General features: G+C 40.2%; 2 protein-coding genes, 3 long non-coding RNA genes, 1 other non-coding gene and 2 pseudogenes across 14 annotated transcripts, besides 16 other annotated features; 2 read left to right on the plus strand and 6 right to left on the minus strand.

Moving 5' to 3' along the window:
• Positions 1,737–2,342: an enhancer, noted in NCBI's record as "OCT4-NANOG hESC enhancer chr6:134905935-134906540 (GRCh37/hg19 assembly coordinates)". NCBI's record gives its function as "activates a minimal SCP1, AML or CMV promoter by ChIP-STARR-seq in naive H9 embryonic stem cells {active_cell/tissue: H9 hESC(naive)}" and the evidence as "EXISTENCE:reporter gene assay evidence [ECO:0000049][PMID:30033119]".
• On the minus strand, positions 20,082–21,376 carry FAM8A6P (family with sequence similarity 8 member A6, pseudogene; annotated as a pseudogene).
• Positions 77,955–78,792: an enhancer, noted in NCBI's record as "NANOG-H3K27ac hESC enhancer chr6:134982153-134982990 (GRCh37/hg19 assembly coordinates)". NCBI's record gives its function as "activates a minimal SCP1, AML or CMV promoter by ChIP-STARR-seq in naive H9 embryonic stem cells {active_cell/tissue: H9 hESC(naive)}" and the evidence as "EXISTENCE:reporter gene assay evidence [ECO:0000049][PMID:30033119]".
• Positions 79,761–79,930: an enhancer, noted in NCBI's record as "experimental_90067 CRE fragment used in MPRA reporter constructs". NCBI's record gives its function as "activates a minimal promoter by MPRAs in K562 erythroleukemia cells, with activity observed for both the introgressed and non-introgressed 6:134984044 variant alleles {active_cell/tissue: K562}" and the evidence as "EXISTENCE:reporter gene assay evidence [ECO:0000049][PMID:34662402]".
• On the minus strand, positions 90,829–296,304 carry LOC101928277 (uncharacterized). 2 transcript variants are annotated; one of them, XR_001744364.2, is made up of 5 exons: positions 296,222–296,304; positions 292,035–292,237; positions 222,678–222,733; positions 123,749–123,838; positions 90,829–90,958 (listed from the first exon to the last, which is right to left on the minus strand). It is a non-coding gene; the product is annotated as an uncharacterized LOC101928277 (long non-coding RNA). The 2 variants fall into 2 exon arrangements; XR_001744363.2 differs by lacking the exon at positions 296,222–296,304 and having other exon boundaries at positions 292,035–292,373.
• Positions 122,896–123,490: an enhancer, noted in NCBI's record as "OCT4-NANOG hESC enhancer chr6:135027094-135027688 (GRCh37/hg19 assembly coordinates)". NCBI's record gives its function as "activates a minimal SCP1, AML or CMV promoter by ChIP-STARR-seq in naive and primed H9 embryonic stem cells {active_cell/tissue: H9 hESC(naive and primed)}" and the evidence as "EXISTENCE:reporter gene assay evidence [ECO:0000049][PMID:30033119]".
• Positions 267,750–268,283: an enhancer, noted in NCBI's record as "NANOG hESC enhancer chr6:135171948-135172481 (GRCh37/hg19 assembly coordinates)". NCBI's record gives its function as "activates a minimal SCP1, AML or CMV promoter by ChIP-STARR-seq in naive H9 embryonic stem cells {active_cell/tissue: H9 hESC(naive)}" and the evidence as "EXISTENCE:reporter gene assay evidence [ECO:0000049][PMID:30033119]".
• Positions 290,371–290,490: an enhancer, noted in NCBI's record as "active region_25091". NCBI's record gives its function as "activates an Ori minimal core promoter by ATAC-STARR-seq in GM12878 lymphoblastoid cells {active_cell/tissue: GM12878}" and the evidence as "EXISTENCE:reporter gene assay evidence [ECO:0000049][PMID:35858748]".
• Positions 290,501–290,550: an enhancer, noted in NCBI's record as "active region_25092". NCBI's record gives its function as "activates an Ori minimal core promoter by ATAC-STARR-seq in GM12878 lymphoblastoid cells {active_cell/tissue: GM12878}" and the evidence as "EXISTENCE:reporter gene assay evidence [ECO:0000049][PMID:35858748]".
• Positions 290,581–290,660: an enhancer, noted in NCBI's record as "active region_25093". NCBI's record gives its function as "activates an Ori minimal core promoter by ATAC-STARR-seq in GM12878 lymphoblastoid cells {active_cell/tissue: GM12878}" and the evidence as "EXISTENCE:reporter gene assay evidence [ECO:0000049][PMID:35858748]".
• Positions 290,741–290,800: an enhancer, noted in NCBI's record as "active region_25094". NCBI's record gives its function as "activates an Ori minimal core promoter by ATAC-STARR-seq in GM12878 lymphoblastoid cells {active_cell/tissue: GM12878}" and the evidence as "EXISTENCE:reporter gene assay evidence [ECO:0000049][PMID:35858748]".
• Positions 290,891–290,980: an enhancer, noted in NCBI's record as "active region_25095". NCBI's record gives its function as "activates an Ori minimal core promoter by ATAC-STARR-seq in GM12878 lymphoblastoid cells {active_cell/tissue: GM12878}" and the evidence as "EXISTENCE:reporter gene assay evidence [ECO:0000049][PMID:35858748]".
• On the plus strand, positions 314,796–316,247 carry MEMO1P2 (MEMO1 pseudogene 2; annotated as a pseudogene).
• Positions 321,985–322,484: an enhancer, noted in NCBI's record as "H3K4me1 hESC enhancer chr6:135226183-135226682 (GRCh37/hg19 assembly coordinates)". NCBI's record gives its function as "activates a minimal SCP1, AML or CMV promoter by ChIP-STARR-seq in naive H9 embryonic stem cells {active_cell/tissue: H9 hESC(naive)}" and the evidence as "EXISTENCE:reporter gene assay evidence [ECO:0000049][PMID:30033119]".
• On the minus strand, positions 334,333–367,041 carry ALDH8A1 (aldehyde dehydrogenase 8 family member A1). Of its 3 annotated transcripts, NM_022568.4 has the most exons (7): positions 366,856–367,041; positions 360,759–360,906; positions 359,349–359,504; positions 356,206–356,355; positions 349,716–349,972; positions 345,994–346,155; positions 334,333–335,807 (listed from the first exon to the last, which is right to left on the minus strand). In NM_022568.4, the coding sequence occupies exons 1-7, from the start codon at positions 366,991–366,993 to the stop codon at positions 335,355–335,357; spliced, it is 1,464 nt and encodes a 487-aa protein (NP_072090.1). In that variant the 5' UTR covers positions 366,994–367,041; the 3' UTR covers positions 334,333–335,354. The 3 variants fall into 3 exon arrangements, with proteins under 3 accessions (NP_072090.1, NP_001180409.1, NP_739577.1); NM_001193480.2 differs by lacking the exon at positions 356,206–356,355; NM_170771.3 differs by lacking the exon at positions 345,994–346,155.
• Positions 351,317–351,517: a silencer, noted in NCBI's record as "peak6134 fragment used in MPRA reporter construct". NCBI's record gives its function as "represses an SCP1 promoter by STARR-seq MPRAs in K562 erythroleukemia cells {active_cell/tissue: K562}" and the evidence as "EXISTENCE:reporter gene assay evidence [ECO:0000049][PMID:32103011]".
• Positions 374,157–374,357: a silencer, noted in NCBI's record as "peak6136 fragment used in MPRA reporter construct". NCBI's record gives its function as "represses an SCP1 promoter by STARR-seq MPRAs in K562 erythroleukemia cells {active_cell/tissue: K562}" and the evidence as "EXISTENCE:reporter gene assay evidence [ECO:0000049][PMID:32103011]".
• Positions 377,318–471,762, minus strand: HBS1L (HBS1 like translational GTPase). Of its 6 annotated transcripts, NM_001363686.2 has the most exons (19): positions 471,589–471,762; positions 467,522–467,587; positions 458,941–459,066; positions 456,513–456,707; positions 427,554–427,699; positions 419,674–419,782; positions 414,337–414,596; positions 413,717–413,882; positions 410,698–410,815; positions 404,585–404,731; positions 403,676–403,750; positions 403,006–403,123; positions 402,281–402,349; positions 399,398–399,502; positions 396,118–396,208; positions 395,619–395,727; positions 386,178–386,278; positions 383,269–383,413; positions 377,318–382,230 (listed from the first exon to the last, which is right to left on the minus strand). In NM_001363686.2, exons 6-19 carry the CDS (start codon positions 419,718–419,720, stop codon positions 382,219–382,221), a joined length of 1,563 nt encoding a protein of 520 aa, NP_001350615.1. In that variant the 5' UTR covers positions 419,721–419,782; positions 427,554–427,699; positions 456,513–456,707; positions 458,941–459,066; positions 467,522–467,587; positions 471,589–471,762; the 3' UTR covers positions 377,318–382,218. The 6 variants fall into 6 exon arrangements, with proteins under 6 accessions (NP_001350615.1, NP_006611.1, NP_001138630.1 ...); NM_006620.4 differs by lacking the exon at positions 427,554–427,699; NM_001145158.2 differs by lacking the exons at positions 427,554–427,699; positions 458,941–459,066.
• MIR3662 (microRNA 3662) lies at positions 396,278–396,372 on the minus strand. The gene has a single exon (NR_037435.1). It is a non-coding gene; the product is annotated as a microRNA 3662 (primary transcript).
• Positions 447,304–447,363: an enhancer, noted in NCBI's record as "active region_25096". NCBI's record gives its function as "activates an Ori minimal core promoter by ATAC-STARR-seq in GM12878 lymphoblastoid cells {active_cell/tissue: GM12878}" and the evidence as "EXISTENCE:reporter gene assay evidence [ECO:0000049][PMID:35858748]".
• Positions 471,833–478,286, plus strand: LOC124901405 (uncharacterized). The gene is made up of 2 exons (XR_007059775.1): positions 471,833–472,426; positions 477,155–478,286. It is a non-coding gene; the product is annotated as an uncharacterized LOC124901405 (long non-coding RNA).
• Positions 471,921–471,970: an enhancer, noted in NCBI's record as "active region_25097". NCBI's record gives its function as "activates an Ori minimal core promoter by ATAC-STARR-seq in GM12878 lymphoblastoid cells {active_cell/tissue: GM12878}" and the evidence as "EXISTENCE:reporter gene assay evidence [ECO:0000049][PMID:35858748]".
• On the minus strand, positions 474,658–475,676 carry LOC124901406 (uncharacterized). Its single transcript, XR_007059776.1, has 2 exons — positions 475,559–475,676; positions 474,658–475,229 (listed from the first exon to the last, which is right to left on the minus strand). It is a non-coding gene; the product is annotated as an uncharacterized LOC124901406 (long non-coding RNA).
• Positions 483,906–483,995: an enhancer, noted in NCBI's record as "active region_25098". NCBI's record gives its function as "activates an Ori minimal core promoter by ATAC-STARR-seq in GM12878 lymphoblastoid cells {active_cell/tissue: GM12878}" and the evidence as "EXISTENCE:reporter gene assay evidence [ECO:0000049][PMID:35858748]".

A 487,730-nucleotide genomic window follows, 5' to 3' on the forward strand; every position in this document is an offset into this window, starting at 1 on the left:
AATAATTACTGAGTTCAGGGAGGATAAGATGCATTAGACTTAGGTTTATGGTCACAATTGGAGGTGAGTGTTATGTCATGTGGTCTACAATAGGAATAGGTAGATTCCCAAGTTGCTGAGGAAGATCAAATTCTGATTGTTCAAAATACAATCAAATTAGTTAACAACTTCACTTTCCTGCCTAGTATATAGCCTTTGGAGAAAACGGTTAATAGATAGAGCCGATTTCTGATTTGAGTTTCCCTTCTGCTCCTCTTTACTATGAACTTGTCCTGAAGGTGCTGGAGCCCAGTGACATAACTGAAAGGAAGACATCAGATGGATGGATTTTGAACCATGGTGAATCGGTTGTAACAGTAACCAGCAGTTAATACAAGAAAAGAATTCTTAGAAGAAAAAAGGTAAGTATTTCTGTTTTTATTTGCCCTTGAACATACAGAGATCACTATGATTAAAAATGTAAAAAGATGTAATTTCAATATATTTAAACATAAATCCATCAGCATGCATTTTTCTGAGTAATGTCCTGATATAGTTCATTCCTATAATTAGTTTTTGTTGGCCACACTCATTAAGCATATTATATTTGGGCATATGAGGTAATCTCATTTACACGTAGTCAAATACAAAGTAAGATCTCTATGTAGTAAAGCTTATGCTCTGACCCAATGCAACAATATATACACTTCAGTGAAATCAGCTCTAGTAAACTGTGTGTTCCTCAAGAGCCCCAGTTAAGCATCATTCATGTCTGTGTTTCTTTTGCATAGCCCTGGGCTTAGGATGTAATAAGCATCAACGAGGGTTTGCAGATTTGATACTTTAGCGAGCCCTTCCTTTTAGATCTCTTCTAGGCACAGATATTTGAAGGATTCAAAAGCATCATCTCTCCACTGGATTAGGCTTTCAAAACATTTTGATTGGAATCCTGGAGATGGGGTACTGAGCAATAATACCCTTCCCTGTTTCGCTCCCTACCCTTATTTCAGTATATGTATTTCTTTCCTCTGAACTGCATGCTTCTTTCAGTACAGAAATTATACGTTAATTTATAAATTTACTTGTTCATTGGCTCATTTATTTATCCATTAAATACTTATTAATTGTCCTTTATATGTTAGGAAACGTAGCTGTGAAAATAAGTGAGATAAAATCCCATGAGAACACTTGGGGAAGGGTTGAACTTGGCATGCATGATGGCTTCTTCATATCCATTCCTGTCACAATACCCAGCAAAGGATATGGTGTTAGAAATGTTTATTTAACTAACTGATTCAGTAGAGTTGTACCAAATGTAACTCTACTCGGTAGGCTTACTATGTACAGATGCTAAATCAAATCACAAAATATATTATTTTTTTCACCCTCCTCAGTTAACAACTAAATGATGACTACCATTTATTCAAACCTATCATGCAGGAACCTTGCATGTATTACTTTTTAGAAAACATTACAACAGCCTTATAAAAGTCCTCATTTTATATAGGAGGGCACTAAGACTAGAAGCAGCTCGAAAAGTTTTACCCATTAAGCAGCATAGCTAGTATCTCAACTCTGGTCTGAGAACGAAGCCCATGGTTTTATTCTTTGCCGCCTATTGGCTCCAAAACTCTCTTGAAATATTTGCCTCTTCATTCCCTAAATTCCAAAAGGCAGAACCCTAATTTCAGCACCTCCCTTTTCTCTTGCTGCCCTTAATGAACCTTAACTTTTGCCAATAGAAGCTCAACACCTCAAGCTCAATAGAAATTTGTGTGTCTGGTCATGTCAATAACCATTGATCTTCTGCAGTAAAAGACTCCATGTTCATCTCTCTTTTGAATAGATGGGTCATTCAGCCACTATTTTATACATTCTCTGTTATCCCTTCACCTGTCTGGGCTCCATGGGAAAAGAACAAGTGCTTTCAGCAATGCTAGGGCAGGCCTCCCTTGGTTTACAGTTTCCCGGCCTGAGGCAGGTGATCAGCCAGTGAACAGAAAGTCACCAGGGGCATCTCCTGCTCAGATGGGAATCCCATTCTTGTGCACAATAGGCTCTTTGAACTCCAAATGTTCATGATTCTTCTCACTCTTTAAAGGTCCAAATGTGTAAACATCATCAAGAGAGCTTTGTTCTCATTGTTCTTTTACACACAGAATACCTATATTTTGCTCTTGTTTATGAAACCTATTTCTGTTGCATGTTCTTACAGCCACAATGAGGACCTTTTCATTTTGAAGTATTATCTCAGGGCTGTAGTGGAAGCAGATTCAGCTGAAAACCAGGCTTATTGTAAAGAGTATAAACATGAGCTCCCAAAGTGTGGTTGCTAGGGTATCATCACAATAAAAAACATCCACATAGGGCTTATTGCCAGAAGATAATCAAGGACCAAGCTGATGGGAAAAAAAAAATAGTTGCCAGCGGTTCCATTGAGAGGTGGTGTCTGAGGTCAATGTCAGTGAGCATCTTCATCATTGCTTTTTTGAAAGGTTAAAGTTTCCCAGTCTGTATGCGGGAATGAACAAAAAAATGTATACCCTGAAACAATAACATGCAGAGACAAGATAGCGTCAGAAAGATAAAGCCTCTTCAGCTGCGTTTCCTGACAGTCCTGCCCAGCAGGACACTTCCACCTCGAACCTAGAGCTGGGTTTCTAAAGGATAATTATACCAAGTGATGTCATGATGGATGGCTTCTTTCCAACAGCTTCATGGCTTATCTTTTGGGACAGGGAGTTAAGAGAGATAGCAGGCCGTGAACCGTTGTCACCGTATGACTGGGGCAGAGGGAGACAACAGGTTAAATGTTGGCGTTCTAATTCATCTGGGAGTGCAGGGCCTGGGTCCCTGCTTTGGAGTCCTCTGAAATCAATCCTTCATTAATGCCACTTCTTTAACAATACAAACATCGGCCAGGTGCAGTGGCTCACACCTGTAATCCCAACACTTTGGGAGGCCGAGGTGGGTGGATCAGCCGAGGTCAGGAGTTCGATCCCAGCCTGGACAACATGGCCAAACCTTGTCTCTACTAAAAATACAAAAATTAGCTGGGTGTGGTGGCAGGCGCCTGTAATCCCAGCTACTCAGGAGGCTGAGGCAGGAGAATCACCTAAACCCGGGAGGCAGAGGTCGCAGTGAGCCAATATCATGCCATTGCACTCCGGCCTGAGTGACAAGAGAGAAACTCCATCTCAAATAATAATAATAATTATAATTATAATTATACAAATATCAATATATGATCAACTTCACTTATGTATGCAATTTTTAATCCAATTCTTTTGTAGCACTTGCTAAATACTAGAGAACGTTCAAAGCGTATTACATATATTTACTAATCTAATCACTCCTATGATGTAGGTAGTATCATTATTCCTATATTATAAACTAGGAAACTGAGCACAGGGGGGTGTGGTGACCAGTGCAGGTCACATGGCTGATGAGTGGTAAAGCCAGGACTCCACCTGGACCCTGGAGTCTGTCCTTGGCCTTTTCTTTTAACTCACACTGTTGCCTTTTCTGACCATTTTTTAAAAATTATTATTCTTTTAAATACTTTTTTAGGCAAAGCTTTTAAAAATAAATCATTTATTAACAAAAATTCAGAATCATAAGTTTTCATTATAGGATACCTTAAACTTGATAATTTACTTTTTACATTTAAATCACATGTCATTAATGCTTTCAGTCATAGGTGAAGTAGCATTTTTTTTTTTTGAGACGGAGTCTCACTCTGTTGCCCAGGCTGGAGTGCAGTGGCACCATCTCACCTCACTGCAAGCTCCACCTCTTGGGTTCACCCCATTCTCCTGCCCCAGCCTCCCGAGTAGCTGGGACTGCAGGCGCCAGCCACCACACCTGGCTAATTTTTTGTACTTTTAGTAGAGACAGGGTTTCACCGTGTTAGCCAGGATGGACTCGATCTCCTGACCTCGTGATCCGCCTGCCTCAGCCTCCCAAAGTGCTGGGATTACATGCGTGAGCCACTGCGCCCGGCAGCTTATTCTTTAACAATAGCAAAAGAGTTGGCCTCCTGATATTCTTAGCTCATGCTTCTCAAACTGGAGTGTACGTATCAACGTGTGTGTTTGCAGCCAGCTCATGGGAAATACGAGGTACATCTCTCAAGAGTATCCACATTTATGTGAAGATTTCAAGGAAATTACGTGAAATCAAATCTGAATATTTATTACAAGGCAGAAGGAAAAATGAATAAGATGAAAGAGGAGAAATCCAAGAAATGTTGGGTTTACAGCAGTAAGTTGGAAGACTAGCCTGAGACTGAGGGACTCTGGGTTTGTGTTCATGACCCCCTGCCATTTTAAACCACTTTGGTTGAAAAGTCTAGCGGGATGTGGTGGCTCAGGCCAGGTGCAGTGGCTCAAGCCTGTAATCCCAGCACTTTGGGATACTGAGGTGGGCAGATCACCTGAGGTCAGGAGTTCAAGGCCAGCCTGGCCAACATGGTGAAACCCTGTCTCTACTAAAAATACAAAAATTAGCTGGACATGGTGGTACATGCCTATAATCCCAGCTACTCAGGAGGCTGAGACAGGAGAATTGCTTAAGCCTGGAAGGTAGAGGTTGTAGTGAGGAGAGCATGCCACTGCACTCCAGCCTGGGTGACAGAGTGAGACTCTGTCTCAAAAAAAAAAACAAAAGAAAGAAAGAAAAAAAGAGTCTAAGAAGCAATTAAAAAAAATTCAAGTGCCATTTGTATAAAGTTTCACAAGACTTTTTATGTTGTTTTCCTCAGAAATATTTATAATTTTTAGCACTTTTGTAATTTGAGGGAACGACTAGAATTAAATGGTGAAAATAGAAAAGGAGCTTCTGATGTGAGTGCCATAAGCAATGTATTTTACAAAGTGTGTGAAGAGAAATGAAAAACAAACTTCTTTATTTGAGAGAAAGAAAGGAAGGAAAGAAAGAAAGAGAAAGGAAGAAAGGAAGGAAGGAAAGAAAGAAAGAAAAGAAAAGGAGGGAGGGAGGAAGGAAGGGAGGGAGGGATGGGGAGGGAGAGAGAGAGAGAGGGAAGGGAGGGAGGAAGGAAGGAAGGAAGGAACGAAGGAAACAGAAAATAATTTACTCTTCCCATATTTAGCTTAGTCATCTCTTAGGGACCACCGTGTTCTCTGAACCATCTCTGTGGGCACAACATTATCTCAGGCACTGTGGGCAGCTTCCAGGGAAAAGAGGAGACATGCTTTTAACCCATTAGCAGCTTCCAAGAAAATGATGCAGATGAAATGAACATAATCTATAATGCCTGGAAACACAAACAAACACATATGTATATAGCAGCTGAGGATTGCTTTGTTTTGGTAATATGATTACATATGTGTAAGAAAGAAATTATAGGGTCTAGGTCTATTCATTTGGTGCTTCAGTCCCCCATAGATGTAACACACACCAATTCAAATAGGTAGGCTTATGCATGCCCCCTGTATATAAAGCGTCTGTCTATCTTCACGTAATAAAGCAAATATAGACAAAGGCATTCTCTAAACCAAAGGAGTTTGGGCTGTTTGGAGATCCTGTTATTAGGTCACAGGAATAATTCAGGTTAAATTTTCACAGTCCCTCTATAAGTGAACCATTGAATACATAAAGCATTGAACACACAAGGGCTGTTGGCTTTGATGGTTGGCAAAGTCCACACACCCAGCTCTACCTTTCTTTGCACCACCCTACCCTGCTACATTTTCAAATCCACAGGCAATGTTGAGTGAAAGCTTACTCAACACTGCAGGCACCCCAGGAGTTATCCTGGTGAAATACATAAATGTTCTGTCCTTTCAGATACAGCAAGACTCTTTCAGATTTTAGTGGCTAAAATATAAAGTTTGTAGCCAGTCTTGGGGAAACCTCAACTTCAAACATGAGACAAAATTCAATTCAAGAATCTAGCTTTGCCAAGTTTCTCACTCTATCTGTTTGACATCTTGGTCTTGTCCTTCATCAGGCTTTACTTAAAAAGTAAAACTGAATAAAAATTGATTTCACAATCAACAAAACTTAGCCACTCTCCTGATGTGTTACTTAGCTTAAAAACAATTCTAATTCAGTTCTATAATATAATTATATAACTTAATTAGGTAATTCTACTTTTCAGGCAAAAGTATAACCTAATAAAATCTTCTCAAATTTTATACTCAACAAATCCATGAAGCACAAAAAGGGCCAAACATTTTCTATTACAAAAAAAAGAATAGTTTTTTAAGAATCCATTGAAGACTCCACAATTATACTTTTACATAAATTGACTAAAAATTTTTCCCCAAATCAGAAAGTCGAAATCCAAGAAACTATCAACAAATATACTTTAAAAGGAACAAATAAGTTACTATGCAAAAGAAGCAGAGACTATGTTCAAGAGAAGCATAAATATTCAAATATTTATTTTTTCAGATTTTGTTGGTCTGAATAGCTACTGAGTTTTATACTAATGTCTTTAAATCTGTTACTATGCATAACATTCTACTTGTGGCATGTTTTAAGACACTCTTTGGTCATGTTTTTGCACATTTATAAAATAACAAATTCAGTGTTATTACTCAACAAACTCATAACATAACTGATCTTGTAAAAACGTCATCACTGATGGGAAAGATCCATGCCTACGTTATGACTAAGGGAAGCAGCCCAGTAGCCTCCGGGAGCAAGCAGCTATATGCATCATCGGGTGCATTTGCAAGGTTGGAATTCAGAGCTTTTGCAACAGGCTTCATCCAGGAGGCAGGAAAATAGCATGGGTGTGACTTGGGAAAAGAGCTCCAAGTTAACTGTGGGAAGCCATGGGAAGCCGTGGGAAGGCCACTTGGTTCCCATCTTCTCCCTCTTTCCTGCACTATATCTAAACAAACCTTTTGACAACCGGTAAACTGGGAATTTTGACTGTAGGATCCACAGTTCTAAGATATTTAAAATCTTCCCCTTTTGCAAGGGAAATTATTCAGCTCTGAAAAATTTAGTAGGCTGTTTGGGGGCTGGGTTCCTAGGGAACTTAACTGTTTTAAATAATGCTCTTTGACCTCTAAGGAACAGAGACCCACTTTACTTCAGGGCAGGGCTTGGGTGTTACCTGAAAATATCCACACAGACCAGAATGGATCAGAAGGTCATAAGGCCCTAGATGTTCCCCAGTTTTAGGCCCTGGTCTCTCTCCTTTGATCTCTTTCATGTCCCCTGTCTCATGACCTCTCTGACTCAGTATCTCTCGGTGACATCACTTTCTTCTTCTTTTTTTTTTTTAACCTTTTATTTTAGGTGCAGGTTTGTTACGTAGACAAACTGTGTGTCTCGGGGGTTTGGTGTACAGATTATTTCGTCACCCAGGTAATAAGCTTAGTACCCGGCAGGTAGTTTTTGATCCTCGCCTTCCTCCCACCCTCCACCCTCAAGTAGGCCCCGGTGTTTGTTGTTCCCTTCTTTGTGAAAGACATTCTTTTCTGACCAGCTTTTTCTCTCTTTTCTATGCCACGTCATAACTTCATCTTGCACGTGGCTTTGGCTTACGTGAGCCTGTGGCAATTTGACAGCTCCAATAAAATTACTTCCTGGCAATTCATTCCTTGTTGTTGAGTCCAAATTGCCAAAGGAAAGACTCTGGTTGGCCCAGCTCATCTTTGTGTGCCAGCTCCTGAGTATGTGATGGCAAACCTATGTGCTGGCTGTCTTGAGGTCAGGCTTCTGAAATCTCTGTGCGTGTGTGGGGTGCAGCTCATGAGTTTACAGAGCAAAGACTACAGATGGAGCACACTCCCCAGAAAGGCCTGTGGCCGGGCCGAAAGTGGCCAGTATCTCTAGGAAACTTTATTTTTAATATGCTCTTGGCTCTTTATTAAAATATTCAGCTTTTCATTCAACACATTTTTATCAAGCAATCTCAATGAGTCAGATACAGGGGAGACATCAAAATTTGAGGGGCAGGCTGGGCACGATGGCTCATGCCTGTAATCCCAACAGTTTAGGAGGCTGAAGCAGGCTGATCACTTGAGGTCAGGAGTTCGAGACCAGACTGACCAACATGGTGAAACCCCGTCTCTACTAAAAATACAAAAATTAGCTGGGCATGGTGGCAGGCACCTGTAACCCCAGCTGCTCAGAGACGGAGGTAGGAAAATCGCTTGAACCCAGGAGGCAGAGGTTGCAGTGAGCCGAGACCACGCCACTGCACTCCAGCCTGGGCAGTCAGCCTAAGCAAGACTCCATCTCAAAAACAAACAAACAAACAAACAAACAAACAAACCAAAAAACAAATCGAGGGGCAAATGTGGCTTCTTAGAACAATTTCCCCGGTGACTCCCTGAGATGCAAGTCTTATCCCCCAACAGACTTGTGAAGGGTCAGGCATTTAACCCTCATCATTTGCAGGATGTTTTTGCTTGACAACGCTATGAAATTTATTTATTCTGTCAGAATGGAGGAAAGATGTTTTTAAATACATAATCTCCACCTCTACGTAAAAATCTGGCTTGTATCTTCACAGCACAAAATTCAACATTGGACACCCCCTCAATAGTTTTGGAGGATCTATATCACTTCAATTTCTGAAATGATTTAAATATGAACATATATTTATATATAAATAGAATCACACTAAGATATACATAAAAGCAAATACAGGTGCCAAGGCAGGAAAGGCGGAGGCAGATGGTGTATGGAGAGGAGAAAAGGGGATCCATGTGAAGAGTGATGCTTTCTTATTTAATAAATTCTGAGAGTCCCAGGTTAAAGTCTTGCCATGTTTGTTTGCTTGTTGCTTATTTATTTGGTTGCCATGTTTGTTTTGACTCTTTTTACTCTTGGCAGATACTCAAGCAGTGAAAGATCTGCTTAAGCAGCCCAAAAGCTGCATAAATGCTTTAAATACACCTGATAAATGCTAGCTACACCTGGATTTTTTACTGAAGCAGTGAAAAAGATCTTTCGCTGCCTCAACCAGGTGACCAAGGTCAACATCCACAGCGTAAGTCATGTTCATGGTGTGCAGCCTTGATAAATGGGGTAGCAACAACCCTTCACTTTGTGGTCTACCCTCCAAAGACCCAAAACCCCAGTCTAAACATGAGAAATACATCAGATAAATCCCTGCCGAGGATCATTCTAAAACACACCTGACCAATGCTCCTCAAAACAGCCAAGGTTATCAAAAGCAAGAAAAGTCTGAGAAACTCACAGCCATGAGGGCCCAAGGAGACACAACGACTAAATGTTAAGTATGGAATCTTAGATGCGATTCTGGAGCAGAGAAAGGACATTGGTAAACTTTAAAGATATATGAATACAATATGGGCTTTAGTTAATAATAATTTAACAATATTGGTTCATTAATTTTAACAAAAATACCCCATTAAGATCAGATGTTAATACTAGGGAGCTTGGGTATGAGGTATATAGGAACTGTCCATACTATTGTTCTAATTTTTCTGTAAATCAAAAACTATACAAAAAAGAAATTTATTTAAATAATTAATACACTAGTACTACTTAGAAAAAGGAAAGAAAGGTTTTTATGTAAATTTTAATAGGGTAGTGCTGATGTTATGCTTGAACTTCAGAGATTCTCTTGTAAATTCTCTAGAGTTATGCTACCTTATACATTCTTATTGCTCACAGATTCTGGATATTTAAAAAAGAGAGAGAAATGGGGAGTGGATATTCCTTAGGGAATAAGAGGCCTTAAAATTGAATTTAGTGGCAAGATCAAATCTTTAAGACTAGGCTTCACTTTTTAAAATAGTGCAATAATTTTTATTATGCAATAACAAATGTTGTAAATATATGAAAAGGGAAAAAAAACCCAGTGCCCCTATATAGCATATCATCTATTTTCTTTTTTTATTCCATATTTCTTCCCACTCACTGCAATTATAATACTGATGAAATTGAGCATTCAGATTTTTACACTAAAATTTTATTGTAACATTTTTCTAGGTTATTTCGTATCTTAAAATTTTCACTTTAAAGTTCTGGATAATAGTCCACTGAGTGGTTATACCATAATTTAGCTGAACAATTCCCTACTGCTATTTTAAATAACCATTTCTACCACAGAAGAATCAAACTCTCCCCTACCCTTCCTGTGTCCCCAACTGAGAGCTGAGATGTGACTATGGTACATTTATTCCTTGGAAAAACATGCAGTGTCTGAACTCTTGACCTGTACTGTACCTCCTGCCAGGGTCCCGGGAGGAGGTGTGCAGCTTTGAGGCTGCTCAGCAGTTTTTGGGCTGAAGAGTTTCTGCTCTGCCATTCTGGAGCTAGACCAGGCTTTGCCTTTCCCTTCCTAGGTTGTACAATGCTTCCCTCTAAAATCAAAGTTATCTGGCCTTAGGCATTTAAAATACATCCCCCTGCTCAAAAAAGAGAAGATGAAGTTTGCTGTTCTTAATTTTAGGCACTGCATGTCTTAAAAGTGAAATCTTTTCATAGACAAGCACTCAACAAAGGGAATAATAACAGGTGAGGGAGGCAGAGCTGATCATCAATCATAAAGCTGCAGTGTCTGGAAAAGTGGAGGTCATGCATTATTTGTAAGATGTCATCACATTACGATCATCTCTGAAGCCTGTCAACTCCAGAGAAATAAATGCTAGCTGCACCTGGCCTTTACTCCTTGTGTGTACGTGTGTTTAAATCACAAGTGACTAAATGAGATTTGTTTTTCTTCTTAACGTCACTGCAGAAGTACAAGCTCAAGTTTGGTCTTGCCACAGTCAAAGAAAAGGAAGTGGATTTATCACAATTTTTTAAAAAGGTGTTCTATGGCAAAAAGCACAGGACAGCAGGGAGTTCACCCCAAAATGTGTAAGAGCACCCTTCACCAACTCATAAAAATGGTCACTGCATTGGCAGAACTTACGTTAGGAAGATGAAAAGCATGAGTAATGTTCTTGTCAAAAAGGGAAGTTCTGGACTATTCCATACAAACAGGCAATAGAAAGAGGCTGGAGCCGTGCTGATCAGCCTCATGAATAAACATTTGTGAGGTCAGGCCCAGTGTGGAGACAGACAGGTCCTTTCTTTGTGAACTGGAGTTGACACATCCAGCCCCATGGCTCATCCCAAGAAAGAATGGAAGCGCCCAGAAAACTGAGATGAAGCAGATATGTCCCATAGGTCACCTCTGACCCACCTCGGTGACGATGACCGAGAGGCACACAGGGAACCGTGTGTCATGTGGGCAGACAGGCCCATGATCTGCTACCCTGGGTCAGGCTTTTACATCTTGTGCAACACTCCTGGATGAGGGGCCTACAATATATTGGGGCCTTTTTACAGTTACACACAAAAATAGCTTTTTTTTTTTTTGAGTTGGCCTAATGTACTTCCAGTAGGAATCCCTTGTATGTCCATAGGCCTCAATCCATCATTTGAGAATTTAAAGTCTTGAAAATCTCATGCATCCTTTTCCCCCTGTAATTTTTGTCCTTGTCATATTTTCCTGTTTTCAGATTATTGCTGTCTTTTTAAAATGCTGGTAACATTTCTATGTTTAAGAGAATAAAAAGCAGATGACTTATAATTCATTTTGTGCAGTTTAGTTGGTCTTGTACTCCCAAACCTTCTCTTCTTCCATAGGAAATCAATCTGGTGTTCAAGAACCTGCTTGATTCATAGTCTAACTCAAACTTTAGTCAAATCCAGTGAATCAGGCTCCAAAGCAGGTTTAGCAATGTGGAAAAGGCTGCATTTTTATTTAACTTTTCAGAAAAATTAGTTAGTGAGTTCCCAGGGCACTGCGCCTACTTTATCCATCTTTGTGTTACTCATAGGGCCTAGCTGAGATCCTTGCCTACAATAGGAGGTCAGTGGTGTCTATTAAATGTGTTGAATAAGGTAGACAAAGAAAAGGAGATAAGTTAAGAAGCAAATATAAAGAAGGTTAAAAACAGAAATCCAACACAATGTTTTTAAAGGTGGGTCCTCATGACTCCCTCTCGTCCCATGCTCTGTGGGGGCTGGGGGCTGGCTGCAGGGTAGGGGGAGCCTGACACTCCTACCACAGACTCCACTTCCTGTTTCTGACTACCTGGGCTGGGTGCAGGGTGCTGGGAAGGAGGGCAAGGCTTAGGGGTTGGGAGTCAGATAAAGCAGGACTAAGGAGTTGTGTGAATACAGGAAGAGCCCTCTGATCACAAGTCAGCTTCAGGGCATCAGCCTTTGGAAGGTGATGATGACATTGCCAGGTGGAAGCAACCTTGCACCAGGGCACACACCTTGCCTGAGGAGGCTGGGCGGGCTTTGAGCCCATGTGTCTACTCTGAAGGGCTTCTTTATATAGTGTTCAATGGCACAATCATGTGTGACAGACCGTCTAGGCCTCATGTTAGAATGTGTCCAATAACAAAGGATGGAAGTTGGAGGGAAGTCAGGCAGTTATGGCAGTCAACACCAACCGCTCACGCAGAGGACCCTGCTCAGCTAAACAGGTTGCTTCGAGTGTCACTTAATGAGCAAGTTCACCCAAAAGAGCCCTCACAGGGAGCTACACCTGAGCCTGCTGAGCCAGTATTCTGTCTTCTAAAGTACCAAGTGGTCCTAAGTTCAGAGACTGGAAGCAGGTACCCAAGACCCTTAGTTCTACTGGGACACAGAGCTCTCACCCCATGTGGGTCAAGTGGGTGCAGTGTGAAATGTGAGTTTTTCCTCCTTTACTGAAGGGCTAGATGGTTTTCCAGCAGCATTTCTTCAGGTCGAGAACCTACTGACTCCCCACCAAACAGGCATTGTTGACTTCCCTGGAGAGTGGGTATTAAGTAGGAAGGCAGCCCAGGTGCGGTGGCTCACACCTATAATCCTAGCACTTTGAGAGGCCAAGGTGAGCGGATCACCTGAGGTCAGGAGTTCGAGACCAACCTGGCCAACATGGTGAAACCCCATCTCTATTAAAAAATACAAAAATTAGCTGGGCGTGGTACCACATGCCTGTAATCCCAGCTACTACTCCGAAGGCTGAGGCAGGAGAATCACTCGAACCCAGGAGGCAGAGTCTGCAGTCAGCCGAGATCACGCCACTGCACTGCAGCCTGGGTGACAAAAGCCAAGATTGAGACTCCATTTCAAAAAAGTACGAAGGCAGTGGGGTTGATGCATTGCAAGGACAAGATTCTGAGGAGAGGACTCTTCTAGCAGCGAAATGTCCTGCTCATATGCTGACCCATGCCTTCAGCCTTACACACAAGACAACTTGTCCAGGAAGCCCAAGGGATTCTAATGATAATTCATCTTGTAGCAACTCCCTGAGGGCTCCTCTGAACTGTGCCTGCAGCGCAGTGGATCTAGATGCTGAGTGGAAAGGCACTCCACTTAGGGATATACTGACTGCCCAGTGGCTGCCACCCTAACTCAGCCATTTGTATTTAGAGCTTGCTCTTAGCTCTTGGCTATTGCTGAGCCATTTGGCACAGACATATTGACAGACACTTCTATTAGCTGTTTAAAGTGACACATGTACTCACCACTGGCTATTTGACAGGGGAGAAGCAAATATGGCATGTGGAAGTGGAAACACTCTCAGATCAAATTTAAATCTACAGTATTTACTGAGCAAGTACTCCTATTTTGGGAATTTGGAGAAATTCTGGGTTTTTGAGCTTTAACTAAAAGCCGTAGGAAGGAGAGAAGTTAGCACCCCTGCACCCCCCCACCCCAGGCCCCATTCTTCCATCTCTATTGTGCCTGTCACACCTTTGGGGTGTGGACACTGCATGGCTCCTGCTGGGCAGTTGCACTCACATCTATCCATATAACCTAGACTTGGGACTTTTCAAATAAACATGTCAGAGGAGGCTAAACTCTATTAATAGTGGAAGACAACTTATTTCTTTGAACATAGGGCTGTGAGCTATTAATCAAGATGAAGAATCTCATATTCTTTTTTTAAAAAAGCTGTGATTGAGACTACAACACACTCCATAATCAATGTCTTTGTCTGGAGTAGAGCTCTAAGTATTCTCTTTTTTTTTAGTATTTTATTTTATTTTTCCATAAGTTATTGGGGTACAGGTGGTATTTGATTACATGAGTAAGTTCTTTAGTGGTGATCTGTGAGATCCTGGTGCACCCATCACTCGAGCAGTATACACTGCACTGTATTAGTTGTCTTTTATCCCTCGCCCCACTCCCACTCTTTCCCCCAAGTCCCCAAAGTCCATTGTATCATTCTTATGCCTTTGCATCCTCATAGCTTAGCTCCCACTTATCAGTGAGAACATACAATGTTTGGTTTTCCATTCCTGAGTTACTTCACTTAGAATAATAGTCTCCAATCTCATCCAGATCATTGCAAATGCTGTTAATTCATTCCTTTTTATGTCTGCTTAGTATTCCGTCATATGTATATATACCACAGTTTCTTTATCCACTAGTTGATCAATAGGCATTTGGGTTGGTTCCATGATTTTGCAATTGCGAATTGTGCTGTTATAAACATGCGTGTGCAAGTATCTTTTTCGAATAATGACTTCTTTTCCTCTGGGTAGATACCCAGTAGTGGGATTGCTGGATCAAATGGTAGTTCTACTTTCAGTTCTTTAAGGAATCTCCACATTGTTTTCCATAGTGGCTGTACTAGTTTACATTTCCACCAGCAGTGTAGAAGTGTTCCCTGTTCACCACATCCACGCCAACATCTACCGTTTCCTGATTGTTTGATTATGGCCATTCTTGCAGGAGTAAGGTGATAGCACATTGTGATTTTGATTTGCATTTCCCTGATCATTAGTGATGTTGAGGATTTTTTCATATGTTTGTTGGCCATTTGTATATCTTCTTTTGAGAATTGTCTATTCATGTCCTTAGTCTACTTTTTGATGGGATTGTTTATTTCTTACTGATTTGAGTTCGTTGTAAATTCTAGATATTAGTCCTTTGTCAGATGTATAGATTGCGAAGATTTTCTCCCACTCTGTGGGTTGTCTGTTTACTCTGCTGACTGTTCCTTTTGCCGTGCAAAAGCTTTTTAGCTTAATTAGGTCCCAGCTATACTAGACATTGGCTTAGGCAAGGATTTCGTGACCAAAAACCCAAAAGCAAATGCAATAAAATGTAAGTATTTCTGTTAGCTGTTCATCTCTTTAACTTCTCTTTCGTGAAGGCACAGTGATGGTGCATAGCAGGTGCTTGTTTGAGTTTGGGTTCCTCTGAAAGCAGGGTTAGGATACAGGTTTGCAGGCAGGCAGTTTATTTAGAGATGTGCATCTACTGTATACTGGGTGTTTTTGCTTATCTCATCTCATTCAGTGTTCACAACAACATAGAAAGGATAACAATGACAGGCAAACTTCAAATGACACTTCTAAGCAGCTCACAGATACTCACTCCAACAATAACATTATGCAGTAATGTAACCGCAGTAACCACCAACAATATTGAGTACCCTCACTTAATAAAGACACAGAGAGGTTAGGAAACTGCCTAAGCTTTCGCAGCCAGTAAATGGCATGGTCAAGACCAAATCCAGGCAATCTGGCATCAGAGTTTTTGCTCTTAGCTGCAAAGCTCTACTGCCTCTGAATTATGGACTACTAGGTTTGTTTTATCGATGAAGAAACTGAGGCTCAGTGTACCATATATATTTGCATTAACTGTCTGGCCACAGACTCTTCTATCAAGCACTCCTAGTGTCCTGGTGGCCTGTGGGGTCATACTTTGTGTCACATGGTCCTGTCCCTCCCTCCCTGTCCTCTTCATCGGGACTTAGGTGATTAGAGGAGAGGTAAAAGGAAAAAGCAGCCATATGCTGCTAGCAACTTTTGATTTATGGAATGGTATTAAAAACAAAGTGACCTGAGCCAGTAATCATATCTCTTAGAAAAACTGAAAAGGGACAAGGACAATTTTAATTAAAGAGAAGTCAGAGAGGTAATTAGAGCAGACAGAGGGAATGGACCAGAGCCACATTAATCACAAAATGGTAGTTTCACAAGCCCCAGGGGCCTCTAGTGTTGTCCTGAATCCAGTATAGCTCCAGTCCCAGGCTCACCAAGACCCAGAAGCACTTTGTTTTCTGTTCCTGGTTTTCCCTGAGATTTGCCTTCATGTGAATCTCTACGTAAACTCTCTTGATCTGAACTCTCTGCTCCTTATTACCAAGCTCCACATCAAAACCACTATGTAGTTAGTAGTGGAACCACATTTATCTGACTCAAAGTCCATGGACTTTCACAGCCTTCCATCTGGACCAAGGAGAACAGTGCGTCTAGCCTGATATTTTGTGATTATAGTCCCAGGTGCATTTGAAAGTGGAAAGGGGCCAAGGTGGATGGGATGTGCAGCCAAGTTTAACAAATGCTAAGTGGACACAGCACATTATCGGTAACACAAGTATCTTAACACAGGAGAAACACTAAAGGTGAAGAGAGTTTCCTTGAAGTGAGGGTCCCTTTACCCTGGGCTCAGACTGGAGGAGCTCTGCTCAAGGAGTACTTGTGGGTCATCTCAAGTCTTGGAGAAAGTGAGTATGGCAATATTTCAAAATAATATAAGTATGGCAAGCTTTCAGCCTTGTCTACTCCCTTATTGCAATAAAAACAAAATTTGGTGTTATTCCTTAACTTCCTATATTCCTAAAAAAAAACCACATAAATTTTTCTGCTTATAATAGCAATGTGTGTTTGTTGTATTCCTAAACTGTTTACTTTCTTTCTTGGTTGATTTTTCTAGTTTTTTTTTGGTTATTTTGTTTTGTTTTGTTTGAGACAGAGTTTCACTTTTGTTGCCCAGGCTGGAGTACAATGGCGCAATCTTGGCTCACCGCAACCTCCACTTCCCAGGTTCAAGCAATTCTCCTGCCTCAGCCTCCCAAGTAGCTGGGATTACAGGCATGTGCCACCGTGCCCAGCTAATTTTGTATTTTTAGTAGAGATGGGGTTTCTCCATGTTGGTCAGGCTGGTCTCAAACTCCCAACCTCAGGTGATCCACCCACCTCAGTCTCCCAAAGTGCTGGGATTACTATCATTCTATATTGTTATTTCCCCTTTCTCTTTTTATCTTAAATTTTAATTATATTTCTTATTATTTTTCCATTCATTTTCTTTGGATTTTTAATTGTTTTATATCACCTCTAATCTGTCATTTGTTATTACTTTATAAAATGACAGGAGGGAACCATAGTTGGAAAGAGGCCAATTGTAAACACAGTCCTCTCAAGTATCCCATGAAGAGAACTATTCTACAGGAGTGATATTTCTCCTTCCTATTGATTCTTCTAACATTAGTCCTTAGAAAAAGGTACAATATAATCATATATAAGCTTTATAGCCAGATTTGCAGAGTTCGGCATTCAATCTTTCTGCCTCCGACTTGTCTGTGACTGGTCTGATTAGCTCCTTCCAGAAAAGTTACAGGAGAACAACTTGAACTATTACGGTTGTTGTAAGTGCAGGATTTCTTATAAAACTAAATGTACACTCAACCAAATAAGCCAGAAACCCACTTCTAATCTTACCCAAGAAAAATGAAAACTATGTTCACACAAAAAACCTAAACATAAATATTTAGGGCAGCTTTATATGTAAGTGCTAAAAACTAGGAATAATCCAAGTATCCTCTAACTAGTGACTAGATGCACACACTGTGATAGACCCATGCAATGGACCACTGGAAAACAATAGAAAGAAAGAATTGCTGGTACAGGAGACAACATGGAGGAAGCTCACAGGTGCACTATACTAAGTGAAAGAAGCTAGACTCAAAAGACTACATACTCTATGATTCCATTTAGATGATATTTGGGACAAGAAAGCAGATCAGTGGTTGTTGGGGTGATCAGACCCAACACCAGGTCGTGGGGGCAACAAAGTCTGGCGGAGTTAAAGGAATCAGACAGTTTGAGAAAGTGGGACCAGGGGGCCATCGCGAGTGTGGAGGCTGCGAAGGCCCCGAGCTCTGGGAGCCCACGCTATTTATTGGTGCTCAAACAGGTGGTGAGGATGTGGGGGTTAAAAGGAAACAGTGTATCAAGTGAATGAGAAATATACAGCTGCTTGAGATAATGGGAGTGCTAGAAGCAAGGAGCCAGCAAGTCTAGCAGGTATGGAAGCCCCACCTCAGCTTCTCTCCCAACACTCAGCTTTTCTCCCAACATGCCCCCCTTCTCTTTTTTGTAAAAACCACCACAGCTATCATTATTATTAGCATAAGGTGGCCTCTTTTTAAAAATTAATTGAGCAAGGCAGTTGCAGGCTGTGCAGCCCTTAATTGCCAGTTGGTGATCCAGCTTCATTTTTCTTAGTCCTTATTCCAAATGGAGTTGCTCTGGTTTGAATGCTTCCTACATATCTCCCCTTTCCCTTTCACAAGAGGACCCTTAATCCTAGGGGTTGCAGAAGGATGAAGGTCCATCTTCTGCAACTTCTTCATGCTAAATAGGGGTGATGATACTCCTGCCTACCTATTGGGGTCTCTTGTATTCAGGGTAGAGAGCAGTTCAGTCAGAAAGCATTGGTCCATTAAGCATCTATAGGTAAAACTTTGGTGCTCCAGCAGTTTCTCAGCGTGGCTCATACTGGGGAACCTCATCCATGGTTGGGATCCACGAGTCCTTCTAGTCTCCTGTTCCATGGTTGTACACATCTTGAGGGCACCTACACAGTTTATCTCCTGCAAAAACACAAGCATACCCTCACCCCATTTTAGTAACTCTACTAAAACAGAAGCAAAAACTTTTGTGGCTGTAGCCAGGAGGCATGCCATTGCTGAAGCATTTGTAACTTCTGCCTCTTTGGTTAATTACCGTAGGGTAAAACTTAGCACTGATAATGAGAAACAGGCTTTTTTCTGATTAATAGAAGGCATAGAGAAAGCAAATTGAGGCTTAAGAGCAATCCTTAAACCTTCAATTTGCACTGTACAGGTGGGTCCACTAGATGCTGTGCCTCATGATAGATCTTCAGATGTTTGGTGGGCACCCACACAGGCACCTGATTGTCACCTGGAGAGACACAAACAAATCCTCTTCCCCAGAAAATTATCTTTCCTTTTTCCCAGCTCTTTGTATGTGCATCCCTCCACCATATATCTTGTCCAGCCTTTTTATTTTCCTTTTGTCCTGTCAGGTGTTGTTCAGCTGCAGTCATGGGTTGAAACACAGCATTAACGGCCCTTAAATCTGTTAACATTCTCCATTTTCCTGATTTTTTTTCTTAATGACAAATACAGGAGAATACCAAAGGGAGAAAGTAGGCTCTGTATGTCCCTTTTGCAATTATTCCTGCACCAATTCTTGTAAAGCCTCCAGTTTTTCCTGTTTCAGCAGCCATTGCTCCACCTAAACTGGTTTGGCAGTTAGCCAAACAAGAGGAATGGGAGCCAGAGGCTCAACAATGGCTGCTCCTAAAAATGACAGCCCAATCCAGTCTGATCTGTTTGCCCTTTTAATTCTAAAGGTTCTGATTGGCCCTTTTTATCTTTTCCTAGTCCTTTTCCCATATTTCTTATCATTTGTCTACTATTATTACTATATTGATCCATAGGAATAGATATTTCAGCACCCCATTGTTGCAATAGGTCTCTACCCCATAAATTAACAGGAATAGGTGTAATGATAGGTTGGATTGTCCCTTCCTGACCATCCGGCCCTTAACATGGTAAAATCAAGGAACTCTGAAAAACTTCCTAGGCAGCTCCTACTCCAACAATACCAATGGATGCCTTTTGCTTAGGCCAGTGCTGGGGCCATTGATTTATAGCAATAATAGAGACATCAGCTTCAGTATCTACTAGTCCTTCAAAATCTTTTCCCTGAATAGCTACTGTGCAAATAGGTCTTTTGTCCGACACCTGATTAACCCAATACACAGCCTTTCCTGCTGGATTAGTATTACCAAAGCCTCCTGTTCTTTTCACTGTGCTGCTTCCTAGTTTTAGGTAAGGTAACAGCAACAACTGAGCAATTCTTTCTCCTGGGGAGGCAGACCATGGAGTCGAGGAACTAATAACTAATTGAATTTCTCCGGTATAATCACAGTCAATTATTCTCATATGTACAGTGACACCTTTTAAATTTAGACTAGACCTTCCACGTAATAGATCAACTGTTCCTGAGGGTAAGGGTCCCCTAACTCCTGTGTGGACCTTCTTTGGTGGCTCCCCAGGAAGTGTGAACTAAAAGATGAGTTACATAGGTGTTTACAAAACACAACTGGACATTTTCCATTATTCTGGGATAAACCAAAATAAATTTTAAAATTTCATTTGGAGATTTCAAAGCTGAAAATGCTTTCAGCAAATTCTTAGATCTTAAGAAAATATATATTGTCTATTGTTTGTAAAATAATTTGCCTTTTTGATCTAAAAATTTTAATACTTGAATTTAAATAGGTTTTTCTTCTGGAAAAGTTCTTTGGCATTCAAGCAAAATCAATACTTTCAGAGTAGTCACCTGCATCACACTGGAGTGACTGCTTTAATTTCTAAAGCATCAATTAGTGTAACCCAGGGTACTGATGGCCTTGATACATGATTTAGTCTTGTCATTACAGTGTGTGGAAATCAGGGCTTTAGGGGGCATCATCTGACCCCATTTCTTTTTACCACAATGGTTCCTGCTACAATGTCATAGGTTTTTCGATTATGCTGAAAAAACAGCAGTGTGATGAAAGCAGTGAAAAAAGAAGCAATCAAAAAATTCTTGATCAAAGCTCGTATAGTGGACGTTGTAATACTAACATTTGAGGAAGGAATCACTAAAACCCAACTTAGTGCAATAAGCACTGATGTCACAACTCGAAGCCCCAGCAGGAACTTCCCTGGGGTAGCTCCACCTGCTCCCCAAATGCAAATTATCTCATAGAAACAAACTAATAATCTGTATATAAGAGCCACAACCATCATTTTCTGCAAGTCTTCCATTGATGTGCCTTCATCTATTTATTCCAATATGTAATGCATAGCAAAGAGATATCCTCTATCCCACTAAGGTGCATAATGCTTAAGACAATGGTTGCCTTTACAAAAAGAGAATAAAGAAATCCACCATCCTTGCCATAAATCTGTGGCCCAAGGATGGAATAACATATTCTCTCCCTGCCTCTCGCCCAGTCTCGCTCAGGCTTCACCAAGGGGCCATGGATCCTACCCTCCTCACTGGAGCAGCTCAGACGCCTGCACATGAGAAGCCTGGTGTCCCAGGCCCACGACTGGAGCAAGGGTGCTGACGCCAGCAGCTGCCCACAGGTCAGGCCCCACTGTCCGGAGAGAAGCGCCACCCGAAGAGAAGCTCTGTGGGGATGGCTGGGGGCTGCAGTAGGCGGGGAAGGTGACCAGGCACCAGGCCAGGCGAGGCAGCAGCAGCCAGACTGCCACAGCCAGCCATGCACCCTCCAGGAGCACCCATGGGTGCTCAGCCACACTGGCCTCTCCCACAGTGCCATAGCTTCGGGCACTTTGCAGCCCGCCTGCTCCTGCAGCCCCACACGGGAGCCAGAGGCCATCTCCCTGCACCTCCTGAGCTTGTGGGGCGGCTTCAATCCATCAGCAGCAGCGGCCCCGAGGCCTGCGGCTGTGAGCCAGCCCCGGGGGGCCCCCGTGGGGGCATGGGATGGTGGCAGCAGGAGGGCCCCTCAGAAAAGGGATGGGCTTGTGGTCCCCTCTGCCCTCACACACCTGGGAGGGTGGCCTCGTGCCCCCTCGGGACCCCCGCCATCATCGCTCCAGCAGCACCCCCCGCACCACCTGCCACTGCTCTGTCCCTATACGCCCTTCCAAAATCTCCTCCAATTATCCCCCATCCATCCAACTCCACAGTTCCCCGCTCCAGGAACCATGGACAAAACTGTTTCACTGCACCAAACTGACAACAAATTCTGAGCACTAACTTTTACTCCCCCACTTCATAACAAATGCTTTGAAAAACTTAAATAAGCAGAATGTCTGCTTTCACTTTGTCCCATTGTCACCCTGGTTCTTCCCAGGCTCAGCTTCTTTTAGATGTCCTCGGGTGCCCTTTGACAATGCATCCTCAGCTTTCACATGCTCTGGCGTTCCTTCACCAGGGTCTTTGTCACCCCACATTGGGCAGCCAGGAATGTTGAGGTGATCAGACCTAACACCAGGTCGTGGGAGCGACGAAGTCCGGTGGAGCCAAAGGAATGAGAAAAAGACAGTTTAGGAGAGAAAGTGGGACCACGGGGCCATCGCGAGTGTGGAGGCTGGGAAGGCCCCGAGCTCTGGGAGCCCACATTATTTATTGGTGCTCAACAAACAAACAGGTGGTGAGGATGTGGGGGTTGATAGGAAACAGTGTATCAAGTGAATGAGAAACATATGGCTGCTTGAGATAATGGGAGTGCTAGAAGCAAGGAGCCAGCAAGTCTAGCGGATGTGCAAGCCCTTCCTCAGCTTCTCTCCCAACACTCAGCTTTTCTCCCAACAAGTGGTTGCCAGGAGCCGGGTATTGGGGGAGAAGTTGACTACAAAAGGGCATGAAAAATCTTTTTGGGGCCAGGTGTGGTTGCTCACACTCCAGCACTTTGGGAGGCTGAGGCAGGCAGATCACTTGATGTCAGAAATTCAAGACCAGCCTGTCCAACATGGTGAAACCCCGTCTCTACTAAAAATACAGAAATTAGCCAGGTGTGTTGGCAGGTGCCTCTAGTTACAGCTACTCAGGAGGCTGAGGCAGGAGAATTGCTTCAACCCAGGAGGTGGAGGTTACAGTGAGCCGAGATTGAGGCACTGCACTCCAGTTTGAGCAATAAGAGCAAAACCCCATCTCAAAAAAAAGGAAAAAATAATTTTTTGGATCCAGGGAAATATTCTACATCTTACTTGTGTGGTAGTCACCTGGCTGCATGCATTCATGAAAACTCAGAACTGTACACAAAAATGGTAAATCACACTGCATGTAAATTACACTTTAATAAAAAAAAATTTAAGGGTCCAGGCTCTGGAATCAGACTGCATTCAAACCTTTGCTTCTCCACATTTTGGCCGTGTGACCACAAGCTATATTGTAACCTTTCTGAGTCTAATTTTCTTGACTTGTAAAACACAGCTAATAACTCCAGAGGGTTGTTGGGAAAATTAAATAAAATAATGTACGTAATTGTTTACCATGATGCCAGGCCATACAAGTGCACAATAAATGGTAAGTATTACTATTTTTATCCTCCTGTTAAAGAGCTAAGAAGTTGTTTAGGGCAGAAGTTTCTAGACAGAGTTGTGTGAGTTATTCTTTTAAATAGGAAATAGTTTATTAGACAGCTTGTTAAGAACACTAGAGTCTCATAAAAAGAGGTCATCTATTTTACTTTCTGGGTAAAATTTTATTCCCCCACAAAAATTCTTTTCAATTCTTTCTCTAAAATATTGGAGATCAGCTCCAGATGTCATTTGCTCACGTTTTTTGAGAGAACAGTGGCCATATTGGGTAAGTTTGAGTCCTTGGAAAATAAACGGAAGAAAGTGTGAATAAATAGATAAATAACCCTTCCAAATATACACCCCAATACTAGTTCCTGAAATATTAATTATGCATTCATTCAACCAAAGAGCACCTCTATGTGCCTGATACTGACTGACTGCCCTAGGTGTTGAAAATTCAGCAGTCACCCAAGTAGGCAAAAAGTCCTTATCCATGGGGAGCTTTGGAGTTACATTCAATATGATTTTCTTTTCTTTTCTTTTTTTGAGACAAGGTCTTGCTCTGTTGCCCAGGCTGGAGTGCAGCGGCACCATATCGGCTCACTGCAGTCTCCGCCTCCTGGGTTCAAGCAATTCTCTGCCTCAGCCTCCCGAGTAGCTGAGACTACAGACACGCACCACCATGCTTGGCTAATTTTTTTGTATTTTTTGTAGAGACAGGATTTCACCATGTTGGCCAAGCTAGTCTCGAACTCCTGGCCTCAAGTGATCCACCCACCTCAGCCTCCCAAAGTGCTGGGATTACAGGCATGAGCCACTGCACCAGGCCTCAGTGAAATTTTCTGAGTAAGCTTCCTAGGTATCCTGTCCACAGAGATTTGAATGACACCCTTCTAGCCCCTGGACATTTAGAAACAATTATGAAGACATATCCCTCAACTACCTATCTCTTCTATTTAGTCCCACAACGTGTACCACTCTTCATTTTCTCCCTTGCAGATCTTAGACCCCCTCAGACTGTGCCTTATAGCCCTCTTTTTAAGTAAATTTTTATCTTAAAATAATTATCAACTCACAGAAAATAGAAATGATAATACAGAGTCCAACGTACCCTTCACTCAGCTTCTTCCAATCATAAAATCTTATGTAACTATATATAGTACAATATCAAAACCAAGAAGTTGGTATTGGTACAATATTGTTAACTTGACAACTGGTCATATCCAGATTTAAACCCCCACTCCATGCCCATTGATTGAAACTCTCCTCAGTTCCTTGATCTTCCAGTATCTTTCTAGATGGGAATAGTTTCTCCTCTTGTGGGGACCTGAAGCTGACGACCCTAAGACTCAGCTGGACTGTTCACACTCTTCCAATCAGGGAGACTCTATTCAAATGCTGTTGTCCTAAATTCCTATTCTCAGTCTGCTGTATCTCTGCCAAAACCTTATGCCAGAATTTTATTTGAAACCACAAGGACACTTATTTTGACCTTACATCTCCTCTGCCCCCACAGGTCATTGTCTGAAATGTAAGCTTCTCATCTGTTTTCCCTACTGTCATCCTCAGATATCTCCATGTGTCCTTTTCACCAATCTAACCTTCCACTCTTTTCCTTTCTTCAACTTTTTTCAACTATACTTTCTGAAATTCCTATTTCATGGTAATTAAACTTTCTTACAGACACACACACATGTACACACATACACCCCTAAACACACCTTCACAGAAAGACAATTGTATTTATTTGTTCTTGCTACAAAGAACTACCTAAGACTGGGTAACTTATAAAGAAAAGAGGTTTAATTGGCTCACAGTTCCACGGGCTGTACAGGAAACATGGCTGGGGAAGCCTCAGGAAACTTACAACCATGTTGGAAGGCAAAGGGGAAGCAGGCATGTCCTACCTACATGGCTGGAGCAGGAGGAAGAAAGTAAGCGGGGAGGTGCTACACACTTTTAAACAACCAGATCTCGTGAGAACTCACTCACCATCACAGGATCAGCAAGGGGAAAATCTGCTGCCATGAGCCAATCACATCCCACCAGGCCCCACCTCCAACATTGGGGATTACAATTCAACATGAGATTTGACTGGGGACACAGAGCCAAACCATATCAACAACTTTACCATCTTATCTTCAGTAAAACTAGATTTCTTCACAGTCACCACCTCCCCAGAAAACCTTCTGAAGTGAAGGACGCTAAACCTTCCTCCACATCAGCAAACCCGTTCAAATGACAGTGCCATCAGCCAACTATGAGACTGTGGTGGCGTCAGTATCTTCACAGATCCTCAGGTTTTCTTCCAAATCCTTGTTTCTCTATCCTTGCATGAAGACCCTCATGGCATCTGACTATTCTGCCTCCTTCCCTCCTGATTGCTGTCCTCTACCAGCTGTTTGACATCCATCATAAATCTTGGTACCTGCTCATAGCGCACTTCTCTATCCCATGTCCTGCTATCATAATGATAACACCAGTGACCATTAGTGTCCATGTGGATGACATTTCCAACACTCTAGATTCCCAGGTTCTTGAATTTATGAGTTCTAGTGGCCTTTACTTTCTCTAAACTCCAGCCTTTTATACCTACTGCCACATCCTAGACTGGGTTATAATCCAGAATCCTCCCACATGTGACACCTTGAGCTCTAATGCCTACTCTCTGAACTTACCTCATATATTTTGAAGTTTTTCACATTCACTAGTGCCTTTAAATCTATTTTTGGTGTTATATGTCTATTTCAAGTCCCCTGATGACTCCATTTTCTCCTAACAATCAGTGTCTTCCTAAAGTCACTTCCTTTACGACCTAGTCTGGACCCCATGGTTGATGACTTGAATTCATCACCAACAACCACGCACTCCTATTCTTATACTGTATGTTCTGTCAAAGTCCCAACACTGCACCACACTCAAAATCTCTGCTTTATTATTCTACAGCTAGAATGCTTACCACTGGTCTTCAGTGAAACCCTCAATGTCATTCGACGTATCTGTTTGATGCCCATAGTAAATTGCTGCTTTATCTTCCATTCTCTTTCAGGCCTTCACCACCATTCTTCTCAATTCCTCTATCCACAGTGTATCTTCACCATTTCCACTTTAATTAGACAGGTTCATGTTTAAGGGATCACTCTGATAGCAGTGAGGTGAGTGTTGTGATAGCCAGCCTCCAAGATGGCTCCAGTGATCATGGCCTTTTGATATTCATGCCGTTCCATAGTCTCCTTCCTCCAACAGAACATGCATAACCAATAGAGTACAGTAGACGTGACAAAGGTAACTTTTGGGGCTAGGTTATAAAAGGAATTTCAGCTTCTGCCTTGGCATCTTGGACTGTTTGTTCTTGTGGAAGCTAGGCTGCCAGGCCATGAGGGCATTCAAACAATTCTGTAGAGAGGGTTACCAAGGAGGAACTGGGGCCTTCAACTAACAATCCCAACCAGTATGTGAGCCATTTGAGAGTCACCTGGGAAGTGGATCCTCCAGTTCCAATCAAAGCTTCAGACAAGTGCGACTCCAGCTAGAATCTTGACTATGACTTCATCAGAGACCCCAACACGGAACCACAGAGCTTAAGCTTCTCCTGAATTCCTGACCCACAGAAACTACAAGATAGTGTTTATTCATGTTGCTTTAAGTTACACAGTCTTAAAATAATTTATAATGCAGACATTCATAACCAACACAGATGAGTTTAAGAGAACAAGACCAGAGGCATGCAGATTTGTAAAGAGGTCATAAAATAGTGCAGGCAAGTGCTGACAAGAGCTTGAATTAGAGCTGTGGGGTTCAGATGCAGAGAAGAGTAAAATCTAACAAATATTCAGGGATATAAATACACACAAAACTGAGTGGATGTGGGTGTTCTGGGAGCATGTAATTATTCTCAGCTTTCTAGCTTTGCTGGCTAGATGCCAAAATTAAAATAGAATGTGCAGGAGGAAGAGTATGATTGGAGAGAAGGATAATGAGCTCAGAATTGTGACTTTGAATCTGAGGTGCACTGATATTCTCCATGGATATGCCACCAAAGACCTCTACAGTGCCCATTTCATTGGTCCCTTTTCAGCCTTTAGCTTTCTGGAGTGCTCTGCCTCATCTGACACCGTTAACTGCTCATTACATCTGCACATTTTCTGCTTTCTTGAATCAATACTCTTCTGGTTCTTCTTGAATGCTCACATTTTCTCTCCAATCTCCCTTACCACTTCTTTTGTGCACCCAAATATTGGTGTTCCACAAGATTCCACCTCAACCTGCTACTCAACTTTCTCCAAAAGCTCTGCATTGTTTCCCAGAATCTAGGATTTGTTTCCTGGGATTCAGCAGAATGAGGTTTTTTTTGTTTTTTGTTTTTTATGTGAAGGCAAGTTTATTAAGAAAGTAAAAGAATAAAAGAATGGCTACTCCAGGGGCAGAGCAGAGGCATGAGCTGCTCAACTGAGTACATTTAAGTTATTTCTTGATGATATGCTAAACAAGGGGTGGATTATTCATGAGTTTTCCAGGAAAAGGGTGGGTACTACTCAGAATTGAGGGTCCCTCCCTTTTTTAGACTACATAGGGCAATTTGTGAATGTTTGCCATAGCATTTGTAAACTGTCATGGCGCTGGTGGGAGTGTCTTTTAACACGCTAATGAATTATAATTAGAATATAATGAGCAGCGAGGATGACCAGAAGTCACTTTCCTCACTATCTTGGTTTTGGTGGGTTTTGGCCAGCTTCTTTACCACATCCGGTTTTATCGGCAGGGTCTTTGTGACCTGTATCTCGTGCCCCCTATCTCATCCTGTAACTAAAAATGCCTAACCTCCTGGGAATGTACCCCAGTAGGTCTCAGTCTTATTTTACCCAGCCCCTATTCAAGATGGAATCACTCTGGGTCGAATGACTCTGAAATATTTCCCCCCTCCCTTTTACAAGGGGATCCTTTATCCTAAGGGTTGTAGAGAGACAAAGATACATCTTTTGTATCTTCTTCAGGTTGAATAAGGGCAATGATATAGCAGAATGAGGTTTTAAAATCAAATAACCTGATATATTGTCTCTTCTTACATCTATATATACAAGTTTCTAACTGACATAGTTATAATCTCCTTCACATAAGTTATAATATCCTGTTATTGTTGTAATGCTGTATATGTATGTGTGTAGTATATCTCTCTACCTATATCAGTAATATTGAGTAACTGTTAGGTTTGGGGGAGTGCATGGCAGTGGACCCCTAAGTCATTAGAATAGTTTGCAAGTATTCCTGTTGCCCTTCTGGACATACAGAATTGAACCTCCATGCTTCTTTGTCCTTGAAACTAAAGTATGGCCATTTTCTTGCTCTGGCCAATAAAATGTGAAGAAAAGTGACACATGCAACTTCTGGCATGAAAGCATCAATAGCAACCACACCATTTACCATGTTCTCTTTCCTATACCTTGGTTCTAGGTCCCTGAATGACTACGGGGAGCTGAACTCCCTATGGATGTGCATTAAGTATAAATATGGGAGGGAAATATGCATTAGGTATGGGAGGGAATTATGCAAAGTCATTGGTTTGTTTGTTTTTGTTTTTCTTTTCCTACCATATTACTAGGTTATCCCCACTGATACAACTACAATAAAATTCCAAGTAATATAAGAGTATGTCTCCTGAAGTTCTGAGGCCCCTTGTGTCAAAGGAGTAATAGAAAGTTAATGATCTCAAATACCTAAGTTAACTAAGTACTGCTTATGTATATACAGTCCCTCCTAGGTAATACATACTGTGATGGTTAACACCGAGTGTCAACTTCATTAGATTGAGGGATACAATGTATTAACCCTGGGTGTGTCTGTGTGGGTGTTGTCAAAAGAGATTAATATTTGAATCAGTGGGCTGGGGAAGGCTGATCCACCCTTAATTTGGTGAGCACAATCTAATCAGCTGCCATCAAATATAAAGCAGGCAGAAAAATGTGAAAAGGAGAGACGGGCCTAGCCTCCCAGCCTACATCTTTCTTCCATGCTGGATGCTTCCTGCCCTCAAACATCAGACTCCAAGTTCTTCAGTTTGGGGACTCGGACTGGCTCTCCTTGCTCCTCAGCTTGCAGGCAGCCTATTGTGAGACCTTGTGATCATGTGAGTTAATACTTAATAAACTCCCCTTTATATCTTGTTAGTTCTGTCCCTCTAAGAGAACCCTGACTAACACACATACCAATCCCAGGAGTGGTAACTGAAGACTTCCTCCTCCTGTTTCCACACTTAAAGAAGAGATAATTAGTTGGTTTAAAGTTATTTTTTTCAATTTCAATTTTAAAACTTAGGCCAAGTACACAGAATACTTGAAACCTCTTTGGAACATCCTCTGGGCTCTCAAAAGTACATAAAATTTTCAGGACACCATCTAAATGTGCAAGATTGTTTAAAGGATATAAAATTTTCAGGACACCATCTAAATGTGCAACATTGTTTAAAGGATATAGTAAAGCATTTAGTTCCTTGGTGGTAGTGGGATCAAGCTATGAAAAAACTATAAGAACCTAATTTTAATATAGTCCTTCTATTATCTCTATGTATTTATTAAATATCATTATTTTATAACAAGTTGCTGTTTTGTTTTTTTTAATTGAGACAGAGTCTCTCTCTGTTGCCCAGGCTGGAGTGCACAATCTCAGCTCACTGCAACCTCCGCCTCCCGGGTTGAAGCAATTCTCCCACCTCAGCCTCCTGAGTAGCTGGGACTACAGGTGTGCGCCACCACACCCGGCTAATTTTTGTATTTTTAGTAGAGATGGGGTTTCACCACGTTGGCCAGACTGCTCTCAAACTCCTGACCTCAAGTGATCCACCCGTCTCAGCCTCCCAAAGTGCTGGGATTATAGGTGTGAGCCACCGCACTTGGCTGACAAATTGTTATTATTAATTTTTTTCTTAATCTAGGTAAACTTTGGGTGATATTAACCCAGGAAAATTTGTAGAATACAGGTAGCTCATGTTAAAATGAGTTTTTCCAAGAGTTTACATATAATATTACATGTATACCTTTTTAAATAAAAATCCTATAAGAGTTTCTCTATTTGTATCATTTCACCACTTCACCTTTTGACTTATTCCCATACAAGGGAATTATGGATAAAGGCAAAAATGATAAATAAGGAATCACTTAAGCAAATGAAATCTTTCCAGAATACTGATGGGATCTTCAGTATGTCCATATCTTTCCTCAAATGGTTACATTAGCTACATTTTCCCAGAAGATTTTGAGAGAATTCTTAGATAGAATTTTTCAGCACTCTGAAGAACATATGATATGTGTCTTAGTCAGCTCAGGTGGCTATAACAAAGTACCACAGACTGGGTAGCTTAAACAACACACATTTGTTTCTCATGATTATGGAGGCTGGGAAGTCCAAGATCAAAGTGCCAGTGTCGTTGAGTTCTGGTGAGGGCTCTCTCCTGACAGACACCTTCTGGCTGTGCACTCACATGGCTTTTCCCTGACACCTATACAGGAAGATTGAGAGAGAAATTTCTCTCTTCCTCTTCTTTAACCCTTTTCCCATTTAGAAAAAAAAAAAATGCAGCTTGCTGCCAGTGCTCATTGAATTTTACATAAACATGCTCTTTGGGACTGAAGCAAATCTGATTTTCAATGTGAAAATAAAATAGAAAACTGTTCTTGGAGTTATTTCTAAACAGAACTAACATCAGAATCATCTGAATCATCAGAATTATCTATTTCGGAAAAATCAGTTTCATCAAATGAATCTACGGCCAACAACTGCTTGAGAATGATGTTAACATCACGCGTAGGAATGCTACGTTTTCTAGGATTTGACATTTTCAGCAATCGAGAATTACTATATTTTGTAAATAGAAGTACCACTACTACAAACAGAATACTATAAAAAGAATGATGTCTTTTGTTTCCAAAGTTGATATACTAGAGCAATGCCAAAATAATAATAAAAGTGAGATATTTCGTGGCAAATTATCTTGGGGTAAATACTGTAGCCACAAGCACTTGTGGTGACTATTCTTAGGGCAAACGGGAAAAGGGTTAAGAACATTGACTCCATTATGAGGATTTACCTCCATGACCTAATTTAAACCTAATTACCTCCCCAAAGCCCTATTTTCAAATATCATCCCATTAGGGGTGAGGGTTTTAACATATGACTTTGGGGTAGGGACACCAACATTCTGGTCATAAAATGATATAACACTCTTTAACAGTCATATTGTAGATCAATATAGTCATTGTTAAGCAAAGAATTTAGCATCTAGATAACTGAGGTAAAAAAAAAAACTTGGTCTTGAAAGAAAAAGTCATCTTCTTTTTGTCTGAATTATTAGATTGCTTACTTACAATAAAACACATTGACCAGGTAATAAGCCAGCTCCACAATGAACCCATAAATGTGTGCAATGATAAAAAGGGCCTAGACAAGAAAGTTTCCAAACCCTAAAGACTAGATCGAATAAGCTACATATGAGGCTGTGTGGTTAAGGCAATCTGACCATGTGCGATCTCAACCCATAATGTATTTTCTCATTACACAATTAAAGAAATATTGCATAAAAAGTTATCCATAATACAAAAGCTACCATTAGGAAGCACGGTAGAACAACTGGTTTTAATTTAAATATTGCGTAAGCTTACTTATTATTATAAATGAATCTTTGGTGTTCTGACAATTTATTACACTGTGCTTGGTATTTGGTACAATATACAAATTTCCTTTCTCTAGAAGATAAACAAGTCATTTCTCAACAAGGGATAAAACAGTGGACAAGATTCCACTCTAGGGGTGGCCCCAGGCAAATGAATAGAGTCATGGTACAGCTACTAAATGTTTGAGGAGGGCAAATGTCAGGAGTTATGAACACATTCAGGGGGCACCTGACCCTGTCTAGAAGTCTTGGGAAAATCTTCCTGGAGGGAGTGCTATGCAACTGAGTACGGGTTAGTCATGTGAAGAAATGGGGGGTGGGAGTAGGGTGTTCAGGAGGAGGGCTGGAGTATTCTAAGCAGAAGAAAGGGGATAAGGCAACTGGAGGGGAAGATCTCACACACTAAGGGAAAAGCACATGCTTGCATACTCCAGGAGCATAATCTGAGGGTTGGGGGGAGCGCCCAGAGATGAAACTGGAGGTATCCAATTTAAATGGTAACTGTATATTCATGTTTGGTTTTTCAACACATCTAGGTATTAACTGAGTCATCCAATAAACTTTTGGTATTTTTAAAATGCTACCTTGATCTCAAGATGGAGAATACCAGAGGCTGAGGGGTGGGGGAGATTGAGGAGATGTTAGTCAAAGATTACAAAATGTCAGCTAGACAGGAGGAATAAGTTCAAGAAATCTACTGTACGTCATGGTAACTACAGTCAATAACAGTACACTATATACTTGAAAATTGCTAAGAGAGTAGATTTTAAGTGTTCTCACACCCCAAAAATTATAAGGATGTGAGGTCATGCATATGTTAATTAGCGTGATTTGGCCATTCTATAATGTATGTAGATAATATCAAAACATCATGTCGTACATTATAAATATATAAAATTTTTGTAAATTTAAAAAAGATAAACATTTCTGAAAAGATCAAGAGTAGCCTCATTTTACTTTTATAATCATAATATATTTGCCATTTAAAATCTGCCTAGTTTTTCTTAATAATATTTCCATTCATGTCTCAAGAGTTTAGGTACTATTCTTTGATTTTTGTTTTTGTTCTTGTTTAATTTAACCCAACGTTATTGACATGTTGGAGCAATTGATCAACTGTCAGCTATAAATACTTTCTAGGTATTAAATTCACATGAAATATTTAACATTTTATTGAATATCATCAGTAGTTGGTACAAAACAGAGAAAGAAAATATCCATTTATGTATTCATTCAACAAATATTTAGAGTGCCCACTATGTGCCAGGCACTGTGCTAACACCAGAGAAAGAGCAGTAAACAAAAAAGAGGGAAATTACGGAGGTTACTTTATAAAAGACAAACAAAAATACACAGACACACACACAAAACCAGGATTCGTGAGTAAAATATATCATATGTGATGGCAAACACTATCTTAAGTATGGGATCAAGATTAACATCACCAGTGATATCACATGGCTGGCAGGGATGTCCTGCTGTCGTGTAATAAGAAAGGGCACTTCACCACTGTGCTAGCTTTCTAAAATCCAGAGCCCCAGGCTAATCATAAGAAAATACACAAACCCAAATTGAGGGAGGTTTCTCAAAATACTTACTACTCATCAAAACTGTCAATGTCATGAAAAACAAGGAATGATTGAGAATCATAAATCTCAAATCTTAGGAGACTATGGAAACATAAAAACTTAATGCAACATAGTATCCTGGGTGGGACTCTGGAACAGAAAAAGATAATGGAAAAATGGGTCAAATCCAAAGAAAGTCTGGGGTTTAGTTGATAGAAATGTACTAATGTTGGTTTATTAGCTTTGACAAACATAGCAGGGTGTATGTGAGATAACATTAGGGAAACTGAAGTTGGCTGAGGGGAGTCTGTGAGAATTCTCTGTGCTATCTTTACAACTTTTCTATAAATCTAAGCCATCCCCAAAGAAAAAAGTCTATTATTCATATACAACCTCTACAACATAAATATGTAATATAAGAAAAAACATAACAAAAATGTGCAAGATCATTGTAAGAAAATTATAAAACTATCAAACAACATTAATGATGACCTAAACAAATGGAGAGAAAGGCCACTTTATGCATAGAAACTTTCAATGTAATAAGAATATCAATTCTCCCTAAATTAATCTGTAAGTTCAATGTAATTTCAATCAAAATGCTGATAAAATTGTTCACAGATCTCAAGAAACTGATTCTAAAAAGCATATGAAAAAGCAAAGAGACAAGAAAAGCCAATTCCAATATCAAAGAACAGAAGTGATCATAAAGCCACAGTAAGTAAAGCAGTGTGGCATTTTTATAGATGTTGGCAAATAAAACCAATGGAACAGGCCTGGCGCTGTGGCTCACACCTGTAATCCCAGCACTTTGGGAGGCTGAGGTGGGCAGATCACCTGAGGTCAGGAGTTAGAGACTAGCCTGGCCAATATGGAGAAACCCCATCCCTACTAAAAATACAAAAATTAGCTAGGCCTGGTGGTGTATGCCTGTAATCCCAGCTACTTGGGAGGCTGAGGCAGGAAAATCACTTGAACCTGGGAGGCTGAGGTTGCTGTGAGCCAAGATTGCGCCACTGCACTCCAGCCTGGGTAACAAAGCAAGACTCCGTCTCAAAAAAAAAAAAAAATTACGAAAATTATCTGGGCATGGTTGAGGGCTCCTGTAATCCCAGCTACTCATGAAGCTGAGGCAGGAGAATTGCTTGAACCCAGGAGGCAGAGGTTGCAGTGAGCCAAGATCACGCCACCACACTCCAGCCTGGGTGACAGAGTGAGACTCCATCTCAAAAAAAAAAAACCCAACAAAACAAAACAAACAAAAAACCAGTGGAACAGGATAAAAACACCAGAAACAAATATGCATATGCATACATATATGAATACACATATAAATATATGCATATGTATGGAGAGAAAGCAGAGAAAGTTAGATTTGCTAAAAATAAATAAATAAATAAGAGAAAGGAGGGTATGCAGTGGAGAAGGGGTGGAGGCAGAGATTTTCGACGGCAAGGCCATGGAAGGCATCGGAGAAGGTGACTTATGAGGAGAGACCTGAGTGAAGGGAGGTAGCCACACACAAGGATCTGGGGAAAGAGCACCGGGCAGAGAGACCAGCAAGTACAAAACGCCCTGAGGCAGAATCCCACCTGCTGTGTCTGAGGAACAGCAAAAAAGACAGTAAGGTTGGAGAAAAGTGAAAAAGGAGGAGAGAAGTCACTGAAGAGTCAAAGAGGTGGTGGGGGAAACTAGCCATGTGGGGTCTCATGGGTCAGACCCTAAGTGAGGCAGGAACATTAGAAGGCTTTGAACAGAGGAGTGACATGATCTATCAAAATGTATTCCGGCTGTCATTTTCAAAATAGACAAGGGCAAGCAGGGAAGCAGAGTTGGTCCAAAGTAGCAGGAGTGATGAGAAGGGTTAAATCCTGATGACATTTCAAATGTAGAACTGACTAGATCTGTTGACACACTAGATACGGGAAAAGCAAGCATAACTCCGAGCATTTTGGCCTGAGCAGTGGAAGAATGAAATTGCTATTAACGAAGAGGTGAAAGAATACTGGAGAAGCCTGTTTAGTGGAAAGAATGGAAGCTCAGTTTTGAACAGCTTCAGTTGGGAATGCCTGTAAGACATCCATGTGAAAATGTGGGTAGGCAGTCGGATGAATAAGTCTGTCTTTTACCAGAGAATCTTGACTAGAGATATAAGATTTGGGAATCAAGTAAGCAAATAAGTGGAATTTAAAGCCACATAATTCGATAGTATTACAGGGTGATTATAAATATTAATGTGTAAATGGATCACCTGGAAATCTTGTTTAAATGCAGATTCTGAGTCAGTAGGTCTGGGGTAGGACATGTCTAACACTCTACAAGGTGAAGCTGACATTGCTAGCTCCCAACTTTGGCTAGTAAGGAGGACCTAAGAGGTGAGAGCAGATGAAAAAAAGAGATACATAGTCTGGCCGGGCACAGTGGCTTGTGCCTGTAATTCCAACACTTTGGGAGGCCAAGGTGGACAGATTGCTTGAGCCCAAGAGTTTGAGACCAGCCTTTGCAACAAGGCGAAACCCCATCTCTACAAAAAATACAAAATTTAGCCAGGCGTGGTGGTATGCACCTGTACTTCCAGCTACTCAGAAGGCTGAAGTGGGAGGCTCGCTTTAACCTGGGAGGTGGTGGTTGCAGTGAGCCACAATTGTGCCACTGCACTCCAGCCTGGGCTAGGCAATAGAGTGAGACTCTGTCTAGGAAAAAAAAAAAAAAGAGCGAGAGAGATACAGAGTCTGAATTCTGAGGTTCTCCAACACTGAGAGGTTGGATAATCCGCAAAGGAGACCAAGGATAAAGAGCCAGAGGCAAATGAAAAAGCAGGTATGTGCATTGTCCCAGAAGAAAGAGGAAGTGATCCACTCTGCACATGCTTCTGATAGGTCACGCAGGATGAGGACTGAGAACTCTGAGAGCTGATCATTAGGTTTAGCAGTGCGTTTAAGTCATCAGTGACTGACAAGAACAACTGCAGGCGTGCATCTGATGGGGATGGGTTCAAGAGAGAAGGGGAGAGGAGAAATTAGAGGCAGCTGATACAGTCAAGGCTTTCAAGGAGCTTTGCTCTAAAGGGAATAAGAAAAATAAAGATATAACTGAAGGATAAAGAAAGGTCAAAATAAGATCTTTTAAGGTGGGAGGAAAAAATATTTTTATGCCAATGGGAACAATCAGCAGAAAGAAATCAATGATGCAGGGAGATGGGGAAAATGCTGGAATAATGTGCTAGAGTGGGTAAGAGGAAAATGGGAGCTAGTGCTTGAGTGAAGGCACTGGCTTTACCAGGGGAACAGCAGGCCACAGTTTCAAGCAATCTAGAATTCATAGGTTTCTAGACACGTAGGTGAGGAGATGCAGGGAGGATGGGAGCAATCTCCTCTGATTGCATCTTTTTTTTCCCATTGAAATAGAAGTAGGATTATTAGCTAAGAGTGAGAATGGGGGAGGTTTGAGGCTAGAGAAGAAAGAACGAACTATCACCTAAGAGAGTGGGAAAATGACTGGATTAGAGAAATCCGGTGTGATTACTGGGCAGGGCAGCATTAAGTGCCTACTTGAGATTAACAGTCGGGAATTTAAAGTGAGGCCAGTCAGACTGGCTGTTGTTCTTCTCCAGCCACATTCAGCCCTGTAGGTCAAAACACAGAGAAAGCACGGAGCTGGATCAGCAAGACTGTGGTTTAACCACAAAAATCAATTTAAAAAGTCTCATGTGAGTCAACAACCATGCCAGACACTGACATCACAATAATACAATAATAATAACAATTAGAGAACTCTTCATATATGCCAAACAACATGCTGAGCTCTCTATCAAAAAGAATATTCACGAAAAAAAAGCCTATGCCAGAGAATGAGTGCTATTAGCACCATTTTATAAATGAAGGAACCGAGGCTAAAGTGAACACATAGCTCACTCAAACTTATATGTTTAGTAACAGAAATAACTGAGAGTTGAACCCAGTGTTCTTGGTCAGCTCCGAGACTAGTGAGGACACTCACTAGAAAAGGGGTTGGAGTCCTGAGCAAAACATGCTACAGGAAGCCCAGGAACACAGAACAAGCTACTTTTATTTTTAAAACTTAAAAAAAAAATTCATACACTTGTAACAAAAATTGGTGGATTTGAAGATTTAATGGAAAGTGCACACTCCCATATGTATGAATATATTAATCATTTGTGCTCTAGTCGAATGACTAAATATCATTAGATATGACAGGAGGGATGCCCTCCCCGCACCTTGGGAGTGACCCAGAATGACTGTGCTTCTTATGCAGTGACTTCAGGACTCCACGACCTTGGCCACCCATGCAGGTGTCCCACAGATTCCCTCCTCAAAGATATTTTGGGAGACAACGAATTTCAGGACTTCAAATGTGTGCCTTTATCTTGATATCACTTCCATAGCTTTAGATACCAGAGTCTATAATGGGTAAAATAAGTGAAAAGAGGTTTTCTTATGTCAGGTTTATTTTAGGGATTCCTAATATAAAGGTTTGGAAGGTCCTTTCTTGAAATGGCTCTTATGGAAAGGAAACCCAGAAACTAATTCTGTAATGCTTTCTTTGGAAAAATGGCTACTAACTTCTAGCACAAAAGACCAGACAGGTATCTGTATGTTCTATTTGGACCTACAATGTGCCAGACTGGGCTAGCCAGTTTACAAATGTGTTCTTATTTAGTCAGCTCATCAGCCCTGGGAAGTGGCATTTGGAGCTTGATAAATTGCCCAACGGCTCTCAGGTAGAAGAAGACAGAGCTAGGAGTCTAACCCACCACTTAAATAAAGCCCTCAGCCAATCAACAGGAGACAAACTCTACCTCGATTAGCTTCTTTTTTCCCATTCCTTCTCCCTCTTCTTTGCCTAGCAGAATCTCCTCTCAAAGCTTTAGAAATGACTCAACTTTTTCAACACAATCCAAAAATATGCTTCAAACCTTTATTCTTTTTCCCCTAAATAAGAAAACAAAACTTTATTAGCAGGTGAGTTTTCTCCTAGGCATTTTGTGGACTATAAATGAGGCCACGAATAATAATAATGGACAAGAAAACAGATAATGGCAACTGCCCAGGCTGCCAGGCAGTGTGCAGTGGCCAGTTGAGCCTCGCCATTCTTTAAAGATATAAAGTCTTGCTCTCCAGGTGCAGGAAAATTAATAAATACCCTTGGGGTAATTAGGGGCTGCTCCACCCACATGATGAAGAGGTGCCGTGAATTTCATTCTCCAGCCCTCTCACCTAAGACACGCTTACACTAGGTGTTCCATAAAAGTTTTATGAAGCTAATTCCCGTTACAAAGAAAGGTCCTGCAGACGGATGGGAATGTAATAGTGCTTTAGCTAAGATGCCATATTCAAGGCAGCACATGGATATGTAAATTTATGCTTCCCTTGGGAAAGGCAAAGAAAGCCATGATGCCATAAAGAATGGAAACATGCTCTGAAGGCCGAAGGAATCCCTGAAGTTCCTCCAGTTTGTCCGGAGCTGCTTTCCTGGAGCAGGTCTTCCACAGTCCACAGGTGTGCACATTCTAAGAACCTGGTCAGGGAGCTCCAGCAGCCCTTTCTGCCAGCAACTGAGTTCTCCCCCAGTTCTTATACACCTCTGAGTCAAGCCTTAGGGTACTGTCCAGGTGCCAAGAACATCCAGTCTCCACAGTGGGGAAATCACATCCTTAACATAATAAGATTAACTAGGAGGACAGGTGAGGTAAACCATGCATTTGTTCCAAGCTGGTATATTAAAATGCCCTGCCCAGCAACAGCTCTGATGCCATGTCAAACTGGTTAGAGCTGCTTCCTGGCAGAAGTCCTCAGTGACTCAATTCAGAAGGAAGACTAACATAAGATGAGAGAAAAAGTTGTCAGTTTCCAAACCTTCTTCAGGGGATTAAGAAGCTAAAGTCACACAGTGTTAATAAAGCCCTTTGGGAAATCACAGAGAGCAGAATAAACGAACAGGAGAGTCAGAGTGGATTTTTCTTTTGCTGGTGTGTTTCAGTGTCATTGAAAAAAATCAGAGCCCACTCTCCAGACACTGACAACCAAGGACTGACCCCCATGAGTCCACGGCTCTGAAATTTGCACAGTGGCTGGCTTGCTATTGAGTTTGCGCATCTCAATACCCTCAAAACCCTCCTGGGTTCCTCTGTGTCTGCCTGACTGACCTCCAGTGGAGTCTTTCAATCAGTAAGGTTCTCTTGATGAGAAAGGTTCCCTTGTGCTACTCAGGATCCCAGGCTCCCAGGCGATTCTTGATCTGATCCTCCCTGGTAAACTCATGTGACTGGGGGAACTTGCTAGCTCATTTTGTTTTCACAATAGGACAGCTTTCTCACAAAAGCATCCCAAAGACTCAATCATTTAGGATTCCAAGTTTTTATTCTTAAGGAGAATGGCAGTCCTTTAAAATGTGCCTTGCATCAGAGAGAGGTGACGAGAGAAGTGAGGGAGGTAATGGTGGGTAAAACCTTTAAAAAATGGACAAGTAATTCCATTAAAGTAATTAGGGCAAAGGTCCTAAAAGAGACCATGTTAAGAAACCTGATTCAAGTGCTGTAATTTAGCTAAGTGTATTGCTAAGTAATTCCAAGATTACTCAGCAGCTTACTATCCTCTTTTGGAGTTTCCCTTGATAAGATGTTTCCTTAATGAACTTGCAGGTGCTCATCTTCCTAAACCTGAGAAGGCTGGAAAAAAAAGTATCACAACCAGAGAGAGTGGGATAATTTTCTCTGCCCTTACCTCTCTATAAGAAATGTCCCCCCAACCACCACCTCCCTTACCCTTTAGATGCCTCTTCATTCTAGTTTAATAGTCTTTGATTTCAAGGAACAGAAATCCACTGAAATTAATTCAAACAAAGACAGAGAGAAGGAGAAAGAGGATTACATAAGATAAAAGACCGCCCACCAAGCTCAGCAGAATCACATGCAAATTGGAGCTGGAACCTCAGAAGGTCTCAGAAATGGGGCTGCTCCTCTGCCCCCTCTCTCTGCACCATTGTGTCTTGTATTTCTGCTTCTCTCGCACATCCCTTCCATTCTCCTCACTGCCTCTGCTTCCTGAGCTTCCTGGGAGACAGAATAATGCCTGCAGATATTTCATAAACGAGCTCGAGAATTGCCTTAGCTGCTCTGCCACTTACCAGCTGTGTGACCTTAGGAAAGTGATCGCATCTAAGACCTGGTTTCCTCATTTTCTAATGAAGATAGCGCTATTGCCCACCTGATAGGATTAGTCCAGTGCTTGGCACACAGGAAGCATGTCAGAAGTTGCAGCAACTAGCATTATCAATTGTGGCTGCTGCTGTTGTCACTGCTTATAGTTACTTCTTCTAATTCGAGTTGGCCCATAGCTTTGGCTTTGCAGGACACAAAGGCAATCTACTCCCTAGGCAACCTTGCATTCTAGCTCCCCCAGAGAACAGTCCTGGTTTATGGTATTCTCAATAAAGCTCACATTGGTGCCTGCCATGGTTCCATCAGCTGTAGCCAGGGAGGATGGTGGCTATGCTAGAGCAATATTGTCACCCAAGCTCTCATCAGAAGGGTCTGTTAGTGAGGGATGCTCCTAAGGAAGCATGCTTTGAATGTGACACCCCCAAAACATACCTACTACATTCTTCCATGAACTTTAAAACAAAGCTAAATATTGTTTAGCTTTTCTTAAAGCTATTATTCTTAAAGCTCCTTATTTTCTATTAGGAGTCCAGTATAGCATGAATATCGTCAGGAAACACTTTTGATTCGGAAGGTCTCATATATCTTTTTTTTTAATGTTAGGGGGAAATCCTCTCAGAGGTTAATGCTGGGCCCCAAAATACCTGTCAGCCCTAAGAGCATGTTCTCTTCTCTCTTAAAATCCACACAGTTCACATCAGTGAGCCTGTGTCTGCCAGACACCTGCTGTCTTGTGACTGGTGTCCAACTCACCCCACAGAATGTTTCTTTCTTTTTAATGCCCCAAACCAAAATCAATAGCTTTTATTAACAGACAACATCTTCTTTCTCTTTCTTCCTTCCTTCCTTCCTTCCTCCCTCCCTTTCTTTCCTTCCTTTTCTTTCTCTTTCTTTTTCTCTCTCTCTCTTTTTCTTCCTTGCTATCTTTCTTCTTTTTGACCGAGTTTCACTCTGTCACCCAGGCTGGAGTGCAGTGGCAAGATCTCGGCTCACTGCCACCTCTACCTCCCTGGTTCAAGCGATTCTTCTGCCTCAGCCTCCTAAGTAGCTGGAACTACAGGCACACGCCACCATACCCGGTTAATTTTTGTATTTTTAGTAGAGACAGGGTTTCATCATCTTGGCCAGGCTGATCTCGAACTCCTGACCTCGTGATCTGCCTGCCTGGGCCTCCCAAAGTGCTGGCATTACAGGCATGAACCACCACACCCAGCCACAACATCTTCTTTCTATACACTGGTTTCTTATATGTGATCAGTACTTGGCTGTGCCTACACTTTCTGCTCACTGACCATAATGGATGCTTCACTTGAGTATTTAACCCAGAGCTCAGCCACATTTCCCCCTCCAATTTCCCTGTGATTTAAGTAGCCTGTCCAGACATGCTCTAACCGCAGGTGCCCACAGTGCTGTCCTGCACCTCGGTTACTCTTGACTTCATGGCCACAACAGACAAACAGCAGCTGAACCTAGGATCGTGGCAACTTAGAATGTCTGAGTCAGTTTCTATTACGTTCACAACTATGGAGATGGTCGAAAGGACAGATAGCGTTCAGTAGGCAGTTGGTTTGGGGTGGCCTGGGCAATTTTTTCACTATATCAATATTCAAGAGATTTAAATTTTTTTAATTTAAAATTAAGATAATATGCCTACAGTAAAGTTCACTCTCTTTAGTGTACAGTTGTCAGATTTTGACATCACGTACAAGTCATGTAACCACCACTATAACAAGATGCAGAACAGTTTCATCATCTGGAAATGTTCCCCCATGCTCCTTTGTGGCAGACACTCTATTCTAAAACACTCCTTAGGTGATTGTGATGGGCAGCCATGCAGGGGAATCGCTGATATGGCGCCAAACCTTTTATAAATGGAAAAGTTACGTGACTCGCCCGAGATCATGCTGCTTGACAGCTGGGGCTAGGACAGAACCTAGGTCATCGTTTCTCAGTTTTACTTTCTTCCAACACACACCACTTATTCTAAAGTATCCGGGTCCACAGTGGTTCCTCCAAGTAAAAACATACATATGAAATAAACAATAAACAAAAATAACCACAAACTGAAATGAAGAAACCCCAAATTAAAACAGAATGAAATAAAACAACCACAACAGATAATCCTGAGATTCCTTAAATTTACCTGAATATACTCAGAAGCAATAGCAAGATAGGAAAGAATGATTGTACCTTATTTCCAGCACAAAATGCTGTTCTTTTCTTTCTTTTTGTTTTTGCAAACACTGTGTGTCCTACCCAGTGCTAAAATACACCTATGGCAAGTCACCTCTAGGTATAATGTGCAGAAAACCGAGAAACTGTAGGGAAATTAAAAACTTAACTCCACAACTTAACTTCCTTCTCTTATTATGCCTCTGATCTGGATAATGAAAAGAGGCACACTTGGAGAAAAACATGCTGCAAATATCTGAGGGTGACTGGCAGACAGTCCTGATCCAATTATGGCCCTAATGATCAGCCTATAAATAAAGCAGCTTTGCCTCTTTTAGATGAGCTTCCTAAAGATAGAAGTTATTTTGTCTTGAGAAGCTCACAGCCCTACCCAGGGGATGGGCCAAGTAAGGCCACAGAAGTTTGAAACCCTCTGTGTTTTTCCAGGGAAAACCACCAGAGCTTCAGGTGGGTGTGCCCACATATGGCAGCACAACGTGTGGGAAAGATCCATCCTGGGGGTAAAGAGCATTTGCTGCTTTGCTGTGTGTGTGCCAGAAGCCAAAGTCAAGAATCACTTAAAATCCTAGGCATGGACTCAAAAGAGAACAGCAAGCAAGAGTCATCACTTCCAACAATGTGAACCTTTCATGAAGTCTGAATTAATTTTCCACCCGGAGATTATTTTTTTTTTTTCATGTTCTCTCCTGTCTGTCCCTCTGCAGGAAATGCCCCAGGAGGGCTCTCCATTCCCATGGGTCTTTAGGTGTTTCACAGAACCTCAGGCCTAAATCCTAAGCAGTTTGCTTTTCTTTCTTTGGTCTGTAATGCTACCAGCCCATTCCTGAGGTTAATGGTGATCTTATAAAGCCATGGCGGGAGACCTTTCTGTGACCTTGAACACAGAGTTGTATTCACTGACAATTAACTTCCCAACCACGTGCCTGGCTCTCTCTGGCATTCAAGTACTGTACCTGGATGCTAGCACCAAACTACCAGGGTCTAAATCCTGATTCCACTATGTTTTTTCAAAGCATGTTAGTGGACAAGCTATTTAGCCTCCCTTGGGTCTCAGTTTCCTCATCTGAAAATTGGGTGCAATCATATTACCAACCACAAAGGGGGGTTGTATGAAAATGAAAATACCTAGCAAAGTGAACACTATTATCTTGGGGAAACTTGAAAAACTCTAGTCCATCCTGGCTTCCTTAAGAAATACTGTATCTGAAGTATCTCTTGCTGGGGACAGGCAACTGAGAACAAACAGTTACAAAGAATTTATGAACAATCTTAAATATTTAACTTAAAAATCATTTTTGTGATGCTTCGCCAAACTATTTAAAAATATATAAAAATGAGCAATTTGCCCAGAATTTTAAAGAAAATGGCTAAAGAAATACTCTTCTGAATGCCCATATGTTTTTGCTGTTATTCAACCTACGAGGCCACATCACCATTCCCAACATTCCTGTCAAACTAGGGGTGAATTTTAGAGCATCAGAGTTTAAAAACAGAGCATTTTTCCCCATTGTCCTTGCTGCCATTAACTGTGCCACACTGGACAAATGTGTTCTCCATCTGTGCTGATGAGGAGCACGTATGTGACTATTATGTTTGTGCTACTTTTAATTTCCCTACAGTTTCTCAGTTTTCTGCACATTATATCTCAAGAATACCTAAAGAGGCACCTGTATGGAATGAAAAGCAAAACTTGCCCGTCTTCAGGCTCTGCTCCTTCTTCAAAGTTGGTTTGAGAAGGGGAGAATCTGTTGTGCTATCAAAGCCTGGCAATTCTTGGTGAGGATGTGTCTCAAGAAGCAACACGTGAGACAACTGTGCAGGATGAGCTCTGCACTCCCTTTTTCACCTGAAATTTCTTGCATTGCATCTTACACAACAACAGCATAGAGAGATGTGTGAAAAGTTTCAGAAGTGTCCTACAATGGACACAGCTCTGCCAACAACTAGCTATGTGACCCTGAGTAAGAAACATAGCCTCGCTAAGTCTCAGCTCTATCAGCTGTCAAATAATTTGCACGACTATTCCGAGTGTTGACTAGCATATATAAAGTATTGGTACATATAAGTGCTTACAAAGTGAACTGTTTATTATTATGAGACTCCAACTCAGTCCACTAGCATCAAGCACCACTTCATAGGTATCAAGAGTTTTAACTACGTAAAAAAAAAAAAAAATCTCTGTGTAGTTAGGTTCTTTCTGCTCTAACACAAGGGCAGAGCTAAGAGTGAACAGCTCCCAGGCCAGATCCACCATAAAGAGCTCAAGGGAGGGTTTTGTTTTTGTTTTTGTTTTTATTTTGCAGTGGAGATTGCCACATATGAACAGACAGTAGCAAATAAGCATATATTACAATTTAATTGTTCAAATATGTATTTAGAATTTCTGTATCAAGTAATATCCTTTTCAGAAAGAGACACAAGAATTTATTAGCTAGATTGAAATGCCTTTTAAAAAATCATCATTGATTTTTTAAACCTTAAAGGACTTGTTGCTTTGTTTTTTCCATTTTCACTTCACTTCGGTCTTTATTTGATCAGACTACAAGCTAGTTGGAGCTGGTTTTCTAAGAGCTAGTACACCTTCCTACATCAACATGGAAAAGTTAATTAATCATAATAGCTGTTTGAGACATTGTGTATGCACCAAGTGAGAAGACCTGTTTGCTCAGTCAATGCCAAAGACCCATGTTTTTATAGTAAGCCGGTGGCTGGTACACTTGTTTCTATATTCTCAATATCAATATTATCTGAATTCCTTTAACCTGGCCAAGCAATACAGAAGAGACAGGAATTCCAGGACAAACAGACAAATTGGTATAGTATTTAAATGCACGGGTGCCCCAGCTAATAAATGAGATATAAGATCAATGTATTGCAGATGAACAAACAAGTCTAAAACTAAAACTATTAATGACGAATCCTGAGTACTTATTCAAAAATAAAATTCTGTATCTCTTGGGGTTTATTCGATACTATCTGAAGAAAAGTATAACATTCATGCTATAGAAGAATGAGAAAATTACTTGGAGGAGAAATCTTGTCTATAGTCAATTACAGAATTTCTCTGGCATGTTACTAGGCTCCACAAAGAGCTGTCAACAATTAATTTGACACATGTGGGATCATCTAACTTTCAGTGCAGATATTCAGTATGCTAAATGTAAGACTCATTGTCATTACAACTCCACAAAAGCTTATTTTGCAGGAATTACAGATGTAGGTGTTCATCAAAGTGAGCAGAGTGGTGAAGATGAATATATGTTTCCAGCTCCTAAAGGAGCCCAAATCATGTGCTGGGAGATAAGGCCAACATAGAAATGGCAAAACAAGGAAGCAGGAAGCAGGAATAAAACTGGTGGAGAAGGCCATGCATGGTAGCTCAAGCCTGTAATCCCAGCACTTTGGGTGGCCAAGGTGGGTGGATCGCCTGAGGTCAGGAGTTCAAGACCAGCCTGGCCAACATGGTGAAACTCCATCTCTACTAAAAATATAAAAATTAGTTTGGCATGATGGTGGCCGCCTGTAATCCCAACTACTTGGGAGGCTGAGGCAGGAGAATCTCTTGAACCCAGGGGGCAGAGGGTGCAGTGAGCCGAGACTGTGCCATTGCACTCCACCCTGAGCGACAAGACAGAAACTCCGTCTAGGGGAAAAAAAAAAAGGCGTTGGAGAAAGTAAAAACAGGCATTAATCACACTTTTTCAGAATCTATCAAAATCCTTTAAAAGTTTGTACCTTTTACTCAGTAATTCCATATTTATAGAAATTTATAATAAGAATGATTGTCTAAAAATTAACATACGAAAATATTTTAAAGAAGTACAAATACAGAAATATAAAAATATTTGTTTATATTATTATTATTAATTTATGCAAATATAAAAACATTTATAGCAAGGACAAAGTAGAAACAATTAGAATTTCAAACAAGCAGCAATTAGTTAAATAGTGTCACATCCTGAAAAGGAATGGCATACAACCTAGAAAAATTATGCTTCAGGAAAATATTTATTGACTTGAAGAAAATATGATATATGTTTAAGGAAATAATATGAAATATAGAACACCCTATACTGTACAATATTAATCATATAACATCCATAAATAAATATAATAAAACATATGATCATACCCTCTATACTTCTGAAGGACGCTGGATGAAGATGATGACAATGAACCATTAAAGGGATTTCATCTCCTTTTCTGGCTCTGTGAGCCCTGAAAACCAGGGACATAAATTTCAGAAAGACTACATTATTATTATTATTATTATTATTTTTACTTTAAGTTCTGGGATACATATGCTGAACGTGTAGGTTTGTTACATAGGTATACCTGTGCCATGGTGGTTTGCTGCACCTGTCAACCCGTCATCTAGGTTTTAAGGCCCTCATGCATTAGGTATTTGTCCTAATGCTCTCCCTCCCCTTGCCCCCCACCCCTCAGCAGGCCCCAGTGTGTGATGTTCCCCTCCCTGTCTCCATGTGTTCTCCTTGTTCAATAGAAAGACTACACATTTTTTTTACAGATACTAAATGACTACAGTAGTGTCACCTTCTTAGCTCCCAGAGTAAATAGATAAATTTAAGGTCATGAAACACGTGCAAAAAGGAGGCCATAAAAGAATAGCCCAATGTACTCCTGACATCGTCATCTCATCAAAATTAATTTTGTACTGCAGGAACAATGTTAATTACCATGACGTTTAACTGGAAAATAAACGCGTTATTTAAAATCTAGGACATCTGTTAGGAGCACAAACTTAAAAAGTAAGCAGGCTAAGGGAAATGCCAAGAGTGTGCCCAGCTCTTGCCAAAGAGATCTTTCACCTTTATGTACAAACTCAAGTTCACGCTGATCTTTGATGCAATAAAAAATGTACTGTACACTGTGAGACGAATCACCATAAACATTGTGGACTGTCATCCTGTGGAAGTGTGGGAGGCCACCTGTTCTCTGTACAAAGGACACAGACGCTGGTGCTGGGACCTGAAACTCAGACGAGGAAGAGAACTCAATAGGGACGCTGTCCCAGACCCTGCCCCAGGCTGATCTTTGGTGCAATAAAAAATGTACTGTACATCGTGAGACAAATTACCATAAATATTGTGGACCGTCATCCTGTGGAAGCATGGAAGGCCACCTGTTCTTTGTACAAAGGACATAGATGCTGGTGCTAGGAACTGAAACTAAGAAGAGGAAGATAACTCAATAGGGACGCTGCCCCAGACAAACGTCAAATCAGCCAGGACAGCCCCAGATAACACAGTTCTCTTATTGCTCAATCTCCAGGGACATTTGCCCAAAATTAGAGCCCACAGCCAAATACGTGGAGGCTAGGGAAGGACACTGCACTATAGGCTAAATGACTATTATCTTTGGCCTTCCAAGTCATCAGTAACTTTCCAAGGAGAAGAACTGCGAAAGAGCAGGAATATTACTACACTATTGACAGTGGTGCCGTGAAAAGCTGCAGGCTGTTAAGATAGAAAGACTTGATCCAACTCAGTCATTTATCAGCTGTTTGAGGACAAGTGTCTTGTCCTCTCTGAATACATTTTTGGATCCATAAAACTGTGAATTATATCTCCTTGGCAAGGTTTTAGGAGGATTAAAAGAAATGTTATAGGTAAAATGCCCAGAATAAATGCCTAGCATACAATAGAGGTTTAATAATAGACAAACTCTATTTCCCTTTTTTCACCTTCTTTTTTAGGTATAGTTCTATTTATTAGTTGCTTTAAAACAGCAAAAAAGTGAAGGAGGAGGAGAAGAAGGAAGAGAACAAAGGGAATTATTTTAGTGGGTTCAGACATTATAAAAATTGTCTAATAAAATAACAGGTTACTACCAACTCTAGTTTATGTCTAGGTGCCAGTTAATGCCATCTCTCTCTCTCTCTCTCTCTGTGTGTGTGTGTGTGTCTCTTTGCAAGAAGCTGTTTGCAGATTGTTCAACTGCAAATATTTCTGTGCATGTGTTTTGTGTTGACTTTCACGTGTTCATTTTTATTTTGTTAATAGAATTAAGAAAATAAAACCTGGAAACCAAATTTCTAGGCATTTTCTAGAGATCACAAGAAACTTGAGACCTGTTGTCAGTAGAACTATATCAGAACCACCTGAAGAGATGGTTTAGTTTCATTTAATTAATTTGCATAAAACAAATGCACAAGGGGAGATTGAGAGAAAGCATGTGTTTGCAAAAGGGTCCTAGATCAGAAGACCTACACGACACATTCATTCGTTTAACAAATATTTGTTGGGAAACTTTCACAGGACTGTGCTAGGGACGTGGATATTTCCCACGCTGCTAATTGCACATGGTCTCCTAAGTGAGGGCTGCAAAAGCCCAGAGTCACTTTTTAGCTGCTCTTCTGCTATTTTCCCAATAAGCGTCAGAGTGGGGACTAACCAAACCAGAAGTTTCCAGAATGTAATGCTCCATAGCTTGTAATGAGCAGGAACTAGAATGAACAACTGCATGTTAGTCACTTTTACAAGCAATGAGGACTACAGACCATGCAGCAATATAACAAAGTGGTGGCTTGTTCTAGGGAAGACACAGTGAAATACACTCACCCAGCTTGAGATACATGTGATGATCTAAAATCATGACAAAGTGTGTTTTCATGTTACCTATCCCTCATCTGAACGCTCATACAATGAACAGCTGACCCTCTACACCAGTGGAAGATTTTTAAGCAAGGTGAGATATTTCTACACAACACTCACCCATTTTGTGAAGAAAACTTCTGTACGTTGTCAAAATTTCTTATAATTATACCTAGTTTCCTGCAACTAGAAGTTGTCAGCATAGTAGTCATGTAAATCGCAGTTAACATTTTCATGGATAGAAAATTTATCTGGCCTATTTGTACCATTCCTTTGGTCATTAAAGTCTGGCTCGCTATTTCTGTCTTTAGAAATATGTTACCCTGTCTCCCTTATCTGTTTTAGTAGTATGTTGTAGCAAGAGTTTTCATTAAAAGAAAACAACTGCTATGATTTGATAAGATGGAAAAGAAGAGTTAGGAATAGTCACAGTCTCAGAAATAATTCTTGCTTTTCTTTACTTTTAGAATTTTTTTGATGGAAAAATAAGTAAAAAGAAGACATTATAAAAAATTAGTCATAATCCTAATCACTTTGTGTCCGGAATTGGTGGGTTCTTGGTTTCACTGACTTCAAGAATGAAGCCACGGACCCTCGCGGTGAGTGTTACAACTCTTAAGGTGGCGCGTCTGGAGTTTGTTCCTTCTGATGTTCAGATGTGTTCAGAGTTTTTTCCTTCTGGTGGGTTCGTGGTCTCGCTGGCTCAGGAGTGAAGCTGCAGACCTTCGCGGTGAGTATTACTGCACTTAAGGCAGCGCATCTGGAGTTCTTCCTTCCTCCGTTGGGCTTGTGGTCTGGCTGGCTTCAGGAGTGAGGCTGCAGATCTTTGCGGTGAGTGTTACAGCTCATAAAAGCAGTGTGGACCCAAAGAGAAAGCAGTAGCAAGATTTATTGCAAAGAGCAAACGATTAAATCTTCCACAGTGTGGAAGGGGACCCGAGCGGGTTGCCACTGCGGCTGGGGCAGCCTGCTTTTATTCTCTTATCTGGCCCCACCCACATCCTGCTGATTGGTAGAGCCAAGTGGCCTGTTTCGACAGGGTGCTGATTGGTGCGTTTACAATCCCTGAGCTAGACATAAAGACTCTCCACGTCCCCACCAGACTCAGGAGCCCAGCTGGCTTCACCCAGTGGATCCCGCACCGGGGCCACGGGTGGAGCTGCCTGCCAGTCCTGTGCCATGCGGTCACACTCCTCAACCCTTGGGCGGTCGATGGGACTGGGCGCCATGAAGCAGGGGGCGGCGCTCGTCTGGGAGGCTCAGGCCGCACAGGAGCCCATGGAGGGGGTGGGAGGCTCAGGCATGGCGGGCTGCAGGTCCCGAGCCCTGCCCTGCGGGAAGGCAGCTAAGGCCCAGGTGAGAAATCGAGCGCAGCGCCAGTGGGCCGGCACTGCTGGGGGACCCAGTACACCCTCCGCAGCCACTGGCCAGGGTGCTAAGCCCCTCACTGCCCGGGGCCGGCAGGGCCGGCCGGCTGCTCCGAGTGCGGGGCCCGCCAAGCCCACGCCCACCCAGAACTCCAGCTGGCCTGCAAGCGCCGAGCGCAGCCCCCGTTCCCGTTCGCGCCTCTCCCTCCACACCTCCCTGCAAGCTGAGGGAGCCGGCTCTGGCCTCGGCTAGCCCAGAAAGGGGCTCCCACAGTGCAGCGGTGGGCTGAAGGGCTCCTCAAGTGCCGCCAAAGTGGGAGCCCAGGCAGAGGAGGTGCCGAGAGCAAGCGAGGGCTCTGAGGACTGCCAGCACACCGTCACCTCTCAACTTCACCTAAAATACTGTTAACATTTTGGTGTATATAGTTCTGGCTCTGTACATATACAAATTGATATATATTTCCTTTAGCTATATATTTCCTTTAACTCAGGCAGGGTCACACTGTCGTGTTATATATCCTATTTCCCCACATTATTCAATGTTCTTCTATGTTATCGTTTTTAATGGCAGAATAGTACTCTACTATATTATGAGTATTTCACCAATTGAGGCAAATATGTATGGACTCAGGAAAAATAATGCTTTTAGAGCTTCAACTTTTAAACCACTTTCCCCGCATTTGGTTGTCTTGGGAGTTATAGTCTCAGCTGGTGTCTGAGTCTGTGCCTCTGCTGTCAGCTAACACATAGTCAGTCCCCAGGGTTAGACTTCTGGGAATTAATGGAGCTCAGGACTCTGGAACTATCTGGGTCACCTATTGTCATTTGGAAAAAAGAAAAGTACAGCATATGTTAGAATATCACTTCCTTCTGCCCAGAGTGAGATGAAGAGTGTGAAATTTAGGAGTCGATTTTCATCATTCAATGAATATTTACACAGTCCCTGCTACATGCATCAGTCATCCTTCTATTACACATGCTGGAGATGCCCTGGGGAACTAAATGCTCTACACTTTTGGAGCCCATGTTTTGATAGATTAACAATTTTGAAAAATTAAAAAAAAACAAAAAGCAGCCTCAAATCGTTTTCGATGATGTTGTTGTTGCATTACAATGGGGTAGAAATCATGTACTATAAATATACCTGTATTAGACACTATCACAAAAGATCTAAGATTCTTTGGTAACCTCAGACTATTCCATTTTCTAGTGAAGATATTATATTATCTGTATATCATACCTTACCTAAAAGACAACAGTGTCCAGAAAAGATATACTCTAACCTTAATTATGGAATAAAAAGGACACCTTAGTACAGGTATTTTAATTCATAGAAAACAAATTTCCTGGTGGTTTGGAGGCATTCGCCCAAGGAGTAGATTACCTCATTTTGGACATGGCCTGTCCTAGTTATAAAAAAGCAGAAGTTGATATGCAAGAGGCCAGGCAATGTGTTGATTAAATAAGAAGCTATTTAGAAGACAGTGGGAAGCTGAGTATTCACTGACGTGGGAATGGTTGAGTAAATTATGATATATCCATTATAGGACTATTATGCAGCAATTAGAATAAATAAGCTGCATATTTACTGACTTGGAAAGTTGTCCGTGATATCAACATAAGTGAAAAAACAAGGTTGCAGAGTAATGTATGTAGAATAATGCTGGTTTTGCTTTAAAAATAATACAGGTGAATACTGTGTATGTGTCCATAGCTTGAATATACTTGTATGAACATGGAAATAGATGTGGAAGACTATCTACCTAACAGCATTAATTATTTTAAATATATAAAATGGGGCAGAGGTGGGAGATGATTATTTTATATTCAGTGCCTTTTTACGATGAGCAGTATTGGCTCAGCAATTTTTTTAAAGTAGGAAAAATAAAGAAAAAAGTTGTAGGGTAGGCCAGGGCTGAAAGTATATCCTTGTAACCACCTTATTGTTATATTAATCAGCATTTATTCATGGAGCACTTATTGTTTGCAAAGATGAGAACACAAGTATTGGACTTAACAGTCTACCAGAGGGCCAATAATTTGACTGGGGAGATAAAACCTCTTCACAGGAAAATAAAAGTATTTTCATGATGAGAACAGAGCTGGCTAATTTATATTCATTTTTTGAAATGAATGTAGTGGAAGTGGTGTAACGAGTACAACTCAGACCTGGCAATCTTTTCACTCTGCTACATACTTGTATAAACTTAAGACAAGGCTTTTAACATCTGCACCACCATCTCTCAGGCCCTCTACCTCTGAAGTTGAGAAAGGAAACATCTGGATATGATGCAATTAGCAATACATTAATGGGCATGAAAGGATTCCCTCCCTTCCCCACTCCAGCCCCTGTGTCCCACCCCTATCCCCCAACCCCTTCCCAGAGCTTGGAATTCATTGGGGCTATTTCTCCAAAACATTCTTTGAAGTTAAGCCTTTAGCTCCACAGTCATTAGGGAGACCTCTGAGAACCAAGTCAGCCCCAACAGCCAGTTCAGAATCTTGGCTAAACATGAGTCCTTTTACTCAATGGTCAAAATGCAAAACCAGGCAACTTTTGCTCATGGTGCTAAGTTGCAAACTATCTGTCTCTAGTCTTTAGCGAATGCTATTGGGAAGCATCAGGACAAAAGTCGTCATCCAAAAATTCCAATTCTAGTTTTCTCTTGGTCTGGGCTTAAAGCCAGAGGCGATTCTCCATAGGTGGCATGCCAGTGCCATCTGACTGCTGACATATTCTGTGTGGTGGTTGAGAAAACTGGAGAAGAAAGAGCCAGGGTAGTCAAAGGACTGCTCGTTAATTTTAAGATGTGCAGGATGAAGAGGAGAACAATGCAAGGGTAGGCACTCTGAACAATTTGTGTTATTGACAGCATCAGCAAAAAATAACCAGCTGGCTCTCAGCCAGGGAGTTCCCCATCCAGCTGCTGTGTGTGCATCACAGGTCTAAAGAGCGCCCACGGCCTATAACACTGATCAGTCTGAGTCTCAGTCCATCCTGCCATGGGTTGCAGACCAGACCGTGTTTCATGGGCCTCCTATTTTAGAAGAAAGGTTGAGGAGAAAGAAAGTTACATCCAGTCCTTCTGTGTCACCTGATATATTTAACAGCAAGGAAGGGAGGGAGGGAGGGAGGGAAGGGAAGGGAAGGAAGGATCCCAGTACTTTGGGAGTCCAAAGCACAAGTATTGCTTGAGGCCAGGAGTTTCAGACCAGCTGAGCCATATAATGAGACCCTGATTCTACAAAAAAAAAATTTTTTTTTTAATTAGCCAGGTATGGTGATACATGCCTCTAATACCAGCTACTTAGGAGGCTGAAGTAGGAGGATAGTTTGAGTTCAGGAGTTCAAAGTTACAGTGATCAAGCCACTGCACTCCAGCCTGGGAGACAGAGTAAGACTTTGTCTCTAAAAATCATAATACTAATAACAAAATGGAAAGAGCAAATTTTGATGCTTTACTGTTTTGTGGGCCTGTGTTGTCTACTTTCCCTTCATCCTCAGCTTTGTATTTCACAGTGTTGGTGATATATGGAAAAAAAACTAAGACACAGTCCTTTAGGAATTGCCAAAACTCCTATCTAAATGTGAGTGAGCAATGAAAAATAAGATACATGAAATATGAGGGCTGAGAAAGTGTGTTTTAGGGATGGGAGTGAGAGCTCCTCGTACTGTGTGGGTAGACTAAAGCAAGCTGCCAATCAAGATCTCCTTAAGATTATTTAGCAGGGGGAAGGAGAGAAGAGGGGGCGATCACTTAGTGAGCTGAGCACAAGAGGAATACCTCGCAGCTTTAGAGAATGTTTAGAGGTAGAAGTGCGAGTGGGCAGCCCACATTTCTTCTGCTCCCACCACCGCCATCACACTGTCTCCTTGTCTGCTAAAATTTCATTATTTTTCCATCAAGCACTTACTCTCCAAATTAGGCAATCCTAAAATGCATTTAATTCCATATACCTAGGATCTGTTCAGTAGGCAAATGCCCTCACATAAAAATACTTTTGCAAGAATTGAAACTTCACTGTCTAATCAGGCCACTGATATTCTCTTAAACTAGTCTGTGCTTTCCATTTAAATTGTACCCAGGGAGGAAGTATCCTGTGGTGGAGAAAGCATTCACCTGAGAATCTAAAGACCTGCACTCTAGTTCCTCATTTGAGACTCAGAAATTCTGTGACCTTGAGCAAATTTTGGCCCTTAGTATCTTCACTGGGATAAAATAATGGAGAAAAGTTACCTTTCAAATCCCTTCTCACTCCAGAATGCTGTTTTGCCAAGCCTATTAGAGGAGAACTAATGTTTTAACAGTTCAGTTCTATTGAGTCAGCACATATTTATTGAGCATCTACTGTTGTGCCCTAGTGACTTAAAAGCATTGATAAAAGTGCATTCTTAGAAACATGCAATGCACTGGGCGAATCCTACTCATTTTATAAACATGCTGTGATGGTGATTTTACTTAATCCACAGACCCTGAAACCTCCCAAGCAGGTAGCTCAGTGTAGTGGCAGTTTTAAAATGACAAAGACCTCTTTCTTGAAAACTGACTCAGCTACAATCAGTGTGCTTGTGACAAGACACTTCACTTTTCTTGGTCATGATTTTCTTCTCTGTGAATTTGGGACAATGAGGCCCACCTTAAATGGCTATGGTGAAGAGCAAGAACCCTACCTTCAGTAGAACAGCTGAGCAGAATAACCTAGTAGGAATATATTAAGTTTTGAGCTCAGCAGACCAGGTTCAAGGGCTGGCTTTATGATTTCTTAGATATGTTACTGTTTGAAAGTCAGTTAATTTCTCCAAGCCTCAGCTTCTTGTGTGAGATGGGATAATAACATTTACCACACACAATTACTGTATGGGAAGAGTTCAGCATAGTTTGTAACACTTGGTAAGAATTCAGTTAATAAGAGCAATTACTGTGAATTACCTACAAATTCAGAATTGGCCTATCTAGACACAGTAAGCAGCTGGAGTTTACTTTTGTATTACAAAGGGAAGGAATCATGTCAGAAAAGAGTATAAATGGTCTCAGGGCAGTGGCTCACACCTGTAATCCCAGCACTTTGGAAGGCCAAGGCAGGTGGATCACTTGAGGTCAGAAGTTCGAGACCAGCCTGACCAACATGATGAAACCCCGTCTCTACTAAAAAAATAATAATAATACAAAAATTAGCTGAGTGTGGTGGCAGGCGCCTGTAGTCCCCGCTACTCGGGAGGCTGAGGCACGAGAATCACCTGAGTCTGGGAGGCAGACATTGCAGTGAGCCGAGATAGTGCCACTGCACTCCAGACTGGGTGACACAGTGAGACTCCATCTCAAAAAAAAAAAAAAAAAAGAAAAAGAAAAAGAAAAAAGTATAAATGGTAGTCTTAGAAAAAATTCTAATCTACCTAAAAGATAAGCTATTGTTACATAGATATAACCAACTCCATGTATTGAATTTACACAAAAATAATGATTGCGATGAAAACAAAGGTTAACATTGCTTTGATTTGCAAATTATTCTATTTGTGACAAAGACTTCTACCTAACCTATTATTTGTGAAGTTATTTCAGTATTTGAAATAGAGATTAAAAATATTGTATTTTCTTGGCACGATTGAAGTTTGGAGGGGTTGAAAGTGAATTTACTTTGAGGCATTAGGTTCTTTGGTATGGGCAACTATGATTCAATTTATTAGAAGGATATTGGTGACCACAACACACCAAATCAATGGAAGTCTGAAGGAGCAGTTCCAGAAGTAGAATAGGAACAAGGAAAGAGACTTTTGGCAGGAACAGTTTCTTCCCTCCTTGTATCTGGGTTGAAAGTCCAGTTGACCAGGCTTAGATCTTAGAAGGCCTTCCCTCCAGATCCTTTCAACAGAAAGAATCTGTCCAGAGGCTACTCTTTACTTTCATTGAGGAAGAACAGATTATCTGAATTTTCTGATCTACTAGAACTCTCCACAATGGGGGAAAAGCAAATCCTCCAAAGGAAATGGAAGATGTTGATAGGAAGTGGAGATGGATGTTGGGTGACCAATATTAACAAAGGTCCCTACGGACAGACTTGTTTCCATATTTGACTCTGCCACTTGCTATACAAATTACTCCACTTTCCCAAGTCTATTGTAAAATGAAGGTAATGGTAAACCCAACTCCACAGGATTGCTATGAAATATAAATATAGCAATGTTTATAAAGTGCCCAGCATAATAACTGTCACATAAGTATGTCTATTAAGTTTCAGTAAATCAAACTTTCCTTTCTTATTTCAGTGATGCCTGTGTTAGGCTTTTCTATATTAGCTCCATGTATATTTACTTATATATTTCTTACATTCATGTGTATTAGTATTTTATTATCAAAGTATGTACTTCCAGAGAAAAAAGATCATGCCTCACTTTAACCAGTGCCATTTGCTTTTGATGATGACAGTGACAATAACAATAATAACAGGGAGGCATTGTCCTAGTAATTAGTTTTAAGTACTTTTTGAGACTTTAAAAATAATCTACATAATATGGTATTTATACACATAGTCAATGGTTATAGTTATGTTTAGCATATAGGTATCCATTTTCTTTTTCATGGTCACGCTGAGGGACCCTGATGACACATAGACCATATTGCCCTTACAAGGCTCTTAATGACAGAATGGTTGGCATAGCCTTACTTTCCTAAATAGTTTGCTGATTCACTTGTTCCATTTTTAGACATCAGCAGATCGGCATTGGTGACATCTGCTAATTATTTGGTTTGACTCGTGACTGGCATGAGACTTCCATCTGCATCAATCAGTAAGACATGATTAGTGTGAGGTTAATACCACCCAATCCATGACCAATTTGTTGTAATGAGAAGCCTTGTTTATTTATCGGTTTTCCCCAGAGGTAATCATTTGTTGGAAACATAGCTGCCAAAAGTCACATTGTCTTCGTATTAATAGCTTATCAACTCTCAAATTGCATTGACCTACCCAATTACATATTTAAGACCTTCTGCACCTCTCTTACGGTTTCCACCTCTCATTTCTACCTGGAAACAGTCTTGGAAGACAGCTGAAGACTGTGCTTCTATGGTTCGTCCTTCCTTGTTTCCCTAGTACAATATTTTGAGACATCCCCTCAAATGGCCCTCTTCTTTCTAAACCATCATCATGTGACAGTCACAGCTTCATTAAGACATGTTAGTTACGCTTCCTGGTTTAATTCAGAGTGAATTAAATCATACTCAATAAACTCACCAAGAGTTTTGTTGGTTTCTTGTGTAATGCTTGGGTAAGATTAGAAAGGCAATGACCTCCAATCATGGTAGTAGCTAATTCCTTGTTTAATACTTTAGGTCAAAGTGAGTGCACATTTCACCATTTTGTGGTCTACCAGAGCAAACACAGAAGAATGCTTTCTGCCCCCTGGTGCTCATTGTCTGCTACTGCAGCAGATGAGTCAGCTGAGATATGTTCCAGACAGAAGCAGAAGGAATTGTGTCTCTACTGCTTATAGCACATGAGCAAAGCCACAACTTTTCAGTGCGTCACATGTCAGATACCTCCTAAATATGCAAGTGTCAGGGAAATGAATGAAGAGGATCTCTCAATTCTGTAACAGGAAGCACCACTGGGGAGAATGGCAGAGGCTCTGGGCTCTGGCTCTTGTTGCTTCATTAGCCTCTCATCTGGGAGCCCTCTGGGGTGCTGGCTGGTCCACCCTGGCCATGTCTGGGTCTCTTGATTATGCCAGGTTATTCCCTGACTCAACACACTGACATGTGCTTCTCTCTCTGCCTAAAAACTTCCTCACCCCCTTCATCTCCTAAATCGTATCTCTCCTTCAGAATGTAGCTGAAGGGCCACCTTCACAGGAAAGTCTCAATCAGGACTTCCTTAAATCTTCTCATACCACCTGATTCTTCTCCTTCAAGGCACCCATTACGATTGTAATTGAATAACTAAATTGTTTAATGAATGTACAATCTGCTAAAATGTAAGCCCCTCTAAGGTCTTATTTACATTTGCATTTCCCATAGGTGTACAACATAATTTTTAAATGAATGAATGAATTCTGAAGCGAAAACATAACATTCTTAAATTTGACAGCCCTTTTGTTTGCAGATAAACCAAAGCCAGGCTTATCCTGGAGTATAATTTCAAAGATAACCAGGGGAAGAAGAGAGGAGAAGATAGGGAAGGGGTGGGACTGAATTGGGTCAAGGTTCTCTTCATTCTGTCTCACCAAGGAATAGTTGTACGCTAATGTAATTAAATGCCAAAACTAGCTTGCAGAAACTTTTCTCTTTTCTCAAAGTTCTCTAAGTTTACAAAGAGTAAGCATGCTTTTCAAATCCTACTTATTTTTTATCCTTTGCCTATAGTATGGATCCACCCTCCAAGACTCTGAAAGTTTTTAATTGTAGTATCTGTGCATGGAACATAAGCTTAATTACTAAGGCAATGCCCATTGCTTTGTAGGGCCACGAACAATGCTTTTCATTACTGGGCATAAAGTACTCTGTTGTTATTTTCTCTATAGCCTTATATTGGAATAAGCAATAATTGTAGTTTATTCTTTACAGATGGAGGCAATAAGCACAGACAGATCTGGAACCCTTGCCTACTGTGACATACAGCCGCAGTAGCAGGCAAGCCTGGGTCAGCTCCAGAGCGGCAATGGAGGGAAATTCCCAGGACTCTGGGTGTCTTGGAAGTTTCCAAGGCCTGCAACTGATCACAGATCCTGGTTTTCCTCCCATTGGCTAAAAAGATAATAAATACAAGTTACAGCTTGACTACTGTCTGAAAAAATCTTGTAATGGTTAATGGAAGAAAGAAGAGAAAGTCCAGATGTTTGTTTTTTTTCCCTGCTTAGTGTGAGTTGAATGCTAACTTGAGACTAGGTCTAAAGTAGATCAGAAAATGCTTTCTCTTTATAAGTCAATTCATACCAGAAAAAATATAGGACACAGACAATGCCCAATAGTTACACTGGGACATGGAAATGGAGAGGAAGGGGAGTAACACTTGTGGGGTTGATATTATCATTTCATCATCTATCTGAAATATCGCACAAGGGAGGGAAAACTGAAACAGTAAAAGCCACATACAGATTCCACTGTTTTTAACATTACATTTGTTTCTCATTCATTTAACTTTCAATAAATATTTATTGAAAACTCGCAATATACTAAGCTTTGAAAACACAACAAAGAATAAAATGAAGCCCTTGGTCTTTTGGACTTTACTTTTCATGGGCAGGGTACAGATAGAGAACAAGGCGGAATAATGTTCAAGTAAATAAGCCAGGTAATTTCAAACACTAATAAGCGTTACAATCATGATAAAGCAGGGCGATGTGATTGAGAGTGGCTGGAGGTGAGGGTTTGTTTTAGATCTGTGCTGTCCAATACAGTTGCCACTAGCCATATGTGCCTCCTGAGTATTTGAAATGTGTCCAGTCCATGTTGAGATGTGCTGTAAGAGATGAACTGAATTTCAAAAACTTAGTATGAGAAAAAGAATAGAAAATTATCTCATTAACATTTTTATACTAATCGTTGAAAATATCTTAGATATACTGGATTAAATAAAAATATCATGAAGAAGGATTTAACCTCTTTTTATGTGCTTTCACTGTGGCTACTTGAGCATCTAAAATTGCACTCACACTTGTTCTTTACCTTTTTGTACTGAGCAGCACTATGGATGGATAGTGTCGTCAGGGTGGGCCACCCAGCCTCTTAAGAAGATGATAATACACTTAGGAGGAACTGGGCATGCAAAGGTCTCAGGGCAGAGTAGTGCAGGCAAGGAGAACAGCAATTGCGAAGAACCTGAGGTGGGAACCAGCTTGGTGAGTTGGAAAAGAAAGAAAGCCAGTATGCCTGGAGAGAAGGCCAGGAGACAAGGAGGTCAAAAATAAGGTAAACCCCCGAGACCAAGGCTTGCTCATGCAGGGCTTTGTAAATGAGAGTAAAAAGTTTAATACAAGGCTGGTCACAGTGGCTTGCACCTGTAATGCCAGCACTTTGGGAGGTTGAGGCAGGAGCATCACTTGAGGCCAGGAGTTCAAGACCAGCCTGGCCAACATGGCAAAACCCCGTCTCTGCTAAAAATACAAAAATTAGCCAGGTGTAGTGGCACACTGCATGCCTGTAATCCCAGCTACTCGGGAGACTGAGGCAGGAGAATCGCTTGAACCCGGGAGGTGGAAGTTGCAGTGAGTGGAGATTGCACCCCTGCCCTCCAGCCTGGGAGACAGAACAAGACTTCACCTCAAAAAAAAAAGTTAAACACAGGCTTTCCATAAAATATTGAATATTAGAGCAGATTTGCTCCTGTGTAATTTCCCAGGAACTGTTCCATAATATTAATATTCAGCATGAAACCCTGGTTTAAAAATGCAAAGAAACCCATTCAGCTTAGAATAGCTCCATGCTAATGAAGGCTTAGACTGGAATATGCATTTACTAAACTCATTTATTTTCATATAATCGTTATAATGTTTCTGTGTAGCTGCTTCCTTGTAAGAAGGAAGAACATAGATAGAGAATGCACTCAAATTAATTAAATAAGAATCTCAGGTTCATCTTCTTCTACTTTACTCATTGCAAGCTCAAACTCTGAGGGTGTGTGTAATAGAGGAAGGCAGGCAAACCTGAGTCCACCCAGAAAGTATAGGGTACAGGTTGGGAGATAAATATTAAAGTTTTCACTTCTTTACACATGAGTGTGTCCACCATACACAGATTTTCTACTGGGCTACTCCCAGGAAAAAGAAAATAAACTGAGTATGTTCTTTCTTTCCCTGGGGGAGTGGTTCAAAAAAAAAAAAGTAGTGAATCATTTAATGACCAAATATTTCTGATGTATTTTAGAGTTTATATAATGAATGTATTTGTTATAAAAGCAAAATTTTGAGTTTCACCAGTAGAAACACTTCGTTCCCAAATGTCAAAGTGAAACTGACATCCATAATTATCACGCAGCTCTCTCTTTCTCTCTCTCTCTCTCTCACACACACACACACACACACACAAAGGCAAAGTTTATGTGTCCTCACAAGGGATATGTGGTTACTAAATTTAAAAGGAATGGCCCAAGTATTTGAGATTATCTAGGAACAATGTCAAGACTGGTGCCTTGTCAGAATATGTCCAACCCTGTAAGTCACTGGGTCCTTGATCATCAAAAGCAGGGCAGAGCTCTTGCTGCACCCAGGTCATTAGAAACTCATGTGTGGGCAGAGCTCTGGGTTACAAGGCACAGGTGGGGCAAGGTGAGTCAGTCAGGTGTGTTCCTTTTCTTTAAGAGTCCTTACTCGACCAGGCACGGTGACTCATGCCTATAATCCCAGCACTTTGGGAGGCCGAGGCAGGTGGATCACCTGAGGTCAGGAATTTGAGACCAGCCTGGCCATGGCAAAACCCTGTCTCTACTAAAAATATAAAAAATTAGCCAGGTGTAGTGGCAGGCACCTATAATCCCAGCTACTTGGGAGGCTGAGGCAGGAGAATCACTTGAAACTTGGAGAAAAGGTTGCAGTGAGCCAAGATCACGCCACTGCACTCCAGCCTGGGTAACACAGCAAGACTCAAAAAAAAAAAAAAAAGAAAAAAGAGTCCTTACTCTCTGATATTATGGATGAATGGGGTCACAGTGCTTTGCTCTGATTACTAAGACTCTACATTCACAAGTAGTTTGTAGACCTAGAACCTAGATTTAGACTTATGGATGTTTCAACAAGTGAAAACTTATGAATTGTGATGGCTTAAATGGATCCTAAGTGCATTACTGACTTAACTCTCTCAAAAATAAAAGCCTCTATTTAAACAACACAGAAAAAAAAAGTTGTGATAGCATAAATCAGTGCCTGGCACACAGTCGGTATTCAATAAATCTTTGCTGAATGTTAGAATGTACAAATGTTACTTAAGATTTAGGGGAAACTTATCACGAGATTAGGCCTATTTTGGCCTAATCAGTTTCTCCTAATGAGCTTCCTGAGGAGTTATGCATATAAAAAACAAGGAAAAGTGAAAAATAAAAATACATATTATTTGCAAGAGATCCCAATAGAGGCCTCTCTGGTAAGTTGAACTGGAACCCTTGTTGTAGGTTCCAGCTCACCATGTTCATGACACCGCTGAGTCCTAGTTTTCCTACAAGCTAACTCCAGCACCTGAAGAGATGAGTTCTCCGGAGCTCGGAAAGCTAGTCTTACAATAAGAAACAGAGAAAACAAGACAGCTGGGCCTACACTTTTGACACAGTGACCTGCCAGACAAATGGCATGGCCTAAACGGTGCCCTTCAGCTCAACAATCAGATTTGCAACTCCTCCTTTCTGGGACCTGAGGGTTCCGGGGATAACAATGGCCTCCATAGGGAGAAAACTAAAATGGAAATCAAGACTAGGTAGTCATGATCTGTAAACGACAAATTTGAAAACTTCAAGAATGAAAACAAATGCAATTTTGAAAATGTGGGTGTGTATGGTAATTACCATTACTAAACATAAACCCTGCAGATCAAGTTTTATGCAACCTATTTAAAATTTAATCAAATTGAGCCTCATGGTAGTTGAGCCTCATGGTAGTTAAGCCACTTGCTGGGGCCCAACGGTAAGCAAGTGGAGGAGCAGATATTTGAGCCCAAGACTGTGTTCCTTCTTCTCTGCTACACTGCAGATGGGCACATTTCTGTGAATTGAAGTAATAGCAGAACACTTTTATGAATGTTAGTATTGTGAAAGTACTAATGGAATTTTCCAAATAAGAAATTGCTTATTACATTTTGTGTTATCCATTGCTGTTGTGAATATAAATTGCATTAATTATACTTATGAAAACATAAATAATGAATAGTAGAAGCTACAGCAAGAAGCAAGCATTCATAATTTAAGAATTCCTCCAAGCCTATGGAAAGGAAAATAACTGTTTGGCTTGTGGTCTCATTTCTCAGTTTGCCAACCCTGAACTTTGTAGAGACTTCTTCACATTACAATCAATATAAATCCATAAAATCTGGCTTATTAACTTCTTTCCCAATATGGTTCACCTTTTAAGTCTCTGTTTCTGTGTTTGTCACTCCACGCTCGCAATGACCCAAGCAGCCCTAGAACCTTCGTCATAGTTCTCCTTTCCACTGATACTCAGTTGTCTAATCCCACCAACCCTAATGCAGCAAAGATTTACTTCTGGGTCCCATACATTTGTTCCCTACTACTTTCCTTCTGCTTCTGCTCTAATTCACAAACGTTTATTACTTCTTGCATTAGCATGAATGCTTTCTGCTGCACATATCATAAAACCTCAACTCATATTGACACAGACAATAAGAATATTCATTATCTCATATAACAAGATGTCTGAAGGGAAGGCAGTTCCAGGTTTGTTTAAATCATAATCAAGGAATCAGGTTCCTTGAATATTGGCTTTGTCCACAGACTAGCTCCTCCTATCATAGCAAAATTTTGGTGGCATGGTAGTTCCAAGTGTCACATGGAGACGACTTCCAGCAGAAGAAAAGATCGTCTCTTTTTTTGTTTCCCTTTTTCAAAAGGAGAAGACACTTCCGAGAAGGCACCTAAAGGACTTCTTTCACATCTCATTGTCTAGAAATAGACCCTAAGGGCTCATCCTAGAGTGGATTCCTCCTCTGGGCAGGGGATGGTGCCTCCTCTTCTGAAGGTTATAGCTAGGAGGAGATGGGGGTACCATGCACTAAAACCAGGATTCAGTTAGAAGATGGAAGGAAGGAAGAACAGAATGGATGGTGGATGGTTGACCAGTGATGTCTTCTATATCCATCTCTTGCCTGGGCTGTCATGGTAGACTCCCAACTATGTCCTAGCCACTAGAGTCTCCTTATGCTAATTTGTGGCACAGACCCTATCGAGATCAATCTTTATAAAGTATAGCATTGTCACAGAACTCAATGCCAACTTCTCAATCTGGCCTCCAAGGCTTTCTACAATTTACCGCAAACTTCCCTACTCCTGGTGTTATCCCATGCAAGATACTTTCTCTTGAGGGTGCCTTCTCTTTACTACCCACCCTTGCCATATCTCATGAATTTACCTCTATCCTGTCATCAAAGTAATATTCCTAAAAGCAAAAATCTGAACTGCACTGTTGTACTTAACTTCTTATAGGATGCGTTTAAATTCCTGAGCATGGTATACATAGCCTTTTAAAAATTAGTCCCCACATGTCTCTCAAGGTAATTTTTCTATTAAACTTCATTTTCTCCTCACCCTACCCCAACTCCAACCACAAAGAAAGGTCTCACCCTTCCCAAACACAGCACTGTCTTTATGTCTTCATGCCTTGTCATATGTTATGCTCACTGCCTGGAATGTATTTCTCATCTTTTTTCCATCTGGTAAAATTCCATTCATTATTCAAAGCCCAGATAAAAGCTCATTTCCTTCATAAATGCTTTCCCAATTCCCCAGACAGAACTAATTTCTTCCTCCCCGATGCTTCCAAAGAGTTCTATTACACCCGTCAACACATTGTATAGTAATGATTTGTTTATATCCATGTCCTCTATCAATATATTTTTCTATGAGACTTTTTTATTGTTTTAATTATGTTAATTTTTCCCCCAGTTGCTGGCACAGGGCAAATCCTCAGTGAAAGATTGAGGATAATTTATTTAGAATGACCCTTTTGTTTAAATTCTACCCATACCTCATGGCCAGGCGCGGTGGCTCACACCTGTAATCCCAGCACTTTGGGAGGCCGAGGCAGGTAGATCACAAGGTCAGGAGATCAAGATCATTCTGGCCAACATGGTGAAACCCCACCTCTACTAAAATACAAAAAGTTAGCCAGGCGTGGTGGTGCATGCCTATAGTCCCAGCTACTTGGGAGACCGAAGCAGGGGAATTACTTGAACCTATTATTTGGGGATTCCTAACAGGACATCAGAATAATAGTAGGAAATCAGAAAAACAGTTAAGCCAATACTATGCCAAATGTTTCTCAAACATCTAAGGTATATGTGTGTGTGTGGCAGGGTGTTGTATGTATTTTGTGGTCAGCTTTAGAAATTCTATAAGAATTTTTAAATTTTACTATTTTATATAGACAATAATTTTTTAAAATACACAAACATTCTTGGTCACATATATATAAATAAATAAATATATATATATATTTTTTTTTTTTACTGATACCTATGACAAGATTCCTTTCTCTCAATGACATTGCATTTGTGATCTTGTTGATGCCAGGAGATATGCTCCATAGACTTCCCTCAAGTTTAAAGATAAACAGGAGCTAGCAATGGATATTTTTGTTTCAGGGGGGTTTAAAGATTTTATTTCTTTTCAAAACCAGTATTAGGCCTAAATGCCACAAGACCAGTTGCATTTTATTAATATAAGTGGTAAGATTATAATCACAAGTGATTATATCTAACATCAAACAATAAATGGACTTGGTTGATTTAGTGAAAAAATCAACCAACAATAGTTCAAGTTTGAGAAACTCTGAAACCTTGCACTTCCCAGAAACCAGTGGTTCCCAAGTGTCTATCATTAACATACTGCATGCCCAGAATGAACTGTATCTGTGTGCCAAATACCGTATATCATGCCTTATACTGTAGTAAACTTAATACTTGTGATAAACCAATCCAAAATTAAATGCCAACATCATTTGTCATAAATAAGAGGTAATTATTTTAAAAAACTAAAAGCATAACGAGGTGATTCTAATTCCAGCTGGAATGTAGGAAAGCCTTGGTGCCTGAGGCCTAATCGCTCTTTTTTTTTTTAAGTGAGATTGACAAATGTTAAAGAAAATGAAAAAAAAAAAAGTTAGCACTGGCTGGGCACGGTGGCTCACGCCTGTAATCCCAGCACTTTGGGAGGCTGAGGGGGGCGGATCACAAAGTCAAGAGTTCGAGACCAGCCTGGCCAATATGGTGAAACCCTGTGTCTATTAAAATACAAAAATTAGCCTGGCATGGTAGCAGGTGCCTGTAGTCCCAGCTACTCGGGAGGCTGAGGCAGGAGAATCGCTTGAACCCGGGAGGCAGAGGTTGCAGTGAGCCAAGATCACACCACTGCACTCCAGCCTGGGCGACAGAGTGAAACTCCATCTCAAAAAAATATATATATATATTAGCACTAAAAGGAAAGACTGAAAGAAATTTTAAAAGCACATAGCTTTGTCTCTGTGTAATTTATTTACTATTAACCATTGTTATTACATTCCTTAAAAAAATCACCTTTATACCATGGATGGCACCAGACTACATTTAAGAATTACAACCAGGCCAGGCGCGGTGGCTCAGGCCTGTAATCCCAGCACTTTGGGAGGCAAAGGTGGGCAGATCACAGGGTCAGGAGTTCAAGACCAGCCTAAACAATATGGTGAAACCGCATCTCTACTAAAAATACAAAAATTAGCTAGGCATGGCGGCATGCTCCTGTAATCCCAGCTACTTGGGAGGCTGAGGCAGGAGAATCACTTGAACCAGGGAGGTGGAGGTTGCAGTGAGCTGAGATTGCACCACTGCACTTCAGCCTAGTGATAGAGTGAGACTCGGTCTCAAAAAAAAAAAAAAAAAAAAAAAAAAGAGAGAATTACAACCATAATCAAAACAATCAACTTGTGGACTAAAATTAACATTTTAAGTCGGTGTTCTGATTTATGATCATGTGTTTTGAATTGTGACATGTTTCACTAAAGACAATAATACTTCATCATTTTTAAAGGAATTATAATATCTGACTAAGTAGGTAACATTCAGAAGCTAAAATATGAACTCAACATTATGAGAAAAGTTACATTTAAAGAAACTTTTGAAGAAAGAACAATGAAAAACGTAGGTGGATTTAGAAGATCTCCCCATTTCAATTTACATTTTAAGACTATTTCTTTCATTACTGGGCACTTAATGGCTTACCAACTAGAGCCCTACTTCTGAAAGATAAGTACAAAAAAATTAAATAATGCCTTTTAATCTCCTTTATTTCCACCAGAATCTATAAAAAATTCAAAGATGATTATTTGAAGATATCTTTGGGGAGTATATTTTCATGCGTCAGCCTACATTTTAATCATTCTGAGATTTTTTTTAGTTCAAACATTCACCTCCAAAGAATTCTTTCTTTCCTTCCTCCTTCCTTCCTTCCTTTCTTTCTTTCTTTCTTTTTAAAAGAGAATATTCAAAGCAGCAGCAGCAATTAACTATGAAATTCTGGGAACAGAGACCTCCCCAGAGACTTCACTCAGCATCCAGGTGGGCTAGAAGAAGGTAGCACTAGGTGCTCAGGACAGCGTGGTTAGGGCTTCATGGCTGTGGACACTGAGGTGGCAGAGCATGGTTTACCTGGTGGAGGCAGACAGTAGGGACAGGTCTCTACCACTGCTAACTTATGCCACAGAGTGACCCAGGCAATCAGAATTTCAACTTGCAGGGAGAGAATTAAGAATAATAGAGATCCTTTCTTCATTTAACCAAGTTGCTGTGTCTTTTTAACTGGCAACTTTGGGCCAACCTATGCTCTAGACTAGGGAATAGTAGATGACTCGTAGGTGCCCAAACCATTTTGTTACTTAGTACTCAGTTAAGGACTCAGTAGGATGGCTCAGCCTTAGAGGGGCCAGGAAAGAAAACAACACATATCCAATGGAGTAAGTTAAGTTCTTAGGGATCAGATGCAGATGCAGGCAATGGGAGAAGACCAGCTAACGTCCTGAAGGTTGGAGATAGTCAGGAGAGGAAGGCATAGGCAGCCAGTAGACGACAGCAGGACCAGCAAAGTTCCAGCATTACAGCAGGTGATTGGAGCAAAACAATGGAAAATCTAAGCTCTTGCAAGCAGGTGGACAGGTCAGAGACAACCATGAGCAGGGAACAAGGTCAATGCTACAAAGCGGGGTTTCTGGGTCAGGAATTGAGTATACAAGGGACAAGTGACCTATGTGTGTCTAGGAATGGTGGTTAGAGCAGGGTAAAGCTCAGGTCTGGGAGGAAGTGAGTGCTGGGGGGGTTATCAAGGCAGTCTCAGGTATGAGAAAACAAGACAGAAACCCGCAGAAGAGGTACAAGGGTAGAACTCTTTCGTTTAAAGAGAAAAGAGGCAAAAACCATTTATCAGAACTGGAGCAGGACTAGCAGTAAATGGAAGGCAGTGGAAAAATAAAGCCATTTTCTAAATGATCTGAATTTCTGATTTTTGTTTCCTTTTCTGTTTATATACTTGATTTTTCTCTTTCATACTAAAGGCTTTCTTGAAATGTCTGATAATCCCTGGCTATTAATTAACATTTAAGAACAATACACTAAAAAAGCTCTGTGTAAACATGAGCTTATTAACTGATGAAACTAGTAGAATAATTGGATGGGAGTCAGAGACTTTGAATGAAACTCTCAAACAGTAGGATGCGGAAATCAATGTCTCCTTAGATGGCATTTATTTTCTTCAAACAGGAATCCTCTGTCTTCTGCCTAAGAAGTAAATGTCTGGAACATAAAAATAGAGTGGAGGAGGGAGGAGGCTCCTACCATTCAATATGCAGACTCTTTCAATCCTTCCATGATCAGCCCAGTATTTCATCCCATCTTTCTGGTGCCTCCATGTCTGAAGTCCTCCTATTTAATGCTGCTTGAAAATAAACCTCAGATTTTTTGCCTGTGATGGGGTGTAAGTTAATCCCAGGTTATATGTAAGTACAAAAAGAGGCTTAAGGGTCCAGTCACTAAATAGCATGACTTACAACCAATTCCTTTGTTTTAAGTTCTTGTCCTCTGCAGAACCTGGTGTCTCTGATGTTAGACATGTTAAGAGTTCCATGATAGGAATAAGCTCACTTTTCATTAATACTCAACTTTAGAGGCCATATAAGTTATAGCCCCCTACTCTCTGTTGAGTCAGTTACCACTTCATCCTCTTTCCATCTCACAAAAAGGTTGAGATCTTAAGTTTCCTGATTTTTCTTCTCCTGGGTTTATTTTTATTTATTTTTTTAATGTTCGAGACTTTTTAGTTTAGTTTTTTTTAATTAGCATATTATGATATTGCTGAGAAAGATTCAAGGAGTCATCTTTAAGGAAAAATTCCTGTAAGTTACTATTGACAACATGAAAAATGTGGTGCATATTTGATACTTAGAATGTCAAAGGTAGCCTTCTGGCTGGGCGTGGTGGCTCACACCTGTACTCCCAGCACTTTGGGAGTCCTAGGTAAGTGGATCATTTGAGCAGGAGCTCAAGACCAGCCTGGCCAACATGGTGAAACCCCATCTCTACTAAAAATACAAAAAATTAGCTGGGTATTGTGGTGCATGCCTGTAGTTCCAGCTACTCAGGAGGCTGAGGCAGGAGAATTGCTTGAACCTGGGAGGCAGAGGTTGCAGTGAGCCGAGATCGTACTACTGCACTCCAGCCTAGGTGACAGAGCAAGGCAAGACTCCATCTCAAAAAAAAACCAAAAAAAACAAAAAAAAACAAAAGAATGTCAAAGGTATCAAAGGTAGCCTTCCAAAGGTAGCCTTCATATATAGATAAATTATTGTAACAGGTCTTGATGGAAAGAAAGGAGAGTGACTCATAATTATCCTGATGGCTTACAGAGAACAAGAAAGATAGTACCCTGGAGTCTAGTTAGTGGTCTTAATTTAACTCTCCATTTGGGGGTGAATGGGACTGGGCTTGCTAAGCAGAGCTGACTCAGTTGTTTCTCAGATTAGTTTTACCCAAATTACCAATCTATCTCACCTCTAGTTGATATATTCCATTTCTTACTTTTGAAATCATGTATTCTCTCCCCTCCAAAGCAATTTACCCATCATCTGCTAATTATCCATGCTTATGGTGAACATTGCTCTCACAATAAGATGAATTGTCTATCTGGCTCATTTGTTGATGAATGATTCCCAAATGCAGCTGGTGCCAGGTGCCTGGCAGGCTTTGTGTGAATAACTTAGGAGGTTTGTTTAAAAAAATAATGGATTTGCAGATCCCACCATCACACCTTGAGGAACTGATTCAACAGGTGGATTAAGGAGGGACTGATGAAGGTAATTCTGAGTTATTATTGTAGACCAGTCATTACAGTTATTTGTTTATTCTATATCTATCCATATCTATTTGCTTACATGTATATTGGCCACTTGTAGATAACTAGTACATGAAGCATATGAAGATGCAAAGATGAATAGACAGTCTTGGCCTTTGAAAAATTAAAATTTAGGCTGGGCACAGTGGCTCATGCCTGTAATCCCAGCACTTTGGGAGGCTGAGGAGGGTGGATCACCTGAGGTCAGGAGTTCAAGGCCAGGCTGGCCAAGAGTGTGAAACCCCATCTCTACTAAAAATACAAAAAATTAGCTGGGTGTGGTGGCATGCACCTGTAATCCCAGCTACTCAGGAGGCTGAGGCAGGAGAATCACTTGAACTCGGGAGGCGGAGGTTGGAGTGAGCTGAGATCGTGCCATTGCACTCTAGCCTGGGCAACAAGAGCAAGACTCCATGTCAAAAAAAAAAAAGAAGGAAAAAAAAGAAAAATTAAAATGTAGTAGATGATATAGACATAGAAAGAATTCTAATTAAAGTCAATAGTGTAACTATAAAGACAATGTGAATTATCTAAAGTGTAGAAATTCAGAAGGGTCAGAAATGGCTTATAGAATCAGGGAAGGTCTTATGAGGATGTAGCCACTAAGTTGGGTTATGAAGAATGAGTGAGATTTCCAAGGGCAGGAATGGAGAGCATTTGAGTAGGTTTTCAGGCATTTGCCTAAAATATCCAAAATCAAAATTGAGGTATACTAGATTCACTTTAATTTTGATATATTTTGTGTTAAGCATAAATAAATATTCTAAGTTAAATATCTAAGTTTGTTGATAGGGGCACAATGAAATATTTTCAACGGGCTTAATTAACACTAATAATTGTTATCACATATTTACTAAGTACCTGCTGCGTATTGATATTTAACAGGTATTGGGCAAAATATAACAATAACATAAAACTCATCTACCTTGAAGAAGCTAAAAAAATAAAATGTGGAAATGTTAAGATAAAAAATACTCAATATTTCTTAACAGATATATTGATAATGGTCCATATTCTTTCAACTTGATTTACCTCCCTACTAATTAATGTATGGTTTGAGTCTTTTTATAGGTCACTTTTTGGGAAAAAATAATGTTTTGTTTCTATTTTAAACACTTAATCTTAGCCAAAAGGCCAAGAAGCAATGTGTTTCTATTTTAGTATCATCAATCAGCAGTACTTCCTCATGTAATAATGGGGAAACAGTTTATTTCTCCTTTCCTTATTCTATTTATAGCTGAAAATAATATTTAAACTTACTTTTTCTTCCCAAATGTTCCATTTTATCTCTTGTGTTGCTTTTTCAACTTTATGTTAATATGCCTTTGCTGTTTCTTGGTAATCTTCATTTTCCTGTTTCAAATATAATGTGCTCTTCATATTCGTCTCAAGCTCTTCTTTCAGTTAAAGTACAAAATCAGGTTGGAATTTTTCCAGAATATTTTCAAGAAAAATGTTAATAATAGCCATACGCTGCACTCTGTATATTGTCTTTAAAATGATTAAAACTGTTATAAAGCACCTATTTGTGCTCAGTGGTATATAAAAAGATGGAAATTATTGCTACTCTCTGGGGAATCTAATATTGAGGAAGATCAATCAGTAAAGGACATAAGTTGCAAGCAGCAGATACAAATACATAAAGAAACAAGGTGACATAGAAGATAAACTCTAGACACTAATAAAGAGATCATGTTATGATCATCTTCTTCTTCTTTCCCTTTGCCTCTGAGCCACAACATGTCCTTCTTTTCTCTACATTCTGCCCTCTTTGTTCTTCCCATTTCTTTCTTTTCTTTTCTCCAATTTCTTAGTTTAATGGAAGAAGAGCTCCTCAGCCCTTTTCTGGTCTCACAAAAAGCATTTATTTCTCTCTTGGGATGGTTCTTGCCCAGTGACACTAAGGATGAAGAGCCCTCCTTGCTCCTGAACGGCCGCACTGGATATGCCTGGTCAGTCTCACTCTCAGTTGGCTGGGATGTCTGCTGTGGCTCTCCCAGAGGGGATCTGTTCTTCAAAGAGCACCACTGATTCCTCAAGGAAAGCATGAAAGATTGACATCATGGGCATCAGAAACAGTAAGCTATGTAGGCTCAGCTCTGTCACGACTTGTATGGTCTTATACCAACTTGGGCATGAACTCCCTTGTCTGTAAAATAGGGAGGTTTGTGGCAAGCTAAATAACGAACCCCTAAACATGCCCGGTTTCTAATCCTTGAAACCTATGAATGTTAACTTATGTGTCAATAGAGACTTTGCAGATGTGATTAGCTTAAGGACCCTGAGATAAGGAAACTATTACTAGACTAGTTGAGTGGACTTGATGTAATTACAACTGTCCTTAGGAAAGGGACCCAAATGTCCTTATATAAAGGAGTCAGAATCAGAGAAGGCAATATGACAATGGAAGCAGGGATTGGAGTGATGTGATTTGAGAATGAAGGAAGTGGCCATAAGCCAACAAAGACAGGCATCTGCTAGAAGCTGAAAAAGTCAAGAAAACGGATTCTCTCCTCAGATTATCCCAAAGGAACTAACCTTGTAAACACCTTGACTTTAGCCCAGTGGAACTGATTTTGGACTTTTAGAACTATAAGAAAATGAATGTGGGCTGCCTTAAGCTACTAAATTTGTGGTAATTTGTTACAGCAGCAATAAGAAACAAATACAAGATTGTACTCGTGACTTCTGTGGTTGCTTCCATCTCTAACTGCTGCTTCATAGCTATGACCCATTGCTAAATGGCCTAGACTTTGCAACACTAGAGTGCACTAAAGGATCTTGTTAAAAGGAACATTGACGAGACTTTCAAGACTTTTTGTTGCTGTTCTTGTTGTTGTTATTTTTTTGAGACAGGGTCTTACTCTGTCGCTCTGGCTGGAGTGCAGTGGCACAATCATAACTCACTGCAGCCTCAAACTCCTAGGTTCAAGCTCTCTTCCCATCTTTGTCTTTAAAAACGCTGGGATTAGGCCAGGCGCGGTGGCTCACGCCTGTAATCCCAGCACTTTGGGAGGCCTGGGCGGGTGGATCACAAGGTCAGGAGATCGAGACCATCCTGGCTAATACGGTGAAACCCCATCTCTACTAAAAATACAAAAAATTAGCCAGGCGTGGCAGCGGGTGCCTGTAGTCCCAGCTGCTGGGGAGGCTGAGGCAGGAGAATGGCGTGAACCCGGGAGGCAGAGCTTGCAGTGAGCCAAGATCATGCCACTGCACTCCAGCCTGGGCGACAGAGCGAGACTCCGTCTCAAACAAAAAAAAAAAATTGCTGCGATTATAGGCATGAGCTGCCACACCCAGCCAAGACTGTTAATCAGGTGTTGCTTGTTCTAAAGAGTAAGTGAAGTTGAAGAAAGGCAATTGAAGAAGAGTCTCTGCAGTTTCATGTGAGGTTTTGTTCTAAAAACAATTAGTAGTAGGAGAAGAGCATCAGTTTTCACGCATTAACCCCAAACTATGATTCCAACTTCTTCTACTACATCCTACCCTCTAGCCCCATCAGTTTTCTCATCAATTCCCAAACGGGCTCCTCTGTTACTCAATTTCATTGTCAGTGCTCACCAGGAAATGCTGTTTCCCAAATCTGCCCTAAGCTCCAACCCCGTGCAAAGTCTTCTCAAAAGCTCTCCTGACCACTGGGCCACACTTAATCGTATCTTCCTGTATTTTCCCCGAGCATATAATTTGTCCTACTTCCAGCCAGACACTTAAATCCACCTTCTGTGTTGTGTTATGTATCTGTCTCCTCCCTTAGACAGAAGAACTGTGAGGGTTCTCTCTGTAGCTTATTCATTTTGGTGGCTCCTGAGGCCTAGGACTAGTACCTACATGTAGTAGCTGTTTGATGTTTCTTGAATTAAAGTCACAGAGGACTAAGGAATCTAGGAACCAAAGAACTAACTATCTTTTCTTCTCATAAAATTTTGCATATTAGTGCAAAGAATAGTGCAAGAATGTTGCATCTTAGTGCAAAATTCTTCCATAGGAAAAACTGCAGAGGAACATGTATTCCTAAGTGCTCCTCAACTTTTCTCCTTACTTTCCACAGTGTTTTACTTTAATATAAACCTCCTAGGCTTACCCGTCCTCTGACATGCCACAGACAAATAGGAAAAAGTTAAACACATCTTACTTGCACAATTTTTTCCAGTAAGAAGATCAAAAGTTAATTCAGAGCCTAAAGCGGTTTGTTAACTCACCCTACATTGCAGTTTATAGGAAGGGCATAATCCATTCTGATTTACCATCACCCCATTATTCTTTCTATTCTTTGAAATTCAGGATTAGATGTATTTTAAGAACTTAAAAACTGTTTAAAAGTGTCAGGAGTAATCACTAATAATGCCTCTTTACTACCTTGTTCCCAACCAAATCCTAATTAAGTAAAGCTCTTCAGTATGTGAACAGTACAGGCAATTTATTCTATCTGCTTAATATTAAGCTGTATCCAAGTATGAATTTGATGATGAAGAATTGAAAGGTAAAATCAGTTCACTTCAGAAATACCTTCTGGTGGTAGAATGCCTGTCACTTTAGTCATTTCCTTAATCATAGTTGGTGCTTATGCCAAACCTTTCATTTGGATAACTAAGGGAGCTTAACTCTTAAATCCTCTGTACACCAAAAAAATAAATAAATAAAGATAAATAGGTAGTTCCAAAGTGCCTATTACTGTTATTTTTCAGACAGGTAAATAGAATCAAAGGTCAAATTCTCATACTTCTGTCTGTGGAAGAACCGTGAAGAGAATGAAGCTCATAGATGCCCAATTTTGTGTTATCATCACTTGCCCAATCTAACATGTTTGACAGAAAACCCCTGCCTCATTTGACCAGAAGTAGATGGGCTAATGAATATCGAATTCAACTGGCGATGATACTGGAGGAGATTCTACGTAACAGCTGCTTAGATTTGGCAGCACTATAAACAATTTTATTTTTATAAACAGCAAACGGATGCTGGTTCTTTAAAGAAGAAAAAATTTGCTAATCTGTCTGAAAAAGAACATCTATGGTATGCTCCTATCTACAAGTAAATAAACAAACCTCCCAGGCAGAACCCAGGTCATCCACACATGCTAATGTCTTCTTTCATTATTGATCCTCAGGGACACAGCGGATGTTCTACAGGGTTTTCCAGGCCCTTCTCCATCTTTAGGATATAGCTCAGGACACCATAATCACAATAAGACTTGGGTAAATATGTTTATACTGCAGCTCCCCGTTTCCATTAAACAAATTACAATAACATTACAGTCTGAATATTTTTGAAAAAGGCATAGGGGGAGAGATCTTTGTTCCAAAAAGAATTGGTAGCTAAAGCAGTGTAGGGGTGGGTTGCCCCTCCACACCTGTGGGTGTTTCTCGTAAGGTGGAACGAGAGACTTAGGAAAGAAAAAGACACAGAGACAAAGTATAGAGAAAGAAATAAGGGGACCCGGGGAACCAGCGTTCAGCATATGGAGGATCCCGCCAGCCTCTGAGTTCCCTTAGTATTTATTGATCATTTGTGGGTGTTTCTCGAAGAGGGGGATGTGTCAGGGTCACAAGACAATTGTGGGGAGAGGGTCAGCAGACAAACACGTGAACAAAGGTCTTTGCATCATAGACAATGTAAAGGATTAAGTGCTGTGCTTTTAGATATGCATACACATAAACATCTCAATGCTTTATAAAGCAGTATTGCTGCCCGCAGGTCCCACCTCCAGCCCTAAGGCGGTTTTTCCCTATCTCAGTAGATGGAGCATACAATCGGGTTTTATACCGAGACATTCCATTGCCCAGGGACAGGCAGGAGACAGATGCCTTCCTCTTGTCTCAACTGCAAGAGGCATTCCTTCCTCTTTTACTAATCCTCCTCAGCACAGACCCTTTACGGGTGTCGGGCTGGGGGACGGTCAGGTCTTTCCCTTCCCACGAGGCCATATTTCAGACTATCACATGGGGAGAAACCTTGGACAATACCTGGCTTTCCTAGGCAGAGGTCCCTGCGGCCTTCCGCAGTTTTTGTGTCCCTGGGTACTTGAGATTAGGGAGTGGTGATGACTCTTAAGGAGCATGCTGCCTTCAAGCATCTGTTTAACAAAGCACATCTTGCACCGCCCTTAATCCATTTAACTCTGAGTTGACACAGCACATGTTTCAGAGAGCATGGGGTTGGGGGTAAGGTTATAGATTAACAGAATCTCAAGGCAGAAGAATTTTTCTTAGTACAGAACAAAATGGAGTCTCCTATGTCTACTTCTTTCTACACAGACACAGTAACAATCTGATCTCTCTTGCTTTTCCCCACAAAGCAGGATGGAATAAAGAGTGCCTAGTTGAGAAAATTCTGGCGAATTCAGTGTTCTGTGTAAAATTAAGTACATGTGTCCTCTGCCTAAAAATAAAAAATGTAGTAACTGGTTGTATATAAAAATTTTGAATAAAGATATACAGATTCTGGGTTAGTTAATTATTAGATTGCTTTTGAATACTTTTTTTTGTTGTTGTTACTTTTATAGAGATAGAGTTTTGCTATGTTGACCAGGCTGGTCTCAAACTTCTGGCCTCAAGGGATCCTCCCAACTTAGCCTTCCAAAGTACTGGGATTACCGGCATGAGCTACCATGCCCACCCCTGCTCTTGAATACTTTAAAGGCAAATTTAAAGCAAACATTTGATCTGTATATTTTGAAGACAGAAAGGCCAATAGCTGGGATAGGAAACTTCCAGGCTAGATTTGGTTCTTGGCAAAATTTCAACTGGCTATCGGCTGGTGTTCTAAAATTAAGTGTTCCTTGCTTCTATCCCTAATTATTTGGATGAATCAAATCTTACAGAAAATGAGCATGTCGTCTCAGACTTCATAATACTGGCTGTAGTCAGACATGTAATTTGCAACAGGAGTACATCTTAAACTTTCATACAAAGTACAAACTGAAGTCAGGCCAATGTACTTCAAATTCTGATTATGTTAGTTGGTCTGTGTGCCCTAGGACAAACAACTTAAACTCTCTGAGTCTCAGTCTTATCATTCATAAAATGGAAATAATAGGCCAGGCGTGGTGGCTCATTCCTGTAATCCCAGCACTTTGGGAGGCCAAGGTGGGTGGATCACAAGGTCAGGAGATCGAGACCATCCTGGCTAACATGGTGAAACCCCGTTTCTACTAAAAATACAAAAAGATAGCTGGGCATGGTGGCGGGCGCCTATAGTCCCAGCTACTCAGGAGGCTGAGGCAGGAGAATGGCGTGAACCATTTCAAAGGCTGGTGAACCTCGTATCTAATAGGCACTGATTAAATATTTGTTAATTTGACTTAAATATATATTTTCTGCAAAATGAACATGTTATTCCAGCTTTCCTCCACAGCTTCCATTTCCCATGATTATTTATTAATTTCACTGATGTCTTTTGAATTAGTTTCCCACTAAATGGCAGACAAAGAATGGGAGGCTCAAAAAAAAAAAGCACAAAACAAAAAACTAAAAACAAAACCACCCTGACCATAGAACAACAAATGAGCCTCAATTGAATAGAAAAGGAGAATCTAAAGCAGGCAAACCAGTTTCTGGAAGGTTGGTCATGGCTGTCTGGGATACTGTGTTGAGAAGGGATGGGAAAAGAGCATAATGAATGGCTACACCTGCAATTTGGAATTGTGGACAATTTAATTGTAGCGTAATTTCAAATTCAACTCTGAGGAAGTCATAACTAGAGCTAAAACTAGAACCAAGTTTATCAAATTTGCACAATAATGGTTCAGCTAACAGGCCACTCACTATTCATAGTGTTCTAAACTCTCTACCATTGAGTCTCCAGCTGAGAACTTTGAAAAGTTCCTTCACCTCTCCAAATCTGTTTCTCATCTGTAAACTGGGAGTGTTGGACTTCATGAACTCCCAGGTCATTTCCAGCATCAACCATGTATGAACATATGCTTCTGTAAAGTACTATTTGGTTACCTAGATTATAAGATCTTACATTCTTGATAGTGCTTTAGTGCCTACCAAAACCTTTTGCAGTAATCATTCTATTTGACCTTCACACCTACTTTGTAAGTCATGCATTCTCATCCCCATTTTACAGATGAGGGAATTAAATCAAGAAATCCGGCCGGGTGTGGTGGCTCATGCCTGTAATCCCAGCACTTTGGGAGGCCGAAGCAGGTAGATCACGAGGTCAGGAGTTCAAGACCAGCCAGGCCAACATGGTGAAACCCCATCTCTACTAAAAATACAAAAATTAACTGGGTGTGGTGGCAGGTGCCTGTAATCACAGCTACTCAGGAAGCTGAGGTAGAGAATTGCTTGAACCCAGGAGGTGGAGGTTGCAGTGAGCTGAGATTGCACCACTGCACTCTAGCCTGGGTGACAAAGCAAGACTCCATCTCAAAAAAAAAAAAAAAAAAATCAAGGAAGTTGGCCAGTGTCTTAAGATTTGCTGGCAATGGACTTGGGTCCAAACCCCATACTTCACAAGAAGCTTTCTGAGAAGTTTAAGAAAATAAATAAATAAATAAATAAATAAATAAATAAATAAATAAAACAACTACATAATATATATATTTTTAAAAGGGTATAAGTAAGTAAGATAGAAGCAGGGGAGGGGGAGGATGGCACAAGTTGAAATGGAGGCTAGAGGCCAGAAGCACTTGTGCAAATTCCCAAGGACAGGCAAAGGCTTTTTTTTAAAAACAGAAGAAATAGGCCCACTGCTTGAGCAGATGGCACAAAATTAACAGATGAGAAATGACAGAACTACTTCCTTCCTGTTTTGTTTCTGCCTTTGAAAGACAGTATCTTCAAATTCAAAAGTATAGAACAAACATGGTCAGGCTTTGGGATTAAAATAGTAGACAAAATAATAAGTTCATTTTTTAATCTTCCTTTTTGATTCAGCATCAAGTTCCCAGGCTCAGATGAAGTAACTCAAGCTTCTGAAAGCTTCCACATTTTGATTGAAAGGCCAATTTCAGTAATTTCTGCATTAATATAAACAGAAGAGAGGTTGGAAACCTGGAGATGGACAAACATCCTATCTTTTTAAAAAGGCAGCTTCTAGAAATTACAGATGAAAGAGTCTGACATTAATCTTTAGCAAATTCATCAAAGATAGGTTGATTAAACAGATGCAATGTAAAACTTAGAAAAGGAAGGGCATGGCTAATTAGCCTCATATCCTTATGTGATGAAATTATTAGAATATCGGTTTAGAAATGCTATAAATGTGATATATATTTAAGGTATTTAACACATTTTTCCATATCTTCCTAAAATCACCTACAGTATAGTACAGTTACTGGATGCATAATAACTTGAGTAATCCAGAGACAATAAATATTTTTTGAGTAACTGGATTTGCAAGTGACTCAAAACTGAAAAGAATAGCCAATATGTCAAAAGGCAGATCAAGATTTTTTGTGAAGATGTTGAAATGTTGAAACTATAGGCTTAAATGATAATAAGGATCAATGAGAAGATACATTTAGGTTCTAGAAAATGACCTAAATGGACCTACTGGTTGTCTTGAGAAATTCGAACGTTTCTCATGTGGTGAGAGCTTCATGACCTTCAGCCTTGAGTTCTTCTATTACATGAAGTGTAGTTGCATACCTATGCGTGGAAGAGTATTGGTGCTGAGAGCCACAGAGAGCCACAGGTTCCACTTTCTATTAAAGACTGCTGACTGTGATACTGCACTCCCCAAACAGAGGGTCAAGGAGACAGCCAGCAGTAAATCCTCACCACGGGTTTTGATGGTGAGATGGATAGGCTGGAGAGTACAACAGGCCTGTCACCGGATGAGTGATGAATGTCTGTGGCCTCTGTTAGAAAATATGCCCATTCTTAACAAACAAGGAGGAAGATTACTGTCGGGAAGGAAAGAAGGTAAAGGTATCAGGCATTTCCCCTTTCCCTAGGGTGTGTTAGTAATCACCAGAATGGGTAAAGGAATGCCCACCATCTTCTAGAAACCCAAACTTTAATGAGAAGGCTTGCTCCCTCGTTTCAGTACTCCCTTAATATTGTCCTTTGGCTCTCTGACCCTCCATACTTTGGCCCAGTTGTCTTTGTTTTTATTTCTATTGTTTTGGGTTTTTTGCAATGTAAATAAGAGTTTCTAAGTACAGTACTCAGTGTTCTTCTAAAAATGTTTGCTGCTGGTACATATTTTATGTTGACATGTTTGTGGGAGGCAAGGCCAGTGAAGCCGTGATGTGCTGAGTGTGGGAGTCCCAGTGAGAACTAGGCTGGGTATCAAGATCTCGTACCATCCATAGCAGAGGAGTGCATGGGTGGCCAGTAGTTCCCAAGAAGACAATAAGCATACAGAGTGGGAGGAGCATTTGGTGAGTATGTCCCTACATTTACAAAGAGCAGATCATATATTTTATTTCAATGTATAGTAGTAACTGCGTTTGCTTGTTTTTCCCCCAATAGAGAAATCTGACCAAAAGATCCCCAGGGAAAAGCTACAGGTGTATTTATATAGATGAGGAATCATCTCCATGAAGGATCAGAAATGGAAAGTGTTTACATAGTTCATTTCTAAGACTCTTCTCCCTGTGGCTGTTTTGGAGGTCATGGGATCTGCCACTACATAAACACAGACAGAAATGCCCACACATATGCATACATACCACACATATTCTCCTTATGACCATCCACAGATTTTATGTTTAAGTGTCCTAAAAATCTAATTTCATAACAAATATTTCAAATTTCAGGATATAATTAATGGCACTGCCCAATATACACAACCATAATAAATAAATGTGTAACTACAAAAAATAAGAGCTATATGAAAAGCTGAAATAATGAGAAATTAATTCAGCTTTTTCTTTTTAAAGCCATGGTGTCGGTGAGCAGGAGATCAGAATAAACACCCTCCTAGGACTCAGACCTTGAATAACAGTGAACCTTGCTAGTACAAAAGTACTAGCCTATCTTTGTTTTTGTTTTTTCACCATATGCTGTGCAACAAGGAAATAAAATATAATTCATACTTTTCGGTTAGGCATAATTACATGAAGACAGTATTCCAAACAAACCAAAAACCAAACAAGGAGTAATTTACAGCAATTAGGCTGAGAAAAGTGTACATATAGCTTGTTTTTCTTTTTTAAAAATTTTTTTATTTTTTTTTTTGAGACGGAGTCTCACTCTGTCGCCCAGGCTGGAGTGCAGTGGCGTGATCTCTGCTCACTGTAAGCTCCACCTCCCGGGTTCACGCCATTCTCCTGCCTCAGCCTCCTGAGTAGCTGGGACTACAGGCGACTGCCACCATGCCTGGCTAATTTTTTGTATTTTTTAGTAGAGACGGGGTTTTACCATTAGTCAGGATGGTCTCGATCTCCTGACCTTGTGATCCGCCTGCCTCGGCCTCCCAAAGTGCTCGGATTACAGGCTTGAGCAACCGTGCCCGGCCACGTGTAGCTTGCTTTTCAAGATTTTATAAGGTTATAGTCATACAAGCAGATTCTGAAGGCTTCCTTTGATCTTTAGGGCTAAATAAAATTTAGGTTAAAGGTCCATTCATCTACTACCTGTGTCCTTTTTATAATCAACAGAGACAAATGTTATCAGTTATTCTAAAGTGAAACCCACAAGATTGTAAAGAAGCTTGTCTAGTTTGAAGGGGTAATATCTGCAATAATTGTTAGAAGGGGGAGGGGGAAGGGGATGGGTTTTGGTGGAAAGGAAGAGAGAATATTTAGACCAGTAGCACAAGGGAATGTGTACTCATCAGATGATACCAAGGCTCACACAAGAATGCTGATTTTGGAAGAGTTGCTAGGTGACAATATGCCAGGTTAAGGTGAAGTTCCTTTGGGCTCCTCAGGCCTCCCATCATTGGGATAGGTTTATTGTTTATAGGCTGTCTTCATTAAGATTGTTACCTCACAAGTCAAGAGTTAAGGTACAGTAAATGCTCACGTCCACTTGAAAATATGTAATAATTAGTCTTGAAAATATGTAATAATTAATTTGCTTTGGTTAATATCTGAGTGCCCGACAAAAGCATCAATTGTGCCAAGAGTTCATCTTGCTTCCTCTCTGCCAGATGGACAAGAAGTGAACCAGTCAATAAGACAAATATCTGCATGGTCCTTCCTGAGATGGGGGATAACCAGTCAAGTTACCCCAAGCAGCAATATCTTTCTTGCAGTGGCTCAGGATTCCCTGGATCACACTGATGCTCCGTGGCATATGCAAGCTTCCCCTTCTGTCTCTGGGAATATAGGGAGCTTCTCAGGCCACTGTGGCCCTCACACCCAGCCAACTCCAATCCTCTCGTCTCAACTGAGCCTGACAGAGGCGGCAGAGTGACTCAGTGACTCCTTCTCCACACATTGCAGCCAGTCATGGAGAAAGCACTGGAATAATGAGAAAGCACTGGAAAGAGAGCTTGCTCCCTCTCTGCACCCCCTTACCAGTGCTTCCCACAGGAGGCAAGGCTCATCTGATTGCTCAGCATGTGACATTTACTGGGACATATTTCCTCATGGAAAGTTTGTCAGATATGAGAAGTCGCCCCTTCCCTTCCTCTTTGCTTTCCTGTGATCAGCAGGCCCTCTGAGACCTAAGGAAAGCTGGGAGGAACCTCCCTGCAGGCAGAGAGGAAGTCCCTTCTCACTGTCTTTGCTAGCTCTACTCTTGTGCCTGGGAGGGCGAGTTTGTGTCTGCCATTTGGTGTATTCAATTCACAGAATATGGAATAGGAAGACCTCCTCTGGCCTCAGGTCTACACTGTATTAACCAACACAGTTTACCTAAACCGCCTTACAGTTTAGGGATTATAACATGCTTTCCCAGATTAATAAAAAAGAAGCGGAATGTCTACTTGACTAGAGAGTTGTTTGTGTGCTCCCCTAGCCAGTTATCCAGAGGGAAACAGAGTCTCTTGAACCCTGAAGAGACAAGTAGGTCAGGGCTTTGAATCTGGGTGTTTTGCCACTTGCAGAAACCTGGGTCTAAAGGTAAAAGGAGGAGAACCAACAACAACAGTTCTAGGACTGAGAAAGTCTCAAATATGCCCTCGTCACTGATAACCCTGTGACCTTTTCATTTCTAGCAGCCTCTGAGGTGGCCTTCGTGTTATGAAGCGTAAACTGAGTCTTACACAAGGAGGTATTTCAAGCCCAAATCACATTCTCATAATTGTTTCTCTATATGTGTTTTGATGAATACACCATTCTTCTCTTTTAAATAATAATAGGCCATTAGCAGGGCATGCTGGTGTGTGTCTGTAGTCTCAGCTTCTGGGGAGGCTGAAATGGGAGGACTGCTCAAGCCCAGGAGGTTGAGGCTGCAGTGGGCCATAATCATGCCACTGCCCTCCAGCCTGGGCAACACAGCAAGACCCAGTCTTGAAAAAAAAAAAAGACAAAAACCAAAACCAAAAAATAAACAGTAATAGGCCAGAAGAGGAAGAAGATAGAGAATGTGTGAAAATTTTCCATCAGGACATTGCAATAGAATTACATTGTATGTTCCCAGTGAATTTTCTCATGTACTCACTCATTCAACATTAATGGATGTTCTATCTCCAGTTTATTTTCTTAAGTACTATTTTGGCTGCCACTGCCTGGGAGTGAAATTTTTTTTAATGAAGAGAGATTTTTCTAACCAGCCTTTTACTCATTCTCTTTAGTGCATGTCATTCCTTCACTCTTAACCATCCTCCGCTCATACCCACACCCCAAAACACATACACGCAGACTCTACTTGCAGTTTAGGGCCCCAAACAAGTTGGGGAGGCTTGGAGGTGCAAGTTAATCATAGTGGAACAATCTAGCAAGTGCATCTATCAGATTTGCACAAGGTATCATTATGTTTATTTATTTTACTTTTAAAATTTTATTCGAGACAGGGTTTCACTTCCATCACCCAGGCTGGAGTGCAGTGGCACAATCTCAGCTCACTGCAACCTCTGCCTCCCAGGTTTAAGCGATTCTCCTGTCTCAGCCTCCCGAGTAGCTGGGACTACAGGCATGCACCACTGCGCTCAGCTAATTTTTGTATTTTTGTAGAAATGGGGTCTCACTATGCCCAGGCTGGTCTCAAACTCCTAGGCTCAAGTGATCCTCCCGCCTTGGCCTCCCAAGTGCTTGGATTACAGGCATGAGCCACCATGCCTGGCCTATCATTATGTTTTTAAAGTCTAAGCAGTTTCTTCCAAGTGGATCATTTTTTCACTGCCCTTTTGTCCACAGCCTTCTTTTACAGGTATGGATTACCTGGTTGGTCCAACTTTCAGATTTAAGTATGCCTGTGGTCTCTGTAAGAGTGAGGAAATTTCCTCTTTGGGTCCAGGTGTGTGGTCCACCTCCTTGCCATCTCAGCCAGTGTGTCCTTGGTTTTTCTTACCTTAAGAAATCTAGTTTCTCTCTTTCCCTCAATTTAATTGCATGGTCTATAGAAGACCCTCTTTAAAAAATTTATTGAGACTTGCTTTAAGTGTTAGAACATCATAAATTTTCATAAATGTTTCATGTGTGCCTGAAATAAATTTCCATTCTCTGGTTATTGAGTACAGTGTTATATAAATGCTCATTTTTGTTATTCAAACATTGTATATATTTACAGATTCATTAAATAAATCAGTAGTTAAGAGTATAAAAGTCTTCCCCTGTGATGATGAATTTGTCTATTTCTTATTTTAGTTCCATGAATTTTTGCTTATATTTTAAGGCTATGCGATTGGGGTATTAAAGTTTCAAACTGTAATTTCCTCCTGGTGATTTACTTTGATAGGCAACTAGAAACCACTGAAGTTTGTAGAGCACAGAAATAACAGGATTGGAACCACTCATCCCTATATAGCCTGATTTAATAGAGACATTCTTTGTTTGCATTTTCATTAATTTGGTTTTCACTTATTTTACTGGCTTAATAAGCCCAGCTTGGGAATGAGAATATTTCACCTCCAGTTAGTATTTTGAGACCTAATTTTTCTGGCTTCAGGGAAAGAACCAAATTGATTTGGTTGCTAATAACTTAGACTCTGGATTTGAAAACTGTGAAGTTTCATTGTAAAATAAAAGATAATGTGCCTCATTACGGTAGTAAATGGTGGATGACAAAGAGGTTACAGGATGAGAGGACAAAGAAGTTTGTTTTTGTTTTTTCTGGTTTGGTTTGTGGGGCCAGAAAGGAAATCAGTAAATAAGAATTCAGTTTTGTACATGTCACTTCAGGGCTTGAGATACTCATAGGATTTCTAAGCAGAGCTATCCAGCAAATAGTTAAAAGGTAGCAGAAGCTTAGGGGAAAGTTCCAGAAAATTACAAAATCAAAAGAACGAATATTTACTTCTACAATGATCATTAGTAACAATAATGAGGACAGCAGTGACTTGGAACGTGGGTTGGACATAGCCAAATTCGGGTTTTAGGAAGAATAACTCTGGCTGTAGGGTGAAAGAAGGCCTAAGATGGGAAATAATCTAGAGATGGGAATACCAGGTTATTACAAATGTCTATCTCGAAGCAGTGAGGAACTACATTCAGAAAATAGCCACAGGAATAAAGTGGGGTGGTCAAATTCGAGGTTTATTTTAAGGCAAAATTTCTAGGTTGTGGCAATGAAAATATTAGGCTAGGAAGAGACAGAAAGAGAAGCTTGAAGATGTTTTTAAGAGTTTAACTTAGGAGACTAGGTGGTACACACTATTAATCAGCCTGGGGCATGTCAGGATTTTCCTTTATTTTCTTTGTCTTCTCTTTGTATGTATATACCACATTCTTCCTAGGCTCTGACAGGTTTCAAAGATATTGGGCCTAACATAATCTTGCTGGTAAGAAGAGACTAAATCACTTGCCTTTTAGGTACTTACAATTCCTAGTCCATGAGTAAATTTTTTGCAGCAATTGAAAAGGAGATTTAATTAATTGCATCCTGAGACAGAGAGCAGTAATTCACTACCAACATGCTGTTGTTTGTTTAACTCTATCACTCATTGACTCATTAACCTTCACAACATCTCTTACAGCTCTCTACTTTCCTAAGTGGAAGATAATACAGGTTGGCTCATCCAACTCCATTTTAGCCTATCCATCTCCACTCCCAACCCCTTGTGGCAGATTTTATAGCATCTCAGAGGCCAAAAAGCTGAATCCCTTATGCCATTTATCAGATTTCTTATAGCACTACTTCCTTCCACCAAGCAGATCTAACCACACAAGATTTAGAAGGCAGAGGTGAAAATCACAATGTCAAGACCATTCTGCCACCTCTGCTATTTCTCAGTTTTGTTGTGTTTTCTGCAGTGATTGTTGCATAGGTCCTGTCAGCGGTTGAATTGCGTCCCTCCAAACTGTTGAAATCCTAACCCCCTAGAAATTCTTAGGTCATATACCTATGAACATGACCTTATCTGAGAATAGAGTCTTTGCAGATAGACCAGTCAAGATGAAGTCAGTAGGGTGGGCTTTAATCTACTATGACTGTTGACCTTAAAAAAAGGGGAAATTCAGGCAGAGACAGACATGTGCACAAGGAGAATGTCACGTGAACATGGAAGTAGAGAATGGGGAGATGCATCTACAAGACAAGAAAAAACAGAGATTGTCAGCAAATCACCAGAAGTTAAGAGAGAGTCATAGAACAGACACTCCCTCACAGCCCTCAGAAGGAACCAACCCTGCCGACACCTTGCTTGGACTTCTAGCCTCCAGAACCATGAGACGATACATTTCTGTTTTTTAAGCCATGGCATTTGTGGTACTTTGCTGCAATAGCCCTGACAAGACAATACAGGTCTCATGTCTGGTCCTCAGCTTTGTAGGTGTTGGGGGGCAGAGGATGGGGACAGGGTAACATCCACTTTGAGGAGGCACATCATAGCCTAGTGGAGTGTTCCTAGAGCCAGCAGTTATGATTTCAGTTTCATGATTTCCTTTCTTATTATCTTAAAGTCAGCAGCTACCTAGGTATGTATATTCAGTGGTGGCTTCTTAAAACTCAGCCTACAGATCTTGCTCCTGCCCTTCCTCGAATTAAGTCCCTTTCTGCTTAAACTAGGTCCAGTGAAGTCTGTTGTCTGCAATCTGTGCCCTTTGTCCTGACTAAAGAAGACAATGACACTCCAAAGTGCATCAAGGATTCCTGCCCAGAGAAAACCAACAAAAATTATATTTTTTTATTTGAGCAATGCAAGTACGTGAATCCATTATAAGTATGAAATAAACAAAACAGAGTGAAATTAGGTAATGGATCTAATTGAAATTAGGTCACAAATCTCTAAATAAAAATCTACTCCCTTTATAAATGTCCATATTCATAGAATGAACTCTGACTTGACTGCAGCAGTAAACTAGTTGTTCTTCACTAACTAGGTGAATGCAGAAATTTAGACGGACAGAAGGGTGGGTGGGTGATTAGAGATGGAATTCGTAAATGTGAGCGTAGGCATTGTAAATTTTGTTGGTCAAATATTTTTGGCAGTCTAATGATTTTGAAAAGCTCCTTTTAAAACTATATAATATAAAACTTCAGAGAGAAACAAATCACTAAAACTCAGGCCTAAGTCCTACATAATTCGTATTGAACTCTTTATAAACAATGTGAATGAAGTACAAGACTAAAACTCATAACACTATTGTTAATAATCACAATCACAATAATTTAAAGTTGGTTTAAAAAAAGAAAGGCCACAGTCAGGCGCAGTGGCTCACACCTGTAATCCCAGCACTTTGGGAGGCCAAGGTGGGTGGATCACCTGAGGTCAGGAGTTCGAGACCAGCCTGGCCAACATGGTGAAACCCCGTTTCTACAAAAATACAAAAATTAGCTGGGTGTGGTGGCAGGCGCCTGTAACCCCAGCTACTCAGGAGGCTGAGGTAAGAGAATCACTTGAACCCAGGAGGCAGAGGTTGCAGTGAGCCGAGATCATGCCATTGCACTTCAGCCTGGGCAACAAGAGCGAAACTCCATCTCAAAAAGGAAAAACAAAAGAAAGAAAGAAAGGCCACAATGCAAAATGCTTACTGAGTTCAGACCTTTTCTACTTCAAATGGATGAACCAAGTTTCAGAGAAACTAAGTGACTTACCCAAAGTCAAGCAATAGTAGTTTGATTATTAGAAGAACAAATAACTAACCCTGTGTAAGAAAATAATTCTTTTCCAGGGAGTCCTCAGAACGTATGTTTAAAAAGCCAGTTGTACATTAAACTCCGATAGACGTGCACAGAGAAATTTGGGCAAAGTCCTACTTATGTAATAATGCTGGTAGCAGTGACTCAGACGAACAAAGAATGTTGTATAGAAAGTTAAGCCAAGCCTTGGGAGGCTGAGGCAAGAGAATCGCTTGAACCTGGGAGGCAGAGGTTGCAGTGAGCCAAGATCGTGCCACTGCACTCCAGCCTAGGTGACAGCGCAAGACTCTGAAAAAAAAAAAAAAGAAAAGAAAAAAGAAAGAAAGGAAGGAAGGAAGGGAGGAAAAAGGAAAAGAAAGAAAAAGGGAAAGGAAAGGAAGGGAAAGGAAAGAAAGGAAAGGAGGAAGGAAGGAAGGAAGGAAGGAAGGAAGGAAGGAAGGAAGGAAGGAAGGAAGGAAGGAAGGAAGGAAGGAAGAAAGTTAAGCCAAGTCTTCAAGTCTTGCTCAAATGCTATCTCTGTCATGAGCCTTTTCTACTCTCTCAGAACACAAGTCTGCCTCTGAACTTCCAGAGAACTTCATTTATTTCTCTGTTAGGATAGTTGTCACTTATTTGTTTAGGCAACTCTTATGTAGCACTTACCAATCACTGTTTCAAGTGTTTCCTTCAAAATAATCCCATATGATAGGTACTGTTATTTTCCTGATTTTACAGATAAGAACCTGTGGGGTAGAGATGGGAGATAACTCTGACGAGGTAATACAGAATTCACACCAAGGGAGTCTAGGGCAGGGTGCATGCTCTCACCTCCACCCTGCACCCTCTAACTGTGCTGAAGCTATAGGCCTCCATGCCCAATCTTCTCATCTATGCTGATAGTTCCTAGAGAATAGAGCTCATTCTGATTCATGTTTATATTCCATGTAACACTTTAAATAGTGCCTGCAGGGTGGGTGCGGTGGCTCACGCCTGTAATCCCAGCACTTTGGGAGGCCGAAGCAGGTGGATCACCTGAGGTCAGGACTTCGAGACCAGTCTGACCAACATGGCAAAACCCTATCTCTACTAAAAATACAAAAATTAGCTGGGTGTGGTGGCAGGTGCCTGTAATCCCAGATACTTGGGAGGCTGAGGCAGGAGAATCACTTGAACGCGGGAGACAGATGTTGCAGTGAGCCGAGATCATGCCACTGCACTCCAGCCTGGGCGACAGAGCGAGACTCCGTCTCAAAAATAAATAAATAAATAAATAAATAAATAAATAAATAAATAAATAAATAAAATAGTGCCTGCAGAAGCTTAGAAACCAATCATTAACTAAATAAGTGAATAAACAAACATGTGAATAAGGTGGAAGGACATCTAGGGTTAGTCAGTGAGAACACATCTGTGGCAAATGTGGTTGGTGCTGAGCTGGGAGAAACAGCATCTTTTCTCTTTGCTCACTTCATTCCCAAGTACTGTCTGCATGCTCCTTTGCTCAGGGTACTGTGCTAAGATTTGTTAAATGAATAACTTGTAGGAAAAAACAGTCAGTTGCAGGATGTGAGCTGGCTCTTGATGAAACTCTGGAGTAGAAATGTGAACTTGCAGCTCTCTTTCTTCCCTGTCTTCCCAGTAATGGGTGCTTCACTTGGGCTCACTTAATGTGGTTAGAGAGGTCACCACGGGGCTTCCAGGAAGAGAACAGTCTGAGTAAAGCACTGGGACAATTATGTTAAGAATCTACAAGCACATTCTATAAAATATATATTCACTCAGACCCATGATTCAACCACTCCAATGTTCCCTCTAGTTTAGATTTGTACATTTGATTTGCCCCTTCTTCATAACCACCATAAAATCGCACTAGTGCGTGACTCACTTTCTTTCATTTACTCACATTTCAGTGATGATAATTAACCTTAGCTAATAGCTCTCTTCACTGGAGTGACTCAGGGATTCCTAAAAGCAACAAGCTCACTTGATAGACGGGAGAAGATGGAGACACGAAATGCAATTTGGCTCATATACTCTTGCATTATAATCTCACGCACTCTTATTTATTAGAGCTCTCTGTTGGGAGGCCTCCTGGTCAGAGGTGGGGGCTCTGGAGTTCAAATTCTCTATTTTGGTCAGTCTCCAGGTAGCAGCAGTTCTATAATTGGCAGCTGGGACAGAAAGGTGAAAAAAGTATAAAAATGTTTTCTTCTTATTATATTTTATGATAATCTATATTATTACTTTTTGCCTCAAAATTGCATATATTTTTCTGCAAAAAAGTTAAACGTAGAATCACTGTATGACCCAGGATTTTACTCTGTTTCAACAGATACATGTACATATATGCTCAAAGCAGCATTGTTCACAATAGCCAAAAGATAGAAAATGCCCAATGTCTGTCAACAGATGAATAGATAAACAAATTGTGGTAGAAAGATCGTGCAGCAGAAACTTATTCAGTTGTAAAAAGAAATGAGTACTGATACATGCCATAGCACAGATGAACCTTGTAAATATTATGTTAAATGAAAGACACCAGACACAAAAGGTGAGAGATATATGGTATAATTCCATTTATATGAAATACTCAGAATAGGTAAATCCATAGAGACAGAAGGCAGATGAATGATTTCCAGGGGTTGAGACGACGAGAAAATGAGGAATGCCTGTCTAATGGGTGCAAGCTTTCGTTTAAGATGACAAAAATGTTTTGGAACTAGATAGAAGTGATGGTTGCACAACACTGTGAATGTATTAATGCCACTGAATTGTTTACTTTACAATGGCTAATTTCACAAAGGTTTGTAGCAGGTGAATTGACATAATACAATTTCCGCCAGTGCTCTGAATGTCAACATGAAGAAATTCAATGAAGGGTGGGTAAACATGTGGGAGTAATTTTGACTGTCTTAAGGTAGCTAAATGCCTCATCATCTAATTAGTGATGCACATGAATGGATGAATGAGATTCCCACCACCCCTGCCTACCATCCAGGGAAACCACAGCCAAGAGAATGGGCTTAGCAGAGTCAGCAAGGAAAGAAGGCCCTGTTGAGCTTGGTGATGGACATGTTAATTAGCTTGATTGTCGTCATTATTTCTCAATGTATACATACATCAAAACATCATTTTATATGCCTTAAATATATACCATTTTTCTTTGTCAATCATACCTCAGTAAAGCTGGGGAATATGTATAATCTTATGTTGTGAATCTCACCTCAATTTTTAAAATTGCATGTTTTCCAATAGAGATGTTGTTAATACACTAAATAGAATGGTAAATTTGTTATTCTTCTGCAAATCAGTGTAGTACAAATCCTACCATTCAAGCATGAAGTTCAAAATATTTAATAACCAGCAAGAAACATGTGCCCCTGAATCAGAGGTAACACCTGCCATTAACAATGAATGGAAGCCATCTGAAAGTGCCCCCTGCCAGGCATCAGGCAGAACACCACTTAAGTGTCATTGTCTCCGAGTGCTACACACTACAGGTGACCACTCATGATCTCACTGAATCCTCACCAACAACCTCGACACATATATAAAGGGATATTTCTTCAATTTTGTACAAGAAACTAAACTTCAGAGGTACTAAGTGATTTACCCTAGGTCACGCACATAGTAAATGGCAGAACCAGGACTCACATTTAGATGTTCCTATTTTGAAACAAGAGCACTTTCCCGCATGAAAGTTGTTTGCCAAGATGACTTGCAGCAAACAACTCGACTGCTACAGATTTTTGGCAAAGATATTGGCCTTCTAAGTGCGCTCACAGATTTTTAAATTATTGAAAGAAGGAGGTAGAAAACACCAAATGAAAAACGGGCCAGATTTCCCAGAATAAGACTTAATGGTATAGTGACATTAATAAAAATAGTATTTGACAATTTAGTATTTTGCAGAAATATGTAACTTGGATATAAAAGCAGCAAAAAAAAAATGACACACATACACACCACCGACAAATCTGATGACAGTGCAGTATCCAGGCCAGCCCCGTGAACATACAACCTGTCCTTGCTCCAGCGGCACTGTGCTTGATTTAATGCTCTATCATTGCCATCTTGAAATTCTTAAGCGTTTCTTAACAAGGGGCCCTGCTTTTTAATTCTGCACTGGGTACCACAAATTTTGCAGCCAGAACTGCCAGCATCCAGCTTATTTCAATCCATATCTTGCCTACCTAGAAGAGCTATTACGAAGATCACGTCGGGTAATATTGGGTAACTCTTTATAGTTTACAAGGTACTATCACATAAAAGTCATTATTCTTCAGTTAACTGATTAGTAATTATTTAGATTCACACATTGCTGTTTGCCTCTGGGGAAATTGATGGAAAGGGTAGGAGATCTGCAGAGACAGAAGCCATATCCCAGCAAGGTACCTACACCTAGGTCTCCTGATGCCCAGGGAAGGGTACTTCCCACAGCTTTTGCTGATTGTCACCCTTCAGCAGTAAGCTCCAGTGACAGCTCCCCAGGGAAGCTTCACTTACTCATAAACCATATGAAGAGCTCCATTCACTCACTCCCACTTACACTCTGTCATGTCACCCTATTCATATCCTTCATAGCATTGTCACAATCTGTAATTATTTCTTTTTTGTTTGTTCATCATCTGCCAACTCTACCGGAATGTAAACCCTACAAAGGCAGGAACGTGTCTGGCGGTTTTGAGCAGTGTGTATTCCTAGCACAGTACCTGTCATGCAGTAGGCACTCAACAAGTTATTTCTTGAATGAATGAATGAATGGGTGAAAGAATATTCTTTTCCAGTAGGCTGGAAAATGCTGCTTTCTGTGGTGACTCTAAAGCACCAAAATGTCCTTTGGTCACATGGCCAATGGGTAGATTTCATTGGAATGCATTGGTTTACAAATGTTTAACTATACACTTACTTATCTACCTACTCTGAAAATGAGATTCTAAGTGATAAAAAAAAATGGCTTTGGAATTTGTACTAAGCCAACTGTGCACATGGTACAGAATGTTCTCAGAAGCACCAAGACTCATGAATAATAAGGCAGCCCATTTCCTGGACTTTACAGCCTTCCTTGCCCGATGTGCTCCCTCGCCCACAGCCCTTTGGCCTGCTGACGGGAATCTGGATTCTCTTCTCCCAAGTGAGATACCAGATGAAATGCAAGGGGATTACCTTTATCCTGAATTTTGGCTGTCACTTGTGCTCAGCTCCCCTCCATACATAGAGCATTGCTATTTTATGGAAAGAATATAATTAACACCATATACCACAAACCTGGCTACCAGCAGAGACCCTGACCAAAGCAGCATTTTTCCATTCAGACTGTGAATGTGAGATTGCTCCAGATGGCAAAGCTGAATCAACAGACCCCAGCAGGAAGGTTGGGTTTATTTCACAGCAGGTAGGAATGTGCAGTTGCAGCACAAACAGAACATTTCTCTGGCCTTCCATGAATTATGTGCTCGTCATGCTTAATAAAATGAAGATCCACTAGGCTATGTGTTCCAGACACAAACTTTTTTTGATTAAAAAATCTATATATAACATTACTCATATGAACTGGTGTCATTTACACATATACCTATGCACACACATGCACACACAAATCACCTAAGCACATACTCGTTGTAAAAAAATCAAATAATAGAAAAGTATATGGAATAAAAATGTAGGAGGCCTCTTTATCTATCTCAGCTTGCTCCCCTCTCCCAGGGGTACATTGCTAACATTTTCAAGTATATTTCTCTCTGAACTGTTTTAAAGCATATCGTTCTGACACATGGTGCATTTAAAAACATTTATTTAAATGATTGTATAAAAAAGCTTTATAAAAACATTTATTGATTTTAAAATACATATGTTTTCACATATGAACATTTCTGAAATCGGGCTGTCTTACATTTGATGGCTTGTTAGATTCAGTGAAACTCCACGTTTTTAAGTTTTTAATGAAATGGCTTATACGTTATGTATTGTTCTGAAACTTGCTTTTCAAGAGAGCCTAAATAAGTTATTTACATAATATTTAACATTCTCACTGCATTTATATCCACATTATTGTGTGATATTTTTAAGCTGAAAAATATATGGCTATAGCTCTCACATCTTCAAATCGCTTCTAAATGTATTCCTGACCCTCCCTCAGTACCATGAGCATAACGGTCCAAGTTCTTTATAAAATTTTTTTGCAGATTAGATAAAGGATTTGGATCATACTCTTGGAAGTACCTACTAAAATGCACACAAAATAAAAATATCTTATAAAACTGAGGGTAATAGGTGTGTCACTTGACTTACACACTGGTTTATTGATGGTTTTGTTTCTTGTTTTTTGTGTTTTTTTTGAGATGGAGTCTCGCTCTGTCACCCAGGCTGGAGTGCAGTGGCGCGATCTCAGTTCACTGCAACCTCCACCTCCCAGGTTCAAGCTATTCTTCAGCCTCAGCCTCCTGAGTAGCTGGAATTACAAGTACCCACCATTATGCCCAGCTTTTTTTTTTTTTTTTTTGTATTTTTGTGGAGACAGGGTTTCACCATGTTGGCCAGGCTGGTCTTTAACTCAGGACCTCAAGTGATCCACCCGCCTCGGCCTCCCAAAGTGCTGGAATTACAGGCGTGAACCACTGTGCCCGGGCTTATGTTTTCTTTAGGGATGTGCAATTAATAATGTTCTGTCATGTCATACCCCAAAGAAAATTTGTGGAGTCATGCAGTCTCTCACCATTTCTCCTGATAGGAAGTGGGGAAGTGAGATGTGCTAACTCCATCCTGCTTTCCCTCACAGTTCTCCCAGACTTCGGTTACACTCCCTCCCCCAAGCGCCATCCCCTAGTCATTATGCAGCCTAGATTCTCTGGAGCGATTCCAGGAGGCTGGGCAGGAATTCAAGACTACAGCCACATAGAATAAGACTGCAAAGAGAGGCGGACTCTGACCTGGACTCAGGTTGGCTTTTGTTCACAATAAGCCTTTAAGAAGAAGATTCACTCTAGAGCCTCATGAGGGGGAGGTCCCAAAGGTTTGGGCGAGGTCAGGACACCTCAGTGCTGTGTGGAACTAACTATATTTTAGGCCTAGAGATTACTCAGCGTTTTTGCCATTTATCTTCTCAGGAAAAAGATGCTGCAGTGGCTTTTGATCCAATAGCCTGTTCTAAATCTGTCACATAGCCAGTCAGAATCCATGAATCTGCCACAAATATCCTAGCTGCCTTCTACCTCTAAAGGGACCCTCAACCAGTCCACTCCATCATCTCCTCTGCTACCCACCACGTGCAAGCTGTCACCATCACTGACTTAGGTTCTTGAAGTGGCCTCCTGTTGGTTTTCTCCATTCTGCAGTTACCTTCTACCAATCAATCTTCAAATGTAAGCTAGAGCGATCTTTGAAAACACAAATTCCCTTAAGCGAATATGTCACCTCACCTTGCCCCATTTTAAACCCTTCTGTGGTTTTCTATTGCACTTAGAAGAACACCTAAAATCCTTGGCTTGGACAACAAGTGCTTAGGCATCTACCTTTCCAGAATCTTCTATATGCCACTCTCTCTCTTACATGGAATGTTCCAGACACACTAACCTTGAACATCCTGAGTTCTTTTCTGTTGCAGAGCATTGGTTGTTGCTTCTGCCTGGACAATCTTCACTTCAACAATGAGCATGGCCTGCTCCCTCTTATCCTCCAAGTCTTCTCTCTCCAAGCCCAGCTGGCTTTTCCACAGCACCGTCTATAGACTACCCTCCTGTTACTCTATCATATCATTCTGTTTCTCTTTTAAGAGCACTTACTATAGACTCTATAATTATCATGTGGTAATGTGTTCATTTTCATTTTCTGCCTCCCTATATAAAAATTTAAACTTCTGAGAATAAGAACTTTGTTCTGTGTTCCCAATTTCTCATCTAGAGCATTTCCTGAACAATTGGACCAACAGACATTTTTGAATGAAAGAGTGGGCATTACCTACATATTTAAAATTAATTGAGAAGTTCTGCAGGCCTGACATGCACTAGCCAGAGCTGCCTGTACCAAGGTTGAGTGACAACAGAATAAAGCAGCTGTTCACCACCCAGGTGCCCATCAGTATCACAATCTGAAGGCCCACTCTAACCTGCCAAACACAGTCTTTTGTGGAAGAGTCTGAACATCCTTGGTTTGGAGGTGCCATGAGGGATTCTGATGCATCTATGTCTAAAAATGTCTAGGAAGAACCTGTCCCTTGACTCTGAAATCACTAGTGCCCAAAGTGGACTGCTGTGGGGTGGGGGGGATGACATGTGTTTAAGAGTCGATGCTTACCCTGTCCTGCCTTAGAAGAAGCAGCAAACATGGAGCCACCTGGCAGGCGAGAGCAGAGTCTCAGAAGAGATGCTCTGCACACAACCAAAGCTTCCAGGAAGTTCATGAGTCAACCCGAATCAAAGCCTTGAGCTTTTGTGGAGGGGTGTGTGTCTGTGTGTGTGTGTGTTTGAGAGAGAGAAAAAGAGTATATGTGTTTGTGTGTGTGTGTGAAACACCTCCTTTTATAAAAGTAAAATAGTGTGAAAGTTTGGAATATACAGAAGAATATAAAGAAGAACTTAAAAACCACCCATGAATCTACTCAAAGATCATCATGTTAACATTCTGATTTTTAAAAACCACCATGGCCACTAATACTGAGTGCTTATAATCTACCAGACACTGTCATGCCTCACATGAATTTACTTCTTGAACCTTCACAACAACCCAATGAGGTAGGTGCTATTGTCCTTGCCCATTCTACAGATGAGAAAACTAAGGCACAGGGAAGGAGGTTAGGAAATTTGTACCAAATCATACAATCTTAGAATTTTAATTTAACAATCTGCCTCCAGAACTAATGTTCTTAACTACTGTGCAATAAAGACTTGCCTTCCATAGATGTCTCTTTGTAGGATTATATATATTTTTACAAACGCACACACATATATGTAATAGGGAAAATGGTTTAAATATTAACAACTTTCCTTCTTCTCCTATTGAGGAAGAAAGCTCATTTTTGGCTATCAGATTTCTGAGAAATAAATAAAAATTTCAAGACTCACTTTTTTCCAATTAAGAGAGCGATCATCTTTCTATTGCAAGAAGTTTGATTTGTTGATTTGTTAAATCATGAACGGGTGCATTTTTAGTTAGTTTGTTTGTTTGTTTTTGAGATGGTGTCTCACCCTGTCACCCAGGCTGGTGTGCAGTGGCGCGATCTCAGCTCACTGCAACCTCCACCTCCCAGGGTCAAGCGATTCTCATGCCTCAGCCTCCCAAGTAGCTGGGGCTACAGATGCCCGCCCCACGCCCGGCTAATTTTTGTATTTTTAGTAGAGACAGGGTTTCACCGTGTTGGCCAGGCTGGTCTCGAACTCCTGACCTCAAGTGATCAGCCCGCCTCGGCCTCCCAAAGTGCTGGGATTACAGGCATGAGCCACCACACCTGGCCGGGTGTGTTTTATCAAATGTTTTTTCTATGATTGTAGAGATGCCCATGTTTCTCTCCCACTTCCCACACTCCTTTAACCTATCAGCTAAACTAGACTTTTTATTTGGCCATGATTTTTTTCCCTAAACAACGGCTAAATTTTGTTTGCTGATATTTTCTTTCAGATTTTTGCCTCTATTGTAAACAGTCAGGTTGGCTTTCAATTCTTTTCTCATAATGTTCTTGTCTGATTTTGGTATCAAGGTTATAATAGACATCAAAGGAACCGAAGAGAGCTCATCTCTGTTCTCTGAAAGAGTTTAAGTTTGGAATTACCAATATCTTGAACTCACCTATAAAAATAGGCTGGGCTCAGCCGGGGGTGGTGGCACATGCCTGTAATCCCAGTACTTTGGGAGGCTGAGGTGGGCAGATCACCTGAGGTCAGGAGTTCAAGATCAACCTGACCAATATGATGAAACCCTGTCTCTACTAAAAATACAAAAATTAGCTGGGTGTGGTGGCATGTACCTATAATAGCAGCTACTCAGGAGGCTGAGACAGGAGAATCGCTTGAACCCAGGAGGTGGAGGTTGCAGTGAACCGAGATCGTATCATTGCACTCCAGCCTAGGCAACAAGAGTGAAACTCTGTCTCAAAAATAATAATCTGGGCTCAAATTTTTGCTCACAAGATGATTTTTAATTTTTAATTCAATTTCTTTAACGGTTATAGCACTAATCAGGTTTTGTCTTATTTTTTGAGTCAGTTTTGATAATTTTTATTTTCCTAGAGATGTATCCATTTCTCAGAAGTTGGTTGTTTTGTTTTTTTTTGTTGTTGTTGTTTCTGAGACGGAGTCGCCCAGGCTGGAGTGCAGTGAGTGGCTCAGTCTCAGCTCACGGCAACCTCCGAGTCCTGGGTTCATGTGATTCTTGTGCCTCAGCCTCCCAAGTAGCTGGGATTATAGGGATGTGCCATCATGCCTGGCTAATTTTTGTATTTTTAGTAGAGACAGGGTTTTGTCATGTTGGCCAGGCTGATCTTGAACTCCTGACCTCAAGTGATCTGCCCGTCTCGGCCCCACAAAGTGCTGGGATTACAGGCATAAGCCACCGTGCCTGGCCTCTCAGAAGTTTTTAAACTTATTGGTATAAACTTGTTTTCTTTCCTTTATCTAATCTCATAATGCCGCATGTGTAGTAACATTCTCTTGTTAAATTGTTAATATGATTTGTTTGTGACTTCTTTTTCATCTTAATAAATCTTCACAGAAATGCACCATTTTTATTACTCTTTTGAAAACAAATTTTCTTCCTATTTGCATTTGTATCTTTGATTTCTACTTTATTGATTTTTGTCTCTTCAAGTTTCTTTGAATTATTCAGTGAGTTTCTTCCCCTTACTTCTAAAATTGAGTATTTTGCTCATACTTTTTAGCCTTTCTTATTTTTTATACAAGAATTTAAGGCTATAATTTTTTTTTTTTTTTGAGAGGGAGTCTCGCTCTGTTGCCCATGCTGGAGGGCAGTGGCATGACCTCAGCTCACTGCAACCTCCGCCTCCCAGGTTCAAGGGATTATCCTGCCTCAGCTTCCCGAATAGCTGGAACTATAGGCGTGTGCCACCACGCCCAGCTAATTTTTTTGTATTTTTAGTAAAGACAGAGTGTGCCATGTTGGCCAGCCTGGTCTCAAACTCCTAACCTTGTGATCCACCCACCTCAGCCTCCCAAAGTGCTGGGATTACAGGCATGAGCCACCGTACCCGGCCAAGGCTATAAATTTATCTAGCAGCACAGTCTTAGCTACATCCCAGTTTTGACATACAGCATTTTTATTATTATCCATTTCTAAGAATTTCCTAATTTTTATTCATTCTTCTTTTATTTAGAAGTGTGTTTTTAACTCTCTGAATGTATAGGACATTTTCAGTAATCTATCTTAACTGCATTGTAGTGAGAAAATATAATAGATATATTACCAATCTTTTAAGAAAATTTTGAGATATTCTTTAAGGCCTAATACATTTAATCAATTTTCAGAAATGTCCCTTTTTTTTTTTTCCAAGATGGGGTCTCGCTGTTTTGCCCAGGTTGAAGTGCAATGGTGTGATCTTGGCTCACTGCAACCTCCACCTCCCAGGTTCAAGCTATTCTTCCACCTCAGCCTTCCAAGTAGCTGGGACTACAGGTGCTCACCACCATGCCCAGCTAATTTTTGTCTTTTTTTTTTTTTTTTAGTAGAGACATGGTTTCACCATATTGGCCAGGCTGGTCTAGAACTCCTGACCTCGTGATCTGTCTGTCTTGGCCTCCCAAAGTGCTAGGATTACAGTCATGAGCCACCATGCCGGGCCCTATGTTTATTTTTTTAAATGTAAATTTTGTGCCCATAACACCACAGAAGTCAGTTTCTGCATCTCCTTTAAATGTTTTTCCTGGCCTTCAAGGAATTCCCTTGTTTTCTTGCCAGTAAAAATTGCATTAAAAATATATTTGTCAAATATATTTTATCCAAAATTTTTACATGTGCTAGATTATGAAGGGAACTTACTTTTGGAAAAGAAAAAATCTATTAATTTAATAGGAATTATTTTCTCTCTTCATGCAATTTTATCTCTACTGTAGCTCTGATTATATCATATTATAATTGGGTAGTCAGAAGTCTGCTTTCTCTTTTGACATTAAACACTTGGAGGAAATGCCTGTGTCATGCTCATTTTGTAAGCCCTTGCTTGCCTCGAATAGAATTTTATTAATAAATTTACCTTAAATAGATGTAATTCATCAGTAGAAAACCTGCAAATGGGTAAGCTCCTCAAGACAGAGCTTCTTCTCCATCTTTGTGCACCTCTGAACCCAACATGGTAACTTCCACGCAGTAAGGGCTCAAGGGTTCCACTGATCAACCTGAGAAAAGTCACTTTTCAAATCTGCTTAGAGGATATTTATATTAGAAATACTAAAGAACACATGTGAGTCAGCCTTTGAAACATCATTTAATTCTGTGGTTTGTTGGGAAACCCAAAAGGAAGTTTGAATTTATTTCCTGAAAGAATTTTAATTGGGTTCAAGTGTCTAACTCTTGCTCTCCCAAGTACTTTTACTTGAATTTATTAAATAATTCATTTCTATATTTCTAGAAATAATTATCATAGAAACCTACATATACAATCAAACTTCTAATACTTGGCATTCCATGTAACAATAGAGAATTATAAATTTTATTTTCCATGAGTCAGATTATGCATGTCAGAATCCAAGAAACTCAATTCTGGTGCACAGTTTCTGAAAATTGGTCGTTTAGTGAGGCATTGTCTGAAGTCAGAGTGGTGGACTACTGTTCTCTTTTCTGCTGAAATTATTTAGTTCCTTAAATTAGCTCCCAGAAAGAGAAACTTGATTTCTCTTTTATCCATACTAAGCCTAATATAATTGAGTGGACACTCTACAGGACTGAGATCCAAAATCCCAAATACTTTTTTCCATTTATTCAACATGTATTGAACTCTTTACGTATAGCACTGTACATCCTCAGTTAGCCATTGATCTGTCATCTATCATTTTATCTTCTTGTTTGAGTTTCCATCACTCTTCTTTCATCAATAATATAGGCATGCTGAAGATCAAGAGCATCCTAGGTCAAAGCTAAGGATTCATAACTCAACAGCCAGGAGAAACATACCAGATATTTCCTCCAGTAAAATGTGTTACACTGTTAAATCTTATTAAACGATTACACAGAACAAGAGTCTACAAACTCAGTAATTAAAGCCATAAAATAGAAAAGCTGTGTTTATTATAAGAGAGAAATTATTAAATGAATGAAAGGCTGGTGTTTAATAGTTTGCCTTGCACTGTCCAGTATAGATGAATTAAAATGACATAGAAAGAAAGATTCAATCAATAAGTTACTAGCCTTCCACTTGGTTTCAGGCAAGGATGTAAAAACTAGTATTTTTATAGACTAAAAATGTTTATTTAGGGGAACTGTGACTTATATCAAAAAAAGGAGGACCATAAGCCCATATCTAATCACAAAGCTATATTTATCTTATTTTCTTTTCTTTTCTTTTTTTTTTTTTTTTGAGATGGGGTCTCGCGCTGTCGCCCAGGCTGGAGTGCAATGGCATGATCTCCGCTCACTGCAAGCTCCACCTCCCGAGTTCACGCCATTCTCCTGCCTCAGCCTCCCAAGTACCACCACGCCTGGCTAATTTTTTGTATTTTTAGTAGAGATGGGGTTTCACCGTGTTAGCCAGGATGGTCTCGATCTCCTGACCTCGTGATCCGCCTGCCTCGGCCTCCCAAAGTGCTGGGGTTACAGGCGTGAGCCACCGCGCCCAGCCATTTATCTTATTTTCATAAAACTATGCAAAATGAATATCCCAAAACTAGGAACCTCAAAAGTAGGGGAAAAGCCAAATATATTTGATTTTAGGTTGGTTAACTTGGATTAATATTTTTCTGCAGCCATTTACATAAGTATTATTGAAATAATTTTCCAAGAATTTTTATTCCATCTAAAGATACAGACATGCTGTTCTTCCTGTCCAAGATTTCATTGCCAAGACAGCTGAAAAGCACTTTGGATTTTATCCTTTTGTATTAGCCTTGATTTTTCTTTAAATTCTATTTTCAGGCTGACTTCAAATGATAAGAAATAACATGAAATGTATGAGCTTAGTTTACAAATCCTAACAGAAACTGTAGCTCTGGCAATTCAGGGAGTCAGGAAAATCCACTTTCCTTGACTTCCAAATGACTTTATCATGATAGAAAAGCCATTTTACAGTTTCTTTTCTAAGTGTACTTGAGACTGGCTTTCTAAATATATCCATTAAAAGAAAAAAACGTCTACCTGCCAAAAAGAGTTGGTCATGTCCTCTGGCCCTGGCGGATCACAAGGGTAATTTCTCCTTTCTAAATTGGAAATTGCTCACATCCCCTCCATCTGTGTGGGTGTGTGGTGGATTCAAGAGCTTGTTCGTACTCCCTATAATAATTGACTCAGAGTTCTTGCTCTCCTGCAACACCCTTTACCTCTTTCTGCCCATTAATAACATGTGTTCAACAAAGCCTTGGGGAATGAATCACCCCGGAGTGTAAGATGGTGACATCCTGGGAAGCGGAGATTTGATTGGCATACTGCTTGATGGTTTTCTGAGTTCATCTGAATCGAGTTCTTACTTTATTCCAAAAGAGAGTTTCATTGCTATAAATTATCCATAGCAACCAATTTTACTGCAATAGCAATAATAATAACAATACATTTAGAAATAATACATACTTGAGAATGCATCCTCAAGTAACTTGCCTCCCTTTTTGCTGCACCTGTTACTCTTTGTTATGCAAAACATTATTAGTGTACATAGGCTACTGTCAAAATATTTATACTGGGCAATGAAAACATGCTTAGGAAGTCATAATTTGTAAATTCCTGCTTGCCTAATGATAGTTATTTTGGGGTGCTCAGATACACAATTCCAAACTCTGGATTATTCAGGTAGAGTGCTGAAGTACACTTTCTTAAAGGAATAAAAATAATTAGAGCTGTGAACACAAGAACCTTAAAAGCATCAAGTCATAATTGCCAAGCTCTCTGGTCCTGGCTCAGACATATGTGCTTTCATAGTGGCCTTAAATAAAATGTATTGACTTGATGATTTTTTCCTTTTTTTTTTTTTTTTGATGAAGTCTACTCTGTCGCCCAGGCTGGAGTGCAGTGGTGCAATCTCGGCTCACCGCAACCTATGCCTCCTGGGTTCAAGCGATTCTACTGCCTCAGCCTCCTGAGTAGCTGGGACTACAGGAGCATGCCACCACCCCTGGCTAATTTTTTGTATTTTTAGTAGACACAGGGTTTCACCATATTGGCCAGGCTGGTCTTGAACGCCAGACCTCGTGATCTGCCCACCTTGGCCTCCCAAAGTGCTGGGATTACAGGCATCAGCCACTGTGCCCGGCCGATGATGGCTTTAAAATATAATGTTTATTTTGACAAAATCCATCTATTATGTTGGTAATGTTTCTTTTTCAATTACAGAAGTATTGCATGTGTACTGTTATATATATGTGTGTGTGTTTCTATATATGTGTGTGTGTGTGGTCTATATATATTTATATTACATATTATATTATATATGCTATATATAGTATATTATGTAGTATATGTATAATATATATTACATATATAGTATATGTATATGATACATTATATATACTATATATAGTATACTCTATATAGCATATTATATATACTATACCTATATATTATTTTATATATACTATATTATATATACTATATATTATATAGTATATGATATATATTATATGTAATACATGTATATTATATATGATATGTTATATATTATATGATATATGTATCTATATCATATATGATATAGATTCATATATGATATAGATTCATATATGATATAGATTCATATATGATATATGTATCTATATCATATATGATATATGTATCTATATCATATATGATATATGTATCTATATCATATATGATATATGTATCTATATCATATATGATATATGTATCTATATCATATATGATATATGTATCTATATCATATATGATATATGTATCTATATCATATATGATATATGTATCTATATCATATATATGTATCTATATCATATATGATATATGTATCTATATCATATATGATATATGTATCTATATCATATATGATATATGTATCTATATCATATATGATATATGTATCTATATCATATATGATATATGTATCTATATCATATATGATATATGATATATGTATCTATATCATATATGATATATGATATATGTATATTATAAATATATTATATATGTATATTATATATAAAATAACAATGGTATAAAAAGGAAAATATGTAATGTTTGCCTGCCTACATTCTACTTCCACCATTATTTACCCATCCCTAAACATGTGTACACACCACACTGCTACACCTTGTAAAGTATATATGTGTTCACATCCTTGTATGAACATATATGTAGATTGTTTTTACCAAAATGGAATTATGGTTTACATATGGTTATGTAATTATCCCCACTTTTTACAACATGGACATTTTTCTAAGTCAATACCTCCACCTTACTCGATTGTTATATACTGCATAACATTTGACTGAATATATCATTGTCTATTTAACTATTTCAAATATTTAAATTGTTTCTAATCTTTCCTATTATAAACAATATTGTAACATACCAACTCATTTTCAGCATGAGTACACTTAGTTTAGAAGAAATTATATTCTTCAACTTTACCTTCCTTAGATAGCAAATACAACAATCCCCAAATTACCAGAATCCAAAGTGCTGGAAACCACTTTTTGAACTGCCATTGATTCTGTCATATTGTAAATCAAACCAGGTCATCATTGGAAAGCATCCCTACTCAGCTACCCCTCTCTCCTCTACAGGAACAATGGAGATCTATATTATGTATGAAGCTTGTCTCTCTTAACGTTGTTACAAATTCTTTCCATTGTATTAAAATACTTTCTTTTGCAAGGGAAATAAAAACATACGCTTTAAAAAGTCATACAAATGAAAGAATTGCTACATCTATTTCCTCATTAGAATGCTATTCAGGGTGTGGTGGTACCAGGAAATTAAGAACCCACCCAGTTAAGGTTACTGAGTGATGGGTTCGTTAGGAATTTCCAACAATTTAATGAATTTCGTCTAAGAATTTGAATGTTCCCCTCAGAGAGGGTAATCAGGCATCAAAAACACAATGAAACCTGCCCATCTCCCCAGAGAGAAATGAAAGTTGCTGGTGAAGACAAGTAATATTAGAATCACATCTTTTCTTCACCTATTTCTGGTTTTCAAAGGGGACAATAAATTCCTAAAAGCTAAGGTATCAGGAGCAACCTGATAAAAATATTTGCCATTTCAAATTCTATATTCTGTGAGGCTATAAATGATTTTATTAGTTTATTCCCGAGCAAGTACCTTATAAGTTTTACAAGCAGAGAAGCGGAGACTGCACTCTATATGATGAATCAGTTGCCCAGGAAGAGGTGCCTGTCTCAGGCTTCCCAGGCTTTGCTAATTCCCAATCATTGCCAGTTGCCCCACGAGACAAGCATGACTGAGATAAAGTGTCCTTTCACAGCCACTGAACAAGCCCAGCATTGTCCCTTCCAGTTCTTAGAATGCGCTATTTTTAATTTAGCAGACTAGCTTTTATCTTGCTAAATGAAAGGTATTCTATACACTCTCCTGAGTTTTTTTTTTTCTCTTGCAGTCTCTTCTCCTGGGAAATTGAAAGATTTTTTTGAAATGATATCCAAAGGATACAACCTTGCCTATTACTTCCCCTGGAGAGGAAACAAGGCTCAGAGATTCAAGCCATAGTTTTCTTTACACTTGACAAGGTTTCAAATGCCCAGGATGTTCTTAAAAGTGTGGATACTGTTACACTGTACTAAGAATGCCTAGCCATGGCAGGGTGGTGGGGAGCGCTGGCACTTGGCAAAGGAGCTGGGGTTTTACTAATGACAGATCCCGATAGCAGGAGCCAGGTCAGAGCTGGCTGCATGCACTGCCCTGGGGCCGGAGGTACCTCTGCCAGGCTCCAGCCCTCTGCCTGCCAGCACACAGTCCTGTGGCGACTGAGGATTAAGAAGACCAGGAACCCAGGAACCACAGATCCCTGAGAGATGCTGCAAGTGGGAGGAAGATAGCTAAGAATGGGTTCCTTGCAAAGCCTTTCTTGTTGCTGCCTCCACAGTCCCTTCCTTCCCACCCACTCGACTGCCACCCATATATACTTAATGGGTACATAGTGAAATTGTTCTACCATACTGCATACCCTGAGTGGATTCTTCCAGGAAATGTTTAATCCCAACCAACCCCATCCTGCATCTCTGATTCAATCAATGGCCACTCCCATGGCCACCATCACCATCCCCTTAACACCTCTCCACCTGTCTCCATCCCCCAGCCACCTGGTGGACTAAATGGTAATATTTTGTCTTTCCTGTCCCACAGCCTTCCCGGATGGAATGTGCACTCCCTCATTTGTGTCTCTTTTGTGTTCTGTGCACACTTCTATTGTGCACCTGTAATGTTAGTCTCCCCTCTTCAAATACAGAGACTGGGTCTTGTCTACCTCTGTCTGCCCCGTCCCTGTACTAGGAACATGGCACTCAGTGAACGAATGAGTGCTGACCGACTAAAGAATGATTGTGTATCTGGCCAGTGCTGGGAAAAGCTGAGCATATGAGCAAGATGTCTTCCTCTCCAGGCATTCTCTTATCCCAGGTTGACCCCTCTGTCATTGTGGCTGCTGCTACTGTGGTTACAGTGGTGGTTGCTGCAGGTGTCCTCAACTCTGCTGCCTCCGCAGCCCTGTTCAGTTGTCTGCTGTTAAGCTTGTGCTCTTCTTAATACTTTGGCATGGGCTTCTCAGCCATTGGAATTCTTACCTCTATTAGAATCAGCTGGATCACTTTTACAAAATCTGTGCAGATGTCCAGGCTCCACCCCAGACCAATTAATCAGACCCTCTTGGCTGGGCGTGGTGGCTCACGCCTGTAATCCCAGAACTTTGGGAGGCCAAGGTGGGCGGATCACCTGAGGTTAGGAGTTCAAGATCAGCCTGGACAACATGGTGAAACCCTGTCTCTACTAAAAATACAAAAATCAGCTGGGTGTGTTGGCGCATGCTTGTAATCTCAGCTACGTGGGAGGCTGAGGCACAAGAATCACTTGAACCCGGGAGGCAGAGGTTGCAGTGAGCCAAGATTGCACCACTGCACTCCAGCCTGGCCAACGGAATAAGACTCTGTCTCAAAAAAAAAAAAAAAAAAAAAAAAAAAAAAAAAAAAAAAAAAAAAAGAAGAAGAAGAACAAGAAAAGAGGAGGAAGAGGAGAAAGAAGGAGGGAGGAGGAGGAGAAGGAAAAGGAGGAGAAGAGGAAGAAGAAGCTCTTGAGGGAAAACTCAGGCATCATATATGCATTTTCTGAGCTCCCCAGGAGATGCGAGAATACAGCCTGGGTTGCCTGTACTGACTTAGTGGCTCCAGGGGCTACCAATAGGGGGACAGGGCAACGAGATGATCCATAACACTGCCCATGTAAGGAACTGAAATACCAAAGCATTCCATAGTGAGCTCTGTGCAGAATCAAGAAAAAAAGATGGCTCAAAAGTTTTCCTGCCCCTGAGTTCAATGCAAAAGAGATGACTAGTGTGGTTTCTGGGTAGGACTGTGTTTTTTCAGAGTTTACAACACATATTTCTGGTGCCTGGCCATAGGCATCTCTACACTTCAAATCACTGTTGACACTCCTTGAAGATAGGGGTATAATTCCCCAGCCATTGCTTCTTCAAGACAGTTCAGTCTATGAGATCCACTTGTTTGTTCACCATGTAGTATTTCATCTTGCCATTTCATAAGCTAGATTTTCTAGGGCAGTTAACAGCAAGAAACTTTACACTCCCACCAACAGCATATGTAGGTCCCCGTTTCTTCACATCCTCACTAACATTTGTTATTGCCTGTCTTTTGGACATAAAACATTTTAACCGGGGTGAGATGATATCTCATTGTAATTTTGATTTGCATTTCTCTGATGATCAAGGATGTTCAGCACCTTTATATTATGCCTGTTTGCTATTTGTATGTCTTCTTTTGAGAAATGTCTGTTCAGATTTTAGGTATTTTTTGTTTGTTTTTGTTGTGGTGGTGGTGGTGGTGGTGATGGTGGTGGTGGTTTTTTGATTTTTTTTTTTTTGAGACAGTCTTGTGTTGTCACCCAGGCTAGAGTGCAGTGGTGCGACCTCAGCTCACTGCAACCTCCACTTCCCAGGTACAAGTGATTCTCCTGCCTCAGCCTCCCAAGTAGCTGCACACCATGACGCCCAGATAACAGGTGCACACCATGCACGACAACAGGTGCACACCATGCACACAACAGGTGCACACCATGACACCCAGATAATTTTTTGTATTTTAGTAAAGACAGACTTTCACCATGTTCCATTTTTTTAAATTGGATTGTTTCAAAATAGAAAAAGATTCTTCCTGTGGCTCTAATCCTAATCTCCTGAACACAGTCCTTCATAGAAGAACAAAATGGAATTGTCCTCCCTGAGAGCTAGTTTTCTCTAAAGGTCTGAAATGCTGAACTCAAGACAAGAGATCATAACTGATCATCTACCATGGGCACTGGCTAAATATCCTGGGGGTGGAAACACTCAAACATGGTCCCTGCTTTCCAAGGAATCCCTATTAAGTGGACTAGAAAGACACGCACACATACAACAATATTTCACATCAGATTATGATAACATAGGTTTAAGAAAGTACAATGTAGATGAGGAAAGAATGATTAATTTTGACAAGAAAAATATATTTGTATCTAAATATGGTTTCTGAGAAAATAAATATCTTTTAAGATAAATTTTGTTCCTCTTGTCTTTATATATTTCTTTTCTTCCCTGACACATACACAAACACACATCATATCACAATCATGGATTTCCTTTGGAAAAGCACCACGAAGAACTTGCCATATGGGGGATGGTGGGAGGGTAAGCATTCAAGCAGTTTAAAAATAATTTTTAAAGAAACCTCAGCCTCGGGGCATCTACAGATACACAGAGCACACAATCTGTTCAGAAGGAAAGTTACCACTGTTTCCTGTCATCTCTCAAACATGTCTTCCAAAGGTACAAATCAGGCTATACATTATCCTATATGGGGAATAAACTGAAAATAAACCTAGTGAGAAAATCGTCCCCTTGCAAGATTAGCTGTCCACATACATACCATTTATAAAGTACTGGACATTCGAAATATTTTTATGTAGTTTCATTCAAGGAGACAATACCCTTAGATGTCCACATATAACCAGCTCTCTTTGGACAATAATTGGCTTATGTGAAATGATTCTGTAATACAGATGTACATCTGCTTTTTCACTTGGCTATAACCAAGAGGCAGGCTCCTTGTCTCGCATATTCAAATGACCAACATAGCAGAGCATCAAAGTACAAAGTACACACGGTCCACTGGCATATTTGTGTCAATTCATTGAAATGCTTAAAAATATCCGGTTATTTAATAACTAAGGATATCTGAAGATCAGTTTTTCTTTCTTTTTTTTTTTTTTTTTTTTTTGAGACAGAGTCTTGCTCTGTCACCCAGGCTGAAGTGCAGTGGCACGATCTTGGCTCACTGCAACCTCAGCCTTTCAGGTTCAGGTGATTCTCGTGCCTCAGCCTCCCAAGTAGCTGGTATTACAGGCATCTCCCATCTCGCCCAGCTACTTTTTGTATTTTTAGTGGAGACGGGGTTTCATCATGTTGTCCAGGCTGGTCTTGAACTCCTGACCTCAAGCAATCCACCCCCCTCAGCCTCCCAAAGTGCTGGGATTACAGCCATGAGCCACCACACCCGGCCCCAGTTTTTCTCTAACAGGGCAAGGGCAGGAACAAAGAATGTGAGCAAAAGATACACTGGGATATGGACAGCATAGACCAAAATACTGAACACTGTTCATCATATTTTGCCCAGACAACCTGAGTAAGCTAGGTGGCTATTTTCCTCTGACTGGACTGTATTTTTTTTTTATTTTTAATTTTTGTAGGTACATAGTAGGTATATATATTTACAGGGTACATGAGATATTTTGCTACAGGCACACAATGCATAATAATTACACGGAGTAAATGGAGTATCCATCACCTCAAGCATTTATCCTTTCTTTGTGTTACAAACAACCCAATTATACTTATTTATTTTAAAATGTGCAATAAATTATTGTTGACTGTAGTCACCCTGTTGTGCTATCAAATACCAGATATTATTCATTCTGTCTAACTATATTTTTGTGGCCATTAACCATTCCTCCCACTAACCTTCCCCCCGTACCCTGCCACACTACCCTTCCTAGCATCTGGTAACCATTCTTCTACTCTGTCTCCATGAGTGCAATTGTTTTAATTTTTAGCTCCCATCAGTAAGTGGGAATATGTGAAGTTTGCCTTTCTGTGCCTGGCTTATTTCAGTTAACATAATGACCTCATGTTGTTGGCAAATGACAGAATGTCATTCTTTTTATGGCTGAATAGAACTCTGTGGTATATAGAGGTCTATTGTTAAATGTTGTGTGTAAATATGATATGTACACATATATACCATATATACACACATTTATATATATGTGTGTATATATATATAACACATACATTTTCTTTAGCCATTCCTTGGTTGATGGACACTTAGGTTGCTTCCAAATCTTGCTATTGTGAATAGCGCTGCAATAAACATGGGAGTGTAGGTATCTCTTCAATATACTGATTTCTTTTTTTTTTTTCTTTTTTTTGGTATATCCCTCACAGTGGAATGCCTGGATCATATGGTAACTCTATGTCTAGTTTTTGAGGAACCTCCAAACTGTTCTTCACAGTGGTTGTACCGATTTACATTCTCACTAACAGTGCACAAGGGTCCCTTTTCCTCTACATCCTCACCAGCATATGTTATTCCTTGTCTTTTGGATAAAAGTCATTTCTAACTGGGGTGAGATAATATCTTACTGTAGTTTTGATTTGCATTTCTCTGATGATCAAAGATGTTGAACACCTGTTCATATGCCTGTTTGCCATGTGTATGTTTTCTTTTGAGAAATGTCTATTTGCCCATCTTTAATTGGATTATTAGGGTATTTTTCTAGAGTTGTTTGAGCTCCTTATATATTTTAGTTATTAATCCCTTGTCAGATGGACAGTTCATAAATATTTTCTCCCATTCTGTGGATTGTCTCTTCACTTTGTTGATTGTTTCCTTTGCTGTGCAGAGGTTTTTAACTTAATGTGATCCCATTTGTCCATTTTTGCTTTGGTTGCCTGTGCTGCTGGGGTATTACTCAAGAAATCCTTGCACCATCCAATGTCCTGGAGAGTTTCCCCAATGCTTTCTTTTAGTAGCTTCATACTTTGAACTCTTATATTTAAGTCTTTAATCCATTTGGATTTGATTTTTGTAAATATGAGAGATAGGGGGCTAGTTTTATTCTTCTTCATATGAATATCCAGTTTTCCCAGCACCATGTATTGAAGAGACTGTTCTTTTCCTAATGTGTGTTCTCTTTGTCAAAAATGTGTTCATAGATGTGAATTTGTTTCTGGGTTCTCTATTGTGTTCCATTAGTCCATGTGTCTGTTTTTATGTCAATATCATACTGTTTCGCTTACTATAGCTCTGTCACATAATTTGAAGTCAGGTAATGTGATTCCTTCCCTTTTTTTTTTTTTTCCTCATGATAACTTTGGCTATTTTGAGTCTTTTGTGGTTCCATATAAATTTTTGGATTGTTTTTCTATTTCTGTGAAGAATGTCATTGGTATTTTGATAGGGATTGCATTGAATCTGTAGATTGCTTTAGGTAGTATGAACATTTTACGAATATTGATTCTTCTAATCCATGAACGTGGAAGTTTTCCATTTTTTGTGTGTCCTTTTCAATTTCTTTCATCAGTGTTTTACAGTTTACATTGTTGAAATCTTTCACTTCTATAGTTAATTCCTAAGTATTTTATTTTATTTATAGCTATTGTAAATGTAATTCTTTCTTGATTTCTTTTTCAGATTCTGCACTGTTGGCATATAAAAATGCTACTTTTTTTTTTTTTTTGAGATGGAGTCTCGCCCCGTCACCCAGGCTGGAGTGCAATGGTGCAATCTTGGCTCACTGCAACCTCCACCTCCCAGGTTCAAGCAATTCTCCTGCCTCAGCCTCCTGAGTAGCTACAATTATAGGCATGCGCCACCACGCCCAGCTAATTTTTTGTATCTTTAGTACAGATGGGGTTTCACCATGTTGGCCAGGCTGGTCTCAAACTCCTGACCTCATGATCTGCCCACCTCGGCCTCCCAAACTGCTGGGATTACAGGCATGAGACACCATGCCTGGCCAGATATACTACTAATTTTTTTATGTTGACTTTATATCCTGCCATTTTACTGAATTTTTAAATCAGTTCTAATAGTTTTTTGGTGGAGTCTTTACATTTTTCTAAATATAAGATCATATTATCTGCAAACAAGGATAATTTGACATCTTCCTTTCCAATCTGGATGTCTTTTATTTCTTTCTATTGTCTGATTGCTCTAGATAGGACTTCCAGTACTATGGTGAATAACAGTGGTGAAAGTAGGCATCTTTGTCATGTTCCAAATGTTAGAGGAAAGGCCTTCAGTTTTGCCCCCATTTGGTATGATACTAGCCATGGGTCTGTTGTATATGGCTTTTATTGTGTTGAGGTAAGTTCCTTCTATACCTAGTTTTTTGAGGTTTTTATTTTAAAAGGATGTTAGATTTTATCAAACGCTTTCTCAGCATCAATTGGAATGAGCATATGGTTTTTGTCCCTCATGCTATTTATATGATGTATCACGTTGGTTGATTTGCACATGTTGAACCATCCTTGGGATAAATCCCACTTGGTCTTGATGAATGATCTTTTAAATGTGTTGTTGAATTGGGTTTGCTAATATTTTGTTGAGGAATTTTTGCATCAATGTTTATCAGGAATGTTGGCCTGTAGTTTTCTTTCCTTTTCTTTTCTTTTTTTTTTCTTTTTTTTTTTTAATGTGTCTGTCTGGTTTTTTTAATCAGGTACTACTGGCCTCATAGAACGAATTTGGAAGTATTCCCTCCTCCTCTATTTTTTGGATTAGTTTGAGTAGGATTGGTATTAGTTCTTCTGTAAATGTTTGGTATAATTCACCTGTGAAGCCATCCACCCCAGGCTTTTCTCTGCTGGGAGACATTTTATTACAGCTTCAGTCTTGTTACTTATTATTGGTCTGTTCAGGTTTTGGATTTCTTCATGGCTCAATCTTGATAGGTTGTATGTGTCCATGAATTTATCCATTTCTTCTAGGTTTTCAAATTTATTCACACATAGTTGCTTATAGTAGCTTCTACTGATCCTTTGAGTTTCTGCAGTATCAGTTGTAATGTCTCCCTTTTTTTTTTTTTGAGATGGAGTCTCACTCTGTCGTCCAGGCTGTAGTGCAGTGGTGCGATCTTTGCTCACTGGAACCTCCACCTCCCAGGTTCAAGCAATTCTCGTGCTTCAGCCTCCCAAATAGCTGGGATTACAGGTGCACGCCACTACGTCCAGCTAATTTTTGTATTTTCAGTAGAGACGGGGTTTCACCATGTTGGCCAGGCTGGTCTCAAATTGTCTCCCTTTTTTATCTCTGATTTTATTTGGGTCTTCTCTCTTCTTTCTTAGTCTGGTTAAAGGTTTGTCAATTTTGTGACCGGGCACAGTGGCTCATGCCAGCTCTACGGGAGGCCAAGGTAGGCGGATCATGAGGTCAGGAGATTGAGACCATCCTGGCTAACACGGTGAAACCCCGTCTCTACGAAAAATACCAAAAAAACTAGCCAGACGTGGTGGCGGGCACCTTAGTCCCAGCTACTCGGGAAGCTGAGGCAGGAGAATGGCATGAACCTGGGACGTGGAGTTTGCAGTGAGCCGAGATCAAGCCACTGCACTCCAGCCCGGGCAACAGAGCAAGGCTCCGTCTCAAAAAATAAAAAAAAAAAAAGGTTTGCCAATTTTGTTCATCTTTTCAAAAAACCAATTTTTCATTTTACTGATCTTTTGTATTGTTTTCTTCATTTCAGTTTCATTTATTTCTGCTCTGTTATTTATTATTTCTTTTCTTCTACTAATTTTGGATTTGGTTTGCTCTTGCTTTCTTAGTCTTTAGAATGAATCATTAGGTTGTTTATTTGAAGGGTTTCTATTTTTTTTCCATCAGAAGAGATTTTTTTTGATGTAGGTGCTTATAGCTATAAACTTTTCTCTTAGCACTGATTTTGATGTATCCTATAGGTTTTGGAATGTTGTGTTTCCATTAGCATTGGTTTCAAAAAATTTTTTTAATTACTTTCTTAATTTCTTCATTAACCCACTGCTCATTCAGGAGCATATTGCTTAATTTCCATGTGTTTGTATAGTTTCCAAAATTCCTCGTTACTAATTTCTAGTTTTATTCCATTGTGGTCAGAGAAGATATTTGACATAATCTCATTTAAAGAAATATTTTGAAGACTTGTTTTGAAACCTAACATATGGCCTGTTCTTGAGAACAATCCATGTGCTGAGGAGTAGAATGTGTATTCTCCAGCTCTTGCATGAAATGTTCTCTAAATATCCATTAGGCCCATTTGGTCTACAGTGCAGATTAAGTTCATTATTTCTTTGTTGATTTTCTGTCTTGATGATCTGTCCAAGCTGAAAGTGGGATGTTGAAGTCTTCAGCTATTATTGTATTGGGAGTCTACTTTTCTCTTTAGTTCTAATAATATTTTAAATATCTGGAAGCCCTGATGTTAGGGGCGTATATATTTACAAATGTTATATCTTCTTACTGAATTAAACCCTTTATCATTATATAATGACCTTGTCTCTTTTTATAGTTTTTATATTGAAATCTATTGTGTCTAAGTATAGCTACTCCTGCTCTTTTTGGGTTTCCATTTGCATGGAATTTTTTTTTTTTTTTTTTTGCATCTCTTGATTTTCATTCTATGCATGTCCTTGTAGGTGAAGTGTGAAGCAACAGGTTATTGGGTGTTGTATTTTTTTTTCTTTTTTTTTTTTTTTGGAGATGGAGTCTCGCTCTGTCACACAGGCTAGAGTGCAGTGGTGTGATCTCAGCTCACTACAAGCTCCGCCTCCCAGGTTCACGCCATTCTCCTGCCTCAGCCTCCCCACGAATAGCTGGGACTCCAGCTACTACATCAGGGCATCCAGATATAATCCCAGCACTTTGGGAGGCCGAGGCGGGCAGATCATAAGGTCAGGAGATCGAGACCATCCTGGCTAACATGGTGAAACCCCGTCTCTACTAAAAAAATACAAAATATTAGCCGGGCATGGTGGTGGGCACCTGCAGTCCCAGCTACTTGGGAGGTTGAGGCAGGAGAATGGCGTGAACCTGGGAGGCAGTGTTTGCAGTGAGCCGAGATAGCACCACTGCACTCCAGCCTAGGCAACAGAGCGAGACTCTGTCTCAAAAAAAAAAAAAAAGTTGTAGTTATTATTTTTATTAGTTCATCTTTTAGTCTTTCCACTCAAGATATGAGTAGTTTACATATCACAAATATAGTGTTATAATATTCCGTGTTTTTCTGTGTACTTACTATTACCAGTTTTGCACGTTCAGATTGTTTCTTATTGCTCATTAACATTCTTTTCTTTCAGACTGAAGAACTCTTCTTAGCATTTTTTGTAGGACAGGTCTTGTGTTGATGAAATACCTCAGCTTTCATTTGTCTGGGAAAGTCTTTATTTCTCCTTCACGTTTGAAGGATATTTTTACTGGATAAACTATTCTAATATAAAAGAATTTTTTCACTGGCGCTTTAAATGTATCATGCCACTATCTCCTGGCCTGTAAGGTTTCCACTGAAAAGTCTGCTGCCAGATGTATTGGAGCTCCATTGAATGTTACTTGTTTTTTACTCTTGCTACTCTTAGGATTCTTTCTTTATCCTTAACCCTTGGGAGTTTGATTATTAAATGTCTTGAGGCTGTCTTATTTGGATTAAATCTGCTTGGTGTTCTGTAACCATCTTGTACTTGAATATTGATATCTTTCTCTAGGTTTGGGAAGTTTTCTGATATTATCCCTTTGAATAAACTTTCTACCCCTATCTCTCTCTCTCTACCTCCTCTTTAAGGCCAATAACTCTTAGATTTGCCATTTTTAGAATATTTTCTACATCTTGTAGCTGTGCTTCATTTTTTATTTATTTATTTTTTGTCTCCTATGACTATTTATTTTCAAATAGCCTGTCTTCAAGCTCACTCTTTCTTCTGCTTGATCAATTCTGCTGTTAAGGGACACTGATGCATTCTTCAGGATGTCAATTGCACTTCTCAACTCCAGAACTGCTGCTTGACTCTTTTTAATTATTTCAATTTATTTGTTAAATTTATCCGATAGGAATCTGAATTCCTTCTCTGTGTTACCTTGAATTTTTTTGAGTTTCCTCAAAACAGTTATTTTAAATTCTCTGTTTTTCCAGGGTCAGTCCTCAGTGACTTATTTTGTTCATTTGGTGAGGTCATGTTTTCCTAGATGGTTTTGATGCTTGTGAATGTTTGTCAGTCTCTGGTCATTAAAGAGTTGGGTATTTATGGTAGTCTTTTTGTTCTTTTGTTTTTTGTTTTTTTTTTTTTGAGATGGAGTTTGGCTCTTGTTGCCCAGGCTGGAGTACAACGGTGTGATCTCAGCTCACTGCAACCTCTGCCTCCTGGGTTCAAGCGATTCTCCTGCCTCAGCCTCCCAAGTAGCTAGGGTACAGGTGCTTGCCACCATACCCGGCTAATTTTTGTATTTTTAGTAAAGACAAAGTTTCACCATGTTGACCAGGCTGGTCTCAAACTCTTGACCTCAGGTGATCCACTGGCCTCGGCCTCCCAAAGTGCTGGGATTACAAGCATGAGCCACTGTGCCCAGCCAATTTATGGTAGTCTTTGCAGTCTAGGCTTTTTTGTACCCATCCTTTTTGGGAAGGCTTTCCAGGTATGCAAGAGAGTTGGGTCTTATAATCTAAATGTTGGGTCACTGCAGTCATATCTGCATTAGATGAAACCTCAAGCCCGATAACTCTATGGTTCTTGCAGACTCATAGAGGTACCGTCTTGTAAGTCATGTATAAGATTTGGAAGAATTCTCTGATTACCAGGCAGAGATTCTTGTTCTCTTCCCTTACTTTCTCACAGAGTCTTTCTCTCTTGCGTGTATGTGCAGACTTGGCGGTGGAGTGACACAAGCACCCCTGCAGCCACCACCACTAGGACTGCCCTGAGTCAGACTTCAAGCCAGCATGGCACTGGATCTCTCTCAATAGGCCCACAATAACCACCACCTGGCTACTACCTATGTTCACTCAAGGCCCTAGGTAGCAAAACCCATCACTCAGCAGGTAGCAAAACCCATCAGGCTTGTGTCCTTCCCCAGGGCAATGAGTTCCCCCAGCCCCAGGCAGGACCAAAGATGCCATCCAGGAGCCAGGGCCTAGAGTCAGAAACCTTAGGAATCTACCTGATAGCTCTATTCTACTACAGCTGTGCTGGTTCCCTCCCCTTTCTACACAGGAGTCTCCCCTTATGGTCATCACCACTTCAGGCCCCTAATGAGTATTGCTTGGCTGCCACTGATGTACACTCAAGGCTCAAGGGCTCTTCAGTCAGCTTGTGGTGAATACTGCCAGATCTGAGACTCATCCTTCAGGGAAGTGGGCTCCCTCTGGCCCAGGGCAGGTCCAGAAATGCCATCCAAGAGCCAAGGCCTGGAATTGGGAACCCCCAGAGCCCACTTGGTGCTCTACCCGACTCTGGTTGAGCTGGTACCTAAGTTGCAAGACAAAGTCCCCTTTACTCTTTCTCTCCTTTTCTCAAGCAGGAGCCTCTCCTTGTAGCCCACCACAACTCGATGTGCTGGGTCACACCTGAATCCAGCACATCTCAGAGTCTCATCCGAGGCATACTACCTGGGTATTGCTGCTGGTTATTCAGGGCCTAAGGGCTTTTTAGTCAGCACATGATGAATCCTGCCAGTACTGGGTCCTTTACTTCAAGGAAATGGGTTCTCTTCTGGCCCAGAGTGTGTCTAGAAATGTCATCCAAGAGCTAGGGCCTCGAATGGGGGCCTTAGGACTCTGCCTGGTGCCCTGTCCTACTATGGCTGAGCTGGCATCCAAGTTGCAAGACAAAGTTCCTTCTTTTCTCGAGTGGAAGGAAAGTCTCTCTCCTAGCTGCAAGCTGTGCTGCCTGGGGTTAGGGGAGGCTTGGTGCAAGCACTTCCTTGGCCACCCTGGCTGGTGTCTCACTAGGTCACATGCCCCCAGTAAGTCCACTTGCTTTGAGCCCAGCACAGCACCAGGACTTGCCCAGAAATTGCAGCCCTTGTGGCCTAGACTGCTTTTAAAGTTTATTTAGAACCCCAGAGCACTTTAGCCTGTGGTGGCGATGCTTGCCAGAACTCAGGTTCCAACTGCTGGGATGGGCAATTCCCCTCTGGCTAGTGTTAGTCTAAATGTTTTTTCCATGGGCACTGAGTTTTGCCTGGTGTTCCTTTCCACCGTGACAGTGCAGCACCAAGTTCCAAGGCAAAGTCCCACAGTCACTGCACTCTCTCTCCCGCAAGAGCTCAGATTCTCTCCACCACACAGCCCAGCTGCTGCTGGGGAATGGGAGTGGGGGATTGGTGTTGGCAATTCCAGACTGTCTTTCCTACCCTCTTTAATGCCTCTTTCAATGATATGAAGTTAAAACCAGGTACTGTGACAGCTCACCTGATTTTTTATTCTTATGAAGGTGCTTTTTTATGTGGATAGTTGTTCAATTTGGTGTTCCTGCAGGGAGGGTGGTCAGTGGAGGCTTCTATTTAACCATCTTGCTTAGCCTCAAAAATCTGGACTGTTTTCTTGCAAAGCCACCCTGCATCCATGTTAACCTTAGACAAGTCTGAGCTTTTGATATATATGAAATGTTGACTATTTAACAAGCAGCACCCTTGCCCAGTGGAAATGGGTGCTGGGGCTGACTACCCAGCTTGTAGAGAATCAGCTAGTGACTTTTCTCCCTTTGTCTCCTTCCTGTAGTTAACATTTTTTATATTTCTTTCCTTACTAGTATTTACATTGTAAAGTCTATAGCATTGTCTAAAAATAAGTTTGGAGGCTATCAATCGAATTTCCCACTGGATAGAGATAATTAAGTGTTGCCTAGTTATCTTGCTACCTCCGTAAAATTAGAAATGGCTCTTAAAGGCTTTGGAAGACTGAATTAATCTTGTTAATCATTATACTTTTTGTGTATTTGACATATTTCATTCTAAAAGACTAATGGCAGATATAACATCTCTTAGAAAACATTGCTGATCTCTACAACAAAATCACACACTGAACACAGGATAATACACCAGGAGTTCTGGATTCCAAACTGTATGTCCCCATGGAATTTTCCAAGGAGAGGGCAATGGAGCAGCCTCTAGCTCTAGCTCCAACTCAGCTGTTGGCATGATAAGATGGCAACAGGAAAACAAGATTATGCCTTTGGAGGGAGGACCTGCCTCTCAGCTGTTCCCTTGACTTTGCTAAAAATAGACCTACATTTGAATTTTCAACACTTTATTTACTCAGTCATTGATTCACCCAGAGATGGTTAAGGTGAGTGGTGGGAAGGAGGGAGGGAAATGAAAGACAATTAGAGAAGTCCAGTTTTAAGGTCAGGGGAATGAATGATTTTGAATGTTTTTACTTACTAGTGTGAACACAGATCAGGGACAAAAATGATATGCATTCATACACTCCCAGGGAGCTTTCAAAATACATTTGGAACATCCGAATCTTCAAGAAAAACATGCTTATTAATTTAATTATTAACCTGCCTTATTAGAACCAGTGTATTTTCTTTATATTGATTTTATGGTGCAATAAAACTATATTCACTATGATTTATGTTCACTTTATAGCAAATTGGGGCCTTTTGTAGAATCAGAATTAATGACATATTAACAAACATTTCTAGAGCCTCAAAAATAATTTTAATATTGTAAAAGATTATAGAAGTTTAAAATTGATACATTTGGCCACATGCGGTGGCTCACGCCTATAATTTCAGTACTTTGGGAGGCCAAGGCGAGTGGATCACATGAGGTCAGGAGTTCGAGACCAGCCTGACCAACATGGTAAAACCATGTCTCTACTAAAAATACAAAATTAGCTGGGCGTGGCGGTGCATGCCTGTAATCCCAGCTACTCGGGAGGCTGAGGCAGGAGAATTGCTTGAACTTGTGAAGTGGAGGTTGCACTGAGCAGAGATCATGCCATTGCCCTTCAGCCTGGGTGACAGAGTGAGACTCCATCTCAAAAAAAAAAATTGATACATTTTAGTTTTACAGAAAACCTGGTAGAAAAAGGCACAATTTTATGCAAAAGTAATCTCTGATTATAATTCATTCCCAGAGGCAAATGTGGTCTACATTATGACATAAGGTCCAGAAACGCCTAGTAATTAGAACTGAGGCCCTTTTGAATCCACTTAGAAGACATAGGGGCTCTTTCAAGGTATGTGAGTAATGACCCCAGGCTCTCTGACGGAACGCCAGGCACACCTGGCCAACAGGTCTCATCTGCAGAAGTTAGTGGTGGCCACTAGAAAGCCAGTGTTGAGGGAGATTCTGAGTGAACACACAGGTGACATGAAGCAGCCTGTCATGGTGACAGCCAACAGCAGGGGGAGAGGCCATGAGGGTATAATGACTATTATTCAGTATATTTTTCTTCCCTGGTCTAGTCTAGCACCTAATATCTCTCATGCACAATTTCTTAGTTTCATGAGTGAAAATAAATTTCATACTTCACTAAATACTCTGAAGAATTATGTTTACCCACTGACATCAAAGATTGTTCTATCTTTCACGATTTTTCCTTCATAGTTACAGGAGAAACTATAGGGCTATAGGACTATAGTTTTATGTTTAATGACATCAAAATGTCTCCCTTCGGCAGAATATTGGGAATGGTTTAATATGGGGTTATATAGAGATGAATAATATGTGGTTCCTGACCTCATGAAGGTCACCACCAAATGCAGAATAGACACACACGGCGATTAATTGCATTATGTTAGACCATGGGCACCAAACATGGCCCAGTGAAGGGAGGTCGGGATGAAGTTAGGGCATCAAAGAAAGCTGCCTGGTTGAGAAAATGCATGAACTGATCTCCAAAGAATGAGTGTGTATTGTTCAAGAAGAGACCAAATCCCTTTCCCAACTTTCAAGGTCCTGTGGGTTCTAGCCCTGCCTCCCCCATCAGCCTGGGCTTTTCCTGCCTCTTTTCTTGCTCCAGCATCATTGTCATTTTTAGCTTCTCCAGCTCTCATGCTGAAGAACTACTTGGAATGCTCCTCCCTGTGCCCAAAGCTTCTCTCTACACCAGGTTAATTCTTTTTTTTTTTTTTTTTTTTTGAGATGGAGTCTCACTCTGTTGCCCAGGCTTGAGTGCAGTGGCATGATCTCAGTTCACTGCAACCTCTGCCTCCCAGGTTTAAGTGATTCTCCTGCCTCGGTCCCCCAAGCAGCTGGGAGTACACATGCCTGCCAACAGGCCCAGCTAATTTTTCTATTTTTAGTAGAGACAGGGTTTCACCATGTTGGCCAGGCTGGTCTCGAACTCCTGATCTCATGATCTGCTACACCAAGTTAATTCTTACCTATGCTTCAAAGCTCAGCCCACACATTAACTTCTAAAGGAAGCATTTTTGGGGTACCGTATGCTCTCTAGCACCCTTCACTTTGTCTTTAATGCATTCTTCACCACTGTAATAATGAATTGTGTAATTGGTTGTTCACTTTGTTTTCCCCATAGAAACTATAAGCTCCATGAAGGCAGGCATCCGTCTGTATCTTTTCTCACTCTATTTGAGCACGGAGCATAGGATAATACACAAGGCAGACATTCAACAGCTATTTCATGGTGTATCTGTCTGGAATAGAGGATGAAAACATGAACTAGAGCAGTAGGAGTCAGGAGGGAGAGAGAGGAGACACTGGAAATAAGTATGAAATGCGCGTTGGTGTGGCCAGATTGTAGATTTGATGGGAGGGGAGGAATAAAGGATGACTTATGGATTTACTGTCTCACCTATCACTTTTACTTTCCAAAGATGAAACAGTAGTGCCTTATATACCTCTGTACTATTTCATTGAAGACACATTCCACAGCAATTTACTTAATGCTTTTTGATGCTACACATGGAGATCTGAGAGCTAGATGTAAAGTTATCTATTAAAAAGTGAATCTTCAGATGGAAACATCCTATCTTTGCATTGGTCCAAATGCAAATATTCAGTGGCGTGACAATCTTCTTGCTGTGACCATCAGCAGTGAAGGAATTCACAGTAATCACAGGCACAGTATGGGGGGACTTAGAACAATGCTCTGTGAAGCTGCTCCCTCTCCACTTTATTCACTCATCCTTATCCCTTCTCTCCTCACTGTGCTCCCAGAATGTTCTCCCTTCTGCCTGGGAGGGAGCTAGAGCTGTGGCTTGTGTCCCTGTCTGAATGTGGAAGAGGACTAATTCCACTGCTCGCTCCAACCCCAGGCTTTGTGTAACGGTGATCTGCAGTTTCTCCTTTCCCTTCCTCAACTTCAGGAGCTCCTCAACCAAGAAAGAAATTCTTCTCACATTAGAGTTTACCTTCGCTTATTATGTTTAGGTGCAAGGAAAGACTGAATAAAAGTTGAAGCTGGCAGTTAATTCATTACACTGCATTTTCAAGCATTTCAAACATTTCTTCCTAAACTATATTATTTCCTGCAAACATCTACAGCTCTAGTATTTGTTTTTTAAAATTATATATATGCACATATACAAATACATATATACATACATATGTGTATATACACTCATCTTTTTCCTTTATAGACTTCTTGATTAGTACCTTAAATCCCAAGTAACATCGTCAGTCTTCAGAGGAGCATCCTGTCACATAACACATGGTTTCTCTGTTTTCACAGCCTCACCCATGATCCTGGAAGGAATGTCAAGAATCATTTCTGTAACTAGAGAGATATCCCAAGGACGAGGCTTATCTCCTTAAGGAAGAAATCTGACTTGCTTTCAGAGCCTTACATATAACCACTGTTTAGCTATGTGAAAAGAATTTATATGTTTGACCTAATTGATAAAGAACCCCTGGAATGCTCCTAAATCTCTGAGCAACTATATTCCAGAGTGCAGGAATCACTTGGGAATTCATTTGAATTGTCTGATCTTAACTGCTGAAGTCTATCCACTGAGAAACCCCTGGTGCATCTCAATAGCTGCATCTTATTGTGGTCATATTTTGTTTCTTTTATTGCTTCCATTGCCCTTCCTCTCTCCCCCATTACCTTGCCTCTCTCTCTGTTTTTTTTCCTCCCTCTCCCACTCTCTTCTCTTCTCCCTCTCCCTCTCGCCTTTTGTTCTCTCAAGTGCCTCTTCATGTTGTTTTTATTCCAGATCCTCAGTAATTCTTATTGCAATATGCCCAGAACTAAAAAGGCTGCTGACCAGTGCTAGAACATACAGTCTAGGACCTGTAAATCCCACACAGCTCCTCCTACAGAGCTCTAGGTAATGCCCAAACTGAGGAGGTAACCATGGTGATGACTTGGATCAACAAACAATGTGCAAAGAGGCTTAAGCAGTAAGTTATGTAACACTCCATGCGGGTCTAGAGGCGAAGCTCTACTTAGACTAAGGGATAAAGGTTCAAGGTTCATGTTACCTAACAATATATCGCCTAGATACAAACACTAGTGATTTATTTCACTTACATGGTAAGATTTTATGTGGTTGGCACGAACTGGCATAGAACATTGCTAGTTGTAAGATGAAAGAGTAGAACCAATCAACAATGGAGAATGCTGTGCCTAGAAAACACCCCACCCACCCCTGCTGTTGTATTATCTAATACACTCTGACTTTGGAGGAACAGCTCATCATCTCAAAGTTCCCCCACCTTTGACTTTGCTTCTCTGATGTGGAAAGTTCCAGTGACCCTGTTTCTTCCAGGTAACTTTGCTGTGAAGTTCAGTTCTGCCTGATCTTTGGCCAGCAGCAGGGAATTCAGGCTGTTTGTCGAGATCATGATTATAACTTATGAAAATGAGAAAAGTATTCCCAGATACAAACCCATCCTTGCCCTGCCAATCCATGCTAAGAAGGCTGCTGTAGAGAAATGTAATGCAAATTATCAAAACTAAGTGGGTATGACAGCCTCTTTCCTGATCCACACACATCCTCAGGCTGCTCTGATGTGATTTTTCTTGTTCTTCAAGGCTGCTTTTGCTATATGTTTTATTTTGTCTCAATAGAATAGGGGTATTACACAATACAGGCTACTTCGTAGCTGATTTCCTTCCCATGTTCTCAGAATAGCCCAGAATGAGATTAAGAACCAAGCAAGTAATAGAGGCAGGAGTATATTTAGGGCATGGCAACCTCTAGGTGGCTTTGTCTTTTGCTTTCATTGCTATCTCATCAGCTATTCTGTCCTCCCCCCAAGAATAAATAGAACAAGGATGTAACCAAGGAAAATCAAATTCTCCTCTATTAGACAATTCATTACATGTGAATAATTTTTGAGACACAAGAAACCTCTTCATCCTCCAGTATATAAATTTTTCTTTTTTTTTTATTTTAGTGGCATCAAGAAATGCGTATCTAATATTTTTGCAAAATAAACCCAAGGCCCATTCAAAAGGATGGTCACCTCTGGATGATAGTCTCATTGTGATGAGAATAAACATGAGATGTTACAGATATCCAACAAATACACAGAGGACAAGATCTTGCACTGCCTTTTTAACAGGAAAGATAAATCTTAACTCATCCACCCACCCTCCATTGCCTAGTTGTCACTCTGCACATACTCAGTGAAGAAGGTTGCAATCTTCAATAAAGTTTATACCATAAAATAGCTGTGATGTGCTTGCACTGAAGCACATCAAACCTCTCAGAGCTAACTAGCTTTTACCAAGATCAATCCAAGGACCTCTCCGTATTAGGTCCCAAGCCTTAACCACTGACACTCCAGGCCTAAGAAGGGAATTCATGAAGACACCACTAGTAAATCACTCAAAAAGAAGGAAATATTGAATGCATTCCAGATTCTTGTATCACAAGTATTGCACTTCTCTCTTCATTTCTGAAGTTCGTCATGAAAGGGCAATAGTATTGGTAATCTCAGTTTTCCTCTTTCTTAAGGAAAATTGCTTTTTCTCAGAATCTTAGGAGCACAAATGAGAAGGGATCTTAAAAGCCATCTAGCCCTACACTACAGCAACTACAAAAACAAATCATCTTTTTGTCACATCCAAGGATCAGCGCCTGCTCTCAGCCTCAACCACCCTAGCAACAAGGAACTAAACTGCATCACAACATTGCATTTTCTGTTCCATTTTTGGACAAGTAAAATTGATGAAAAATTCTGTATCTTGTATGAGCTTAAGACTTTCAAAACCTAAGCATTTAAAAAAATGATGATGCTCCCTGCCTTTCAGGCAATATGTAATTCAAATTTTTAAAATACCAATTTGTAAAATAGGAGAACAAAACTAAGGTTCTGAATTTCCTCATTAAAAACATTGATATTTTCTTTCTAAATTTCAAATGGTAGACTCTTTTAAAAAAAAAAAAAGCAAATAAAAAAGTCTTCCTTAGTTTCTTTTTGGCCTTTGATGTGCTTGCTTGCTGGCATCCTGCATCCATGGTTAACTTGCTAGTGGGAAATACATCATTACCATTCTATGTCTTCCATTTTGCAAATTAAACATTCTCTCTTTTCACTGTTCTTCAGAAATCACAGTTTCCGGCCGGGCATGGTGGCTCACGCCTGTAATCCCAGCACTCTGAGAAGCTGAGGAGGGTGTATCACGAGGTCAAGAGTTTGAGACCCGTTTGCAATCTTGACTATTCCATGTTTGCATGCTGTGTCCATGCAAAGAGGACACCTCTTCCTAATTTGCAGAAAGATGCCATAAAGCAGAAAGGTGTATGCTTGAAAAAAAATGCAAGTTAAGGTTTTTAACTAGGAACTCAGTGAATTAATGCTACTGTGTGGTTGCCAAGAGTTGGAGAGGGCATTCCCAAGCACCACGTCTGAGTAAGGGTGCTTACAAAACAAAGATGATTTGTTTTTGTAGTTGCTGTAGTGTAGGGCTAGATGGCTTTTAAGGTCCCTTCTCATTTGTGCTCCTATGATTCTGAGAAAAAGCAATTTTCCTTAACACCAGTCAAGATTGCAAACACCAGTTTGCAATATTGACTGGTCAATATGGTGAAACCCCGTCTCTACTAAAAATACAAAAATTAGCTGGGCATGGTGGCACGCACCTGTAGTCGCAGCTACTTGGGAGGCTGAGGCAGGAGAATTGCTTAAAACCAGGAGGCGGAGGTTGCAGAGAGCTGAGATCACACCACTGCACTCCAGCCTGGGCGACAGAGCAAGACTCCGTCTTAAAAAAAAAAAAAAAAAAAAGTCAATAGTTCCCAGATTATCACCTTTCTCTTCTAGTTGTGCCCTAATTTACTACGGTTCTTCTCTCCACTCTCAATATATCCAGCTCAGCTTGAACCAGACACTGACCACCCTTACTCAGACGTGGTGCTTGGGAATGCCCTCTCCAACTCTTGGCAACCACACAGTAGCATTAATTCACTGAGTTCCTAGTTAAAAACCTTAACTTGCATTTTTTTTCAAGCATACACCTTTCTGCTTTATGGCATCTTTCTGCAAATTAGGAAGAGGTGTCCTCTTTGCATGGACACAGCCCTTACTCATGCCCTCAGCCAGGAACCTGTATGCAGCATGCAAACTGTTGAAGCCCACCAGTGGGATTTGCAATCTGCCCACCCCTCCTGTGTTTGTGTTGCTAATTTTCTGGAACTGAGGGCAACCTTTATATATCTCCCTTTTACTTTTTATCCTGTTAGATTTGGTCCATTGTTCCATCCTGTCAAGTTATTTTGGGTTCCAACGTATTTGCCCTCCCACCCAGCTGCAGAGTCATCAAGAGACCATCTTAATCTGGCAGCTCAGAGGCCCTATCAAAAGGAAGTGAGATCTGGCAAGGGAGCTATTATTCATCTCATTCTGACTTTAGTGATGGCCTCTTCCCTCTCTATTATTCATCTTGTTCTGACTTTAGTGATGGCCTCTTCCCATGATGGTCTCATCATGACAATATATTTCAGAGTTTTTTCAGTATCAGTATCAAATATTCTGTTTTGTGGACTGAAGAGTCTAAACTTCTTCCCATGTCTGAAAACTAGGACATTTTCTGATCTCCATCCAGTCTCAGGACACATCTCCTGTGCTCCACAATTCCGCAACCATTACTGACAGCCATTTTCAATTGAAATCACACAGAGCCAAAGGCAGAGGTCTCATGAAATTTCTTTTGAAGTAGTTTAACTGTGGATTTTTACAGATAAATGGAAAATTTTCTATAATACAGAGTTTTTTTTTTTGTTGTTGTTGTTTTTTTTACTTTTGTTTTACTGCAGTTTAGAAGTTTCTTTATTCACCTTTTTCCAGGAAGGGCAAACTGCTGTCTTCTAGTTAAATGTAGAATATTTTTTAATGCAACAATAAAATTCCAGCAACTACAAAATGATGATTCTTTAAAAATGTGTATAATTTTCTATTCCTTTTCATTTTTGCCATATGATTTTGCCATTCACCGTAGGATCTTTTCTCATTTGGAACTTCAAACTATTGAAAAATATAATTAGTATCCCATTTTGTACGTGGGTTAAAATTTCAGTACAGAAATCTTATTTGTAATTTTATGTAACTATATAGCTATGATTACACAACTCTATTATCTGTGAATTATTTTAATCTGTATTTTAACCTTTATCAAAAAGAATAGAATATACTAAGTTATTTAGATCAAAGTTGTATCACTATATAGAAAATCTAGTCTCTATTTAGCATTGTTTCTGATTGGCATAGAGAAAAATGTGGAGATACATTTTTTTTGCCATATATGAGCTCTTTCAGACTTTTTAAAAGAAATATTATACCTACAGAAAGAAACCATTTCAGCCGGCACAGTTTTATTTTCCACTTACATTGCCAAAAGCCATACCATCTTTCCCGTCTTTGCATTTTTGTGATTGTCCAATTTGCCTAAATAAGAAAGTGTAAGCATCTGCCAGCACCCTATATAGTCAAAGCCTTCTCAGCGGATTCCATTTGCACAGGGTCTGCAGATTTAGAGATAGCAAGAAGCCAAAGGAAGAGATCTGCAGTTCAAACAAAGAAGAATCTTTCTTCTCCAAAGTTGGCATGGGATGCAGACTCAAGCCTAACCTAGGAATAAAAATTGAAAATACGATACAGTGATTAGAAGAACCAGGAAAAGCTTGTGAATTAGAACCGAACTACATAAAGGAGAAGCTGAATGTTTAATCAGTCCAAGTAATATGAGACTACTGAAACTACTATTAATAATATTATCATACTTAACCTGTCCCAGGCACTGTGCTAAACTCATTACATTTTATAAGTGTGATCCTAATGAATTGTCATGATGACACTATCATAAAAGCACTGATGTAATCTGCATTTCACAGATGAAAAAACTGAAGCTCCAAGATGTTAGGTAACTTGCTCAAGATGATGAATTTAGTAAGAGGCAGAGTCAGATTTTAAACCTGTCATAACCCTGTACTTTTGACTTCTTTCTAAATTTCCTATATGGTTCACCTCAGAAATAAAAAATGTTGCTTTTTTCTCTTCAACACTAGACTCAGGTGGACAGAATGGGATTAATCATAATTAGATTTATCACTGATAATGTATAGCCTGATTTTATTGGTTTATCAGTAAGCTATCTCTAAAAATATATAATTACCCGCAAACGCACCACCAAAACCAAAGGCCAGAACCTTGACACCAAACGCCATCTAACTCCACAGTCTCCAGCATCCCAAACCCAAGCTCAACTCATCCGGGATAAATATTATCCTGAATCCTGTGTTCCTTACTTCCTTGATTCATTTTAAAATCGTATATGTTGCATCTATATGAACTCCTTACAAAGGACATATTTTTAGTTTTGTTATTTTTAACTTTGATTCATCTATGTTGTTTCATGTCTCTGTAGTTCATTATTTTTGATTGATGTACAATATTTCCCAGTCTTGTTGATGGGCATTTGAGCTATTTCCTAGGTTTTTTTTCTATAATAAACAGTGCTGCTATACATTTTAAATCCTTGTATCCTGTTATTGGTATGTAACTTTCCTTTGGGTATCTACTTAGTAGCAGTATTTCTGGGGTGTAGGAGACATAGGAGATGTTCAACTCCAGGAGAAAATGTCAAGCCAATACATGATCCTATCAACAGTATTGAGATCCTGTTGATTCTTATCGTTTCTAATACTTGATATCAGACACTACAATTTTTGCCTACTATCTAAGTATAAAATAGTATTTGTTGGCCAGGTGTGGTGGCTCATGCCTGTAATCCCAGCACTTTGGGAGGCCGAGGTGGGTGGATCACAAGGTCAGGAGTTCAAGACCAGCCTGGCCAATATGGTGAAACTGTCTCTCTACTAAAAATACAAAAATTAGCTGGGCGTGGTGGTGGGTGCCTATAGTCCCAGCTACTTGGGAGGCTGAGGCAGGAGAATCGCTTGAACCCAGGAGGTAGAGGTTGCAGTGAGCCGAGACCGCGCCACTGCACTCCAGCCTGGGAGACAGAGCAAGACTCCATCTCAAAAAAAAAAAAAAAAATACTATTTGTTGTAGTTTGGATTTGCTTTCCCTGACCACTAATGATGTTGTGTACCTCATCATTTATGTATCAGCTAAATATTTTTCTTCTTCTGTGGAAGACCCTAACCCTGTCCACAGAGGAGGTAAAATTAAAGGAAAAAAAAAAAAAAGAATAACCTAACCCAAGGGCCAAATCCTTGCCAGAGAAATTGCCCTTATTTTAGCCTTGATTTTTAGTAACTTAAGAGTTAATTCAAGATCTAATAGAAATGGGATAGTAACCTTATTTTATAACAACACCTAATATGTGCTTAAAGGCTGACTTACTGCCTTTAATTGTTTTTACTATCTTTTTGCAAAATATCATCCCCATATTACATAACCAGACACAGAGGACCCTTTTACGTAGTAAAATTATATTGCAAAGAATCCTCAGTTCTTAGTACCAAATTTCCCCAGAGCACATGAATTTCTAGGGGCCGCCAACAGTCCTGACTACCTGTTGCACAGATCAGAAGCATGCTGCCTGACTGCAAAGGCTAACATGTGAAGAAAGGCTTTTGCCTTTATAAGGATGTCATAAGCAGTCTTTCACGTAACAGGAAGTTGTAGTGCATACAAATGCTATTTTAAAGTCTGGGGATATTTAATCATACCTTAATCTTTATTATTTATATTTCCCGGTGCCAGTGTCCACAACTATTGTCCAAAGTGTGACAGAAAGAAATCCTGTAGCAGGAAGCCCAGAGCCTACTCATGGACACCTGTTGCAACTTGAATCGCAACCAGTACTTGCAAAACAATGCATATATGTGAACAACTAAGTGTAGCCACTGGCCCTGCCTTACTAATATAGAAGGAGATTACAACTCCACCTGCTGCCCCTGATATTTTAGGTGTCTCTGGAAGCAGAGGAAGAAATGGAAAAACGACATAGGTAGTAAGAAATGTTCGTGGCGGCAAATCCACATGGATCTGCAGCAACCTCAATTCTTGCTTCCTCAGAAGAAAGAATTCGACTAAGGGGCATAAGGCAGAGGGAGAGCCTGAAGCAAGTTTTAGAGGAGGAGTGAAAGTTTATTAAAAAGTTTTTAGCAGGAATGAAAGGAAGTAAAGTACCTGGAAGAGGGCCAAATGAGCAACTTGAGAGATTCAAGTGTGTGGTTTAGCCTTTGACTTGGGGTTTAATATGTTGGCAAGCTTCCAGAGGTTGCGTCTCTTCTCCAGTGAGCCTTCCTTGGAGTGGGCTGTCCGCATGCGTAGTGGCCTGCCAGCACTTGGGAGGGGCCGCATGCGCAGTATGTTTACTAGAGTTGTGCACATACTCACTTGAGGAATTCTTCCTTCACCAGCGGAATGTTCCCATAGGACGGTCATATGCCACTTAGGAAACTCTCCCATTTTGCCTCCTAGTGCGCATGCATGAGCCCACTTGGCCAACTCCTGAGATCTTGTCAGGAAGCTGCCAATCACCAACTTTAGATGTTTTGTTAATCTAGGGAGACTGCCTTTCCCCTGGCACTGGCTGCAACCAATTATTAGGTTGGTGCAAAAGTAATTGCCGTTACTTCCAGTGGCAAAAACAGCAATTACTTTTGCACCAACCTAATATTATTTTAGAGAGACAGTTTAACAAGCACCTGACCACCACATGATGATTGCCTGACATTCCTGGTGGCGGGGGAACCTCTGTGCCCTACTCATGTTTAACTATCTATCGTAACGGAAACAAGAGTACAACCATAGAGGAAAAAAATAAGGAAAGAGACTGCTAGAAAATAGCCAGAAAATTCTCATTTTCCCACCTAAAATAACAGATGCCTATAAAACTCTTCTTATTACAACAATACATAGCAGGGAGCATATGCAAGAGTGGGAAACGTAGGAGAAATTCCCCTCTGAAACCCCTTATACTGGAAAACTGGGCTTCAACGATTGAACTTGGAGAAACAGACATATCTCTGTAATTAATGTAATTCAGTTTTTTCCCAATGGTCTTTGTTGATAATATAGTCCAATCAGTGGTATTTTCCCCAACTGGCAAAAAGACTCAGGCCCTTTACGTATCACCTGGCTATTTTGGGAGTTTCTAGGAGTACATGATCAAATCTGGTTGGAAAATTGGTAAGTTACTGAATTGGGATGTACTTCTTTCTTCTATTCCTAATCAGAGCCCTGTCATCTGTGTACCGCAGGGTAACATTACCACCCTTACTGGGTACTTTATATTGTCAGGCCCTGCTGCTTTTTCTCCTGCATTCTGTCTGATTCAACACACACTGCTCTCACTTCCACTGGATCTTGAAGGACGAGTGTTAAACTTGGTTTGCATTAAAGTGAAAGAAAACATTTCTCTCTCTCTCTCTCAATGTCAAAAATCAATGTTTAGAACTCTTAGGAGGAACTATCAGTCAATGATTTTTAGACTTTGGAGCAGGAAATAACATATGAAACACACAACATGTTAACTTTTAAAAGCAAAAAAACAAGCTGCACAAATTCGACCTCATTAAAATTAAGGCGTTACAATTAAGAAATTTGTCAACAGACACCTTAAATAGAATGGACAAATTATAAACTGAAAGAAGCCATTTGAAAGATACACAACCAACTAGGATTTGTTCAAAAAAAAAATATATATATATATAAAAGTTCAATAAGTCAATAAAGAAACCAATAGAAAAATAGACAAAAAACATGAACAATCATTTCACAGAAGAAGAATCATATATGGGCAATAAACACATGAATTCACGTTCAATCTCAGTGATCAGGAATTATAAATTAATGCAACAATGAAGTACTATTGTGTACCCATTTGGTTGGCAACAATTGAAGAGTCTGATAATATCTCATGTTGGAAAAGATGTATATCCACAAGGCATTTCACAAAGTTGCTGGTAGGAGTAAAAATTGGTAAAACTATTTAGACTATTTTAGCATTAGCTCCTGAAGTTGAACACTCACATAACCCTTTGATCCAGCAATTTCATTGAGCATAAGCATATACTCAATTTCTCTTTAGTATAAGCATATACTCAAGAGAAAGTCTGCATGTGTTCACCAGGAGATATATATATATGAGTGTTCATGGTTCACAATCATGGAAACCTGTGTATTAGTCTGTTTTCATGCTGCTATAAAGAACTGCCCAAGACTGGGTAATTTCTAAATGAAAGAGGCTTAATTGACTCACAGTTCATCATGGCTCACGCCTGTAATCCCAGCACTTTGGGAGGCTGAGGCGGGTGGATCACCTGAGGTCAGGAGTTTGAGACCAGCCTGGCCAACATGGTGAAACCCCGTCTCTACTGAAAAATACAAAAATTAGCCTGGCGTGGTGGCATGCGCCTATAGTCCCAGCTACTCGGGAGGCTGAGGCATGAGAATCACTTGAACCCAGGAGGCAGAGGTTGCAGTGAGCCGAGATCACATCATTGCACTCCAGCCTGGGTGACAGAGCAAGACTATGTCTCAAAAAAAAAAAAAAAAAAAATCACATATTTTTCTTTTGTTTTTTTTTTTTTTTTGAGACAGAGTTTTACTTTTGTCACCCAGGCTGGAGTGCAGTGGCACGATCTCAGCTCACTGCAAGTTCCACTTTCCGGGTTCAAGCGATTCTCCTGCCTCAGCCTTTCAAGTAGCTGGGATTACAGGAGCCTGCCACCACACCCGGCTAATTTTTTGTATGTTTAGTAGAGACCGGGTTTCACCATGTTGAGCAGGCTGGTCTCGAACTCCTGAGCTCAGGTGATCCGCCCGACTCGGCCTCCCAAAGTGCTGAGATTACAGGCGTGAGCCACTGCGCGGGGCCCAATTCATATTTTTTAATAAACATATAAAGTTTCTAAAGTTTCTGAATTTTCTTAAATTTACATTGTCAAATGTAACAACCTTCCCTTTGGGGTTTCTTTTCTTACAAATCTTATTTCATAACAAGATCAAATAAATAAGAACCTATCTTTTCTGTCAGTTGCTTCATGATTTCTTTTTAGTGTATAACTATTTTACCCATCTTGATTTATTTTGGTATATGGTATTAAATGGAAATCTAGTGAGGTTTTTATTCAAATAAATAACCAATTTTTCTGACATCATTTACTGGATATTCTCTTTCCAATGTGATTTGTGGTATCACCTTGATATATACTATATAATCTTTTATACTATGATCTATTTCTGGGACATCTTGATTCACTGAGCAGTCTATACTCCTGTCAGCACCACACTGATTTAGGTGACTCACATTTGTAATCCCAGCACTTTGGGAGGCTGAGGAGAGTGGATCACCTGGGGTCAGGAGTTACCAGCCTGGCCAACATGGTGAAACCCTGTCTCTACTAAAAAAAATACAAAACTTAGCTGGGCGTGGTGGTGGGTGCCTGTAATCCCAGCTACTAGGGAGGCTGAGGCAGGAGAATTGATTGAACCTGGGAGGTGGAGGTTGCAGTGAGCTGAGATTGTGCTACTGCACTCCAGCCTGGGCGACAGAGCGAGACTCTGTCTCAAAATAATAATAAATAAATAAATAAATAAATAAATAAATAAAATAGCTTTAAAATACAATTTCATATGTAGAAAGTTCTTCCTCTCCTCCTACATTACTTTCTTTTTTCAGAAGGTGCTTTTCCATTTATTCTTCCAGATGAGACCTGTTCTTCAGTTTAAATTAGTCCTCTGGAGAATATCAGATACAAATAAGAAAGAAATTCAAAATACAGGTTAAGATACCATAAAATTTATATCCATGTCATATTTGCAAGCCGAACTATCCATTTTATTTAGAAATGTTTCCTCCTTTATTTGGATATACAATGGAATTAATTATTCATTATTGATTTATACTAAAATGGATTATCTCTTAACTATGTTAACAAAGTAGCACAGCATGCCTGGATAAAAATATTACCAGAACTTTATTTTAGTTAGTATCTATGGCTTCTTCCCTCTTAAACTTTTCACCAGAGCTATCAGGAAAAAAGCCAAAGAGAAAGTTTCAATTTTTTTCTCTTTTTTTTTTTAACCTTCTTTTGCAGAGTTGACAACAAATCCCCAAATCAGTTGATGATACAGCCAGTGGCCTGTCAGTCCTGTATAATCCTCCTACTGAAAAATATCCCCTAAAAAAGTCCACAGCAGAAACTTTATTTAATTAATTAATTTATTTATTTGTTTGTTTCTTTTTTGAGACAGAATCTCGCTCTGTCACCCAGGCTGGAGTGCAGTGGCGCAATCTCTGCTCTCTGCAACTTCCTCCTCCTGGATTCAAGCAATTCTCCTGCCTCAGCCTCCCGAGTAGCTGGGATTACAGGCGCCTATCAGCACGCCCAGCTAATTTTTGTATTTTTAGTAGAGACAGGGTTTCGCCATGTTGGCCGGGTTGGTCTCGAACTCCTGACCTCAGGTGATCCGCCCATCTCAGCCTCCCAAAGTGCTGAGATTACAGGCGTGAGCCACTGCGCCCGGGCAGAGCAGAAACTTTAAAGCCACCTATGAAGTATTTATTTATATTCTTTTCTTTGGAATTAAAGAAATCCCAAATATAAGAATAGGTTTTAGAGCTTCCATTGCAAATTCATTGCCAAGGGTAAAATATGATGGAGTAGTTTAAAAGGAACATCTAGTCAACTAGCCATTCTCTCCTCCAGGGAAGGAATTTCTTCTACAACACCTCGTGGCCAATAGACGTTTTTCTTCTACACAAACACTTTTAGTAACATGTGACTTTCTAGCCAACACCCAGCTGTTGGAGTGAAAAATCTAAAAATAGAAATTATTCAACAAAATCACTCCAAATTTGCTTAAATGCAAATAACCTGAGATGCTCTGTAATCCAAAACAACAGCTCCGGAAATAATTGCTGATACGTTTATTGATGCTGCAATATTGGGAGTTCCAAGGTAGAACCCTGTGGAAGAGAAGAAACTCAACCATCACCAGTCAATACTAGCAAACATATAAGCGGCACAGGCTACAAGTAAAGCTCTGAACAAGACACGAACTTGAAAGAAGCCAATGCCAGAAGCCTTGCTCTTGAGATGCTTACAGCCTGAGTGGTCAGGGCACACACACACTAACCCAAGGTCACACAACATTGATGCTAAACAAGTACCAGAAGAAATAAATCTTCACTCCATGTTTTGTGAACCCATTCATTTGTGGTTCCATTTTGCCTCCTACTCTTGTTTCCTTTTGCCTGGATGTTCTGAGCTTTTTATTTGTTTAGCCTTGCTGGATTATATGCATCTTATTCAGCAATTTAGAGATAAGGTGGAGGCACTACTCCGCAGTACAGCAAAGTAGTTAGGAGCTGAGATACAGCTTATCCACCAGTTTCTATAAAATGCCCATTCTGGCTCAGGGTCAACTGAGTTGGCCCTAGCCAACTGCTATGCCTTCTGAAAGTCACCACTCACTGACATCAGACTGCTTAGCTGCATCATATTCGCCTGGCAAATACTAATCTCATCACTCAAAATTCAGTTCCAAAAAACTGCACTGGGACTGAAGCAGGACTCTTTGTGCAAAAATAAACCAGGCATTTCAAAACATTTGAAATCAAATAGATGAAAATGTTGCAATATTACTTTTCAGACATTTGCTTTGTCTAATTTGCTTTTCATTCACTAGTTTACATTTTCTAAAAGGACTTGTATTTTTATGATGTGCATGACTTCCACACTGCCCACAATCAATGTCAAATGAAAGACCTAACTTGTTACCTAGTCCTCTGCCTACTAAAACAGTGCTGTCTAATCAGGCATCTCTCTGCGGAAACAGGCCTTCCTACAGCAGGAAGCAGAGGAAAGAGGACTGGAGACAGCAATCCCAGCGGCTTTTTTGCCAGAAAGGACAAAATGGCTCTTCTGGCAACTCCTGACTCAGGAAATCGCTGAATTAAGTAGTCAATCTGCAGAGTAATTTAGCATGTCATCTGCTTCCTGGCAACAGATATTTGGAAGCATTTTTATTTTAATTCATCTCTGTCATCATCAGGGTTATAGCTGCTTCTCTCTGAGGACCTCAAGGTCAGAGATGTGGGACCTCAAGGTCAGAGATTTTTCTGTAGTTCTTATAGAGCCAGTTCTTTGAGCTTCTTCCTGCCCTGTCTAGGCCCCAGTAGGCTCACTTCTCCTTTGATTTTGGTCAGGTCAAGCAAACCCCTGTCATCAGAGCTAAATATAAGTTGTATGTAAGTGGGTGGAGGCCCTTGCAGTGGGTTCCCTGGAAAATACACTTGTAAGTGTACAAAAGAATGAAGGTGCAATTGCCTGCCCAGGAGTTGCAGAAGCATCATTGTCTGTGGGAGACAGGAAAGGAATTAAGAGGTCAGCAACTCAGGCTCTCATTCCTGCTTCATCACGGACTTTCTGTGTAATGTTGCACAAATAATTTTCCTTCCCACTCCTCCACTTCTCTATTTTAGGCGTGAACAAACATCAGTCATCTTCCTCACTTGCAGACATTAAAGAGAGTTAATATGAGCATGTTACAAACAAATAGCCCTAACTTCACACATTGAGGAGACCAGTAAACACATGCTGTGGGTGATCCTTCTTTATGTGGATAGAGCAATTTCTTAAAGCTGGTGAACATATGTGTCCACAAAATCCCTAAAAGGAATGTGTGTAAAATAGATGTACCAGGACCATGCAATTCTTATTGTACAAATGCATTTGCAGATTGTTACTATTTGGGAATAACGATGGCCTAATCCAGGTGAGGGTAATAATACATCAGGAAGGTAATAATTTTTATCTGGGGCAGAGGTCACTTTGCTCCTGTCTTAACAGGGGCTCTCTATGGCTTCGGCAAGAGGGCCCAAAAATGCATGTCCTGACATTGCAAATGGCAAAACAGAGATCTCAACCAAATATTCATGAAGCACTGTGTTTGGAGTCTCCCAGCATCGAGCCCCATATCTTCAAGAAAAATCTAAACTAAGCTTTTTACATACCTTTATTGCCTTTGACCCTCACAGCAACTCTGTTAAGTCAACAGAATTATCCCAATTTCACAGATAATGAAAATGAAGCTTAAGAAGGCCAAATAATATTTCCATAGATCATATAGGCATTGAGGGGTGGGACTGGGATTTTTAATCTGTCTGATCCCAAAGTCCGTCCTCTCACCCGGTTTCCATTAGATGATGCTATCTTCCATGCACTGTATCTTTTATGCTCTATATGCCTAAGTTTTCTAATCTATAAAATGGGAATAATAATACCTAACTAATGAAAATCAAGAGATTACCTATATGAGGGCATTTTACAGAAATGTAAATTGTTATTCTAATAGTAATTCCACGTTCATCTCTTCCACTGTCAGCCTCATTATTATAAACACATGTGAAAAGTTTATACTAGGCCAGTTATATGGACCTTGCTTGGCACATAACTGAAATGTAACTTTACATTTCATTGACTTTAAGGAATTTACATATTTTAACCCAGTTCAACTATATTTTGAGGTGCTGCATCTCAGGAGTTCTTGTAGATATCTAATTCCACATTAATCATTGATCTACCTTTATATTATTGCTTCAAAAGTCTTATTTAAAAATTCACATATTTTTAAGCACTGTCATATTCTTTACGAAAAACCTTGCATGGAAATCAGATGGTAGCTAAGTAAATGTGACTTCAAATTCATGGATAAATATCAAAACAGGAGACTAATGGAATACATAGAGAGATCTGTTCATGCCCTGACTTTCTTCTAATTGTCTGTAATCCTGACCTTCCCAGTAGACAGAGAGGAATAATATACTCAGAACTTGCCCTGCCCTTCAGGAAACATGGGTAAAACCTAAATAAAGATTGTTTGTGTATGATTATAAACAATTTGCTATTCAAATTCAATAATGGCACTCGGTAGGCAAACTATCCTAAAAACTTTCCTATTAACAACTAAATTCCAAAGTTTAGCATTGCAAAACCACATAATTTGAATACATTTTTGAACCATCTGATGGAAAATTATATTGATTCCACATGTGTAGAGCTTGTAAGTAGCTCAGTAATTCCTTCACTCTTTTCAGACACAAAGTAACGGCCTCTTTAACGGCCTCTTTTTCTTTCCCTCATAGAAAAGTAGGCTATTTTTCCAGGGTCGGGAGAATGTGGAGGAGGGAGGGCTATAATGAAAGTATGTAATTCACTCAGGACTTGTGGGGCAGTATTAGAGATTATGGAAAGATTTGCTTCACAGAATACAGTTCCTGTGGAGAAAAAAGAGTCCCACTACATCAGGAATTAGCACACAGCCATACAACAAGCTGAACTTTTTGTTATTTTAAAAAATCTTCGAGTTATACTGTATGCTTTTCTAATACTGATAGAAAACAGTTTCAGCAAAGTGCACTAAATAAATAGAACAGTGCCTTACCTTTAAAAAAAAAATCTATATTCAGGAGCTATTCTCCTTCACATTTTGAAATTCTTTAGCTGGAGAAATGCTGGGTCATGAGACACAGGGTCATAGCATCTGGGTTTGATCCAGACTTTGTGATCTCTAAATCATCTTATGCCTTTGAATACATTCCAGCACCACTGACTCTACCATGTATTTTCTAACGTATGGGTTCCCGCCACCCATGCTCTGGGACTGAGTTAATAATGGTACTTACAGGGTTGTTGGGAGGATGAATCCAGTATGCCTAATATGTAAAGCACAGAACCTTGCCAGAATGTAATAAATGTCAGGTAAACATTCACTTTTAGTTTTGCTGTTATTATTGCTTAGATAGTGGTTGCTAAATAATGGAACCTTCCATTTCAATGTCAGTGCCATATCATTTAAAGGTAATCAGAGTGGAACTAATTACATAGCCTCCTGAGATATGAACACACAAATATCTTCAAAATCTCTTTCATTTACTCTCTAGCATCTGAGCTCATGTGCTATCATAAATCAGTTTAATTTCCTTTATTAAGAAAGGCTAGTGGACAGCCCCAGTGTGGAAACATTCCCTACAGGCTCCCTAGGTACTATGAGTAGATGAGGTCACTGGAGAGTTTAATAAGTCAACCTTGTAAAACCCCTGAAGATGAAAAAAGTATATGACAAAGGGCTACAGATCTTCTCTCTGTCCTTGAGGCTCCTCCACGCTTGTGAAAACACTTTCTGTAACAGATACTTAAATATTATTCACACTGTAAACAAAAATCTTTTGAAATTGTTTTAATTAGGCTTGGGGTGTTTTTTTTTTTTTTCATCTTGAGATGGAAACAGAGAGATTTCTGTTCAAAGAAATTATTGTTCCCCTTCAGAAGTCATGGGAAGTACAAGGTCAACTGATGAAAAAACAACAGCCCTAGTCTCAGGGTTTTCTAAGCCTTATTCCTTAGACAAGATACTTAGCATAAAATTTTACTGACACTGAACCAGGTTTAATTTCAGAAAGTAATCATCCATATACAAACGTTGTTTCAGCAGGTTTTCTTGCTCAATTGAAATTCACTCCACAACTATTCGACTCTCTCTGAAGGACCAAAAATCCAAGCACCTGATATGTAAAACAAATGCTTACTAAGGGCCAGGCACTGTTCCAGGTGTTTTATTATATTACATAATTTAATCTTCACAACAGTTCTATGAATGTCATTATTATCTCCATTTTATAGGTGAGGAAGAAATAAAACACCTTAAATAACTTGCTCCAAATTACACAAAGATAGTACATGATGGAGTTAGTATTTAAACCCAAAATGTCTAGCTCCAGAGTCTTTAATGTTAACCACTCAGTGGTATTTTCTCTTTTTATTTTCTAAAATGAAAGTTAATATCTTCAAAATTGGGGACATCACATGGCATGCTTCCACTATAATAAAATTTTTAATGTCTCCCTTTAGAATGCAATTGAAGGTAATCATGTATCCCAGGAGCCTAACTTATTAACTTAACAAGCTATGAGTCCAAGACCTTTCTGTGTCTACATCACATCAGTCAATCCACAAATGTTTATTTTCAGATGTTTTAAATGTTTCAGAGAACATTGCTTAGTCTAGCCTTTTCTTTGCAACAAATATTTTTCACTAGGGTAACGGCTACCATCAGTTACACAGGTACACTTTTAAAGGCATTTGATGCTGGCTTTTACAGACGCAGTGGAGTTAAATGAGTTAACTTTTACACTGTCGCCTTCTCCTTCAGAGTTTTAGTACTGTAACTCGGTGACTTCAAACATATTGCTATTTATACACAAGGAAGTTATGTTGCTCAATCTATAATTATTTTTGCAGAAACTCTAAGTACAATAGACAGCTGCAGGGGTGTCAAACTAATGATTAATTTATAATACATAATAGAAAATATTTATTGGTGAATAGTTTTTATCAAATGTTGAAAATAACCTGCCTGACTATTTATAGGCACCAGCATCCCCTACTTACTTCAGAGGTTAGGGCTTCCCTTTCAGTTGCTATAAACACAGCTTCCTCCCAAGACTCTGTTTATATGTCTGCTTGTCAACCCCGCGCCAGACACTGGCGCTCCCTTTTTTTACCGTCACTGCACCCTCATCCTGTTTATAGGACAGGGAGGATGACCACGGATGCAGAATTATTTTAACTCACCAAAGTCTTGGAGAAACTAGCCAATATTGTTTGTTTTAAGATGACTCATTCTTCAATTGAGTCTTTAACTTAATATTGCTTTTCCAACATCTAGTCACATAAAATGCATTGGCCTAAGCAAACGTGCTACCATTATTTTAAGACAAATTATACCAAGCCTGGATACCAAGAGTCACAAAGCTCCCTTGATGTCCTCGAAGAATAATTTACACTATAAACTAGGGGCAAAAGACCCTTTTATTTTTCCCAGTGAGTCTTGTTCGAATTGCCTGTGGAGTATTTTTCTTTAAAGAAATTAGTACCTGCTTGGGCCCCACACCAGATCAATTAAACCAGGATTTCTTTTTAAAAGCTTCCCTTTGATTCTACTGTGCAACAAGGATTATAAACCACTTCTCAAATGTCATTATTTATTGCAAACCACTAAACAAATGGGTTAGGTATGATTGAATCAAATAGATGCAGTGCTGCTTTTTACCAAAACCTTCCCAACAGTGTTGATGTCATGAAATGGCCACACTGGTTGAATATAGAATGCAGTCCTCAGGCATAGAGGACTGCATTGTTTTCAGCTCACCCTCACTGTAGCCTAGACTCTTTAAAGAATGAGGTAAACATGCTAAAGGTTAGCTTCCAGAGCCTCGTTAGCATAAACAAGAAATTAGGTTTTGATCCTGATGATGAAATTCCAGTTAAAGGAAAGAATTAGGACACCCTCTTGAAGTTAAAGGCAACTCCCTCTACAGATCAAAAGGCAACCTTGAAAAGAAATTATATAATGTCTTCAGTGTAAGTAAGACAGGGCTGATCAGTTATTAGAGCTCAGAGGTCTTGTCTCTCGGGATGCCTTCCACCCACCCTTGAGTATAAAACAAGGATCTTTAATGAAGCACACTGCAGCTGAAAATCAACTCAATTCAATACCGAGAAAGAGCAAGGCAGCCCTCAACAGCGAGTGCTGGTCTGGTGCTCACAGCTAGCCCTGGTGCCCTCCTGTTGGATGCAAATAGTTTCACAGAACATCAACACTAGACAAGGCCACTCCATGACCGTGATGGATCAGGACAAAAACAAGACGACTCCATAATAACATCTAAACCACAAAAGCATGAACCTTGTCGGAGCAACAAAAATGACCCAAATTCCCCTATCCTAATGAATCTGAGTGACAGCTGCTGTTTTACCAATCACAGCTTTAGCGTCATTCTAGTTGTCCTTCCTTCTAGATGTGTTAAAATATCCAAACACAGAATCAACTGCACTTCCTAGAACTGTTCAATCCAGAGCAAAGCCTCATTTTCTAAAACTCTCCCTCAAGTCACCTAACACAAGCTCAAATCGTACAATTAGTCATTCCCAACATCCTCCATAGCTCACACGGTATGTGTTCTCCCTCATTGCAAGGAGTCATGAATTGACCTTGCTTAAGTACAGGTGTGTTCCTCGTGGTCTCCATCTGAAGGGCATTGGCAATGTTTTCATTAAACATCTAGTATATGCCCACTTCAAGAATAAAAACATATAAGATATACCTTAGTATTCAAAGTTTTCAAATGGGTTGGGAAGATATCAAAGGAGTGGACCATAATCACATAATCAAGGCTATGTGTGTACACTGGCAGGGAGATGTTAGGCATTCTTGGAAATTGTTAGGAAAGTAAGACAAAAGCTGTGCTTTGAGAGGGGGACAGAATTAGAAGGAAGGAGAGGAACACAGGGAATGGTATTACACTCGGTACCGTTTCACAATTTAGGGACCTAGATTTATATCTCCTCCTGGTTCAACAGTTTTATCTGCTAGCATTTTACCCCATATTTTTCTTGGGAGTGAATAATTTTGGTTGAAGAAAGGCATCTAATATAGTCTTCTAACTTTTCAAATTCTTCTTCCATGTTCTGAAGAGAGAGAAATGATGTCCAGCCCATTGTTTAGCCAAGTCCTGGAAACACAGTACAGGAATAAAATAATGTCTGTGTTCTCAGATTGTACTGGATTCATGACACATAGAATAAAAAAAAATAATACATGAAAAGGTCACTGTTGACGTCATCTAGGGAGATGCATATAGTGTTTGATTATTCAGTTGACTAGTGAATTAGGCCAATGAAATAATCCCATTACCAACTGCAGTTGTGTGAACAGTTTTGTTCCTCTTTCTCCCTCTGTCTTCCATTCTAGGGATTAATTGGTTTAGATGATCTGTCAAACAATACATCCTTGTGTTTCTCAAACAAATAAAATCTGCATATTTTACATATTCGGACACCACTTTATCCTTTCTGCAATTCAGTGGATTTTTTAAAAAATTAAGTTATGGAAATGTCTCTTTTTTTTTCCTTCAAATGAAGCTTCATGGCAACCATGATGGGAAACACAGTAAAACATGCTCTGGTTGAAGCAGGGTAGGGTGGGAAGACCCAAAGTCACTCTCCCACCCCACCTCGGTGCTCTGGAAGCTCTCTGAGAAGTTTCTAGGACTTCAAAGAACACAGTGCTAAAGGAGTTGTTCTGCTCAACCATCTCCATAGCTCAAGGCTATGGTGTCTATACTTGCATGTCAAATTGGTGTCTCAAACTTTCATACCTACAGAAGAACATCTGTCCATCCTGCTCGTCTCCCTAGCCCCAGCATCCCTGCTTTCAGTAAATAACACTATCCTAGCATCCCCATGGGTATTAGGACCCAAGACCCTGAAGCAGAGAAAATTTGGAAGACCACAAGTCAAGAGCCTCTACTATGTCATATGATTTGTTATGACAGTGTTATCAAATTGATTTTCATCTCAATCTTTCTGGTAAAACTTCAGGTGATGGAGTTGCCTAAAGCCAAAGTAAAGCAGTATATGAAATCCCCTCTTAAAATAATGATGAGATTTTGGCGCAATTATGCTTCTTTTAGGGTAGAGAGACAGTAAGGAGAATCTCAAAGATGCTATGAAGAAAACAATAAACTTTAAAGTGTGCATTTTTAAAACCAAGTGTCTCCTTTTCTAAAAGTAATTTTTCTCAAAAGTAAATGCTGAATTTACTTCAAATTGGTTGGTCCATCAAAGCCCAAAAGAACGAGAATAATGTTCTAAAACACAAGCATTTTCTTTTTAAAATGTTTTTAATTTTTAATTTTTATGGGTACATAGCAAGTATATACATTTATGGGGGATATGGGATATTTTGATACAGGCACATAATGTGCAATAATTACATCAGGGTAAATGGGGTATCCATCACCTCAAACATTTATCCTTTGTGTTATGAAAAATCCAGTTCTACTCTTTTAATTATTTTTAAATGTACGATTAAATTATTATTGACTATAGTCACTCTGTTGTGCTATCAACTACTAGATCTTATATACACTTTCTTTTCATCAGTACCATTTCAAGCCTAGGATAATTATTTTGGCCAAATAACAATAGCAGCAGATATCATTTGTTATTATTCTCCCCATTTACAGGGAAAGAAAATGAGACTTAAATATTTTCATTGTCTTGCCCAAGCCCAAACAGCCAGTAAGGAACATGACCCCTGGCCATCTGTGGCACCATCACCTATGCAAATCATATTCTCTTTGGTTCCCCTCTGGTTTGAGCCTCTTTGATCTGTACCTATTTGATCAGCTCTTACTTCTCAGTCCCTTTGGGAAAGCTACAGAAAATTGCTATTTTTCCTGTATTGTTTCTTTGTATTTCTAATCTCCTTCCAAAGATTTGGCCAGTTACAAGAAATTGGCAAGTTACAAAGAAATAAACCCCAGATGAATCCCACAAAACATGTATCCTTCAAGTTGTTTGCTCTACTATTCCAGAAAAAAAGGCCCGGTGCAGTGGCTCATGCCTGTAATCCCAGCACTTTGGGAGGCCGAGGCAGGCAGATCACCTGAGGTTAGGAGTTTGAGACCAGCCTGGCCAATGTGGTGAAACCCTGTCTCTAATAAAAATACAAAAAAAAAAAAAAAAAAAAATAGCCTGGCGTGGTGGTGGACGCCTGTAATCCCAGCTGCTCAGGAGGCTCAGGCAGGAGAATTGCTTGAACCTGGGAGGCGGAGGTCGAGGTGAGCCAAGATCACGCCATTGCACTCCAGCCTGGGGGACAAGAGAGAAACTCCATCTCAAAATAAAAAAAGAGGAATAATAGTGGTCTAGCATAGCATGCTGGTTTAAAGGATTTAACGTCATGTCAAACAGATATTTTCTCAGCCAGTTCTTAAAGAAATTTCTGTGTGGTAACAGGAGGGACATTGAACTGCTGTTCCCTTACTCAACACTCACTGTGCAGGAGCATTTCTGGGGATGCATTCCCACTCAGTGGTGGCCTGATTTACATTTCTATATGAGGATATCTTGGAGTATTAGATAAAAGAAAGGATAAACCACTTTGGTTCCAGCAGAGTGAGTGAGTGAGGAAATAGTTGAATCACGTCAAATTGCTAGTTTTTTTTTTTTTCTACTGAATTCAACCATCTATGGGTTTAACTTCTCTAAATCTGTTCCTGTGCATAGCCACAGCCATATTTAGGAATCCAATCCACTTTTCATTTTGAGGCTCCTGATTCCTGATTCATCTCAGTCCACATACCCTGGCAGGAATCCACTTAACACACACAGGCCGTGCTGCAAATGGTGCTTAGTAAATTAGATGTTTGGAGTGCCAAACACACTTTCCCCATACAAATTGAGTTACAGATGGTGGTTCGTTATCCAGTCCAGATACCAAATGGCTGTGTAGACAAAATCCAGGTGAACGATGATCTTAAGAGACTGATAGATGCTAAGCTTTCTTTCTAACAGTTTCTAAGGAAAAGAGAATCAGAGGTGAGGGCCTGGAGCACATCTCCCACCTTGCTGACACAGAGACCTCTGCTTCTCAGCGTGCTGGGGCTCCGGGGTACTGGTGGGAGCTTTGCCAGCGGAGACGACATGCTTCTCTGAGGTTTCTGAACTCGGCGACAAGCAGCAGCAGTCTGTCCCCCCAGGGCTGATAGGCACCACAGGTGTGATGCTCACTCCAGAGCCAGGCAGGAGGGGGCGGTGAAGGGAGATGCTGCGGTATGTGACCATTCTCCAGCTGCTCAGTGTGCTAAAGACTGCAGGGGAGAGAGGCCACCTCAAATCAGGTCACAATTCTGTCCTTGAGGAGGAGGGGATGCAGAATATCAGTAGGCAAACAGCAGTCTCCAACCCCACATGTGTAATTACAAAAAGATTAACTCAAATCTAGATGTCATTCAGAAGGCAACACAAGTCCTAGAATAAGAAAATTCAACATAAACGTTTGCTCCCGAAAGCATATAGCTTTAAGAATCAAGGCCGGGCACGGTGGCTCATGCCTGTAATCCCAGCACTTTGGGAGGCCGAGGTGGGCAGATCATGAGGTCAGGAGATCGAGACCATCCTGGCTAACATGGTGAAACCCTGTCTCTAGTAAAAATACAGAAAATAAGCCAGGCGTGGTGGTGGCCGCCTGTAGTCCCAGCTACTTGGGAGGCTGAGGCAGGGGAATGGGGTGAACCTGGGAGGCGGAGGTTGCAGTGAGCCGAGATTGCACCACTGCACTCTGACCTGGGTGACAGAGCGAGACTCCGTCTCAAAAAAAAAAAAAAAAGAATCAAGAAATGACAACATCCAGTAAACTCCCAAAGTATTACAGATAGTTCCTTTTAGTAGCGGTCAGAAGGGGTGCCAGGGTGTATACCTTTTTGCCATCTCTTGCATTAAGAGAGGCCCTCCGCTTCCACTCTTAATTGACTTGTTTAGGATTCAGTTCTTCCTCTACTCTGATTTCAAACTATTAGAAGCAAATGAAAAGAGCTAGGCTGTGCCAAATTTGCAAGTGTTTTCCAATGGAAACACTTTGTGCTTTCTCATTCTTTCTCTCAGGAATCCACAAGCAAACCAGGTCTGACAGCCGACCTCAACTGAATTTTCCTATTTCTTATTTTGGGTGAAAGGGAGGGGAAAAACTGACTTATGAGAAAATAGGAGCATTTAATTTAAAATTTTCCCATGGTATGCTATATAGCGGATGCTTCTCTATTAGTATATTCTACCACTGATGGGAGAAGGAGGAATCAAGGATAATGGGTTTCTGGTTTGAGTGCTTAGGCAGATGGAGGAGAAAATGAAAATTAGTTCAATATTAGACATATTTGGCTCATGGTGCCTATGGGATATGCAAGCAGTTAAGCAAATCCAAATAAATGCCTGGCACTCAAGATATATCTAACTGGAGTTACTCTGAAAGTCATAAGGATGTAAATATCAAAGTCTGGTGCAGATGTGACTGCCCATAAAAAGAGAGAAACAGGGCCGGGAGCGGTGGCTCACACCTGTAATTCCAGCACTTTGGGAGGCTGAGGCGGGCGGATCACGTGAGGTCAGGAGTTCAAGGCCAGCCTGGCTAACATGGTGAAACCCCATTTCTACTAAAAATATGATCATGCCATTGCCCTCCAGCTTAGGCAACAAGAGCAAAACTCTGTCTCAAAAAAAAAAAAAAAAAAAAAGAGAGAGAGAAACAGACAGACAGAACCTTAGAGAGCACCAGCATCTAGAACACTGCTCCTCAAACCTGAATGTGCAAGTAGATCACGTGAGGATCTTTTTAAAATGCATGCAGTTTCCAATTCAGTAACTCTGGGGTGAGGCCTGAATTCTGCATTTATAATAAGAGCTCCCAGTGTTGCTGATGCAGCTTGTTCTTGGGCCATACTTTGAGTCCTATGGAATTTGAGGACAGCAAATACAGAAAACAAGGAAAATTGACCTGAAGAAGATTAGAGATGTGGAAAAGAAAAACAAATAATCAAATGAAGCAAACCCGGAGACTGGGGCTGTGGAAGCTAGAAGAAGAAAGGGTTACAATAAGAATGTGAGCATATGGGGTGCCAAATAGAATCCCCAAAAACACAATCCTGAACACCATTATCCTTAATGCTGAAATCCCAAAAGATCAAAATCCCGAAAATGTAATTCTGAAAAAACTAAAAAAAATCTTTAAAATATTTATTTACATTTTTAAAAAGGGATTTATTTGAGAACATATAAAATCATGACAAAACACTTCATAGGCCACTTTACACAATAAAACAGGCAATAACAACATACATATTTTTGCAAGCATAAATACTCAGGTATGCCATGCATGACAGTTGCACTGGGATAAGAGTTATAAGCAGACAAACCATATTCATAAAGAAATAGGTCAAAAAGGGAAATGTATAAATACATAATCACTATGGTTGCAGATTGTGTGTACTCAGCTTTATAACTGTGGTCATCTGAAATACTGTGATGAGCAATCTAAGTATTTTGATGAGATTGATCAAAAACCGAGGTGAGTCCCACCATGTACGCAATCGCCCAAAGAGCCAAGATCTCGAGAAAACTTATCTTGTATAAATGCGGATATACGAAAAGGACATCTCTTCATTGCCGAGGAATTTTCAACATCTATACATGCATAGTACTTACACACAAAGTCAACATTGTAGTAACACACTTTGGTGGAGTCAAATTTGCAAAAAGTGCATAAAACAAATTCAAACTCTCTATGAGTCTCCACGCAATTTCTACCTCCAGTATTGGAAATGATGCAAAGATGAATACACAGCAAATAGTAAAAAAATAATAATAATAATAATGCTGACAACTTACAGTCAGTAACTTTGCTGGCTTCTTCAGGCAAATGCAGCTTTAATTCATAAAAAGCTCCCGGAATGTCATCAGCTGGAAGGAATGCCAATGAAGGCAAATGACTCATTTTTAAACTGATGTTTTTGTCGTTGTCATTTTGCATGACCAACAAACTCATCTGGATTGTCCACCAAATGCATTGGCCTAAATAGAAAAACCAAACTATTTGGTAACATCTTGAAATTCAATTTTAGGAGCCTTGATCGTACCTAATTCCAAATCAGTCATTATGGTTTGGAGATGCAATTGAAATATATTTTCTCTGCAAAGTCCACCAAGTCTTTAAATAACTACTTATAAAGTGTTTCAATTTTTCCAGTCATTAATATCTATATGAGTTAATAAGTTCTAGAATTTTCTAATCCAACAGGGGCATGAATTGTATATACTTGATTTAAAAAAAAAAAAACTGGGGACAGTTTTGAAAGTACCATCCATTCGCCAAAGTGAGGTATGTGCTAGTTTTTCTATGTTAGATTTAGTGGTGATTATAAGAAGTCTATTTTGTTTGACAGTCAAATCCCTAATCAAAAATAGTTCACCATTTAATGTGCTTTGCAACACTGGAGGAACCTCTATAACACAAGTGTCTTTGGTTCAGAAGGTCACTGAGCTTGCCAAGTTCTTTTTATTCTCTTATGAAGGGTGTCTTTCGAAGCAAACATGGTGCTATGTGTGAAGGGGTAGAAGTTGTGCCTGATGGAGTAATTTGGCAAAGGAGATTTATTGTATTTTTTACCTGCATTTTCATTTCTTCTCTGATCTTCAAAACACTCTCCACACTTGTATTTGAAGATTGGTTGTGGTCTACAGATTTTACAGGTATATGCTGTCCATTTGAAAGTATGGCTATTGCTTGGCTGTCATAATTAAGTGATTTTCTGCTTTCACGGCACCAATAATGATTAGCTTCTAAACATTTTTCTTTCATCATTAAGTAGCCTCATATACTTGTCACAGCCTTTCTGCAAAGGAACAGTTTCACAAATCTCTTTCATTGTGTTGTAAGAAATATATTAAGTAGGTTGTGAAAGTTGTCAGAATCAAAACAGAGTCACTAATGTGAAGAAAACCCTAACAAATACAGCTGGGGAAGGCCATGAAAGGAGGGTTCTCAAGCTTGTTGCCTGATCATGGAAAAGACTACAAAAACCACAAAGTTGCACAAAAGCCATTGCAACTTTACACAAAAAGTACTTCTGCAAGGACATCTGCCCAGAAATTGCCTACTTGACTTCAGACGGGCATCACACTTGTTATTGATCTTTGTAGTCAAGGATAATTATTTCAAAACAATTATGTAAACCTCCTCATTTTTTTTCCTTTAAAAACCTATGTCTTCCTTTACCTCCCTGAATACACACATAGTATTCTGTGGCAGGCAAAGCTCTATTCCCAAATGAACATCTTTTCTTTCAGAGAGCCTCTCTCTGCTTGTTACTTAGGTTGACAAAGGAATGATATTTGATTTCCCCAGTACCAAATTTGTATTAGTCAGGGTTCTCCAGAGAGACAGAACCAATAGGATAGGAATGTACACATATGAGAGATGGTTTATTAGGGGAATTGGCAGCTCATGTGATCGTAGTGGCTGCAAAGTTCAATGACAGGCCATCTGAAAGCCAGAGACCCTGGGATGCTAGTAGCATAGCTCAGGCCAAAAGCCTCAGGATCAGACTGGCCACTGATGTAAGTCATGGAGTTCAAAGGCCAGCAAGTCAATCCCGGCTCTCAAACAGAGATTACTTCGCCTTTTGTATTTGTTTTTCCAGGCCCCTAGACGATTGAATGGTGCCTGCCAACACTGCGGGGAGATCTTCCCCACTTAATCTACTCAGACTTACACACTAATCTCCTCCAAACACCCTCACAGACAATACCCAAAATAATGCTTTACCAGGTTTCCAGATATTCCTTAATCCAGTCAAATCGACACTTAAAATTAAATCCACTGGCACATGCCTGTGGTCCTAGCTACTTGGGAAGCTGAGGTAGGAGGATCACTTGAGCCCAGGAGGTTGAGGCTGCAGTGAGCCCTTATCACACCACTGTATTCCAGCCTGGATCATGACAGAGTGAGACCCTGTCTTAAAAAAAAAAGAAAAAGTATTCCTTTCCTTTCCTTTCCCAAATAAACAGGGGAGCAATATGATGCTAAGCATATTCTGGACATATTCTGGAGTGATATATATGGACTCGTTTGTTTCAGTTAGTATTATTTTCTTTCTATATTTATTCATTGCCAAGAAAATAAAGTTAAAGATTCTATTTACAAAAGAATGAATGTGCTCACTTGATAAATGTAGATAACACGTTACAATTTACTCTTGGAGTCCTTCCCTTTCTCATCCAGTCATTAAAATATAATGCATTTCTGATTTTCTCCCACTCAAAAAGCCGTATTTGGAAATCAATTAATGAAATAAGCAAATCTGTAAAATTGGTTTTAAATGCATAAGGAAAAAACCCTTTGGTACCATCATATTAACAACAGAAACTATTTTTATTCCAGTGCTATGGCACAAATGTTTCTTTCTGAATCATATCTGAAAGTAAATTATTTAAGCAATTTCCTTAATAATTAGAAAATGGTATTTGTGAAGCCATTTATTTAATCACACACAATTTAATGGAGGCCATTACAATTCTCTATCTACTTTATTCTGTTAGAACCAAAAGCCTAAAGAGAAATGTGTTCCTAAGGCTCTAAATGCTTTCAAGAAACTGAGTCTGACTCACAGTGCTTTCTACAGAGAAGTGGAAGAAGCACACAGCACAGTCATCCACCACATGTGAAAATCAGTTAATATTTCTCCCAGTTATAGACATGTCATTATTCATAAGGTACTGTTAAATACATTAAAAGATCAAACAAAAGCATCTGCTTTGGTAAGGCTCTGACCTACCCAAATTTCTGCCTGGGATAGTGCATAGAGCAATAGTTTACTTCTAACTTTCTATCGTGTATAAAAAAAATTGTTATCAATGAAAATTGAAAGGAAACAAAGGAATTACAAAGCAAAACCATAAATTAGCTGTGAAGGAGAGTTCCTCTTACCATACCCTTCACCAAATTGAGTATTATTACTTCTTGAATCTTTGTCAATTGGTAAGTGAATAACGGTGTATCATCAATGCTTTTACAATTGCAAGACCCAGGAATTATTGACTCCTATACCCTGAGTCTCACCTCCAATATATATCCTGCCTCCCACTCCCTTCCTCTTGATCTGTCTCAGCTGGTCTCTCTCAAACACTCCCTCTTTCTCCCCTCCCAGCTGTCTCTAGATTTGTGTTCTAAGATTAATATTCCTGAAACATTTTTGATCTTTCAGGCGGCATTATTGCAAAACACTCTCCTGCTTCTCTGCCTTATGCTTCACCACCTTTACAGTTGACATCTTTTTTCTTCATTTCTCTATTTATCCTTGTATAAGAAGGGGGCTTCAGATTGCATTATAAATTGTCTGCTTCCATGAATTTCAGACACGTTTTCCATGTCTGTGAACTGGGAAGAAGGGTATGCCTCAAATTTATGTGGATGGGGACCTGAGAAACCTCCAAATCTAAGAAAAGAGGTAGGCATGACAATGATTTGATTGTCAGAGAGGAGGGACAGTTTTCGACTCTACAATAGTGTATCTCTCCCAGCCTAATCCCCGGTAGACTTGTGCCTGAGTCTTATGGTGAAAGGTAGCACTCAAGATAAGCAATAAAAAATACTTTTTTAACCAAGAGTTCTGTTGGGGTACAAGCAGCAGTGATTTTGTACCAGTTTAACAGAGAGTAACATCCACAGAGGCATGCCTTAGTCCATTGGGACTGCTTTAACAAATTACCATAGACTGGTGGCTTAAAAAGAACAGAAATTTATTTCTCACAGTTCTGGAGGCTGGAAGTCCAAGATCAGGGTGCCAGCATGGTCAGGTTCTAGTGAGGGCCCTCTTTTGGGTTGCAGACTGTCACATACTCCTTGTATCTTCACATGGCAGAAAGAGACCTAGCTATCTCCCTGGCATCTTCTTATAATAACACTGACCTCATTCATGAGTGCTCCATACTCATGGCCTAATCAACTCCCAAAGGTCCTACCTCCAAATATCCATTATATTGGGATTAGGTTTCAACATGTAAATTCTGGAAGACACAAACATTTAGACCGTGAAGGGAAAATAGCACTCTCTGACATATGATCACAACAGAATACCACCTCCTGCAGCACCTATGGGGCTCCAGTAATTCAGCAAAGTCAGTTCCCAATAGAAGACCGTCATCCTCCCAGGAGTGGCAAAAGTGACTAAGAGGTCCTACAATATCAAGCACAGTGGCTCTCGGAGACAGAGATACCCAGCACAAGGATGTTGGAATAGAAAAAAAAAAAAAAAAAAAAAGATAAGAATCAGGGAGAAAGACACATGGAAACTGAATACAACATATACAACTCCCCTTGGGGACTACCAGAAATAGTTGGGGGGACAGGGAATCAACTTTCCAGGAGTTTAAAGTCAAGGGAGGAAAAGCTAGTAAAGCATGTGTTTCAGCTCTCATAGGAGAGATTTTTATCTTGTGCAATTAATATCTTTTGGAACCAAAATTCTCTTGGGTACTGAAAAGGTATATAGAAGTAAATTTCATTATACTTAGATTTGAATAAAGCAAATTTGCAATTCCAGAAAAAAAAAAATGCAGTCTGCCAAGTGCTATACGTAGCAAACTTAAAGAGAACAAAAGTATCCGTAAGAGAATACTATTTAGAGTGATAGGCACTAAAAGTAAAAAATGGATGCCTATTTTATTTTAGTAATTACTCTCAAATTTTCATTTGTGGCTAGTTATAAATCTATGTTATTTATCTGATTAAAATCTACTGGATCTCTTTCTCACTTAAATTTCCATTGACGCCAATTTTTTTTTTGTTTTCTGTTTTGTTTTCTTTGTTTTTTTTGTTTTGTTTTGTTTTTTGTTTTTTTGAGACAAGTCTCACTCTGTTGCCCAGGCTGGAGTGCAGTGGGGCATCATCTCAGCTCACTGCAACCTCTGCCTCCCAGGTTCAAGCAATTCTCCTGCCTCAGCCTCCTGAATAGCTGGGACTACAGGCATGTGCCACCACGCCCAGCTAATTTTTGTATTTTTAGTAGAGAGGGGGTTTCACCATATTGGCAAGGCTAGTCCTAAATTCCTGACCTTGTGATCCGCCTGCCTCAGCCTCCCAAAGTGCTGGGATTACAGGCATGAGCCCAGTAAGATTCTCAGTATGATACTTTCCACTAAAACTTAGATCCATTTGCATGTGAACATTTATGCTCTGGATCTCATCTGAAACGAGAAAGTGTGACAAAATATTATACATGCAATTTCAATCTCTGAGGAAATCAGGGTTTTTTTTGTTTTTTGTCTATTAGAACAATACAGATTTCTCATTGGCCATATAGAGAGCAAATCTGGAAATTGTGTAGCTCTATTTGCCACATAGCAACATAGTTGTGCTGAAAAACAGAAGTTACAGAAATCTTGAAGATCATTCTCCTTGGATCTCCTTCTCTCATAAGCAGGAAGCTAGGGCTCACAGTTAGCCAGTGGCAGTTCCAGGACTAGAATCTTAGCCTCCTAAGTGCCAAGCCCAGAGCTTTTCCCACCCAATGAGAAAACTCTCTTTGGGCTTCTCCAACATCAGTCTCTAGCATAATGTTTTAAGTGTTTTTCCCTATACTCAGAGAAGGAATCAAGTTCTCCTTCTAAACTCCTACCTCCTTTTCACTGTCCTGCCCAACCTTCAAGCATTGCCTTAAGGCAGATTCTCTTCTTAGCTATTGGAGTAATACCAGGGATACTTATCTTCAAATATGCAGAAACCAGGTTGATGGGTGCAGCAAACCACCATGGCACATGTATACCTATGTAACAAACCTGCACTTTCTGCACATGTACCCCAGAACTTAAGGTATAGTTAAAAAAAAAAAAAAAGTATAAAATTATTCCCTATATTTATCTACAGAATGCTCTATCTTCTATGTAAAAACCCAGCAAATAATTAAAGGTTGGCAAAACTTGTCAGTTAAAAAAAAAAACAAATATGCAGGAATATGAAGCAGACAGTACAACTCCTCATGGGAACTGAGTGCTCATTCATTCCCATCATTACTATCCATGTTTGAGGTTCTACCTCAAATACAGATAGTCCCCGACTTACAATGGATTGACAGGATTTTTCAACTTGACAATGGTGTGAAAGCAAAATGTGCTCAGTAAAAACTGTACTTCGAGCACCCATACAACTGTTCTATTTTTCACTTTCAGTACAGTATTCAATGAATTACCTAATATTCAAAACTTTATTATAACATAAGCATTGTGTTAGGTGACTTTGCCCAATTGTAGGCTAGTGTAAGCAATCCAAGCACGTTTAAGGTAGGCTAGGCTAAACTATGATTTTCAGTAGGTTAGGTGTATTAAATGCATATCTTATTTATAATGTGTTCAACTTACAAATGGGTTTATCAGGACATAACTGATAAGGCAAGGAGCATTTGTACTTCTTAAGAGGAAGTATATTTCCCTCCTACAACCTGGAAGAATGTTTAACACCATTTGAGTCACCTCCTGCCATTCTCCACTTTCTTCATAGTAATTGAATAAGGCTGACCACACATCGCTCAAGAAAGAATTCCCTTTAGATTCCATATCTCTTCTTTCTTTGCTCAGAAAAATGGACCTTTTTCACCTGCACTCTAAAATGCTACTGTGTAGGTAAGTGAAAATCTCTAAAGCTATGTATTAAGTGGGAATGGATTTCTATATGTTAACATTGAAGAGGAAAGAAACTGATTTTTCTTAGTCTGAATCATTATGCTCATGCCAAATTTCTAGGAAATTGACCAAGTACATGATTTCATAATCATTAGCTATGAAGAGGGAAACTAGAGATGCAAAACATAAAGCCGCTAATAATATGAGAGCAGTGAAACAAGAACCAAAGGAAAAACTCGGGATGAGTTATGACAAGGCCTTCTCACTGCACCTGGTGAGCAAGCGCTCGAATGGGAAATCCCATACCAAATTCCATATTTCACTGGATCATGTTACATGGAGTGCTAGGAGCACTTGCAGACTGAAACAAATTTCCACTGCTTTTCTTTTCATTCTGTATCAGAAGGGGAAGAAAACTGTAACAGACAGCCCCAGGCAACTCTAAATTGGTGTATGGATACAAACAAGTAATCAGATGGTTTATCACTATGGTTGAACTTCCTACCAAGACCGGTTTTGCAGATGGTATTTCTAAAACAGCAAGCACTGAGATTGGTTGACATTGCAAGCTCAGTTTTCATTCAAGCAGACACAGCATCCGACACCGCCTATGGACCAGAGTTTGATTACATAATACTCGCAGGTTACCAAATTATTTACACAACTTCCAATTTTTGACATTTCCTACTTCCCTCCCAAACTTTACACACGTTGATGCTATTTTAATTCCTTCTTCAGCTTATTTGATTCTTAAAATTGATGCTTAAGATAATTTTCTTGTTAATAGGAGAAAGAAAAAAAAAGAAGAAACTCTCAGATGAATACTTCTAGCTAGATTTAGTCAAATGGAGCTTTGAGAGAGAGCTCCATGGTGCCAGACACTTTATCACTTGAAAAATACTAAGTGTATGATTTATAACATCTGTTATCTGTGAGTCATAGCTATGCCTTGGCAGATACATCAAAACAAGATTTTTAGTGGGCTGGTCCAGGAAAGTAATGGATAATAAGAGATGGGATATCTGTCTGAAGATCACAGCAGAAAGAGTGATGGAAGGGACTTTTTAGAGGTCAGACAGTGAAGATGACAAGGGAAATCCAGTGGCTTACGCAGGTCCTCACAGCTAGATACTTCCTGTCCATCACCCCTTCTTGGTTTCTTTGGCCACTTCCCTAACACAGCCCATCCTACCAAAAGTCAGTGGAGGATACCCCAGGGATGGACACACACAGACGCTGATGTGTGGAGGTCCCGGCAGCAGCAAGACCAGGCTAGATTTCAGTCAGACCACTTAAATCTCAATGGAAAGGGATTTTTGTTGGTGGTTTTTTGCTGTTGTTGTTTCTTTTGTGTCTTTTTTTTCCCTGCTCAATAGCATATTCACACCAACTGAACAGGAAGCGGACAAGTTCAGTACAAGTTCAGCTTCCACCCCACCTCTTCAGGCTGCAGGACCTAAGCTTAGTTTCACATTATACCCACGCACACTTCAGCCTAATTGTAAAGTGAGGTCAGCAGACAATATATAAAACATGAAATTCAAATCAGAGTTGTTTTATATGTATTGCCAGGAGCTCTAATCACAGCGAATGCCACCTCTCAGGATATAATCTGTGGCTCACCTCCGCTGCCTGCCTCAGATGGCCAGTAGGTGGGGAGCGTAGGGCCAGGCGTTCTGCATCACCGGCTGAGTATGCTCATCACGTTCTCAGTGACAAACAGTCTCAAGTGACAGTGTGACAGCAAAAGCAGATGGGAGTCAGAGTTTTTGTCATTTCCCACATTTTTCCATTTTTTACAAGCCAAAAAGACTGCCGATATTTGAAAGAAGATGTCAGTGGCCAGCAGGGATCTCACATTAAAGAAAGTGTGCATCTCAGTGCGTGATCTATTGAAGAAGAATGTCATTTTAGGGGTAGTGATGGGACGAGGGTGAGGAAGGACAGCTAGACACAGAAAATATCAGACTAGATCAGGAGTTGAGTCATAATGCATGATAAATGGAGATGGTAGCAGAATATAAGGAAGACTGCAGATATTTATACTTAATGAAACCACAGCAGGTTTCCAAAAGGTTTCCTGATGCAAAAAAGGATTTTCATGGCGGGCCAGGTGCAGTGGCTCACACCTGTAATCTCAGGCACTTTGGGAGGCCGAGGTGGGTGGGTCACTTGAGTTCAGGAGTTTAAGACCAGCCTGGCCAACATGGCAAAACCCCATCTCTAATAAAAGTCCAAACAAAATTAGCCAGGCGTGGTGGCAGGCACCTGTAATCCCAGCTATCGTGAGGCTGAGGCAGGAGAATCTCTTGAACCTGGGAGGCAAAGGTTGCAGGGAGCCGAGATTGTGCCACTGCACTCCAGCCTGGGTGACAGAGCAAGACTTCATTTCAAAAAAACAAAAAAACCAAAAAAACAAAAAGGATTTCCATGGCCAAATAAATACAAAGAAAACTGAGTTAAACAAAGATTGATTTCTTTGTGCAGAATATCTCAGCACCTTTAGTATGCTATTATGAATTTCAAAATGGCAAGAGACAATTTCACCATGAAACTCATTTATTATGGACACTTATTAACAACTCATAAGACATGTGCTCCACGATAAATGTTAGATTAGAAAATTACTATCTCTGTGGTTTCTATTCAAGGTGAGGCTTTAAGAAAATAATTCTTAACATTTCCTTCAGTTCCATTATTTTTAGGTTCTACTACTTACTCAGCTAATGATAGTACTAAATGACAAAGCAGACTACATCAGAAAAATTGAACCAAAAAATGGGAAATAATATGAAGCAATTAAACTTTGATCTAATAATTGACCAGAAAACCATCATTTGCTTGAGGTCAGTGCTTCCAAAAACAGTGATTTCTGGAAAGTACTGAATGTGTTTGAGTAAAACTTTGCAGATATGCGAGAACCCAGGGCAAACTGCAATTGAGATTTTGATGTGCTTAATCAACTTATATATAGCTTCAGAAAAATTACATATTGATATAAGATTATAAATAAGAATTATTTACTTTATTCTACTATTCCCAATGATAGGTCCTTCCTCATTAGTTCATGTATTAATATGCTCCCTTCCTTAAGATGGTCACCGACATCTCATTTCAAATATCAGCAGATAGAGTCTTACTGGCTTATTTTTAAAAATATAGCAATATGAGAAGAAAAAAAACTAAGCCACATAAACAGGCTGAGTAATGTGATTTTGAAATCTTGAAATCTACAAAAGGAAATGTGAAAAAGAACAAACTTTAAAGGATAATAAATTGTTCTTTTGCAAAGAAATGGGAAATGTTTTTAATCTCTTAACAAATATTTTCAGAAACATAGATACAAATATTTTCCAGTGTTTTTGCTATTTAATATATGTTGCAAACCGAGATAAGCCCATAATGTAAGCATTGTTATTTGAAATACTTATATAAGCTTGAAATTTTTAACAAGGCAAATTTGCTTCATCTTTTTGAAATGTAAATATACTTACATATTTAGTTACCAGCCCAAAGGTGTGAGATGGAGGGGCAGAGAAAAAGAATGGCTGGCTGTGAATTAGAGGCTTTTGCTATAGCTATCAAAAGGAAATTTCTAGGAACATTTTCAACTCATTTCATGGTATCTTAGAACAGGAAAGTCCGACTGCCCTAAACACACATGTATATATTTGTATGTGTGTGTATGTATATATGTATGTGTATGTATGTATATGTACGCATGTGTGTGTGTTTCTTTCTATATGTTCTGCTCCTTGGTTTGTTCACTGAAACTTTCTTGGCAGTTAAGCCATATCAATGTCGGTAAAGATGCCTCATAAATTGCTAAATGGCTGCTTAAGATACCATTGTATGGCTATTTCATCATTTACTTAACTGTTTAACCTAATTGTTGTCTGCTTTAGGACATTTACATTTTGTTGGCTTTTATTTTTGTTTTTGTTTTTTTGCTATTACAAAAATGTTATAACAAATACATCTGTACATGCTAGACATATTTGAATGTTTCTGAGTATATGTATATGAAAAATTCCTAAAAATAAAACTGCTAAACAGAACATGTACATTTTTAAGTTAGCTATTGTTTAAAAAAAAAATTGTCCCCCAAAAAGGTTGTCTCAATTTGCACCAGGACCAGCCACACTTAAAAGGGTTTATTTCCCCCACATGGATCTGACTTTATTTCTGGACTCTTGCCTGTTCTACCAGCAGGTATCACACTATTAAATGACTATAACTTTGAGACGAGCTTTATTTTTTCTAGGTTGAGTGAGTTTTCTTATTCCTTTCCCTTCCAAATTATCCTGGCAATTCTTGAATGTTTGTTTTCTCACATGAACTTTAGAATCAGTTTGAATAGATCTAAAAATTTAGGGAGAATTGATCTTTTTGTGATACGGAGTTTTTGCTCCTCTTTTCTAGATTACTTTATCATCCTACCTTTGAGGAGAAAAGGAACAGAGAAGCAGTTCTTTCCTATGCAAGAGGATTGCCTTAATTGTTCAGCCAGTTTTGGCAAATTACATTTAAAGTTTCTCTTTCCATAGAGAAAGTACAAATTTTTGAGTCCCAGAAAGCTAGGGAAAACTGCTGGCACTTTTGAAGCATTCTCTGGGATTGAAATGAATTTCTTTTATTCATCAGTTGTTTGCATTCCTATGTGGGGCACTGAAACAGAGAGCTGCTGGTGTAGCAAGATAATCAAAGGAGAAATTCTTTTCTGTTGTATTCTCAGAGATATAAGAAACAAGTATTTTTTCCCTTCTCCACCTTAAGACAATGTTTAAGCTTGAGTCCCAAGTCTGATTTTCTCTACCACAAGAAGTAACTCATGACTTTGGTGTTCAGGGGTAAAAATAGATCATGTGAAGTCCCTTGATGACAAGTCTTCACCCAGGCTTTGCTTGGGAATCTGAACTCATTAAGAAAGACTGGTGCTGAGGAATCAGGTAGAGGAAAGAACCTGTCCTACTCTTGAAAAGATAAACATTCTTTTTTAAAAAAAAATTATTTCCATAGGTTATTGGGGAACAGGAGGTGTGTGGTTACATAAGTTCCTTAGTGGTGATTTGTGAGATTTTGGTGCACCCTCACCTGAGCAGTATACACTGCACCCAATTTGTAGTCTTTTATCCCTCACCCCATTCCCACCCTTTCCCCGAGTCCCCAAAGTCCACTGTGTCATTCTTATGCCTTTGCATCCTCATAGGTTAGCTCCCACTTATAAGTGAAAACATTCTATGTTTGGTTTTCCATTCCTGAGTTACTTCACTTAGAATAAAAGTCTCCAATCTCATCCAGGTTGCTGCAAATGCCATTAATTAATTCCTTTTTATGGCTGAGTAGTATTCCATCATATATAGATAGACAGACCACAGTTTCTTTTTTCTTTTTTTTTTTTTTTTTTTTTTTTTGAGACAGAGTCTTGCTCTGTTCCCCAGATTGGAGTGTGGTGGTATGATCTCGGCTCACTGCAACCTCTGCCTCCGATGCTTAAGTGATTCTCCTGCCTCAGCCTCCAAGTAGCTGGGATTACAGGCAACCACCACCACACCCAGCTAATTTTTGTATTTTTAGTAGAGACGGGGTTTCGCCATGTTGGCCAGGCTGGTATTGAACTCTTGACTTCAGGTGATCCGCCTGCCTCAGCCTCCCAAAGTGCTGGGATTACATGCATGAGCCACTGTGCCCAGCCACACCACAGTTTCTTTATCTACTCATTGATTGATGGGCATTTGGGTTGGATCCATGATTTTGCAATTGCGAAATGTGCTGCTACAAAAATGCGTGGGCAAGTATCTTTTTCGTATAATGACTTACTTTCCTCTGGGTAGATACCCAGTAGTGAGATTGCCGGATCAAATGGTAGTTCTACTTTTAGTCCTTTAAGGAATCTCCACACTGTTTTCCATAGCGGCTGTACTAGTTTACATTCCCACCAGCAGTGTAGAAGTGTTCCCTGTTTACTGCATCCACACCAACATCTTTTTTTTTTTTTTTTGATTATGGCCATTCTTGCAGGAGTAAGGTGGTATTACATTGTGGTTTTGATTTGCATTTCCCTGATCATTAGTGATGTTGAGCATTTTTTTATATGTTTGTTGGCCATTTGTATATCTTCTTTTGAGAATTATCTATTCATGTCGGAAGGATGAATATTCTAAGACTAGGAAGGGAGCAACTCAGAGGGAGGCATTCCCTCTTATAGCAAAGATTCATGCCCCACTTCCCTGTTGCACTTGATAGGGGAATGGCTGTGGCATGTCATGTCTTAGCCCAGTTTTCTATAAAGCAGAGGCTAAGGCAAAGATTAAGGTGGTAAGACTTTATTTAGGAGATGCAAATAAAGGTAAGGAAAACAGGGAGAGGAGGCTGGGAAAGATGTGAAACCACATGATGCCGTAAGTTACTAGCTGGATACCATTTCATAAATCATGAAGAGAGATTGCAGGTTGCTCTGCAAGTTTGGTCATTTGGCATTACGGTCTTTTCCAGCATGGTCTGCAAAGAAGGAGTTGTACCTTATAGCCATCCAGAAGAACCAAAGAATGAAAACAAAAGCAAAAAACAGGTCCTTTTTCCTGGCTCCTCCTATCTCCTACTTGCCATTGGTCAAGGTTCACTCCATAAGGAGCTAACACTCCTGCACTTCTGTATTTCACCACCATCCAGCCTGTTGGTGGCACTCAGGCAATCAAATCTCACACCCTGCCAGATGGTATACCATTCAAACCTGAAATGGAGGGGCAATGAGGTTCAGGCGAGGCACCAGCCAGATGAGATAAAGGAGAAGACAATTGGGAGAATCTGAAAAGTTAATGTTTAGTTCCCGTAGAGAGGAAGGCAGAGCCTGAAAGCAGGAATGGCAAACACAGTTGCAACCATGCTTCAAAGTCTCATTTTTTTATATAGGTCCATGGATGATCCCTACAGATTCACAGCCTGCCAACCTTAGAGACTGGAGACTCAAAGCCATATTTAATTTGACATTTTTAAAGTAAAACAATGTGGGATCTCTTACTATTAAAAGTTAGAAAGGAAAATTCTATCAGCTATACTAGGAAAAATACAGCATAATCTTATAGCATATAGCAATTGCTCACTTTGCTACTTTAAATTTCTTTCAAATCCTCACTAACTGTCCTAAAATTAAGTGTGTAAGGACAGTTATAATCTTGTTGACAGTTCCCACTTTAAATTTAGAGGAAAGGAACAAAAACATCACATCATGAAAAGAACTTAATGTCTGTCACCATTTTTACCTTCATTTAACTTTGAGATGTTAACCTCTGCTTTCTAAAGAGCAGTGACTTAGTTTATATTCCACTGAGAACTTAATATATGCCCGATATTGTGTAAAACATTTTCACTCATATTATCTTTTTTTTTATTATACTTTAAGTTCTGGGACACATGTGCAGAACGTGCAGGTTTGTTACATAGGTATACACGTGCCATGGTGGTTTGCTGCACCCATCAACCTGCCATCTATATTAGGTATTTCTCCTGATGTTATCCTTCCCCTAGCCCCTCACCCCCTGACAGACCCAGGTGTGTGATGTTCCCCTCCCTGTGTCCATGTGTTCTCATTGTTCAACTCCCACTTATGAGTGAGAACTTGGAGTGTTTGGTTTTATGTTCCTGTGTTAGTTTGCTGAGAATGATGGTTTCCAGCTTCATCCATGTCCCTGCAAAGGACATGAACTAATCCTTTTCATGGCTGCATAGTATTCCGTGGCATATATGTGCCTTGATCCTCATAACAATCCCTTGTGGTAGAATTACCTGCCTACATTTTATAGATTCTAAGTGTGGAAAATGGGATCTCAGGGTGAATGAGTAGCTCAGTCACACTGATGCTAAATGGCACAGGCAGATCTTAAGAAGAAGAGGGAAGACGAGGAGGAGGAAGAAAAGCACCAGAAATAATAAATCATTACTGTTTGTGAAAATATCAAAGTGAAGAATAGGAACCACATACACTATTTTCATTTACCAGCTATAAACTTTAAGAAAAATTCACTAATTTAACAATAACTTTGCATTCAATAGAGTTAATCACATGGAACTACTTTTTCCTCTCAACAAGGTAACAGCATTTTAAAAAATAGAGGCCAGGTGTGGTGGCTCACACCTGTAATCCCAGCACTTTGGGAGGCTGATGCAGGTGGATCACGAGGTCAGGAGTTCAAGACCAGCCTGGCCAACAAAGTGAAACTCCGTCTCTACTAAAAAAAAAAAAATACAAAAATTAGCCGGGTGTGGTGCCGGGCGCCTGTAATCCAGCTACTCAGGAGACTGAGGCAGGAGAATTGCTCAAACCAGGCAGACGAAAGTTGCAGTGAGCCGAGATCATGCCACTGCACTCCAGCCTGGGTGACAGAGCAAGACTCCATCTCGAAAAAAAAAAAAAAAAAGAATTAGCACTAACTCATGATTTTTTCTAATACTCTAAAGTAATTGATAAATGCGTCATCTGGAGAAGTCAAATGTAGATCACAATCACACTCAGGAATTGAAATCTTGGAACTCGATCAAGTTAAATGTTCTCTATTTGCTGCAGATAAATTTGGTATTAATGAGTAAAAAGAGTCTCATCTTTTCAGCATGCCTTTTTTAAAATATTTATTGCACATGTACTTTGTGTCATATTCTGAACTCTACTGCAGAGACTCATTATTGGAGATGATGCTGAAAGTGTGGCTTTTTTCTTCCTCCACATTTGTCTAGAAAGGGCAGTCACAAACATGTTAATGGATCTGAGCACAAAAATGAATCAAAGAACACAAGGACCATCATTAATATTTAGCACAATTGGAGGAGCTTCCATTTACATAATTACCTGCCATTAAGTTTGTGTCATAACTTTAATGTGGCACAGAGCAGTCGCTGCAATGTTTTTTATATTTTTAGAAAAGTGTCTTCAACTGTGGTAAAACTGTCTCATAATTGGGCTTAGAGAGATGTCCTTCAGAGTGGCGCCTTTGACCTTCTAGAAAGGGCAGGAAAGGTTTTAGTTTTGTATGTATAAGCCCAGGAAATGAAGTGCATTGTTTGCCAGCACAAACTCTACTGCACATCCTACTCAGCCATATAAGGTTTTCAACAAACACAGGCAGATGCACACGAATGCAGTAAATTCAACATATTGCTCTGTTTCAAATCCAAAATAAGAATAGTCTTTTTTTTTTTTTTTTTTTTTTTTTTTGAGGCAGAGTCTCACTCTGTCGTCCAGGCTGGAGTGCAGTGGTGTGATCTTGGTTCACTGCAACCTCCATCTCCCGGGTTTAAGTGATCCTCCCCTCAGCCTCTTAAGTAGCTGGGACTATGGGAACATGCCACCACATCCGAATTTTTTGTATTTTTGGTAGAGATGGGGCTTCGCCATGTTGCCCAAGCTGGTCTTGAACTCCTGAGCTCAGATGATCCAGCTACCTAGGCCTCCCAAAGTGCTGGGATTATAGGCGTGAGCCACCAAGCCCAACCATTGCCTGTTTACTTCTCAATCCCTACAGATAGACTGTAAGTCTCTTGAAGGAAAGAAGTGGAACTTGTATCGTGTTATATTCCTAGGGCCTGGCTTAATGCCTGAAATATAATAGCCTCACATTTGTTGAGTGAATGAATAAAAATCTTACTGCCCTCAAACTACCTGTAAGTGATTAATATGTGACTGAATAATTTTTTAAAATTTTTATTAATCTGTGACAGACTAATTACACATTATTTCAATCTCCTTTTTTTTTTAATTGAGATAGAGTCTCATTCTGTTGCCCAGGCTGGAGTACAGTGGCACAATCTTGGCTCACTGCAAACTCCGTCTCCCAGATTCAAGCAATTCTTCTTCCTCAGCCTCCTGAGTAGCTGAGATTAGAGGTATGCACCACCACACCCTGCTAATTTTTGTGTATTTTGTAGAGATGGGGTTTTGCCATGTTGCCCAGGCTGATCTCGAACTCCTGAGCTCAAGCTATTTTCCCGCCTTGGCCTCCCGAAATGCTGGGATTACAAGCGTGAGCCACCACGCCCGGCTTCAGTCTCCATTCTGACAGATGCTGTGGCTTGATTTGCTTGACATCCTTCATGCTGAAGGCTGAGGAGCTCAGTACTCCACCTCTCAGCCTCTCCTGAAGGGAAGCAGATCTAGGTATGTGACCTTGAGAAGTTACTTCACCTTTCTGTGTCTGAGTTTCCTCATCTGTAAAAGTCCTTCCTCATGGTAGTGTTGGAAAGATTAAATATTGATAAAGCATAAATGATGTCTAGCACTAGGTCTGGCATATAGAAAATGTGCCATAAATGTTTACCATTGTAATTTGTGTTTGTTACACACAACTGACTGCCAACAAGTCTTGCTGTATTTAAAGGTTTTCATCTGGGCAATTTTTTTTACTATCTTTTCTTCTTGTTTCCTCTGCAGTGAAATGATTGATAGAATTGAAGTAAATCATCTCTCAGGTTTTTCAGCTCTAAAATAGACTGTAAGCCCAGGCACGGTGGCTCATGCCTGTAATCCCAGCACTTTGGGAGGCCAAGGCAGGCAGATCACCTGAGGTCAGGAGTTCAAGACCAGCCTGGCCAACATGGTGAAACGCTGTCTCTACTAAAAAATACAAAAATTAGCCAGATGTGGTGGCACACCTGTAGTCCCAGCTACTTGGGAGGCTGAGGCGGGAGAATTGCTTGAACCCAGGAAGCAGAGGTTGCAGTGAGCCGAGATCATGCCACTGCAGTCGAGCCTGGGTGACAGAGTGAGACTCTGTCTCAAAAAAATAAAATAAAAAATAAAATAAAATAAAATAAAATAGATTGTAAGATGTGTCCAGAGAGCTATGCATCTGTGGTAACCCATAGTGAAAGGCAGGCAGGGTGGGAAGGAGTGCTGAGGATGGCATATGGTAGATATGAACAGGGAAGGAGTAAACCCCAAAGCATTTTCCAAAAGAGCAGTTAAGGGGCATTAAAGGCAGGAAATGGATCAAACAAACAAAGACCAACAAAAAGCGTTGCTTCTCCATTTCTTCCTACCAAATGTTTTAGCCTACCTGAGAAGAGATACCCCTCAAGTTAACTTTAGCCTTTTAATACCTATAATGCCAATTCTAAGCACAGATAGAAGCAGACAATAGAACAGTTGGTCTCCAGTCTCACCATGGAAGTAGCTGGAAGGATTCCAATGAGGGATTTAGAAAACCACTGTCTAATTAAGCTAGGTATTTTAGGATTCCATTTGGCTGCATGAAGCAAAAATGAACCAGAGTGGCCTAAACAAACAGGAAGCCCTGACTCTCATTTTACAAGGACACTAAGGGTAAGGAGCCCAGAGATGAGACAACTCTTCAGGGAACCAAGCTCTTTTCTGTATCATGCTCATGCTTTGTTGACCTTAACATGTGACCTTTCTCTTTATGATCACAAGGTAGCCCCTGCATTTTCAGGCATAAATTTATCATTCCAGGAAGAAAGAACGGGGAAGGGTAAAAAACAAAAAATACGTATCAGCAGAGTTTCCCTCCTTTTATTAGAAAAAGGAAGGTTTATTCACTGGATTCATTCTTACATTTTATTGGCTACAATTGAGTAAAATGGGCCGGGCACGGTGGCTCACGCGTGTAATCCCAGCACTTTGGGAGGCCGAGGCAGGTGGATCACGAGGTCAGGAGATCCAGACCATCCTGGCTAACACGGTGAAACCCCGTCTCTACTAAAAAATACAAAAATTACCCGGGCGTGGTGGCAGGCGCCTGTAGTCCCAGCTACTCGGCAGGCTGAGGAAAGGAGAATGGCGTGAACCCGGGAGGCGGAGCTTGCAGTGAGCCGAGATCATGCCACTGCACTCCAGCCTGGGCGACAGAGTGAGACTCTGTCTCAAAAAACAAAAAAGTAAATAAATAAATAAATAAATAAATAAAATTGAGTAAAATGGCCAACCTCAACTGCAAGTAACTCTAGGCACATTGCCAATTAAACAAAACGATGAAATTCACTGAAAAAATATGGAGGAAATAGACATAGCATAAGAAACTAGCATGTTTACCATCGACCTTCCAGTCAATAAAGTAAATTAGGCTTGACTAGCACACAATGAAACATATACTGTATGTTTTGTCTGGTGATAGCTAAAATTAGATTAAGATGAATAGGCTGACAACAATCTTATATAACAAGACAACAATCTTATATTGCTTAGAAAGTAGCTAGGTCTCATCTTCCTTCCCCTTCTTCTCCTTGATCTCCCTTCCATCTGCTGTTCTCCATCTAAAAAGAAAAAGTTGTATCTAGCACATCAAAAAATCCATAATCTCTGAGTCATAAAACATTTTCAAATAGACTTGTATGTTGTGTTATTTATCATTTTTCAACAGCTTTAAAGTTTTTCTATTCATTTCCATCAGAGTTTCATAACATAACACATTTCTATGTTAAATTTATCACATTGTTTCTCAATTTTTCTTTTCTTTTCACCATCACTATTCTGAGGCTGAGAGAAGTAAATGTGCCCTATCTTTAGGTCCCTGGGGATTCCAGATTGTGGCCTATCACAATTACTTTTTCTTTCTGATAGCTCATGATACATGCTCTAAAATACAGATGGTTCAGTGTAGAGAATACACATGATAGAGGAACTCTCCAGAAGTAAGAATATTGTGTTGACTTTAAAAAGGAAAATAAGTGAAAAAACATGAAACCCAGCAAGTTTTCTATGTATAGACATGCATCTCATTCAAAATATTTGTACAAGTTCATCTAGAAGATATTCAAAACGTAACCAAAAGAGATAGCCCTAAGTATCCAAGGCTCAAAATTGTTTAAAACAAGAAAATATTCAGGAAGTTTAAAGCCAAAATTCTTACAGCAAAAATTGCCGTTGGACTTGGAAAGTCAAAGTAACGTCATGCAAACAGGAGAAAGGCTTGCTGCAAAGTAGGAAAAGAAGCTGGCAGTTTACCCTTATGTTTTAGATCATTGATCCCTTCCCAAATCATTAACTTAGGCAAAGTTTCCCGTGCAAATCAGATTCTCTCAATTTCAGGGAATATCTAAAAGGCTCTAAGTGCTTCTTTACGCAATCAGTAAAATTATACAGAAGGTAAAGGGATGATGATCACATCGTAATTTGATCAAGATTTTGCCTAGATGAGGAAATATGTTTAATCTCCATTGGAAATCAGTTCCATTAATATAGAAAAAAGTTTTCAGACTGTTGATAAAAAGACAAAGCAACCTGTGAAACCATAGTTTGAGGCTGAGATAGATATCAGTTAGGAAAGCACTCAAACCACTTTATTCAGTATATAACACGATAAGCAGTTACTTGAACACCAGGGAAGGTGTGCCCTGACCTCATGCCTTCAAGAACTAAGAAATATACGTTCTTGTTCTTGTTCCTGCTGCTGTTATTAACCTTTGAATATTCGTTTCAGTTGCTGAGTAAAATGCTCTTAGTTTCTCATTCCAGAATCTCGAGGCAAAGTATATCTACTTTGAAAACATAATTAGTCAATGTCCAGAATCAGTTAAAGGAAACTAATGACACATTTGTCCAGATTGCATGCCAGGATGGCTGGCTGAAACCAGCATCAAGGAAATCAAAGAACTTTCCCTGTTAATAAGTAGAGGAAAAACAATGAGAGCTGCTGTTAAGCCACTAACCCACTGGGAGGAATGCATTGAACAGGACCAAAAGAAATGCCAATCAGAGGGAATAAAAATCCACAATCGTTTTTAATTGGCTGAAGAAAATGAAATATACTAGTAGATTACAAATGATATTATAGTATTTCTCCTTGCCCACTACCAGATTTCCTCTCTCAAAATGCAACCATTTACATTTTAAACCACATATTAACATCAAATCTGTGCTCCCAAGCTACCCATGCTCACTGTGGAAGAGACAATTAATGTTCATTGCATTTACCAGCCTCTCTTGCAGTTAGGCGGAAATCATGTGACTGAGTCCTCACCAATGGGGATGTGAGTTGAAGTGGTGTGCCCTGCTGGTCCAAGGCATTTAAAAGTGTTTGTGTAGTCAAGCAAATGAAATGGCAAAGATAAGCAAATACATTTAAAAAAAGTAAAAAAATAAAAATTAACAAAAATTAAAAGTATTTGTGAAGCCCAGCATGGTGGCTCACACCTGTAATCCTAGCACTTTGGTAGGCTGAGGCAAGCAGATCGCTTGACATCAGGAGCTCAAGACCAGCCTGTGCAAGACAGTGGGATGCCATCTCTATGAAAAATGAAAAAATTAGACAAGTGTGGTGGCACACACCTGTAGTCCCTGCTACCTGGGAGGCTGAGAAGGGAGGATCACCTGAGCCCAGGAGATTGAGGCTGCAGTGAGCCATGATCACACCACTGCACTCCATCCTGAGTGACAGAGCGAGACCCTGTCTCAAAACAATAAATAAAAGTGTTTGTGAGTTCTCCACACTCCCTGCTATCTGTATGATTAGAAGCAAAGATCATCCAAGACTGAACAGAGTTTTAAGGTAAAAGCAGCTCAGATCCTTGAGTCACCATTGGAGGAGAGGCTCTGAGGAGACCTGCCCGACTTGTCCCATACCTGCCAAGGGCAGAATGAAGTTGAGCAATGAGATTTGAACTTATTTGAGTGTGTCCTCACTTTTCTCTTCATTTAGAAGAATGAATGTTGGGGTTATATGTGTGAAAATGGAAACTGCTTTTTTTCCCTTCTCTTTTTAGGAAAAGAGTAAAAGAATCTACAAATTTGGCAAGTGAGGAAATGGATTAAATGTTCTTTGCCTTAAGATGATTAAACAATACATTCTTGCTTTGGTAATTTATTTAATAGCATGACTGGTCATATACAAAAAGTTGGTATGTGACTTCATTCAGCAAATATCTATTCAGTGCCTGCTGAGTGTCAGGTTCTGTTCTAGGCGGTTCTAGAGAACAAAATGAAGTAAGATCCCTGCCCTAAAGGAGCACACGTTTTTCCAACTGTCAAATTATCTTAAATCAACTCCTTTTAAATTGTTTTCTCTTGATGAAATTTTTTTAATAAGCTATTTTTCCAATAGTTCAAAGGTTTATATTCAGCATGATCTTTATCAAATGTCATTACCCTCTCTATCCTTACCCCCAAAAAGGAAACGTGTTAAATATAGATGCCTCTTAATTTTCTATGAAATTACAGCTTCGACTCCGAGTAGTTACAACCATTGATATTTAGTGACTCAAAAGTCTTTTTTTTTTTTTTTTTTTTTGAGATGGAGTCTCACTCTGTTGCCCAGGCTGGAGTCAGTGGTGCGATCTCAGCTCACTGCAACCTCCATCTCCTGGGTTCAAGCAATTCTTCTGCCTCAGCCTCCCAAGTAGCTGGGACTACAGGCGCATGCCACCATGCCCGGCTAATTTTTTTGTATTTTTAGTAGAGATGGGGTTTCACCATATTGGCCAGGCTGGTCTCAAACTCCTGGCCTAGTGATCTGCCCGCCTCAGTCTCCCAAAGTGCTAGGATTACAGGCGTGAGCCACCGCGCCTGGCCCGACTCAAAAGTCTTTAATAGTCAGTGCTATCATTGGTTCCCATGGGTGTTCTTTACCATGAAGATGGGGTAGCAGCAAAGTACTTATCCATGAACCTGACCTAGAAAATGAAAACTCCAAAGGAGTGTGATACAGTTTGGATCTGTGTCCTCACCCAAATCTCATGCTGAATTGTAATCTTCAGTATTGATGGTGGGGCCTGGTGGGAGGTGACTGAATCACGGGGGTGAATTTTTCATGAATGGTTTAGCCCCTTCCCTTTGGTGCTGTCCTCAACATAGTGAGTGGCCTCTTGCAAGATCTGGCTGTTTAAAACTGTATGGCACCTCACTATCTCTCTTAGTCCTGCTTTTGCCATGCGATGTGCCTGCTCCCACTTCACCTTCTGCCATGAATATAAGCCTGCTGAGGCCTCTCCAGAAGCAGATGCTGCTGTGTTTCCTGTATAGCTTGCAGAACCGTGAGCCAATTAAACCTCTTTTCTTATAAATTACGCAGTCTCAGTTATTTCTTTATAGCAATGCAAGAATAGCCTTACACAGGGTGCAACAAGAGGATGGGCGCCTCACTTCATGAATCATGAGCAAGTCTCTGGTTGCACTATGTAAAGAAAGGGACCCACCGGGCACAGTGAATCACATCTGTAATCCCAGCACTTTGGGAGGCCGAGGCAGGAGGATCACATGAGGCCAGGAGTTCAAGAGCAGCCTGGGCAACATGGAGAAACCCAGTCTCTACTAAATATACAAAAATTAGCCAGGCATGGTGGCACACACCTGTAGTCCCAGCTACTCAGGAGGCTGAAGCAGGAGAATTACTTGAACCTGGGAGGTGGAGGTTGCAGTGAGCCGATAATACCACTGCACTCCAGCCTGGGTGACAGAGACTCCATGCCAAAAAAAAAAAAAAAAAAGAGAAAGAAAGAAAGAAAGAAAGGGACCTTTAAAGTAACACCTTGCAATAGCAAGGCTGCTCTCATTCCTGGTTTTATTTCAAAACCTTGGATACCTCCAGGAAACCTAGACAAGCTAAGGTGGCTTGAGGTTTTCTTGTTCAGCTCTGGCCCCCTCAAACATCATCATATCTCTCTCTCTCTCCTAACTCCTCCATGATGGGAAATCTAGAGTTGCAGGTAAGGAGTCCTGGTGTAATCAGAAACCTCCAAAAGAATCTCAGAACCTACTAGTCAAATGAGGCTCTGTACTCATCTTAAAATGTTACCTGCTATGTTAATTTTCAAGATCTGGGGCAAAAGCTCTGGAAAGAAACAAATTCCCTAGGTGATTTCAAGCTAGAGAGGATCTTTGGAGCAATCCTGGACCCAAACCTAGCTCCTGGAACTGTAAAGATGCAAAGGGAGTTGCTTGTGTGCTGACAGGACACTTTGCATAAGAGACGGGAGCAGGGTCTGGTGTCTTCATCAGCCTGCATTAGCACAGACATCAGGAATACTCAATTATGGTAATATCTCATTTTAAAGAGGCATGAATCTGGAAGACAAGTAAATACTAGCTGGCTTTTGTGCCATGACTTCCAAATGCTCTCTAAGGAATTGAAACAAAGAGTTTGGAAGAGTGGATATGTGACTTCCTTACAAACTGTGCTTAAAGAAGGAAAAGGAAGATGTGGCTTACTGTAACACACTACTTTGCATATTACTATCAAACCTGCCAGGTCACATCTTAATAGTCTTAGTACCTCCCTCATGTTTTCTATCATAGGAAGTAATGTCCTATTACCAAACTTGAGTATCTGTTCTGTTTCAGTGTGGAAGGATCAAATGATCTTGATGAGTGAGTTCATTCATCTGAATCGGCTACCTATTAAGGCTCAAACTCATAGGCTTGCTCTTGACCTCAAATGCTAAGTCCTCAGAGACACCTTGCGTATGTTTATCCTGCATCAAAGATCAAGAGAATGGACAACACCAGAACTCTTAATACAACAGAGAATCCCGAATTGTGTACGTGATGTTTTGAAGCACATTGACTTTATTTTTGTAAGTTAATATTAAAATTGGCAGGAAATGGAATTAAGATGTGTGTGTTATCCTGGGGATTGTAGCAGAAAGTGGATATTGTAGATAATGCTCTCTGAAAGCATGCAGAATAGCAAGAAGTGAAAATTGAGTATGATATGCCATAGTATTAATAATAGTGGCCATCATTTATTTGGCCAGCACTTTATGTATGCTATCTCATTAACCCTAGCCATTTTTCTCACCTTTAGATAAATAAGTTGGAGCTCAGAGAGGTTAAATAAGCTCTAGACTCTCAAGCACCCAGCTAGAATTGACAGGGCTGATATCTGAATGTTGGTCTTTCTAACTCTATAGCCAACACTCTTTCAAATACTCCACAAATCCTTCCATTCCAAGCTCATTTGAGCCAAGATAATTTCCATAAAAGAGAATACAAAATTGGCCAATTAGTGATGGTTGCCTCAGGTCTAGACTTTTGGTCAGACAAGGGTTAATGGCAACATCACCATGTGAAGTAGAGTGGCTGGCAAACTTGCAAGCTGGTGGAGAAGGAGTAATTGCACATTGCAAGGCATTCAAAGAAAAGAGCCAATGGGATCGAAATAAAACCAGAGGCATTGTCGTTATGGCCCAACTCACCAAAGACTGATGAAGCCAACCTGTGGAGCCTCTAACCTCCTTAAAATAGCCTCCTGCAGTGGGAGTGGTGGCTCACACCTGTCATCCAACACTTTGGAAGGCTGAAGCAGGAAGATTGCTTGAGGCTAGGAATTTGAGACCAGCTATGGCAACATAGCAAGACTCCATCTCTACAAAAAATAAAAAATTAGCCAGGCATAGTGGTGACTTCCTGTAGTCCTAGCTACTCCAGAGGCTGAGGAGGTAGGATCACTAGTGCCCAGGAGTTCAAGGGTGCAGTGAGTCATGATTGCACCACTGCACTCTAGCCTGGGTGATAGAGCAAGACCCTGTCACTAAAAAAAATAATAATAAATAGCATCCTGTTCTCCCCTAGGGAGGAGCCCCAAACCCAGTGGCTTTTCCAGGAAGTCCATAGGTAAAACAGGCTCTTTTTTGACCTGAATTCCAGCATTCTAAATAGAACCTAAACCTGCTCAACAGGTTCTGACAATGTAGCAATCCCAGCAACAAAGCTGCGTAGTGTACCCCTTTTTAAAAACCCTATTCAAAATAACCCTCACCCTTGCCTTCTCCATGACACTGATGGGAAAAAGGAGCCAAAGATCCCTGACAGTAGATAATCTACCCTCTCATCTCCCAGAGGCCACAACGAGCTCCTGTATCAGAAGGCAGGCATTTCAACAGCATGGGCTGGAATTAAAAGGACCAATTAATTACCCTCATCTCCCTACCAGGTTCAGAACAAACTGAGAAACATACACCAGATTCCAATGAAGGATCAAAAGATCAGTTTTATTGCTGGTGGAGCTGGATGAAGAACAGTTATTTAGACTTGATGCCAAAGGGGCTTCCTAATGTGCAGCCTCACCGAATGGACTGACTTTCTCAACCTGACTCTGTCCTAGGCCCAGCTGCAGGTTTCCTGCACCCACAGGCAGAAACTGCATGGGAAGTCTGCCAGATGGAGATGAAAGCTACCACTCCTAGGCAGGGCAGCTGCAAAGGAAGAGGGAGACAGAGGTGAGCCACATGCAAAAAGTGGCCTCTGCCCCCGTAGCTCCCTTCACAGGAGAATCATGGATAAGTGTCACATTCTTGCTATCTCATCAATTAGATAAATCAGTCTTCCTCCTATGAGGTGGAGTAAATGGTGGGAAAAGAGGTCAAAGTTTATTGCTTTGCTATTATGTTTAAAGTACACTCTTGGGCCAGGTGCGGTGGCTCACGCCTGTAATCCCAGCATTTTGGGAAGCTGAGGCAGGTGGATCACCTGAGGTCAGGGGTTCAAGACCAGCCTGGCCAACATGGCAAAACCCTGTCCCTATTAAAAAATTTAAAAATTAGCTGGGTGTGGTGGTGGGTGCCTGTAATCCCAGCTACTCCAGAGGCTGAGGCAGGGAGAACTGCTTGAACCTGGGAGATGGAGGTTGCAGTGAGCCAAGATTGTGCCACTGCACTCCAGCCTAGGCGACAGAGCGAGAACCCATCTCAAAAAAATAAAATAAAGCACACTCTTGGACCAGCATGATCCCCTAGAAGCTTCTTAGAAAAGTAGACTCTCAGGCCCCACCCTTACTGACTTACAAGCTTCCTTTTAACAAAATCCTCAGGAGATATGTATGCACATCAAAGTTTGAGAATCAATGCTTTAGCAGAAGTTTTGTCATAGAAATCCCAGGACGAGACAAAACAATTTCCCCGACAGAAGCTCGAACAAGGTGACCAGTGGGACCAAAGGCCATCTGCGGTATTCCATAATGAAGTTTCACTTGGTGTAAGTGGCATAGGATTTTAACAAATATTAGTATTTTAAACTAGAGGTATGGCTTCAACTATCTCAAACTACATAAAGTAACTAAATTCCTGTTCTGCTTTTAGTGAGCTCTTGTCAAGGTGAAGACCAAAAACAAAACAAAACAAAACAAGGAAGAAAGCAACAGACTTTCTTTTGACTCCGATTACACTTCTTCACTTCAGAGGCTCCAATTTAAATCATTTCAAGAACTGAGAATCACCATCCGGGGAAAGGATCTATCTGACAGATCTTGCTTAGTGTCTAGCCCATGGAAAATTCTTGTGGCCAACTTCCTGGCCTCACTGAATTGCTCAAACATGGTCTTTATTTTTTGGCAGTTTAGAGTTGGGGATATAAGTTGAAAACCCAGGATGGGCACAGAGGCTCACACCTGTAATCCCAGCACTTTGGGAGGCCAAGAAAGGTGGATCGTTTGAGGCCAGGAGTTCGAGACCAGCCTGGCCAACATGGAGAAACTCCGTCTCCAACAAAAATACAAAAAATTAGCCGGGCGTGGTGACGCACACCAGTAGTCCTAGCTACTTGGGAGGCTGAGGCAGGAGAATCACTTGAACCCGGGAGGCGGAGGTTGCAGCGAACTGAGATCAAGCCACTGCACTCCAGCCTGGGCGACAGAGCAAAAAGCCGTCTCAAAATAAAAAAGAAAACCCACCTGATGACAAGTCTAGTGCTTATCAGTGGATATGGCCACATATTGAGTGAACCCCAGTTACTCAATTCTTTGACAAACCAAGTACTAATTTGCTATCCTGCAAAGGGATCAGAGATGCATTCAGTTTTGTGACTTTCATGTATAGCCATTACCAAAGAGTACTTTTAGCCATGTTTGTTTGTTCCTCCCCCAGATGCCAATTATTGCCAGCAAGAGGCCTTTACCTCACAACTGTGACCTGCTTTGTGTTTGAGACATTCCTATCTCAGGCTGCCAGGGTTATTTTCGTGACTCTCAGTAAAAGAAAAACTTCAGCCGAATTAAATGTAAAAGAGTTGTATTGAGCAATGACAATAAGCAAATCGGGCAGCCCCCAGAACCACAGCAGATGCAGAGAGACTCCAGTGCAACCACGTGATGGAAGATTTATGGACAGCGAAAGGAAAGGGACATAGAGAAAATGGTAGTGAGGTACAGAAACACTGGATTGGTTACAGCTCAGCTTTTGCCTTATTTGATCACGGTTCAAACAATTGGCTACATTTGATTGCCCAAAATTCAGTGACTGGCACAAGTGTGAGCAATGGTCGGTTTACACCTCTACTTGTTATAGTTCATGATGTACAGGGAAACATTTAGACTGAGCTTAAATATGTAAGGAGGCAGCTTTAGGCTAAACTTGACTGAACACTCTTTTCAGCACTCAGCAGATGTTCCACTTTGCCACCAGCATGTTCTACTCTCTTCTCTGAAGCCTGTACAGCTTGTGAATGGTTAGCTGACCATTGTTCATGACCAAAGATGACACAGATGGGAGGATTGAGTCTCTATGACCGGTGCTTGCCTATTCAAGGGAAAGAGAGTGGAAAGAGTATCTAATTGATAAGAAGGGAGGTCATGGCTGGGGGCGGTGGCTCATGCCTATAATCCCAGCACTTTCTGAGGCCAAGGTGGGTGGATCACCTGAGGTCAGGAGTTCGAGACCAGCCTGACCAATATGCTGAAACCCCGTCTCTACTAAAAATACAAAAATTAGCCGGGCATGGTAGTGGGTGCCTGTAGTCCTAGATGCTTGGGAGGCTGAGACAGGAGAATTGGTTGAACCCTGGAGGCAGAGGTTGCAGTGAGCTGAGATCGTGCCACTGTGCTCCAGCCTGGGCAACCGAGTGAGACTCCGTCTCAAAATAAAAAAGAAGGGAGATCACTAACTCCTGTTGTGAGAACTGAACTGGTATACACTGGCACATTCAAAATGAGCCCTTCAGTTTACTTCACATTCCACTCGGTCCTCTGCTAAGAGTTCAAAACATTCTGATGTTGCTTGTGACTTTTTCCTACAAAGTCCAATGAAAATTAATAAATAGCAGGGTGCTCACTATCATATAAGAATACAGCTTTTTTTCAGTAACAGAACTTGTCAGCCTATTACCTTAGGGCATTTTCACAGTAAACTATTTTAGAAGCACACAGGGTAAAGAAGAATATGTAATTTTGATTTACTAACTTTATTTTTTCTTAAAATGAAAATGTCAAAGGTCTAGATTATTTGAGAAAAAACATTTTCTTTTCTTTTTTTTTTTTTTTTGAGACAGAGTTTCCCTCTTGTTGCCCAGGCTGGAGTGCAATGGCATGATCTTGGCTCACTGCAACCTCCACCTTCCGGTTCAAGCGATTCTCCTGCCTCAGCCTCCCAAGTAGCTGGGATTACAGGCACCCGCCAGCATCATGCCTGGCTAATTTTTTGTATTTAGTAGAGACGGGGTTTTACCACCTTGGTCAGGCTGGTCTCAAACTCCTGACCTCAGGTGATCCACCCGCCTCGACCTTCCAAAGTGCTGGGATTAAAGCCCTCAGCCATTGTGCCCAGCCAACATTTTCTTTATGTGCTGTTCTTTCTGGGAGAATTTTTCTTTGTTCTGGAAGTTATATAGTCAGTTATATAATTCATCTTTGAAGCTGTATTAGCACAGCACAAAGAAAATTTGATATTTGCTCACCAGGTATCTGATTTATTGGATCAATATAGGCTGTTTGAATAATCTGAAGCCCAAAGAGCCTTTTGATTGGTGATTTGAATCAGTTACTCAAGAAACTAAAGGAATGCTGTAAACTTTAATAGGTGGAATACAGTTAGAAATTATCTAAATAACTGCCTGTATTTTCTGAGGAATTGGTCCTTTTCCATTTCATCTTAGGTTGTATAAAACAGCTAAGTTACCTACAACTAACTGTTTTAAAGTTTAGAACTGATTGTTTATGATACTGAACTTCAACCCCGAGAGATAATTTTTTATCCAGAGAAAGCTATTTTTAGCCATAATAACCAAGCAGCTAATGGTCCATCCTCCAATACTTTAAGATAATGTATTCCAATTACATTTGAGTAGATACTGCACTGAAGATATTACATAATTCAGTGCCATTTCCTGCTGGCCTTTATATGCAAACATTGATATAATGGTTCCACTTAACTGTACATTTGAGAAAAATGCCCCCAAAATGAAAAGCTATAATCAAACTATTCTTGGTCATGTCAGAGAAATAATGTATTGTGTTTGAGCAGGGTTTTATTAAGCTTATTAAGTGGTTCATGTACATCTTCTCATTTGCTTTCCACAATAATTCTGTGAGATAAGCAAATTGGGTAGCACTTTTTTTTAATATTGTTTGGAAAATAGGTTCACATGGGTACTAGGACCCACCCAAAGCCATACAGTTAATGATAGATTTGGATAGAGACCCAGGTGTTTTGGCCCCTTTTCCAATTCTATAGGGTTGTGACTAAGGCCTGGGATACATTTCTCACATGATGATTGCAAAAGCCTAAAAGAAATGAAAACATTCTTGTTCTACTTTGAAAATGTCCTAACCACATCACCAAGAAATCTTGTTTAAGTAAAGTAGATGTATCAAAAAGAGGAAACTTTGAATGTTTTTAGATTGGCAAAAATTCCTATGCAGTCTTTCAACATATGTCCCAAATAAGATTCACTATACCTTAGAGAGAAAAATATTACCTTACACATATAGAATCTTTTGTATTTCACAAGGCAATTGTATATTGGTTATCTCATTTAATGTTCATGATAATCCAATGGGTAGAAAGGGCAGATGGAGGAACTAAGTCTCACAATGTTTAAGTGACTTGCCCAAAGTTTCCAGGTGGCAAAACTAGGGAAGAACTCTGATACTTTTTTTCTTCAACTTTTAAGTTCAGGGGTACCTGTGCAGGTTCGTTACATAGGTAAATGTGTGCCATGGTGGTTTGCTGCACAGATCATCCCATCACCACCTACGTATTAAGCCCAGCATCCATTAGCTATTCTTCCTGATGCTCTCCCTCCCCCAACCCATCCCCACAACAGGCCCCAGTGCGTGTTGTTCCTTTCCCTGTGCCCATGTATTCTCATCGTTCAGCTCCCACTTATAAAGTGAGAATATGTGGTGTTTGGTTTTCTGATAACAGCTTCCAGCTCCATTCACGTCCCTGCAAAGGACATGATATTTTTCCTTTTTATGGCTGCATAGTATTCCATGGTGTATATGTACCCCATTTTCTTTACCCATTTTGTTATTGATGGGCATTTGGGTTGATTCCATGTCTTTGCTATCCTGAATAGTGCTGCAATGAACATATGCATGCATGTATCTTTATAATAGAATGATTTATATTCCTTTGGGTATATACCCAGTAATGGGATTGCTGGGTCAAATTGCATTTCTGCCTCTAGGTCTTTGAGGAATCACCACACTGTCTTCCACAATGATTGGACATAATTTACACTCCCACCAACAATATGAAAGCATTCCTATTTCTCCACAACCTCACCAGCATCTGTTGTTTCTTGACTTTTTAATAATCTTAAGGATGGTGTTCTTTCCTCTACCCCTAGACTTGTTGTCACCTTACATAAAGTGGGCCCTAATAGAATTAATTTGGCTCATGGTTCTGTTTTTTGACTCTTCTTATCTCCTCCCCCCAGATGGCTATGCCACTGGGAGACAATTAATAAATACCATGTGGAAAATCTGATGGTATAAAAAAAGTTCCACAAAGGAAGTTAGGCAGTAGCAAGTACTACCAAGGGTGAGGCGGACCAGCCATATTTCTAATACTCTGCTCTGAGAGGAAACAGTCATGCCTTTCTACACAAAAAGGGTCTACCTTGAAGCATACCCTGATAGATATTTTGCTCTTCCACTTTTGGAGATAGTACAAAATTTGTACTGATTTGATAAAGCGGATTCAGAATCACAGAAATGTCTTCAGAATTTTCACTGAGAAATCCTCTACAAAAATGCCTGACTTGAAAGAATATGACACTTGAGGGAGATTATCCACATTCTATATTTGAGCTTTATTTATTTTTCTTTAGTCCCGAAATGTAGTCTGCAATGATTTACAGCTGATACCAGTTTACAAAGGGACTGAAGAAGATAAACTTATTCAAAATAATTTATACGGTTCCCCAAACCATAACTTAGACCATAAGTTATGGTCTAAGAACTACATACACTTTAAGAACATAGTGTATCTCAAAATATAGAAGGGGAAATTTCCAGATATGATCTTATCCATGTGTAAGGATTTGAGGCAAACAAGATGTAATCAAGGAATGTGAAAAAGAACATGCTTCAAATGTCTTTTCCATCTTATTTTCCAGTAGCCTCAGCATGCAGGAACAATGTGTGCTCTACAGACGATAAACTTGTTAATCACTTTTATGCAATAAAGCTTATCTCTGTGAGTACATTACTCATTTAAAAAGTTCTAAAGTATAACCCTACATGCGAATTTTATTCTCCCAGTAATCTTAATGATCAATTTTATTGCTATGTGCTCGACTGTGAGTATATAATTTGCAAAGAAAAGCTTTTTGAAAATTGTTATTTTCTTGAGTTTTAAGGAGTCAATAAACTCGATGGAAAATTTGAATTTTATTATTAAATTTCCTCAAAGCCTCCCCCCATCAATTGTACTTCTTGGCTTTCAGCAGTGTTGGTATTTATTCTCAAATAGCATTCACTGCCTGCTTCAGACCTCATGCACGAGCAATTTGGTTATGAGATGACCCAGTCCAGACACACTGTGGGCTGCTACCACCCTTACCTAAGCCAACCGTAGACCAAATTGTATAATTGAGCAAAGAAATGAAAAAGCAAAGCATGTTGCTTTTCATTTCAAGAACCAGATATCTTCAGGTCTCTCACAAGGAATCTTCCATTCAATTATCTATTCAATTATTCATCAACCATCCATTGAGCACTATTTGCCAACCCAGAGACAGTACAAGAAACATAATGAAATGACTACAGTTTTGTCATCCAGCCCCTCTCCCTCCTCCTGAACTGATAGACCATTTGCAAAACTTGCAGTCCAATGGAAGAGAAAACAATTCTTTAGGATGCCATTTGGCAGGCACTAATGGAGATATGAGCAATAATATGACTAAATTCAGTTGAATTCGCAATATGATCATATAGGTATATTCTTTTTCCTGCAGAGTTCCCAAGTAGGTTTGTTCAGCACTCTTTTGAGCCTCAATTTCTCCACCCACATGATAGAGCTAGTGTCTTCATTTGAGGACATCTCAGAAAAAGATGCTACTAGAAATCATTTTGACTTATGCATGACTTAAAATTTTTGCAACATTCCACTTGCAAAAATGTTTATTGATTTTATATATAGATCCAGAAAATAGCTGAAGTCCAAGGTCATGTGCTAATTATGTTACTTGTTTTTCTGTTCTTTTAGGATGTTTGAATTCCCCTAAAATATAGCATGCTCTCTCATTCTTTCAAAAAGGAAAGAAAATGTAATTTAAAATTATAATGATATTATCCAAATGGGTTTTGTAATGCCTCAATTTTTTGTAAGACTGCCATTCTTTGTTTTTAAGAACTTTGGTGTAAGGCTAGAATGACAGAAATGATGAGTGTGAGTGTGTGTGTGTGTGTGTGCATGCGTGTGCATAAAATCTTCTTATAAAAACAAGAAGGTGTATTGTAATGTCTAATCCAGTGCCAAGAAGAAAGGACCTTCATCTGGGTTGTGAGTCGGGTTCATTCAAAGTTTAGGGAAAAGCTAGCCCTAGCCAATGCTTACTTCTTTTAATCCTCCTCCTCTTCCTCCTCTTCATCATCATCATCATCATTTATCAAAACTTTGCTGATTCCAAGCACTGTTCTAGGTACTTTATATCCGATCCTCACAACAAGTCTTCTTAGAAACTGATCTACAGATTAAGTGAATCACCCATGCGGCTAGCTAGAGGGACAAAGCTAGAATTAAAATAAAGTAAGTCTAAGTGCTGGCCCTCAACTCAGCCCAGAGGCCTGAGTGTCAGCAAGTGGGGTTTTATGCATGCTTCCATGAAAGCACTGGGCCAGCAGGCCCCACATCCCAGCACTCGCATAACCTGGACCTTGTGACTTGCTTCTGCCTCTGCAGGGGCAGTGTGACAGGGTGTAGGAGAACAGGAACGTGTCCTCAAAGAAGGTCACCTTTAATCCTTCAATGGACTCTCTGTGCCTGTCAGATTTGAAGGCTGATCTTGCATGAGCCTTCATTTTCCTTCTAACTGGTTCTTTCTTCCTCTTGCTCACTTTTAAATAGAAAGCTTAAATTTTTCAGATAAGCTGCAGTAATTTAATAGGAATCTACTAGGTAACTGCAGATGGTCAGAAGTGGTTTCTACTGGCTCCTTTCCTGCCAATCCTGTTACGAATGTTGTCACCTGTTATCAGGGAGCAGCTCAATAACAAATTCCATGATTGGAATTAAATTGCTTTAGCTTCATGAGAATTACTTCTTTTGTTGGGAAAAGTGTATTCATGTCATGAAGTTTATTGGCTTTTTACCAATCTCTTCAATCCTCAGGTACCTTTGTAAAATGTGTGCTAGATATGAGGTAGGATGAGAGAAAAAATGTGCTGTTTCTTTCAGCCAAATATTGGCACTAAAATTACCAGCAATTCTTCTTTATGAGAAAAGTCTGCAAAATCCCCTTTAAATAAAGCGTAATGCAAAAAGAAGGGAAAAAAACTGTAAGCTTCCTAATCAAGTCATATATCTATTTCCAGATATACTGACTAACCTTACAATTGGAAATCACATTCTAAATATTTATCATGGCAAGGTTCTATGCTAATAGTATTCTTATAGTCCCAGAAGATGCCAACTAGGTTTTATTTGCATGAAAAGCAACTTCCACAATTAGCATCTTAGCATTTTTTTCCAAAAGGAAAATATTTAAACTTCATGAATGAGTGGGATTTAGAAAGCTACTGCAATTCTTGCTTCTTTTTCCTTTTACTTTCCCTGATTGATAAACTGTTTATGTACATAGCATACTTCTACATTTCTAAGAAAGCAGGTCTCCAGAGAGGTGATGGAGATATTCAATCGGATCATAGCTCTGACTCTTTACATTATAATATATTTGTAATTTTATTACATAGAATTTTGAAGACAATGAACTGTGAACCTCAAAGCCCTTGATGACACCAGCCAAGAATGACACATAAGTGATGATTCCAAATTAGTGAGGGTTTTGTCAAAATGTAGTATCACAGGGTCATCCATGTTTCAAAGATTTACAGCAATAAATTTCATCAGTTTAATCTTGAAACTGGAGAAAAATGATTACCTTTATTGGCTTTTAACTACCAGGCAGATGAGAAAAATAAAATACTAGTAACAAGTAAGGAGTATTGGTTGTAGAAATAAGCAAAGGGTAATATAAAGGTGATAACACTACTAATAAAATATGTAAAGCTGAAATAGCCAATATTTTATATTACTAGAAATTTTATCAAAGAATGCAACAGAATAGGTTTTTTAATTGATATACCATATTTCCTTTCTCCTGAAATTCATTCATACAAACATTTATTAGGCACTTACAGTGTGTCAGATTAGGGGCTAGGTATAAATGAGGGAAAAACATAGCAGCACATAAGTAATATTCTGTGATCATTTTGGGTACAATATACTGCGAATTGGGGTATCATAATTGTTTTTAAAGAGAAAGGCAACCAAAAAATATTCCTAATATGTAACATCTATAGAATAATCTTATATGAGTTATCAAATAGGTTTCTAGGCTACTTCCATTGGTACATATTTTTTAAATAACTACTATATGGAATACCCTTCCGCAAATGAATTCTAGCCATCATCTCATCTTTCCCACACTCATTCAAGAATCCATATCCAGATGCAAGCTTCTGGTTGGTTGAGCCAGGTGATAATGTTGCATGCCAGCCTTCATAGGACAGGAAGGAAGATCAGTCCCTCAGCCCCTTTAATGAGAAACAGGGTACTACCCTCACCAAGATTAACCCAATGCAAAACCTCCACCAAATGAGAAGGGTGCTGCATGGCTAGACAGCCAAAAACACAATGTATGACGAGCTTACTCTCCCACCTTCGGCTGCCCAACATTCTTATGTTTTCATTCCCAATTCATTTATTCAAAAATAAATAAATAATAAACATTCCTACCTAATATAATGCTAATCTACCCCTGTACAAAAATGCACTATCCCTGATATGGTTTGGCTCTTTGTCCCCACCCAAATCTCATCTTGAATTGTAATCCCCATCTGTCAAGGAAGAGACTTGTAATCCCCATGTGTTGAGGGAGGGAGGTGATTGGATCATGGAGGCAGTTTTCTCCATGGTGTTCTTGTGATAGTGAGTAAGTTCTCATGAGATATGATGGTTTTGTAAATGTTTGGAAGCTCCTTCTTCAATATTCTCTCTCCTGTCACCACATGAAGGAGGTCTTTGCTTCTCCTTCACCTTCCACCATGATTGTAAGGTTCCTGAGTCCTCCCCAGCCATGTGGAACTGTGAGTCAATTAAACCTACTTCCTTTATAAATTACTCAGTCTCAGTTACTTCCTTATAGTAGTGTGAAAATGGACTAACACAATCCCTTTTCTCAGACGGAGGAAAATACAGCTTGTGTCTGTCCCTGTATTCAACACCAAATCCAGGGTTTCTATGTTCTGTCCGTTCCTCCTCCAATTGTCACCAGTTTTCTATTTTGATTTTCAGGACCTATGGACTAAGTTGTAAAATCAACGTCAAAACATAGTGGGAGAAGGGAGAAGAAAGAAAACAGTGATAATAGTTAAAGTATACATCAATGAAAGAAATAGAAAAGAGGTTCCCTGACAAGTGAGCTGGACCATAGCTGCAATTTATTACATGTTTATGTCACCCAGTCTTTTCATGCCAGTACTCCACCCAGTTGAGGGACTTCACCCAAACTTCTATTCCTGAAGAACTTGAGACCTCTGCTAGTCCTAGCCACATAGAGTTGCTGAAGTTTTCTCTACCTTTTATCTGGGGATGGTAGTTTTACAAAGTTTCCAAGGGATCCTTCGTGTTCCCTCCATTTATTTCTCAATATTCCTATTAGCTTCTGTTTTAGAGCAAAACCATATTTTCAACTGAAAGAGAAAGTCTTTCCCCCCAACCCATCCCTTTTTTGCCAGTTCACCTAGCAGTACAAAGAGCCCAGATAGGCAGGTAAGAGGCTCAGTTTTCAACTCAGTGGAAACACTATTGTGTCTCCTGGTGGATGCACATCTTTGTTAGGATCTGAACTCTCTAAATCAGCTGAGCCCAGACTTGCAGAGATTAAAGACTTTTGTAAGAGCTTCATGTAAGGAACAACTCCAATTTACATCCCTTGTACACCTGCCTATGTCTCCTGGTTCTAGAAGAATAGCACCATTCACTGATTCATAGTATATGCTGCATCAGGCTGGACAAACACTAACTCTGAAAGGTAATATCTTCCAGCTGTGATTTTAACAAAGTTTTCAATAGGCTTTTCCATTGTTCTACAAGGCCAGGTGCTTCTAAGAGATGGGTACATAAGACCAACGAACCTTATGGACATCAGCTTTATATCTTTTTCTATACAGTGAGTTCCTGGACCAAAGCAATATTTTGTGAGACTCCAAGAATATATAGGGAGCATTTTGTAGATCTACGGCAGAAACCAAAAAGACAAATACAAATCCAGAATCATTACCTACTATAGTAAGGATAAACTGACAGCCCCGGCCAGGTGCAGTGGCTCACGCCCGTAATCCCAGCACTTTGGGAGGCCGAGGTGGGTGGATCACCTGAGGTCAGGAGTTCAAGACCAGCCTGACCAACATGGCGAAACCCTGTCTCTACTAAAAATTACAAAAATTAGCCAGGCATGGCGGCGGGCACCTGTAATCCCAGCTACTCGGGAGGCTGAGACAGGAGAATCACTAGAACCCAGGAGATGGAGGATGCAGTGAGCTGAGATCATGCCATTGTACTCCAGCCTGGGTGACAGAGCAAGACTCCGCCTCAAAAAAAAAAAAAAAAAAAAAAAGAAAAGAAAAATTGACAGCCCCTCCATGATGGAATGGCTCACCATGGTTGGCTTTCCATCAGGGAACTTTTCACCAAGAGGCTAGCTAGTCTTTCCAGGGTGTAGCATCAAATTGGCAGGAACAGAGGGACACTCAGGGTTGTTTGCTACTGCTGTCACCACCAAGTTTGGACATGCAGAATACCTGGCTGTGTCAAAGAAGCACACACCCACACCACCAAGCTTTTCCTCACTTTTAGTGACAGAGAACTAACTGAGGTGGCAACTTATATTCCGTTTTATTCATTTTGGAAGGCAAATCCCAGGATATCTCCTAGATAACAGGGATGCTAGAGGCATTAGGTTCTGGTATGTTTTCTAGAGTTTACCTCCTACCCTGTCATATATATCCTTTACCAAGATATATAGAGTACCAGCCACGTCCTGCTTTTCAGTCCTATCATGAAGAAGTCATCAATACAGCACAGCAGCATGGTACTATGAGACCAGCAACATCCCCAAAAACTAAAATGTGGCACAGAATCTGCAAACTAATGTATCCTAGAGACAGGATAGTAAAGGGATCTTTCTCACCAGGTCAGATGAAGCAAATGAGTCCTATTGGTTAGAATAAAGAAAAAAAAATAACTGTATCAATAACTGCATAACAGATATGTTTTAGAGCATTGTTTTTCTGTAGAAGACCAATTCTGGAAGAGCAGTAGTATTTAGGGTCACCACATTACTATATTTATGAACATCCATTGTTATTCTCCAAGATCCATTCATATTCTGCAAGTTCTGAATTGGGAAATTAAAAGGGAAAGTAATAGGAAACAACATCCCAGTATTTTGTATTTGCTTGGCATAGTATCTGCAGTTCCTTGAGGGCCATATTATTGCTTCCAATTTGCAAGTTGCATTGGGTGGAGAGATCCATGGTATCCTCTTGACTCTCCCTTTCATAATAGACCATAATCCACTGGATCAGACCCAATGTTAGCATTCTGCCAGTCACTATAGATATGTATTCTATCCAAACCAGAGGCAGGGTAACAGAAGTGTGGCTAAGGCTCTAAGAAACTATAATGCAAGAGAAACTCAGTATGGGGCAAGTCAGCGGAATTACAGGGTGAGAGAAATTTTAAGAAGAGAATCATAAGGCTTTAAACATTTCAAGAGAATAGACCAATAGTTTAACCAGTTGCAGATTTCAACAGGTCAGCCAGCAAGAGACATCTCAAATAAGCCCAGTGAAGACCTAGAGGTCAGCATAAGGACTAACAGGTGAAACTACCATACGTCATGGCCATGAAGAAAAAAGAGTTCCTATATCCAGACACTATTTTGGAGAAAAGGATGAACAGCCCAGAGAGGAAGTTTAAAGTATGAATTTAGCTGAATATTTTTCTAAAATAGAATATGATCATCTGAAAAAGCCTTTAATTGGCAAGTTTAAGTGTCCTCTTCCCTTTCTACCATTAAGAGAAAGATTTGAGAGCAAAATTCAATCAGTTCCAGAAAATAAAGAATGTTTGCTCTTTTTTTTACACATTAGTATAATGTGTAACATTGACTGCACTACCCATTATGTATCAATCAGTGCTAAATTATAGCTCCAATTGTATCATTCTCCTTTCCTGCTAAACAGTCCTAACAGATCATTCCAGAGTTATCTCCACAATTTACTTCATTCCCTCTACATTCAACCAAAACTGGCCAATGGTCTCTTCCCTTACACACAACTTAAGCTTTTCTGTCTTCGTGTAAACCAGAAACAAGAAGCCCTCAACAAGGCGGCTTAAGGAAAGGAAAGAGAACTAGAACCTGGTGGGTCAAGAGCTAAGGGATAAACAAAGCTGCCATATTAGCTCCATTGTAAGGAAGTACGCATGGACGTGTCCCTGAAAGTTTGGCCACTCATGCAGGATATGCCAGCACCACTACTCACAGGCCCTGGGCCTGGCAGTTGGGCTGCAGTGGGTGAGCCCCTCGGCAGAAATACATTCAGAAATCAAGTGGGAGGTGATATGGTTTGGATGTCCCCTCCAAATGTAGAGGGGAGCCCCCAGTGTTGGAGGTGGTCCTGGTAGGAGATGTTTGGGTTATGTGGACAGATCCCTTGGGGCTTGGTGCTGTCTCACTGTTGTGAGCGAGTTTTCACAAGATCTGGTCATTTAAACATGTGGCACCTATCCCCCATCTTGCTTCTGCTTTTGCTATGTGAAATACTGCTCTTACTTCACTTTCTGCCATGAGTAAAAGCTTCCTGAGACCTCCCCAGAAGCAGATGCTGGCACCATGCTTCCTGTATAGCCTGCAGAAACATGAGCCAATTAAATGTATTTTCTTATAAATTACTCAGTCTCCAGTATTTTTCTTTTTTTTTTTTTTTTTTTTTTTTGAGACAGGGTCTTACTTTGTCTCCCAGACTGGGGTGCAGTGGTGCAAACGCAGCTTACTGCAGCCTTGACCTCCTCCACTCAAGCATTCCTCATGTCTCAATCTCCATAAGTAGCTGGAACTACAGGCATGCACCATCATGCCCAGCTAATTTTTGCATTTTTTGTAGAGACAAGGTTTCACCATGCTGCCCAGGCTGGTCTCTAACTCCTGAGCTCAAGGAATCTGCCTGCCTTGGCCTCCCAAAGTGCTGGTATGTTATTGTATTTCTTTTTTTGAGACGGAGTCTCGCTCTGCTGCCCCGGCTGGAGTGCAATGGCGCTATCTTGGCTCACTGCAACATCCATCTCCTGGGTTCAAGCGATTCTCGTGCCTCAGCCTCCCGAGTAGCTGGGATTACAGGCCTGCGCCACCATGCCCGACTAATTTTTGTATTTTTAGTAGAGATGGGGTTTCCCCATGTTGGCCACGCTGGTCTCAAACTCCTGACCTCAGGTGATCTGCTCACCTCGGCCTCCCAAAGTGCTGGGATTACAGGCGTGAGCCACTGCGCCCAACTAGTATTGATTTACAGCAATGCAAGAACAGCCTAACACAAAAGGAAACACGGGAGTCCCAGGGACCCATCCCATTTATCACAGAGCCAAGACAGTATCTGAGTATTTGGGGAGCACAGTCATACCTTCAGAAAAGAGGCTAGCCCCTATCCAGGGCTCAGGAGTTCTATGTGGAGCTTAGATCCAGGAGTAACTATGCACTGTAAAGAAATTGGTCCCGGCCTACTAAGTAATCGACTTCAGGTGACAAGAATTTTTCAGACCACACCTGTTGATGAGGCCAGGGCTACCAAGGCCAAGCAGAGCTGGGAAAATAAAAAATTGATACCATTATTTGATGCATAGCTCACTTGTGCTTGGTAAATTCTCCCTTACTTGCATGTTACTCTTTCATGTCCTCTCTCTTTACCCCACATTGTTTTCTTTAAGAGCACCCCACCCCTGCCCCCCCGCACTCTGGAATAGATAGGGTCCTCGATGCTTGTTTTTCAGCCTTGGTGATCTTTGCATCCTCAGAAGGATCTAACAATCTAACTTGCTCAGAGTAGTACTTAGTTATTTATTGACTGCATTTTTATGGTATTAAGTCAAAGTAACAAGGACTTACTTTCTAGAACCATATGCAATCGCTCTGATATAAAGTACTATTGTAAAGGTTACCCAATTTGACATGAATATAACAGCTTGAACCAGCTTGCAAAGTGTTTTATACATGGAGTGGTGTTGCAATTGCTAAAGCAGCTGCATTCTTTCTAGAGAATAGCAAAGATTCTCTGAAGCATTCAAAAACATATAGTCATTGTATATGTTAGTGCTGCCCTTGAAATTACAAAGGATCTTTTGATAAGAGTTCTAAGCTACAAGTGCTTCCATGGATGCTTGAGGATAATGAGTACAGATTCACACTCCTGCACTTACAGTTGATTCATCTCTTTTGTGACTCTTCTTGGTGAACAAAGAAAAATAAAAGTAGGTATGAACTGAACATATGCTGAGTCATGTGGGGAACATTTTTGCTTTGTTTTCAAAGAAATGTTTTAGCATCCTGAGTTCCAATACAGGGAATTGTGGGAGTCAAATGGATGCAGAAAGTATACATGGATGTATTCAGCACAAATGTGAGTCAAAGAATCTAACAAAACTTATATTAGACTTTTGTTTTCAGTCAAAGAGAATCAAATTATAACTTTGTAAATTTCTAGGGCTTTTCAAAATAAACAGCCTTTCAGAAAAAAGTGTTGAATAAACGTCAAGGCCAAATCTTGTTTCAACAAGAAACATTTTAATAGCAAGCAAGTAAAGCAGAGTGCCAATTTCTAAGTTTCTGCTGATCGTTATTTATCTAAACTGCTCACAACAGCATCAAGACTGTAGGATCTGGGCTTTGACCCGCCTGCCAATCTCACCTCAATCCTTTTCCTTCTGCCATACCAACAACCTTTCAATTTCTTGACTTTGCTGTGCTTTTTTATACCTTGGGTCTTTGCACATAATGTTCTCTTTGCTCTAGAAAATTCTCCACTTCCCCACCCTACACACTCCTTACACAACTAGCTCCTTCTAATCGTTTAGGTCTAAATCTAAATGTGATTTTCTAAGAGAGATCTTCCTAAAATTTGGATTCAGAGCAATCCCAACACCAGCAGGCTTTTTATGGAAGTTGACAAGCTAACAGTAAAATGTATATGGGATGCAAAAGACAAAAACAAACAAATAAAAAAATGTATATGAAGTTGCAAAGGACCAAGAAAAACTAAGAATCTTGAAGAAGATGTACAAAGCTCTAATAATAAAAATAAGAGAGTGATCTATTAAAATACAATGAAATAAGAACTTCATTTCTTTCACTGATACCATTAAAATTGTGGTAAAGTAAACCATAAATATGTACGGGTATGTGTGTGTATAGTCTTGTGTCCAGAATTTATAGCGTTTCTGCAAATCTGTAAGAAAAAGAAAGAGGCTGGGCGTGGTGGCTCAATCCTGTAATCCCAGCACTTTGGAAGGCTGAGGCAGGCAGATCACAAGGTCAGGAGATTGGGAGACCATCCTGGCTAATACGGTGAAACCCCATCTCTACTAAAAATACAAAACAATTAGCCGTGCATGGTGGCAGATGCCTGTAGTCCCAGCTACTCGAGAGGCTGAGGCAGGAGAATGGCATGAACCCAGGAGGCAGAGCTTGCAGTGAGCCAAGATCGTGCCACTGCACTCTAGCCTGGGCGACAGAGTGAGACTCCATCTAAAAAAAAAAGAAAAAAGAAAAAGAAAGAGAGCCCTATAGAGAAATGAGCACAAGACTTGAACATGCACTCCACAGAATAAAATAAACAAATGGCCTCTTAACACATGAAAAGATGCTCAACCACATTAATCATCAGGGAAATGCGAATTAGAAACACAGTAAATAGAGCTGGTAACTGGCAAGATGGCTGAACGGGAACAGCTCAAGCCTGCAACTCCCAGTGAGACTGATGCAGAAGGCAGGTGATTCCTGCATTTCCAACTGAGCCTCTGCTGGTGATACCCAGGTAAACAGGGTCTGGAGTGGACCTCCAGCAAACTCCAGCAGATCTTCAGCAGAGGGGCCTCACTGTTAGAAGGAAAACTAACAAACAGAAAGGAATAGTGTCAACCTCACCAACATCAAAGACCAAAGGTAGATAAATCCATGAAGACAGAGAGAAGAAACCAGCGCAAAAAGGCTAAAAATTCCAAAAACCAGAAAGCCTCTTCTCCTCTAAAGGATAACAACTCCTCACCAGCAAGGGAACAAAACTGGATGGAGAATGAGTTTGATGAATTGACAGAAGTAGGCTTCAGAAGATGGGTAATAACAAATTCCTCCAAGCTAAAGAAGCATGTTCTAACCCAATGCAAGGAAGCTAAGGACCTGGAAAAAAGGTTAGGCAAATTGCTAACTAGAATAAATAACTATGTTTAGAGAAGAACATAAACGACCTGATGGAGCTGAAAAATGCAGCACAAGAACTTCATGAAGCATACACAAGTATCAATAGCTGAATCAATCAAGTGCAAGAAAGGATATCAGAGACTGAAGATCAACTCAATGAAATAAAGTGAGAAGACAAGATTACAGAAAAAAGAGTGAAAAGAAACAAACAAAGCCTCCAAGAAATATAGGACTATGTGAAAAGACCAAATCTACATCTGATTGGTATATCTGAAAGTGACAGGGAGAATGGAACCAAGTTGGAAAACACTCTTCAGGATATTATCCAGGAGAACTTCCCCAATCTAGCAAGGCAGGCCAACATTCAAATTCAGGAAATACAGAGAACACCACAAAGATATCCTCGAGAAGAGCAACCCCAAAACACATAATCATCAGATTCACCAAGGTTGAAATGAAGGAAAAAATGTTAAGGGCAGCCAGAGAGAAAGGTCGGGTTACCCACAAAGGGAAGCCCATCAGACTAACAGTGGGTCTCTCTGCAGAAACCCTACAAGCCAGAAGAGAGTGGGGGCCAATATTCAACATTCTTAAAGAATTTTCAACCCAGAATTTCATATCCAGCCAAACTAAGCTTCATAAGCAAAGGAGAAATAAAATCTTTTACTGATTTTGTCACCATCAGGCCTGTCTTACGAGAGCTCCTGAAGGAAGCACTAAATATGGAAAAGAACAACTGGTCCCAGCCACTGCAAAAAACATACCAAATTGTAAAGACCATTGACGTTATGAAGAAACTGCATCAACTAATGGGCAAAATAACCAGCTAGCATCAAAATGACAGGATCAAATTCATACATAACAATATTAGCCTTAAATGTAAATGGGCTAAATGCCCCAATTAAAAGACACAGACTAGCAAATTGGATAAAGAGTCAAGACCCATCAGTGTGCTGTATTCAGGAGACCCATCTCACATGCAAAGAAATGCACAGGCTCAAAATAAAGGGATGGAGGAAGATTTACCAAGCAAATGAAAAGCAAAAAAAAAATAGGGGTTGCAATCCTAGTCTCTGATAAAACAGACTTTAAACCAACAAAGATCAAAAGAGACGAAGAAGGGTATTACATAATGGTAAAGGGATCAATGCAATAAGAAGAGCTAACTATCCTAAATATAAAAACACAATAAATAACACATGCATTCCTTCTAAAATAACTAAAATTTAAAACTCTGACAATAGCAAGCATTAGTAAATATGGGAAAACAAATGAAATTCTCATTAATTGGCTGGGTGCAGTGGTTCATGCCTGTAATCCCAGCACTTTGGGAGGCCGAGGTGGGCAGATCACAAGGTCAGGAGATTGAGACCATCCTGGCTAACAGTGAAACCCCGTCTCTACTAAAAATGCAAAAAAGAAATTAGCTGGGCGTGGTGGTGGGCACCTGTAGCCCCAGCTACTCAGGAGGCTGAGGCAGGAGACTGGTGTGAACCCGGGAGGCGGAGCTTGCAGTGAGCCAAGATCACAGCACTGCACTCCAGCCTGAGCGACAGAGTGAGACTCTCTCTCAAAAAAAAAAAAAAAAAAAAAATTCTAATTGCTGGTAAGAGTATAAATTAGCATCACTTTGGGAAAATAATTTGGTCCACGTACTAAAGCTGATCTATACATGTGCTATGATCTAGTAATTTATCTCCTTGGTATATAAACGAGAAATGTATACATGTGCTTGCCAAGCAACAAAATAGAAACTAAGTTTCTATTTTGAGTTCCATTCTTCCTATTGAGTTCAAGCATTGAGTTCCATCCTTCATATTCAAGCATTCCATACTCCCTTGCCCCTGAGAGTGCATCTAATTCTGGATGATTATCTAGGAGAAAGATTGGGGTATGTGAGTACCTGACTTTGTCTATCATCTATCCATGGTGGTATCTGCTGAGATGCCAGCATACTGTTTTGGGTTTTAGCACAACACAGGTTCCTACTGAGTTATCCTATAACTGTATATAAGAATTTTGATATTGCCTCCTGCAATTCCTGTTGGCACTCCAGAGAGAAAGAACTCAATATTCCATTTCAAGTAAACCATAAGCATCCAAGTTCTTGTTGCTCTCCCACCAGAATGACGTCACTTTTAGATGTCATGTATTCCCTCAAAGCTGTAGCCTATACCATGAGTCCTTTCCACTTGCCTCAGTAGCTAGACTTCTTAAATTCAAAAGCCGGGACATGAGTGGGGAGGAAGGAAGAGGCAACACCCCACATACACCAGATGATACCACTCCATTATCTAAAGGCTTGTAATTGCTTTTCCTTATACTCAAAATAAAATATCTATTTCTTTTTTTGAGACAGGGTCTTGCTGAAGTAAAGGGGCTGAAACATGGTTCACTGCAGCATCAACCTTTTAGGTTCAAGTGATCCTCCCACCTCAGCCCCCTAAGCAGCTGGGATTACAGGCACATGCCACCATGCCCAGCTAATCTTTGTATTTTTTGTAGGGACAGGGTTTCTCCATGTTGCCCAGGCTGGTCTTGAACTCCTGAGCTCAAACAATCTGCCTGCCTTGGCCTCCCACAGTTCTGGGATTACAGGCATGAGCCACCATGCCCAGCCTAAAATCTATACATCTTAAATCTAAGGGATTAAAAATGGCCATACATGCTTTGCAGCTCCTTCCATCAGGAAGTATAATCTATTTCCCCACATCTTGAATCTGAACTGGCCCTGTGACATTTTTCAACTAATAGACTAAGGTGGAAGGAAGTAGCATTGCACAACTTCCAAGGAAGGCCTCAAGAGGCCTTGCAGCTTCTGATCTGCTCTCTTGCTGCCCTGAATTTGCCATGTCAAGAAGCCCAGGCTATCCTCCTAGGGGAATGAAAGACAACATGGAGAGGGAGGCCTTACCGATAGCTAGCACCAACTGCCAGGTGGAAGGAGGCCATCTTGGACCACTGGCTAGTACAGTCACCAGCTGACTACAACTGTTTGAGTGGGCCTAGGTGAGACCAGGAGAAAACCACCCAGCTGAACTCAGCCTGAAGTGCTGACCTATGGAATCATGAGCAAATAAAGGGTTGTTGTGTTTTGTTTGTTTTTTGAAACTGAGTTTCCCTCTTGTTGCCCAGGTTGGAGTGCAATGGCACAATCTTGGCTCACTGCAACCTCTGCCTCCCGGGTTCAAGCAATTCTCCTGCCTCAGCCTCCCAAGTAGCTGGGATTACAGGTGCCTGCCACCATGCCTGGCTAATTTTGTATTTTTAGTAGAGACAGGGTTTCTCCATGTTGGTCAGGCTGGTCTTGAACTCCTGACCTCAGGTGATCTGCCCACCTCAGCCTCCCAAAGTGCTGGGATTACAGGGATGAGCCACGGTGCCTGTTGTTCTTTTAAACCACTACATTTTAGAATGGTTTGTTACACAGCAGTAGACCACTGATGCAGTATGGTACACAGAGCCTTGCATGAGCTGGTCCTGCCTGCTTCTCCTACCTAACTGCAGCAGGCATTGTTCTGGCTTTCTACACCCCAGGGATGCTTTGAGTTGCTTAAATGCTCATAAACTGTTTCTGCCTAGCATATTTGCACATTCTTTCCTCTGTCAGGAATACACTTCCCTCAACCATTTTCCTCGCTAAATATTTCTCATTTTTCAAGTCTTAATTTCAATATCAGAGAGGCCTTTTCTGATGAACCAATATAAACTAAATTTCCCTGGTTTTTCCCTTTGATAGCACCCTGTTCTCTTCACTTATAGTACTTATCACAATTTGTAACTAAAACGTACTTATGTGTGATTATTTAATGTATAGCTCTTCCAATAGACTGTAAGATCCATGAAGATAGGGACCATATGTGATTAATTTACCACTCTAAACCCAGCACCCACTCCCAGAGACTCACATGTAGTAGGTGCCTAATCAACTTATGGAATAAATACATGAATGCTTTTTACTATGGCTACATACTTAAAATATTTCAGAAACATCCTGAATAAAATGTCCAATGAATGCCATTTCTTTGTAATCTGTCTACCAAGCAAGGCACACATTTCAGAATCAGATATATTGGTTGCATTGGTTTTGCTCCCATATTGAAAGAGTAGCTGATAGGTAGGCCCAAAGTTACAGCCAAATGAAATGGTTCTAGCATCAGATGAAAGTGATATAGTTAGCACTTACTTTCAAAGCCTTCTAAATCTCTTCTTCCTATTTTGATTTCCATAGAAAATGGAAACTAATCAGACACTTTTTCTGAAAAATAAATTTATTTGTACAAATTGTTCTAAAGTCCAGAGTATCTAACTTTTTTCCATTGTAGAAATAAATCAAATTATGATGGCCTTTCCTATGAAGTCTTGCTTTTTCTAAAACTATATGCCATTTAAGTCAAAGTGTAAGTCTAGGCAGATAGAGTTTTCCAGGTGGTAATAGGACAGTGATGTAAAGAAGTTCAAAGCTACATCAAAATTAAGATGCAAAAGTACATTCAAGGAGATATTGGTAGAACTGGAAAGTAAAGATCATCAAATCATCAAATATACAGGATGGAGCAGAACCAGCTGCAGACAATTGGAGGAGGTCCAGGTGAACACACATCATTTATTTATTGATCCATTCAAAAATTCATGAGCACCTATTATGTAACTGACACTGTTGTATATCCTGGGGATTCAGACATGATCAGCATAGACAAAAGTTTGGCTGCTCCATGGTCATCAGAGACCCGGGCCTCTTCCATCTTGCCATTTCTCCATCATTAGCACATCTTCCATCTTTATGTTTCCCTGATCATCAAAAATGGCTACTGGAGATCCAGTCACTTTCTGTAAAATAGAAGAAAACTTGAAAAATTGAGGACAGACAGAATAGTGAACCATTGAGGTTATTGAAAACTCAGTGACATGAAAGGTCTGTTCATCAGGGTGTGCCAACATCCTAGTCTAACATCTAGCTCCCCAGCCAGAGAAAAGAAAAAGAGAAGGACAAAAATGTGTTTTTCAAATATGTTGCCTCTTTAAATGCTTCCCACAAACTCCACCCAATAAGTTATAATTACTCTCATTGGCTATCTCTAATCTCAAGGTAGACTAGAAAATGAGGTCTTCTAGTTGAACACATTGCCTCCTGGGACAGAATTGATCCTTCTCCTTAGAAAGATGAGGAAAATGGATACTGGCTTGGCAACTAGCAGCCTCTGTCACAGAGATCATGGTTGGAGTAACGTTCCAGAGAAATTAAGTGAAGATGGGGTCTAGAGCAGGGCTACCAAGATTAGATGAAAGAGGAATACTTTTTCCTTCCTCAAGGACAGGAGCACACCCTGATGAACATACCTTTCATGTCACTGAGTTTTCAATAACCTCAATGGTTCATTATCCTGTCTGTCCTCAATTTTTCAAGTTTTCTTCTATTTTACAGAAAGTGACTAATGTGGATTTATTCTCAATACTCTGGATTGTTTTACAAAAAAAGTTTCTGTTAATTTACTACAATTATCTCAAGATTTGAGAATTGGTAATACAGTTTTTTTAAACAATTAGGTTTGCCCTTCTAATATTTTCTTTTTAAGTTTTTAACTGTTTTATAAGAAAATATGAAGTTTCTGGAATAAGTTCTTATACGCACTTAGGCACTCTCATGAACAAGTGCCTCATCACAGTGAGACCCTCTCCACCCTTCCTACATGTTTCCATTGTCCTCCAATTCCTCCATCACTGCCACATGGTCCACCATGCTGTCTTTTTTTGTATTCCACAAATATGTCTTTTTAAGGTTAATAAAATACATTCAGGACGCCAGGTGCAGTGGCTCATGCCTGTAATCCCAGCACTTTGGGAGGCCAAGGCAGGCAGATCATGAGGTCAGGAGATCGAGACCATTCTGGCTAACACAGTGAAACCCCGTCTCTACTAAAAACACAAAAAAACCCCAAAAAAATTAGCCGGGTGTGGTGGCAGTCGCCTGTAGTCCCAGCTACTCAGGAGGCTGAGGTGGGAGAATGGCGTGAACCCAGGAGGTGGAGCTTGCAGTGAGCCGAGATTGCGCCACTGCACTCCAGCCTGGGCGACAGAGCGAGACTCCGTCTCAAAAAAAAAAAAAAAAAAAAAAAAAAAAAAAAAAAAAAAATTCAGGATATGCAATTGAGTCCAGTGTTTCCAACTATTTACATGAACTCAATGGAGTTTAACTTAAATTTTTAGGCAGAGATGATTTTCTTATTATTAGTTGATTTTTTTTTTTTTTTCTGAGACAGGATCTCATTCTGTTGCCCAGGCTGGAGTGCAGTGGCATGATCTCAGCTGACTGCAACCTCTGCCTCCTGGGTTCAAGCAATTCTCCCACCTCAGCCACCCCATGAGCTGGTTACTACAGACGTGTGTCACCACACCCAGCTATTTTTTGTATTTTTAATAGACGGGGTTTCACCATGTTGGCCAGGCTAGTCTCAAACTCCTGACCTCAGGTGATCCCCCTGCCTTGGCCTCCCAAAGTGCTGGGATTACAGGCATGAGCCACCGTGCCTGGCCTACTATTATTATCTAATTTTATTTCAAGCCAAACACCCTGGGTTTTCCCTGGCCTTTTACTATAATCTCATTTCACATTTGCCACTGCCAGACTGGCAATGCAGCCTCCTTTCCCAAAAGACAAGTTATTTTGAGGAGTTCCTATAACCACTCTGACTCTTCATCCTAGTTTTCCTGCCTCCATTATCAGAAGGTTTCTTTTTATGGAGCCATCATAACACATATAGGTTCTGCTTATGAAATGTACCTTCCTCAGAGCTCCAGAGTGTCCTGAGGTCAGATAAAAAATTTGTGTAACATTTAAGATTACTTATATACTTTGATTAAAAAATAGTCCATATCTCATTTTTTTTCATAGTAGAGAACAGTTTGCTCATATTTAAGATTTTTTAGGCCAGGCACAGTGGCTCGCATCTGTAATAGCACTTTGGGAGGCTGAGGCGGGCGGATCACGAGGTCAGGAGATCAAGACCATCCTGGCTAACATGGTGAAACCCCGTCTCTACTAAAAATACAAAAAAAAAAAAAAAAATTAGCCGGGTGTGGTGGCGGGCGCCTGTAGTCCCAGCTACTCAGGAGGCTGAGGCAGGAGAGTGGCATGAACCCAGGAGGCAGAGCTAGCAGTGAGCCAAGATCGTGCCACTGCACTCCAGCCTGAGTGACAGAGTGAGACTCTGTCTCAAAAAAAAAAAAAAAAAAAAAAAAAAGATTTTTTAATGTAGTGTCATAAAAACAAGAATCCATCTCCCCACTTGCACACTGTATCTGCACTTCTTTCTCCTCCATCTCTATGATCTCCATCACCAGATTATTTCCAGTTCAGAGCTGCCCAAGCATCTCCAAGGACAAGCTCTGGGGACAAGCTGAGTTCAGAATTTGGGTGAATATATTTCCCAGTAAAAACTGAACCTTCCTTTAAAGAATACAACCATTGGCCAGGCATGGTAGCTTATGCCAGGCATGGTAGCTTATGCAATCCCAACACTTAGGAAGGTCGAGATAGGAGGATCACTTGAGCCCAAGAGTTTGAAAGCAGCCTGGTCAACATAGAAAGACCCTATCTCTGCAAAAGAAAAATTAAAAAAATTAGTCAGACATGGTGGTGTGCACCTACAGTCCCAGCTACCGGGGAAGCTGAAGCAAGAGGATCACTCAAGCCCAGGTGTTTGAGGCTGAAGTGAGCCATGATTGCATTACTGCACTCCAGCCTGGGCAACAGAGTGAGACCCTATCTGAAAAAAAAAAAAAGTCATAGATCTAAAACAAAATAAAGCAAAACAAAAACATGCATGCACACACATCCAAAAACCAATGTAGAAATCACTAAACAGACAAACATATTTGCCGCTAAATTTATGGCTTATAAAAATGAAAATAAAGTGGACAAATAGTGGCTATTGGTTGTATTTTGTTCCTCCAGCACACCCCTCTTTTCTGGAAGCCAGCACAGCTATTTCCTAAAAGGACTGCAATTTATGTGGTTTCAATGCAGCTGTCCTGACCCTCTCCCTGTCTCCAGTTGGGGAGGCCAGAGTGTGTCAGGATCAGCCTGGGTCTTGGCTAAGATTTCTCATGTAGAAGTTGTAAAAGAAAGGGCCTTTCTCTCTCAAAGGTGGCAAGTTGTGAGAAAAAGGAAATCTGGAGCTGCCTATAACCATCGTCCCTAACCCTAGAAATAAGTTATCTACAATAGACAAAAAAGAGGCTAATATGTAAAAGCGGTCAGGAATAGCAAGATGAAAAGAGGCAGAACCCTGAAAACAATATTTGGGATCTCGGATTCCACACATTTTCTTTTCTGCTTTAAAGAGTTTGTATGGGGTTGCCGGGCACGGTGGCTCACGCCTGTAATCCCAGCACTTTGGGAGGCCAAGGCAGGTGGATCACGAGGTCAGGAGATCGACATCATCCTGGCTAACACTGTGAAACCCCATCTCTACTAAAAATACAAAAAAAATTAGCCAGGTGTGGTGGCATGTGCCTGTAGTCCCAGCTACTCAGGAGGCTGAGGCAGGAGAATGGTGTGAATCCGGGAGGCGGAGCTTGCAGTGAGCCAGGATCACATCACTGCACTCCAGCCTGGGCGACAGAGCAAGACTCCATCTCAAAAAAAAAAAAAAAAAAAAAGTTTGTATTGGGTTTCTGTTACTCACTCTGGGTTTCCTAAGAGTGCCTGTCTACTACAGACCAGAAGACATATACACCAAACGGCATTCTGGGGAAAACTAAAGATATCTGCTGGTGTATAAAGTTATGTCTGTCTTAGACAGATTTTATAAATTTTCCAGATTGTTTTAGCAGACCTACTGTTATTCACAAATTATTTACATTGAGTTGGTTTGATGATGTCTGCCAAGTCTTTTAACACTCCATTCTTTCAGCTAAACTCAATTACACATTTTTTAAAAAAACATGTGGGCTCTTTGCATAACTACTAGAGTCCTTTTAAACATGTTGCTGATCAATAGCACCTTCACCAATTAAAATTTAGGGATAAAAGAGGGACAAAATTCAAACCTACCATTCCCATAGTTTTTATTAACTTCGTGAAACAGTGTGTCAAGAGAGGATATTATGGATTGAAATGAGTATTCAGAGATTTTATTTACCCATTATATTAGAGATGGTACTTTTTGCGTTACTTCATTAGGATGCTTATTTTAGATTCCCAAATCAGTTTCATTTCCTGTGCATCACTAACATTTGGAAAGGTCAGGTATTTTAAAACATCTTTATTTCCTTAAGTTGTCCCCAGAAAAGAATATTTATTTCTGGTCATTTTAATGGTTGTTGTTAAAATTATCAGCATACTACCTTGGATGCCTTGACTTAAAAGATTGATTTCTATCATCCATCTAGCCTACCGTTGGTTAGTGAAGATATCTTCTCAATGCATTTTGAGTAATAACCAAGGTAAAAGGTGGTCATTGTTCTGAAGAACAAAGTCCCGAGTGGCACCACAGCTATAGCAACCTATAAGCAAGTGTGCCTGGCTCCAAGTCTATGTCTTATCTCTGCTAGAAAAAATGACAGGCAATTGAATGGTGTGATATTAAATTTAGAACCCAGAAAACATGGAAATTAATTTGTATATATCTATGGGAGAAGAGAAAATAACATTTTTTTTTTTTTTTTGAGACGGAGTCTCGCTCTGTCACCAGGCTGGAGTACAGTGGTGCAATCTCGGCTCACTGCAGCCTCCGCCTCCTGGGTTCAAGTGATTCTCCTTCCTCAGCCTCCTAAATAGCTGGGACTACAGGCGCCTGCCACCACGCCTGGCTAATTTTTTGCATTTTTAATAGAGACGAGGTTTCACCATGTGGGCCAGGATGGTCTCAATCTCCTGACCTCATGATCCACCCACCTCAGCCTCCCAAAGTACTGGGATTACAGGCATGAGCCACCACACCTGGCCTAAAAATGTTTTTAAGTATTGAGAACTAGCACAACCCCTGTAATCTAAGCTAAAACTCAAGAAATAAACGAAAGAAATTTTAATTTTAAAATGTTTGCATTCTTTTTTTTCTTTCATGAGGTGGGGTCTTGCTATGTTGGCCGGGTTTGTCTTGAACTCTTGGTCTCAAGCAACCCTCCCACCTCAGCCTCCCAGAGGGCTAGGATTATAGGCATGAGCCACCGTGTCTGGCCTAAAAAATGCCTTTTTTTTTTGAGACGGAGTCTCGCTCTGTCACCCAGGCTGGAGTGTAGTGGTGTGATCTCGGCTCACTGCAAGCTCAGCTTCGCGGGTTCATGCCGTTCTCCTGCTTCAGCCTCTTGAGTAGCTGGGACTGCAGACGCCTGCCACCACGCCCGGCTAATTTTTTGTATTTTTAATAGAGGCGGGGTTTCACCGTGTTAGCCAGGATGGTCTCGATCTCCTGACCTTGTGATCCGCCTGCCTCGGCCTCCCAAAGTCCTGGGATTACAGACGTGAGCCACCACACCCGGCCAAAATGCTCACATTCTTAATCTTCACAGTCACCTTGAGAATGACAAGTGGCCAAAAAAGCAAGGAGAAGTGAACCATCATTCAAACTCATCCAAACTATTGAGAAGCAACTCAGAATACACATCCTGGGGATGGCTGTTCATGTACATCAGTCATATTTGTTGAGAAAAAAATATATTATTGATCTAGTCAAGATGAAGGACTTACTCTACCCTCAAGTAAACCTTAAGAACTGCCATAACTTTAACTACAGCCTTTCTCTCGCCAGAGTTAACGTATACCTACACACAATAGCGGTATTTCATTATTAACCATTTGTATTGCCTTTTTAATTTTTATAAACTGTAAACAATGGTTTTCAAACATTAAGAACATACAACACCTCCATAAGCCACAGCAATCCATCTTCAAACAATGTAAATCCAACGACACGAGTCATACACTGGGTGAGTCAGTAAAGTCAAGGCTATGCTAAGCTAATGATTCATCATTAATCTGAATTTATATTCATGTTTCTCCATGCTTGAAGGCAAACACAAGAGATTAAATTATTTTTAAAATGCATCTTCTTGACAAACACACCAGACTGGCAAGTAAAAACGGTAACTTCATTTGATGCCAAGCTTCCCTGAAGTAAATCAGATATTTCTGCAGAACTCAGACAGAGCCATGCGTTTCAAAAGGCCCTGAAAGGTGTGAGCCACACAAGGGAACACGAAAGAGAAACCTGAAATGCCCAGGTCCTGACCTTCTTGCATATCAGGGGTTTATCAGGAATGTTGGAAAATAAGGAAGAGAGAGCATAGAGCTTCTGTTATCTTCCTGTGCAATGCAAATCACTGTATTTTCCTTAACCTCAGCTTCATTACTATGAAATTAAAAGTGCAAATCAACCTATTTGCCTACCAGGTTATGGTAAAGACTAAACACCTCCTCCCTCAAAAAAGAGTAAAGAAAAGCATCTCTAGTCTGGCCTTGTCCCAATACCTATAATTTCCACTTATTACTGCTTTTGAATTAAGGCATGTATTCTCAATCCTGCTGCATGATAGGCTTACCTGGGGAGCTTTTAAAAATGTTATTGTCCAAACCCCATCCCAACCAATTAAATTACAGTCTCTGGAGGTGAGGCTTAGGCACTCATAGGTAATTTTTTGAGAGTACTCAGGTGATTATGATGTGCGGCCATGGTTGAAAGTCACGAGAACAGCAATTGTCATAGCATGGATCTCAAACCAGCATTAGCATCACCAGCTTACTGGAAATAAAATTTTTGGCCCCACCTCGGACCAATGGAATCAGACAGTTTAGGAGCAGGATCCAGCAATCTGATCTGCATTTTTAACAAGCCCTCCAGGGGATATTGATGTAAGCTAAACTTAGAGAACGTTGCAATAGAATAAGGTATTAAGGATCCCAGTTAAAATTCAGTGTTAACTAGAAGTGGTAACATGATGCCTTACTAGATTGACATGTACTTTATTCTGAATCATTGGCAATTTTAATATATTAATCACTTAAACTGTTCCTGAAAGAATGAGACAGAAAATAATGAGCATAGATGGAAAAATAAGTAGAAAAGGGATGTGGCCAGTGCTGTCCAATACAAATATAATGTGTGACTGGCTGTGGTGCCTCACACCTGTAATCCCAACACATTGGGAGGCTGAGGCAGGTGAGTCACTTGAGTTCAGGAGTTCAAGACCGGCCTGGCAACATGGCAAAACCTTGTCTCTAGAAAAAAATACAAAAAATTAGCCACGCATGGTGACGTGCCTATAGTCCCAGCTACTCAGGAGGCTGAGGCAGGAGGATCACTTGAGCCCACAAGGTGGAGGTTGCAGTGAGCCGAGATGGCGCCACTGTACTCCAGCCTAGGTGACAGAGAGACTCTATCTTAAGAAAATAAAAATAAATAAATAATAAGTAAATAAATATATAGAATGTATATATAATGTATAAGTGTATAATAAATATACATATAATGTGAGGCACAAATATGAGTCACAAATGCAAGCCACTACTTAATATAAAGGTTTCTAATATCCTTATTAAGAGTAAAAAAGAAACCAGTAAAATTACATCTAAAATATATTTATTGGGAGGGGTCAAGATGGCTGATTAGAAGCAGCTGAGGTCAGTGGCTCCTACCAGGAAGAATGCAGTGAGTGAGTGAATCCTGCACTTTCAACTGAGGTATCCAGGTTCTCTCATTGGGACTGACTAGGCAGTTGGTGTGACCCACGGAGAGCAAGGAAAAGCAGGGTAGAGTGACAGCCCACCTGGGATTTGCATGGGGCAAGGGGAGCTCCCACCCCAGCCAAGGAGGTGCTGAGTGATTGTGCTACCCCATCTGGGGAAACCACACTTTTTCCATGGATCTGTGCAACCTGTGGATCAGATCCCCTCCTGAGCCCCCACCACCAGGCCCTTGGGTCCCAAGCACAGAGCTGTGAAGACCCTCAGCAGCCGCTCGGGTTGTGGCCAGCAGCAGCAGGGGCGAGACTGCTTAAGACAACTGAGTTCCTAGGGATAGGGTCAACCAAAATCAATGCAGCTCCAGTTGGCCGTTTTCCCCTGCTGGTGCCAGGGAGACCAGGCAGTTTGGACCAGGAGGAATCCCCACAACATAGCACAATGGCTGTGGCAGATCGTGGCCAGACTGCTTCTTTAGGTGGGACCCGGATCCATCCCTCCTCACCAAGCAGGGTCTCCCTGCAGGAGTTTCAGCAACTCCAGCTAGGGGTTTACAGACAGAACTCTGATGTCTCTGGGACACAGCCCCTGATGGGAGAGGTGGCCATGGTCTCCATGGTTCAGGGGACTTAGTCTTTGCCACCTGGGCAGTCTGGAGGAGGGGAATCCCCCCAGTGCAGTGCACCTGCTCCCTAGAGGGGCAGACAGAGTGCTTTATTAAGTGGGTCCCTAATCCCGTGCCTCCTGACTGGGTGAGACCCCCCCGCCCAACAGGGGTCACCAGACACCTCATATATGTTCTAGCCAGCATCAGGTTTGTACCCCTCTGGGACAGAGTTCCCAGAGGCAGGAGCAGACAGCCATCTTTGCTGTTCTCCAGCCTCCACTGGTGACACCTCCAGGTGTGGGAGGGACCCAGGTGAATAGGTTCTGGAGTGGACCCCCAGCAAACCACAGCAGCCCAATGGAAAAGGGGCCTGACTGTTAGAAAAACAAACAGAAAGCAACAACGTCAACAAAAAAGACCCCACAAAAACCCCATCCAAAGGTCAGCAGCCTCAAAGATTGAAGGTAGATAAGTTCACAAAGATGAGAAAGAATCAACATAAAAACACTGAAAACTCAAAAAGCCAGAGTGCCTTTTCTCCTCCAAATGATCATAACACCTCCCCAGCAAGGGCACAGAACTGGGCTGAGGCTGAGATGGATGAACTGATAGACGTAGGCACCAGAAAGTGGGTAGTAACAAACTTCGCTGACCTAAGGGAGTATATTCTAACCCAATGCAAAGAAGCTAAGATCCATGATAAAACATTATAGGATGTGTTAACCAGAAAAACCAGTTTAAAGAGAAACATAAATGACCTGATGGAGCTGAAAAACACAATATGAGAACTTCACAATGCAACCACAAGTATTGATAGTCAAATAGACCAAGCAGAGGAAAGAATCTCAGAGCTTGAAGACTATCTTGCTGAAATAAGACAGGGAGACGAGATTAGAGAAAAAAGAATGAAAAGGAACAAAAAAAACCTCTGAGAACTATGGGATTATGTAAAAAGACCTAACCTATGACTGACTGGGGTACCTGAGATGGGGAGACAGAACAAAGTTGGAAAACATGCTTCAGGATATCATCCAGGAGAACTTCCCAACCTAGCAATACAGGCCAACATTCAAATTTCAGAAAATCCAGAGAACCCCAGTAAGATACTCCATGAGAAGATCAACCCCAAGACACATAATCATCAGATTCTCTCAGGTTGAAATGAAGGAAAAAAATGTTAAGTGCAGCCAGAAAGAAAGGTCAGGTCACCTACAAAGGGAAGTCCATCAGACCAACAGTCGACCTCTCAGCAGAAACCCTACGAGCCCAAAGAGATTGGGGGGTTGGTATTCAACATTCTTAAAGAAATTTCCAACCCAGAATTTCATGTCCAGCCAAACTAAGCTTCATAAGTGAAGGAGAAATAAAATCCTTTTCTGACAAGCAACTGCTGAGGGAATTCAACACCACCAGGCCTGTCTTGTGAGTGCTCTTAAAGGAAGCACTAAATGTGGAAAGAAAAAACTGTTACCAGACACTACAAAAAACACACTGAGTATACAGACCAATGACACTATGAAGCAACTACATTAACAAGTCTGCAAAATAACTAGCTAGCATAATGATGACAAAATCAATTTCACACATAACAATATTAACCTTAAATGGAAATGGGCTAAATACGCTAATTAAAAGACCACAGAATGGCAAGCTGGATAAAGAGTCAAGACCCATACGTGTGCTGTATTCAAGAGACCCATCTCACATGCAAAGACACACATAGGCTCAAAATAAAGGAATGGAGGAAAATTTGCCAAGCAAAAGGGAAGCAGAAAAAAGCAGGAGTTGCAATCCTAGTTTCCAACAAAAGAGACTTTAAACCAACAAAGATCAAAAAAGACAAATAAGGGTATTATGTAATGGTAGAAGGGTCAACTCAACAAGAAGATCTAACTATCCTAAATATATATATACACCCAAATAGGAGCACCCAGATTCATAAAACAAGTTCTTAGAGACCTACAAAGAGACTTAGACTCTCACAAAATAATAATAGGAGACTTTAACACCACACTGTCAATATTAGACAGATCATCAAGACAGAAAATTAACAAAAATATTCAGGACTTGAACTCTGGATCAAGTGGACCTGATAGATATCTACAGAAGTCTCCACCCAAAAAACAACAGTATGTACATTCTTCTCAGCACCACATGGCATTTACTCTAAAATTGATCACATAATTGGAAGTAAAATACTTCTCAGCAAATGCAAAAGAACTGAAATCATGTCAGTCTCAGACCACAGCACAATCTAATTAGAACTCAAGATAAGGAAAACCACACAACTACATGGAAATTGACCAACCTAACCCTGAATGACTCCTGGGTAAATAATGAAATTAAGGCAGAAATTAAGTTCTTTAAAACTAATGAGAACAAAGAGACAGCATACCAGAATCTCTGGGATGCAGCTAAAGCAGTAGTAAGAGGGAAATTTATAGTACTAAATGCCCACATCAAAAAGCTAGAAAGATCTCAAGTTAACAACCTAACATCTCAACTAAAAGAACTAGAGAACCAAGAGAAAACAAATCCAAAACTAGCAGAAGAAATAACCAAGACCAGAACAGGAAATGAAGGAGCTAGAGACCAAAAAAACCCTTCAAAAAATTATCGAATCCAGGAACTGTTTATTTGAAAAAATTAATAAAATAGATAGACCACTAACTAGACTAATAAAGAAGAAAAGAGAGCAGAATAGACACAATAAGAAATGATTAAGGGAATATCACCACTGACCCCACAGAAATACAAACAACCATCAGAGAATACTATAAACACCTCTACACAAGTAAACTAGAAAATCTAGAAGAAATGGATAAATTCCTGGACACATAAATCCCCCAAGACTAAACCAGGAAGAAGTTGAATTCCTGAATAGACCAATAATGAGTTCTGAAATTGAAGCAGTAATAAATAGCCTAACAACCAAAAAAGCAGCCCGGGACCAGGTGGATGTACAGCTGAATTCTACCAGAGGCACAAATAGGAGTTTGTACCATTTCTTATTAAACAATTCCAAACAATTGAAAAGGAGGGCCTCCTCTCTAACTCATTTTATGAGGCCAGCATCATCCTGATACCAAAACATGGAAGAGATACAACAAAAAAAGAAAACTTCAGGCCAATATCCCTGATGAACATCAAAGCGAAAATCCTCAATAAAATTCCGGCCAAACAAATCCAGCAGCACATCAAAAAGCTTATCCACCACAATCAAGCCAGCTTCATCCCCAGGATGCAAGGCTTGTTCAACCTATGCAAATCAATAAATGTAAGTCATCACATAAACAGAACTAGAGACAAAACCACATGATTATCTCAATAGATGCAGAAAAGGTCTTCAATAAAATTCAACATCCCTTCATGTTAAAAACTCTCAATAAACTAGATATTGAGGGAACATATCTCAAAATAATAGCAATTTATGACAAATTGACAGCCAATACCATACTGAATGGGCAAAAGCTGGAAGCATTCCATTTGAAAACCAGCACAAGACAAGGATGCCCTCCCTCACCACTCCTATTTAACATAGTATCAGAAAGTTCTGGCTAGAGCAATCAAGAAGAGCAAGAAATAAAGCATATTCAAATAGGAAGAGAGGAAAGCAAATTGTCTTTGTTTGCAGATGACATGATCCTATATCTAGAAAACCCCATCATCTCAGCCCAAAAGCTTCTTAAGCTGATAAGCAACTTCGGCAAAGTCTCAGGATACAAAATCAGTGTGCAAAAATCACAAGCATTTCTATACACCAACAGCAGACAAGTAGAGAGCCAAATCACGAATGAACTCCCATTCACGATTGCTACAAAGAGAATAAAATACCTAGGAATACAGCTAACAAGGGAAGTGAAGGACTTCTTCAAGGAGAACTACAAACCACTGCTCCAAGGAAATAAGAGAGGACACAAACAAATGCAAAAACATTCCAAGCTGATGGATAGGAAGGATCAATATCATGAAAATGGCCATACTGCCCAAAGTAATTTATAGATTCAATGCTATTCCCCTTAAACTACCATTGACATTCTTCACAGAATTAGAAAAAACTATTTTAAAATTTATATGGAAACAAAAAAGAGCCCATATAGCCAAGACAATCCTAAGCAAAAAGAACAAAGCTGGAGGTATCATGCTACCCAATTTCAGACTATACTACAAGGCTACAGTAACCAAAACAGCAGGACACTGGTACAAAAACAGAAACATAGACCAAAGGAACAGAATAGAGAACTCAGAAATAAGTCTGAGCATCTACAACTATCTGATCTTTGACAAATCTGACAGAAACAAGCAATGGGGAAAGCATTCCCTATTTAATAAATGGTCCTGGGAGAACTGGCTAGCCATATGCAGAAAATGGAAACTGGATCCCTTTGTTACACCATATACAAAAATTAACTCAAGATGGATTAAAGACTCAAATGTAAAACCCAAAACTATAAAAGCCCTAGAAGAAAATCTAGGCAATACCATTCAGGACATAGGCACAGGCAAAGATTTCATGACGAAAATGTCAAAAGCAATTGCATCAAAAGCAAAAAATTGAGAAATCGGATCTAATTAAACCAAAGAGCTTCTGCACAGCAAAAGAAACTATTATCAGAGTGAACGGACAACCTATAGAATGGGAGAAAACTTTTGCAATCTATCCATCTGACAAAAGTCTAATATCCAGAATCTACAAGAAACTTAAACAAATTTAAGAAAAAACAAACAATCCTATTTAAAAAAAAATGGGCAAAGGGCATGAATAGACATTTCTCAAAAGACGACATTTATGGCCAGGTGTGGTAGCTCATGCCTGTAATCCCAGCACTTTGGGAGGCCAAGGAGGGTGGATCATGAGGTCAAGAGATCAAGACCATCCTGGCCAACATGGTGAAACCCCGTCTCTACTAAAAATACAAAAATTAGCTGGCCATGATGGCAGGCACCTGTAGTCCCAGCTACCTGGGAGGCTGAGGCAGGAGAATCACTTGAACCTGGGAGACAGAGGTTGCAGTGAGCCAAGATCGTGCCACTGCACTCCAGCCTAGTAACAGGGTGAGATTCTGCCTCAAAAAATTAATTAATTAATTAATTAAAGTTTCTGCTCTTGATTTTTTAGGTCTTTTTCAGTAGGATGATTATACAGGGCTGATGGGTCACTGGCTGTAGATAGCATTTTCTTATAAGTTCTCAGGCCTGGCCAGCTACGTAATCTGTGGGGCCCAGTGCAAAATGAAAATATAGGGCCCCATGTTTATCAAGCAGGGGGAAAAAGTGCCTTCAAGACTAGTAAAATATAACACTTTCTCCTTTCTTCTGTAGTGTCTCTTCAACCTGTCATTGTGTTTTTTGCTATTTGAGGCAACAGGCCCTGGGAATGGAGTGGGGGAGGGGCTCCAAGATACTCAAGGTTGAGTAGGGACTTCCGCAGGCAAAAGAGAGGCTGCCCTGGAATTTGGCACATTCAAGGGTGTCACTTAACCCAATATACTTTCAGTTGCTTTTACGTTGTAAAACCTAGAACTCGGCTGGGCGCGGTGGCTCACACCTGTAATCCCCACACTTTGGGAAGCTGAGGCAGGTGGATCGCGAGGTCAAGAGACTGAGACCATCCTGGCCATCATGGTGAAACCTCGTCTCTACTAAAAATACAAAATTAGCTGGGCGTGGTGGTACATGCCTGTAATCCCAGCTACTCAGGAGGCTGAGGCAGAAGAATTGCTTGAACCCAGGAGGCGGAGGTTGCAGTGAGCCAAGATCGCGCCACTGCACTCTAGCCTGGTGACAGAGCAGGACTCTGTCTCAAAAAAAAAAAAAAGAAAAAAGAAACTGGAACTCTACCAAAGATACAAAACAATGAAAATAAGTCTGACCTTATTTTCAACAAAACATACTTTTTGAATTTGGTTGCCGGTAGAAATAGGAATGTGAAATAATCCTAAAACTTCCCAAGATTTTATACTACACAAGTTAGGTCTTTTTGCTTCCCCTTTAGAGATAAATTGCCTCTTTCAAACATGAATCCCTTTACTTCCAAGAGAATGAGGAATGGCTCTGAGAATCTCAGCAGTTTGGCTCTGAGACAATGAGCTGACTCTTTAAACAGTGGGAGGTGTCAAGAGAAGCCAACTTCAAGGAAATCCAACTTTTTCCTCCCAGCCTCCTCCTCCTGACATACTGATCCAAAAACACATAGGACCTGACCATTTGTAAGAAATGGTGTCACTAGAAAGTCAAATACTACATGTTCTCACTCATAAGTAGGTCTAAAAAATGTACACATGTGGATAAAGACAGTAGATTGATAGACAATGGAGGCATCAAAGTGAGAGGGAATGGGAGGGGGTGGGAAGAGGTTGGGTGATGAGAAATTACTTAATGGGTACAATGTACATTATTCAGGGGAAGGATTTTTTTTTTTTTTTTTTTTAGATGAAGTCTCTCTCTGTCACCCAAGCGGGAGTGCAGTGGCACAATCTCGGCTCACTGCAACCTCTGCCTCCCGGGTTCAAGTGATTCTCCTGCCTCAGCTTCCTGGGACTACGGGTGTGTGCCACCACGCCTGGCTAATTTTTGTATTTTTAGTAGAGAAGGGGTTTCACTATGTTGGCCAGGCTGGTCTCGAACTCCTGACCTCGTGATCCACCCACCTCGGCCTCCCAAAGTGCTGGAATTATAGGCGTGAACCACTGTGCCCGGCCTAATATCTTAAAGCCCTGACTTGACCACTACACAATCTATGCATGTAACAAAATTGCACATGTACCCCATAAATATATACAATTATTAAAAAAAAAAGAAATGGTGTCAGAAAATGGGACTTAGGAGAATGATTGGAAACTCCTTTTCTTACTTACTTATTGATTGATAATCTTTCTTAAATCACAAAGGTTCTGAGGTGACATTAAAAGTAATATATACACAAAAGAGTACAATAAAAATGAACACCAAGAAAGATATAAATCAGACTATATTGTTAGAATCAGAGGCAGAAAAAATAGGACTCCATAAGCCAAAAGGCCCAGAGAGATAACAAAGGTTGGTTTGCAAATTGTCTGAGTTCCCTGTGACCCAAAGTAAAAATGGAAATATTGTCAATGTCATTGTTTCCCCACATTGTTCATCAGAAGAAAAGCCCTGGTTTCCCAAACAAAGCAAAATATTTTCAGTATTTATCCATCTGATGCTGAGGATTATGATGGATGACTCCCCCCTAATATTAGTTGGGGAGGGCTCTTAATTGGCTATTTCTTGTGGCTTCTTTCAATAATAGGCAAAAGCACTACTACAAATAAAAAATAGAAATAAATAACTGGAGGCGGTGGCTCACACCTGTAATCCTAATACTTTGGGAGGCTGAGGCAGGCTGATTGCTTGAGCCCAGGAGTTCAAGACCAGTCTGGGCAACATGGTAAAACCCCATCTCTACCCCAAAAAAAATACAAAACTTAGCTGGGCATGGTGGCACCTGCCTATAGTCCCAGCTACTCAGGAGACTGAGGCAGGAGGATCACTTGGGAGGCAGAGGTTGCAGTGAGCTGAGACTGTGCCAATGCACTCCAACCTGGGCAACAGAGACAGACCCTGCCTCAAAAAAAAATAAAATAAAATAAAATAAAACAGAAACAATATATCTATATTTCTGTCAATTCAATTCATTCCTCTGAATCAATTTCATATTTGGTGATGAGTATAGGTATGTGTATTTCCAAAGCTGGGAACTGGCTTGGGAAGGGAGTAGTAGATGGACCCAGAATTCTAGAACCCAGGACTTGCTGGTAAGCATGTACAAACTCTTTGAGGAGAAAAGGCCTACTGTTGACAGCTTATCTAACACTTTGTCAAACTGCAACAGAAAGAAAATTCATAGCCATGGTCTGTGACTAAAGAAACCAGATCCCATTTTAAGGCCAAATCCTTATAACCTGTTCTTACTTATATGATTAGAAACCACCTTCGCCTTTCATCTTTTACAAAGCAAGTCATTCCTTTCTTTATATACAGACTAGAGATTGGATAACGTGAAAGATGACAGACATTGTCAAACTTGTCCTAGTCACTAGAGTGACTGATGGCCTCCTGAGAATGTCCAGACCTTCTGGCTTAGTGTAAATGTCTCGGGCTATAAATAAAACGTCAGCCTGGCCAGCGTAAATCTACTAAGGCCAAGAAGTTATTAAAACAGAACCATGAGACGTTACTCAATGAGCCCAGTCTGACACGTGTGGCTATGACTTAAGTCCTCATTTGAGTGCTAAACTAATGCCCCTTACAGACAGAAATATCTGTAAAGACTCTGTCACTGGAATAAATTACAAAATTCCTTTACTGCGTTAATACTTTGAAGACCTTTGAAATCAAGTTATTCGGATGAGTGCATGAAGTCCCAAAAGGGGATGGTAAACAGTGAAGATGTAGCAGGCATGGGGGTCTTACATCAGGAGAAAGAGAAAATAAAGTTTTAACAGTCCAAATAGGAAAACTGACATGGGGTAACAATTAATTATAAATATAGACATAACAAATTTAAATTTCTAAAATTCTATGAGAATATGATCATAAAGGAAGCAATAGATTTTAGCCTTCAAATTAACTTTCTGGTATTTGTTTTAGGTATGAAAAATTCCAGATGGCCACTTGAATTTATAGTAAAGTTACTGTATAAACTCTGGCACTTAAGCAAAATATTTCATCAATTATATATACTTAGAATGTATCATTTTGCAGGGCCAGGTGTGGTGGCTCACACCTGTAATCCCAGCACTTTGGGAGGCTGAGGCAAGTGGATCACTTGAGGTCAGGAGTTCGAGACCAGCCTGGCCAACATGGGGAAACCTGTCTCTACTAAGACTACAAAAATTAGCTGGGTGTGGTGGCAGGCACCTATAATCCCAGCTACTTGGGAGGCTAGGGTAGGAGAATTGCATGAACCCAGGAGGCAGAGGTTGCAGTGAGCCAAGATCATGCCACTGCACTCCAGCCTGGGACACAGAAGAAGACTCCATCTCAAAAAATAAAGTATCATTTTGCCATAAATTTGGAAATCTAATTTCATGAGAATTTATTGAAGACATTTTTTAAAATCCCACTGAAGTGTCAAAATATGTTTTTATAGTCACTTCAGTGTTAATTATATATTTTTATTTTGGCTGTGACACTAATTATCTTAATTAAATTTTTATCACTAGTGCTTATTTCAATGCATTAAATATTATACTTAATGAATGGAAAGTAGTTTAATATCATCTGAAATTCTGTGGAGCCTTTGTAAAGCTAATTTTTCTGCAAGGATGGATCTTAAAAATGCCTCAACCTGATAGATTTGTAGCCAAAGTAATGTCAGTTTAACTTGAACACTCAGCGACCCAAGAAGAGGAATACTTCTTTATTCCAGTAGCAGCTTTATTAGCCAAAAGAATATTGCCCTGAGTGTAATAAAATTCTTACTGTCCAATCAGGTCTTCAGCAATTCAGTTCATCCTCATTCCTCTTTCCAACTTTGCAGCAAAAAGAGTAACCATTAGATGTAGGTCTCCTCAGAGCCCAGCCTTTTCCATTCAGGGCTGGCATTGCTGAAACATCAGCACCTGTTTCTGCAGCGAAGTAAATAAGTGGATAGCACCTCCCTTCATAGCTCATTCTCCCATTTGTAATCACAGACTTGTGTGATTATTTAATCAATGCCTGTCTCATCCAACAGGACATATGTGACAAAAGGGTGAACACAGGGTCCAGGGTAAACACAGGGTCCAGCTTGCACACCGCTGTGCCTTGTACTGTGTCAGGCCCTTACCCACATAATAAATATTTGTTGACTGAAGAAATGAAAATTTAACTTGGGGAATACAATAACAAGCTTCATGATGCCTACCTCACCCTTAATCCAAATGGTGGAAACAGAGAGATTTGAACCTAATTCTCATTTATATTTTAAACTCTTTTAGTTATATTCTTTATCATACATTGGTTAGAATATTTTATTTAGAAAGGTGTGTTTTGATTTCATAAGCAATTAGTGCATTTACCACTAATTGGTAAACAATGAATATGAACAAACCTTTGTATGATGCTAAGGAATGCAGAATGCTGTCATTCCTTAGTCCATAACACTAAGAAATGACAACAAGGCAGTTGTCTAGGATGCAAAGCCCAACCTATAGGAGCTACAGGACTTTATGGGACATTAGGCCTCTCAATGAAATCATATCCAACATATCCCAGTACATGGGACAATTGCATTTTTGTTTTGGGATTGTGCCCACCCTGGTCTATGGCATGGACTTTTCCCTCTGATCTTTTTTCTCTTCTTAAATCTTCTCTCTCCTCATTATCTATCTCCTTACAGCCAGAACTGTGGAGAGCTGCAGGATCACGTGGGATATTCCTTTAGAAGACATCCATCGTATTTTCCTGCTTTCCTGTCTTCATCTCTACACAGGGAACCTTGACATTTTTCCCCTTTGGATTGTTTTTCAAGTATAAATAAATCAGAATCCCCTTGAACTGAAGACACCTCTTCAACATTTTAAGTAATGTATTTTTGAAAAAGATGCAGTGATCAAAGGCATAAGAACATTTTTCTCAACACAGGAGGATAAACAATGCAGCTAGGTCGTCAGACAAGCAATGTTCATTTAACCCTTCCCAATGCAAAGGAGAAGGGCCGTCCACAGGGGTGACAGCAAGGCAGAGTCACTTCCTGCTAGGCTGGCCCACATTTTCCCACTCAGTACTCTCTGACCAAGCTTCAGGTCACCTCTGGCACCCAGTTCTTATGCTGAGCACACCATGTTCTGCCCACTCTGCCCTGCACCTGTCATATGAAGAATTCCAGGGTCTCCGATCACCTTCCCCTTTCCCTTCGTCCCCATCCTTTCTCTCTGTATGCAGACCTGGGTTATCCAGCATGCTCATTTATGGTGAAGATGAGTGAAATGAGCTAGAGGTGTTGGTCACTGAAAGTATTTGCATTGGAAACCAGATGTAATGCCTTAAGCACAGAGAGGCAAGCCTCTAAAGGAGACATCTCAACGAGTACAGGGTAGGGAATTGTACTGAGTCAGTGAAGGTGAGAGAATAACAATGAATATTGGGATGGGGGTGGCCACAGTCCTTGGAATACACAAATAAATATAAGAAAATCAGTTAACTTGGCAGTACATGTAAAACTGGTGAGACAACAACCAAAAACAGAGATAGAAACAAGTATATGGGAAACATGAGTGAAGAAAGCTAAGGAAAGCTGTTTCCTTTATGCTTTTATATCAGGGAGTGAAGGGGCACATTGCCAAATGAAGCCACTTTGCTTATACGCAGTCAACAACTGAGTACCCGCCACCCAACCCTCAGCCACTGCTCACTTAAATCCAGGTCACTGAAACCTGAAAGTTGCTTCTCAACTTCTACCATTTCTTAACACGTACATCTTAGTGTAGGTGGTGTTTATTAATTGCAGCAACAGGGAAACTCCTCCATTTCCCATCCTCTGAGGGCATTTTGACTTATCTACATTTTTCCCTTTACCTTTCCTCACTGAATTTTCCCAGCAATCCACAGTGAAAGGTAGGGATTACCTTACTAGCCTGAGAATTACTTGAATTTTCATCTCTCAGTGATAGTTAGCCATGAAGTTAATCATTACTATTAAAGAAGATCAGTATAACTTTAGAATTGACAATAGATCTGACTCTGAACTCTTCCAACCCAGCCAAGTTTTGCAGCCATGGGAACCAGGTGACAAGAATGGGCAGGCCCAGGTGAGGCCAAGCAGTATGGTAAAAATAAGCACCACTCTTATTCCAGCACAGGTCCCATTTGGTTTTAAGGCCAAATGGTGGTAGAGCAATGTTTTTCACTTCCCTCTGATCACAACTCTCCTATTTTACCTCTTCCTAGTCCCACCCCTTTTATTCAGAAGAAAACAGCTGTGATGAACCATCACATATCATCTTATTTTCAATATTTCCACTTGTCAAACATGTATGAGGAGTGCCAGGTCAGTATCCCTTGTGCCAAATATTTTCACCTCCCCTCTGCATGGTGTCTCCCCGACAATCCAACATGGTGTCTCCCCCAGCCCCTGCCCTGCTCCTCTCTTCTCCTCTCCCATCACTGTGACAGACTTATCCAGGTTCTTATCTCCAAACAACCAGCTCCTTCTTGGTTCCTAAGACAGGCACTCTCAGAGGAGCACATCAAATGGTCAGGTTTTTGTTTGTTTGTTTGTTTTGAGATGGAGTTTGACTCTTTTCTCCCAGGCTGGAGTGCAATGGTGCAATCTCGGCTCATTGCAACCTCTGCCTCCTGGGTTCAAATAATTCTCCTGCCTCAGCCTCCCAAGTAGCCGGGATTACAGGCACCCGCCACCATGCTCAGCTAATTTTTGTATTTTTAGTAGAGATGGGGTTTCACCACATTGGCCAGGCTGGTCTCGAACTCCTGACCTCAGGTGGTCCGCCCGCCTCGGCCTCCCAAAATGCTGGGATTACAGGCATGAGCCACCGTGCCCAGCCCAAATGGTCAGTTTTTAAGAAAGTTTCAGAAAACCTCCAAAACCAAGCTGTTTGATGTAAACAGGAAGGAATTTTATACAGACAGGAGCTTATAGAGACACAGAAACCAGAAAGTTCTAGCTTTAGGTATTGATTTGGTCAGAAGAGAAATCCAGCTGTGTGAGCAAGTGACTACTAGAGTATTAATCATCTGCCTAGAGTTGTAACCTGTTAAAGAGAGAGCAAGGATAGGAGAGGGATCACCACCATAGGCCACATGTTTGTTAGGTTATTTCACATGCGTCCATTCAACTCCATTCTACAAATAGCAAGAGCCAACAATGCCAGGAATCGCAAACAAGACATACCTGTTTCCTGTCTTCACACAGTTTAATGAGCAAGAGACTTAATATAAGATAGCCCGAAAGGAACTATGACAGGAGAAAGTCAAGTTGGGGCCCTTAGGAGGAGAGATCCTCATCCAGATAGTTAGAAAGAGCTTCTGGAAGAAGTGACATCTCAGCTGGGGAAGACAGGCTAGGGAGGGGTTATCCAAGCAAAACCAGGGATTGAGAGGGAGGGGGAAGTTGACTTTTGACCACAACCATGTGAAGTATGTGTGACCAGGTCTACTTTCCCAGTGAGGTAACCTAGACTCATAGGGGTTGAAAAAGTTATCCAAGGCTACAAATCTAGCCTGTGGTAGATGCAGGCTCAGTCCTCAGGACAGCCGAAGCCCATGGCCGGGCTGACTCTTTGCACCACTACCTCAGCTCTCTGGCTGCACCTCCCCACTTCACCTGCTCTAGGCTCCCAGAGAAGCCTCTGTCAGGATGGAAATGTCTGGCCAGAAAGGAGGGCAGGATAATGCTGTCATCAGAGCCATGGGGATTTTATTACTAAGCCACAAGGTCCCCAACAAGGGTGCCCTTAGAATTCACCAAAGAGTTTTTGTACAGTCTCTTTCTTCTCAGAAGTTCTAGAGTCTAAGCAGCACACAATAAGTAAACTTGTTTATGAAAAAGTACAAGCAAATGATCTCTAAAGGCAAAAGCTTTATTTAGAACAGATATGTCCTGAATAGCTTTAAAGCAAAGATGTCTATTGGAAATGCTCTAACATCTCCTTTCTCTCTCTTTTTTTTTTTTTTTTTTTGAGACAGTCTTACTCTGGAGTACAGTGGTGCAATCGCAGCTCACTGCAAGCTCTGCCTCTCAGGTTCACACCATTCTCCTGCCTCAGCCTCCCGAGTAGCTGGGACTACAGGCCTCCGCCACCACGCCAGGCTAACTTTTTGTATTTTTAGTAGAGACGGAGCTCATGCCTGTAATCCCAGCACTTCTGGGAAGCCGAGGCGGGTGGATCACGAGTTCAGGAGATCAATACATCTCCTTTCTCTTAAAGTGAGGCACGGCACCCCTGGATGACTGTGAGTTGGTTTTTCATATCACAGCAAATCTCAGATCAGAGACAGTCAGAGACAATTGGAGAAGAAAGACCTTGATAAACAGTTGCCTTTCTTTGTGGCCCCTTTCACAGGCTTGAGATACTCGGAGGAAAATTTAAGTGACTGACATAAATGTCCATCACTGGGTATATTTATTTAAAACCTGAATGGCAAAATGCAAACATTGTAGATATTAATGAAGGAATAAAACAAACAGTTGACTTTTTTCTTTACTCAATGATATGAAGCTTATTCAGGGGCCTGCTTGCCAGATTTGAGGCCAATCTCTTGTAGGTTCCATGTAGGTCCTTCCAGGCAATGAAAATGTCCTTTTTGCAGGAATAAAGGTGAGATGCAGATGTATAGAGGTTCTCTCTTGGAGGCCTGTGTACTGTACAGGTAACAAAAAGTAACACAGCTGGGCCAGGTGCAGTGGCTAATGCCTGTAACCCCAACACTTTGGGAGGCCAAGGCAGGAGGATGACTTGAGCCCAGGAGTTTGAGACCAGCCTGGGTAACAAAGTGAGACCCCATTTCTACAAGACAATTAAAAAAAATTAGCCAGGCATGGTGGTGCATGCCTGTAGTCCCAGCTACTCGGGAAGCTAAGGCAGGAGAATCCCTTGAGGCCAGGAGGTTGAGGCTGCAGTGAGCTGGGTTCGTGCCATTGCACTCCAGCCTGGGCAACAGAGCAACACTCAGTCTCAAAAAAATAAATAAATAGGCCAAACACAGTGGCTCACGCCTGTAATCCCAGCATTTTGGGAAGCCAATGCGGGCAGATCACCTGAGGTCAGGAGTTCGGGACCAGCATGACCAGCATGGTGAAACCCCGTCTCTACTAAAAATACAAAATTAGCTGGGTATGGCGGCGCATGCCTGTGATCCCAGCTAATCAGGAGGCTGAGGCAGGAGAATCGCTTGAACCCAGGAGGCAGAGGTTGCAGTGAGCCAAAATCATGCCATTGCACTCCAGCCTGGGCGACAGAGCGAGACAAACAAACAAACAAATAAATAAATGTAATACAGCCAATGCTTTCATTTTCATTCAGAGCCCTAAATGTAAACGTCCAGCCCTGCCAACCTAGGCAAGGCAATGAAACCTCGGAAGGCGGTGGCTTTAAAGGCATTAATTTAGTGGATGCACAGACCAGGAGCTCACATACCTGCCAACTGGCATGGATATTTCAGAAAGCCAAGAAGAAGTCTCATTTTGGTGAGGCATTTTTCTCAGCTTTCCTCCCCTTATTTCCACAGCAAAGCTCAAAAAGCCTTCTGCTGGGGGAGGTGTTGGGGGGAAGCATTTCTGGCTATGATCCTTTTGGCCTTTAGCAGGTTGAGAAGCCAAACCTGGCTCCAAACAAACCCCAACTGCCCGCTCTCTCTTTTTCTAATGCCAGAGACATTCCCCTGCCCAATGTTCCAACTCCCCTGAATGTGAAAAAAAAAAAATCATTATTTAGTTCTGTCATTCCACCTAGATTTTCCATATCTCTGTTCTCAAAGGTATCTGATCTGAATCCATCTCCAGATATCAGTTGTCTTTCTCTTGTATCCCTACCCCTGCCCCGACCCCCACTACCGATAACCAGGGTAAAGTCTGAGGCGCATTTGGAGATAAGTCAATGAGCTAAGAACCAGGCCTGTTATTTATTAAATTTACAGGGCTTGCGTTTATATGATCACATTCTGGAGCTGGCATCTGGCCTAAAAAGCTTCCCATTTCTGCCTCTGCCCTCTCCCTCCTCCAGCCCTTTACACGCTCACACACCAGAGCCCTTGACCGAAAAACAGAACACTGGGTATCATTTTAGTTCTCATATTTTAACTTGCTCTCATTTTCAACAAGGCAGATATAGTGACTGGAAATAAGTTAAGATGCAAAGTTAGGAGCAGAATTCGCACATAATAACCACCTACTTTGCTCTCGTTGCTTCTCCTTGCCTAGAGTGGTAGACAGAAGCACCCATTCTGAATCCATGTTGTACAAGTTCATACCCCAAATTTGCACTTACTGTTAGCATTGAGATCTTGACCTTTTTCCCTGGTCTCTGCACCTCTACTTCCTCATCTGTAAAATAGGAAAGCAATAGTACCAGTCTCAGAGGGTTGTTACAAGGATTAAAAGACTTCACATGGGCTGGGCACAGTGGCTCACGCCTGTAATCCCAACACTTTGGGAGGGCGAGGCAAGTGGATCACTTGAGGCCAGGAGTTTGAGGCCAGCCTGGCCAACATGATGAAACCCCATCTCAACTAAAAATACAAAAATTAGCTGGACATGGTAGCGTGCACCTGTAATCCCAGCTACTTGGGAGGCTGGGGCAGGAGAGTCGCTTGAACCCAGGAGGTGGAGGGTGCAGCGAGCTGAGATCATGCCACTGCACTCCAGCCTGGGCGACAGAGCGAGACTCCATCTCAAAAATAAAAATAAGTTGCTACTTCCCCCTCCCCCTGCCAAAAAAAACCAGAACTTAAATAATTCTTGATTTGTCTTTGATACAGCTCTCAAGTTTTCTTTTAGTTTAATGTTGCATTGGAGGCATGAGAAGTATTTTGAGGTTTATGCTCTAGAAAAGCTATGCATGGCTGAAAGACATTTACAAAGTAAATATAAAGTCAAATGGATCCTCCCATTGTGAACACGAAGAGATTAGAAATCAGGCAGATTCTCCTGGGAATTTCTTTGTGAAAAGATGAATCGTCCAGCCAGGGCATGAGCCCTGGTAACCTATAAATAAATCTCTTTCTTCAAATCACATTGATGGAAGTCAGCCTTTTATGCTGTGGTTTTTCATAGAAATAATTGATGTTATTATATCTCTAGGAATCCTTCATCCTAAGAAGCAGCAGCTTCATCTGTAATGTACTCCCACATTTACATTCTATCCCTGTCTAAATGGTACCAAATGTCCACTAACAGGACAACGATCAGTGTAAATGCCATCTGCACGTACATGAAAAGTACTGTGCGTGCTAGACAGTGAGTACCCAGTTATTGGTTGAATGAATTAGTTCAACAGTGAAGCAATTAACTGTTGCAGCAGAAAACATATTTTGCTTGGGAATAATAAGAGATGATTTTCCAGACAACACTTAATCTAAGAGTTATTATGTCCACACATAAAGCCAAGAAGTTAGAGAAAGTCTCTCTCTCTCACCAGCCACAGTGCAATTTCACAGACATTCACAGGCATTTTACAGCAGACATCTGAGCAAAAGGCACCCAAGGTACCAATATACCTTGCAGAAGAGTTGCATTTGCAGCATTCCCAGTATTTGCTCACTCCAAGTAGTAGGACAACCATGGTCTTGTTTAATCAGTAATTCCATTTTTTCTGAAATCAAGAAAATTGAGCCCTGATGTTGCTAACTAAGCAAGTGAGTATCTAAAAGCAACATTCTGGGACCTGTTTCTAGACATTATTTTCTTTCTTCTCCAACCTATGCTATCAATCTGTGGGTAAGTGCAAGGGTCTCAGTTTCCCCATTTTCCATGTCTGAGCCTGACCTTAAAAGCTCTCTGCTTCTGCTATTCTGGCCTCTAGCCAGGTCAACAGTTCAGCTCACACTAATTTTGTTTCTCTATGATGGGCTCAGGCTCCCTCATGCTCTCTTCTTTTTTTCTTCTCTGAGAAGCATTGACTTTGGCTGCATCTCATCTAAAGACAGAGGTCAGGCCACCTGGTCAATCAAGGAGCCCCACCCTTGACCCCAGTGGATCAAGCTCTTCAGTGATCAACCTTCTCTCCTTTGTTGGTAATACTCCAAACATTCTGGTTGAAATGCACAGATACCATACGACGATCTCAACATTTGTGTCATATAGAGTGTTACCTTCTGGCTTGACAATTCCAATCTTCGATGATGTCAGTAACTAATCCACACCTTCTCCAGATTCTAAATCCTGATAACCCGCTAGACTCTACCATAATAACTCTTAGATTAAGTGTTGGCTAGAAACACATCAAGATGTGCTACTTATCTTGGCCCCATGGGTTTAGAGAGGAAAATATTGTTTCACTTCAGAGTCTTCTTACAAAGATCGTCTACCTGAAAACAACAGGTTCCCTTCTCTTTGGTTTTACTTATTTACTTATGCATTTCCTTTATAAAACTTATCCCTTAGTTGTTTTCTGCCAGTGGGAATGAAAGGCCATCACAGACTGTCTATAGATGGAGAAAAACCTGACTACACATTTAATATTCATCAACATAGTGCTGCCATACCACCTTTTTTTTTTTTTTTTTTTTTTTTGAGACAGAGTCTCACTCTGTCACCCAGGCTGGAGTGCAATGGCGTGATCTTGGCTCACTGCAAGCTCTGCTTCCCAGGTTCACACCATTCTCCTGCCTCAGGCTCCTGAGTAGCTGGGACTACAGGTGCCTGCCACCACGCCTGGCTAATTTTTCATATTTTTAATAGAGACAGGGTTTTACCGTGTTAGCCAGGATGGTCTCAATCTCCTAACCTCATGATCCGCCCGCCTCAGCCTCCCAAAGGGTTGGGATTACAGGTGTGGGCCACTGCACCCGGCCACGTCTCTTATTAATGATAACACATAAGATGGAGCAATAACTTCTGAAATACACACTAGAACCATTCAAAAAAAAATGGAAGTTTCTACAGTATTTGAGGTTGTCCTGCCAAGTTATAATTAATTCATGATCAATAATAAAATAGTCCATATAGTGATAGGCTTGCTGTTTGCTTATGCAAGAATGTGAAATACCTCGAGAGGCAGGAAAATCTTCTGAAGAGAAGTTTTGGAATCAAAACAGGTGCTAACATCTGCCTTTAATGTGCATAGAAGGAAACTGAAATAAAACAGATTCTCTTAGAATTTCAGATTGGGCATCCTAAAGTGTGCCTGAACTGATTTGGAAAGAGAATAATAGATTCAGGAATTAAAAAGTTGATGGCTCTGTCAAGACCCAACCAATTGCAAAATAAACTTTGCATTTCTCTTGTTTTCCACTATTTTCTTTCCAACTTTGAAAAGTCTTGGTACACCAGTGGCATTGTTGGAGGGTAAGTAACATGAACATTCTAAGGAGGAAAAGACCAAAGCCCAGCCATTCATTAATAGTGACTTGTTAAAAGCTAGATGCTGGCTGGGCACAGTGGCTCATGCCTGTAATCCCAGCACTTTGGGAGGCCGAGGTGGGCGGATCACCAGGTCAGGAGATCGAGACCATCCTGCCTAACACAGTGAAACCCCGTCTCTACTAAAAATACAAAAAAAAAAAAAAAATTAGCTGGGCATGGTGGAACACGCCTGTAGTCCCAGCTACTCAGGAGGCTGAGGCAGGAGAATCACTTGAACCTGGGAAGCAGAGGTTGCAGTGAGCCGAGATCATGTCACTGCACTCCAGCCTGGGCAACAAAGCGAGACTCTGTCTCAAAAAAAAAAAAAAAAAAAAGCTAGATGCTTACTTAAACCATTCCACGGGTATGCTATGGGGACCGCCGCTGGACCCTGCTCAAAGTTTAATGCTTAACCACATGATGGTCCAGTGCTTTCAGTTCTGACCTGCCCTGCAGCATGTACCCAAGCCTCTTATAAGTTAATGGGTCATTCATCACACTGGATTTTTCTTAGCTCACTCACCTCTTTAGAATTCAGGATTTCCTGCCAACATTTTCACTTTTCCATAAAATTAATATAGCACTATTAGGACCGGGTGTACTCTGAAAATATCCAGCATTCAAAATTCCTCATTTAAACTTTTCAATCCAAGATTTTATCCTTTTGGATTAGTACATTGTGGGTAGTTCTATTAGTCAATTTTAACTGTTTCCCACTACGTGACTCAAAATAAATCAAAGTGTTAGATGAGTCAGGGAAAAAATGATCTTTTAATGAAGACTTGTTTAGTTCCAGTGACTTTTCATAAACTATCCAATTTAATTCTCTCAACAGCCCTGCGAGGTAGGCATTATTGTCTTCACTTTACAGATAATGAAAGTGAGTAACAGAGAAGTTACTTGCCCCAATTGACATTTATTATATGAATATATAAGCATTATACACCATATATCACATCAGGATTCAAATCCAGAAACACCCAAACTGAAACTTTCCCACTAAAATGGATATTGCCTTTCTAAAACCAATTGATGATGCCATTATTGAAACCACTCATCAATATTTTTTCGTGTCGTGTGAGTAATCTAATTAAGTAGACATTACTGACAGTGCTCACTCTTAAGAAATTGTCCAAGACCAGTAATTCCAAACCTGGCTAATCACCAGAATGATCGGAAAACACTTAAAAAGAGATTTCCTAGGCTCTATTTCAAACCTGCTCAATCAGAATCTCTGGGGTTGGGCCCAGGAGTCTTTATAAATACAGAGCTCCCAAGGCAATTTTCATAATCAACCACTTAGGTAACCATTGACACTTCTGAAAATAGTGATGAAAAATCGACACTACCAATGCAGTATATTTTTTCAGTGTATTGTGACATCCTTTATTTCATTTCCACTTGATATACACCTGCTGCTGGGCAGAATGTGGGGTAGATATTTTTTATCCTCCTTAGATGAAAGTAGAAACCAAGTTCAATGGGGAAAGGAAACTTGAAATGTCCTCTTTCACCTTCTTAAGTGAAAATGAACTACCTAGGGAAAAACAAACTGGGTTTAGATATACAGCACTGAGAATGTAAATGTCACTTGTTAAAATTTCCCTCCGTCACTTGTTAGATTTCCCTCCCTCCTCTTCTTTCTCTGGGAGAACTGGATGGACACTGTTAGGGACTGAATTGTATCCCCACAAAATTCATGTGTTGACATCCTTGCCTCCAGTATCTCAAAATGTGACCTTATTTGGAAGTAGGGTTGTTGCAGATGTACTTAGTTACCATGAGATCATACTGGAATAGGGTGGGCCCCTAACTAAATATGACTGGTGTTCTTATAAAAAGAGGCGATTCAGACACAGATACACACAGGGAGAACACCATGTGAAGATGAAGACAGAGATGGGGTGGATCTCTGTCTACAAGTCAATTAATGCCAAGATTACTAGCAAACCACCAGAAACTAGGGGAGAGACATGGAAAAGATCCTTCCTCACAGCCCTCAGAAGGAACCAAACCTGCCGACACCATGAGCTCAGACTTCTAACCTCCAGAAATGAGAGATAATATATTTCCATTCTTTAAACAACCCAGCTCATGGTACTTTGTTACACCAACCCCAGAAAATTGATACAGATAGGAAACACCTCCCCATAGATGATCAGATTACTAGTTACCATTTATGTTAGAGGAAAAAAAATCAACAAATAAGTTCATTTATCAACAGGTTTCTGAAAGGCAATTGTGATAGTCATAGGTCTTAGGAGTTGCAAGCAGCTCTACAGTAAATTAACTCAGAGAAACAGCTTGCTCAATGCAAATTTTTTTTTGGTGTTCTGGAGAAAGAAATACTAGCAAAAGAAAGAGAAACATGGAAAAGAATCCTCACACATCCTACCCTTAGCTTTTTTCTACCTACTGTTTAGTATAAATACATCATTTGTATGTCTCCAATTGTAATCAAGGGAGTTGTATAATATAAAAAACCAGAATCAAAACTTTATTCCACCTACTCCAATGTTATGTCCTGGAATTCCCAGGCATCTGAGATGAGGGTGCTTCCTATTTGTTCCCATCTCCTAATCTGAGGTATAGAAGTAGCTGCGTCTCAACTATATGGTAAACATCGTATGATGGATCCCAAAGTCACAGAGATGTTTCCAAAAGAACGTTGCCTAGAGATGCAAATTATTTAATTAGCAAATTGACCCTAACATGTCTTGGTCTTTCAAACAAAAATACTTCTGGGTAAGAGCATGAGGGATTTGTGAGGCATTTGCCAAGTCTGTCTCTCAGATAGCTCTGTATGGCCTCCTTGCAAACACATGCCCACTGTTTTGCTTGACAAGTTCTTTGGACTGATTTCTCTCCAAATAATAAGCATACTTTCCAATGTTTAATAAAAGGCTTTGTAAAGCCAACATTTTATGCATATTTTGATCATTGACATTATATAACCTGTTTTGGGGACACATCTCATGGGTGATTTTTATGATGGAATGATAAGCTATGTGACCAACAAAAAATACCTGCAGGCCAGGCATGGTGGTTGGCGCCTGTAATCCCACACTTTGGGTGGTCAACGCGAGAGGATTGCTTGAGCCCAGCCTAGGCAACATGACAAGACCCCATCTCTACAGAAAAATCTAAAAATTAGCCAGTTGTGTTGGCGTTTGCCTGTGGTCCCAGCTACTCAGGAGGCTGAATCAGGAGGATTGCTTAAGCCTGGGAAGTCGAGACTGCAGTGAGCTATGTTCACACCACGACATTCCAGTCTGGGCAACACAGTGGGTCCCTGTCTCAAAAACAAAAACAACAACAACAACAACAAATCTTCAAGTACACAAAGATTATGTCAACATATACATGTGTATCTTCTCTCAGTTTGATATATAATAGCCAAGCTATATTTTAAAAGAACCTAACATGTATTTCTAAATCAAAAACACAGTCCATGCAATTCAGTGTTTGGTCTCAAATGGTTGTACTGGAGAAGGTTGTATTGGAGCCTGAGAGCTTGGCTTGAAGTCTGAAGTTATCTCCATTACACTACACTATGGTTAAGTTTGTCTCTACCCAAACTCATGTTGAAATTGGATCCCCAATGTGGCAAGTTGGGAGGTGGGGCCTAGTAGGAAGTGTTTGGATCAAGGGGGCAGATCCCTCACGAATGGCTTGGTGCTGTTCTTTTGGTAGCCAGTGAGTTCTCAGTCTCACAAGACTGGATTAGTTCTCATGGGGATGTTCCTGCAAGAGAGGGTTGTTATAAAGCCAGGATGCCCCTCTGGTTCTGCCTTTCCACTGGTATCTGCTTCTCCTTTGACCTCCCACCATGTTATGATGAAGCACAAAAGCCTTCACCAGAAGCCCAGCAGATGCCAGCACCAGGCTTCTTGAATTTCCTAGCCTGCAGAAACACGAACCAAATAATCCTTTTTTTGTTGTTGTTGTTGTTGAGACGGAGTCTTGCTCTGTTGCCCAGGCTGGAGTGCAGTGGCGTGATCTTGGCTCACTGCAAGCTCCGCCTCCTGGGTTCACGCCATTCTTCTGCCTCAGCCTCCCGAGTAGCTGGGACTACAGGTACCCAACACCATGCCCGGCTAATTTTTTGTATTTTTAGTAGAGACGGGGTTTCACCGTGTTAGCCAGGATGGTCTCGATCTCCTGACCTCGTGATCCACCTGCTTTGGCCTCCCAAAGTGCTGGGATTACAGGCTTGAGCCACTGCACCCAGCCCTCTTTTCTTTACAAAATACCCGGGTTTGAGTACTCTGTTATAGCAACACTAAATGGACTAAGACATACAACTGGAACCCAAAGTGCATTGATAGTATTTCATGCTTGACACTTACTTGTTTAATAACAGCTCAACCCTAAATTAGGAGAACATGAAGAGGAAAAAGCCAGAGAAATAATTTGGAATTATGCCACAGATTTAACACACAGTTCACTGAACATAGTAAAACTTTCCCATGGAGGAACATAGGCCATGTGTATACAAGTGCAGTTAAATCAAACAGAATTACATTTTTTGGTCCTGGTTGATCCACTGCTGCTTATCTACAAAGCCACAGGATGGCAATAGAGAAATTCCTGTTGTGTAACTATTGTCCAAATGGTTTTATGGAAAAAAAAATGTGGCCAAATGTTTTGGTTCTAGTCCAATTTGCCTGTGATCTGGGCACATTTATGCATTAGGATAGCCCGTATTCATGATGGCTGCAAGTACGTACACCTTTCACTACCTGACTCTATCTTTTTAGCCTCAGCTCCCACACTACTATAACTCTTCCCCCCTTCCAGACTAGGACCTTTTAAAAAAAATAAAAATTGAAGCAAATAATCACTGGATACCTACTATGCACTAGAAGCTGTCCTATGTCCTAGAGTTATAAGAGGGATGGAAACAGATCACTTCTCCATAGAACTTACATTCTAATGAAGGAACACTGTTACTAGACAAGTAAAGGCATAGTGTGTATGGCAGGGATGACCTTCTGTGCACCAAATTTCCAGAGTGGAGTTGTCCCTGGCAGGCAGTAGCCCAGACAGGGACTGCATTTTCCAGCTTCCACTGCAACCAGTTGTGTCCATATGACAAATTCTTACCAATGCAATGTGAGTAGAAGTGATATGTGTCACTTACAGGACAGGCTTTTTTAAGAGCTTGATGTGCCTCCTCCACTTACTATTCTTTCCTTGGTTTCTGCTAGACACAGAGGACTCTGAAGCCCTGAAGGCAGAGCCTCAAGATGGAAGGATCTGAGTGTCTGAATCCCAGGGGAAGGAAAACCAACCCCAATTAGGAACATTAGCATTTAAAATACATACAATGTATTCAACTGCAGAAATGTTGGAGCTGATGTTTACAGGTTCTACCACTAACCTAACTAATATAGTATGTCACATAGCCATAGGCACTATGGAGAAAAATAACACATAGATGAGTAATGACAAATCTGATGGGTGGGGAGAGCTGCTAATCTAAACAAAGTGGTCAAAGAAGACCTCACTGATCCAATGACATGAGCAGAGACTGGAAGGAAGTGAGGAAGCAGGCCAAGTGAAAACTGTTGGGTAAAACTTTGCAGAAAGAAGGAACAGTGAACCTGTGGGTCCTGAGAAGGAAACATGCCTGCTATGTCTAAGGAACATCAAAGAGGCCAGGACGCCTGGAGTGCAGTGAACAATGAGATGGCTTATAGGAGATGAGGTCAGAGAGCAAACAGGTGTCTCATCTCCCAGTGCCTTCTAGGCCATCGTAAGATCTCTGGATGTTATTCTGAATGAGATGGAATGTTGGTGGGGGATTTTGAGCAGAAGAATGACAACATATTCCTATTTACCTTATAAGAAGATTACTGTTGATAGGCTGGGCGCGGTGGCTCACGCCTGTAATCCCAGCATTTTGGGAGGCCGATGGGGGCAGATCACGAGGTCAACAGATCGAGACCATCCTGGCCAACATGGTGAAACCCTGTCTCTACTAAAAATGCAAAAAAAAAATTAGCCGGGCGTGGTGGCATGTGCCTGTAGTCCCAGCTACCTGGGAGGGCTGTGGCAGAAGAATCACTTGAACCCAGGAAGTGGAGGTTGCAGTGAGCTGAGATCGCTCCACTGCACTCCAGCCCGGAGACAGAGTGAGACTCTGTCTCAAAAAAAAAAAAAAAAAAAAAAAAGATTACTGTTGATATTGAGTTGAGACTATGCTGTGCAGGGGTGGAGATGCAAGAGTGGAAGTAGTTAAGAAGCTGATATAATAATCCAGGAAGCGGAACTAGTGGCTTGGACTAGGGTGTTGGCAATAGAGATGACAAAAATGGTCAGATTTGGGGCATTTATTGAGTATGAAGATGACAGGGTTTGGTGATGGATTAGATGTGAGGGTGGGAAAATGTGAAGAACAGGCTTGAAGGTAAATGATAAGCAGTTCTAAGTTTGAGGTACCTTTCAGAGATCCAAATGGAAACATCAGGTAGACAGATTTTTGAGCCTAGAGTTCAGTGAAGAGATCCAGGCTAGAAAAGAAAGCAGGGAAAAGGAAGTAATCAGTGTATTATGATATTTAAATCTATGAGACTAGGTAAGATCATCTAAGAAATAAATACACATACAGAAAGGACAGGTCCAGGGACTAAGCCCTGAGACCCTCTGTTATCATTTGGAGGCTGGTGAGAAGAGGATAGAGCAAAGGAGACTGAGGAAGAGGAGCCCATGAAAAAGAAGAAACATTCGGAGAATTTTGGTCTCCGACGGAAATAAAGAAAGTGTTTCAAGGAAGGAGAATGATCAATTATATCGAATATTGTTAATAGGTAAGTAAAATGAAGATTGGATTTCCTGTGGGATTTAACAACATACAGGTCTTGGTTAGTGAAAAGAAAAATTTCAGGGAAGTGATTGGGGAAGTAACTGATTAGAATAGGTTTAAGAAAGAATGGAAATAAGCTCAACTAAAACTGACAACGACACATCTTTAGTGAAGTTTTGCTATAACTGGGAGTAAGGTAACAAGGATGTCTCTAGGTATGTGGGGTCAAGAGAGAGTTGATTTTTTTTTTAAGATAGGAGATATTGCAATATATTTCAGGTTGATGGAAATAATTTCATAGAGGGGGAAATTAATGATGGAGGAAAGGACCAGAAAAAGACTACTGGAGCCATGTCCTTGAAGAGGGGAAAGACAATATGCACAGGTAAAGAAGATGGTTTTTGATAGGAGCAGGGAGAGCTCATGCGTAGCAGTGGGAGGGAACGTAGAGTCTATGGGCTCAGATGCAGGCTTGTGGAAAGATGCAGTGTGAGACAGTGTGGAGTCTCTTGCGGCTGCTTCTATTTTCTCATTGACCTCAGAGGCTAAGCTGTCATCTGAGAGTGAGGGTGCCGATCTTGGTGTTTTGAGGAGAGAGTAGAAAGTGTAGAATGGTTTAGGAGCATGGGGAAATGAATGGACTAGGAAAGTGTTGTAGGATGGCCTGGCTGCCCTGAGAGCTCCCTTGCATCTAGTGGTCCCAAATAAGACCAGAGCACATGGATATGTCCCCTTGTCCAACCAAAGGCAGCTGCTCAAGCATAAGGCAGAGTAGACAGGCTGCAGCAAATCAGAGTTGAGGGTTATTGAGTCTTTAAGATAAAGTTAGAGACGGGTGAGGACATTGAGGGTCTTTACCAGAAAATGATGTTAATGATGACTCATGGGATTTAATTTGGGCAACTAAGGTTACAAAGGAAGTGAGACACAGTGAGAGGCTGGAGGGTTTGAGGAATTCCTGGCCCTGATATGATAAAATAATTATTCAAGTCAAGGTACTAGAGGCCATAATCTGGAAGCATGTGATCTGGGCTGGAGGGTGGGTGGACTGGCAGTGAGGCAGCCACATCAGATGACTGACCATTCCCTGAAGCTCAAGGCATTTCAAACTTACTTTGAAATTTACTCTTGCTATTCCTTTCATTGGGATAATTTTGAATCTCTTTTTTGGTTCTTACTCATTCCTCAAGGCCTAGGTCAGATGATACCTCCTCAGGCAGCCTCCCCTGATCCTCCAAATCAAAATTAATTGCCTTCTCTACTGTGCTCACATAATGTGTCTTACTCACTTTTAATATGAAGCTCATCACACTGTATCATCATCTGTTTACTAGTCCTGCTCTCCACAGCTCACGATTTTGAAGAGGACAAGAGAACATTCCGCTCACCTCCTGGCACATTCCCAGTGCATGGCCAAGAGGCTGGCTCACAGCTGACTCATCACCACCCCCTCCCCAGGGGCTGTAGCCTCTACTGCCCTCCTTTAATCCATTTTCCAGACTGCAGTGAAAGTGATTTCCTGAAAAGTATAAATTAGATCATGTTATCCCTCTGCGTTGAACCCTTAATAGACTTTCCAATTGCTCTTCCGATGAAGACCAAATTCTTTCCATGGGATACGTTGCCCTGCAGGATTCGGCTTGCATTTGCCTCTCTGGCTTCACTGCGCACCAGTCTCCCTCCGCGCCTTCCTCTCCAGCTACCCTAGCCTCCTAGGACTTCCAAAGTGCAGTGTTTTCCCTGAAACCAGGTCTTGTCGAGTGTCCTCCCTGCAATCAGAGTCTTCTCAAGTGCATTTCCCTCAGTCTGGTGCTCTTCTTCCTCTTCAGATAGCAAATCAGATACCACCTCCTCAGGGATGCTTTCACTGAGCCCCACGCTGGGTGCAGACGCCTTATTACACACGCGTGAAGGACCCTAACCTTTGTCACACCGCTTAGTAGCACGCATAATTACATGGATCACATGTGTGGTTGTTTAGATTCATGCTTGCTCCCATGCTAGTCTGGGAGCCCCGTGAGGACAATGACCACAGGGCTTTTGGTCTTTACTGAATTCCCAGCACCCAACGCAGTGCCTGACTCATGAAAGCACTTCATAAATATTTCCTCACTGAACGTATTAAATTAATAAATAGACGGGTCTAATGTTTTACTTAATATTCATAAAATATAACAAATTTGGTTCCCCAAGTACTTATAGTTCCTGTACCAAAATAGAATGCAATCAAATCCATCACACATCACACTCACACACACACACCAGGTTTAATGAGTTTTCACACAAGTCTTTAAAAAATATAACCAGACATGTCACACTGTGATTTGTAACTTACAAGCTAGGCCTAATTATTAAAATGAAGATGACGTCTATGTGGCTAAACCAAGTGCCATCCCCACGTGAATGTGAGTTATCAGGAAACCTAGTTGCTCCACATATTTCAGAGCACACCTCAGGGCCCGAATCAATGCTCATTTGGCTGGGTGCGGTGGCTCATGCCTGAAATCCCAGTACTTTGGGAGGCCGAGGCAGGCAGATCACCTGAGGTCAGGATGTCGAGACCAGCCTGGCCAATATGGTGAAACCTCGTCTCTACTAAAAAGACAAAGATTAGCTGGGCATAGTGGCAGGCGCCTGTAATCCTAGCTACTTGGGAGGCTGAGGCAGGAGAATCGCTTGAGCCCAGGATGTAGGGGTTGCAGTAAGCTGAGATCACATCATTGCAGCACTCCAGCCTGGGCGACAGAGCGAGACTCCGTCCCCAGAAAAAAAAAAAAAAATGCCCATTAGAGTTCCTCAACATAAAAGATGGCCAATATAATCAAAGGCAAGTCTATGTTTTGGGAGTGGATTCAATGAACAGTCATTCCCTAAGCCTGTCCCATAAAGTGGAAAGTGGGCTCTACTTGTCACTTTCCATATCTTAACAGAATTTTCCAGACTATAAACACTAGCATGGTAAGAAAAAATATATCGTCTCATTAGGGAAAATACCCATTTGCTCACTTTCTCTCTCCTATATACCAGAAGTGTAAATAATAGGCATATATAAGTGTGCAAAATAGGCAAAATAATAGTCATATATAACAATATATTTATATTTCAATTTTTAGTTGTTTTTTAATCAAGAAATGCAATAAGAATACAGAAATCCCATAAATTGTTTTCCCATTTAAAAATAATTCTGGCCAGGTGCAGTGGCTCACATCTGTAATCCCAGCACTTTGGGAGGCTGAAGCGGGTGGATCACGAGGTCAGGAGTTCAAGACCAGCCTGGCCAAGATGGTGAAACCCCGTCTCTACTAAAAATGCAAAAAATTAGCCAGGCATGGCGGCACACGCCTGTAATCCCAGCTACTCAGGAGGCTGAGGCAGAGATTTGCTTGAACTCGGGAGGCAGAGGTTGCAGTGAGCCGAGATCGCACCACTGTACTCCAGCCTGGGCGACAGAGTGAGACTCCATCTCAAAAAAAAAAAAAAAAAAAAAAAAAAAAAAAAATCCTACCAACTACTTTGAAGAAATGTTTTAACTTTCATAATAGAAATTGTTAAACAAAAGTAAAGATAGCCTAATGAACCTCCTTCACCTGCCACCAGGCTTCAGTAATTGTCAACATTCTGCCAGTATTCTTTTCTCAGAAGAAATTTAAGAAGGGTGGAACCACAGGTCAAATTCAAGGAGTTGCTCAGCAGAGTTGCCCAAGACAATCTCCCCCCTCATTTTTCTTCATCTCCTCCACCAGCCCTTCTCTGACCCAACCAGGGATCAACTGCTTTTTGTGAACCAGATGAACTGTGCTTTGAACCATCACCATGGCAAATAGAAGAGGGTTTCTCATAACCCTGGTTAGGACATCTCCAAAGTCATGTTACTCTCTAGCACAAGACTCGTATCAGAAGCATCTTGGGATGACTCTGACATAAATATATTCAAGATCAATTTTAGAAATTGACGTACTACTCTGAGTCTGATACAGACATCCCTGTGACTCATAATTTCTTTTTTTGCCCAGGCTGCTTTATCAATACATGGAAAATGTAGTTCAGTCGCAGCTGCTAAAATTTACAAATATACTTCTATTTTGTGATGCTGTGTTTGAACTGATGTTGGTAATGTTACTGTTTTTATGTTCATGGGCAGTCTAATAATTTTTATATTTTGACTCATGTTAGAAATTACTCAACTCTGACTATTATCTTGATTTTTCCATCATTTTTGGTCAAGCATATTAACAATTTGGCTTGACTAAAGGAAGCTAGAAATGAATATAAGAAACACCAAGCCTTAGAGTAACTCAAGAAGGAAATAGACTTTCTGCATTGTTCCAAGGGAAAAGAGGAGACATTGGAACTTATGTTGAACTTGGTCTAGTAACCACAATAAAAGTGGTTACTCTGCTCTGAACTTGGAGTCCACAGCACCCATGGCTGGACTTTCTACCCTGAATTCAGTCCCTTAATGACTGAGCTTGCTGGCAGGCACCCAGTGTCTCAGCTGAAGATTACACCTCAGACCCTAAACTCTCCTAGCTCCCTAATTTCTCATTTTGGTTAAGTATGCCTGCAGAGACGACTTGCACTAATTCCCACTTAGACATACCCAGATTTGAGACTACATCCACTTTTCTTAACATACACATGTCCTTACCCCCCCTTAAAAAATGCTGACCTAGTTTAAGTTGCCATCCAAAATTTTTCTTATGTAAATCCCTACTACTACACACAACTGAGCCTTTATCACCTCTTAAAGTCCTCCAGGACTTTGCAGATATAGTCCATCTCATAAACTCCTTAGTCTTAGATAACCTAAGGCTCAGAACATCCTACGTCCTAATGAGGGTATCTCCAACTTCTGCTCATTTGTTCATTCAACCACTGGTAACATGTTCAAGGCACTAGAAGCTGTTATCAACCCACATACTTACAGTCCTGTAGAGGCAGAGACTTTGACACAGAAGGATGATACCTTGAGAAGTGTTAGCTCTTTTCCACCTGACTTTCCATTAATGACATGCCATAAACCTCCTCTTGACACCTAGCTCCAGCATGCTTCTTGCGGCTTTCTGAGTGAATCTTGGATAACATTGCTTTGCCCAGGAAGGTAACCTCACAAATAGGCTGTTCCTATTTCCACACATCTCAAATTCATCTAGTATGAAGCTTCAGAAATGACACCTGACATGGCAGATGTTCCTCTAAGCATCCCCATGGATGTCATAAACCCTCACCCCCAACCCTTCAGTCTCTCAGAGGTTCTAACACTTGCTTCATGCTAGTGAACTCAGGCATGTTCTTCATCTCTCTGAACCTCAAGAAGCAAATAACATTTTCCAGTGCACGTGGGAGAGGCAGGGGATGATGAATGAAGCAGCAGGCGCAGAGACCCCCACTGAGTGGCAGAGGTACTGTGAGGCTGCCTTTCTGACAATAACCCAGGTCTAGTGGGACTGGAGCCCCCAACAAAAACCGAGGGCAGATCCTAGAGGAGCACCATTCTTTATCTTCTTCTCAAGATTGGGAGGGACACGCTGTTCACACTAAACTCTGCATCTGGAATTTGGGCCTAGACATGCCACAAAGCCTTCTCCTCTTTCATGGCTCTGCTTCTTTCCAGACCACAGCAGCAATTGTCTCAAGAAACTCTGGCCATCCCTGTTGAGGGACCCAGGCAACAAGGCAAGTTTCTGGTTTTTTGGAGCTTCCAAGCCCTCGCTGAAACCATCTCTACCACCTTAAAAGCTTTAGCTGGCACGCTTAGGAAAGTCTTACGAAGTACATAGAGATTTCTTGGATCATTTTCAATTACTAAAGGAAGGTACCAATTGTTAAAGAAAACAAAAAATTACCCACAATGACTGTGAAGTCTTTTTATTCCCCACTCTAGGTAATTTGTTCTGATTACCACCGTTCCAAAAGACAAGATTACACACCAGTGAAGCAAAGAGATAAAAGGGGGAAATCTGTTCCCTGCTGAGGCCGTATCAGAGCTCAACCCGTGTTTGGAAGCAAAGGCAATTTTTTTTTCAGCCCTAATGAAGCCTTGTTAACTATGAACCCTGGGGCTGAACTGATCTAGTGAGAGGAGTTATTTGGTGGGTGGTGGAGGGGGTTTAACAGCGGATTGGTACATTCAGAGATTATTATCATTCTTATCTTTCTTCTTAAAGCAAAAGAACTTAAATATGTACTAAAAACTGTTCTCACTGGGGTATAGAAAGGAATTGGAAGAACAAAATTGAAGTCCATCATCTCCTTCAGACAGAAATATATATGACCCACATTTGTAAGAGACAGACTACGCCTTGCTTCTTTCTCCCCCCTATGTTGCCAGTTCTCTTTGTCAGCAACTCTCTTGTCCTACTGGGATAACGTTTTAACTGTGGTACATAGGTTAGAAGCACACTATTTGTTTACAAGGGGATAAATGGTTGTTGCAATTACCGTAAAAAGCAGCAAACAAATGACCTTCAGGACTTGCCAGGAAAAGCAGTGGGTCTTTCTATGTGTTGAAACAATCTGGGCTCCACTGATGGTAAACACGAGGCAGAGACATGGATCTGGATGTGTCCTCTGGGGAGGGGGCAGGGATTGACACAGTTACAGAATTTGATCCACCCCATATTCTTCCCTTGGAGTTTAATTTCCATATAACTGAAAACATCTGAAGCAAACAGAGAGAAGCACTGCTGGACAGACCCATATCACAAGAGTAGGCAAAAAAAAAAAAAAAAAAAAGGAGCTCAAACACAACAGCTAGGTGTTTGATGTCATTCAATGATTCAGTTATGACTTAAGCGAGCTTCGGAAGTCGTGCGTCAAATGATAACCTGCATGAGAGAACTCAGTATAGAGCTGGCCTCAAGCACAAGGACATAGTTCTACAACTACAGACCCTAAAAAAAATTCATCATGGAAAAAAAAATAATAGAATTTTTCCCCTGGAGAAGCTTATGTTTAGATATTAGATACGTAAAAGACTGAACTATTTGTATAACCTCTAAGATTCTTTCCAGCTCTACAATTCACTGCATACATAAATGGGAAATGTTTAGGCCCAGGAGGCATACCAATGTGTACAAGTATACTGTTATTCATTTGATTCTTGCCCCGTATGCTTTACAGAGTCTAATTATCTAAATGAGATTTGGTTAAATAAAAATTGATATTTCTGTATGACAAGTATATATTTACATAAAAGGCAATACATATCCCCACAGTTTTCATTAAAATGGAAAAATAAAACGTATTTTAAAAAGTAATTGGAGAAGTTTTAGAAAGCACCTGGTTGAGGATTTCTTTGTTTTACAAATGAGGAATCTCAGGGAATCTTGGAGGTCTGTTCCTTCCAGGCCTCATTCCAGGGAGGGGCAGATTTGGAACTAGAGCCCAGGCCTCCAGGCTCTCACGCCTCTGTGGTCCGTGGTCCGTGGTCCGGGGCTTAGGTTGGCCGGTAGGGGTAGGGTAATAAATCTCATTCGCCAAATGAGGAAACAGCGTCATCTAGTGGAAATTTATCAGCGTATTCTAGACATGCTGTTATCCCTAGCTCTGCTGTCCCTAATTTCCCAAGACAACATTTCTGGACCATTTTCTCTCCCCCATGTTTCCAAAGCCCAAGAATCTCCCAGTGGGGCCCCCTCCTACAACCTCCTCACCCCACAGCATATTTCAGTCTCTTCTCTGCCAAACTTTCCAACATAGCCCCAGGAATCAATCATTTGCCTCAAGGGCCACCGGGGCTGTTGTCCTTTGAGTGTTTTTTGTTTCAAGTTTTCATCAAAATAACCCTGTTAACCACGGCTTCAGGCCTTTACCAAATGGTGTGGCAAATCAATTCCATCATTTATGAAGATCCAGATAGATACTGCTTTTCATTCAGCCACACTGAGATGATCCTTGTTTTTCCCCTGCTACCATCAAGTTAGGACACTTTGGTTGCTTTTGAAATAATTCATCAGGGAATTTCCCAGGACAGTTCTGTGACCAAGCATGTGGACAAGCTTCAGTCAAAACTTAGGAGGTATTAAATAGAAAACAAAACATGTAACAAGTAATTATCCCATATGATAAATGTTCCATTATGAGAAAGCACAAAGGGAAGGGGGAAATTCATTCTGCTGAGGTTAGAAAAAGCTGCATGCAAGAGGAAACACTAGATCTGAGTTTTGAAGGAGATAGATGGGCCTTTGATTTCTAAAGAAATGGGTGTGGTATGCTAGGCAGGGGGAACAGCAGAAGCAAAGGTCAGGAGTCCTGAGAGTACAGCATGTGATAAAGGATCAGGGCCCAAGAAGATGGGTGGGAAGTGATGTGGAAGGCAGTTCAGGACTGGAACAGAAAGATGCTTAGATGCCATCGCAGAAAACTTTTTTTTTTTTTTTTGAGACGGAGTCCCACTCTGTCACCCAGGCAGGAGTGCAATGGTGCGATCTCAGCTCACTGCCACCTCTGCCTCCCAGTTTCAAGCGATTTTCCTGCCTCAGCCTCCTGAGTAGCTGGGATTACAGGCACACACTACCACGCCCAGCTAATTTTTGTATTTTTAGTAGAGATGGAGTTTCACCATGTTGGTCAGACTGGTCTCAAACTCCTGACCTCATGATCCGCCCACCTTGGCCTCCCAAATTGCTGGGATTACAGGTGTGAGCCACCACGCCTGGCCGAAAACTTGGATTTTAGATGCAATTAGACACTATCAAATTATGGGCCACAGCAAAAAAACTGTGTTTGAAGTCTCCAGGTAATAAAGTACTTTATTCATCCCAGCTGTTTTGAAGCTACTTTCTACATAAAATGGTTCCCTTATTTCATGGCTTGTGAAACAGGCTCTGAAAATGAATTATTTGTCAATGCAGGGACAGGAACTCAGATCTGTTGGCTCCCAGTCCATTTCTTCATAGTAAAGAGCTAAGAGCATGAAATGCTTATTAGAATAATTAAAAATTTTTAAATTAGAAAATCTTGTAGGTCTTCCTCTGATTTTTGTTCCTGTATAAATCCTCTAAAAGTATTAAATATATGTAATTGTCTTTTAATCATATCCCCCCATCCAATCCGAGTCTGCTATATAAATGAGAAAATAATCCAATAGGCAATCTATTTGAAAGCACTAATACGAGAAACAGAAAATTTTCAGACTAAAAGAGATGATAAAAGAGGCAAATGTAAACCACCATGGACTGAAGAATACAACATGAGAGAAGCAAAAGCTTTGTAAAGATTTCTAGGAAATTCTGATTCCATTGGTTTCATGAGGACATCAATCACACTGATGTTGTTACCGAAACACCAAGGGTTCAGTCTAGGTCCTGCTGCTGGCTGCACAGAAAACCAATCACTGAGATGATGACATGCCAAGGAAGAAGGCTTTAATTGGGTGCTACATCCTAGAAGATGGGGGCTCAGTCTCAAATCCATTTCCCTGGCCAGGCATGGTGGCTCATGCCTGTAATCTCAACACTTTAAGAGGCTGAGGCAGGCAGATTGCCTGAGGTCAGGAGCTTGAGACCAGCCTGGCCAACATGGTAAACCCCATCTCTACTAAAAATACAAAAATTAGCTGGGCATGGTAGCACACACCTGTAGTCCCAGCTACTTGGAAGGCTGAGGCAGGAGAATAGCTTGAACCTGGGAGGCGGAAGTTGCAGTGAGCTGAGATTGCACCACTGCACTCCAGCCTGGGTGACAGAACAAGACTCCATCTCAAAAAAAAAAAAAAAAATCCATTTCCCTTATCAACTGAAACGTGGGTTTATATAGCAGGGAGAAAAATGTAACAATGTGTAAGAAAACAGGAACTAGGGAGGGGCAAAGAAGAAATCATGACGAATGAGGGGTCAGGCATCTCATTGTCTGGATCTGGTGACTTCGTGAATTTCAGTCCTTTGATACTTTTTTTGAGAGGTATGAAAGTCCTTTCATAAGAAAGGAACTCAGATAAAACGAATATTAGTTTCAAGCTTTAAGACTAGAAAGGTCAATTTCTATGTTTATCAAAAAGAACTGTCTATGGGACCATTGGGTCAGTTTTTTTGTTTTGCTTTGTTTTGTTTTTTGAGACGGAGTCTTGCTCTGTCACCCAGGCTGGAGTGCAGTGGTGAGCTCTCCGCTCACTGCAAGCTCTGCCTCCCAGGTTCATGCCATTCCCTGGCCTCAACCTCCCGAGTAGCTGGGACTACAGGCACCCGCCACCACACCTGGCTAATTTTTTTTTTTTTTTTTTTTTAAGCAGAGATGGGGTTTCACCATGTTAGCCAGGAAGGTCTCAATCTCCTGACCTCGTGATCCACACGCCTCGGCCTCCCAAAGTGCTGGGATTTTAGGCGTGAGCCACTGCGCCCGGCCAGGGTCGGTTTTGATGTCAGAAAAGGATAGTACGTAGATGTCATTAAAAGACAATCATGGCAACCAACTCTAACTTGGTTATTTAGAGGCCAGCATTTCTTTCTTTCTTTCTTTCTTTTTTGAGATGGAATCTCGCTCTGTCTCCAGGCTGGAGTGCAGTGGTGCGATCTTGGCTCACTACAACCTCTGCCTCTGGGTTCAAGTGATTCTCCTGCCTCAGCCTCCCGAGTAGCTGGGACTACAGGTGTGCCACCACACCCAGCTAATTGTTGTATTTTTAGTAGAGACAGGGTTTCACCATGTTGGCCAGGATGGTCTCAATCTCTTGACCTCATGATCCACCCACCTCAGCCACCTGAAGTGCTGGGATTATAGGCATGAGCCACCGCGCCCGGTCAGCATTTCTTTGTAAGAGCTTTCTAGGTCAGGTGCAGTGGTTCATGCCTGTAAACTCAACACTTTGGGAAGCCAAGGCGGGGGAGATTACTTGAAGCTAGAGTTCAAGATAAACCTGGGCAACAAAATGAGACCCCATCTCCACAAAAATAAAAAGACAAAAACATTAACCAGGTGTGGTAGCACATGCTACTTGGGAGGCTGAGGTAGGAGGATGGCCTGAGCCCAGGAGTTCAAGGCTACAGTGAGCTATGATCACACCACTACACTCTAGCCTGGGTGACAGAACCAGACCCAGTCTCTAAGAAATGAAAGAAGGAAAGAAAGAAAAGAAGGAGAGGGAAGGGGGAAAGAGGGGGGAGGGGAAGAACGTTGTTTCCGAAATTGGTCAGTGTTTCCTATTCCTGCTTTGCTTATACAAGCAGAGTATCTCCTTGCTAAAATCTTGACTCAAAAGGCAACCCAGCCACTCCTGCTCTTGTTTCTCTTATTAGCTATATTTATTCAATTGCCAGGTCTTGCAAAACTCTACTCCATTTTCCAGGCCTTGGCAATAGATAATACAAGATATGTGTCTGGGCTGACATTTTTATCCAAATGAATGCCAGATATTTCACAGAGAGCTAAAAGCTAAAATCATATGATGTGGTGCACTGGCCAATGTGGTTACTGCAGTATTTCATGTCAAGGCTAGCATTCCATTCATCATTCATCAAGTGAACACCCAGTGGGATAAGGAACAAAATGGACTGTCATGCTTCTGAAGCTGCCAGACCACAAAGGACAACCAAACTTATACAGCTTCTCCTTGGCACAGCTCAAGAGTCAACTCATAGATATGGGTGTGTCCTTTCCAAATTCTCCCAGAAAAGTAGTAGCCCAGGCTGACCGCAGGGAGGTGGGAATGACCTGAAGTTGGGCTGCCTCCCCAGCTTTCTGTTCCCATGCAGCCAGCTACCCTGGCACCCTGCCCTTCTCTGAATCACCTCTGCAGACTCTACTGCTCTTGGAAGCCCAGATTATATCTCCAACATCCACACTGGACCTCTGTCTGTTGTCAACAGAGCCAGATGACCATGGAACCCACAAGCTGGAGAACTTGGTCTCCATACTTGGCTTTCTGAGAGAGTGTTGGCTCTGTGGTTTTAACTGCTTAACAAATAAGAAGTGAAAACTCTACACATTTAGAAAAGAGGGTGGGTCTGACTGGACTGAGATTCTGGGTCTGCTGAGAGCCCTGGCTTAGATGCAAGTACACTACATGGCAAAGCTGTTGGACCTCAGGTGGCTGTGAAAAGGTAGGAGCCGTTACCAGGGAAAACTGATCACATTCATCAGAGCCACCTTCGGGGAGAAACATGCATGGGAAACAAGTTCAACTGAACAATTGTAAAAAATCAGAACATAAATGGACACCTACCATGAGCCTGGCATTGTGCTAGGCAATGATCATGGTCCTGTTCTTATGAAACTTGCAGGTGACAGAGCAAAAAAAATAATAATAATCTAGTCTAGAGTCCAAATCAGAAAGTGCCTCTTAGAGGAAGTAGTATTTAAATAGAGACTAAGAAAAAAAGAGGTAGAAGGAACCACAATTGTTAAGGCACAAGAATAAAGAGATGAATCCCGGATTTTTGATTGACCTAGACAGGGCTGCTGTTCTGAAGAGCTGAGATTCTGTCTGCCACTATGCCATTATACGGGCTGCTGAACTGTACAAAATATGGTCCCAAAACTTCATTCGAGTTTGGCTAGTACATGTCTCAGGAGCATCTTAGAAGGGGTATTACGATATCTCAGGTATCTGCAAATTATGGCTCACCACCTGAATTTGTAAATAAGTTTTATGAAAATACAGCCATGGCCATTCATTTACATATTCTCCATGGCTGCTTTTGTACTACAATGTCAGAATTGAGTAGCTGCCAGAGAGGAAGTGTGCCCCATAACACCTATATTTTCTATCTGGCTCTGTATAGAAAAAGTTTGCCATCTGTATTAGTCCATTTTTACACTGCTATAAAGATACTACCCAAGACTGGGTAATTTATAAACAGTGGAGTTTTAATTAACTCACAGTTCCACGTGACTTGGAGAGGCCTCAGGAAACTTACAATCATGGCAGAAAGGGATGCAGGCTCCTTCCTCACACAGTGGCAGGAGAGAGAGACCATGTGTGAAAGAGGAACTGTCAAACACTTATAAAACCATCAGATCTCGTGAGAATTCATGCAGTATCATGAGAACAGCATGGGGGAAACCACTCTCATGACCCAATCACCTCCCACTTGGTCCTCCCTCGACAATCCCTTATGAGGATTACAATCTGAAATGAGATTTGGGTGGGGACACAGAGCCAAACCATATCACCATCCCCTGCCGCAGCTGATAGAGACTGCAGGAACTGAGTTCATGAAATGTTAGGATAGGGTTCTTGAGTAGATTGCAGCCATGCCAACTAGGCCTCATGCCAAACATTAGATACTTAAGACAGTCAAGGATAAGCAACTTCACAGGGTCACATGCTGGCCCTGAGAGATGGAGAGCCTGATGAACCCTTCCACGACGTGGCATCCGCATATTTGTGGAGGGCACCAATATCAGGCTCAGAAAATTATATCCACCTTTCAATAAACAGCCCACCACTCCAGCATGATTTCACAATAACACTCCAATCAATGAGTCCATTTTTCTTTTTCTACAACTGCAAATGCCTTCCTACAATGGACAAGCTGGACTGGAACCCCTGGCATGATGGCTACAGTGAAGGTGGAAGCTGGTGGAGACAGAGCCATTGCTTCTGACAGAGGCTGAGGGACTGCCTCTCTGAAAGATAGCTGTATGGTAGGATAATTCAGACTGCAGCAGGGGCAGCTCGAGATAAGACACAATGACATGGTTTTCCTACAGACCACTGGTTTCCTCAAGCAGGAGGAAATGGGGTCCATGTCTCCCAAGAAGTAGAAGTGGAGGCTGACTGACCACACCTTAGTCCATGAAGCAACCCAACATCTCCAATTCTAGCACTTCAGTGCAATGGTAATCACCTCTTACTGAGACCGAGAGCTGGGGTACAATGCAGGGAGGAGCAGTGAGGTAGGAGAACCTCCCAGGACTAGGCACTGAAAACGGGAACTTTACCCAGCAAAGGCTGGCCACCCAATATGCCAATGGGCCCATATTGTGGGTGTCAGAAGGTTGTGGACACTTATAGGCAAAAAGAGAATCCCCCTGTGAGAGGAGGAAAAGAAGGGAATCATGTCTGGAGGGGGCAGGAATGAATGGTCAAGAGGGGTTTTATTCTCATAATATGAGCTTTAGGAAGACTGGGACATTCAGGGCATTGGGGCTCTCTCAGGAGACCTTTCCAGAGCATTCCCTGTAATGCCAGTTTGCATTGTATTTTTATTTCAAGGTTTCATGACTTGGCAGTGCATCCATCCTCCCCAACGAGCCTCTGGCTGGTATTGTTGGCCATCTCTTGCCAGGGGGATCCATGGTGTTCTGTGATGCTAGAAGTGGCTGTCTGCCCTATAACTAGAAAGTTCCTATAAGCCACAGGCAGAGTCTCTCCCCTCCTCATCTCCAGCCAGCAGTGGCCACTATCCAACAGAGGAGGGTGGGAAGCACATCCATCGTGTTCTCTTGAACTTAGAACACTCAGCTCTGTGAAACCAGCCAGGATTGATGGTGGACTCCCCGGCAAGGACCATGTTCCAGCCACAGCCACAGCCACAGCCACAGCCACAGCCACAGCCACAGACAAGAAGTTAATGATAAATTCACACTACTGGCAATGAAGGGATTGAATATCTGAACTCCCCTCCTAGAAAAACAAGAGCCTGCGTTGTCAGACACAGGCCAAGTAGGACCAAGAGTGATTTGGTGCTGGCCCATGGATCATGGAGCTGAGGATGAGCAAGGCCAGACTGAACACCAAGCAGGCAGTCCACATGAAACAGCCATTGCCAAGGACAACGCAGAAACACGATCCATAAATATTGCAGGCAGGAAGTTAGAAATCAGAAATGCTAGATGAGTGCTAGAAGCTAGAGCTAAGAAAGAACCCCCAGAGCTGCTGGTACATAGCTGTGGCCTTCTCTGTAGGTCAGCGGGCAGGCTCTCAGGGCAGGTCAGGCCAGGCACCTGGTGAATCATGGCCTGTTAACACTACCAGCCATCCTGGGTGTTAATGAGAAGCAAAAACTGTAGTTTCCAGTTGAGTATGTTATGCAAGGTTGGACAGAGTTCTGGCTTGTGAATTGGGCCACTTGAGTCCATTTCTTACTTACCAGGGACAAGCAATTTCTAACCCCAGTCTTCATGATCTCTGACATAGAGATTCAGCCTCAAGGGGAAGGTAAGATGATGAAGTCAAGAGTGTCTGGAGGTCACCTGTAGTGAGCCGCTTGGAGAAATATTTTATATTATTGAGCTGTCAGATTTTTTAAATCTGCAGCCAACATTTCAGGTTGCTGATGAGAGTCCACATATATTTAGTGTAAAAGGCTTTGCAATAGGAGTCAGAAAATCTGACTCTGGCTCTGCCACTGATTAAATTCTCCAATTTCCAGTCTGTGGTGTCTTCCAGAACTAATATCCTACAATTATTCATAAATCAAGCTGCATATTGTGATGAAGGATGCTGGCAAAAGACAGGCCCATATGGGCGCGTATAATCCCCCTAAAGTCAATTATTAATGAAGTCTTCAGCTGGCAGATGCTGTAGGCAAGGACTGGTCTGGTGCCAACAATGTGATCTTCTGTTCCCATTTACAAATCAAGGCTATTGTAATCAATAAAGCCTTGTTAAACATTACTAAGGGAGTGGGCAAATGGTGCAGAGTTAATAACCTCTTACACATGCTATTGTGTTTTTTTCTTGATCCAAAATGTCCTCTTCTCTCTCTGCTGAATCTTTTTTCTGCTGCAATAGATGCTTGCACTAAACATACTCTAATTCAGTTACCTCTAATATTAGGCATTATTTATTTATCATTTATGCTACAATTCAGAGAAAGCCATTTCACACTGATGCCTGGAACTGGCCCCAGTTTTGTTGCTAGAATAATAATTAGGGGTTTAGCCAGCTTAAGTGAATTGGAAAGCTTTTGATATTTTAGAGAAGACCAAGAAATGTTAACTAAATTATTTATTGTCTCATGGTGAAAGCTACTCATTGAACAACTATATGATGCATTTTGGTATTTGTTTGAGTTAGAAAAATCATTGTCCATGGCCAGGCGCGGTGGCTCACGCCTGTAATCCCAGCATTTTGGGAGGCCAAGGCAGGCAGATCACTTGAGGTCAGGAGTTCAAGACTAGCCTGGCCAACATGGGGAAACCCTGTGTCTACTAAAAATACAAAAAGTAGCTAGGCATGGTGGTGCGCCACTGCAATCCCAGCTAGTTGGGAGGCTGAGGCGGGAGAATTGCTTGAACCTGGGAGGCGGAGGTTGCAGTGAGCGAGATCGTGCCACCGCACTCCAGCCTGGCAACAAAGCGAGACTCTGCCTCAAAAAACAAAAAAAAGTAAAAAAGAAAAATCATTGTCCACTAATGGTACAAAAAATTTAGATTGGGGCTGGACACGGTGGCTCACACCTGTAATCCCACCACTTTGGGAGGCTGAGGCAGGTGAATCATTTGAGGTCAGAAGTTTGAGACCAGCCTGGCCAACATGGCAAAACCTCATCTCCACTAAAAATACAAAAATTAGCTGGGCGTGGTGATGCGTGCCTGTAATCCCAGCTACTCAGGAGGCTGAGGCAGGAGAATTGCTTGAACCCAGGAGACAGAGGCTGCAGTGAGCCAAGATCGTACCACCGTCCTCCAGCCTGGGCGACAGAGTGAGACTTTGTCTCAAAAAAAAACAAAACAAAACAATTCTCTAGATTGATGTTCTGTATTCAGTTGAAAAAGTGGAGGATGAATTTGGACCAGACTGCCCAGTGGAATCTCGCTCATCGGGACTCCACTATCTGAATATCTGATTACTTTGATTTTTGAAGATGCAACATTAACTTTGTACTTTCATGCAGAAAGTGCCTTGGTAATGCTAGAAACAGCTAACCCATACACAGAGCTTGCTTGTGCCTTCCCCCATCTAACATCTTTACATACACTAACCTGCTTAATCCTTACAACAACCTTAAGAGACACATGCTACTAACACTTCCAGTTTACACATGGGAAAATTGAGAAGGTAACAATATTGTCTCATAAACGGTAAACCCAGGCAGCCTCATTCCAGGATCCCAGAACTTAGCCCATTTGTCCCTAATGTACATTTGCATTTTGTTTTTGTAGAGAGCCTGTCATAGGCTGAAACTTCACTTATTTAGAAACAGAGAATTCGTGTTTTCTAACAGCACCAGAGGATCTTGGCGTTGATAGGATCCACAGAGACGTTCGGTCCAATCCCTGCCACATCCCCTCAAGGGGAGCAGCCATCTTCCCTGTCCTCAACCTAGGAACAGGGACTCACTACATACATCCTGTAGCACTCTTCTCCCATCTCAGAGAGCTGGGACCATTGGAAATGGCTTTCTTTCCTTAAGCTGAAATGGGCTTTTTCTTTTTCATTTTTCTTAGAGACAGGATCTCACTGTCACCCAGGCTGGAGTGCAGTGGCCAATCTTGGCTCACTGCAGCCTTGAACTCTTGGGCTCAAGCAATCCTCTTACCCCAGCCTCCCAAGTAGCTGGGATTACTATGCCAGCTAATTTGTAAGATTTTTGTAAAGATAGGGATCTCATGATGGCTGGTCTCAAACATCTAAACTCAAGGGATTCTCCCACCTCGGCCTTGCCTAATGATGGGATTACAGGCATAAGCCACGGCCCCCAGCCTGAAATATATTTGCTATAATTTTACCTGCTGGCCAGAATTTTGCTCTTGAAGCCACATGAAGACATGGACTCTGTCTTCCTCTTAACACCCTTCAAACATCTGGAAGAGTAATTATGCACCATCCTGAATCATATTTTTCCTGGCTCATCACTCAAATGCCCCTGTTTCAAGATCCAATGATTCTGATTGCTCCTCACTGGGTGAACTTTGGGGAAAATTTCACTTGAAATGCAGGACCTGGAGACAAAGATAGTGTCAGAGGCCTCAAGGATTGCTCCACAACTGTGGACCCTTCTCTGGTGCTGACCTAGACCTAAAAGCCTTCTGCAGGACTCGTGGCCATGCCACACTGCTAACTCACAGCCAACTAGTCACCCACCCCTGCTCCAGGGGACTTTTTTTCATATTAAATGTTTATTAAATCAAATCTACCCCATTATATGTGTATTTTTAGTTATCCTTTTTTTTTTTTTTTTTTTTTTTTGAGACGGAGTTTCACTCTTGTTGCCCAGTCTGGAGTGTAATGGTGCCATCTCAGCTCACTGCAACCTCTGCCTCCCGGGTTCAAGTGATTCTACAGCTTCAGCCTCTCGAGTAGATGGGATTACAGGTGACTGCCACCACACATGGCTAATTTTTGTGTTTTTAGTGGAGACGGGAGTTTCACCATGTTGGCCAGGCTGGTCTCGGAGCTCCTGACCTCAGGTGATCCACCCACCTGGGCCTCTCAAAGTGCTGGGATTACAGGCATGAGTCACTGCACCCGGCCTAGTTATCCTTTTAAGCACAGTGTAGGATTTAATATTTATCACTAACGGAGGGATCCCTCCTCAAGTCCACAGAGAGAAAGGGGGAGGGAGGGTGGGTTAGGGGAGGGAGGGAGGAAGAGAAAAACAGAGATTACTGTGCACTCATTTCACCCCAGGAGACTTTTCTAGGTACAGTAAAGAAATTCAAAGGACCTTTAATTAGCTCACAGATATAGTGAGTTATTTCATAAGGGAAAAACAAAAACATAAGACGATATTTGCAGAGAGCTAAGCTGGACCCTAAAATAAAGGTAACTAAAGCTAAAGCTCTAACAACTTTCAGAGCCCGGGGGTATTTTCCTAGACCGTTTCCCTTGTGGAAAAGCAATCAAATAGATGCTATAATTTTAGACATTTTTTGAAACAGGAGTCAGCCTGAACGTCATAGATGCCAACCTGAAGTTTGTGGTATGTGGGTCATTGTTTTGTCACATGTGACACGGTTTCCACGCACAACAGGTTGAATTTAGAAAAACTTGTTAATAGACTAGCAGTCAAAGCCAGAAGCAAGTCTGAAAGCTAGGCTGATAGAAAATAAAATATCCCTTGATGACATCGGCAGAACCAATAAACACACGACCTCAAAAGTAAGGAAATGATTGTTCATAGTTTTAGACACTAGTTCTCTATGTTGCATAAGCTGTGTTTAAATAATTCATAGCAACACAATCAAGATCCCACATGCAAACTACAATAATTCTGTGTGTACGTACCAAAGGGGTTTAAAATATTAGTATGTTTGGAGATGTTTTTCATTTTCCTCCCATTTTCATAGTCTTCAAAATCACACAACAGATTTTGAGTTTAAAAATCAACAGGGAAAAATGGAACACTGATTTAAAATAATAAGAAAAAAATGGCCTAACATTTAGAACAACAGCTTCTCCCCCTATCTGTTGCAAGGTGGAACTAATTGGCTTGTTACAAAGCGGGGAGCTGACTTTAAATTATAATGTAAGGAAATGGTCATTACTAGATGTTTTGAAACTTAGTGAGACAATATAAAATGCAAAAGCAACATCATAGAAAAGACCTTACTATTGTGTTGACTGATAAGAATCAAAAGCAATAGACCTAGGATGCCTGAAACACCCACTATCCCCAAGTGAGAGGGAAACTGAGTCAAATAACACTTTCCAAGGAGGTGGAGGAATTATAATGAGGACGTATTCTTTTCTGACACTTTCTTATCTTTCTTCAAGGGCATTTTGTACAGGGAGTTACTAAAGCTTGACATTCTCTGGCCATAATAATGGGAGGAACAAGAGCAGGACCCCTGGTGAGCTGAAAATCAGGAAGGAGTTGTAGGGAGAAGAGTGGCCAGTTTTTCCAGGTGTCCCATGATGATATTGACTAAGACATCAATCTCCTTGGCAAAGATGGATAACCTCTGTTTTCTGTCTCCCTAGGGCACAAAGACATCCATATTGACACTGTAACATTGGCCATGGGAATAAAAGAAAGAAAATGAGATTAGTACTTAACACACATGATTTATTTTAATCAATTTTAATACAGTTCCCATAAATACAAGTAGAAAAAAGGAAAACTGTCTTGTTATTATTTAGAGAATTTAATGATGGTTGCAGGGGAAAGGTCATACTGAAAATTCAAAGTATCTAACAAAAAGATATAAGCAGAAGATTTTTTCCAAGACTAGTCTGTCCATGGGCAGTAAAATACATATATCAGAAAAAGAAAAACATGGATGTGCTTGTGCTTTGTAGGTAAGTCACCCAGCTTTCTGTCTTTTCTTGTTCTATCTATGCTTTCTTCAATTTCTATGCCTACTAACTCCACGAGGGTGTGATTTTCATTTTAAATACATTTTAAGTATTCGCTCAGTTGAAAACTATCCCCCAAATGCAAATCAAACATAGATTATATAAATTCAGTTTGCAAAGGTCTTAATTTTAAAAAATGAATTTGTGGATCCAAAGGTAACAAAAATATGTATTCTAGTCATCTCCTCATTTTTAACAAATATAAATATATCCATGAGATTAATGACCTATGAGGAGTTTTGTTTGCTCTCCAAATGACTTAGGAATCCAGGAAGGAATGCTGTTGGAGGAGGTTTTGGCAAGGGTTTTGAGTGCAAAACACAAAAACACACAATGGGAGTTGGAAAATATTTGGAAAACTCAAAAAACAACAGCTTGTGCTAATTCTCAGCTGATTTGTGGCTAGCTTTCACTTTTCACTTCAGTAGGACTGATGGGAAAAAACACCAAGGGCCCTGTGGCCTGCTCTGGTGACAGATGTTTTATTCTAATGCCATTGTTAAGAGAAACATGGACCGTTCGTTGTGGCCTGAGATGGCTGTGTGTTTATTAGGAAACAGAAAATGTAGCAAGTAAGACAACCTTTCTCTTACATTAAAGACAATCAGACACAATATACCAGATTTGTGAATATAGCTCCCCTGATGTGAACCCCATTTTCCAAGATAGAAACAAACAATAAACACAAACAAAAGAAACACCCCATAACACAGAACTACAGCCAAACACTTTAATAAAACATATCACATAAGTAACTGATATTTAGACTAGTGATTTTGAAGATTTTACAGCCCCAGAGCCATTTCTGAAATTCCACATGTAAGCTCACTGTGACAACAAATAAGGGTGGTGCTGTGCTTGCTGCAGCCTGGAAGTGGCCCTGAGCTCTGCCTGCCCAGGTCCTTCTTGTTCCCAGGGGCCTAAAGAACCTAAGTTGAAGAGCCACTAATTCAGAGAGATTAACTACCAATGGATTTTTGGAACATATCCCTGACACAAAAGTACTTAAATATTTAAAGGCAGCATATGGCCCTCCATCCAAATAAAAAGTTTTTAAGAGAATATTTTTATTCAATTAAATGAATATTAAAAAAATCCTTTAGCCTCCTATTGTATCTGGAGCATTTTTTCTCTTAAAGAGATAGAACCACATATCCCAAGTTCACTTAGTGGCACCAACCTTCACTCCTCTTCTTCCACATCTCTCTATAGGGCTTACCCACATTTCTTCAGTTGTCAAGTTCTGCTTGTTCTAGATCTCAAACACCTCTCAATTCCATCCCTCCTTCTTCATTCCCACAGCAGCTGTCCTAACTTAGGACCTTATCAATTTTCCATGTAGATCCCAGGGTGATCATTCTAAAAGCCAAAAATATGGATTGCTTCACTCGCATGCTTGAACTCCTCCACTGGTGCTCCTGTGTTTACAATCAAGTCTGCACTCCTTCCTAGGGCACCCAAAATCTGTGTGGACCTGGATCCCAGCTACCTGTCAATTTCATGTTCCCATACAGGGAGACCACCCTCATCATCCCATGAACGCATTTGCCTCCATGTCTTTGTACTTTGCTTGCCGCTTCCAGTGCACTTCATTTCAAGCCTTTCCACAACCCTGAAATCATTTTGCCTCCTACCTTTTCCATCATTTAAGACTCAGCTCCTAGGCTGGGCACTGTGACTCACGTCTGTAATCTCAGCACTCTGGAAGGCCAAGGCGGGAGGATCATTTGTGGTCTGGAGTTCGAGACCTGCCTGGCCAACATGGTGAGACCCCCGCCTCTACTAAAAATACAAAAATTAGCCAGGCATAGTGGCACATACCTGTAATCCCAGCTACTCGGGAGGCTGAGGCAGGAGAATCACTTGAACCCAAAATTGCACCATTGCACCACTGCACCACTCCAGCCTGGGCAACAGAGAAAGACTCCATCTCAGGAAAAAAAAAAAAGACTCAGCTACTATGTCGTCTTTTAAATCCCTTCTTCTTTCCTTAAATGAAGTAGAAACTTTCTTCTTTATGCAATCTGAACATATTACACAATTCTTTTAAGCGTGTCTCATTGTATTATAATCATCTACTGACTAGTTTTCATTTTTTACATTGTGAGCTCTTTGAGGACAGAGATTCTTGTTATTCATCTTTGTGTCATAGAGTTTAGCTGGGACTTAGTAGCACTCAATACATGCGTAAGGAATTAATGAATGAGGGAATAAACGCATGTGCGTTCAACCTAGAATACAGATGCTGGGAAAATTCAGGGAGGGAGTTTAACAGATAAAAGGTAAAGACTTCTATCAACTCACTTTAGTAAAGAGGATGGATAAGCTCAGCCTTGATCCTGTTCCCAGACTTAATTATTCATTCATATACTCATTCATTTATTTAACAAATATTTGTTGAGTGTCTACCATACTTCTTTTTTTTTTAACTTTTAAGTTCAGGGATACATGTACAGGTTCTTTTACATAGATAAAACTTGTATCATGAGGGTTCGTTGTACAGATTATTTCATCTAATAATGGGTACCAGGTATTAAGCCTAGTACCCATTAGTTATTTCTCCTGATCCTCCCTCTCCTCCCACCCTCCACCCTCTGATAAGTCCCAGTGTGTGTTGTTCCCCTCTATGTGTCCATGTGTTCTCATCATTTAGCTCCCACTTATAAGTGAGAACATGTGGTGTTTGGTTTTCTGTTCCTGTGTTAGTTTGCTAAGGATAATGGCCTCCAGCTCCATCCATGTCCCTGCAAAGGACATGATCTCATTCTTTTTTATGGCTGCTTAGTATTCCATGATATATATATACACACACACACATATACACACCACATTTTCTTTATCCAGTCTATCACTGATGGGCATTTAGCCTGCCATGTTTCAGATACTGTACTAGGCACTAGAGTTCTACAAATAATAAAATACTCTTTCTGCTCCCAAGGAATACATAGCCCAGAGGTGGGGGTCCGAACTTGTATTAGTCTGTTCTCGTGCTACTATGAAGAAATACCTGAGACTGGGTAATTTATAAAGAAGAGAGGTTTAACTGACCCACAGTTCCACATCCCTGGGGAGGCCTCAGGAAACTTACAATCATGGCAGAAGACACCTCTTCACAGGGCGGCAGGAGAGAGAATGAGGGCAAGCAGAGGAAATGCCAGACACTTCCAAAACCATCAGGTCTTGTGAGAACTCAGTTACTATCACAAGAACGGTATGGGGAGAAACTGTCCCCATGATTCAATTATATCCCACCTGGCTCCTCCCACAACATGTGGGGATTATGGGGATTACAATTCAAGATGAGATTTAGGTGAGGACACAGCCAAACCATACTAGACATGCAAAACATAAGTGCCATACAGAACTATGAGAGCCACAAGAGAGGAGGGGGCGTAATGCAAGTTGAAGGAGAGTGTGGTGTATCCCACTGCCCTATGGAAGTACTGTCTAAAGAGCGTCCTTGAAGGTGAGTGTGGCAGAAGGCACGTTGACCAAGGGAGATGGTAGGTGCGAATGCCATGGGGCTAAAGAAGTGTGCCACAGGTAAGAGAAATGGACATAATGTAAGGCAAAATTGTCACAAGCCCAGACTTCAGAAAGCAGACCTGTATTGAAAATTCAATTCTCCACATGTGTAACCTTGGGAATGTTATACCTACTGTAAAATGGAGGTAAGAATAGCGCCTACCTGATAAGAATGTTGTGAACATTAATTGCAAAGTAAGTGAAATCCTACCCGGGAGGCCCTTGGCACAGTATGTGTGGCACAATGATCGTGAGGATGGTTGCTGGAACTACAGCAACAAGGAACAGAACAAGATGAGTCTAAATGAGGTTGGCCTGACCCCCAGTGAAGAAGGGTCTTCTGCACCATGCCAAGGAATTTTAATCTGTAAACACTGACTGAAAACCTAGGAGGAATTTTAAGTAACACAGTGCTAAATAATCAGATTTGCGTCTTAAGATCTCTCAGTTAACTGTGTGAAGGATGAATTTAAAACTAGCACAAGAGAATAAATGAGGGCTGAACTGAGACAACAGCTGGGGCATGGTGAGGAGAGGACAGATTTTTGTTGTTGTTGTTGTTTTTTGAGACAGAGTCCTGCTGTCACCCAGGCTGGATTGCAGTGGTGCAATCTCTGCTCACTGCAGCCTCCACCTCCTGGGTTCAAGTGATTCTCCTATCTCAGCCCCCAAGTTGCTGGGACTACAGGTGCACGCCACCACTCCTGGCTGATTTTTTTTGTATTTTTAGTAGAGACGGGGTTTTACCATATTGGTCAGGCTGGTCTCGAACTCCTAACTTCAGGTGATCCACCTGCCTTGGGCTCCCAAAGTGCTGGGATTACAGGCGTGAACCACTGCGCCCGGCCAAGAGGCCAGATCTTGTAGACGTTAAGGAGTAGAAACAATAGGACTCACCCACCAGCAGTTGGTGAGAGGGGTGGGTAAAAGAAAGACAATGACCTTTAGATTTCTGGCTGAAGTGGCTGAAGTGGGAAATCATTAACCAAGAGAAGAAACACAGGAGGTAGAACCAACTGGAGGGGAAAGAAGAGTTTCATTTTAGATGGTAAGCTTCTCACCCTATGGCATATCTAGGCAGAGCTGCCAGTAAATTATTGATAAGTGAATGTGGTGCGGGCTGGACTTACAGAAAGGAAAGCAATAGCATATTATTTATCATCACTTCAAGCTATAGAAATAGAAGTGTTTACCTGGAAAAGCAGTTTAAAATCTGAGGAGAGCAAATTACTACGTTTTTAGGTAACTAAGTCATGGGGACAAAATATCTTAAGAATGAACTCTCTAAAGAAGAGACTTTGACTCAATTTCAAAATGGCTGGAAGGAATCCATCCTGCAGTTCTCCAGCTGGAACCACTGAAAAAAGACATCATAAGGCTTTTTGTGTCTGGGATCATTTACAAATTGTTAAACATTGTCTCAGTAGCAGAAAGTAGATCTGAAAAAGTTGACATTAAGCTTCACTTTGGGAGAGTAAGGGTAGCCATACTGGGCTGTGTAAAGATCTCAAGATTACTCTAGAAATAACCAGAGTGCCTTAAACTACAATATTAAGCATACTTCATTTAGCTAGAGATGTCAGCACATGGTGGATATGCTGAGATGGTTCAAGTAAGTGAAGAGTATGGAGAATGTTAGCCACTCCTTTAAAATACTCAAGTCATGGGGAACCATAAAGAGGAAAAATCGGGTCCATCAATAGGGAGATGGTTTTAAAAAAATGTGGGGGGATATATACAATATCCCAGCAATTTTTTTCATACTCTCATACATAGAAATTAATTGTGACCAAATTCTTATTAACATATTCTGATGTATTAAAGATGTTCTAGGACTACAAATATACATATTACATGTTAAAATAAAGTTATAATTTTTTTTGAGACAGGGTCTGGCTCTGTCATCCAGGCTGGAGTGCAGTGGCATGATCTTGGCTCACTGCAACCTCTGCCTCCTGGGCTCAGGTGATCTTTCCACTTCAGCCTCCTGAGTAGGTGGGACTACAAGCATGCACCACCACACCTGGCTAATTTCTGTATTTTCTTGTAGAGACGGGTTTCACCATGTTCCCCAGACCAGTCTTGAACTCCTAAGCTCAAACTATCTGCCCACCTCAGCCTCCCAAAACACTAGGATTACAAGCATGAGCCACCACACCCAGTCTAAATTATAATTTTTATCATGCATTTGTTAAAGTCCTCTAGAGATGTTAATTCTTTTTTATATTTCTTTTTACTTTTTGAATAAAGACAAGGTCTCCCTATGCTGCTCAGGCTGGTCTCAAACTCCTGAGCTCAAGGCATGAGCCACTGCACCCAGCCTAGAGTTGTTAATTCTGCCTTACAACTGCTCACCCATTTCCCCTATCCCTGCCCCCACCTCCAAAGAACAATTCTATCATATTCCCCATTGTTATCTACTGCCTTTACACATTTATACCGTTTGAAGTTATTTATTTGTTTATATATTTATTTCTCCTCCTCTCCATAAGAATGAAAGCTCCATGAAAGGGAAGGAATTTGTGACTCTTCTCCATGACTGTGTTACCATCTCTTCGCACAGAACCTAGCACACAGTTGGTACTCCAAATGGGTATGTTCAATAAGTTGAACAAATGAAGAGAGTTTTTGTTTTTTAATAAGTTTTACCATATTAGAGAGGACTTCTCTGGTCACCCTATCTAAAACACCATCCCTCAACACTTCCTGTATCTTTACCTTCTTTTTTCTTCTTAACATTCATCGCTACCTGATAGATTCTGTATTTATTGGTTTCTGTCTGCCTCCCCCATAAGCATGTGAGCTCCGTGGCCACAGGCTGTTATTCTCACTGCTGTACCCCCCGGTGCTTAGAACAGTACCTAGCAAGCTCGATGCTGGGCAAAGCAGGTTGCATAAGTCAGTGAATTTACATAAAATTTGGATTACATGCTACAGTTCTTTTCTGTATATGCAGTACATTTTTTTTTCCTGTCCTAATTGTGATATATTGACATCATCATCGTTCTATTAATCCTAGTTCACATACATCACCTAGGTGCTGTGATAAGTGTGAAGCTTAAAGTCGGTGATAATTGTGCTGGCATGTTTCTCCCTTGCCAGATGCTCTACTTTTCCCTCCTCTCTTCCTCCCCAGGCCTCTCCCCCAAACACTCACGAACCCATGGCCTCATGCTCTCTCCAGTCTTCTGGATCAGCAGATCCAGGCAGGGCCCCTAATCTGAACTTCCATCTTTATCATAATTTACCTCTCCACTTCTCTGTGTATTGACAACCATTTTGAGTAACTATGTACTCCCTGCATTACAGCCATCACATAATTCATTCTTCATAACAGCCCTAATGAGTAGTCTATTAATACTACCCCTCATTATAAGCAAGAAAACAAATCCTAAACTTGAAGAACTTGTAAAGATAATACAATTTTGTGGCTGGGTACGGTGGCTCACACCTGTAATCCCAGCACTTTGGGAGGCTGAGGCAGGCGGATCACCTGAGGTCAGGAGTTCAAGACCAGCCTGGCCAACATGGTGAAACCCCGTCTCTACTAAAAATACAAAAATTAGCCCGGTGTGGTGGCAGGTGCCTATAATCCCAGCTACTTGGAAGGCTGAGGCAGGAGAATCGCTTGAACCTGGGAGGCGGAGGTTGCAGTGAACTGAGATCGCTCCATTGCACTCCAGCCTGGGTAACAAGAGCAAGACTTGATCTCAAAAAAAAGAATAGAATTTTGTTTATAAAGGTCCAGTTTTAAGCTTTGATGTTTATGTTATATATTGCTTTTCATCCACGGTTCCTGGTTCACAACTCCCAAAGCCCTTGTTACCATCTTTTGTTATCATGTTGGGTGTGTTGGGCCTCACGGGCAGACCTCAGGATATAGAATCTCTCTCCTGTCTTCCTTCCACTGGCCCCAAGGCAGGACTCTAATCTTCCCCCACCTTTCTGATTGTAGGTCCTAAGACCCTCCCAAAAGAGGGTCCTGCCCTATACACTGGAGGAAGGGATGCTGACATCACAAAGCTTCCATAAAAACCCAAGAGGACAGGGGTCAATAAGCTTCAGATAGTGAACATGTGGAGGTTCCTGCAGGGTGGTGCCCCAGGGTGAGCATGGCAGCTCCTCACCCCTTCCCCCATACCTTGCCCTATGCATTTCTTCATCTGTATCCTTTGCAATATCCTTCATAATAAACCAGTAAGCGTTTCCCTGAGTTCTGTGAGCCACTCCAGCAAATTAATGGGACCCAAAGAGGGGGTTGTGGGAACCCCAACTCGAAGCCAGTAGGTTAGAAGTTTAGGAAGCCTGGACTTGCTACCGCTGGTGTCTGGGGTTATGGGAAGCAGTCTTATGGGACTGAGCCCCCAGCCTGTGGGATCTGACGTATCTCCAGGTAGATAGTGTTGGAATTGAACTGGAAGACACTCCACTGTTGTCCACTGCTTGGTGTGTGAGGAAAAACCCCCACACATTTGGTCACAGAAGTCTTCTGTGTTGACGATTGTGGTGCTAGTATGAGAGGAGCAGGAAAACATGCTTTAAGACAGTTTTTCCTACATCATGGCTCTGATCTAAAAGCCTATGTGTCCTTCCCACAATTACCATTACCAAGTGTCAAAGACCAACAGTCCCCAAACTTTTTGGCTGGTTTCACGGAAGGGACTGGCTTCATGGAAGACAATTTTTCCATGGGAGTGGGGTGAGGGGAGGGGATGGTTTTGGTATGAAACTGATCCAACTTCAGATCATTAGGCATTAGATTCCTATAAGGAGCAGGCAGCCTAGATCCCTTGCATGCTCAATTCACAATAGGGTTTGTGCTCCTGTGAAAATCTAATCCGCCACTGATCTGACAGGAGGCAAAGCTCAGGTGGTAATGCTGGCTCACCTGCCTGCTGTGTAGCCCAGCTCCTAATAGGCCATGGACCGGTGGCCTGGTGTTGGGGACCCCTGTCAAAGACAACCCAAGGAGGCTGTTGCTGAGAATAGCTGACTGCACACTTTCTCTTAGGGTAAGGGAGGGGTGTGGGGAGGAAAATTTCCATTTTAATATGATATTGCCTGAGATTTAATACTTCAATACAAAGGAGTATATCTCAATTCTGGGGCTTATGGGCACTTAGGCAGATTTGTGCAAGACACAGTCTTGATCAAGACACTTCAAGGCAGCTTCCTTTTAATCTTACTATGTAAGAAACCACCTTACATGCGTGTTGCCAAGCCTGGTAGAAATTAGAGTAGAAAGTGTTTAATTAATGATGTGTTGCTTTACCTCCCCAGCTGAGCCAAATTATCCTCCAAGATCATTAGAGCCCGGTTGGAATAAACTGGCTAATATGAGCACTGAGCATTTCCTAACTTATGAAATACTTCTATTGCCTTTTATATGTCTTAACTATTTTTTCCTACTTGACTATTTTAGCCATAAGATATAGAATTCTAAATTTCAGAGACAGGCCTGAAATTTAGAGGCCTCACTGAGATCTGGCCCAACACCCTAAAGTCACCAGTTCTATTTTCACTTTAGTAATGGAAGGCATTTTTTTGGTTGAAACATTTTTTTCAGTAAGGCCTTATCAAGAACTCAAGGAACAATCGAAAATATTAGTGGGTTTTTAGGCCGGGCACACTGGCTCACCTATAATCTCAGCACTTGGACCAGGATTTGAGATCAGACTGGCCAGCATGGTGAAACCCCCTTCTCGTTAAAAAATACAAAAATTAGGCAGGCGTGGTGGCACATGCCTGTAATCCCAGCTACTCGGGGGGCTGCGGCACGAGAATCGCTTGAACCCGGGAGGCGGAGGTTGCCATGGGCCAAGGTCACACCACTGCACTCTAGCCTGGGTGACAGCAAGACTCTGTCTCAAAAAAAGAAAAAAAGAAATAGAAATATTAGTGGGTTCTTGACTTGGTTTGTTTCCCCTCAAATTGAGGCTGTTTCTGCACAATTATCTGAAGTGTCCTTTTTTTTTTTTGAGATGGAGTCTCACTCTGTCACCCAGGCTGGAGTGCAGTGGCACGATCTCGGCTCACTGCAACCTCTGCCTCCCGGGCTGAAGTGATCCTCCCACCTTAGCCTCCCAAGTAGCTGGGACTACAGGTGTGCATCCAGGTAATTTTTGAGGGTTTTTTTTTTTTAAGGCAGAATTTCACTATGTTGCCCAGGCTGGTCTCAAACTCCTGGGTTCAAGCAATTGGCCTGCCTCAGCCTCCCGAAGTGCTGGGGTAACAGGCATGAGCCGCCACGACCGGCCTGGATTTTACTTGATGGGAATCCTACAAGGATGGGAAGGGAGAAGATAGTATATGAAGCAATGAAGTACATTTTCCAGCTTGCCATCTCCCAGATTTCAAATAAGTACTTACACAATCCTGTAGATGTCAAGATTTAGAGTGTTTTATCGGCTGACTTGCTGGCTTTCCCTATAACCAACTGACCTACATTAAAAATGTGTTTAAGTGGCCATTAAAGATTTAATCTCCTGAGTGAGTCAAAGATGAAACTCAAGGTTATTCAACTCTAAAGAGACATAGGGCACCTGAGAACAGGGAATAGCTTCGATGAAACCAGCCAGATGCATTCAACACACATCAAATGAGAAACACCTATGAGCCATGAGAGAGAGGACAGTCAGTTTTCTTCCCTTGAGAAGGCCTGGATGACATCCCCGTCTGTGCCTTTTCCTGGTGCCAGAGAAGAAGGCGTCTATATCCAGAGTCACAGGAGATGAGTGTCTCAGAAGGCTCAGGCTGGTTGTCATTGACTCGTGTGTCCAGCCAAGCAGTTGCTTAGGGCATCTTTGCTGAGCTTCTCTGCACCAAGTGCTATGCTCCAAGTTGGAGATTCACGATGAGCAAAACCAGATGTGAACTTGCCCTCTTAAAGCTGACCATTTTGTGTTGAAGACAGAATGTAATCAAATCATCTCACACATGAATATATCATTACAAATCCTCATAAGTGCTATAAGCAAAGAAATAGAGTTCTGCAACAAGACAGAATAAAGACGTCGCAGACGTGACAATTCAACAGAAACACCAGCAGACATTAACCAAATGGTAAGGGGCGGGGGTGGCTTCCAGGCAGAGGGAACAGCATGCACAAAAGCCTCATGGTAGCAAGGCCACTGGTCCAGATAGCATCTGTGTGCAGATTAGAAAACAGTTACCAACTCCTCAATCCCTTTGCCTCTACTGGAAAATTGTCGTAATTTACTAATTTTGTGTTAGAGCAAGACTTTTTACTGCAAGCTTCCAGAAAACTGTTTAGACAATTCTGTAATACATCATCTGGAGTGTTCATGGCAGAACCCTATGCCACCTGATACCATAGTGACCAGACGCCTGTGGCTACTGAGCACTTAAAATGTGACTAATTGAGATGTGCTATGCTACAAAATACACATCAGATTTTAAATATTTAGTGTAAAAAATATAAACTATCTCAATTATTTTTACATTGATTATATGTTGAAATTATACTATTTTGACATATTAGGTTAAATAAAACATATTCCTTATTTCACTTGGTTTTTGCTTAGTTTTATTTTTACTTTTTAAAAAAGGCTACAAGAAAATTTAATTTAAAATTCCATTCGTGGTTTGTGTTTTGAATGATATTTGTATTCAACAGCATCAGTGCACCCTTTGATAGGGCAGCCTTGGGTGCTGCACAACCTGCCAGACAATACCACACACCCTGCATGGCAGGACTGGACATGACAAGCACGGGGAAATGAAAGGAAGCCAGAGTGATGGTCACACTGAGGGCAAAGGAGAGAGCAGTGCAAGATAAGGTAAGGCCAGGTCATGCCAAGTCTCGTCTTCTAAGCCTGGAGAGTTCAGTAAGTTACACCTTTTGTTCCCTGTTCATGGATATTTCCCTTGCTTTGAAGTTTGTCCATTCAGTGATTTATTTGAAAAGGATGGATGAACAAGATAATCTCTACTGTTAAGGGGTGCACGGTTGAGCAGGAGATGAAGGCAAGCAAGCCAGTCTTCAATTGCATATGAAAAGTCTGTGCTAGGCTAAGCCCCCAGCACTAAATAATTGTGTGCTGTTATTGATGGAGATGCCAGCCAAGAGAATGCAGAGAGTTCAGCAAAGACTTGTGCACCATTCCTGAGAAAAGGCATCAGCACACACTCTTCTGACGCTGGGCTCTCAGTCCGGAGGGGCAGCACACTGCCTGGGCGAAGCCAGGAAAAATGGAACCTACCCCGCCACTGCTCCTGGAGACTTCTCAATGTCACGTGTGCATGTTTCTTTTCGACAGAAGGCATGCACAATTCTCTTTAGCATTCTGGATGAATATAAATTATGTCTCTGATCATACCTTCTAATCAGAAAAGAAATCTAGCCAGTACCTTTAGGGGTTCATCAAAAAAGGGTTAGTAAAGCTTCCCTTGAGAATACTAAGAACAGAAGTTGGGTAAACCAGAAGCCAGAGATACAAGACTGTGTGATATGGAGCCCAGAGCAAATCACTTGTCCCCACTCCCACCAAGAGAGTATCCATTCTTAGTAAGATGAATCCGAAGAACAGTCCTGAATAATAATAATACTGAAACAATATTAATTCTATACCAGACACTGTGCCATGGCATGTACATTTATTAGTTCATTTTATCCTCTCAATAAACTTTATGAAATGTGTAGAATTGTACCTATTTTAGTAGTAGGAAAACTGATTCACAGAAACATTAAATGATTTGTCAAGTCTGGTGGTTAGATGGAAGGAAAGTGCTATGAGAGAACTGGAGGCAGAAGAGAGGGCTTTGCTGTAACCCAGGAACAGAGGACTGCAGTGAACTTGCTATGTGTACATGAACATCAGACATTATAAAGTATGGCAGGCAGATCCCTGCTTCTCCATCGAGACGGGGCCTCACAGTGCAGTATGTAAGGAAGCGGGAGAGGAACGCACAAGGAGGCTGAGAGGGAGGCCGTTTCCTGGTTCTGATGCCATCCTGGGAGCTCTGAGTATGCTCTCTTCTCCGTGAGAGGGAATGTGTTCAGATGGAAAGGAAATAGACTTGGAAGTAAACCAATAAGTTGGATTCTCAGGTTTTATATTGACCTGTTTAGCAACCTCAATAAAGTCATTCCAGCTCCCTGGAAATGTTTCTGAATCCATAAAATGAAAAGTTAAGATTGACTATACCAGATACTGCTACAAGCTCCAACAATCTGTAATCCGTGAACAAACAGTGCCCAACAGGGGCTTTCTCTAGCAGCTGTGGACTCAGAGAAGCTGGAGCTCTGGACCTGAGTTCTGTCCCTCCAACAATGTGCCTCTGTTGTTTGATCTTCAAATATTTTTGAATCCTGAAACACACTCTCTTTTTCTTGTAAATTTCTCACTAAGAAATTAATGAAAATTATATAAAAATATTTTTGAGAATAAATAAAACTGGCTGAGGAATAAGGAAAATTGAGTTCTGGAGCAGCTAAGACATGAATTCCTTGTGTGATGTTGAACAAACCCCTCTCACTCTTCTGATTTCCCCATAGGTCAAATGGGGACTATATTATAATCAAATGACGTCGTGAATGGAACACACTCTGAAGAGTACAAGGATTGGCACAAATAAATGTCTGACTTACTGTTGCCATTTTAATTGTTCATTTATCAGACTGAAGTATCTAGATTTAAGATAAATCGCAGGTATAATGAAGGCCTTAATGCCCACCTTAAGTGTTTTGTACTTGCTGGGCCATTTAAACTTCACAACGACACTCTGAGGTAGGTGTTGTGATTGTCACCATTTTACACCTCTTTTTTTTTTTTTTTTTTTTTTTGAGATGGAGTCTCTCTCTCTGTTGCCTAGGCTGGAAGGCAATAGTGTGATCTCGGCTCACTGCAACCTCCACCTTCAGGTTCAAGCAATTCTCCTGCCTCAGCCTCCCAAGTAGCTGGGATTACAGGTGTACACCACCATGCCCGGCCAATTTTTGTATTTTTAGTACAGATAGGGTTTCACCATGTTAGCCAGGCTGGTCTTGAACTCCTGACCTCAAGTGATCCACCTGCCTCGGCCTCCCAAAGTGCTGGGATTACAGCAGGCATGAGCCACCGCCCCCAGCCCACACTTCCACTTTCTAATGGAAGCAAGGAGAGTCTAAATAAACCTGCCCAAGGGTATACGGGTGATGAGTAGCCACACAGGGCTTCAAACCCATGCAATGGGTTTGTGCTAGTCCTTGTACTCTTCTTACCCAGTACCCTATCTCACCTCTCAGTTCACATGGCTTAGAGCACCAGGTGCCAAGCATGTACCTATGTTTCACTTGTTGGGGGGGAGGGGGGAGGGAGGAAAGAAAGAAGAAGGGAAATCTAAGGATAAATTAGAAGACTGGACGTTATATATTTTGAAGTATTCAACAAAATAGAAAGTAGCTAGAGCATTATTTCTATGCATTATTGACTTAAAGTGAAGGTCATTTTAAAGATCTTCAAAGTGACTCATTTTTCTTGCACCCAGAGATCAGATGTCTGATTTTAAAGCATAAAACAATTTGCAAAATTGCTTTAGTCTATTTCTTACAGAGGACCTAAATTGGATGGTATTTTGTGCTCATAATAACCTTTAAGGTCAGCATGCATTGAGACAGCTGCCAATATTGCATCAGAAGTGAGTGCCAAGCTTGTTTGTCCCTCCCACCCACTGGAAGTTCTCCTGGAGAGGTAGAGGCTTATGGGTACAGACCAATCTGCAGTGAGAAACACCTGTGTGCCCCAGCTCTGAACAAATAGGGTGAATTGACATTGACGTCAGCCACTGTGATGGCACAACAGTTAGGTGGGCTAATCTGTTTGTGCAAATGACCTTTGCTGCAGACGAAGCCCATGCCAACACTCAAGACTGGGTCACCTTAAGCTCCCACATTCATGTGAACTCTCTGATGGTCTTTTCAGTATCCTGCCTGCAGTGACCTTGCTGGAATCCAGAAGGGGTGCTGCGCTGCAGGCCAGAGGCAGACCTGGGAGCCAGACTGCCAGGTGAGGCGCCTGACTCTGCCATGCTCCTGCTGTGTTGCATTGAATGAGTCACAGGACTGTTCTGTGCCTTGGTCCCCTCATCTGTAAAATGGGAGTAGTGATAGTATCCACCTCAGGGGCTGCTGTGAGGGTTAAATGGGTGAGCACAGGTCAGGCTCTTAGAACAGTGATTGGTACACAATAAACACGAGCTGCCACGATTGTCATCCAGAGCATTGCAGAGCCGTCACTTTTCACCCGTTCTCATCTTAAGATGGCACAACTATATATTAATTTTTTAGAGATATAATTCACAAAGCATGAAATTCACCATCTAAAAGTAAACAGCTCATTGTTTTTTGCATATTTTCTATATTGTGCAACCCCACCACTATCTAATTCAGGATGTTCCATATGACCCCAAAAAGAAGCCCTACCCGATAGAAGTCACTCCCTACCCCTTCCGCCGTCCCCTCTCACCCATGAGTCTGCTTTCTGTCCCTGTGGATTTGCCTATTTGGGACACTTCATATACATGGAATCATACAAATATGTGGCCTTTTGTGAGGATGACACAACCATAAAAGAACGCTTTACACTTTGGAAGCAAAATAATAGGATCCCTCCACCCCTTCCCTGCAAAATAATAAAGCATCAGCTGCATCTGCTTGTGGTAACAGCCTCTCAGTGGGCTGACAGGAGGAGGCTCAGCTTGATTCGGGTTTTGAAACATGTTAGGCTTTGAAGTTCATTTTCCATCCCACGTAACACAACAGAGATGCAGAGCAGCAGGCCTATTGTTCCAGCCTCCCCCTTCCGCATTTTCCACAAAGGTCGGCAGAGTACCCTGACGACTAAGTCTCATTACTGACTACGAATCTTCCCTGCTAGGGGACTCCCTCCTTCAGACCTGACCTATAGAAGGAGACTTACGGTAGAAGCTTCATGAAATGATAAACTCTTTGTAAAACTCATAACAGGCCCAGTTAAGAATCCCCATGGGCTTAAATCACATGAGCAGTGGTTCTTTAATTATTTTGTATTTTTAGTAGAGACAGGGTTTCATCAAATTGGCCAGGCTGGTCTTAAACTCCTGGCCTCAAGTGATCCACCCACCTCGGCCTCCCAAAGTGCTGGAATCACAGTCGTGAGCCACCGTGCCCAGCCAGTAGTTCTTGCTTTAAAATATCCTGGAGTCATCTCTTAGCCTGAGAGATGCTATTTAATTGCTTATAAGGGGGTAAACCTCAATATTGCACTTAGAAACAAATAATGCAGAATAAAAGACATCTCAAACTCATTCTCAATTTGGAAGAAAACAAAAGTATGTTGTATTGGTTTCTCAAATCCCTGAGATCTTGTGGAGAATCGCAGCATGGAAGGGAGGAGGTTATAGCCAGAAGTAGGGTAACATGACCAGCCGTGAGTTAACAGAAGGCAGGCGGTGTCAACCTCTGGACCTTCAGGACACTTCCCACAAGCAGCCAATGAGCCATGGTGCGCTGATGGGGAACAGCCCGCCCATCTCGGTGACACAATTAGGGGTCTAGTTTCAGAAAAGCCTATTGAAGATATATGTTCATGGAAACCATGCTAAAATAAATTTATATTTTGTAGCTGAGACTTCTGGGCACCTGAATATAATTCACTGTGAATATTTGTTTCACTATGATGTTTTTTTGCATTGCCCAAACATGAGACTACATAATTTTGTTCAGGCAGTGTGGTAAAAAGACTGATACACTGGGACCCAAAACACCTCAAGCAAATCTTGACTCATTCATTCAATGTCCTTGTGACTTTAGACAACTACTCTTATTTGTCCTGAACTTCTTCAAATGTAAAACAACGACAATCCCCCAGACTCCTCCGGCTCTAAGAATTTACCAGAATTTCTCTGACTGATGAATTTATGTGAGAATGTAGCATCAAAATCAAGCCTCTCTGGGATAAGCTCCCACACTCAGACTGAGGTCCAGGAAGGGAAAAGCAAGTGGTGACTTCTGGCCCACTGAGCTTCCGTTCATCAATAAGTGGTCTGAGAATTGAGTAAAAATTCCAGAAAGCCACTGGTCTTCAGTCAAGCAGAGACAGGATTAAATATGAAAAGTAAAGGTTGGGTGCAGTGGCTTACACCTGTAATCCCAGCACTTTGAAAGGCCAAGGTGGGCAGATCACTTGAGGTCAGGAGTTCAAGACCAGCCTGGCCAACATAGTGAAACCCCATGTCCACTAAAAATACAAAAAAATTAGCTGGGCGTGGTGGCACGCACCTGTAGTCCCAGCTACTCGGGAGGTTGAGGTAGGGGAATCCCTTGAACCAGGGAGGCAGAGGTTGCAGTGAGCCAAGATTGCACCACTGCACTTCAGCCTGGGCAACAGAGCGAGACTCTGTCTCTAAATGAATAAATACAGATACATATGAAAGTATTCTTTTATGTAGCAATAGAGATTAAAGAACAAAGGTGTACTTATCACCTTTTTTTTTTTTTTTTTTGGAGACAGTTTTGCTCTTGTCACCCAGGCTGGAGTACAATGGCACGATCTCGGCTCACTGCAACTTCCTTCTCCCAGGTTCAAGCAATTCTCCTGCCTCAACCTCCCGAGTAGCTGGGATTACAGGTGAAGTTTCACCATGTTGGGCGGACTGGTCTCGAACTCCTGACCTCAGGCAATCCACCCGCCTCCGCTTCCCAAAGTGCTGAGATTATAGGCGTCAACCACCGTGCCTGGCCCCTTCCTTTTTAATTGTCACAGGGGCAGAACATTCTATCATCTCTCCAGGAAAACCACCATGTTTCTGAAGGCATTAAGCTCCAAGCTGGCTAACAGTCAAGCCACAGGAAGGAGAAGGCAGAGCATGAAACATAAGCTGTGTGACTGGTACCTGAGTAAGAGCAAGCTAATTATAAAATGGACCTAGTGTTAGGTTCCACTTTTATGGGTCACTTGCTGCACTTCCATATTTGAGGGTCTAGGAAAGGTTGTGTTGTCACCCGAGTGGACTTTGCCTCTCATGCCAGTAGCTAAGAATTCCCTCTCCTTGCCCATGTGGTTTCTCTGATTACATGATTACTCAGGCTGACTGGGATTTCTTTATTCTAAATCAGCCCTCTTTATCAAAGGACCCAGTGATGATCTCTGGACATTCATTCTTTTATGGTACTGAGGCTGATAGCAGTGAGGTCACGTTCCAACCCAGCACAGTTTGAAAGGGACAAGAGGCCTACTGTACATACTGTACCTCCTCTTAAAGCTGGGTGTCACCTTGTTTTATCACCTCTCAAGCACTGAAACTTCAAAGCACACTGTAAAAGCTCAGAAACAGCTCTGTGAATCACAGAATATACATATAAACACGTTTAAACTACCTTTGGGATTAAATAAATGTAGCCTGCATTTCCAGTTGATACACAGTGACCCAGACCGATAGAACTCATGAATTAAAAACAAATGTTAATCCATTTCGGCTTCATTTCTATCCCCGAGATTTCCTAATGGTTTTGTTTCCCAATCCATTTGAACAAAACAAGATAGGTCAGCTTTCATTGTAGTCAGAATATTTTGCAGGAGCTGATGAAAAAATTATCATCATGAGGCAGATAAGAGCACACAGATGATGTCAAAACAAGGTCAAGCGAACTTGAAGTTAAGCAAACAGCTCTCAGTGGGCTGTTTTGGACATCCCTTCTCTTTACTTGTAAGAAATGTAACTTTTAATTTCTTAAGCATGCTCTTACTGCAAATGCTCAGAGATGAAAATCTCACCCCCTTCGCTTATGTTCATGAGCTTTTATCAGTTGGAGCATCCCAGGTGGACCGGGAGAAAATGCTGATCATTGCTACAATAAAGGAAACTTTAAAAAATTTTATTGATACATAATTTGTACATGTTTATGGGGTACATGTGTATTTTGAGGTATGTGTACAATGCATAATGATCAAATCAGGGTAATCAGGATAGCTATCACCTCAAACATTTATGATTTATTTGTACTGGGAACATTCCAAGTCTTCTAGTTATTTTGAAATATGCAATATATTGTTGTTAACTATAGTCACTCTATTGTACTATAGACTGCTAGAACTTATTCCTTCTATCTAACTGTATGTTTGTACCCATTAACCAACCTTTCTTCATTCCCATCTCTCCCATCACCCACCCCACACACACCCTTCCCAGCCTCTGGTAATAATCATTCTACTCTCTACACTATGCAATTAACATTTTTTAGCTCCTACACGAGTGAAAACATGTAATGCTTGCCTTTCTATGCCTGGCTTAACATAATGACCTGCAGTTCCATCCGTGTTGCTGCAAATGACAGGACTGCATTCTTTTCTATGGCTGAGTGCTATTCTATTGTGGATAGGTACCACATCTTCCTTATCTGTGTATCCACTGACGGACACTTAGGTTGATTCCATATTATGGCTATTGTGAATAGTGCTGCAATAAACATGGGGGTGCAGGTTTCCCTCTGACATACTGAGAGTTAGGGAAGCAATTCATCCAGGTCAGATGTCATTGAGCACCCACTGACACTCTGACACTCAATTTGCTGCCTTCAGGGAGGCTGTTGCTGCCACTTGGAGGCCAAAACACAAAGTTTCTCCTTGAATCCAGTAAGAACGAGGTTTATGGGTGGGTTATTATCATTTACACTGGTGATACTAAGAGCAGGTGGGGGAGTTTTACATAAACTGCTCTCCACTTTTCAAATAATTAGAGTGATCATTTTTTACTGAGTATCAGATGAGAATTGTCAACAATCCCATACTAAAGTTCAGTAGAGGAAATGTATTAAGCACCAAAGTGCCTTTTAATGTGGAATTCATGAATCTGCTATTCTCACTACTTAGAAATTCCTTAATCAGGATTTTCTCTCTTGGGGGAAAGAAGGCCTCTGTTAATGTTACTTGCAATCCCAGGAATGATTTATTTTAAGACTATTTAAAAGAAGCATGACATTTATAATTTGAAAGTAGGCTAAATACTTGCATGCAATTTTTTTTTTCTGCTGAGATCACAGATGCTGCCTTTTGTTTTTTTTTTTTTACAGCAAAGAATGCATTGAAAAATGGACAACCAATCAGACACCTAATACAAAATGGGACCTGATAGATCTATTTAGACCAGAATTTCCCATCCTTAGAACTCAGCTGGATAATTCTTTGTCGGGGGCTCTTCTGTACATTGTAGGCTATTTAGCAGCTTCCCTGCCTCTTCCCACTAGATCCCAGTAGCACTCCTGTATTAGTCCATTCTCACACTGCTATAAAGATACTACCGGAGACTGGGTAACTTATAAACAAAAGAGGTTTAATTGACTCACAGCCCTGTATGGCTGCAGAAGCCTCAGGAAACTTACAATCACGGTGAAAGCCAAAGGGGAAGAAAGGCACGTCTTACATGGTGGTAACAGAGAGAGTGAGCGAGGCAGGAATTGCCAAACACTTTTAAACCACTGGATCTCATGAGAACTCACTATCATGAGAACAGCAATCATGATCCATCACCTCCCACTAGGTCCCTCCCTCGGCACATAGGGATTACAGTTCCAGATGAGATTTGGGGCAGTGGGGGGAAAGAGCCAAACCATATCAACTCCCTTGACTGTAACGAGCAAAAATGCCCCCAGACGCCAAATATTTTCTAGGGGGCAAAACCATCCGATGACAACCACTGACTACATAAAGTTTTTGGGAGAGAAGAGGGGTTAGAAATACTATCAGCTGGCTGGGGTGGTGGCTCACACCTGCAATCCCAGCACTTTGGGAGGCCAAGGCAGGCGGATCACGAGGTCAAGAAATCAAGACCATCCTGACCAACGTGGTGGAAACCCGTCTCTACTAAAAATACAAAAATTAGCTCGGCATGGTGGCGCACACCTGTAGTCCCAGCTACTCAGGAAGCTGAGGCAGGAGAATTGCTTGAACCCAGGAGGTGGATGGTGCAGTGAGCCAAGATCGTCACTGCACTCCAGCCTGGCGACAGAGTGAGAACTCTGTCTGGAAAAAAAAAAATACAATCAGCCAGAGTATCTGAAATGGATTTCTAGTCATTAAAATAACATTTTAAATTATAGGAACAAAAAGATAGTGAGATTTGGCTAGAAAGTTAGGAGTTTCCAACCTAGGGTCTCTGTTAACACATCGCAACCTTATTTTGCAGGCTCCCAAAGGAGTAACTGACTTATGTAAAATAAAGAAATAAATTATTCTTTTTAAGATACAGTGTCTTCTAGATTAAACCATCAACTAAATAATAATCAAAACTAAATTTCAGACTAAATAATGTTAAAGCTGGTCCAAGTTTTGCTTTTTGAACATATTGCTGATAGAAATCAGAAAAATTGATTGGGCACTGTGGCTCATGCCTGTAATCCCAGCACTTTGGGAGGTCGAGGCAGGCGGATCACAAGGTCAGGAGTTCGAGACCAGCTTGGCCAATATTGTGAAACCCCATCTCTACTTAAAAAAAAAAAAATACAAAAATTAGCCAGGTATGGTGGTGCGTGCCTATAGTCCCAGCTACTTGGGAGGCTGAGGCAGGAGAATCACTTGAACCTGGGAGGCAGAGGTTACAGTGAGCTGAGATTGTGCCATTGCACTCCAGCCTGAGCAACAGAGCAAGACTGTCTCAAAAAAAAAAAAGAAATCAGAAAAATTAAAACATTAACTTCTTAGGTTTTCCCTCTAACCCCTTGAACTTGATGGCTAGTTTGGGCCTTTCTGAGTATATACCACTTGTAAAAATGTACAGCTGTGTTTCCTTTCGTGTTTTATAGATATAATAGATAAGATTATCTAGCCAAATGCTCTGGTAAATCAAATATCTCTATCAGTTTTCTCTCCTTCCCTCTCTCCTCACCCCTCAACACATGCATGCACAAATTTTCTGAGCTTTATTAAGCTGGTTTTTATTTTCTCTATAACTATTAATTTTAACCTGTGGTCATTTTTAAAAATCAGGAATCCCTTTCTTCAAACAATGTTTTATGTTGACTTACGTGAAATAATGAAATAAATTGTTCTTTTTAAGGTACACTGTCTTCTAGACTAAACCATGAACTAAATAATAATCAAATCTAAATTTCAGACTAAATAATGTTAAAGCTGGTCCAATTTTTGCTTTTTGATAGAAGCCCTGTTTTAGATAGAAGCCCAACTTGTGAAACAGGAGGATTCTTCCCCACCCCCAGAGGTATTCTTGAAGCAATTTGGAGCCACTGACATAGGAAAGGGAATTAAGCATGTTACTATAGACAACGTGAGGCATAATGATATAAACATTTTAAGGTTAAAATGATTACCTTTATATATAGCAGATTCTCAATTACCCTCAGGAAAAAAATGTATAGTTTTCAAAGACAGACATAGGCTAACATTATAAGGAGGAACAGCTCTCAGAGCTTTAAAAGAAAAACTATTGCAGTAAGAATGCTGTTTATTGGACACAGCTGCTCTTCCCTTTAGTTCAATTAGAAGTCCTCAGTGAATGTCAGTTCTCTACTGTGAGAAGCCACCTCTCAATTTAAAACCTCTCTGCAACTACATTGAATTCCCATGTTGCTGGCTCATGGCCCACCTTACCTGTTTCTCAGCAGCTTCTCCCTCCAAGACAGCACCACCTGTTCCATCAACCAGACCTCCACACTATGCTTTGGACATCTCTACAGATATTGCTCATGTCTGACGGGAATTCCCACCTCCTGGTCCCCATCAAGTCACTTGCTATGGGGTTTATTTTTTAATGTAGCCTCAAAACGTACCTGAAGTTTTTCCTGAGGATTTCTTACTGCCCCGCTTTAAGACCCCTTAGAATCTATATACTGAGTTGACCTAAATCATTGCCTTGCCTTTGAATTCTCTTCGAGGTGTTTCAGTGAGTAGTTTAATCACAGGATTATACCTAGATGACAAATTTCTCAAAGATAAAACCCTATTTTCCCCTTTATTCCCTATGTTGTGTTCATAAGATACACAATAACTTTTCAAACGCTTGCTAAAGTAGAATTGCGTGTATATATCTTAAAATAACAATGGTTATTATGCACCTAGATATAAGTAGGCCAGTCACGGAAATAACAGTTAATTCAGTTGGTAGAGTGTGATGATTAATATTATGTGTGTATTAGTCCATTCTCATGCTGCTATGAAGAAATACCTGAGACTGGGTGATTTATAAAGGAAAGAGGTTTAATTGACTCACAGTTCCGCAGGGCTGGGAGGCCTCAAGAAGTTTATAATCATGGCAGAAGGAGAAGCAAACATATCCTTCCTCACACGGTGGCAGCAAGGAGAAGTGCGGAGCAAAGTGAGGGGGGAAAGCCCCTTATAAAACCATCAGCTCTCGTGAGAACTCACTATCACGAGAGCAGCATGGAAGTAACCGCCCCCATGCTTCAATTACCTCCCACCAGGTCCCTCCCACAACATGTGGGGATTATGGGAACTACAATTCAAGATGAGATTTGGGTGGGGACACAGACAAACCATATCATTGTGTCAACCTGACAGGGCCACAGCGTGCCCAGATATTTGGGTGTTTCTGTAAGGATATTTTGGATGAGATTAACATTTAAATCAGTACACTGAGGCCAGGCGTGGTGGCTCACACCTGTAATCCTAGCATTTTGGGAGGCCTAGGAGGGTGGATCACCTGAGGTCAGAAGTTAAGACCAGCCTGGCCAACATGGTGAAACCCCATCTCTACTAAAAATACAAAAATTAGTCAGGTGTGGTGGTGCACGCCTATAGTCCCAGCTACTCGGGAGGCCAAGGATGGAGAATCACTTGAACCTGGGAGGCAGAGGTTGCAGTGAGCCAAGATCGTGCCACTGAACACCAGCCTGAGCAACAGAGCGAGACTCCATCTCAAAATTGAATTAAATTAAATAAATAAATCAGTACACTGAGGAAAGTAAATTGCCATCCATAATGTGGGGGTTCTATTCAGTCAAAAATCTGAATAGCACAAAAAGCAGACCCTCCCCCAAGTAGGAGAGCATTCTCCTGCCTGACGGGCCTCTAAACTGGAACACCTGCTCTTCCTGCATCTGCAACAACCTGCAGACTTCAGCTTTGACTTGAGACAGCCTTAGCTTCCAAAGCCAGGAGAGGCTGCCTATATTATGGGGGAGAAGGACAGACAGGTCTGGGGACCACCCACCCACATAGCCATGGGGACAGAGGTGGACCCAGGTTTTGAGGGTCCTGAGGCTTAGACCATTGTGGAGGGGCAGGAGTGTGGGGGGATACTTTTTAAGAAAAAGAATATGAAATTACAAAATTCTGGTTCAATGCTTATCTACCTTTAAGAGTGTTGGGGGAGGGAGAGAAACAGAAGGGAGAATGAGGGATGCTGACAAATTTTGACAACTAACTTTTGAAATTATTTCCAGACTTAAATGAAGTGGCAGATGCCCTCCTAAAATAAAAACAAGTCACAAGTAAAAAAGATACATGCATTTTTACAAAGACACAAAAATGTCCTCAGTAAATAAAATATGGTTAGTAGATACAAATAAAATGGCAGCTGCTTACAATCCTGGCACATTGTCAATTTCCAGTCAAATGAAAGCTGAAGATACATAACATGACTGCATCTAACACTGGAGAAGGGCACTAAATTAGCTGCCTTCAAAGTTGCTCGAGCAAATATAACCATTCACACCAGGTGGGTGTTGATAAATGCAGGCCATGGGGTAGAGAATGAGGGTGTCTTGTTTTTAATGCTTGCAATCAAGAGAATGGGTTACGTTTCCAGAAAGTCTCCTGGCTAATACATTTTATGTTTATATAAATAAAAGACAGATTTAAAGTTTGGTTTACCTGAGACTGGGAGTTAATTTTGGTTAAAACTGATTGTACTTCCTCAAGAAGCAGCAAGCTTATGTCCAAATTTCTTCTGGGTGTCACACAGGTTACTTAACACAGGTGGGAGAATAGCTATTTTGTTCTCTGCTACAGTCCTATAGCTTCTTAGAGATTCCACTTCTTCATTTTGATCCTTGAAATCTTAACTTATGGCTGAAGGATTCACAACTACTAAAGCCACTCATGGCTCTTACCCCTATTCCTTTCAAAGATGAGGTATTCTGGGGCAGATAAAAATGACAACATGACTTATTCAAGGGGACCTAGTGTCGCTGCCAATGCTGCTAAACTAGCACAGACTGAAGGTTACAGGACCCTTATTTCATCTGCTATTGACCAGCACAACTATAATTACTGAAATAAGAGCAAGTAAGGCCAGGTGTGGCGGCTCACACCTGTAATCCCAGCACTTTGTGAGGCCAAGGTAGGAGGATCACTTGAGCCCAGGAGTTTGAGACCAGCCTGGGCAAGATGGTGAGGCCCTGTCTCTACAAAAAATAAATAAATATATATATAAATTTTTAAAAATTAGCTAGGCATGGTAGTGTGTGACTATGGTCCTAGCTACTTGGGAAGGTGAGGCGAGAGGATCGCTTGAGCCCAGGAGATCGAGGCTGCAATGAGCCGTGCTGTGATCATGCCATTGCACTCCAGCCTGGGTGATGGAGCGAGACCCTGTCCCAAAAAAAAAAAAAAAGCACAAGTAAGTCCTGCTCCCTCCCCCTCCACAAAGAATAAGCATTATATTGGGAAAAGTGATACCATTGAAGAGTGACACTTTTCCCTTTATTATACACCTTATTAGGATGAACCTAAACTATGGAAGGTTGGCCTTGCTTCTGTATTCAGTACCCACTATGAGGCGTTCTTTCAATTGATTCCCCATTGCATTGCAGAGCCTAGGTGAAAAAACACGCAGAGCTGGAGTCCAAGGAATGAGAAGGAATATACAAATGAAAATTATGACAGTGATTACAGGCCACCAGAAATAGGAACCCTGGCTTCCATTAGAACCTCCCCTCTCAGCTGGGCGCGGTGATTCACGCCTGTAATCCCGGCACTTTGGGAGGCGGAGGTGGGTGGATCACGAGGTCAGGAGATCGAGACCATCCTGTCTAACACGGTGAAACCCTGTCTCTACTAAAAATACAAAAAATTAGCCAGGCGTGGTGGCAGGCGCCTGTAGTTCCAGCTTCTCGGAAGGCTGAGGCAGGAGAATGGCGTGAACCTGGGAGGCGGAGCTTGCAGTAAGCCGAGATGGCGCCGCTGCACTCCAGCCTGGGCAACAGAGAGAGAGACTGCCTCAAAAAAAAAAAAAAAAAAAAGAACCTCCCCTCTCATCAGTGTCATTACAATTACAAATCACCTACTACAGGCTGGGCGTGGTGGCTCACGCCTGTAATCCCAACACTTTGGGAGGCCAAGGCGGGTGGATCGCCTGAGGTCAGGAGTTCAAGACCAGCCTGGCCAGCATGGTGAAACCCTTTCTCTAATAAAAATACGAAAATTAGCCAGGCATAGTGGCAGGCGCCTGGAATTCCAGCTACTCAGGAGGCTGAGGCAGGAGAATCACTTGAACCAGAGAGGCAGAGATTGCAGTGAGCTGAGATTGCGCCACTGCACTCCAGCCTGGGTGACAGAGAGAGACTCCATCTCAAAGGAAAAAAAAATTATCTACTACAATCAATCTTTCTGCAGCCTTGGAATAATGTGCATGGTGGGCTTGTAAAGTAATGCACTTGTTCAACATGCCCCAGATTTGGTGTGTGTGTGAGAGAGAGAGTGTGTCCATAAGCTATAAATTGTCATTTATAGCATTTATGCTCTACAAAGTCTCTGCAAACACTGAATTAGTGAATAATAAAGCATTGCTCCTAAGTTCCTGCAAGTCTCTGGTCACAATGTCTGTTAACCAATCAACATATAACCTTGTTTTATGTGTGTATCTGTTTAAAGACACCTTATGTAATATATATCGCTGATACATTACCATTGAACTCACAGCCAGCAGCACTATACCTCCTAACTGATTGAAGTTAACACATGCAATTTCTCTGTAAGGTACCTCACAGCCTTTGTGGGCTTTCTAACACTAGGCAGCTCTTCAGCACTATGCTTGGGGCTATTTTAAACATTGAGGTCACCAAAAAGCACAAAAATGCGGAAAATGTCGCACAAAATAGACATGTGTTTACATATGAGACCTAAAGCAAGAAGACAAGAGTGTCACCTTGTTTGACTTCAGCTGGGAAAAGGCACAATGAGCATCTCAAATCCGTTACTGCTCTGCACATGTCCGTGAAGGACAACAAAAGCATGCAAGTGTTGATTTGGAGGTTACAAATAAATTTTTGTGAGTAGGCAAGTACACAATTACAGTATTGCAAAGTATGAGTATCAACTACATATATATAAATATATAAAATCAGTGTCATCACTTGATAGTCACATTATGATTCAATCCATATTTTTGGATGCCTACTATTGGCTGCAGGGTTCTATGGTAGATGCTTAAAGGGTACAAAAAATAGAATTCACAATAGCTTTCCTCAAGGAATGCACAGATTATCAGGGGGTCAAAGCATTTGTATAAAACGATAACAAGTAAAGCCAGGAGAAAGCTAACATTGACTAGATTCATGAAGATAATGTATGTTTTATACAAAAGTACAGTTTTATACAGTAAACGTTTTATAAAAGTTCTTAAAACTTAGTTTTATTTTATTTTTATTTTATTTCATTTCATTTTATTTTTTTGAGACTGAGTCTCACCCTGTCGCCCAGGCCAGAGTGCAGTGGCATGATCTCGGCTCACTGCAACCTCCGCCTCCTGGGTTCAAGCGATTCTCCTGCCGCAGCCTCCCAAATAGCTGGAATTACAGGCATGCACCACCACACACGGCTAATTTTTGTATTTTTAGTGGAGACGGGGTTTCACCACGTTGGCCAGGCTGGTTTTGAACCCCGACCTCAGGTGATCTTCCGGCCTCAATCTCCCAAAATGCTAGGATTACAGGCGCAAGCCACCGTGCCCTGCCAAAAGTTATAGTTTTATAAAAGTTACAGTTTACTCCCATTATAGCTATTTCATGAATTGTTTTACATAGACTTTGGAAGGAGAAAAAAGAATTTAGATCTGCACTGTCCAATTATGATAGACATTAGCCACCTGTGGCTATTAAAATTAAAGCCTGGCTCTATGGCTCACTTCTATAACCATAACCAAGGTAGGAGGATCCCTTGAGCCCAGGAGTGTGAGACTGCGGTAAGCGATGATTGTACCACTGCACTCCAGCCTGGACACAAGAGCAAGACCCTGTCTATAAACAAACAAAAAATTAAAATTAAAATGAATTAACCTAAAAGTTCAGTTCCGCTAGTCACATTTCAAGTGCTTCATAGTGACATGTGGCTGGTGGTCACTGTATTGGGCTGTGTAGATATATTTCCATCAACCCAGGAAGTTCTATTGGACAGTACTGACTGAAATTCTATAATTTGTATGTATCAAAACCAATTAGGAAACAATCTTAAGTGCCAAAATGTTTCCCATTGGGAATTATTAAAACTATAAATTACACGGACTATTTTACGTTTTACCTTACACACTTGAAAAGGGGAATTTCAAGCTCACCACTTCCCACCCACCAGCAATATAGACAGCAACAGTCCAGAAACACCATGAACTTTCCACAAGGTCCTCAGACATGACAAATAAACAGAAATCTCCTGACACTGTGTGCTCAGTGAGGGTTCATTACACATCAAAAACAAACATACTCCGTTTTTCTGACTGCTTCTCTATCATTGGTGTTAGTTAATTCTCTCAGAGGCAGTAAACGTTTACGTGTACTCTATGAGCCCTGGAGAATGAATCCGAAGACAAGACTGTCTGATGATCAGATTTATCACAATGTCATTGATCACTTATTATGTAAACTGTATATCACAAGGATCAAGAACTTGGGCTTGAACTGTGCTCCCACTCACTTCTATGGAGCTGCCCAAGTGCCCCAGAAATTTCCAGACACCATCCCACCTACTCTGGAGCTCCGAACCTTGGGTAGCTTCTCCAGCTTAAGTTCCCTTTGCTATCAGCTGTACATACAGCAGCCAATTTGTGAGGAACTGGGGATGGCGAGGGTGAGTCTCCACAAAGCCCACAGTGCTCAGGCCCTGACCAGGAACTAACGCACAGGTCTACTGTTTTTTCAGATCCTCAAATAGAAAAAGGTATTCCACAATATGTCAATTTCGATCTCACCCTTTCATTGCCAAATTCTCTTCTCACTCCCACCCCGGGGAATGAAACCACTCCAGAAGTAGACACACTTTGGAAGGCTGTCTTGCACTTGGACCTGTAGCTCTTAAGCTTGGAATATTAAGAACTTGCTATCTTTGTCCCCAAGTACAGTTCTGATAACTTCCCCAAATCTCCCACCCAATTTGAGGTATAGTCAAACGAAGAAGAAAAAAACATGCAGGTTGATATCTCAAATTTATGACACCACCACAGACATCAACCTGTAGAGCCAGTCAGTGCTTCTTTAAACATTCAGATTAGTGACCAGTCTTACTTGAAGTAGTATATCACGTTGTTCCAATACCTGAAAAGTAGTTTATCAGGTTGTTCCAATACCTGAACAGTTTTCTATCCCATTATGATTAGCAGCCTAAAGGATATAAGGAAGTAACTAACTTGAAGCTAAAAAGGTAGATTTGGGCTGGGCACAGTGGCTTACGCCTGTAATCCCAACACTTGGGAAGACTGAGGTGGGCAATCACTTTGAGCTCAGGAGTTCAAGACCAGCCTGGGCAACATGGCAAAACCACGTCTCTACAAAAATACAAAAATTAGCCAGGCATAGACGTGCCCACCTGTAGTCCCAGATGGAGACTCACTTGAGCCTGGGAAAGCGGAGGTTGAGATGAGCTGAGATCGTACTGTACTCCAGTCTGGGTGACAAAATGAGGCCCTGTCTCAAAAAAAAAAGTAGATTTGATCAGATCAACAAGATTAATATACTTTGGCTTTGGCTTACAAAATGGGCACATCTCTCATGCCCTGGTGTACAGTATATCTCTTTAAAAAATTTTTTTACTTAATTTAGTCCTGAACTTCTAAATCTGACACTATCAAGGAGTTAACTTTTTTTTTTTTTTTTTTGAGACGGAGTCTTCCTCTGTCGCCCAGGCTGGAGTGCAGTGGCGCGATCTCAGCTCACTGCAAGCTCTGCCTCCTGAGTTCACGCCATTCTCCTGCCTCAGCTTCCCAAGTAGCTGGAACTACAGGCACCCACCACCATGCCCGGCTAATTTTTTGTATTTTTTTTATTTAGTAGAGGCTGAGTTTCACCGTGTTAGCCAGGATGGTCTCGATTTCCTGACCTCGTGATCCTCCCGCCTCAGCCTCCCAAAGTGCTGGGATTACAGGCGTGAGCCACCGACCTCGGCAACTTTTTTCTTAAGCTTCATCATCCAAGAGATGCTGCCAAACTCTGATAGATTTAGTTTGAAGAAAGACATAATACGGATTCTATATGTGATTAAAGCACATTAAGTAGGAGCTCAGGGAACCTACCTTCACTAGTAACTAAGTTCAACATAGTGCCCTCACCACACATATTCTTCAAAAGAAAGGACAAATAAAATTTTTTAAATTAAGTCCCAATTGTAAACTTTTCTGAATATGCAATTTCTTATCAGCTATGCACAATTTTTTTGAGCACAACTAACTTTCGTAACTGAACACAGTTGCATCATTGCCTGCCCTCACCTAGGACATAAAAAGTGATTTTCATTCAAAACGTAAGATAGCAGATTGAGTAGGAAATTTGAAATTTGAAATATAATAGTAGCAACATTTTTATTTTATTGGTTACTGGTAAGAAACTCCAAGAACTGGCAGGGCGCGGTGGCTCACGCCTGTAATCTCAGCACTTTGGGAGGTTGAGGTGGGCGGATCACGAGGTCAGGAGATGGAGACCATCCTGGCTAACAAGGTGAAACCCCGTCTCTACTAAAAATACAAAAAAGTAGCCAGGCATGGTGGTGGGCACCTGTAGTCCCAGCTACTTGGGAGGCTGAAGCAGGAGAATGGTGTGAACCTGGGAGGCGGAGCTTGCAGTGAGCCAAGATCGTGCCACTGTACTGCAACCTGGGTGACAGAGCAAGACTCAGGAAGGAAGGAAGGCAGGAAGGAAGGAAGGGAGGGAGGGAGGGAGGGAGTCTAGAACGAGTTCCATCTCCAGGTATTATATTTTGCAGGAAACAATAAAGGGGGTTGTGATCAGTATTTTCGGTGATGGAACAGTCTGATTGTTCATATCACTCATTTGTGAGTTACAGATGGGCAGAGTTCACATAGGTGACAATATTGCCAAAGGAAGATGCTGTCTTACTAGAGTGTGTGTGTGTGTGTGTGTGTGCTCTTCAGCAGCCAGCCTAGAAGGATATTTTCTTATACTTCTTGGTCTCTTGGCCTCTGACTATTTAGCATTGGTTTGCAGTTTTCCAGCCTCTGAGCCTGCAGTGCTCACTGTGTGAGGAAGCTGTCACTCAGATGTGCATGCGCTTCTTCCTCACAGGCTGCTGTGGACACGTATCATTTCTATTTCTGTGTCACTGAGTCTGTTTATACCTGGCATCCTTTAGAGTAGGATTTTAATGATTTTCTGTTAAAGAATTTGTAAAACATTATAGTTACAAAACATGCACATTAGGGGGTGATTATATAAAAGCATTCATCTTAGATCATTCAAATAACCAGTACATACTATATTTTCCTTAAAGCATTCACCTAGCGCACACACTCACAGCATTTTTTCACCCCCTCTGTATGACAAAATTGCTTTTAGTAAAAATAGAAAATGAAACAAATAGTAATAGGCAAAATAAATGCAGACAGTTAGACTCTTATTGAATTTTATATCTATAACTATGCCAGTAAAAATTAAAAAGAAGTGATTTTAATAAAGCCAAAACATCTACAAAAGTTAAAATTTCAGTGACTTCTAAATAATACCACTGATATTATAGTGTTTTCTTTTCTTGAATGTTGCACCTTGCAGCTAGCACAGTTTCACTGTTTTTAATCTAAACACAAATAAAAGCAAAGTGGTCACAATAAAATGAAGAATAGACATTAACTCAAGTTCTGTTTCTTCATCGTTATTATCTCTAAACTATCATGTTTATTTCAAATCTAGAATTTAAATGCGGTATATGTAGTTTCCCAGGGGTCGGAGACACTCAATTTGTCAGAAGGGAGCTTGAACTCTACACTGTTATGAGCTTATGCTAGAAACAAACACATATAGCTAAATTCACATGTGTTGGGAGCCAACTGGATAATTGAGAATTTTCTGAATTAACTACCAACGAGAATACTCGTTGGTTTGGTTGGTTGGTTGGTTGATTTTGAGATGAAGTCTCACTCTTGTCCCCCAGGCTGGAATGCAATGCCACGATCTCGGCTCACTGCAACCTCTACCTCCCGGGTTCAAGCAATTCTCCTGCCTCAGCCTCCCAAGTAGGTGCGATTACAGGCACCTGCCATCATGCCCGGCTAATTTTTGGAGGACACAATGTTTATTAAATGACAAGCAATAAATATATGTAAATTTGGAGATAACATACATATTATTAAAACTTAGTAGTGGCCATAAAAATTGTTTGGAACTTAAACCAACAACAGATTTTCTTTAAGGAATATTTTATCATGGACATTTTTTAGAAATGCTAGCTCATGGTAATAATAAAAAGTGGTTGACTTGCAGTCAGTTTTCTTATGGTTTTTCAATCCTTTATAGACAACGCATCTCTGTATTGCTGCACAGAGGGCTGACCGCTCCTAGCTCACTGCTGGTACACCACTAAGTTCTACTGATGGATTTAATGCAATAGAAGGTTGCAGAAACTCAATTTGCATGCAAGTTTTAAAATAGAATAGATTCTCAATGGTCTATCCAGGTCTCCACTGGACTTTAGACAGTTTCATTTAAAGATATAATGTATTAGGATTAACCCAACAAGTCCAATACTAAAATTCGACTTTACAGATGTGTTTTTAAAAGATTGTAGGTCCAGGCGCGGTGGCTCACACCTGTAATCCCAGCACTTTGGGAGGCCAAGGTGGGTGGACCACCTGGGGTCAGGAGTTCCAGACCAGCCTGGCCAACATGGCAAAACCCCAACTCTACTAAAAACAAAAAATCAGCCAGGCGTGGTGGTGCATGCCTGTAATCCCAGCTACTTGGGAGGCTGAGGCAGGAGAATTGCTTGAACCCAGGAGGCAGAGGTCGCAGTGAGCTGAGATCATGCCACTGCACTCCAGCCTGGGTGACAGAGTGAGACTCCATCCCCCACAAAAAGATTGTATCATATCTTTAATTATAAAGATTTTTTTAAATGACCTAAATAACTGTCAATAGAGGAAATGTTAAATAATGTGTAACTATTCTATACAGCCAATTAAAAGGATTGAGATATATATATTTACATAGAAATCTCTGCAAGTTATATTGTGAAGGGAAAATAAATTATATTTTATAAAAAACAAATTATATAGACTTTCATCTCATCCATGTAAAAAACTTTAAAAAGGTGTGTGTATATGTGCATTATCATATAAGTAGATGATGCTTGTCAACTTAGAGATTACCACCACCTGTGGGGGTGGGGTTAATGAAGACGAATGTCGACGTTTTGTTCTATAAATGTCTCTATTGCTTGAATTGTTACATTGAGAATATATTACATTAATATATATACACATTAATAAATACATTATATATTACTATACATTATATATACAGTATATATTAATATACATTAATATATTACATAATTTGAAAAAAGCAACATAAATGGGGAACATAAATTATAAAATATATAGTGTGCTATTCTACATAATGTCTGTGTTTTGAAATTCTTTGTTTAAAAATTTATAATTGTTCAAAAAAATTTTTAAGGCCAGGAATGGTGTCTCATGCCTGCAATCCCAGCCTTCAAGAGGCCTAGGCGGGAAGATAGTCATTTGAGGCCAGAAGTTCCAGAACAGCCTACACAACATGGCAAGACCCCCATCTCTACAAAATAAAATATATATATTAGCTGCGCATCACCAGCCTCCCAGGTAGCTGTAGTAGCTGTAGTCCCAGCTACCTGGGAGGCTGAGGCGGGAGGATCGCTTGAGCCCAGGAAGTCAAGGCTGCAGTGAGCTATGATCCCACCACTGTACTCCAGCCTGGGCAACAGAGTGAGACCCTACCTCAAAAATTTTTAAAAATAAAATTAAAATTTTAAATGAAAAATAAAGATATATAAGGGATCTTGATTGGCACTTATTCCATTTTAAGAAGTTGGGTACTAATTTGCAATTTAACTAGTTTTCCATGATAACTTATTTATGATACTTCTTTCATTCCATAATTTCTCTAACCACTTTTAGAAACTATTAATATTTTCATCAAAGCCCACATTAGGGGCTTATAAGTACCACAACTTTAATAGCTGCTGTTTATTATCTCTATATATTTCTCTCTTCAAACTTTGTTCTTTCAAGTATTACGGGCCAGCTCCTGGGTTCTAGATGCCAAGATTTGGTTATATGATTTTGGTCAAATTTCAGGAGTATATTCAGAGAACTTCAATGAAACCATGTTAGTTGGCCGGGGGTGTGGCTCATGCCTGTAATCCTAGCACTTCGGGAGGCTGAGGCAGGTGGATCACTTGAGGTGAGGAGCTCAAGACCAGCCTGGCCAACATGGTGAAACCCCGTGTCTACTAAAAATGCAAAAATTATGGCCGGGCATGGTGGCTCACGCCTGTAGCCCTAGCACTTTGGAATGCCGAGGTGGGCAGACTGCCTGAGCTCAGGAGTTCGAGACTAGCCTGGGCAACATGGTGAAAACCCGTCTCAACTAAAAATACAAAAAATTAGCCGGGCATGGTGGCACACGCCTCTAGTACCAGCTACTCGTGAGGCTGAGGCATGAGAATCGTTTGAGCCCAGGAGGTGGAGGTTGCAGTGAACCATGATCGTGCCACTGCACTCCAGCCTGGGCAATAGAGTGAGATACTGTTTCAAAAAAAAAATTAGTGGGGCGTGGTGGCACAAGCCTGTAATCCCAGGTACTCAGGAGGCTGAGGCAGGAGAATCACTTGAACCTGGGAGGCAGAGGTTGCAGTAAGCCGAGATTGGACCACTGCATTCCAGCCTGAAAGACAGAGCAAGACTGTCTCAAAAACAACATAAAACAAAAAACAAAAAAAAAGAAGAAAAGAAGGAAAACAAGAAACCACGTTAGTTGTTCTGTCATTTTTAGTTAATTTTTTCATTCTCACCTTATGTTGCTAATTCGACATAAAACTAATTTGAGAAAGGATAAAATAAGCTTCAAGCTATAACTGAAGCTTTATTTGCAAATAGTAAGCCAACATATCCAATAGTTCAGACGCTGTGACAATGTATCAGGATTCTAGGATCACCAGGCTGCCTTCACTTTGCATCTGAAACCCGGAGTGAGTGAACAGCAGCAGGGCCCTCCACTGAGAACACAAACACACCTGTGCTTCCTATTTATAGTCACCTGCTGACTAATAATACCCCCACAATGACTTTCCCGTCAAACTTCTTTACTGTAATGTTTTAACCTATGAAATTCCCACTGTAACATAAATGTGTTTATCCCAATCTGTCTGTAACTGGGTGTAAACTGGGAGGTGCTGGAACCAGTTCGCATCAGCTTGCAAGAGCTGGGTAGCATCTCTTCCCAAAGTATGTTCAATGATGTTACACTTTTGGTTTAAAATCAGCATGGTAAAAATATTTACACCACAGAAAATGGCAAACGCTACAAATCAGGGCTTCCTAGACCCCACCTCCACCAGAGCTGAGCTTTAAACATTGACCGGCACAGCACTGGATACATACATCTGTTATTGCTTAACACAAGAAACTTCATCCACACTCCTTCCTGTTCTAGATTGAGTGCACCTGGTGAAAACCACAAGGATGCTTGTCCATGAAGATTTAAAGGTACAGAGTTCACTTAGAGATTAGCAACGGGGACATATTCTATATCCTCACCCCATAAGGTATGCAGGAGGAGAAATTATGCCAAAGTATGCTAGAATCCATGTAACTGCTTTCAGTGTCCAGGATAAGAAATCAAACATCCTCTGAGCTATGACTGTGTCTTAGTCAGTGTCAGGTTCTAACTGAGGTCTGAGGGGAGTCAGTGGGTGAGTGGTGGGTAGCTGGAAAAACACTCGAGGAATCGTAGACAGTTTCGACATGGCTTTACTCTCCCTCTGGGCACGAGTGAGCCCAGGTGCAAGCTGTATGTACAGCATCAGTAGGGTAATTATACCTTGTACAGACAATAGTGGGTCCGAGCCAAGCACAAGCTCATGTGGGTGATCACCTAATGCGCCTCACATGGTGTGATTACATAATGTGTGGAGTTGTGCTCCTGTGCTCCAAACTTGCTCAGTCATGCTGGACTGGATATCTACCTTGGCCTATTCTTTTTTTTTTTTTTTTTTTTTTTTTTGAGACGGAGTCTCGCTCTGTCGCCCAGGCCGGACTGCGGACTGCAGTGGCGCAATCTCGGCTCACTGCAAGCTCCGCTTCCCGGGTTCACGCCATTCTCCTGCCTCAGCCTCCCGAGTAGCTGGGACTACAGGCGCCCGCCACCGCGCCCGGCTAATTTTTTGTATTTTTAGTAGAGACGGGGTTTCACCTTGTTAGCCAGGATGGTCTCGATCTCCTGACCTCATGATCCACCCGCCTCGGCCTCCCAAAGTGCTGGGATTACAGGCGTGAGCCACCGTGCCCGGCCTTTGGCCTATTCTTGACTGCAGCAAATCCATTTTCCTTACACTCCACCCCCTAGGCTGAGCGAGACATAGGCTTTGGACACACAGGTCTGACATATAGGCCTTACATTCCACCCTGTAGGCCAAGGGAGTTCTAGTGGGAGACATGCCTGCAGGGCAGAACCCTGGATCCAGAGGCCACAGCAGTACTACAGGGAGCAACAACTCCAGGTTATGGCGGGCAACCACCCCAAGGTGACGTTACCCCAATGCTGCTTTATACATTAAGCCAGGTTTTTATTTTCCTACCTTTAGGGGCATTGGGGCAGGCAACAACAGGTTACCTTTTGTCCCCACACGTGGTTGGAGAAGGTCATCCTTCCTCCTTCAGGTCTTTCCCTATGGCTTGGCCCCACATGGAATGGTGACTAACTAGCTACTTCTGTAACTTGCAGGTAGTTAACCACAAGGTTAAGCCTCAATAAACTGCCCAGCTATTGGTGCAGATTACCATAGGTGTCACCACCTTGGTCATCACCATTCACACTGCCCTGAGTTCAGCCCATTAGCTACTTTGTCCATACCCGGTTTCAAACCATATGGTGCCAGTACTAGGTTGGACTGCAACAGCAGTCCAAGCAGCAGTAGCACCTTGGCTAGACCCATGACTAGGGGTGCCTCAGGTCCCATGGCCTTCTCTTGCATTAAGATTACAGATCCCGGCCGGGCGCTGTGGCTCACGCCTGTAATCCCAGCACTTTGGGAGGCCGAGGCGGGCGGATCACGAGGTCAGGAGATCGAGACCATCCTGGCTAACACAGTGAAACCCCGTCTCTACTAAAAAACACAAAAAAATTAGCCGGGCGTGGTGGCGGGCGCCTGTAGTCCCAGCTACGCGGGAGGCTGAGGCAGGAGAATGGCGTGAACCCGGGAGGCGGAGCTTGCAGTGAGCCGAGATCGCGCCACTGCACTCCAGCCTGGGCGACAGAGCGAGACTCCGTCTCAAAAAAAAAAAAGAATACAGATCCTGGCTGGGCGTGGTGGCTCATGCCTGTAATCCCAGCACTTTGGGAGGCCAAGGCAGGCAGATCACGAGGTCAGGAGATAGAGACCATCGTGGCTAACATGGTGAAACCCCATCTCTACTAAAAATACAAAAAATTAGGAAGGCATGGTGGCGGGCGCCTGTAGTCCCAGCTACTTGGGAGGCTAAGGCAGGAGAATGGCGTGAACCTGGGAGGCGGAGCTTGCAGTGAGCCGAGATTGTGCCACTGCACTCCAGCCTGGGCGACAGAGCGAGACTCCATCTCAAAAAAAAAAAAAGACTACAGGTCCCAAGACCTCTTGCAACTCTGCTGTTAAGGGGCTTGTACTCAGTGTACTCTGCTGCTCTAAGTAGGTGCCCCACTTTGCTAAAGGGATGTCTGCACTGTCCCAGGCTGGGGGATCCATAGCCATAAATGTACCCATGTTGCTATTGAGTAAGTCATCAGCATGATGACTATAGCTCATCTTGCCACACTCTCATGAGCCTGAGGGGCAGTATATGTAGTTACTAACTGCTTCTCTATCAATGAATACCAGAGCTCAGCTCTCTTCTAAAGTTGGGACCAAAAGCCTACTGGTGTTCTAAAGTGCTCCATGCACAGCCACAGGCCCCAGTCAAACCCATCTGTGGTCACATGCATATAAAATTCAAATGGGCACCCTTGGTCAATCACTCATAGAGCCTGCATCTGCTGAATAGCCCGGTTGGCTGCCAGGAAGGCAGTTTCAGCCGCACTATCTCAATCCCAGGCAAGAGAGGCATTGCTGCTTCTAAATCTGCAAGGGAGTCAGAGGTTAACATAATATCATCAACAAGACCATGACATAAGGTGGGGCTATGCATGTAGTCCTGTGGCAGCACTGTGAAAATCCATTGTTGCCCTCTCCTGAAGGCAAACTGTTCCTGGCTCTCTAGAGCAATGTCAATTGAGAAGAATGCATTGGCCAAGTCCACTACATAGGGGTACTGTCCCAGTTCTGTTGTCAAGCAGTCCACCAAACCCATGATAGACGGCACAGCTGCCAACCCGTGTAAAACTTCCACCCCCCAGAATGTATTCAGGTATGGGAGAGATATACATAGTGCATAAGCAGGAAGCCAAGCGGCCGATGCCAAGGTGCAGAGATACAGGTTTCACTTTCACTCACCGGCCTCCATGGCCATCTATGCAGCCTTGCCTGGAAACTTATCCAGATGCAGGGACCAGTGGATTGCCAAGTCTGCATATGGCCTCTGGTCATCCAGTATCCCCCCAAGCCAGGCACCTGGGCCATTTCCCTAATCAAACAGAAAAGGCTTTACACCTCCACCTGGCTGTAGCAAGTAGTATTTGAGCTGCAGCACCCGGGTGGGACGGGGTTGCACAGCAATGTCCTTCTCCCCCTTGGACATTTCTGGAATTGCTGCTCTGAAAACAACTATCTCCACAAAGTTAAGAGTACTTCATTGGGCTTCTTATCAATTTTCTCTTGGTCAACCCCAACCAAAATGAAATCTATCCACATCTGTGAGCGTGATGGACCCAGGCCTGCATTCACAGCAGCCTCTAATTCCTTTTCCAAGCTCTGTAGCCAGGCCTCCAAGCACCCTGCCCACACCTGGAGGTCCCCATTCACAGCAGCTTCTAACTCCTTTTCTTTGTTTTTTTTTTGTTTTTTTTTGTGGGGGGGTTGTTTTTGAGACGGAGTCTTCCTCTGTCACCCAGGCTGAAGTGCAATGGTGCAATCTCGGCTCACTGCAAACCCCACCTCCCAGGTTCAAGCTATTCTCCTGCCTCAGCCTCCCAAGTAGCTGGGATTACAGGCATGCACCACCACGCCCGGCTAATTTTTGTATTTTTAGTAGAGACAGGGTTTCACCATGTTGGTCAGGCTGGTCTCAAACTCCTGACCTTGTGATCCACCCACCTCAGCCTCCCAAAGTGCTGGGATTACAGGCATGAGCCACCACACCCGGCCTTCTAACTCCTTTTCTGAGCTGTGTAGCTGGGCCCCTGGGTGCTCCATCTGTACCTGGAGGGCCCTTACCTGCACTGCATCCTTCAGGAACTGGGTGTGTACTTCTTGTAGCACAGTCAAAAATGCCCATCGAAATCTGCAGGCAAAAGCTCGCTCCTTCTCAGTTCTCTGCACTTCCAGTTGCTTCATTGCCTTCTCCATGCTCATGAGGGACCCATCCACCACCAGCCAGGTTTCCATCAGAGCCCATTCCAGCAGCACAGCTCAGGATCCTGTTCATAACACCAATCGTCAGGTTCTAACTGAGGTCTGAGGGGAGTAAGTGGGTGAGTGGCTGGTAGCTGGAAAAACACTCAAGGAATCGTAGACAGTTTTGACATGGCTTTACTCCCTCTCTGGGTGCAAGCCATACGTACAGCATCAGCAGGGTAATTATACCTTTTACAGACAATAGTGGCTCCAAGCCAAGCAAGAGTTCACATGGGTGATCACCTAATGTGCCTCACATGGTGTGGTTACATAATGTGTGGGGTTGTGCGCCTGTGCTCCAAACTTGCTGAGTCATGCTGGACCAGATGTCTGCCTCAGCCTATTCTTGACCACAGCACATCCATTTTCCTTACAATCAGAATCCCCACAATAGCACACGCAAAGCTTTAACTGAGAACAGTTTAATGAAGACTATTTGCAGAGCTGTGGGCAGAGTTGAGGGAAACAACAAGGAATGGGGAAGCATCCAAGAACTAGCAACAGAGGAGACAGGAGCCATTGCGGTCCCCAGGCCTGCAGGGTCAAAGGGAAAGGATGCTGTTCTTGGAACCAACCAATGGGAGTGCTAGCCACAGGGAGAGGATTTTCCAAAACTGTGGCAAGGTGTGCAAGGACAGGGGAGAAAAATATCCAGACCTCTCTCCATGCCTACCTCCCTCCTCTACTAATACCTCCCTTTGGCCAAACCAACCAGAAAGCAGACGGCAAGAGCTTGAGGTCCCCTACCAGGGTGCAGAGCAGGACACACCAGGGTGCAAGACAGAGCTGGGGAACCAAGGTAAAGGAGAATAACCCACCCAGGCTTGTATTCTTTTCTTTTTCTTTATTCTGCATTCCTTCTACCTCCATATAGCCTCTTCTACCAAGAACAGGTAGAAAACTGAGTCCTTTAGCCATGCAGTCTCATGTTTTGAAAAAAAAATAAGTTTAAAAAAAATTCTGATGAAAAGGAGTGTGAGAGAGAAAGAAGGGATTTGGAGGAAGTTAGCCTCCTATGGCTATCATTTCAAGCAGAGCTCAAACTGCAAATTATTTTTCATATTTTACTGAGAAAGATCATACAGATTTTAAAATGTTACAGCGTAGAAGAATGGTGTAAATGCACTCTGGAATAATCTTTAACCAGTAAAATGAAGCAAAGACATATCTTGCTTTTGACACAGAACAGTGGTGTCACTCCAATTTTGTAAAGCCTGACAAATGGACAATTATATCATTTAATTCTGAATCACTTAGCTTGAATGTGTTAAGAATATTTTCTTTAGTTTGGTACTCCACAGCACACACTGAAGAGATACTCCAGCCTCCACTTTCCCCTTACACGCACAGGGATAAAGAAAATGCATTTTAAGATCATAAATGTTAAGGCCAAGGCAGGCAGATCACCTGAGGTCAGGAGTTCCGGACCAGCCTGACCAATGATGACACCCCGTCTCTACTAAAAAAATACAAAAATTAGCTGGGCATGGTGGCACGCTCCTATAATCCCAGCTACTCAGGGGGCTGAGACAGGAGAATCACTTGAACCCAGGAGGCAGAGGTTGCAGTGAGCCAAGATCACACCATTGCACTCCAGCCTGGGCAACAAGAGCAAAAATTCCATCTCAAAAAAAAAAAAAAAAAAAAACCCACAAATGTTGTTGCAATGTCCTAGTCCTAATATACTCAGAAAAATCATAATAGCAATCAATTCTGGGCCAGGCGTGGTGGCTCATGCCTGTAATCCCAACTGGGAGGCTGAGGCAGAAGAATCACTTGAGTTCAGGAGTTCAGGACCAGCCTAGGCAACATAGTGAGACCTCATCTGTACTAAAAAAAAAAAAAAAAAGAAAAGAAATTAGCTAGGCATAGTGGCACATGCTTGTAGCATGTGCTACTCAAGAGGCTGAGGTAGGAGGATCTCTTGAGCCTGGGAGGTTGAGGTTGCAGTGTAGTGAGGTGCTGTGATTGCACCACTGCACTCCAGCATGGGCAACAGAACGAGACCCTGTCTCAAAAAACAAACAAACCAAACAACTGACTCTGGCTCAAAGAATCTCTACATAATAGTAAGCAGCATCTCTATGCATGCCCTTGGGTCATGTACTAGTGTGCTTGGGCTGCCATAAGAAAATATCACAGACTGGGTGGCTTAAACAACAGAAATGTACTTCCTCAAAGTTCTGGAGGCCAGAAGTCCAAGATCAAGGTATCCGCTTTTCCTAAAGTCTGCCTATTTGGCTGGTAGATGGCTGCCTTCTCCCTGTGTGTTCACATGGGCTTCCCTCTGTGCACGTCTGTGTCCTAATCTCCTCTTTTTAAAAAATTTTTTATTATTATTTTTTGAGACGGAGTCTTGCTCTATCGCCCAGGCTGGAGTGCCGTGGAGCGATCTTGGCTCACTGCAACATCTGCCTCCTGGGTTCAAGCGATTATCCTGCCTCAGCCTCCTGAGTAGCTGGGATTACAGGCATGTGCCACCATGCCAGCTAATTTTTGTATTTTTTAGTAGAGACGGGGTTTCATCATGTTGGCCAGGGTGGTCTCAAACTCCTGACCTCAGGTGATCCACCCGCCTCAGCCTCCCAAAGCGCTAGGATTACAGGCATGAGCCACCATGCCTGGCTGCTAATACCCTCTTATAAGGACAGCAGTCACATGAGATTAAGGCCTACCCTAAAGACTTCATTTTAACTTAATCATTTCTTTGACAATCTTATCTCCAAATAATTACTTTCTGAGATACTGGAAGTTCAGACTTCAACAGATGAATTTTGAGGGAACACAATGCAACCTGTAACAGTCAATGTTTATTTCTTTTCTCCTGTACCACCCATGCCATTGCTTCCCAAAAAGAGGACCATTTTTGCTCTCATCTTCCCTTTGTTCACCCACTCAAAATGCATCATTCCTTCTTTCCTTTTGGGCCATGATATCTACTCTCAAGTATTAAAGCCAAATTATCTGACAAATTATAGGTGGCAAACAATTTGCTTCTTTCAGTTTGTGAGTATATCAATCTCCTAGGTGACAAGAGCTTTCTGGGGACAATGCTCATTACAGAAATATGGGACTAGCAAGGCAAGAATTTCAGGCATCTAGAAAGCTGAAAATAGGAATGTTCGAGGAAATGTGGAGATTTGCAGTTGGCCTCAATAAAGAGATGTGTAGAAAGACCCAGCCCGAATCTGATGCAGGGTGGGATTTGAGCCCTTGTTAGTTCTCTCTGCAGGCAGGCAGCTGCCCTGCTTACGCTCCATAGATCCCACCACACCCTCACCCAGCCACTCGGACCACTGCTCCAAACTCCTAAGGTGCCTCTCTGTTTTCACACTCCAAACTCCTAAGGTGCCTCTCTGTTTTCACACATAGCCCCTCACATTCCTCCTCCATACAGTCTTCAAAGTCATTTTGGAAAACAATTTTATAGGGTGGTGGGATCAAGTATATCCCAAACCTCAGCATCATGCAATATACCCAGGTAACAAACCTGCACATGTAACCCCTGAATCTAAAATAAAAGTTGAAATTATTTTTTAAAAAAAAGAATTTCATAAATATTCTTAAATTTCATTCATTTTACAAATGAATAAAATTATGTCACAAATCTCCCCCAAGACCTCCTTAAACCCCTTTAACAAATTTCTATTGCTGTTAGAAAACACATTACTTCTAACCATGGTCTTATAGCAGAGGTGAGCAAACTATAGCCCCTATGCCAGATCTGGCCCACTGACTGTTTCTGTACAACCCATGACCCAAGAATGAATATTCCATTATTTAATGCTTAAAAAAAAAAGTTTTATGACCTGAAAATTGCATGAAATTCAAATTACGTGTGTGCACAGTTGTTCTTACAGTCCTTATCTGTACAGTTTTTCTTAGTTATAAGAGCTTGAAATGAAAGAACTGTGCATATTTGACCTCATACAGAGTGGACAAAAAAAACAAGCCTAGTCTCTTAATGATTAAAATTGTAAGGCTACGTTAAAGAGGGTGATACGTACTGTATTTCTGGTTGGTACCAATGAGGTCTCCTGAGGCTTACATTTTTTTAGGCTTAAACTTATTAGTCTTCTGGCCGGGTGTGGTGGCTGACGCCTGTAATCCCAGCACTTTGGGAGGCCGAGGCAGGCGGATCACAAGGTCAGGAGATCGAGACCATCCTGGCTATCACGGTGAAACCCTGTCTCTACTAAAAATACAAAAAAAAAAAAAAAAATTAGCCAGGCATGGTGGCAGGCACCTGTGGTCCCAGCTACTCTGGAGGCTGAGGCAGGAGAATGGCGTGAACCTGGGAGGTGGAGCTTGCAGTGAGCCAAGATTGCACCACTGAACTCCAGCCTGGGTGACTGAGCAAGACTGCATCTCAAAAAAAAAAAAAAAAGCTATTAGTCTTCTAAACTGAAAATATACCATCCCATTCTCCAACATATTCACATTTTCTCACACAAGCATAGACGTGCATACACACGCACACACACTTGCTTTTGTGTAACTATGATTTTCCCTATATAGCTACATTATTCTATCCACCTGGTTTCCAAAATAAAACTGGAAGTCATCTTTGATTCTGTCCTCTCCCTCTCCATTGGCATTGGGCAGCTACCATTTGTTGCAATCTACCTCTTTAAAAACCCTGATATCCATCCTTTTCTCCCCCTAAGACAGCCGCCCAATCCCACCACTCAACACTCTGCAGTAAAAAGTCTGTCTCTTCCCTCAAGGAGCAGACCTATTTTTGCTTGGTCTTTGTGCCTCAGCTCCTGACAACACAGTGCCTGGCACCTAGTAGGGTCTCAATTGTGCTTACTAAATGAACGATTTTTCTTATGCAATCTCTTCCTTCATTTGCGAAACCATATGGGTGCCCAGGTGGTATGACTGGCAGGAAACCAAATGGAATCCAGAAGTGATACAAAGGGACCTCCCTTAGAAATCTCCACTGGTGGAATGGATTTAACTCCCGAGCTAAAGTGTTATATTTCCGGGAGATCTGTGGTAATAATCAAATAGGTTCTCTAAGACATGAATTATCACATCAGTTCAGATCAATGTATTTCACCAACTCTCGAGATCCAGAGGGAATGGGACATAGGACAGGTGAGTTGGGGGGCGGTTAAGGAGGTCAAGTGAGATCCACAGCATAAGACATTGCCCCATGGAGGAACCGGGTCTGAAGGAAAATTACAGAACTAAAACTCAGGTCATTTAGGCTTTGCCTGTAAAATTAGATGTATCATAAGAAAGAAAAGCCAATAATTCATGTTTGAGTCAGAAATAGGAGAGGCTATACTTCCTGTCTGGGGCCACAGCCTCTTAGGCTCTGCTTCTACTTAGAGTAATAATTCTCATTCTAGACATGAATCTAATAAAACCATGTGTTTGGATTTCCTGGAATTTTTCTGACTGTGAATATAGACTTGTTCCCAAAAACTTCCACGTTCCATCTGCCCTCCTAAATGGGCAGTTTCCACGATGTCAGCAGAGGAAATGCAGGGAGCTGCCATGATGTCTGCCCGCTGCTGCCAGATCTCATCCAAGTGGCAGGTGAAGATTTATTCACACCCAGATACACAAGCCACTGAATTCATTTTTTAACTTATTGTCTGAGTGGAAATAGGAGGAAATAAGAGCTAACGAAATAATTCAGTTGGTCAGAAAGTGTTTTATATCTTATTTATAAGAGTGCTCTAAACCGAGTTGAATCATCTCCAGATCTACCAGATGTCACTGGTTATTAGGAGTTGCTACAAGTCACCAAGCTCCTCCCTCCCTCTTTTGCTTTTGTTCTCCTATTCTTTCTTCCTTATTTTCCTCCCTTCTTTTTCCTTCCTTCCTTCCTTCCTCCCCTCTTTTCTCCTCCCTTCCTCCCCTCCTCTCCTCTCTTCTTTCCTTTCTTCCCTCTCTCCTATATTAGTTCTCTTGGGCTGCCATAAAAAAATACCACAGGCCAGGCACGGTGGCTCACGCCTGTAATCCCAGCACTTTGGGAGGCCAAGACAGACGAATCACTTGAGGTCAGGAATTTGAGACCATCCTGGCCAACATGGTGAAACCTCGTCTGTACTAAAAATACAAAAATTAGCCGGGCATGGTGGTGCATGCCTGTGATCCCAGCTACTTGGGAGGCTGAGGCAGAAGAATTGCTTGAACCCAGGAGGCAGAGGCTGCCATGAGCTGAGATCACACAACTGCACTCCAGCCTGGGCAACAGAGTGAGAATCCGTCTCAGGAAATGAAATAAAATAAAATAAAGGAAAATAAAATAAAATAAAATACCACAGACTGAGTGGCTAAAACAACACAAATGTATTTTCTCACAGTTCTAGAGGCTGGAAGTCCACAATCAAGGTGCCAGCAGGGTTGGCTTCCTCTGAGGCCTCTTTCCTTGGCTTGCACATGGCAGCCCTCTTGCTGACTGCACAGGGTCTTGCCTCTGTGAAAACCTGTGTCTCTCCTCATGTCCTGATCTCCTCTCTCATTAGGACACCAGTCAGATTGGATGAGGACCCACCTTAAAAGCCCCATTTTAACTTAATCACCTCTTTAAAGGTCACATTCTGAGATACAGGGGCTGACTTCAACCTATGAATTTGTGGGGGGCACAATTCAGCCCATAACACACTCCCCCTTCTTCCTTTCCTTCCTTGTTGAGGGCTTATCACAGGCCAGATGCTATAGAGAGGAATGAGACAAAGAGAATATCACAGACCAGATGCTACAGAGAGGAATGAGACAAAGAGAATCCCTAACACTAACACACACACACACACACACACACACACACACACACACACACAATGATGTTACCAAAGCTCTCTTGTTTTCGGAGAGTGGCTTCTTGGACTGAGACCAGTGTTGGCTTTTGTCACATTACAGTTTAGGGTGCAGCATGCCCCGTTCTGTTGAGCGGGGTAAGGGCCAAGACAGGGTGGGACAGTGATGATGACTGAGAGGAGTTTGACCCCTGGCTCTGCCTTTGACTTTATGAATGACATTGACAGGGGATCTGGGCTTCAAGATGCTCGCATGTGGAAAGAAGGGGTGGGATTCGAAACCTACTCAAGCCCTCTCAGTCTCAGTTGATGATAGTACCTGAAAGACCTCCTTGATGTGGGAAGGGCTCAGGGAAGACCCAAGTCTTCCAAGGTCTGAAATATTCAAAGGAAAACAAACCAAAACTGGCTCTTTGAAACGCGTGTCTAGCAAGGAATATGTACTAAATATAAGCGATTCCTATTTCTACTGACGTAAAAGATTAAAATTGCTTTTCTGGGTCAGGCCTTTGCAGGAGCAGAGCTTGTGAGAATTGGAAAGGCTGTTAAGCGCCAGGAAAAATATTCTGCAGAGAAGCAGCGTCACCTGCTGGGATGCAGTGGTGTTGCATGTGATAAGTGAAATGACGAATCGTCAGCCTGGGTTTCTACTGAATATGAAATCAGGAACATTAATCTTAATCAAAAGCTGAGTTTTCAAGACCACCAAACTGCGGAAAGATTTCTCCGCAGGTTAATTTTAGCCATGTTTTAGATTTATTTTTGCTTCAAACTATTCACCCATGCTATACATCTTTCTTTATAAATCAGACTCAATGATATGTGCTAGTAAAAGCCAGTTAGTCAAAATCTGTTATTTAGAGGACACAGCTAGGATCACAGGGCTGAAGTCTCCCTTAGTTCAGGCTTCATTAAACAGCCACCCAACTCATCAGCTTCCCAGACCTCCAAGTCTCCTTCCAGCTCTAGAATTTAGCCACATGTATTTACTGAGTTCTGTTAAACACGGGACATTTTGTGTACTGAAAGATGTATGGAGAAATGTAAGATATGTTCCTGATCTCTTGTTTTGGAGACTTGGCATTAAAGTATACAAAGATAAATAGTAATTATAAAAGTTAATAATCACGCTATTAAACAAATAAAGTATGTTCAAGAGTGGTATAGACCAATGGCTACTCTGAGAGCCAGTATTTCTGGCTGGGGGCAGAAAGAATTTAAGGGTTTCTTGAGCCACATGTGAAAAAATAACAAGAATTTTGATGAAATTCATGGATAATAAGAAAAACTGAAGTAAGCACCAAAAAATGGAGACCAAGAACATGTTAAACGTTTTTGATAAGAAAAAAATGAAATGTGCTTGAGAAACACCAGGAAAATCAATTTAACCTGAGTAGGAATTTTTAGGAGAATAGTTTGAGATAAGGCAGGAAAAGGAAGCTGAGACATGATGATTCTGTAAATGCAAGGATAAGGAAGTTTGAGCTTATTATTGTAAGCAATTGAAAAGCATTGAAGATTTCTGGGAAGGAAAATAAAGTGATAAGAACTGTGTCTTAAGAAGACTCACCTGGCAATCACATGCAGGAAGGAATGATTCTAAGATGTGAAAAGATGCCCTGAATGTGTAAAAGGCAGAGTGGTAGAAAGAGGATTTTCAAGGTCACAAATGTGTATGTAAAAGCAGCAGAGAAATCTGGCTCTTTGATACTTTTTTGTATCAAACAATATACTCTAACTTAATATAATTTTTTTTTTTTTTTGTGAGAAAGAGTCTTGCTCTGTCGCCCAGGCTGGAGGGCAGTGGCGGGATCTAGGCTCACTGCAACCTCTGCCTCCTGGGTTCACGCCATTCTCTTCCCTCAGCCTCCTGAGTAGCTGGGACTACAGGTGCCCGCCACCCTGCCCGGCTAATTTTTTGTATTTTTTGTAGAGATGGGGTTTCACTGTGTTAGCCAGGATGGTCTTGATCTCCTGACCTCGTGATCTGCCCACCTCAGCCTCCCAAAGTGCTGGGATTACCGGTGTGAGCCACCGCGCCTGGCCAATTTAAAATAATTCTAAAGACATGAATGTAAGAGCTAAAAAACTATGAAACTGCTAGAGGAAAACTTTGGGGAAATGCTTCAGGACATTGATCTGGGCAAAGGGTTTTTGATTAAGACCTCAAAAGCTCAGGCAACAAAGTAAAAATAGGCAGATGGGATTACCTCAAGCTAAAAAGCTTCTGCACAGCAAAGGAAACCATTTTAAAAAGTGAAGAGACAACCTACAGAATGGGAGAAAATATTTGCAAGCTGTCCATTCAACAAGGATAAATAACCAGAAAATACAAGAAACTCAAACAAGTCAATAGCAAAAAACAAACAAGCAAACAAAACAAGAAAAAACCCCCAAAATGATCCAATTAAAAAAATAAGCAAAAGATCTGAATAGACGTTTCTTAAAAGAAGGCATGTAAACGGCCAACAGGTGTATGAGAAAATGCTCAAACTACTAATCATCAGGTAACTGCAAATCAAAAACCACAACAAGAGAACATCTTACCCCAGTTGGAATGACTGTTGTCAAAAAGACAAAAATTAACAAATGCCAGTGAGGTTGAGAAAGGGGAACGCTCTGACACTGTTGGTAGGGATGTAAAGTAGTACAGCCATTATGGGAAACAGTATGGAGGTTCCTCAAAGAACTAAAAACAGAACTACCATATTAGCCAGCAATCCCACTGCTGCGTATATACTCAAAAGAAAGGAAATCAGTAATCAAAGAAATTTCTGCATTCCCATGTTTATTGCAGCACTATTCACAATAGCCAAGATATGGAATCAACTAAAATGCCCATCAATGAATGCATGGATAAAGAAAATGTGGTACATGTACATAATGGAATATTATTCAGCCATAAAGAAGAATGAAATCCTGTCATTTACAGCATCACAGATGGAACTGCAGGTCATTATGTTAAGCGAAATAAGCCAGGCACAGAAAAACAAATATCACGTTTTCACTCATATATGGGAGCTTACAAAGTTGATTTCATGGAGGTAGAGAACAGAATGATGGTTACCAGAGGCTGGAAAGAGTGTAGAGGAGGGGAGATGGAGAGAGGGGGGTTAATGCATATAAACATACAATTAGATAGAAGGAATAAGTTCTAGTGTTCAATAGCACAGTAGGACGACTATAGTTAACAATAATTTATTGTATATTTCAAAATAGAGGAGAAGATTTTGGATGTTCTCAACACAAAGAAATGATAAATGTTTGAGGTGATTGATATTTCAATTATCCTGATTTGATCATTACACATTGTATGCATGTATCAAAATATTACATATACCCCCAAAATATATACAATTGTGATATGTCAATAAAAAATACAAAAAATAATAATTCTCTATATTAACCAAGGGAATGGTCACATGGAAAGAAAATGAAAAGGAAGAAAAAAAAAAAAAGCTAAAGAGAAGGATTCTGACCCAAAGCCTAAGAGAAGCATTGACAGTGTTTTAAAGACCCCCGAGACATCTAGAAGAATAAGAATTGAGAAAAGAATTGGGAAAAGAATTGGTTAGACATTGTTTCACATTGCAAATAATGCATAAATAATGAATTAATTGATTGACTAATTATTTAATTTTCTTTCATTATAAAGGTTTGGGCAGGAGGGAGACTTAGAAATCATCTTCCTCTCAGGACAGTAAGAATTTGTGCAACAACTTTTTAAATAGCCTTCCAACTTCAGCGTTGGGTTCAATAATGTGAGGTCACTCCTGTGCTAAGTGGACTATCCAAAGACTTGCAAACCCCCAGAGGTAGGTATCAGATATGATTACACATATCACATATGATTACACATATCTCAACACCCGTTTTTCCTCCAAAGGTTAGATCACCACAGCCATTCCAGATTGTCCATTTTGTCAATGTCCTTCTACATACAGGGGCCAGCATTACTGAGCACATTGCCTTAAAAGTGTCCTAAAAATCAGAGTATTGAAGAGGATGATAACATCTCCCTGCTTTGGTTCACAGAGCAGAGCCTGTAAGTGTGCTCAGTCTGTGTCTGTGCAGGACAAGGGGGAGGATCTTTTTATTAGATACTCAAGTAAACAAGGTTACTTCAGTCCTACACTTGTGCACTTAACTGTGCTGAACCTAAATGTGGCATGTTTTTGTTACTCCCTTTAGTGTTTTATTTTTTTGACAGCATTTCAGCCCAGACCTAGCACTAGATCTTGTACCTGGAAAGTATTTAATATTTGGTGGATAAATAAATCAAAGGATATACTTTTTAAATTTACATTCTGTCAGCACATATGTTTACACTTCTTCTCAGTTTCCAAACATTTGAAAATCTGACAGGCATACTATATCAGTTAGGGATGCTTTTGGCAGCAAGTAACAGAAAAATTTGAGCACAAAAACCTAAACACACGAGTTTAATTTTTCTCACATAACAATAAATCTGAGAGTAGGCAGCCCTGGGCTCATGTTGCCAGTGACACCATTAGGGACCACATTTCCTTTCATCTTTCAGATTCATTATCCTTAGCAAGCTTACTTTCATCTTCACGCTTTTTGTCCCTTGGTCTCAAGATGCCTATCTCACCTACAGACATCACACGCACATTTCGGCCAAGAACCAAGGGAAAGGGCAAAGGGACAAATTCCATGCCAGCTGGGTCTGTCCCCTTTGTATCAGAAAAGTAAGAACTTTCCCAGAAGTGTCACTAGCCATACTTTCTTTTGCATCTTATCAGCCAGAACTGGATCACGCAGTCATCCTTAGACTAATGACTGGCCAAGAGGAATAACTGGCTTAGAATTACTATTAATTCCCAGGGACTAAGGGTGGGCCCTTCCTCCCTGAAACAAAAGGACTTCTGCTACTACCCAAATAAATTTAAGTTCTGTTAGCAGGAAAGGAGGGATATGAATATTGGGTCAATAAAGACAAGTACCTAGCACACATGCCTTCCACAATGTATATTTAGATAAGCAAGTCTTTGTGTGACTTCATTCAAGGTCATCAAAATCATGTCACTAATACAGAATTTAATAGAAGACCCTGGAAATGACTTGTTTTCCTCCCCGTTGAGGTTATTAATTATCCACCATGAACCTAGAATAGGAACTTTTAAAAACCTTAAAATGTGCACAAGTGTTCCAATTTAGAATTTTAGGCCTGGCTACTGTATTAGTCCGTTCTCATGCTGCTAATAAAGACCTACCTGAGACTGCGTAATTTATAAAGGAAAGAGGTTTAATGGATTGATGGTTCCACATGGCTGAGAAGGCTTCACAATCATGGCAGAAGACAAATGAAGAGCAAAGGGACGTCTTACATGGTGGGAGGCAAAGAGCACGTGTGCAGGGGAACTGCCCTTTATAAAACCATCACATCTCCTGAGATGTATTCACTATCATGAGAACAGCACGGGAAAGACCCATCCCCATGATTCAGTTACCTCCCACCAGGTCCCTCCTATGGCACGTGGGTATTATCAAAATTCAAGGTGAGATATGGGTGGGGACACAGCCAAACCAAATCAGCTACTTTGATATTCTACCAACACCCAACACTTCATTTCTTCACCTTATGCTCTGTGTCTGTCTACCATAAGAATCTGAGTTTGTTGGCTGGGTGCAGTGGCTCATGCCTGTAATCCCAACACTCTGGGAGGCCGAGGCAGGCAGATCACGAGGTCAGGAGATCAATACCATCCTGGCTAACATGGTGAAACCCTGTCTCTACTAAAAATACAAAAAATTAGCCGGGCGTGGTGGCACACGGGAGGCTGAGGCAGAAGAATCACTTGAACCCGGGAGGCAGATGTTGCAGTGAGCCGAGATCGTGCCACTGCACTCCAGCCTGGGTGACAGAGTGAGACTCATCTCAAAAAAAAAAAAAAACAAAGAATCTGAGTTTGTTTAGGGTAATGATTATGTCTTACCCATGTCCAGACATCACCAACACCTAGCACAACAGTTAGCATGAGCTCAATGAATATTTATTTTTAAAATAAAGTCCAAGTTATTGATGGATTAGATAGTATTATAACATGAATGTTCTATTCTCATTAGAAAGACTGTCTTGGAAATACATTTTTTGGTGCTACTAACATTTCAGCAAGTTGGTTTTCTTCTTGTGTGTATCTACTATGGAAGCTATACATGCAATGCATACTTAAGAGTCAATACACTTGTACTTCTATACAATGAAATATGACTCGGCAAGATAAAGGAACAAACTACGGATATGCACCATGATGTGGATGAATCTCAAAAGCATTATACTCAGTGAAAGATGCCAGGCAGAAGAGGCTACATGTGCTGGGACTCTATTTATATGAAATATCCACAAAAGGCAAGCTATAAAGATAGAAAGTAGATTCGTGGTTGCTAGGGACAGGGGATAATGGAAATTAGCAGTAAATGTGCATGAGGGATGGAATTGGCATGATGAAAATGTGCTAAAACAGATTTATGGTGATGGTTGCACAACTTGGTACATTTGCTAAAAAAAATCACTTGAAAAGAGTGATGTGCAAAATATGCTCTGATAACCATTTTAAAATCAGTTTAGGACTCTGGAAGCTTTCTGGCATTCTTAAGACAGACCAGCACCTATCTGCATAACGTTCCGAGTAGACATGAGCATCCTTCACAGGAGGGCAGTTTTCAAATGCGAGAACACAGAGGCATTCGAGGAGCATATTACCCCCAGATAAATTTTTGTTTGACATAGGGTCTCACTATATTGCCCAAGCTGGCCTCAAACTCCTGTGCTCAAGTTATCATCTCACTTGTGCCTTAGTCTCCCAGATAGCTGGGACTACAGGTGTGGACCACCATGCCCATTTCCCCCCAGATAAGTCTTTAATGGAGCCTCCAATACACCGAGATTAAAGTTTCCAACATCGGCACTGGCAAAACTATAAAGGCTTCTTCTCCACAAGACCCATAGGAGATGCTCCCTGGGTTTACATGCCCTTCCCCACGACAGACCTTCACATCAGCGCTGCAACTGGATTCAAGTGTCAGATGTGCTAGTTAATGCTGTGGGTCCCAAAGGAATGAGACGTGTAATTCTGACTAATTTCGACTGAAGATAAGTGCAATGTCTATACAAACAAAAACAACAATAAAAAGATCTTTTACTGTGTCAAACATGACTACTGCTTAGTGTACCTCTTACTTGTTTGTTATAAGTATGCTTTAAGTCTCTCTCCTTTTTCCATTTCCCACTTTGAGTTCCTCTAGAAGGACTCCCTTCTGTTACTCTTTATACATGCACTGCCTCACAGAGGAGGTAGAAAGGCCTCAGGATGGGAAAACTGAGGGGAAAAAAGCAAAACCATCATGCCACCTAAAAACTAAACTTAAGAGTATTCCTACCTCTTGCTGCGTTTTTCTTTTTTCACGTTATACCATCAACACTTTTCCTTATATTAAAATTCGTGTTTTGTTCTGGTAGTAGCTCTCCCACGTAGTATTCACAGCATTTTGCTGCTCTGGCTGGAGTGGGTGTGAGAAGCTTGGATTCTCCCACACTCAGCCTTCCCAAGATCATCATGGGAGACCCCCAGGGCTCTGTGGAACACAGTTTGAATGGAATGATTGGCAGCATCCACTTTAATGGTTGAGTAGCATTTTATTTATGGATGAACCATAATTTTCTAAACATATTCCCTTTGTTGGCTATACAGTTTATGTCCAGGTTTTTAAACATAAGATTGTAGTAAGCAGCATGTAGCTAAATCATTTTGCATATTCAGGATATTTTCTGAAACTTCTAAAAGTGTTACTGGGGTTCAAATTTCTGCACACCTGTATACAAGTTGAAAAAGTACACTCTAAAAATTTTGTTCCGATTAGCCTCTGGCAGAAGTGCCTGAGTGTTTGACTCCTTAGTAACTGAGTAGTGTCCTCTTTTTTAAATCCCTGCCAAGCTGATAGGTAAAAAATTGTGTTCATTATGTAAATTTACAATTCTTTGAATACTAATGAGGTTTGATTTTTTTCTATTTTGATTCGCTTTTTATGCTGTTAGGTTATTCTGCTCTTATTAGCATTTTTTTTTTTTTTTTTTTGAGACGGAGTTTCGCTTTTGTTGCCCAGACTGGAGTGCAATGGCATGATCTTGGCTCACCGCAACCTCTGCCTCCTGAGTTCAAGCGATTCTCCTGCCTCAGCCTCCTGAGTAGCTGGGATTACAGGCACCTGCCACCACACCCTGCTAATTTTCTATTTTTAGTAGAGATGGCGTTTCTCCATGTTGGTCAGGCTGGCCTCGAACTCCCGACCTCAGGTGATCTGCCTGCCTTGGTCTCCCAAAGTGCTGGGATTACAGGCGTGAGCCACCGCACCTGGCCTAGCACTTTGCTTTTTAATTGGCAATTCAGTTACATTTCCTGGGAGGAAAACATTGGCTCATCTTCAGCTATCCTTGAGCCCAGACTTAAATTTATGTTTCAAGTACTAGCCAGCAAGACAGACTCCAAGTTGCATTTCAGGTCAGAATCCGTGCATTTCTGGATCACTCTCCACCACTTTCAAGTGCATGACCATCTCTTGAAGCACAAATTTCTTGGGCACCTAATTTAATTTAAAAACCTCAAAGAGTTCTTTGTGTCATCTTTGAGGAGAAAGACAAGCTCAGAGGTCTTGGAGGCAGCAATCAGATAAGCACCTTGCCAGAGAATCTTTGCTGAAAAATAAATTTAAATAGCAATTAATGCTTTTGTGTAAAGTTAAAGAGGAGTCTTGAGAATGTGACAGTCCAGCTGAGCACAGTAGCTCACGCTTGTAATTCCAGCACTTTGGGAGGCAGAGGCAGGCAAATCACTTGAGGTCAGGAGTTTGGGACCAGCCTGGCCAACATGGTGAAAGCCTGTCTCTACTAAAAATTAGCTGGGTGTGGTGGCAGGCACCTGTAATCACAGCTACTTGGGAGGCTGAGGCAGGAGAATCACTTGAACCCAGAGGCAGAGGTTGGTTGCCGTGAGCTGAGATCACACCACTGTACTCCAGCCTGGGCAACAGAGCGAGACTCCGTCTCAAGAAAAAAAAAGAGAGAGAGAGAGAATGTGATAACCTAGCTCACCTTTGAGAAGTCCTTGGGATTCGCATTGTCATTGCTTAGTCAATCTCACCTGCCTGTTTGCTTTCTTTCCTTCCTTCTTTCTGGCTTTTCTTTCTTTTCTTTCTGCTTTTAGCGCCTCCTATTTGACAATACCTATACAAGACATTGTGGGATTTCAACAACAAAAAAGTAGTGTAATAAACTCTGTCCCAAAGGTGTGCATAGGACAAACATTCAGAAAATAATTTAAAAATTACCCCTTTCCTTTTGAAAAATGATGTGTTAATGCTTTTGGTTTCTACAACCTAGTAAAAGGGAGATTCCCAAAGGTGAATTATTGATATTTAAAATTTTTTATATACAAAAATAGCAAAAGTTCATTTAAAAAATTTAAGCAATATAAAACTATAAAGCCCAGAGTAAAAGTGCCCCAATGCATGCACTCTAACATGGAAAAGAAGTCACAGATGTTATAATCCCCAGAACAAAGGCATGAGTAGTACTTTGCAGACACTTTCCCATGTTCATACACATATGGAACATATATGTAACAAAATGCTGCTTGAGTTCTCTCCTTTTGTCTTGAAATCTTGGCTAAATCTTCAAAGCTGAAGCCAGTCATTTCAACAAAGCCACACATTCTAAACACAGTGCCAAAGAGTTGCCCAAATCACCCTTTGGCCTTATAAAGAGTTGGCTAAGCTGGCCCTTCTACCTTGCCCCTCCACCCCATCTAGCTTCTAGAAGCAGAAGGTCAGTCTCCTGAAGGAGAAAGGGAATCATCCAGGTAGTGAGGTGCATGCCCAGGGAAAAAGTGCTTTGGCAGAACCAGGAATGTCCCCCTCCAATCCCTCAGCCCAATCCAACCAAAAAGGGCACCAAGAGTGCCAATCATAGAGAAGGAGGGTGTCAGCACCAAAAGGAGACTGGCATCTGTGTGCAACTGCATGCTTACTCAGCTGTGGGACTTTGTGAATGAGCCTGCAATGTGTCCCTTCACATGCGAACACCTAGAAACTGGCACCTGCTTTTCACCTGGAGATTCTGAAGGCACTAATGTCCCCATCCCCCCCTGAGGGCACTAAGGCTGACTGGAGCTGCACAGAAGAGAGAACAGCAGCAGGATAAGGCGCCACACTCACCATTCAGCATGGCAATGGTGTGTGGTCTGAGTCCCTGGTAATTAGGAAAACACAAATGTAAATAGTGAAACACCATTATCTGACAGGTTGGCAAAAATGCAAAAGATTGATAAAAATCCTGTGTTGGAAAAAGTGTGTGGAGAAAGGCACTCATACAGTACATATATGACTATGTCTTGGTCTTTTTTCTGTTGCTACAACTGAATACCACAGATCAATGTGTAAAGAATAGAGGTTTATTTAACTCACAGTTCTAGAGGCTGAGAAGTTCAAGGGCATGGCACCAGCATCTGGTGAAGGCTTTGTGCTGCCTCATAACATGGTGGAAAGTACCACAGGGCAAGAGAGGAAGCAAGAGGAAAGCAAGAAAGCCAGAGTCACTTTTTATAACAACCCACTGTGACAGTAACTAATCCAGTCCCAAGACAGCAAGAAATCACTCACTTTCTCTAGCCAGCATTAATCCCTTCATGAGAGTGGATCCCTCATGATCCAAGGGCCTCTTAAAGGTGCCACCACCTGTCAACAGCTTTACATTGAGGACTAGCCTCAACATGAGTTTTGATGGGGACAAACCATATACAAGCCATAGCTAACTACAAATATAAATACCTTCTTTGGATGACAATTGTCAGTGGCTATCAAAATGTTAAAGACATATGCCTTTTCAGCCAACAATTCCACTTCCGGCACTCTATTTAAAAAAATAATAATCTTCCGAACTTTTTGAGAGATGATTTCTATCCCATCAGTGTGGAGGTAGGAAGAGCAGAACTGGTGGGAGGCTTTGAACAAATTCACATAGGGAACAAAGAGAATGACTGTGAGGATGAAGAAGAGGAGAGTGACTAGAGATAGTTAACAGGTTGAATTAACAGGACTTAGAGGCTCTCATGGATTGAATTGTGTCCCTCAAAAATGTATATTGAATTCCTAATCCCCAGTACCCGTGAATGTGACCTTATTTGGAAATGGGGTCTTTGCTAATGTAATCCAGTTAAGATGAGGTCATATTCACACATTAGGGGGGTCCTAGTCCAATATGACTGATGCCTTTATAAAAAGAGAAGGGACACAGACATACAAGGAGAATGTCACATGATGATGGAGGTAGAGAAAGAAGCAATGCCTCTACAAGCCAAGGAATGTCAAGGATTGCCAGGATTACCAGAAAGGCATAGAACGGATTCTCCCCTGCAACCTTCAGGAAGAGCACGACCTTGCTGACAACTTGGTTTTGGACTTCTAGACTCCAGAATTATGAGAGCACACATTTCTGTCATTTCTGTTGTTTTCAGCCACCCAGTTTGTGGCACAGTGCTCCTCTTTATCCACTGTTTCACGTTCCACAGTTTTAGTTATGTGTGGTCAACTACAGTTTGAAAATATTAAATGGAAAACTCCAGAAGTAAACAATTCATAGTTTTCAATTGTGCACCATTCTGAGTAGTGTGATATGATCTCACACTGTCCACTCCATCCCACCGGGACATGAATCATCCCTTTGTCCAGCGGATCCATGCTGTAGACACTGACCACCTGCAAATCACTTAGGAGCTGGCTCCGTTATCAGATTAAAAAAAAAAAAAGGCCACAGTATATATAGGGTTTGGTACTATCAGTGACTTCAGGCATCCAATGAAGTCTCAGAACATATCCCCCGCAGATAAGGGGGAACTACTGTATTCTGTTACAGCAGCCCTGGGAAATGAATAGAGGCCAACTGGCAAAAGTGGCCAGGAACAGAGAAATCAAAGATGACTTCAGATGAGTCTGGCTTGGGCCACTGTGTCCACACTAGTCCCGTGAACTATGCTGATAGATGTAGAAAACATAGAATGGGGAGCAGCTGGGTTGGGGCAGGACATGAGTAAGGAATTTAATGTCTGATGTGGTAGGTCATGGCCCAGGGTCCACCTGTGTGGACATGTCCAGTCAGCTAAGCTGAGCAGAGAGGACAAGATAGCCTGGACTATGGGGAATGGGTCTAAAGAGATGTCAAATTCAGTTTGAAATGTGTTAGCATTCAGATTGGAAAACCTTCACCTTCATTCTCTCTAAGATGAGAGAGACCTTACTCCATGGCAGAGAAATGCACCTCTCAGCAGAAACGCACCCAGAACAAGCATGGTGAGTTCTGGGATCTAGGTCCCTTTCCTGCTGAACAAGGATCCCCATCCTCACTGACTCTTTAGAGCTAGTGTGGGTCCACTCTGGCCTCTGGGCTTCCCCGTGAGCTGGACAGCACAGCTCCTCAGAGCGTTGTGGAGACATCCTAAGAGTAGAGCCGTGAGGCAGGGTCTCGGGGGACCTGCCTCTAACTTGGGGTGTGGTCTGGCCTGGGCACTTAACGACTCAGAGCCTCTCCCTGGAAACCACTCACTGGGAAGTAACAGTGGAGCGATGCATAAAGGAAGGTGAGAACCAAAGTAACCCCATAGTTAGTTCAAGCATTTTCTTTTACAGAGGAGCAATATCAGACATGCAGAAGTTAAGTGGTGTATTCAAGGTCACAGACAAATGGGTTTTGAAGCTGGAATTGAAAAGTGCTCTTTTCATTAAAGCATTTCTAAGGTCTCTTTCAGTTTTTAAATCCTCTGGTTATAAAAGCAATTTATAAATTTATAAATAGAATGGGGTGCTAGAAGTTTCTAAATACCACCAGACACCAAAAACTGCTGTTTAAAGAGAGGAACTAATTGGAATTCATCACAATTCAGAGGCCACACATTAATTCTGTGCACTGGAGCAAGACCTGTATGGCAGATCATTTGAATGCAGGAGGTCAGTCAGATAGATTGCTTCTTTAGACCTTCAAGAACATTCAAGAACACTGTCAAAACCTTTCTATTACAAACATTTTCATGTTGGAGTTTCAATAATGTTCCCTGCTATACAGAAATGGGGCGGCTTGAAAACTTGCCCCTGCATGCCCCCATCCCAACTCAAAAAGGAAAACAAATGTGGTTGCAGCAGCTTTGCCCTAAAGTCAATATCCAGACAGAAATTGTGAAAAATAGCAACCAGTCGCTTCCCCAGGTGATCTGTTCATTTAAAATGAGCTTCCCTCAGGCCACATGGAGGTAGGCTCCAGGGTCTGAGCTAGACTTTGAATGTGTCTGACAAATGAAGAGAGAGAACTAGAGAGGTGTTCCCCTGCCACCAGCCACATCCAGATGTAATCACAGACCAAGGCTGGCTGCTGCTGGAAGCTGAGCCTTCCCAGGCAGAGAAGAAAGCAGCGACTCCTACCCTCCACCCACCCACCCATCCTAACTCCTCTTTCTCTTTTCTGTCTTGGACCATCCAGATTTCCCCCGAGCTTCCTTTCTCTTTTGTCTTCAATCTTACTCTCCCCTCTCTGCTCCTCTTTCTATCGCTTTCATATCTTCCTCTTGACCATGTCTCTTCTCCCTAATACCCAACCCCAACTCTGGTCTGTCTATTCCTGGACAGACAGAAATGAAGTCACTTTCAACCAATAAATATCAATAATTCCAATGCCATGAAAAGGCTAGTCGTATGGTAATGAGTAGAACCAATCCTCTCCTCCCAATAGGGTGCAGTGACTCCAAATGGTCATGGGCTGGCCATCATGGAATCATCAGCCCCAGGAGGATACACCAAGCTCCATAAGGCAGTGCCATCTTGGTTCTCAGGTTCTCTGAATGGCCAAACATCAAAATCACCAGAATGGAAAATTGAGCATGTATAGGAAGCTCTCCTTCCACTCCCAACATAAAGAATGGGTAGAAATATACGAGTGTGTGTGTGTGTGTGTGTGTACGCTAAATGCCACTAAACTGTACAATTGTTAAAATGGTAAATGTCATGTATATTTTACTACGATAAAAATAACGAGGACAGCCAGAGTCAATCAGTGCCAAGATAGGGAGAATATGAGGTTATAGTCATTGGAAAGAGAGGCCACCTGAGGGTGTGCGTGTGGACAGAGATAGAGATAGATAAAAGTTATGTAACATAGTCAAATTCAAAAGCAAGAAATGAAAATTTGAGAATAGGACCTTTAAGGACACAAGAGTGAGAAGGTGTTAAAGCCAGGTAGCCCTCAGTGAGTTAAGAGGAAATACGTATTTCAGAACTAGGGTTGAAGCCCCAAGCACCTGCTCAGCAGGTGTTGGAACTGTATTCTACGCATTAACAGTGAAAAAGCCAAATGCTATCACTGAAGGATGACCAGAAAACTCTACCCAAAGGTTATAAACATACTAGCATTTCTTCCAATAACTCTAGAGGCTGATCAAACCATAGCTCTAACAATGGTCCCTCTCTGAAGACTTTTATCTAGGCAGAAATCAGGACCAGAAGAATCTTTGCAATTTGCCGGGCATGGTGGCTTGCACCTGCAGTCCCAGCACTTTGGGAGGCTGAGGCAGGCAGATCACGAGGTCAGGAGTTCAAGACCAGCCTGACCAACATGATGAAACCCTGTCTCCACTAAAAATACAAAAATTAGCCTTGGGTGGTGGTGCATGCCTGTAATCACAGCTACTCAGGAGGCTGAGGCAGGAGAATTGCTTGAACCCAGGAGGCAGAGGTTGCAGTGAGCCAAGATTGTGCCACTTCACTCCAGCCTGGGCAACAGAGTGAGACTCTGTCTCAAAAAAAAAAAAAAAGAAAAAAAGGAAAAAAAAGAATCTTTGAAATGAAATCTCTTCCAACCCTGTACCTTGGGTCTCATGTTAGCAAATAAGCAGTTAGCATAGAAATAGACCTTTGGTTTGCAAAGCTGAAACTTTGGAATTTTGCCTGGAACCAATCATTACTTTATTTGCCCAAATCCTGTACCAGTCATAGGTCATATGCATCCAACAGGCACCCCTTATTGGGTTTTTATGGATGTTCATTAACAGCTCCATTGTTGGCCAGGCCATTTAGAGACACTCAGCTGGAAACACCAGCTGCTTCACCAAAGTTATGAATACGGCTAGGCCTTCCACCGAGGGTTGTAAAGCCTTAATGGAGTGGCAGCACAGTAGGGCAATTCAGGCCAATTTAGATTTTGTAGCATGTGCATAAATGACTGTTTCCTGTCCTGCTCTGATTTTTCTGTTTGAACCCTTTCCATCCACGTGGGATAGTCACCTCCAGAATACTAACCTAAGGAAGGTGGTCTCCACTTATCCAGGCTACTGACATATGGATTTACAAAGAGTTTTTCCATTCCCTCAGACGCTAATGCCTTCCCTTTGTACCGAATGCTTAACATTTACCAAATACTTTCACGGTACCATCCAGTTCCTATGAAGTAGGTAATAGGGCCGGTGTTATTATCCTTGAGATAAAGAGGTCCAGGGAGGTTTTGGGACTTGCCGAAAGATGCACAGAAAAGCTGGAGCTTGCAGGTGTCCAGTCCACTCTACCAGGTGTCCAGGTGGCCTTTTCTTCCAATGACCATGACCTTCCATTCTCCTTGTCTTGACATTGATTAATTCTGGCTCTTTATTTTTGTTGTGGTAAAATATACGTAACATAAAATGTACAATTTTTAAGTGTACAGTTCAGTGGCATTAAATATACTCACACTGTTGATTCATCCTTGTGCACCATAGGCAGCACAGGCATCAAGATGTCCAACCGAGTGGTCCGCTGGGAAGCCAGCCACTCTGGGAACTGGTACACAGCCTCAGGACCACAGCTGAATGCACAGCTAGAAGGTTGGCTTTCACAAGTAAAGTCTACAAAAAGACCTGCTAGAGCCATTATTGCACCCCATGCAGGATATACGTACTGTGGGTCTTGTGCCACCCATGCTTATAAACAAGTGGATCCGTCTATTACCCAGGGAATTTTCATCCTTGGGCCTTCTCATCATGTGTCCCTCTCTCAGTGTGCACTTTCCAGTGTGGATATATATAGGACACCTCTGCATGACCTTCGTATTGACCAAAAGATTTACAGAGAACTGTGGAAGACAGGAATGTTTGAACGCATGTCTCTGCAGACAAAGATGAACACGGTATTGAAATGCATTTGCCTTGTACAGCTAAAGCCATGGAAATCCATAAGGATGAGTTTACCATTATTCCTGTACTGGTTGGAGCTCTGAGTGAGTCAAAAGAACAGGAATTCGGAAAACTCTTCAGTAAATATCTAGCAGATCCTAGTAATTTCTTTGTGGTTTCTTCTGATTTTTGCCATTGGGGTCAAAGATTCCGTTACAGTTACTATGATGAATCCCAGGGGGAGACTTATAGATCCATTGAACATCTAGATAAAATGGGTATGAGTATTATAGAACAATTAGACCCTGTATCTTTTAGCAATTACTTGAGGAAACACCATAATACTATATGTGGAAGACATCCCTTTAGGGTGTTAAATGCTATCACAGAGCTCCAGAAGAATGGAAGAATATGAGCTTTTCCTTTTTGAATTATGCCCAGTCAAGCCAGTGTAGAAACTGGCAAGACAGTTCAGTGAGTTACACAACTGGAGCGCTCACGGTCCGCTGAAGCTCTGAATCCTCAGGGAGGCCACCTGCACATTCTCATACTCTGTCCAGGGTCCCAGCCTAGCCTTTACCAAGATACTGGTCCTAGTTTGGGGTGATTCTGAAATCTCAAACTAATAGAACTTTCTTCTCTTTTTTCCTAGTAGGCGTAGTCCTTCCTTAATTTCAACTCATTAAAAAGTGCTTTATAGTTTAGGGCAGTGGAAGGAAGGCTGGCATCAAAATATTTTGATCAAAAAAGATAACAATGTAAAGGCTCAGTTGTGGCAGACAGCTTTTTGAAAGTAACTTGAAAAGCATTTACCGTATCCTAAATTTGCACTCTTTGCAGACTTGTGCACATATATTCCGCTTTCAGAATAGTTTTGCAAATTGTACATAAACAAACAAAAAGGTAGAAGCTTTTCAATAAAGAAATTGCATTTATAAATGATCTGTATTATAATAAATCTCCAGTTATAGTCAATTACTACCCATGTTGTACAACAGATACCTTCTATTTTAGTTGCTAACAAACGGCTACACAATACAACGTAAATAAATTAATTAATTAATTCACATTGTTATGCAACCATTATCATCAACCATCTCCAGAACTTTCTCCTCATCCCAAACTGAAACTCTGTTCCTATTAAACAGTAACTTCCCATTCCCCTCTTCCCCTAGCTCTGGGAACCACAATTCTACTTTCTATTCTCTGAATTTGACTACTCTGGGAACTTCATATAAGTAGAATCATATAGTATTGGTTCTGTTTCTGGCTTTTTTCACTTGGCATAATGTTTGTGTAGTGTGTGTCAGAATCCATATTGTAGGATCATCCATATTGTAGCGTGTGTCAGAATTTCAATTCTTTTTAAGGCTGAATAATATCCTATTTCATCTCTATATACAACCTTTTGTTCATCCATTCATTCATTGAATAGGAGTGCCCTGCACTCCTATTTCCTCTTTTAGGGAATAGCACGTCCCCCCCTTATTTTTTTTTGAAACGGAGTCTCACTCTGTCGTCCAGGCTGGAGTGCAGTGGCGTGATCTCGGCTCACTACAAGCTCCACCTCCTGGGTTCACGCCATTCTCCTGCCTCAGCCTCCTGAGTAGCTGGGACTACAGGCGCCTGCCACTACGCCCGGCTAATTTTTTTGTATTTTTAGTAAAGACGGGGTTTCACCATGTTAGCCAGGATGGTCTCAACCTCCTGACCTCGTGATCCTCCCGCCTTGGCCTCCCAAAGTGCTGGGATTACAGGCGTGAGCCACTGCGCCTGGCGAACTTTTTTTTTTTTTTTTTTTTTTTTTTTTTAAGAAATTATCTTCCCCATTGGGTAAAGTCTGGTGGAAGTATTAAGATTTTCTGGGCGGAAAACAACTCAAACAGCTGCTTTCTCTTAGAACCTGAAACCCAAGCAAACTGATAAATAGAATAAAAATGAAATAGGCTTTTAGAAAATATATACACAGCTCTACCCAGGCAAGGCTGAATCGTAGTTTTGGCTACATAGAGATGTTCCCATTCTAATTCACTTCCAAGCCTGGCTTTCCACCCTTCCCTTGGATTATGCAATTTACACCATGGCCAATGTTAGATTCTGCTGCTGGAAACCAAAGAATTCTCACATTCATCAAAACTAAATAAGGGGTACCCCACTCTACAGCCTCCATTCTAGCTATGGGCATGACTTATTTCCTCCTTAAAGAATGCATCTAGGCCGGGTGCAGTGTCTCAAGCCTGTAATCCCAGCACTTTGGGAGGCCGAGATGGGAGGATCGCTTGAGGTCAGGAGTTTGAGACCACCCTAGCCAACATGGCAAACCCTGTCTCTACTAAAAATACAAAAATTAGCTGGGCGTGATGGTGGCCACCTGTAATCCCAGCTACTCGGGAGGCTGAGGCAGGAAAATCACTTGAACCCAGGAGGTAGAGGTTGCAGTGAACCGAGATCGCACCACTGCACTCCAGTCTGGGCAACAGAGCGAGACTCCTCAAAAAAAAAAAAAAAAAAAAAAAAAAAAGAATGCATCCAGTGTTTATTTTTGTATCAACTTACATAGATTTGTGGGGACAAGATGCAGAATGCAGAATGTAGGGGGTAAGGAGAGGGGAAAACAGGATAGAACTGTGGTATCCTCTATTTGTCCTGTAGATGAACTCGAATTTCCTTTAAAAACCTATTTAGATTCACCTTTGCTTATTTTTATGTCAAATCTGGGCCAAAGATATAAGGACATAGCTATCAGTATTTCCAGGCTTTACAATTCCTTCCAGTCTGGTCTCCTCAGATCTTTGAAATGCGTTTCTAGGTCTATTTCCCTAAGTGTTCTACAATACCAAATACGATCAGTAATGCTCCTGCTTTCTCCTACAAAAAAAGAATTCTATTTCCCTCAAAATATTCATTCAATCAGTCAACAAATATTAACTGAACACTTAAAATATACCAGGCACTGGGCTAAGTCTATGGACACAGCAACAAAAGGACAGACATGCCCTCTATCCTCAGGAAATGTGCCTTTCAGTGGGAGAGGTCGGTAGTAATTAAATGATAGGGCAAAAATATGTAAAATTCCAACTCAGCTAGCTGAGAACTTTGCAGCAGGATGCCACCTGGTCAGGGATGCAGAAAAGGCTTCCCCAGAAAAGGGTTACTGAAATTAGGTTTTTTGTGTTGTTTTGCTTTGAGAAGGAGTTTCGCTCTTGTTGCCCAGGCTGGAGTACAATAGCGTGATCTCGGCTCACCACAACCTCTGCCCCCCACAACCCCTGGTTCAAGCAATTCTCCTGCCTCAGCCTCCCTAGTAGCTGGGGTTACAGGCATGCACCACCACACCCAGCTAATTTTGTATTTTTCGTAGAGACAGGGTTTCTCCTTATTGGTAAGGCTGGTCTCAAACTCCCAACCTCAGGTGATCCACCCGCCTCAGCCTCCCCAAGTGCTGGGATTACAGGCATGAGCCACGGCGCCCGGCCTGAAATGAGTTTTTAAAGCTTAGTATGGCTGGGTGCAGTGGGTCACATCTGTAATCCCAGCACTTTGGGAGGCCAAGGCCAGTGAATTGCTTGACCCCAGAAGTTCAAGACCAGCCTGAGCAACATGGCAAGACCCCATCTCTAAATAATAATAATAATAAAAGACCAGTAGACTAAGCAGGGGTTACAGAGGCCTAGAGGAGGAAGAAAGGGCTTTTGCAGAAAAACAGACAGCCAAGGCAAAAGTTCTATGCTTGAAGACACCCTAGCACCTCTGTCTTATAAAATTTCTATGGAAAAACCTCCATTCTTATGTGACCTGAGTTTTCACATGAATTTTCTTTCTGAAATTGCTTTAATATGCCATACCTAATGTTGAACTCACAACAGCCCTGTTAGACCAAGAATTATCAGGTTTAGGCAAGGTCCCAGCATCTGTAGCTCATTTTTGCCCCACCTCTTTCGCTTCCTCTGCACACACATCATCCACTTGGCCTTCACCTCTAGGTTCAGCCCAGCTGAGCCTTCCTGGGCTGAGAAAGGAGCGATTCAAGGACTCCAGGTTCAAGTTGATGTGGTAACTAGCTTATCCCTGACACGGTGCCTCAGTTCTGATAATAGGTCACTAAGATAAGACTCTCTAAGTTCCCTGAAAACGTAGTAAAAACTCCCTGTCTGGATAACCCTGCCGGTGCTCCCATCACTGTCTAGCACTGGGGTTCTGCCTGGCTTTTTTCCTATCTCCCTGCTGGGAATCAGAGTCCCACCCCTGAATTCCAGCAGAGCCCTGCTGTCTAAAACCAGATTTCCTGATGCCGCACTCTGCTTGCCAGAATTTGGGAACCTCTTCTGCTTCCCACTGTAATGCCCTGGCCCTGTTAGGACAGGAGGTGCCTTTCTGCTTCCCCCTGCTTGCAGCAACCACCCCGCCTCGTGGTCATTGCCATAGTCATGCTCTCAATTCCTGTCAGAACTCTGCTGGGGATCCTGCCCTTCAGCACTTGCCTCAGTCCTTTGGGAACATCAGATGCAGGGTCCTGCCCCCTTACTAGTCTCCTACAACTAACCAGGCCATAGCCCAGTCGCACCACCAGGCCCCAGCCTGAAACACAGCAGAGCCACCTCTCCTAAACCTCTGGTCTAGGACTCTTTCACACTCCATCCAAGTAAATAAAACTAGCTCTGCAAACTGGGATTTGTGAGCTCAGATTCAGATGTCAAAAATAATTCATGATTAGAGAAGGATTTTATTTTCATTGTACTGAAAATAAAGGAGTGTCATTGTACTCAGTGTATTTCCTTGGCTTCATTGCAGAATGCTATTTTGATCAGCCATCTTCAGCCTGATGAAACTCATACTGTCTACAGAGGGACAGAGACCATGAGCCATAGACCGAGGGGCCAAGGGCTATGATGATTAGGTCAGGATATACAAAGAGATCTCACCCACTTCCCCTCCCTGAAATCAGCCAGGATTTCTGCGGGGACAGGCTGCAGAGAGCCACCGAGTTTCTCTGCTCAACTCTCAGCAGCATCATGCTCCCAGCCCAGGGCTTTCCCACACCAGGGCACTCAAGGCAGTAGAAAAGTAAAAAACATCAATTCTTTTCAGTATTGAGCAGCCCCATATAAGGAAACACTTAGCTGAAAAGGAGCCTATATTTGCCCAGCTATCTTAGCAATCACTGTACCTAGGAGGGCATTTCAGCATGAGTTAGCTCACATGCCATGTCAACAGTAACAACCAGCCGGGCTGGACTTTTTTTTGTCCTGTTTCTGATCTTCGGCACAATTTGAAAAGAAGATAAGATGGGTGTCTCCCAACATGTCCCCATTCCCTGCCACTCAACCAGAACAAAACCACTCAGCCATTTCCTTGAAAACTGCACCGGTTGCAGAAAGGCCAAGCTAGGAAAATGTGCCAGGGAACATTAGTCGTCATACCACCTCACATGATGTCTCGGGATCTGTAACCTAATACAGATCCCTATAATCTTAACACTTCATCTTATTTAGCAGTACTCAGTGACACAAACGCATGTACAGATTGCTGAGGAGTCCGTGATCCAAGCTCTGGGTACAGGCTGTTCCGACGGTATCAAAGAAATACCCTTGGGTGAGACAGAGGGAGGAGGGTGAAAAATGTTCGATGGTGCAGATATTCTTTTTTTCTTTTTTTGAGACGGAGTCTTGCGCTCTCACCCAGGCTGGAGTGCAGTGGCGCCATCTTGGCTCACTGCAAGCTCCGTCTCCCGGGTTCAAGTCATTCTCCTGCCTCAGCCTCCCGAGTAGCTGGGACCACAGGCGCCCGCCACCACGCCCGGCTAATTTTTTGTATTTTTAGTAGAGACGGGGTTTCACCGTGTTACCCAGGATGGTCTCGATCTCCTGACCTTGTGATCCACCCGCCTCGGCCTCCCAAAGTGCTGGGATTACAGGCGTGAGCCACCGCGCCCGGCCTGGTGCAGATATTTTTAAAAACCCAGAGATCTGTAGATAAATAAAGTTACAATGTAAAACATACCAAAAAATAAAAATAAGGAGAAGGAGGAGAAGAAAATGGAAGAGGAGGAGAAGAATACAAAATGAGGGAAGGTAAGGAGGCTTCCCAAATCCCCACACTCAGATTAAGTGTCCACACAAGCACACCACAACAGACACTTATTCCTGTAGGCCCTCCACCTGGTTCCATAGAGAGAGTTTAATGTTCCTTAAATGACCAGCCCCTACCTCCTCAACTTTGGTAAGCAAATTTACCACCCCTAGATGCCCACACTCCTCCTCTTATCACTTCCTCATGATTTATTACCTTTTGTTAAGATAGTGAGAGGTGACAGCGTGTTGGCAGTCCTCACAGTCCTCACTCGCTCTCGGTGCCTCCTCTGCCTGGGCTCCCACTTTGGTGGCACTTGAGGAGCCCTTCAGCCCACCGCTGCACTGTGGGAGCCCCTTTCTGGACTGGCCAAGGCCGGAGCCCACTCCCTCAGCTTGCGGGGAGGTGTGGAGGGAGAGGCGCGAGCAGGAACCGGGGCTGCGTGCGGCGCTTGCGGGCCAGCTGGAGTTCCGGGTGGGCGTGGGCTTGGCGGGCCCCGCACTCGGAGCAGCCGACCGGCCCTGCTGGCCCCGGGCAATGAGGAACTTAGCACCCAGGCCAGCGGCTGCGGAGGGTGTACTGGGTCCCCCAGCAGTGCCAGCCCGCCGGCGCTGCGCTCGATTTCTCGCCGGGCCTTAGCTGCCTTCCCGCGGGGCGGGCCTCGGGACTGCAGCCCGCCATGCCTGAGCCTTCCCCCGCCTCCGTGGGTTCCTGTGCAGCCCGAGCCTCCCCGACGAGCGCCGCCCCCTGCTCCACGGCGCCCAGTCCCATCGACCGCCCAAGGGCTGAGGAGTGCGAGCGCATGGCTCAGGACTGGCAGGCAGCTCCACCTGCAGCCCTGGTGCGGGATCCACTGGGTGAAGCCAGCTGGGCTCCTGAGTCTGGTGGGGACGTGGAGAACCTTTATGTCTAGCTCAGGGATTGTAAACACGCCAATCAGCACCCTGTGTCTAGCTCAGGGTTTGTGAGTGCACCAATCCACACTCTGTATCTAGCTGCTCTGGTGGGGCCTTAGAGAACCTTTATGTCAAGCTCAGGGATTGTAAATACACCAATCAGCACTCTGTATCTAGCTCAAGGTTTGTAAACACGCCAATCAGCACCCTGTGTCTAGCTCAGGGTTTGTGAGTGCACCGATCGACACTCTGTATCTAGCTGCTCTGGTGGGGCCTTGGAGAACCTGTGTGTCCATACTCTGTATCTAACTAATCTGATGGGGACGTGGAGAACCTTTGTATCTAGCTCAGGGATTGTAAATGCACCAATCAGCGCCCTGTCAAAACAGGCCACTGGGCTCTACCAATCAGCAGGATGTGGGTGGGGCCAGACAAGAGAATAAAAGCAGGCTGCCCGAGCCAGCATGGGCAACCCACTCGAGTCTCCTTCCACGGTGTGGAACCTTTGTTCTTTTGCTGTTTGCAGTGAGTCTTGCTACTGCTCACTCTTTGGGTCCATGCTGCTTTTATGAGCTGTAACACTCACCACGAAGGTCTGCAGCTTCACTCATGAGCCAGCAAGACCACGAGCCCACAGGGAGGACCGAACAACTCCAGACGCGCCTCCTTAAGAGCTGTTAACACTCACCGCCAAGGTCTGCAGCTTCACTCCTGAGCCAGCGAGACCACGAACCCATCAGAAGGAAGAAACTCTGAACACATCTGAACATCAGAAGGGACAAACTCCAGAGGCGCCACCTTAAGAGCTGTAACACTCACCGCGAGGGTCTGCGGCTTCATTCTTGAAGTCAGTGAGACCGAGAACCCACCAATTCCGGACACAATAGTATAAAGCCCCCCAAATTTAACCATTTCTTTGGATCTTCTTTTCTATGAAAACCTTTGTGCATGTAAATATTGAATAAAATTGGTATTTTTTTTTTTTTTTGAGACAAAGTCTTGCTCTGTTGCCCAAGTTGGAGTGCAGTGGCGTTTTCTCAGCTCACTGCAACCTCCACCTCCCCGACTCAAGCAAGTCTCATACCTCAGCCTCCCAAGAAGCTGGGATTACAGCCGTGTACTACCATGCCTGGCTAACTTTTGTATTTTTAGTAGATATGGGGTTTTACTATGTTGGCCAGGCTGGTCTCAAACTCCTGGCCTCAAGTGATCCACCCGCCTTGGCCTCCCAAAGTGCTGGGATTACAGGCATGAGCCACTGTGCGCGGCCTGTATGTCTTTTGTTTTCTGTTAATCTGTCTTTTGTCAGTCTAATTTGCAGGTCCCAGACACAAAACTTAGGGGGATAGAGGAAAGCTTTTTTCCCTCCCTTCCAAGGTATATGTCTATTCTATCCATTAAAGGAAACAGAAAGAAAAAGCTATTCAGAAGTTATAAGAAGAGCAAACTGAAATGTGATATGACTTGAATAAATAGAAGGGTAAAAGTAAAAGGAATCCATTTTTTCACCTTTTTGGGTGGATATTTTTGGCAACATTAAATTACCTTTCCATCTTTATGGATCTTACATACTATTTGATTCTGCAATTAATATTTATGTTATCTTTTGTTTGAGACAGGGTCTTACTTTGTCACCCAGGCTAGAGTGCAGTGGCACCATCACAGCTCACTGCAGCCTCGACCCCCTGGGCTCCAGCAATCCTCCCACCTCAGCCTCCCAAGGAGTTGGGACTACAGGTGCATCCCACCACACCTGGCTAATTTTGTTTATTTTTTGTAGAGATGAGGTCTCACCATGTTGCCCAGAATGGTCTTGAACTGGCCTCAAGCAATCTTCCCACCTCAGCCTCCCAAAGTGCTGGGAGTAAAAGCATGAGCTACCACGCCCAGGCTGTATATTATCTTAATATTAGGAATGTCTCTTATTGGTTTTTAGCCTTTTTTATTTAAAGTCAAGCTATACACAAAGTACAGAAAGCCAACTTAAAATTACAGAACAGAGTGCAGAAGTTACTAGCCTAGATAATGAAATTAATCAGCGGGCCAGTTGAGAGGGGAAAGGATGGAGGCCTGGGATGGTGGTCACCATCTACTTTCCTCATCTTACAGAACAGGGAGAAGGTAGATAATGTCAAAACTCGATAAATCAACAGATTAAAATTTATACATATTAAAGTTATCCATGCAACCATTAAATATCTTAATATATGTTTATAAATATATATTTTATATTTATATATATTTTTATATATAAATATATATTTTATATTTATATATATTTTTATATATAAATATATATTTTATATTTATATATATTTTTATATATAAATATATATTTTATATTTATATATATTTTTATATATAAATATATATTTTATATTTATATATATTTTTATATATAAATATATATTTTATATTTATATATATTTTTATATATAAATATATATTTTATATTTATATATATTTTTATATATAAATATATATTTTATATTTATATATATTTTTATATATAAATATATATTTTATATTTATATATATTTTTATATATAAATATATATTTTATATTTATATATATTTTTATATCTAAATATATATTTTATATTTATATATATTTTTATATCTAAATATATATTTTATATTTATATATATTTTTATATATATATATATTTTATATTTATATATATTTATATATATATATATTTTATATTTATATATATTTTTATATATAAATATATATTTTATATTTATATATATTTTTATATATAAATATATATTTTATATTTATATATATTTTTATATATAAATATATATTTTATATATATTTTTTTATATATAAATATATATTTTATATATATTTTTTTATATATAAATATATATTTTATATTTATATATATTTTATATATAAAAATATATATATTTTTATATAATATAAAATATTTTTTATTATAATAATAATAAACACCTTCCCCAGAGACAACCTGGAAAGCCTGCTCCAGGTGAGGTCAAAGGAGGACAATGTCCTCTCGTGCCCGAAGTGCTGCCGGCTGTTCAGCAGGAAGACCTGGAGAGGCAGACCCCCTGGGAACCAACTTCCCACTGCGCTACTCTTTCCCTTCTGCCTGGCACAGGGAGTGCCGGGGGCTGGTCTAGGATGATTCACCTGCCTTCAGGCCATCCATGTTAGATATTCCCATAAGCCACTGAGCTCAGACTTTTGAAAGACAATTTCAGCCAGGCGCGGTGGCTCACACCTATGATCCCAGCACTTTGGGAGGCCGAGGCGGGCAGATCACCTGAGGTCAGGAGTTCGAGACCAGCCTGGCCAAAGTGGTGAAACCTTGTCTCTACTAAAAATACAAAAATTAGCCAGGCGCGGTGGTGCATGCCTGTAATCCCACCTACGTGAGAGGCTGAGGCAGGAGAATTGCTTGAACCTGGGAGGTGGTGGTTGCAGTGAGTTGAGATGGCACCATTGCACTCCAGCCTGGGTGACAAGAGCAAAACTCCGTCTTGAAAAAAACAAAGGAAGGAAGGAAAGAAAAGAAAAGAAAGTTTCAAAGCCCTTGGTCCTTGCTTCAGATCTGCTTATCTTCTGGGAATTTCCAGCGTCCTTTGCTTGGGGGTGCCTGCAGCTGACTATGACTCCATTAATATAGGGTGGATTCACCCCTGAGATGTCCCAGGGCCAAGCCTCTCACTTCAGGCTTTGTTCATGAGGGTTTCAGTTTGTAGTGTGGGGAAGATATTTTGTTCCTGGGTATCTACAGCAAGCCTTCTGAAATGTGTGTAACAGTCCAGAACAGTCACTGTCAGTCTCTGCTGCCAAGCTTGTCGGTGCCTCGTGTCAGCGCTGACTCACCCAAAGGCCGGTGCAAATCATCATCATCACGACTCTGAGGCTTCTGCCAAACAAATCATAGGCTGCTTGCTCTTCGGGGAAGAATCGTAATTCTGATTGCAGCTGGCCATTCATCAGGTGCTGGGAATCTGCCTAATCTTGTCTGTTGGCCTAGGATATGCCAGCTCCACGCATCTGATGATGACTTTCCCATCCCACACCTCGTCGCAGCCCTCCTCCACATTCCTCAGTCCAGTCTTACCCTTGGAGCGATCAGAACATTCCAACCTCATCTCATAATGGCAGTTCATTCCAGTGTGACTCAACAATTTCCAACAAAGCCTTGAAAAATACTCCCGGAATATTAGGGATTCATGGAGTCACTGAATCATAACAAGGTTAATTGCCAGGGTTGTTGAAATCACCCTGTGTAGCTCTCTCCCCACTGCCAGATGGACAACTGAGGCATGGAGAAGCTTATTGGCTTGCCAAGGATCTTACAGCAAACAACTCCTAAACAGAACTAGAATGCAGAATATACAGAACCTATAGAAATATACAAGCATCAAAGAAGTAGAGGTATTCTGAGGATAATGACAACTAATTGCAAATTCTGATTAAGTATTTTGGAGCTCCTGCCTACATATAATAAGCAGCTGGCCTCTATGTGTTCTTAATTACAGCTGTTGGAATTGGAGTTATATGTGAAACAAGTACTCTATTTTAATATTTCAAGCTCAGACATAGTGAATGGCGGGAGAGGGTGGAAACCCCTTCCCTGGGGGACTGAAGGTAGAGTGGGGCCATCTGGGGTGGTTGGGCTGCTGTGTGGGGAGCAGCCTCTGACTCTGTGCAATTTATGTGACAGCCCCAGAGCTTCGGGCTCTGTGACTACACGTGCCAATTGCCTGCAGGAGCAGGTCCCTGCACAGAGCATAAAATGCTCTCCTGAAGCATCTTTTTAAAGTGCCCACATACCAGGTCCCAAGGACTGCCGCTGGGAAGTAAGCAGCAGGCGCTCATGAATTTCTAATAGAGGAAAAATGATTTTCATGCAACATCCTTGAGAAATCAAAGCATGTGAGAATCATCAAGATAGGTAAAAATTTGAATATCAGCATATTTATCTCTTCAGGGGATTTTTGAACAATTTCTCTGATGTTTCAAGTTCAGCAAAATACATACTTCTGAGGTCCTCTTTGCATTGATTTTAGGTATCTTAGGGGAAATGTATTCTCCCACTAATAATCTACCAGAAAGCAGCTCTGAGCGTTTCTTTCTAGTAACTCCTGGGGTCCTGAGACTTGGGACTTGGACTCAGCGGTCTGCATTCAGGTCGAGTTCAGTCATTGGGATGGAAGTGATACAGTCCCCCTTGGGAGCGATACCAAAGTGCTTACCGAGCACTTGCTTCAAGCTGAGATGACTGAACTCTCCTCCCCTCTCCTGCCCCTTCCTCTGATATCCTAAATAAAGGGAGAGAGTTCACAGCTCCTGGACAGTATTCGCAGAACATGTACTGCACCCTTTCCTCAGGATGTATTTAGTGAATCCTAATCTTGAGAAAGACTGACTCCCTGAACTTTAAGGTTAGAAATAATTAGACAAGAAAATCCCTTCTCTGGATTTCTTGTAACTGTCAAAAATGATGAGTAGTGGAAAAATGGCTTCAGGTCATACTTCTCGCTCTCCCTGAACCTTTGCACTGTATTGTGTATAAAAAGAATATAATGTCCCTGTGTCATGATAGGGTGAATGTTGCTATTTCTGCCTTTTGACTGTTCATTATCATTTGCTATCATAAGCCAAGGGCCTGATAGATAGCTGCAGAAACCTAAATAAATGCAATAATTACTCAGGACTGTTCAACCCACTCATCCTCTCATTCACCTCTCCTGTACTACAGAAAATACCTCCTTTTGTCTTGGCAAACACAATTTGGAAAAATGGTTTAAGCCCTGGCAGCAATAGATAGCTAATTATATTCTATTTTGATTGCCTTAGAGGTTAGCCAGCCAGAAAGCAACATTTCATTTCCATGTTCTGAAGAATTTTAAGGCATCCCAGTTCCATTTTTTCTTTTTCTTTTCTTTATTATTTATGTAGTTCTAAATATACATAAGCATTATCTCTCTGCTTCACATGCAGTGCTCTGAAAATGCATTCCAACACTCTTCCATTCTCCATAGAGTGCAAACTCCTTGAAGGTAGAGATTATTTTTCATATTAGATGTATGCCAGGACTTATTTTATCCCTATAGATTCAAGATCAATGCCATGATCTTGCAATGACAGCATAGAGACTCCACAAAAATCTGCTGCACTGAATGTAATAAAAATCAAAATCACTACAGTAATTGTCCCATGTCTGGAGAAATGACACATTTGTTTACAATAAGGCAGAAACCAAATTATAATTATTTTAGATTTTATTGATTTCTGAGTAGCAACCACACATCCCATAAGTGAGAATATGGAAGCCATGTACCCTGGCTCATCAGACAGTGTAAAATCTGCTAATAGGTGCCTATTGCTTGGCAAGGATTGTGGCCCAACCAGTGGGGAATGGAGCCACAGCCCTCTGACCACCACCCAGACAGGTGTGGCCTGGCCCAGCCCACTGTTCAAGTGAATTGTATTTAGAGAGTTCATTACACGTAACCCCTTGAATAGCCTCTCCAGGGCTCTACTCTCCATCATGTGATTGAGAGACTGTGGTTATAACTCATAGGGTGAATCACAGCATTTCTATAATGTTCTCCAAAGTATGTGCTTGGGCTTCAAAAGAGAAAACAATACTTTGTAGTTGAAAACTTAGGAGGGAGAGTAGGTACTAATAAATCAATCTAACAAGAAAAAAGTCAACTTGGGAGTATGGAGTAATATTTTGTAGGAATTTTAAATCAGGAATTTACTGACTCAAGTGTTTTGGATTAAACTTATTAAAGCAATGAATTCTTCTCTTATAAAATGAAGCCTTCTAGTAGGATGATCAGACCATTTAATGAGGAGAGAACACCCTGGGGCCAGTACTTAATCATGTCATCCACAACCTCTAATTTTTGCTCCTAAAAACTCTGAAGCCATCTTTTTCTCCTTTTTAAAAAAAAATTATTTCTGTGCTAGTTCTAGAATCATGGCAAATGTAAAGTTTTGAATTTGATCCATGCTTGACAAACACAAAGTAGATGAACACGTTTTTTATCTTATTTATGTAGAAGAGGAAAATTTTCCTCTACCCTCTTCAGTTGGGCCTTGTGAATTAAACTGGCAAAAGTCAAATTGACAGGCGAAAAAGGCATACGAATTTTATTTTAAATTTTATGTGCATGGGAGCTCCATAGAAAAGAAGTAAAAACCCAAATAAGTGGCTAGTCTTGGGGCCATAAGTGCCATTTTAACCAAAGGTGAAAGATTGTTGAGAAATGACTAACAAAGAAGAGGGAGTTTGGGTTTTTAGGGCCAGTAAATTGTAGAAAGGTAAAAATCTGGGGGAAAATCCAATGAAGGTAAAAGTTATTTAGTGAGATTTGTTTATGCAGACATCTCGGCACCATCTCCATCTCCAGAAATAAAGGTTACTCTTTCTCTCCTGGTACAAGAGAGAAAACTATCATAAGGGAATGTTATGCCCTCCTTTTAGGCAAACAGGGGGAAAATAGCTTTTCCTGTGTCTGCTTTTTCTCAATTACCCTCAGCTCAAAACAATCAATGTATCAAAGTAGCATATATTGGGATGGGATATTCTGTTCCCCTTTAGCTTTTTTACATATCTAAGATCTTCCAGATTATTAAACCTTATTTTTAAATCCATGTTCTTTTTAAAGATGTTCTTCAATCACCACGTCCTGTCTTCCCTGTCCTAACTTGAGCCAACAGCTTTCTAGGCCTCTTTTTAAATATCTAACAACTTAAAATTAATTTTCATTTCATTTTTCAGGCAGTTCTTCTATTTATTTGAATTCTTGTTTCTTTTTGCTGCATTACATCCCCAAGTCATACCAGAAAGGATGAAACCTTCGAGATAGGGAGAAACTTTTCGAGTCATTAAATATCTTATTGTGCCTTCATTCGTGAATAAGAGTTTGGCTGCCTATAAATTTAGGTTCAAAATAATTTTCCTTGAGAACTTTGAAGTTTTGCTCCTCTGTCTTTTAGCATCAATGTTACTAATGAAAATAGTGATGATAATCTTATATGCTTTTTTGTGGTAGGTATCCTGTTGATTCACTCTGTAAGCTTTACACTAGGAATTTTTATTTTTATTTTTGATATTTTGAGACAGGGTCTCACTACATTGGCCAGGCTGGTCTCGAACTTCTTGCCGCAAGATATCCTCCTGCCTTGGCCTCCCAAAGTGCTGGGATTACAGGTGTGAGCCACTGCACCCAGCCTACACTAGGAATTTCAAATTTTCAACAGAGTATTTCTTGAAACATGGTATTTTCCATCTAAAAAGAGTGTCTTTGGTTCAGAGAAATTTTCTTTTTCTATTTATTTGATTTTTTCCCCCTTTTTGTCTTTTTTTTTTTTTTTCAATACATTTGGGGGAACAGGTGGTGTTTGGTTACATGGATACGTTCTTTAGTGGTGATTTGTGAGATTTTGGGGCGCCCATCACCCGAGCAGTGGACACTGTACCCAACGTCTTTCATCCCTATGCCCCGCCCACCCTGCCCGCCAGGGAACTCAGAGTCCGTTATATCATTCTTCTGCCTTTGTGTCCTCATAGCATAGCTTAGCTCCCACTTGTAAGTGAGAACATAATGATGTTTGGTTTTCCATTCCTGAGTTACTTCACTTAGAATAATGGTCTCCAACTCCATCCAGGTTGCTGCAAATGCTGTTATTTCATTCCTTTTTATGGCTGAGTAGTATTCCATGGTATATGTATATATACACATATATAATATATATACATACACACACATACATATATACACACATACATACATTTTCTTTATCCGCTTGTTGGTTAATGGACATTTAGGCTGATTCCATATTTTTGTCTTTGTTTTTACATTTTGAATTAGTTACATATTAATAGCTCTCTGGATCTATCCTGCATCTCACCAACTCTCTTATATTTTTCCTTTTCTGTCATTCTCTACATCCTGAGCTATTTTCTCAACTTTATCTTCCAGACTACTAATTTGTTTTCAGCCATATCAATGACTCAATTCTATAAATTTTAAAAATTTAATTGGAGAATCAGTGTTTAATTTCTCAAGACCTCTTTTATGTTGTTTGCTTGCTCCTTTTTCATAGAAGCCTGTTCTTATTTATAAATGCGCTATCCCCTCACATCTTTCTGAGGGGACTCATTCAACTTTTTAGTGTCTCCGCTCCTTCTTTTATCTGTTTCTACCACAGTAAGTTGCTCTTTCACACATCTTGATATTTTTCTTTTACCGAAAATTTAATAATCCTTGGTTGCTTGGTAATTTTTTTTTTTTTTTGCGGGGGACAGAGTCTCGCAATTCTCCTGCCTTGGCCTCCCAATTAGCTGGGCGTATGCCACCACACCCAGCTAATTTTTTGTATTTTTAGTAGAGATGGGGTTTCACTGTGTTGGCCAGGCTGGTCTCAAACTCCTGACCTCAGGTGATCCACCCACCTCAGCCTCCCAAAGTGCTGGGATTAAAGGCATGAGCCACTGCGCCTGGCCAGTAATTTTTTTAATAAAAACGGTATTGTTGACTGGGCGCGGTGGCTCATGCCTGTAATCCCAACACTTTGGGAAACCGAGGCAGATGGCTCATTTGAGGTCAGGAGTCTGAGATCAGCCTGGCCAACATGGGGAAACCCCGTCTCTACTAAAAATACAATAATTAGCCAGACGTGATGGCGGTTGCCCGTAATCCCAGATACCCAGGAGGCTGAGGCTCAAGAATGGCTTTAAGCCAAGAGGTGGAGATTGCAGTGAGCCAAGATTGTGCCACTGCACTCCAGCCTGAGTGACAGAGCAAGAGTCTGACTCAAAAAAAAAAAAAAAGGACAAAAAAAAATGATATGTTGATTGGCATGGGTAATTGACAAAGTTATTTTTTGCAATTTGGAAAAACAGTTTACCCATAAGACCCATTGCTGAATGGGGGACTAAATCCCCATTTTCTGAAGAAAAGAAGCTTCTTTTTAAGACGTGTGGAGAGTTCATCTTGCACCCTCATTAACTACCAGGGAGGAGGACTTTGCCTTGGGTGGTGAAATTTGGCAGTGCATCTCACTCCAAGATGGGGCTGCCTTTCCCTTCCTCCTCCCCAGCATTGCACGGAAGGTCCTGAGCTATCTCAGGCTTTGTGCCTGGAGCTCCATTAGAGGCATTCCTGGGAAGTTCTTCTACTCTAGTGTCTCCAGCAGGGAGCAAATGTAGCCAGCTTCTCCTGAAACCTAGGAAGAGGAGAGGAGGCACCTGTCTTCTAATCAGTGTCTTCTAATTCTTCGACACTCCAAGTGCAATCTCAGGTCCCACCGCAGAACTACTGAATCCAAATCTGTATTTTAACAGAGTCCCTGGTGTTTCAGGAGCACTTCCGAGTCTAAGAAGCACTACTCTTCAGCTGCTGTCCATCCTTGAGCCTCAAGCTTGGGACCTCTGGGCTCTGCCAGGAGGTGTCTCTCCCATCTTTTCTCAGCTTCTCCTCTCAGCCTGTTCCTGGCTGTCCCTTCAATATGATCCACTTTCCTTTTTTGGTATATAAATAATTCTGCCTTATGAAATAATATAGTGAACACTTATGTGCCCATCAACTGGCTTAAAAAATAAAGCCCTTGTGGACACCCTCACCCCAATTCTCTCTATTGTTAGTTCTGAGCACAGTATGGCAGGGGTGTGGAAGCCCCAAGCCAGGATACACCAGTCCTATGGGACTCTGCTGCAGTGTAGGCACAGAATGGAGTGGTGCCTCAGCTGCTGTGGGGACCTGAGACTGCATGGATGGCCTGGGAGGAGTTCAGTCTCGGATCCATACTCACTCACTTGAAGCGGGTGGAACAAAACTAGGAAAGTTCTAGCTCCACTGCTAAGATTCAGACAATGTTATAACAACTGAGAGATGGAATAGTGTTGGCTGGAGGAAAAGCATTTGTTCAAATGGGCATTAATGAGGCTGCCTTATGAGCCCAGGAGGAGTTTTAGAGATCCAAAAGACCCAGAAGTAGGGAAATGGCATCCAGGATGTCTGTCAGCTGGAAGCAGGCCCCTCCGCAGGCAGGACCCAGGGCCGAGACAGGAACAAACAAGAGCAGGGCTGACTCTGAGCCCTGGAGAGAACAGTCTCCTGGGCAAAGACAAGCTGGTGGAAGGTGGCTGTCCAGGCACCGGGAGCAAGGAGTCAGTTGCTAGAATTTGGAATCAAGATATGGCTTGGGTCTCAGGAATAAGGATGGCTTCAGCCAGCCCATTTACGAGAGTGAAGATGCAAATTCCTAGAGACTGGAGTTGCTGAAATTCCTCCTGCTGATGTTCAAATTGGTTCTTCACTAAAGTGATTAAGGTCAAGGGGACTCAGCTGAGGAACAGAAGAGGCGAGGAAAGGAGAAAGGAAGGTAGAATCTAGAGCCAGGTATAATCCAACAACATCACTTGATCTGAAAGGGGCTGGCTTTTATTTCTCAGCAGTTGCAAGCAAGCCAATATATCTGAAATCCTAAGCAAAATTGTAAAGCTTGGTCTTCCCCTCTCATCACCCTCAACCACACACACACAAACCATGGAACAAATACCCCAGAGCACCAGGAAGACTTTGTTCCCTTCCCAGAACTTGCTTTGAGCACCTTCTGTATGCCAGGCACTATGCTATGAATTGAGACTCTTCAGAGTGCAGTACCAGCAGCCTCGGCTTTGGACACTCCTGTCCAGTTATGGAGACAGACATGCAAACAGATCACTCCCATCAGTGTAGGAAGGCCCGTGCTGGAGGTGTTCCTGAGTTGCTCGGCCACTGAGGAAGGGCCTTGAAGTGGAGGTGGGTAGGAGAGAGGATGGAGGAGGCAAAACAAGAAGGAGACTTGGAGGGGAGACGAAACACCATGTGTGCCAGGAACCACAGGTACTTCACTGCTTCCTGAGCACCAGCTAAGGCAAGTGGAAGGGGGTGAGAGATCATGGGTTTTGGAGCCTGAAAGTCCTGGGTTCAAACCCTGCCTCTACCCATATCATGTGTGTGACCTCGGGTATGTTGCTCGAGCTCTGTAAACCTCAGTTTTCTCCTGTGATCATTTGGGGATCCAAAAAAAAAAAAAAAGCATTTGAAATCTTTATTACTTAGTAAAACGTCCATATTCCTAAGAGGATGGGGATAAGGAGGAATGCATTCAAAAATAAGATACATGCCATACTGGTTACTAAAATTGCTTAACATTTATTGCTTCTTTTGGGGTTAGCAAGTTGTAAGCCTCATTAGATGCATACACTAAGAAATGGAATTGATTAGACTCGACCGTAGGAATGGATCAAACTATGTACTCTTCTTGTTCCAAGTTTCCTCCAAAAGTAGTAGTTATTTTGTTTTTCTTCATCCTTGTACAGATACATTTAGTAGAGCTTACCACATAGCCTTCCCCTAACAAATTCCAAAGACGTCCACAGCCCCCTTATGTAATGAGGTCCAATCAATGATCAATTAGCCATGCTAGTGGCTAATAGACAAGGAGATTATCTCCATAATCTCTCCAAAGATGGCAAATTATGGCTATTTATTTTTGGTTTTGCAGCATTTTTTTTTTAAAGACAAGGTCTCACTGTATCCCCCAGGCTGAAATGCAGTGGAATGATCATGGCTCACTGCAGCCTCAACCGCCTGGGCTCAAGCGATCCTCCCACCTCAGCCTCCCAAGTAGCTGGGGCTATAGGCAGAGGGCACCACACCAAGCTAATTTTTAAACTTTTGGTAAAGACAGGATTTCACCATGTTGCCTAGGCTGATCTCGAACTCCTGAACTCAAGTGATCCACCCACCTTGGCCTCCCAAAGTGCTGGGATTATAGGCATGAGGCACTGTGCCTGATTGCATATTTTTTAAAATTTACCAAATGAAATAATCTGATTATCTGGAGATTCCCAAGAGTTCAATGAAGATGATGAAAGAAACACTATGAAAACATAACCTGGGAGGAGCCTGACAACTGGCATCATTGTTCTATCTTCCTACTTATAAGTCTTTTTTTCCGAGTCCACATTGAAAATAGACAGTATCTCTTCACTAGTGGGTAAAGTTACTAAGAACTGAGGATAAGCTAGAGATAACCTTCTGCCAAGTCAAGGCATAGCTGGAATTCATGCCATGATTTTCATCTACCACATTGAACAACTGATGCCTGCAGCCAGGCATTGGCCATAGTGGCTCCACCATTAGCAAAGATCAGTGTTTAACGGTGATGGTTTTGATCTCAGTGAAGAAGTCGTAAGAGTCCTTGGCTCCCTCTCTACCTATTCCAGAACTCTTCATCCCCCCGAAAGGAAGGTTCAGCTCCCTGATGAGCCAGCAGTTGGTCCAGACCAAGCCAGACTGCAGCTTCTTAGCCACCCGGTGGACGCGCCCCACATTGCTGGACCACACGGTAGCCGCCAGCCCATACTTAACGTTGTTGGCTCTTTCAATCACCTCCTCTTCACTATCAAAGGGGACGACACACGTCACTGGACCAAATATCTCTTCCGTCATGCAGCAGGATTCATCCTTAATGTCTGTTATCACCGTGGGAAGCATAAAGTAGCCTGCCTGGTTCCTGGCAGGGAGGCTCAACTTATCCACTCCCTCACCGCACCAAATTTGGGCACCTTCAGCAAGAGCTCTCTTGACGTAACTTCTGACCTGCGTGGGTAAAAATCATAATTAGCAATGTCTTACCATGTGGCTTCACACAAATCAGCAGAAAATTCAATGTTTTCTAATCATCTCGGAAGGAGGGATAAGGTCATTCCTAAGAAATCTATGGTCGATTATCTTATCACTCAGCTGCTAAGCCAGAGGGCAGAGGCGCTCCAAGCATCATTTGGGCAGTCACCTTTCATACATAAGGGAGGGAAGTAATTATTTAATGTCTAAGTGCCAGGAACTCAGATAAGTGCTTTTCATACACTCTCACTTGATTGTCTCAAAACATTATTAGCTATTGTTAATCTATTATTATCTTCTATTTGCTGATAGTATAATTGAGTGTAAAAAATATGAATGGTTCATAGAGCTAATAAACAGTAAAGTTAGAATTCACACTCAGGTATATTCTGTAGTTAAATACATGAAAGAATATTTTCTCCCTTTTTGGGAGCTATGTCCATTGCAGAAAATGGGAAGAGAAAGATGTGTAAGATTTAGTTAAAGGCCAGAATGCCCTTTAATAGATGAGCTTCCAGAACAAATCATTTCTAATTTCTAGTCTCATTACTGAATATACTCTGAAAATATATCTAGGTAATATATTTTAGCTAACTATAATGGGAAATAAATTATGTAGCTAGTTAACTCAGTGACTCAGAGATAATGACAGATGTATATTAACAATGGTTGTAGAAATAGCTCATAATAATTATATATATATAAACATTGTTGAAGTCACAATTATATGTTTTTCTACCCCAAGAGGTATTATAAGCAAAAGAGAAGTATAAAAGTAGTCCTAAAAATTAAAAATGTAGAACAGCAGTAAAGAAGTAAACCAAAGACAGGGTAAATTTTGCAATAATATTTTGGATTTTTACTTATCTATCGAGCATTCTGCCCCAGGATTACATTAGAACTCCATTGTAGAACTATATTCAGTGTAGAACTATATGTATATTCTCCATGTAAAATAGAGGTAATATTATTCTATTATTAAATTTGCTCCAAGTTTGTAGAATTAATAAGCCATGAAGTTAAAGACTTTTTTTACAGACAATGTCTCACTCTGTCACCTGGGCTGCAATGCAGTGGCACCACCATGGCTTGCTGCAGCCTTGAAGACTCCTGGACTGAAGAGATCCTCCCACCTCAGCCTCTCGAGTAGCTGAGCCTATAAACACAAGTCATCACGTCTAATACATTTTGTTTAATTTCCTATAGAGATGGGGTCTTGCTATGTTGCCCAGGCTGGTCTTCAACTCCTGGTCTCAAGGGATCCGCCCAAAGTGCTGGGATTACAGGAATGAGCCACCACACCCAGCTCAAGACTTTTTTAAAAAATAGAGCATTTGGTACAGATTTATATTCCCTTCCATTAACTTCCACTCCCAACATCCATAGTGATCTCAAAGCTTTCCCAGAACATAACGCTATTCTAGTTTGTGGGTAGAAACTAAAATAAGTTTGTACCTCTCTTGATCCGTACCCTCTTTCTTTTTTTGAAAATAACTCATCCACACTAATTAAAAGGTTCCAAAGGTGAGTGTCCTGTGTGAATAGGGGAATGGAGGTGCAGCTGTCCAGAGGCCCTGCTGGGATGCAGTGGCTGAACTTCATCAATGATTCAGCACCCCACGAGGAGTACCTGGCTTTAGACCATTATGTCGAATGTGATCACATGATTTATCTCTCAGAAGCTCTTGGAATCATAAAAGGTAAAGGGAAGTGTCAGTCTTCAAACTGTGAACTTATCAAAACATTTAATATATAAGGTGACTCACACTAATTGAATTCATTTCCTAGAGAAAGTATGACTAGATAATATCTACCCCAGCAGCTTGGGAACAGAGATTTTCAATAAATTCTGGGGGGGAGAAAAAAAACCATGACTAGTAATATGCTATAAATACAAGAAATTATTATAAAATGTTTTCTTCAGGAGAGAGAATAGTTAGTACTCAGCAGCTTTAGACATAAAGTCAGAGTACAGGGGTTAGAAGAGTAACCCGAGAGCCAAGCTGTATTCAAATCCCAGTTCACCCATTTACTAGCTGAGGGCTTTTAGATGTCCTGTGCCTCAGTTTCCTTATCTGAAACATAGAATTAACACAGTCACTAATTCATAGGGCTCTTGAGAGGATTAAATAAAATAATAAATACAAAAGATTTAGCATGACGCCTAGTACATAATAAGCCTTTTTGACTGTCAGCCTCTGTTGTTATTGATGATGTTGGTGATGATGATGAAATGACTGACCCGACACTTATTAGCTGAGAGACCTCAGAGATGCCCCTCATTCTGTAGGTCAGGTTTTTTATCTGACAAAAGGGGACAGGAAACTGCAACAGTGGGCCTTGGTTAGGTCTGAAGCCTGGCCCTAGCAGGGGATGCACCCATCAGCTTCTTCTGTGCTTCCTCCGGCCTCATTGTAAACCCTCCAGAATTCTCTCCATATAGTTGCCTGCATCTTTGGGTAGGCAGCTACACAGCCAGATCCTCCAGAGTGTCAAGTAGGGAAGGACTCAGCAGGTAGAAAGAAAAACAAAAAGCAACCCTGCGAAAAGGCAAATGGAGACTTATCTTCAAGCCACAAGGATAGAATCCCCTGCAGGTTACTGAGCATCCCCATGGAGTCACTGAGACCCTGGGAAATCATACCTCCGTTTAGGAGCATGCTGTATCTCCATAAGTCCTTGAGCCCTTGGCCATTACAAAACAACTTTTACATATTCTAATTGGATTATTTCACCAAAGGCATCGCCACCTATTGTGGCAATCATGCAGAGGTAGGGCGGACACGAAAACTCCAGACTCCACATGGCCAATTTGATTTGGAGAAGACAAAAACACACTGCAGGGGCAGAGAGTGCTGGAATGCAGATGGCAGCCCAGTCTTCCTGGGCACTCAGCCCCAAAGCTTTCTGGGGTAACATTAGGAAAGATGACTGTCAGCAGAGGGCATCCACTGCCTCCTCCAGCCCAGATGGTTTGGCACACGGAACTGAAGAGTCACAATCTGAAGAGGCCATACTTAACATTTCTCTAGGCGTTTCTATTAGCTCTCTCCCAAAGGGCAGAGACAGCAGGGCTTTCTCGCTAGAACTGAGCTGAAAGCCTCATGAGGAGTCCAGCTGGCGGGAGGCTCACTCGGTGTAAAGCCATATCTCATTTCATCTGTGCACACGCTCAGAGTGGAGCAGTGAGGATGGCAGATGCTCAGTGATCCTCTAAGCCACAGGAACATGGGGTCAGCAGCCTGTTTCCCAGCAGAAGGTAGATCCTCCTGAGGCTTTATACAGAGGAGGCATTGTGGGCAGAGCTGAGAGGAGTTCTACTCTATGTGGGAGGGATCAGACAGAGAGGACAACAAAACAAGGCAAGCCACATAGATAGCAGCGTTTTAGATGTGCTGTGGTTATGGAAATACCATCCTTATTGTTTTTGCCTTGAAAAACTTGGCTGCTGATAAGTACCATTTTCAAGTTTTCAACAGTGAATAACCTTGAATAACTTTTTTTTTCTTTTTTTGAGACAGAGTCTCACTCTGTCACCCAGGCTGGAGTGCAATGGTGTGATCTCGGCTCACTGCAACCTCTGCCTCCCGGGTGCAAGCGATTCTCCTGCCTCAGCCTCCCGAGTAGCTGGGGCTACAGGTGCGAGCCACCACGCCTGGCTAATTTTTGTATTTTTAGTAGAGATGGGGTTTCACCACGTTGGCCAGGCTGGTCTCAAACTCCTGACCTAAAGTGATCCACCCGCCTCAGCCACCCAAAGTGCTGGGATTACAGGCATGAGCCACTGCACCTGATCTAACAGTGAATAACTTTTTAACCATGTCCAAAATCTTTCCCCTTTGAAGCAGTGGAATTTTGGAGCTTTCTGAGATGAGTGCAAACTATTTAGCTATACTTAGTTTTAATAAGAATAGTTGCTGAAAAATTATTTTCTATAAGGATCAAGCAGAAAATCAAAAGTAGTTGATTGAAAAGTCTTCAGTTGAGTTGATAGTAACGTGCTGGTTTGTTAGCATGAACAGATGTACCTTAGGACTGTAAGATGCCAACAACAGGAAAAACTGGGTGAGTGGTTATAAAAACTCTCTGCCTTATCTTTGAAACATTCTATAAATCTTAAATTATTACAAAGTAGAAGGATTATTTTATTTTTTGAGACAGCATCTCACTGTCGCCCAGGCTGGAATTCAGTGGCGTGATCTCAGCTCACTGCAACCTTGACCTCCTGGGGTTCAGGTGATCCTCCTGCCTCAGCCTCCTGAGTAGCTGGGACTACAGGCACGCACTACCACGCCTGGCTAAATTTTTTTGTATAATTTTTAGAGACAGGGTTTTGCCATGTTGCCCAGGCTGCTCTGGAACACCTGGGCTCAAGTGATCTTCCTGCCTCGGCCTCCCACAGTGCTAGGATTACAGGCATGAGCCACCGTGCCCAGCGAAGGTTTATTAAAAAAAAAAGAAAGAAAAATTGACTGAGAGAGAAAGCATTCAATGGTAAAAATATCTAGGGGTTTTCAAAAGTTTTTTTTAAAAGATAAATTTGAGTTTATGGCCTTATATTTTAATGTGGTCAGAAAAATTTGATAACTGCTAAGATTCATCATTTCCAAAGTGATCCATGGCACCTAAGTATACTAAATTGAAATGATATTAAGATAATACAACTAACATGTGAAACAGATGCTTGGTTTTCAGGCATAATTTGGTTTAGTAGAAGATGGCATTTCTGGATTTAGATACGTCCAGGAGAAGCTGGCACCATGTCTAGGGCTTTGCCAATATTTCAAGTTTTAAAAATATTGAATATAATAAGTGGTTTAGATCTATTAGAAATCTTGGTTTTTGTCCACAGCTTCTGCAGCTGTGATGGTAGAAATAATGAGGAATGAGGACTAGTGGCCTTCTCATTTCTCCTTCCTTTAGGGGAAGATGGAGTTGGTAAAAACATGGTGTATGAGATGGGGTGACATAAGCACTATGTTAAGGCAAATTTATTATTAGGAAGGTGCAAGGGAAAGGGACGAAAATTAGTTGTAAAAATATTAGGAGCCCTGACACGAGAATCTTCTTCCTGGGAGTCACTGTGGTCAAGCCTGGCAAAGTAGTCGAGGTCCCCTGATTCCCTGCATGCACAGCTTGGACCTGGCCAGGACAAGGGGAGCCCGAGGGAAACCAAGCTCTCCCTGCATGTCTTAGTCCAGATTCAGATAAGAACTTGCTTGACAAAATCCAAATAGGGAGCTGGGCTGAGGCAGAAGGAGGGCCGGCCAGAGAGGGACACATCTTCAGAAACTCAGAGAAGGGTGTCCCTCCCACCTGTATGCCGGTGCTACCGGGACATGCACTTGCAAACTGAGTCCTCTGCTACCATCTGCCATGGACAGAGTCCTCATACATACTTGCCTGATAACAAAAACTATCACAAGGGACTCTACAAACCACAACCTTGCACAAAGGCCACCACAACCTTGCCCAAAAACTATTTCTACAAGGATGTTTATACAGTAACTGTCCACTCAACCTTGGACTGGTGCCTCCATTTAATAATAAATCACCCTTATTATTGATCCTTGTAGCCAATAATAATTGTTTCAAAACAACATTCTGTCACCTTCCTCATTTTACCTTTAAAAACCCTCGTCTTCCTTTACCTCTCTGGCTATGCCCAGAATCCATCACAACACGCATATCCCAGTTCATAATCTTCTGGCATTCATTCCCAAATAAAGTCACTTTTATTTTCTTTAGAGAGTCCTTCTCTATGTTGTTATTTTAGATTGAAAGATTCTAACCACAAACCTACTAAAGAAAAGGTAATCTAGGTCTTCTCTGTGGAGTCACTCACAGACAACAATGTTCAGGGTAAATATTTTACTCTAGGGAAAAATATGGATATTTTATGCTGAAATATTCTGACACCTAAACTCACTAAATTCTGTGTTTATTTTATGGGTGATGAAAACTACTAGGAATCACCAAAACACAAAACTAAAGTTTGAGAATTTGGAAGGCATTCCAAATGTGAATGATGTCTTTAACTAAAATGTAGTATAATAGAAATATCTTGGTACCTTTTTAATAAGTTGATTCTTGAGAAACACAAGAACAGTGGAGAAATATGAACCTGCAGAAATTTTTTCACTTGTATATTTGTAGTAATGCTGTAGAAATCTGAAATTATTTTTGATAATAATCTAGATGTAATTTTTTAGATTCCTAAATTGGCATTTAAAAAGTTAGATTTGTATACTATTGAGGTATTAACGATCCATATTTAACCAAGTGTTTTCAGAAAACTAGATACCAAAACTACTTGTGACGTAAGCTGGAATCACCAATACTTGTACCAATGATGAAGAGTTAAAGAGGAATTTCAAGCCAAACCTCAAAGGCATGTATGTGTCTATATGGCCCCTTTATCGTTGTCATGATTTAATGATCGGTGATACTAGAGGCTCCAGGCTCGGATGGTTTCAAGCGTTTTCTTGGAGAAAGGCTGGGTTTTAGTTTTTGTGTTTATTTTGTTTTTCCTTTCGGAGTCTTGATGCTGGCCAGCGACGGCCAGGACCTGTGCATTTTGGACCCATTCCAGGTAGTTTAAGCTAAGGATCAAAAAGAATTCAAGGAAAATGGATACCTTAAATTTGGAGGATATATTGTAACTGGAACACATCATGTGGTGTTAATTCAGTCATTCACCCAACAAATACTATGCACCTACTATGTTCCAGGAGCTTTCTAGAGTCTAAAGATACAGCAATGAATAAAACTGACCAAGAAGCTGACATTCTAGTCCAGGGAAGATAGTCAGTAAAGGGATAAGATACATATATTGCATGTCAGATGACAGTAAGAACCGTGGAGAAAAATAAAGCTCCAAAGAAGTCAAAGTTTTAAAAGGTACCACTGTATATAGGGTAGGCAGGAAAGCCCTCATTCAGGTGACATCTACTCTCAGAAGGGGAAGGAGAGAGCCATGCGTGCATCTGAAGGAAGAGCATTCCAGGCAGCGTGAGCAACAAGAGCAAGGGCCAAGAAGGAGGAGGGTGCCTGGTATTTTCCAGGAAGAACAGGGAGGCCAGTATGCAGGAGTGGAATGAGGAAAGGGAAGGTCAAAGAGGTAATGGAACAGATCGTAGCCAGTTTCTTAGGTTATTCTAAAGACTTAGGCATGGACTGTGAGTAACATGGGGTATGACCATACACAGCATGACACATCATCACCAGTGATGAAATAATTATGATATTAGAGCAAGGTTTAAAAGGTAATTTAGCTACATTAGAAATACCAGCATAGACTCAGGACCCTTCTTTTTTTTTTTTTTTTTTTTTTTTGAGACAGCGTCTCATTCTGTGACCCAGACTGGAGGGCAGTGGCAGAAACTGCAACCTCCACCTCCCAGGCTCAAGCAATTCTCCTGCCTCTGCCTCCCAAGTAGCTGGGATTACAGGCGTGCGCCACAAGTGCTCAGCTAATTTTTGTATTTTTAGTAGAGACAGGGTTTCACCATGTTGGCCAGGCTGGTCTTAAACTCCTGACCTCAAATGATCTGCCCACCTCAGCCTTCCAAACTGCTGAGATTACAGGCATAAGCCACCGCACCTGGCCAGGACCCTTCTTAAAAAAGGCAGTGTGGCCAGGCATGGTGGCTCACACCTGTAATCCCAGCACTTTGGGAGGCCAAGGTGGGTGGATCACCTGAGGTCAAGAGATCAAGATCACCCTGGCCAACATGGTGAAACCCCGTCTCTACTAAAAATATAAAAATTAACTGGGTGTGGTGGCACACACCTGTAGTCCCAGCTAGTTGGGAGGCTGAGGCAGGAGAACTGCTTGAACCCAGGAGGTGGAGGTTGCAGTGAGCCAAGACCACGCCATTGCACTCCAGCCTGGGCGACAGAGTAAGACTCTATCTCAAAAAAAAAAAAAAGGGCAGTGTGTGTGAAGCACCACAAAGTTTTAAGCCACCTCTTCTTGACCTCTTCTTGGATGCCATTGGACCACTTGTCACATAATAGGAAATCTCCTAATGGGCACCCTTAAGCTCAAATGCTTGTCTTGATTACCGTTCTCCACTGAAAGGAACCAAGGCTCAGTAGAGAGAGGTCTTCTTGTCCATGTGCAGCAGAGCAATTGAGACCACCTGAGGCTACCTGTTGTCAGAGGACAGAGATGCCTATAGGTGGGCCTCCAGTGGGCTCAGAAGGACAGGAGAGCAGGTTAAAGAGAGGGCCCCTGGAGTAGTTTTAAAGGTGAGGGCATGTTGCCTATGTAGTGTTGCATTTCATGAACACATAGAATCTGCAATCTATGCCAATTACTAGAACTCATTAGCGTCTTGTATAAGTCATCACAATATTAAATATTTAATTCTCCAACAGTGGCCCATTTCAGTTTAGTACATGTTAAAAAAGAAAGAAGAAGAAGAAGAAGAAGAAGCCTCCTGTGGCCAAGCAGGAACATACTGGGCATCAAAAATATTGTATGAAAGTCCACAGGAATTACAACACATTGAAGACAAATATTTAGAGTATCACAGAGAAAAGCCATAGCTACCAATATGAGTCAAAGTGTGGCATCAATTTCTCTCTCCCTTTCTCTCTCTTACACACACACGCGTGCATGCACACACACACACACAGAGAGAGATCATTCAACTGATACAGAAAAGTCAATACTTTTATTTGTTTCACTAATATATATTCTCTCACTGGGTAACTAAAATAGTTATTATGGCAGCGACTAAAATAGAAAAAAAATGGTGTATCTGTTGAGTTGATACAGAAAGAACTTTGAAATTCTGAGTGAGTGAATTGCACAGGGAACCTCACACTGAAGTACTGCCTGAGCCTGCTGAAAGGTACTCTAGGAGGTTAACTTTTGTTCCACTCCTTCCTGTTTCCCAGGAAGCAGTCTGGGGCATACTAACATTGTTTTTCACCAGACATTTGCAGGTGTGGGCAGGCAGGCAGGGAGCCCTAGTGTCCAAAAGAGCCAGAAGGAGAGAGAACAAGGGAGTCTCTTGCATCTGGAAAATCTTCACTCCATGAAGGACCATCCACAACTGTTGGTCTCCCTGGACATTCTGGAGACCACTGCCTATGTACCTGCAATCTTGTAGGTAAATTTAGCTGGAGAAAAACAAGCCATGCTGGTCATCCTCACTTTAAATAAATGACCACAAGCCTCAAGTGAGCCCTTTGAGCTGCTCTGCTAATAACTTGGTCATTTCCCAGTCCTTTCTCTCTCCTGACCTACCGCGAGATTATTTCATACCCTCTCCTCCCTCCTGAAACCTTCAACACCTTTTCCCCTCCTCACCCTGACACCTATTTCACTGAGAAAACAGAAGAAATAAGGACAGGCCTTCAAGCTACTTCATCTTTCCATCTGCAGGCAACTGTGTTGCAGTGTCCTGAAAGTCAAAGTTAAATATAGACAAAGTGGGAGTGCACTGTGCAGTGTCACGGATTTCTACAAACTTACGTAAATGCTCTGTCTCTCATTGGCTGGCTGATGGGGACAAGTTTCCCTCAGTGGCACTGAGCTGAAAGCAGAGTCCTTCTGACTCCAAAATGTATGACTTATTTTGGGAGTCACATGTGGTAATAAATTAAAATAACCCTAAATTGCCATCAAGGGCCAGATCTTCTCTTTTTGAAAAATGACCCTAAAGACCTGAGTTTCATCAATCATTCAGAGACTATCAGTGGTTTCTTCCAGATGGGCTACCCCTGGTCCCCCACTGACTAAGGACGACACAATTGGGACTGTTTGTGTTGGCACTTCTGGCTATAAACCAGAGGCAGGCCTTTTCCAAAGAGAATGTTTGCCTGTGGAAATCACTGGCATTCTTCCATATCACCCTTATTTGCTGATCTTTATGTTTTGAAATTTGGCTTCCCCTCTCTACTGGTGGTATCTCCATGCTGACTTCTCAAGTTCATTAATTTCATGTGGATGCACTTTCACCGGGACTGCATTTGCATATTCATATCCACAATGTTTAGACTCTGTGTCCACAATTTCTCCCAGGTTATAATTTTTCAAAAATGGGGTAGTAACTAACAATATTTCAGAGTCTGATTGTGCTATGCCTGTACTGAGCTTCTCTTCAAATAAGAACTTATTCTGTAACTTACATGGCAGAAATTTACTTACTTTCTCCAAATGTGCTTTACTTATCAGAGCACCTATGCTCACCAGTGGATCAGAGGGAATGCCGACTTTCCACTTTCTGGTAGCTTCTACAAATCTCTTTAAAAATTCACTATAGATGCTCTTCTGGACAAAGATCCTGCTGGTACAGAGACAGATTTCACCCTGCCAAGAATGAGAACAGGGATAAGGCTGCGGACACTCTCCTTCATGGATAGAGCACCCTGCACTTTTGAGTACCTGCCATGTATCAGGCACTGGTCTAGGCAATGGGGTACAATGGTAAATAAGACAAAGTTCCCACCATGTGGAACACATAGTCTTGTGGGAAAGACAAATAAGAACACAAGTAAATAAACTCGATAAATAATATAACTTCAGGTTGTGATCAAAGCCATAAAATAAAATTAAGCAGAGGATGGGAATGGCAACTGATTGCATGGGGAGGGGAGCTATTTTATGAAAGGGAGTCTTGGAGGGCACTTGCAAAGAGGGGATATTTGCATGGAATCTTGACTGATGTGAAGGCATGAGACGGGAAAAGATCTGGAGGTGGGGAATTAATTCTTCAAAGTACAGAGGACCTGCAGCAGGAATGAACTGGTGTGCATGAGGAAAAGCAAGAAGGTGGGTGGGGCTGAGGCTGGAAGAGGAGGCAAGGACAGGAGGTGTGTGGTAAGAGAGGAGGTCAGGAGGCCAGCAAGGCTCTATCGTGCAGTCTCATAGGTTCATAAAGAGATTACGTTTTATTCTCAGTATCATGAAAAAATAAGGGAAGGTTTTAAGCATCAGAACGATATGATCAGATTTACATTTTAAAATGCCCATTCTGGCAGCCATGGGAAAATAGGATGGAAGGAAACAAGTGTGGGAAGAGAGCAGAGGAGTTAAGAGAATATTCCAGAAGTCCAGATGCGTGTAGGTAGCTGGGACCAGGGAGGCATCCATGGAGATGCAGAGGAGTGAAAAGGACCCACTGAGTTCAACAGATTCTTCCAGGGGCACGGGACCTCCGAAGTGTGATGAAGTTGGCACAGATGCACTGGAGAAGTGATGAGATTCAGGATATACCTTAAAGACAGAACCAACAGGACCTGTCGATGGAAAGAGAGGGCAAGAACAAGAGTAGGCCGCAGAGTGGATGGTGGTGTTGTTCCCTGGAAGGGCAGACACGAGGTGGAAAGAGGATTGGTATTGCAAGGAAGGGAGAGGGAGGGAAACGAGAGCTCTGATTTGGACACGCTGGGTTTCAGATGCCTCACAGACATCAAATAGAGATACTGAGTGTACAGGGGAGGGGTTATAACAGATTTCTCAGTGAAAAATAACCCTATCATTTGAACATAGCATGTAACAGTTTAGACTTAGAGTTGGCATGTAACCACATTCTAGACTTTCAAAGCATTATTTATGCATGAAAAGTACAGAAATGCATAAATATTTTCACCATGTTTGTGTCTGACTTCACAACAATCTTAGAAAATAGAAGGTTCCTGATTGTCTTGGTATTTGTACAAAGGTACATTGTCCAGATTAAACTGTTAATGTTTTGAAATAACACATTCTTTTTGCAACCAGGATCGCTGTTAGGATCATCTCCATATCTAGCTTGGGAAATGTCTAAACACTTGATAGTTTCATTTGCGCAAGCGCCCTGTGACATCAGGGAAGGAGAGCATGACGAAGAGGCTAGAGGGGTTTACCCAGTTCCCTGTTGCTCTGTGCCTAGAAAGCGTAGGTAAGCATACCAAGATGCCCACAAGAAAGACTTTGGAGAGATTAAGAAAAGGACAGTATCATTCGTTGAGTGCCTATCGTCAAGCCAGACACTGCGCAGGGTGCTTTCCTCATTATAAATAATTCTGTAGCCTGTTAGCTTTTCCAGTTTACAGGTAGGAGAAAAAGTTTTGAATTAGTACATGTCCAGGGTCACACAGAGATGCTTCAAAAAAGCCAATTACATTCAATTAAGGAAGAAATATGCACGACACGGAATTCATCGCTCAGCTAAATCAAGCTGCTTTATTTATTTTGCCTAAAATCCATTTGTGACCTTGGATTAGCCAATTAGTTAGGCGTATGTCTCTTTCCCTATTTCCTTTTTAAAACAACCCCAAAAGGAAGGTTCTCTGGGCAAACTCAAATCGTAGCACAATTCTGGTAGGAGAGAAGATTACACTTCTTATCTCCATGTTCAGAATTTGTTTTGTTTGTTTGTTTGTTTGTTTTTGAGATGGATTCTTGCTCTTATCTCCCAGGCTGGAGTGCATTGGTGCTAACTCGGCACACTGCAACCTCCACCTCCCGGATTTAAGAGATTATCCTGCCTCAGCCTCCCGAGTAGCTGAGATTACAGGCGCCCACCACTATGCCCAGCTAATTTTTGTATTTTTAGTAGAGATGGAGTTTTGCCATGTTGGCCAGGCTGGTCTCGAGCGCTCCTAACCTCAGGTGATCCACCCACCTCGGCCTCCCAAAGTGCTGGGATTACAGGTGTGAGCCACCATGCCTGGACCCTCAGAATTTGTTTAATACAGAGTTTACCTTTCTCTCATCTTAGTTTCTCAGTCCACAAAATTTGTCCCTCTGTTGTTGTCTGTAAGCCATGAAAACACTTGGTTTAAATGTTCACCTGAAACTTGCTTAATGATTAAATTAGTTGTATTGTAAAAGTATATTGTCTATTGATCCAGAAATTATATTTCTAGCCACTTCAAGAGTTACAGTGAGAGAAATAATTACACTTATGATTATCATGAAGATAATAATTGAAAGTAACATTTTTCACTCTATACTCATGAAAACCCTGTTAGAAGACATCATTATTGTTCACATGATTTTATTAGTGAAGCAATGCAGTTTCAAAAGTTTATGCACTATTCAATGTTACCTGAGTTAGCTCAATATAGACATCTCTCATTTCACTGCTGTTTCCTTCTATGAAGTTCTAAGTCTTTGGCCTATGTTTTTACTCTCTGTTAAAATAAAAATATCCTTTGAAGAAAATCATCCAGGGTTTATGTACACCTGCTATATCCTGGGCAGTATTCTAAGCATTGACATTGAAAATACCACACAAAAGCAGGCAGCGTTTCCATCTTCTTGCAGCCTACTGTTTAGTTGATCTGGTGTAGTGTTCTTAACTCTTTGGAATGCCATAGCCTTAAAGAATCTGACAAAAACTACAGAGCACAGAGAAACATCTGTTATGTAATTTCAGGAGCTACAACGATGCCCTGAAGCTGATCCATGAATCCACGCCAAGAAATCTTCTCTAGTCAGTTTCAGGTATTTGGAACTCAGTGGATGAACGCATTTTGAATACTTTTGAAATGAGAGTAAGGTTTACTGGGAATAGGACATTTGAACGACAAGCAAAGACAGGGTTTAAGAAAAGAATAAAAGACAAGACAGGGCAGCTGTGTGAATAAAGAAATGGAGATGCTTGGAGCAGCAACATCAATCATTCCACCCATGGCTGGTACCTGATAAAAGCTGTGCAACTCAAGAAGAGGAGTTTGCTGAACAGAAGCTGTGACTCTGCAAGGCCACTAATTAATGTTAAAATTGAGCAGAGAGTTAAGGGAATCACACAATGTACTGATCCTGCTTTCTCGGAAATGGCACTGGATTGACTGGCTTGCTCCCAGGCATTGCACTGTGATAAAACAGATCCAGCTTGACAGGGCCATGGAGGGGAGGGAGAAGAACCCCCGGGGACATACCTGGTTGGCAAAGCTGGACCTGACGGTTGCCGGAATGCACTCATCCAGGTTGGCGTCCTCAAAGATGATGGCAGGATTCTTGCCCCCCAGCTCCAGGGAGAGCTTTTTGCAGTGGGGAGCGCTCAGCTGGGTGATCCGCTCAGCGGTGGGCTGGCTCCCGGTGAAGGAGATCAGGGGCACCTCTGGGTGGGACACCAGGGCCTCACCCACCCTGGGCCCGGTTCCAAACACAATATTGACCACACCTGGTGGAACACCTGGATAGGAAACAGTATCAGTTATAGTAATTCTCAGTATGTTGAAGAGTTCAAGTTACTTGGAAATTCTCCTTTAAAGTCCAATCGCTTGAATGGGAGTGGGTAGGGATGGAGGAAGCACTTGGGTTTTACAACACTTGGAACTTCTATGGCTGCCTCTGGTTTAATAGCAAAGCAAAAACCACAGATTCACCTCTGCCCACAGTAAACACCAGGTGGGATTCCACTGGATGCTTTGCCCTAGAGAGATGCAGGGTGGAACATATTTTAGGTGATTCATTCCATAATACTGGCTAGGCCTTAGGGGTTGAGGATGCAGAGATAGTCTCAGGCAGGTCAAGCCCACTAGGGGAGCAGCACCCTGCTCCATCTTGGTGTCCAGGAGTCACAATGCTGTGTGAAAACATTAAGTAGAGAGGTGTATACATGCTGCAGAGGTGCAAAGAAGAGATTGACTATCTTGGCCCAGGGAAGCAGGGCAAGACTCCCCAGGGAGGGTGGGTTTCAGGTTGGAAGTCATGTCCACCATGCTTATAAATAGCATCATAACACTGTAGTGCCAACTTACAAGTACCACAAACAACCAAAAATGGGTGCCCCAATCTTTTCTATCACAAGACTCTGCTACCCTGTATCTTCGTGCATTTATGCATGTGTTTTCTTGTTTTATTATTTTATTTATTTATTTATTTTTGAGATGGAGTCTGGCTCTATTGCCAAGGCTGCAGTGCAGTGGCACCATCTCGGCTCACTGCAACCTCTGCCTCCCAGGTTCAAGAGATTCTCCTGCCTCAGCCTCCCGAGTAGCTGGGATTACAGGCGTGCACCATTACACCTGGCTAAATTTTGTATTTTTAGTAGAGAGGGGATTTCATCATGTTGGCCAGGCTGGTCTCGAACTCCTGACCTCAAGTGATCTGCCCACCTCGGCCTGCCAAAGTACTAGGATTACAGGCATGAGCCACCGCGCCCAGCCTATCCATGATGTTTTCTGGACTTACTTGTTCATTGCCTGCACACAACTAGAAGGTACACTAGCTAAGGGCAGAAACAGTGTCTGTTCTTTGCTCTCCGTTGTTTACTCTGTGCCACAGCCTAGTTTGGCATTGAGAAATAAAAATAAAATCCTAAGCTCCCCCAGTTGACTGAATGCAGCCTCTCTTGGCCAAAGCGATCCCAGAGAAACCTTAAAAACTGAGTTCCCAGCCATTATGGGATGAGAGGTCAAACACGCCATAGTATGACTCTTCCTTATTAATCTTTAACCAGAATTCTTTCCTCAGTGTAAGCAGAAACCAGCTCTAAAAAACAAGAAATGGATAATCTATTCCTTTATCGCCTTTAGCTAACCATCTGAAACTGCAACCAAATTTTCCTCCCTCTTTGCAGTTTGGATGTGACAGCTCACCAGTCTCACAACACATCCCTTCCTAAAAACTGATCACCATCTCGACTGGTTTTGGCTGACTTCCCGAGGATACGTAGTGAGGGTTTTCATGTCCTCTGCTTCACCTTTTGACATCAGAGGGCCAAAAACTCAACCCTCGGAACATGCTAAGGCTGCCATTTTTTGAGCACGTGATCCAGAATTCATGTCCACCATGTATATAAACGCATCATAACACTGTTATATAACACTACTCAGGAGGCTGAGGCAGGAGAATCTCTTGAACCCAGGAGGCAGAGGTTGCAGTGAGCCGAGATGGTGCCACTGCACTCCAGCCTTGGCAATGCAGCCAGACTCCATCTCAAAAATAAATAAATAAATGAAATAATAAAACAAGAAAACACATGCATAAATGCATGAAGATACAGGGTAGCAGAGTCTTGTGATAGAAAAGATTGGGGCACCCATTTTTGGTTGTTTGTGTTACTTGTAAGTTGGCCCTACAGTTTTATGAGCGCATTAAGCTCATCTGTGCATGCACCTGTTTCCCCTTTCATAAATATTCATGACTCCTCCCATATCCTACTGAATGTGAATATTCAGCCACTCTGCTCAGGATAAATTTCTGTTCCCTTTGCCCCTCCTCCAAGTACTTGTTCTCCGCTTTGGGCAGAGGCTACGCTTCCCAGCCTGCAAGATGGCTAGCCTGCAGGCTGCAACCCTTTATAAGAAATAAAACCCTCCTTTCCAAATGCATGAACCTTATGATTCTTCAGTTGATAGCACATGGAACTCAGACCAGTAAATGCAAACATTAGATAGGGTGCTTACTGTGGACTCATCACTGCTATCCGTGACTCACACACTTCAGTCTTCACAACAACCTTAGGATGTAGGTAGTTTTATTACACTTAGTTCACCAGGAAGAAATTTGAGGGAAAGTGAGATTGAATAACAATCAGTAAGCAGCAAAGCTGACAGGTTAATGACTGTTAAGTAAATGAATGAGTGAATGAATGCTTAGTGTACGTTATTCAAATTAGAAATGGTTCATGAATGGGGAAGCTTTAAAAAGAAAATCATCTTTATAATATCCAAAAAGAAAGTCATCTGTATAATCACGCTGTGTCTAGGCAGTTCTTAGGGTCTGCCTGGAGGTAGCAGAGTTTATTCCCTCTATTTCCTCAGGCCTGACCTACGGTAGGTGCAGAAATCTTGCAGCATCTCGGCTTTGTGACCTGCTTCCTTGCTTCTGGTTTCCTTCCCTTTGCTCCAGGTTAGACAATCTCTCCTCATTAGAAACATACTCCTTTGGATACAACCCATTTCTTCCAGAATCTACTTTTAAATTATAAATAATATAAATACTAATTTCACACTGATGATCCATTATCATCCAGAACATTCTCCCATACAGCCACAGCCTTGGCCCAATCACCTTGAAGCTACAGTGAAGGTCCCATCCCAGTGAGTCCTCAGGAGACAGGTGGGAAGATTCCACAAGTTGTGATGGTGCCTAGCAGAGCCCCACTTCTTTTTTTTTTTTTTTTGAGATGGAGTCTCGCTCTGTCACCCAGGCTGGAGTGCAAAGGCGCAATCTCTGCTCTCTGCAACCTCCGCCTCCTAGGTTCAAGCGATTTTCCCACCTCAGCCTCCTAAGTAGCTGGGATTACCGGCACTTGCCATCATCCCCAGCTAGTTTTTGTATTTTGGTAGAGATGGGATTTCACCACGTTAGCCAGGTTGGTCTTGAACTCCTGACCTCAGGTGATCCACCCACCTTGGCCTCCCAAAGTGCTGGGATTACAGGCATAAGCCACCATGCCTGGCCAAAGCACCACTTCTAAGCATTGCATCTCTTTACCCAACATGCACATTTGTTGAAATCTAGCTTAGGTCAGTCCTGGATTGTAGGTCACTGTCAGAGGAGTGGCTGGCACCATGTGAGAGCACCCCAGCTTTGGGTTGGGGCAAAGGAAAGTGTGGAAGGAGAGGATCCCCCTCAGTAGGTGATGCGACGAAACAAGGACAAGTCTCCCACAGTTTCCTGGGTAGGGCCCCACATCTCCACCAGTGATGGGGCATGCATGTGGGTGGATGGGGTGTGGGGCAGGAGGGGGTGGACTGTTAGGCTTTATCAATCCTGAAGGCAAAAAATGAATGGAATCACTGCTAATGTTCAGAGTAGCATTTTAACTGAGGGTGAGAGAGAATGCGGAAGCACTGCATATTTATCCCCACAGTAAAATGCGCTCACTGCGGCAGCGGATTGCTTTCCCCACGACAGTATTATCATTTTGACTACATTCCCTTGGGCTTGGATGCTAATGTCAGCTGGCCATTATTTCTCAGTACCATTTTGACATTTTATCCAGAAATTAATGGAATTTTTCTTGAGATGTCTGCCCTCTAACCTTGAAGAGATTCTGGTGATAAGAGAAGGAAAGCAGTTTAACTGACAAATAGCAATTTAGCAAAACTCAGGGGAGGTGGCTAACAGACAAGTTAGGAACAGACGAGAACAGACTAGAAGGAAACCCCTCAAATGTAGGGGCTTGGCAGGGTGGCAACAAGAAAAATTTTAGGCTTAAATAGAGCACACACACACACCCACCTACACACACACATCTCCTGCTCCACACACACACCTAATGGGAAGGGCCAGGAAAACGCAGTCAGTGGGCACTCCAGGAATGAGGGCAAATTTCCAAGAAGAAATGACTATTCCAGGAATCCCACAGAAGTATTCACTGTGTCATCTTAAAAATGAGTTTATTTTAAAGGAAGTTTATCTGTCAAGTCTGTTTAAATGCCCAGGACTAGAGGAGCTAACTCTTTAAACATCCAGAACGAATTAGTTATTTTCGCTTTTCCCTCCCCTACTAAAAGCTTCTCTTACGTTGCTCTAAAGCAGATGACACAGATGTGGTTCGCATTCCTTCCAATCCCAGTGGAGAAACTGAGGGCTCAAGAGAGGAGCAAGGTGAACATGACCCCCTCTATATTTGTCAGGGGAGGAAGTTTCAGCCCATGGAGGAAAGAGGAGAAGGGCTGTCTTAGTTTAATGGGCTTACTAGTTCCCAAGAAATAAAATCAATGCTGTGCAGAGATGGAAACAGAAACTGTCATGCAGGCCAGGTTCAGGGCAGACTGGCTGGGAAAGATAACTCATCATCTATCCAGACGTTCTTGGTCTCAGGAGAGAGTGGTTAAGGGAACACGGCTCTGCACGCCACCCCTGCCTCCAAATCCCAGTAGAGGGCAAGCCCCAGGCCTAGTCCACTCTGGGGAACCTGCAGTCACCAGGCAGGGAAGAAGTATGTCGCGCCTTTGCAGACACCACAGACCTCATTTTACAAAGAATGGGATTAGACTGTGAGGTCTTTTGTAGGGGAGGAACATGGGAAGGGTCGGCACATTTAAATGATATACCCCGCCCCACCCCCTCCACCTCGAAGCCTGGGAGCTCCATAGATGACAAATCAGAGTCCTAGGCTGGGAGGCCTCATTCCTCTGGAGGACCCTGGGATCGTAAGGCCCAGTGCCGTTCCCTAAACAGCCTCAGTTTTGAGCCTTCATCTTCCTCGTGGAGTAAAGAACTGGCTAGGGTTTACTGGAAGTTAATGTGTATGTCTGTGCTTCTAAGAAAGGTGTTCCGAAGCGGGAGAGAGGGACGGACTCTTACCCACCGGGCATTCTGTGGATACAGGAGAGCCCAGCAGTGCCTCTCTATGGGCTGAAAGGCAGCAAGGAGACCAACTAGAAAGACAGTGAGTCTGTCTCCCCCACCCAGCACTCCTGCCCTGGCCGTGGGGTGACATAGCAAAAAGACCTCACATTAAGGGGACTTCTCACAGGAGGGCTGCTGGGGTCTCCTGCCTGCTGCCTTCAAACAGTGCCAGCCTGTGCCTGTGCGGAGCTACAGCCCAGAACAAAACCAGGAGCGCATCCTGAATGCGGCCAATAAACTATTAGCAGAAAAAGAACAAGGAGCAAACGTGTGAACCTTGATATGCTAGGAAGAGGCCATATTGTATTAGCTTTCCAGTAGCAGTCCCAAAGGCAGGAAAAACTGAAGGATGTATATTTAGATCTCTTGAAATCGGGCTACTTCTACTAGGTATTCTATAGCCAAGCAAACTGTAGGTGTACCTAGCAATATTCTTATTGTCATCAGGATTAACTTGTGATTCAAGATTTTATTTTATTATTATTATTATTATTTTATTTTTTAATTTATTTTTTTGAGACGGAGTCTCACTCTGTCGCCCAGGCTGGAGTGCAGTGGTGCAATCTCGGCTCACTGCAAGCTCCGCCTCCTGGGTTCATGCCATTCTCCTGCCTCAGTCTCCCAAGTAGCTGGGACTACAGGCGCCCGCCACCACGCCCAGCTAATTTTTTGTATTTTTAGTAGAGACGGGGTTTCATCGTATTAGCCAGGATGGTCTCGATCTCCTGACCTCGTGATCCACCCACCTCAGCCTCCCAAAGTGCTGGGATTACAGGCGTGAACCACCACACCTGGCCCCAACTTAAGATTTTAATTGACTCTCTGGAGCAGGCAGGTGTCTTTGATTTGATGGGGCTGTTTAAGTCTGCGTCACTATTGTGCTGCCAGTCGCCCACCCTGGGGAGTGGAACTTGCCTGCAGTAGCACCGTTCTGGTGTTGAAGACAGGAAGCAGGGTGAGGGAACCCTGTGGGTGGAGGGGATTTCCCAGACAAGGATCAGAAAGACAAAGCCCATGATGTCACTGGAATCGATTGTGCTGCTGAGTGGAAGATTTCTATAAACTATAGGTTTGCTCCAACTCTGTGCCTGCCCCCCAACCCCAACACCTAATTACCTGCTTTATCCAGGAGTTTGCACAACATCCACGCAGTCACTGAAGTCAGCTCACTGGGCTTGGCTATCACAGTGTTCCCTGCAGCCATCGCTGGAGCTATCTTCCAGGTCAGCAAGTAGAGTGGCAAATTCCAGGGGCTGATCAGACCAGCTAAGGGATGAGAGCAGAAGCACTGCCTGTGACGGCATACCCCTCTGAGGTGGACTGGCCAAGTGGGGTTATTAACGCAAAACTCCTTCATGCTGCAGAAAACTTAGCTTACTCTTCTAACTTCTTCCCAAGCTTTGCTTATTTGTAGCCACTTTCAGGGAAATAATTCTAAAATATATTCCAAGCAACTGTATCTTTTAAAACAGAGTAAAGTCAATATGATTTCCCCATTTCTTGGCAGTTCATGATTATGAACAACAGCAATATAAACTCCAGAGCTAAAGAGTTGTCACCTATCATATACCCAAAGAAATATAAATCATTCTATTATAAAGATACATGCACGCGTATGTTCATTGCAGCACTTTGCTATTCACAATAGCAATAGCAAAGACATGGAATCAACTCAAATGCTCATCAATAATGGATTGGATAAGAATATGTGGTACATATACACAATGGAATACAATGCAGCCATAAAAAGGAACGAGATCATGTCCTTTGCAGGCACATGGATGAAGGTGGAAGCCATTATCCTTAGCAAAGTAACACAGAAACAGAAAACCAAACACCTGCATGTTCTCACTTATAAGTGGGAGCTGAACAATGAGAACACATGGACACAGGGAAAGGAACAACACACAGCAGGCCCTGTCAGGGGAGAGTCGGGGGGAAGAGCATTAGGATAAAGAGCAAATGCATGCTGGGCTTAATAGCTAGGTGATGGGTTGATAGGTGCAGCAAACCACCATGGCACACGTTTACCTATGTAACAAACCTGCACGTCCTGCACGTGTACCCTGGAACTTCAAAAAAAAATAAAAAATAAAAAAACAGTTGTCACCTGTCACTAAACAGTTCCAGAATGTGACGCATTTTGAGATTTATAGACTGAGCTTTACTTTTTCAAAAATGTCTCCTTCCCCATTATTTTAACGGTCTGGCTGTTATTTCTTCTAACATGTTTCTTTACCTTTACTTCAAATCTGTCATGGGTTGAGACATAAAATCTCAAGCTTTATATAATTATTCATAAAATAGGGGCCAATGAGTTCTGAGTGTTCCATGTGAGGGCCCTCCTATCAGTAAAGCCAATAACCTTTGGTGCATGGACTGTGACATCCATTTTGGCTATTTAGAATATTTTTAAATAAAAATTCTCTCTAGATTGTCACTTGTATCCTGACCAGATAGATTTGCTGGATGAGTAACGTAACCAGCAGCTAGAATGTGTCTCCATGCAATATTCTGAACCTATCCAGGTTTCCAATCACAAAACAAACAAATATAAAAATCTACCTTCTGAAAGGAAATTGATTCACCTTATTTTATACTCTTCCCTCAAGCCTGTGCTATGAAAGTAAATGCATCTTTTATATTATTAAATTTCCCACTGAAAAATCCATTCTTTAGGGGATAAAAATATTTTTGCAGCAAAATATATTAGCACACTTCCTAGGAGGAGGTAGAGCTTTCCACAATGCCTTGAAAACATAATTTCTGAAGGTTTCAAGTAACCAAAGCAATGAGATGTCCCAATTGTTTTCCTTTTAGCTTATATTCATAAAATGTAATAAGCTAAAAAGATGATTTTTTTCTCCGAGGAAACAGTGACATCTGGTGGAAGGTTTTAGTCATCACAGACATTTATTTATACGTTCTTCCAAAGGTCAAGAGGCAAAGGAATGCATGAAGTAAGATAATTCTCAGTAGAGGCTTATTTATCACACACCTGGCACCATACTACATGCCCTACACTTATTAATTTATTTAATGTACATAAATAGTTCTTTCTTTTTTTTTTCTTTTGAGACAGAGTCTCGATCTATCACCCAGGCTGGAGTGCAGTGGCACCATCTCAGCTCACTGCAACCTCCGACTCCCAGGTTCAAGTGATTCTCCTGCCTCAGCCTCCCAAGTAGCTGGGACTACAGATGCATGCCACCACGCCCGGCTGGGTTTTTTTGTTTTGTTTTGTTTTGTTTTTTTGAGACCGAGTCTCACTCTTGTCGCCCAGGCTGGAGTGCAATGGCACAATCTCAGCTCACTGCAACCTCGGCCTCCTGGGTTCAAGCAATTCTCCCTGCCTCAGCCTCCCAAGTAGCTGGGATTACAAGTGCCCGCCACCACATCCAGCTAACTTTTTGTATTTTTAGTAGAGATGGGGTTTCGCCATGTTGGCCAGGCTGGTCTCGAACTCCTGACCTCAGGCGATCCGCCAATCTTGGCCTCCCAAAGTGCTGGTATTACAGGCATGAGCCACCGCGCCCGGTGAATTTTTGTATTTTTAGTAGAGACGGGGTTTCACCATGGTGGCCAGGCTGATCGAATTCCTGACCTCAGATGATCCTTCTGCCTCAGCCTCTCAAAGTGCTGGGATTACAGGCGTGAGCCACTGCGCCCAGCCTGATTTTTCCTTTTTTAAATATAAGTAGAAAAAAAAATCCTGGCATGTGAATTTACATATTTACTCTTAGCATCATTCTTTTCCCTATGATTTTCCAGATAAGTCATGAACATGAGGCCTGGCGTGGTGGCTCACGCCTGTAATCCCAGCACTTGGGGAGGCCGAGGCGGGAGGATAACTTGAGGTCAGGAGTTTGAGATCAGCCTGGCCAACATGGGTGAAACCCTGTTTCTACTAAAAACACAAAAATTAGCCGGTGTGGTAGCTCGCACCTGTGGTCCCAGGTACTCAGGAGGCTGAGACTAGAGAATCACTAGAATCCGGGAAGCAGAGGTTGCAGTGAGCCGAGATCATGCCACTGCACTCCAGCCTGGGCGACAGAGCAAGACGCTGTCTAAAAAGAAAAGCAGGGAATTTGACACAAAGAAAATAAACTAGAAATAGATCTTTGAGGCCAATGGATTTTAGAAAAGAAAAATATCAGCTCTTCCTTTTCTTTAACCTGTTCCTTGAGGACAATGCCATAGAATGTTGTGAGCATCTGCAAGCATAACCGGGAGGTGGGCTCTCACTGAACAGCACTCACCGACTCCCACCGGGGCCCGCACCGTGTAGTGCATGCAGCCCAGGTGGTCCATCTGCGTGCACTCTGACGTGTGGTGCAGGCTGGAGGAAGCGAAGAACCTGAAGTTCTGCACAGACCGGGGAATGTCCATGGTTCTTGCCAGTGCTAAGGTTTTCCCTGTAAGAAGCAAACAACATAAAGCACTATCAGCTAATGGGGACACTCTATCCATCAGCTTCCACTGCCCACGCGTCCCAACTCACACTGAAACAGCCTGGATTCCTTCTAGCCCGGGGCAGGCATTCCTTGACCTCACAAAGACTTGATCATGGTTTGATAAAACCATACAATATTTAGGTATAAGGTTGGAAACTGAGGTGGGGGGTTAAAATTGAGTCAATAATCTTTGTTCTGTGAACTGAACACATCATTCTCATCACCAGTTTGCCAGATGCTACCACTTCACCCACACAAACTCTTGCAATTCAAAATCACCAGGCTTTGTACCTGCGACAAAGGCATTGAAATACGGGTGTTAGGACAGTTGTAATTGCACAGCACAAAACGAAACACTTTTATACACATGTAATGTGTATTTCATGACCTCCCCACACATGGTAGAGTCATCAGAAGAGCGGCTGGGAATGCCCTGGCACGGGATGCTGTGTGGCACCTGCTTGCCCATCACATGCCCTGCACGTCCTAGCTCCTGGATGGAACAGAAAGAGAAACAGAAGCTTACCTAGACTGCTACTGAGTTCTCTTTAGCGATGCAGGGAGCCTGGCCAGGAACACCAGCAGAGAACTATTTTCTTTTTAAGGGCTTGGACTCAGGCTGCTTTCTGATTTTTGATTGGTTTATGGCACACATGTAATTTTTAAAACTCTTGGCTTATCTTAACAGATATTCTTGCAAAAATTTACAAATATTTACTCCATTACTCTGACCTCTGGGAAAGAGTGGGAAAAAAAAATGAGATGTGTCGGGAGTGGAATGGTGACTGACATATCAGAAAACATCCTAAATAATCTGACTGCATAACTGCTTTTCAAATTATCTTTGCTTTGAAATTCTCTGCTTAGAATGAGTAGGAGACTGCATGATCAGCCCTAGTTCTTCATCTCTCCCTATATCCATGCCCTTTGCTGTATATATTTGCACTTCCTTTCATCCAATGAACAGAGTATATTTCTTTGCCCCTCAGCTTTTGGATCCAGCCATGTGACTTTCTCTGGCCATCTGAATGAGACAGGGCTGGGCCAGCCACAAGTCCTGGCCTTCCCAGGCCTGGAGCAGGGGAGGGTTTGCTCTCCACTTCTACTATTGCCAGAGGAGCAGGCACATGGGCTGGCCTGATGGCCCCAAGAGGGATAACATGAATAATCAGAGATGCCCTGAGTCCCATGTTACAGTTAAGAGGCAACTCTCACCTTGGTCTTTAGACTCGGCCTGGGCAAACTCCTCCAGGGACTGCTCCAGCAAATCCGCCACCTGGTTCAGGACCCGTGAGCGCTCCTGGGGGCTGCGGGATGACCAGCTGGGAAAGGCTTCTCTGGCGGCCTTGACCGCGGCTTCGATCTTTGAGGAGCAAATGGGAGAAAGGGTCACCTTAAAGCTGTTAGTCCTTGGGGGATGGACAAAACCAGAATCCTCAGGTCTCCACACACCTCATTTTTGTTTTGTTTTGTTTTGTTTTTTAGATGGATTCTCACTCTGTAGCCCAGCCTGGAGGGCAGTGGCGCAATTTTGGCTCACTGCAACCTCTGCCTCCGGGGTTCAAGTGATTCTCCCACCTCAGCCTCCTGAGCAGCTGGGATTACAGGCATGTGCCACCATGCCCAGCTAATTTTTGTATTTTTTAGTAGAAAGGGGGTTTCACCATGCTGACCAGGCCGGTCTTGAGTTCCTGAATACAAGTGAACCACTCGCCTCGGCCTCCCAAAGTGCTGGGATTACAGGTGTGAGCCACTGCACCTGGCCCACCCTAATTTTGAATATTCAACATGTCCCAGTGCTGAGCCACCCACAAAGTAGATGACACAGGTGTTTACATGACCAGCAAAGGAGGGGTACCATAGAAACAAAGAAACGCGCTCCATTTCAACCAATGCATCCTGAATGTAGTAATCAGATCATTAGAAAGAAGCTATTTGAATTTTAACATATGTACATTTTCAATCACTTCAGAAACTAGAATTTTTAAAAATATTGTGGGCCAGGAGTGGTGGCTCATGCCTGTAATCTTAGCACTTAGGGAGGCTGGGTTGGGAGGATCGCTTGAGCCCAGGAGTTTGAGACCAGCCTGGTCAACATAGTGAGACCCTGTCTCTACACAAAGGTTTTTTAAAAAATTAGTTGGGCGTTGTGGTGCATGCCTGTAGTCCCAGCTACTCAGGAGGCTAAGGTGGGAGGATTACTTGAGCCCAGGAGGTAGAAGCTGTAGTGAGCTGTAATTGTGCCACTGCACTCCAGCCTAGGTGACAGAGTAAGACCCTGTCTCAAAAAAATGTATATGTTATACATATATACTATATATATATAGTATATATAGTATGTATATATTATATATACAGTAGAAGAAGAAAATTAATCTAGATATGTGGAATCTCTAAAGCTTCTAACTCAGCTCTGACATATCTTATAAAGTCTGAAATTTTGGGTGAAATCACATCCTCAGATTGTCATTTTCACTTGAAATGACTAATTATATTTATAATTTATTGACTAATTTTTATATAAGGGAATATGCTAAATACTTTACACAAATTATTTTTATTTAAGTCCTTTCAAAATTCTATAACATGAGTATTGCTATGCCCATTTTACAGATGAGAAAACTGAGACATAGAAACTCAAGCAATTTGCCATAGGTCACACAGCTAATAAGTGGCAGAATCAGGACTCAAACCCAGATTTTGGTGGTTCCCAGGACCACAGGTTGCTCTGCCTGCTGCCTGATTCTGCCCAGTGGAAGAGGCTTTATTGGAGAAGAGGAGATTTGTGGCTGGACAGATGGCTTGGGTACCTCCTTTTAGAGTTACATACAAAAGGAAACAATATATGTATGGGAAGGTATGGGCAGGGTCAACTCATGGCCAAAATGTTATGTAGACAAAATAATTTTCAAGTCCTCTTCTGCCTTTCTCTTCTCTCCGGCAATGTCTAAGTAATGCCTTCTCCAGAGATGACAAATCCCTAACCCATGTCTCACTCCTCTCCTTTCTCACATGCATGAAAAATTATTATAATCACAGCTGTCTTCCACCACCGGGCCCTGGCTCAGACTCAGAATCCTTTTCCATAGGCTTCTGGCAGCCGTGAGCATCTTTTTTGGGGCGCTTGACCCGAAGTAATCTAGCCGCCTGAGCCTGTGCTAGCCCTCATGCAAAACCTGACCCACACCCCTCCTTCATTTCCCTCATGCAAAGTGACTGATATGGCTAGGTTTTGTGTCTCAACCCAAATCTCATCTTGAATTGTAATCCCCCTGTGTTGAGGGAGGAAAGTGATTGGTTTGTGGGGGCTATTTTCATGATAGTGAGTGAATTCTCGTGAGATCTAATGGTTTTATAAATGGTAGTTTTTCTTGGCCTTCACACGCTGTCTCGCCTGCCGCCAGACATGCCTGCTTCCTCTTCAGCCATGATTGTAAGTTTCCTGAGGCCTCCCCAGCCATGCAGGACTGAGTCAATTAAACCTCTTTCCTTAATAAATTACCCAGTCTCAGGTATTATCTTTATAGCAGTGTTAGAACGAACTAATACAGTCACTTTTAGCTGAGCTGAAGTAAGGTATAAAATGATTCTCATCTTAATTAGAAATTTCTAGAAATATGGTGGCTTCACCTCAAAAACTAAATCTTGAATGTGGACCTGCAGACAGGATAGGGGAAGAGATGGCTTTGGTGACCTCCACCACCAGCTGCAGCCATGAGGAAGCCCCACTGCCAGCCAGCAAGAGGAGCATGAATTCCTACAGTCAATGTAAAAATCTGGTCTTTTTGCTATTCAGAAAATTCAAGTCCACTCATATTTTCTAAGTTGCCTTATAGCACAACTTATGTCCATGTAATATAGAATACATATTAATGTACTACATACAATAATATTAGCATAAGTTAATACATAGAAAGCATTTACTATATGCCAAGCACTAAGGGCTTTAAGCATATTAGTCAGTTTAATCCTCAGAATAACACTATAAAGTAGATATCATTATTATCCTCATTTTATAGATGAGGAGACTGAGGCATGCAAAAGTTCAGCTCTAAGTCAAAGCCATAGATACCAAGTGGTGCAGCTTGTATTTGAACCAGGCAGTCTGACTCTAGTATGTGCTTATAACTGCAATGCTATAATGCAAATGTGCTATGCACACAGGTGCGCATGTGTGCGCGCGCGCACAGGTGCGCATGTGTGCGTGCACGCACAGGTGCACATGCCCATGGATCTAAGCATCAGAGATGAGAGTGTTAGTACTGTCCTCTGTAAAATAAGGATCATAATAGAGACTTCTAAGTTGTTACAACTCGCTTCTTTGGATAATCTATATTAAAGGGCTTACTGATTGCACACTACCAGACTTTAAAATATACTACAAAGCTATAGTAACCAAAGTAGCATGGCACTGGTGTAAAAACAGACACATAGACCAGTGAAACAGAATAGAGAATCCAGAAATAAATCCATGCATTTACAGCCAACTCGTTTTTTACAAAGCTGCCAAAAATATGCATTGGTGAAAACATAGTCTCTCCAATAAATGGTGCTGGGAAAACTGGATAACCATATGCAGAAGAATGAAACTAGACCCCTATCTCTCACCAAAACAAATCAAAACAGATTAAAGACTTAGATAGATGTAAGACCCAAAACTATGAAACTACTATAAGAAAACATAGGGTAAATACTTCATGACACTGATTTGGGCAAAGATTTTTTTGGGCAAGACCTCAAAAGCACAGGCAACAAAAGAAAATAAATAAACAAAATAAAATAATATCAAGCTAAAAAGCTTCTGCACAACAGAAGAAACAGCAGAGTTAAGAGGCAACCTACAGAATGGGAGAAAATATTTGCAAACTATCCATCTGACAAGGGATTAATAACCAGAATATATAAGGAGCTTGAGCTTGTATATATACATATACAACTCAATAGCCACCGCCCAAAAAATCCAATTTAAAAACGGGCAAATGATCTAAAGAGATATTCCACAAAAAGAAGATGTACAAATGGCCAACAGGTATATAAAAAATGCTTAACATCACTAATTATTAGGGAAATGCAAGTCAAAACCACAACGAGTTATTATCTCATCCCAGTTAAAATGGTCATTATCAAAAAATAAGAAATAAAAAAGGCTGGTGAAGCTGCAAAAAAAAAGGGAAGACAAATACAGTGTTGGTGGGAAAGTAAATTAGTGCAGCCATTATGGAAAACGCATGTAGGTTTCTCAAAAAAAAAAAAATAAAAATAGAACAACAGTATGATCCAGCAATCCCACTACTGGAAATTTATCCAAAGAAAAGGAAATCAGTATACTGAAGAGATACCTGTACCCCCATATTTGTTGAAGCACTATTTACAATAGTCAAGATATGGACTCAACCTAATGTCCATCAACAGCTGAATGGATAAAGAAAATATGGTATATATACACAATGGAATATTATTCAGCCATAAAAAGGAACAAAATCCTGTCATTTGCACCAACACGATTTGAGCTGGAGGATATTACGTTAAGTGAAGTAAGCAAGGCACAAAAATACAAATATTACATGTTCTCACTCATATGTGGAAGCTTAAAAAAGTTGATCTCATGGAGGTAGAGAGTACAATTATGGTTACCAGAGGCTGGGAAGGGTAGAGGAGAGGATAGAGGTTGGCTAATTAATACAAAAATATGGTTAAAAGGAATAAGTTCTAGTAGAGTGACAATAGTTAACAATAATTTATTGTATATTTCACAATAGTTAGAAGAAAAGATTTGGAATGTTCCCAACACCAAGAAATGATAAATGTTTAATGTGATGGAGATCCTAATTACCCTGATTTGATCATGACACATTGTATGCATGTATCAAAATGTCACATATGCCCATAAAGATGTACAATTATTATGTATCAATTTTTTAATTTTTTGTTAAAAAAGGGCTTAATGACTGCAAAGCACAAAGCAAAAGTTGAATAAACGGGAGCCACTGTTAGCAGCACCAGCAACATTTTCCTGAGTGATGTTTTGGAAATTGGACATGCAGTTTGTATGGTAACCATATTTTTCAAGCCGGAAAAAACTATGACTTATGGGATCAGATAGGATATTTGGAAGTTGGATTGCTGAGAAACTGAACATATCTATTACTCTACTAGCTAGCGCATCCATAGCTCATTCTATTTTCTAAAAAGTTATGAGCCATTAGCTGCAGGAAATATTTCAGCTGAATTTGGCATGTTTGTCATTTTTAACTTCACTTTGGCAAACAAGGAAGAGTGGAAAACACAAAGCTGGATTTCCCAGAGCTGTGTTAAGTCATTTGAAGCAAACAAAATTGCAGTTTATAATTTAACCAATGCATTAACCAACATTTGCAAACATTAATCCCTAAGTCTGAAGGTTTACTTTAAATGCAAGACAGATTTGAAGTATTAACAAAAAAGAAAAAAAATAGCAATGTTCTTAAAAAAAAACTTTGCATGGAATATATATTTTTATAGGAAGACTATATTTTAAATAATCTAGTTATTTGTGCCTTAAAAAGAATAAATTATAATTCATAAGGCATTAGATGACTATATATACATCAGCTACATTTACCACTTCAGATATATTTACATTCTCAGTGCAATAATTGATAGCTAATCAAATATATCTCAAATATTTTACAAAATTCTCCAAGTAAAATTAATTCTACATCACCAAAAAAATGTAATGCATATGCCATTAAACACTTTGGATAAGAAAAAAGACGCTGTTAAATCTAACTCCAAAAATATATGGGAATTTGATTTTGAGTTTCATCATTCAAATGATTGATTTTATTTTACTAGGTATTTTGAAGACATGACAAATTATGAGAAGACAATCTAAAACAAAGCCCACAGTTTTTTGCTTGTTTGTTTATTTTAGTAAAGCTATACTTTTTTTTTAATTCCATGGATATAGTGGTAAATTTAAGCAGTGCGTGGTGGAGAAAAGGGAATATTTAACAAAGTGATAGCTCTTACAAATAATACTTTGTACTAGACACTGATTAGGAAATGTTTGAGAATTGCAAAAAAAAACTGCACACAGGGCTGTGTTAGGTTGGCTAGAAAAATGACTTACTTTCTGCATATAGGAAGAGATTTGTTCTAGGTATCATACAGTCCAGTTACAAGGTACATCTTCTGAGAACTAGAATCTTCCTTCTATCATGTTTAACAATCCTACATCTTCCCCCAACTCCCTCTGCTTTTAGAAAACTGTTACCCATAATTGGCCAACATATTAAACACATTTCAGTCTTCTTTAAGTGCATATACTCACCTCGTCTTTTCCACTATTTGGCACTCTGCAATACACTTCCCCTGTTGATGGGTCGTAAGAATCTATATATGAGCTACAAGGTAAAAATTTTCCATCTATGAAGTTTTCCAGCATCAAAAGTGCGTTTGTTCCAGCCATAGCAAGGAAAAATTCTGCCTTTCCTCTTTACGACTGAGCACTCAGGTTGTCCCCACCACTGTCTGGACTCCTGAGTGAGCCTCCCCCTTCCCAGCCCCCATCTTCCCCTTTACCAATCAGTGAATGTGGGAGGGCACCTGACGCTCTCAGAGAGCATTCCAGTCTCCAAACTCAGAACTAAGAGAGTGGCTGAATGTTTCACAGACTTCTAGTACATTACCTGACATGGATAATTGTGTGTAAAAGTAACAGCTACTTACTTATGTGTTCATAGCCCTTTAAATCATCAGAAGGCATCTGTGCATGTGATTTTATTGGGTTCACACCGTAAACTGTTCATTGCTCAAACACTGATTGGATGCCAGGCCCCAAAGCAAGTCCTTTACATGAATTTACTCGTTTATTCCACACAACAATCCTATATGAAGTAACCATTACTTCCTCTCTTTTATAGAAGAAACTGAGCCTTGGAGAGGTTAGACCATTTTTCCAAGGTCACATAGTTAGCAGGGGATGAACTGTAGCCCTTTAATCTCCAAATCATATACTTTTTCCTCAATGCATCACTGCTTACCCTGCAGAGGTAACTGAAGACAGATGCCCTCTTTCCGTGGCTCATCTGTGTTTCTTTACCTTGGCTGCCCTCTCTTGGAAGAGCTGTCTCTCCATCCCAAAACCGGGGCCACAGTGGCTGCTCACATCTTCCTAGATGTGCCATGGAGATAAAGACAAGCCAAAAACATGTGTGACACATATAGCAAGGGCTTCAGATCCCTGATGTAGCTGAGAATTTCTACAAATTGGTAAGAGAAATGAGCACCCCAACAGAAAAGATAAGCAAAGATACAAAAAAGCAATCCATAGGAAAAGGAACACAATTGGCTAATGAATATATTAACAATGTTCAGCCTTGTTGTTAAGCAAGGAATGTGAAATACAGAGGTGGCCTGATTTGCCAATCATACTGGAGAGCATTTTTAAAGATTGAGAACATCTACTCTGTGAGGATGTGGAGAATCATCCCTAGTCCATAGGCGGGAGGGTTCACAGAACACTGCTTGGGGCAATTTGTCAGGGTCTGGTCAATTTCTCTTCTAGGAATCTCTCCTACAGAATTACGTGCTCATGAACAAGTACATAAGTCACAGGACATCCTTTTTTATCATAATTTAAAAATCAAAACAACCTAAAGTCCATCAATTGGAGAATATTAGAGTATAATTGTTATATTCTTAACAGGGAATACTACTTAGACATTAGAAGGATGCATTGTTAAGTGAAAAAATAAAACTAGTGAATAATATATACAGCATAGTTTCTTTGGCTATTTACATGGTTGACAGGAAGCCGTTTTAAACTGCTTGGATATTTTATGGCAAGCCTATATTACTTTTATAATTATGATTTATAGTTATAATTCAGTTGAAGGTTAGGTACCAATATTCTAAAATTCATTGATCACATGAGGGCACTTGCTGGCCGTGCACCTCCTTAGGCCCTCTCTGCTTCCATCTTTATTGGTCTCTAGATATTCTCCAAAATTCTTGCTGAGACTTCTGACAAGCATGGTGTGGCTGATTCTGGGAGGCCCAGAGCAGCTGGAGTCTGGAGCTGGCGCCGTTGCCTGTCGCTGGAGAGTCGCTGACAGGGACTGGAGACAGAAGGTAGTCTCAGGCTTTTTCTGGTGCTGCCCACGGTCAGGTCAGCTGGAAACAGAATGAGAGAAATACGCAGGTCCCAGCCCTGGCACCACAGAGTGAAGTACCAAGAAGTGAGCTTGGTGCTGAGAGACAGTGAGTACCACCCGGTGTGTGCATAAAGACTTCTGTAGCCCATCTTCCTGGGTCTCCAACAACTCTGCCTAATGTTGATGGACTCATCAGAATGTTTGTCTTTTTGTACAGAGTGCAAAAGATTCTAATGGGAGGACTATGGAAGGGAGATCTTTTTGAAGAAAGGACTTTACCCAGGATAGCATGAGAGAGGAATTTTCTGCCACGTGACAGTAGAAGAGGACAGAAGCCGGACACGGTGCTTCTAAAGAGTGCCTGGTGCTGATCAGAACTCCCCACACAAGATCAGTCCCAGTGGCAGAGCAGGCGTGTCTGTCAGTTACAGTGGCCTCCTTGTGCCATTTTCTTGTGCCATTGGCTGCTCAAGCTGGGCCTTCGCTGGTTTTTCTTTTTCTTTTTTTTTTTTTGAGACAGAGTTTCACTCTTGTTGCCCGGGCTGGAGTGCAATGGCATGATCTCAGCTCACAGCAACCTCTGCTTCCTGGGTTCAAGCAATTCTCCTGCCTCAGCCTCCCAAGTAGCTGGGATTACAGGTATGTGCCACCACGCCTGGCTAATTTTGTATTTTTAGTAGAGACGGGGTTTCACCATGTTGGTCAGGCTGTTCTCAAACTCCTGACCTCAAGTGATCCGCCCTCCTCAGCCTCCCAAAGTGCTGGGATTACAGGCGTGAGCCACTGTGCCTGGCCTCGCTGGTTTTTCATAATGTACTTGGCCTTCCCCCACTTCCCCCTGTCAGCCCTTTTCTGTCCACAGTGCAACCATTTGATCCCCACCTGCAGGTCAACCACAGAGATGACTCTGGAATCAGAGCTCAGCTGAGCTGGGAGACTTTCATCCTGGAGGACAGAGCATGGGCCTCATTCAGAGTCTGGTCATGTCAGTTGACCCCAGTCCTGATACCTGAGCTCTGACATGCCTTCAAGGCCTTTTCTCTAAGTTGGCACCAACGTTTCTCCTGTCGGTTTCCCTTGAAGAGACATGAAATCCTATATCTGGGCCTAGTGGCTGAGAACCTACTTCTAGGTAGTTCTACCTGCTTCACTGGACATGTGGGTATCACCTGCTCCTGAATTATTCTGGCTGGCTCCATCTGCTCGCCAGTGTGTCCTGCTGAATGCAGATCTGTTCTTACCACATCCCTGTAACAGCATTCTGACCCATGGGTGAAACGTACTCCCATTTGCGGTCACAGAATCCACCCCCCACCACATCCCAAGGGGTGGATTCACTGCCAGGTCCTGCACAGTGAGGACAGGGGACTCAAGACCTTGAGTGCAACTGAGAAAAAATTATAAATGGGAGGTATTAAGTATACTAATATTCTAAGAGAACTAGTTGCTCTAGAATATTACAAAAGAGAATAGGGTGTTTTTATCTAATACAACAAAAGTTATTCTCTTTAAAAGGGGAAAGACAATCCTGATTTAGGGGGCCCCAGGTGTACTGGAGTTTTGTTTTTACCCACAGTGGTAAACAAAAATCACAGCATGGTAGCATGAGGCAGCTGGGAGGGGTACGCTAGACTCAGGAGAAACACAGGATGGGGAACAGAGAGTGCCATGAGTGAAATGGAGCCATCAGAGTTCATTCATTTGGAGAAGGATAGGGGAGGATGGATACAGAAGCATGGAGAGGAGGTTGAAAGACAGACAAGATGGTAATTCCAAATAAATACCTGTTCTGGGGCGTCATTTTCCTTCTGTCTCCACAAGAACCTTGCTCACTGGATTATCATCTAACTTTTCATTCTTCTCCTCTCTCCTGGCGCTTTCAGCCTTTAAATGAGCTCCTCTCTCCAATATCATATCATATAAACAAAATAATATAATAAACAAAAATTTAAAAGAACTTTCTCTGGCTCTCTGGCCTCTGTCCTCTCCTCTATAATCCTTCTCTCCTACTGAAAACATTACACAGAATGAATGAAAATGAAAAGTGCTGTTGTTATAGGAATAACTACCCTCACTTATATGTGGCATGATGTTGTTCTCTTGCCCATTTGCCAGCCCCTCAAACCCCAATCTTCTTAGCCTCACTCCTAGGAGGAACTTTTGTGCACAATCGCATGTCAGAATTATCCTATGCAAGGTTATCAATATGAAACACTAGAGGTTTCTTTGGTTGCATGTGCTCCACTCTGAGGAATCTGGGGACGTGCCCTTGCCCTCCAAGGTTAGCGCTCAGAATGGGATCACTGTCTTGGGATGATGGTTGCAGGATCCCCCAAGAGATAGAGCTGAAGGCTAGAAAAACTGAGTGAGGAGAGGAACAAGGTATAAGAGAGAAATTCAAGAAGTATGTATATGGGATTCTGTTTCAAGTGTGAACAGATAAGACCTTAACACGTATGCTTATATTAAACTCAGCCATTTTGGGGAAAATGCTAGGTGTCCCCTGTGGTGGCCACCCTAATGTTCTCTAACATACAGTTCTCCTCCTGAGTACTCCTCAGCCCCTTTGCAATGAGGTGGGGCTGTTTGGATAGTTCTGGCCAGGGTCTTTGAGTAAACGCCAAGCCTGCTGGGGACTGTCCACTGTCTCTCCCACTTCCATATAGACCAGGAAGGCTGTGTGTTCCAGGTGGCAGGTACAGGATGAAGAACCTCTGTCAGCCTGGACTGCTGAGTCACTCTATGGAGTACAGTCTTATTATGTGGTGATAATTAGCATGAAATAAACATGTGTTTTCCTATACCACTGTATTTGGGGGTCAATTTCTAACCAATCACAGCATAAACAAGCCTACCCTGGTTAGCAGGCATATAACTTTAGTTGGCTAAAATTTCAAAATTTCTCATTGATGCTATCTTGCAGATACCAGTCCCTGGGCACTGATCCCATATCTAGACAGGAATAGAGCCCTCTGTGAGGAGACGTGGCTCTTTTCCTCAAAGAAAAGGGCATGGCCAAATGCGTGGGGCCTGACAGGTGCTACATACCATGTTAATGATGCAACCCTAGCCTACTTCCCTAACCAAGGAGGTGAAAGTCCAGTGCCCAGCTCAGAGGCAAGACTTAAAGCTGTGGTCAGTGGAGGAAGGTAAGAGCCTTCAGAGCGAAGGTGTACACCTCCTCCAGTATGGAAACACTGCTAAGATGACAAAACTTAAACCCAGTTAAGGGGTATTGTATTGATATTACAAAGGCCACAAACTGTGGAAGCAGCTACCATCTGACTCCACAGTCCCTTGATTGATATCTGTGACTGGACACTTGTGGAGGATCAGACATTAGGATCAATTAAGATGCAGTTGTTCTGGGCCAAATGGCCAAGGATAACCAGAGAAAATAATACCTTACACCAAATATACTAAGTGGAAAAAACTGCTCAGCAAAGTGGACTATAGAAATGATTCTGACCCACAATACCTTAAAATGGGTGTGACTGGCATTGTTTTTCTTTTCAAAACGTACTAAGGTATGAGACTCCCTCACTCTCAACTCCCATGCAGCAGCAGATCCTCCAGGCTTCCTAACTCTGTGGTCAGATCCAGTTTGACCAAGGCAAAGATTTTTAGGAATTGATTTTCACAGGAAGGGTTTTACTTGGCCAGGGACCACTTCTTATCATCCAAGAGATTTAACAAGATGTTTTCAGGCATATCTAGAATAGAAGAGGTGCAGGGCTTATAACATGGGCTTCTCCGGCCATGTATACAATTGACCAGGAATGAGGCCAGGGATCTCACTGGTTATTTGTTCACCCTGTGAGGAAGCCCTGGTTGCCTAGACTTCCATTCTGGGATCAAGAACAAAGGACAGATGCAAAGACTTGCCTAGTATATAGCTGAACATGGATCAGCATTAGGCAGAATAGGTACCCAGAAATCTACATTAACACTCTGTTAAGGTGCCAGGAACAACAAAGTGGAGATAAAATTTCTCTATGCCATGTGGGATTCACGGGCAACACAAACAGGAGGCTTTCAGAAAAAGACTCTGTATCTTGAAGTGGATTCTTTAATGCCGGGCATGGTGGCTCACGTCTGTAATCCTAGAACTTTGGGAGGCCTGAGGTGGAAGGATCACTTGAGCCCAGGAGTTTGAGACCAGCCCGGGCAACAAAGTGAGACCCCCATCTCTATAAAAAAATAGAAAAAAATTAGCCGGGTGTGGTGGTGCATGCTTGTCGTCCCAGCTACTTGGGAGGCTGAGGTGGATCACTTGAGCTCTGGGCGGTCAAGGCTGCTGTGAACCGCGATCGTGCAGTGGCACAATCATTGCTCACTGCACTCCAGCCTAGGTGACAGTGAGACCCTCTGCTGGATGCTGAGCCAGAAAAGTTAAGGTAAATGTTCTCAACAATTCTCCATCCACTGAAGAACTAGGGTGGTGGGAGTGTGGCTGAGCATGGGATTTCCCCAACCCCTAGAAAGCAGGCCTCCAAGACGAGTCAGAGAATAGCCTCGCCCTCCCTACAGCAGGAACAAAGTGGGGTTAGAGACATTTTTGTTTCAGTTGATGAAATGTTAACAGAGGCTGGTTGAATAGCTGTGATCTATATATATTAATTTCTTGATTTTGATGATTATTATTGTGGTTGTGCAGAAGATAGACAGACAGACAGATAGATAGTCTTGCTCTGTCACCCAGGCTGGAATGCAGTGGCACAAACATGGCTCACTACAGCCTCCACCTCTTGGTGTCCGGCAATCCTCCCACCTCAGCCTCCCGAGTAGCTGGAATTACAGCCATGCACTACCATGACTGGCTATTTTTTTTTATTATTTTTTTGTAGCGATGGGGTCTCACTATGTCGCCCCAGCTGATCTTAACTTCTGGACTCAGGTATTCTCCTGGTCTTGAACTCCCAAAGTGCTGGGAATACAGGTGTGAGCCACTGCACCCGACCTGTGGAGAATACTTTGTAGGAAACAGATATTCAATTCAGTAGTGATGGGACATCATGTGGCAACATGGTTTAGGAAAAAAATTTTTTCTATTGGACTTGGAACTTTTCATTTATTTGAAATATTTTCCGAAATATTCATAACAGAAAAGGAAGTGGATTCTTACCTCATATCATGAACATATTACTCATACCACATAAACAATTTACAAAAATTTTTTTTTAAAGAAGGGAAATGTTAAAATCCCCAGTCAGGGCTGGGAAAAGGCTATGATAGATTAGGATAGCTTCAATGGCACTTATTGCTAATGTTTTAATCATTAGTAGAGGGAACAGTTTATGGGGTTTTCTTGTTTTTAATCTACATATTAATTACAAATGTTCTTTTGCTTGTATTAAATACTATATAACAAAAATTTAAAGACTTTATCATTTAGAACAGTTTTATATTTATAGAAATACTGCAGCCAGTTTCCCCCCAATATGAACATCTTATACTAGAATAGTACATTTGCCACAGTTAAGGAGCCAGTAGTGATACATTCTTAACTAAACTCCGTAATTTATTGATGTTTCCTTAGCTTTTACTTAATGTCTTTGGTACAGGATCCCACTCATGACACATTACATTTCCTTATGTCTCCTTAGGTCCTCATGGCAATGAGTTTCTCAGATTTTTCTTATGTTTGATGACCTTCACAGTTTTAATGAGTATTGGTCAAGAATTTTGTAGGATGCTCCTCTATTAAAATTTGCCTGATATTTTTCTCATGATTAGAGTGGTGTTGTGAGTTTTTAGGAGGAAGATCAAAAAGTGCCATCTTCACCACATTATTATACATAGATATATATCAGTATGTATAATCAACATGACGTCACTCGATGTTAACCTTGATCACTTGGCTGAAGTAGTACTTGTCAGGTTTTTCCATTATAAAATTCTTTTCACTGCTTTTCCATACCGTACTCTTTGGAAGGAAGTCACTATGCTCAGCCCCACACATGAGGGGTGGAGTGTTACGTTCTACCTCCGTGAAGACAAAGTATCTACATAAATTATTTGAAATGCTTTTAAAAGGGAGATTTGTCTCTTCATTTCCCCTATCTTATTTATTCAACCTCCCTTTATTTATTCAATCATTTATTCATATTGGTATGGACTCATGGGTATATTTCCTAAGGACAGTCATTCTGTTTCTTTTCTAGGTTTTTTAGTTAAATGTTTATTTAGTTAGTTTTTCCATAAGCTTATAGTAAAAAATTTAAGGATATACTGATTTCTTTCCATTACATACAAATATATACACATATACACATGCATATATGTAAAATATATTTGTTGTATACACATGTAATACATAGGTATATGTATTACACACATTTTAAAAAATCTTTACTTTGCTGATTTATTTCTATTACTTTGTATTCCACAAATGATTTCAGATGACTTACAGAAATAAAAATACATACATTATAATAGGTTGTGGGGGAGAAAATATTAGGAAGAATGAAAAATAAGTGCTTGCAAACAAGATAAAGCCAGGGATACGGGTAGTTTACAAAATGCCTAAGATCCTGTACAGTTTGGGGCCTCAAATTTGGCTGTCAGCTTCCTGGCAGCCAAAACAAAGAGAAAACCATCATGAGTATAAAGCTATCTGAAGCTTTAATAAGTAGTCTCATTTTCATTTTTGAAAATAATCTTAAATTTTCTTCATTAGGTTATTTAGAAGAGTGTCTTTTATATGTCCTATGACTAAGGTATTTCTAAAAACTCATTTTAATATATAGAACTTTTGAGTATTATGCTTTTGATAACCTGGGGTTTTCTTCATCACTAAGAATACTCAATTTTTGTAAATGAACATTTTAGAAGGTGTTTAAGGAAATAAGCCTAGCCACAGGTAAAACTCCTCAGATGAAAATGTCAGTATGCTGTCACGCAGGAGGCTCTCTGGGGCATCAACAGTATTTTGCTGAAATTACCATGGTTCGATATCTGGCTTATAGGCTTTGGGATCTGAATTTGTCAATATACTGAGAATAGACTCATTTAACTAAACTCAAGAGGTTGATATTTAACATTCAAATTCCAATTTATTTATGTACTATGAGAAGTATATCAGAAAACCCACAGATTCTTGTGTCCTCATTCCTGGCACATTCCCTTCCTCTAATTAAACTACTTGAATTGCCAAATAATCAAACTTCAGCACATTTATTCTTACCTTCAGCAGAACTTATGCAGCTCAGTAAAAGTTAAAGGACCAACAAGGAACCAGAAGAGACATTAGACAATCAAAATTCAACAGTATTTGAATCTATCTCAGAGTTATGTATTTATCCTCTGATTGGGCCTGGCCTGGCCAAGGGAGCCAGGGAGTCTTTCCTTTCTGGACAGAGTGCAATCATTTGAATATTTATGTCCTTGCAAAATTCATGATGAAATTTAATTCCCAATATAACAGTATTAAGAGTTGAGACCTTTTAATTACAAAATTGGGCCATGAGGGCTCCATCCTCCTGCATGAGATTAGTGTCCTTATAAAAGCACTTGAGGGAGCAAGTTTCTGCCTTCAGCTCTTCTGCCTCATGTGAACACGGTGTTTGTCCCTTCTGCCATGTGAGGACACAGCAAGAGATGTCATGTTTGAGGCAGACAGCCTTCACCAGACACCACATGTGTTGGTGTCTTGATCTTGGACTTCCCAGCCTCTAGAACGTTAAGACATAAATGGCTGTTATTATAAATTACCCAGTTTAGGGTATTTTGCTATAGCAGCTCGAACAGACTGAGAGACAAGGCTTTGAATGAGTAGCATTTGTTGCTGTGAACCTTTCTCAAGATTCCATGGATAACTAAGCCCTCTTATGAATGGCACAGACCTTCTTTAACTCTTTGCAGATACCTTGCTATTTTTGTTTTCCATTTTGTTGTTAATTCCTGTTCCTTTGTAGATTTGACTTTTCTCTCTGACCAATTTTAGGATCTTTCTCTTCAGTATTCTGCAGTTTCACTAAAATGTACTTAGAAGTGGATTTCTTTTTTATTTACCATCCTTGAAATATGTTGTATTGCTTCTATTTGTGAATTCATATCTTTCATCAGTTCTGGAAAATTTTACAGCTATTATATTTTTTGATATTGTACATCCATTCTCTGTATTCCCACTTTCTAAAACTTTAATTTTATGTGATGTATACCTTCTCATTCTAGTCTCTATTCCACATGAACTTATTCATATCTTTATCTTACTGTACTGTATTGTGGGTAAATTCTCTGATCTATGCTTCCAGCTACTAATTCTTTCTTTGGCTGTATCTAATCTGTTTAATCTAAATAGTTTTTAGTTTCAATTATATATTTCACACTTAAATGTTATGTTTGATTTTAAAACACATATGGTCATTTTATAGTCTCTTATTTACTCACATTTCCACGTCTTATAAGGAAATATTAAATATTTAAATATTTTAGCCAGCTATTTTATATTCTGTAACCAGTAATTCCAATATCTGTAGTCCATTTAAATGATTCCAAACCTGAAAGATAACTCCCATATCTATAGTCTGATCCACTGAGTTCACTTTATAACGTAACTCTTCAAGAGCAGTGTTAACTGCTTTTTATCAAATTCTTGAAGGAAACTTGTAACAGTATATTCTCTTTTTACATATATTTTTTTCTGCTTTGCTATTTAAGTCCTCTATGACCTTGTTTGTTTACATGATCTATAAGGCAGAGCTATGAGAATTCCTCAATAATTGTAACTATGCCCTTTAATTTTTAATTTCTAATAAATTTCATTATGCATTTTTATGTCATTTGGTACAGTTTTATTGTGCATTATACTTGTTATTAATATGAAATTCTCTTAATTTTTTTTTACTTGCTTTAAATTCTTTGTCCAGTGTTAATATTGCTACTCCTGATTTCTGGAGAGGCAGTGTAGTGTCTCTGAACATGCCTCAGTCAGACTTAAATCTAAATTCAAATCATGGTTCCATAATTTATTTACTAGTTTTTAGCAATCCCTCTGAGCTTTAGTCTTCTCATCTATAGACTGAGGTTAATAATATCTGCCTCATATAATTATAGATATGTCATGTTAAATGAGTATATGAAAATTGCTTGGCACATGGTATACACCCAACGGATCAGTTATTTTTGTCTCCCCAGTACATCTGTGCCCTTTCTTCTTTAAATCTATGGTTTTATTTATTTACAAAATAGGAATATTTTGCAGATAGCATATCATTAGCTTTGCAGTTTGAGTCTACATTTTAAAGATAAAAACCTATTTTCATTTACTGTAATAATCACAACCTTTGTCTTCATTTAATTTTCTTGTTTCCTTTCCATCTTTTGCTGTACAGACTTAGTTTCTTTGCTTTTTTTTTTTTTTTTTTTGCATTGATATGAATAGTTTCACTAATTCCATTCATGGTTACTGTAAACATTCTTAAAACTTTGTTTTATGGGATTATCAGAGTAACAAAATAATGTAGTCCCTTTATGGACTATAAGTAACTTAATGCTTTTCTTTCCCTATTTCATATCCCCATATTTGGTGCAATAATTTAATTCACTTACTTCATTATTTTGTTTTGCATTGTATTTTACACCTACATTTACACTATTAACTTATTTGTACATACTTAAATGGTTTCAGTGTGAAAAAGCAGCTTCTGACCTAGCATTCACACTAGGCGGTGGCGTTCTCCTGCTGAACATTTAACAATTCTCAAATCTCTAACATCAGATGAGGTCACTGTAATCCGGATAAAATGAGATACTGTAATCATGCCTGAGCACAGATAAAAACAAAGTCACTGTGCAAACCATAAACAGCCAACCTCTTCTTGTGGCTAACATGGGTGACTGTTGCTTCTTTCCTTTCCTCCCACCCACAACATAAAAATTAAGATACCCAGTTGCAAAATCACTCCCACTTTCTGACAGCACTCAATCCACTTTCTGACAGCACTCAATCCAGAAGAAACCCTTGCTCACTTGAGCCCTCCTTAAAATTAGCTACATGTGCTCAAATTCTTAGCAAGCCCCTCCTTACACCTTCCCACTGAGAAGCACCCATAGACCCCAGTGGTGTGCAGTCTCTCTTGCTGCAGCAAGCATCAATAAAACTAATTTTGATTATAATTATGCCCTGGTGATCTTTGATGACATCAACAAATGATGAGCATCAACAAATGTTTGCCGCAGAATTTTCTACCATCACCTACCCTCCAATCTTAAAGTTTTGAATTATCTCTTTATGATACCCTGTCCCCTGGTTGGACTATCAGCCCTATTAAGACTCAAGCCCCAGAGCTTTCTCTTGTGCCTGGAATATGGCAGGATCATAATTAGACGAGGAAAGGATGAATGTTTTTCTACTTACATATTTCTATAAATATTTTAGAGGGAAATTAGAAGATGATTCAGTAGTTTGTATTGGGCCTACTTGTCTTGATTTTTTGAAAACTGTATAATTTTGAATAACTTCTATATATCAGGATCTGTAATTGTTATTTTTATATCAATAAAAAAAACCTCTAATACTTCTATTGAAAAATATTGATTACATAACAACATGAAAATAACTTGGCTAACGCTCACAACTATGTAAAAAAATGCATTGGAGAGACAGAAAAGAAATACATGAAAACATTGGCAGCAGTTACCTTTAGGTGACAGAACTGTGGGTTAATTTTATTCTTCCCTATATTTTCTGTATTTTCCAAATTTTCTGAAGTCACTATGATTGCATTTTAACAATGGTTAAAACTATTGATTTGCATACTCATGGGAGAAAAACAGCTATGCCTAGAAACTGGCCTCTAAAACATTTCTCACAGTAGAGAGGCTCAATTGTCATGAATGTGTGAATAATACTAACAAGTCAAAACATAGTTCTGTAATGTGTTCAAGCCACATTATCCTAGAGGTTAACTGCTCAGAAGAATCTCACAAAGAGTCAAAGTCAGAGGACAAAGCCATTAGTGTGAAGAAACAGTAAAATCATAAAAAAGAAGACAGTCAGGACAAGAAATACCTGAAGCAAAATGACACAAAATGGATGTACTATAAATTATGGATGAAAGTAACAGGGTAGGAAATCAGAGCATAACCAAGCTTGGGCATGTCTGCTTTACCTCTTTGTCACTTAATCAACTCGAGCCTTCCACTGCCAACAGTCTTCTTACACAGTGGATCCTCGAAATAATATCACCACTCCTTTCAACCACAATCAATCATCAATAAAATGCAAATAAAAAGATTGTACTTAAACACTATTGGAGAAGGAAGGAATGAATAAATGCATTCATTTCTACTACTATTTGTTTATGCTAAACTGTAAACTAAAATTCTTAATTCGATCACAGTCTTATATAATATACAGAGTGGATGGTTTCTTGTTTTTACTCCCCCTACCTTAAACCCCAATCCATTTCCCCTTCCTAACAGCACCCTGAATTTCCAACCCTCACACAACTGTTAGCTACATGCTTTGTGTGATATTAACTTCACACTCAAACACAGGATATCCTAGGGAAGTATTAATAAATAAAATTCAATCATAGTCAATGATGAGATGTTTCTAGGACTTCTGGAGAAGATATGCTCTTTTAGTCTGTCCTTGCCCTGGATGGGAGATCTGAGGATGTAAGTGTGGAATTATCACATCTTGTCAAGAACCTGGCATTACAGAAGAGGTTTTTTATGGGTGGCAGGGTGACAGGTCTTGCTCTGTCACCCAGGCTGGACTGCAGTGATGTGATCATGGCTCACTGCAGCCTCGACCTCCTGGGCTCAAGTGATCTTCCCACCCCAGCCTCCTGAGAAGCTGGGACTACAGGCATGTGGCACCACACCCAGCTGATCTGTTTTTAAATTTTTTCTGTAGAGACATGGTCTCACTATATTGCCTTAGCTGGTCTCAAACTCCTGGGCTCACGCTATCCTCCCGACTCAGCCTCCCAAAGTGTTTTGATTACAGGTGTGAGCCACCGCGCCCGGCCGAGAGTTCTATATAGAGTTTGAGAGCAAAACCAGCACCAGGGAAGGCAGAGTGGAGATGAGTCCTTGCTAACATTGTGTGAGCTGCTCGATCTAAATGGAATCAAAGCTAGAGCTACCTCTAATTTTCTCAGTTATGTCATTCAAAAATTTTTCTTTCTGCTTCAGTCACTTGAAGTTAGATTTCTGTCACATATATCTGTTAAATTCTTGATTAATATTAATATTTAAATAAAACTTTCTTAACTCAGTGAATCTGAAGTGACAACTACACATGTATTTTGGTAAAGCAATATACCAAGTGTGTTCACTTGGTAATCATTCACTAAGCAACACATGTATAATCTGCCTACTTTACCATACAGATGTTATTGCTTATGTTCAAAATGTCAGGTTCACGAAAAGGTGCAGGGAGAAGAAATGCTGTTGTATATGTTAAGCCATCGATATACAAATCACGCTGCTAATAAAAAAAAAAGCTTATCATAAACAGTCTATCAGATCAGAGTTCCAGGTTCAGCTGAGGTCAAAATCTACTCTAAAGCTCCTTGCACCCAGAAGGCACCTCAACGAATACCTGTTGTTAAATAAATAAACCTTGGGGTTTGTTGTTGAAACTTTAAAGAAAAACATGACTCTTACTTACTCACAGGGGACTTATAATCTATAAGGTAAGCAAGATAAAGAAAGGGCCATCATAGGTATAATTCTAAAAGTGAGAATGGGAAAAGCAAGTTATGGTTAAAAAAATGAATGAGATGAAATTGGATCTGCCATTAGGATAAAAAAGAATTCATGTGACAGAGCTAGGAAACTCTTAGGTGAAAAAGATCCCACAAAACCCCTAAATCATATTTACTGTTAGTGGCAGAGAATCTCATAAATGTCTAAAGAACAAAACACAGTTTGTATTATGCTCAAACTAAGGCATTTTATTAGCTGGCTTTACAACTTAAATAATATCTTGGCTTTCAAAGGAACAGCTTCCACTAATTCCAAATTAAACTTTCACAAGTTTACTTGTTTGGGGAGGGACATTCTTATGGTCACCACAAAATACTTTTATTATAACCTTCCCCAAATCTTTTCTTAGCATTAACTGGAAAAAAAAAAAAAAAAAAAGCTTAGGTCAAATATCAACTGCCTGAAAAACCCAATTAAGTTACTTTTCCTTAAAACATGTGCAGTATAATTGAATCAAAAGAGAAAACTGCAAATACATTGTGCTTTGGCCAGAAGTAGAGTTCATTTCATGATGATTCAGTATCTTCAGATACTATTTTTGACACTTGCCATAAATCTTAGCAAAGTAAATCCATTTATTAACGTTTCAAAGGCAAAGTTGTTTTTAACATTAGACTTTCTTTGCCAGTTGGCAACTTAGAATTTTTGCAGAGGTGATTATTAATACTTCTTTGCAGCTAATTTTAGCTTTAATTTTTCTCTCTCATCTAAAAACATATCAATTGCACATTGTTCCTTTGACTTAATAACTGCATTCTTGAAACAGAGGTTAGCTATTTCACTGTATCCAGAAACGTGGTAGAAATTCTGACCCATCATTCTTTTATCTGTTAAAACAAAAAAAAAAAAGACATTTGCTGTAATTTAATCAATCACATTATAAGAACAACAAAGGGAAAATTATGGTGAAAGAATTATTATATCAAGAGAAAATCTTTTTCTTTGTCCTGCAACTTTCTTCCTTTCCTAGTCATGCCATTTCTGCAATTTACTATAATCTCTCCATTATTCTCCACAAATGACTCTATCTTATTTTTAGAATGCTCTTTTAGAAAGAATGCCTTGATAGATTAAATGTGATATTGATGGCAACGATATCAGCTACCAATATTGGATGCTTTTTATGTGCTGAGTGCTTTGCACGTTATCATTTCATTTCAACACAACTCTAGGAGGTAGATTCTATTATCCTATTTTTACACTGAAGGAGGTAAATTGAAGGAGAAATGCATTTATGCCGCTAAAAACTGGTGGAGCAAGAACACAAATGGGCAGTGTAACTCTGAAAGCTGTTTTCTTCACCTCCACCCCACACCGCCTTCCATATGTATTTTACTTAAATTATGTATATAGAGTTTCTTGGTGCTTTAGCAACTTAAAAGAAAGATTTTTCATGATATGTGTAACTCACTTTTGATGCAACTTAAAGTTTATGTTATATCCAATTAAATAAACTAGTTTTAGGCAGAAAACAATCATGTGGAGTAATGAAGTACCCTTTAAAATACAATATTCATAAGATTCATATTAATTATGATAGTGTAGAAGAAATTAAATCATTGAAATTTTCTGGTTCATTTCTGGCTGTTTTCTCCAGCAATTAGAATTTAATATAAATTCTAATTTCTTGTTCTAGTAGCATAACTGTGTTTCCTTTAAGGCATAAAATCTCACTGAAGATTTTACCAATCTTCCAAATATAACCCTATCCCTTAAAGGACCACTACAACCTAAAATGAGTAAGGCTTCTCCTAATCAATGCTTTTTCTTTCATTCCCTCAATGCTTTCTTTTCATTCCTAAAAGGTAAAAAAGAAAAGGCATCATAACTATGGATATATAATGAGTCACTTTAAAATAAAATACCTCAGTGACAACACCAGCAGCTATTGTAGAACCACCGTAACGTAGCATGAACCTCCCCAGCTCTTTAAAGTCTTTATATAGCTCAAGAGCTATTGGTCTTTGTGTCTGTAGCTCTACCAATGCATTCTGGCCTTTAGTCAAAAACCTATTAAGAAAAAAAAAGAACAAATGAATATATGATAGAGGTGAATAAATGTAATAATAACAACTTGAAAAACAAATATTTCACATTTAACCAACATATCAACTGAGTCTTTCAAAAACAAGAAAAATATTTTTTGAATGAAAATATATGTCTTTGGACTTTCTGCTTTAGTTGAAAGAAATGAGGAGTAATTCTAGATTTAAGAAACATTAGGTAGTTCATTTTTACCAATCTTCCAAATATAACTCTATCCCTTACGGGACCACTATAGCCTAAAATGCTTAAGGCCCCTCATCATGAAATAAATGCTTTTTCTTTCATTCCCTCAAGAAAGTGAGTTCAATTATCTAATAAAGAAAGTTATACTAAGGCTTATTTCTATAAAAAAGTATTTGCAAAGAGGAATATAATGCCCTATGTCTTTCCTAGTAAAACTGTAATTTATGGAATGTGTATTAGGAAGTTATCTGTGAAGAGGACAATCAATCTGTTGTTGCTAAGATTCCCCTCAATCAATCAAGCAATCTCTCTCTTTCCCCACACAGGAATAATAGTTCCTTAGCAGGAGTTCAGGACAAAAATCACATAAGTAGCTTTTCCACAATATGATACTTGTAAAATATGAAGGAAGACAGGGCATGGACCAGACTGTAAATGATTTCATAAAAATAAGTGAACAAAAATCTCTAGGCTAGGCCCTGCTCAGACTTAGTGAGAGAGGCAGAACCTAAAAAGGGACATTTTGGAATTGTTTTCTAATTTAATTTTTATGTACTCTAGAAGTATAGTGGACAGAAATCATAAACTCTCCTTTTGAAAGATAAGTTCAGGGGCAGACGACTAAAAGAAGGTTCTAAAAAAATACACCAAAAATTCCAAATATTGGTTTTGGACAATTTCAGGCTTAAGTTCATTCCTTAGGAAGGAGAGCATCTAATACATAAATGGCTTGTTCCTAATTTAGTTTCTAGAACATTAAATTCCATTCTGCATAAAGCAATCAAGAGCCTACAACGTGCCTGAACAGGAATGAAAGGGAAAGGCCAAACGGTTGTGCAAAATAAAAGGATAAAGCTACAAATAAGATGACAGGGAACACAAACACGAGAATATGTTAAACTCTACCATCATTGAGCTAGGATTTTGTAGCAGGAGCATGGAGGGGAAGACTCAGGATTATATATGATGAGCCAATTTCAGACTGAAAATTCTGTATCAGTTGTCTAGGTCAAACAACCTGGCTCCTGAACAAAAGAATATAATTTATGTAAACCAACTGACTAGGTTAGAATCCTGCCTCTACCACTTGAGCTTTGTGTCACTTGCTAGATGCTTCACAGGATTGCTAAGAATATACATTATGTGAAAGCATTCACAATACAGCCTAAAAATAGTGGTCCTCAAGAAATGTTAGTCATATAGTTATATCGTGTTTCTCAGAACATTATAGCAAACACTCATGCCACAAGCTAAAGACTCAGGTTAAATATAAAGATCTACCTTTAGGAGAGAGGTAAAGTAGCCCTTCCTCCTAACAGAGAAACAGGCAAGGGTTTAGAGCAATGTGAGATTTTCTCTTCTACTTGCAGTCAGCCTATTAACCCACTAACCACATTTGGCCTCTTCTGCAGGTGTAAAAGATGAGGAACACCAAGGACAGAAAAAAGGGGATTTGGGATGTTATTGGAAAAGAAGTTGGAAGGAAAACCCCAAAGCTAAAGCAGCCAAGCCAAACTGCAATTAGCCTTAACTTGGATTTGGGTAAGAAATCTTTTTTTTTTTTTCTTTTTTTTGAGATGGAGTTTCACTCTGTCACCCAGGCTGGAGTACAGTGGTGCGATCACCGCTCACTGCAACCTCCGCCCACCGGGTTCAAGAGATTCTCCTGCCTCAGCCTCCTGAGTAGCTGGGATTACAGGTGTGAGCCACCACACCCGGCTAATTTTTGTATTTTTAGTAGAGACGGGGTTTCGCCATGTTGGCCAAGCTGGTCTCAAACTCCAGACCTCAGGTGATCTGCCCGCCTTGGCCTCTCAAAGTGCTAGGATTACAGGCATGAGCCACTGTGCCTGGCCAAGAAATCTATTTTGTAACATTCATCTCTAGTCCTGTATTTTGTTTTTATTTACGTACTTAGTTTCTGAGGAAGTACTTAAAAAATCCCAATCTCGTCCTAGCCAAAGGGGAAGTGTCACACCTAAGCCTGGACATTAATGCTAATCAGCAGGCCCAACAGGATGCTGATCACCTCAACTTAAGGCTCCAGGTGGACTTTGAGCAAAAAAAAAAAAAAACAAACTTTCCAGATGGGAAAAGAGCAGGCACTACAGAGTGTATAGATTATTTTCTTCTTAGCTTAGCATAGGGAATGATCTTATTAAGGAGGTGACAAGAAAGTTAAACACGCAGTAGAAATTTGGAACCGGTGTCTAGACATATTTTTTTAAATGCCCTTATTTTCACATAATCAGTATCTATGGCTTGAAATGTACATACATATATAAGTTTATATTTACATTTATTTATAATTCACATCCTCCACCACCACACATAACAGAAATTATATCTAGTACCCATATCTAAACAAGAGCTTAAATACTTGCTTGTTTTTATGTTTGTTTTAATCTAGCCCTTGAAAAAATAATTTCTGGAACAAGTAAAAATGGGTTTCACTTACCACAAAGAGAAATACTACACAAATGAGTTAATCTTTAAAAAATTGGCTTAAATTGCTTGTTTATCATTTCTGTATTAAAACACTCACTTAGGCTTTTTCTTTGTGACTTCACCCGTGCTTTTGTTTAAGACACTAATCAATCGTTTAATAACGGCGGGTTCACTGACAGTTTGGTAGTGTAACAGCACCTAAAACAAAAAATTATAACACTAAAAATCTGCTACCACAGTATCTCTGGCCTTTTCTTTTGGCACTTATACTTAATTATCTTCAATTCAGTGCTACTGCTTGGAGTCTTTCAGGATCTCCAGTTGCTTCCTCTAAGTCCCACCACTCTAATCAGGTGGTTACTTAACTCACTAAGAGGAAAAAAGTCATGAGAGGCATTTCAAATTTCTACCCCACCAATTACTGCATCAACTTTAGTTCAGTGCATAACCTGTCAGCTTTTTCCTCTGTAAAGATGGAGGGTAACAACATCTTAGTGTTGTTCTAAAGATTAAGTAAGAGAATTCGTCATTTAGAACAAATGTTGTTGTCATTTTTATTATTACAAGTAGTAGTAGGGAAAGAACCTGGGATTGAATCTCAACTCTTTCTCTTCTGTCTGTACCTCAGTTTCCTCAAGTGTAAAATAAGTAGGCTTTTATAGCGTTGTGATGAAAATTAAATAGGATCAGACACAGTGCTTGCCATGGTAGAAGTTCAACCAATATAAATTGTCTCACACAGATTAGAGAGGGGGATAATATCATATTCACAGTAATTAATGTATTCATTGTTGAATAAGAATAAAATATTATAATAAATATAGAGGTAAAGAGGAAGGAAAATAACGTTTTTAACTATACTGGGTACAAACATTGTATGATATGATTTATGATTTATATGTACTATTTAATTTATGCAGCAGCTTAGTAGGCCCTGAAGTCAGACAGACCTGGGTTCAAGTCACCTCTAGTTGTGTGAACTTTGGGGCAAGTTATTTTTGTTTTTTTTGGAAGCGGAGTCTTGCTCTGCTGCCCAGGTTAGAGTGCAGTGGTGCGATCTCAGCTCACTGCAACCTCCACCTCCCAGGTTCAGGCAATTCTCCTGCCTCAGCCCTTACAGCAGCTGGGATTACAGGTGCACACCACCGTGCCCAGCTAGTTTTTGTACTTTTAGTAGATATGGGGTTTCACCACGTTGGCCAGGCTGGTCTCGAACTCCTGACCTCAGGTGATCCGACTGCCTCGGCATCCCAAAGTGCTGGGATTACAGGCATGACCCATTGTGCCTGGCCTGGGGCAATTTCTTTAACAATCTTCCACCCCTAAAATCCCCAGCCTCTGGTTCCTTATCACTGAAATGAGGAAAATCAGATGTTATTTTAAAGTGGTGCCTGGCACATGGCAAGCATTCAGTTAACTGATGGCCTTATATATTAGCTATTATTTCCATGTTTTATATGTAAGGAAAATTAAAATCAAAAAGGTTAAGCAATTTAATGTGGCCATGATGCTGTGTGTAGAGCTGAATTTTAGGCTTATGTCAGCTGAAACTACAAATTCAAAGCTCTTCCCACTTGAGTTTACAAGGAGGCCTATAGAAATCATATAAATGGAAACTTTCACTTTATGAAGATGAAGCTAAGGTTTGGATACACCCTAATCCAAACCAGAACAAAGTTAGACTGACTATCCTCGCTCAAATAATAAGTGTGCAATAAGCATTAAGTGTGTAATATGTCTATAGTTTAGAGATATTGGAAAGATCAATGCCCAGGACATATCAGAGCTATCAAAGTTTCATTGGTTTATAAGTACAATTTAATGCTGTTTGTAGAAACATTGGCACTTCTACTCTGGAATTTCCTAGCCAAAATAGTTTGCACATTCAGAAAACAGAAATGCAAGGGGGGCTGTAGATGTACAATCTTAGACTTTGGGAACTTTCTAAACCAACTCATTCAATTAAAAAAAAAAAAAGGGCACAGCTGGGCCTGCATTACTCCAAAAAGACAAAAGTGGTATTATTTTTCAATGGCATTTGAGGAGTCAGAACTGGAAAGATTCCAAAAGAATTAAAAACTGACTACTGGGGATGAAAAACTTGCCACAATGAATGGTAAAGTGGTGAGAAACACCTGTGTGCATTCAAAGGATTCAGGTCTTAACCAGTACCAATATAACATAAATATAAGTCTAAATATCTAAGAAACATTTCGTTTGTAACAAACAACTGAGGTAAACAAGCAGGATTCACTTCGCTTAGCCAAGGTGTGACTAAGGAACTGGAACCAGTCTCCATGGCCAAATTTGAAAGAACAGAAGCATACAAACCTAATTAAGTTCTTCTACCCTTGGTGAGCTATGTGTGAGCTATGCAAAATCAGGATGGACAAAGGATGGGTTGTGGCAGCATGAAGTTAGGTCTTATATGTCTTTTCATCTCCTCAGTATCTTGCAAATAGTAGCTCAAACAAATTATCACACGAAAATAACAGAGGGAAGTGACTGCACACTATCTCAATATTTTAATTCATATTATATATAACCAAAGTCATCTATAATTCAAAGTAATGTGCAGCATAGTGTAATAGGAAAAAAAAGTACTGAATTTCAGAGTAAAGGTAATGAATAAGGAGTCCTGGCTTAATCACTTATTATTTATATAGCACAACCTCTCGGAGGGTTCAATTCCTTATCTGTAAATAGGAACCATACTAATACAGGTCCACAATCACTTATCTGCAATTCCCAAGTCCCAAAAGACTGAAAATTTGAAGTTTTTTCTTAAGTCTGTAACAAGCCCATTTAAATGCAAAACCAGACTTGAAGTGAGGCAATGTATAGATCTTATTTATCTCAGTTAGTGTTAATAAGTTCTGGTGCAGAAACATTAATATTTTGATTTTAGAGTGTTGTTCCCTTCTGTTATGTAACTTGTATGCATTATTTACCTTTCTAAAGTTCTAACATTTCTGAATTCTAAAACCATTGCTCTAAAGGGTTTCAGGTAAAGGCTGGGATTCTATTCTTCGTGTAGGGTTATGAGAATCAAATTATCTAGTGTTCTATAAACTCAAATGGGCTACGTAGTCTGTTAGGTGGCCAAGTAAATCATTTTCCTTAATTTTCTAGATAACCTGTATTTTTAAAATGTTAACAAATACATAGTCAATTGGTTTTCAACCAGGGTACCAGCACCATTCAATAGGGAAGGAATAGTCTTTTCAACTCATCGTGCTGGGAAAACTGGATATCCATATGCAAAACAATGAAGCTCTCTACCTTACATATGTACAAAACTTAACTGAAAATGGATCAAAGACCTAAATATAAAAGCAAAAACAACAAAACTCTTAGAAGAGAACATAGCACAAAAGCTTTATGACATTGGATTTGGCCATGATTTCTTGGATAATACACCAAAAACATAGGCAACAAAGGAAAAAATAAACTGTACTTCAACCAAATTAAAAACTTTTGTGCAACAAAGGACACTACCAAGAAAATGAAAAGGCAGCCTAGAGAATAGGAGAAAATATCTGCAAATCATGTATGTAATAAGGGATGATATTAAGAACTTCTATTAATAACAACACAACCTAATTCAAAATGTGCAAAGGATTTAAAAAGACATTTCTCAAAGATATACAAATGGCCAATAAGCACATGAAAAGATGTTCAGCATCTAATTAGAGAAATCCAAACCAAAACCACCATGAGACACCACTTAACAACTATTAGTTTGCCTATTATATTTTTAAAATCCCTCTCCCACACCCCACTACTAGAAAACTTGTTATTTAATGTGTTGACAAGAAAGTAGAGAAAATAGAACCCTTATGCACTGCTGGTGGGAATGTAAAATGGTAGAGCCCCTGTGGAAAATGGTTTAGCAGTTCCTCAAAAAGTTAAACACAGAATTACCATATGATCCAGCAATTCCACTCCTAGGCATATGCCCAAAAGAATGGAAAGCAGGAATCTCAATAGATACTTGTACACCCGTTTTCACAGCAGCATTATTTGTAATAGCCAAAAGATGGAAATAACCCAAATGTGCATCAACAGATAAATGGATTTTTAAAAGGTGGTATATACATGCAATGGAATGTTATTCAGGCTTAAAAGGGGATGAAATTCTGATGCATATTACAACATGGACAAACCATGAAAACAATTTGCTAAGTGAAATAAGCCAGACACAAAAGGACAAATATTGTATGATTCCACTTACATAAGGAACCTAGAGCAGGCAAATTCACAGAGAAAGTAAGTAGAAGAATGGTTATCAGGGGATACCAAGAGGGAATAATGGGAAGATACTGTGTCATGGGTACAGATTTTCAGTTTGGGATGTTGAAGAAGTTCTGCAGATGAATAGTAGTGATGACTGGCCAGGCGCAGTGGCTCAATGCCTATAATCCCAGCACTTTGGGAGGCCAAGGCGGGTGGATCACCTGAGGTCAGGAGTTCAAGACCAGCCTGGCCAACATGGTGAAACCCCGTCTCCACTAAAAATAAAACAAATTAGCCAGGCGTGGTAGTGCACACCTGTAGTCCCAGCTACTCGAGAGGCTGAGGCAGTTCCGGGAGGCTGAGGCAGGAGAACTGCTTGAGCCCAGGAGGCAGAGGTTTCAGTGAGCCAAGATTGTGCCACTGCACTCTAGCCTGGATGCCAAAGCGAGACTCCATCTCAAGAAAAAAAAAAAAATGAACAGTAGTGATGACTGCACAACATTGTGGAGGTACTTAATGCCACTGATTGTACACTTAAAAATGGTAAGTTCTATGTCACATATATATATATATAAAATAATAAAAATCAAATATAAATTCACTTAAAGTCTAATCCATTCTTCTATTATTTCCTCTTAAAAAATATAGAGTAAGAGAGAAGATTCAAATAAGCTCAATTCAAAAGGAAAATGGAGACATTATAAACGACACCACAGATATACAAAAGATCATTTGAGACTACTATAAACACCTCCGTGCACACACTAGAAAATCTAGAGGAAACGGATAAATCCTGGAAACATACAACCCTCCAAGCTTGAATCAGGAAGAAATAAGAAATCCTAAACAGACACATATCAAGCAGTGAGAATAAATCAGTAATAAAAAAAAAATTTTCAACAACAACAAAAAAGCTCAGGGCCAGATGGATCCATAGCCAAATTCTACCAGACATTCAAAGAAATAATACCAATCCTACTGAAACTATTAAAAGACTGAGAAAGAGAGAATCTTCTCTAACTCATTCCATAAAGCCAGTATCATCACCCTGATAACAAAACCAGGAAAGGACATAACAAAAAAAGAAAGCTACAGACCAACACCCCTGATAAACACAGATGCAAAAATCCCTAACAAAATACTAGCAAACCAAGTCCAACAGCATATCCAAAAGACATTTTATCATGATCAAGGAGGTTTCCTCCCAAGGATGCAGGAATGGTTCAGCATATGCAAGTCAATAAATGTGATTCACCACTGAAACAATTAAAAGCAAAAAAAAAACAGATGATCATCTCAATAGATGCGGAAAAAGCACTAGATAAAATCCAGGATCCCTTAATGATAAAATGTTCAATAAACTAGGCAAAGAGGAAACATACCTCAAAATAATAAAAGCCACATATGACAAACCCACAGCCAACATCATACTAAATGGGGAAAAGTTGAAAGCATTCCCCCTAAGAACTGAAACAAGACAAGGATGTTCACTCTCATCACTTCTATTAAACACAGTACTGGAAGTCCTAGCCAGAGCAATCAGGCAAGAGAAAGAAATCAAGGGCATCCAAATTGGAAAAGAGTAAGTCAAACTATCTCTGTTTGCCAATGATATAATTACATACCTAAAAAATCCTAAAGATTCCTCCCAAACAACACCTAGATTTGATAAATGAATTCAGTAAAGTCTCAGGTTACAAAATCAATGTACACAAATCAGTAGCACCAACAACGATCAAGCTGAGAATCAAATCAAGAACAAGAACTTAATCCCTTTTACAATAGCTACAAAACCAACCAACCAACCCACCTAGGAATGTACTTAGCCAAGGAGGTGAAAGATCTCTTACAAGGAGAACTACAAAACACAGCTGAAAGAAATCATGGATGACAAATGAACAGAGATACATCCCATGCTCATGAATTGGAAGAATCAATATCATGGAAGAGACCACATTGCCCAATCTACAGATTTGGTGCAAATCCTGTCAAAATACTAACATCATTTTCCACAAGATTAGAAAAAACAATCCTAAAATTCATATGGAACCCAAAAAGAGCCCAATTAGCCAAAGCAGTCCTAAGCAAAAAGAGCAAATCTGGAGGCATCACACTACCCTACTTCAAATTATACTACAGGCTATAATAACCAAAACAGCATGGTACTAGTATAAAGGTAGATTCATAGACCAATGCAACAGAATAGAGAACCCAGAAACAAAGCCAAATACTTAACAACCAACTAATCTTTGACAAGGCATGCAAAAACATAAATTGGGGAAAGGACACCCTATTCAATGGATGGTGCTGGGAAAATGGATGGTGCTGGATAGCTACATATGGAAGAACGAAAACTGGATTCCTATCTCTCACTACATGCAAGAGTTAACTCAAGAGGGACTTGGATCTAGGAACTGAAACCATGGAAATTCTGGAGGAAAACCTGGGAGAGGTTCTTCTGGACATTGGCCTAGGTAAGAATTTATGACTAAGACCCCCAAAGCAGATTCAACGGAAATAAAAATAAATAGATAAGACCTAATTAAGCTAAAGAGCTAGTGCACAGCAAAGAAATCCTGAACATAGTAAACAGACAATCCACAGAATGGAAGAAAATATTTGCAAACTATGCATCTGACAGGACTAGTATCCAGAATCTACAAAAGACTCAAATCAGCAAGAAAAAAAAGCAAACAATTCCATCAGGAAATGGGCAAGTGACATGAGCAGACACTTCTCAAAAGAAGACATACAAATGGCCAAGAAACATATGAAAAAATGCTCAACATCATTAATCATCGAGGAAGTACAAATCAAAGCCACAATGGGATACCACCTTACTCCAGCCAGAATGGCCATTATTAAAAAGTCAAAAAACAATAGATGTTGCCCTGTATGCGATGAAGAAGGGAACACTTGTGCACTGCTGGTAGGAATGTGGATTGGTATAGCCTCTGAGGAAAACAGAACAGAGATTTCTCAAAGAACGAAAAGTAGATCTACCAGTTGATCCAGCAGTCTCACTACTGGGTATCTACCCAAAGGAAAATAAGTCATTATATCAAAAAGATACTTGAATGCATGTTTATCACAGCACAATTTACAGTTGCAAGAATGTGGAACCAACCTAAGTGCCCATCAACCAATGAGTGGATAGAGAAAACGTATATGTACACCATGGAATACTACTCAGCCATACAAGGGTAGAGATAGTGTGTTTTGCAGCAACTTGGATAGGGCTGGAGGATATTATTCTAAGAGAAGTAACTTAGGAATGAAAAACCAAATAGCATATGTGCTTACTTAAAAGTGGGAGCTAAGCTATGGGTACACAAAGACATACAGAACAGTATAGGGGACACTGGAGACTCAGTAGCGGGTAGGGCTTGAAGGGGGTGAGGGATAAGAAACTACATCTTGGGTACAATATACACTACTTGGGTGATGGGTGCACTAAAATCTTAGATTTCACCATTATACAATTTATCCATGTAATCAAAAACCACTAGTTGGTAAAAAGAAGTAAAAAGAAAATTGACAAATAAATAAAAAACAAAGGAAAAAATTACTTGTACCCAAAAGCTACTGAAATAGAGTTTCCCATACAAAATAGGGAAAATTTAAATATATTTATGTAGTATTATGGCATTAGTCCCTAAACAGTAAAATTTTAATAGCTTAGGAAACCTTTGTTTGCTTAAAAAATTTTTTTTCAAGTTTTTCTCCCATAGGGAGTAGACTGACAAAATATGGCCATATTTTTCTGAAACAAATTTGATCCTGGTATTTCTGAATCAATATATGCTGGCAGAATCTCCTAAAGCAACAGTGAAAAACTTGCAATTCATGCTTATTTTTAAGAAACTACAGTAGTCAGGGAGACAGTATTACTATTCAAAGTCACTTCTGACCTCTTCATCCCTCTACCTCTCCATTGGCAAATATTATTATTGCATGAGTAAAAATATGCAGTAACCAACCCCTCCTTTGCCTCATAGGACATACTGCTTTCTGTGAATGAGTTCCATTCGCTCACAACAATTAACTTGTTGTTACTTGATGATCAATACATGAATTCTGAATATTTAAGTATCTTCAACTATAGCAATTTTTTTAAAAGAAGCTTTTCTTTTCTAGTGTATGGAAGAAATGGAATATAATTATGTAAGTAAAGTACCTAAATAGTACCTTAAAATATAATTTTACATGATCAAATTAATATAGAAATAATTACAAAGAATTATAAAGTACAAGGTTATCTCAAATATAGGTGTATCAGTATAAATGACCCAAATAAATGTATTGCCAACCTCTAAACCACTATCACTAACTTTAAAAACTCTTACTTTTATTTCAAAGATGCATCAAATGGTAGAAACATCACTGAGAAACATTTATTGTCATGCAGAATCTGTACTATATGAGCTAATTAGAAAAAAAAGTCTAATGGGAAAAATGGTCATCTGTCACGTGACAAAAGCAAAGTACAAAAACTATAAGAGTACGGTCCCAAATATCTCAAAACAATTACACATAAAACAAAAAATCCAGACTATTCACAAGTAACAGCTTTTCAGGATAAGTAACATTATTGTATAAAATCTCCCTCTTCCCATAAAATGTATATGTTCAAATGATGCTGGCAAACCAACCTTACAACATGCAGGTTCTGAATGTGTTGCTTCAGCACAACTGAATGTCTAGGATCCCCAGACATTTACTGTATGTCTAGGATCCCCAGAATACACCCAATACATACCAACTGGGTGGATAATATGCTCACATAAAAACACACTGACATGTAAAGATATATATCTATGGATTATGCAAGTATATGGCATTTTTATTTTCCATATTTTTAAGTTTTCCAAAATTTTCTATGCAATCTATAACTTTTATTATCAGAAAAACTGCAAATCGACATATTAAAAATGGAAACCCAGAATGATTCAACCTAAAAAACTTAGAAGTAACTAAGAAAAACTTAGAAGTAAGTAAACTTTAGAACACAGTGAAAATGTGTCTATCATTTTTCCCTGGATAAATTTTATTATCATTACTTTGTATCCTATTTATTATTAAATATCTTCTCAATGCCTTTTAAAAAGTCCTCAGGCTCAAAGATCAAAATAAAAAACAAAATAAAAACGATTTTCTAATTATAAGTTTTTCTGGATTACAGTAATAAGATGTTAATTCAAAATAAATATAGTATCACCACTTGTAAAGAAAGTTACCACTTTTAGGATAAAGTTACTTTGAATTTATAAAAACAGGAATAATAAAACATTTTGGAACTTACAGGAAATCCTTTAGTGATAGGAATTTCAATATTAAAGATGAGGATTCGGGCTCTGAAACGAGTGCAAGCTTTAATGGGTACTTTGGGGCCACAAAATATGCAGCCAACACTGTAAGAACAACAAAAAAAGAGGAAAGGTAATTGGGGGACAAATTTACATCAAATAGAAAGACCTCAAAAACATTTACAAGGAAAGTAAAACAATTAAGTAAATTAGGGACTTTTTCTAAATATTCTCTTCTGAGCTAAAGCATGACTTTAAACCATTATTAACCTTATGTCATTTTTATACATTAGAGCTTTCACTCAAAGCACATGCCAAGTATGTGTGCTGACATGTATTAATTCAAATTTTAAGTAAGTTTGCTTACATTTACACAGGTGTCTATTTTTGGTCAAATGAAATTCAAAATTGAACTAGCAGGTTGCAAAATATATGTGTTTAGAGGTGAGGTCCTATATGAAGACAACGGTTGCTTAAACTCATTTTCTCACTCACTTGATTTTGATGATATCCATCCCAACCAAAGTAAGACTAACATGATCGCCTGCTGCCGCCCAGTCGACAGGTTCATCATGCAGAGTGATTCCTGGAAATGAGTAAGAACCAAAGCATACAGTGAAACACCTCGATATCAAACCATAACAACCAACAGAGTTTGGCTGATTTGTGCTTCATCAGTCACTACTCATCATTTTCAATATGAATGGATTGAGAGTAAGAAGTGTAACTGTGAGCGTTGAGGAAAACACACTTCCTCTAGAACTGACTCTTCTAGAATACCACCCTAAACATAAAGTGACTTGTATTTGCCCATAAAAGGCTGACTTCTGCTTATTTAATCAAGATTTTTAAACTAATTGACACAATTGGTATATTCATTAAACAGGCCCCATTCAAATATTTCTATCATATTAATGGATACAGACAAAATAAAACACAGTTCAAATTATTCATAATGACATAAAAGATGGGCTGGAGAAGATGTCTAGCAGTATTTTCTTCTCGAGTTTTGCTTTTAATTAGACAACCACCTAAACAAATAATCCTTGTTTTCCAAGTAACCCATGGGACATGTACACTCAGTCAGAATTTCAAGCGGTCCTCTCAGCAGGCCCCTTAACTACTCCTGGCTCAAAAGAACTTCTTTCCAGAGAGAGATCTGCATACTAATGACTAGTTATATGAAAAGAAAAATATTAAGGAAATAGTGATAAGAAAATTTAATTTTAAAATGATCCTAGGTGTTGCTATATATCTAGAGATATACATCTATTTACCTAGACATAGTCCTGAAGGTAGTCGGAGAGAGCAGTTCCCAAGGGCAATACTCAGCTACCTTACTCAAAGGCTTTTAAAATATATCCCATATTTTCTGATTTTATGGAATACATTTATGGATTAAGTTCCTTTCCATAGAAATGTAGGCCTTTTGACAAAGAGAATGTGTAGGCCAACCACTGTGGATAGTTCTTGATTGACACATTGACATGTTCTTAGTAAATTATAATCCACCCATATCTTTCTGAAAATACTCATTTTCTATGCAGCAGGGAGAGTTTCTGACTTTTAGGGAGCTCAAGGATTTAACTTTAAGAGCTCTGAGACAATCTAGAGTTTCATGCAAAATATCATGTATGTGCACATCTGCATTAATCTGAGAAAAGAAGGCATAACTTTCTTCAGGTATCAGAGATTCTTCCTCCCAAACATGTTAGCAATTATCGTATTAAGGAATGTTTGTTAAATATCAACTTACTAGATTTAATTTTAAAATGTAAATTTAGAATGAACATATCTGAATTTTGCTATGAAATATGGGATTAAAAACAGAAGCTAGGTATTTACACACAATAGAGATTGACTTTGGCTTAAACATTTGTAGATGTTTTATACTACAAGTTCAATTAACAGTATAAAATTTTCCAAAGGTAATTATATTCTCTGGTTCTTCTTCCCCTCAATCATGTTACACTGTTCCACATATGACATTTATCAAAAAACTTTTCTCATTGGACAAACATTACAAAAAGAGGCTCTTTTTTAATACTCTATGAGCTTGATATGTTAATAAAGTAAAAAAAAAAAAGTAATTTAGAATTTCTATTTGTTGGTAGTAGATTCAGTCAAGTCTTTCTTTTGGGACAGTACTGGTTAAAGAGCCACAGTAGTACCTAAAAATGTTTAGACAGAACAGTGCTTTCAAGAATCAAGTAAACCAAGCAAAAGCAGTAAGGTTAGAATGGAGGAAGGAGAACCTCTCTGTTGAGTTAAAAGACTGGCTCTCAAGAAGTAGGGTGGTTCTTCCCTGGGGCTTCTGATAAGACTTACACTGATAAAAGATAATACTTTAGAGTTTCTCTGTGTGGAAAGTACAGAGAAGAGGAGGGTAAAGAATGTGAGACTTTCAGAGATGACTAAGGATTTTAGAGGTTACAAGGGAGCCAACCTCAAGGTCTGTGATAACTTTAGGATCATGGTTTTAATTTATGGCTCTTAATCATAAAAAAATTCTTGTTCTCAAAAAAGATCATTAACATACCAAAAAAATCGTGTTTCAAAAGTATTATAGCTCTTGTCACTTTAAAAAACAAAAGCAGAGACCTGTACTTGCACACAATGAACAGATCTATAGAAAATGACACTATTTTTAAAGTGCATATTACTTTTTATCAAAACTGAAATTTCATGATCTCTAGTGGGCACAAATAAAAAGGTCAAATGGAAATAACTGATTTTCATTCCCTTATTCATCTTTAAATATAGGTTAAACCATGTAACTTCAATAGATATTAATTTCTTAAACTTTTCAAGAAATCTTCTTTTAAAGAGAGCATATGAATTCAAGAAAAATATACATTCAAATTGATAAACTAGTCAGGTACAACTCTAGATATAAACTATAAATTAAGAGTAACAGAGGGAAAAATACTAAAATCTAAAAAATTTTTGCATTTCCAATAGGTTATACTTCAGCTTAAAATGGTTACAAATAATATTATTTTATAGTATAAAACAGATCTTCAGAAGTCAGAGGCTTAGTTGGAAGCCAGAATAAAAGAGGTATAGAATTAGAAAGTTTTAGTCAAAATCTGGAAAATAATATACATGTACATGTAACATATAACATGTATACATATACATAAATATATATATGTGTGTATATATTAGAAGACAGAAACAATTATCAGTCATTATGAAAAAAATTAGATCTATATGCAGAAACAGTGACTGGCAATTTAAACTAGTTCAATTTCTCTTTTCAACATTGGGTTTTTCTCCATTTGAATGTTACTTATATCTTCCTATAAAATATACCTACATTTTTGGCATAAACATGATCAAAGCTGTTAATTTATAGTTATTCTGAAACATACATTTCAAAGTAACAGACTGTAGAAGGCTGCTTTGCCACTGACTAGTTAGGGTAAGGCTGGGACTAGATTTAATTTCTGCTACAGAATATTATTCCAAATACATCTGTGAGGTATCTATACATATCTGATTAAATCCTAACCAGGCTTCTCAGATCTGTGTCAAAAATAGAATGCTACTACAGTTAGAATGTTTATGTACATATATATACAGACACAATCACAACAGAAAAAAATCGTTTAATGTTTTCACATTTTAATCTTCAACAGTCAGTATCATTTTGACAGTCAGTTACAATTTCAGTAAGAGGTTACTTACTTTGGAGTTGTAACTAAACCACTTTTTAAAAATCTGCTGTCTCAACTTAAGGCTTGTTTAGCAAAAGCATCTTGCAGATAAATACCTTTCACGGTACAAGTTTCATTAGGAGGCATTGCCAGTAGTCGGTCACCAGTTTGGATATAACCAGCTTCTATTTTACCAGTTATGCAAAATCCAGATCCTTGATCTGCAAAACATACCAAAATCTTATGGTTCATACAGCAATGTTATCTGATGATTAATACCGTTAACTATACTTAGTTCTCAAGTAGTCATATAAAACTAGTAGTTCAATGGACATTAAATAATAATCATTTCAGAATTAACATCTCTACTAAATATGGCATACCACACTTTACTTTTTTTTTTTGCAAATAAAAATACTCATATTACCAAAGAAAGGTTCATTCCTTTCTCAAATATTTATTGAGAAATAATAAATACGTAGTACCAGATATTATACTAAACTCTGGGGATAAAAAAAAATAAAAATGTAAGTCCCTGCCCATAAAGATATTATACTAGTGAAGAGAAAGATGGAAACAATTACATTGTCCTGAGACAAATAATATGTAAAATATACAATAGAAACACAAAGGTGCACCAAAGAATCCATGATGGTGAGAATAGACATCTGGCACTCTGAAGAAGGAATAAGTGTTTATTAGGTAGCTTGTATGCATGAGTAGGGAGAAAAAGGAAGACACTGCTGCCCCAGGAAACTGTGTGGGCAAAGGCATAACCAAATGTGGGATGGGCTAAGAGTCATGTGTCACTTGTGGGGGCCATGGGGAGGGGACCATATAGAATAATGAAGAAAAGGTAAGACAGGAGGCAACAGAGATAGGCAAGGGAGAAATAATAAAGGGGTCTCATAAATCACGCTTAGGGTTTAAATTTCATCCTGCAGTTAAGTAATAGGAAGCCAGTAAATATTGTGACCGGAGAAGTAAGGTGATGGTATTTCTGTCTTAGAGTAGAGGCTGATACAAATGCACAAACTTACTACAGAAAGGGAATAAACTCAAGAATTCGGGAATAAGGAATAACAAGTTTGGAGTGGTAAGGAAAGTGAAGACTAATGACAGAAAGGGGAAAATGTGAGATGATGATGCATTAACTGTGAGATATGAAACTAAGGACAAGATCCATTTTAGGCTTGGTAAATCTGAAGTGTCTATGAGACACACACATGCAGAAGTTGCATTCCGGGGGGACCAATCACACCACATTCCATGAGAATGGTACCCCTAAAAGAACACTCTCCCAGGAGAGATGTCCAGTAGTGCTTAGACAAGTGTGTGGAGAATGAGTGAAAAGGTTTGGGTTGGAGATACAGATTTGGGAAGCATCAAGATGCAGAAGGTAGAGACACTCATGGATGTCAGTTCAAAAGGAACTTGAAGACTAAGAAGAGGACTGAGGCAGCAGAACACTGTTTAAAAGACAGAGAATGAGGAGCCCATAGAGAAGATATAGAGAGGTCAGAGATAGACAGGTCAGAGAAATAGACAGGTTAACAGGAGAAAGCAGGTCACAGAAACCAAGGGAGGAGTTTCAAGGTGGATGTGGCTACCAGCATCAGAACCAATGCCAAATTCAAGTAAGATAGAATTGAAAGTGTATATTGACTTTGGCAACCAAGAGGTCATTTCATGACCTCAGGAGGAACACACTCAGGAGAGCAGCGTAGGCGGAAGCCAGGAAGCAGCCTGAAGGGGGAACAGAAGGTGAGAAAGTACAGTCAGCAAACACTGTTAATCAAAGAAAAGTAACCACCTCTTGTATTCTTGATAAACAATGGGCATCTTGGAAACTATTAGCATATTTCCTCTATTACTAGAACACTGGAAGCTAATAATGATAATGATAAATTTTGATTTCATTGCATGATTTTTTCAAAGCACCTTCATTCATTCATTTTTTTATTCATGTGTTAAATGTATTATGTGCCAGGCACTGGGCTAGGGCCGCAGATATAGATAAAGAAGAGATAGTACTTGCCTTCAAGGAGTTCATAATCTAAGTGGGATAAACAGACAGCATAGAAAAAATTATAATGCTGCATGAAAGCACAATGACAGAGGATACAGAGAATACAGAGGGACGCGTCAGGGCATGTGCGCAGGTAAGCACGCCGGTTACCAATTTACTGCTGCTCAGTTCCACATTCACTCTGCATTGCTGGCTCTGTGACAATGGAGATTTAGAGGACAAATGACATCCTTACAGTTTTTATTATTGTAATAATAAATCTTATATCCTTTTATTTATTGAGTTTTTAAATTGTATTTCCACTTTATAGTCTTCTATATAGGATCTTGCCCTTATTAAGTTAGATATATTCTTAGGTATTTAATATATCATCTCTTCCAGCAAGCTCTGAACCTCTTCTACGTTGGTCCTTCCTCAGCCCTATCTATAAAGTTTCTGTATATCTTTTAGTTGCATTTTTATCATAGTTAATAATTCTTTATATTACATTTCCCATTTCACCTATGTATGGTATCTAACTCCTAACTGGACCCAGACTGTTACAGATGGGGAGGAAATGGACAAGTAAAGAGAAAGAACAATACAACAGGGAAGCACGGGTAGACATGTGGCAATAAACACATCCTGTGTGGTTAAGAAACAATAAACAATCCAGTTTGGTTGAAGGATTTGAAAACTAAAGGAATCTAATGGGAGAAAAAAAAACTATAAAGTTAGAAAGACAAAAGGCAAGGTTTTCTTATGCTTGAAAGATGAGAAATGGTGAGTAAACTGAAGGTTTTCCTGGACAGGGAAGCTAAGTGACTAAATCTGTGCATTTTAAGATTAATCTGACAGTGATCCTTACTTGGGCATGGAGAGGAGAGACTCTGAAGGCAATATACTGTCATAACTTAGTCCAGGAAAGGAGGTTAGGAGGGAATGGGGAAAAGGGGCTATACTGAAGAAGCACTACAAAGGTAGCACTTACCTTTGAAAACATCGGACACACATAATCTAAAAGGTTTGTCAATAGATCGCTGGGGAGGCTTAAAGGAATCTGGAAAAAAGAAATTGCAAAAGGCAAGGTTTAATTTAAAATTAAATTTTTGACTCACTTCAATAAACTCATTATAATCCCACTTCTCCTAGAAAATAACTACTTTTTATAATTACTAATAGCAACTTAACTGTCACTAATATACACATTGAGCATCCCAAATCCAAAATTCTGAAATCTGAAATGCTCCAAAATCTGAAACTTTTTGAGCACTGATATAATGCTCAAAGGAAATGCTCATTGGAGCATTTTGGATTTCAGATTTCTGAATTTGGGCTGTTCAACTAATAAGTATAATGTAAATATTCCAAAATCCAAAAAAAAAATTTCAGACCCCAAACACTTTGGGTCCCAAGCATTTCGGATAAGGGACATTCAACCAAGTAATAGTTGCAGCTTATAAAATGAATGTTAATCTCATTTAATTTTAACAACAGTCTATAAGATATGTAAACCAGGCACTAGCCTCATAAACTGAGGAAAACTGAGCACTAGACAGGTTAAGTATTGCACATGATGACAAAACAGGTAACTTAGTTCCTCCGACTACAAATCCTATGCTTTTTCATACGTGTGACTCTCTCCCATAAAGAACTCTAAATAATAATTAATACCAAGTTTATAATGCATTAAAGCTAGAATGGCAGTATACTTACCAATTTGTTCTAATAAACATAGTCCTTTATACCATTTTGTGAGTTCACTTGACTGAGATCTTGTGATTAGATTTTCACCACTGAGACCACTTGTAGGAATAAAACCTACATCACTCTCCTATTAAAAAGATTGACTTATGAAACTTAATACAACATTTTTTAAAACATTAAAAGATTCACCATTACCATAACTGCACCAAGTTTGCAAAAGCAACAATGTACTTTTTAAAACATAATAGAAATCACAGAACTACAGCCCCAAAGTTATCTGATCCAATAATTTTCAACTTTTTTGATTGGGAAACTTGCAAATTTATTCCAAAACATTCAAGCATTTGGTAACAAAGGCATACTACAGATGCTTGCTGGACAAATTCTTCCCTATCAGTTTCCACACTCCTCTATGACCTCCCTAAACCTATACCATCTAATTTAATAGGTAGGGTAAAAAAGTATTTTGCTTACATAAAAACCAACCCAAATATTAAACATATGCAATTTTCTAAGTTGAAATAATCCAAAGAATATATTATATATATGATACTCAAGAGAAAATAAAGCAAAGAGAATTAAATAAATTTAATAAGAATATCAAAGTATTAGTTTTTCCTCTCATACCAGTAAGATGACTTAAGGAAAGTAATAACAAATAAATCTAAAATGATCTTACCTTAAAACCTGCTTGCTTAAGAAAGTGCCCAAGTTTTCCAGTAATCTCTTGAAACCTTTCTTGTTGCCAATTAACCTGATAAAGATCCAATTTATTTTTAAAACTATCCTTCAGAACATGATACATAAAATTTAAATTTCTGCAATGAAATATAATCAAGACTATATAAAATATAAATATAAAATCTATTAAAATCAAAACATGGAATATCAGACCTTGCTAATAATATGATCTAAAAGTAATTCTTCCTCAAAATGCTCAAAGGCATTTTAATCAGGTTCAGCAAGTCTTAAAACGTACATTCCCTTACGCCCAGAAATTTCCATGGAATGAACCATTTTCTAAATACATATGCAGGAAATGTTCAAAAGTAAATGTTTAATAAATTACATCTTTAAAATAGACTAGAATACAGCCATAAAAACAATACCCTCTTTATCTAAGGATTATCAATTACTTGGAAACATGCATAAGACAAGAAAATTATTTTTTAAAAAGCAGATGATAAAACAGATAACCCAATTTTGTAAATAAAAAGATTCTTATCTATAAAAATAAATTGGATGAATATACAAAATGAAATGTTATAAGTTTCTGGGTGGGAAGGAGAATTGGTAATATAGGTTTATTTCTGATTTTTATGCTTTCATTCCACTATAATAAACATGTATTATTTTATAATTTAAAACAATTTTTAGGTTTTAAAAATTAATTTTGAAAATAAGAAGACATTTTCTTACTTAAAAATTACTAACACCTCATTTATTTAAGATGAGAACAGAGAATTTATTTTTAAAAACATGGCAACCGACTAATAAAATGTACACTAGTCACATCTAAGTCATCTATACAAGCAGAATAACATCTTAATTAGCATCTTAAACAAATCTCCACAAAGCCCTTAAATACCTGATCCATTTTATTAACTGCAACTGCAAGCTGCGTCACTCCCAGAGAACGGACCAAGAGTCCATGCTCTCGTGTTTGTCCTCCAGTCTCAAATCCAGCTTCAAACTCTCCCCTGCTGGCATCTACAACTAAAACAGCTACATCCGCCTAAAGAAGAAAAATAATCGAAGCCAGAAATAATGTTTCAGCATTTTAATTCAAAGGACAGATTATTCAATTAATTATGTTAGTCACATTTTTAAAGGAAGACCCTAACTACCCCCACCAAAGCAAATCAAACAAAAGACTCCCAAAGATGGATTAAAATTTTAAAATAAAAGTCACCAAAAATAATGACACAAAGAACAATAAAAAAGTCCACACTTGATTATATAAGAATTAAAATATATAAGCAAAGGAGGAAAAATATAAACAAAATTAAAACATAAACAAACAGCAACCAGGCACAGTGGCTCACGCCTATAATCCCAGCACTTTGGGAGGTCAAGGCAGGCAGATCACCTGAGGTCAGGAGTTCGAGACCAGCCTGGCCAATATGGTGAAACCCCATCTCTGCAAAAAATACAAAAATTAGCCGGGTGTGGTGGTGCACACCTGTATCCCAGCTACTTGGGAGGCTAAGGTATGAGGATCACTAGAACCTGAGAGGCAGAGGTTGCAGTGAGTCGAGATCGCCCCACTACACTCCAGCCTAGGTGACAGAACAAGACTGTCTCAAAAAAACAAAAAACAGTAGACAGGGAGGGACAAACATTTGTAACATATAAAGTAAAGGTTATAATCTCTATAGAATCTTTACCAAAAAAAAAAAACATAAAAAACCCCAAAACAAAGCAAGAAGACATAGCTTTAAAAGATACAAGCAAGCTATTTGCTAAAGAAATATAAATGGTCAACATGAAAAAAATTCAAATTCAGTAGAAACTAAAATTTTTTAAAAGTAAAATAAAAACACATTGACATATTCCCTCTCTCCCATTTTTACAAATCACATTGTTAAAGATTTGAAAGACAAAATTATTTGCTGTAGGCAAGGATACGGTGAGAAGCGCATCCTCAAATATTGCTCATGGGACTGTAGGTGCACCACCTTCCAGGGGGTATTTTCACAAAAAGTATCAAGAACTTAAAAATTACACATATTTTACTTCCCATCAATTCCACCTCTAGGGATTTATCCCAGAGAAATAAGTATAGATCTACAAAGATATTCATCAGAGTACTGTTTATAATGAAGAAAAACAGCAAATATATGAATTATCAAAAAGCAGCATATTCATCCTCTACAGCTATTGAAAAAAAAGCCTTGTATAACAAAGTTTTCTAACCTGTGTGGACCATCTTGTGAATCAGATAGAAAGACATTCCTTTCAGACTCAAATTACACACCCCACAAAAGAAGAAAGCTAACCTCAGCTTAGCTCAGTTTTTGTTAGCCTTATTGAAACTAACTTTACAGGTTCCCACTATTCTTTTGTGTTGATGCCACTTGCGTCATGTGGATGCAGCCTTTTAAAATGTGCAATAGACAGTTTGTGCAACCATAGAAGTTCTTCCTTTTCATTCTTATCAATTATTTCTGTCAATGCACTGTAGGGGCATTTTTTAAAGAACACTTTTATTTTCTCTTTTACAGCTTTTGCTTTGTATGCATACCTGTTTGTCATAGAAATCCACTTTTCTGAAATCCAGGAAACAAAGACTACACCTGGCATTCCCCTTTTTAGCTATCTCGGGCTGTTACATGATAATCACTATCTCTCCAGGGTCCTCTTATATTCCATCCACATCATTAAGTTCTCCTGCTTTCTGGTCAGAACAGAGTCCACAACAGCTTGTTTCTTTGTTGCTTCCCCAATGACCCTTTACTTCTGTGCTCTCCAGTTTTTAAAGAATTTCAGATATAATATATAATCCTCACCATAATGGAAAATAAATGGTCATAAAATATGTCAAGAATGTCTCAGATACTTTCTTACAACAGAACATTACGATTTAAATTGAAGTACTAACCATACACTTTGGTGGGATAATTTACACTATTCCTGTTTCCTTTTACTCGTACCTAAATACTCCTGCTTTGTCTCTACTCTTAAGTGCCATCTTCACTTCCAATCCCTCATATTTTATAAAACTGAACATTAATTTCCTCAATGAGATCCAGCTCTTTTGATCAAGGATTCTTAGATTAGAATAAGCATACAAACTGAAGCAATCAATTTGAATATTGGCTCTTTCATGCATACCTGTAGTCAATAACTGTTCTCCACACCTCAGGCAAGTTGTCTAACCTCTCTGTGTTACCAACTTACTTACTTCACAGAAACCCTAGGGAGTAAATATAGTTTATATAAAACATCCAGACCAGAACTTCCAAGTCCTAGGCTCAGTAATTGAAAATCTTTTTCTCATTAGGTTTTCATAATAACTGTAAAATTATATTTACCTTCTTAGGTTAAAATGTGAAATTCATTGAATTGGTATTAAGATACCTAAGGCCACAAATGTTCTACCTAATCTTCCTATTACTATCTCCAAAAAATTACTGGGAAATTTCTCTATTAATATTATTTCTAGGCAATAGCTCTTGTCTTTGGGAGTCCAAATGCCTACTACGCATTCTCAAGGAAGCCTCTGATGATCAAGCAGAATAAAGTGATCTCTCTCCACAATGTATATCTTCTCTGTTCTTGCAGCGCAACTGTTAGTCTTTCCACTTCACATCTTGTCTTCTATACTGTGATTTCCCTGAGGTGAGGCAGCATGCCTTGTATGCTTCCTTGTGTCCCCAAAGCCCACTGCAATATTTTGCACACTCGGCAAGTTACTTAACATCTTTGAGTCTCTTTATCTCTTTGTTACATAATGGAATTCAATTAGATGATCTCTAAAATCCTTTCCCACCATAATTCCATAAAGAGTTTGAAATAAATGATTTTTGTTTTTTGAGGCAGGGTCTCACTCCCTTCCCTCACGGCTCACTGCAGCCTCAACTTCCTGAGCTCAGGTGATTCTCCCACTTCAGTTTCCTGAGTAAGTGAGGCTACAGGCACCTGCCACCACACTCAGCTAATTTTTTGTATTGTTAGTAGAGACAGGGTTTTGCCATGTTGCCCAGGCTGGTCTTGAACTCCTGGGTTGAAGCAATCTGCCCACCTCAGCCTCCCAAAGTGCTGGGATTACAGGCGTGAGCCTCCACACCTGGCCTGGAATAAACGATCTTTATAATAACTGTGGACTCTAAGGTCCTAGAATTCAGAAGTATTTTTTACTACAACTGCTTCTGGTGTTTGTCTCGCCCATTAAACTATCAGTGCTTTGTAGGCATTGCATTCCCACACTGCTACCCCAGTGCTTGCTACACAGCCAGTATTCAATAAGTAATCAATGAAAAAAAAAAAGAAAAAGACTCACAGACATACACACACACACACACACATATACACATATAAGGAGAAATCAAAACTATATTGTATTCTTTGGTAAATGCAATGAGAAGTACAGTTTCCCTAAGTATCAGTGAGGGATTGGTTCCAGACCTCCCAACACCCATGGATACCAAAATCTATGAATGCTTAAGTCCCTTATACAAAACAGGGTAGCCTTTGCATATAGCCTACACACTTCCTCTTACACACTTTAAATTATCTCTAGATTATGTGTAATACCTAATACAATGCCTACACATCACTTCCTTTGCATGGATTCAACACAGTACTCAGTGTGTGGCAAATTCAAATTTTGCTTTTTGGAACTTTGTGGAATTTGTCCCCCCCAAATATTCCAATCCACAGTTGACTGAATCCGTAAATGCAAAATCCATGCACATGGAGGAATGACTGTATACTAATTTAAAATGGTGATAATATACACTTCCTAGAGTTGTTATAAAGATTATATTAAACTGAATGCATGTAATACCTAATACAGTATCTGGTCCACATTAGGTACTCAATTAATAGGGATAATTACTTTATTTCAATCTTTTATCACATTCAGTCCATGAATCTTGAATTAATATTCTAAAATTACATGTCAACTTTCTAAAATAGTATCAAAAAATTCTTATCTTCAAATATATTATAATGTATTCATACAATATCCTTTTTGGTTAACAAATGTTCATGTTAAAATTCTCTTTTTGGCTGGGCACAGTGGCTCATGCCTGTAATCCCAACACTTTGGGAGGCTGAGGTGGGGATTGCTTGAGCCCAGGATTTCAAGACCAGCATGGGCAATACAGTGAGATCCCATCTTTACAAAAAACTAAAAAATTAGCCAGGCATGGTGGCACATGCCTGCAGTCCCAGCTACTCAGGAGGCTGGGGTGAGAGGATCCCTTGAGCCCGGGAAGTTGTGGATGCAGTGACTGGTGACTGTGCCACTGCACTCCAGCCTGGGCTACAGAGTGAGACTCTGTCTCAAAAAATTAATATTTTAATGAGTAGATCCCAGAAAACGGGTAATTGCTTGAAGTCATGTTTTTGCCATGTAACAGAGTCAAGTTATTTTAACTCTTCATGTTTTCCAGTAATCATCCATTATGAAAGAAATCAATGTCCTATATATGCAGTGCTATTTTCATTGCTTTAATAATTTAAAGTTACGGTGATGCACAGCATAATGACGTTTTGGTCAACCATGGACCGCATACGTGATGGTGGTCCCATAAGATTATAATGGAGCTGAAAAACTCCCATTGCCTGGTGATGTCATAGTCGCCATAATGTCATAGCACCATGCATTACTCATGTATCTGTGATGATACTGGTATAAACAAATCTACTGCGCTGCCAATTGTATAAAAGAATATAGCATATGCAATTATGTATAGTACTTTATAATGATAATTATGATAGTGGTTTATGTACTTACTATTTTTCACTTCTGATGATCCTGATCCTGTGTAGGCCTAGGCTAATGTGCGTATTTGTGTCTTTGTTTTTCACCAAAAAAAGTTTAAAGTAAAAAATACATATTAAAAAAAGCTTATGGAATAAGACTATACAGAAAGAAAATATTTTCGTACAGCTGTACAACGTTTGTGCTTTAAGCTAAGTGTTATTATAAGAGAGTCAGAAAGTTAAAAAAAATTTAAATGTTTATAAAGTAAAAAAAGCTACAGTAAGCTAAGCTTAATTTACTATTAAAGAAAAACATATTTTTAAATAAATGTAGTGTCCCCTGAGTGTACAGTGTTTGTAAAGTATACAGTCGTGTCCTAGGCCTTCACATTCACTCACTGAATCACCCAGAGCAACTTCCAGTCCTGCGAGCTCCATTCATGGTAAGTGCCCTATACAGGTGTACCATTTTTTATCTTTTATGCCCTATTTTTACTGTACCTTTTCTATGATATGCTTAGATCAGTTTAGATACACAAATATTTACCACTGTGCCACAACTGCTTACAGTATTCAATACAGTAATATGTTATACATGTTTGTTGCCTTGGAACTATAGGTTCCATGTAGCCTAGGTGTATAAAAGATGTTACCATCCAGATTTGTGTAAGTAAACTCAAATATGTTCACAAATGATGAAACTGCCTAACAACTCACTTCTCAGAATATTTCCTTATCATTAAGGGATGTATGAATGCAAATTATATTTGATTTTTTGCAGTATTCTTATTAAGAATCATGTAATTTACAAATTGCAATGCTTTTTTAATATTATAAAGAAAGTAAATAAACCACTGGGCGAAAATACCCAAGCTTCATTATTTCTGCATAAACAAGCTCTTTAAAAAGATATAGAACTTGAATATATTGAAAGACATAAGGCAGATTTTGAAATACTCAGGCCAACTTATCAATAAAGGAAATATGAAGCTATACTCATCAAGTCCTTTACCATTACTTTTACGATAAAGAAACTCATAGCTTTTATACATTTTGTTTCTTTGTAAGAAATTTTAAAAGGTTTTACAAAGTACAGGTAGAAAGATCATGAAAAATACAATATTGCTCTTTTTGTTCAAGCTTTATAAAGGTTAAAATTTTTAATTTTAAAATATTTTAAAAGTCAAAATCCTAGAATTGTAACCTCAGCATCAGAAAATTTTATGTAAAGTACAATCAGCACACTATAGTGAAGAAAACAGCAGTTACCTGGGCTGCTCCTGTAATCATATTTGGAATGAAGTCCTTATGGCCTGGAGCATCCATTAATGTAATAACTTTGGTTGTGGTTTCAAACTTTGTCATACCAACATCCATGGTTACTCCCCTTAAACAAAACATAACATGGTTAGAATGTACGATATAAATAGTGCTATAGAGTAAATTAATAATAGTCTACATGACCATCTACATTCTTAGGTAAAAATGGAAATTGTTTTTATAGACTATTATTTTTGAATAATTAAATTATCAATCGGGGCTGGAATTTCTGCTATAATAGAAGTGCATCCATATGGTTTTAACATAAAAGGGAGGACAAAGTAAGAGCTCAATAAAAATGATAGTTATGCCCTATTATCTTATTTGTTTTGTAAGAAATAGTGTAAATTGTGAAGAAGGATACATGGGGACAACTCTAAATGGGGGGAAAATACTGCATATGAGAAAAGACAAATGCAAAATTACCACGACCGAGAGGTAATTTTCTTCACGTTCTACACTTATGCTTCACTAATTATAGAAATGAGCTTATAAAACTTAATTTGCAAGGCTGGTTAATATGCTACATATTTAGAAAACATAAGATATCAAAGCAGATGCCTAATTTTTAAAAAACAGAGATAGATGAACAGCAGATTGCTTTGTATCCTATTTAATTCTTCCTGGAGACCAACATAGTGCCTTTTTTCAGCCACAAAAATGTAGATTCAGATTAGTGAAATGCTTGGGACTAGAAGCTTTTCAAATTACAGACTTTTTTGGACTTGGAATATTTGCATATACAAAATGAGGTATCTTGGGGATGGGACCCACATCTAAACACAAAATTCCTTTGTTTCATATACACATTATACACATAGCCTGAAGGGAATCTTATGCAACATTTTCAGTCATTTTGTGTGACCTGTCACATGAGATCAGATGTAGAATGTTTCACTTGTGATGTCATGTCAGCACTCAAAAAGTTTCAGATTTTGGAGCATTTCAAATTTCATATTTTCAGATTAGGGATGCTTAACCTGTATAAGAAGGCCCAAGGAAGGTCTACAAGGGCACTCAGTCATTCTAGGCCTCAGGAATTTAAACAGGGAAATCATGTGGCAATAAACTAGGTTTGCCCCAGAATCACCCAAAGTAAGGAATAATAATACTCCCTTTTACTACCAAAAGAGTACAACAATTAGAATAATGAACTATAGGTTTGCCCTAGCAATAAAGTAACTGTAGGTCTCCTTAGTCAAGCCATTTTAGCTTAATCTGAAAGCATGGGCCATCCTAGTTTGCTAAAGTGACGCTTAATTCTCTTTAATAATTCCCAAATACTCTAGGGACCACAGACACCTTCAGAGTAATGGTGAACTAAGACTTATTCTGAGATCCTCCCTAGACTGACCTGGGTATACTCTGCTGACACAGCTCTGATTTCAATTTGTAACCCTAAGGATATGAAATGTCACTCAATTTACTAATTTCTGTTCTTCAGTATCTGAGAAGACCAGGGGATTTACAAATATTTAACATGGCAGGATAAGCAACATATTACATTTTGTAAATGCTATTAAGGAACATACGGTGGTGAGCTAAAACTCCCATCATGTACCTGGAAGCATCTGCTATCTATGGAATGAAGAAATATTCTAAAACTTATATCATGCTGAGCAATAAAAAACTAGCAGCAGCAAAACGCAGCAGCAAAAATATGAAAGCCAATCAACAGATGTATTATCAAAAAAGCTAAAATGACTGACCATTATAGGAATCAAATAGATTATTAGTTCACTTGCCAGCTCAACTAAGATACTAGGTAAATTCAAGTAAACCATTCTAACTTAAATTATACTGTTCTCAATGTCTTTACCTGCTTACTAGATAATGCAAAGAAAACTAAAAAGCCACATACTTTAGTAATGTGCTTGTTAAACTGAGAGGTGAAAATTATTTAGGCTTCTACTATTGCATCATATACAATTACATTGTTTTCCAAAATTGGCAACTGTCCAGCTAATTTTTCTTACTAGGATAGAAAACAGGTCTGTGATACTATAAAGAACTAAAGACACCCACAAAGAAAGAGAAACCATTATGATACAAATTCTGGTTTATCAGAAGAGCTAAGGAATACTGTGACCTGCTTTACAGAGCGTTACCTTATATGTTTATAATGGAGACTATCCAAGACTGCAAGAAAATACACATTAAAAAGGCATGAAAATCCAGATATATTCTCCAATAATCAGATTGAAGACATCAGGGAACACAGTTTAATCTCGTTAATCTAGGACTTCCACAGGACTTTATAGGTTTGTAAAGAGTCATTATTTTGACACAGTTGATATATCTGCCATTTCACTAATTATTAAGGTGTCCTTTGGCTCTCCTACCCTAGCTACCCTAACATGATCTATACTGACACTCTAAAAGGACTTCAAAAGAAATACTATTCTTTGGCCAGACAGTAACAGAGACAGAGGAGTAACTGACTGCATTATAGCTACAGAATTACTTGTTTGCAGACTGTCTCATAAAAACATAATATGTAAAGTATAAAAATGAATTGTTTGGTAATTTGAATTTGCTGGTTATTTAGATTCTACACAGAAGAGGTTTTATGACAGTTACCTTTCCTTTGTAAGCTGACATGAAATTAAAAGTCTTACTCATAATTTTAATTCAAAATCAAGACAATTTGACAAATACTTAGGGAAGTGACAACTGAAACTTATCCCATAGAATAATCAGCTTATGATTTTTACTGTTGTTTTTCTGCATGGCTTTTATTTTGTTTCTTTTAAACATTCTTTTAATCTATTTCTATAAAATTCAGAAGAGTAAAAACAGTATGCAGATTACATCAAAAAAGTCAAAATAGTTCCCTGATATCTAAAAGCTATTTTCTAAAAATAATCTCTAAAGTATTTCATATGTTTTACAAATTCAACACATATTACACACTTATTTTAGAAGACTGTATGATTTCAAACTGAAAATTTTGAAATATAGTGACTACCTTTCCCTTTCTTCGCCAGTTTCATCCAAGACCCATGCATATGCAAACGAAGCTTTGCCAGCCTTTTTAGACTCCTGTTCATACTTATGCATAGTTCTTTTGTTTATATTACCCAGAAGATAAAGCATATGGCCCATCAGAGTACTTTTCCCAGCATCAACATGACCTAAAGAAAATTGATTCAGGATTAATACCAGGTACATTTCCAGATGTTCACATTGAGGCATTGCATAAATGTGTAATTCAATATTTCATGTCAGTGGTTTACAGTAATACCAGTATTTATCAAATGACAGTTAAAACATCTAATAGAAAAAAAAAAGAGCATATCTCTTTACAGACGGGGGGAATTTCTCAGATTTTTGGAAATTAAAATTGTCAACAAGACACGCCAATTTCAAAATGTTCACAAAATGAAAAATCCCACAATCAAGTGTAATGACCTCTTTGGTAACTTGGCATTATCTCTCCCCACATGACTAGAAAGCATTATGAGACTGTGCCTCCTTGCTCTCTGTCCATTCCACCCATGGAGAAACTCAGAGTTTCCATGCTGCCTCCAGACAGTGGGCAGGCTAAGGCATGGCTGGCTGACGATCCAGAGGGACAAAGAGCATTACCAATGACCACTAAGTTGAGTAGCTGCTTCCCTCCTTGCCGCTTCTCCAGTTCCGCCTTCACATCTATTTGCTGCCTCAGCTTGCCAGACTTTTTCACCGGTGCTGGGGTTGAACTCTGCTCTTCTGATGCTTGAATCGTGTGGGGTGGATTAGCAGATTTAGAAGCAGTCTCAAGAACATCGGAAGAAGCAATGGCATCTTCAATGGGCGGTCCTTTTTGAGGTGTGTGGAAACTATGACCATTTTCTTCAGAAGATACTCTACAGAAGGCAGATAGGAAAAAAGTATTTGAAACCAACTCTATTGATGTCCTACAATGACAGAAGGGCAGAGAAACTGTTTCTTCATAATCCTTTATGCTCCAGACCAGAAATAATCTCTGCTAAGTAGCTAAAGTCTGTTAAGGTGGAAATGATAAGTAGCTAGACTCAAACCACACAAATACAACCGTGGAAGATCCCATGAGAAAAACTGTACCAAAAATGAAGATAAGAAGAAAATAATGTTGAAAAATAACTGAAATTCAAAATCAAGCCCACAGTCTTGGCCATATAATCCATCCTATCAAAATCAATGGTATGAAGGAGATATTTTGTAAAATTGGCACCAAATATATTACTGGAGATGAATTAGTACTAAAATATAGTTTTACTTCAACTCATCCTTCCAACATGATAGACTTATGATCTTTTTTACTCAAATACTACCCCGAGGGGAGATATCTCTAAATGACTACAGTTCATAAACATTTTTGACAGTGGAGCTTTAATTCATTAATTCAACAAACACTTGATTTATTAAAAACTACAACATATACTAGGGACTGATGTCAAAAAGAAAATGACATAGAAATTAAAAAGTTAACTACCACTCTTAAAAGATTACAATCTAGTGAGGAACTCAGATATATAAAGGAGAAACAAGACTGCCCAGCTTAACTTATTCTTTCCTTAACAAAAGTAAACACTGATCTTAGTTCTTCATGAGCTCGTTGACACTCCACATAGAAACTAGTACCAGTGCAACTCTGAATAGCTATAAGGAATGTGACCTAATAATCAGACTATGATATGCCTCACTTTGCTTTAACAACTATGGATAAACAGAATTAGGACAAAGAGCAGGTTAAATTGGAAGTTATTAAGAATGAAACCAATTATATCCAACTCTATGTGGAGCTGGCAAAGAAAAACTACATATAGAAAGCAATTTATAATAATCATTTAAGATTGTAGCATGATGGATATGTGTAAGCACATCTATTTTCTTCTTGCCTATTATAACAAAAAATACATTGGTTTTTCCCTGTCAGGGCATTTTTATATGCCCAACATTAGCCCTTCACAATACGCCTCAGGAAAAGAGTCACAATAGTTATATTTGCAACTTTATTTAAAGCCACATATCCATTCTCATTTTATTTTGCTTTTTCAAATCTCCACTAACCAATTTAGGTGTTCATTTTTGAGCACTGCTTAGACAGATGCACTTCATCTTAAACTAGTAGGTAAAAACAGTAATATGCAGGAAATGTTCCCATACTTTTAAAGGATTCTAACAGGCTAAATTAAGTGAAATCAAACAGACTATAATTTGCAAATATTTGTTTGAATGACCACAGCTAGTTCTAAAACCAAAACTTGACAATTCTATACTTAGAAGAATTTTTAAAGCCCCACAAATTATAATACAAGTGATCTACTGTGACTAGACATAGGCTCTGGTCTGAATCAGACCTGGCAGAAATCACAATCTCGGGCCCCAGATCTTTTTGTTTTTAGCTGCAAAACATTTTCTTCAGAGGCAAGCTTGCATTAAATTCAATATGGAAAACAGATCAAAGCAGACAGCTATGGTGGACAGAGTGGGCAGGGGCTTGAAGCTCAGCTCCCCCACCAATCCAGGCAGCCCTCAGAGGGGCTGCCAGAATAGGAAGGGCTTCACAAAACAGGGCTGACTTGATCATTTCATCTGCAATTCAATAACATGAAAGGTTTGTTTTCCTCTGGCTTTCAGGATAGCATTTTCATTTAAGTAAATCTTTTTCTTTTCTTTTTTTTTTTTTTTTTGAGATGGAGTCTCCCTCTATCACCCAGGCTGGAGTGCAATGGTGCGATCTCAGCTCACTGCAACCTCCGCCTCCCAGGTTCCAGCAATTCTCCTGCCTCAGCCTACTGAGTAGCTGGGATTACAGGCGCTGGCCACTACACCCGGATAATTTTTGTATTTTTAGTAGAGACAGGGTTTCACCACATTGGCCAGGCTGGTATTGAACTCCTGACCCCAAGTAATCCACCTGCCTCGGCCTCCCAAAGTGCTGATATTACAGGGGTGAGCTACTGTACCCGGCCCCTTTTAAGTAAATCTTAGGTAAACTGTAAATTAATTCACTAAAATTCTACAGTGTTAGTGGGAAATGACCAAAGTAATTAGAAAAGTATCCTAGGTAAGTCTGCCCTTAGTAAAAAAAACTTCTGCATATTATGAAATAAAAGTCAATGTTTTAAGATTTGAAAAATATCTAAGATAAGGTCTAAAAATGACCATTTGGATTTCAGGCCTATAATTAATTACTGACTGGTATGAATGAAAGAATAAGTTGGTTGGATTTTTTTCAGGTGCTTTCTGGTATCATTTTGTAAGCTTTTTTTCTTTCTTTCTTTCTTTCTGTTTTTTGAGATGGTCTCGCTCTCGCTGTGTTGCCCAGGCTGGAGCGCAGTGGTACAATATTGGCTCACTGCAGTCTTGGCCTCCCAGGTTCAAGTGATCCCACCTCAGCCTCTTAAGTAGCTGGGACCACAGGCAAGCACCACTATACCCAGCTAATTTTTTTTTTTTTTTGGTAGAGATGGGGGAATCTCAATATATTGCCCGAGCTGGTCTTGAACTCTTAGGCTCAAGTGATGCTCCCACCTCAGCCTCCTAAAGTGCTGGAATTACAGTCACGAGCCACAATGCCCACCCTGTACACTTACCTAATATTATAAAATGACTAGTCTTTTTTTTCTCTAAACTACCTTTCTAAAAGTAAACTATACATGAATCTAGAGGTTTAATCTTTCTTCTGGAGTTAAATACTTAGAAGCGAATAACTGAGATTTAAGAGGTTAAAAGAATATTTCTTCTATATGCAATGTTCCATTTCTACTTACATGCACTTACTTGCATCTACTATTTTTAATATTATTAAAGAAAAAGAAAGTTTGCTGTTTCATTTCCTTCCAAGCAATGCATTATGCACTATCCTTTTTTTTTTTCTTCCAAATAGAGACAGGATCTCACTCTGTTGACCAGGCTGGAATGCAATGGCAGGATCATAGCTCCCTCAAACTCCTAGGCTCAAGCAATCCTCCCACCTCAGCCTTCCAATGTGTTGGTATCACAAGCATGAGCCACTGCACCCAGCCGTATCCTTTTTAAAATAAGACACCACTGAGAATCACACTACGTAGAAACCTATGATGCTGAAATCTTGACTCAAAAGTGTTTCACTGTGTTTCTATATGCTTTCTTAAGACTAACCCAGAATAGGCTAAGTGCTATCCCTATTATAAATCTCAAAAAATCCTGTAATAGTACAACTTGGTTGGCCTTGAGCACTATTAAGCATTTCTGAGTATTTCGATCTATAACTACAGACCTTTCACATTCTAATGACTTCTCCCATAGAGCCACATCAAAATGTTGCCTCATGGGTGGATTTTTTACCTTTATGTTATTTGCAAGTTTATTTTTAAAATAATACATATTTCCCCAAGGATTCTGAGCAATAAATATTTAATAACTATTCTGTAAAAGGAATACAGTGATGAACATTAACAGTCCCTGGCCTCACAAAGAATATAGTCATAAAATTCTGAAAGGCCTGCATTGTACTTACAGAGTTTTCAAAAATTATGCACATTATTTATTGATACATTTATTACCCATTATCTTTATAATTATTCATTTAGATACCTATGCATTTACTTCTAATATAATACATTAATTTGGGTTCATTTGCATGTTAAGACTTCTGAAAAATCTTTTGTACTAAGATTATAAAATCCTTAGAACAATAAATTGTGTATTCTATTTATTTCCCCCCTCTCTCTCTCTCTGTATGTAAAAATCCCATAATAGAATTAAATGGTACTCAAGAATAAGGACAAAAAGGGCAATTATAATTCTGACAACTCAATCCCAATTCAGAAGGAAAAAAGGCATACACGAAGCTTTTTGAGACTGAATCAGAATTCTAAATTATTTTAACAGGCTAAAGTTACTCATGATAAAAATTAACTTTTTCATTCATCCAATCATTCAATTAATGTACACTGAATGCCTACTATGTCCTAGATAAGGAGTCCTTTCCTTCACTGACTTTGAAATCTAGTGAATAAAGTCTTGTTTCTATAAAATCCAAAAATTGAACTAGGTGATAAACATTCTTCCCAACCAAAACTCATAATACCTCACTAGTTTAGACAAAAGAATATTGTAAGGAAAAAAAAAATAAATAAGGTTCCTGGGTTTATATTTTTAAAAAAATATAACTTGGGAAAAGAGGAAAAAAAAGGAAAAAAAGTATATATATATAAAAATCTATTGTTTATAGTAAAAACCTATTGTTTATATTTGATAACAGCGTTTATCATTTTGGCAGACAAAATACATATAATTTATAAGTAACAATTGAAAATTCTGAAAAATTTTAGAGTTTAAAAATTAATGGCTTTAAAGCAACTCACTTCCCTTGTCTATAAAAACTCCTGGAAGGATTCTAGAGACTTTGATAAGAACAAACAAGTGCTACCAAGGTATGGTTTATTTCCATTTTTCACTACATATTTGAAATTCTACATATGTTTCATATCATATGTCTTTGCTACAATGGTCCAATTTACGTCTTTGCTACAATGGTCCAATTTATTCAATATGAAAATCCAAAAGAGTTTAAAAATATTTTAGTTATTAAAAAATTTAATTAATGATTCCATGATTCGGGGACTCACTCCAAAATCTGGTTACCTCTGCCACCTAGTGGTATAAGAATTCCCTATCTCACAGTGCTAGGTTTCACAAAATCATAGGGTTTTTTATGTTAAAGTAGCTATAAAATATTTATGTAAGAAAACTGGCAGTGAGGTAGAGTAAGTAATACACACAAGATAAGGCCAGAATCAAGCCTAATTTCTCATTTTGTCTCTTTGTACTATGTTATACTGAGGATATATGATACTTCAGTGCTAATGATATATTATGCGAAATTGAAACAGTCTCTTTCTTACAGAAGCAACAGTGATTTCAAAAACTTGGGGGTGGGGGTGGGGATGAGGGAGGTACTCAAAGTCTTACCCAGGCACTTCAAATCCCATAGTTTGCTTCTTTCCAGATACAGTCATTTTAGCAACTTTTGGCACAATTTCAGATTCACTTCGCGATGTCTGGGAATCTACTGGTTTTCCTAGTTAAGGAGTAAAATATAAAAGGCCAATTAATTTCTTTAGTAATATAAAGAAATCTATTACATAGTATTTTAAATTATAGATTATGATAACTTTCACAGAATTAATGTCTTTATAAACACATTATCTCTAAAAAAATTTAGTAAGATATTAATGCTGAAAGAAATTCTGTCACTTTAATCTAGGAAATCCCCTATTGTCAGGACTCTCCTATGCTTAACCTCCACCAAATCTCTTCCTAATTTTGAACTGACTGTTAAGTTTCAGTATTAAGAGGTCACAAGGTAGTTTCTGCACTGAGCCTTGTTCTGACATTATACCTAGACCCTATACCTCCCTTTCCTACCACACCCTTTCACAATACTAAAATTGTTTGGTCAGTTAGCAGATGGCTAAACTATTTTTAATCCTGCGAGGTTTATGAACTGATGAACAAGTTGAGAGTCTGAATTGTGCTGGAATATAGTATATATTTTACTTGCACACAACACTAGACTTACTAAAATACTGATATCTATAAAGAATCTAGGGAAAGAGGTTAATGTAGAAAAACTGAATTAAGAACATGGGGGAATTAGTCAGGCATGGTGACATGTGCCTATAGTCCCAGCTACTCGAGAGGCTAAGGTGAGAGAATGGCTTGAGCCCAGGAGTTTAAGCTTGTAGTGAGCTATGATAACGCCACTGCACTTCAGCCTGGGTGACAAAGCAAGACTCCATCTCTTAAAAAAAAAAAAAAAAAGGCCAGGCACGGTGGCTCATGCCTGTAATCCCAGCACTTTGGGAAGCCAAGGAAGGTGGATCACGAGGTCAGGAGTTCGAGACCAGCCTGACCAACACAGTGAAACCCCTCTCTACTGAAAATACAAAAATAAGCTGGTCATGGTGGTGCACGCTTGTAATCCCAGCTACTCAGAAGGCTGAGGCAGGAGAACTGCTTGAACCCAGAAGGTGGAGGTTGCAGTGAACCAATATTGCACCACTGCACTCCAGCCTAGGCGACAGAGTGAGACTCCGTCTCCAAAAATAAATGAATAAATAAATAAAAATAATTAAAAATGGAGGGATGGAGGAGAATAAATTATGAGCTAGATCAAAGTAAGACTTTTTTTTGCATTTGATCCCTACATAATTCATTGAACTTTTAAAAATGTGTCTTTATAATTTTCAGAAAAAGTACCACCAGGATTGAATCCACATAAAACTATGGAAACTGCATGTGCTACATTGGTAAACACATATACAGAAACCACTAACAATATAAGAAAAGATAAGTTAATGTATAAAATTCATTTAAAATGTTTGCTATTTGCCTACTATACACCAGGCACTATGCTGGAAATGTGATGGTGAAGAACAGACGTAACACTTGCTCTAAGAGCGATTACATCCTAGCGGGGAAAACATACTAAATGATAAAAAAAAAAAAAAAAGTACAATTAAAATTGTTATTAGTGTTATAAAGAATCCATATATGGTGCCGTAAAATTTGATGATAGGGCACATGACTTAGAGAGCTTCTCTAGGAAAGTGAGAATTGGAGCTATGATGGGGAAAATGAATATAAATTATAATAACTAGCACAGAAAGAAAGAGCATTCCAAGCAGAAAGAGAAGCTTGTATAATGGTCCTCCTGTAGGAGGAAGCACAGTTCTTCAGAGGGAGTGAGAGCAGAGGGGAGCTACATGAAGCTGGAGAGATGGGCAGGGCCAGACAGTGCAGGACCTTTAGGTCATACCAAAGATCCTAATGCTTGCTCTAACGGAGGCGGAAGTTACCAAAATGAGGTAAGCAAAAGAGAGGGGAAAGGGCAAGGGAGAGGAGAGGATGAAGTAAAGGGACATCTGAAAACAAACAGTTTAGGGAAAATTTTGAGATTGGGACATATTAGAAATTTGGACCCAATATTTCAGAGTTCCAAATGACAATGAACATCAAATAGGCAGTTGAACATGTTGGTTGACCTCAAAGGAGAGGTCTGAGCTGCATCAGCACATAATTGGTAATTGAAGACATAGATACAGGCGAGACCACCAAGGGAGAGAGCACAGAGAAAGAAGAGAAGTGGTCCTAGGAGGCCTTGGAAGAACTCTAGCATTTAATGCCAAGATAATGGACAATACACCTACAAAAAGGTGAAGGAGAGCCAGGGAGGGTGGTGCCAATGAAGCTAAGGGAAGACAGTGTTATGGAGTTGGCATTACCAGGATCTGGGGCTCTGGGCCAGTCAACTGAATGAAGACTGAAAACATTCACTGGTGACATGATCACTTTAGATAAAAGTCATTGGTAGAGTTAGCAAGAGCCATTTGAAAAAAGTGAGAAAAGTAAAAGGCAAACTAGGTTAAAAAATGTAAGGTGAGAAATGAAGGCATGTTCACTACCTCTCAGCTATAATTTCAAAATCCAAAAGCATTGAAATATTAAAGTTTTGGGTTTTGTTATTTTAATAACTCATTTGGAAGCAAAATGTGACATGGACTGATATGAGGCTATTTATCGATAGCACTTATTGCTCCTACTGAAAGTGACAGCCACACACTTCAGGGCAGAAACGGCAATGTGTCGATTACAGGGAACTGCTCCACAATTCACTGGGGCTATTATACTACAGATGGTATGTACATGTTAATGTTTTCCTAAATCCAAAATATTCCAAATTCTGAATCAAATCTGGCCCTAAGGGCTTTAGATAGGGATTTCATTTGTATGAAAATGATTCTTTTAAAAAGTTTGTCTGAAAAGGGAATAATATGGCAGAATAGCAGTAGAAAGGGGATATGGGATCAAGCTGATAGAAAAGATTAAATGGAGAAGGTTTAGTTGAATAAATTACGAAGAGATCATCAATATTTTAGAGTTTCTGAGAAGGTAGAATGAGATGGAATCCAAAGTACAGGTAGAAACTGAGCTGAGACGGGAGAAACGCTCTTTTATTGCAATAGAAGGCAGCTTTGCATGTTTAGGAACTGCAAAATGAAAATTCCTAATGGATGCTTTCTATTTTCTCCATAATACAGCACCTAGTTATGCTCTGGAACCACCCAAGGAAAGTAAAAAGATTTGCAAAGTGAATAAGGTTTTCAGTAACTGCTGCGCAAAAAGAGAATAAGTTGAACATTTAAAAAATTAGAGGAATTGTTGGATAGTATTGAGGGCCCATTTAAGATTTGTGATAATGAATTTATAGTGGAACCTATCTGCCTTTGTGTGACTTTTTCTAGCAATGTTCAGCCATTCACGAAAAAGGCACAGAGAAGACATTAACTGCTTCATTAGGAGTTAAGAATCTATCCAACAGGTATAAGAAGAAAGTATATGGCATTGAAATTACAAATAATGAAATCTAAGCTAATTTTAAAAATAAATAAAATAACAAAGGAAGAGTCCTGATGCACTAGGAGAAAGCAGAGGGATCTGTAAGTAAAGAAGAAGAAATCTTAGTAAATTTCTGATGAGAGGTAAAGCTCACGGGAAATAAGGTAGTCAAAGAACTGAAAATCCAGTGTTGGACTTGGTGGTGTTTTTCCATACAGATAGGTCATAAGCTGTGATCATGAAGAGCTTAGAGGGAGAAGAAAAGAGTAAGCCAGCTGCCAAAGTCTCCCATGAGTAAGGAGAAATGACTGTGAGGCTGTTCACTAGATGACAGCAGTAAAGACTGACAGAAGGCTGGCTCAGCTAAAGACAATAACTTCAAAAGAATAGAAATCAAGGGGGGGAAATGATGAAAGAATAATGATGGAAAGGAAGGACAGAGCCTCAGGTTTAAGAGGCTATAAATGAAGTAAAGCAAGAAGTAGGAAAAACACTAGGAAAATAGATTGAGAATTATAGAAGGATTGGCTTTGCGTGAAAAAGCAGTTCCTGAAGTTACAGCAAAAGTGGAGGGGAGTGACAGGTGAGTGAGGAGATAAGGAAGGAGGATACTTAAGAGCATGATGATGATGACGATGATGGGGTGTGCGTATGTGCATGTGTATGTGTTAGGAACAAGGAGACATCCTGACTGATTACAACAAGGAAAAGTGGCATGGGGGATTCTGGCCTCTGTCAAAAGAAGAGGAAAAAAAAACATAGAGCATGAAAATGTCTCAATCCAGCCTTTATGACACTAATTCCAACTTCCTGTTATAGTTCATCTTAGTATCTTCCAACCATTTTGCACGTAAAAAATTTATTGTCCCACTTAACACATTTAGTACACTGAAATACTGAAATTTTGGCTTTTAAAAAGGTAGGTGGGTCATACAATGGCATAAAAGGTCTCTAAGCACACAAAAAAATTACAATGTGATCCTGTAATATTTCTGGGGATGCAATAAATATCAGAATACTTTTTGATTTTTTTTCTATAGAACATCAAACTCACGATGTAACATTTCAAAAATGTGGTTATTTAAGTGAAAGTAGAGGGGGAAAGTCTAGTATGGATTTGAATACCACCCCATTAAAGCAGTGGTTCTTAAATCTTTATTTTCAGTCAGGTACCCCTTTTAAAAACTAACAGAAACCATGGGGCATTCTTCATAGAAAAATGTACCACACATATAAAATTTTGCATGCTATTTCAAGGACATCAATAAGTCCAACTCTAGAACTTCTGAGAGATAACCATGGCTAAGGCTATTTTGGAAATATATTAATTTAAATTAATGATGTTATCCACAGTCAAGGATAAAAACATACATTCAGTAAATTATCCACTGAGCTGTTCTTAACAGCAAGGTGATTTACTTCCACTTACTGAATACATTACAAATTCCCCCTCATAACTAGCACCATTCTGGAAGGCAGGCAAACTCTACTGACATAAGTCAGAAAGGAACTCATAACTAAAATAGCAAGTCATAGATCAATAAGAGATACATATATATAATCAAATCCATATTTTTTAAAATGTAAAATGTTTACTGTGTTCTCCCATCTTCCCCAAACAACTGGAAATTCATTCACCATTTAACAATCCCAAGAAATTGAACACTAAATTTTCAGTAAGTCCCAAAATATGACAGTAAGAAATAAGTACTGGATGAAAAAGAAGGAAGCTTTGATTCTGGTCCCTGCCCTACCACTAATTAGCTGTCACCTTACGGCTTAAGCAGTTCATTTAATTTCACTAGCTTCAGTTTCCTCTAAACTTTTCCATGAAGTACGTAAAATTTCCACTTCCTATAATGAGGTGAATTAAACCACTAAGATGTCCTTTAAATCAACTAGCCCACTATGAGATAAAAATAAAATGCACCATTCCAAAGAAAGATTATTAATGTCCTCCCCTAGGCCTCACAAAACCCACCCACCAAATCATGATCACCCAAAAGATACATATTCTGAAAACTCATATATTCATAATTAGTGTTCAGTCTCTAGAATAGAGAAGAACTAATCATCCGTTAGGTACAGTTTTCATTCAGACAGAAATAATAGCCACCCAGCTGAAGGGCTACCCAACTGATCAAGTCTAATCTTATTTTATTGACAAAGAAACAAGGGACAAATAAGTGACTTCACCTTAGTGGCAAAGCTTGCACTTAAACCAAATTACCTCGCTGCCTGTCCAGTTGACCTTTCTCATCCTCCAGCTACCTCTGCAGCAAAACATAATTAGAAACTGCCTCCATCCCCATAATTAGAAACATAATTAGAAACTCTGTCCCCAGTGGTTACCCCTTGAGAAGCTGCTTTCCCCAGGGCTCTCCTGGTTCCTTCCTGCGGCTAAGATCTAAATAGATTCTAGGTTTTCTCTTGAACATGAAATGATGTAGGTCTTTGGTCCTGAAGATTTTTTTTTCAATGTATATTCATTTGTGAAGGATGCAAAGGTAGATCTCTCTCACATCACACAACTGATACAGACTCGCTGAATTTAATGAAACCTTCTGCTTGCATATCCCCAATTTATGCTCTTCTGATTCATTCCTTTGGTCTTTAAGCACACTCATTATCAGAATACTAGCTGTCAGGGGTCAGGAAGTGCCTTACACGTTCACGCAGTCCACAGTACATGACACAGTGCTCTGCCTACAGTAAGCCACCAATAAATACAGTTTAATGATTAATCCCTAAGGGTTTAAATTGTGAAACTACAAGGTGACCTCTATTGTCTTTATAAGTTATCTTAGATGGCAATAACCTCCTCAATTTACTCTCTTTACTCACTCACTCCTTGCATTTCATACCAGCTACCTCCCAAAGTTGAGATATAAATTCTAGAAAGCCAACATGGCACTCTCATATGCTCTTCAGCCAGGTGCTTTACATGGTCGTTTACCTTTACACAACCATACAGAATAGGTATAATTACTCCTACATTTCTTTAGAGAAACTGTGGTTCAGACAGGCTGATCTGCCAGAGGCCATACAACTGTGGCCTGTGACATAGCTAAATTAAAATATATATATATGAATTACATGGTGCTATTATCAAAAAGTGTATTCTACACTATTCTGAGAGACAAGTTATAAAACTTGTTGAGCTGAGCTGTAGAGGCAATAAGCAAGAGAAATTCAAAATATGTACCTGAGTAATTCTAGAAGGCTTAACAAATGAAATGAGATTTGATTTGACTGAAAAGTAATAAAGAGGAGGCAAAAATAATATGAGAAAAGGCATAAGCAGGGGTCAGTGGGGCAAAAATTCTAAATGTGGGCACTCATCAATATACTTTTAAAGACTATATAAAGTTTAAAAAAATGGCTTTTTTCAAAAAAAAAGATCTTTTGCAGATTATGTTCATGGACTCCCTTTCTCATTTAATAAGTAGAAAGTAAAACAGAAGTAGTATTACATATTCTTTTTTTTTTGAGACGGAGTCTCGCTCTGTTGCCCAGGCTGGAGTGCAGTGGCGTGATCTCGGCTCACTGCAAGCTCCGCCTCCTGGGTTCACGCCATTCTCCGACCTCAGCCTCCCGAGTAGCTGGGACTACAGGTGCCCGCCACTGCGCCCAGCTAATTTTTTTTTTTTTTTGTATTTTTAGTAGAGATGGGGTTTCACTGTGGTCTCGATCTCCTGACCTCGTGATCCGCCCGCCTCGGCCTCCCAACGTGCTGGGATTACAGGCATGAACCACCGTGCCCGGCCTAAATATTCTTTGGAAGGATAATTAGTAAAACTGTTTAGAAATAAGGAAAGCCAAATTAAGATTATGGAAGAGAAAAACCATAGAAATTTATATGTGATGATGATTTCTCCATAAAATATGCTGCTGTGTCTCATCATTCTATAATTCCTTACCTTTTCCAAACCATTAATAAGGCATTCCCTAAGATTTGGCCCTAGGATCCTATTTACATTCTATAGATATCTTCTATACACAAGGGCAACCAATCCTAATAGTCTACTATCGCTAGAAATCCAAGGCTCGGCCACCAGACAATTCACAGAACTTGAGCCTTGACCTAGTCATCGGATATTTCAGAGACTGAGTTTACCCCATCTGAAAAATGTACCACCTACCTCACAATGATATAATACATATCATATACATAAAAGCATTTAAGAAATTCTCATACAAAACTAAAAAATCAGACCTTTATTCTATAAAATTATTTTATTGTTTCTATAATAATATCCTTGGAAGAAAACTCTTAATGGCTGAAGTTTGTTATCAGTATATGTTTACTGATAATTTTTGGTTTTACTGGCTATTTCTGTACCTATTAACCTCTTTTAGTTTTAAAATGATTTTAGGTGATAATAGGATCAAGAAGTACTACAATAAATATGTATCTAGCCATAGATAAATAGTATCACAAAGTACCTTACCTTGGCTTGAACTCAGTGTTTTTTATTTGCTTAAGTGTCATGCAGGTAAGTTTCAAGAGTACATAACAAATTAAGAATGATCTGGTAGAACAAATCCAATGGGACTATTTTGGGGGGGAAAATGCCAAGTTGATGTTGAAGTTCATCTGGAAGAGTAAATGTAAAAGAATGACCAATAAAATAAACTAAGAATAATAATGGGGGAGTTGAACTACCAGATATCAAGATACCAGATATCTAATTCAATGAATTAGAATAGGGCATCTGCAAATAATCCAATTAGTAGAACTATATTTACATGAATGTTATATATAGGAATTAACAGGAATTAAGTATATGGAAAAATATATAGGAATTTATACATTATATGTGGTTATAAATACAAATTCAGTATATGCAGAAGTGTTTCAAATCAATGGGGAAAGGATGGGTTATTCAACACATTATACTGGGAACACTGGCAATTCATTTGGAGAAAAGGCTCTATCATATATACAGCATATCATATATAAATTCCTTATTGATTAATGATATAAACGTAAAGCAAAGAGAAAAACATAAAAATATAGGGACTTCAGGTAAGACAGATATACAAATTTGTTATAAAAATTTCTGCCTGACTAGGCGCAGGGGCTCATGCCTACAAATCCCAGCACTTTGGGAGGCCAAGGTGGGAGGATCGCTTAAGGCCAGGAGTTCAAAACCAGCCTGTGCAAAAAGCAAGACCCTGTCTCCACACACACAAAAAAATTTTCAATTAGCTGGGCGTATTAACATGCACCTGTAGTCCTAGCTACTCAGGAGGTTGAGATGGGAGGATCAATTGAGCCCTGGAGTTTGAGGCTGCTGTGAGCTATGATTGTGCCAATGAACTCTAGCCTGAACAACAGAGCGAGGCATTGTCTCTTTAAAAAAGGTTCTCCCTGATTAAAGATACCACAAGTGAGCATAAAATATGTGAGGAAAATATATGCAAGGGGTTAGTTAATATATACAATAAAGAGTTCCTGGCTGGGCGCGGTGGCTCACACCTGTAATCCTAGAATTTTGGAAGGCCAAGGTGGGTGGATCACCTGAAGTCAGGAGTTCGAGACCAGTCTAGCCAACATTATGAAACCCCATCTCTTCTAAAAAATACAAAAATTAGCCAGACGTGGTGGCACGCACCTGTAATCTCAGCTACTCGGGAGGCTGAGGCAGGAGAATCACTTGAACCCAGGAGGCGGAGGTTGAAGTGAGCCAAGATTGTGCCATTGCACTCCAGCCCAGGTGACAAGAGCGAAACTTGTCTTAAAAAAAAAAAAAAAAAAAAAGGAGTTCCTACAAACTAGTGAGAAAAAAACTCCTCAGAAAAAGAAAGTGAACAATAAATGGGCCAGGTCAATAAACACAAGTCAAAGGTGTGGCAGAGGAAAGGGGAAAAAAAAAATGTTGCTATGTACACCATACTTCTGAGAATATGGCCTATAGAAACATTAACACTAATGTGCAACAGTATATGAATGATATTGTTCACTGTGTTACCATATGTAATGACAAAAAATTGTAGATGTACATAAGGGAATGGTTATGATGTATCCAAACAATGGAATAGTATGCTACAGATATAGAATTAGAAGACCTACATGTATGAAAAGATAACTATGACACATGAAGTAGAAAAAAACAACTAAAATATAATATAGCAATGGTCCTATATCATATCACTATGCAACCGGCATTAAAAAGTGCATGCTTTTTAAAGTGATTACTTCTAGGGAGTGACAGTAGGCAAGAGAGAAGTTGACTTTTCAATTCAAACTTTATATACTTCTATGCTACAATGACTGTATATTATTTTTATAATAAAAATGACTTGTGCCTGTAGTATCTGATATGGTGTCTCTGCTTTCTATCTCTAGCTCCTCAAACCATGTTCTACTTCTGTCCACTAGGGTTTTCATCATCTCAGCTAATAAAATATACTCTGTAGCTCTGTACAGAAAAAATCTACTTGTAAATTTAGTCTTTAACACGACCGCAATTTACCCCTCAAGATCCACCTCTTCCTTGCAAACTCCCATAAACAGACTGAAAATCCCTGACATAAACACTCTTGTTTTCTCACATGCATGGCCATGGCTCATCTATTTCCATGTTTCATGCAAAAGCCACTACTTTCATGAAAATTATACTTTAATTTTATTGTGCCAAGATTTGTGATTATTAACAGAAGGAAGCCATGGCTTCTTGGTAATGCATGAATCACAGAGGCCAACTCCAGCAATGTATGAAGAAAGACTCTTAGATTCATTTCACAAAGATTTACTGAGAGCCTCTGAGGTAATTACCAACAGAATAAAGCACATATAAAGTTACATGCATACTTTTCATACCCTCAAAGGAGAATCCCAACAAGCTTTCCACACCAAATGCCTCCAATTCACCAGCCAGTTAGGTTAGTAGATAAGACATAGACTCTGCTGCAACACAACCTGAGTTTGAAGCCAGGCCTTGCCACTGCATGACCTCAAGTGAATCACTCAACTTTTCTCTATGCCTAGTTTCCTCGTCCATAAAATAATAGTATCTGCCTAACAAAGATGTTAGGAGAACTGAGAATTAAATGAGCCAATACATGTAAAGTACATGTAATGACTGGCACATATGAAAGCACACAGTCCGTGGGTCTCTGCCAGTCACCAAAATGCCAACTTCTTTTTCTCATGTGATACCAGGACATTTACAAACACAAATTACTCTCTACCTATCACATATTCATTCATGAAGGGAAGGCGAGAAATGCCAACTGTGTGACACTGAGCTAGGTACTGAAATAAACAGACCCAAGAATGTGGTGAGACATAAGATTAGAAAAGCAGGTAACTCATTTAGAACCATGTCTAATATTTCACTTGATCTTGAAACATAAGAGCCACTGAAGGAATTTAAGCGTTGGAGAAACATATCATACTTTTAAAACTTACTCTGACCCCAGAATAGAAAATGGATTGTGGAGGCAAGATTGAAAGGAAAGCAGTTAGAAGATTGTTGTACAAATACATGTAAGAAATTCTACAGTGATCTAAGAGCAATGGAGATAGAGAAAGGAATATTTAAGAGACTTTACTTTAAAAGATATTACAGTCAGACCTTCATATCCTTGGGTTCTGCATCCATGGATTAGACCAAACACAAATTGAAAATATTTGAAAAAATTTACAAATAAGTATTTAACTACTATTTACATAGTATTTGGTATCTAGATTACTTATAATCTAGATTCCTTTTCATGTAATGGTAATTTAAAAAAGTAATCTACAGATGATGTAGAAGTATACAGGAAGATATGCATAGGTTATATGCAAATACGATGACATTTTATATCAGGGATTTAAGCATCAGCAGATGCTTGATGGAGGGGGGTACCAGAGCCGAAACCCAAGGAAACAAGGGACAAGTGTACAAGGTAAAATCATGAATCCTTGATATCTGAATGAACAGAGGAGATGAGAGAAAGGACAGTCCTCAGATTTTCTGCCAAGAAAGAAAGGGTAGATGGTGATGCCATGAACAAACAGGAAATACCTTCCAGGAAACTAAGAGAAGTCTGCTGGTCAGAATCTTATTTCTCTTACTCCTTTCATTCAGCACAAAATTACAACAGTCCATAAAGGAACTCTGCTTCCTCCTCCTAAGCAGAAACTGTCACCAAAAATTTTATTTTATGAAAGACTGCCTAGATACGATCTTGGATCTTCAGAGTTTTTCAGGTTAAATTATAGCATGTTCTTGGCACTGAGGACACAAAGGTGAGTGACAGACTGTTTTTAGATAGCTTTCATTCTAACAGATGTGATGAACAGTACGATAAGATGAAACGAAAAAAAGAGACAGAGAAATTAAGATAAGTTTCTAGGAGACCACAACCACTGTGACTGCAGCTGAACAAGTACTATAGTACCGGAAATGAGTAAGAAGGAACAGACATGAGAGTCAATACATTAATAGAACATGGAGATTAATTAAATCTTAGGAAGGCAAAACATAGGAACCTCAATGACTGCTATGACTCTAACCTAGACACTGTTCATGAATATAGACACATTTGGTCAGAGATTCCTTTAAGACATACAGATAGAGGCCGGCTACAGTGGCTCATGCCTGTAATCCCATCACCTTGGGAGACTGAGGTGGGCAGATCACCTGAGCCCAGGAGTTCAAGACCAGCCTGGGCAACACGGAGAAACTGTCTCTACAAAAAAAAAAAAAAAAAAAAAAACCACAAAAAAATTAGCTGGGCATAGTGGTACACGCCTGTAGTCCTAGGTACTCGGGAGGCTGAGGAAGATGGATTGCTTGAGCCCGGGAGGCGGAGGTTGCAGTGAGCCAAGATCATGCCACTGTACTCCACCCTGAGCGGCAGAGCAAGACCCTGTCTCAAAAAATCAAATAAACAAAAAACAACCCAGACATACAGATAGAAATCCATAGAAAACAGTTGGATAATCAGGTTTACAGGAATGTTTACCAACATTAAAACACATGAAGCAATTCAAGACCTAGATTGCTTATCGAAAATGAAGAATGAGAAGGCAGCCAATGAAGGAACTCTTAATACTCAATAGAGAGGGAGGCTGAAAACAAGTATTTACCTTCCTCATAGAATCCTTACATAGAATTGAGATTCACATATCATACAGTTGGAGAGCCATATGTTAGAGGTCATTTGGTCTTGTCCATCATTTTACAGATGAAAATTTAAGTGAGATTCCAAAGTTCACATGGCTGATTAGTGGAGTTCTCGCTCTGGTGTTCTCTAGGTTGCTTCCACGGCACCCTCCCCTTTCCACTCTCTGTCCTCTAAATCTCAGGACCTCATGGAAGTGGTATTCCCAAGGTAACTGAAGCAGGGTGATTTTGAAGTTGAATGTATACAAAAACTGCCAACAAAGTGCCTCTAAATGTAAATATACACACACATACTGATTTATTTATTTTTCTTGGGGGACAGAGTCTCGTTCTGTTGCCCAGGCTGGAGTGCAGTAGCGTGATCTTGGCTCACTGCAACCTCTGCCTCCCGGGTTCAAGCAATTCTCCTGCCTCAGCCTCCCCAGTAGCTGGGACTACAGGCACACGCCATCACGCCCAGCTAATTGTTTTGTATTTTAGTAGACATGGGGTTTCGCTGTGTTGCCCAGGCTGGTCTTGAACTCCTGAGCTCAAGCAATCCACCCACCTCAGCCTCCCAAAGTGCTGGGATTATAGGCATGAGCTAACGAGCCCAGCCTTTTTTTTTTTTTTTTTTTCCAGACGGAGTCTTGTTCTGTTGCCCAGGCTGGAGTGCAGTGGCATGATCTCAGCTCACTGCAACCTCCGCCTTCCTGGGTTCAAGAGATTCTCCTGCCTCAGCCTCCCAAGTACCTAGGAATTACAAGTGCCTGCCACCATGCCCGGCTAATTTTTGTATTTTAGAAGAGATGCGGTTTCACCATGTTGGCCAGGCTGGTCTCGAACTCCCAACCTCAGGTGATCCGCCCACCTTGGCCTCCCAAAGTGCTGGGATTACAGGCCGGAGTCACCATGCCCAGCCCCTCTAAAAATATTAATGCTTTGTCCAGATCACGATTTTGTGAGTTTAAGTGAGGTTAACCATCATTAACATCTACTCAGATACTTCTGAATAACAGTTAATGTTAAAACCAATTATTCTGATTAGGTTTAATGTTTGCATTTCAGAATGTCCTAATATACATAGTTAAAGCCTAGCAGTTAGTTCATTTTCTGCTTAACAAAGAGAAAGTTTCCGTTTACTACAATTTTTACTTCCAATGGGGAACCTGAAGGCTAGGCTAATCTTCCTTTAATAATAAACACCTGGATACTGTCCACTTAACATTCTGTGAATGCCGATTTGGGGAGGTGAGAAAGGTATATTCAGGCTCTAAAGCATACATCACAACATGATGCTATCAACTTTAAGTCACACATGATAATCTCAAATTGCTAAAAATAATAGCTCCAGACCAAAATGATGTAACTTGCATATCAAGCCTTTATTGCATATTCTCATGTAGCATATACTGTTTTCTGTCTATATTGTAAAATATATAGTGCCTTACCTCTTCAACTAAACTAAGAGTTCCAGAAGTTTATTTTATGATATATTTTACAATATCCAGTCCAGTGCCTGGTACATATTAGGCACTGAAATATTTAATAAAATTATTTATTTATGAAGAAAAGGAACATACTCTCTAACCCAGTGATTCTCAGCTTGGGAGGAACAGGTAGATTAAAATAACAGGGACATCCTTGCTCCTCCCTTTTAAAAAGCACTGTCACTAGGAGACACTGATGCTGACAAGTGTTCTCTCATGTGTCCTGGGACAGAAAAAAAGATTTAGAACTATTTATCTGGTATAAAACTAATTTTACAGATAAAGAAGTCAGGCTCACGTAAATTAAACAATTTGTTCACACCCGTTTAACATTATTTGCAAATTAATAATCACCTACACCTAGTGTTGACTGGTTTCAGGTTCCTAACTAAAAAGATGTTTGGAGACCTGCCTGAAATCAGAAAACCAGATGGCCTTTTAAGGTTTATCTCCTTATAATCCTAATCGCTCCCCCATACAGATAGATCATTTATCTCTAAATGACATCAAATGCAAGATGTTTGAACATTTTAATACTATCATTGACATAAAATAGGGTACTAGTTAATAAAAACTGTTGCCTAGGGATAATGTTCTTAAATGCAATCCAAACCATCAAGTTCGGTTTCTTTCTTCACATAAAATCCTCAACTGAATGTAAGAAATATTACAAGGGAGAATTTTTAAAAGTAAACTTGTGGCATTAAGTAATTTCAATTTTAATTAGTATCTCTAGAGATGTGAAACACTAATGTAGAACACTAGTTTTTGTTTTAAATTAAAAATGCCTTTATAACTCTTAATCAATATTTTGGAAGTATTCTGAATCAAATTGAAATCTAAAAATTTATTCCACATTTAAAAATATATAAAGAAAAGGAGGAAAATATAGGATACAGAAATGTATGTATAATATAACCTTAACAACATAAAGAATAGAAACGCATAGACAAAAACTGAAAAAATAAGGCAAAGATAAATTATGTTATCTCAAGGTAAGAAAATCATGAGTGACCTTTTTCCCTTTTATTACATTAATATATTACTCTGACATTGTGAAAAGGTGATCTGAAAGATTTCAAAATGGGGAATTTTTTTATATTTATATGGCTTAGAAACATTCAAAACAAATTCACAACAGATTTTTAATCTAAGACAAATTCACAATTTAAAGTCATTCAGATCAAAATGCCTTGGTGAAAACAACATTCAAGCTTATTTAAAAACAAACAAACAAACAAAAAAAAAAAACAGGGGTTTTCCAGGTACGTACACTTTTGCCATCAATTGCTATTTTTCCTATAAATGTTTCAATATGCCAGTACATACAGATACACGTACACACACACAAATTAAGATTTTCAAAATTTCAAAGAAATCAGTGCTAAATTTCCAATGAAAAAAACACTACTTAAAATATGAAATCATTTCACTGAATCTGACTAAACATTTAAATTCTAGTTACCAGATGTACATTCAGAAAGTACACCACCTCGGCTATGGAGAATAAACCACTTCCTTCAATAGCACTGTTGCATTGGCTGTGATTTATTTGTTATGAATTATTTTCTCACTTTAAAGCAGCTTTATAGCATAACTTGCCTCATCAAATCCATTATAAAGCATCCAGCCTCCTATCACACTAGAAGAAAACAACCTAAAAGATTCACTGAGACCAGATTTCAATTTTATGTAAATAACACTGAACCAGCAATTTTTTAAAACAAAGACATTTAAATAAATTCAATCTACATATTACATTGGATTATATACGTTGAGGTAGTATATGCAAAATTTATAATCTAATACATGCAATGAATTTAAATTATCATATTATGACCATTCTATAGCACTAAGAATTCTTGTTACTAATAATTTTCCTTTAAAAAGGAGATTTATATTTTATTTGAAAATATTATTACTGTGACTGAAAACTTTGTTGGACTAGAAATAGGACAGCCTACAAAACAAGGCCTTTTTGCTTTACAGAATGAAAACAGTATACAACCTTCAAAAAATAACAAGGAAAAAAACCCACACTAAACAAATACATTGGTGTTTTTTTACCATTCTGCCCTAGGACTTCTCTTTCATTTATCCCAAACTCTCTCTGAGAGATCTCATTTATATCCCCATCCCTGGAACTATCTACCCTTGCGTCCCTCCCTAATAAATCACATTAATTCTTCTGTCCTAAGCTTGGGCATATTATTTATAAGCAAAGCTAGGAATGTGTATTTGAGAAATATCTCCTCAGCAATGCAGAATAATCTAAATTGAGTAAGTACCAACCACGCACCAAGAAATGCTATAATGACTTAATATATGCTATAATGGCTCATTCAGCATTGCAACCACCAGAAAAAATAAGAACTATAACCCTACTTTTGCAAATGAGGAAACTGTGGCATAGTGTTAAGTAATTTGCTAAAGGCCACACAGCTAGTAGTTGGTTCAGTTGAAATCTAAATCCAAGCAGTCTAACACAAGTACCAGTGCTCTTCTAAATTAATGTGGAAACTAGCAGTGAGAATCAACTCTGGTCATAAAAATCAGAAAAATAGTGCACACTTGGAGACAAGAAAAAGTTCAGGAGAAATAAAAATTTCATAGTATGCATGAGCTGAAATAAGGAAAAAAAGGTTTATAAGGACCTTACTGAAAACTTCAAGGGTTCTAGAATCAGAGATGATAAATGAAAATTAAACTGTATTAATCAAATTTAAAAGGCATCAAAATTTATTAATATTCTGTATATTTAGGTGCCACACACTGTTTTTAGTGACAATAGAATACACATACACAGGCCTTCATAGATTCGGCGTAATCCTTATTTCAACCTAGTCTTCAACTTCTTTAATACATTTTACCTTTGGGATTTTCAGAAACATGACCTTAAAGACAGGGAGAGGTTACTCCATTTGAATAATCCTTAAAAAAATTCTAGTTTTAAAAAAGACATACAATAAGATCATTGTATATCTCCAGATATAATACATTATTTCCAAACACCATTTTGAATTCATGTGTGAGCAAGATGGCTTAAGAAGACTTAGTAATGGCACCAATATCCAGAAATAACTCCATAGTAACAAATATAATGAATTTTAAAGCAATTAATAAAGGAAAAGGAAATTAATATTGTTTAGGGACTGCTATGTAGATGTATAACTATTGTAGTTTGATCTAGCTTGACAGTGTATTATGGGGAAAAAAGGAAAATGAAAAATATAATAGGCCTTTTATTTACAAAAGCATAATCAAAAATCCCTATATGTATGTGTCTATTTTTATAAATGGTTATGTGAAAGAATATATATCAGACTGTTGAAATGGCTAAATGGAGAAAGGGGCAACAGGTAAAAGGGCCTATATAAAAACATTATGAATGATTAAAAAAAACCCTCCAAAAAAAAAAAAAATCAGTGGAAGTAACTTGAGTACCTCAATTCATTAGACTTTAACATAATAATCCACTTTTTAACAGCATTTGCTCCTTAAGTGGTAATAAAAGAACACTATTTCTTTGAACTAAGTTCAATGATCATTTCCTGGGCATTTTCCATGAGCAAGACCTTATGACAACTGCATCATATGGGTTATTTTACTTCTCAGAAACTTGTAAGGTAGACATTATTTTCTCATGGATAAATGGTATTTTTGGCAATGCCAACCTATAACAGCATGTTCAATGCACTAGGGACACAATTTTCAGGGACACAAGGTAATTGCCATAAACAGGCCCAAGAAAAACTGCATAATTTATCTTTTATCCACTGTCAATGAATGAAAACTTCAATACAAATACAAAATCCTTCAGTGGAGTATAATTATCCTTTATGAAATAACACTATCAATGCTATTATGAATAATAATTAAATTTAACAATTAGTATAATCTTTCTGAAGAAGTGTGCTAAAAGTACTATATGTACAATATGTACTATAAGTCTTAAAAATGCCCATCCCTTTTCATCCAGCAATTCCACTCTAAAATCATATCTTTTATATAATAAATTGAAAGACTTAAGTTCCTATAATAACCAGACAGCTAGACAATGGAATACTATGAAATCTAAATTTATCGGTATTAAAAAGGGTCTATGTGTGGTTGTCAGAAACTAGGGGGAGGGCAAAATGAAGAGTTGTTTAATGTTGCACATGATTAAGTTAAAATGGGTTTTTTCAAAAAGGCAGGTGACCACTTAAAAAAAAGGACTAATATACTCTAATATGTAGAAACACACACAAAGTATAAAAATGAAGACTTCAGTATTAGAAACATATTGCTGTGAATGCTGGTTCTATCCTTTACTGGTTTTGTGGTCTTGGGGAAGATGTTTACACATTCTGGAGCTTCAGATCCTCCAACTATAAAACTAGGATAAAAATAATCCCTATTCTATGTGATTATTATGAATATTAAGTGTTAGCAGATATAAAGAATTTAGTACATTTGGTGTAAAGTACTCATTAATATTGCCTACAATTACTGCTTAAATGCATCAAAATGCTACATAATTCTAGATTCCATAGGATTAGGCATGTACTTTCTCTTAAATTGGTTCTCAATAAACAATATTATTTAAGCTGGTACTTACAAAGGCACCAAGCAGGCAAATATTAATAAACTAAATTATACAGTATTTTAAATCAAACTGAATTGTTGTTTTACAATCCAAAGACCACAAAGTCATCTGAAATTTAAACAGACTAGCAAATGACTTCATTTCTTAGGACTGCTAATTTGCAGGATTTAGAAACTGATACCAATTCTCTATACATGAATGACAAGTCTCGGTTAAATAATACTAGCAGAAAAAAAGCCCTAATTTTTAAATACCTTACTAATGATAAAGCTGGTTTCCTTGACAATGGATTCAATTTTATCCCTACGATGCTTATCACTTAACAAGATTAAACTGTTACAGAATAAAAGTTTGTTGCAAGAAAAGTAATGTACAACAATGAAAAGGGCACTGGAGATTCAAAGAACTCTGTTCAAATTACAACTGGCTTCTTAACACCTACGTAAAATTAGGCAATTTATTTATTTTATATGAGCCTCACCTTAAAGGTTCTTATAATGACCAAATAAAACATATACAAAGCCTGACACATAGCTGATATTCAAAATGTTAATTCACCTTCCTATCCCCCCTTGAGAGGTAGCTCCCAGAACAGAAAGCTTTACAGACAACCAAGAAAAAGCAGCAGATACCATATTCAGACTGAAAGCAGTTGGCCATATAGGTACTTCTATTAAATCAGAGACCTAGCCCCTTACGAGCTACTCTAAAACTCGAGGGGAAAGTTTGTACCTCAGTTTTATGTCCCCTATGCCTAGCACGTTTTTCTAATTTAAAAAAAGGAACATGCAATAAATGCTGGCTAAGCTGAATTTTATTTGTCCTCTCCCTTCATTCTATTCTTTGGCTAAAGTACTTAGTAATATCTAGCACATTAAAAGCAGTAAAAATAATTTTTTACTAAAAGGATGTATAATTGCCTTAGAATAAAACAAGAAAGTATATACAAATATACATGTGATTAGAATTTGTAAGGTCAAAAAAAAAAAAAGCAAGGTAATTAATGTCAAAAGAAGACTCTATATTTAACATTCATGTAATTCATAGATGGTATCAGCTGTTCATGAAGATACACAGTTTTGAGAGTCTAAAGCAAATTATTTTTAAATTAAGCAATTAGTGTTTCAGTTTTTCCAGTGTAGGTGTACATACAAAGAGAATCTTAAAACATAGCTGAGAACATTCTGAACTAAAGCTTTTTCACTGAAATAAACCACTTCCTTTACAAAGCCCACATAATTTTAAGCAGAAAGCCAATTAATTCTGGTTACCTGTATAAGTATAAAATTCTCCTAATTGTCTAAATAAAAATACTCAGTGATGAATAAATTAGTGAAAAAATATTTTCATTGAAAATTATATTTAAAAGGGAAAACCAAAAAAGATGCATTAAATATGACTGTTAACAATCTACTAAAAAGGATTAAAAGATGCATTTTAAGTGCATTATTGAAAAGTTCATATAGATTTAGTAGTATTCATAATATCTCATATTTCTTTGTAACATAAACTTTTCAAATTAATCACAGGATTTATTTCCAGGATAAGGATAAAATCTCATAATACATTTGACCTAAGCAGGAAAAAAAAAAAAAGAGGTTGCATCTCCTCATAAAAATCAAATGTTACTATGTTTCCCATTTACTGATGAGATACATAGTGATGATATCTAAGAGAAAGACAAATACAGCAAAATAAACAAGTAGAAAAAAATGATCTTAGGGAAATTGTTTATGGCTGTTCTTTATCTTTTTTTTTTTTAAACTTCTTGAAGTTCCCTACTGAAGAATAGGGAACAACCTGCCATTAAGAACCAAAAGTGGCCGGGCACACTGGCTCACGCCTATAATCCCAGCACTTTGGGAGGCCGAGGCGGGCAGATCACGAGGTCAGGAGATCGAGACCATCCTGGCTAACACGGTGAAACCCCGTCTCTTCTAAAAATACAAAAAATTAGCCGGGCGTGATGGCGGGCGCCTGTAGTCCCAGCTACTTGGGAGGCTGAGGCAGGAGAGTGGTGTGAACCCCAGAGGCGGAGCTTGCAGTGAGCCGATTTCGCGCCACTGCACTCTAGCCTGGGCAACAGAGCGAGACTCCATCTCAAAAACAACAACAACAAAAGAACCAAAAGTATGATAATCATCACCTGAGATATAAATAATATTAAATAGATATTTGCATACAGACATACTATGTAAAGTTTAACAGATTATTAACACTATGAAATGGCAAAACAATGCTAGAAAGAATATAACCTCATCATATAAAATTAGGCTTTACTTTCTAAATAAAAGCTTTATTTGAAGGGAAAACTAGATAAAATTCAAAAGAAAAGGAAAATGATATATAACAGGTTTCTAACCAGTATAGGTAGACCACTATTACAAAGCACACCTTGTCAAAAATAGTAGCTCAATTATAAAATATATTTCTTCAAACCAAGCAATACTTTTAAACAATCATCTTAATGATCTGATTAGTATAAACATTTATCAGCTACTTTATTTGTGAGGCAATGGAAATATCAATTTTGAAAACTGTAAAAAATGTCCAATTTAAATTATACATGATACTTTTTCCAGATTTTTAGACCAACTATTTTTCTCAATGCTCACTTTTTTTTAACACTATTTTTTCAATGAAATAAAATTAATCCAGTGGTAGAAAAAGCCTCAATAGGAATCGTTAAGAGTGAAACCTCGCTCCACATAATAATATCTACTCTGTTGAAAACTATCTTCCAGTTGACTAATTATAAAATTTTAATCCATAAATAATATTTTTCTGAGAAAAGGGTCCCTTAAAACAATAATGATGGGCCGGGCACAGTGGCTCACGCCTGTAATCCCAGCACTTTGGGAGGCCGAGGCGGGCGGATCACGAGGTCAGGAGATCCAGACCATCCTGGCTAACATGGTGAAACCCTGTCTCTACTAAAAATACAAAAAATTAGCCAGGCATGGTGGCGGGTGCCTGTAGTCCCAGCTACTCCGGAGGCTGAGGCAGAAGAATGGCGTGAACCCAGGAGGCAGAGCTTGCAGTGAGCCGAGATTGCACCACTACACTCAAGCCTGGGTGACAGAGTGAGACTTCGTCTCAAAAAAAAAAAAAAAAAAAAAAACACAAAACAAGAATGATGTATGAATTTTAATTTCTGAATTTTCCTGTGGAAGAGTTTGTGTTACTCAGTTTTATACTCTTGGGGGTGTTTTTTTTTTTTCTTGGTAGGTTTAAGGTGGCAAGGGAAATAACATCAGAAAACTAAGATTATTCCACAATTTTATTACCCAAATATGCGCCTTTTTAGCAGTTCATTCATGGGAATGTATAACATAATTATAAAATAACATTTTAAGGTTATATGTATTTGCTGTTAACAAAATGAACTAAAATGTTGTCTAAATTAAGATATGTTAACATTTAGTATATTATTTTAGAAGTTAGTTCTAATTTATTACCAGAAGAGGCTAATTTTATGTAAATACTAAGAAGTTCACATTCCAAAACTATAAATATATTAAAATACTAAAAATTGCTCTGAATTGGGGGAAAAAAGAGAAATCTTCTTCCGGAATGCTTAGTGGCATCAAGTTGACATGATACTGGAACCATTATACGTAAGCTCCTAAATCTTTAGGACAAGGCCTGCTGTATCACATACTAAGAAAGAAATTATCACAAGCCTCTCAGATCACTCTAGTTTCACAGTTGAAAAGGGGGTATCTAATCTAACAAGTGCCCTTGGAAAAATACATCCAGTTTAAGAGCCAATGCAAAGATGTTTCTATCCCAATCTTCTTCCAAAAAACACCCATCCCATTTTCCCGAAAGAGAGCAAGAAAAACAGAAAACTGTACTTTCAAAAAAGTAGGAAACAGTCATAACACCAAAGCACAAACTATGAAGAACTTCTTACCAAACAGAAATGTGGATCAAACTGAGAGCACATGAGAAACATAGGACTCCAGATTCTGTCCAGAAGCCAGAGTTCTCCAAAGTTGGAGGCGTACCTCTGAAGGACCCAACAAAAGAGTCATCAAGAAAATAGCAACAGTGAAGGCTAAGGAAGAATCTCAGAACCCATCCACACCAAGCAAGGAAATCATAAAAACCTTCTGAAGAGAATTTCACTTAGCCTTTCACTGCTTCTGTTTTGCCTCAGAGACAAAATTGACAATGCTGACAAAACTGCTGCAACATGACCTAAGGATAAACAGCAAGTTCGAGAGTACAAGGTGGTCCGAGCTCAGTCACCACACCCCTCCCATTATTCTTTATAAAATGCTGTCAAAAAAGAAATCCCTCCCTTTTCAAATATTCAAAGAGGGCATGACATAGAAGCTATAGGTAGATACTCTAAGAATAAATATGGAGGAAAACAAGGTAGATGAAGAATATATAACAGTTGAATGTAAAAAGAAAAAGACAGGGTTTTTGAAGTTTTATGATATCAAATATAGCAAAGAAAATACAGCCTCTGACAGAAGAGCTTGGAAAAAGAAAGACAGGATAAAATAAAGATGATAAAAACAAATAGGAGGAAAAATTGAAAAGTAAGCCAGCAGGGCTCAGGAGAAGAACAGAGGGAGAGTGGGAAACTCTGTAGAAATAAAAGCCGCACTGGAGGTGGCAGAATCGAGGTAGCTAGTTAGCAACATGCAACAATAGAAAACAGTAGAGCAACAGCTGCAAAGTCCTCCAGGAAAGAAAGAGTAATGCTAAACTATTCTTTTCAATTTGTCATGCAAATATAGGCCACAAAATCACTTTAAAAATAACTAATAAACTGTTTTTAAAAACTGTTTAATAAATTGTTTAAAAAAATAATTGTTTAAAAGCTAATAAATTCAGTTAACAGAAGTTTAAATATACTATCAAAGGTGTAAAGGTGAACACCTTACCTAAGAATTTAAAATATTAACAAAATTAATGAGAAATAGAAAAGGGGTAAATTGTAAATGTTCACATCTCCATTTTTAACAGTGAGAGATCAATATACATTGTTTAAAGTTGGTGAATTTAAAAAGTTAAAGTATGTTATTACATGATAAAAATAAACTATAAAATTTCCAAGTTATCAAAGAACACACAAAGATAAAAACAAACACAAATCGTATCAAAATATGTAAATATAAAAGACAACAACTTTTTTTAAAATGACAGACATTATTATCTGGTCTATTAATAACATAAATGAGAAAAACCCATCTATTAAAACAAAGACTCTCTATCCAAACCCAAGTATATACAAGTACAGGAGATACAACTAAACCAAAGTCACTCAAAACACTAAAAGCAAAAGAAGGGATGAATAAAACTTAGAGAAAGCAGCAATCATGATATTAATGCTAAACTGAATTTAAGGCAAAAATTGAAAAACTAGTAAAAACGGAAATTTAATGAAAAATTCAAATGCACAGAAAGTTCATGTATCTTTATATATCAAATTTTACAGGGTAAACTCTCCAGGCAATATGAAATAAAAATGCAAGAGTGTTATATATTAACTTACCACACTCAGCCTATTGCCAATCCAAAAAAAAAAACAGATTATAAGAATAATGAACAGGCCGGGTGGGGTGGCTCAGGCCTGTAATCCTAGCACTTTGGGAGGCCGAGACGGGTAGACCACTTGAGCCCAGGAGTTCGAGACCAGCATAGGTAAAGTGGCAAGATCCCATCTCTACTAAAAATAAAAAAATTAGCCAGATGTGATTGCAGGCACCTGTAATCCCAGATATTCGGGAGACTGAGGCCGGAGAACAGCTTGAACCCAGGAGGCGGAGGTTGCAGTGAGCCGAGATTGCGCCACTGCACTCCAGCCTGGGTGACAGAGACTCTATCTCAAAAAAAAAAAAAAAAAAAAAAAAAAAAAGAAAAGAAAAAATAGCTAACAGAAAAGTATTGTATTTTGTATTCTGCAAACAGAACAGTATTGTTGACAAATGCCTATGAAACTACAGAGAACTACACTGGGCCACAAACTCAATAAACAGAGTACAGATCACACACTCTGATAAACAGTATAATAAAACCAGTAATCATAACAAAAATAACAAAACTCCCCAGCAACCAAAATTCTAAAACTCTCTTGGACTCTTGGCTTAAAAACGAAATGAAAATTAAAATTGTGGATTATCCAGAAAATAACAGTAATTCTAAAAGAACCCATCAGCCACTGCAAATGTAGTATTCATAGGAAAGTAAGATATAATTAAATAAGAAGAAAGTGGGAATGATGAATATCAACTTTAAAATATTAGGAAGGAACAAGCAAAGGATGAGGCTAGATTCCAATCTAACAGTTTATTTAAATAGAGATCTGAAATTTACATGGCAAAATGTTAGCTTATTAAAACCAAGTGCTAGTTCCATGAGTGTTTATTATATTATTTTCTGCATTTTTCTGTTAGAAATTCCATAAATAAAAACTCATTTTTTTTTTTGAGACAGTCTCACTCTGTCGCCCGGGCTGGAGTGCATTAGCACAATCTTGGCTCACTGCAACCTGTCCCCACACTCAAGCAATCTTCCCACCTCAGCCTCCCAAGTAGCTGGGATCAAAGATGCGTGCCACCACACTCGACTAATTTTTTTGTATTTTTGGTAGAGATGGGGTTTCACTATGTTGCCCAGGCTGGTCTTGAACTCCTGAGCTCAAGCAATCCACCTGCCTCAGCCTCCTAAGCGCTGGGAATACAGGCATGAGCCACCGCGCCTGGCCATAAAAACTTTTAAGATGAATTAAAAATGCATGTATGTTAAATATTCTACTCAGAAGGGTAGGAAATGAAAAGCAAAAAACATAAGGAAAATACATTAAGTCATACCCAAACTTACAAAGTAATGAATTAAACCAGGAGAACTAATTACAGATCTTGGAACCAAAATTTAGGGAAGAAAAAAACAAATTGCAAGGTAATAAAAAAAAAAAAAATGCTGGGCAGAGAGAAAGGGGAGACTAGAGGAGAGAAAACCATACTGAAAATGAGAATAGAGAAGTAACTACAGACACAGAAAAATCTAAAAGAATAAGACAATGTTTGGTACAATGCACAACAAATACATTTGTCACCTTGGATGAAATGGACGTTTTTCTAAGAAAATTAAAACTTTCAAATTTGACCCCAGAATCTTCAAAAAGATAAATCCTATCATAAAACAAATCATTTCAATGCTACTGAATTATTTGAAGATGAAATCATTCTAAATTTTTTGTAAAACCATCACAAGAAAAACCAAAATCCAAAGAGCATACACATACACACGAATGCAAGTAATTTTATGAATAGATGAAACCATCTTAAATGTTAGCAAATAAAATCCATCACATTAAAAGAATAATCCACCATGACCAACTGGAGACGGTTCTTCATCATAAGACTAGAACAATACTAGAAAATCTACTAAGATAATAATAATGTCTAATGTTATCTAAAGCCTTTGGCATCTCTGGAGACAGTATTTTTTTCCTTCAAAAATCTCTTGCTAGCAGTAAATACAACAACAAAAATTATAGCTGGATCTTCTTCTTTTTTTAGTAACAAGACAAGCTGTTTCTAAAGCTCATATGGGAAAAAGAGGCATGTGAGATAACTCAGAAAAACTATAAAAAGGAGTGAAAAAAATAAGACAGCCTACCAAAAAATAGGTACTAAAAAGCTATAGTAATTTAAAAAGGTACTACAATAAATCCATCTTTCCATAGAGAAAAGATGGTGGAGAAATGGGATTCCTATGTTAGCCCTTAATAGCAGCTAAATCAAAGATACAAATGTAAAATAATGAATCTGACACAGATATGAGAAAAAATAATATTTTTTCAAAAATTATCTTGTAGTGGAGCATAACTTTCCAAAACCCTTAAGAAAAAAAGCTAATAAATCTGAATATATACAAATTCAAAATCTATCTTCTAACAAATGACCTGACACACTAGAAATCAGAAAGTGTTTTCCATGCATATAACAATTTTATGACTAATTTCCTTAGTATATAAATATGCATATGTGGATCCACACATATACATACACATACACACACACATACACAGACACATACACCTTAAAAAATCATGAAATGAGAGATAAACCAGCAGAAAAATGGGCAGATTAAGAATAGACAGGAAGAAAAATATAGCTTTATATATAAGAAATATAAATAAATGAAAAAACATTTTCCAATTATCAGGTTGGTATAATAACAAAAGAAATAATACCCCTATCTATAAGAATTTGGGCAGAAATGCTCATAAACTAGTGGGAGGGAAATCAATTTCTATTAAGGGCAATTAGGCAATATCTATCCAAAACTTTCAAGTATATAAACTCAATTTCTAGAAATGTAGGATGCTCATTTATTATTAGCAATAACAACTGGAACACTTAAAATGTTCATCAATAGAGGCTGTTTAAATAAATTATGGTACAATCATATTACAGAATTCTAGGTAGCTGTTAAGAAAGAATGACATTGATCTGTATATGGCAGCAAAGTTCTGCAAAATGCTTTATTAAGTGATACATATATAAGTGTTACAGTATATTCTCCATTTGTATAAAAATGTATACGTACATTCACATATGTGTAACATGCTAGGGAAACCTTTGGAAGAATAAAGAAGAAACAGTGTATTTACAGTGGCTTCCTCTAAGGAACAAGATTGTGGGACCATATTAGGAGACAGACTCAATTTTTACTTAAAAGCCTTGCCTACGTTTATGTGCCAGACATATTCTGAGTTGGGAATACAGCAATGAATACACAAAATTCCTGTATTTGTAGAACTTACATGGAAGAGGGGTGGAGGGAGAGCAGAGAGAAAACATAACAAAAACAAGTGTATATACAACAAACACAGAGGATACAAGTGCTGTGAAGAATAAAGCACAGTTACAACAGAAAGTCTATGTATGTGTGGGAGAGGAATTATGACTTCACATGGGGTGGTAATAAAGGGAGAACGGTGAACTATGGGTGCATATGAAAGTTCCCCTACCCCATGATTGAGAGTAAAGTGATATCGAAACTGCAATTCAAACAGTGATTAGCCAGGAGGGAAGGGGGAGAGAAAAAAGGCAAGCACTATAGAAGGAGAGGAAACTCAGGTAGGTGTTCTTGGGTAGGTCTGGGTAAACAGGTACAAAACAGAAATGAGTTCATAAAAGGGCTCAGGAAATAAAAGGATTTAGATAGGGAGACAGAAAATTAGATCTTTAGTTTAGAAAACTTATTCTGGCCGAAATAAACTGAAAAGTCAAGAAACCAGTTAGATGTTTAGGTAATTCTGCTAAAAGCTAATGGCCTTTAAGAGGAAAAGTAACAGTAAATAAAATAATGAAAACAAAAGTAACAATAAAGATGTAACAATAAAGAGGAAAAGTAACAATAAAGAAGAAAATAATAAAGAGGAAAAATAACAATAAAGAGTAGTGGGCCAAAAAATGTACAGTTGATTCTCATTATTCACAGGTTCTACATTTGTGAATTCACCTAATCACAATTTACTTGTAATCCCAAAATCACTACTCACTTTTGCAATCACTTGTGGACATGTGCAGAGCAGCGAAAAATTTGAGTCATCCAACATGCAATTTCACAGAAGGTGACGTCGGCCTTTTTGATACAGCTCTCATACTGTAAACAAATGTCCTTTTCATGGTCTACTTAGTGTCGCATTTTTTCCAGTTTTGTACTTTTTGTTGGTAATTTTGTACTTTTTGTTGGTAATTTTTAAAATGGCCTGTAAGTGTAGTGCTTAGTATTCTAAACACAAGAAGGCTAGGATGTGCCTAACAAATAAAAGATATTAGATAAGGCATGACTTCCAGTGCTGTGGGCCATGAGTTCGGTGTTAATGAATCCATGCTATACACATCCATTAAATAAGGTGTCTTTAAATAGAGACACATATAAAACAATGTTATGTATTCACTGATTGATGAAAATGTTATGAGAGGCTCACAGGAACCTACCTCTGTATTTCTTGTAGGAGCAATGGTTCAGTATTCATTAATTCAGTGTTCGTAGTGACTATAAAACATAACTACTGCAAATAACAAGAGTCGACTATATATGTATGCATATTATGTGCACACACACATACATTTACTTATTTATAAGGTGGGAATAACAGGAATGGTAATCAATTATGAGTAGCAGGTGAAGAGAGATGAACCAAGGATGATACTAGATTCCTGATTTTGGTTAACTAGATGGTGACAGTAATAACAAAGACGGGAAACAGAAGAGAAGGTGGCACCTTGGATGAGGAAGACAAAGGTGTCAGCTTTGAAGGGTATAATATGCCACACTGCAATAAAGATAATCATGTGCTGAAGTGTGCATATATCCTCCTCCCCTTTGACGTAAGAATCATATCTTTGTTCATCTTGGGTTATATCCTGCAACTAAACTGCTTTCCTTCACTCATCCAATATAAATTAGGCATGTCAATGTCGGAAATAAATACGCATTTTATCAGTTTTGTTTTTTCTTTTTTTTTTTTTTGAGATGGGGTCTCACCACACTGCCCAGGCTGAACCTGAACTCCTGGACTCAAGTGATAATCCCCCTGCCTCAGCCTCCCAAACAGCTCAGACTACAGGTACATGCCACCATACCCAGCTTATCATTTCCTTTGCCTTGCACTGTCATCTCTGCAATTACATCACCAATATTCATCACAACCTATACTTAAAGAGTGTTTCTATGTGAGTCCTAAAAAGTAAAAGAATATATAAAATTTTACCCCATGGAAGGCAAGAATTCTAAATGCTAAATACCTTAAAATAAAATTTTCACAACCAGGTAGTTTGTTTTTTAATTTGTTTATAGAAATAAAACAGTACTTTCAGCATAAATGAGTAAAAGACCATTCAGAAATATCAAGTTTATATAGAAAATCCTAATGGATAGATTGTATGTTTTTACATTTGATTTAGGAAAATCTCAGAATTTTAATTTCTTTCAATGTAGCTTTTACAAAATATATATATTCAAAATGTGACAAATTTTTTACAATCTAAAAATTAAAATTGTATAACTGCATAAGCTGAGCTTTATGTCATTATAAATATATAGGTAAAGGAAAACTAGTATAGAAATTCATATTAATCCCTCCCTGTCTAGTCCACATTTATATATAATCTGTTTATATATAAAACAATTTCTAAACTATTATAAAACTGACTTTATAACCAAATATATACCTGCATGAACACAAAAAACATGTTGATACACAGTACTTTCTCAACATACAATGTATACTTGTTTATTTGCAATGGTCCACATACAGATTCAGGGTCAATTTAAAAAGGTAAATAATCATATGAGAACTCATTATTCTTCTCTATAACCGTATTTTATCTTCAGTGGTTCCTTTTACTTACAAAAAATGAGCACCTTATTAGTTTTATCCCTGGTATGACAATTAGTTACATGACCTCCCACTGAGTACTAAAAACTAAATATAAAACACTGACTATAGTTATTAATACATATGAGAAGAAAAAGAGTAAAAGACAAGTTTAAGAAAGACAGATTCAAAGCTAAAAGGAGAAAAAGAGGTTAAAATGCCAGTTTAGTAACTAGGAAAAAGGAAAAGTTTTAAAAAGTGCTCTGTACAGAAATGAAACCCTGGTTCTTGGCAATTTATTGCAAGAAGAATCATATCCAAAAGAGCCACCTAAAGACTTTAGAATGCAAAAGGACAAAACATCCATCCATGAACAACATCAGATCTTTTAAGAAACCAAAAAGAGTGAAGAGCAAAAATTGTTTATAATGTATTTTATATCATTTAGAATATAATTACAATATTATTTCTATTTCTAAAGTAAATTATTAATGCCCTTGATCATAATGCAAATAAAAACAGCTTTGCATCTTAAAATTTACAGCTGAACTGGAAAATAAAGTCAACTAAAACACGTAGCATACCTGAGCTACTAAGACAGCAATCAATAAACAGCAGCTGGTACAGAATATACACTTAGTGCCAACAATCATCACAAGGAGTGTATTCATGAATAAGCAGACACTTGGCTTTTTACCAAGGATCGATGGCCAAGGGTGGAAGGTGGAAAGGTCTGCTCAGTTCCACCTTCGCAGTCTCAAAGAGACTGTGACATTCCCTTAGTCAACAGGGCAAGTACTTGTCATGTACATGCCTGACAGACCAGCAGCCAAGCCAAGGAAAATAGGAAGCCTGGAAACCTATTTAAGGTATTGTTGCCTTCTCTTACCACCCTATAATATCTAATTTTTTCCCCACCAAAAGAATCTCATACCTAGTAGTTACAACCCTAATCAGCCAACAAATGGAGACCTAGTTCACCCTAGAAGGTCTACTATATGGTTTTAAAAGTATTGCATTTCCACTTGAAAATTACTTTGTTATAAAAGAAGGTAACACAATAGTGCTGCTATTCAACTACAGTGTAGATTACATAAGTATTTGGGGATTCATGTGCAATGTGGACCACTTGTGCAGCACCTAACCTATCAGTAATTATCATCAGTTACAAACTCTTATAATTCAATTAATTCACTCCTAAGTTGGAGACTGCTAATATATACATCTAGTTCAGTCATATACTAATTCAAAGTTACTAAAATGTTTGATCAAGGTTCAAGACCAGAAAAACAATCTCAACCACTGGGATAACTCAAATTTTAAAATCATTCACAAAATATAGCTTGTGATTTAAATGATGTCCTAAGCATTAGTATTATGGTGCACTGATACATTCAATTAAAAACAAAAACCTGAAGACAACACAAGAAATCAAGAAGTGTTTGGTTTAAAAAAAAAAAAGACATAATGCCATCTTAACTTTTCCCATCAAAATACTGAATATAAAAACATGACACAGATTAAAATTTTAGAATGTCATTCTGAAAATAAACAGAAACAAAAGTAATACAAAAAATTATCAAATGCACAGTAAAGTAGCTGCCAGAGAAAAAATATTTACTAGGAAAAGACCAGCCTTTTCATTTTCATTAAAAAAAATATTTGGCCAGGCGTGGTGGCTCACACTTGTAATCCCAGCACTTCGGGAGGCCGAGGTGGGCGGATCATCTGAGGTCAGGAGTTTGAGATCAGCCTGGCCAACGTGGTGAAACCCCGTCTGTACTAAAAATACAAAAATTAGCCAGGTGTGGTGACACGCACCTGTAATCCCAGCTACTCGGGGGGCTGACACAGGAGAATCGCTTGAACCCGAGAGGCGGAGGTTGCAGTGAGCCGAGATCATGCCACTGCACTCCAGCCTGGGGAACAGAGTGAGACTCTGTCTCAAAAAAACTAATAAAATAACATTTTAGATACTACTGTATTATATTTTTCCAAGGAATACTAATAATATCTCCATCATTTTATGCAAAGGGCCATTAATTCCTAAGTAGCATTTTTCCTTGGTATTCCTGATTTCTAGAAATTATTCATTCAAGTTGGTCAGATGTTATTCTTGGCATTGATAACTCATTCTACTGATTCCTCCCTTTAAGGCAATGGTTCTCGAACAGAAATACACATTTTGGGGAATAATTTTGAAAATACACATTCCCAAATGCCATTCCACAGAGACTGCTTCAGCATATATGGAGTGAAGCCACAGTATCTGTGTTCTGAAGTAATTCCTCCAGTGATTCTGATTGCTAGTTGAGAACCACTGCTTTAAGGGATGAATTACATAATTATTCTACTGATTAGAAAAGCTTCTATTGATCCTGCATTGCTGAAACTTTGTCACTGTGGGGCACACAACTGTCAGTAGCAAAAAGGAAAACTCCACATTCCATTACTTATTGTAAAGAACAAGTTAGGCCGGGCGTGGTGGCTCACACCTATAATCCCTGCACTTTGGGAGGCCTAGGCGGTGGATCACAAGCTCAAGAGATCAAGACTATCCTGGCCAACATGGTGAAACCCCGTCTCTACTAAAAATACAAAAATCAGCTGGGCGTGGTGACATGCACCTGTAGTCCCAGCTACTCAGGAGGCTGAGTCAGGAGAATCACTTGAACCCGGGAGGCGGAGGCTGCAGTGAGCGTCACTGCACTCCAGCCTGGCGACAGAGAGAGACTCCATCTTAAAAAAAATAATAAGAACAGGCCGGGTGCAGTGGCTCACGCCTGTAATCTCAGCACTTTGGGAGGCCAAGGCGGGCGGATCATGAGGTCAGGAGATTGAGACCATCCTGGCCAACACGGTGAAACCCCATCTCTACTAAAAAAAATACAAAAAAGAAAAAAATTAGCCGGGTGTGGTGGTGGGCACCAGTAGTCCCAGCTACTCTGGAGGCTGAGGCAGGAGAATGGCGTGAACCTGGGAGGCGGAGCTTGCAGTGAGCAGAGATCGCGCCACTGCACTCCAGCCTAGGCAACAGAGCGAGACTCTGTCTCAAAAAAAAAAAAAAAAAAAAAAAAAAAAAAAAAAAAAAAAGCAGCAGCAGCAGCAGAAGCTAAAGAGATCTGGTAAAATTCTCCATTCAAAGAACATGCAACCATACTTGAAAACACTTTTTATATATTTATTTTAAAGTGTATACTTAGGACAAATGGTTTTTAAAAATGTATAAAAATAATTCACATATTAATCCAACTTCTATATTTACATGGTCCCTTAAAAGATTTTCATTTTATTATTATCAAAAATGTATTTCAACAATCTCCACAGTACTCTCAAAAGTCAGGAATTTTAAGATTTTCTAATAGAAAAATTTTAGTATTTACAGAAAAATAATGAAACTAGGAATTATATCATATTTTAAAATATAACATCTCAGTTATGCTGTGCCACATAAGAATAATCTTCACACTAAACTATAATAATCCCAAGTGCTGGCATTTTCGTTTAAGAACAAAGCACAAAAATATTTCATAGAAAAAAATATTTCATTATAAAAAACATAGAAAGTTGAATGCTTCAAACAAAAATATATGAGGTCTGATTTCACAACATCAAGTTTCCATATCCACTTTGTAAACATATACTCAGTATAGGTTACCAACTTAAATAAAGCCAGTTATCACTGAAAGAAGACATAGTTAAAAAAAAAATCAGTGCAAAAATACGTATCAACTAATCAACTGACCTACGACAATTTTCATAAAAATCAGAATTTGAATCCCATAATATAAAGTGATCCTCTGAAGACTTTAATTAAAAATAAAAAGCTCTACAACAGCAATCAAGTTTTCCTTTTGTTACTATTCTCTAGTAAATGCTTTTTTTTGATTAGCTTTTACAATGTCATCAGGTGATGCTGATTTGAAGTCAAATGGTGTTATTGCTACAAGTGGACTTATTTCTTTGTCCTTTACATCTTGAACTTGTCTACTATAAAGAAAAGTCTTATAGAGGTCAAGGGTGCGTCGCTTGCAGCTTTTCAGTGGGTAACGAAGACACAGTGTTGAGGCAAAAGCTGAAGGTCTAGCAGCAAGGGCCTTGGTCCAAGAGAGAGAAAAAGGTGGTTTCCTAGTCAGAGAGCCTTTGTTGTTTTTCTTATTATCCTTAGCAAAATTGGAATTCTTCCCTAGCTTTGAACTTAGAACTTTAGTTCGTGATGATGGAGCAATGGATGGGTCTACTACAGGCTTTGGAACAAAATCTGGGTTTTTTATAAGGACACTAAGATCAATATTTGAATCTATTCCAGGAGACCTCACTTCAGATAAACTGACCTCAAAGGACTCTTTCTTAATCTGAGAGTTGTCTACATCAATTGTTTCTGCAATCAATTCAGAAAGTGACAAATTCTCAAGGTCTCTTGTGGGAGAAGCTTTATGAAATGCCAATGACGACAGAGATCCTGTTAATTCTGATATTCCGGGTGAAGACTGACAGCGATTTGCTAATTGTGACAGGGGAAAGGATCCCAAACTTAGATCTGTGAAACTGGCAGATGACTGGTTACAAAGGTCAGATAAAGTAAAGCACTGGCTTATATTGTTTTCTTTGTGTTCCTGAAACAGTTCAGTTAGGGATGGACTTTCACACTGAGAAAACTGCAAATTATCATTTTTAAAAGTGTGATTCTTGGCACTTTGTTCAACTAAAGAAACATTTCCAACTTCAGTTTCTTTACTAGCATTTAAATTATCAACAGTCATATTTTCCAACGAGCTAGTTAAGTACAAAGGATTATTTGAACTTCCTAAACTGTCCTGTACTGGAATGTTTTGAAAATCAGACAGTGAATTATTTTGAATATATAAAGAATTATTCGGTGTTGTGCCCTTTATGATTATGGTCTTTAAATCTGGTATTTCTTTGAATGCAGAATCATCTTTGGAAATGCATTCAGATGCATGAGGTCTCAACAAATCGGCATCTAGGTTCTTTGAAAGCAGACTTTCCAGACTGTCTGTAGATGATAATCTGACTGATGGCTGACTTTCACAGGAATCTCTTGACATATCATGAATTAGGTTAGCTAGTGAAAGTTCTTTTGTTAACTTACATGATTCTAGTTTCTTTTCACTTTTACGTGTGTCAAGTTTCTTTTTTCTATGGAGTAAACAGTGAGTTGGAACTGAAGAATTATGAGATAATCCGTATTTTCCTACTGAGCTAGCAAAATCAAAGGGTTTGCTACTATAATCCAAATGATTTGCTGACTGAGGATAAGAACTTTGAACATTATCAGCTGAAACTTCAGAAGAAGAAAATAAGACTCCTTACCTTACAAGAGCCATTAATTTTCAGATGAATAGGTTGATATACGCAGAAGACAGTCACAGCAACCAAAAGGAAACATGAAATGAGGCATTTAATTACTAAATGCTTCTTTTGATTATGACATGAATAAAGTGATACTTGATCATTACTTAACATGAATACTCTAAAAAACAATAAGGGAGTATTACCTTCCTTTACCAATTTAAAGTAACCTTTATACTCTGTTCACTGATACATACAATGTAAGTCAGTCAATGTTCTAATTTTCACGAATTTAAAAATGTGAGGTCTTAACCATAATTAAATTGTAGTCAGGATTGTCTCAAATTCAAAAACTTCTTTAAAAAAACAAAAAAAACTAGGTTCCTTTTATTCTGTATTTTAATGTATTAGAAACAAATAAGCAAACAACCCCCGGTAATTTCTACCACAATCTGGGATACACTATCAATACAAGATGACATATTACAGACTCATTCCCATCACAGCCAGTTACAAGTGCCCATCTGTGTGCCCAGCATCCCTGGAAAACACACTCTTATTTCATGGTAACAGGCTGTACACAGCTTTGTTGTAGAAAAAATTTAGCCCAGAGGTTACAACAAACACTGACATAGTAAACAAATCGCCATACTCAAACTGAGAGATAGCATGCCAATTAATATAATGCTACCACCTCAGTTCCCCTCTTATGTCCACTGAATTCCAAATTTAACCCCAAATTTTACAAATTTAAAATTAAATCTCTGGCTATAAAATGCAAAGTAGTATAATTATGATACTTATACCTAATTATTTTTAAATAAAACAAAATTATACATAATAAAAGCATAAAGGGATTTTTTTAACATTAATTAGCTGGCTGTCAATTTCCTTTTCCTATCTCATCAGAGTTTAAAAAAATAACAATTAAAAAGTTCTATAAGCTACTAACAAGAAGAAAAAGATGTCTTGTCTTATCTAATTTTATTTCCACTATGTTGTTATAAAATCAACTAGTGAGGCCAGGTACAGTGGCTGACGCCTGCAATCCAAGAACTTTGGGAGGCCAAGGTAGGCGGATCACTTGAGGCCAGGAGTTCAAGAACAGCCTGACCAACATGGTGAAACCCCATCACTACTAAAAATACAAACAAAAAAAAAAGCCAGGCATGGTGGCACGCACCTGTAATCCCAGTTACTTGGGAGGCTGAGGAAGGACAATCACTTGAACCCAGGAGGTGGAGGCTGCTGTGAGCAAAATCATGCCACTGCACTCCAGCCTGGGTGACAGAGTGAGACTCTGTCTCAAAAAACAAACAAAAAAACAAACAAAAACAATCAAGCAGTAAAATAACCACAAAAACAGGCTACAACAGAAGAAACACAGTCATCATCCTAAAAATCCACAACTAGATCAACTGATAATCAAAAGTTAACAATAACATGCAAGATTTTAATAGCTCAAGCAAATTAAATATTTTCTTAAAAGCTCAAGCAAACGAAAGCCTCTCTTTAGGCATTAACTATGTAAAACAAGTGAAAAAGAACAAGTAAAGGCATACCTTTTGCTATCTTTCCTGTAGATACTGTTGCCTCATTCTTGTCCTTCAAACTCTGCACTCTATCTTGTTCCAGAACCCCTGACAAAGCCTTCTGCACATCAAACTTGTTCTTCAGAACTGCTTCAATTAATATTTCATCTGGCACAGCATCTCCAAGTACCTCTCTCATGTGATCAAGGCATGAATAAAGACGAGCTAGAAAAGACGACAATGGTCAAAAGCTATACTAAATGGTGCAATGAAAGAACTTTTAATCTTCAAAACTGATTTTAAAATTTACAGCTGTACTAGAATATTCAACTCTCCCTTCTCTTTGGCAAAAATTATCTCTAATGATCGTATTTTTATCTACAATATACCTATCTTCCCTTATCCAAGGAACGATTTCGTTAATTTAAAAATCACTATAATAAAATGTCTCCTGAATAATAGTGACTAATGTTTCAAAAAAGTGTACATTGCACAGTATACACTAATATCTATTTTCAGTCACCAGTGATGATGGTATCTGCAATGATCATTTTTTGCATGTACAGAAAGGAAGGGGTGAGTGTGGAACTATTTCTAATTTGTTAGTGAATCCAGTTATTCACGAAGTATATTTCTTATATTTCTCAAGCTGCTACCTTAAGTTTCCTTTTTGGCTAACTTCAGTTCTTCCCAGCTAACTAAAATAATCCTTAATGACTCTTTAAAAAACGGCAAGATAACATAATATAAAAATGCCATAAAAATAAGAAAGTCCAGGAGATTAAGGGGAGGATAGGCATTCTTTTTTTTTTTTTTTTTTTTTTTTGAGACAGAGTCTCACTCTGTTGCCCAGGCTGGAATGCCAGTGGCGTGATCTCAGCTCACTGCAACCTCCGTCTCCCTGATTCAAGCAATTCTCCCACCTCAGCCTCCTGAGTAGCTGGGATTATGGACGCCCGCCACCATGCCCGGCTGATTTTTCTATTTTTAGTAGAGATGGGTTTCACCATGTTGTCCAGGCTGGCCTCAAATTCCTGACCTCAGGTTTCCACCTGCCTCGGCCTGCCAAAGTGCTGGGATTACAAGCGTGAGCCACCGTGCCCAGCCGGCATTCACTTTTAAAAGAAAAAAATTTAAGTCTGGAATTATCTAAGCTGTTTATGAATTTTAATTTTCTGATGACATTAGTATTAAAAGTAATTATTAATAATACTTATTAATGATTTAAAATCCATAAGAGCAGAGAGGCTTTGTATCCCTAGAACCCTTTGTATCTCTAGTACCAGGTAACTAGGGGCCAATGAATAAAAATGAATGATATATTCCCTTATATTTTTGTATAGCACTTGACAATTTTCACAATACTTTTATGTATATTTCTTTTGTAATCCTCATAATAAGTCTATGAGCTAGATATATCAAGCAAATTCTAACTTAATAAAGATAAGATTGAAAATCATGGCACTACTAAGTTAGCAATAATCAAAATAGAATAGAGGTTTTCAAACTCCCTATTCCACAAAACCATTTCACAGAATGCAATTTATATTTAATTGTACATGCTCATATGCTGAACAAGTAATCTACTGGCAATACCCTTTCTTTAAAAAAAAAAGTATTTGATACTTCTTTCATTGGCCCATTAATTATTAAAAATACATTCCTGAAATATTTGGGCAATTCTGCTTTGCTTCAATTTAAGATTAACTTTTAAAGGCTAATAAGCTATGGGATAATATTATCTCTTTGATAAATACATCAATTATTGAAACTGTAACAAAATAGTATAGCTAGCTAGCATCAGGGCCTCCTCTTTTTTATTTATTTATTTATTTATACTTATTTATTTATTTATACTTATAAAAGAAGAAAGCTAAAATATAAATATCTTCATTAAAATGTTTAAGAGAGTTGAAAATATGCAAAAACTCAGAACCGATGTCATTACCAAGTTCTATCTTGAAACTTAATTCACACAGATGTAAATCTTGAAACTTAATTCACACAGATGTAAATCCTGAGGACACTTATACAGTGTCACTTTAGACTTCAACTGGTTTTTTTTGAAACCTCTTGAACTTAACATCTTTGTAAGTAAAGGAGTTTATGTATTCTAATCATAAGCTCCATATACAGCTTATGAAACAATTAAATCATCTGAAAAAGTTCTTCTTAACGAATCACTAGAGTTTCTCTCCCATGGAAAAAAATTTTAAATGGGATAGTTCAATTAAAATTTCAGTTACTAAACAATAGCCATACAATTTTTCAATCATACAGTTAAATACACTCCTCACAAAACATACTTAATAAAACATAAACTGTCCTTGAATATGAAAGATATGTTTACATCATTACTGTTCATAGTCACTGTTATAAACACAATAAAACTGATAAATTCTGGTGTATTTGGTCATTAATCACTTTCAGATAACAGATACACTACTTTTTGCTATACCTTGATCAAATCCACTGAGCTGATGGTTTGAAACAGAATTGGAAGATTCTTTCAGATCTTCATAATCATATTCTTCCACAGGCTCAACGGAAGGTTTGTCACGCCGTGAATAAATAAACTGAGCAGCTAGAATATAAAATGATCAAAGAATGCTATGGTATAGCCATTTCCTATTAACTTTTTTTTACAAAAGTTAAAGTAAAAATTAAAAATTCTAATCAATCACCTATAGTTACCCATATTTCATAAGGGATGAAAACAAAAACAATATCATATCAAAACATATACCTAAAATCCTACTCGAAGGTGCTTACAATTTATTATTCTCTTATAATCTTCTTCCTTCTTTCCCCCAATCTCTGAAACCATTCCACTCAGCCTACTTTCTCCCTGGTTTCCAAAATCTACCTTTCCTAATATCTCTTCTTTGTATACTATTCTGTGTTCCCTGAAATTTTCTCTTCAATACAAATATTTCAAACCAAATATCAAACTTCTAATTTACATAATTAAGAAAACACAAGGTGGCCAAGCGCAGTGGCTCACCCCTGCAATCCCAGCACTTTGGGAGGCCAAGGCGGGTAGATCACCTGAGGTCAGGAGTTCGAGACCAGCCTGGCAAATACAGTGAAACCCCATCTCTACTAAAAATATAAAAATTAGCTGGGCGTGGCAGTGGGCACCTGTAATCCCAGCTACTCAGGAGGCTGAGGCAGGCAGGGGAACCGTTTGAACCCAGGAGGCGGAGGTTGCAGTGAGCCGAGATCACGCCATTGCACTCCAGCCTGGGTGACAAGAACAAAACTCCGTCTCAAAAAAAAAAAACAAAAAAAAAAAACAGAAAAGAAAACACATGAAGTGCTAATTTTGCCTGAATCTAAGAGTTCACGGAAAATACAGACTTTAATCTTTAAACAACTCATGCTTTCAATCACACACTTTCAATTATACACTGACACTGTAAACTAGTGTCATATACCTAACTTTAACTTTCAGACATCTGTGCTACTCTGCAATACTGCCAAACATCATCACTCAATATATAACTGGGTATTCATATGTATCTCATTAAGGAAAGGAAAGGCAGATTATCTAAATGCCAATACATGCCTGAGTATCATAAATGAAATACAAGTGAGCAAAGGAGAAAATCACAGGCATATCCACAGTACTAATGCTTCCAGCTCTACTGGATGGCCACTGAACTGAATCCTGGACACTGTGTTCAATTGTAAAGGAACAAAATTAAAGAATATGTTAAGAAGGACAGAAATATAGATATAATATTCAAAAGGCAAGGTATTATTAGAGGTATTATCTAGCTTTCTATAAGAGCACAAAACATGTTAAGTTCATTGACTTGTGTATAGATTATCAGGAAGATATTATTTATTAAAGGGAAGCTACATTCAAAATTTATAGATATACAATCACATTGAGGGGTAGAGAAAAAGACATCAAAATGTATAGATAATGCATAGAACATAAAGCTGCAGTGTATGTGTAACACCTATACTCGGAAGGTTAAAGCATAACCACTCTCTATTCATTGTAAAAGTCAATGGCCTTACAGATTAGAAGGGAGGGCAAAGAAGAAAAACGTAATGACTTATTCTAAAAGCCAAATGAGTAATACCAGACAACAAGCACTGCGGAAGCACAGAAGTAACCAATGAAGACTGGAGCATTATAATAAAGGAGGTAGGAATATAGGGAAAATTGAAGAGGTGGAAGAGATCCTGAACAAGGAGAAAAGAATAAGAGAAATATTAATAAAGAGCAGTTGAGAGAATTCAATCCGTTCTACTATAATGCACGTTTCCTTAAAACAAATTAGCTCATGTCAATGGGCTATGAAAGTGTAACATTGAGGATGTTATGAAATTTTATGAAATTTGTCTCCCAAAACTTCAAAGTTTTGCATCACTGCATAATAACAACACATATAAAGTCCGATAACACCAACCACAGAGAAATATTATGCTGCAAGATAATTGTATTGTAATGCCACGTAGCTCCACATTCCTCCCCTTGGCTCAGTTTGGACATGTGCCCTGTTTGGAGAGCCCTTACTGCTTGGCTCTCCAAGGTCTGTGAGCATTGTGCCTTTACAATATTATCCTTTAGTTTCAACCCTTTCTTACATCTCCTATCAAGCTTTCACCTTTTTTAAAAGTGTAAAATCCTATATTTACTGGAGTACTTATTAGGAAATTAATGTATCTTTTCAAATGTGCAAGCATTTTTATTAAGATAATTATTTCTGTTTCCACTCTATAGGTGGAGTGGTTTGTCCTGATCTTATTTTTTCCCATAAGTTGTTAATTTTAGTATATAATTCTGAAGACCACAAAGTTTTTTAAGAATGCACGTTATGTTGTGTATGTATGTATGTGTAGGGATACATATATCCCTATTTTCCCCCTCTTGTGCAAGTAGATAACAACACTGGTATAAGGTCAGCATGGCTAAATAGCAGAAGAGACATCCTATTTCATAAATTCTCTAAGAGGACAACTTTTTTCACATTACAAATCTCAGAATTAGAGATGTGTCTTTCAATCAAATGACATCTTAGCATTACATAATACTTAGACTGATAGCCTTTTGTTTTAAAGTGGTCCTTAAAATAATGATACACCTTACAATTCATGGCATTTTAGATTTAATAAAATGTGGCATAAATGATGCCCTTTGGTCCCTGGTGCTTTCCTGGCTTTAATAAACTGTATTCAGTTTCGTCTAAAAGTAACAAACATCCTTCCCCCAACTTCTCCTCCTACCCATGAACTAGGAGGGAGAAACCTAAGACAAATTAAAAAACTAAGTGAGGCATGAAATCAGATGTTTCCCTCAACAAGTTTCAGTCAGGAAATACTGACAGGGAAGAGGAAGTTTTCAATGCACAGGCTTCTCCTCTGCCTGCCAGGAGCTATTTTTTCTGTGGTGGGGTCGAGGGTGGTCCTATACGACCACACACACCCAACACATAACTCCAACTCAAAAACCCATACTGTGGCCACTATTTTGGAAGTAGTAATGGTTGGATTTGCAAAGGGTGGGTGGGGGGAAGAGTAAGAAAACTCCCCCAGGAGAAGTATTGGGTCGCTGCAAAAGTAACCGCAGGTCTTTCCATTACTTTCAAAGGGTGGGTGGGTGAGGTGGGGAGCGGTCCAAACCTCTGAAGTTGTACTGAGAGCCCCAAAAGCAACAAATACAACAAATAAAGGAGTGAGAGAAAGTAATGATGAGAAAATGGTAAATACAAAATGCTATTCTCTAAAATTTTAAATCACAAACTTTGATGGAAGTGCCTTCTGAAAAAACAGACACCTATAATTTTTAAAATTTAAGGCATTTTGACAAACATAAAAGTGCAAAGAATTCAAAACCTAACACCTGAAACTTCCTACAATGGTTTCCTAAACATCTTAAAATAAAAATCACATGAGGCATTCATTAAAAATACAGATTTCTAGGCTTCTTCCCCGGGAGATTATGACTCAGTGGTGCTGGAATGAAGCAGGAAATTTGTATTCTTAAGAATTATTCTGGCCAGGCACAGTGGCTCATGCCTGTAATCCCAGCACTTTGGGAGGTCCAGGCAGGTGGATCACCTGAGGTCAGGAGTTCAAGACCAGCCTGGCCAACATGGCAAAACCCCATCTCTACTAAAAATACAAAATTAGCTAGGCGTGGTGGCGGGCGCCTGCAATCCCAGCTACTTGAGAGGCTGAGGCGTGAGAACTGCTTGAACCTGGGAGCCAAGTGGAGGTTGAGGTGAGCCGAGATCGTGCCACTGCACTCCAGCCTAGGCTACAGAATGAGACTCCGTCTCAAAAAAAAAAAAATGATTCCCAGCAGATTCATATCACAAGGTAAGATTAAGAAACACTGGTGAACTACAAGTCTCCCCTTTATTCTGGCCCACCTATACGCCACTTTGTGGACCATGATCAGTTATCTGCACAAAATACTAGCTCCCTTACTCAAAAAACTCCAATAAGTTGACACTAAAAACACAAAATTAGAAACTGTCTTTCACAATTTCATTCCTATTTTCTTTCCTAGCCCTCTTTCCTCCTGCCACTTGCATTAATCCTGGTAGTCTGATGAAACAAGCCTCACTCAGAGGCCATTGCTTAAGCAACGTTGTTTCCTCTAGCTGGGATGCCATTCTTACTCCCAAATTTCCTAGCTTCAATCCCACCTCCTTCTAGAAGCCTTCCCAGACTCCTTCAGTCAGGGTTATTTTCTTTACCCACAGTACTGTTGTAGCAAGTTATTTGAACAAGACTTTAAACAAGCTTCCTTATACCAAACTAATTTATAAATGTATTAGAATAGTGTTTTTCTTACAAAAAAAAAAAAGAATATACAATAAAGGTGTGAAATTAGAATGGAGCAAACAAAGATTACTTCTAATCATATTAGCTGAAACAAAATACATCACCATTCAAATAAAGTTTTATATGCAAACTCCTTTTGCTACCCCCTACTCTTTGACATAGGTTCAATACTCAGTATCAATCTTTCTAAAAGAAAGAAAAGTTAACGTTTAAAAATCACCATCCTAGGCTGGGCATGGTGGCTCACACCTATAATCCTGGCACTTTGGAAGGCCGACACAGGAGGATCACTGGAGCTCAGGAATTTGAGACAAGCCTGGGCAGCATAGTGAGACCAGGAAAATTGAGCTTAATAGAATTCAAAAAAATATACACGTGCTGATGAATTTTAGAAAGAAATTCCAATTAATTGATAAAGTCTTTCAATTATCAGACTTCATTACACCATGAATACAATCAGCTTTTCAATGACATTAGCTGCTTAAGAATAGAAAATATTCTTCTAAAACCATTCATTTTTTATTGAAAATTACTTGGAAAATATACCACTATAGAGGAAAGTAAGTTTCTTATCTGATGTTACTGCTATTTTAAAATGTTTTGAAAAATTTAAAAATCCAAAGTCGTATGCTTTTGTTAAAAATCAGTTTGTCACAGAAGAAACCAAAAACATTTAACTATCTCCTGCTTTGATAAGATCAGTTGGCTTCTTGGTGTGTTTGAAAAGTAACTCTCAGAGTCAGACTGTCCTGAATACAAACCACAGGTAAGAGCCACATCAAAAGCTATGAGAGACACATGGATAAACTCCGTCTCTGTCCTCAAGGAAGCTAGGCCATAAATGCAAGTCTCAGAGAAACACCCTTTGAAGGTCTGACTTTGTACTATTACCTTATTATTCAAGATAACATAACATTTATCCAGAGAAGCCTAGATAAATGACTGGGTTAACCTGCAATATTAAGGTGTCTTTCAGTAATCCCCCCTCTGAAAGATTCCACGCTTATACAAAGCCATATTCAACCAACTTCCAAGTCCTGCAGACCTCAACTCCTGTAAATTTTCTCTTGAATGTATTTCCAAATCCAATGCTACCAACTCTTGCCCTAAACAAATGGTTCTCAATGCATACCACGAGCATACCCCAGTGGGCTTGTTAAAACATCTGCTATGCCTCACTCCTAGTTTCTGACTCTTGGGTGGAGTCCCCAACATTGCATTTCTAACAAACTCTCAAGCGATGCTGATGGTTCACTTTGAGAACACTGTCCTAAAATAGCCTCATCTCCTCTAGATAAATACATATAACAGTCTCCTAACGAGTCTACTTACATCCACCCATATACCACCTTTAATCCATTAACTATGTATTAGAGATTTTTTTAACTCAAATCTAATATAACCATATCATCTTCTCAGTTCTATATGCCATGCTCTCTAATGTGCTTAGAATGTGAGTGATGAGGATAGCACTACCAGACATCACTTTGTCACCTCTAATATTTAAGTTACCTAGTCAACTGTGATGCTGAATTATAGGAGCCCCAAAGGGCAAATGCCTAGGAGGTTCCTAGAAAAATGTGAAATTGTTTTATTCCTAAGTCACTACAAAATGTCTTCTCTTTTGAACCCCTGAATAAGGAGCTATAAAGGAATGCTGCTTATTAAGCCACCTCTCAGCTTCTAACCTACCATCCTTTACTCAGCTTTGTGATGCTGGATTGAAGTCACTGCAAAGCACATTTCTTCTTTGATACCCGGCTCCCTTTTAGGATCATCCAATAAGGAGATATGAAAGGGACACCGGAAAGCCAGAGAAGGCAGGCACATGCTCCTTTCCTTTTGCTTCTTGTTCCAGTATCACCCCAGCAATACTCACTTCACCTTCCAGAAGCAGTTTCTTCCAGTAACTGCAATTAATATCCGTTTTCAGTTTTTCCAAAACTCCCAGAACCAGCTTCAATTTGCCTCTTCACTCCCCAGACAACACGACCAGCCAGTAGGTTGGAATCCCCTCTTTAAAAGGCGGAATCCCCTCTTTAAAAGGCTGAATCCCAGCTCTAAGATTCAGGGACCTTCTGAGGCACCAGCATCAGCCATGCAGTGCCTCCCTGCCCAGAGGTCTGAGTCCTGGCCCCACAGTCCCTCTTGTGAACTTCAGAGGCAAAGCAGCAAAGAACCCTCTCCTCAAGGTCTAAGTCACAGCTGCAAGGAGCCTCCATCAGCTTCTAAAAGGTGGTTTCAACCTTGCCTTTTGTTCCCCTAAGAACTAGGGACAGTAAAGTGCTTCCTGAACTTACTACCTTCTTGATATCCTGGTTGCACTTTTTGCATTATTTGTTCTATAATACCTCATTAACAACTTTTGATGTTAAATGTTCTCTGATAAAATAACTGGTGCAATTTTTATCTCCTAACAGAATATAGACTGATAACAGTGAAACATTAAAAGATGAGAGGAAAAGCCATGATTAAGCTAAATGAGAAAAGTACTTGACCAGAAGAGCAGGCCTGTACATAAAGAGCTAGATGCATTTCAGAATAACCAGTTAACAGGAAAAGGATGACAGAGTAGATATGATAAAGACAACTTCTAGCATATCTATGCCTTTACAAAGAAAAAGAAATTATAAAAGTCAGAAGGGGCATATTTGGTCTGCAGAGGCTAAAAATAGGATGAAAGCAGGTACAGTTTATAAGACAGCCCAGCGGACTAGAGGGTAATTAAGACAAGGAGGATGTATTAGTCCATTCAGGCTGCTATAACAAAATGCCATAAACTAGGTAGCTTATAAACAGAAATTTCTGACAGTTCAGAGGCTAGGAAGTCCAAGATCAAGGCAGTCTGTGTGTGGTGAACACCCGCTTTCTGGCTCACAGACAGCACCTACTTGCTGTGTCCTAACATGACAGAAGGGAAAGAGTTCTCCTTGGGACCTCTTTCACTAGGAAATTAATCCCATTCATGAGGGCTCTACCCTCATGGCCTAATCACCTCCCCTCCCAAGGGCCCCACCTCCTAATACCATCACCTTGGGGTTAGAATTTCAACATGTGAATCTGGGGAAACAAACATTCAGACCATGGCAGAAGGCTCTGAAAGAAATGTTAATTATATCAAACCTTTAAACTTGTGAAAAATGAGTTTTATAAATTATATTTATGCTATACCCAACCACAGGTAAATATACTATTATACACTCTTTTTATACCATATTAAATTTTTTTTTCCATTTTTTGAGATGGAGTTTAGCTTTTGTTGCCCAGGCTGGAGTACAATGGTGTGATCTCAGCTCACTGCAACCTCTGCCTCCCAGGTTCAAGCAATTCTCCTGCCTCAGCCTCCTGAGTAGCTGGGATTACAGGCACTCGCCACCATGCCTGGCTACTTTTTGTATTTTTAGTAGAGACGGGGTTTCACCATGTTGGCCAGGCTGGTCTCGAACTCCTGACCTCAGGTGATCCACCTGCCTCGGCCTCCCAGAGTGCCGGGATTACAGGCGTGAGCCATCGTACCTGGCCTACACCATACTAAAATTTAGCAGGGCATTTTAACCTGTGTAGACAGTAGGCTGAAATTTGGAGACAAATGTAGTGTTAGAGAAATAAGTGACAGGAGGATCAGGATTAATGACTCAGCCTTTGCTGGGAAGAATATATCAATGTTCTCCTTATATGGTGGCAGAGAAGAAATCTTTGGGCTGATAATCTAGAAGATGCAGCTCTGATGTGGAATTATACAGAAATATGAATGCCAAATTCCTCTGTGGCTCCAAAAGAAGTCTGAACTACATATATTGGTTTATTTACCAAACTGTTCAACAGATAAACTAAAGTACTGTATAAAGGAAAGTCTAGGCATAACACCTCCAAGTTTCTAATACTCAAAAGATCCTTGAGGATATAATGGCTGCCTGCCTCCAGAGGCTTCAGAATTTCATTATTGACTAAATTACCATTTTAGTATATTTAGATTAACTGCATGATGCAAAGTATGGTGGAAAAGAAGCCACAGTCTTTTTCACATTATTTAAAACTAAATAATAGAATCACAAATTTAAATTCTACTCACAGGAAAAGAAATTATTTTATATGCCTTTAATAATTAACATATAATTAACTTTTTAAATGTTATATATTACAGTCTCACAGAACACTCCAGTCCTTGAACGACTAACATTTACATTTTTAAACACCAAATCTAAGGAATCAAATTATTTTTAAAAATTCACCTGTTGACGGCGAAATACAATAATCATCCTCTACAGACTGGCCGTAGAGATCATCATCTTCAAAATCTAAAATAAAGACAAAAGAGATAAATTCATTTACAAGTTCTTTTTATATTCTTAGTTACTAGTGAGGAAGCATCTGAATCCTCTCCAAAATAAACTGTTTATCAAAATTTAAGGATCCTAGAATGTCTATTTTCAAAAAAACTCTTAAGAATTTCACCCACAAAATAGGTTATTTACTAACTCTATATTTATAAAGACATACACAGTTCTTCAGTTGTTAAATTAATTGGGTTTACCCAGGTCCCAAGTTTTCACCTCATAGGATCAAATACAATAATCCTATAAAAAATATACTTGAGGCCAGGCACGGTGGCTTACGCCTGTAATCCCAGCACTTTGGGAGGCCGAGGTAGGTGGATCATGAGGTCAGGAGTTTGAGACCCGCCTGACCAATATGGTGAAACCCCGTCTCTACTAAAAATACAAAAATTAGCTAGACATGGTGACGTGCACCTGTAATCCCAGCTACTCTGGAGGCTGAGGCAGGAGAATCACTTGAACCCAGGAGGCAAGGTTGCAGTGAGCCAAGACCGCGCCACTGCACTCAGCCTGGGCGACAGAGCAAGACTCCGTCTCAAAAAGAAAAAAAAAGAAAAAAAGAAAAAAAAATACTTAGTCTCTCCAGTGTTGACAAAAATCTGAAATAAACCATTTTTTTCACCATGTGCCCTCTAAAACCAAAGCACTTCTCTTCCACAGAACATGGGGGTATATAATAGATCATGAAAGTAGTATTTCTTTATGGAGAGCTAGGTAACATCTATACAAACCAACTTACCCTAAACTCCCTATGCCCACCTGCTGATGGCTAACTGCCCTTTTTTTCTGCTTCCTGGGATATGCTCTTTGCCTAGATTTTCCGAGGCCATTTCTTTCTGCTAGTTAAGGTTCCAGCTCAAATGTCTCCTCTTTGCACAAGTCTTCCCTGACCACTCTGGGTAAAGCAGTAAGCCCCTCTGCTACTGTTACCCTCCAGCACACTTACCCAATTTACAGAGCGCTACGCCTGTTCACTACATGAGACTATCAGCTTCTTCAGGGCAAGACTTGGTTTAGCCAACTACCTGGCACATATGGGGCACTAGATTAATATTTGTTTTATTATAAATTAATGAATCAAACTAATTACAACTAAAAACCCACAAAGAACATAAATATATTTACATAAATTTCATTTGACAAACACTAACACCATGCCAGGGAGTAGTTGAGACAACTGTGGTATAACAGTGAACACATTTCCAGTTATCACTGCACCTAAAATCTGACAAGGAATACACACAAGATAATGGGCAATTACAAAACCATGTGACAAGTGCCTGATGTGAGAAACACAGAGCAATTTGGGAACACACACATGAATGACAAAACTAGAACCGGGAGTGGGGCAGCTAGGGAAAGATCCCCATTAATATAATATCCAAACCAATTCCAAAGGATAGAGTTAGCTAGTTTCTGAGGGTATTCATGCAGCAGGAACAGCATGCTCAAAGGCTGAGACCAAATGCTTACAGCAAAGAAAAATTAGATAAATGCTACTATTGGGCAAAAACATATATGATTAAATAAATTATTAGATCACAATCCCAAGTTAATAAAAATTTATTTGCAAATAAACAAGGGGCCATTCACAAACAAAGTATTTTTAGATATTGAAGACAACAATAGGCCAGGCATCGTGGCTCACACCTGTAATTCCAGTACTTTGGGAAGCCGAGGAGGGAGGATCTCGCTTGGGCAACACAGCCGGATGCTGTCTCTACTAAAATAAAAAATTAACCGGGCATGGGGGCACATGCCTGTAGACCTAGCTACTCGGGAGGCTGAGGCACGAGGATTGCTTGAGCCCAGGAGTTGGAGGTTACAGAGAGCTATGATCATGCCACTGCACTCGCACTCCAGCTTGGCCAACCAACAAAGTGCGATCCTGTCTCTTAAAAAAAAAAAAAAAAGAAAAAAAACTCTTTTTTACTAGGTCAGTTTGTCAATGCTGAAGTTGACCCTAAAGTGCCACAACATATAAAGATGAAGAGAATTCTTTCCTGCAATCTTCATAGTTTGTTTCCTCAATCAACAAAATTATGAAATATTTACCACATGTAAAGAACATTGTGCCAGCTACTTAAAGTATGGATTTTGCCTTCCTGAGACTTTTAAATCAGTGACTGAGGCAGTCATGTAAAGTATTACATAAATTACAGAGAAAAACAAAGTGGGAGTTAAGTAGCGGAACCAGTAGGTTTTAGAACACAAACTCTCTCTAATGAGGTTATATTTCTTAACAGAATTTTTAAATTATTATTCTGAGAATTCAAGAGAAAGCCTAACTGGGAAGAAGAGAAATAAACTGGACCTTAATGAGTACAACTTTTATAAACAAGAAAAGGGGATGAACCTCCTTAATGTTACAGGAACAGCTTGGTTATGATGTCACCAATTGTTTCAAAGAAGCATGACAACATGACAACCTAACCTCAAGAAGCCAAGGTGCTCCCTGAGGCCAACCACCTCTCCTCCATGAAGCATTCCTTAACGTAGAAATCCTGCTTAAATTCCCCCCAATCCATTCTGAATTAAGTGTTCTCATCTGTGTATCCCTCCCATAGCGTTTTCTCAGTACCTTTTGTAGCATTTTTCATACTCTAATAATCTGTAACTCGTATAATCTTCTCCTTTTAGACCACCCTCAAATATCTTACTTTCAGTCCTCAAAGCTTAGAACAGTACTCTAAGCACTAACTTAATGGTGGTTGAGGAAATGATAAACAACTATTAAAGAAATGAATGAATAATAAATAGGCCTATTCATGTACTTTATATTTGCAAAAATCTCTCTCAATCTAAAGTCATTTCTTAGGTGACAATGGTCCACATGCAATACCATCCACTGCAATATTTATTTAAAAGGGCCTCCATTCTAAAGTAACCACCAGAAAATTCACATGTTCTAGACGGACTGAGGTCACAGGTTCCAAATGGAGAACAGGGTGTTAGCTGCCCTCACTCTAGTTAAAGCATACTGATGTTCTATAATAATCTACTGGGGTGCCAATGACAATCACCAACATATTAAGCACTACATGTTCTGCACTTCGTAAAGCATAGTTCTTTATTCTTCTCCTGCATTAGTTCATTTTTGTTTATATTTTTAGTTTATGTGATGCTTGGTGATGCCTATAGTTATCTACTGCATGAAGAGGGATGTGCTCCTCCTAAAAATAATTCTAACTCCTGTTAACTCCTACAGAACATTCATACAGACATTTTTATTTCATTTTTTAATATCAAAAAGTCCTTTCCTATACACTCTTTCCTCTAGTACTGCCGTTTATTTACATTTCAAAATACATTTATATCAAGCATTACCAGCCAAGAACTAAGTATAAACTTCAAGATCCATCTGATCGACTCATTCTTTGGGCCTTTTTAACATGTGTCTTTTCTACCGTCTCCTAAGTTTCCACTTTGAAATTCGTTGAAAAATAAATTAGCGCAAACTGATTCTGCACTAGGTATGTATGGACATACACAAAAGGTTTACCATGTAAATCTAACACAGGTACACGTCCGTTGAATGTATTAAGTCAATCTGTGTTTTACAAATAAGCAACGTTTCATGGACATTTCTCAAAGGGGATCTGGGAGAGAGGAGCTAGAAGCAGGCACGTTAGTGCCCAACATGGGAGGAAACAATGGAAGAGGTGATAATGCTTACGTGCCTAAATATCACCGGATCTCAACCTCACCAATATCCTACCCATATGACGCTATGCAGCACCTCCCCCTCCCCAAATAAAATCAACCCCAGAGGGCAGAAATCATGACTTAAAAACGACGGCATTTGAAAGCACTAGAAGGCCTGTTATATTCCCCAACTGGGGCTCTCCCAATCCCGACAGGGCAACACTGACGAGAAACTCACAGATTGAAGTGGATGCCAACGGGCTAGGATCCCAGCTGTAGCCGGGAAAAGAACGTCCCGGCATGACCCTGCCACCTACCTTCATCGTAGTTATAGCCTCGAACATTCCGATGCCGGGCCATGACGGCGGAGAGGGCGTTTGCCACAGCCCCTTAACTCCTTCCAAAACACTCCGCTTAGATACTGATAAGGCGCCAACTGCAGCCTGGAGAACCCCTATGCGCCATCTTGGCTTCCCGCAGGCCTCTGCGCCGAGCGCCTGCGCAAGCGCGACGTCTTAGCTGTGCACCGCGCGACGGCAATGCCTCAGGGTCACTGTCCGCCTCCCTGAGGGCGCATGCGCACTGCTGTGCATGGCGGGACGAGGGGAGGGAGCGTTTGGGAGTGGCCCCACCCAAAGGTTGGGCGACGGAGGGGGATGGGGAAATCCGCCGCCTAGAATTGACTGGTTTGGACTAAATGTTGCAAGCGGGGAACCTTGAGCTACCTACGCCAGCGTTCTGGATTATTTTCCAAATTTGGTTCCTGATAATCTGAGAAAGCTATGCGCTCAGTAAGAGCAGGGACCTTGTTTTATCAAACTTTGATCTTTCATTAAGCACACAGTGGGCATTCAACAAACTTGTGTAAACTTGGAATCAGATTTAGCCCAGGCCGGTGCGGTGGCTCCTTCCTGTAATCCCAGCACTTTGGGAAGCCTAGGAGGGCGGATCGCTTGAACTCAGGTGTTCGAGACCAGCCTGAGCAACATAGCGAGGCTCCGTCTCTACAAAAAATACAAACACTAGCCGGCCCTGTGGTGCAGACCTGTAGTCCCAGCTACTGAAGAGGCTGAGGTGGGAGGATCCCCTGAGCCCAGGCGGTCGAGGCTGCAGTGAGCTGAGATCGGGCCTCTCCATTCCAGCCCGGGCGACAAAGTGAGTGAGACCTTATCTCAAAAAAAAAAAGAGTCCAAGCTTTAGAGAAGGAAATAAGGCTATTTTTAAACGGGTATATATTATTAAATTGAGACCCTGGCTATATTAGGTCACCCTGCATTCATATAATTTACGACTTCATGTATTCACTCCGTTCGGCATTACTATCCCTAGTAAACAGCGATTTGCCCTTAGCTATGTAAACGATTTTAGCTATATAGACGATATTTATCAGCATCATAAAGAAGGATTCACTGAACATTCATTGAAGACATAATTGTGTGTAACATTGCGAGTATTAAATATAGCTTTTTAGACATAGCACTGGCCTTAGGTGGTAATGCTGAATGTTGTTGATGCATGAATCTATAACCTGCTATTAAATGTCCTCATTTCTCAGAACATAAAGTTAATAATGCTATATAAGAAACCAACCTCATTATACTGAACACCACTTCAGTTTTAGCTTGTGTTTTTGAAATGATGATACTTCACATCAAAGGCAAATGTTGAGTTCTAGAGATAATTAAAAGCTTCCTCAGCTTTTTGCTATGCACAATAGAAAGAAATAAGAGTAATCCAAATTTAGTTTATATTTGTAAGTGGCTTGGAACGTAATTTATTCATGCATTTGAATGTGTTTGACTACAAAAATAGTTGTTTAATGTGGCTCCAAAATAAAAGTTTACAGAAAAATAGAGATAGTTGCTAATGTTACATGGCTTAAGTGTTTTTATTATTTTACACCCTTAGGTAATTTTTATTTTGCAGCCTGTTTCTTTGTAAAAAGGAGATAGAGACACTAACTCGCGAGCTGTGAATAATGTATCCGTATAAGAGGATTTATCACAGATCATAGTAGGTGCTTAAAAATATTGTGTTATTGGCCGGGCGCGGTGGCTGACTCCTGTGATCCCAACACTTTGGGAGGCTGAAGCAGGCGGATCATGAGGTCAAGAGATCAAGACCATTCTGGCCAACATGGTGAAACTCCCTGTCTACTAAAAATACAAAAATTAGCTAGGCATGGTGGCGCGTGCCTATAGTCCTAGCTACTCGGGAGGCTGAGGCAGGAGAATCGCTTGAACCCGGGAGGCAGAGGTTGCAGTGAGCTAAGATTGTGCCACTGCACTCCAGCCTGGAGACAGAGTGAGACTCTGCACCCCCCCAAAAAAATTGTGTTATTAAAATACAAATGGCAGCTTCCACTCCACTGTAATTGTCAATTACAAGCTTAACTACAACTCACTGAGGTATGAAGTGAATGAGTTATAGACCACATAAGCAAAGTACTACAGGAACAATGAATAAGAAAACGTTACTTCTGTCAGATAATATATAATTTGCCCTTAGGTCGTCAATAACGCACTCCTTTAAAACTCTAAATATTGCACAGCATCTACTGCATCTCAAACAGTAGAGCCTCAATGGCAAAGCCTTCACTGACTTCTTCAGAAAAAGTTAGGATTGTTCCACTCCCCTCAGGACTCTGTAAGGTGTGGGCAGGGCACCGTGGCTCACGCCTGTAATCCCAGCACTTTGGGACGCTGAGGCGGGTGGATCACCTGAGGTCAAGAGTTCCAGACCAGCCTGGCCACCATGGTGAAACCCCCATCTTCCACTAAAAATAAAAAAAAATTAGCTGTGCGTGGTGGTGGGTGACTGTAATCCCAGCTACTCGGGAGGCTGAGGCAGGAGAATCGCTTGAACCCAGGAGGCAGGAGTTGCAGTGAGCTGAGATCGTGCCACTGCACTCCAGCCTGGACAACAAGGGCAAAACTCCGACTCAAAAAATAAATGAATAAAACTCTGGTATTGTGTTTTGATGGAAAGTACTATGACTTCGGAGTACCACGAACCTGGATTTCAGTCCCAGTTTTGTTGCTGTTAACCACTTCAGATTTAATGTCTTCATCTGTAAAATCGAATATATGAAAATGTATGTCTTCTGTTTTGTGAAAAGTAAATGATATATGTAAAAACAGTAGGTGTTGCAGAATGGGTACTCAGTAAATGCCACTTCTCTACCCCTACTAATTTCAAAGCTTTATCTTTGTTTCTCCGGCACCCTAATGTCTGGCACTTTAAATGTTTGCTGAATGAATTAATGAGTAAAAGAAGAGAAATAAAATGACATTTCTCTTGCTATGGAATTGTTAATGTCATAAAAAACAATACAAATCATTTTATATTGATTTGTGAAAAAAATTATGAATGAAAGGATAACTACATTACTGAAAAAATGTTAACAACTTTATTGAGATATCATTGACAATAAACTGCACATAATGTGTAATTTTGATACATTTTGACGTATGTATACACCAGTGAAGCCATCAACCCCATCAAGATAATGAACATATCCAGACTTTCAAAATTTTCCTGAAGTACCTTTATATCCAGAATAAAAATTCCAGAATATCCCGGAATCCTTCCTGCCCGTCAAGGCCTCCTCACCATGGCCCCTCAAAATAACTGATCGTCTTTCTGTCACTATGAGTTGTTTGCATTTTTTAAAATTTTATACAGGTGAAATCATATAGTATGTGTTCTTTTTTATCTGTCTTAATTCACTCAGCATAATTATTTTGAGATTCACCTGTGTAGTTGCTTGAATCAACAGTTCATTCCTTTTTATTAGAGGAGGATTCCGCTGTGTGGATATACCACAATTTGTTTTTCCATTCACCCATTGAGAGATATTTGGTTTGTTTTCCATTTTGACGACTGTAAATAAGGCTTCTGTGAATATCTGTGTACGAATCTTCGTATAAACATAAACTAATTTTTCCTGGGTAAATACCTAGGAGTAGAATGATATGATAGGTTATCTTCAGCTTTTTAAAGAAACTGTCAAACTGTTTTCCAAAAACAGTTGTAAAGTTTTATGTTTCCACCAGCAATGTAGTTCCATTTTCTCTATTTTCTCAACATCATTGCCAACACTTCATGAGGTCTAAAGATGTTAAGCTTACGGCCGGGCGCGGTGGCTCATGCATGTAAATCCCAGCACTTTGGGAGGCCAAGATGGGCGGAGCACAAGGTCAGGAGTTTGACACCAGCCTGGTCAACATGGTGAAACCCCATCTCTATTAAAAATACAAAAAACTAGCCGGGTGTGGTGGCACGCACCTGCAATCCCAGCTACTCGGGAGGCTGAGGCGGGAGAATTGCTTGAACCCGGGAGGTGGAGGTCTCAGTGAGCCGAGATCACGCCACTGCACTCCAGCCTGGGCGACAGAGCAAAACTCTGTGTAAAAAAAATAAAATTAAAAAAAGTCAAAATGATAGTTACTTTTGAAGTAGATATTAATGGAGTCAGGAAAGAGAGAATTAAAGGGAGCTTTCAGAGGTGCTGGAGATGTTCTATATATTGATCTGGGTTAGGATTATAAGGTTTTATACATGTATACAATTTTATTTTACTGTACATTTAAAATTTATGCACCTTTCAGTAATAAGTTATACCTCAATTTAAAAACCAAATTAAAAAATGCAAAAATTTATTAAATGGAATTTTCATTCCTGTCTTTAATATATACATATATGTCAGATGTTTCCTTTATGCCTCATAGTGTTGTTTTATTTATTTATTTTATTTTATTTGTATTGACAAGTTCTCACTATGTTCCCCAGGCTGGTCTCAAACTCCTGAGCTCAAGCCATCCTCCCACCTCCACCTCCCAAAGTGCTGGGATTACAAGCATGAGCCACCATGCCCAGCATATAGTGTCCTGTTTTAAAGATCTAAGCACTGTGATACATCTGAGTTAGAATTTACTTAACAATATATCAGTATTTCTCAGAGTATAGTCTGTTCTTCATCCTGTATTTGAAACTAAACAATTACTCATCCATTTACACTTAAAATTTTCTGTTGTTCCTGAAATAACACTGTCCTTGTTAGCTACTTAAATACTCATATGAGGTTTGGTAAATAAATTATAGTGACGCTTCTACTCCATAACTATTAAAAAGAAATGAAGGAATTGATCTTAGTCATTAAGAAAGGAAGAATAAGGCTGGGCGCGGTGGCTCACGCCTGTAATCCCAGCACTTGGGAAGGCTAAGGCGGGCAGTTCAAGACCAGCCTGGCCAACATGGTGAAACCATGTCTCTACTAAAAATACAAAAACTAGCCAGGCGTGGTGCCGGGAGCCTGTAATCCCAGCTACTTGGGAGGCTGAGGTGGGAGAATCAGTTGAACCTAGGAGGCAGAGGTTGCAGCGAGCCAAGATCGTGCTACTGTACTCCAGCCTAGGTGACAGAGCAAGACACCATCTCCAAAAAAGAATGGGAGGGATGGAGGATAGTTATAATTGTGACATTAGACATGGTATATAAGAAAAGTTCTAGAATTTTCTAGTTAAGTGTCTAGGAAAGTAGGGCCTATGCTACAAACTAGAAAATGTCATGGGTGTGTGGGAAGATCCTTTGGGGTCCTTTGCAGTTTTGCAATTGTTTTGAGGACTTGTGAATTATACTTGTTATTATATGTTAATAATGTAAATCTGCTCATCTTGATTATTGTCACCAAATATCTGTAAAATTTATAAACAGATGTATTTATTTTCCTGTTGATATGCCGAATTACTTCTATAACCCTCTGTCTCAACGAATGATATTCTTACCTTCCTATTTGCAATTCCCCCTGACTACTTTCCTCACATATTGTTCTCTCTTTCTCTCTCTCTCTCCCCCACTCCCTGCCCCTTTGTTTCTTGACAGAAATCCAGCTAAGTAAAAATTGGCAAGATCCTGTGACAAGATCCTGTGACAAGATCCTGTGATCAAGACAAAGTTTTGCCCCCAAAGGACTTGAGGCTATCTGGGAATTCCATGTTTGACAGAAGCGCTGACAGCATAACCAAGCAAACAAGAAGGTATTCAGGGACGCTGAAACGGATCTTCAAAGAAGACTCAGTGGGTGATTTTTAATTTCTGTGTAGTATTATAGAGCTTAATGCAGAACATACCAAAACCTTGGAGAGGTAATGATAGGGTCATGCATTTCATAAGGCAGAGTAATGCCCTGCAACAACAAAATAAAGTCAAAGAGTTCTACACTGAGCCATGAACCACTAAATGGGGAATACCAACAAAATAACACCACCTGGGTGAAATCTGCTTCCTGCGTAGATAGGTTCTTTCAACCACCAACCCTAGGCTTTCCAGCTGTCAAGCACTTAATCATGAAATATAATAATAAAGATGTTTCAGGAGTTCCTTATGATACTTATTCAAAAGTTCATATTGTTCTAAACTCTCTAATAATAATCAGTTCTCCAGGTTAAACATCTTTCAATGGAAGCACATTATTTACAAACTCAGTCCAAACCCTTAGAAGGACATAGGAGTTCCACTATGATGTCAATGCTGCCTGGTTTGCCACCTCACCTGCCACCTCTCTACCACCAGACGTGGGGCACTCTACATCAGCTCCTACTTTTATGGTTCCAAGTCCAGCCATGGTCTTCCTGACTCGGGACATTCACACATACTAATTCTTCTGCTTAGAATGCCCATCTGTCCCCATTCCCTCTTTATTGCTCAGCAAAGCCCAGTTTCCATCACACATTCTGCGACACCTTCCTTGACTCTGCAGAATAAGTGTCCCTCCTGTGTGCCTTAAAGCACAGTATTTGTTTCTGCTACAACACACATTAATAATATTCTAATTGTCTATGTTTTCTTCTACCCCTCTCCACTTCCCCAGTTAGATGTAAATTCCTTAAAGGCAGGGACACTCTAGTTTATTTTATATCTCTTGCATCCAGTGTAGTGGCTGGTACAAAACTAGAATAAATAAAATAAATGTTATTGAATTATTGTTGAATAAAGTTATAACATGAAAAATAAATATATTTGTAAGAAGTTCATTACTTTGGAGACCAATATCAGTAATATTCTGGAGAAGGACACCATCTGCAAGGAATGAGAGAGTGCAAGAGAGTGCGTAATATGGCAGTGAGAGCTATAAGTAGAAATTTCTAGATTTAAAGGTATCTTTTGTATATACCCCCCAAAAATGAAAACTTATGTCCACATACAGACTTGTACATGAATGTTCATAACAGCATATTCATAGGAGTCAAAAGTAGAAACAACTGAAATGTCCATTAACAGATGAATGGAAAAATAAAATGTGGGCTATTCACAGAGTACACTATTATACAACAATAAAAAGAAGTGAAGTACTGATAATAAGCTTCAACATGGATGAACCGGAAAACATTACATGAAGTGAAAGAAGCCCCTCTTCTGAGTTGGGTGGGAATACTTCAGTGAAAAATGAGATACTTATTTTCTGGATTCATCCTGGTCTGAATCCAGGCTTGCCAAATATACCTTGTTATTGTATGCACAACCAAAAGAAATACACATTTCATGATTCTATTTACTTGAAATTTCCAGCACAGGCAAGTCTATAGAGTCAGAAAGTAGGTTAGTAGTTGCTTAGGGATGGGGAGGTTGGGGGAAATGAGGAGTGACTGCTAATGGACAGGGGCGTTTCCTTATGGGGTGATGGAAATGGTCTAAGATTGGGGGTGTTGACGGTTGTGCAACTCGGTAAATATACAAAAAAAAACACTTAAAAAACTGTACACTTTAAATGGGTAATTTTTTTTAAGACAGGGTTTCATTCTGTCACCCACTCTGTCATGCCACCATGCCCAGCTAATTTTTTTTTTATTTTTGTAGTAATGGGGTTTTGCCATGTTGCCCAGGCTGGTCTCAAACTCCTGAGCTCAAGCAATCCACCTGCCTCAGCCTCCCAAAGTGCTGGGATTACCGGCATGAGCCTCCGTGCCCAGCCTAAATGGGTAAATTCTGATATAGGAGTTAAGAAGAAATTACTGGGCCAGGTGCAGTGGCTAATGCCTGTAAAGTCCCAGCACTTTGGGAGGCTGAGGAGAGTAGATCACCTTAGGTCAGGAGTTTGAGAAACTCCGTCTCTACTAAAAATACAAAAATTAGTTGGGAATGGTGGCATGTGTCTGTAATCCCAGCTACTCGGGAGACTGAGGCAGGAGAATTGCTTGAACCTGGGAGGCGGGGATTGCCGTGAACCAAGATCACGCCACTGCACTCCAGCCTGGGCGACAGAGCCAGACTCCGTCTCAAAAAAAAAAAAAAAGAAAGAAAAGAAATTACTTAGACAGATAGTGAGGGTATAGAAGACCTCGGTAAGGTTTTCCTTTAAATGAAAAGCAGCCCCAAGTCATTTTGCTTACTAACAAAGAGCAGCCTGTAAAATCGAGCTGCAGACATACAAGCTGGCAGTTGTTGTCAATTGTGTTCAAAATGGCGACTCCATCTTCCCTTCTTGGCCAGCCAGGTGTACAGGAAGGAGCAAACAAAGTGGCACCGGACAAGGGGAAAGTTCATTTGCATAATAAGATTAGGGTGGGGCGGCCAGCCTTCTCCTGAGCTATGTAAACCTAGTACCTGATTCAACCAATCTGTGAGCCCTATATAAATCCGACACCACTTCCTCCAGCCTGACTATAAAATCTGGCGCATCCACCAGCTGGTTCTTTCCTCTCAGAAGTCCCTTCTCTCTCACTAGAGAGAGCTATTTTCCTTTATCTTTCTTTTGCCTGTTAAACCTCTACTCCTTAACTCCTCAGGTGTGTCCGTGTCCTTAATTTTCGTGGCACGAGATGATGAACCCCAGGTATTTACCCCAGACAAGGTAGCTGCTTCAATTCTATGGTGTTAATTATATATCAATATAGCTCTAATTTTTTTAAAGAGTCTCTTTCAGTGAAACAATCTGTTTTAGATGTTCAATCTTTTTTTTTTTTTTTTTTTTTTGAGACGGAGTCTCACTCTGTCACCCAGGCTGGAATGCAGTGGCCGATCTCGGCTCACTGCAACCTCTGCCTTCCGGGTTCAAGCGATCCTCCTGCCTCAGTCTCCAGAGTAGCTGGGACTACAGGCGCGTGCCACCACCCCCATCTAATTTTTGTACTTTTAGTAGAGATGGGGTTTCACCCTGTTGGCTAGGGTGGTCTCAAACTCTTGACCTCAGGTGATCCACCCACCTCTGCCTCCCAAAGTGCTGGGATTACAGGTGTGAGCCACTGCACCTGGGCGGTATTCAGTCAATTTGAAAGCAGAGAGCCACCTGAGAAACATGGGTGCAATGAGAAGCTTCTGTAACTTCTGTAACTTGGAGGCAGAGAAGGAGAAAGGTCTGGCACAATGGCAATTTCTGTAATGATTATAAGCCACTTGGGCAAAAAGCTCTGTTCTGCAATTTACCAAATGTGTAATCTTTTTTTTTTGAGACAAGGTCTTGCTCTGATGCCCAGGCTGGAGTACAGTGGCACAGTCTCGGCTCACTGCGGCCTCAATCTCCCAGGCTCAAGTGCTCCTCTTTCCTCAACCTCTCAGCGTAGCTGGTATAAACCAAAAATTTCTAAGGCCCCTCAGTCATCTGAATGGACCCTTTCTCTTGGCCAACGGCATTACAGAGTTAACATGAAAATCTAATTCTGGCCGTGATGGAAGAGGGTGTTGGATATGCCTCATTATACCCCTCCAGCATTAACTTCAACACAGACCTTAAGTGTGACAAGAAACATTTATAGTCTGCCCTCTTTGAAGCCTGCTCCTGGGAGGCTTCATCTGCATGATAAAATCTTGGTCTCCACAATCCCTTATTGTGAGCCAGACATTCCTTACTACTGATAATAACTTTTTCAACCAATTGCTAATTAGAAAATTTTTTAATCTACCTATGACCTGAAGACCCCCAACTTGACATTGTCCCGCCCTTCCAGATAGAAGCAATGTAAATCTTACATGTATTAATTGATGTGTTATGTCTCCCTAAAATGTATAAAAGCAAGCTGTACCCGAACACCTTGGGCATGTGTCTTCAGTACCTCCTGAGGCTGTGTTATGAGTGCATTCTTAACCTTGGCAAAATAAGCTTTCTAAATTGAGACCTGTCTCAGATACTTTTGGGTTCACGCTGGGGCTGCAGGCTCGCTCCATCACACCCTGCTAATTTTCTTTATGTTTAGTAGAGACGAGGTCTTGCTATCTTGCCCAGGCTGGCCTCATACTCCTGGGCTCAAGGGATCCTCCTGCCTAGCCTCTTGAAGTGCTGGGATTACAGGCATGAGCCACTGCATAAACTTGGGCCAAATGCTTCTCATCTCAGGGCCTTAGTTGTCACACTGTAAGATAGAGGATAAAAATTGAACTACTCTAAACAGTTGTGAAGATTTGAATGGCTTAATTCATTAAAGCATCTAGAGCAGCTCTAGGCACATAGAAAGTACTCCAACAATGCTTGTATTCTTCTTTGGCCCCACTGACTTCCACTGCACAGGACAGATTTCATTTGGGTCTTGAAAATTATGAGATGAGGTTGGTCTGGTTTGGTTGCCTGGGTGCTGACATCACTACTGTTGCCCTTGAACTTTATCACTGCATCCGGTGATGAGGCCCTCAGGAGGCCTCCCTGTCTTTATGTCACACCTATTGGGCCAACAAAACATTTAGCATTTTCTTGCCCCTTGGTAGGGCTCATGATTGTCAAGTGTTTTCTCAGCTCTATGCTGCGGCATGCAACACTCAGTGAGACTGCCCTCGGTCACTCCTTTCAGTCCCTAGCCAGGTAATATCACTACCCTCCTGCCCAACTCTCAACACTGCACCATGCCAAGTAGGAGGCTTTTTTGAGGGACTTTCAGCCTTTCCAGGTTATGTTCTCAAGAAATTAGCACAGCTTGGCCAGGCACGGTGGCTCACGCCTGTAATCCCAGCACTTTAGGAGGCCGAGGTGGGTGGATCACCTGAGGTCAGGAGTGCGAGACCAGCTGGCCAACATGATGAAACCCTGTCTCTACTAAAAATACAAAAATTAGCTGGGTGTGGTGATGGGAGCCTGTAATCCCAGCTACTAGGGAGGCTGAGGCAGGAGAATCGCTTGAACCCATGAGGCAGAGGTTGCAGTGAGCGAAGATTGTGCCATTGCACCTGGGCAACAGAGCAAGACTGTCTCAAAAAAAAAAAAAGAAAAAGAAAAGAAAAGAAAAAAAAGAAATTAGCATAGCTCCCAATATTGCTGGATATATCCAGTACATCTGGAAATCTTTAATACAACAGCTTCCATACAGGTTGAAGAGAACTGTCCATTTTGAGTACAGTACTTTAAGAAAGAAAGTTGGGTGGGAATATTTCAAAGATGAAATACTTATTTTCTAGATTCATCCTAGTCTGAATCCAGACTTGCCAATATACCATCTTAGTGTATGCACAATTTCTTCTAGGATTTATAGACTGTCTACCTCTGGGTATCATCTTAGCGCTCCAAGTGTATGTATAATGTAGGGACACATACAGCTTTTCAGCCATGGGAAAGAGGTGTGTCTGCAGTATAAAATGCTGCAAGGCACCAACGGAATGTTAATGACAAATCAAAGGACAGAGCATCTTTAAATCCTAGGGGAAAATTCAAAGCAAAGAAAATTTGCAAATCAAATTTAAACCAGAAAAAAAGCATACACATAAAAGGTAGGGTTTTAAAAGGTAAAAGCGGCTCTCATTAAAAGTCATTTAAAACACTGAACTGTTTGAGGAATTTCCCTTCCTTGCCCTGTCATGCTCTGTTTTCTTTGAAAAGGCAGAAAATGGGCTATAGTGTCAATGTGTTGTTTAGAAACCTATATCTAGAAAAACTCTAAGAAAGGAGTAAAATAATTTAAATCAAAACCCTTTCAGCCACTAGATATTGTTCTTACTAGATTTTCTTCAGAAAGACAAGTTGGAAAATGGGAACGGCCAAAGGGAAGCACTTGTTTTCCTTCTCACCTCAATATGTGTATAGGGTTGAGCCATTGCTCATCTTGAAAAACTTGGATATGGGACAGTCACACAACAGTGTTGCCTGTATATTGGGCCATAGACTTTGCAAACTATCCCGTAAAATTTATTAGAAGCTCTGAAAAACTTTCACACTTAGAAGAGGCCACTTGATACTAATTGCCTGTGTAATTTTACCAGGGGTCATTTAGAAGGCTTTGGTTTCTAATTTCTGTTTCTCTCAGGAAATGGTTCAATATGATTAGTCATTTTCTTCATATTTGTTCATATTTCCTTATTTCCTGACTTGTGATGGTTTTATTAGGCAAGAGTTGCTTTTGACTCTGGTTGAGATACACATAATCACACTGATATAACTAGAAGTTTTTAAAGCCATGTTTGCATTTAGATAAACAGAATAGATATTAATCCTTTTCAAGTAGAACACTGGGCAAAAATTAGTCCTTTATGTTTCCCGTTATGACTGTGGTATTGTGGTAGATTATATTTTCCTAAGATGTCCACACCAGTACATTCTATCCAACATGATCTTCTTTCCATGTAATACTGACTGATATGGTTTGGCTACGTGTCCCCACCCAAATCTCATGTTGAATTGTAATCCCCAATGTTGGGGGAGGGGCCTGGTGGGAGGTGATTAGATCATAGGGTCGGATTTCCCCCTTGCTGTTCTCATGATAGTGAGTGAGTTCTCATGAGATCTGGTTGTCTGAAAGTGTGTAGCACTTCCCTCTTTGCTTTCTCTCTCCCGCAGCCATCTGAAGGTGTGTTTGCTTCCCCTTCATCTTTCCACCATGATTGTAAATTTCCTGAGGCCTCCCAGCCATGCTCCCTGTACAGTCTGTGAAACTGTGAGTCAATTAAACCTCTTTTCTTCATAAATTACCCAATCTCAGGCAATTCTTTATAGCAGTGTGAGAACAGGCTAATACACCGACTCTTCTCCACCAAGAGATTGGGAGACTCTGCCTTTGAGACATACTTTTCCATTGAGAGATCTTTCCTCCCCATAAAACTGGGCGGACCTATGACTGCATTGGAAGCCACATTACGTACCTGCTAAAGCTGGCCATAAAAGGTGATACGGCTTTCACTTGGTCCTCTTTGGATGCTCACCCTCAGAACCCAGTCGCCATAATACGAGGAAGGCAAACAGCAATTTGGAAAGGCCATATGTAGGTGCCCAGTAGTGCCTTTGCTGAGATTCCAGATGACAACCGGCCTTCATGACCAGACATGTATGTGAATGAGGCTTCAGATTATCCCAGTGTCCAGCCTTCCAGATACCCCAGCAGATGCTGAGTGGAATAGAGATCATCTGTCCTCACTGATTCTACCCAAGTTGCAGAATTGTGAACAAATATAAATGTTTATTTTAAGCCACTAAGTTTTGGGGTTGTTGTTTAGCAATAGATAACCAGAATAATTATCAACCCAAAAAACATCTCACAGAGACAGTAGTAAATACCGCCATGTTACATGTCTATAGACTCTCATAATTCACAAAAATGCTAATGATAGTTATATAAAGTTAATTATAAGTACTATTGATTCGGATTATTTATATGACAAAGAATACAAGTTTAGAGAGTCTGCTTTAAGTGAGATTTTCTTTGGTCACTAGTCACAATTCTGAAAACTGCCTCCTACGTATACCATAAATAATCATAAAAGATCTTTTTATTCTACCCCATTGAAATGTTACACTAAAACGAATCAAGAAAGCTAGTGTAACAAGGACTTGATTTTCTGTGTGGAAAATTTATGTTATGAAATTCTGTAGTCTCCATTCTTTCACTTGTTACCCAACATATTAATTGCCTGAGAAGTTTTAAGGAACAAATACTTTATTCAAAGGTTGATGCCCTTCAAAAAAATGACAGCTGAACAAGGAAACTTTTGATAAAATATCATCTTCCCAAGTAATATTAATGTAGGTCATTTATTATTATTATTTTTAATTACTACAGTGTTGGCCAGGCACGGTGGCTCACGCCTGTAATCCCAGCACTTTGGGAGGCTGAGGCGGATGGATCATGAGTTCAGGAGTTCGAAACCAGCCTGGCCAACATGGTGAAACCCGCTCTCTACTAAAGATACAAAAAATTAGCCTGGCATGGTGGCACGTGCCTGTAATCCCAGCTACCCAGGAGGCTGAGGCAGGAGAATTGCTTGAACCCAGGAGGCAGTGGTTGCTGTGAACTTAGATCGCAGCATTGCACTCCAGCCTGGGCAACAGGGTGAAACTCTGTCTCAAAAAAAAAATTATGGCCGGGTGTGGTGGCTCACGCCTGTAATCCCAGCACTTTGGGGGGCTAAGGCAGGCAGATCACGAGGTCAAGAGTTCGAGACCAGCCTGGCCAACATAGTGAAACCCTGTCTCTACTAAAAATACAAAAAATTAGCTGAGTGAGGTATAGGGCACCTGTAATCCCAGCTACTTGGGAGGTTGAGGCAGGAGAATCGCTTGAACCCAGGAGGCAGAGGTTGCAGTGAGCCGAGATCGTGCCATTATACTCCAGTCCAGGCGACAGTGCGAGACTCCGTCAAAAAAAAAAAATTACTACAGGGATATTAAATTTCACTTGCACTGATAATTGATTCAGATGTGTCCCAAGGACAGTTTATTCCTTAAGTCATGCTTTTATTAGTGAATGAAAAAGAGGACAGGAAATTAAGCAGCATGCAATGAAGTACACTGTCATGTTATTAGGATACTCCTAATCCATTAAACACAGAAAATTCTCTATAAAGATATTTTTAAACCTTCAGTAAAATGCTTAAGAATTAATTATTCCATTCCAAGAGTTTTAGGCCAGACAAAAGCTGAGATAATTTTGTTCCTATACTCAGACATACTAGTGTACATAAATCTGTCTTAATATATAGGTCATTATTGCTTTCTCCACTAGTCATAGCCTATTGACAGACAATGAAAAAGAAGAAAAAACAATAAACAGCTTTAGAGGAAAAATATACTAGAAATTTTTTTAAAATCACAATTTGTTTAACGAGACCAATAAGAAGAGCCAAACATAGACTGGCCTTTATATTGGCCCCTCTTTCTTCTTCTCAGCCCTGGACCTAGGAGTATTGGCTTGATGAATTCTGAACTCCTTGTATAGAGCTGTTGCCTTGTGATTTACTCATTCTACTTAGGGAAAAGAACCTTTCAGGGGCACACTGATGTTTAGGGAGGAAGTGTCCCACAAGGAGAGAGATTTTTAAATTCTTTATGTGCCTTAATATAGGCACTCTAGAATAAGGGGTAAATCAGGAATTCGGAAATAACCTGTATCATGGTAAGCCTATTAGTAGGACTGATTTCTGGTATCCTTCATGTCATGGCAAATTTCCAGTATTTAGCATGTCTCTCAAAGAACCTAAGAAGAGTACTTCATTTACCAATAGAAGCAGTGGCTGCAGAAAACTTTGTCATGAAGAAATGCATGGGAAGGCTCCTTTGTTTTGCCTCCTATCAAAAAGCAACTTGGTGCAAGGCAAAGAATATCTATCTATAATTTAGGAACGCTTCAGGTTAGCAATCAACTAACTGTGTCAAGGCAACTCACTTTGCCAGCCTCTGTTTGTTTGTTTGTTTGCTTTTAAACAGGTTTTACCACAGGACCTCTAAGTTTCTTTCCGGTTTAATTTTTTTTTTTTTTTTTTTTTGAGTCGGAATCTCACTTTGTTGCCCAGGCTGGAATGCAGTGGTGTGATCTTGGCTTACTACAACCTCCGCCTCCCAGGTTCAAGGGATTCTCCTGCCTCAGTCTCCCAAGTAGCAGGGACTACAGGCATGCGCCACCATGTCCGGCTAATTTTTGTATTTTTAGTAGAGACAGGTTTCACTATGTTGACCAGGCTGGTCGCGAACCCCTGACCTCAAGTGATCTGCCCACCTTGGCCTCCCAAAGTGCTGGGATTACAGGCATGAGCCACCGTGCCTGGCCTCCAGTTTAAAATGTAAATGATACTTGAATCACAGCATTTATAGCGTCTATCATTTTTGAATGTAAAAGCAGAAAACACACTAAGTCTTGGTGTGTGCTTAGGTTCTTAGAAAGTCTGGAAATACGAGCAAATTTCTAGTTCTCATTTTTTTTTTTTTTTTTTTTTTTGAGACAGGGTCTTGCTCTGTCTCCCAGGCTGGAGTGTGGTGGTGCAATCCTGGCTCACTGCAACCTCCACCTCCTGGGCTCAAGCAACCTTCCCACCTCAGCCTCCTGAGTATCTGGGACTACAGGCACACAGCACCACACCCAGATAATTTTTGTTTTTTTGTTTTTTGTTTTGTAGAGATGGGGTTTTGCTACGGTGCCCATGGCTGGTCTCAAATTTCTGCACTTAAGCGATCCACCCGCTTAGGCCTCCCAAAGTGCTGAAATTACAGGTGTCAGCCACTATACCCAGCCTCTAGCTTTAATTCTTAAAGATACATAATCCTTCCAAGGCCGACAAA

This window comes from Homo sapiens, chromosome 6, assembly GCF_000001405.40.
Source record: "Homo sapiens chromosome 6, GRCh38.p14 Primary Assembly".
NCBI classification, from domain to species: domain Eukaryota; kingdom Metazoa; phylum Chordata; class Mammalia; order Primates; family Hominidae; genus Homo; species Homo sapiens.

Excerpts from the sequence above, each read along its gene's own strand:
- ALDH8A1 (NM_022568.4), bottom strand. The coding sequence starts at position 366,993 with ATGGCTGGAACAAACGCACTTTTGATGCTGGAAAACTTCATAGATGGA. Across the intron at positions 356,356-359,348 it reads GCGGGCCCCGGTGGGAGTCG|CTGGTCTGATCAGCCCCTGG; the intron begins GTGAGTGCTGTT and ends CTCATCCCTTAG. Across the intron at positions 349,973-356,205 it reads CAAACTCCTGGATAAAGCAG|GTGTTCCACCAGGTGTGGTC; the intron begins GTAATTAGGTGT and ends TTTCCTATCCAG.
- HBS1L (NM_006620.4), bottom strand. The coding sequence starts at position 471,631 with ATGGCCCGGCATCGGAATGTTCGAGGCTATAACTACGATGAAG. Across the intron at positions 459,067-467,521 it reads TTGTATTTCGCCGTCAACAG|CTGCTCAGTTTATTTATTCA; the intron begins GTGAATTTTTAA and ends TTTATATTCTAG. Across the intron at positions 402,350-403,005 it reads ATGTTTATTAGAACAAATTG|ATTCCTTTAAGCCTCCCCAG; the intron begins GTAAGTATACTG and ends TCTTTTTTCCAG.